This window comes from Drosophila albomicans, chromosome 3 (assembly GCF_009650485.2).
Source record: "Drosophila albomicans strain 15112-1751.03 chromosome 3, ASM965048v2, whole genome shotgun sequence".
NCBI classification, from domain to species: Eukaryota; Metazoa; Arthropoda; class Insecta; order Diptera; family Drosophilidae; genus Drosophila; species Drosophila albomicans.
In genome coordinates this window covers 46,443,572-46,968,069 of record NC_047629.2, presented here as the reverse complement: position 1 = coordinate 46,968,069, position 524,498 = coordinate 46,443,572, and the positions used below count along the sequence as shown (strand labels likewise).

At 36.6% G+C, this 524,498-nt stretch overlaps 28 protein-coding genes, 2 long non-coding RNA genes and 4 other non-coding genes across 70 annotated transcripts; 16 read left to right on the top strand and 18 right to left on the bottom strand.

Moving 5' to 3' along the window:
• Positions 1–6,556: 6,556 nt before the first annotated feature.
• LOC117566958 (uncharacterized) lies at positions 6,557–48,839 on the bottom strand. The gene is made up of 7 exons (XM_034246604.2): positions 48,055–48,839; positions 38,609–40,242; positions 12,145–12,263; positions 11,943–12,080; positions 11,305–11,881; positions 8,800–9,791; positions 6,557–7,506 (listed from the first exon to the last, which is right to left on the bottom strand). Exons 2-7 carry the CDS (start codon positions 39,816–39,818, stop codon positions 7,252–7,254), a joined length of 3,291 nt encoding a protein of 1,096 aa, XP_034102495.1. The 5' UTR covers positions 39,819–40,242; positions 48,055–48,839; the 3' UTR covers positions 6,557–7,251.
• LOC127565378 (uncharacterized) lies at positions 27,668–31,096 on the top strand. Of its 2 annotated transcripts, none has more exons than XR_007954707.1 (3): positions 27,668–27,780; positions 30,603–30,806; positions 30,865–31,096. It is a non-coding gene; the product is annotated as an uncharacterized LOC127565378 (long non-coding RNA). The 2 variants fall into 2 exon arrangements; XR_007954708.1 differs by lacking the exon at positions 27,668–27,780 and adding an exon at positions 27,819–28,045.
• Positions 48,840–54,333: 5,494 nt separating the features above from the next.
• Positions 54,334–127,277, bottom strand: LOC117570654 (hepatic leukemia factor). 15 transcript variants are annotated; one of them, XM_052004529.1, is made up of 7 exons: positions 81,783–82,004; positions 79,586–81,224; positions 61,802–61,843; positions 58,823–58,977; positions 57,204–57,429; positions 56,401–56,657; positions 54,334–56,333 (listed from the first exon to the last, which is right to left on the bottom strand). In XM_052004529.1, exons 2-7 carry the CDS (start codon positions 80,886–80,888, stop codon positions 56,247–56,249), a joined length of 2,070 nt encoding a protein of 689 aa, XP_051860489.1. In that variant the 5' UTR covers positions 80,889–81,224; positions 81,783–82,004; the 3' UTR covers positions 54,334–56,246. The 15 variants fall into 15 exon arrangements, with proteins under 15 accessions (XP_051860489.1, XP_034108325.1, XP_034108324.1 ...); XM_034252434.2 differs by lacking the exons at positions 79,586–81,224; positions 81,783–82,004 and adding an exon at positions 124,455–127,276 and having other exon boundaries at positions 56,401–56,642; positions 58,832–58,977; XM_034252433.2 differs by lacking the exons at positions 79,586–81,224; positions 81,783–82,004 and adding an exon at positions 124,455–127,273 and having other exon boundaries at positions 56,401–56,642.
• An 18,038-nt stretch (positions 127,278–145,315) lies between these two features.
• On the top strand, positions 145,316–181,555 carry LOC117569198 (AF4/FMR2 family member lilli). Its single transcript, XM_034250266.2, has 4 exons — positions 145,316–146,181; positions 173,881–174,054; positions 180,442–180,860; positions 180,928–181,555. The coding sequence occupies exons 1-4, from the start codon at positions 145,714–145,716 to the stop codon at positions 181,553–181,555; spliced, it is 1,689 nt and encodes a 562-aa protein (XP_034106157.1). The 5' UTR covers positions 145,316–145,713.
• A 604-nt stretch (positions 181,556–182,159) lies between these two features.
• LOC117569199 (eukaryotic translation initiation factor 4E1) lies at positions 182,160–184,083 on the top strand. Its single transcript, XM_034250267.2, has 4 exons — positions 182,160–182,684; positions 183,305–183,379; positions 183,437–183,624; positions 183,698–184,083. Exons 1-4 carry the CDS (start codon positions 182,353–182,355, stop codon positions 183,856–183,858), a joined length of 756 nt encoding a protein of 251 aa, XP_034106158.1. The 5' UTR covers positions 182,160–182,352; the 3' UTR covers positions 183,859–184,083.
• A 733-nt stretch (positions 184,084–184,816) lies between these two features.
• LOC117570350 (protein ECT2) lies at positions 184,817–202,133 on the bottom strand. 4 transcript variants are annotated; one of them, XM_034251906.2, is made up of 12 exons: positions 201,539–202,133; positions 197,603–197,819; positions 191,695–191,830; positions 191,517–191,623; positions 190,394–190,643; positions 188,808–190,229; positions 187,511–187,642; positions 187,099–187,449; positions 186,100–187,041; positions 185,929–186,039; positions 185,714–185,863; positions 184,817–185,650 (listed from the first exon to the last, which is right to left on the bottom strand). In XM_034251906.2, exons 1-12 carry the CDS (start codon positions 201,567–201,569, stop codon positions 185,522–185,524), a joined length of 3,978 nt encoding a protein of 1,325 aa, XP_034107797.1. In that variant the 5' UTR covers positions 201,570–202,133; the 3' UTR covers positions 184,817–185,521. The 4 variants fall into 4 exon arrangements, with proteins under 4 accessions (XP_034107797.1, XP_034107800.1, XP_034107798.1 ...); XM_034251909.2 differs by lacking the exon at positions 188,808–190,229 and having other exon boundaries at positions 201,539–202,128; XM_034251907.2 differs by lacking the exons at positions 197,603–197,819; positions 201,539–202,133 and adding an exon at positions 191,985–192,076.
• Positions 202,134–202,393: 260 nt separating this feature from the next.
• LOC117570354 (uncharacterized) lies at positions 202,394–204,166 on the top strand. The gene has a single exon (XM_034251924.2). It carries the CDS (start codon positions 202,708–202,710, stop codon positions 203,836–203,838), a length of 1,131 nt encoding a protein of 376 aa, XP_034107815.1. The 5' UTR covers positions 202,394–202,707; the 3' UTR covers positions 203,839–204,166.
• Positions 203,861–205,457, bottom strand: LOC117570353 (transmembrane protein 43 homolog). The gene is made up of 2 exons (XM_034251923.2): positions 204,418–205,457; positions 203,861–204,166 (listed from the first exon to the last, which is right to left on the bottom strand). Exons 1-2 carry the CDS (start codon positions 205,343–205,345, stop codon positions 203,955–203,957), a joined length of 1,140 nt encoding a protein of 379 aa, XP_034107814.1. The 5' UTR covers positions 205,346–205,457; the 3' UTR covers positions 203,861–203,954.
• A 250-nt stretch (positions 205,458–205,707) lies between these two features.
• Positions 205,708–207,516, top strand: LOC117570355 (putative serine/threonine-protein kinase STE20-like). The gene has a single exon (XM_034251925.2). It carries the CDS (start codon positions 205,786–205,788, stop codon positions 206,842–206,844), a length of 1,059 nt encoding a protein of 352 aa, XP_034107816.1. The 5' UTR covers positions 205,708–205,785; the 3' UTR covers positions 206,845–207,516.
• LOC117570352 (JNK-interacting protein 3) lies at positions 207,036–219,617 on the bottom strand. Of its 13 annotated transcripts, XR_004572344.2 has the most exons (17): positions 218,772–219,617; positions 216,735–216,755; positions 215,892–216,128; positions 215,681–215,836; positions 215,212–215,617; positions 214,929–215,033; positions 214,637–214,672; positions 214,113–214,130; positions 213,427–213,484; positions 213,181–213,359; positions 212,894–213,116; positions 211,169–212,836; positions 209,942–210,159; positions 209,681–209,878; positions 209,457–209,517; positions 209,099–209,252; positions 208,287–208,367 (listed from the first exon to the last, which is right to left on the bottom strand). XR_004572344.2 is itself a non-coding variant. In XM_034251916.2 (16 exons), the coding sequence occupies exons 1-16, from the start codon at positions 218,871–218,873 to the stop codon at positions 208,364–208,366; spliced, it is 3,690 nt and encodes a 1,229-aa protein (XP_034107807.1). In that variant the 5' UTR covers positions 218,874–219,617; the 3' UTR covers positions 208,229–208,363. The 13 variants fall into 13 exon arrangements, 10 of the variants coding, with proteins under 10 accessions (XP_034107802.1, XP_034107805.1, XP_034107806.1 ...); XM_034251916.2 differs by lacking the exon at positions 209,099–209,252 and having other exon boundaries at positions 208,229–208,367; XR_004572345.2 differs by lacking the exon at positions 216,735–216,755.
• A 222-nt stretch (positions 219,618–219,839) lies between these two features.
• Positions 219,840–220,845, top strand: LOC117570356 (signal recognition particle 9 kDa protein). 2 transcript variants are annotated; one of them, XM_034251926.2, is made up of 3 exons: positions 219,840–219,995; positions 220,096–220,277; positions 220,338–220,845. In XM_034251926.2, exons 2-3 carry the CDS (start codon positions 220,137–220,139, stop codon positions 220,428–220,430), a joined length of 234 nt encoding a protein of 77 aa, XP_034107817.1. In that variant the 5' UTR covers positions 219,840–219,995; positions 220,096–220,136; the 3' UTR covers positions 220,431–220,845. The 2 variants fall into 2 exon arrangements, with proteins under 2 accessions (XP_034107817.1, XP_034107818.1); XM_034251927.2 differs by lacking the exon at positions 219,840–219,995 and having other exon boundaries at positions 220,046–220,277.
• A 2,005-nt stretch (positions 220,846–222,850) lies between these two features.
• On the bottom strand, positions 222,851–273,982 carry LOC127565547 (uncharacterized). The gene is made up of 3 exons (XR_007954867.1): positions 273,640–273,982; positions 273,387–273,514; positions 222,851–223,109 (listed from the first exon to the last, which is right to left on the bottom strand). It is a non-coding gene; the product is annotated as an uncharacterized LOC127565547 (long non-coding RNA).
• LOC117571026 (muscle segmentation homeobox) lies at positions 238,373–243,157 on the top strand. The gene is made up of 3 exons (XM_034252985.2): positions 238,373–239,609; positions 241,278–241,551; positions 242,663–243,157. The coding sequence occupies exons 1-3, from the start codon at positions 238,588–238,590 to the stop codon at positions 243,056–243,058; spliced, it is 1,692 nt and encodes a 563-aa protein (XP_034108876.1). The 5' UTR covers positions 238,373–238,587; the 3' UTR covers positions 243,059–243,157.
• A 134-nt stretch (positions 273,983–274,116) lies between the features above and the next one.
• Positions 274,117–276,035, top strand: LOC117570074 (ribonuclease T2). The gene is made up of 2 exons (XM_034251513.2): positions 274,117–274,410; positions 274,763–276,035. The coding sequence occupies exons 1-2, from the start codon at positions 274,331–274,333 to the stop codon at positions 275,694–275,696; spliced, it is 1,014 nt and encodes a 337-aa protein (XP_034107404.1). The 5' UTR covers positions 274,117–274,330; the 3' UTR covers positions 275,697–276,035.
• A 1,107-nt stretch (positions 276,036–277,142) lies between these two features.
• On the bottom strand, positions 277,143–282,141 carry LOC117568995 (UBX domain-containing protein 4). Its single transcript, XM_034249970.2, has 5 exons — positions 281,954–282,141; positions 281,704–281,838; positions 280,752–281,455; positions 278,731–279,377; positions 277,143–277,650 (listed from the first exon to the last, which is right to left on the bottom strand). Exons 1-5 carry the CDS (start codon positions 282,033–282,035, stop codon positions 277,332–277,334), a joined length of 1,887 nt encoding a protein of 628 aa, XP_034105861.1. The 5' UTR covers positions 282,036–282,141; the 3' UTR covers positions 277,143–277,331.
• An 86-nt stretch (positions 282,142–282,227) lies between these two features.
• Positions 282,228–282,818, bottom strand: LOC117568996 (uncharacterized). The gene is made up of 2 exons (XM_034249971.2): positions 282,475–282,818; positions 282,228–282,406 (listed from the first exon to the last, which is right to left on the bottom strand). The coding sequence occupies exons 1-2, from the start codon at positions 282,746–282,748 to the stop codon at positions 282,390–282,392; spliced, it is 291 nt and encodes a 96-aa protein (XP_034105862.1). The 5' UTR covers positions 282,749–282,818; the 3' UTR covers positions 282,228–282,389.
• A 433-nt stretch (positions 282,819–283,251) lies between these two features.
• On the top strand, positions 283,252–284,625 carry LOC117570060 (UBX domain-containing protein 1). The gene is made up of 3 exons (XM_034251495.2): positions 283,252–283,415; positions 283,476–284,069; positions 284,126–284,625. The coding sequence occupies exons 1-3, from the start codon at positions 283,366–283,368 to the stop codon at positions 284,472–284,474; spliced, it is 993 nt and encodes a 330-aa protein (XP_034107386.1). The 5' UTR covers positions 283,252–283,365; the 3' UTR covers positions 284,475–284,625.
• Positions 284,626–284,814: 189 nt separating this feature from the next.
• LOC117570062 (ribonuclease P protein subunit p29) lies at positions 284,815–285,587 on the bottom strand. The gene has a single exon (XM_034251496.2). The coding sequence runs from the start codon at positions 285,543–285,545 to the stop codon at positions 284,916–284,918; it is 630 nt and encodes a 209-aa protein (XP_034107387.1). The 5' UTR covers positions 285,546–285,587; the 3' UTR covers positions 284,815–284,915.
• A 534-nt stretch (positions 285,588–286,121) lies between these two features.
• On the top strand, positions 286,122–375,653 carry LOC117567061 (serine/threonine-protein kinase NLK2). The gene is given in 9 exon segments (XM_034246786.2): positions 286,122–286,837; positions 287,648–288,335; positions 362,230–362,359; positions 369,680–369,735; positions 370,180–370,771; positions 371,716–371,917; positions 372,003–372,096; positions 374,664–374,692; positions 374,695–375,653. Coding segments are annotated over 8 exon segments (1,635 nt in total). The 5' UTR covers positions 286,122–286,837; positions 287,648–287,838; the 3' UTR covers positions 374,730–375,653.
• On the bottom strand, positions 343,485–343,557 carry Trnaa-agc (transfer RNA alanine (anticodon AGC)). Its single transcript has one exon. It is a non-coding gene; the product is annotated as a tRNA-Ala (tRNA).
• Positions 375,654–382,062: 6,409 nt separating the features above from the next.
• On the bottom strand, positions 382,063–385,974 carry LOC117570497 (uncharacterized). Of its 2 annotated transcripts, XM_034252191.2 has the most exons (4): positions 385,548–385,974; positions 384,820–384,993; positions 382,963–383,209; positions 382,063–382,895 (listed from the first exon to the last, which is right to left on the bottom strand). In XM_034252191.2, exons 2-4 carry the CDS (start codon positions 384,972–384,974, stop codon positions 382,080–382,082), a joined length of 1,218 nt encoding a protein of 405 aa, XP_034108082.1. In that variant the 5' UTR covers positions 384,975–384,993; positions 385,548–385,974; the 3' UTR covers positions 382,063–382,079. The 2 variants fall into 2 exon arrangements, with proteins under 2 accessions (XP_034108082.1, XP_051860713.1); XM_052004753.1 differs by lacking the exons at positions 384,820–384,993; positions 385,548–385,974 and adding an exon at positions 383,500–383,665.
• Positions 385,975–389,127: 3,153 nt separating this feature from the next.
• Trnal-cag (transfer RNA leucine (anticodon CAG)) lies at positions 389,128–389,210 on the bottom strand. The gene has a single exon. It is a non-coding gene; the product is annotated as a tRNA-Leu (tRNA).
• Positions 389,211–394,342: 5,132 nt separating this feature from the next.
• Trnal-cag (transfer RNA leucine (anticodon CAG)) lies at positions 394,343–394,425 on the bottom strand. Its single transcript has one exon. It is a non-coding gene; the product is annotated as a tRNA-Leu (tRNA).
• Positions 394,426–397,976: 3,551 nt separating this feature from the next.
• Positions 397,977–398,059, bottom strand: Trnal-cag (transfer RNA leucine (anticodon CAG)). Its single transcript has one exon. It is a non-coding gene; the product is annotated as a tRNA-Leu (tRNA).
• Positions 398,060–398,149: 90 nt separating this feature from the next.
• Positions 398,150–399,194, bottom strand: LOC117572157 (uncharacterized). The gene has a single exon (XM_034254804.2). It carries the CDS (start codon positions 399,119–399,121, stop codon positions 398,264–398,266), a length of 858 nt encoding a protein of 285 aa, XP_034110695.1. The 5' UTR covers positions 399,122–399,194; the 3' UTR covers positions 398,150–398,263.
• A 3,146-nt stretch (positions 399,195–402,340) lies between these two features.
• On the top strand, positions 402,341–447,805 carry LOC117569297 (NAD(+) hydrolase sarm1). The gene is given in 12 exon segments (XM_034250405.2): positions 402,341–403,030; positions 403,096–403,232; positions 431,331–431,609; positions 437,222–437,373; positions 437,375–437,473; positions 437,543–437,948; positions 441,340–443,259; positions 443,332–443,511; positions 443,571–443,734; positions 443,928–444,136; positions 444,792–445,764; positions 447,609–447,805. Coding segments are annotated over 12 exon segments (5,175 nt in total). The 5' UTR covers positions 402,341–402,459; the 3' UTR covers positions 447,694–447,805.
• LOC117569298 (dyslexia-associated protein KIAA0319-like protein) lies at positions 425,386–429,669 on the bottom strand. Its single transcript, XM_034250406.2, has 8 exons — positions 428,881–429,669; positions 427,523–428,818; positions 427,335–427,466; positions 427,157–427,265; positions 426,905–427,095; positions 426,310–426,844; positions 426,075–426,242; positions 425,386–426,023 (listed from the first exon to the last, which is right to left on the bottom strand). Exons 1-8 carry the CDS (start codon positions 429,511–429,513, stop codon positions 425,836–425,838), a joined length of 3,252 nt encoding a protein of 1,083 aa, XP_034106297.1. The 5' UTR covers positions 429,514–429,669; the 3' UTR covers positions 425,386–425,835.
• Positions 447,806–448,116: 311 nt separating the features above from the next.
• Positions 448,117–448,987, top strand: LOC117571714 (vesicle-associated membrane protein-associated protein A). The gene has a single exon (XM_034254013.2). The coding sequence runs from the start codon at positions 448,207–448,209 to the stop codon at positions 448,894–448,896; it is 690 nt and encodes a 229-aa protein (XP_034109904.1). The 5' UTR covers positions 448,117–448,206; the 3' UTR covers positions 448,897–448,987.
• Positions 448,988–449,163: 176 nt separating this feature from the next.
• LOC117571713 (nucleoprotein TPR) lies at positions 449,164–451,593 on the top strand. The gene is made up of 4 exons (XM_034254012.2): positions 449,164–450,390; positions 450,456–450,617; positions 450,677–451,014; positions 451,073–451,593. Exons 1-4 carry the CDS (start codon positions 449,278–449,280, stop codon positions 451,470–451,472), a joined length of 2,013 nt encoding a protein of 670 aa, XP_034109903.1. The 5' UTR covers positions 449,164–449,277; the 3' UTR covers positions 451,473–451,593.
• Positions 451,594–451,685: 92 nt separating this feature from the next.
• On the bottom strand, positions 451,686–469,256 carry LOC117571712 (lysosomal-trafficking regulator). The gene is given in 20 exon segments (XM_034254011.2): positions 451,686–452,160; positions 452,222–452,671; positions 452,729–453,630; positions 453,682–454,040; positions 454,099–454,240; positions 454,648–455,401; positions 455,456–455,589; positions 455,868–456,629; positions 456,690–456,860; positions 457,674–459,266; positions 459,823–460,803; positions 461,380–461,822; positions 461,879–462,491; positions 462,493–462,680; positions 464,407–467,131; positions 467,205–467,315; positions 467,987–468,137; positions 468,197–468,273; positions 468,349–468,661; positions 469,239–469,256. Coding segments are annotated over 19 exon segments (10,839 nt in total). The 5' UTR covers positions 468,511–468,661; positions 469,239–469,256; the 3' UTR covers positions 451,686–452,039.
• A 522-nt stretch (positions 469,257–469,778) lies between these two features.
• Positions 469,779–472,965, top strand: LOC117569100 (succinyl-CoA:3-ketoacid-coenzyme A transferase, mitochondrial). The gene is made up of 4 exons (XM_034250118.2): positions 469,779–469,960; positions 470,570–470,768; positions 471,615–472,591; positions 472,651–472,965. Exons 1-4 carry the CDS (start codon positions 469,904–469,906, stop codon positions 472,963–472,965), a joined length of 1,548 nt encoding a protein of 515 aa, XP_034106009.1. The 5' UTR covers positions 469,779–469,903.
• A 45-nt stretch (positions 472,966–473,010) lies between these two features.
• On the bottom strand, positions 473,011–476,395 carry LOC117569101 (uncharacterized). Its single transcript, XM_034250119.2, has 3 exons — positions 475,835–476,395; positions 473,521–473,850; positions 473,011–473,464 (listed from the first exon to the last, which is right to left on the bottom strand). The coding sequence occupies exons 1-3, from the start codon at positions 475,850–475,852 to the stop codon at positions 473,141–473,143; spliced, it is 672 nt and encodes a 223-aa protein (XP_034106010.1). The 5' UTR covers positions 475,853–476,395; the 3' UTR covers positions 473,011–473,140.
• Positions 476,396–476,805: 410 nt separating this feature from the next.
• LOC117571162 (proton-coupled amino acid transporter-like protein CG1139) lies at positions 476,806–480,029 on the top strand. The gene is made up of 9 exons (XM_034253172.2): positions 476,806–476,922; positions 477,314–477,412; positions 477,493–477,643; positions 478,246–478,367; positions 478,433–478,659; positions 478,869–478,999; positions 479,059–479,237; positions 479,306–479,481; positions 479,754–480,029. Exons 1-9 carry the CDS (start codon positions 476,918–476,920, stop codon positions 479,993–479,995), a joined length of 1,332 nt encoding a protein of 443 aa, XP_034109063.1. The 5' UTR covers positions 476,806–476,917; the 3' UTR covers positions 479,996–480,029.
• Positions 480,030–480,085: 56 nt separating this feature from the next.
• LOC117571163 (proton-coupled amino acid transporter-like protein CG1139) lies at positions 480,086–482,625 on the top strand. Of its 5 annotated transcripts, none has more exons than XR_004572420.2 (9): positions 480,089–480,215; positions 480,314–480,373; positions 480,426–480,576; positions 480,629–480,750; positions 480,803–481,029; positions 481,533–481,663; positions 481,724–481,848; positions 482,026–482,140; positions 482,201–482,350. XR_004572420.2 is itself a non-coding variant. In XM_034253174.2 (9 exons), the coding sequence occupies exons 1-9, from the start codon at positions 480,211–480,213 to the stop codon at positions 482,458–482,460; spliced, it is 1,311 nt and encodes a 436-aa protein (XP_034109065.1). In that variant the 5' UTR covers positions 480,090–480,210; the 3' UTR covers positions 482,461–482,624. The 5 variants fall into 5 exon arrangements, 2 of the variants coding, with proteins under 2 accessions (XP_034109065.1, XP_034109066.1); XM_034253174.2 differs by having other exon boundaries at positions 480,090–480,215; positions 481,724–481,902; positions 481,965–482,140; positions 482,201–482,624; XR_004572421.2 differs by lacking the exon at positions 482,201–482,350 and having other exon boundaries at positions 480,086–480,215; positions 481,731–481,848; positions 482,026–482,119.
• Positions 482,626–524,498: the final 41,873 nt, after the last annotated feature.

Below are 524,498 nucleotides of genomic sequence, written 5' to 3'. Positions count from 1 at the left end.
CATCCAATGGTGAGTCTTTGTGTTTGTGTTTGAGCTTGTTGTTGTTTTAAACTTGACTTAATTAAATTTTTCACTATTATTCTGTTTAGTCTATTTTGTGTTGTGTGTGTGTGTGTGTTTTCGTCTTATTTTTATCTTTTGCCGATTGTCTGCTACTCATTGATTTATTTTCCCTTTTGCGCGCTCTTCCTCAAACAATTCTCCATTTATTATTTACCGCTAGTTAGGCCTAATATGTACTTTTGTCTACTTATTATCTACTATATAGTATGCCTTAACTTGTTCTACGGTTTTGGCTTTAATTGCTGACCCCACTTAAATCTAATATCCTCTACCTCTGAGCTCAACTTAAAACTATTCTCAACAACGTTTTGGCTGTTCCCATAAATAGTCGATCGGCAGCACTTCAAGTTTTAGTGTGCTCATCTGATCATTAGATTAACTTTCAATGGGTCGAGTCGAATACAAAGCGGATGTGCAGCTGCAACTGCAACTGCAGCTTTGCTCATTAATTTCCTTAATTACTTTTGCCATTTACTAATTTTAGTTGTAGTTTAAGATGCTCTGTTCACGCTCTAGAGTCGTTGCTCAAGTAATTAACCATTACAATAATTGATTGTTAAGACAATCCATTGGGTAAATATGTTAGTTCTTATCGTGATACAATGATCCCCATATTCATTTTTTTCTTCTTTTTGCTTTTTTGATAGGCGTGAAACCAAATCAGCTGTTGGCAATTGCATTCGCTTATCTCAGTTTATTACTTTTCCCTTTTCCAGACACAAAGGGAATTTGTATGTCTGGTTAATAACTATGGCAAGAGCTTTTTTTTGTTTTTATTGCATTTTATTGTGTCACGTTCTATAATTAATTGAAAAGGTATTGAGATGCCTCTCTTTTTTTTAACATATTTGTTTATAGTTTACGAGTTGTCAATTGAAACAGTTTCGCGCTCGCTGGCTGGCGCATGATCACAAACACACACACACACACACACACTACACAACAGACAACACACACACACACACACACTGCACACCTCACTGCACCACACACTCAGCATTCAGCATTTAGAGCCAACAAGCTTGACACACTAATGTAGAATGCACACGCGCACTCACACAAAGACACACACGGGCAGCACACAGACACAGGCAAGACACTCACACACAGACAGAGAAGCAATCGAGTCGACTGACGCTCAAACGCTGACGATGACGTTTCAAAAAGACGCTGCTCAGACACAAACCAAAAAGCCAAAAAAAAAAAAACCCAAACACCCCAAAAGCAAAGATTTGAACCTTGAGCCGAATTTTAAGCGCAGGATTTTCCTTTTAAGGGAAATTTGCAAAGCAACATGAAATATATATGAAAAAACTAATAAACTTTTATATATGAAAAAACTATTAAAAGAAAAAATAAAAATAAAAAAATATATATAAAGTTAAATGTATATAACTGCAGAAATGGACAACTGCTTAGAACATTTGCAAAAAATTAAAAAATACAACTAAAAAGAAGGCAATAATCGTAAGTTTTGTCAATTCCTATTTTTTTATTTTTTTGTTTTGTGTTTTTTTTTTTTGCTGCGACACCTTTTGAGCTCAAGTTTAGTGCACTCTCCTTTTCACACTGCATACGTAGATAATTTTTGGTTGAATGCACTTTTGATTAGTTTTCATTTCGCTCACTTTTACACACGTTCTCATCTAATACACGCTTTAAATCATATTTTTCATTATCATTTTTCCGTTCATTTTTGGTTTATTGAACTAATTGAATTTGTGTAGCTCTCAGGTTACCACATTTTAAACAAATTTTTTGCTTAGCACTTGAATTCTTTTCAACAAAATTACATAATATTTGCAATTTATTGTTAACTCTGGCACTTTTTCCATATTTGTTTACTTCGATTTTTTTTCGCATACGCGTGCGCACATTTGTATTAGTTGTTGTTGTTGAAATTTATAACAATAAGTAATTATTATTTGTGCAGCTCTTAAAAAAAACACACACAGAAAACAAAAAGAAATAAACTTTCAATTTACTTTTCACAAATGCATTTTGCCGATTTCTTTTTAACTTTTTCTTTTGCGGAGTATCAGCAAATATTTTTTTTTTGGGCAGGAAGACAAGCGATGATCGAATTACAGCTTTAAATCCGTTACGAGTTGAGACGAGAGCGAAGACAACACGGAAAACTCGATGTTTGATTTACGTCTCGAGGGGGAAAACTGGGGAAAACTGAGAAAACTTGGGAACGCGCTCGTTGTCGCTGCGCGTGTCAAAATAAAACTGAAAGAAAAGGCCCCAAAAAGCGGCAGCAGCAAAATGTTCTAAGCTGCCGACGCTGCCGTTCGCTGTGGATAAACGTCGAGCCACCAAGCGAGCAAGCGAACAAGCGAACGAGGAACAAACGAGCGAGCGAGCGAAATGCAACGAAATGCAAGTGAAATACAACGAAATGCGAGTGCACAACGAAATATATATTTCTTTCGTTTTTTTTAATTCTCATCACTCACACACACTCACGACTATTTTACTGTTTTGCTTTGGCATTCGCTTCGCTTAGCCGGTAGCTCTACACGGGGCGTATACGCGATATACTCGTATGCGAGCGTTCTCAACGTTACCTGACATTTGCCAGACTCGCCAGCCAACGACCGGCTATTATTTAATATGGAAGCCAAGAGACACATACAAAAGCCAATTCACTCAATTTCGCTGACACGATCGAGTTGAGCAGCGACGTCGGCAGCGCTGCTTCTCTTGAGTCGCTTTGCACATGACGTTTTCAACTTTATCTCCCCGCTTTAGTTTTTTTTTTTTCAACTGTTGCTGTCGCTTATCAGCAATTAGATTTCTCCAGGGTCTTGTTTGATTGTGTTGACAATTTCTGGCATGCAATTGCAGCTTTTTTCCTTTTTTTTTTGTCGATCACTTTTTGCACCCTTCAAGACGATCTCAACGGCGCATGCTCAACATTATTGCACACAATACGTCTTCGGTTTCAGTTTCAGTTTCTTTTTCAGTTTCTGTTTCCTTTTCTCACTCCCACTTTCTGTGTCTCTTATTTTCTATATTGCTGATTTGTGCGATACTTTGTTGCAGTGTGGTTCAAGGTCTGCAAGGTTTTGCTGTCTCGCTTGGCGTAGGTTAAGGCAACAGCATTCTTAGTGCCGACTAATTATACCCTTCTTCCATCTTAACTGAGCTGAGCTGTAATTACAATGCTGCAGAATTTTAATATTTTAAAACACACAGCATATTAAAAGAGGCATTAAAAAAAGCTCTTTAAAATTCACGGCATTGAAGTCATGTTTTTTATTTTTCTTTCTTATAAGAGCATTTCTTATTTGAAATATTTTTATACAATTTTGGAAAATTTTAATTTTTTGAATAAACAACATAAACAAAATAACTAAAACAAAAACCAAAAAAAAAAAAAAACAATTGACTTAAATTTTCCTATTTAATCAATTTGTTTTTCTTTTATAGATAATATAAAATAAAAAGTAAGCTAATCTGAGCAGATATAAATAAATTTTTTATCCTATTCGTTCAATTCCCAAAAACAACATATTTATTCCTACACACATAGGATAGGAGGGTACGAGTATTACAACTTTGCGCCTCCAAGAAATCTATGTAACAGGCATAAGAAGGCATATCCGACCCCATAAAGTATATATATACTTGATCAGCGTACCCATCTCCATCTGTCTGTCTGTCCGTCCGTCTGTATGAACACCTAGATTTCAGAGACTATAAGACATAGAGATATAATTTTTGTGGACAGCACTTAATATTTTTGTACGCAGATCAAGATTGTTTAAAATTTCGTTTGTCACTCCCAGAATTCAGAATTTTGGTACATAAAATTATAACTACAGTATTTATGATTCCCGATAAGTTATTTATGAATTACTTTTGTATGGCTGACAATCTGGTATATTTTGTATTCTATGTAGATCCTTTTGGATTATCTTCAATAAACAAACTCATTTTTTTTATAAATAAGTCTTCAAACATTACAAAAAATTAAGAGAAAAAGTGGAATTCTTTTGTTATCAACATTTTTCCCATTTGTTCAATGCTCAGTTCTATATATGTCAATTTTTTTGTATATTTTGAAATTTAATATTTACAATAAACTTCAAAAGTAATTTTAAAATGTTAGTCATATTATTATTAAATATTTTTTTTACTTTCTTGTTTAGAGAGCATCTGAAAAAAAATTAAAAATTTACGGACAATTTCCAATTTGATTTTTTATGTTCTTCCTTACCTATGTACATATTATATTTAGAGCATTTTCAATTCGTTAAATTCCCAAACTAAACCTTTTTATACCCGCTATCCATTGTGTAGAAGGGTATTATAACTTTGTGCTGGCAGGAAATGTATGTAACAGGCAGAGAGAGGCATCTCCGACCCTATAAATTATAAAGCCGACACTATATAGCCATGTCCGTCTGTCCGTCCGTCCTTATGAGCACCTAGATCTCAGAGACTATAAGAGTCCTAGTTGCTTTGGCAGAAAATCTAGTATATTTTGCACTGTATGGTATATTTTGAACGTAGTACTAATACAATATTCCAAATATACCATACCGTATATTTCTAGTATTTTTGTGGTATATTATTTTGGTATATTTTAAGAATAATACAGCTCTTATTCAAAATTGGTATCCCATAGTCGAGCACACCCGACTGTAGCGTTCTTGTTATATTTTGTATACTTTTTCGTACGCAAATTTGCGCTATGAATATTTCATATGCACAGAGAGTTCAGACGACAACGAAGTTCAGCTAGATCGGAGGCGAAAGAAAGAACTCAAGGAACTGCCTTCAACTCTTCTAAAGTGTGAACTGATCAAGAAGCATATCAAATAATCGATTCAAAATCGCAAAATCAAATTGCACAACTCCCTTTTTTTTTTATTTTTTTTTTTCGTCCAAATGCTGTGGAAATATCGTATGTAGAATATGCTTACGTAATACATCCGAAGAGAATTTGCATTGTGCATTCGAATTGACGATTTTTCTATTTGTGCGTTTTTGTTTTGAAGTTTTATGCATTTTATGCAACACACAGGATATATTGAGATTGTATATAGCGCAATAACCCAGCCCCGATATCTGGGCCTCTCGCGTAGCAAGTGTTAAATATTTATGGGCATCAGAAGTTTAGAATTTTCCGAATACGTTGAACCCAAAGTGCAAAATCGAAGGCTGCGCAAAAAAATATCGACAGATAGAAGAAAATTTTGCAGACCAAGAAAAAAAAAAAATGATAAGAAAATTGTTGTAGTTAAGATATGGTTTATCTTTCAAGTTGTTGTTTTCATATATCATATATTCATTTATTTTTCTTTTTTTGTTTTTTTTTTTTTAGTTGTTTTCGGTATAAATTAGACACACAAAAAACGTTTACAAATTATGTCGAATATTCAAACTTAGTTGCGAAATAATTGTTTATCTTTTTTTTTGTATAAAATTACATAGCTAAGTGCAGAGTATGTGTGTGTTCGGTGTGTGTATGTGTTTTTAGCTGCTTGCACTAAATTAAATTCGTGATCGTATTAGAAAAAATGTGTGTGTGTGTGAGTTTTAAGGCTTAAGCTTCAAACAGAGTTCTAGCTGATTATATACAAAAGTTGCCACAAGAATTGTAATCGTAATTTTACAGGGTATACGAAGAGTCGGCGTGTGTGCGAGCTCCAAAGTTAGGGTATATATGATGAAAGCTTAGAGCTAAAAGTTGGCTAAGCAAATTGTTGTTTTTAAAATTGATTTGCTTAACGAAACATTGCAAAAAACATTGATGATGATGAATGAGGCTTAAAGCTAATTATTAAATTAATTAAATTACGTTTAATCAAGTTTTCTCTCTGTGTACCTTGTGTGTGTGTGTGTCAGTGTGTGTGTGTGTGTGTGTGTTTTAAAGGAATGCGGACTTTAGATACAGTTTAAATCGTACAGAAGAAAATTACAGAAAAAGAGCATTAGCTTTAGCCGGTTATCGTTTTTTGTTTTCTCATTTTTATCGTATTGGCATTATAGGGGGTATATAGGTGAGCATATATAACTTGACTTGATTATTATCGTTATCATAGATAGAAGCTTAATTCATAGAAAGACAGACAGTTTTTAAGGTTATTGATTAAGAAGACAAAGAGTACAAATTTCGCAGGGGGCTTAAACAAATTCTAAGTGAATCAATTTGTTGTATAGAAATGAAGTTACTAACTACTAACTAATATTTCTCTCTCTCTCTCTCTTTCGATCGGGTTTTATATTATTATTTACTGTATATATATATATATATATATATATATATATATGTGTATAGTATATACTCAGCTTTGATGCTTTTAATTCTCATTTATAGTTACAGAGTACGACATATATAAAAAAAAGTTGTTTTGTTGCAGATTGTCTTATAGTTCCAGCCGCTTATACTAAAAAATAATTCAAGAAGAATTCTTCACAGTGAATTTTTCTTTTTTTCTCTTTTCACTTCTGCTCTTTTTCTTGTTCAAGTTCTTGTTTGTTGTTGTTGTTGCTCTTGCTCTTGAGGTGTAAGTAAAAATGTTTCGAGTTTGCCTTTTTTTCGTTTTCTTTTTATAGTTATTATTTAAAATTTGTGTTGTAGAAACCATGAGTTGTTGTTGTTGTTATTTATTTGTTTTTATTTTTTTGCTGGAGCGAAAATAACGAGGCTTTTCTTTTCTTTGCTTTTCTTTCTTTCTTTGATGTTTTGTGGAATGTGGATTGTAGTTTTGATGTTAAACAAGAACTTTCTTTGGGGTCTTCTCTTCTATTTAGGGACAGTTTTTTGATTGTATGTGAATTATGCAGTACATATACATATATCTATATATATAGATCTTCTATTTGTTGTAAAACTCTCTACACATCGATCAACTTTTCAACTTTACACACATTTAGTTTACAGTTTATAGTTTACAGTTTTACAGTTTACAGTTTTAGAGTTACAGTTACAGTTCTAAGTTTACAGTTTACAGTTTTCAACTACTGATAATTTGGTTCTGCTAAGTTTCTTTTTTGTTTTTGTTTGTTTGTTTATATATCTTTCGTTTTGGCCCCTAGGATAACGTGTAACGTGTAATACAAATGGCTTAGACACAGAATTTTTACATTACTTCTTTACTTGTTGCTTTACTTTTGCTTGATCTGAGAGAAATGTTTGACATTCAACTAAGAGTTTTAGGCGAAGGAAGTAAACTAGACTAGCAACTCCTCATCGGTATGCGGTTCGGCATAGAGACAACATTCATCATTGGCCGCTTGATCCTCGTCAACTGCTTCTTGCTCCTCACAGTCCAGGCTGAGATCGTGCGTCTGCTGTGACTGCGTTTGCGGTGACTGTAACTGCTGATGATGCTGTTGGTGCACATGCTGTGGCTGGCGCAGCCAGTCGAGCATCTTCTCGATCGCACGCAGACGCTTCCTCAGCGAAGTGGTGGCCAGAATGTCAACCTGGAAGAGGAATAAATGCAGTTAGTAATGATGCAAGGAAGTAAGTAAGTGAGAATGTGAGATACCCGCTACTCATTTTGAATAAAATATACGGTATATATTTATATACCAAAAAAATACTGATATATACCGAAGACATATTCTGAATAAAGGCAAAACAGTGCGGTATGTTTCATAAAATATACCATTCTAGTATACCACAAATATACTAAAATATACTAAAGACTTATTTCGAATAAACTCAAAACAGTGCGGTGTTATTCTTTAACTATACCGAATTAATATACCTCAGACATACTAAAACATACCCAAGGCATATTTTGAATAAGAGGCATATTTTCAATATACCAAATTAATAAACTGCATATATACTAAAATACACCCACGGCATATTTTAAGTAAGAGAAAAACAGTAATATAACGCAAAAATACTGAGATATACCGAAGGCATATTTTGAATAAAGGCAAAACAGTGCGGTATTATTCTTAAAATATACCGAATTAATACATATTTTGAATAAGAGGAATATTTTCAATATACCAAATCAATGTACTACAAAAATCTACCGAAGGCATATTTCAAATACAATACAATACAAAAATAAACCTAAGCCACAGTATGGTATTATTCTTAAAATATACCAAACCGCAAAAATACAAAAATATACCGAAAGCATATTTTGAAGAAAAAAAACATATTATTCTTAAAAACATACTAAACCACCACAAAAATACTCAAATATACCGAAGGTGCATTTCAAATAAAAGAGCAAAAGTGTTTTAAGTATTATACTGCACTAATACTTAAAATATACCACATTTATATACCGCAACATTACTAAAGTTAAATAACCAGCTAACTTCTATAATTTTTATCGGATCGCAACAAAATTTTCAAGAAACATAAAGTCTTTAGTTATGATTAAGCTACGCTTGCTATTCGATTTTAAGGGCCGGAAGTGGGTGTGGCAAAAGTTAAACTTTATATGCGTGTAAATATAACAAGTGCTGTCAAACAACATTATATCTCTATCTCTTATAGTCTCTAAGATCTAAGTGTTCATATGGACGGACAGACAGACAGACAGATGTTGGGTATTGAGATAACTTTGACTGATGATCTACTACTGACCACTACTCATACTGATAGCTTAAAGTCTATTGGCTTGCGAATTTCAACCGATACCGAAAGGGTCTATCGACTAGCCTCCACCTCTGAGGTTGAAGATGATACATTCTGAACAAATTCCCTATGGGTAGCGGGTATAATAAAGTACTTAAACTTCCACTCACCTTCAGCTGCTGTGAGAGCGGCAGCAAAGCGATGATCCACCAAGCCCAAGCCGGTCCATCTGTGGTCAACTCCCAGCTGTGCTCGAGCGGCGGCATCTTGCCATAGCTCTGGAGTATCTCATGTTTCTGCGCCGAGCTGAGACTGTCGAACCAACCCGTTGCTTTGGCTAAAACTAGAGCTTGCATTGTGGCCAGCGACTTGACTTGATCGTGCTCGATGGGCTCATCGCAGATGTACTCCACTTTGGCAGTCTCGTACCCATCTTTTTCACTGCGCGCGAGAATCTTAAAGCGCTTGCAACCAATTGTGCTGAGAATGGAGCAACCATCGCCAAGTAGAACACAATCCCTGATGTCCAGAATTGTGCCGATGTCGTAGTAACGCGATTTGCCGCCATTCGGCTGAACGATGCCGAAGGTTTTGTCGCCCGATTCGAGGGCACGACGGACCATCAAGCGATAGCGTGGATCACAGACGATGAGGGGACAGGGCACCGAGGGGAAGGCGGCGGTGCAAATGAACACGGGCACCGATGGCTCCAGATCGATCTCCTGACGGAAGCGCGCCTCGTAGTGGTCTGGAATGAATCGTTTCATTGCGGCTTCTATGAATTTCGTGATCGTCACTGGCCGCTTGGCCAGCGCAAAGGATACTGGCGAGGATGCTGATGATGAGCCCTGATACAGATTGCTATTGCTATGCGTGTTCTGGTTGTTCTGGTTGTTGCTCATGTTGTTGTTGATGGTATTCGTGTTGCTGTTGTTGTTCTGGTTGGTGTTGACATTGAGTTCCACAAGTGGCGACATGCACAATGGACACGAGGAGTTGTAATCCATGCAACGATCCAAGCATACCAGACAGTAGGTGTGTCCACAGGGCGTCACCACCGGCTTCCACAGCGTCCTGCAGCACAGCACGCAGTCAAAGTCGCTGGCATCGATCAGTTGACCCGACACAGCAGTCACTTGATGCTGACCCGATTCATCGAGCTCTGCAAAAGAGGAAGGATTTAGTATTTATTGCAAAAGAGTTGTACAGAACAAAAATCAGTTGATAAAGGGAAATTATCAATTCATCTCTAGCATCTTCTGCTATTTTAAAACAAAGATTTCGGGTTGATCAGTACAAAATTAGGATTGAATCCTACACTATCTTATTCTAAAATTCGGGAGCTCTAGTACTTGAAATTATTTTTGAAATAGAATACTTCTCACTGTCTAAATAAAGTGGATTCTTGAATAAAATAAATATATTGTTATATTCCTAATATAATTGAACACTTGAATAACAGCATTGTTTCTCTTGAGTTCTAAGACACTTCTGCAATGTCTTTTTAAAACAGCGTTTTCAATATCAAAGATAAATAATTGACAACGACAAATATAACGTCTAACTTGAAATCTACAATCTTAAAGCAATCTTGAAATATGTATTTTACTAAATAATCAATACATTCCAAGTCTTTGTTTAAAATAAAAAAAATTTGCTTTCTATTTTGAATTTAAAAACCAACAATTACCACTAGAGTTTTAAAAATTTTTGTGCATTTCATAAAACGCATTTGATTTAGACTATCAGTAATAACTAATTTGATATTCTACAATTCGAATCTCGTCTAAGAATTTTCATGCTATAACATTATAAACGTAAATATCGAACAAAAATGATCTATAATGAACATTTTACTGTGTTCTAGTGCTCTAAAATTCTACTAGAAATAAGAATTATCTTTCTCTTGAAACATATTTTCGATTTTTAAAATAGTAAAATAATTATAATGTTGAATTTTAAACTATTTTCGGAAATGTTAAAAACCGCTTCCAATAATGTTCTATTTTGAATATTCATTCTTCAAAATACATCTTAAATGATTTCTAAAACTTGAAAATCTTCTTGAAATAATTTTAATTCTCTACAAGCACATTTGCTATATTCAATAAGGGAAAATTTGTATGATCTAATACTCTTACATGATTGCTAGAATTTGAAATACTTCTTTCTATAATGTACTATCAACTCAACTATCAACTTAACTGATTTCTAAAATTTGAAAATCTTCTTAAAAACAAGGAATTGTAATTTTCTAAAAGTACATTTTCAGGAAGATAAATTATTTAAGATTACTAATCTTACATGAATTATAGAAATTTAAATGCTTATTGAAATATACATTTGGTTTCTTCAAATACATTGAGTTATGCAAATTATAATCTTAGATGATGTCTAGAATTCGAAATTAGAATTTTCATCTTTTGGGTACATTTTGTATTAATGCAATGTTGTATTAATGAAAACTAAATATAATGTTCTATTCTGAATATGATTATAAAGAGATGTTCTTCAAACAACATTTCATTGCTATAAACGATCTGATCCCTTTGTTTTAGATGTTTTTATTGGCTGTTGAAACTTTGTCTTCCTAATCGAAATTAAATTCTTGCTTTAGCGTTTGTTTCCCTATATCGAATCGACGTTTACAATTGTTTTTCCCTCTGTGAACTCACTTCTCAGGCGTTGCAGCTCGTGCTGTGTGCGCTCCAGAACTCCGGTGAGCAAGCGACTGCATCGGCGACTCTCGAAGGCGGCGGAGTCGAGGCTCGACTGCGATGCCTGCAACGTGGGCCATTTTCTGCGGCAAGGTTTGCGGTTGGTGTGGCGCCTCGCCTGCAGCTCGAATTGTTTGGCGCTGTGCAGCTGCTCGTAGACATTGTGCTGATCGATGTAGTCGAGAGCACTGGGAAAGAGGAAATCCCCATCCATATCAAGATGAGAGGAGTCCTCATCCACCTCCTCTTCGTCCTCCTCATCGGCCATGATGTAGTTGTCATAGTGCTGATCACAGCCCAAACCGAATTCATCCTCCACATCATCGAAATGCATATGATGATGACGATGATGATGATGGAGATTGCGATGCAGATGATGATGCGGCTGTTTCCTACGACGACGCGTCTGCTCCCAGAGCAGCACGTAAGGCGCCTTGGCAGCCGCATAGCTGCGATGCTGCTGGCCCATAGATGGCGCCAGCGATTCGATCGCCCCACGACTTTTGGGCGTTTGTGCCAAAAGACGTTGCAGAATCTGCAAAAAGTTACACGAAATTATAATTTATTCATAGATTAGAAAGTAAAGCATTTCCAACCTTGGCGAGATCATGTTGAAATATTTCCGAGTTGCTGAGATTTGTGTTCTTGTCCAGGCAAATGGCGAGGAAGCCATTGAACAACGCCTCCTCCAATCTGCCAAGACCGCTGAGCGCCAAAGCTTTCAGATAGTGTGCCTGTAAAAGAGTGAACACTTTAGTGAGTATTTACTGTGGATTTCAGCTTATATATCTAACTCACCTTGGGCGATGTGCAGCGCGTCTTCAGCGCATTCTCAATGTCCGCCAGCGAGCTTTGGAAATGACTGAGTTTGAGCAGAACTTCGGCGCGTAGACAGAGACTCTTAAAGTTGCTCGGCGCTGTAAGCAGATCAAAGCGAAAGAAACATACATTAAATTGGTTGTTAAATTCGGTTAAATTTAAGACAAAAATATAGGCGGAAATTGCTTGAATTTTAGAATATTACTGATTGACTCTGAGATACCCGCTAAACATAAAAATAATAATAATAATAAACCCACTAGTGTTCATCTGGCATCACTGTCAATAAGTATCGATAGATCGATACAATCATTTACGATGAATTGCGTGCAAATAAATTCTAACACACTTTATAAACTTTGTATTACATCAATAAAACTGTAAATCACATCAAACAACAACTGCATAATTTAAAAACATTCTTCACATCTTTAGCTCTGATAATCTCTGAGATTGAGCTATTTATATTAACAAAAACAGACAGGTGTCTCGAACAATCATTTTAAGTGGAAGCAGATTTCGTCAGTTGTCGCTCAGTTAATAATAATACCTGAGATCGCAATCTTTATAAATAGATTTGGATTTGTTCGATATTATCATTAGATATATTATTAATATATTATATTATTAAAATGTATATAATTATTATTTTTCTTATTATTATATGTATATTATTATGTATTATATATACATATTATTCTTATTATTATTATTATTATTCATTCGTATAGATGCATTTTAAAGATACCTAGGTTTTTTTCATTGAAACATGAGTAAAAAAAAGATATATTGAAATATTGTTGATAAAGCCATCATTCAACTCCACCTCAATACAAAATTTGGTATCAACTGACAAACCCAAATATTAAAACATGCAATTTTAAATGAAGTTAGAGTTAATAATTCATGATATTCAATAATTTGACTTTTTTATATTTTTCTTTTATAATAACAACTAATTTAAATTATAATTTTTCCTAAAAAAAAAAGAATAAATAAGTTGGAAATAATTTTGAACAGAAATTTTTATTTTTTACATCAAAAAATAATGATTATATATTTATTATATATTTATTGCTCAGTAAAATGTATACTGTAATTTGAATTTTTGAAATTTTTATTTTTGCTATATATAATATATTTTTTTTAAATTTAGCTCAATAAAATTTATACTGTTACTTTTGAATTTTAATAATCAAATAAATATGTAGAATTATTGAAATTTTTAAGGAATGCTCATTATAATATACATATTAAATATAATAATAATATAATGCATTTTTAAAATTTGTATGAAATAATACATTGGAAATCATTTAATAAATTATTGAAACCTTCATTTTTGCCCATGGATGATTTTTATCATCTAGACAGAAATAAATAACAATGTATTACTGTCAATTTATAATTTTGCCCCATAATTAAAAATTATCTTTAAAAAAAATGTCAAGTACAAAGTAAGTATTATTTATGAGTTTTCTCTTTTCGCTCTAAAAAATATAAAACATTAATTTATTATAGCTTTCATTAGTTTAATCTGTTTAAGGCAATATTATTTTTATCTTCCTTTTTTGTAAGCACATTCACTTCTAAACTTCTTTATGCAATTTTTAAACACAGTAATTAAATGTAGAAAGTCAAATTCATATCTAATTTTGAATTATGCAATTTAATTTATAAAATCAAATTCATATCTAACTTTGCATTCTGCAATTTAATTTTTTTTGTATTTTTGATTTCCCAATTATTATCGTTATACCCTTCACCATTCTGTATGTCGGGTATCAACAAACTGTGTAAATTGTGTGTCGCTCATGAAAGTCACACTTAATGTCATCTGCTGTAAATGAAAATGTCAAAAATTGCAGCAACTAAACGTCGCCATCATCGTCGCCATCGCTCGTCATTATCTTTTGGAGGTGATCGGCTGCCAAAGCAATCGCTTGCCAATTATATACGTTTACCTCATCAGCAACAGCAGCAGCAGCCAAAAGCACCTGCCACCCACCACCCACCAAATGGGAGAGAGAGACGCAGACGTTTAACACGCGCGCAAATTCGACAATTAGTTTTTGCTGTCGACGCTTGACGTTTAACTATTTAACATAACATTAACAGAGACTGTTAAGAGTGCGGCACGCGTCGCAAATTAGCATTTGCCACAAACACAATTGGCAAGTGGAAACTTCCATTCGAAAACAAATTATCAGCATTTCATTAACATTTCTGTTGCCAGCAACAACAACCGAAATGTTGCCAAGCAACAACAACAGAAATGTTGCTAGCAAATGGGCTTAGCAACATCGGCTGTTAAGTAACAGCACGTGGGCGACACGTTAACAGCGCTGACCGAAAGTGCACTGCTCCCCCAGCGTTTAACAGCAATGTTAACATATGAAGAGACTGTTAATAAAAGAGAGTGCGAGCACATTCGCTCTTGCGCTGTTAACTGTTAAGAGCGTCGCTTAGTGGAGGCAGCTGCTGACGCGTCTGTTAAAAATCGCGATTATGTAGCCTAACATTACGCAACATAAAACAACAACAACTTTGCCGCGTCGATATCAATAAATGCGAGCATACGCAGCGTTTACTGTTGTTGTTGTTGTTACTGTTGTTGTGGCAATAGTTATACAAAAATTGTTGATTACATATCAGCCGAAAAAAGAGGCAGCAAAGTAATTTGCATTTGCCGCTTAAATTATGATGATGTTGTGTGAACATAATGTTTACTCGCATTTGCTTGTTATGTAAAATGTTTGTCAATAACTGTCAAGTGAAGAAAGAGACAGAGAAAGGGAGAGAGAGAGGTTGAGACTTTGCTTTATATTTAGCATAAATGAATTAGTTAGTTAATAAGTTTATTGCTCTTGTCCAGCGCGATAGTTTCGTTATCTCTGGGTCGACTTTATTTCGGTTTCCATTTTCATTTGATTCCCCTGCAGCGACGACTGCTGATAGTAAGCGACCCACATGCCAAAAATGTTAGATAGGGTATCTTCAAGTCTGCTTATTTTTAGACGAGTTTTATTACTATCACAATTATTATTGATAATTGTGCCCAGTCGACAGAAACGTGCTCAGCCTCAGCTGTGAGATACTCATATAAGACTATAAAAGTTGTATTTTAAGCTTATTACAAACAGCCGACACGTTCTGAACACGACTTCCCGTTCGATAAAATCAAGTCGAGTCAAGTGTGTTTGACTGTGAGATACCTGATACACATATTCTAAAATATAGTAAAAATATACCGCAAAAATACTGTATTTGATATGTCAGAGTATAAAATATACCAGATTGTCGGTCAAAACTACCATATAGTGTACTGAGATATATAAATATAGATATAGATATATAAATATACTAAAAATATACCGCAAAAAATACTAGAAAATATCGAAGGCTATATTTGGTATATCGTTATTATACTATAAAATGTATCATAAAGTACACAATATACCAAATTGTCAGACAAAGTTACTTTCGAGTATGGTTGACAGTGAGATATCATATCCATATTCTTAAATATACTAAATATATACCACAAAAATACTCAAGGTATACTGAAGGCTATATTTGGTATATCGAAAGTGTACTATGTACATAGTATACTTGAATAGCCAAAACTACTTTCGTGTGTGCTTGACTGTGAGATAGCCACCACCCAAAAATACTAAAATATACCAAATGTTATATTTGGTATATCGACATTCCACTCAAAATGCACCATAGAGTACAAATTATACAAAGCTATCCATATTATAAAATATACTGAAAATATACTGTACTACAAAATGTACCAAAGAGTATAAAAATATACCAAATAAGACCCGATTGCAGTAGACGTTTGTTGTCATACAATACGAACATCGTCTAGCTGATCAAGAATATATATTATTTATAGGGGTTGAAGATAACATCTTATAATACCCTTCTACCTTTAAGGTAGCGGGTATAATTACGTATACGCCACCGTGTCGCAAGTCGAAACAGAATTCAATTAGAATTGCCGCCGTTGATCCGCTCGTTGATTGTTGTCAATTTGCACATATTACAAAATGAAAATATAAAACGAAAATTAAAATGAAATGCAAAACACGCACATTCGTTGCATCCTTTTGGCTTTTGGCTGCGATATTTTCCGTGAGGCTGCAGACAATTTAAGCCCAACTGTTGATAAATTGCATTTGGCCACAGCTAATCGCTATATAAGCTATATATATGAGATACCATATATATATATGTATATATAAACAGAATTTCAAATGCAGCTGTGGCCTCTTCTGACTGTGTTGCATTGAGAACTGAAATCCGATTTCGTCACGTACATTAAAAATCATTTTCGCAATTCGCAATTTGTTGACAAGTGGCCGCCACTTGCTGGTTGCTTTTTGCTTCTTTCTGCTTGCCTCTTGCTTCTTGCATAATAAGATAATAAACAATCAAAAAAGAAAATGCGAATCTGATTCAATTTCAGTTCATGATTCATTCTAATATTACGAAATTAGCAAACAAAAAAAAAAGAATTCGGTCGGAAATTCGCCGCATTTTGATCATTAAAATAATGATCATCATGATCACGATCGCGTGTGTAAATGTGTAAAATCAGCTCATTCTCCATTGAGAACTTAACGGGGCAACGCACACACACACACACACAGAACGCAAAAGTCGTTAAACAATTTGCTAAAAATAAACGTTGCGTATACGTCGTGTGGGACTGTGGGCTGGACTGGGCAATAGCTTTGATTATGCTCAGTGCGAAATTGTGTTTAGCACAGTGCAAACACACATAAAAATGCGAATGAACGAACAGTTTATGTAAAACCACATAAAGGAGAAGAGACTGAGAGAGTGAGAGATGAAGAGGCGAAGAGTGGAGAGCTGAAAGCAGAAAGCACATTCAAAATGCTGGAACGAAATGCCGCAAAGCGACGCAAAACTGACCCAAATACCCAAATGAATGCCCAGCAACTGAGGCGGAGTGTGTGAAGGGGGAGGTAATTGGAGGAGGAGGAGGAGGAAGCTACAACGAGGCGTTGCTAAGGGCAAAGACTGAATCGGAGTCTCGAGTCTGAAACGGAGGCAACTTGTTAGTTGAGGCTGCACACAGAGAGAAAAACATCCAAGTGATTTGATTGATGAAAGAACTAAATGTATTAAGTTGTATTACATTACTTGAATAATTAACAAGTCATTAAACAATTCAAATTTATAAAATAGATTCACTTTAATTCAATAGGCACATTTAAATAAACCAATTATTAGGAAAAAAATATTAATATTTAATACGATATTTTGTGAAACTTAAAAATAACATCAATGGTATTCAATATTATTCAATTTTGAAATCTCACTTATAAAGAAATAATTTAAAGCAAGAATTCATTAGATTTATGCAGGTATATATTACTCAAATTCCACATAACTACATAGCTCATTTTTTTATATCGATTCATTTCCGCTTGATGACGACAACAAAATAACAAAATAGTTTTAACAAAGAGTATTTAGTAATTGACAATAAAATGTGTTTATTTATATTTGATTTGATATCTTTGAATTGGGTATCTACAAAAGTCAAAAATATCAAATCAAATAAAAATAAACAGGCAACAAAATTTATTGTTGTCAATTACATAAATGCAAAATTATTATAGAATCCAATTGGTTATTATTATTTATTATCCTGTATTTAATATATTATCGATTACTATTCTGCTACTCTAATTGGTTATTATTTTTTATTATCCTGTATTTAATAGATTCAATTATCGATTACTATTCTGCTATAATATAAATCGCTACTCTAATTACAATGATGTAATATTATATTATCATTCGAAATCTTGAGATAATCAATGAAGTCTAGATTTAAACGTTGCATTAATTATCGTGTGATGTCATCATTTTTTTATGATAATTTTCTTATCCTAAATAGAATACAAATGAAATCGGAGAATCAATTATAAATCGATTAAATCCGCGTGTTCCTCTCTATAATATTTGCATATATATTACTATAACTATCAAACAGAAAATCATCATTTATTTTGAAATAGATTATTATTTCTATAAATGAATTAGATAATCAGTTAAGTATGGATTTAAACGCAGTAACTATATTTTTAATCTTGCATTTCTCTTCATTTAATTATGATATTTATCTAATGCAAATATAATTTCTTAATAATTCTTCATCACCAAATACAAAAGCTGCAACTTTGAGCCAAACGAAATGTTAATTCACTTGTAATCCTTATTTCTATTTATAATTTAATATTGGCATTTATTTTTTTCTTTCTAACTACACTTTACTTTTATATAATTGTTGTAATTTTGTAGAGATTTTAACTGAATTTTTGTATTTATGTTTAATTACAATAATTATAAATATCTCTTGCTAAATACAACTTTGTTCATTTTGAGCAACTTTCTACTTCTAAGCATCCTAAGTGTCCCTCTATCTGTACATAAATATCATCATATATATTTAGTTTAAAGAATTAACGAATCTTTAGTCATTATTTCTTACTTCTAACCAAGTGTTACTTCTATGTTACTACATAATTAAATATAAGTTTATCATCTCAACTGATTGCCATAAGGAATTGTATTCGATATTTCAATAAAATAATAATTATAATATATAATATTTCAACAGCATCCTCATCATTTCATCTTTTATAGCCACACATGAATATTTTTAATATACATATCTATATAATTATTTGTAATAATTGAACATTATTTCATACATTGCAATTGCATTCCACTTTTGTGTCTAATTCTCAAATTGAAACATTTAATGAAGTATAGAAAACCCAAAAGCAACTTTTGGTACTCCATGGTATATCAATATACCAAATATAGTCTATGGTATATTTTGTACTCTATGGTATATTTCCAATTTAGTACTATATTAATATATCACAACATTTCTCTCAGTGCAATAACCAAAAGCAACTTGTTAGTTTGGGGAGGTGAAAAGCAGGCAAAAGTTTTGGGTGTGGGCAAAAAGGGCAAAGCTGGATTTGATGCCTTTTAGTTTTCGATGTTTTTTGATGTTTGTCCTGCTTCAGAGCTTCAACTTGTTTCCCCCTCTTTCATGTTGTGGTTGCCACTCTGTGGTTGGCTTGGATGGAGTCTGTGTGGCAGCTGAAGTTAATTGAGCCAGTTTGAATGGCAAACACGTTGAACATATGCATATATAAAATATATGAACATTTATTTGCTTTAGATGATTATGAAATCAAGTCATGAGGCAGAAGGCAACATCTGTCTGTGTCTCGATTTGATTGCTATTTAAAATGTTGATTATTTGCAGATGAGTTGAGTTTATATGCAAAATTTACAAATTGTGAATTGCAAATTGTAAATTGTAAATTGGCATTGTTGAGCAGGAAGTGCGACGCTTTGTTTGCGTTTCTTGCTTGCTATTAAACGTTTAATTTGCAGCAGAATTTCACAAAAAGTCCATTAATTATGCTCGCCTCGACTCGACACTCGATGAAAAATTGCGAAATGTGCAAGTGGAAAACGAGGGAAATGCGAATAAATGACAGACATTTGATGTTGTTGTAGTTGCAGTTGAAATTACATTTTAGCAGGCGACGCACGTGGCGTATGCGCAACGTCACTTTTGCACTGCTTGTTGAATTGCATTGATTATTGCTAAGGAATTTAGAGCATTTAGTGTCTCAACTTTTGATTGCGATTTAATATGCTACAAATATGAAACTCAACATTGCCAAAAACAAGAAAAATGTTGCGTCATGTTTGCTGAGTGTTTTTTTTTTCTTTCGGATTTTGCGTGGCGCCGCCCACGAGATGTTGAATGTCAACGCAAGGCGAACAACAACAACAACAACAGCAACAACAACGACAACAAAGCAAAAACAATAAATGGCTATGTTGTAATATTCGCTTTGCTCTTTTTTGGCTGTCTATTTGCTTGCAAATACTCTACTTGAGAAGTATTTGCACTATTTATTCATTTAGACTACATTAATTGGGAATTTTATTATTGTAGCATCATACCAAGTATATTCTTTGGTATTTTTTAGTACTCGTTGGCATGTTTTGATCGTGGTACTATATTAATATACCATAAGCATTGGTGTATTTCGGTACTTCTTGGTATATTTTGAATGTAATACTATAACAATATACCAAAAATAGTGTTCGCTATATTTCACTGGTCTATGGTATATTTTGAATGCAGTTCCATATGATTACTCCTTCGGTATATTTTAGTACTTTATGATATATTTTAAATGTACTACTATATCAATATACCAAATATATCCTTCGGTATATTCCAGTACTCCGTAGTATATTTTAAATGTTACACTATATCAATATACCAAATACAGTCCTAGTATATTTAAGTAGTCTATGGCATATTTTGAATGTATACCAAATATAGCCTTTGGTATATTTTATATTAATAGATTTTGAATGTAGTATTTTACCAAATATTGTCCTTGATTGTTATCCTATATCAATATACCAACTATTTTAGTACTCTATGGAATATTTTGAATGTTATACTATATAAATATACCAAATATAGCCTTCGGTATATTTTAGTACTCCACGATATATTATGAATGTAGTACTTTATCAATATACCAAAATAAACCTTAGTATATTTTAGTACTCTAATAGTATATTTAGTACTCTCTCTCTCTTTTAAATGTAATGCTATGTTAATATACCAAATATAGCCCACGGTATATTTAAGTACTCAATAGTATATTTTATATCTAGTACAATATCAAACACAGCCTTCGGTATATTTTAGTACTCTATGGTATATTTTGAACGTATAACAATATAAATATACCAAATGCAGCCTTAGTATATTAAAGTAATCTGTGGTATATTTTGAATGGAGCACCTTCGGCATATTTAAGAATTTTTGTGGTATATTTTTAGTATATTTGTATAATATGGCTATATTGAAAATGAGTAGCAGATATTTATTTGTTTTCCGTTTCTTATAAAACTATTTGCATTTCGAATGTGTTTATTCATTATTATAATTATTTTTAGCTTTATATTCACATCAATATAATTTAGTATTAAACAATGGTAAATAGTTTTGTTAAGTTGATATTTAAACTGAATAAAGTACTATCTCAAGCGTATTTATTTGTCGGCATTTCCATGTTAGATTACTTGTCATTGTTTGCACTCGCATTCAGCGAAGTGTAAAGATTGTCGCTGCTGGCAGACAACACGAAGGCGAAGCCAAAATGGCCAAATGTCAACTCATCGCCGCTGGGTTCAGCGCCAAGGTCAACAGGAAGCTGTGGCCAGAAGAGAGAGCAGAGAAGAGAAGAGAGAGAGAGAGAGGGAAACAGGAATTGGGAATGGGTTAAATGCGTTACACACACAAAGCTGTCAATTGCGTGAGATGCTCTGGGGAGCGAATGAAACTTGGCTAAAAACATCATTAAAGCTGTTCCGCTGGGACTTCAATGTTTGCTCTTCTCGACTAATGGAATCTTGCTCTATCTCTCTCTATCTCCCTCTCTCTCTCTCTCTTTCTAGGTGATTGACCCACACTCTACTGACTGACAATTGGCAACTGCGAACATTTGATTTCGACATTTTTTGCGACAATTGCGACGCAGTTTCTTGTTCTCCGCACTTTTCGGGGGGTACAACAGGGCGTATGCGTCATTTGGCTTATCTACGTTCTGCGTTCCTCGTTCCGTGTTCTGCTTTTTGCGATTGTTCGCCACACAAATATAAACTACAACAACAACAACAACAACAACAACAGAAAATAAATAAAAACACACTCATCGCTAGCTCACTTGAAGCGAGGTTTCGAATTGCGAATTCGAAATGATTTCAAGGTAAACTCAAACTCAAAAGCGAAATACAAAAAATAAACCGAAAACCGAAAACAATCTCTATCCAGATGTTATATAAGACATCGCTTGTGTCTTTTGTTGTTTTTTATTTTTGTGTGCCGCAACCTTCGCGCAATGTGGAGCAACACAATTCGTAATACAAATGAACTTTTCATAATTTTGCCTGAAATTGAAATCAAATTTTCCAGTTGCAACGTTGCGTTAAAAGCTAAAACAATTTCATAATTTGTTAATAGAATTATTTGCAATGTTCGATTGCAATTGTTTATGTGCTACGCGAAATTGTTAAATGCCGCAAGAGCGTGTAATAAACACACAAAAAAAAAAAACGCATCAATGAGCAGCCAAAGCAGCGACGCTAACTGCGACGTCAGCAGCGACGCATTCAAGGTTAAACACGTAGCGAGATCTATAGAGGAGTGAAAGGGAGGGCAAGAGGGAGTGCGAGCGAAATTGACAATATTGTTGTCTGCTTCCTTTTCGCTCAAGTATAACAGTTTTGCAGTTGATACTTTGTTTGTGCATTGTTATACTTTGTAGTAAGCGAGAATATTGTTGTCCGCTTCCTAATTACACAAGTATAACAGTTTTGAAGTTGCTGTGCATTGTTATACTTTGTAGTGAGCGAAGTTGGAAATATGGTTGTCTATTTCCTTCATACAAAAGTATAACAGTTTGGCAGTTTATTGAAAGTATAACAGTTTTGCAGTTGATGCTTTGTATGTGAGCGAGAATATTGTTGTTTGCTTCCTTTTTACACAAGTATAACGCTTGGCAGTTCAAAGTAAAACAGTATAACAGTTTTGCATTTGATGCTTTGTGCATTGTCATAATTCATAGTGAGCGAGAATATTGTTGTCTGGTTCCTTCTTACACAAGTATAACAGTTTGTCAGTCTATTAAAATTATAACAGTTTTGCAGTTGCTCTGCATTGTTATACTTCGTAATGAGGGAAGGTTGTCTATGGTTGTCTATTTTCTTCATACAAAAGTATAACAGTTTGGCAGTTTATTGAAAGTATAACAGTTTTGCAGTTGATGCTTTGTACTATACATATGTGAGCGAGAATATTGTGTGATTCCTTTTTACACACGCTTGGCAGTTCAAAGTATAACACTTTTGAAGTTAATGATTTGTTTGTCCGTTGTTATACTTTGAAGCAAGTGAAGTTGACAATATTGTTGTCTGCTTCCTTCTCACACAAGTATAACAGCTTTACAGTCTATAGAAAGTTTAACACTTTTGCAGTTGCTCTACATAGTTATACTTAGAAGTGCGTGTTATTGTTATGACGACAGCTGCTATTATTGTCGTTGTTGTTTGGTGCTAAGCCCGCAGTTTGGTGCTAAGCCCGCAGCTTATGCAATTGAGTCGCTGACCAAAGAGTCCGACACAGCTGATAAGCCAGCGCGTATTACGTCGCTTGTCTTCTTGTTCTGTTCTGCAGTCTTATCGTAAAGTGCGTTGGCTACCAGCGCCCACAGATGGCGCCACCAAACTGTCCACTATGCTGTGCTCCCGTTCTAACTCACACCATTCTCCTACTTGTCACCATATGTTGGCTATTGACTTTTGTCCGGGCTCTTGGCCATATGTTGGCGTTGACATTTGATAAATGTTCTCGCTTCTGTATGTGTGCAAGTATGTGTATGTGTGTGTGCAGACAAACTTCCCACACTTCCGTTTGCACTTCCGGAACGTGGTCAGGCGTTTTTTGACGCGTAGTTAATTGATTTCTGAGACACCCTCGACAGCAAAGCCATCATGCCACACACACCACATGCCACACATCACACCATGGACACTTGTGCCCCGCTAATCCATTTAAAATAAATGTACGACAACAAATGGAACCATTGACCAGCAACAGGGGAGCTTGGGATGGCCTCTTTGATTCTTTTGAGCAATGGCTATTTTTACGGCTGAACTATTTTTGGGACAGCAGCGGCAGCTGTAGAGACGCTGACAGCGGGCAGACGCTTATATAACGACATCGACAGCGACATAGGCGCAAACAGCCCCTAACGATGGCCAAAGAGACGAAACAAAACCGAAAAAAAAAAATGGAATGAAAAAAAAAAGACTGACAAGCAAACCGGCTTTTTATGCAAAGCTGCCAAAATTGAAGCACTCGAAAAGAGCGAAGAGAGCGTGAAGGGGGACTAGCATAAGCATTGCGTGAGCGTTGTGCTTGTGCAACAACAGCAAGAGCGCAAGAGCAAGGCAAGAAAGAAAAAAAGAGAGCACGGCTTACGAAACACAAACGAACAGCAACAGGGCCAAAGAGCAAACCACGCGCAACACCAAGAGAGAGAGAGTGACAGTAAGAGCGGCGCAAAGCTTATGCTGTGTGACTGCAGAGCGAGAGAGCGCAAGCTTGGCTTATGTCAAAATTTTGACAGTTGTGCTGTGCGCTCTCTTCTTATGGCAAAGCCAAAAAAGTATGTCAAAGTCAAACGTCGCAGTCGCTGCTGCAGTCGGCGTCGACGCTGCCGCTGTCGCATTACTAAACATTGCTGCTGCTGAGGCTGAGGCTGCTGTTGGCGACGTCACTTTTTATTATGTTTGTTTGGTAAGTGGAGCTGTGGTTATGTAAGCCCAGCAGGCAGGCAGCAGCCAAGCCAACTTGTTGGCCATCGACGACGTCGTCATCGTTACGTTATGTTACGTTACGTTAAGCCCAAACGAAAGCTCTTCTCTCACACGCTCGTCTTAGTCTTTTGTCTTTTTCACGCCGTTTATAGCGCCCCCCTCCCGTTGCTCTTCCTCTTCTGCAGCACTCATTTGTTTGTTGCCAATTTCAACGCTTGACTTTTTGCGTCGGTGTCGACATCGAGAGGAGGGGGAAACTGAAGATGAAGACGGGGCGAACAGAAAATTAAATCGTGATTTGTAAATGCGCTCAATTTTTCTCGTCTCGCTCGCCTTTTATGCATGGTAAGCTTAAGGGAGAGGGAGAGGGAGACGGAGAGATGGAAGGAAAGGGAGTGAATTTGGCAATTTTGTAATAAGTTTCGTTGCTTTTGTTTTTTTTTTTTTTGTTTGGTGTATGTTGCTTCGCTGCGATTAAATAATCAACAACAATGTGGCAACAAGCAAACACACACACACACACACAGTTTGAAAGTGATTGTGTTGTTATCTTGTGTCATTCTTCAGTGTTCAGTGTTGCATAACCTTCGATTTCGATGCTGTGTTAATCTTCACTTTCTAGGCGCCTTGATTCTTTATGCTTGCATAACGATAATTACACGACGAGTAGAACTAATTTCCCTACAGTCAAGTCAGTATATTTGTCATACTCTCGTAATTCAAATGAAATTTCATGTGTCAGCTTTACAACGTTCTCAATGAATACGTAATGAGCTTTGTCAGCAGCCCCTTTTTCAGAAACTAAAAGCTTCCATGAACTTTTCATTTAATTTGCGGCAGTTGCTTCGTTCTCTTCATCTCCTACTTCTTCTTCTTCTTCTTCTTACAACCACCTGTCTGTCATTCGTTGGGGGATTCGTCATGGAAGCAACTGTTGCATAACTTGCGGCGTACACACTCCCTCTTGCTCTCTCTCTCTCCCTCCCCCACACTCAACAAACAAACACACACACAGACAAAGGGAAGTCGTTTTAGACAATGCGATAGCTCAATTGTGTGGCAAATTGAAATGCTTCGATTCGCCATTGTTTCTATGGCACTTTGCGATAGCGATTTCCTTTGTCTCCGGCAATTTGAAGTTTGCCCTTTTGACTCCTCGAACTTTGAGTTGAGTTGTGTTGTGTTGTGTTACGTTGTGAGTAGTTGAGTTAAATCTTACCAAATCAGATCGCAAGTTGTCAGCTAAAGAGATCTACTCCTACACACACACACATCAAACTATTGGCCTGCTGTCTCTGTCTGCCCACTTGGTTCACTCGTGTGCCGATTACTCAATAGACGCAAATGATTGTTGCAATTGCAGTTCGCCTGCTGATTGCCGTCAAATCGCTTATACAGTTACAACAGCGATAAAGCGAACACGAGCGACAACAACAACAGCAACAACAGCGACAGCTGCATGAGCTAAGTTCTATGACATAACTGTAATTCAAATGCGCTCTCGCGAGAGCCGCACCAAGAGCTTCAAAAATCCAAAATGAGAGAGAGAGCGCCCAAGCAAAAGCGAGAGAGCGCACACAACGTGTGGGTTGCTGTTGTTGAGTGCAAGCGAGCAAGCAAGCGAACGCAAACGACTTAGTTTTGATTTGTTGTTGTTATTGCAGTCGTTGCTGCTGCTGCTGCTGCTGCAATTGAGTAATCCCAATGTTGTTGCTTTTGCTGTCGTCGCTGCTGTTTGTTTACAAATGTTGAAAGTGAATTTTCAATTGCAATTCACAATTACAATTTACAATAGAATATTACTTAATAGGTAATTGGCGCAAATCTAAACTGAACAGCGTGAGTCACACAAGACAAGTCAATGCGGCGTTGCCAGACTGTTGTTGTTATTATTACAGCAGCCCGTTACTTTTCCTTTTTGCTTTTATTTCGCTTGTTTTGTTTTTGTTGTTGTTGAGCTCTTGGCTAATGAGGACAACAATTGCAGTTGCGGCAACTCTGGCTGCAAATCCCGTTGCCATTTGGATTTTTGGTTTTCGGTTTGCGCTTTTTTGCTTGCAGTATTTTTTGTGTTTTTTTGTTGTTGTTTTTTTGAGCTCGTATCGCGCCCGTCGGGCCTCATTATGCAATTACAAAGCGCATTTTGCAAACATATTTTTAACAGAGCGACCCAAAAGACGCCAAAGACTTTAAACGCCCGCGCGAGCGTTTTTGTAGTATGCAAAAGCAGTAGAGAGAGGAGGGAGGAGAGAGGGGAGTGAGGAACTGCAGTTGAGCTCCATAATGTGCTGTCGTTCAGTTTTAATTAAGACAAGGCGCAGTAACAAATTTGTCTGAGTGTGTGTGTGTGTGTATTTGTGTAGGAATATTTTATGTACTTATAAGTACTGCATATCAGTAACAGCGCATGTGTGTGTGTGTGTGTGTGTGGACTAAGGCGACTGAATATTACATCACTCTGCTTGGCCAGACAGAATTTTGCATGCGTCGCATTGCGAGGCTGAAGTCAGGGCCGCTGCGCGGGGTGAAGTCAGGGCCGCATTGCGAGTTCGAGCTGCAGGGCTGTGGGCGTGGCTCTTGCAATGTTGCTGGCAGCAGCAAATTTCGTCGAGTTATTACTCTGAATGTTATGCTGGTGTTTTGTTAAGCATTAACATATTATTATCATTTTTATTATTATGACTTTTATTGTTATTGTTATGGTTATGCAGGCATATTACTTGTTACGACTTCTTCTTCTGTCCAAGAAGGTGGCTCCAATGGCATTGGCATTAAATATGATATGCATAACATGCATATTACGTAACAAATAAGCTCAAGAACGAATATTTTGAAGGCTAAGCAGAATTGAACTCGTGCTGACAGGGTTCAGAGGGTATTATCAAAGAGCATAGATTGCTCTACAGGCGTTGGTGTTAAGCATAACATTAGATCAACTTTTATAATCTAGTATTTTATTTTAAAATATACCACAATAATAATGACTGAGTACATCTAGTTTGTAGTGCATTATAGAGCAAAAAAGAAATTTTGGAAAACATTAATAATTCTTAAAAGGCTTTATTTCAACTGTCTTCTTCATAAATAATAAATACAGAAAACCTAAAAAATCATTATAGATTGTAATAATAATATGTAAGTATACGAAACTAAACAAGTCTGTGTCGGATTTGCTTTTTAACTTGAAAAATTTTAATTTGAAAAGATTTCTACAACGAGAAAAAAAACAAATCTAGATTGAAAAGTAGAATGCAAGTCTAGATTTAACTTTTATCTTAAGAAATCTTCAGATAAGATTTTTAGGTTGAAAAACGATGATCTTCATTCAAGAATAAACAATTTTTGGTTAAATTTTGACATCACATAATTTGACTTATAAATTCTCCAAATTTTAACATCTGTAAGTAAACGAAACTAACAATCTAGTGCACTACACATAACTTGAGCTTGTTGACCAATCCTTAGAAGATTAAAATTTGAGATAAATTTAAGTTAGGAACTCCTACAATACTTCCCATAAATAAGTAGAGGGTATCTCGCAGTCAAGCTCCCTCGACTCTCATTTTCTACACGTTTCATTTATGATAGTTATTTGTTGCGAGGCAAAGAACGGAAGTATATAGAATTGACTGCCACACCTTCAACTAGCAAACCGACAACTTTCAATTACTTTCAAGGCATTTTTGCTGGCAGCCCCGCCCACTTCCCCCTGCGGAGGTGGGAGCACGTAAATATTTGAGTAGAAACAATTTCTGGGCCACAAGTCTCATTGCAATCGTATTGTCGAGCATTTTTCTGCAGTTCTTTTATTGTATTTTGTTTTTTATTTTTTTTTTGCATTTTTCAGCTGTGAAAAAGAAAGTACGAAAAATGTGCGCTGGCATTTCAGCAATGTGCGCCAGACTTGAGCATTTGTCTAGAAGTGGGCAGCACAAATAAATAGCAATAAGACACAAAGACACACACTCGCCGAGAGAGTCAAAGGCGTCGCATGCCAGAGCAACTGAAAGTATCTGCAAGATACAATTGGGGAATGCCGGCAATGCAGCGACAAGCTGGCAGGCAAGAAGTTGAATCCAATTCTCGAGGTGGCGTCTCGTCAAATAACTAAACAACAAACAGACGCAATATTAACACATTATTATAATGTGTGTGCTAGACGAAAGTGAAGGGGGAGGGGCAAGAGATACAGATACAGACGGGAGATATGGCAAATGTCTTTGGCTCAAGGCCATGCCCAGCTGCTGGTCATTAAACTTTCCCTCGATTCACAATTCACGATTCGCAGCTTGCGACTTTCGACTCTCTTTGTTCGCTTGAACAATTGTTCTCCAAATGCGCATAAAGTGACCAGAAGAAAAATATATAAAGGCTACAAAATCGGTTAATATAAATATACTATATCTCCCAGTTGGCTAATTAAAAACGGCAGCCAGAAAACAAATGTTAATTAGTGCACTCACTTTGAATGATTGCGGTGCCAAGAGAGGGGAAACGAATGACGCCAACGACGAAAAAGAAATACAAATAAAAGTATAACAAAAAAACAAGTGAGAAAGCTATATCAAACACACTCGACTCGATACCCGCTACATATTTTTAATAAGAACAATACAGTGCGATATTATTCTTAAAACATATTAAAAATACTGAAAATATATCACAGACTATATTTGGTATATTGATATATTACTGCATTTAAACAACAAAGGCTATATTTAGTGTATTGATTCAAAATATACCAAATATTGCAAAATATACTAAGGCCATATTCGGTATATTTATATAGTACTACATTCTAAATATACCAAATAGTGTTAAAATATACTTAATCTATATTTGGTATATGGAAATAGAACGACATTCAAAATATACCAAAGTGTACTAAAATATACCAAGTGTATATTTGTTGTATTTGAGTAGCACTCGTTAAAAATATACCAAAGAGTACTAAAATACCAAGGTATATTGATATAGTACTCCACTCAGAATATAACATATAGTACTAACAATTACTGAGGCTATACTTGGTATATTGATATAGGAATATATTCAAAATATTCCACATATAGCACTAAAATATACCAAGGCTATTTTTGGTATATTTCTATAGTACTACATTCGAAATATACTAAACAGTATTAACATACACTGAATCTAAGTTTGGTATATTGATCTATCATTTCATTCAAAATATATCAAAGTGTACTAAAATTTACTGAGTATATATTTGGTATATTTATATATTACTACATTAAAAATATACCAAAGAGTACTAAAATATACCAAGGTATATCCATATAGTACTCCACTCAGAACATAACATATAGTACTAACAAATACTAAGGCTATATTTGGTATATTGATAGAGGAATATATTCAAAGTATTCCACATATAGCACTAAAATATACCAAGGCTACATTTGGTATATTCATATATGGTACTACAATCAAAATATACCAAATTGTCAGACAAAAGTAAGTAGATGCTGATCACTTTATAAGGTCTGAGATACGTTTTTCTCCCTACTACATACATTTCCTGCTAGCACAAAGTTATAATGCCCTTCTATATATTGAGTAGCGCGTATGACAAATGGGAATAACATTAAATACACAGTATATTTCTAGAGAGTTGAGAGACCTCAACGTTTGGCCATAAATCCAAAGTGAGTGTGAGAGTGAATAAGCAAGTGAATACACACATTTGTGAGTGTGTGCGTATGAATAGTATACGAATTTGATAGTCGCTTTTATCAGCTGTTTTTTCAGCTGACAGTCGGACAAGTCACAACAAGTCACATGGATACACAAGTGTGTGAGTGTGTGTGTGTGTGTTTGTGTGGTTTTACTGATACGATAATCGGTCATATCTGTGGCATGTATTTGGGTGATGGTCATACGATAATTATATCTCTCTCCTCTCCCTTTCTCATTCTCTCTCCTCCTCTTAAAAGCCTTTTCGAATTAGCTGCGCAATTTCGCCCATTTTTCCATAGAAAGTGCAATGGCTTTTATCGCTCAAACTGAAATTGGCCGAAAACAACACAAACACAAAAACAAACACAGAACGAAAGCGAGGCAAGTTCAGGGCCGAATTCTAGGCAAATAGAACGACCGCAGCAATGTGGCAACTTTTAATCAGCTGCGAGCAGCAATTGGTAAGTAATCATGGCGATTAACTACGAAACATTTGACTAATGAATCACCCATTATAAGCATACCTTTTAACCAATTAAAAGGGCGCAAGGAAATATGCATTTTGTGGTTAGTTGGAAGTGAAATGAAAAGAAAAGTTTATACAGTGAAAAAAAACATTCTATAATCAAGGAAACAAGCTGAAATTATATCAACATGAAACACCCAGAATAAATTATAGTATGAAAGCAAGACTATACTTCTAGAAAATTTCTATACTGTGGATTCTTGAAATTTAAGAATATTTTCTCAATTTAGGAATGTAATAATATCCGAATTGAATGCAGAAAATAAATTCTTTAATCAATACTAAAGTTGTACAACAATTGTAGATTGGAAACTCGAAAATATATTTATAATTTCAACATTGAAAAACGTCAAATTTGAATCAGCAAAGAATACTCTAGATTGGAAACTATAGACTATGTTCATCATTATTTAAATATGAAAAATTGTCAAAATTGAACTTTGATCAGATGTTTTTAAAGCAAAAATAAAAAACAAAATTTCTATGACAAATTGAGATTAAACATTTTGGAAATTCATACTTAAGTTAATATATGTATATACATATATATTCTTAAGAAATGCCCAAAATATAAATTCTGAATCGAGATAATAGTTCTCAAATAAATCTAGCATTGCGGTATTTATTCAAGCGAGAATCTAAATTCAAGAGCAAACCTAGAATAATTTGTTTACTCCAGATTTATTTTCTAGTATTATTTCCCCTATACAAAAAATTTAATTCTTATCATATTATTAAAACGAGAAATAAAAGTTCTAGAATAAAGTAGAAAAGAAGAAAAACGTTGAGTTTAAAAACTTTTTGATATAACAAAAAAATTATTTATTTGGTCTATCAACAAGTTTTCAAACACAAATCTTTTCTCGTTTTATGAATAGAAGAGTTAACTAGAACTATATTGAAAAAAAGTATTGAAATTTGCAGATAATAATTTTCAACTGATTTTGTATGTTTATAACAAAAATATGTATGTACTCCAAAAAACTGCAATTGAATTGCTGATTAATTTAACAGCTTTTATACCTATGCACTTGCCACAAATTGAAATGTGTTTTTCATGAATTTGAGGGATAGAGAACAGAAGAAAGAACATTCTGCAGGGTATCTCATTGTTTACCTTGTTGGTCTGGTATTTGCTTTACATTCGTTTGACCTCATTAGCGAAATGAGTTCTACGAAAGTACAAATATCATTTCAGTTAGCTGCTAATTAAACGCGACCCCGCAACGTTAATCCATAAAATCAAATAGGCAGGCGACCAGCCCAGAAAAGAGTAGGAGAGAGGAGAAGCAGAACGAGGAAAGGGGAAGGGGAAAACAGGGGAATTGGTTAACCGCCTCCACACGTAGCTGAGCCGAAATAATTGCATGGCGCGTGCTAAATTCTTTTGGCCATTTCCACATTTAATGCACCTTTTGTGGTCAAACCAGCAGAGAAACAGAGCAACAGAACACACGCCATCAAATTATACGGCGATCTATGAGTGAGATACGCGAAATAAGTATATTATTCTTTTATATACATAAATTACAATGCTGTGGCTTTGCCTGCGCGTGTGGAGACCACTAAATAAAAAAATGGCTAAAAGCAGCAACAGTCGAGAGCACATTGCATGACACATGAGCATTTTCCAGCTGCAGCAAAACATTTCCCTCCCTCTCTCTCTCCCCTTTTTCGTTGTTTGGCTAAAATGTATTCAGGCCAAGTCCTCGCGGCGGTTTAACAACTCTTTACACTTAGCCAAGCCGAAATAAAAAAAAGCGACCAGCGAGCAAATACATTTTTGGGGTACCCTGGATGAAGGGCAATAAAAGGTGTATTTATTTTTTATAAGGCAGATTGTTCTCTCTCTTCTGTTCTCTTTCAGTCAAATGCATAAAAAAGATGTATCAATTTGTGACCACAATAAACAGCTGATGCATAAAATATGACAACTAACGAGTGCCTTAAAGTTGAGCAGACTTACAAAGATAAAAATAAGAAATAGGTTATCTATTTATCTTTTATCTGCTCATATCTATAAATAAAGCTTATTTCAATTTGTGACAAGCACTACTCAATTACTGCATAATACATTGTAACGAGTGTCTCAAAGTCGAGCAGCCTTCTCTTCAACTCCAGACTTTCATCTATTCGCTTTCACCTTCAGAAATCTATAAAAATGTCTATCAATTTGCGACAAGCATCACTGTACATAAAAAAGGAGAGTCATCTCTATGCTCTTGACCTCCTCAAATCAATAAAAATGATATTTCAATTTGTGGCCAGCCATAAAAAGATGCTACATAAACCATGCCAACTAACGAGTGTCTTAAAATCGAGCAGTTTTATTGCATGCATGCAGGAATAAAGCTAGCTCAGCTCTTTTTTATCTACTCAAGTCAATAAAAACCATTCTATTTTGTGGGAAGCAGCAATTATAAACAGCTGCTGAACCAGCAATGCAACTAACGAGTACTTCAAAAACGAGCAGACTTCTCTTTTTTTGCACTATAAGAGCTAAAAGGATAAAGCTGACTAAGTTCTCTTAACTTACCAACTCCAATTTTTAAAAAAACATATTTCAATTTGTGAGTGCATGAAATATGACAACTAAAGAGTGCTTCAAAGTCGAGTTCTCTTGATGAAAGCTATACTATCTCTATATTCTTTAACCTACACAAATTTTTAAACATGATATTTTAATTTGCGACTAGCATCACTATTAGCAACTTACTTCTCTTCTTCACTATGCCAATGCCAGAGTTTCCTCGCTTGGCAATTAACGAGTAGCTTAAGGTCTAGCAGAATTCTCTTCTACTGCGCTATGAAAGCTATAGTTACTTTGGTACTCTTTCACCTTTTCAAATCTATAAAAAAGATATTTCATTTTGTGGTTTCTTCATAAAAAAGTCGAGCACTCTTGCTTTTATGAAATAAAGAGTTATCTCTAAGCATGTCAACTAATGAGTGCCTTAAAGTCGAGCTGCACTTGCAACTCGCTGTTTCAGTTTAGTGTATTTCGTTGTTAGCTCAGCTCAGTTGTAATTGCGAATTCTGATGGTTGTGTGTGGCAAGTGTGGGAAGCGTGTGTGTGGCAAGTGTGGCAACTGCACGAGGTCGACGACTACATTAGCAGCTCTCTCTCTCTCTCTTTATGACGCAGTGTTGCGGTTGGGTGTTGGTAATCTTCTTGATGTCTGGCACGTGTTGTGGCTCATTTAGTGCTCGCTGTTAAGTGCCTTCCATCGCAAACAACCTCAACTCTTGACTGATGTGCAGAAAGAGAGAGAGAGACGGAGAGAGAGAGAGAGAGAGAGAGAGAGAGAGAGAGAGAGAGACAGAGAGAGAGAGACAGAGAGAGTACACTTGTCTAGCCTGATTTAAATGCTGCCACTTGATTCAGAGTCCTCGCCACAGTCTCACAACGTCTCATTGTCAACGTCAAGTGGCCTCTGGCTCTGATATATTTATGCAAGCCAACACTGCGTATGCGTTATATGAAGCGAAGCTTTGTTATTTGTTCGCCTAATTGGCTTCGAGTTCAGTTAACCACGATGACTTGCCAAAAATGTTGTATTATCAACAAATAAAAAAAAATATGTGTTTATGTGCTACGCTGTATTTTAAACATTTTTTCGTGCTCATTTCTTATGCCCTGATTTCGACTACTTTTTTTTTTTGGTTGTTGTTTATCAGCACAAAAGTCAATAACTGATTGCGCGAAGAGAACCTCAAAAAAATAACAAACAATGCTTATAAATAGCGCCTAGATAGTCCAACCAAAGGAAAAGAGAATGAGAATGTGTGTGTGTGTGCAAGTGTGTGCGTGTGTGATTACGTGTGACTTTGGCGGCGTTTGTCTTGTGGCTCTGATTTGTGACTTCGCTTGCTCAACTGCACTTGGGACAGCCAAAGCCAAAGCAAATCGTATGATGCGACCAATCAATACACAGAACTGTTTTGTTGACTGTTTTCTGTTTATTGAAGCGAATCAAAAACAACAACAACGACAACAAGCGCGGTAATTATAAAGGCCACAAGACAAGGCGACAAGCTCTCAAAGTCACGCAACAGTTTGATATGCACAGAGAAAAATTTCAATTCTAGAAAACTTTAATTCAACATAAACAGATTTGAATAAAGAATATGAGAATTTTAAGTTAAATATAATATATAAATAAATTCTGCATTAGTTGATGTTTAACTTTTCATTAATTTACATTTATCAAGGCATTGTTAATAGTACTTTACAAATACTTTTTGTAATATCAAATGGTTTGATTTTATTTTCATACATTTTCAAGATTTCAAATTAATGAAATAAATAAATTCCTTAGAATCTCTTTTTTGGTACTTCAAGCTGTGAACTTAGAATTTTTGTCTCGAAGTTGCGTTCATATTAGTATTTTTTCAATCGGTCGTAAGCACTGCTATTTCAAAGTTCACAGCTGCAAGTTCCAAAGATATAAGTACTAAACATTCTATAAAGGAATAATTCAGAATTTACTTATAAAGTATAATTCAGAATTTTTTCGGATTCTAATGTTTTGGTTAGAGATAATAGTTCACAGCTGTAAGTTCGAAAGATATAAGAACTAAGGACTCTAAAAAAGAATAATTCAGAATTTACTTATAAAGTATGTTTAAGAATTTTTTTCGAAATCAACTGTTTCGGTTAGAGATAATAGATATATTATATTATTAGACTTTGTTTTCAAAATTTCTTTTAAGTGTCAAGCTTAAATTTCATAAATTCTTTTGTCACACTTTTGTAACTCACACTTTTTGGAAGTAGATTTTTAAAACTTCAAATCAATCATATAATTTCGATTGTTTAAGCTTTTATATATATTTTGACTTTGTTTTTATTATTTTTGTTAAAGTGTCAAGCTATATTTAAATGTCAGAAATACTTCTGACAATCTATAAATACTTTGGAAAAAGTGAAAATAATAAATGCTGCCCTAGTTTTTATATATTCATTACGGATTTAAATATATTTTCTCACTAAAATTCACATTAATTTCAAGCCATTTTTATATTTGTTTAAAAAAACATAAATTGTCAATTTCTGGCTGAAAGCTTGTAATTTTTCCTTATAATAAACACGAATTGTCAATCACTTGCTTTTAGCTTGTAATTTTCTCTCAGTGCTTTAGCCAGAAATCGTATCGACATCTGGCAAACCAAAACAAACACACCTGATATTTCGTCGTTATGGCTGTCGCATATAATTTGTATCTGAATGCTTAAGTGGCACTTCACTTTTCAGATACTTTGGCGCAAGGTCACGCGGAACTCTTTGAACATGATCTGGCCGAAGAAACTTCTGTCTGCTTCAATGGGAAAATCAAAAAATCAGGCCAGCTAAGTAGTTTAATTTTCACAATCGCTTTTCCGTTGTGTGTTTGCTTTGCTTTGTGTTTTTCCCCCTTGGCCCCTTCTCAGTGTGTCAGCTTATTTGAGGTAATTGTTAAACGTTTCATGTGGCAGATGCCATGCAGTCACAGTCAAGTGTCTCTGGCCTGGTATTTCTCAGCATGTTTGATGGATTTCTAAGTGCGTGGATCGCTGTGATTTTTCAAAAAACGCCACAAAATACGTATACGCAGCGTGTTCGCTCAAACTATTTGTATTTGTTTTTGTTTGTGGAGGAGCTGTCGGACGCTAAGGCGAAGGCGACAAAAAGTGACGGGGCGAATGATTAATTAGCTGTTATTTCGGTGCTCAGTGTTCTGAGTGTGTGGCAGGGAAAAGCCTGCAATGAGTTGACTCAGCGCCTCAATTATTCATGCCTAGTGATTCCATCTGTCTGCAAATGAATCGAGTGGAACTAGAAGTTCAAAGTGGAAGAGAAAGAGAGGGAGAGAGTTCACCTTTAAGTTCGCTTTCCCAAGTGTCATGGTTTATTTACTTTGAATTTGCCACATGAATATTTAATAATCGAAAGTCCTTGGCACACACACCGAGCAGAAGCAACTCAATTAGAGCAGCGACCAGCACACAAAGAGTTGACAAATGATGCTCCCTCTTCTCTCTGTGCTCCCGTTGTACTCCCATTACGCATACGACCTGTTTGCCATGCCAAGAGGCCTTGACAACTGGTCTAAAGTGGAGGCGGCAGCCAATGAAAACTTGTTGCGCAGTTCACAGCACTTGCTGACGTCAGCATGAAGTTTAGCTGGTTTGTTAGTGTGTGTGTGTGTGTGTGTGTGGGCGTGGCCCACCTCCCTCTTTTATTGATTTGCCGAGCTAGTTCCCTAAGCACTCAGCAACCAGAAACCAGCACCCAACACGCCCCAAGCACACAAAGCTGAGCGTTGCGCGCGTCAGCAGATTCCACCCAAGGGAGTTCAGTCAGTCAATCACTCCGTCAATCAGCGAGGATATCAGAAAGCTATTCAATCGTAATACATTTCCAACGCATGCAGACGAGTACTCAGCGGTGCTTTTAAACTCAAGCTTAGCAAGTCAAGCGCACTACAACACAAGTTACATTTGAGATCAATCAGTCAATCAATCGAATTACATTTCAATACTATTTCACATTACACACCAAATTAAAATATTATGCAGCACTTCAATAACATGAGGACAGTTAAATTACGATTGAATTTCCGTTTGGAATGAATCATTCAGTAAACAATAAAGAATATCAATCATTCAGTATAGAATAAAGAACGTGAATCATACATCATAGAATAAAGAACGTCAATCAATCGTGCCTGGACTTAATTAACATTCATAATTCCGCATAGTGATTCAATTCACTCAACCTGTATGTCAATTAATAGTACTTTAAGTCGAAATACAATAGTGAATAAATCATACTGCACTTAAATAATGTTAAGTCAATGTTTGGTCAATCAAGAAATTAGGCTATCAATCTAACTACAACAAAGATTCCATTTACATTCAATCAGTCAGAAAATACATATTCAAAACATATCGAACATTCATATTTACTAAGAGTGTTTGATCAATCAGTACATCAATCGTATTACAGTACATCAATCGTATTCTGTTCAGACTAAATCAGTCAGTCAATCAAATACTGAGGACTTAGTCCATCATTCTGCACTTAAATAACATTGAAGTATCCACGCAATCAAGGAGTCAATCATTAAATCATTCAATAAATCGTACTATAACAGAAATTGTGTCTAGCATCAATCAGTCAGTCAATCAACTTCTTAGGAAAGAGTCAATGAAACAAACCGCACTTAAATAACATTCATGTTTCCACACAATCATGTGCGTCAATCATTAAGTCATTCAATCAATCGTACTATAGCAGAAATTGTGTTTAGCATCAATAAGTCAGTCAATCAACTTCTTAGGAAAGAGTCAATGAAACAAACCGCACTTAAATAACATTCATGTTTCCACACAATCATGTGCGTCAATCATTAAGTCATTCAATCAATCGCACTATAATAGAAATTCCGTATAGTATAAATCAGTCAGTCAATCAACTACCCAATGAGTACTCAATATATTATAATTCACTTATATCATACAATCAATCGTAACAGGAATTCTGTTTAGAATCAATCAGTCAGTCAATCAACTACTTAGTGAGAAGTCAACCCATTTAAGTGCACTTTAGTAACCTAAACTTTTACCCTTTTTAGTCTGACTCAATCACCAAGTCAATCAATCAATCAATCTTAATTTCCCTTCAATAACATTAACGTTTCCCCACAAAAATCTAAATCAATCAATCAATAATTCTTCAATAGATATGTGACTCACCTTTCTCCAGGCTGGCGTTACAGAACTTGAGTGCATCATCAAGCCTGTTGAGATGCATGCAACTAGCGGCGCGTTCGATGATCTTCTTGGCCAACAGCTCCGGTCCCCACCACTTCTCCACCAAGCGTCTGACAAGCACATCGGGCATGAATTTCATGGCCGTAGACACGCCCAGCGCATAGCCGCCCGCTAAAGCGGATGCCGAACTAGTCGAGGCCATCGTTGTGGTTGCCGTGGCTGTGGTGGATGCCACCGTTGTGGTGGTCACCGTGGTGGGTGCCGCATTCAATGCAAACCTCGGTCCGAGTTCAAAGGGAAAAGTGCCTTGCGGACTCAAAGCTGACGCAATGGTGTTGTAGTTGTTGCTATTGTAGTTGTTGCTGACGTTGACACCGATGCTGGACGTTGGCGTTGTGGCCGGACTGGAGCTGCTGGTGCTGGTCAGTGCCACAGCTGCCTGAGGCATGCGTTCGGCGCTGCGGGGAAACTTCACCAGGCAGATGTTGCACTGCGTGATCGTTTCACAACACTGGCCGCAAAAAGTGTGACCACAATTCGTGGTGACAGGACCACGCAACATATCCCTACACAACGGACACAGCAACGGATCGTAATCATCGCTGTCCGTCGGACTGGGGACGCATAGTTCTCGCGTTGGGGCATGCAACTCAAGGAGATCGGATGCCACATCGGCGGACAAATCCAAACCCATCGGCCAATCGTCCATATGTTGTTGCTTCGCAGAGTGTTGTTGGTAGCGCGTCGAGGTGGTGGTGGGCGTGGTCGTTGTGGGCGTTGTGGGCCTGCCAATGCCGAACTGCCGTACGAGGGCTGTCAATGCGCTGGCAAGGGCTGCCAACTTGTCGAGCGGGACATGTCCATCTGGCTGGCGACTCGCAATCATTTCGTACGCATCGAAGGCTTGCGGTAAATTTCCGTAGCGGACAAACGATTCGCCCAGCAACAACGACAGCTCTAGCTGATTGTTGCTGAGACTTTGCAGCAGCGCATGCAACGTGTGTGTTGAGCTGCGTGTTGCAGCGTTGCCTTGATGCAGTTGCTGTTGTTGTTGCTGCTGCTGATGTTGTTGTTGCAGTTGCATTTGTTGTTGTTGCAGTTGCATTTGTTGTTGGTTCTCCTTGCGCAACGCTTTGAGAGCACGCTTGGTGGCCACCGAGGGCTTCATGTAACAGCCCTGAGAGAGCGGCATGGCGACAGCTGTTGCTCTTGTTCTTCTAACGTTGTTGTTGTTGTGGCTGTTGCTGTGTAGCTGGCCGTGGTCACGTATGCGACACGACGACGACGAAGCGTCGCCAGTAATTTGCCTCGGAGTCTCTCTCGCTGCTTTGATTTGTTTATGCTATAATATTTATATTTATAACTTTGTATTTGAATTTGAATTTATATCTGTATTTTTGTATTTGCTTTGTATTTGATTTCTTTTCGTGTATTTGCATGCACTTCACATTAAGCTTAAGCTCTGCTCTGCTCTGGTCCGCTCAATTAAACACTGCACTCGGGACCTTTTAAGCACTTTATTTATAAACACATGTATTTTACTTTTTTTATAATTTATTATTTCTTGGAGTAGTTAGTTGTTACTCTCTTTGTTGTTGTTGTTGTGGGTTGAGCAGCTGAAAGCAGAAGACAAAACGAAACGAGAAATGAATGAGAAATGCGAAATGAACTGAGAAATCAACTCGGTATTGTGTCTGTTGTGTATGAATTTTTACGTAACGTACAAAATGCCGTTTGCGTTTTGTCCGATTCTGTTCTGCCGCCATCGCAGCTTTTGATTCTGTTTTATAATTCACACAAGCACACACACACACGTACACATACGTAAGCAAAAGAGCGGCAAGCTAAAGAGAGCACGCTTCTCTCGCATGCTCATTCTCTCTCTCTCTCTCTCTTTGATTTCATTTTCGTTTTATTGCTTGCGCCTTCGCTTGCCTATTTTATGACAGCTCCACAGAAGCAGCAGCGAAAAAAAAAAGAAACAGAAAACAGAAAAAAAAAAACATACCATATCTATTACTCAACCTCTGCTATCTCCTGTTACTTGCAGCTGTCTCTCTCTCTCTCTCTCTCTCTTACTCTTCGTGCAGTGACGTGACATTTGTCGCGTATGCTGTTAATTGACAGTCCTAAAAATTCTGAGCTTTGCAGCTGCGGCTGCTGCTGCTGCGAGACTTGAGACTTTGGCGCGTTACATAAACGGTCAACGAACTTGCAGCCGAAGCTGAGAAGCCGCAAAGTAACAGACGATGCAGTAAAAAGTTCAGAGCGCAACGGTAAAATCCAAGCCAGCTGTTCAAAAAGTGTAAATGATATGTTTAATTAGGCTCAACCTAATCGCATGTCATTTTGAATTTGTTGTCTATTCTATTTCTGTCGCTGTCGCAGTCGCTGCCGCTGCTGCTGCTGTAATACGCGAGGCTTCAATTGCTGCTGCTGATGTCTGGCCGCACATGTTGTTACATAATATTATGAAAATTAACACTGAATCACGAAGCGAACTGACGCGGACGCTGGCGCAAGTAACGAAATCAAAATCAAAATCGTCGTCACACACACACACGTAGCACACAAAAACAAAGGCAGCCACACACTCAAACGAAAAGTAACAAGCAAAGAAGAGAAGAGAACGTTGCGACGCTCTTAGCGCAAACAGTAATTTTATGCTCTTTAGAATTGTTCTCGCTCTGCTTGCTTACGTACGTGTATGCGAGAGAGCGCGTGTCTGTATGTCTGTGTGTGTGTGTTTGTGTGCGCTGCTGCTGCTGAAGCATTTGAACTGTTCTGTTTTTCAGTTTTGTTTTATGCGCACGTTTTTCTTTTGACGTTCAATTTTTGTATCTTGAAGATAAACAATGCCGGCACAACACACTCACACACACACTCTCACACACGTACACCCGCACACACACACTAACACGCAGAGAGCGGCGTGGCCATTGGCAACGTTGAAATGTTTTTGGTTTTTTGTTATGTAAACAATCATTTTTTTTTTTGGCTACTTTGTTTTTCCCTTTTGTTTTCGCCTGTTGTTGTTGTTGATTATAATTTGTTTACATCTCGCACTGCCAGAGAGAGATAAACAGGTACACACACACATGTATTTTACATTGCTTAGGCTGAAATCAAAGTGTGCCACAGAAAACAAAAAAATCGTTTATTTATCTTTGTTTCGCTCATAAGTATCTCAATGTATGTGATTATTATGTACGCAGCGTGTCCCAGTTGATTCTTTTTTTTCTGTTGTTGTTGTGTTTTTTGCATAAATTTCATGTTAAGTAACGACGAAAAGAAATATCCCGTTGAAATCGTCTGCTCTATTGGTAGTTGGCCAAGAAAAGAAAAATCGCACATATGCTTATGTGTATGCTTATGTGAAGGTTTCTATAGATGTTCCGATTTTATTTTTATATAAATTTGATTTCATTTCGTCGTCGTCGAGGCACTGAAATATCACAATCTGAATTTGATGCCGTATTTTTTGAAGAATAAAGAATGAGAATCTTTATTTCACACACGTGTCATCGCTGCGATTTCCAAATATTTAATTCGACCTTTAAGCACTTGAGAGATCTTTTGTTGTTGTTACCGACCGAGTATAATCGAGTTATCTGCACTTTGTATGCCATGTAATTGGCTCGTAAGTGTTTTTCCTTTAGACACTCAGTCAACTTGTGACGCATGCAAGTTGGTAAACAACTTTATTGCCACAACCTGATTTAGTCGATTCTAGTTGCTTGCATTTTCCCCTGTTAGTTTGTTATTGCTTTGCGTAAGTAAAAATTATGTATACGCCTCATATAACAGCACGTGTATCTAAAAGCAATCGCTTATATGGCTGTCTAATTGCATAATGCAACAACAATAGCAACAACACTGATAAACGCTCCTAAACGAACTGCAAATATGTCGCCTTTTGTTGTTGTTGTTGTTGTTGCTAGTGTTGCTTCGTGTTGTTGTTGTTGTTGTTGTGAGCAATGCTAGCATTCTATTCTAGTTAGTTTTTCACGTTTACGTTTTTTGTTTTCATTATTTTCTCTCTCTCTCGCATTATGCAATGTCAATCATATTTCGCGATTGCATTTATCGTTGCCTGTTGTCGCCATCGCCTCAGCAATTGTTGTTGCTGTTGTTGTTGTTGTTGCTGCTGTTGCTGCTGCTGTTGTCGTCAGACGACTTGGCAGCAATGGCGACAACATTCTGAGTCGGAGACTGGGCATGGAACGGAGACTGGAACCGATACAAAAACCAATTACAACGACGACGACAACAACTACTTACTTACTTTGCTCAATACCCTGGAAATTTTGAATGCCTTCAAGTGGGTATCTTAGTCAGAGAGTTGACCGAGTTGAAAATACTTTCAGAATTTGTAATCTATAATAGAAGCTCACAAATTACAATCAGTTCAAAAAGCTGTACACAGAAAGAAAAATCGGGATTTTGGTCTTGGTCTAAAAAGTGCCTCAAGAACATGAAATTCCTAAAGTTAGAAAACACATCTTGATTTCAAGAAAATTTGAAGAAGTTCCAAGAGAAGAAAAAATCTTATACAGAAGCTCACAAAGTAAGATTTTTATTTCTAATTTCTGAAGAAATGGTTATATTACTTGTGAATACTACAAAGTGATTCTAAATATTTAAGTAAGTTTTAGCCCATACACTAAGTTTTATTCAAATTTGTATTTCTTGGTTTTCTTTTTGTTTAAAGAGATTGATTATTAAGCAGTTTATACACAGAGAGAGAAATTCTAGATTTAAAAAACCTTGATTTAAGATTTTTTCGATCATAATCGAAATCTTGGACAGATTTTTTGTAGAATTTCGATCTTGATTAAAGAATAAAGCTTCAACATTGTCATCAAACAATTTAGATTCAAGATTTTATTCTTGGTTTTAGCACTTTTTTCTTTTTGTATAATAGCTAAAATTTATATTTAATTCCAGTTAGTCGTAAATAAAAAAAAAAAAAACAAATATTTAAATAACAGTTTTTCAGAGCTCTATAAAAAAAAAGAAAACATGTAAGCTTGATTTTATTTAACTTTACTTAATTTCATTCAAATAATAAGAACGCAAATAGATTCACTTCAATTTCTTTCAATACTTTGATTATAAATTCTGGAAAATTCCAATTGTAATCATTTCTTTTTTTATTTCTTATATTTCTCAAGAGATTAAATCACTGCATGAAACAACAAATTTTGGAATTCTCTAATTCTTATATAAAATTATAATTAAAATAAAATAAAATAAAATTATAATTAAAAAAAAACACTTTGTCATACGAAGTCTATCAAATTTGGTTCATCATTATTGCTATAAAATATTGAAAACGAATTGAAATTGTTAAAATATTTAGAATATTATGTAGTTTAATAAATTTCTTGACTCTACTTTCTTTCTTCCTAATATGCAGCATTAATAGTCTTTACTTTGCTCTTCTACACTTACAGGGTATTTTCAAGTCGCTCATCTCTACTTGCTCTTAAATTTATATGTATATTGCTTGGCTTATTACTTAAGTCAATTGTCAATTGTTGTGGGTGGCGACAAGAAATTGCCTTGAAATGCAATGTCGGATGCAAATAAGCAAATGTTTTTCCCTCCCCCTCCCCCACCCCACTCTCCACGCTCCTCACCCCTTCTTAATTGCCCTTAGGCGCTCCACAAGTGTGTGTGCGAGTGTGCGAGTGTGTGTGTGTGAAAGGCTAAGCTGGCGTGAGTTTTGGGCCTAATGGAATTACATAATTGCCGTGATTGCCGTTCAATAAGTGCGAGTGCGAGAGTCTGTTATGAAATCGCTTCAACTTATTATACAATTTTCATAAACATTTTCTTGCTGACATTGCTGCTGCTGTTTTTTTTTTTTTTTTTTTATTGTTGCTGCGTGAGTGATTTTTTTTGTTCGTTTTTTTTTTTGCTCTGATATTTGTTTTATTGGCTTTTCATTTGTTTTTTTATGGCCCCCTTTTACGAGTGTTGTATGTGTCGACGATAAACGGCACCCAACAAGAAATTAATTTCAAATGAGGGGAAAACAACAACAGAAAACTGAGAAAGAATTCAAAATCATCACAAAGCAACATTCTGTATAGTTTTTTTTTTAGGGCACTTTATGATTACGTTTATTTCTTTTGCTTTTTTGGGGCATTTGATTTGTCGCATGATTGCATAATGTCTCACATTAAAATTACTCGATGCGAGATTCTGACTAATTGCATTTTTTTCAGGCTTATGTCACGAGCTCATTTTACATACGAGTAAAGGCCACAATGGAGAGCAGGCCAATTTTCCATAGCTGAGTCACACACAACTCTAAGGGGGGACTCTTTGCATAATGACGAAGGAAATATTTGCCATTTCCAGTTGAAGGTTTAAACAGCTTAACAGTTTTCAGTTCGTGTTGATGTTGTTGCTGTTGTTGCAGTCGCATTATGCGTCGCGTGTCGTAACTGCGACGTCGACGTCGATGACGATGTCGAGAGTGTGAGGCGACAACGCTGCCAGCGTCACGTAAACTGCAACGAGCCGGCAATCTTGCTTACTCTACAAAGTGGTGGAGGAGGAGGAGGGGAGGGGGTGTCAAGGAACTGTTAATTTGACAAGCGATTCCGTTTGTTGACTTTTCAATAAAGTTCAGAGAACGAGCGCAGTGCATAATTCGCATTATGTATGAATAACATTTGTATTTCATCATAATTCGTAGTATAATTATAATTTGCATTATGTATTTCATCATAATTTGTATTATGAACATTACAAGTTTCTGCCAACAGTAAATGTATGTAACAGAAGCAGCCCTCTCTGACCCTTTAATAATATATATGTATATTCTTGATCAGCGTCAACATCCTAGACAATATAAGAACCTTTATGTCAAAGGTCATAAGAGATAGAGTTATCTCAATATACCAAATATACATTTCGGTATATTTTAGCTATGATTTTTTGTATTGAAAGCACTTGTTATATCAATATACCAAATATATACTTTGGTATATTTTTAGTATTTTTTGGTATTATTTGGTATGCTTTTACGTATATACCAAATATATTTTGTATATGGATTTGGTATATAATATAAGAACCTTTATGTCAAAGGTCATAAGAGATAGAGTTATATCAATATACCAAATATACATTTCGGTATATTTTAGCTAGAATTTTGTGAACTGACTTGGTATATCAATCTACTAAATATATATTTCGGTATATTTCAGCTACAATTTTGTGTGTTGACAGCAATTGGTATATCAATATACCAAATATGTATACATTTCGGTATATTTCCGCTACAATTCTGTGTACTTAAAACACTTTACATCACAATATACCAAATATACATTTCGGTATATTTTAGCTATGATTTTTTGTATTGAAAGCACTTGGTATATCAATATACCAAATATATAATTTGGTATATTTTTAGTATTTTTCGGAATTATTCAGTATCCTTGTACATATATACCAAATATATTTTGTATGTGAATTTGGTATATTTGAACGATTACACTAATATGTATACCAAATATACGTTACGGTATATTTTTCTATGTGTCGGTTATTAATTTGGTATATTTTAATGATATCACTGTAAGTTTTTCTAACTTGTCGTTTAGTTGGAGAAGGAAATCCAACAAAAAAAACTTAATAGTTTTCCATAATTTATCTTAAAACTTGCTTTTGATTTTCTTAAAATTCACAGAAATTTTATAGATCACATTGTGACATTGAAAATTTAACTAAGTCATGGCAACGTTATACTATTTTATAGTTTTAGTACTAATTTTAATTTAGTTACCACATAATAAAGGATATATATAGTATACATAATAAATGGAAACGGGAATTAAATTGTTTACTTTAGCTTTATCTCTTTTCAATCGTTATAAAATAAATATAAATGGAATACGTTACACATTGTAAGGAACATGCAACGTAATTGCAATAAGTGCACTGGAAGAATTAAATAGTTTTCTTATATAATACTTCACTAATATTGTTCTATTTATTGTGTTTCTTTGTATGAAATGGGACTTTGAACATTTCACTTATGTAATGCAATTGAAATATATATTATGGGAATCTAGTAAGCTAATTAATTTAATATTTTTCTTTGTATAATACTTTTAAATTCATTCCATCTATTTATTTACTATAATTTTGCTTTCATTGTTTCTATTCTTCCTAGAATAAATCACATTAAACCTTTGAACTCTGGACTTATATAATGGAAATTAAATAATATTGGAATCGAGTAAGATTCAATTTATTGACTGAGATTAATATATTCATTAGCAATCGGTGAATTTAATAGATTTCTTATGTAATGCTTTACTATTAATTGCCCTGATTTACTCAAATGTATTTATATTTATTTTGATGGTTCTTGAAATTTATAGAAATACTAGAATAGATCGCATTGGGACATTGAACATTTTACATTTTATTTGCATTACAATTATGTAATTGCGTCGTACATTGTTGCCAAAGTGTTGTTTTATGCATATTTATTTGACTTGATTTCATTTGTAGTATTCACATTGTTATTTTTTGGCATTTGTCACAGTTACGCAAAGTTGTCGGCAGCATTGAAATTATATTTATATATTCGTATTTAATTTACTTTGCATGCGAATTAATCATGCATGTTATGAGAATGCATTCACAGTTCACATATTACATATTTAATTCAATCTAAATGCTTGCTTATGAATTAATCATGCACATTACTCAGCGCACTGCGTTTATCACCAAATTAAATATAAATTATTATCAAGTGCCCATTTTGATTCTCATTCTGATTTCGATTCTGTTTTGCTATTGCTGTCTTTGTCTTCTGTGGCTGTGGAAAGAAAAACAAACGACGACAACAACACGACGAGCGAAAAAAACAAAAAAAAAAACGCTTAGTAATGCCTTTAAAAATATGGCAACACGTAAGCGGTGCAAAACGACCTCCCCCTCTCTCTCACACTATCTCTCTCCCACTCTTTCTCTAACCATCACTGGCCACCCTTTGGCAGCTCATTGCAGCGCATTTTGTTTTCACAATCAATTCGCAGAAACACCAACAACAACACCAACAACTACAACAATGAAAACAGTTTTTTCGCTGCCTTTTAACTCTGCTGCTGCGCTGCTGCTGGGCAAAGAGCAATGCAACTTAGTTGAGCGGCCCGTTCATTCACATTGCACACAAGCACACACACATACAGTCATGCACTCTCACTCACACACATTTACGTTCACATGCACTTGCTTAACAGCAGACGGCGTGTGGCCTGATGTCGTAACTTAAGCACAAAAGAGAGAGAGAGAGAACTTTTTAAGCACAAATAAGGCTGCTGCGCTGCTTGCTTGCTGGCTGGCTTGCTTACTCTTAGCGCCACACTCTCTTTTGTATTATTTAGTTCGCACTTTACCTGTCGCACTCTCAGCTGCTGTTGCTGCTGCTGCTTCTTCTTCTTGTTGTGTAGTTGTACAACACGACCGCGCCTCCTGTCTAAGAAGCGGAGCGTAGCAAAAAACACACACACAATAAATTCTTTTGTGTCAAAATTTATTGCCACACGCGAGACACTGCAAAATTCTTTTGCTCGATTTATAATTATTTTTTTTTTGTATTTTTTGATTGTGATGTGCCCGCTTTTTATATTTTATATTTTTTTGGGGCGTGCGCGTAACTTTTGCTTTTGCCTTCGTTTTTTTTTTTTTTGTTGGTTGGTTTTCTTTTTTGCTCTGTGTTTTGTAAGAACTGAACGACTCTCGGCTTTACGTAACCCACAGACGGGTTTTACACATTTGGCGCGCACGAGGGGCGGCTGCAGCGGCGGGGGGCAGAATAATGACGTTTCTATATCTCCAGTTTGCCAACTTTATGCCGAAACTAATTGAAAAATTTGTATGCTGCTTTTACGCATAAACATATTCATACACACACACACTCACTAACACAGAGAGAGGCGCGCGCAAAAAACAGTAGGCGCGCTTGTTACGTTGACGTTGTTTTGTAATGCGCTTACGTTACGGTTACGATTACGATTACGCGACGTGTGGAGGCGCGAGGCGTCGAGCGATTGCGGTGCAGAGCGAGGGGGGCGGCGTAAGGCAACGTGTTCGAGGGCGGCGCGAGCGCTGTGTGAATTCAAAACGCTCCGCCTGCTGTTTTTTTGCTGTACTTGCCACGGCCGCTGTTCGACAGCAAATGAACGCAGCTCACTGCGAGCGCCATCGAAAAGCATTCCAAAGAGCGCGTAAAGTAACAACAGCAGCAACAGCAACAGTCGCTGCTCTCTCACACATACTGCCGTGCTATTATGTCATAGCTCTCTTAAGCAGCCAACAGCGCGCTGTTGCGTCATCAGTTCAACGGCTCTCTTTTTGTGCGTTGTGCAAATTTGTGCTCTCTGTCGCTGTTGCTGTCTCTGCCTCTGCTGCTTGAGATTTGCCGGCAAAATTGACAACTATTAAACAAGGTGACGCCAAACTTAGGCAATGTACAACGTAATTGTGTGTGTGTGTGTTCGTGTTTGTGTGCTTGCCGCCCACGCTAGCTCATCATTTATCGTATGTTGTGTGTGCTTCCGGCGCCACTCAAAACTACGTTAAACGAGAGAAAATTGATGTGTAAAAAATCTTCATATTTGCCGCTGCTGTTGTTGTTGTTGTTTTGGTTTCATAAGTTTGTCTTTTATTTAACGCGTATTACGTGTGTGACGCGTTGACCTCATTTGCTTGCCAAGACGATCAAAAAAAAAACAAAAAGAGAGCGCCAAAGCTGCACGCAGCAATGCATCGCTGCCAACGTCGCTGTCGCTGTTACTGCGGCTGCGATGGCGACTGCTGCTCAGCCATGCAGAGCCAATTCACCGCATCGCCGCTCACATTTCAAGCTCAAGTTCAACGCTGTCCGCAGTCCACTGCCTGATGCATATTTCCAGTTTTTATCGCTTGATGTTGTTATTAACATTTTAAGTGGACGTTGTTGTTGTTGTTGTTGCTTTTATTGTGTGTTGTGTGTTGCCAGTTACTATTTTCGTAATTTGGTAATTTGTTGCGTCTGGTTTTCAACACACACACATACAGACAGCTGTTACATACACAGTTAGCCTTACACATGTTTATTCATATTTGGATCTCATGTGCTAACATTGCCCGCATTTGTTGCAACACTCGTTGCCACGCACGTTTCATCGTTTCATCGTAGGAAGTAATCGACAAGCGTTATGCAGCTATTTTATATACATACATATTATTTATTTTTTTTTGCGCTGTGCTTGTTGTTAATCAACGGAAATTGCTTTGGCGTTTTTCGAAAAATATGAGGAAATTCGTTTTGTGTTTTGCATAAGTTAATGGCTAAGAGAGGTGTGTCTGCTCGATTTATTTGGTAATTAGTTTACAGTGATGATTTTGACTCATGTAATTGTCGGGTTAACCTTAGAGCGGAGGAAATGCCTTGATAACATGCTAACAACATTGGCAACACTTGCTGTTAGCAACATGTTGCTAAGCTTGCGGCTTAACAGTCCAGCGCAATGTTAAACCATCCAGAATTTGCACAGCAGCTTCTTCAAGGTCGTTGTAGAGGTTTTAACGATCGCAGTCAAATTTTAGTGAATAATTTTAAAGCATACTTTTGGGCAGTCACATAAACAACCAATTAGTCTCTTTGGCAAATGCCGCCTAAGCAACACGCTGCATTTGCTCAAGTAAATGCAGCACCTAAAAGTATGCAACATATTTTAAAAAGAAGATTTGTCACTGATGAAGTTAGTAATGACACAATTTGTGTTATGGCAACCAGATATATGTCTGATTTATTTGGAGTATTTCATGATGATGATTTCTTATGTACTTGATGAGTAAGCGCACAAAGAAACACATAAAATACCATAATTAAAATATACACACTCTTCAAGTAACTCAGTTATATGCAGCACCTCAAAGTATGCAACAGATTTTGAAATGAGAACGTTGCTAATGAAAAGAATAACATACAAGTTCTTTTGCATTAGTTTATGTCAAAGGTTTGTATATATAAGCGAAATACTTGATAATTAGTTTGAGATATAATTTCTTATGTAATTGCCGAGTACTACAGAGCGAAAGAAACACCAAAATAATAAGAACACGCTATTCAAGAAACCCAGTTCCATGCAGCACCTAAAAGTATGCAACAGATTTTAAACACAATTGAAGAAACCCAGTTCCATTCAGCACCTAAAAGTATGCAACATAAAATAAAACGAGTAATGACACAATTGGTTTGTTTTTTTTTTTTTTTGCATTTTTATCGTTTCAAAATTTGTATCTAAACCTTTATTGTTTTTGCAGTTTCAATAAATCATATATTTCTCCCCTTCTTCCATCATCATCTTCACTAATAATGCCATCATTTATTCCTACGAATATTCCACTTATTGGTTTTTGCTTTTTGCTTGCGCTTCACAGAATTTATCGCATGTTCTCTAAGTCATATACATATATTTAACAAAATGTGTAATAACATTCAAGATAACATAGTCAATTATAAGTTTACATTCCAGAAGGAGAAACAAATTCAAATTAGTTGAACCAAGGTGAAAATGCTTCAGCTTTTTTAAGCGAAACGTAATCATGACTTTTAAATGACTTTTGTGTACAAAAAATGTAACAAATTATTTGGTAAAAATTATTAGAACTAAGTAGAACTAATATCTGCAGCATTTTATTTTTGCGCCATTTTTTGTCGAGCACTTGTGTTTAGTTTAGCTTTGTTTTTTTTTATATTTTATATTTTCTTGTTTACTTTTGCTCATATTGTAGATCTTTAATTACGTTTTCTTTACTTGTTTTTTTTTCTGTTTTCGTTTTCGTTTTGTATATATATCTAGGTACATGTTAGTGTCCTTGCATAGGCTGTTTTTTTTTTTTTTTTTGAATTTCATTTAAATTTAAATTTTAAGTTTTATTTTCATTTTGCATGCTGCCAACAACAACTAGGCGCAGATTTATTTATTAAATCATTGAATTTTTTATTTATTTTTTCTCTTTGCTGCTTTCTTTTTGCATTGCTTTCTATTGCCGCAAGCGGATTTTATTTTTTTTCCATTGTTTTTTCGTTACTAATACAAACGCTTTACAAATTGTTAGTTCTAAATTATTTATTTACCATTAGCTTTAGCCATTTTGTCATTTATTTCATTCCATTTTTTTTTTCGATTTTTTCCATTTTTTTTTTGTTGTATTTTTTTCATATAAAATTATTTGCATTCGTTTCAATCGCAAAATTCTCAAAATATAAGTAAAGGCTCTAAAACGCATGTGTGTGTGTGTTTGTGTGTGTGTTTATGGGTGTTTTAATTCTTTTGTTTAATTTCGGGATTTTTAGCTTCATTTTCCATTTTTTTTTGCAACAACTAACAATTTTTTTTATGGTATTTTCTTTTTAAGTGTTTTTTGGTTTTTCTTCTCAGATTTTTACTACATTTAGAAATCAGCGTTTAATTCTGATTCTGTTTTTTTGGGTTTCTTATTGATTTTAAAATTCAACAACATTTTCGTCTTTAATAATATGTAAGAATATATATATATATAAGTATTTATGTGTATATGTATATAATATTATATATGTATATATAATATATATAATAATATGTTCGCATTGCCGACACTCCTCGCTGTCTCTTTCCTCCTCAATTCTTCTCCATCTCTACTTCGTCTTCTTCTTCTTCTTCTTGTTCTTCTTCTTCTTCATCTGCTTAAGGACTAAAAACACTCAGCATTTGCTTAACCGTACTTAACTGTACTTGACTGTCTGTCTCTCTAGGCTTAGTTACATAATCTTCTTCTTCTTCTTCTTCTTCCTCTTCTTCTTCTTCTATAGCTATAGCTAGATACGTTTCTTGTAGCTAAATGTTTTGCGATATCGCGATTTGCTTCATTTTGCTTTGCACTGCAACAATTTGTGTCTTTAGTTACTATTTTTAACCCTGCCTACGATTTACGATGCGCAACAGCTCCATTGCTCTATGTGGTATATAATATATACTAAATATGGTATTTTAATTTATATACTAAGTATGCTTTGTTGTTGTTGGTATGTAAGTACTTATAAAAAATCATCAGCTACAATATATATTGAATTTATCTACAGAAGTTACTCCCAACTAATTAGTATTACAATAATATAATTTCATGTAATTCATATATAATATAATATATATTTAATCATCTTTTGTTTGTATATAATAAATATATATATATGTATATATGTATTGTATATTAGACATAATTTCGTTTTATTTTCATTCATTCTTTTTTTTAACAAAAGGTTTTTCTTTTTTTTTACTTTCAGTTTTATCGTCTTCATTTTGTTGCTAAAGTCTACATTTTTTTGTTACGGAACATTCTTATTCAGAGAATACATATTTTAATACCATATGCTTGATTAAATTATCAAAAAACCTAATCAAAATCGATCACTAACAAATCAAAATGAAATCTATCAACAAACTCGTTGCATAAAACTTGTGTATAATTTATTTAGATTTCACTTTAGTTTTCATTTTTTTTTGTGAGCTGCTTTATTTGCTTTTAGTGTTGCTCGCTTTTAGGCTGTGCGAGTTACCCAAACAGCGCAGCCCGAAAGTATGCTACAATAATTTTTAAAATAGTAGAAAGTAAAAGATTTTCTCTAATCTTGTTTTTATTGTAATCCAACAGAAGTTTAATTAACTTTTAGCCGACTACAAACTACGCGAAACGAAACGAAAAAAATACTAAATGTGCTGTGTGTGTGCTACGGTCACACTGCGTGTTAGGGTCACACTCGCAAGCCGTTTTTGGCTAGCAACAAACTCAACTACTTTCACCTCTATGCGCATTGATCTTATCATTTATCATTTATCGTTATCGTTATCATTAACTAATATCTCTTTATATAAATATAACACGATTTGTTTTCTTGTTGTTGTTAATTGATTTTTGTTTTGTTTTTTTTACAAATATGTAGCAATTGCTTAGTTTTGTGGATTTTTTTATTGGGCTAAATGTTCTACGGTAGTAAACGTTATCGTTATCGTTATCATTAATGTTATCATTATAGTTATAGTTATCGTATATTTTCTGTGTCACTTTACAAAACAACCGAAGCTCAAGCATTGACTCAACTTTTTTTTTGTTTTTTTACCAATGATACGAGTAATTTTTTTAATTGTTATTTTATTTTTCTCTCTTTTTCATTTGAGTTTAAGGGTTTTTCTTCTTCTTCTAGGTGGTTTCTTAGCAGTGCAAAAGGCTTAAGGTTAATTTCTAGTTGGGGTGTTTGTTTTTTTGATGTTATCTTGGGAGAGAACTTAAGAGGTTTTTTAGTTATTTGTTTTTTGTATAAATCTCGGAAGTTGTTCAAGTTCAACTATTTGCTAGGTGCTCGTTGCCCGTGGATAAACATCATCTAATTATTTTCGTATATCAATGTAAAGTTTAATGTAAATGTGTTTTTGTAATTGCCTTTTCTTTAGTTATCGTTAGGGTTAGTTTCGGGTACGTATTTTTAGTTTGTTTGTTTTTTTGTTTTTTGTTTATGGCATTTGCTAACTCTTTACTTGCTGTGAGATCCTTTTATTGTATTCTAGTTTTTAGTTTTTTGTTGTATATCTGGGGTGAGGATTGAGGGAGGAAAGTAAAACCAAATGAAAACAAAATGTAAACCAAAAAAATCATTTTCAATATTTGAAAGCAACGCTTAGACTTTTATTATTACACAATTGTTTGCTTGCTCTTTCATTCTTTCATTCTTTCTTTCTTGTTTTTCTCTCATCATTTATCAATCTATTATTCTTCGAATGGTTGTTGTTATAGTTTGTTTTGCACAGTTTTTCTCATTAAAAATAAATAAAACTTATTGAAATTTGTAAAGAATTGCTTAAACATAAATCGCTTCATGAAAACTTGTTTAAATTGTAAATGAATTTTGTTTTTCAGAGTTTCGTATAAAATTTATTTAATTTGTTTTGTTTTTATGCTTAATTAACGTTTTGTTTTTGTTTTTTTTTTTTATATATTTTTTGTTGTTGCTTTTATGTGGTTAGCTTAAAATGCTAAAAATATGCAGGTAAATGTAACTCAATGTTTAACAAATAAAATTAATAAAACTTAAACAGTAATAATAAAAATAATGATATTTATAATAATAATAATAATAATAATATATAATCATAATAATAATAATTATGTATAAGATTTAAGATCTTTGCAAAATCACACCAAACAAATTAGTTAAAACAAAAAATAAAGCAACTAAGAGAAAATAGAAATATAATAAAAGTAGAAAATAGTGTGCGAAAAAGGTTTTCTTTCTATAGTCTGAGTGGGGTTCAGTTATATAGTGTATATATATATATATATAGTAAGGATCGAAGCATATGCTTTCTCTGACTACGGTTAGTGCTGCTATTTTGTTGTTTAAATGTTTATTCTCATCGATTTTATTGTTTTGTTTTTCCATTAACAAATAACAAAAACTATAAAATAATAGTTTCACATGGTCTGCTGCCATTTTAATTATGTATTCCTCTCATCTTTATCGTATATATAAAAATCATAGCTCACTTAAACTAACAGCTGCCTAGCGGGGAGGCAACTGAGGAGGGAAGTTCTTTGCTCATTTCTAAATGGTTTTATTTTATTTTGTATTAATTTTAGTAGTTTTTCTTTCCTTCGTTCTTTATTTTTTTTTGTGGTTTTTTATAATTGTTTTTCTTTTTTTGGGGATTTTCCTTTTCCAGTTTTTTCGTTTTTTTTTTATTTATTATTTTGCTTGTTATCATTGAGTCAAATTTGAAGAAAGCAACAAAATTATTTACAATATGTGTGTGATTGATTGATTTAGATGATTAGAAGAAGAAAGCAAAAATAAAATTAATTATGTGGTAAAATTCACTAACAAAACTTAACAACAAAATAAAGTTGAAGAAGAAAATCAAGAAATCAGAAATTTCTGTCTCTCTGGGTGTGTGTGTGTGTGTTTGTGTGTGTGTGAAATGAATGAATTGAACTTGGTATTAAAAACTAATAACAAAAATTAACAACTCTAGAGTCTAGACAATATTTAAATGTGGATCAGGATCAGTTTTTGTCAATTAAAAACAAAATGTTTTGCAACTAGTTTTGCACTTTTTAGCGATAGTTTTTTCAATGTGTGTGTGTGTGTGTGTGTGTGTGTTGAAAAGTTTCCTTTTTACGCTACACTAAAATGTAAAGTTAAATGTTTTTTTGTTTTGTTTTTAGTTTTAGTTGTAGTTAATTTGCATTTAGTTTTACGTTAAGTTTAAAATAAATATGCGATCACACAGGAATCGCTGCTTACAAATGTTTGTGTGTGTGTATGTGTTGGTATAGATGTGTGTGTGTCTGCTTATCATATATATGTATGTATTTAACTTTTATTTATAGCGAAACACTTTTCAATGCTTCAATATTTGTATAGTGTACTTTTTTTTCATGTCTGCTTTACTATAACGTTTTTTTGTTTTCTTGTTTTTTTTTGTATTTATCAATTATATTATTATATTATCATAATTATTATTATAATGTAGTTGTAGTTGTTGTTGTGGTTTCGTCACATTTTTCATTACACATCCTGGAATTTCGATAGACGTGCACGCAAGTCCATGTTCTCCTGTTTTAGCTGCTCAACCTCCTGATGTAGTGTTGCGTTCTACAATTAAGAGAGAGAGAAAGTTATTCGATAGTTCTACACCGATAGTACGTTCGATAGTACTCACTTCCTTTTCCAAGTAGCGTGCACGCATCGCAATCTGATTCTCCTTTTGCCGACGCGCATCCCGTGACCTTTTGGCAGCAATGTTATTCTTTCGTCGACGCGCCCAATACTTGTCGTCCTTGAGCTCATCTGGAACAAATTGTTTGCGTGACTTTTTAATCATCGGCTGCGGTTTGAGCTCTTCATCGGAGAATGCTCTGGTGCGCGGATCAAAGTCACGCCCCGACGATGCGAATGAAAATGCTGGAATATCAAATACTAAATGTTAACAATGTTTCACAGACTGTTCGTGCTAAATTAAATCAATAAACAATGGCGCACACAATAATACAAAAACGAATAGAGAAAAAAATAGAGAAATCAAAATAAAATTAAAGAAGAATATATTAAATAGAAATGAAGAAATCAGAAATCAGAAAGAGGAATACAAAATTTGCCTCGAAATTGCACAAATTGGAATGTAATCAGCCTTTAACATTTAGCATTTGATAAAACATGAGCAAAAACATTTTCTTGTTTTCTTTTTTTTATAAATCTATCGATTCTTTGGGACGGTGAATTCACTAGATGGAAAAGTTGCATATGGATTATAGTCGATATTTAAGCATAATCAAAAAAGTATATTAAAAACAATGTACATTTAAATCATATCAAAAGTCAAAGTTAATTTTAGGCGCAATGTCCATTCCATTTGTGTTTTAATATATATAATAAGAAATCAAAATTCGTTAATGAAAGGGTTTTACTATCGGGTGAATTAATCGATTAATCGATACTTTATTGTTTTCCCCGCTCTCTACTTACTTGATTCGGCCGGGGATGGCGGATTTAGCGTGTCAGGACTAATGCAATCCGATGGCGATGGCGATCGCTCGCGTTTCGTGGTTATATGCCCAAGACCCAGCGACAGACCCGCTGCATGACTCAGCGAATCGGAGCGATGCCCCAGACCTCCCGAGTGTCCCAAATGTGTGCCCGGCAATCCATCTGGTATGTTATTCTCCGACAAGAACTCGTCTAGATCGGCATACTGTCGGTGCGAGAAGAGACGGACACAAAGATTTGTGTGTGTTTGCAAATTGTAGTTCAAGTTCAGAGTAGTTTTTAAAGAGGAATGCATCACCAAAAAGCACGCAAAATGGCAACAGAAACAGTGACAGCAAACAATAAACCCATTTTTGGCAATGTGTTTGTGTAGAAATTGACTGCGATTTTCAATTACTTCTTAAAAATTTAATTCCTATTAAAATTCGAATTCGAATTATGCTAAAAGGAAAAACTGAACAGTTTTTGAAGATCGTGAATTTGAAATTGTTAAGAAATTTAAATAAATTTAAATGTATTTTGAAACTGTTATTTTTAAGTACCTCAATTACGAAAATTTTCTATTAATTTCAAATTCAGCTAACAGTTCTTCGAATTTGAATTAATTTAAGTTAAAGTATTTGAAATAGAAGCAAAATTTAAATCAATTTTTTTTTTTTGAAACTGTTAACTTCAATTCCTTCAAAAATTAAGAATTTCTTTTATTTTCGAATTTCGCTAATAGAACAAACTCAAAAGTACTTCTTTTTAATTTTAATTTTGGTGGGATTTTTTCTATCCACACAGAGAGGAGAAAATCTAGATTGAAAAGAATCTTAGTTTAAAATTTGTTTTCGATCTTAGAACGAACAATCTTGAAATAAGAAATTTGGCTTGAAACAATCATAAATCAAGATTTTTAATGCTAAAATTGAATTTTAAGATTTTCATTTATTTTAAGATTAAAATCTTGATTTAAGAATGTTTTCTTCTAGATTGAAAATAATAATGCAAATCTTGATTTAAGAACTACTCGATCTTCAAAGGAAAGAGTTTTATTTTTGTTTCTTAACATGTTAGAATTTCCTTCCTTTAAAATTAGAATCTAATTTCCGGTGTTTAGATTTTCCTATTCATAAAACAAGATTATAATCTTTAATTTCAAGACTTGTTAATCTATAGAATCTGTTTCTTATCGATCAAATGTCAAATTTCCTTTTTCCATTGCTAAGTAGTAAAATTGTAAAAGTTGTTTAAATAGTAGAATAATTGGAAGTAATTAAAAATCACTGTGATGTTAATTTGTGTAATATTTGTTAGATTGAGAGCCACACAAAACTGTACAGAATATGTTATATAAATATATACACATAGGTCTATATACGATATGATGAGAATACAATTCTCGCACTAGTTAAGCACCAAATTGAGGTTAATTTCCATGTTTGATGTTTGTGTCTGTGTTTGTGTGTGTAACTGTTTCAATTGCAAATTTGTTTCATTTTGAGTTGAGAGGTAGATTTTTTTTTAGGAATGTTGTATTAAGTGTATTTTTGGGGTGGGGAAGGGGGGAGATAAAACAGACGCAGCCACTACGCAGCGATGAATATGATACTAACTTGTGTTACCTTGAGGTCAGCATCGTAGGGCAAGGTTTTGTCCCACAAATTGGGGCCGAGAAATGCCGTTTGCGCCTCAACATTCCAAATGTCGCCCTCCTCCTTGTATTTGTCATCCGGGCAGATGATTTCTTTGCTATTCGATGTGGATTTGCCTGCAAAACAACAAAACGTATAAGAGATTAGATTAAATATACTATATAAATATACTAAATATACGTGTGTAAATATAACAACAATGCGTACAAATGATAAGTACACAAAGGGCAAGGGTAATATATAGTATTTGAAATATACTATATAAATATACTGAGTATATATGTGTTAATATACTAACAATGGCAGTATAGTATACTAATTAGTATATTATAGTATAGTATTTTAAATATACTCAATAGAAATATGTGTGAAATATACCAACAATATGTGAATAATACATGAGTTAACGAATGCCAAGTACAGTATATAGTAATATATTAAATATACTTCATAAATATACTGTATTTGTATATGTGTAGATATACCGAAAATGTATATAAAACATAAGTAAGACAGTATATAATATATTAAGTAAAATATACTGAGTATATAGTATATTTAATATACTATGTAAATATATCAACAGTATGTATACAAGATACGTTAACAAAGGCCAATGACAGCATATAGTATATAAAAAATACTAAAAATGTATGTAAACGCCGTATCTGGTCTATAGTATATTAATTATACTATATAAATAATTTAAGTGTATATGTAAATATACCAACAATGCGTATAACAGATAACTACTCGAATGCCAAGGGCAGCATATAGTATACGTAATATACTATATACATATACCAACAGTCCGTATAGAAGATATATTAACAAAGGCCAATACCAAAATATAGTATATATAATATACTAAATTAAATATACAAACAATGCGTATAAAAGATAAGTACTTGAATGCCAAGGGCAGCATATAGTATATTAAGTCAACTATACTATATAAATATACTAAATATACATATTTGTAAATTTACCAAAAAAGCATATAAAATATAAATTAATGAAAGTCAACGGCTGCATATAGTATATTAAATATATGTGTAAGTATACTAACAATAAGTATAAGAAGCCCAAGAACAGTAGTAGTAGTAGTGGGAGTAGTATATAAATTATACTCTATAAATATACTAAGTGTATATGTAAATATACCAACAATGCGTATAAAAGATAAGTACTGCCAAGGGCAGCATATAGTATACTAAATATACTATATAAATATACCAATAGTCCGTATTGAAGGCTAATGACAGCATATAGTATAAAATACTAAACATGTGTGTAAACACCCTATATATAGTATATAGAGTACTAAATAAATATACTAAGTGCATATGTAAATATACCAACAATGCGTATAAAAGATAAGTACTTGAATGCCAAGGGCAGCATATAGTATACTAAATATACTACTATGTTGTTGTTTGCTTTGCAGCAGTTACAAGCTACAAATATTAATCATACGTAGACAGCGTTGATAAGAGGGCGCCAACGTCTCTTTTTTTGTTTTTTTGCCATTAGAATTTATTTCGTTGTAAATGTTTACAAGTGCAAAGACGAGCAGAAGTCCGAGTAGCAGGCAGCGCATGATAAGGGCGCTGAGCACTGAGTACTGAGCACTACTTGGACAGCTGCAAAGTGGGTCAAACTGCGTTTCGCACTTGACAGAGTACTCGACATTTTTCTTTCTTTCTTTCTTTCTACTCGTATTATATAAAAATACAAAACTACGTAGTGTAGACAAATAAAATTGGCAATTCTTATGGTGAACACGATTTCCGCATGCGCCCCAAAAATGGCCAAGCAAACAAATAGACAAAGAGAGGGAGAGAGAGAGAGACTATTACATTGCTGCGTATGCGCAGTAGAGAGAGAGGGAAGGAAGCGTGCAGACAAAGCAAACAAAGAGGAAGCGAAAAAAAAGCGAAAGTGAAATTTCAGCTTTCAACCGATTTTCATCGTCGTCGACGCTCTCAAAAAGCTTCTTTTACGAGTTGTCGCTGCGCAGACGCAGCTGAGCGTGAGCTGAGCGCCAAACGAGTTTGCTCCGCTGCCGCTGTTTGCGTCGCAGTCGCCGTTGCAGTCGACGTCGGCAGCAGTTGAAACCAGTTTTGCGTCGTGCAGAGTTTTGTTGTTGTTGTTTTTGCTGGTTGCTGGTTTCGCTTGCATTAGTTTCCGCTTTCTTATTCACTCTCACTTTCATTTGCGAACTTTTTTTCTTTTAACTGTTTTTACTGTTACTGTTGCTTTTAGGCGATTTACCAACTATTGCGAAATTTTATGCCAACTTTGCGGCCACATTTCTGGTCTGTGGCAGTGAAGTAATATTTTCTTTTCTTTTTCTTTTTCATTTGCTTTTCTTTAATGCCGTTTGCCGTTGGCAGCGAAGCGTAAGTAAGTGAAGATAAAAAAAAGTGCTTGTTGCATGTTGTGATTGTGAAGTAATAGCAAAAATACACACAACAGCGAGAGAGATATGCTAACAAAAATTAGGACTTGCAAATCTGCATGCAGCGACTGCGGCTCACACGGCGTATGAGCAACTTTTCATTTGGCTTTTTAATTAAGCATTTGCATTTGATTTAAGCGGGCAGAGAGAAAGAGAAGATATTTAACGCTAGGATTTATGCATGGGAAACTTTTTTTTTAGGAGTCGCTTAACTGATGCTGGTTTCGTGTTTTTGTCACGAGAAACCGAAAGCGCCACATGATAAATGGACAAATAAATAGAAAAAACAAGGCAAGGCAAACACAACAAAAAAGTTATTGATATTTTTCCTGTTTCGGAAGGAAATTTCAAAAATAATGATAAATAAATGAACGATAAAAAGCAGACGGCAAGCAATTAAAAATGATCGGAAAACAAAAAAAACAATTTTTTTAGCAAAAAAAAACAAAGAAAAACAAAAGATTGGACGAAAAATTTACCGTTTGCTTTGCAAATAAAACCCAAAAATGGAGATTTCCTGCCTGTAAAAACAGAAGAGAAATGAAAAAGAAGATAGTAGATAGATCAGATAGTCTATAGATCACATTATTTTTATACAACAAACAAAAAAGATCGAACGCAAACGAAACAAAGCATACAAAAAACACTTATAACAAAGGCAAAAGGGAGGATCAAAAGCAGAAGCAGAAGATACAATTGTATCTTGTATCTTTTGGGTCGTCGCTGTCACTTTCACACGCAGCAGAGAGAATCTGGCTCAGGGTTTATTTTTAGACACAACAACAACGACGACAACTTGACGATGACTTAAGTCCATTCGGGATCTCCTCGCCATCCAACTGGTTACAGTTTCTCTCTTGCCATTTTAAGTGGGTCAAACTCAGTTCACAAAGTAAAAAAAAAAAAACTGAATCGAGCCCTCGCACTTTTTATGGGCATTTTTTGTATTTTTTTTGGAGGTTTGCTGAGTTTCTCATTTGTAATTAAATTAATTTGCATAATTTTCGTGACTATTTTGCATTTGGTTTCCGCTTATTTACTTTCATTAGAAATGCTCAACGCGATCTTTTTTCAGGGCGCGGGCCTACGACATCATGAAATTTATGGCGTTTTCGGGGTGAAAATGAAATGCGGAATGGGCATCTATTATTATTATTATTACTGTTATTATTATTATTATTGTTTTCATAGATGAAATTGTTAGCCCTCGGGCTTCTTTTGTTGTGTTAATGGACTGACGAGAGTTGGTCACAATTTTTAGTGGACCATGCTTCTTTTTTTGTTGTGTTTTTATTATTATTTTAATGCGGCATTAAACTTTCACTTTTTTGTGGTGTTTCCATTTAGCATGAAGCTGCGCTTTTTTTTGACATTTTTTTTTTTGTTGGTGGAGTTGTGACAACATCGTTGGATTTTATAATAAACAAAGTTCTACCCTTTAGCTATTTAAAGCTTAAAATTGCTTTCGCATCCGTTTTGGCAGGCAATAAAAATCAACTTCCTGCCGCTTTGCTTGATTTCATTGGAAATCACGCTTTGTATTAAAATGAAAGTGAGAGTTAAATCTCCTGTAAGCAGACAACAAACGATAGCAAGCCGAAAAAACAACTCGCTTGAAACAAAATGCCAAAAAAAAACCGACTTCGAATTGAATGAAATTCAAAACCCGTTTTTCCCCAAAGCAATCAACGACGTTCTATGCACAAAGTAGAACACGATGTTGAACAAAAGACCGCGACATTGACATCGAAGTTATTACGTCTACGTCATAGCGTCGTAGTAGAATAGCGAGTATTCCTCTTCTATCTATCAGCGACAGCTGACTTTTCAGCAGCGTGTCAGCTACGTTTTCAGGCGGTATCTGGAAATTATGCAACGAGCTGAGCTGAGCTTTTTTTTTGTTGGTTGGTTGGTTGGAGTGTGAGGCACGTACAAAGCGAGTACTCGCTGTTGCACGCCCCTTTCACCTGCCTCGCTATTGCCCACTCTCTCTCTCTCGCTCTCTCTTGCTCTCTCTCTTTCACTATCTTTCGCTGCTTGCGCATTCGTCGCAAGTCGCGACGCTTTTTGAGGCGATGGCGCAATTGCCGCAATTTTAGCTGCATTATTGTTGTTGTTGCCGTTACTTGTTGTCGGTTGTTGTTGTTGCTGGTTGTTGTTGCTGGTTGTTGTACTTGTTGCTGTTGGCCGTTGTATTACATGGCACTCGTTTATGGCTCGGCTGGCTCTTGTTTTGTTTGACTGCCTTTTTGCTGAAGTGCAGAAAGTGTAACACTTTCGATTGTTGTGCTGTCTCTCTACTTGTTGTTGTTGTTGCTGTGATTGTTGTTGTTGCTGTGATTGTTGTGATTGCTGTGGTTGCTAGTAGTACTCTTGTTGTTGTTACTGTTGCGTTTGCTGGTGTGCATTGCATTCATTCCGCATTTGCGAACTCATTTGCATAGTCTTTTTTATGTAGCACTTTTTATGCTTAATTTTACTCTTTTTTCCAACATTGTTGTTGTTGTTGTTGCTGTTGTTTTTTCCTACTCGAGTGAGTGTAAAATTAATTATGTGTGGGAAAAATGTGCTTTGGGCATTTTGTGATTTCCGGGTTGTTAAGCCGACGAAAGTCTATGAACTGAGCCCAAAAACTAAACTAAATACTGATTAAATATTATAGTGAGACCACAAGAAAAATACTAAACAAATATTATGCATAAAATATACTAAATAGTATGTTCAGTTGAGGCAAAGAAAATACTGAATAAGTATAATGTATAAAATATACTAAATTTTATGCTGAACTGAGGTAAAGAAAATACTAAATAAGTATTATACTGAACTGAGACAAAAAATACTGATTAAGAATTTTGCACAAAATATACTAAATTTTATACTGAAGTGAGGAACAAATATTGAATCAATAAAAATGAATCAAAAATACTGTTAAAATATTATGCTGAACTGAGGTAAAAAATACTACATAAATATTATTCACACAAAATACTGACATCACAAAAATAAATACTGAATAAATATAATGCAAATACTCATAAAAGATTATGTTGAACTGAGGTAAACAAAAAATACTGAATTAATACTATGCATGAAAATACTGATAAAATGTTGTGTTGAACTAAGTTCACAAAATAGTACTGAATAAATATTTTGCATAAAAAGTATTGAACCTAAAATAAATAATGAGTAAATATTATGCATAAAAAATACTGAATAAATATTATGCTGCACTGAAAAAACTGAATAGTGATTAAATTTAATGGGAAGCTGAGACAAAAATAAATACCTAATAAATACTGGCCATAAGAAATACTGATTGCAGTATACTGAAAATATATTGAATAAATACTATGCATATACTGATAAAGTTTAATACTGAACTCAGCCCAAAAAATACTGATTAAATACATACAAAATACTGAGACTAAAAAAAATACTGAATAAATATTATGAAGACAAAACTCTGATTAAATTTTATGGCTACCCATATATTGAAAAAAACTTAATAAATACTATGCAGAAAAATGCTGATTAAATCTATTAGGGTCAAAAGAATATACTGAAAATATATTACATATACAAAATACTAATTAAATATTATGCTGAGCTCAGCCCACAAAAATACTCATTCAATATTATGCATACTTTAATCAGCTGCAATTGATTTTGCAATAGTTTAAATGATAAAAAACTGGGAAAGTGAATATAAAGCAAGCAAAATTGTTTCAGCCACGCCCAAGTTTAACATATATTTCAGAGAAAGATGTGGAGTAAAATTAACCCCAATTTTGTATGTTGGAGTAGAGTGAAAAGAAAGCCAGCTAATGCTGAAGTCAAAGCTGTTTGGCGCCGTGCAGTTAATTAGCTAAAATAAGGAAGCAGTCGCAAATAATGATAATGATAATCATAGTCACAGTAACGCGCTCGCTATAAAATTACACACAACAACCGCTGCCATAAAACGGCAAACAGACACCGAAACCTAAATAAATACAGCGAGGAAAAAAAAAAAAACAAAAAACTATTGCCTGCAAGTATGCCGAGCACGCAGCGGCACGAAAAGCGGGCGGTATGTGAGATGGGGCGTGGTCAGGTAGCTAAAATTAAAACGTAATCAAAAAACAGCTAAAAAAGAGAGGACAGCAAATCAATACAACAACAACAACAACGTGAATTGAGCTTCTGGTCTTTGGCAAAACGACAGGCGCGACGACGTGTGAAACAGAGTAACAATTAAAAGATTGCTCATACGCCGCGTGGTGCGGCGCGCCACTTTCACTGATATTTTAGCCCCAGCAAACGAGTGAACCAACGAACGGTTTCCCAGCTAAACGATGTCGCATTTTGCACGTTTGTTGCGTCGATTGCGCAACACGAGTTGCTGCTGTTGTGGTTGCTGTTGCTGCTGCTGTTGCCCCTGGACAACAGCAATCAGTGCAGCAGCTTCAAGACGTTGAAGTAACTGTATTACGTTGCAATTTGGGCTGCGATATCTGGGTGAGTGTGCAACACGCCTGCCAATTTGTCTTTGTTATTGTCATGCACAAATTATGCGGATAAACGTTTTACGTTTTAAGTTTTGTGCAGCCAACAGCACGAAAGGAAGTCAGCTAACACTGTGACTTCAATTTCAAATTTAAGCGATAACAGAATACACTTCGAGCTCTCTTCAAAACGATGAGCAAAAGCTCAACTCAACTCACAACATAAATGACTGACTGATTGACTGGCAAATTGATTAATGGCTTCAGCTGAGCTGATGAAGTTTCGAGAGTCAGGAAATTGCTACGCTTAGCTTACTGTTAAAACTTAAGTTAGTTGGCCAGTTATGACGAAAGTTTGCCCCGCAGCTTTAAAGAGTAGGAAGCTAAACAAGATCAGACACTCAATAATTGGCACAAAATATTTGTGTACAAATTTATTAGAAAACTTTCCTATTTCGATGTTGAAGGTGTGAAGGAAACGTTATAGATAAATCACATATTTTTGACATAATATGTAATGTTAATAACTTTCCTATTTTGATGTAGAGGGTGTGAAGTAAGCTACAAAGTTAGATCAGTTAAATTTTGTAAAAATTCAAGAATTTGTGAAGATTACTTAAAAAGTAATAAATACTTTTATATTTGGATGATAAGGTTGTGAGATACTCGTATATAATATTATATAAAAATGAAAGAGATTTTAAAGATCACTCAAAAATGAAAGACAGCTTTCCTTTAGTGTGAAGGAAGCGTTTAAGTTAAATCAGATATATTTGGCATAATATATAATAATAATAACTTTCCCATTTTGATGTTGACTCTGATGTTTACTCTGATATATTTTGTAATAATTCAAGACATTCTCAACATAACTCATAAATTTAGTATAACTCTTAAATTTTAAAAACTTTTCTATCTTGATGTGGAGATTGAGAAGGAAACGCTGTAAGAATTTAAGCTATTGTGATGCAAGCTTAAAAAATTTAACAAGATCAAACTTAGACTTTTCTATTTAATAGTCAGAGCTCGTACTAAAAGTTTTGGAGAAATATGTGAAACAAGTTTTTAAGTTAAGCAAGATCAGAAGTATAAATGAAGTTCAATATTTTTTGTACAAATTGGAGAAAATCTCTTTTAAATTTTGAGTTATTTAATCTTGCAAACAAACTTCATATCATCATTTGTGGTTTAACTTTATCAACTAGAAAATAAGTTTTGTGATTGTATCAAACTAGAAATTTATGATAAACTTTCAACATGAACTTAGAAACAATTTTTATATATTTTTCGGCTTTTTTAATAAAGTAAAATCAGAAATTTCACATCTTTAATAATTGAATACTCTCAAATTTATGACAAATTTAAATATCATGTTTATACCCGCTACCCATAGGGTAGAAGGGTATTATAACTTTGTGCCGGCAGGAAATGTATGTAACAGGTAGAAGGAGGCATCTCCGACCCTATAAAGTATATATATTCTTGATCAGCGTCAACAGCCGAGACGATATAGCCATGTCCGTCTGTCCGTCTGTGTGTCTGTGTGTCTGTGTGTCTGTCCGTCCGTCCGTATGAACACCTAGATCTCAGAGACTATAAGAGATAGAGCTATAATTTTTTTTCGACAGCATTTGTTATGTTTGCACGCAGATCAAGTTTGTTTCAAATTTTTGCCACGCCCACTTCCGCCCCCGCAAATCAAAAAAATCGAATAACAAGCGTAATTTTAAAGCTAGAGTTGCGAATTTTGGTATATATAATAACTACTATAGTAGTTATGATTCCTGAAAATTTGGTTGCGATCAGATAAAAATTGTGGAAGTTATTAAAAAAAATACTTTTGTATGAGCAAAAACGCCTACTTACTAGGGGTCTTAGTTGCTTTGGCGGACAATCTGGTATATTATGCCGTCTATGGTATATTTTGAATGTGGTACTATATCGATATAACAAAAATACCATTTGGTATATTTTTAGTATTTTTGCATTTTTGGTATATTTTGAAAAAAATACCGCAATATTTTGCTTTTATTCAAAATGGGTAGCGGGTATCTCACAGTCGAGCACACTCAACTGTAACTTTCTTACTTGTTTTAAATTGGAAGAGTGCCAAAATTATTATATATTTAAATAATTTACAAATTTAAGATGTTTTTGCAAAAATAAATAATACTTTTTGTTAATCCTCACATGTTTTTAAATTCCACATAAAAACTATAAACATTTTGTTGAGTATATTTCAAATTTTTGCGTAAATAAATAAATCTCTTCCTAATATTCGACTTTTGGAATACATCACTAAAGAGGTTAAAGAAATTCATAAATTATTGAATATGTTTTATTTAAATTTTATAGAAATTTTTGCAATATAATTAATATTTAAGGTCGTCATAAATTTAAAATATATATTTCATTTCAATGTATTAGAAATTCCAAGCTGAGCGAATTGTCAATGTTGAAAACTTTCGAAATAAATTGTACATTTTTGGTATGGATGAAATTATACGAGTATTTCCCAAAAGAAGAAGCACCACCAGCAACAACAACAACAACAACGGCAACAGACAAAATTCGTTGCCAAGAGCCAAAACAAAAAAAAAAAAGACCAAAATGCCACAAAAATATCAAAAACCGAAAAAAAAAGAAAGAAATGAATTTAAAAACTGCCGAAAAAGTGAAAGTTAATTTTTGTGATGTTGCTTAGCCGCCGAGCAGAGCAGTCGACGTCGCAGTCGCAGTCGACGTCGCGAAGCGTTAACGTTAACGTTGACTGCGCCGTTGGCGTCGCTCAATGAAAGTAAAAACGCATTTTCGGTCGAGTCAAATGAGTTTTGATATTGTTACCGTCTTTTATTGTCGCTGTCGTTGTTGGTAGCTGGACATATATTAATTATGCGGCAATGTCACACGCTTTGATAGAGCCAAAGAGAGGGGAAAGAGAGAGAAGAGGGGAAGACAGAAGAGAGAAGAGGGGAGTGAGTGCCAAAATTGCCCTTTTGTGGCTGCTGGTTTATTGTGTGTGTTCGCTGTTAGGCTGTAAAAGCCGGCCTTTTATCTTGGCCATAAACTCGAACTCGAAAACGAATTCGAAGCGGAGAACGCGCGCGAGTTGAGATAAAAGTTGTGTGATAACGAAAAAATGGCCAAGCACAAAAGGTTCGTTGAGGCTTAGTCAAAACTGGACCCGAGGCAAAGACTTTGTATATATATATATATTTTTTTTTTTTCACTTTTGTTAAGTAAATAAAACAAAAGTTGGCTCTTTTTTTGCTGCTGCATGTGGAAAGCACCCCGACCGAAACGAAACGAAAGTTGTCTGAAAATGTCGCGGGCCAACAAGTTGAAGTTGAAGTTGAAGCTGAAGTTGGCTCTTTCGGCCCTTGTAGAGACACCGAAAAAATCTGAAAAAAACTGAAAGCAAAAGTGATTGTAAATTGCCGCAGAGTCAGGGCAGCCAGAGCCAAAAGGTTTTCTGGTGCAGTTGAAAGTTGAGCCTCTTGACTCTTGTCTTTTTGCGGGGAACTTGAACCTCACGCGGAAATGGCAAATGGCAAACGGCAGACGGCGAATGGAAAACGGGGAAATGAACCCATAGAGCAGCTTGTCATATGCCTCAAAAAGAAAAGAAAACCCTTATTTAAGTCTGAGCTGCAATCGATTTAAGCTGATGACACACAATCAGGGTCAACGCTTGTCGCAAATTAGTCGAGCGTGCAATCAATTTGTGGTTAAAAGAGGAAAATGCAAGAACAACAAGTGCAGAGAAAGAATTATTAGCACCTTAGCTCAAGGTGGGCTTAAAGTGAAAGAGGTTCTCAAGCAATGTTGCTTGGTGACAACAAGTTAACAAGAGAAATGTAACTAAAATTGTTCAAAGATCGTAGTTATTAAGAATTTTAGTATATTTAATATACTAATTTTCTCTTACAAGTATCGGTAACACTTTTAACAAGAGTTCCAACAAGGATTGTTAGACCGGAAGTGAAAAACAGCTATTAAGAATTTTAGTATATTTAATATACTGAGTTTAACTTGTTGTGTAGCACTTTTAAGAAAAGTTTCAGCAACGAATGTTAAGCACCAGCAACAGTTGCTGTTGATCAATACTGTAAATAAAATTGTCCAAAAGAAAGAACAAAAAGTGGAAAAACAGCAAGAATTTTAGTATATTTAATATACTGAATTTCACTGCGCAGCACTTATAAAAGGAGTTCCAGTTAGGATTGTTGGACAGGAAGTGAAAAAACAGCAACAAAACTTAGTGACTATGAAATTTAATATATATTTAATATACTAAGTTTTTGAGTTTTATTTATTGCGTAGCACTTTCAAGGGGAGTCCCAGCAAGGATTATTGAACAGGATGTAAAAAAAACAGCAAGAAATGTACTAATTAAGAAATTTAGTATATTTAATATACTGAGTTTTTGAGTTTTATTCATTGAGTAGCACTTTTTAAAAGAGTCCCAGCTAGGATTGTTGAACAGGATGTAAAAAAAACAGTAAGAAATGTAGTAATTAAGAAACTTGGTATATTTAATATACTAAGATTCACTTGATGTGTGGCATTTTTAAGAAAAGTTCCAACAAGCAATGCTAAGCACCAGCAACAGTTACTGTTGATCAACAGAGTAATTAAAATTGTAAACAAAATAGTATAAAAAGTGCAAAAGTGGCAAGAAATGTAGAAATCATGATGGTATATTGAATATACTGAGTATTATATGCGTATATGTTTTAGTAGATTTGCAGCAAATTGCTGTAGCTAAGAATATCAACGGAATAAACAATAAAGGGAAGTTTAAGAACAACTAGAAAATCATTTAATGAAATACAGTATATTTTTTATACTGAGTTTTTTGCACTGAGCAATATTTTCAAGAAGTATTGTAGTAATTTTGTGAACAGTAGCTGAAATTATTAATCAAAAGTAAGCCCCAAGTCCCGCGGCAGTGTTGCTCGTCGCTGTCAGCAACAAGTTGCAAGTTGCCTGGCGGCAGCAACAGTTGCTGGCGGGCGTAAACATAATTCATACCGTTCAAATAGTTGGCATGTTGCTTCCACAGCTGTTGCACCTGAAACTGCGTCCAGCGATTGTTGTCATCGCCATTGTTGGCGTTGTTGCTGTTGGCGTTGTTGCTGGTATTGTTGTTGTTGTTGTTGTTACTGTTGTTGCTGTTGCCGTTGATGACGCCCACCAGGCTGTTGACCAAACTGTTCTCATGCGCCTGTTGCTGCTGTGCCACCGCAGAGGCGGCGCTGTTCACAGTGGGCGTGGCTGTTGCCAGATTCGCATTTGGTGTTGCTGGATTGTTGTTGTTGTTGTTGTTGTTGCTGTTGCTGCTGTTGTTGTTGTTGGTGTGATTGTTGATGATAATGTTGAGATTGTTGTGGTTGAGAATCGTGTTGTTGTTGTTGTTGGCGCTGTTGTTGTTGTTGTTGGCAGCGCTGTTGTTGCCGTTGTTGCTGTGCTGCAGATTGTTGCTGAGATTGTTGGCGGCAACGGCAACCACAGCGGCTGCTGCATTGACATTGACATGCGCCAAGTGTTGCAAGTGATGTTGCAGCAGTTGCGTGGGCGGCGGCAATGCTCCGTTTGCAACATGCGATCCATTGCCAGCGGCAACATTATTGCCATTGCTGTTGTTGCTCAGATTGCTGAGCAGCTGATGTTGCATCGAGTTGCGCAATAAATTATTACTAGCCTGGCTATTGTTGTTGTTGTTGTTGTTGCATGCAACCACACCAACGTTGTTGCCATTGAGATTCGTATTGTTGTTGTTGTTGTTGCTACTGTTATTGTTGCTGTTGTTGCCATTCCCGGCCAGCAGGTGTGGCAAGTTGTGCACCACCTGCAGCGGCAAGCTGCTCAGTGGTGGCAACGTTGTCGCTTGCGACATGTTGCCCAGCATTTGTTGTTGTTGTTGCTGCTGATGTTGCTGCTGCTGCTGCAACATTTGCAACTGATTTTGCTGATGTTGCAGTGCTGCATTGTGTGATTGTTGTTGTTGCTGCTGCTGTTGATGTTGTTGCTGTTGTTGTTGCAAGGCCAATGCTGGCGGTGGCATTTGATAGTCCATTCTCATTGCTGAGCGCACAAATTTGTTTTATATTGGTCGCTTTCAATGTGAGAATTATTTGTCTATATTTTATTTAATTTATTATTGTTGTTGTTGTTATTGTTAGCTGTTCAGTTGTTGACACATTGCTGCTGCCGTCTGTGTAGCTGCTGCGGCTGCTTCGATTAATTACAACAATTAAGAAACGGAAAACGAAAGAAAGAAATAGCAACAAAGTTTCGCAAAGCCTGCGTTCTAATTGCTGCTCTCTAAGCAACAACTACAACAACTAGGCAAGCACAGCTTTGAGAAAGAGCGGAAGAGAGAGACAGAGAGAGTGCGCCTCTAGAACTTTTGCTTTTCTGCCTTTTGCCTCTGTCGCCTCTGTTCACCTGCCTTTTGTTGTTTTGTTTTTGTTTTGCTTTTTGCGCTCTGCCTCTTTTTTTCTATTATTTTGTGTGCGTTCGTTTTGTTGTGCTGCTGTTTGTAGTTGTAGTTGTCACTGTAGTTGTAGTTGTAGTTGTTGTCAACTAGTTCGCGTACTTCGCTTCGTTCCACTGCGATTGGGTTTTAAAGGGGTTCTCGGTTGTCGTCGTCGTCGTTGTTGTTGTTGTTGTTGTCTTTCTCGGTTGTCGTCAACGTCAAAGTCGCGTCGCGTCGTTTGAATGAGAAAAGTTTGACCTTGAATTAGGCAGCAACAACAACAATTTTGCTATGCGCTTTTTTTTTTTTTTTTTGCTTGCTGTTTTGCTATTTGCGAGTGTGTGTGGATTGCGAATTGTTGTGGATCGTGGGCAGTGTGGACTGCGGATTGCGGACTGTCGATTGTGGATGGTCGGATTCAGATTCGGATTCGGTTTGTTGTTGGGCGCACTTTTGTCTGCTTGCTATTGTCTTTGTTGTTGTTTCATTCTTTCTTTCTATTGCTATTGCTATTTCTATTTCTTTTCTGTTGTTGATGTTAATTTCTTGTTGATTTAGTAAATACATATGTATGTATATATACACACAATATGAATGTACTATATACACACATATAAAATATATTTATTTATGTGCTAAACTAGTTGACATGATTTCGATTTTGTGTGATTTTCAGGTTTTATTTTGTTTTTTATAAACTGTGGAATTTTTCGATTAATATTATTTCGCTATTTTGCCTTTTCGTATTTTTAGCAAATTTTTTTATGCACTTTATGTATTCATCATCACTGTGAGAGCATATTTTATATATTTATACGCATATATTTTCAAAGTTTTCTCTTGCCTGTTGTTGAGATCTCTTTTTTTACACTTCACTGCTAGGCAACTTTTAATTTCATTTCGTATTTGCAACACACCAATTTATACATTTAACACAATCCAAAGACGTCCTTCTGCTAACTTGTTGTTGTTGTAGTTGTTGTTGTTGCTGCTGCCGCCGAAAACGAAAGTTCACAAGTTCGCACGAAATTCGAATTCGAAAGCAGCCGCGACGTTGACACGCGCCGCTCTTTTAATTTTAGTACGAAGGGGGGGCAGTCTCTATATACATATACATATATATATATATTTTTTATTTTTTGGGGACTTTGGGGCTCGCTTTCGTGGGCTTATTCGCTGTGTGGTTGTGGAGCCGTGAACCGAACCGGTGCCGCCGGACTGCAAACGTTGAGTGAACGCGCGCGTCGTGCGCCTCTTGCAACGCAGCTCAGATCAGCTCCAAAAAAAACAGAAAAAAAGTAAAAACAACAAAAACAAAAGCCCCACGCAGAAAGCGCCAAAGCCAAAAAGTGACGGCGACTGCGCAGCCAGCGTCAAAGCCAAACTTGAAACCGAAAGCATAAGGCAGCAACAGCAGCAGAGGTAGCGACAGCGACAGCGTCACAGCCACAACAACGCCTGCGTCAGCCGCTCTCGCTCTCTCGCATGCGATGTGCTCTCTTTCTCTTTCGCTCTGCCTCTCAATTTGCCTGTGCCTTTGGCTCTTTCACATTTCAGCTTTGTTTTTTTTTTTGTTTTTTTGCGCATTCCACTATTCACTTTCTTTCGCACAGCCTGCGCTAAAGTTCGTGAGTGTGAAAAAGCTGTCGTCGCTACGCTTCGTGTGAGCCACGAGCAGCGCTGTCACTGTCGCTGCCGCTGTCGACGCCAACCACTGCATGCGGAAGCGTCGCTTGGTTTTAGATTTTCCATACGCCAGCGACGACGGCAACAGCGACGCTAGCGTCGACTGCGTTTATTTTGAGCGACTTACTGTTTGCTTACTTAAATCAAAAAAAGCTTTTGCATGCAATGTTTTGAGTGCGCTTTTGACTCACTCACACTTATACTAACTCACTCATTGCTGCGGTCGTCGCAATGGCGCAATGATAAGAGAAGCAGCTTACCAGCAAATACGAGTGCGCATGCAGTCCTCAGTCACGTTTTGGGACCCAACGCACTCGACGAATACAAAATAAGTGACAAACAAAACTAACATTCAACACAAACCCAAGACGAGTGTGCCACATGAAGGTGTTCGTGGTCGAGATGCTTACCTGCAAAGAGACGAAAATCAAAATGTTTCAATTAATAACACAGTCAGCGACAATTCAAATTTTGCGAATGCGGTGAATGGCAAAAATATATCTATGTACATATGTAGTATGGCAAATGACAATTAGGGTAATTGCCATATAGACCACCCACAGCGATAACCCTCGACTCCCCCTTCTCTGGACGTTGCTAAACTAAAAAAAACCCATTTCCCCATTTCTTCCATTGCCACTGGCATTGACAGTGACTGTGAGTAGGGTTGCCAGGCATACTGCTAAAACCGAATTACAGAATTTGTTCTCTATTTTATACAGTTTTTGTTATTAACTGTTAAACAGATATAAAATATTTTTGCAGATAGAAAATATCACAAATTAAACTGATAAAAATGTATGTATTATAAAAAATATTCAGTTTTTACAGTTCCAAAAATAAAAAGTATGCAAAATATTGTTGTAGGTAGAAAATGTCATATATTAAACTGATCAAAAATTAAATTTTATAAAATACATTCAGTTTTTAGTGCTCAACAAATATAAAGTATGCAAAATATTGTTGTAGATAGTCTGATCAAAAATTGAGTTTCATAAAAGATATTCAGTTTTTACTTTTCCATAAATGTAAAGAAGGGAAAATTTTGGGGAAGTTAAAAAATATCATATTTGATATATTATATACAGATATATGCAGATCAAATATTGTAAATAAATAAATTGTATAAGTTTAATATATACTGATTATAGCATAAAATGTTAAAAGTAAATATAGAATCTAATATCCTAAAAAAATCCTAGCTTCTTATCAACTTAAATTTTAATTAAATTAAATAAAAAAATAATAATATATAAATGTATTTAAAAAGTACTCTTTCAATTTTCCTTTGATATGTAAATTTATTTTATTTCCTGACAAACCAAAACTTGGCAACCCTAGCTACAACTGTGGGCCACCCCATGGTGCATTCGTTTCAGGTTGAGCTTGAGCTTCAGCTGCAGTCACAGCCACAGCTACAGTTGCAGCTTTCCCCTGCTGCCCACACATCGACGCCAACATGGAAGAAAGGCCTGTTGCCTGGCTGCCTTTAAAAGGTCATTTTAGCAATTTTCACTGCAAGCCGAAATAAAAGCAAACCACAAAAAATAAACTGAGAGAAAAAACAACTGTAAAACACATAAATTAATTTTAAGCGGTGCAGCGAATAAAATGAATTCGATTGTTTGCAATAAACTTGACGAAATTTCACCAAAGCAACGAAACCGAAACCAACAGCGTATCGTATCGCATTGTGTATCGTAATTCGTATATCGTAACATCGTATATCGTATCAAGCGCGTTTTTGGGTGCAAGCATCGTAGAAACGAAAAGAACGCCTACAAATTGCATGCAAGCAACAACAAAATAAAAGGGGGAGAGAAATGTAAAAATGTAAACGTGAATGTGAATGTGAATGTGACACTGAAATGTCTGCTGTCAGGGCCGTTGAAGGGAGATGCGGAAATAGCGGAAGCAGTTGATTCAGTTGATGTGATGAGCATCAGCTACAAACTAAACTGTCTGTGTGTGGGCCACAGCTAAAAATGCAGCAGCTACAGCAGATGGGAACTGCCCACAATGCAGTTTGTAATACATTACAATATTATAGGGATGAGATCTAAAGAGGTGTGCCACATACCATATCTGATCTAACACCAGATGCATGCACAAAATGATGTTTAATTATTCATTGAGTTCAATTTAATTCGCAAAAAATAGGTACAAAGTATTTGAAAGGTATGAATTTATAATATTTTTTTAGATTTTTATAAATATAGAATATGAAATTCAATTTTAACTTCGAAATTGAGAACTTAACGATTACAAAATGAAGTATTTTGCAAATATCAAAGTATTCCACATTTAAGAATTTAGTTTTTAAAAGAATGAAATATCTTTATAAGTCCTGTTTAAAGTATACATTTTAAAAAATTAACACATTATTTTTTTTTTAGAGTTGTCAAAATATAGAATATGAAACTAAACTTTATGTCCGAAAATTTAAACTTAAAGATTAAAAAATGAAGTATTTTGCAAATAATGTTCAAAGTATTCCACATTTAAGAATTTAGTGTTTAAAAGAATAAAAAATATTCATAAATCCTGTTCAAAGTATAAATTAAAAAAAAATGAACTAATTTTTTTTTTTTTTTAGATTTTTTAGAAAAACGCATTTTTATAATGAAGTTAAGAAAATCCAGTTTAAACTATAAATTTGTTTCATTTTTTTCAAAGATTTGTTAAAATGTAGAATTTAAAACTAAATTTGAATTTTAACAATTGGATAATTTGCTAATTAAAAGAATAAAGTATTTTCATAATGGGGCTTAGAATAAAAATGAACACATTCTTTTTAAATTTGAATAATGAAATTAAAAATTTTCATCCTTGAGCTAAGAAAATTCATAATTATCAACATTTCGACATCGTTTATATTTTTCTCTGTGTGCAACGAATTTTCAATATAGAAAATTAAACAAAATTTTTAATTCCGAATTAAAAAATTTAGTGATTACAAGGATGACGTATTTTTATAGCCGAACATAGAAAATCCATTTCGAAGAATTAATTTTAAAACATGAATACGTGAAATTATATTTTTAGAAAGAAACTCTAAATGTTCATTCTTGAGTTAAGAAAATTCAGAATTATCTATAAAATAACACCTCTGCGATTTTTTCTCTGTGTACAAACTTTGTCAGTGGCTCATTTTCAATATTCATTTCATAAGCATAATTTTGTATAATTTACTCAAACTCATCAATCTAATTTCTGAAATGTGCACGTAGAGATTCGCTGTTCCCATTCACTTTTTCAGCTTTTTCAGATTTTTAGCCCAGCCATAAAGCTAATCAAATGAATGGATGCCACAAAAGGCGCAGCGAGGTCAGTTCGCGGCCATAAAAATGGATCAAAATGGTGGCAGAGGTCCATTTGGAAGGGTCAAAGGCTCTATATGTGTGATGTGATGTGAATGTGATGTGAATACGATGTGAATATGGTTGCCAATTTTGTCAATTGGTCTTTTAGGCTAATGAGCTGCAGGCTGCATTGCAAACTTCATCCAAATGTGCCATTTGACCTATTGACGAACTTAACCTCAATCTCAATCTCCGGTTAAGAAGGCGTATCGGTATTTGCCAGTTAATTTATGCAAATTGCAATTTTCACAACTTGTCAAATAATTTTCCAATACAAAATCGTCTGTGAAATGGCAATTTACATGCAAAAAGTGTGCACTATTTGTTTTTTTTTTTTTTGCGAAATGTCGAACTTAACCTCAATCTTGTTCCTAAGTAGATGTGATAATTTATAGTTAATTATCGCTGTTACAATATATAAATTTCACAAGTTGTCACTCAAAAATTTTCCGTCTATATTGAACGGGGCAATTTGCATGCATCGAGAGAATATTATCTTAATTACAACTATAATAAAAATAATAATAATCATTATTGTTATTGTTATTGTTCTCTTTTGGCGTAGGTCGTAACTTATCAGTCGACAAAAACAGAGACAGAGACAGAAAAAAAAGCACACTCGAAACTTTCGAGTGCAAACTTTAACATGCAAAGCTTGGCGAACTTTGGCGCAACAAAAACAGAAAAGAAAAAAAGCGTCGTCGCATATTAATTACGTTTTTATTGCGATAGGCTGAATGACGCCAAAAACGAATGTTCAATTGCAAGCTCAAAACACACACACACACTCACAATGCTTGCAATTGAGAGAATGCATGTGTGTGAGTGAGCAAAGACGTCAGCACAGCTGAGCTCACGTGTGTGAGCTGCGCGCTTCGCTTTCTGACATTTTACTCAAAGTTCCCACAGCGACAACGGATTTGACTTTCTGATGATATCAGCAACGAACCAAGGGACAAAACGGAATGCGCAAAACGGAAGAAGGGAAGCAGCAAATAGCGTGATATATGGACAATATTACACGGCGAGAAAACATCAATCTGAATGATACTAAGAACAACAAGTAAGAAAACTACAGTCGAGTGTGCTCAACTTTGAGATACCCGCTACCCATTCAGAACAAAAGCTAAATAGTGCAGTATTTATTTTAAAATATACCAAATTAATATACTGAAAATATAATACAAATAACCCAACAGCTAAACAGTGCGGTATTAATTTTAAAATACACCAAATTGATATACCGAACAAAATACCGAAGACTATATTTGGTATATTTAGTATTGTATTAAATTCAAAATATACTATGGAGCGCAAAATAACTCGGATTGCAAAATATATACCAAAATTATAAATAACTTTTCTATTTTTATCTGATTGCAACCAAATTCTGTTAATAGATTTAAAATATATTAAAAATTAAACGATAAAGGGAAGCTGTGAAAAGGGTGGATACTATTACAAAAGAAAAAATAATCAATGCTTAAAATCTTATTTGATAACATATTTTTTTTTTTCAACATCAAAAACAATTTGTTTTAAAGAATTTTGTATATTTTTATAATTCTTTAAAAGAAGGCTGAGATCGTTGAGATCGAAAAAACACTTTTCTCATATAATAGACAGATTTTATTCTTTGTATTTCTATTTGCCCTTTAAAATGTTTAAGCTTCCTTTTTGATTCAAGAATTAGAATAGAGATATAATCTATTCAAGTGATATTGTTTAAAAAGCAGATTTTTCCAATGATAAACATTTTTGTATAGTATTTCGATTTGTTTTTTAATAGAATAACAAAAATACTGCATAATAATGACAATGCAAAAATCAGTTTTTAAGGATTTTGATTCTTTAGTATTAAAGATCATTATTTTGTTCAAAATATTATGGAATTTCAAAGTTTTCTTTCAGTGGACTGCTTGAATATTGTCGTAGCAAGGGATAATATTATTATTCTTTTTTTTTTCTTGGTTCAAAAATTGAATTCAGAATTTGTTTAAAAATTTCAAAGTATTTTTCCAATGCGCTATTTCAAAGCCATCTTATAAAGGGATAATATTAAATTGTTTATATATTTTTTTTATTTCAAATTTTCAAATACGCATTTTCATTAATTTCTGACAAGGAAACTTAGTTAGAGCTGAAGATCGTACTATATTTATTGGCTAAGCGATCAGCTGAGTAAATATTTGCCTAGAATATTATCGAGTCGACTAATTTATTGATCTATTTGTTGTTTTTATTGCCCACCTGAACTCGATGGCTGAAAGCGCGCTTTCAGGTTGTTCAAATGATTGTGATGCTCGCTTGCAATTACTGCAGCTGCCACAGCATTTGCCACATGTTGCACTGAGGAGACGTTGCTGTTGTTGTTGTTGTTGCCCGAGTTGTTGTTGTTGTTGTTGCTGCTGCTGTTGTTGTTATTGTTGCTTGAGTTGTTGTTGGCATTTGAGACAGCATTGTTGTTGTTGTTGTTATTTGCATTGTTGCCCGCAGCAACAACCGAATTGTTGTTGCTGTTCGTTGTGGCTGCCGCCGCAGCTGCAGCAGCAGCAGCCGCAGTGGCTGCCGCCGCATTGGCTGCTGCCGCGCTGCCTTGAGTCGAGTCCATGAAACTGTTGCGCTGATGGTAGCTGGGATTGTCCTGATAAATGCGCTGGTAGCTCAACGTCGGCAACGTCCAGGAATTGTTCGTCTTGTAGTGGAAATTCCCAGTGCCAAAGATCGAATGAGTGTTGGTGTTGTTGTTGGCAGCAGCAGCAGCAACCACGGCAGCCGATGACAATGTGTGAGCCAATTGAGCGGCGTGATGTTGTTGCTGCTGTTGCTGTTGTGGTTGCTGTTGCTGATGCAAATGTTGCTGTTGTTGTTGATGTTGCTGCTGCTGCTGTTGTTGTTGCTGTTGCTGTTGCTGGTGGGGATGATGTGGATGCAAATGCGGATTGTGGCCATGTGTATGATGTTGTTGCTGAGCATGTTGCTGCTGCTGCTGCTGTTGTTGTTGTTGCTGCGCGTGATGTGAGTGATGTTGCTGCAATTGCTGCTGTGCGGCAGCAACAGCCGCTGCATGTTGCTGCTGTGCATGCTGCTGTTGCAATTGCTGTTGCTGTTGCGCATGCTGTTGCTGCTGCTGTTGTTGCTGATGCTGATGATGATGCAGCGCTGCTGTCTGCTGCTGTTGCAAGTTCCATGCATTGGCTGCCGCTGCAGCAGCAGCAGCTGAAGATCCATTGTTGCTGCTCTTGCCAGAGTCATTGCTGCTGACGCTGCTGCGATGGTTGTCCAGCGTGGTTGTTGTTGAGCCCGACATGCTGCCGTCGTTGCCGCTGTCGCTGTTGCCACCGCTGCTGCTCCTGCTGTTGTTGCCGTTGCCACTCGAGCTGTTCCTCGAGCTGCTGTTGCCACTGTTTTGGTTGCTGTTGTTATTGTTGTTGTTGGCAACAGCTGCTGCTGCTGCCACCTGCGAGTTGAGTTGCTGAAAGTATTGTGTCAGCGTTGCATTCGCATGCTCCTGGGCAAAGAAACTGGCGCATGAATTCGCATCGGAAGACATTTTGTTGCCGTCGACTGTTTTCCAACACTGGTTGAGGTGCAAATCAAATTCTAGTTTTCGGTCGTTATCACTGGGTTTGTTATCGATGATTTAAAAAGATTTTTCCTTTGTTGTTTAGGTGGCCACGTCCTTGTGATTGGCGTGATTGTATTTGCTGCACAGCCGAAGATACTTTGAGCAGCGTCTTAAAGTTGTGCGCATTTTCAAATTAACTAGCACTGGCCGGAACACTCGTCGTTTTCAAACACTGGTTTCGCTTTCAATTTGTGAACTGTTTTGTGTTTATGAATCGATTAATTATCGTTTTTGGAGCTGCACATAACTAGAAATATGTTGCTTTCATTTTGAAAATGTGGCGATTAGTCGAGTGCATGATTCAATTGGTTTTTTTTTTATATTGATAAGGAGACTAGCGAATGACGAATGACGAATGATTGGGATTGATGATAATAACAAAATGATCACAATCACAATAGTTGATGATAGTGTTACGATAAAGATGAGAGCTTGTTATTTCGATGTGACTTGGAATAAGTATTAGAATGAATGTTAGTTTTGCTTTTTGTTGCCGATGAGTTGTGTGTTTTTTTCTATTTTCATTCTTTGGTTGTGGGGCGATAAGGAATAAGAAAAGGCATTGTTTCTATACATATTTCTTAATCATTTTCTTTGCTTTCTATTATTTTATTTATTTGCACTTGATTCAATTAGTATTTTAATCATTTCTCTCTTTCTTAGAGAATTTACTAGCACAAAGTGCGCTGACTCATCAAAGGGATTTACAAAGGCAATTATACAAAAAAAACAAAAACGAAAACATTTTACTAGTTGCGAAATCAATTATAAAATATTATATATCATATCATTTTCCACCTCTCTTTTTTTTTGCAATACCTTTTCCTATTCGTTGATGATATTTTTAAATTCTAGATATTTTTGTTGATGATCTTCAGTGTGGTATTTTTTTGTTGTGAAGATTTTGAGTTTGGTTTTGTAATAAGTATAAAATAAAATTTAAACTGATTGAAATTAGATCCGTAACTTTGGCGATGCTGCTTGCATTTTTAGTGTGGCGGCCACACTCAATATCGTATATCGTAAAACGTATATCGTATATCGTTTAGCCAACTACTTTGTTAGCTGCTTAGGCAAAAAAGCACAAACACTTTTTTAATTTTTTGCTACACCCAATATCGTAAAACGTATATCGTAAAACGTATGTCGTATATCGAATAGCCAACTACTTTGTTAACTGCTTAGGCAAAAAGATATAAACACTTTTTTTTTAATTTTTTATATATTTAAATTTAATTTTTTATTTTAGATATTCCACTTTGATATAAACTTTTTCCCACTGCTTTTGCGATAGTTAACTATCTTTAGCATATGATTTGGATTTTTCCAAAATGTTTTTCACACAGTTTTTCACGTTAGAATCGCACGCGCAATTGACGAACGACGATAAAGACGACGACAACGAGACACGAAACGATTTTGACATGAGAACGCGATGCGACCGAATGCCGGCCACAGTTGAGCCTCAGCCTGAGCGCACTCAACGCTGCCCGCTGTCAACGTCAGCTGCGCAGTCAGCGCTGCAGCGACTGCAAATAAAAAAAAACACCTACTAAGCGAGTGAGGCGGAGGAGGAGAAGGAGGCGATAAAGTCTGACAGCCAGACAGCGAAAATTGCAATTTTCTGCAAGTAAATTAAAATTCTAACCAAAAAAGGGTTGCATAAGTGGCGAAGAAGAATTTGTTGTGGCTTCTAAACTAAAGTGCAATTATGACTTGAAAACTATTTACAGAATGCAACCATAAATAAAAAGCAAATAATAAATAGCAAAAAAAAAAGTACAGAGAGTGAGAGAGATACTCGTATGCAAGCAGCAACAAACGTTGACTGCGCAGTTTTGTAGCTAATGAAAAATTCAGCGAGCGACAAAGCAGCGACTGCGAGCAGCGAGCAGCGACGTCGACGTCGGCAGCAGCGACAAAGTCACGCGGATTCCGAGTATGACCCAAAGCCCAAAGCGTCTAGCGACGTTCTAAGCACGTGTTGTGAACACACCGGGGCGACACACACACACACACACATATGTCTCTACACACACTCACACACACATACGTTGCTAAGAGTGAGAGACAGCAACGACGTTTGGCACGTTGAATGTACATTGCATTCGGCATACTTACAGCTACAAATACAACTACAACTACAACTAAAGTACAAAAAATATCCTACTATGCAAGCTTTATTTATTTATTTTTCTTGTTGTGCGAATTTGATGCGATGTTCTCCCTAGTTACAGTTAGCAGAGACAAAGATGAGATGCCCCCAACTCTGTGAATTGAATCTTCCGTTTCCTGCAAAAACTGATTAAAGTATCGATGACAAACTTTGCTGCAGCAGAGCAGTTGCCAATTAATTCTGCTTGCAACACGTGACGTATGCGTAATTATTCGATGTCTATGGAAATCTCTTTCTTCTTCTTCGCCTGCAGACCAATCTGTTTGTTGTTGCTCTTGACAACCTTCTGAACTGAGAAGAGGGAGAGAAACACGACAAACACAGGCCACAAAACGTGAATCAAACAACTTTGCGGCAATTACCGACTGTAAAAATTAATTAACTGCACATAATTCCTAGCAAAACGACAATGATTTGGAATTTTCCTATTGTTGTTTGCTGTTTTTTCCTTCTGCTATTGAACTTGGCAATATTCAAAACAATATTTTTTAAAATATTACAAAAAAATAATTTTCAAAAAGTTGTTTGTTCTTTTCTGCAAAATAAAATAAAAATATAAGAATGAAAAAAACAATTGTAAAATATTTGAAAATAAAATTTAATTTTTAAAAGAGTTTTTTGCAATAAATATAATTTTATTGCAAGCAAGAAAAAAGTTAAAAATCTTTGAAATAAAAATAAATTATTTGCAATAAATAAAACTTTTATTCAACGAAAAAAAAACACAATTTAAAAATCTTAGTAATAATTAAAATTAAATACTTTAAACTAAATATGTAACTTTTCAAAAAGTTTCTTAGTTTTTTGACCATAAATACAATGGCACGAAACAAAAAAAAAAAAAAAAAACAAATTAAAAAACTTTGCAATAAAAAAACTCTTATAACACACAAAAAAAAAAAAAAACAAATTAAAAATCTTTAAAATAAAAATGAGTTGCTTAGTTTTTTGAAAAATAAAATTTTATTACACCGAAAAAAAACATTTTAATAATCTTAAAAACAAAAATATAATAATTGTTTTTTTTTTCTTTATAGAATACAATTTTAGTTTAATAAAAAAAACTCAAACATCGAATATATATTTATAATGTATAAAAAATGTGTATTCAAGTAGATGTCCAAAATGGAATTCCAAATAAAATGTAAATATTGAAACATAAAATTCAAATTTTATGCAAAATTTGTATTTAAAAAAATATAAAAATTTTAATCAAAATTAATTATTGAAAATTTTGACTTTTTATATTAAATACAAAATTTGTAATAATTTAATTATTGAAAGTTTGTACTTTTTATATTAATAACAAAATTTTGAATAATTTAGACATTGAAACTATTTATTTTTGATAAATAAAAATTTTGAAGAATGAAATTTAAAAAGAACTTTGAAAATAAATATAAAGTTGACATAAAATGGAGTGATGACAACAGTTTAATACTTTGATTAGCATCTAAATTTTGTCGCTAATTGAGTAAGCTCTAAATAGTTTTTTTTTTTTTTTTTTTGATAATCAAATCACACTAGGCAATAATGTGAAATACGTCGCCTTAAAAAAAATAGCTGGCTATTTTTAAACAAGCAAAGCAAACAAAACAAATCTGAACTCTGCCCTGTCCTCAGATTACGCTTGTGACCGGCTTAACTACTTTCCTCCCCCCTCCGCCCGCACACACCTCCCTTTCAATTGAAACGCATCAACACAAAACGACATCAAGCATACGCCCCGTGATGCGTTTATTTTAAACCCACAGCGAACACACGGCAACAAGTCGTGTTCTCGCATCTCGGGTTTAATTTGTTTGCATTTCCTCAGCAGCAGCCGAATGTCTGTGAAACGTTTTTTCCTGTCAATTGCCAATTGCCGAGCAGCCGAGCGTAAAGGATCCCGTTGCGTTGACTGCGTTCGCTGTCATTGGCGCAGCTGCTTCGTGCAGGCGCCGAGCCAATCAGAGCAACAGGCGCTGGGCAACTGTTGCCGCAGCCCTGCGTCGCAGCTGCAGTCGACGTCGATGGCGGCAGCAACTGCGACCGAGGCAGCGCAAGCGAAGCGACAAACAGCTGCGACGACGTCGTTGTCAGGTTTTCTATTTGTTTTGCTTTCAGTTGTTCGGCTTTTGTGTTGTTGTGTTATCACGTTTTGCTACCACGTGCGCCGGCCCCCGTTTTGTGCTAGTGTGCGAGTACTTTTGATTATACACACACAGACACAAATACAAGCACGTACACACAGACACCGACACAAACGTTTGTGGAGTGGCGCTTGGCTCGCAATGAATGAGCTCTCGTTGCGAGCGAGCGAGCGAGAGCAAACGATAGTGAGAGAACAAAACAAACGTGCCAAATGCAAAAGAGAGCGGAGAAGAGCGTCGCGAATATTCTGAGAACACAAACGAAGCAACAACAAAACAACAAGAACAACAGTAGAACAAGTAGACGACGGCGACTGTTTGTCGTTTTATAAATAGCAAAATTGGAGGCAATGGAAATGCAGTCGAGCACACACACGCACTCAGCATCAATAGCGGCATCAATGAGTGTGATTCACACATGCAAAACAAAACTTGCACTCGATGAAAAATATTTGTATGAATTTGTATATCGAAGAAAAAAACGTAAAACGTTAAGATTCAAGTTTGCTCATAAAACCTTCTCTCTCTCTCCGTTTCTCTATTTATCCCTCTCTTCCGCCCACCTTTTCTTTATTAGCTGCTGCACAAAGTAAACAGAATAATTGTTTGACACAGAGAGAGACAGAGATGGAGAGAGAAAGAGCAAAGGGAGCTTTAACTGTCGATCGATTTATTTGCGACAATTTTACAACTTTTGTTCGCAGTTTAATTGAAAAGCAGCTGCTTAATTGCTGCATAGTTCTCTTCGATCGCTCTGCTTGCACATAAAGTATATAAAGTTAAGTAAAGTCTAGACTCTAAACACGTGATTGGCCATTGCAGCTCATAAACAAGCTTTGCTGTCAAGTAATTAATTTGCAAAACGTTTGAACGTTTAACTTTTTTTCTGCGTTGTCCCTCCATCCGCAAATTATAATCATTGTCCAGTTGACCCAGATAGATTAGATTTGTATTTGCTGTTTGCTCATTCTGACTGTACAGTTAAATATTGAAGGGTCTAATTAACAGAGAAAATAGCTCTAGAAATCTGAGTTCCTTGAGTACGAAATACACGGGGCAAAAATAAAACGCATTTTGTTATTAATACATTTTATGTTTTTTTTTTTTTATTGAGTGAGTATGAAATTTTATTGTCTATAATTTGTATGTATTTTTTTTTTCTATTTTTATTAGATAGTCCGATATAAAATGCAAGAATAGTACACGAATTATGGAATTAATACTTTGAAATAATAGAAATTCTTTGATTTTTGAATTTCCATTTTTATATTTATAGTTTTTTAAATTTCAATGTATAAGAGAACTTTCAGAAATTTGAATTTAACGTAAGGAAGTGCATGAAACTAATGGCATATTTGTGCTTTAAATATCTTTTTATATTTATATAATATTTTTTTTTAATTCTTTGTATAAGAGATCTATCCAAAATGTAAAGTTAAGACTGTCTTTATCATTTTTATTTACTTCTATTTTATTATGCTCTAAATAAACATCTACAACAGGGGTGCTCAACGCCTATACACTGAGTGCACTTTTGTTTTTGTAGATGCTCTGTGCTTATGGGTAGTGCGCCCATAAGCACCGTGCATATGGGCTTCGATTTGCATGCGAAACAAAAACAATTTTGCTTGTTTCTCCTTTACATCTCTTTCCGTCGTCACGCTTCGCTGACCGCAATGTATTTTGTTTTTGTTTTTTCCTCGAACACATGCACTGGAACTTATTTTTCTGTCTGCGTTGGCTTTTGATTTATTAAAATGCGTAATATGCTTCGTAGTTCTGGATGTAAACACAAAATACAATCGTAATTTCTCTCAGTGCACAGCTGCGCCTCAACACAAAAGCGCCGCTACATATGTACACGTTTTCTTGTGTCTGTGTTAGTAGACGCACTGCCATAAGACGAATTTGAGCACCCCTGATCTACAAAATTTAAGAATTATATCGAAAGTATAGTTATTTAACTTTTTTTTAATGTATAATTATTATTTCTTTGTATTAAGTGTTTTTCCATTTTATTTATTTTGCTATTCTAATTATACTTGAATTACTTAAATTCAAATCTACGAAATGTATACGCAAATTTTGTATTTAAAACTTTTAAGTTCAAGAAATGATTTAAGAAGCATTTTTCTCGTAAATTTTGTAATCTTGAAATGTAATCTTAAAAATAAAATCTTTATTTATAAAAAATTAAATAATATCGCATTAGGAACCGCAAAATAACTTAAAATAGACTGTTTCAGATAGCTTAAAGTAAGAACTGTTGAAGCTTAAAACTGTTGTTCGCTCATAACTTGCGGTTTCGTCTATTCAAATACAAATTTCGAGAGCGCAGTTGTCATAATCGACAAAAAAAAAAAAAAAAAAAAAAAAACAATTTCGTTACGGACAATCTATGCAAATACCGTTAGATGGCTCATAAATCGCCACGTGCTGGTTTTTATTTTACGACCAGAAATTCTAGCATTAACATTCATATCGCAATATGTGTCTATGAATGTGAAAACTAGTTGTATGAACTTTATGCGAAACAAGTCCCATCATCGATACGAGAATTTTGCTGAAATACCGAATGCTAGATATATAGATAGAGCAAAAACAATTTGGTGACTTATCTACCTACAACCGGTTCCGTTATAATTTTTGATATCTGATAGGAAGAGTTTTATGGTGGGTAAATAAATGAAAAAGAGAGGCGCGTTACGATAAATGTGGTGCAAAATTAAAGTGGCTACCAAAATAAAGTGTGCACTAGGTCCGAATTTTGTGGGGTGTACTCGACCATGAAATACCTGGTACACATTTTTATTTTTTTATTATTTATGTTATTCAAATTTGTTTTATTTATTTTACATTATTTTACTTAATTGTGCTTTTCTATAATATTTAGTATAAGAAATTTGACCACTTTATATATTATTATTTTTTTATTACTATTATTTAGAAAAAAATGCTTTAAATTGAGCATTGCTATATTTTTTGTATAAGAAATTCAACAATTTTATATATTATTATATTTGTATTACTATTATTTGGATTATAATACTTTAAATTATGCATTTCTATATTATTTGGTATAAGAAATTCAACAACTTTAATTATTATTTTATTTGTATTACTGTTATTTGGATTAAAATAGAAGACGTTGCTTAATTCAATAAGAAGTATTGTATATAATCTCTGAGATTGATGTATTCTAATATATAAAGTGGTGTTCTAAACGAACACCTCTATAAAACGGACAGTCTAGCTCTTAATTTACAGCTACAAACAAAAATTAATTAATTAAAAATAATATATTTATTTGTAAAAAACTTAAAATGGTAATTAAACTTTATTAAATTCAGTATTAAATATAAAAGTGGAAAGTAAAAAACAATCTTACTATTTTTTATCCGTTCCACCCAACAAAGTTTTCACTATTTTACTTCTGCCAACTCCCACACTAAATCATCATACCTTGCTACCACGCAAGTTCCAGGTACATTTAGAAATACCTCTTGCACTTCGCTTATTAAGCACTCACTCACTCACTCACTCACTTGAGAGTTGCAATTTGATGCGGGACATGGCGAAGAACAAGCAAAAAAACAATGGCAAAAAGAAACCGCAAGGGCAACAGTTGTTTGCTGACGTCGTTGTGCATATGCATTGGCATGTGTGTGTGTGTGCTGTGTGTGCCTGTGTGTTGTGTGTTTGTCGACACACTGCGCCAACATGTGACTGTGAGCGAGAATGAGACGCAGAAGTCGAGAAGCAGAAGGTGAAGGAGAAACAACCAAAACAACGAGAACGAAGCATTTCATTGCAAATTGTTGTCGTAGGCAACAAAAATTGAAATTAATTGCAATGCTCAAGTGTCGAGTGGTCAACGGGAGTGAAGAGTGCGGAGATGTCGAAGACGGGCGGAAGCGCGGAAAGGGGAGTCACAAGGAGGGGAGGTGACTGGGGCGTTTATTAAGCGCTGCGCACGTGTTGCAGCCAGCGGTGCAAACATTGTCGACAAGGTGAGGGGGACAAGCGGAAACGGGATGCGCAAGCGACGCGCCAGACAAGCTGCCTACAGCATGTGAGCAACAGTCAACGAGAGAGAGAGAGAGAGAGAGAGTAAAAACGACAACGAGAGAGCACCAAGTAGCAAAGCTTTCGCTGCAAGTGCAGCGCACAGCCGCCAGAGGGCGCCACTAGGGCAGAGCTTTGACAGTGTTGCGTGCAAGTTGAGCACTGAAAATAGTACTAAAATTTGTAACTAAAAAGTAGTAAAAATAGCGTATACAAAAATTTATAATATTTCATGATCAAATTGAGGTACTTATACTGGCGCTTATCAGTATTTTAATTAAACAAATTTGTCAATGTGATTGATTAGAATTGTAGCCTCAATGGAGGAAAACAAGCGGACGTAAATTTTCCACTTAGCATGAATACAAAGTACAATTCATTCAAATTCTAATTGGAGTGAAAACATATGTGCCTCTTAATTGTGCGTGTGTTATCGCGCTCTCTCTCTCTTTTTCTCACTCTGTCTGTCTTTCATTCTGGGTAACGTTATAAATAAATGCAAATTTTGATTCATTCACAAAAAAATAACAAGCTGTTGGAAAGGGAAAGAAGTTGACAACGAGAAAGCGAATGAATGAATGTTTGTTGCCAGTTGTCACCGCCAGAGGGCGGCACAAGCGACTATAACTCGAGTAGAATAAAGTCTGGTTTCTCATTTGAGTTATATCCTCATCAAACTGGTATCTCTGACATTATTTACACTCAAAGTGACAGACTGAGAGGTAATTGCTGAAAATTGGGGGTTTTCTAGTTGTCTAGTTTGCTCTTTGTATGCCTATTCTAAACAATTGTCTTCAATAGACAGCAAAGCAACGACAAAAAAACAAACACTTTAAACTACAGATTGACCTTATGACGGCAATGCGATTGTCCAGCAAACGGCAAAACTTGGCACCTGTTAATCACAATAAAACGTTGACTGAGCGAGCGACAGAGAGAGCGAGAGCGAGAGAGAGAGTGATAAAAGCAAATGTTCGGTTTCTTTTTATCTTTTGCTTGCGTATTTGGAATTATTGCCTATGATTTATAGCGACTGAAATATTCGATTGCCAACTAGGAAATTCACTAATTTGTACACAGTGAGAAAGAAAACTTGATTTTGTTTTAAATTAATATTTGTTGACAAATTATTTTAAAGTTATTTGTTAAAACGGAAAAGAAAAATATTCAATTGATATCTTAGGCTATATTTTTGAAGTAGTGAAAAAAGACTTTTATTAAAAACAAACATTTTTTAGACCCTTTAGATTTTCAAAGAGAAAAAAAGGGTCTAACTAGTTTGTCGAAATTAAAATATAAAGTATATATATCCAAAAGAATATATTATTTTTTAATATGTATATTTTTTGGAACGGGGTGAAAAAGACTATTACTTAAAACAAACATTTTTTAGACCCTTTAGTTTTACAAAAAGAAAACAGGGTCTAATTAGCTTGTCGAAATAAGAATATATAGTAAACTAACATCAAGAGCTGAGCTGATATAAAATACATTCTTTCTTAATATTTTTTTTTTTTAATTTTTATAATAAATAATACAAAATTTCTAAGCAAAAGGTCGATTAGAGTCAATATTACTGTAAAATTCTGATTTCCAAATTATTTTCAATTTATTTGTTAAAGAAGTAAGTTAAAACATTTGAAGTACATAAGCGAAAAGTCATTAATTTGTTACTAGATATATTTGTAAGACCCTTTATTAAAAAAAAAGAGTTTTTTTGTTTGTCAAGCACACATAAAGTATGCATAGATATTCTTAAATAAAATTTCATTTTTCCATTACTTTTATTTTATTTATTTTAACGATACACATTTCCAAAGTAAAGGCTATATTACAGTCTATATAACTGCAATATTCTTATTTATAAGTCCCTATTATTATTTTTTTTTTCGAGGTATTTGTTAAAAGTGCATCAATGAGAAAAAATCATAAATTTAGTACTAGATTTTGTCTAATACACATAAATTACTATGCAATAACATTTCCTTTTTCCATAATTATTTCAACGATAAAAGATTTCAAAGTAAAGGGTCTATGACAGTCAATACAACTATAACATTCTTCAGTGTTAATTCCTATTTTTTGTCGAAAATAATTTTCAAGTTATTTGTTAAAAGTGCCAAGTGAAATTAGTTTTCGCTAATAACATTTAAGCACCCGAAATATTTAAAAGATCTCAATTTTTCTCTTGGTATATACTATATTTAGTATTATGCATATACTATATAACCGCAAATATTTCCAAGTTCTTGTGTCGAACAAGTACGTGAATTATGCGTGTATTTTCACTAATTTTCCGACACTTGGCGACACAAAATATTCGCGACACTTGTCGTTGACAGTTCTAAAAATGTGTGTGTGTGTGTGTGAGTGTAAAAACATCTATAAGTATTACTTGTCCGTAGTACCCAAGGCAAATCTTCAGACTAAAACATAAATAAATATAAAATCAAAGGCAAAGGCAAAGTTTTAAGTTTCACAAATTGAAACTGAAAATATGTGAAATATGTTCAAACTTATTTTTACTTGCAATACATATAATTACAGATGACAAACAAAGTCTACTCGATGGATGATTCTCTCTCAATTTTGTATTTTGTTTTTTTTTTTTTTTTTGTTTCCGTTCTACATGGAAATTAACCCAACAACAACAACAATCGGCAAGCTGCCCCAAAATGATGTAACCGCCTTTTTTTCTAATTGCCACAGCGCCATTCGCATGTGAAACTACTTCAAACTAGTAATTTTCTATGCTTTATGAATGCACTACCCCTTCCCCTTCCCTTCGCTTCCCTTCCCCCATTACCTCCCCCTTTCAGTCCATCAACTATTTGTCTGTTGTCTGTTGATGTTCATGTCTCTGACTGGCGTTAATTGAGCTGCTTATTGTTATTGTTATTGTGCTTTATGGTCTGAAATTATTGTTGTTGTATCAGTTGTATTTGTTATTATTATTGTTGTTGTTGTCGTTGTTGCGAGTGTTAATTAAGAATAAGTCATCTTTCAAGTCTAGCCGAAGGGCAGCTCGAAATGTGCATTCAAATTTGTATGGCAGAAAGTACGGGTATCTTCTAGCTGTGTACATCAACTTTAATTGTGATTGAATGACTTGATGCATTTCAATAAAACCATAAATTAATGAGGCATCTAATGGATTTCGGCTTTGTTTAGTTTTAATTTCCAACATCATTTTTATTTATAATCATTTTATGTTCGTAATTTATTTGAAACTTTAGGAATAATAAAAAAAATTGTTTGGCTTTGTTTACTTTTAATTTCTGATATCATTATTATTTCATAAAAATCATTTCTCACTTTTATTTTATTTAACATTTTTAGAAATACAGCAATATATGGTGCATATAGAACCATAAATAAATAAATTCTAACCATACAGTGTTTTTTTTTTTTGGGAGAATACTCAAGTTTGGTTCAAATTTTTGCAAAGCCTATTCCCACCTTCAAATATTTTTGGTACATACATTAATAACTATATTATTTTAAATTCCTCTACATTTGATTAAGATCAGATAAAAATTGTAGAAGTTATTTAAGAAATACTTATGGCGAATAATCTAGTATATTTTGCACTCCATGGTATATTTTGAATAGAATAAATACTATATCAATATACTTGGTATATATTTTTTATAGTACTTTTGTTAAATTTTGAATCCAGTACTATATCTATATACAAAATGTAGCGCTTGGTATATTTTTAGTATTTATGTGGTATATTAATTTGGTATTTTTTGCTTTTATTCGCATTGCTAAGTGGTTATCTCAAAGTAGAGCACATTCGAATGTAGATTTCTTACTTCGAAAATAAATCAGAATTATATTTACTTCTTCTTTACTTTTCTTCTTTTACATTTCAATCCAGTAGACTATTATTATTATTTTTACTTTGCTCTTGTTAGTTACACAATAAAAATTTTGTTTGATAACACAATATTTATTATACAAATTCATTTTAAACAACTTTTCTTTTTAAATTTAGTTTAACTGACATTGAATAAGGATTAAATAAATAATAATTATATTTACTTTACTTTTATGCACATCTTAAATTTCTTAATCATTGTATCTTAATTTAATTTGGCCAATCTTGAAATAATAAATACCTATTCAATTTTGCTTTCTTCTCAATTTTGAGCTGACTTTAAACATTTAAATACATTATTTTCCTCATTCTACCTCATTTTTTAAGCAGATAATGTGATTAGATCGAAAGTCCTGCTCTTTTTCCCCTTTTGGCACACTTATCAAATTAGAAAAATAAAAGTTTTCTTTAGCCTGAGACACTTGCAAATGCGCTTAATTAATTAAATTGTCACACATTTTTCACGAGAGCCAAGAAAAGTTTTCTTTTTGCTCAATTTGCCAACGAAAGGATAAATTCTGATGATTGTAAAACTTACTCACCCATAAGCAAAATAATCTTTTCTTATTTATATAGTACTTCAGTAGAAGAGGCAACTCACCTGCAAAGAGAGAGAGAAAAAAGCAAATACAAATTAATAAAAATTAATAGAATTCGTTAGGCAAATAACATGCAGTCATAAATGAAAACCAAACATCGAAAAATGCAGAGACATGTGTTTTTATTCTTTTTTTTCTCTTTTTTCTTTTCATTTCGTGTTTTTGTCTGTTTTCTCTGCTCTATGTACAATTTGGGCAATTAAAAGTACAAATTTAATAAGCAGAACATACACTCGAAATTCTTATAGAGCTTATTGCTGTTCTGCTCTTGCTCTTGTCTTCTGATCAAACATCAAAAGTCATTCAGAGCAGAAGAGAGAAGAGAGAAGAGGAAGGAATCAACGTCGTTGTTGGTGGCCTCTGAAGTGAAGCAGGACGATGGCAAAAGGCGACGAAATTCATTAAGGAAAACACACACAAATATCAGCATGTTGCCTTTTTGTGCAGCACCCAAAAAGGCAGGTGACTGGGGAGCTGAGAAATACACTGAGCGAAAATGAAGGCAACTTCAGGGAGAAAAGTTATAGTAGAAGCTGAGAGATATACTGAAGAAAACTGCAAATTAAATTGAGGGATATAAGGAGATGTGGAAGCTGAGAGATACAATGTGGAAAAATAAAGAATGTATATTTCAATTTTCTAGAGAAAATTTGAGAGAAAATAACAATTTTCTATTGGCAAAGAAGCTGAGAGATACACTGAGCGAAAATGAAGGCAACTTAAGGGAGAAAATAAAGAATGTATGTTAAGGTTTTCTATTAACTTAGAAATTGAGAGATAAACTCAGGCAAATGCATGGAAATTTAACGGAGGCAATGAAAAATTTGGTCAAATATTGCTAAGAATGAAAAGCTTAAGAAAGCAAGGAAATAAATGCATTATCTAAATCAACAGTAGAAATTATATTATTGCATCAATCTTTTAACAGACAAGCTAAAATATACACTGAGAAAAATGAAAAAAGACAATTCACAAATATTCTACTAAATATAAAAATTGAGAAAAAGGCAAGAAAGATAAACAGAGTCTATGAAAAATATTATCCCATACTCTGTTGACAGATAAAATGAATTGTACACTGTAAAAAAAGGTATGCAAATTTCACAAAGTCTTTAAATTTGTACTCCAATAATTTGTTATAATAAACACCAATAGAAATGAACGAAAACTTCAATATTCTAAGAGGTAAGAAACTGGGAAAGATGCACTGAGAGAAAAAACAAGAGAGCTCAAGGAGAATTATATCCCAATGTTCAAATTAAATAATAAATATTTTCTAATATTTTCAATTTATATTCATTCTATAATGAAAATCTTTTAATATTCTTTAGTGAAGCTGAAATATACACTTATAAAAATGTTTAAAAGCTTGAGTGTGTCTATGAAGAATACACTGCAACATTATTTTAATTGACTATAAGAAATGTAAGCTAAGAGATATGCAATTTAACTGATTTAATAGAAAATACATTTCCTTATTATTGTGACTCAGAAGCAGAAATATACACTGAGCAAAAATAAACAAAGCTAGCAAAATATATTCCTATACTTTGTGATTCGCAACATAGTTTTTCTAGCTTATGTGATCATATTTACGAAATATATTTTTATGTATTATATTTTTATTTATTTTTATACTTTCATTATTGAATTTTATATTTTTCTATATTATTATGTTTTTATTTAATGAATTATGTTCACAAATATTGCATGACTGCTGTCACTTCCCGTTTGTTATTCTTCTTCTGCCAGCTGTCAATCTGTCTGTCCGCCTCGTTGCTATGCAAATTACTCAATTCGCTGTTAATCCATCATAAATGCAACTTTGTAAAAGTTTGTAATATTTCTGTAGGTTATTCGTATGTCAAAAAATTGTCAAATCCGATGAATATATCCTATAGCTGTCATAGTCACGACTTTGTTGCCCGTTGAGGTATTTCAACACTCTGCACAAAATTGGATATGAAATTGGTTGATTTACATACACTCTAAGCAAATTTATTAATTTGTATTTATTTATTTTATGTTCTTCAAGAAATTCCTAATATTAAAAATAACTGACAAATTCTTTTATTTATTTTTACTAAGAGCAATTATTTTTACTGCCTAATAAAGCATTTTTAATGAGTCCAACGAAATTCATTTAAATGCCGCTAAATTTGTTTATTTTCTATTTTAAAATATGAATTTTGTGCAACAATCTTTTCTCGCAGTGTTCTTTCTCTTCCCAACGGATGTGCTGCATACATCAGCAGTTGTATCTCAGCTTCCCTCTTCGTCTGTTGTCTGATTTTTTGGCTCGCTCTCGAAGGTGGAAATGCCAAATGGACAGAAATCATTTGAAAATGCTGTGCCAACATTTTCTTAAATTTTGAGCAAGAAATTGTCTTAAGCAAACACATTTTTCGTTTGTTAGTTTAGTGCCAAGTCATTAACACCTTACGAGTAAGTGCAATAGTTGATCGTAATAATAATTTAGTTTTATTTCCCACAGACCCTGACACTTGCCAAAGGCTAAAACGAAACTGCACTTTTATTGATTTAGCTGAAAACTCAACTCGTTTTTATTGGCTCATTAAGTGTGCAAACATTTGGCCAACTGCTCGAGACTTTTTCTCTCTCTCTCCCTACAGATCACGCATACGACCCATTAGCTGGCAGACTTTCGGACTGTTTTGTAGTTGTTATTGTTGCTGCTGTTGTGCTTGGCATCTTACAACTTGGCACAATAATAACTCATAACACAGCAGTGAAATGATGGATTCCAATCATGCCAGACATCTTGCTGGCAACGATCAAAGCAAAAATGCGCCAAATGTTGTCTGAACAAAAGGTGCAAAACATGTATGGAAACTCATATAATTTTAACAGCGGATTAATAGATGCTCTAGCTGTTAGAAGCACATTTATTTTAACTGATAAAGTGATGTGAATAAAGTGGAGAATTCACAATTCATTTAAAGTTAAATATCATTACCTAACATTATGGTATCAAAAATGATAGATAGATTGTAAATAAAAAAAGAAAGAATGTATAAAAAACATTTGAAAAAGTAGTCTCTGCAATTCATTACTTAACATTATGTTAACTTTAGCATTCACTTTATCAGCATGTTAACATAGTTTATTGTTGTTAAAGGGAAAAACTGAAGTCAAATAACTGTAAGCAACTCACTAAATCTATCTGCACATAAAGTCTATAAAACCATAACATAATGTTAAGTATAACTTCAGCACTTGAAGCCTATGATAATCTTTCTATAACACTATGTTAACTATAACATTTGAGTGTGAAGTCTCTGAAATTTATTACTTAACAGTCTCTTACGCTGTCTATGATAATCATCCAGTAACATTATGTTAGCTATAACTATTGAAGAATTCTTTACTAAAATTATAGTAACATAAACATTCATTTTAACATCAACTTAACATCTGTCAAATATGTGTTCATTCCTTGTTACTGTTAGCTAGTAAAGTTGAGTTAATGAAATTGAGAATTCACACTTAAATTCATGTCAAGATAAAGGTAATAAATAACACTTAAAGTCGTAATTCAATACTTAAAGTTATGTTAACTTAAATATTCTCTTATCGCTGTTAAGTCTGCGCTTCTGTTAAGTAGTTATGTGAAATGAATAAATTTAACTATGAAATTCATTTCAAGATATAACAACATTTGAAGAATAAATCTGAGAATTTTACTTAACATTAGTTAACTATAAATTTTGCTCAGCCTGTCTATGATAATCATTGCTTAACATTATGATAACTATAACATTTGAAGATAAAGTCTGTGGCAACCATTCATAATAACTCTTTAAAATGCATTACTGACATTCTCTCACTCTGTTTAATCGACCCTACTCAACTACTCACATAATTATTTCCAATTACAATTGTCAGTTAATTCCATCTGGGATATGCAAACTTTGGCATCACATTTTAATTGACAACAATAACAATTTCTTGGCCAACTCATTCTGAAATTCAACTTCATTCGCTAAATGACAGACACTTGCTCGTCCCCCTCCCCCTTTCGCCTCCCTCTTCGCACATTTTCCCCCCACTTGCCTGCATTTTGTTTGCATTTTCCGGCCACTAACCGCAACTTAATTGAAATGAAAACCGAAAATTTTAATGAAGCCGCCAGCAATTGGATGAGGGGCAAGTGGCAGCTGAGGCAACGGAGGCAGCAGCAGCAGAATTTTCAATTGCAAGTTGCTACCCATTCTTTTTTCTATTTCACATTACCCATTCCCCTTCATTGCTCTCCCCCTCTTATTCTCGCTGTCTTCTATATCTTGCCCACTTTTTTCTGGTATTTGTTTTTATGTGCTTTTGCACTTTTTTGAACATTGTCGTCGTCGTTGCAGTTGCTGCTTAAGTGTTTTTTCTTTTTTTTGTATTTCAATGAAATGAGTATGGCACCGTCTGCTGCAGTCTATCTCCCCTGCAGCTCTTCCCCCGCCCCCTTTTCACCCTCCCCTCCCTTGCGGAACCGTGAATTGACGATTGCCGCTCGACGCTTTCATCAAATGCAAAGTGTTTGCAGTTTCTTTCTTTCTTTCTTGTTGCCTTGCACACACTTTTATGCACTTTTTGCATCATTTTTCTTTTTTTGCTTTCTTTGCTTTTGCAGTATACCCTGTAAAATTTTGTATCTTAAGGAAACAATATATCAGATTAAATGTGCTTCAGCAGTGACACAATTTCAAGTATTATGGAATAAGAACAATAATTTAAGAATGTATCCAAAATAAATGTTTGCGCATATTTAAGTTTATTGTTCGCATGTTAGAAAAACACATTATTTAGAATGATTTAATGCATTTTTTGGGCATTAATTGTCATGTACTTTTTTGGTTATTTGGCTAAGTAAAATGTTCTGTATTCTCAAGCAGTTTATTTTATGAAATTTGCTAAGAAATAAAATAAAATTTGTTGTGCTCAAAATAATTCAATATTTTTATATTTCTTTCACATAGAAATATTGTCATTTTCTAGCACTATTCTTTGTCAAATAAACATTGCATTGATATCATTTCTTTTTACATACATTTTTGCTTTTTTGGCTAAGCTAAATTTTCAGTCCTGTTTTTTTAAGTAGTTTATTATATGAAATGTGCTTCGAAAAACGACAATTTCTCGTGTCCAATATAATTCAATATTTTGATACTTCATACACATTTAAGGTTTGCCTTTCCTAGCACAAATAATTTATTTTTTACATATTCAGTATACAAGCAAGGTATTAAAAAATTTTATAAGAAGAACCTCAAAGTAACACAATAAGCGAATGTGCTCGACTTGGATCCGCTACCTATTAATAATACTTAATTAAAATACCGAACAAATACTAAAAATATACCAAAGGCTATTTTAAGTACATTTATACATTACTACATATACCATATAATGCAAAATATACTAGATTGTTAGTCAGAACAACATCCAATTTCTTTTGTTATGAATTATACAAAATTTCAAAATTTTTATAAAATTCATTGAGCATTCTATTTCTCGTATTAAAAACAAATTAATTAAATAATATATTTAATTAATATTGCTTATATTTAGCATTATTTCTCTCTAGAAATAATACAATATTGAAGTAAAATATTTGATATATAAATCTTGAATTATTATTCATCATTATATTGATTAACTTTTCAGGTCATATTCTTTTGCCACAAATATGGCATTATTTAAGAGTAAATCTAAGATAAATATATCATTTTTACTCATTATTTATCCCTAAAAATATTACTATATTTCTTATATATTGTATATGTTATATTTTTTAACATATAAATTTAATTAGCATTATTTTGCTCCCCTTTACAGCGTATGTTAAAGTTGTTCATTTACCTGCTTCTCATTTCATTTGCTGCAATTTGCCTTTCGACAAATTCAATGCTCAAGTGTTGTGCTCTGTTGCCAAGGAGAGGAGGAGGCAGAGAAAGAGACAAATAGTGTGAGAGAGAGAGGGGAAGATGCACACATATCATTTTAGGGTTAAACGCACCTCAATTTCAATTAGAGCGATTTTAACCGCTTCTGTTTCTGTGTTGTTTTTTGTTACACTAATTAACCGACAGGTAAAAGCGGCATCTGAGTTTGACTTTTGGCTTCATGTTTTTGTTTTTATATTTATGAGAAATTAAGTAAATTTTTCGCTTTTTATTTTTTCTTTTATATTTATAATAAGTTAGGTCAATTTTTGGCTTTTAATGTTTTTTTTGTTATTTTTTTTTTAACAATTTCTAGTAAATTTTTAGCTTTAATTTTTTTTTTGTTTTATAACAAGTTAAATAAATTTTTGGCTTTTCAAGTTTTTTATTGTTTTTTGGCTTTCCTTATTTTATTTTTGTTTTATTTATAACAAGTTAAATCAATTTTTGGCTTTTCAAGTTTTTTTTTTGTTATATTTTAAACAAATTAAGTCAATTTTGACCTTTCATGAAGAAATAAAGTAAATTTTTGTTTTTTTAATGTGTTTTTTTTTTTTTTGTTATTTTTATAACAATTTCTAGTACATTTTTGGCTTTTCTTATTTTATTTTTGTTTTATTTATAGCAAGTTAAGTCAATATTTGGCTTTTAATGTTTTTTTTTTTTTGTTATATTTAAAACAAATTAAGTCAATTTGTACCTTTCATGATTTGTTTTTATATTTGTTACAAATGAAGTAAACTTTTGCCTTTTCATTTATATATTTAAAACAAATGAAGTCAATTTTTGGCAGCTGGTCGCAATTGCGTGATGTTGTTGTTGGCATAAATTAATGCAATGGCCCCGCCCACCAATCGCCAATCGCCTTGGTCTGCCAGCCATAGACTCTTGGCTCTTGGCTGTTGGTTGTTGATGCTTCGTTGTTGTTGTTGTTGTTGTTGTCTTGGTTGGCAACGTGTTAATTGAATAAAAAGTGTAGCATGTGCTAGCAACAAAATATATATGTATGTATGTGTGGCAACAAACTTGCAGCAGCCACTGTGAACATAGTTGGGCACGCTTTCGGCTTTGAAGTGCTGCTCTCATTGTTGCACGAGCTACTTGCCACAGCTGTGCCCAGCAACCACAACAACAACAACAACCTCGACAACAACAACACTTATTCTCAGGCATCATCTTGTGTGTGTGTGTATCTTTAAGCTTTACTCGGGGAGCTGTATCTCATATTTGCCGTGTGTATCTAATAAACGCAAATTGACTAGCGACTCAGCAGACGCTGGGCCAAAGGGGAAGGCACTAAGAGAGAGAGACAGAGAGAGATAGAGAGGAGGAGACAGAGAGGGGAGAGGGAAGGCAGCTGTCAGCTCGTGACACTTTAATCTGCCGGATAAGGTAAATAGGCAAAAGTAGCGTATTAGATCACAAAGCACACTATGGACTCGAGTTGCAGCCGCTGATGATGATGATGTTGCAGTTGTTGTTGTTGTTGCTGCTGTTGTTGTTGTTGGTCCATTAAGTAAGCAAATGACTGGCATTAGCTGTGCTATGATCTAAGCGCCAAATCATTTTTAGTTACGAGGTGTCAAAACTAGCACCAAAACACTTTTTTTTTTGTTTGCTTTAAAATGCCACACATTCTCCATTACATTCTATGCACTTGGTCAAGTGAGTTAAGTTAATATTTGCTAAAGAAAACTTAGCCGAGGGAAAACCCTCAACTCAACTGCAACAAAACAAGAAAATAAATAAAGAAAGCGCTTTGAGCGCTATAAAGTGTGTCGCTGATAAGTCTTAATTTAGATTGCTCGACAAGTTAACAGAGGAATTAACTGTCATGCTATGCTACTGCTTAGATGACTCTGTTATCGTTAACAGCTGTTACTGCTGAGCGTAACAGCGTAATATTTAGGAGTCTGTTCTACTAGATTTAACAAAAAATATCACCTGATAGTTAGCTTAACAAAACAAACTACAGAATACATACTGATTAGATCATTCTGTTAGTGTTAAACTAGCAAAGTACAACAACTGTCTGTTACTGTTATTGAACTTAACTGTTAATAACAGCTGTTAGCTTGCTTAACAACTCAACAGAACTAAGTACAGATAATGTTATGCTACTGCTTAGACCACTGTTGAACTAGAAAACTACAAATACTGTCTGTTATTACTTAGCTTACTCTATTATATTTAAGTGTTAATAACAGCTGTAAGCCTGCTTTACAATTTAACAGAACTAATTATAGAGTGTATTATGCCGCAGCTTAGATCACTCTGTTAGTGTTAACATCTATTACATATATTAATTTAGCAACCTACAGCAACTCTCTGTTACTGCGTAGATTACTCTGTTACAGTCAGCTGTTTATAACAGCTTTTAGCTTGATAGACAACTTAACAGTGCAAGCAACAGATCATGTGCTGTTAATGTTTAGATCATTCTGCTAAGTTTTTTTTTATTTTTAATTTCGGAAAATAAGAAAATTGTAAAGTGTACGAATTTTACTGTAATCCACTGTTTCGATGATTAGAAACTTATCGGTAAATACAAAATAATTGAGTTACAATGTATAACGCTGATAATTGATAATAAAGAGCAGTAAAAACCATCAGAGAAAACTATGGGACTGCTTGAAAATTTAACAGAGCAAACTTCACAGATTTTACCGTTAAATGTTAACTGGGAATTGGACCTGTTAGAGTATTCAACAGCTAATATAATTGTAAGGGAAAGTACTATTTATATTTCTTAAGGTTTTATTTCTTGCATTCTCGCTTATCAAATTGTAAAGAATTTGTAAGTGTGTCGTTTATAAATCATAATAACAAACCTAAGCCAAAGCAAACAACTGTTAGATAACTTGATAACTTAACAGAGCAAAGTACAGACTGTGTTCTGTTACTGCTAACGTTACACTTGGTAATTTTTAATTGGCAATAACAACTGTTAAGCTGTTGTAGGTTTAAGTGATTGTAAAACAAAGTCTGGCGCTGATAACACATCATAAACTAAAGCAGACAAATATTGGATAACGGTCTTAGACTTAACATAGTTATGTAAAGTGAATGTCTGTTAATGTTAACTGATATTAACAGCTGTAAAACTGTAGACAAAGCAAACAAATGTTAGATTGCTTGGCATAAGTTAACAGTCTGTTAATGCTTTACATGCCTGACATTAACATATGTTAAACTGCAGATAATGAAGACGAATGCTAAATTGGCTCGACATAACTTAACAGAGGAATGTAAATGTTACATATTTTAACAGCAGTTAAACTATTACATTGTAAACAACTTAACAGAGCACTTTACAGAGTCTGTTCTGTTACCGATGTTAGCAGCTGTTAAATATTTGTAGTTGAAGAGCAGTCTCTGTAATTACAAGTGAAAGTATCTCTTCTTTAAAGTTTCATCTCTTTTACTGCTCGCTTATCGAATTGTAAAGAAATTTATTTCATTAGCTGTGCCGATTACCCAAACTGACCCAATGGCATACGCAGGCCATAAAGCAACTAAAAGAGTCCAGGGCAATCAAAATGTCTCTTTCTTGGCTTATCAGCTAGACAACGAACACGCTTTGTAGTGCCATCGATGCCACAGAGCTACAAAACTCAACTCAACTCGACTCGAGCGTTATTTACAACCTCTGGCTCTGTGTGTCCACGAATGGAGTGTGAATAGTGTGAATAGCATGCCAAGTGCAAATGACCCCAATAAATTACACAACATGACGGCTAGAAAACCCCTTCTTCTTCTTCTTCTTTTTCGTTTTAACTCTCTCAAAATAATAATAAAAAAAATATATAACATTGTATTGCTAGAGATACGAAAAAATGCCAGATAGAGTGGGGTGTGGAAAAGGGGACTGAAAGTGGAAGGGGAGAGGTCAGCTGAACAGATTGTTGTCTACTGCGAACGTTACCTGCAAATAAATTGCCATTAAATGTGAGCAAATGAATCACCTGGTGACTTTACACTCACATCTGACAAATGCATATTCATATGAAAAGCTAGAATTTAAAGTCAATGTTAGTGAGGGGAATTTGAAATGGAATTGGAATTGGAATAGAAAAACTACAATTTTAGAAAATTGATTTTTTTGTAAATGGCTTTTTCGCCTAAAATATATTCTAAGTATTATTTTTTTAACATAGTTTTTGTTGAGTTGTATTCGAAATTTAACTGTAATCTTTATTATATCTTTTCAATACCCGTCAAGTTTATAAAAAATCATCAGCATCGTCTGTATGTCAGACCCGAAACTTTTCAATTGGCCCGTAAAATTGTTCAACAAAAAGTATTTTTAAATTAAAAAACGTTTTCCCCCAAAATCTGCTTTCTATGTTTATTTAATTTTGTTCACTGGCTTCACTCATCATTTTTTTAAGTAGAATATATCATATTGAATTGAACTCCTGATTATGAGAATTCATTCTTCGAAAAGTGATCTAAAAATGCCTTTATATCGATTCTAAGTAGAAAGATGTTTATGTTCTATTTCTTGAGTTGCATTATAAATCAGTAAAATAGGTTAATTGGACTGCACTTTTACTTTTTTATTATTATAATATTCTAATAAATCCCAAAAATCTCCTATTTGTTCTTTACATTGTTGTCCTTAAGTTTTATAGTATGAAATATACATTTTATATAAAAGTTTTCTAAAAAAACTAGTTTGTTTTTCTTAGTTTGCTTTATAGATATTGTGGAACTGAAATGTCCCATTGAGTTGTACTCTTTATTTTGTATTATTAATATACAATTTTCAAATAAAGTATTCTAAAAAGTGTAGAATATTAATACTGATTAATACTTTGAAGTATATTCTATTCGATGTTTCCCTTTATTTAATATTATAAATGAATATTTTCTTTTTATTTCATTATTAATATTTTAAAGTCTAAGTGTTCTATTAGAATGTACTTTTTATTCAATATTATAAATGTATAACTAATATATTTATTTAATATTATGAAAATTTTCAAATAAAGTCTTCTTAAAACAAATGAAAATAAACAACAAATATTGTGAAATGACTAAAGACATAAATTCCTGTGGCATTTGCATTACTAATGAAAACTGTGTTCAACTTTTGCGCTGTCAGTTTGTCAACCATTTAGTCAGTCAGTCAGTCAGCAAATAATAATATTCCATAGATATAGAGAAAATTTAGATATATGAAAGAGCTTTGCACATACACGCAATTAAATATAATTTATGAAGTGCATTATTTGCGAATTTGCTTTTATTTTTCATCAAATTTGTGCACAAATTTGTTGTCATTTTAATAATCGTTTTTGTTGTTGTTGAGGTTGTTGTTGTTGTGTGTGTTGTTGTTTGTGTTCGCACTTCTACTTTCTATAATAATACGGCCGACTAGCTGGCTGGTTGGTTAGTTGTGTTTGTTGCTATTTGTGCTTTTCATTCTGTTTCGATTCGTTTTTGTTTCGTTTTCATTTGCAGTCGCATTTATTGGCCCCATGCCAAGCAATCTCCTCCTATTGTATAATGTCCATATCATACATATATAACATATATATATCTATATCTATATCTATATGAATGTTTATCCATACACATTCATAGTTATGCTTGCTGCTGTTGATGATGACTCTAATCAAGATAATAAAAATAAATACTACATGATATTTGATTGCAAAACATTCTTTTGCTCATATATTTATCGCCGCATACTTTTCCATATTATATTTATAAATTCATGCACACAAATATCTAACATACATATATTTTTAAATGCTCTTTTACTATTTCTTAGTTGTTGTTATTGTTGTTAGTTTGGTGTCAACTTTGTGTAAGCATTTCGCTCATAAATTTAATAATATATCAACTTTGCGCTGTCTATTCTTAATTTTTATGGCTAAGTTATAGTCGGTCGGCTGACATATATATCGTGTGGGATTAGGGACATACATCTCTATACTATATACTATATATGTATGTAAGCAACATATTTATTTTCTTCTTGGAAATCTCAGGGACACCTGCTATCTACGTAGATTGAGAAACATTTGTGTGATTTCACTCGTTTATTTATTGTAAGCCATCTTAATTTATCGCCCCAAAATATGGGTGAGGTTCAAGGAAGCTTCTGACTAATTTCAACAAAAACAAAAATGTTAATTACTTAACATTGTATGTTAGTTAATGGCTGTAATGTAATTTAAATGTAAATAACTTAAATGTTTATGTTACTTAACATTTTGGGCGGCTTTAATTTGAATTTACACTTAAATTATATTTTAAGTGCAAATACTTGCAGACAATTTCAATCTCTTTTAGAATGATTCGAATAAATTTGATACGAAAAATGCTGTAATTACAACAAAATATGCAAGGATTTTAAAATTGCATATATGTTATCTTAACATTCATGGCTGCTGTAATTCAAATATAAATATAATAAACCGTATTCGTTTGTGGCACAAAATATGAAAGAGCTTCAAGGAAGTTGTCAATAATTTAACATTGTATGTTACTTAACATTTTCTGGTTCTGTAATCTCTATGTAATTTTAATTTGCAATATTGTAGAAGCTTTTATTTTCATCCAACCTAACTTATTGCCCAAAATAAAGTTCAATAATTTATTTGATTAATTTATTTTTCTAATATAAAATATGTATGCGATTTAAGAAAAAGGTTGATTTAAAACAACAAATAGAAATGTTAATATTTTAACATGCAACTTTACATTTTATGTGCTGTTATTTTAAATGTAAATTGTTAAAGTGCTTTTTAGAGCAGTTATTATAAGTCGCTCACACTTAGAGTCCAAATTTTATTTCATGTTTAAAGAATCCGTTGATTTACACTTTATTTATTTTTTACAAATGTTAATACTTTAACATGTGCCTAACATTTTGGGTGGCTGTCATTTAAAAGTAAATGGTTTGAGTCCAATTTAGTATCCTTATTAATATCCGTTCTTATTCAAAGTCTAAAATTTGAGCTGAGGTTTAAATAATCTGATGATTAATACTTTATTTACATTACGTCCATGTTAATACTTTAACATATGCTTAACATTGCTGTTGTTATTTAAATGTAAATGCTCATGTTTTAAATTTATCGTCTAAAATATGACTGAGGTTAAAAAAATCTTTTGATTTATACTTTATTTATATTGCGTAAATAGTAATTTTTTAACATGTGCTTCAAATTTTTTGGCGGCCGCAATTTAAATGTAAATATTTGCAGCTCAGCAGCAAAAAGACTTAATGAGCGCCAATTAGAGTTCAAGGCAGTTGCCATTTAGCAAAGCTTAGCATACATTTGGGGGCCACAGCTGCTGTTTAAACTTGGCTCGTTTCCTGACTTTCTCTCTCTCTCAGTCTCAGTCTGCTTTTGAGATTAAAAAATTAAATGTAATTTGTTATAAATGTGAATCAGACTGCAGAATCGCTGTTGCTTGGCGAATATCTTATCAAACGGCCTTGAGAGTCTTTTATTTGATGCTCTCTTTGCTTTGGCTCATAAAGCAATCAAATTGCTCTGTGGCATGCCACAGCCGCCTGCAAGCAGCGTGCACATGACTCGTGACGTTGCAGCCGCAGATGCAGCGCCTGAGAATGTGATTCAAAATTGCGACACAGCATTGGGGAAGAGGTGTGGAAAATAAGGCAAATGTCAATGAGCCAACAGCAAATAAAAGCAAAAAGAAAAACGCGCGCTAAAAGCGACGCCAAAAAAAAAAACTGAGACTGAGAAATCGAAAACGAAGAAATTAGACAAAAATGCGGCTAAATTTAATTTGCGAGCAAGAACGAAAATGGCCAAAACAAATACCTTTAACCAGGGGATGTGATTGTCGTTGTCGTTGTGGTGGAAAAATACCACAGAGCAAGCACAGAAAAGCGCGAAAAGCGCCACAAAAAGCATTAGAAATAAAAACAAAAAACCACACACACATACTATATAGAAAACTAACAAAACTTGAAATCAACAACAGCGAGAAAAATCAAAAAGGAAAAACAAATCGTTTGGATTTCGCACACAAATTTATGAGAAATGAGAAATGGATGACGTCTAAATGTGCTTGAAGGTTGCGACAAATGGCAAGACATGGAAAGGGGGGGAGGGGAGCGGAGAGAGGGGGGAGGTGAACGGAAAGGGGTGTAATCTATTAGGTATGCCGAGTTGAAACATTAGCAATAGAATGCTAAGAGCACACTCTGCGCTTTTGCTCTTCGCTTTCCAGCTACGTATACGTAATATACTAAACTACGTATGCTTGTGTGCTGGCCACGCCCACAGTTGAAGGCGCTGCTGAGTCATAATTTTGCAGAGCACACAATTTGCATTACTGCTTCGACTGCTGCTCTGGCTGCAATTAGGCTAAACTTTCAAGTTGAGGCCAGTTGACTTTTGATCAGAAGTTGTCCTTTAGTAGTCAGGACTCTCTCACTCAACATTAATGGCTAGGTAGCATTTTATAGGTTTGTGCATTGCTTTTGGCCGCATGCCAAGGCGTCTGCCATCTTGATAAAGTGTTGGCCAAAAAATGTACGCCACATTAGTGGCAGACGACGACGACAAAGTCGACAAAGCAAAGCAAAGCAAAGGGAAGCGAAAAACGACAAAAAAAACAAACTGAAACTAAAGCCAAAATTTTCGTATTTGTGTGAGTTTACTTGAAGAAATAGAAATGTCATTTAACAGAACGAGTACGAAAAACAACAACATCGAGTCGAAATGTCAAGCGAATGCAAGCAGAGAAAAACTAATTGCAAAGCGACTAAAAATCAAAATGAGAAACTAAAGCCAACTAACTTAATGATCCCCGGCTGCATGCCTTTAGCTTTGCTGCCTTTGTCTTTGGCATTTTGGACAAATTGTTTTGTAAATGGGCACAAACATTTAGCTGCATATTTTATAGACACCATCATTGTTGTGCCCTCTTCTCTTTGGCTCTCTCTCGCATATGACAATCATCAATTATGCAGCCACAAAAAGACAAAAGACACAAAAGCCAATGAAGAACAATTGTGGGCCATCTTTCAGTTATGGCCAACAATCCATGTCGCAGGACTTTGTTGTCCATAGGCTAATGAATTATTCATTTGTTGCTCAGTTCAGTTTTCAATGAAAATCGTTGCCACCCTGCGCACACATCACGTATCACGTACAGTTTACCCACATTGACTTTGTCTAATGACAGTTTCAGACACATGACACAAATGACTTTTTAGCAAATACTCTGGGATCGATAAACTTGTTACAACAATTCTCTGTGGTGGCAATTATGCTGTGTCTTTAAAGTTCTAGACACTGTTCTTCCTGCTCGTATTTCAATTTCAACAATAAATTTCATTGTTTTTGCCTACGCCCACCGTTAAGCTCTTTAATCGTTTGTTTACAGTCTGGTCGAGTTTTCAATTAAACAAACTAGCAACTAAATGCTGCTCAATAATCCCGACAAAAAAAAACAGGAAGTAAGAAAGCTGCTCGACTTTGAGATATCCGGTATGCTTTTTCAATAAAAACAAAATAGTTGGATACTATAAAATATACTTCGTTAATATACTGAATATAATAATGAAATATACCGAAATGTGTATTTGGTATATTTATATACTACTAAGCTTTAATAAAAGCAAAAGAGTGTTTATTATCATATGAATATACGCAATTAATATACCAAAAATATACTTAAATGTACCAAAAACGACAAAAATATACCGAATTGTATATTTTATTGATTTTCTTATGCGTGTTAATTAGGAAAGAGAGTCCATATTACTATATGAATATATAAAATAAATATACCAAATATACTGAAATGCATATTTGGGTATATCAATATATTACTACTTTTTAATAAAAGACATAAGAGATTATTATCATTGCAATATAGCAAATTAATATACTGACGAAACACTGAAATATACTAAAATGTATATTTTGTATATCGTTTACTTCAACATTCAAAATATACCGTAGAGAAAAAATAAAATATACCAGACTAACAACCAACGCCATGGTTTATTTGTATATTACAGTATACCAGATTGCCAATAAATATACTATGCGATAGACTAATACATTTAAAAAATACCATAGACTACAAAATATACCATATTAAGAACCTACGCAATTTTATATATCAATATTATGGTATTATATTGTCAACTAATCCAATTAGTATATCGATATACTACCACATTCAAAATATACCATAAACTACAAAATATACCAACATAATACCCTTCTACCCTGTCAGTAGCGAGTATAAAGAACAAGTACACGCCTTCAACTCGGCAACAGCCGGAAAAGTATACAAACGAATTTTGCAATGCTTGCAATTTTGATTTATGCGCATTTTATCGTAAACATTATCGATAAAGCAAAAGTATATTGTGTATACAGTATATAGTATATATAGATATCCCATCGCAGTGGCAATTCTTAATTGTTTGTGTACAAAAAAAAAAAAAAAAAAAGAGTCGCTTTAACAAACGAGCGCAAAAAGCAAACAAACAAAAATTTTTAAAAGTGGACAGCAGCAAAAATATATAGCTAAAGCGTAAAGTAAGTAATACGATATGAGTCGATGATGCACTACCATATCAATATACAGTATATAAAGTAAACTTGTTGATAGACGCATTTCCAAGAAGTGCTAATCGTGGACGTCGTCGTAAATCGTTCGATTGTTTTCCTTAATGAAAGCGAATCTTTCAGCCGCCCACCTCTCTTTTTATTACAGTTTTGCCACGCCCCTGAGTGTTATCAGACAAAGCTAAAAAAATAAGACCGCAAAGCACAAAACTTTTTTTAATACATTTGCAATGCTGTTTTCCGGTGCTGCAGCAATTAAGGCCAACGATGCGTATACGTATTAAATTGAATAGCCTGCTCGACTACGCACATACCCTGTGAGATATTAGAGTAGAGATACCCATTAGTGTCTGTCTTTCAAATAAAGACATCAGCAAGCTGCTAATTGATGCGTCTTATGCCAACTATTTAAAAACAATTCAAAGTTGCGTCAGCAAAAACGCGAAACGCGAAACGTTGAAAAGAACTAAAATGTATATATCTAGCATATATCTATAGGGAGCATCTGAAAACACAGCCACACACACACACACATACACATAGCGAGTGCTGTACATATTTCATGTACAGACTCAAAATTCTATTGTACACAAAATATTTGGCAATTAAAAAAAAAACAAGAATTGAAAATGAAAATGAAAAATTCTAAATGAATTTTAAGGTAAATTAGCTGCGTGGGCGTGGAGCATGAGAAACACACAAACGAAGGAGGGGAAAGTGAGGAGGGGGGACTTCTTTTTGTTCCAAATTGCATTTGCATGTTTGCTGCAAATGTTTCTCAATTGAGTTGAGCCGCATTTTGAAATAGCTTTCACTAAAAATATACAATATAGAATCTTTGTTTATTCTTGGCTCATCATCACTTGATCACTGCGCGTACGTCAGAGAGCTGATTATGATTCGCAACTTATATTTAATGTGCTTTTTGCCAGTCTGACCTGAAGGGTGCAAATCGCAATTGCGTGATTGCGATTGGCGTCGCGTATTTCTATTTTTAATTAAACTTTGCTGCTAATCGCACAGCACAACAGTGCGTATGCTTAATGCCGAAGGCAGACCTTGAGCCAAGGATGTGTAACATCTCTCTTGTTAAGTCCATCAAGTGCTTGTTTACCCTCCCTGGTTCACCCTGCGTATGATTAATATTTGAACACGCATACGCACTGTGTGCAGCAGATTTATCTATGACAAAAAAAAAAAACGGTTACGTCGTCAGATAATTTCATCATCTAGTGCAAACATCTTTCGGTAATAAAACGTAACAGACTCGCTAACTGACAAATTCGCAAAACAAACAACGTGCAAAACTTCGGAGCACAGCTAACGAAATGCTAAACAAATTGTGAACATGCAATTTTCGTTGGCTGTTAAACTGAAACTCGTGACGCGTCTCAAAGATTTTCAACTAGTTCAATAAAAAAAAAGCGGGCTGCTTTGCTAAGTTTAGTTAATAATTTAAACACGCGCTGCAAATCACACACCGTTTTAGGGTCTACACGTAGTTTTGTGGCAACGTAGGAGAAGAGGGGTGGAGACGGGAGGTGGAGAGGCAAATCCTCTTCGGGGCTAATACACAGTGTCAAGACAGAGATACACTGTGAGAAAAGAAGCTAACTCTAAAATCATTGTAGAAAATATAAATGAAAAAAATACTTATTAAAAGAAAATTTAAATACTAAAAATTTCTTGAGTCGATAAAGAAAAAATAATACTTTTGAAATATTTACATATATAGACATGAATATTAATTCTATATAGAATTTTAAAAGAATATGTAAATACTAAAAATGCATTTCTTGAGTCAATAAAAAGAATAATTTCTAAATCTTTAAATATAAATTAATATTTGTTGCAAATGAATGCTAATTCTATATAGAAAAAGAAAAGAAGAAATAAAATTCTAAAAGAAACACATAATATTAAAATACCAAAAATTTATTTCATAAGTCAATAAAAAATCATTATTTAGATGCCTCAATAAATTTATTAAAGATGCATTAAATCGAATTTCTTGCAATAAACATAGAAAAAAAACATATTATATAAATTTTAATATCACAAAAATTTGTCTTTATATATAAACTATATTTTATTTGATTTTGTGAAATGTTTTTGCTAAACGGCACGTAAAATAAATAATAAATCTAAATGAAGAAAGCAAGAATTTGCGCTCACGAAAAAATTTTAATTTTGCTTAGAGAAACCAATAAATTCATTAAACATTTCATAAAATATACGAGATGAATAAGGAAACGAACAAAATAGAATGTATTATACATAGAGTACTTTAAATCAAAAGAAAGAGAAGAGAACTTATATGTTTGAAACCGCTCTAAAATTTAGCTGGCATATAAATTTCAATTTCATATAGATAATGTATGAAATAATTATCAAATTCTTTTCATAAATCGAATATGAAAAAGATAATTTTTTATAATTGGCAAAAACTAACTTTACTTGCCAATAAATATAACAAAAATCTTATATAGACAGGGAGAAAATTAATTTTTTAAAACGAATGAGAAAAATGTGAATGTAAAATCTTCTTAAAATCCTTTTCTCAAATCGAATATGAAAAAAGTATTTTTTTTATTATTGACCAAAACAATTTTTACTTGCAAATCAATATAATATTAATGTAATATAGTCAGAAAGAAAAATAATTTGTTAAAACCTGATTATAAACATATTCTAAGTAAGTACAAATTCAACTAGCGAATTAATAACTCTTTTAATAACATAAATCAATGCAATATTTAAGTAGTTTATTGATTAAAATTCATCTCGGAAGCCAAATGAAATGCTTATCTATGAAGCTACTCGATGTTGTCAGTATTAGCATGATTTATTTACTTCAGGGAACGCATCGCTTCGTTTCGTTTGAATCCCAAATGGATTAATTATTTCTCACTGTGTAGAGAAGCAGAAGAAGAAGAGAAGAGAGCTGCTCGTTGTGTGTGTGTGTGTGTGTATTTTGGTCGCACACACGTAGGACGCTAACTTGGCTTAAGACGCTTAACGTTGACTTACATTTACACATTAAGTATCTCTCTCTCTCTCCCTCTCTTCCTTCACTTTATAGTGTACTCTATAAGTGTGTAGGTGTGTGTGTGTGTGTGTGTGTGTGTATTACCGGCATAGAATACGACAATAACAATTACGACAGCAGCTGAAGCAGCGAGGCCAAAAGCAGAAGCATCAATAAAACAAAAACAAAAGGCGAGCACTGAGAGAGGCTCCAAAAAGAGAGCGAGAGAGCGAGAGAGAGAGTCTGACTGCGCATGTCTACACTTTGTGTAGAGTTTCCACTCTCTCTCTCTCTCTCTCTCTCTCTTTCGGTGTGCTTTGTGTAGGCGTTCGCTGCTGTTGTGGGCGTCGTTGTATTCTCGCAGCCTTTTCGAACATGTCCTTCGAATTTCCGGGTTTTGCTACTTTGACATTTGCAACATGCTCCTAGCCGGGCACACAACAGTGAGCGAGCGAGACAGAGAGAGAGAGAGTGGGTGAGTGACAGAAAGAGAGAGTGAGACAGAGAGAGCGTGCGAATTCGCCAGGCCAGAAAGCATGCTTTAAGCTGCTTCGGCTTTGCTTCCTGTTTACAACCAACACATGTTCGGGCCAAGTAAGGAGCAGAGGGGGGAGCGGAGGGGGGAGTAGAAAAGGGGGAGGAGGCCGATTGCTATGTGGGTCTGTGTGTCGTTTGACTGTGTTGTCGTTTCGTGCCGGGCCACAAACACACAGAAAGCCATTAAAAGTGTCGAGTAGAGTCGAGCAGAGACACAGCTGAAGGCTGCAGGGGGTGGAGAAGGGGGAGAGTGTGTAGGGGGGGTTGCAAAAGTTCAACAAAAGTATTTTGGCCCATTGTACTTCGATTTTTTTCGGCCACTTCCCGTATATGTCCTTATTTTGCCCGTTTTTATTTTTATTGTATTTATTTCATTTTATTTCAGTGTTTTCTTTTCCTTCTCGATTTTTTCTTTTTTTTTGACGTCATGCGCAAACAAATGAAGTCGCAACGCACATTATTTCATTTATGGATTTTATTATTAATGTTGATTTGTTGTTGTCGCTTCTGTCGCTTCTTGTTGTTATTATTATTTGCCGTTCTTGTTGTTGTTTGGAGTATTTTTAGTGCCCTTTTTTTTTGCGCGCAGCGCTTTCGTGACTGTTTTCAACTTCCTGCCGCTGTTTCATTGTTGTTGTTGCTGTTGTTGTCCATCATTTTGCCAACACGATTCCGGCGGCAACGCCTACGGAGCCTTTAACTACAACAAACGAAGCAGCAGCAACAGCAACAACAGCAATATCAATAATAACAACAAGAAGTACAAAATGCCAAAATGTATTGCCTGCTTTCAGGCGCCGCCGCCAGCAGCGCACGTGTGTGTGTGTGTGTGTGTGGATGTGGGTGTAAGTCTGCTGCATGCTTTGGCTTACTTTGGATTTAAGGCATAACTACACACTCTAGTGTATGTGTGTGTGTGTTTGTGTGTGTGTGTGATACTCGCTTTGTGGTATTTAACCTTAATTTGATTTTTTTTTTGCCTTTTGTATACCCGCTAACCACGGGGTGGAAGGGTATTATAAGTTTGTGCCAGGCAAAAGGATTCCTTAAAGTATTTATATACTTAATCTGCATTGAAGATATAAGCATGACTGTCTGTCGTATGTCAGAGTCAGAGATAGAACTAAAAGTTCATAAATGAGTGGACTTGGTATATCAATATACTAAATATACACTTAGGTATGTTACAGTATTTTTTATAGTTAATGATAATACTCCACTAGTCATAGAACACAATACCAAATACAATTTTCGGTATATTTCAGTATTTTTTCAGTATATTAATATGGTATATTTATATAATACCGTATTGTTTCACTTTCTTATACATAAATATGATAGTATTTTGTTGTATAGTAAATGATAATACCCCACTAGTCATATAACGCACTACCAAATACAAATTTCGGTATATTTCAGTATTTTTTCAGTATATTAATATGGTATATTTAAATAACACCATATTGTTTCACTTTCATATACATAAATATGATAATATACTCTTTGGTATATTTAGGTATTTTCTCAATATATTTATTTGATATATTTATGCCAATATCGTACTATATTCATCTACCAAATATACATTTAAATATATTACAGTATATTTCGGTATACTAAGTTGGTACATTTAAATGATTATAGCCTAGGAATACAAATATCATAAATAAATTTCAGTATTTTTTCGGTATATCATTATGGTATATTTAAATGATAATACTCTAACATTCATATACATAAATATGAAAGTATATATTTACAAATTTCTCAATATCTTTATTTGGTATACTAAATATATATGTGAGTATATTTCCATATTGGTTGGTATATTAAATTGTTAGATTTAAATAATAATACGCATCGTTTATTAAGTATAGTAGTATATTTATAAAGCAAATATACATTTCGGTATATTTTACTATTAATGTTAATATCACATAATTAGGAACATGTAGCGGGTATCTCACAGTCGAGCAAGATTCTTACTTGTTTTTTTTTTTGCCTACGCTTAGCTTTTGCTTTGCTTTTCTTTTTGCTTTTGGCCTCACACAGGTACAAAAGTTGCCATTGTTTGTGCTCGTCCTTGCTCTCTCTCTCTCTTTCTCACTCTCAATGAGTGTGTGTGTGTGTGTTTGTGTAAATGCCCTGCTGGCATTTTTTTTTTTAGTTTAGTTTAGCTTTTTTGTTTAAAGAGTTTGGGTTGTGTGGCATTGATTAAACAATTTCGCCAGCGCTTGGGCTTCGCCTGCTGCTTGCTGCCTTCTGCTTGCTTCTTGCTTCTTGCTGCTTGCTGACACATTGTCCCAGCTGTCAGTTGGCCAAAACGTTGAAATTTGACTAGAAAATGTGGCGAGTTGGATGTGTGTTTAAAATAGCTGCACAAACAAATTGTTTGACCGCATTTTGTCACACACAAGAACTGTGCACGAGAAATGAGCATCAGCTGCTCATCTTCTTTTTGTTGTTGTTCTTGTTGTTTTTGTTGCTGCTGCTGCTTCGCTTGACAAATTCACACAACGCTGCAATTTTCATTTTTCTTGATAGACAACCCCTTCCCAACCCCTTTCCCCCTCCCCTCCCCCCTCGTTGCTTGCATGCAACATTAAGATTATGAAAATATTTTTCACACTTTGTCAGTGCAAAAGTCTCATTCTCATTGCTGATGGCGTCTTTTGTTTTGCTTTGAATATTTCGTATAATTAATGCGGCAATATAACGCATACGCAGCGTGAAACGAAGCACTTTAAATAGCCACAAAAAAATATAATTCTAGAAAATGTGTTGAAAATAATTCTAACACAACCTTGATAAGGTCCACTGACTTTTCACCAAATGCTTCAAATTTAGTTTCGTTTAAATTATTACAAATCTTTCACAAATTTGCAATGAATTCAAAATCTATATTAAGTAATTATACTTTGTATTTTTGTTCTGCACATTTGTGAAATGTTTCTTAAGTGCTCAACTAGAAACAACTCATGTGTAATAAATGCATTTTATTAATTAAAATGTTTCTTATACTTCTAAACTATTCCAATTGAATTAACCCTTAATATAATGATTCTCAGCATTGTCTTTTGAATATTTGTGAACAAGTCATGCGTAATAAATTCTTATTATTAATTAAAATGTTTCTTAAGCTTCTCAAATATTTAGATTTCATATAAACCATTTTTCTTGGCATTCACTTTTGAATATTTATGACAACTTTGAATAGTATTAAACTAAGGACAAGTCATGCTAAATAAAATATAATATATTTATAACTTAAGGTATTTCTTAATTAATTACACTTTGCATTTCCCTTTTAATTAAGTCATGTGTAATAAGTTCTCTTCCTAGTTTTAAAGATTGTTGAAGCCTGCAATGAATTTGCACTAAGTTATATTTATTCAACTATTATACTTTGTATTTTGTTTTGAATTAACTCAAGCGCAATAAATTCTATTTATAATTTGTCTTTTGTATTGAATGATGTTTAATAAATTCTTTATTAATTTGTTTCATAGTTGAACTCATTTATATCTTATGTATGTTATTTTACTAGTAATAAATACTTGAAGTAAACATTTCCAAAACTTGCAAATAATTTAAATCCATTTAAATTATACTTTGAATTTTGTTTTTCTTCTAATAATAAGAAGATTTTCTTCATTTCTGTTAATGCGTTAAGCAGAATATTTCTCAATTGTTCAACTCATTTAAATCTCATTTCGTTTAAAATAATTCCAAACATTGAAAAGAATTTTAATCCATTTGAAATATACATTACATTTTTTGTTTTATTTCCAATCATAAATTATTTTTATAACTTAAAATTCTTCTCAAAATTGGCATTAAAATTAATCTCGATTATATATTTATTGTTCTATATTTCGTCATTAAAAATGCATTTATTTTTAAGTGTTTTTTAGTCTGCTCTTTATAACTTAAAATGTTTTCTTTGGCAAGCAAATTTTCTATCTACTTAACAGACAAGAATCCACTCATGTGTAATAAACTCTATTTAATACTTGAATTTATTTCTTAAGCTTGCCATGAATTCAAATTAAAGTATTCATACTAAATAATTATGCTTTGTATTTCATCTGAAATGTTTTGAAATAGATCAAGTCATGTGAAATAAATTTGCCTTTATAATTCGATTTGAATCAAGTTGTCTTTATTAAATTATTTTCTTTTCTATTCAACTCAACTACATCAAAATTCTTTTAAAGTATTTCTGGAGCATTTAAATCTCACCAAATAATAAATTTGGTTGATTTTCTTTTCTATTCTTTTAAAACATTTATAAATCCTTAAACACACTCCGATCAACTCAAGTGTAATAAAATTCTTTTTTTTAAATATATCTCGAGCATTTAAATCTCATTAAATAATAAATTTTATTTGCCAACTTCTGCACTTTAAAGTGAGTTGAAAACATGTGCGAGACATGTTTGAATTTTTGTTTTAATATTAATAGTTCTTTAAGTTTTATGCAAATGAACTTGTCATAATATTCTCAAATGTTGCTCAAATGTTTCGCAACAGATTGAAATCAACAAACACAGGCAAAAATGTTGAGCAATGTTTAAATGCAGTTGCTTAAAGCTAAATTAAACAAATTTTGCAACTCATTGCCGCTCCCTTTGCCTTCTTCGATGTTACACTCCCAGCAGTTTTTATTGTTTTGTGTGATTTATGATGAGCTGAAGCTTGTTCTCATGGCGTCATTTGTTTGATTTATCAATGAGATTGCACACTCAGGTAAACTTGCAACTCAAATGTGTCTTTTATGTGCCTTGAACATTTTCAATTAAAACTTTTAATTGCCAAGGAAGCTGAGCGAGCGAGAAAAAAAGGGCTGAAGGCAATCCGCAAGATACTTTTATGCAAAATCAAAGTGAATTCAACACTTTTGCCTTATCGAATTGTGTGTTCGATTGCAGTCGCATTCGCATTCCTTTTTCGCTTATCAATATGACGACAAGTTTTATTAGCTGCAAGGGGGCAAGGTGAAGAGTGATGAGCGAAGAGGCGACGTGTGTGCAGCCATTAAGTGCGATTATGTCACAACAAATAGATGGATGGATGGAGGAATGTGTGTGTGTGTGAGTGCTTATGCCATTCAATGATTAGCAGCCAATTTGCAATCAATAATCAACAATTGCAACAACAACAACAACAACAACTGTTAATTGGCAGTTGACTCGCCAAGTGGCAGCAACATCGGCATCAACATCGGCATCGCATCGATTGCCCGCTTTGTTTATGATGGCAAACAAATTTCCTTCTTTTTTTGGCTGCCTGGTTGCCAATTGCCCTCAGTCGATGTCTGTTTCTCTGTCTGGTTTATGCAAAGCAAACATGCACAGCTTTGACACGCAAATCTCTCTCACAAAGAAAAGCAACTATTAAATGCAGTTTTGCATACAGAGACAGAAAATAATAGAGAGTTGAATAAATCACAAACTCTAAATGCATTTCTTACTTTGTCAATTTAAAATTAAGTGAACAAATTAATGAAGTAATGAAAAATATAGTTTTGTATACAAAATAGTATACAAATTGTTGCATATGTTTATTTTACAAATCAACAAATATAAATCATTTAAAAATGTATCAATTTATCATTGAACTCTTATTAATTTCAGCCTTCATTTGGATATCTTTTCTTCAATTTTTGTACTAAAGCAGCACTGAAAATCAATGTCAACAAATCTAAGCAATCCAAGAAAAAGTTTAAAACTTTCTTTTCAACTTTAATGGAATGCAATTTCAATTTGCAACAAAACAAACTCAAGTTTAAATATTTGTTGTTGCAAAAAAAATTCAAATATTGTAAAAGCATTTTTTCCTTTAATACATTCTTCAAAAATGCTTTCGTATGACAAAAAATACCTACTGCAACTACTGTCTCAATTCCTTTGGCTGATAATTTGGTATATTTTGTACTCGTTGGCATATTTTGAATATAATCCAATATCAACATACAAAATAGAGCCTTTGATATTTTCAGTATTTTTGCAGTACAGTAAATGTACTGCAATATCGATATACCAAATAAAGCCTTTAATATATTTTAGTACTTTTGCAGTATGCAGTACAATGAAAATACTACAAAATCGATATACCAAATCAAAACTATCTTTTTCTTAGTAATTTTTGCTGAATATTTTTGGTATATATGTAAAATTTTTTTTTTTAATAATTTTGAAACAATTAAACATATAATTTCTGTATCTACTTTTTATACTTTTTTTGTATAAAAATATTATACTAAAGTAGTCCAGAAAATCACAAAACTGTTATACATAATATTTATGTCAAGGCATAAATGTAAACAATTGAAAACAATATAAATAAATATTGTTTAAATTCTTTTGAAATACTCTTTAAAGTATTTGAGAATTTAAATGTTCTTAAACAGTGATTTAAAGAAGTTAGTTTGAAGAAATAAATTTGTTCTCAAAAGCACATTTAAAAATATTTGTCATACTCCTATTAAACTTAAAGCGCTGCCATTTCGAATTTATATTTTTAACTTTTTAGTACAAAAATATACTTAGGTAAAAATGTTTTTCTCTCTGTGCATTTGCATTTTTGTTGGACGTTGCCAAGCAAAAGTCATCGCGCACTCGTAAATGTAATTTAACAGCCACTTGGCATTAAATTATAATAATTCTAGCTCTGCTCTGATTTAAACAACAACGTTCTCTCTCTCTCTCTCTCTCTCTCTCTCTTTGTGCTACACATAATTCCACTGTGGCCCAATCTGGAAATGCTTCTTAACAGCTAAAACAACTCGAGCCTATCTTATCTGCATGTTCATGTAAGATTTACCAGCACTAAAAAGAAAAAAATAGCTAATTTTTCTAATCATCAAGTTGACCGCTCGCATCAACCTCAAAAACTAGAAAAAGATGTAGACAAGGCACTAAAAAAAAAGAAAAAAAGTGCCTTCTTATCAGTCGTCAGTTCGTAGTATTTATTTGTCTAACATTGTGTGTTTTTTTTTTTTGTACAAGTTTTTAATGCGGTAATCAAGCGCTTGTTAACACACGCGGCGTATGCGCAATGTACTTGATAACGCGACTAACTCGAAAATTATGCTACAATAAATTAAACTTGGTAAACTCAAGTGGATGGGGAGAGGGGAGGGGGAGAGGGGAAAAGAGGAGGGGGGAGGCGACGAGGGTTGCCACCTTCAATTGCTTGGTTTCCGCTTATTGATTTATGAAACAAATCGAAGACGACGGCCGAAAAGCAAACTACGAAAAAATGCACAAGACGTCGACGAGGCAAAGTTGCCTCCTTCCCTCCCCTCCCCCTCGCTGTACATGTTCCCCTCCCCACTGCACCCCCTCTATGCCAACCCCCCTTTTCTCTACTCTTCATTATGCTGACCGATTATGACACTTTTTAATGGCATTTTCTCGTTTTGCTTTTACACGTTTTTATGCTATTGATTTCTGGTTACGACTTTTGCTGCTGTTTCTTCTGCTGCTGTTGCTGCTGCTGTGTAGTGTGCTGTGTTCTAGTGCTGTGGTACAGTTGCTACATAGTCCAGGCCAAATGTCACTTAAATTGCAATTATTTCGCCATATGCAAAATTCTGCTGGCAACGCACAAAATTGCCGACTGAGTGAAATTGCTTGGAAAATGCCAAAATGATGGCGCATAAAATGCAGATTGCAGACGGAAAAAGAGATGGGAGATAAAGATAGAGTTAGAGAGAGAGAGAATGAGAGAGAAATAAGTTTACACTGAAAAAAAGATGAGGTTCTAAAATCAAAATTTCAACTTTAATATAAAAATATTTGTTGTTAAGAAAAGTATTCAAATATTGTAAAAGAATTTTTTTTTTTAAATACATTTTTAGAAATTTTTTTGTAATGCGTAAAACCTCTACTGCAATCGGATCTTAACTGGTTTGGTTGACAGTCTGGTATATTTTGTACTCTATGGTATATTTCTAGGATAGTACAATATCCATATACCAAATACAGCATTCGGTATCTTTTAGTTGTATACTAAATATTATACTTCGTCATCTTTTGGTAGTATACTAAGTATAATACTTTGGTATATTTTAGTATTGCGGATTGTTTTTGGTATATTTGTAGAATATTAGTATTATAAAAGTTAGTCTGAAATCTGTCAAGTTCTCAAAATATGACCAAAAATACTAGATTTAGGTTACAACATTTTGAAATCCATCGAATGACAGTCTGGTATATTTTATATTCTATGGTATATTTTGAATGTAGTACTATTCAATATACCAAATATAGTCTTTGATATATTTTAGTATTTTTGTAGTATATTTTTTTGGTATATTTTAAGAAGCACATTCTTTAGTATCTTTCGTTTTTCCTCTTCGTTTTCCTCTTGGTTTTATATCAAAACTTTTTAAAATAAAAAATAATAAAAAGAAGTTTTTAATACTAAAATCTACATTTTATTACTTTGTTTTTCGGTGTAGCTGCTTCCGCTTTACAAAGTACCTTCAATTGTCATTTAGCATTTGTAACTAAATCAAATACAAAAATAAAAAAGAGGAAAACAGATTTTATTGCTTCGCATAGTAAATGAAACTAAAAAGTGCCCTTGGCGTTGTCAATGGTTTAATAACCTTATCAATTCGTGATTCGTTTACTAAATCGCGTTCTAATGTCACCTCGAACTTTGCACCAAAAGTGCAGGTACTCAATTTGTTGTTGTTGTTGTTGTATTTTGAATAGCTTCGAGTCTAATCAGCAACTAATTCAAGCACATGGCCAAAGCAAATCGATTTGGGAATGTGAATTTTTCCCTAGGTTTTTTCGTTTTTGGGCCAAAAGGAAATCATGCTCCCCAATCGAATGCTTTCATTTTGATTTATGGCACAAACATGTTTAGCAAACAGCAAAAAATTTCCTGGCCATTTTTTAAAATTTAAAGGCCATCAATAAGGATTTGTGTATTGCAGCTTGAGTTTGCTGAGCAATCGAAAGAATGTCCTGAGAATAATTTTATACCCTAGAGAAATGTGAAGAGATAAGAATATATGAATATTATTTCCATATTTTATTGATTTATTTTTCAAAACATTATTGGAAAATTTGTAGCACTTTTTTTTTATAAATTTTAAATGTATTAAGAATAACGATTTTTTACGACGTATTAACTTATCAACGACATACATTTTGGGAATGTTCCAAAAATACTTTAATACTCTAGAGAGTGGGGTATTCACTTTTTACGTCAAACTTATTTTCTACATTTTTTTATTGATTTGTGTTTAGAAATGTAAAAGCCATGAATAACAATTTTTGGAACCAAGAAATCGAGAAAATGTCCCAAGCATATTTTAATACCCTAGAAAACCCTTGAAAATATAAGAACATTATTTCCATTTTTAATAGATTTATGATAAAAACCTTATCGGTAAAATTCTTATATATATTTTTTTTAATTAAATTTAATTTAATTTAAACGCATCAATAAGTTTAACGATGTTATACAGCAGATAAACTTTTCAACCGTATAAATCTTGGAAATGCCCCAAGCATATTTTAATACCCTGGAGAAATAAGTAGAGTGCGGTATTTGCGGTTGAAAATATGAGAACATTATATTCATATTTTATTGATTTTTGTTAAAACTCTTTTCAGAGAAATTCTTGTATTTTTTTTTTATAAATTTTAATCACATCAAGAAGAATTACGATTTTATACGACTAATTAACTTTTCAACGGTATTAATCAAGGGAATATCCCAAGCATAAATTGAATACCCTACAGAAATGTGCAGAGTAGGGTATTCACATTTTTAGTTAGAAGTATTTGATTTAAAGTTTTATATAAATATTATATATTGACCTTGCCACTTTTCACAAATTTAAAGGTCCGTCAATAAGGATAATAATTGTATATTACAGTTTGAGTTTGCTAAGAAATAAGTCGAGAGTATGTCCCAAGAATATTCTAAATTTATAACCCAGACAACTTAGCAGAGTAAAGAATTCACATCATTATTTAAATTTCTTTTATTGATTTATAGCACAAGCAAAAGAAAATTTTCTAGCTTCATTTAAAGCCCATAAATAAGGATAAGAATTTGCTTAGGCAAATAAATCGAGAGAAAATGTCCAAGAAAATATTGTAGAGAAATATAACCAAAAGATAAGGATTAGTCAGATAAATCGAGAGACAGTTTCCAAGAATATGTTGTAAAGCAAACCCCCCAATGACAAAAAAATAAAAGAAAAAGAAAATTTCAAAATGTTTCTATTAAAAAATCATCTACCATAAATAGTTGATTTAAATGAAAGAAGTTAAAAATATGAAATATGAAACTTAAAGTTAACTATAAAAATAAAATAAATCCATCAAAAACACTCATTAACTATAATCAGATTGAGATATTCCTATTCCCCCAATTGAACACTTATTTCCATTTTATTATTGGGTTTGTCCAGTTGCATAAATAACTGTATTATTTGCACATTTACAATTCGCATCTATTAGATACATTTGTATCTCTATGGAGGATGAGGGGGGGCAGAACTTACCATTTATGCCGCTGATCAGTGGATAATTACCATCACGGCCGCCGATTAAGTTTTTTAAACCAGTTTCGATCAGTGTTGGGGACGATCGCTCCCTGTCGCTCATTTTTTCATAAAAATGTGTTCAATTTTGTGATTATACACGAATTTCAACAAAGTATTTTGCGAGGGTTTTTTGAAGCGCGTGTTTTTTACTTTTTTTGTTTATCGCTTTGCACAATTTGATTTGCTTGGTTTTTTATTGGTTACAACACGGGGCATAAAGCCGACTCACAACAATAATTATTTGAATTGCTTACGATAATTAATAATAGCAACAAATAAAAAATAACGTTTCTTCTTCTTTTTTGATTTATTTGCGTTAACTTTTGTTTTGTTGTTTTGTTTTGTTGTTTATAACGATAAATTGTTTTCTTGTTTTGTTTGTTTGGAATCACAATGTACAAAAAATGAATTACTTTTGTTTTTTTTAAGTTATGCTAAATTCAATGTAAACTTTAAATATTGCACGTTAACGTTCGTTATTGCTTGACTAAATATGCTTGTAGATTATCGATTATCAACTAGATAATATATAATATATATATAATATAATTTTTCTTTACTTTTTTCGTATATCTCTTTTATAGCGTTTATATATATATTTCTAATTATTTTTTCTGCTGCTCGCTATAAATAAAGGCACCGCGAATTCATTCAACAATTTGTTCTTGTTCTTCTTATTTGTTTTATTTATTTATTTTTATAATTTGTGTGTGTGTGTTTCTTGCGTTTTTTATTGTTAACAACAACATGCGAATGCTGCACATTCAATTTAATAATAAAATAAAATCAACAACAAAATACGTTTGGATTGGTTTTCTTTTGGTTTCGTTTTAGTTTTTTTTTTTAATTTTAGTTTTCAGTTACAATTTAGTTAAAGTTGTTTTTGTTGCTGTTGTTGATACTTTGTTTCATTGGCTAATTGCGTTATTTATTTATAGCGTTCTTTCAAATGCCGATGCGTTTTTTTTTTCTTTTGTTTTAATTGTTGACCGTTTAACGTATGTTATTTGTATTTGTATTTTATAGGCTTTTTTCCGTTGCTTTTGCTTTGCTTTATTTTTGGTGTTGCACTAAAAATAAAATCAATTGCTTTTTGCGTTGCTTTTTTTGTTTTGGTTTTTGTGTTTTTTTGTTTTTTATTTTTGTAGTTGAATTTTTATTGTACAGTCATAAAGCACTAGTATGGCATTTGCATAGTTATCGTGTAGTTTACAAACTTAATAACAGTTAAACTGTAGCGTTGAGGGGGTGGAGTGGGGGGTGTCAGCGCCCGGCGTGCGATAGATATAGCTATAGACACAGAGAGAGAGAGTGTGAGAGAGAGAATTTTGTTTTGAGCCTGATCGAGTTTTGACGGAGGGCAGGAGAGTGTGGGCGGGGGTGTGTAGTATATTTACACTCACACACACACACGCGCGCACGCACACACACAGTCACTCACACACAAGCACACGGATGAGGACACGGATGATGCTTGGAAGTCGCGACGACGACAACGACAACGACAACAACGACGATGACGATGACGACGAAGGCGAAGGCAAAGGCGACGGCGACGAGCGTCAGCACACGAAACACGAGGAGGAGCCGAAAATCGATGAAAAATGTTGACAGCTAGCTAGCTCACCGACACACACACCACATAGGCGTCACACACACATAGATAGATAGGTTGGACACACGCACAATTTTTCGCACAATTCACAATTTTTGCACTTTGCACAAAAATGTCGCGCGCGCGTTTCGCTTGCGTTTTTTGTCGCTTGCTTTAAAGTGTTGTCCTTGTTGTGGTCAAATTGTAGTTGCAGTTGCAGTTGTAGTTGTAGTTGTGTTGTTTTGTTCAGCGCGTGGCGTGTTTTTGTATTTTTGCTGCTGCTGCTGACGCTGCTGCTGCCGCTGCCTGACGACGACTGTTCGCTTAGCGCTGTCTTCGGGCGTTGTGGGTGTCGTCGACGTAGCCGCTCTGCTATTATCGCTGCTGCTGCTTCTGCTGCCGACGCTGCTGTCTATGCTGACTGAGCGCGCATGTGACAAGAGCGAGCACACACACACACACACGCACACAGAGACTGACGCACACTGTTAGACACGAACACAAGTGCGCTTTCGAAGTTCGAAGGGTCGCGTAGGACGCGGAAGCAATACAAAAGAAATCTCTACACAAAATGTGCGAGCGAAGCTTCCGCTGCAGCTAGGATGCACTTTACATACACCGAGAGAGAATGAGAGTGTGAGAGCGTTGGAGAGTGTTCGACACTGCGAGAGTAAAGTAGCTTTGTGGGAGAGAGTGCGCAAGAGTCAGCTGATTTGATGTGCTTCCTTTTTTTTTTTTTTGTCTTTGCCTTTGCACTGTTTGTTTTACTTGCTGCTGCTGCTGCTGTTGGCAATGTTTTATTGCTGCTGCTGCTTTTTGCACTATGAACAGCTCACTTACACGCACACATACACTCGCGTTTAATAGTGTTGTCGTTGTCAGGCAAAAGAAAAAAACTGATTCTTTTTTTTTGCTGCTGCCGTTTTAAAGTTCTTATTGAACACACGTGCTTCGGCTGTGTTGGAATTTTTTTTTTTTTTTTTGAGAGCGGCTTTTGCGCGTAAACTTTGGTTGATTTAATATGCAAACATTGTTAAGTGTTTCGTGCGCAATTAATTAATAATGATTTTTTGCAATATTTGTTATACTTTTTGATACGTTTTCTATTTGAATTTTAGTGTGTGTTTTTTGTATTATTGTATTCGTGTATGTTATTTGCGTCCACACAACTTTGACTGTTCATCTGACTCTGAACTGGGCACACGCGCTCACGTTGCAAAGTGTACAAAATACACTCGCAATAGATGGGAGAGTGAGTGGAATGAGTGAGTGATAGAGAGCGAGCACGCGTTTCGTTTGAGAGAGCGCAGTTCTTAGGGCAAATGTACGACGACAACGACAACAACAACACGAGGTGCTAATACTCAGATACGCGACTAGCAGCGATATACTACCACGCTACAGATACAGATACCATTACTTAGCTCAGAACGAACCATGCTGCCATGTGGCTGTCGACAACACCATTCTCTCGCTCTCTCAATGTGTAACTCTCTCGGGCTCACACACAAACAGACACACACAGTAGCAGCGCTCTCTCTCAGTGGGGCCGCTACCGCGTGCTGTGCACATTTTGAACTTTTATTTTTGGCAACCATTTTTTTGTCGTCGCGCGCGCAACTCAAAACTCAACAAACGAACGAACGAGCGCACGAACAGCCGAACGATTGAGCGAGCACACGAAGCTTAGCTTTAAGCTCTCAGTCTCTCTCGCAACTGCTCTCATGAGCTCACTTGCGTTCTTGTTGTTGCTGGCTGGCGTTTCTAATGGCGCTCAATTGTTCTATTGCCCAGCAGCAGCCTTTGCCTTTGCCTTTGGGCATTTTCCATTGCGTCTCAAAGTTCAATTTGATATTTTTAATTGCGCCGCTCTCTCACGCTATCACTTGTGCGCTCTCACTCATTGCTTACTCTCACTCTGAGATCGGTAGCCGGCACTCGGCGTCGCTGCTGTCGTTTTATTTATTTGTGTTATTTTAATTTACTCGCGCCGTACTATAGTTTTGCTATTACGTCAATGCGACGGCAGCGCGCTGACGTTTAAGTTTTTGCGAATGTGTGTATGTGTGTGTGTGCTTGTTGCTGTACCTGAATAAGCTGCCTTAGCTTGGGTGTGTGTGTGTGTGTGTGTGCGGCACTGCGGCAAGCGGCATTCGCTGTTCATTTCAATGTTTTTAGGTTTTTTCTCTGATTTATCTGCCATACGCGCCTTTTTTTTTCTTTTTGCCTTCTTTTGTTCTTGTTATTGTTGTTGTTATGTATTTCTAATATTTTGTATACATATTTGTAGCTGCTGTCAGTGACAGCGTCGTTGGCGTTGGCGTTGACGCTGACGTCGCTGTAGCAGCACTCACGTGAGTTGCTTTCATACAACAGCTAAAAACTTTTAATGTGTGGAAATTTTTTTGTTTGCATTTCGCTGTAATTTGTATAAATAAACACAGCGGCAACTCAACACGACAGCAACAGCAGCAGCAGCAACGCCCCCTCCCCTCTCCCACACAACCCTAAGAAGCAAGCATCCCCCTTCCCCTTTCATTTACAATATCGAAATTTTAGCTATGTTTTGTGCAATTTGCCAGATGTAATTAAATTTGCAATTCACGTACATATGTACCAACAAGACGCGTGCAATTAGAGCGCCTTGAAAGTATCTGCATTATAGGGAGGAGAGAAGCGATGGGGTTGGAAGGGGGAAGCGTCTAACATAACCAGAAATTTGGTAAGCTACTAATGAGCTTGTAGCCAACGTTTATGAAATTGCATTATATATCTCTATATCTATAGATAGCTTAACCTCGCTGTAGATACTAAGCGTATTTCTATATATTGAGCAAGAGCAGCTCAGATAAGAAAAGTGCATATTTATAGCAAAAGCAATCAATAATAGAGTACAACAAATACTTGCAACTGATAAGGCGCATTTATAAGTTGCCTGATTCATAGTTGAGAGCTTGCAAGCGCATTAAGCAATTAGAGGGGAAAAAAGTGTGACCAAGACAACTGATAATTAAATAATTTGAATTATTTTATGATTGGTTGAAGCTAGAGAGCCTATGCAAATTATAGAAAAAGAGAAGATATGCCCGACTAAACGCTACCCCTAAACATTTTTTAAAAATATAAAAAAAATAAAGTGTGACCAAAGCAGTTAACCATTAATTTTCATAAAATCAGTTGATCGCTAGAGTGCTTAAGATTATTGTAGAAAAAGACAAGATAAGCGCGACTAAAAGCTACCCTCTAAACATTTTTGAACAATTAAGTGTGACCAAAGCAGCTAATAATTCATTTTGGTAAGATTTGTAGACCGCTAGAGTGATTATTATAGAAAAAATAAGATATGCCCAACTAAAAGGTACCCTCTAATATTTTGGAATGGAAACAATATTAAGTGTGCCCAAATCAGTTAATAATTTAAGTTGGTTAGATCAGTAGATCGCTAGAGTGCTTAAGCATATTATACAAAAAAACAAGATAAGCGCGACTAAAAGTTACCCTATAAACATTTTTTAATAAGAACAAAATTAAGTGTGACCAAATCAGTTAATAATAAATATTTTCATATGATCGGTGGGCGTGATCGTATTATAGTACAAGTTTAGCTCGATCATAACATTACACGATACCCTGTATATATTTTTAAAAGCATACAAGTTAAATTAAAGGTGAACCAAAAGTATATGATTATAGGAAGCATAGTTCAAACTTTTTGAATTAATTGTATGTAATATAGAGCATACTTATTAACAATTTTGTAAATCTGTTTATATTGCTTGGACAATTGATTGAAATATATTGAAATATTTATTGCTTTGGTCACACTTAATTTCACTTGTATGCTTTTTAATCCGTTTAATCTATTTACTAATCATACTAACACTCTAATTATTACTTTTCATAATGCTTAAATTACCTAATATTTGTTAAAACTAATAATTATTTTATTAAATTGCTTAATTTTTCTTTATAAACTTTTATTTTGTTAACTCTTGCTGACATACATTTTAAAATAAAAGTTGTAATACATATATGTATATGAATCTTAATTCCATTGTACTCATCTGTCATATTAAAATTTATTATAATTTTGTTGCGGTTTAAAGGGTGAATGAAAAGGTGTGACCATATACTAAATAATAATTCAACTTTGTTGCTTACTAAATGTAAATGTTTAAACAAATAGTTAGTCGGAATATAATGCTTGCTAAAACGTTTCAGCTGTTGACGTATTTGAAATATATTTATACTTTTGAATTTATGACTGCGGCATTGATTTATAATGATCCTAAAAAGATTGCTTGATTAATTTTCAAGTGTTTGAAATTTTTCCAAAATGTTAATAGCCCTTTAGGCATTTAAATAACATGTAGTAAATGAGAATGAGAATGGATGTCAACCTTCAACTGGCTTAACTACAAAAGACACTAAATATATGATAAAACGTAATGCTTCAAAATTATCTATTCGTTTCAATTTGGCTATTTTCGTGGCTGCTGTGAATCATCGCCATACACAACTGAAAATATGCACAACTTAATACCCAAAAATTGAAAGAAACAACAAAAAAGAAAAGTTTTTCTCAAAAAATATATATTGAAAACTGTCGCCTGTCATCATGTGACATTCTGTGAATGAAACAACTAGGAAATGCCAGGAGAAGCAACATTTTTAGTTGCTGCTGGGCAAAAGAAGGCTGCTGCTGCTTCTGCTTTCAATACATTAGACAGATATTAGAGTATATACTATATATATTTGTATATTTTAGGCGGAAGGCAAAACGTGTTCAAGCGCAATAAATTATAAATGAGCCTCGTCGAAGACGACGCAACTTTTGACTGGGCCAAAAGGCCCCAACATAATGCTACAACCCCTGTCCTCGGATGCCTTTTTGTCACCTCCGCAGCAGCAGAAGAAGCAACCAACAATAGAATGACAAAGCCAAATGTGTGTGTGTCTTTCTTTTTATACCCGCTACGCATAGGGTAGAAGGGTATTATAACTTTGTGCCCCTATGACATGTATGAAACAGACAGAAAGAGGCATCTCCGACCCTATAAAGTAGATATTTTCTTGATCAGCGTCAACAGCCGAGCCATTTCCGTCTGTCTGTCCGTCCGCCTGTTTGAACACCCAGATCTCAGAAACTATAGTAGATAGAGATATAATTTTTCGGCAGCCCTTGTTTTGTTGGCATGCAGATCAAGTTTGTTTCAAATTTGGTTTGCCACGCCCACTTCCGCCCCTGAAAATCGGTAAAAATCGAATAACAAGCGTAATTTTAAAGAAAATTTTAGTAATAATAATTATAGTCTTTGTGATTCCTGAATATTTGGTTGCGATCATAAAAAAGTTGTCGAAGTTATTAAAGAAATACTTTTGTATGGGCAAAAACGCCCACAATCTGGTATATTTTGCAGTCTATGGTATATTTTAAACGCAGTACTATATTGATATACCAAATATGTCATTTTTCATATTTTCAGTATTTGTGCTGTATATAGTTGGTATATTTGTGTATTTTATATTAGCATATTTTCAGTATTTTTTAGTATATAGTTGGTATATTGGTGTAGTGTATATGTTGGTATATTTTGAGAATAATACCGCAATATTTTACTTTTATTCAAAATTGATAGTGGGTATCTCACAGTCAAGTACACTGGACTGTAGCTTTCTTAGTTGTTCTTATTCTTCTTCAATGTGTGGGTGTTTTTCTTGTCGTTGTTGGAGGAACCAGCGACGCATTCTCATGTCGAAAATATCATAGAGATAGAGATAGAAAAGATAGATGTACTATACATAGTACAAGTCTTCTTCTATATAGATATGCAATGTGGGAGATGAGCCAGATGAACGTTCTTCGTCAGTTGTTTCCGTCACAACTGTTCTTCTTCTGCTTCATTCTTCAACCTCCACATCGTAGAACTCATTTATTTGCTTTGGCATTTCATGTGTGTCGCAGCCAAAAAAAACGAATGAAAATGGAATTTATTTCGACTACAAGAAATTCTTTCAGCAGGCTAAGCTCACTTCCCTCAACCTGGCAAATATTGGACTCGTTATCAGCTCAACACGCATGCATATCACTAAATAAACATACAACAACAACCACGACAACGACAACGATGACAGCCCTAACAAAAAAAGAAGAATAATACAAATAAAAATAAAAATAAAACGCGTTTTTTTTCTTTTCGTATTTAATTCTGCCCGTCGCTTTACCTTTATAACGCACATCATGCGTTTTATTTTTTTGTCGGTCTGGCTTCTTATCAAAAATCATCAAAGACCAGCAACAACAACAACAACAGCCAAAATTAAGTTGCCTTGGCTACCGCCAACTTAGAATTTACTTCCAAGCAGAGCAAAGTAAAGTAAAGTAAAGCCGCCTGTTCCGAGTTCCCTAATCTCTTTGAGAAACTCGCCGAGTTTTGCTATAGCAATGATAGCTCAAGTGGCAGACGATATGAAGATATGGCATATCGATATTCCACTTGTCAGGTAGCTGCTCATCCCTTGCCACATATCGTTCAAGTAGTCTACCATCTACATATGTTTGTACCCGGTAGGTAAATGTTAGTGGGGTATGTGAAACTAGTGGCAAATGGAAATTTATGCCGAAGATGGAAAATATAATGATTCAGATGCTTGATCAACAATATGAATTATACAAATAATTATAATGTTTAAGTACAGAATTTAGAAATATCTCAAACTTGAATTAATTAAAAATGGTCATTTATTTTTAAATGAAGTAATTTATGAATATACCAAATGTATCCCTCGGTATATTTTATTATTTTTGCGGTATATTGTCTAAAACTTGAATCTACTAGAAAATACAAATTTTAATTCATTATTAAATGTAGTACGATATCAATATACCAAATATAACCTTAAGTTTATTTAAGTACATTTTTTTTAATTTTAATTCATAATAAATTTGCTATGTCAATATACCAAATATAGCCTTCGGTATAATTTAGTATTTTTGCGGTACATAAATTCGGTATATTATAAGAATAATACCGCACTGTTTTGCTTAAATTTTAAATGGGTAGTTGGAAGTCGAGTTTTGTTACTGGAATTTCTATATCTTGTTGGGACTAGTTAAAAAGTACAAAACATACATGTTATGTTTTACTTTTCTGTTTTATATATAAGAAAAGTTGAAATTAAAAAATAAAGTAATAAATTAACTTCATTATACCCATTTTATATAAATAAATAAAGAAGTTTGTCATTAGATTCAAGTGAGTTTTCACCATTTTGAATTTATAGTATTAATCTCGAGGAATAAAAAAATAAACTGTTCAGAAACTCGTCTTAAAATGTGATTCAATTAGCGAATGTTTGTTGTATGTATATGTTTTGAATGGATGAAAAAACTCAATTGCAAATGGAATATTAAAGACATGTTATTATTGCATATGTTTAACGGGTATCTTACAGTCGTCAATAAAAAATCGATTTACACATGAAATATTATTGTTGTATTTGGTTCATATGTTCAACAGGTTTCTCATATACTCCACTAAAAAAGTGATTATAATTAGCAAATATTTATTGCGTATATATTAAGTCGATGGAAAACCCCAATTATAAATTGAATACTAAAGTCGAAGTTATTGCTGCAAACCTAGAATACCTTTTTTATATGATTAACGGGTATCTCTAAGACGTGTATACTCCACTCAAAAAGTGATTATAATTAGAAAATGTTTATTGTATATATTTTTAGTCAATGAATAACCCCATTTACAAATGGAATATCAAATTATAAGTTGTTCTTCTGATTATTCATTTCATTTGTTTACCGTGTATCTCACAGTCGCGCATACTCCACTCTACTAGCCTGCTTACATGCTGTCTGGGTATTTGTGTTTGTGCAACACGCTTGTTGTTCTGTTTGCTTCTCTAATTTGCCACATTCGAATAGATTACATACGGCTGCTCGCTCTGAGCTGCGACCGATCCATTATCAGCTGAGGCTATAGCAACATCTAGACTCTGAGGAGATACATACATCGACATAGTATAGACAGCGTTCACTCGTATTCAGATCTGAACTACATTCTACTCTATTTGAAATCTCGCACATTGATACGTAAAAGCAACAACAAATTGAAGACAGACGACAACATCAACAACAACATCGACAACAACAACAACTGCGGCGGCAACTTGTACAAATTAACGTACAAATGAATGACGGAATTAGTACGTGTGCTCTTCGCTATAGGGATCTACATATATAGGGGTCTTAGAGAGGGGAAACTTAGACGGGGGCAAACCTAGCACATTCAAATGCAAACGAGAGCAGTGCAGAGCAGCATTTGGAGCACTTCTCTGAATCAGATCGATCATCTAAACGACATTAGCATACACTGAGAGAAAAAAGGAATTCATTAAATTTTAGAATTGAATTTAGAATGTAATTGCTTCTTACAGTTCATTTATCTTTTCACTTAAAAAAACAAAGTGAACAAATGATGATGATAAAAACTACAATTACTATTTTAATTTATAATATTTCTAAATATTATAATTCTTGAATGGAGAACAAAATGTGATTGCTTCTTACAGTCCATATATCTGTTCATATTAAATAAAAAAAGTATTAAATTGAGACAAAGAATAAATAAATAATAATAAAAATAATAAATAAAGAAAATTTCTGTTATTATAGAAAGGATTTTTCAATTTTTAAATTCTCGAATAGAGAACAAATTGTGATCGTTTAGAACATTCCATATAATTTTTCAGATTTATAAATAAAATATTTAGTTGAGATAAGGAATGACAAAAAATAAGTATAAATAGTATTGTGATTTTCAAATTTTAATAATTAAATGAAATAAAAGTTTGTAAAAATAAAAAAAAAAAGATTATTTTATTATATATATGGATTTATACATACATATAGATTTATTATATTTAGTCATTAGAATAGATTCGAATTTGTAGCAAATTAATCTAGAAATATTAGGTTGGCCAAAAAGTATTTCCGATTGGTGTCTTTGCAAGCGCGTAGTTCTAGTTCTATTCGTCGCATCGGTTCATGCGATACCTTTTTGGAAAGCTCTTTTCACGCGCTAACACGTGTTTGATTTAATTTTTTTTGTTTTGATTCGTTCGTGAATTATAGCGTCACAAACATGGAGAAAAATAAAGAGAAAATATCGCATATTTTACAGTTCTACTACGCTAAAGGCAAAAATGCAACTCATGCTGCCAATAAAATTTGTGCAGTTTATGGACCCAATACAGTTTCCATTTCCACCGCACAACGATGGTTTCAACGTTTTCGTTCTGGTGCGGAGGTGGTCGAAGATGCGCCACGGTCCGGAAGGCCTGTCGTCGAAAATTGCGATAAAATCGCTGAATTGATCGAAAGAGATCGGCATAGTAGCGCCGGAGCATCGGCCAAGAGCTGGGCATGAGTCATCAAACCGTTTTAAACCATTTGAAGAAGCTTGGATTAAAAAAAAAGTTCGATGTGTGGGTGCCACACGACTTGACGCAAAAAAACATTTTTGACCGTATGGATGCATGCGAATCGCTTCTGAATCGCAACAAAATCGACCCGTTTTTGAAGCGGATGGTGACTGGTGATGAAAAGTGGATCACTTACGACAACGTGAAGCGCAAACGGTTGTGGTCGAAAAGCGGTGAAGCTGTCCAGACGGTGGCCAAGCCTGGATTACCAGCCAGGAAGGTTCTTCTGTGTGTTTGGTGGGATTAGCAGGGAATCATCCACTATGAGCTGCTCCCCTATGGCCAAACGCTCAATTTGGACCTGTACTGGACCGCTTGAATGCAGCACTCATGCAGAAGAGTCCATCTTTGATCAACAGAGGCCGAATTGTCTTCCATCAGGACAACGTCAGGCCACACACATCTTTGGGGACTCGCCAGAAGCTCCGGGAGCTCGGATGGGCGGTTTTTTTGCATCCACCGTATAGTCTGGATCTCGCACCAAGTGATTACCACCTATTTCTGTCCATGGCGAACGACCTTGGTAGTCGGAAATTGGCCACAAGAGAGTCCTGTGAAAATTGGCTCTCCGAGTTTTTTGCCAATAGAAAAGCGAGCTTCTATAAGAGGGGCATTATGAAGTTGGCATCTCGTTGGGAACTCGTCATCGAACAAAACGGCGCATATTTGACTTAAATCGCATTATTCTAACCAATTTTATGAACAATTGAAAATTCAATAAAAATACCGCAAGACTTTTTGGCCAACCTAATATGATGATGAATTTTTGTCTTATTCAATATTAGTATTAAAATTTGGATTGATGCCAAATAAAATTCTCTTTTTAATAGTTTTTGATTAGATCATACTAAACTTATTAAATTGAGATCAACAAGTATATTAACTTTAATTCTTTCATATTTAAAATCAATACGAATTAATACCAACGTTAATTGGAAATCACATATTTAAAGGGAATCAATATATTTTTCAATTAAGAATTTCGCTCTTAAATAACAGTTCTGTTGAAGGATTTCGAAACTCGTGCACTATTTCTCTCAGTGTAAAAGACTATCTTTTATTTTATTACCCATTCCAGTTTCAGATTCGTGCTTCGTTTTTTGTGCTGCGTGTTGCGGCAATTCATTAGCATCACTCTAATGAATTAATAACACCAAACTACGAGATTTGTAGTTTTCATTTTTTATCACTTTATTTTTCTGATTTAATTTTCTTCTTTTTTTTTGTTTAACTTGTAGCCAGAATAATTTATGCATCGCATTTAATGTACTCAAATAATGCTTTAAATCATCGTTGACTCTACTTCAAGTTGCTTTCGACACAATTGATTGAATTTTTGATGTAATTTCAAATGCTGTGAGTCATAGTTCAATTGCTTCATCATTCAATCATAATATTTTACGAATTCCGAACGTATTCCAAAAATATTTCCCATCAAAATTCAACTGTTTACAGTGCAGCATCTTTTGGCCGCAAAAATTGATTTATACGAAAAAAAAAGAAAATATTTATCGATTTTCTTCTTGGCTTCAAAAATAGTAATGTGTAATTTATTTGAAGTATAGGAATCTATATCTATAAAGCACATCGAGTGGAAGATTGGGTTGCCCAGGTATATTTTTTTTTTTTTTTGTAACATATTTTTGTGTGTTGCTGCGTGTGCTTAAATCATTTCCTGGCATTTTCCACGCCCCTGGCTTCAGCGAGCGCTGCTCGCTTTTCCACTCAAATGCCATTGATTACAATGCACACAAATCCAATTTCCAATTTCCTTACAAAAGCCAAAGGCCAAAGAAAAAAACATTTTTCCAGCTAAACTTTCGAGCAGCAGCAACGAACAACAACAACAATATTGATATTACAAACTGCAGTGCAATAACAACAAACGCAAACATAAAATACAAACACACACACACAGTCGCACAGCTTTTATGTGCCAGAGCGAGAGAGCACGTGACGTGCACAAAGAAGAAGCAAGACAAACAAACACGCACGACTTAGGCTGTCAAACAAAACGATGAAGAAGAAGGAGAAGAGATAACTAAGCTCCCCCTCCCCCTCCACTCCAACTATGCGCACACTGCACTAACACCCCTCACACCGCTCTCGCCATCACAAGGCGACCCACTTGACTGCCTGTGGTGCGATCATTTATTAACTTCAGCTTGTCTTTGGACTGTCTGCCGGACAAGGACAACTATTGGGGTTGGGGAGGGACAGCAGGAAGTGCCTTTAAAGAGAGCACGCATACACTTAACACCCACACACTCTCACACACAAACACTTGCAGCGGCACACCCTTTAGACGCCGCCTTGGCTGCTTTTGCTATTGACCTCGCTTCGTAGTCGAGTTGTGGGCAACCAGAAAATAATAATAAAAATAAAAACGCACGCGAATTTGATTGAGCTTTTAGTTCGATGTTCGCCCCACACTCTTTCTCTCTACCTCTCTCTTTCTGTCGTGGGCAGTTAATAGGCTATCGCTTGCTTCGTTTTCGTTTTTTTTTTAATTGCTGCCCTGTTAATTGAATTAATATTTTTTTCTTTGGGTGTTGTGTCTTTATCAAATGGCAAACACAATTCATATCTCTTTTTCACTATTTGTATTTATTATTGTATTTGTGTGTTGGTGTCTGTGTGAAATGTAAATTCAATTAAAATTTGGCGTGTGACGTTTGCAACGGCGCGTGTTTTAAGGCGTTCGCCTAGCCACTAGGCGTGGCACTGCCCACACACTGAAATAGTTTTGTACGATTTGCGACCTTGAACTAAACCATTTTTGCTACGCACACGAAAATTAAATTCATGTTTCAGCTACATAAATTTTACATTTGCGCCTTTCTTTTGTTGTTATTGTTCTCGATGTTTGTGCTGTCGAAAAATCTCAACAATTTTTCAATTTAATGGCAACACAATGACGAAGGCAGAAGACGGCTAAAACTGTCAATTATATGGCAACAAGATTACAAAGCAAATGAGGTGAGTTCGCCAAAGGGGGTTGAGAGAGGGAGGTGGAGGGGTAGTTTGATGGAGAGGTGGGCTTACATTGTGATGGATCACTTAAAGAGCGGCAAGCAATCTGAACAACGGAAAGCGGAAAACGAAAAGACCCCGCCACAGCACAAAAGTGTCAGTTACAAGAAGAGTTCAAAGCAAGCAAAGATATGGGAAAATTCAGTTGGGGAAAATGTATCGCATGGTCACATACAAAACATACTATACCCAGAAACTGTCAGCGTTGACATGCTGTGCTCACCTTTCATACTCACACCCACACCAACACACACTCTCACACACACACACACAGATAAGAATTTGTATCCTAGTGGCCCATGCAGCGTGGCTCCTCTCGCTCTCCTTTTCACCCTCGCTAACTGTCAATACATCAAACAAAGAAAGAAAAAACGTGCACGGCCTCTCCAGTGGCACATTTTTCATCATCTGCTGACACTTGGTTGCTCCAGCAGCAGCAGCCACCACCACAACAACAATAACAACAACAAGAGAGCGACCGCAAAAACAACAAAATATGAAACGCACAGTGGAGTGAGCGCTGTCACTGCCGCAGCCGACGTCGCTGTCAGCGCTGCGCGTTGAACAAAAGTACAAGTGCTCAAGAAACAATTGAAAGTGCACCGCATAAACAACGAGAACAACAAGAACAGCAACAACAATAACAACAGCGACCCGCAGCAGTGGCAACAGAATCACGCACCACGTGGTTATTAAAGTTGGCTTTTCAATTAAACTTTTTGCCGGCGCCTCAAAGTAGCTGCCGCACAGTGGAGCAAACAATGAGCGCATAAATTAAGTCAGACAAAATACAAAAAATTAGGGTGCAGGTAACCAAAATATATGGTCATAAAATTTGAATATATTTTGTAATTTAAGTGACAATGATACATAAAAATAAAAAACAAATAAATAAGCAAAACTAAATATTTGTATGTTATGTAAACAAGATCCCCTTTATCTGTTTTATTTTTTGTAATTTTACATCACGTGCACTTATGTAATTCCCATAAACTTGTTTATAAAGTGGCATCATGTAACTTAATAATATATTAATATTGTAAAATAATAATAAAACGAACAAAACAATAAATGTTCCAAAAATACATTATTGTCGAATTAACAAGATTATTAAATATTGAGGGAAACCTAAAATATTTATTAATATCATCATTTAAAGCACAACGTAACATAGTCTAAAATAATTATTTATAAGGCTACCCCAGACACCTTTTATAATTATCAGCACATTTCTCACACATTAACATGTCAATTAGCATATTCGAGCAGTGTCCGCCATACTGTGAACCACTGTAGAACCCGTTTGCTGTGTCAGTCGTGTATTTCAAAGCTCGGCTCTCTTCTTGCGCTTACTTGGCCTTCTCTTCTCCTCTCATCTGTGTGTTTGTGATACGTGCTAATTATGTATGTTTTACTCATGTTTTCTCATTTGCACCTCGCTCTCGCAGCTCAGCTTCAGTCTTACATTCTACCGCTCTCCCTCTCCCTCACATCTATTTTGCTTAGTCGCTCAATCGAGTTCTGCATTTTGACTTTAAGCACTTTTCTATGTTTACGATTTCGATGCGAATGTAATGCTCAAAAATAATTTAATGCTTTTTTGTTTGTTGATTTTTGTCTGCTTTGCAGTCTGCACACAAACACATATACACATTGCTTCGTCATTGCTTGGCGTCTATCATAAAAGTTCTCTTACGAGTTTCTTTGGCTGCCGCATACAATAAATAAATAAACACACCAACATTCACACACACTCAAACATCTATGTTTGTTTAGTTTTGTGTGTACGTTTTTGTGTTATATTTTTGCAAATTGATTGCTTGCAATTTATATGCGTGGCTGATGGGCCGTTGAATATAACGTTTTGTGTATTTTATGGCGCATTCTAATTAAAACGGTGCCACACATAAACAGACACACACACATACAATTGCCATTACATACAATTGCGTGGAGGGCTTGCCAAGCAGGCCAAGCTCAAATCTACTCTCTCACTTGTTTCTCTCTCCCGCTCTGACTTCATCTCGCTCACTCGCTGTCAATCTTGTCTGCGTGGCATTGAACGATCTAAGCACGTGTTTATCGTATCAAAGTTGTTCTGGCGCATTGATTTAAAAAAAGCTGCAATCACAACACACACGCGTCGCAAAAGCCACTGCACTAATTACGCACACACACATTGTTGCGGTTGTTGAAATGCATGTGTATGACATAATAATAATTCTGGCGTCGTAATTGTTGCCGTTGTCCACGGCGCCGGCGACGCTTCGGCTTCGGCTTCTCAATTAAAGCTCCCCCATTCCCATTCGCATTCCCCTTTTCACATTCTCATTCTCTCGTGTTTGCATTTGCATTTGCACTGCAATTTCAGCTCAGTTTGCCCTCTCATTCTCTCGCTCTCGCTCTCTTTATTGCCAGTGACTGCGACCGTTGGTGGGCGTGAGTGAGATAGACTGCTTATTACCGCATTTGATGGCGTTGCAATTTTGTTTATGTGTTTTGTTGTGCTTTGTTGTTATTACTGTTGTTGTTGCTGCTTGTTATATTGCACATTGACGTAATATCGGCTGGAACCAGTCGAGACTGAATGCTTGACGAGCCGTTCGTTCGTCCAATCGCAAAACAAAAAAAAATAAAAACAAAACGAGGAATAAGCACAATTTTTGAAGGGCAACAACAGAATTTTATAGCCACATTGCTGAGCTGGCAAGAAATGCATAATTAAACTCTATGGAACTTGATGACGATCAAACTTGAGTTCGTGGAAACTATTAGAAAATAAGGAATAAGAGCGGTAAAGTTGGTTGACTGATATTTTCGGAATTCAGAATTTAAAATTTTGTAACGATTTAAAAAAAGAAAAATTATTAAATATACATATTTTATAATTTGCAACCACAGTAGACGCGCGCAAAGAAGAAATTTTATATTCAAGGTAATACAACTTAAATTTAAAAGTACAAATTTGTAACAAAATAAAAATCAAAAATAATACTTAAAAAATGTAATTCATGTTTTGACTGTGTTTTATCAATTAAAACTAAAGTATTGTAAAAATATAATTCTTTGTTATTGTAACTTTGGATTGTATTCTGTTAAAAAAAATTCTTTCACTTACATTAAACATTTCAATTCTAATTTCTAACTATCAGAAAATTCTGTTTTAAATAATTATTAGATAATTACTTCATTTATGCTTGATAATCAAGCAAAGTTTCAGCAATATATTTTTTGAAATCAAAAATATTTGGTGATCCCAAAGCAAGTGCACCTGCACTTAAAGTACTTACCTACCAAAATAAAATTTGCAGAATTAACAAGACTTCGATAATTCCTGATCTTTTATCGGAGCATCGAACGCTTCTCCCCCACCTCCTTGACCATTAGCTCTATCACACCACAATTGAATGTCTAGGCAAGTTTATCACGCCACCAAAAGCAAAAGTCCATGGGCTTCGACCTCACACAACAACGCCTGACTCAGTTCAATCAAAAAAAATTTTCCAAAAGTGTCCAGACGCGTGTGAAGGTTTTTTTTTTCATTCATGTTTTGATTTCGCGTCGCATATTATTATTTTTTAATGGCTCTAATTTGGGACAGATTAAAATGGACCTATAACAAAATGCCGCATTTGGATGACAGGCAAAAATAAAAATAAAAAACAAATAGAAAATACAATATAGAATTCATGGCATGCTCCACTGTGATTAGAAGCGAGTGAATGAAGCTTTGAACTTGGTCTCTGACCCAACGCAAGCTGCAAGCTCTGGCTCTTGCAGTTAAACAACGAATGACAAATTTTCCATGTCTATGGTGAAGTGGGACAGACGCGTGCGATGTTATCAGGCCAACAGCAACAACAACAACAACAAAAAGTGAACGGCCCGGTTTTAGTCACGTCACGGATATTTCGAATGCGACGACTGTGATTGCGAATGCGACCGCAAACCATGTGATCTGATTACGTTGCTAACTAAGAGAGAGAGAGAGACAGCAAGTCACTCTCTTTTGAGCGCGCGCTCTCTCAGTAAGAGAGAGCTTTTAAGCATTGATGATTCGAATGCCCTTTGACTGCAAGTTGTCACGCCCCCTCCCAAGTACATTGAAGACTTGAACTTTGTGAAGTCGTAAAAGTTGATAATTAAAACCGCGCTATATTTTCATTTGCTGAGCGCCATTTTTCATCATCAACGTGTTGTTGTTTTTTTTTTTCTTCTATTTTTTTTTTATGTGCGCCCCAAAGCACTAATCATGAGGGTAAATATTTATAGTCGCGTGGTAACCTCGTCGCTGGGCTCCGATATTGATAACACAAAAACGAAGGCGACGGACGTCGACGATGACGGCGATTTTTAGCTTTGGATTTTTGAATTTTTGATTGGGGCGACGTCGTCGTCGTCGCGTCGGTCGCCGGTATTTCATCAATGTGGAGGGGACAAGTCCAATTGTTGTGAGTGCCAACAACCACAGGAGCTGTCCAATCGAATTTATCGAATTTTTTTTTGGCGTCTAATTTATAATTAGTCTGATATCAAAGACCATAAAAACCGAAAGCCACTACAATGGAAAGCTATCGATCAGCCTCAACTCAACTTTACTAGCAACTTGTTTATCTAAAAGGGTTGGGGAGAGGAGGGGGCTGTGTCACAATAATAAGTATCACTTGGTAAACATCTGCGGCTAAACTAATTAATTTTATAATATTTTCATTTACCAATACCAAAACATTATTCATTGGTATGTCGCTTAAAAGTAGCACAAGATCTATGCATGCAATCTAAAAGCTCACATTACACGTCGAGCTTGGGTCAAAAGCTCAACAAATTTGCTGCCCTTGAGCTTCCGCTCAGCAGCATGGCTTGAAAGCTCTGCTTCGTTTGATGTTTTTGTTTTGCTCTTTTGCAATAATCATTTCGCTACTCTATGGGTTATTATTATACTATTATTAATTTAACCATATCATTGTTTGATTACTTGTATTTGCTCAATTCGCCGGGCAAAAGCAATTGGCCGCATTACGAAAAGAAGGCAAAGTCAAATAAATTGTCACATGGGCTGCTGTCGATTGCACGATTCCTCTCTCTTTCTTGCACACATGCAAACACAGAGATCTCAGTCACGCACTGAGATTGTATGTGTGTAAACAAAGCACACGCTACACGTGTTCTTCGCTCAGAGTGAAGAGGGGGAAATATGCAAGAATTGGCAGCCAAATGAGTTGAGTTTTATTTAAAGTGAACAATGGGGAGGGGGGGTGTGTTGGCAAACTCACCTCTTATTGATAAATCCATAATGTTCTCACGCTCTCTCTCCGCTTCGCTGCCGCTGCTGGTGCTGCTGCTCGCACTGCTCTCAGCAGACATGACGCTCAAATGAAATCAACTCACGGTGCGCAAAAATAAAAACGAAACTGATTCGCTCCAAGAGCAACAACAACTGGGTAGCAACACTTGTAATAAATGCGCCAGACACAAATCCGAAACACTTGTAAAATGAATATCAAATTATGAGCACAACGATCAGCAGCAGAATAAGCAGCAAGCACAGCACCAAGCAGCGCAGCCAAAACATTGAGAGCGAGAGAGTGATGATGCTTTTTGGGGGGGTTGTTGCAGTCACGTGGTCGCCTTTGACGTCGTGGTCGTCGTCTTCGCCTTTGCTGCCGACGCTGCTGGAGTAAGGAATGAAAGAATGTATTGGTGTTGTTGTCAAGAGCGCGGCATACTCTCGACACACCAGTCGTCTCGCTCACACCATCGCCGTGCTTATATAAGCCTTATGTAATTGAGAATCGAGAAGGCATGCGCACGGCGCTTTTCTGTGTAGTCACAGTGGGCAACAAAAATAGCAACTGAAAGAGATTTGTGATTTTTGTATAGTGAGGTGGATGATGAGTAATCTTGGCGATCTCGATCTGGCTATTTTTGGTAATGCCCATGCCGCCGCACTAATGAGTTTCAAGTTGCAACAGGATGAGCTCCCATCACCTGTTCCCCCCTTTTCATTCATTAAAAACTGAAAGTGTCAAACGTTTCAACTGGCATTTAGCACTCGGTATCATCATTATTTATTTTTGTCAAGCATTTATAGAACTAACAATAAAAAAAACTATAAACAAAAAACCACAACAACATATTCACAAGGCTACACAATCAATTTGATTGGCAAGCTGTCCGCCTATTTAGATACGCGACATTAAGTTTGAGGGGATTTGTGTGGGGATTATGTTTGCACCGGCCGCCGGCAGTGGGATTAGTTCTCAATATTCTGATACGTCTGGCTGGCAGCTGGTTTTATGTGTTACAAATGGGGTAATAATTTAAAGCTAAGCGATTGCACAGCCATTAGAAACGTGCTCAGTAATTAAAAAAATGTAACGTTTTAAAATGAACTATTTTTGTTGCATACTTTCAAAAGTAACTAAATTGAGCAGTTCAGAAAATTTTCGTTGCATACTTTTCGGATCTTTGAAAATGTAAAATTGCAGTTGTTACTTAACATTAGTTAAGAGCATTACAGTGGTCTAACAATAGATTTAGAAAATATACCATATGAAGTATGACCAGGGGAATTTATTTTTTAATTTTGGTATATCTGTTTGACATTTTTGAAATATTGCCAGTGGTCACATCGCGCAGCTTTAAAGAAAGCTCTCTTTCTCTGCGTTGCCGCTCATTCTCGAGAGAGAAGTTGAACGATCGTGTCGTGTTCCGTTGCGGTTCGCAGTGTACAAGTTTTATTCGCAAGCGCGCGAAACTATTCGCAAAAAATTCAATTTGATTTGAAAAATAGTGCTTGCCATAAAAAATAATTGCAATTGAAATTGAATTGGCAAAACATCTGATTCTGCCTGCGGCAAAATTCGTTTGTGCATAATTTTGCAGTCTTTGTGTCTGTGTGTGTGTCCAGTGCTCGCGTGTGTGTGTGAGTGTGTGTCAAAAACGTGCGTGAAAAAATGCACTAAACACACGAAAATCAAAAGCGCAATAGGAAAAACATCAACAATGCGAAATTAAAGGCGAGCAAAAGCAAAGTAAAAGAAAAAAAAAGAAAGAAATTTATAATCGAAAATCGAATTAAAATCCGGTATGCAAAATACAATGCCAGCGAGTTTTCCAGCTGCTGCTGCCGCGGATGCGTTGACGCCGCCAGACTTTGATTTCCAGATGCCTTGTCGCTACTTTAAAAGTTCTTTTGCGCGTTCGCTTTCACTGAACAACAACAACAACAACAGTGGTGGGAATGGGAATGGGAGCATTGCGTTGGCATTGGCAAAGAAGTCACCACAGATTCCGATTTCAGCAATTGAGGCCAAGCAGCCAGAAGAGAATGGGGAGGGTGAGGTGGAGCTGGAATTGCAATCACCCTGTTTGACGCCGCCGCCAGCGCTGCCAGCTCGTCGTCACACGAGCAGCAGTGGCAGCAACAATTTGACACATTTTAACACTGCGTCGGCTAATCAGCTGCCACCACTACAACATCAACAACAACTACTACAGCAACAACAGCAGCAGCAAAAGAGGAATCTGAATCTTACCGTCGCTTGGTCGCTACAGGTTAGTAACTTCTGCTGCTTCTTCTTCTTTTGTTTCTTCTACTTGTGTGCAAAAAGTTGAGTTTCCTTTTGTGCAAAGCAACTGGATATTTATGTCACCTTGTTGTTTTCCTTGTTCGCTGTTGTGTAGCCTTGACAGCCTGCCTTCTCCCTCTACGTCTAGTGCCGCCCGTTCGTTGCCTGCGTGTTAGTGTGACAGCGACAACAACAGAGGAGGATGCTCTGACAGGGTGGTCATGTTATGACAAACTTTTTTTTGTTGTTTTAAGGTCAACTTGATTTATGTGTGCGAAAATGTAATGGATGCCATGTGAAGTGCGTGTGCGTAACAGAGATGGCAATTTGATCAATGCGAGAACTACGCACAACAAGAGTTGTAACATTAACATCAATGAGAGGATAGCTTAATTGGGCACACATATACATACATACATATGCAAAGTGCTTACTGTTGTCTGAGAACATTTAATCACATGCTGTTTGTGACGCACAAAGACGAAATATTAGATGCACGTAGCCAAAAGCAATTTTCATTCTTTTGTCAAAATAAGAGACAACTAAAAAAAATCTTCCGAATAGTTCATAAATAGTGTCATTAAAATTAAATGGGCATTTTAAGAAATTTATAATAATTTCGTGTCAGTTACAAATTGTGGTCTATTATTTTGTAAATCTTTGTTCTAAACACATAACTCGCTACTTCGTTTAGACTGTTTTTTTTTTGAGCCTAAACAAATTGCGACAATTAGCCTAAATGTCAATTTTGTTGACTGGCAAGCAAATTGCTTATAGCGCAATACGTATTTCGGTCATGGTCTAAAACGCACAAAATGAAGACATCTTTTTTTTTGTTGACATCTTAAAGTTGCCTGTCGAGGTTATAAAACAACGCCCGCTCGACGCTAGATGGCGCCAGCGAGCGTTGCATAGTGTTGGGTAATCCGTAATCTGCTCGCAATTGAACTTACCGGCCAAAGCTGTGTGACGTTGTCTCTTCTTCTTCTTCGTCGCTTCACTCTTGGCTTAACGGTATCCAAGCGACGATGCGTCGACTGTTTTGACAGCAGCTGTCTCTCGATGTCGATGTCGATGCGGTTTTGCCAATTGAAAGTGAAAACCCAATGCAATGAACTCTTGGGCATGCCAAGGCGGCCAAGCAACTCCCTCCTCCTCCCCCTCTTTCACCACCCACACTGCTGCTATCGAGGAGGGGGGAGGAGGGGGAGAAAGCGTTGTGTGAGCCAAGCAGCTGCGTTAGAAAAATTCAAATTATGCGCCTCAGCGCCATTCAAGTGTGGCCAACAACAACAATGAGTATCGAGTGACAATCATAAAGAGAAATACAAATAATAAACAGGCAACAGTCGCTGATGCTGCTGCTGTTGTTGTTGTTGCTGTTGTTGCTGCTGCTTTTACCCATTACGATTTTAACGGCGTCTATTAAAGCCACAAATCTTGGCGACATTTCGTAATGAGGCAGTCGCCAGTGGCATATCCATTTGCAAAAAGAAAGAGAGACAGAGATAGGGGGAGAGAGATAGAGAGGGGGAGTGAGTGGCAGATAGACAAAAGGCCATCAAGTTGCTGCTGAAAAGTATCTGACAGATACCGAGTAATCGTGACGCCCGCTTTTCATTGTTGTAGATGTTGTTGCTTTTCTTTTTCCAATGCTTTTTCATGACCTTTGCAGCCTTAATTAATGACTCAAACTGAAATGTAAATAAATTTCTAGAGTTCTTGCTTTTTGCCTAATTACAGGTCGAGTGCGAACCTAATCACAGTTCCCACCTCCTTAGCCAAGTTTATAAACAACAATTTAGCCTTATGTTTATGGCCTGAATTATTAACAATTCGCCAGCTAATTAGTGAAGAATTTCGAATGTAGGAAAAACTTTGCTGCATTCTTTTTTTTCCGTTTATTTTTTTGTAGTTTTTGGTCATGGCCATGAAAAAAGAAGGAAAAAATTAAGCTAGCTGTCTATAAAATAATAAGTCTGTTTGTTTAAGGTCATTTGCCTAAAATATATTATAGTCGATTAATCCATCTCCAAGTGGTAAAAAAACTTAATTGTTTTTTCCACGAATTCTGCGTGTTATGCAGGAAAACTTATCAAACTAAATATTTGCACGCTAAATCAATATTTTGAACACAAACTTTTCTTGCGGCTTCTTCAAGCGCAAAAATATTCTTGGAAATTTGAGGAAAAATGTTATTGACTATGAGAATACCTGATATTATATTTAGAGAGTGTGATTAAGTAATGACTATTTATTTATTTTATTTATTTACTTTTTTTAAGAATCTATTGTGAAATGAGAACTACCTTTGAAAATAATTTATATTTAATTATACAATTTAATTTAAATTCTGCTATGAGCAAACTCACTAAGAATTTTTCTTAATGATAATGATTTTTATTGAACTTTAATTTTAAGATTTGATTTTTTCCATATATTTTTTTAAATATTGAATTCAATTTAAATAATATAATATAAAAATCTTTTAATCTATATTAGTATAGCTGGATAATGAGACGAATATTTATATCTGCCAAAAATTGTTTTACAGTATTTTAGGATAGTTAAAATATTTATTAAACAAAAAACAAAAAATTCGAAAATTTCAAATTCAAATTTTGAAAATACAAATTACGATTTATATTTTTTATAAAAGAATATAGAAGTTTAATAAAAAATTTTTTCCCCTAATCGTTGTGAAGGTTTCTTAAAGTTGTTTGTGTCTGTTTGTTAAAGTTGTATTATATTTTTTCTATAATGACAATTTAAGAATTAATAATTATTTTTGTCAACAAATTTTATACTTTTTCTGAGTATTGCTTTTTTTGTGAAATTTCTTTTTTGAAGATACTTTTTTATGTTATTCCTTTTTGGGTCCCTGAATTAAGCACTCAGCCTTGTTGGGTCTGTTTCTAATTAAAATACCCTTTCTAAATTCTGCGTATCGGGTATAAAAATTGGCTGAGTGAGTTGGTTAAAAGAAAACGACATGAAATCCCAACATCATTATAGATATATAGTATATATAGAGAAGCGTGCAGATGTGTTTGAGATTTTGTGCGGGATTCTTGGTGCTTGCAATTGGAATTGGAAATGCCACCGTGATGCCACATTTCCATTTGGCTCGTCAATCGACGGCACAAGTGTGAGTGCGTGTTTGTGTGTGTGTTGGCAGGGGGAGGGAGGAAAGAGGGAGGTAGGCGTGGCAGCAGTCGCAGGTCGACTGTTGATTTTGCATATGAGACTCGCTCGCATTTCAGCAGAGAAGCGGAGGAAAAGAGGAGGATGGTGGAGGAGGCGAAGGGGATGCAGGGGAAGGAAACTGAAATCGGACAGGTCCCACATAAATTCATCCAGAGACCGCACGAAGAATTTCCTCAACTGGGAAGAGAGAGGAGAGGAGAGACGCAAGTGTTGTATTTATTTATAGTCGAAGTTTTGCGCGTATTGCGTTAAAATAGCTTAATGGCTATATCTACAGACAGACAGACGGACAGACATATCATCCAATCTATATGTATGTTATTTTTGCATGAAGAAAATTGCACGAAAATTCGAGATAAATGGAAATGGGTTAACGTGCTCTCGCCCCGATGTTTTATTCATGACTCGCAAGCCGAGGCAGTGTAATGAATGGAATAAATCTTGCAACAATGTTCGAGCGACAAGAACAGTGTGAATGAGGCGAAAGAGCGAGGGAGATGCACAGATACAGAGAGAGCGAAAGAGAGGGAAAGAAATCATAACAATTTAAGTTTCTTCATTGAATAAGAGCCGCAACGGCAATCGCAATATGTTGCAACTGTCGAGACAATTTGCGAAACGGTTCCCGAAATTCCAAGCTACCAAACCAAAAAATGCAGCCAAAGCGGCGAACACAAGATGAAAATGGAAATGGAGATGGAGATGGTGCGTGTCTCGGCTAGACGTAATTAAAACCAACACACAAAACTCGACAGATTTTTTCTACTTTTATTTTGTGTTTTTTAGATTGCTATGCGCTACTGCAGAGAAGTAACAGTAGCTACAAGTATTATTTGACCGGATATTAGACAAATATTGAAAAACTCTTCTTAAAATTATATAGTTTATATACCCGTTACACATAAGATAGACGATATATCCATGTCCGTCTGTCCGTCCGTATGTATAAACACATAAATCTCAGAAACTTTAAGAGATAAAGATATCATTTTTTTCGACAGCATTTGTTATGTTTGCTCACAGATTAAGTTTGTTTCAAATTTTTACCACGCCTATTTTCGCCCCTTCAAATAGGTAAAAATCGAATATCAAGCGTAATTTTGAAGTAAGATTGGATTTTGGTACATTCAATAATAACTATTGTATATAACATTCCTGAAAATTTAGTTACGATCAGATAAACATTGTGGAAATACTTAAATAAATTTAAGAAATACTATACCGTCTACTTACTACGGTTCTTAGTTGCTTTGGCTGCCAATTTACAATATTTAATATGGTATATTTAGAATGTAGTACGCTATAAATATGCCTTTGGTATACTTTTAGTATTTTTGCGGTATATAGTCGAGCACACTCAACATTAGCTTTCTTCATTTTTTTTTCTTGTGATGCCTTGTTATTGAAATTGTATGTGATTAATATTCAAATATAACAATTTTAAAGCTAGGAGTTACATTTTTTAAATTATCTATTTAAGCATTTAACATTTTTAAAGAATTATGTTGACTGACTTTCAATGCAATTTAATAAATAAGTTGGTAATCAGTAAATAGTTTTTACATTAAAGTTTCTAATCCTTAGAATGCATTCGAATTGGGTTTATCGATCCAAAAATCTTAATGGATTGTATATTGATCTGTTTATGTGCTATTATAGTTTTACAAAAGAAGGTTTTACTCAACTTTTTATGGCATTTAATATATGTATTTTGGTATTTATTAAAGGCTGATTATTAAATAACTTAAGAACATTTAGAATTGTTTTTTGACTTAAAATATAATCCTTGACATGCTTCGATTTGAACATAAATTTTACTTACAGCCTTCAATGGCATTTAATATGTTTCTTGATTGCTATTCAAATAGGTTATTTAATAAGTTAGAAATCAGTTGAGTACAAATTCAATGAGAACTTAACCTTTAATTTTTCTAATGTTTATATAGTAATCAATTCATAAATTTTATTTACAAATATTGTCTAAATGCCAAGTTTTTTCTTCTTCGCATAATGCATTCTTATTGAAAGAGTATTTAGTAGTCACCAATCCATTCAATGTTTTCTTTCCTCTCAATTTTCTTTGACCACACACTTGGGTGCTGCTATTGCGCCAAGCGAAAGAATGCGTTTAACAGCCAAAGAAAGAAAGCAACTAGCTGCGGCGTCTAGCCAAGCAAACAACTAATAAACCAACTAACTAACTAACAAACTAACTAACTTACTAACAGACTGAGTATCTGCAAGTTCGAGTGGAGTTGTCCATATGGAAAATGCATTCGCAAAGCATTTGGTTTTGGGTTGTGTGTGAAATCGTCGCCAGCTCATTAGGCATTTTCCATACCGGAAACTATTTGGCCATAATATTTGGTCATTTTGCAGTCGCTGTAGTTGTTGTTGTTGCTGCGCCTTGTTGGCCAATTAAGCCATTTCCATGGCAACTTCGAGACAACGAGCAATCTGTCAGCGTGGCCAGCGTTTGATTGACACATTGATACAGTTTGCTTGCTTTTGGGTAACGAGTTGTAAGCTCCGAGAGCTGCGAATGGCAACGGTAACGACGAGAGGCATGCAACATGTGGTGGCATGTGGCATGTGGCGACAGGTTGCTGCCTGGGCCACATTTGGTGCGACGCTATTTGCGTTTAGGCCATCATTTAAATGCCAGTCGAAGCAGCAATGGCTCCACAATTAGCTTTGCCATTGAAAGCGATTTAACTTCAAGTTGCCTGAGTGCTGGAGTGGAGTGGAGTAAAGTGCTTCAAGTGCGCCTGGCCAAGAGCCATGAAATTGTGCTTACTCTTTGCCATTAGAGATGCACAGATCTACACAGATGGAGCTGACTGGGGCATAATTACCATAAGTGTGTAGGAATTGCAACCAGCGGAAGGGTCGCACTCTTATCTATTCTTCTCTTGTGGCAAGAAAGTTTGTGCTCTGCATATCATCCCTCTTTTATTTTGAAGTATCTGCTTCCACATTTGCATTTGCATTTGTCTATGTTTGCTTGGAGGAACTTGCAACTTCGCATACCCGTTAGCTGACGGATAAAAGAATAAACTCACTTAGTGGCCACTTGTAAATGTAAATGAATTCGAGGTTTCTTATATTTAATTGCACATCTAAGATAGATAAAAGTATACCGAAAAAAAAACAGTTTTAAAATCAAGGATAAAAGTATAAACTCACTTAGTGGCCACTAGTAAATGCAAATGAATTAGAGGTTTCTGTGACACTTTAAATTATATTCAACTTACAATTTTATATTTAATATCACATCTAAAATAGGTACACATAATTATGTGAAAATTGCACAAAAGGAAGTTTCTGTGCTTTTTTAACTTTAATGCATGGCAGATAAGTGCACAGTGTATGTATTTTTGGATTATCATTATTTTGAAGTATCTGCTTCCACATTTGCATTTGCATTTGTCTGCTATGTTTGCTTGGAGGAAGTTTTAACTTCGCATACCCATTATCTGAAGGATAAAAGAATAAACTCACTTAGTGGCCACTAGTAAATGTAAATGAATTAGAGGTTTCTGCGACGCTTTAAAGTATATTACTTACAACTTACAATTTAATTTTAATGTCACATCTACAATAGGTACACATAATGATATATTCAAGTGCTCATTTAACTTAAATGCAAGGCAGATAAGTGCACAGTTCATGAATTTTTGGATTATCAGATATTTTATGTTGTTCTAAGAATGCTGTAAGATCGTTTATTGGTCGTGATTGTCAAATTTTCATTTATTTTTGAATTGCACATTGCAGATAAATTTTCGTATAATCGAAATATGTGCTATATTATTATATTTTTAAGTTTTTTAACTGTATAAATACAATGATTTGAGGTTCTTATAGGGTTAGAAATATTTGAAAACATTAAAATTAACTTAAAAGTATATTATGTTTAAGTGCAAATTGTTGAGTCATTAAGTAATTTTTTTGTATAAGTAACATGTGTTCAATTACCGCAAATATACTTTATTTGTTATATTCAGTCAAGTTTTTCATCAGATAGGATCATATTGTCATGGTTTTTTTTTAACCTGTGCAAACTTATCAATCTCAGGGATTATTCGATATTTTCAGACAGTAATTCTTCTTTTGCCCTGTGATCAATTTCATATACAAATGTTTACCAGGTATATTCTAGTTGAGTACACTTTAAATAGATTAATTTTCTTATTTTTAGACTGCGCATTAACATGAAATTGCGCACTTTGAATGTTTTTCCAAATTCCGTGAAGTCTTTCACACGCTTTTTTATCCAGAACCCATTCCAACCCCTATGACTGACTCACAGACCCAAAAAAAAAAAGAAACAAAATTGTAACTCCCGAAAAAAAAGAAACAATTGAATTTCCCACCAAGCTATTATTATTCACTTCACTCGCGCTGAGTTTTTTGTGGTTGCCTCTCAGCGTCTTTGCTGCGCTCTTTTAATGCGTTTTAATTTAAACGCTGTTAATTTAGTTGTTACGCTTGAGGTCTGCTTTGGCAGACGGATCAAAGGCAGCAGCGAATAGATAACAAAAATATATGTGTAGAAAAGAAATTTCCCAGTTACATGAGCAAAGCAACAAAATAAAAAAATAATAATTTCACTCGCAATCCTTTTGATTTCTTCTTGAATGCTGACAACTCGTAATTGTTTGTAGCACTCTCTTGTGTTTCTCTCTCTTTCGTACGTCATGCTAAACAGCTTCAACAACAAAAAGAAGAAGAGGAGCAACATGTAGGTATTGTTGTCGAGCTAGAATTTATTATTTCCGCCAACATGTTGCACGACTCAAAAAACAGCGATATGCTTCCCCCCTCAACAAAAAAAAAGCGAAATAAAACCAAAAAAAAAAAGAAAAGAGTTGACAGCCCAAGCGACGATGTTCCATTGAGTCATGAGCTGCGGCGTCGACAGCGCAGCAGCAGAGGCAACAGGTACGCATGCGCAACGCAAACGTCAGCGTCGCAGTCGCTGTCGCAGTCGAAGTTAGCGTCGCTGAGGGTGGCCGCTGAAGGGGAACGCAGCAAACGCAGCGAAACGCGTTCACTGCGGGCTGCTTTACTTTAATTTCGTCTACCTTGTAGTTGTAGTTGTTACAGTTGTTGTTGTAGTCAATGCTGCTCTTGTTTGTGCTGTTGTTGTTGCTGTTATCGGCACAATTCCGCCTTTTGAAATTTGCTGCTCTGTTGAGCTTTTTTTTCTAGTTTTTTGTTTTGTTTTACACTTGATGAACTCTCTGCCAGGCAAGGGGGAGCGAGAGTGAGACAAATATATGCTGCTTACACTTGTTAAAGGCTAAAACATAACCTCAACTCTGCTTTGGTGATATGTATATCAATTCCCAATATCAAATTATTGTGGTGGCCAACCCTCAAACAAGTTTTTTTCGCTTTTCCGAAACAATTATTTTTTGGAAGAGCTGAAATATAATCTGAATTCTGATTTAATCGAAAGTCAGAATATCACATTAAGTAAACATCTAATTAGCGCTTTGCACTTAATTGCAGTTAGATTTTAGCCAAATATATTTTCTGCTTAAAATTGTAGAAGAACGGTAAACCAAACGAAATACTCCGCTAATAATCCTTGTTAAAGGATTTACCATTACTTTAACTTCGCCCTAATCATATTTCAATACCCCAAGTTTACATTAAATATGTACAAACCTCAAAAACACTCTGCACTTAAATGCACTGCTATAGTTGGGTTTTAGTTAAATATATTTTTTTATAATTATTCTCCCAAAGAATATTTTTCAAAAAAACAGAAGACAAGGCGAGGGACCTTTACACAACATCATTAATGTGGAAGCACTTGCACTTAATTGCAGTGTTGTAGTTAGATTTACACCGAATTCATTTTTCATTTATGTCTAGCACTTTACATTTCAAACGGAGCCTAAGCATCACATTTAATATTCTCGAATATAAAAAATCTAAAAAAATAACAAATAAAAATATAAATAACATTTTGCACTTAACTGCAGCGTTGTAGTGAGATTTTCATTAAATATATTTGCCTCTCCCAATCAATTTTTTTTTAGAGTATCGGAAAACAGCGAGAGTGACTTGTTGAAGGCTTAAACATAACTTCAACTTTGTTTTAATTATATTTCGATTCCTAATATATTATTAATGAATTTGCACTTAATTGCAGTGTTATAGTCAAATTTAATTTGCATTATTTCGCTTATTCCTAACAATACTAAACATTATACCCTGACAACACTTGTTAAAGGCTACAACATAATCTTAACTATGCTTAATTCATATTTCGCTTCGCAAATATTACAGTAAATAAAGACATAAATACCACTTTGCACTTAATTGCAGCATTATATTCAGATTTAAGGCAAATCGTATTGATTGTTCAAAGTTAACCTCAACTCTGCTCTAATCACATTGCAACTCGCCAATATCACGTTAATATTGTGTTGGGTTCAGCATTAAATAGCACTTTGCATTTTATTGCAAGTTTTATGGCCAAATCTCAGCGCTTATCCACACAACAATTCTTCTCGAAGAGTCACGCCTTAATGGCCCCAACCGAAGGTTGATATCATCTATTCAATTACTCAGAAAAGTATCTACACAAACAGCGCTGGCAGCGTTGAAGCTTTAAACAAACAAAGCAGACAATCATTTCCTAGGTCAAAGCTATCATTCGAAGATATCTGCATGCCAAGAGGGATAGCAAACAAAAATAGCAACGAAACGAAAATAATAATAATAATACAAAATAAAAACCTTAACAATTTGCTATTACACTTTTATGGCAAAATGCTCAAAACTAATTTCATGGCTTTAGTGTAAAGCTCTGCTGTGGCAGCAACAAATTGAAATGCTCGTAATAAGGTCAAATGTGTAGCCCATAAAGGTCACGGAAACGTGGGTGCGCTGCATCCATTGCATCGCATCACATCATCAGGGAGCGGGGGTTGCGGCGCTCTCTGAATTTGCATTTGCATTTCAACGCAGAGCGCCCCAAGCGGCCAAAAAAAAAAAGCGACGAAACGACGTCGGCCAAGAGACCTCGCAGTTGCAGTCGCCATCACAGTCCTTTCCGCAACCCGAAACAAACCGAAAAGCTACCCAAAGTGCTTGTCAGGAATGCGGCAGTAGAATTAGTGTACAATGGGGAGATACCCTGTAATTTATTTACAAATTAAATTTTTGCTCTTCATGTATTTATTGTTAAGTAGTTTTATCTAGATGTGGTGTACTATCCATAGAACAATCGTTACTATCGACAGCACTTTCGTTATTATTAATAACACTATCGTTGCTATTGATAGCACTATCGTTACTATCGATGACATTATTGTTACTATCGATAGTGCTGTATCAAGTCATCTGGACTATAGAAAGTGGTGTTCTCTGGAATAAAATTTAGCGATTTTTTGTGAAGTTATTTAATTAAAATTCAAATTAATAATAACATAAATGCACACAATAATACACTTTTAAATATGAGTAATTCAATTCATAAATTAATTTCGAAGTTCTGCTTTAATTCCTTTTTTTCTCTTCTTTATTTTGTAGTAGAAAAGTTAACACATGCTGTTGCTAGAGTGATTTAAAATGTGATGTGAAATAAGGATAAGATATTGAACTAATTACAAAGATTGTTGGTGCAGATTTGTTTAAGATTTCTATAGGTTTACATTCTTTATATTATGAATACATTTTAGTGTAATGTATGACTTGAAGTTTTAAATCTAGACTTGTGATATATCATTACTATCGATGATCATCGATTAATATCAAGTACTATTGATGGGGCAGAATATCGATAGTTATATTATTGATAGCGTCGACTATATATAACATAGTTCTTCAACTATATAGAGATATCATCACTATCGATGATCATCATCGATAGGCATCAATTACTATCGATAACGTCGAATATCGATCTTTCTCCAACTCTATTGATATATTATTACTATCGACGTTTATTATCAATAAATAATTAAGTACTATCGATAGCGCTGTATATCGATAGTTCTCTAGTTCACAATACATAAATATAGCTTCCGCACACTTCCGGTGTTTGCCATGCATGTCGCAAGTCACAAGTGTGACGCCCCCTTTTTGCTGCCCTTTGGAGTGCAGGGTACAAATAGCTGCAAACAAAACAATGCGAGAGAAAAACGTTGAAATAATGACAGCCCCAGGAGGGGGGCTGAGCTCAGTTCGTTTTTGTTTCATTTTCTCGGTTTTTGGGGGAGTGTTGTCTATGAGTGTGTGCGGTGTGTGTGTGTGTGTTGATGGCGGCAAGGCGACGCTGACAACTGTGGCTGCTGTTGCTGTTGTTGATGATGATGCTGATGCTGAAATCAAAACACGGCTGCAAACAATGCAACAGACAAAAAAGTGCAATGCGCTGCAAGACAATAGCAGAGCAGGCTAAAGGGGACACCCCCCAGGGGGGCAATGATGGGGAGGTGGACGGGAGGGGGCAACGCGTATTTTCTATGTGGACCATTAATGAAAATAGCCAAGATCGGCGGAGGGGAGAGCGGGGAGAGTGGAGCGTTGTCTATGCCCGCATTGTTTTCATTTCAGAAACTATGTTTTCGCATGCTTAATTATGGCCATTGACATGCAACGTGTTGCTGCACGGCCATACAAACTAATAAGCGAACGTTTCAGCATTGTTGCCAGTTGCAAGTTGCCTCCTCGAGGCCCTATCAAATTAATCATGCGGCAGTATCGCATTTCACCCGAAAAGCCAGCGACGACAATGCGATTTGCAGTTTTCATTTATAGCTCAATATTGCTGTTGTTGCCACTTTTCCACTTTGTGCCACATGTGGCATATGCACTCCACTCGACGCCACTTGGTTGGAATTTATCTTTTTTGGCGCGCAGCGACATAAATTACTTGCAGCTTGCAAACAAGGTGCACTGCAAAAAAAGGGCAACAACGCGGACGATGATCGTGTTGCACTTTGCCGAGTACTCTTAACGGGCCAAGCTGAGAGCTCTTTTAAATTTAGACTCCGCTACTGTATCTCCACATCTGCAACTGCAACTGTATCTATATCTTCATCTGCCTGCTCTTAGTGGCTCATAAATCAGCTGACTTTATTTACGACTGTTTATGGCTTAGCTTTTGCCCATATTTTAATTAGTTTTTCCACTTCATTTCTGTTGTAATTGCCCAGATTGTTGAAAATAAACGTTTTAGTGTCGTTTTATAATATTTCTTGAACAACTTCCGTGTATAGCTTTTGATGTGAACAAGATTTTGAGTGCCGCCAGCTAATTATACCCGCTATCTATTGGGTATTATAAACGGCAGCAGAAGGGAAGATCAACTTCATAAAGTATCCATTCTTGACTGTCTGTCTGTCCGTCCGTCCGTTTAAACACCTAGATTTCAGAAACTATAATTTTTTTGACAGCACTTATTATTTATGCACGCTTTTCAAGTTTGCATTACAGTTTGCATATTTTCCACGCCCACTTCCGGCTCCGAAAATCTAGAATAATAGAATAGCAAGCGTAATTTTAAGGCCAGAGTCGCAATAATAACAACAGTATTTATGATTCCGAGCGATTAAAAATTGCAGAAGTTATTTAAGAAATACTTTTGTATGCCATAAAACGTCTACTGCAAACTAGATTTAGTTGGTTTGGCTGACACTATGGTATATTTGTTCTACTTTACGGTATATTTTCAATGCAGTCCTATACCGGCTTACCAAATACAGCCTTTGGTATTATTGTGGTATATTAATTTAGTATATTTTAAAATGAATACCCCACAGATTTGTTTTGAACATATAATAAAAACTCATAACTATAACGCCTCTTGGTGCATTCAAAAATAACAACAGTATTTATGATTCCCAATAATTTCATTGCAATCGGATAAAAATTGTAGAAGTTATTTGGGATTTGATTTTTGTATTGCAAAAACACCTACTGCAATCAAGTCCTAATTGCTTTGGCCAACAATCTGGTATATTTTGTGTTATGTGGTATATTAAAAAAAATAGTTTATAACGATATAATATATACAGCCTTCAGTATATTTTATTTGGTATATGTTTAGAACATGGTTTTATTTTAAATGGGTGTCGCACAGTCGAGCTCACTTTACAACTACACCGATATACCAAATATAACCTTCGGTATATTTCATTTGGTTTTATAATGATATAATATATACAGCCTTCAGTATATTTTATTTGGTATTTGTTTAGAACATGGTTTTATTTCAAATGGGTAACAAATACTTCACAGTCCAGCCCACTTGACTACTAGGCCGATATACCAAATATAACCTTTGGTGTATTTCATTTGGTATATTTGTTGCTTATGATTTTATTGCAAGAGGGTAGCGGGTATGTCACAGTCGAACCCACTCGAATGTACTATATCGATATACCAACTATAGCCTTCGGTATATTAATTTGGTATATTTGTAGAATATGGCTTTATTACACATATATAGTGGGTATCTCGCAGTCGAACCCACTCGACTATAGATTTCATACTTACTTTTTGGCTAGTTTAAGCACTTTGCCAATTACGATTAACAAATTATTAAACATGAAAATACACATCCTGCTCTTAGACATTTGTGTAGCTTAAGCGTGTGTGTGGCCAACTTGGCTAACTAATGAGCTCCGACGCATAGACACATTAAATGTATATTTTAATTAAACAATTTGCACAGCTTCCAGGCAACTGTGTGTGTGTGTGTTAAGAGGCCATTAAACGCAATTAGCCAATTAGCATGGGTCATCTGCGTCAGTCGAGTCGCCAAGAGCTGCCAACGAGTTGTTGTGGCAACAACTTCCGTTAGAATAAAAAAAAAATACATTTCAGCTTTATTATACGTCATGTTTTGTTTTGATTTTTGTTGTATTTTTTGTTTTTGTTTCAACTCTGAGCGTGCAAATTGCTGTCCCAATTTTTCAAGCATAAAAACTGACGACCGCTAGAAATAGAGAGAGACTGCTCCACGAGCGAGAGAGACAGCAATAGAGAGGCGCCAAAGAGCTCATGAAGTTACTTAAAAATACTTAAAAAATATATATATATATATATATAATATTTTTGCTGTAAATGTATTAATGTTGTAATCAACAAGCGCGAGTTCGAGAGACATAAAAAAGAATTGTTATGCAATTTTTTGTTAGTCGCGCGATGATAATAGGTTTTTTTTTTTCTTTCGCTTCGCTGGGCAGCTGGATGACTTGACTTAAGTTGAGTTGAGTTAAGTTGAGATGACCTAACAAGTCAAAAGAGGCTAAAGAACTTGTTGATTATGCTAAAGATGCCATCATGGGTTGGGTTACATAAAAAGCAAAGTAGGTCCAAGTTCTGAAAGTTGCTTTCTTTCCATTTTGGGATCGTCATGAAATCACAATTCAGAATCAAAGTCCGTTTATTGATCGCGTGTGATAAATTTAACGCCTCTTTTGGGTTCCTTTTTTCACATGAATTTTTGATTTGATTTGACAGTTCAATGAACTCTTTACTTGGAATATATTTATAAGATTGTATGTACGTAACATCGCGTGATTTATAAATAATGTAAGATCCCCAAGGTTCACTCTCCTCTTCTTTTCACTTCTTTTTTTGCTCCTTCTCTCTCTTTCACTCTCGACACGTCGAGCATTTTAAAACCAATTTCCACAGCTATTTGAGTTTATGTGCAATTTTAAAATTTATGCTAACGGGCAGTAAAGTTTTATGAGTGCTTCTGGGGTAGCCACAAACTGAAACACTGAGTGCAGAACGTTAATTGAATTGGTTGGCAAACTATTAGTTGAAATGCAAACAGTGAACAATTTAATTCCCATATCCTTGACATTAGCGGAGTAGAGAGCAAAAAAAAAGAGGCCCATCAGCACCCACTAAAGTGAAATAAAAAAAACACTCCCACCCACCCATTGAGACGACGCGCGTCTTTTCCAATGAAGTCAGCGAAGTGAACCAATTAAATTGCAGCGAGGAGCTCACATTGGTCGCTTGCTGTAGTTGCTGCTGCTGCTGCAGCGTCAGTTTGCAAATTAATGTTACTTCACACACTGAATTATGAGGTTGCCACAAGCGGCGCATAAATAAAATCAGTCTACCGAACCCAACAACGAACGCCGACACGACCTAAAAGAATCAAAACACACACCGGCAACGTGCAAAAAGCAAGCGCTGAAAAAAATGGGGAAAAAATGTAACGAAAGTGCGACAAAGTGAAGACGACGAGGATATACTCTAGCAAAAGTTATCTAGAATAATGTTCCTACTTGCACTTAGTTTAGGTAACAGTTCAAATATTATATTTCCATATATGAAATTTAAAAATTCATAAAATTGTTTTTGTTGGTTTGATTTTAATTTAATTCCAACATTAAAATGAAATGATACTGTCAAATAGTTTTTGAATTTTTTAATAATTAGTTAAGGTAACACTTCTGAAATAATTTCAGAAATGAAATTTTAAATTGAATTATTATTATTAAGTTTGTTTTTAATTTAATTGCAGTTTAAAATAATTTGCATTTTGTTTGTACAATTTTTGATGTTATAAGTAATATTATGTTGAATAGTAATTTCAATTTCATAAGAACTAGTTTAGGCAAGACATCAAAAATAATTTCAGAAATTAAATTTAAAATTAAATTTGTAATTTAATCGCAAACCACGCAATTTGGCATATTTTTTATAAAATGATTGACATTATACTATAGGTATACTATAGGAATAAGTATGTCAATTTCATAATAACTTTATTGTCTGTACGTTTGTATAAAGCTCTAACCAAACTTATAATTGGAATTCTGGGGATCATTTTACATGATTAAATCTATATATTTGTGGTCTAAACTTTCATTCTTTTGCTGATAAAGCAACTAGATAGTTGAAATGAAAATAATTATATAGATATATGTAGATAAATATAAAAGTATTCAATAATAGAAAATTGAAGATTAGCCTTACTTTTTTTTAGTATTTAAAAAAATGGTCACTAAAAAAATCTGCTAAAAATATTATACCACTTATTTCACATTTATTTTAAAACAAGCGGCGCTATTCTTAATGCATAACTGTATAAACATTATTATATAATATTCATAATTAAATTAAATTGAAGTAACATTACTATATTTTTATACGTATAATATATTATTAGATATATTTTTATTATACTAGATTATCACGATTCATGAAAAATTCTAGCATACCCTTTTTGCACAAGAGAATACATTCTGTCTAGTGAGAATCGTGCTGAGCTTTAGCTCGCGTCGTCATCACCTTTGTTGCTGCTGGGGCACTCAAAGAGTGGTGAGCTCATCACGTATGCAGGGCGCGCATTATGTTTGGATTTTTCTACCCCTCTAGTCTCCACTCTCCACACAGCAAAAGCAGCGGTAAAATTTGCTGCACGAGTGTCGAACCTATTTGTAGTTATCAGAAAATTAAAAAGAACGTGCGCGGGCAGGAAGGAGGAGGAAAGGGAATTCAGAGTGATTGAGAGGCAATGCGGCGTCGCGCAGTCGTGCGATTCTAACTGTGCTTGCGAGTAAGTGAATTAAATTTATGGCAAGAGGGCTAAATTGTTAAAGCCAATGAGCCAATGATAGCTAACTCTAAAGCAAGAGCAGCTCCACAAACACTGAAAAAGCTTTAAAGCAAAGCCAATAATATTGCGTACATGTCAAGATGAAGTTAAGCTTTCGTGGTGGGTTGTGTATGTGTGTGTGTGGGTGAGAGGGGGAGGGCAATGCAAGCTCGTCACGTTTTACGATGCCAAAGGCAAACTGTGCGTATATGTTGCTCAATATCGCATAACTATTGATTTCAAATTGTATATAATGGCTTTATAAGCTGCTGCACGTTCTCACACAGATAGCAAAACACATCAATAACAATAAAAGTTGCTTAGATGATGCACTTAAACAAAGCCACTTAATGGCTGCACTTGTGCAAGATTTTTCACCTTGAATGGTCACTAAGTGACCTGCATACATACATACTACTGCTAAACGGACACACGCAAACTCACCATCACTCTAGTAGTGGGTTAGAACCCTATTGTCAAGTGACTGCGAGAAAAGGAGACAGCTTATAGCTTTTTCACCTTAAATACGCATTAACTAACCTCACACACACATAATTATGCATGTAAGTACATACTGCAGCTAAACGGACACACGCAAGCTCACCACGATTCTAGTAGAGGCCTAGAACCCACCCTACTGTCAAGTGACCGCCAGAAAGTGAGAGAGCAACGTAGTCAGATTTGTCACCTGGAATACGCATCAACTAATGTCACTCACACATTCATATCTTTATGTATGCTTGCAAGTACACATGTAAGTACACGTACTGCGCACGCAAACTCACCACGATTCTAGTTGTGGTAATATTTGACATTGATGCTGATTTGAAACCCTCTCAGTAAAGTGACAGCGAGAAAGAGAGAGCAGCGTATGCAATTTAGTAGCTCATTAATTGTAGCATTTGTCAAAGCGAGACAGCTGCGTGTCGCATTTACTGTCTAACTGACTGACTGACTGGGCCCATCAATATGTTAGTTGAACAATTTTCAAGTTCCGTTCAGCGCTTTGTTGCTTTGCATTTCCGTTCTACGGCTACGTGCATGACGACAACAGGCGGCCACTCCCCTTCCCCCTCCCCTTTCCCTTCGCCAACACGCGTCCGTTTGGTTCCGCCACTTTGGTCAACGAAGGCCAATGGCTTTTGGAAAACAAGCGACAATAACAACAACAACAGGTCTGAAGCGCAGCTGCTGCAGAAGAATATTCCATTCAATATTCCATTGATCGATGTTGTTGTTGTTGGATGCTGGCTGGATGTTGCAATTTCGACTTGGGACTCAACTTTCGTGCTGGCCTGACCAATTGATTGGAACGTTAGGCAAACTGATAATTGACTCTGAAGTAAAAGGTTAAGAACGGGCCAACTTGCTAAATTGCTAAGCGTTTCAGCGTTTCACAACGTGAAAATTTTCAATTTATTATTGGCGTTGCTGTTGCGAATTTCGTTTCGTTTCGTTTTTGAAAGTCTCTAGAAAGCTGGGAATTGCTCTGCCACAGCCGCCTGTTAAAATTTCATTTCGAATTCTCTATAATTCAAGCGTATAAAAATACTCAAATCCCGCAAAACAAAAACAACAAAAAAAAAAATAAAGAAACAACTTCAAAGCGTCAGCATCAAAGGCGTTGGCGATGACGAAGCGTCTTTTTTGCACTCAAGCAGGGTATGATTTAGTCGAGCATGTAGAACATGGAATTTTGCTGACCGTTCTATATATTTTGTGTACGTCTATTAATTCAATTAAATTCTGTTGCTTTTGAAATTCGTAGAACATTTTTTTGAAAGTTTTTATGTCACGTTTGCACAGCAAAATTAATCAATTTAAAGCGTAATCAAAGCATTTTGCGTGATTCGCCAAAATTATGGATAGCTCCCAAAACCGAAAAAAAAACAAAAACAACGCGCAAACATTTTGTGAAGTGTTTTGCTTGATTCAGTTTTATTTTTTGTGGTTTTTTTGTTTTGCCGCAGGGGCGAACCAAATTGAAGCTACTCGAAGCTTGAAGCTTGAGAAATGCTGGCAACTTTTTGCTGCAGGGCAATCAGATAAAAAAATAAAACTGTATTTCAATTGGGGTAAAACGACTCAAGTGGCTGCGAAAAAATTGACAAAAAATAACAAGAAAAAATATGAATAATAGTTGCGAACAATCACAGAAAGCAAAGTGAATTTCTGCTTATTCATAGAAATTATCAAAAATCAACAGTTCAGCGGGTAAAGTTGTTAAATAACGCGTTAAAATTGATTCAATTTTTGAGATTTTCATATTTCAAGTATATGGTGTAAATCGATATACGAAATACATACATATTGCGGTATATTTTGTAATGTATGGTATATTTTGAAAGTAGTCGTATATAAATATACTAAACATGTATTTTGTCGTATTTTAAAATTTTTGTATTTCGCACTCTAAAAACCATATTTCGCACTCTAAAAACAAACATTTTTGATACAGTAATTTGTTTAAAAATGTTGCATATTTCGTTCTCTATGAAACCATAACAGAAAACAAAGTGAATTTCTGCTTATTCATAGAAATTATCAAAAATCGACAACAGTTCATCGGGTAAAGTTGTTAAATAAACGCTTTGAAATTGCTGCAATTTCTGACCCATTTTTGTTTTAAATTTTTTTCAATTATAGTTTTTTTGTATATTGTGAACTCTATGGTATATTTTGAATGTAGTTGTATATCGATATACTAAATATATCTTTTAAGTATTTTTGTTTTATAGTAATTTGGTTAACTATTTAGCATATTTCGTACCCGATGAACTAAAAGCAGAAAACAAAATTAATTTTTGCTTATTCATGAAATTATGAAAAATCAACAAAAGTTCAACAGTTAAAGCTGTTCAATAAACGCTTTGAAATTGCTTCAATTTCTGACCTTTTCGACAAGAAAATCTCAGCCGGCAGTTAGCGTGATTTAATTACCCAATAAGAAGAAGAAGAAGAGGCAAATCGACAGCAGGCGAAGCAGCAACGCGTTAAACAACAATTGAAATTGATTGTGCGTAAAGAGAAGCAGCAGCTACAATACAAATAGTTGTAACAAAAGCGAAAAGGGAGGCGAACTAAAGGGCTTTGGCGAACAGTTGGCCATTAGGGCGCCATTTAAAATTACATTTAACCCTCTACACTCCCCTTTCGAGTCTCTCTCCCAAACATGGTTAACATGGCCAGGCCCAAAAACAATGCGATGGTCAACTGTGTGTGTGTGTGTGTGTGGTTCACTGTCAATGCAATTGCCATGAAATGGAACGCGACACGGGCTTAAAATGTGAGCTTAACTGAACTGAGATCGCACTCGCATTCGTTGCTTGCAACATCATCAGCACCTTGCACCACCCGCAACAAAAGAAGACTGGCCAATGCCAACTGAAGATTGACAATGACGTTGACGTTGATGTTCAAGTTGATGAGATGACATCGCGTCGTCGCTTGGTTAATCAGCAAAGCGTTTCCTAATGAAGGTCAAATGTGGTGACAACAGGCGCAGCTCGGCTGCATTCGACAGCGTCTTCAGTTAACGCTTTAGTCTTAGAGGGCAATTGTCAGTTGGATTGTTTACTCTGTCATTATAAGATAGTTGTAATGTTACGACAGATATTCAACAACGAAAGTGGAATAGGCTTGTACATTATTATATTTACAGATCAGCAAGAAATTTAAGATGCATTTCAATATTAACAATTATTAAACAAAAAAAAACATTAAACATCTACAAAATGAATTTCCATAAAATTTAATGAACAAACAAGTTTCAGTCAGAAAGTATAGCAAATATTAATATAAACATTCATGGCTTTAGAATCTTAATAATAATGTTGGATTATTTTGATAAAATTTAAGCATACACTGAAAAGAATCTACAAAAAGAAGAGCAAATAAATAATATTAAAGTACTAACAAGAAATTTCTGCGAACATTGAATTCATGTTCATAGAATATAGAACAGATTATTTTGAAAAGATTTAAATAATGAATTTCCATCAAATTTACAATTAGAATCTTCTTTTGGATTAAGTAAAAAGAAATTTCTTTGAATATTGAATTTATGTTTATAGAATAAAATAAATCATTTGGATATGATTTAAACACTCAACAAAATGAAATTCATTAAAATTAAAAAATATAATTTTCTACTCTTGAAATCTTGAATCCACACAATGTTTGTTGCTATTGTATTTATTATTTTTAATTTTCTAACAACATTTCAAGAAGCAAAGTATAGTCCAATACAATTTTTAACAAGAATTAATTCCAGACTGTAATATTTTGTATGATATAATTTTTAAAGATAATTAACTAGATACTTTGACTATAATCTTGTTTTTAAATAAATCTCAAATCAAAGTTGAAGTATTGAACTTTAAATTCGGGAGTAGATATAATTTTGAGCTTAGTCTAATATTTTATAGTCCAGTAAATTCTTAAGAATAGATTATAACATGTGTTAATTTGTCATTTTCCAAAAAGGGAATCTGTCTGTCGAGAGAGTTTAATCTGCCAGATGATTCTTTGTAACATACTCGTATAATACATATATAGTTGTTGCCTGGCGGATATTGAAATACGTTCCACTTCGCAGCTCGTGCATTTGAGTTATTCGCGCAGAGCAGCATTTGTATCTCTGTATCCAGCAGATGCACAACGTAAACACATACCACGAATGTGTATTATATAGACCTGCGAAGTGATCCACTAATGGCGGCAATTTCATGGAAATGCGACAGTCTGTTGTCTGTCTATGTTGAATCGGCAGACAACATGACGTATGAGTAACCTAATTTCAAATGATCAAAATGAAAAGCAAAACAACGAACGGAAGCCAAATTAAAGCGACGACGCGACGTGCTGAAGATTTCCGTCATTGAAAAGTGAGAGATTTGTTTGTTGAAAATGAAATGGAATTCCTAGGCAAAATAATAAAAACGAATGCAAAGTAAACAATAATAATTATGCTCAATAATAAACTTGTCGATTGCAAAATGCCGGACAAACAATTGAAACTTCAAGTTTGTCATTTTGTTGCTGTTTTTGCTGTGCGCACTCATGTGAGAAAGTTGTGCCAAATGCAGATATTTTTGTTGGCCATAATGATAATGTACCAATGATAGCGCAACAATTTGTTTATTTTTTTTTTTTTGGTATAGCATGTCTTCGTTTTCATTTGAAAGCAAAAATTTAGCTTCACTTGTTTTGTTGTTGAGGGCGTTGCGAATGGCATTTTGTAGGCGGTTAGTTTTTTTTTTTCTGTTTAATTCGAGTGTACATAATTGTAATGACATCAATTTGGCTTAGTTGTGCGTTTGGTCAAGCCACAACAATTTGTGTGTGGCATTTAAAGTTTCCTTACCTTGAAATTAAAGAGGCCCTCCCCCCACCCGCCTCCCCACATTCAATTTGAAGTGTATTGTACTCGAAGCAGAGCACAAATGGGCATTGTGCCAAATGATATTGTTTATAACAATAAAATGGCATTAGATGTGCCTCGAGATTATGCTCACCACAACTGTCTGTAGTCTGTAGTCTGTAGTTTCATGTAGATTGTGCAATTAACATGTCTTGCATCATGTGGCAGGCAAAACTGAAAGCTTATTTTGATAGCTTTCAACTCACAGATAGAAAAGGGTTGTTATTTAAATTGTATTCAAGTGACTGTTGCAGTCGAGCATTTCCTGTATATCTGATGACAAGTTCTGTTTTAAATGTGTTTTCAATACCCGTTAAGCACAGGGTAGAAGGGTATGATAACTTTGTAGCAACAGGAGATGCACTTAAAAGGTAGAAAGAGACACAAAGTATTTATTGTCTTGACCGTTGAGATTAGAATTGATTTAGGTTATTATTTTATATAGCAAAACAGGTTCTCTACTGTGTGTCCTTAATTGCTCTGTTTGCCATTTGATATATTTTGTACTTATATACTTATACTTGGTATATTCTGAATATATATTGATAATATGAATATCAGTTTAATATACGAAATATATCAGTGGCTTATCTTGAACTCGAATATATAGTTGGTATATTTTTAACCCTATGGTATATTTTGAATGTAGTAGAATATCAATATACGAAATTTATACATGCAGTAGTACATACTTATAACGATATTCGAAAAACATTTTCATATTTTAGTATATTAATATACGAATTATATATTTTGGTATGTACATATGTTTTGTACTCTTTTATATATGTATATTTTAAATGCAGTAGTATATCGATATTTAAAATAAATATTTTGTCATATTCCTAAATATCAATATATAGGTATAATTGGTATATTTTCAATGTAGTAGTATGTTCCAAATACAGTATTTTTTAAATACCTGAATATCAATATCCCAAATATATCTTTTGTTGTATATAGTATTTTTACTCTTTGGTATATTGTGAATATACCATAGTATAGTATATCAATTTTCGATATACATACATTGTTTTGCCAAATTTCTGAGTATCAATATACGAAATATATATTTTGGTACTCTTTGGTATATTTTGAATGTAGTAGTATATCGATATTCCAAATACATTTTTTGCCATATTTCGAAATATCAGTATACGAAATTTAATATTTTAGTATGTATATTTGTATGTACTCTTTGGTATATTATTTTTAGTATTTTTGTATATACTGATTTGATATATTTGAACGATATTTTGATTTTATTTAAAATGGATAGCGAGTATCTCACAGCCTAGCATACTCTGTAGCTTTTCTACTTGTTCAAACAACGTTTTTTTCACACAGAACAAAAAAATCAATTCATTTTAAATTAGTTTGTTATACTCCATACTTATTATGATACTTTAATCATAATAAAGTTTTGTTGTAACTACCCAGCTCTTAAACTTTAAGTTTATAATAATTACATTATGCAAATCTTCAGTTTTCTCATTTGGAGTTTATTATTATTTTTCTCTCTGTATGTAAAACTCCCTCCAACATCCGCTTTTACAACTTCTCTTTAACACACTCCCCCTCCCTCTCCACTTCTGTGTGTCTCTGTCTCTGTCTGTTTTTTATGCATAACTTTTAGTCCAAAACAATTTAAATAACAAGCTGGTAATGGAGCTGCGCTGCTCTGCTTTTGCTCTGCTCCGCTTTGGCCTGGGAATCTTCTATTCTCTTTTCCATATGTGGCAAACCTTTGCAGCACTTGTTGCAGCTCGCTCGCTGTTGTTGTAAAATTACTGGAGCATGCAATTGGCTGCTGCTGTTGTTGCTGGCGCTGATTTAAAATGCAGATTTCCTTTGCCAAGTGGAAACTGGCAACTTTACGGAGGTTTCATTGCATTAAAATAGCCCATTGATGTGCTAGGAACTCTGAACTGCAAATGTTGTTGTTGCTGCTGTTCCTGTTCTTATTATTGTTGTTGTTGTTGCAATTGACATTTGTTGGCAGCCAGCGAAAAATTAGCATGCCAAAGCCATTTTGCAATGAGGTCGCCAGCAGCCGTCTGTTTATGCGAATTGTAACGCGCATTTTAATTAGATTTTGATTGAGAACATGGTATAATAAGCAGCATAAGGGCAGCAAAGAGAGGGAAAAACAAGAGACATGTGTGAGCTCCAGCATCATGTAGATTGGATTACGCTGGCAACAAAACATTGCTGTTGCAAATGCGGAGCGGAGCGTGCATCTAATGGAAACCCAACCCAGCCGCTAACTTTGGGAAATGGATCTAAAAGCGTCACACGAGCTGAATATGTAATTGTTGTCTGTAGAAAAATGACGGAGGGGGAGCTCAGTTATTAGCATAATAATAATGTGCAACTGTGCAACATCGCTTTAAAAAGATACTTTAATTGAAATTGCGCTGTAAAAATGCATATTATTTTTATGCATTATTATTATTTGGTTGGGATCAGTTAAAGAACTTAAAGGTTTATAATGTTGTATATTTTGAACTTTGAGGAATATTTTAATTTGTTGGTATAACTTTTAGTATATTATATTTGTATGTATAACTTCTAGTATATTTGAATATGAATCTGAAATTCAAAATATGGAATATATTTTGTATTTTTTGGTTCTACCAAGTACAGCTTTTAGTATATTTGAATATGAAAATTTTAAAAGTTTATCAAATTATTTGCTCTATTTTGAACTTTGAGGAATATTTTGAATTTTATGGTTTAACTTTTAGTATATTTGAATATGAATATGAATGTGAAACTTTTAAAAGTTTTTCATGTTATTTGGTATATTTTGATCTTCGAAGTATTGAATTGAATTATATTTTGAATTTTTTGGAATACCAAGTACAGCTTTTTTATTTAAATACTAATATGAAAAATTGAAAACTTTTTCAAGTTCTTTGGTATATTTTGAACTTCGACGTATATTTTGAATATTTTGGTATACCGTACTACCAAGTATAACTTGTAGTATATTTTAATATGAATATAAATGTGAACATTTTAAAAGTTATCTGGAATATTTTGTACTATAGAATACTTCTTGAACTTTTTTTAAGAATTCCTTGGGTATGTGAATTGTGTATATTTGAACAAAAATTCAGTTCTCGTACTGTTTTGCTTTTATTGTAAATGGATAGCTGGTATCACACAGTCGAGCACACTTCACTGTAGTTTACTCACTTGTTTAATATCAAAATAATGATTGAAGCTAAAAATCCAGTTTCAAGATTGAAATGTTGTTTCGCTTCAATACTAATATCTTCTTTCAACAATTCTTTTTTTTTTAATTGAAAAAATATAAAAATTAAAATTTTTTTCCTACATTTTAGAATGTCATGTTTTTGGGAAGCATTTAATTCTAATTCAAACATTTAATGTGCTAAGCATTTATTTAAGCGTCTTAAGAAAGCTTCACAAAATAATACGTTCGTTGAAATTTGTGTAACCTAGAAAATTATATAATTAACAAATTAAACAAATGTAACACACTTTGAGGACCATAAACACAACTCATTTGCTGTGCATTAATTAGTTGATGCACTTTAAAGTAAACTTGTATGAAGCGAAATGAAAACACTAATTAACAAGCGTTAAAATTGAACCAAATTGAGTCTTGGCCTTGTCCACACTTAATACAAAATCGAAAAAGTAGGCGGGTCACCCACAAATGGCAGAGACTTGAAGTTTAATATTATGGCCAGTCAACAAGTCAGATAATTTATTTAAAGAAGGGTATGTTTGAAGCTGGATGAAAGAGATTTTTGAGTTCATTATTGTGCCGATGATGATTATCAGCTGAGGAAAGTGCGCAACAATTAGCTAATTATTTTTTGGTAGACAGTTTTTTAAATGCGGGTCAAATGGGCTTGTGAATTGTGATTACTTTTAAGCACATGGCTGTTTTCTTTTTCTATGCTGCATTGTGGGTCAAAGTCTTTGAAAAAATGACGTTATAAAAGAAAAAGTAAACCATGAACATAAAGCCCAAAAACAAAAAATGTTGTTATATGAAAACAAAACAAAAACAAAAGCAGAAAAAAACCAAAATATAATATGGCGCATAACTGAGAAACGGGTTCTGCCAGACAGACAGATAACAAACAGACAGCAAAAAACTGAAACTGAAACTAAAACTACAACTAAAAAGCTGCGCTTGAATAAATGCTGAAAATTTTAAGTATACCAGAAATTTATTGCAGCGCATTTTTTTAATGTAGTGTGAAAAAAGCGCACTGGAAATACACATGTTGTTAGATGAAATGGAATCGCAAGAAAATAAAACAAGTGAGAAAGCTACAGAGTGTGCTCGACTGTGAGATACCAGTTATCGATTTTAAGTAGAAGCAAAATAGTACGGTATTATTCTTAAAACATACCGAATTAATATACTGAAATATACTAAAATATACCACTGAAGCTATGGTCGAGTGTGCTCGACTGTGAGATACCAGCTTTGCATTTTTAACAAAACCAAACAGTGCGGTATTTTTCTTGAAATATACTAAATTAATATACTAAACAAATACTAAACTATACCAATAAAGAAGGCTATAGTCGAGTGTAGTCTGTACTGTGAGATACCCGCTTACAAAAAAGTGTGGCAGTCTTAAAATATACCAAATTATTATACTGAACAAATACTAAAATATACCAAATGCTATATTTGGTATATCGATGTACAAGTAGGAAAGCTATAGTCGAATGTGCTCGACTTTGAGCTACCCATTTTCAATTAATGCAAAAGAGTGCGGTATTTTTCTTAAAATATACCAAATTCGGATATTAAAAACTAAGATATATCAGTAATGAAAAGTATAATCGAGTGTGCAACTTCATTAAGTATTATTCTTATAATTTCATGCCAACCTTATCTTTTAACAAATTAATATAATGAAAAATACTAAAATATACCGAATGCTTTATGTGGTATATCAATATACTACTACAGATGGATACTTGTATATTTTATCGCCTTTTAACGCTGATCAAGAATATTTAGATGACCCCTTCTGCCTCTCACATTCATCTTCTGCAGGCACAAACTTATAACACCCTTTTACCCTATAGATACCCGGTATAAAAAGCGCAATGGCGAAAAGCCAGTTGCAATGCTTGTACAAAATTGTGGAAATGGCAAAAAACAAACAAACGAATGCGTTGTAAAACAATTTCTCTCTAATTAATTGTGTGCATTTAGTTGGAGGTGGGGGAATTTGCTTTAGTTTCGATTTAGTTTATTTTGTTTGTATGTGTTTATGTGTGTGCATTTTCCGCTTTTGGGCCTTGTGTTTATACGCCTGAAAAGTGCGAAACATGGCGCAACATTGCTGCCATGTTGCAAGTGCCACCCAGGGAGGTTGCAAGCAGCGACAACATTGTTGAGATGGCAAAGCTGTTGGCTAATTTAACGCGCATTTTTTCTAATCTGTTGACAACATTTGCAGGATGCCGCACCCAACAACAGCAGCAACAACTACAACTTGGCACAGCATCAACAGCAACCACAGCAGTCGGCGACAGCAGCAACACAGCAACAAACAGCACATGAGCAGTCGTTAAATGTCGAGGCTGTCATATTGCAAAATCAGGTGGATACATTGCAATGGCAATTGAAGCAGGTGAGTGCAACAACAACCAAAACAACAACAACAACGAGAATGACAACGACAACTTGCAGATTGAAAGACTTAAGACACAAACCTCGCATGGCAGCCAGACAAAAGACTTAAGACACAAACGTGACTTCGAGCCGCTCACTTTGCATTGTTAACTATGCACAACTATATTCTGCCCTTCTCCTGCCTCCCCCTCCCCCTGCCCCTCTGCTAAGCAGACCTGCTCCAAATACCTTCAACTTCAACCTGTTCCCTTGACTTGTCTTTGTCTTTTGCTTTTTTTTTATCTCTCTGCCATTCTCGACTTGGCAGCTTGTGTTCTCACGCCTAATACGCTCATAATTACCACTCAATGCCAACGCGAAAGAGAGACGTTGTTATCCGCCTGGCTTCCAGCTTGCTTTTCCCTGTCTCTCCCTTCCCATTCCTCTACCTCTCCTCCACTTTCTTGTCTAGGCTTTTCAGCGCCATGTTAAGTGGCCTTTGTTGTTGTTGTCGGGTTTATCTATAGTGTTGGCAGCAGCATTTCCTTCATTTGTTTTTCTTTATTTCCATTTCTTTTGTATTGTATTCTACCTTCAGTGTTCTGTTTTGTGCAGCTCTTCAAATTGATGGGTTGTGTGTGTTAGGGCGAATACTACGTCCAGAATACCACGTCCACACAATTAGGCGGCACATTCTTTTTTAACGCTTAATTATAGAGCCCGGTGGTCGTTTCAAGTCATTCTGTTCTATGAGTATTCTGTTCTGGTCATCATCTTATTGTCTTTTGGCTTTGACCATTTCCTCAATGCCGACATTAATTTTATATTTCCTCATTGAATACTGCATAGAAATGCTTAAAGATTACGACGAAAAGATTTTAAACTTTTTATAAAGGAAAGGCAACTTCCTTTATTAGGAACAAGTCGAGTGTGCTCGACTGTGAGATGCGCGATTTTGAATAAAATCAAAACTGTACGGTTTTAGTCTTAAAATATACTATATATATCGCAAAAATACTAAAATGTAACTAGAGCTATATTTGGCATATTGACATAGTAGTATTTTCAATAAAAGGAAAGCAGTGCTATATTATTTTTAAAATATAACAAATGAATATATCACAAAAAAACAGAAATAAAACTAGGGCTATATTTGATATATTGATATAACGGTGTGGTCTTTAAATATACTAAATTTATATACCACAAAAATATGGAGAAAAACAATATTCTTAAAATATACCGAATCAATATACCTTAAAGTACTGATAAAAGCAAATTCTTGTGTGGTATTATTCTTAAAATATACCGAATTAATATACCACAACAATACTAAAATATCCACATATGGCCATATTTGGTATATTAGTATTTTAGTGCTTGAAGAACGGCAGTGCGGCATTTTTCTTAAAATATACCGAAAAAATATATGTACCACAAAAATACTAAAAATTTACTTAGGGGTATATTTGATATATTGACATAGTTCTGCATTTAAAATATAGAGTATACGATATGCCAGATTGTGAGCAAAAGCAGCTAAGATCCGTTTTAAGTATGCGTTTATACGGTCGACAGACAGACAAACGGACATGTCTATATCGTCTGGTCAAGAATATACATACTTTATGGGGTCCGAGATGCCTTCTCCCTCTTACACACAAAATTATAATACCCTTTTAATTCTATGGGCACCGTGTATAAAAAGAGGTAGGGAGTCTCGATCACATTGCGTAATTCCCATTAGCCACAAGCCAAACGAATCGACTTGACTCGCCTCAAAAAGAGAGCAGAAGACTTACCAAATATTTAGGCCAACTTCTTGGTTCTGCGTTAGAGTCAGTTAACCGGGTTAAAATTTAAAGTTTGTATTGTTCCCAATACGTTGACTTATTTCAAGCATTTTTCCAATCCATATTTGAACCACAATGACCTTCAACTTTCTTTGCAACACTTGCTGAACAGATTCTATATATAATTCATCAGTTAGTTGCCAACAATGGGAAAATATTTACGCTTTCATTTCGTTTTAATGCGCCTCTTAAATGAAGTTGTCTGCGGCTGAAGCTGTGTGTGAGGAAAGCCGTCGAGGTGCCAGGAAAATTGCAATATAATCAGTGATAAACATTTTCCATTTCCATTTTACTTTGGACCGTGTCTATCGACACCATGAGCGCTGCCAGCGTTTGGAATGTTAGCAAGCAGAGAAGGAAAACTTGGCAACGAGGCAAAAAACTGGGTTACAAGACAAACCAAAGGCGGTCAGCACGAGCAGCAGCAGCAGCAGCAGCAATAGCAAACTGGCAGCAGCATAAAAAAAACTTCATTAAACTGCAAACAAATCACAGACGAAGCGTGGGCTGAGACCAGACCTAGAGATTTAGCCGGTTTGATTGATTGCGGCGTGGACGGAAGCTTAATCTATGCAACAGTCTTGGAACAGCAGTCCAGAGCGGATGCTGTTCCAGCTCTGAGATGACTTTTCAATGAACCAAATTTCAAAGTTGAGTACTGGGAAGGGAGGGGGAGACAGGAAGTGCGGCCAGGCAAAAGGCGATTCGCTTGTCAAATGCAACTGAAATCCGAATTAATGAATTAAACAAGGCATAACCGAGCAGGCATATTTCAACATAACTACAACTAATGAAACTACAACAATACAAATAAAAATACCTGGAGAGCGATTCCTACTCAACAACAACAATAACAACAACAACAACAACGTCTCATCGCGTAACTCGCATTTTGCCATCTTCAGTGCAATAAACACGCAGTAGGAAAACGTTTGGCTGCTTAAACGGCAGCTGCTAAAAACCCCAAAACGGAAAAATGAACACAACAGCAACAGCAACAACAACAAAATAAAGCAAAATAAAGCTACTGTTGAGTGTGCTCAGCTCGGTAATACTTGCTATAAACATTTTGGCAAATTTCGCTAACAATTTTGTAAACTTAGTCAAATAATTTTTTGCGCTTTGAGCTAAATTTCTAGCTTAGCATTGTTGGTTTTTTATTTTAAGATTTTTATAGATGAACTTCATAAGTTTCCTTTTTTTGCAACATAAATTAAAGAAGAATACACCCATTGAAATGCTCCTCAGACACAAATTTATCTAAAGAGTGTCAATGATAGGTATAGGAATATGAAAAAAATGAAATATAAGCAATGAAAAACTCAGCTTTTAATAGTAACTTATGTTAAGGGTTTTATAAGGAATTGACTTGCTAGATACTTTAATGACAGTTTAAAATATGTACTTATTTTACATATCCAATCATAAAAGGCAGTTCTCATCACTAAAAATATTATTCCATTTAATTTTTGCGACACTGATTTCTTCTTTTTAGTTTTGTGGCGTCGCTTGACTTGACTTTCTTTATTTTATGTTATACACTTGGAAATAATATAAAATTTTTATCTAAAACAGAAGAATATTTTTGTACATTCTTTAATATGTGTCTTTTTCTAAACTTTTAAATATAAAGTTTAAAATCTATAAGAAAAATACTTCATTTTGTTTATTACTTTTTCATTTTATAAACTTTGTATAGACTTTGAAATATTTGTATTATATTTTTGTTATTCAATATACTTAAATATAATATACAATTTACCATCTAACAGAAAGAATACGGTATTGCTAAGCGCTGCCGCAAATTTAAAACGAATGAATAGGAAATAAGTGTCCCAAAAATAAAAAAGTAATAATACTTGTAGTGATGGGATACGATGTTATTGATATGTTTTTGTTATTTTGTTTTGTTCTGTTTTATGTAAACATAAATTATATTATAATAATATAGATTTGTAATTCAAAATAAGCAAAATGAGTATTTTTATCCATGCCTTCAATCTTTAATATGTATACATATATCCGAATCAGATCTTTAAACAGAGACACGAAATGACATTCAGCAATATTTTATCTACTTTTTAAGCAGATCAATAATGGAAAATAATTATACTCTTAGAGTTTTCCTTCGTTGACACTAAGTTAAAATACACTTCTACCATCCAAAGTAGCAAGTATCGACATTAACAACGATTTGAACCGCCACAGCAACCAACATCAGCAACAACCAACGACAGCAACAACAGCTAATAGCCACAACAACTGCAACTACAACGACAACTACAACAAGTCTTATGCAATCAGCAGACTGGCTTGCTGGCCAAAATACACATTGGATAAATTCACCGCCTGCCAAATTGCATTTGCCAATGTTTTTTTTTTCTTTTTTGGGCTTCGTGTGAAACTCTTTTTTCCCTCTTTATTGGTGTGGCCAAATTTGGTTGCAATGTGGGCGTGGCGGTGGGAGATAAAATGGGCATATTGGTCAGGTGGCATCTTAACACTTTGAGTTGCCAATTTGGCAATGTGTTGCCTCTTAATTAGGCGATGGAATTATAATATCTCGCTAGCCTAAAGACTGTGTGCTATTTGGCTCGAGTCGTGATTCCATAAAAGTACATTGAAGAAAAGATATATATCAGATTTCAAGTGAAAGTTGAGAGAGAAAGAGAGAGAAAAGTTCGATGACTGCTCCAATAGAAAATAATCACAGAAAACGAAAATTAACATAATCGATTAATCGCCGATAGATTCATATCAAATATGATTTTCATTAGAGGTTATTGTGACACACGACACGCTGCATGCAACCAACGACCTTGCAACGTGCTGCTGCTGCTGCTGCCACGAAAGTGAGTGAAATGCGAAGCAGAGATGATCGAAGAATGTGTTAATACATTCGCAAAAGAAATACAGAAAGCACAGACTTTAAAAACTGGATCTGAGTCTGAGTTATTAGAGCAGCGAGAGAGAAAAACAGTTACAAAGAAAACAACAAACAACATTCCAACTGATTGGGAAAATGTGTGCGAGAAAAGTGCATAAATCAAAAAGAAGAAGACACATACTCGTAACATATCACAAAAAGAATCTCAAATACCCTCAAAGATTGAAAAACTGTCCAAACTCAATTTGCATGCAAAATTACTCGAGATAATTAGCATAACAAATTGCTACAAATGAATTTAAACTGCGCTGAGTAGACGAAGCGTAAAATGATATCTACAAGAGTCAAAGAGACAGACACACGCTGTTGAACACACAAAGAACAAAGAACACAAACTGTTTTGAGACAATCAAGATTCTAGACTTGTTACGTTTACAACACGACAAAATCTCTGTTGCGCAACAGTCCCTGAATTATTATTAAATTTTCTACTGAGATCACTTCTGCTTAGCTTAAGACTCTCGCTTTGGTGTCTTAGCTCGAGTTAGAAACCTGATTTCGTTACACTTTCTCTGTGGGCTGGGCTCATGTTTTATAGATCTTCGGTTTTTACAATAAATGTAAATCAATCTTTTCTTTTGGCAAAGTGAATCATATCGCTGCGAGCATCTATAAAAGATAGTCAAGTCTCTGATAAATTACTTTTACTTTTACTTGCTTTTTATTTTCTATTATTATGCCTATTTCTCTCATTCCTAAGAAAAACATAAATTGCAAACTTACAAATTTATAATGCAATAAACATAATTCTGAAATACACTTTGACTGAATAAAGGCAATTAAAACAAGTATGAAAGCTACATTCGAGTATACCTGACTGCGAGATATCCGCTACCCATTTTGAATATAGTGCAGTATTCATTCAAAATAATATACCGTCAAAATACTAAGTATCTATATACCTAAAGCTAAATATGCCAAGACGTTTAGGGTTTTCAGAGCCTCTTCATTTCTTAAAACATGTTTGAAACTCTTTCGAATCCAAATCGAATAAAACATTCGGGCATATTTTGCATTCTTTGCTTTATTTTGTATGTAGTACTATGCCAATATACCTAAAACATGGTCTTTGGTATGTTTCAATATTTTTGCGGTATATTCATTTGGTTTTTAGCCACACATTCGCCTAGAGTGGGCGAAAATGTTTCGACGATTAGTGCTGTTGTTCTTTATTATTGCTTTCAAATATCAAATATTCAATATAAGAAATTTAGATGTTGAGATTAATTTGTATATTGAAGATTATGTTTGACAATTTATTGATTCCTTTGAGATGAGATGAGATGAACCACAGAATACATTTAAGTTTGAAATTGAACAAATGTTACATTTAGCTACGGATGAAGATGATTCAAGACATACTTAGCAAAAAGAAGAAACTTTACATGTTTTCACAGGACGGCAAAGTAATATTTCCTACTAAGAGAAACTTTATGGTATACTTTTTATATAAAAAAACGGAATACCACAATAAAAGAGTAAACAAAGTTGCATTAAAACACACTTTACAAGTCCTAAAGATAGTATCTGGTCTTATTCTCTTTGCTCCTTTCAAGACACACCTGACAATATTTGCAATCATCTAATTTAATGTCCACTTTTGCAGACGGAAACGAATTGCGAAATGTATCGCGCTGTTATGGAGGAAGTTGCTCGCTTCTTCGAGCGCTATCAGCAACAGCAGCAGCAGCAACAACAACAGCAGCAACAACAGCAGCAGCAACAACATCTCCTTCGCCAGCAGCAAATGCAAGCGAATCGCCACAGTCTAGGCGGAGGCAGTGGAGAGCAAATCTCGCGTTCAAAGAGTCTGCATCATGTGCAGGGCAGCGTACAGAGTGATCCCAATGGCTACACGGAGAACTCGACAAGTTCTGCATCGAACTCAGCCTCGGCATCGTATCTGCGAGCACGCAGCAGCACCAACTTGATGTTGAATCAATCGATGCTGACGATGAACGAGGATCACAATTACGAAAGCATTGCGCCCGCTGGCAGTTACAATGCCTTCAAGGATTTTACCTGGTAAGTGAAAATCGAAATGTGAAATGACAAGTAATTTAACTATTTGTGTCTTTTTTTTCTTTTGCAGGCGACGTTCGCCGAAAAAGTTTGGCGGCTGCAAGGCGCGATTGTCATCGCCGGAAGCAGCCGAGGAGAAACTGAACCAGGAGGCGTTTCGCCTGGCGCGCACCATACGCAATCTGTTGCACACATCGCAACAGCAACCGGATCTCACGCAGCCGCGTCATTCGATTGGAGCTGGAGTTGGCGTTGGAGCTGCAGGTCATCGGCTGTGCATGACGCAAAAGACGAGCTCAGTGCTGACGCTGCACAATGCCACAATGGATGCTACGACGCCTAGTTTGCCAGCTGCCAAGACAAGCAGCAACAGCAACAACAACACCACCGCAACTGCCACAGCAACTGCCACCGCTGCTGAGATGCTCTTTCTGCGCGCCAACACAATGCGAGACTCGCGTCTCTCGTTGCGCAGCTCCACCGACAGCTCTGTGCATTCCACCATCTCCTCGACATCATCATCGAAGCTGGAAACCGACGAGGAGATCAACGCAATACCACAGCCAACAACAGCAGCAGCAACTGCAGCACCAGCAGCAGTGGCAGCAACAAGCAGAGTCCAACCACAGGCTCCAGCACTGAGGATGAGAGTGGATTCAGTTCGATTAGCTCCTTCCACGATGTCGGTTTGCCACTGAGCTCTACGCTCATTGGGGACACTTCGTCGAGACGTCTCTCGATGTCCACGGAGAGCCGCAATTCGACGCTGAAGTCAGCGCTGAATGTGGTGGGCGTGCCGACCTGCTCGCTGAGCAGCAACCAGTCGCCAGTGCAATCGCCCGCCAAGACGTATCGCAATGCCAATCGCTATCAGCAGCGCTTCTCGACGCTCTCCAACGAGGATGCAGCCGCTGTGCTTTGGGTTTAATCTCAACCCATTAACTATGTACAGTGGTTCTTTCCCCGCATAAATTATTTACATATTACATTTTAGTTTTTAATGATTTTTCTTGCGTCGCGTCGTCGTGAAGTGCCTCCTTCTTTTTTCGTAGTTATTAGTTGTTGCATAAGTTGATGGCAACTTTCTTAAATACTTTTACGATACAATTTTATCGATTGCATTTTTACATTTAACGCTTTTTTATATATATCTATGTAAAGTGTTAGGCTAAGTTTTGCAGTATTTATGCTTAATTGTGCAGTTTGTAACAAAATAAAACGACAACTCTAAAAGTTATATGACTGACAGTTAGTTGACTTTCGATTTCGATAACATAGGCCTTAGAGCTTGTGTCAAAAACAAAAAAAGGGACATTCTCTAATTTTATTCGATTCGTTGTTTCGGTTTTTGGCACGTTTCGTTTCGCTCAAAACTTTTCGGTATTTCTTTCCGCAATATTCCGGCACTCAACTTTTCGTACTTTCAATCAAGTGCATTTTCCAATTTTCTTTCCCAATCAAAGCAAAATCAATACCTAAAAAAAAAGAGAAGAAAATGGCCAGCGCTGAGATCCAAATCCCTGAGCCATCGGTGTTCGAACCAAACAAGTTTTTGCAGAGCCGCCTCGAGCTGCAAGCTCAAGCGCAGTCGCCGCAATCGGCACATGATGCCAAGCAGGAGCTGCAGAAGCCACGGGATCAGGAGCTGGAAGGAGCTAATAATAAAAGTGTGCCCGAGCAACAAAACGAGCAAACATACAAAATCGAATATAAACATCCACTTGAGCATGTCTGGACGCTGTGGTATCTGGAAAACGATCGCACCAAGCACTGGCGGGACATGCTCAATGAAATAACACAGATTGACAGTATCGAAACATTCTGGAGGTGAGTATAAGGACCTTATCTTACACCCGATACAAATAGAGTTAAAGGGTATTATAACTTTGTGCCTCCATGAAATGTTTGTAACAGACAGAAGTAGGAATCTTTGACCCTATAAAGTATGCATATTCTTGATCAGCGTCAACAGTCGAAAAGATATAGCCATATCCGTCCGTCTGTCTGTCCGTCCGTCAGTTTGAACACCTAGATCTCAGAGACTATATGAGATAGAGCTATCATTTTTTTCTACAGCACTTGTTATGTTTGCACGCAGATCAAGTTTGTTTCTAATTTTTGCCACGCCCATTTCAACCCCCGCAAATCGACAAAAGCACACTCTTACTTACTATGGGCTTAGTAGCTTTATCTGACAATATACCTTATCATAAATTTTGGTATATATAGCAAACATAGATGTTAGTATTTTTGTAGTATTTTAATTTTTGTATATTATGAATAATACTTCAGTATATATTAATATACTGAATCTATATTATGGTATATTTTGGTATTTTTAGTATTTTGATTTGGAACCTCTTTATAATAATATCTCACAGTCGAGCACACTCGAATTTATCTTTCTTACTTGCTTTCTGTTAATCACAATTATTTTTACTTTTCAGTTTGTACTACACTATCAAAACACCATCGGAACTCAAGGTTAACTGCGATTACTATATGTTCAAACAGGGCATTCAGTATGTATAAAATACTAAATTCTTTCACTTACTAAATCTACTCTACTTCATTCTTAGACCCATGTGGGAAGACGAGGCCAACATCAAAGGTGGTCGCTGGCTTTTCACAATGGGCAAGAGCTCGAAGGATGCCCTCGATCGCGTTTGGCTGGACATCTTGCTCATGATGGTGGGCGAATCCTTCGAGTACGCCAGCGACATTTGCGGCGCTGTCGTCAACATACGCGGCAAAAGCAATAAGATTTGTAAGTCAATCGAATATATTAAATATATTATATACATATTAATTAATTATTTCAATTATTTCCGATTTCACAGCTGTCTGGACTGCGAATCACACAAATGAATTGGCTGTCTTGGAGATTGGCTTTAAGCTGAAAACATTGTTGCATCTACAGTCGCATAATTTGCAATATCAACTGCATTCGGATGCCATGTCAAAAATGAATTCAGGAGTTCGATCTGTATATAGCCTGTAAAGTATTCTACTTTGTATATTTACAGATTAGGATGGACAGCTGAGATAAGATTCACGTAATTATGCAATGCATGTCGTTGAAGAATTGTGCATGTAGTATATGAAATTATTCTGGCATCAGCCAAAATTGTACACATTGAAATTCCAGCAAATTCTGTCACAAAAAATGCGTGTTCATATAGATTATACAAATAAAATTATTCGCCGTAAAATCGGTAAAACAGCATTGAATTATTATTTCTCCAAGTTTAAGAAATTTTTGTTAACTGTTATCCTTTCAAAGCTCTTACCTCTTCACATCCTTGTAAATTGGAAAAGGATATGGTTTTTGGGCTCATCAAGACCTAATCTATCGATTTGCATTCAAAGTTTTTTCAAATTGTTAAAAAAAATTTTTTTAAATTTTTTAAGGGGGACCATGGACAAATTGGTCAAAAATCACAAAATCAGCTGTAACTCCCGCATTTTAAGGACTAGCCGGATGTCCTTTACAGCAATAATAGACCTTGGCATTAGAAGCCAGAAAGTGCAATAAAAAGGACAAAAGTCCTTACAGGAGCTAAGATATTCGCAAATTTTTCTATGGCAAAAATACGTTATAACTCTAGAGTCCTTTGAAGGATAACAGTAAAACTAGTGTCAATCGATGGCTTTTTGATATATCTATCACTTGGCCAAAGGACATACCAATCGCGACAGTGGTTCAGCAGATATCCTGAATTTTGTATTTTTGAGAAAATTCTGTGCAAATTTTTTAAACCTTGTCATCGAATTTTTTTTCCCTCGAAATTTTCCAAATCTTTTTAAATTCCGCGCTTCCTTAGACTTTCCTTATATCCTTCGACAGAATGCGCAAGGATATACAACATTTATACAAAGAACTGCGTATTTTCCGCTTATCCTGCGGAGTGCCAAATCCAAAAATAATGGGAGAAATAAAAAATCGCATTCTTGATAGATTTATGTCATAGTTCATATATTTAAGATTATCATACTCAGTTAGGATTAAACTGCTTAGCTGTACGCCGTCCTCAAAACAATATTAATTGAGTATAACATTAACTGTTACATAATTTTTAAAAAATTTACTCAGTAAACATTCACAGCTTTTGTGCAAAAGTGGCGACAAGCCGACGAAGGACATGAAATCGAACCGAACCGATTCGAATCGATCGAGAATGACCGATTAAAAACGTTTTCAGTGCGTGAATGAGATTTCAAGTCACTAATACAATTAGTTACATTATGCGGTTATACATTGAACATATCGATAAACAGTAGTTTTTAGTTGTAGCGTATAATAGAGAACTATTTACAAATTAATAATAGACTTGACTTTACTTTTGGGGAGAACAGAAATCAATTCGAGATCGCCAAATTCGAATGCAAACGCTTCAACATTTGCGAAATACGAAAGCTCTGACGATCAAAACGAAACTTACGAATTTGTAGCTTATAAACTAGGGGAGATTGGACGCGTGAATGTGAGATTACAATTTTGAAATAATAGTTACAGTTAAAATTAAATGTTAATGCTTAGCCTACGTTGAGCACAAATTTGAAACACATTTCAAGCGAGTTTTTTTTTGTTGTGCCTACACAAAAAAAGAGAGTTCAAATGGAATACACTTTTTGGGAGCATCTCAGCTCAACAGCATTCATGGCTAAATTCGACCCACGACGGCCTTGTTTTTGCGCGTGGGCTGCACAGAAAGAGGTGGCACAACCAGCATCTCAGACTGCGCGGATGGTGAATTGCTGCGCATGCTAGAGCAATCCTCATCTGCAACTTCCTGTAATTGAAATTCGATTTAATTAGATTCCAGTATACACAAAAATAAGTGATTCAAGCTTACGTTAATGTTGGTGCAGCTGGCAAGACGCATCTGTGCCAGCTGCGAGGCGGGCGTCAAGGAGTTGGTGCTGCCAAAGGGTGAAGTCATCATCGTGGATACGGCACGCTTCAGCTTATTGGGTGTTTTGTTAAAGGAAAAGGCGCGTCCCACCTAGAGAAAAGCTACACAGATTAATAAAACATACTTTCGACTCGGGAATTATTAATTAAAATTACCTTCAGGCGCGTTTTGGCTGCCAATTTAAATGCTTTGCTCAATGTGCTGACATTCACATCGCTGATGTCCACTTCCAGTTCCAGTGAGGTGCGACTCAGCAGCATTTTGTCCTGCAGAATAGAAGTTTTAATCAGTATTTATTTCAATCATCACTTTGTGGTTTTACTTACCGCATCTGTGCGACAGGTGTGTGCTGCAATTTGCATGCACAGCTTTTTGAGATAGACCAGCTTATCCGTCTCCTCATCGATAATGCTAAAGGTGTATAGCTTCTCCTTCTCGCCACGCTGTAGCAGTCCAAATGCACGCGGACTGTCAGTGATGTCAATGACAAAGCGTATCGTATTCAAGGATATCAGCTTAATGTGCTTATGCGTCTTGGCCGTGCTCGGCGATTTGGCTGCGTTGAAGCCACGCGAACGCTTCTTACACAGCTCAATGGAATCGGAGAACAAATATAGCAGCAAACTATCGCCACGACCGCTGAGTGAATCGGACAGTTCGTTGACCTCACACTTGGAGATGAAGCTGCGATTCGAGCTGACCAAATGCGCAGGACAACCATCGATATCGTTGAATATATCGAAGATGGCCATGCGTGACTCTGTGCGTCGCTTGTCCTCATTGATGTGCAGCGTCACCTGCTTGATGGCCTTCAGCGCCTCCTCGAGGCGTGCATGATCCACATTTGCGTTGCCCGTGTGCTTCAGTATATCGTTGAGCAGCAGACTAATGCTAGGCAATCGCTGCACGGGCCGTATCATCAGATCCTGTAGACTCTGGCGACCGCATTCGGGCTTTGTCTGATTGATCTTGAGGAAGGCGTGGAAGCGCGGGTATTCCCGATCACAGTATAGCAGCTGTTCCTTCATCTGCTCATAGAAGTTCACATAGGGCGGATATGCTTTGATAAGTTCATCGCGATGCTGAATGATAATATCGCCAATGAGGCAATCCTCTCGCCAATTGGCGTGCAGTTTACGCAAATGCTCCAGCATGCTCTGATGCACCTCGTGTATGGGCAGAAAGTTGCCAAAGATAGATTTGATCTCTGATTTATTCAGCAGTGGATCATTCGTCTCCGCGAGTTCTTCCAATTTGTTTTTAAAGAGCTATGAAATAGAATGAGATTAGAACTGATTGTTTTGGCATTTCATCAAGCTACTCACGTTTAATATGGTGTCTAGAATGCCCACATAATTCGACTCTGTGGTAAAAAAGTCCATAAAGTGATTGAAGCGCATGGATTTCTTTGTGGGCGTTGCTTCACTTGCTTCGGGCTCAGCGTGTAAGAGTTTATCATTCTCAAGCTTATCAGGACTGGTGGTGCAATCAAAGAAGCTATTCGAAACGGACAACAGACCAGCATCGGACACCGAAGAGCGTCGCTTGCCCGAGCCCAAAGGTGTGCCCTCCAATTGAATGCGCTGTGAGAAACGCTTCCGTTTCCGCTTGTTGAAGCTAATGGGCAGCGAATCGCGACGATCGGTGCTGGGCGTATTCGTAATGCTGTCCAGATACTGCAGACAAAACACATACGTCAATAAATGTATAACAAAGGGAAAGAGCTGTCAATCTTACATCGCCGAATAGAAAGTCCATCTCGTTGGCGTATCCATTCTGGATCGTGTACCAGAACCAATCCGATTTCAGAATGTGCGTATTGTGATTCTTTGGCTCCGGCTTCGCGGCAGCCGTGTGTTGATCGACAACCTGATGGAATGAACAAACAAATAATTAACAATTGTTACCAATCTATATAGTGCAAAAATGTGGGGAATAAAAATGTTTTGTTTGTTGCCCAATAAATTTGATCGAAACTCGCATGCGTCTAACTAATTAAATCTATTGTACAGTGTTCACACAACGCAGCAACAGCAGCAGCAGCACAATATATGATGATGTTCTTCATTATAAAAAAAAGAGGCCAAACAAAACATTTTTAATGCACACACATTATATCTTTTTTTTTCATTTTTTGGCAACACACTTTGAAACGGCATAAAAAGAAATCGCAAGCAAAATGTACAAGAATAATTGGAAATAACGAAATGGAGTGAGCAATAAAAGTGAATAAAAAAAATGAGTGAACAAGCAAATTGTTGAACAAAATTCCTTCCATCTCAAGTGTAGTGAAACATTTGTGCAAATATTTGTTAGTCTATAATCAAATGGAATTCTTTAAAGTCTCTCTGACGCGAATTATAGATCTAGATATGTATGTGTTCATTATATTGTTTAATTATTTCAACTTTTTTTTGTGCGTTTTGTTCTTGTGTGAGTTTGAAGAAGGCATTTGAAACATTTATTCACGTGGAACGACGAAAACGACGTGTGCTCTAGCTGCTCTCGCCTTTCGCAAATAAATGTTTATCAATATTTATTGTGCTGCTTCTGTTTTTTTGTACGCTTATTTTGTTTGTTTGTTGTTGTTGTTGCGCGTGATCGGATACCATAAAGTAGATAGCATAGCATTAGAGAGGAAGTGTTTGGATATGAAAAGAATAAAGGGATAGAAGTCAAATTTACCGCACCCAAAATCAAAAAATTATGACTTAAGCTACATAACATAACCATTAACAATTAACATGTAATTTAATTTGAAGAGTGAGATCATTAAATCTGATTAAAAAGCAGATGAATTCGTGACGAACATGATTCGCGAAATGAAATACGATTTTATAAAGAGCACAAAATGTTTCAATGCAAGTGGAGGGGCGAAGCGAAGTGCGAGAAGCGTGTGAAAGAGAAGCGATGAAGAGAAGAGACGTTGAGGGGAGCCATTTCTCAATTGCAATTAGAATTCCCTATGCGAGTCGTTTCAAAGCGTATTCCAAGTGTTAAAGTGTATGCCTTATCCTGGCTATTTTAATTGTACCATTGGCTCATCTCCATCTGCATCTGCAGCGGGTGCCTGCTTGACACCATCGACATCAATTACTTCCACAGCTGGTATCAACGATGATGGAGACGGCGACGTTGATGATGTTGATGATGAGGTGATTTGAAGTGGCACCATGGCCGTGACAGCAGCACAGCAGGCAATTGTGGATGAAGTGTCATTGGATGTGGTGGAATTGCAAATGACATTGGGATTGTTAGTTGTTGTGAATGCAGCACCAACACCACCTCCAACAACAGCAACAGCAGCAGCAGTTGCACCCACCGGTGGACCAAAGAGACGTTTCGCTGTTTTCTTCGTTGAAGCTGATGCACTTCCGCTGGCACCAAAGCGTTGCAGTGGCGCCTTGGGCGTCTTGAAACCGCTGTCCAACAGTCCCAACTCTGGCGTTCCTTCACGTTCGACACGTCGACTGCTGCTGCGTGTAATGCGACCGCAAATGCTGCGCAGCTTCTCCTTGACTGGTTTGCGTATGGATTCATTCAGCGTTGTACTGATGCTGCTGGCCAGCGAACAAACCGAATCATCGGCAGCATCGAGGGTTTCACTCCCTAGTATGGAAGCATCTGCACCAGCAATCGAGCTGCGACGCGTGCGCAGCGTCTTGATGATGGGCGTGCGATCGGCCACAAAACTCATGGAACGCTTCAAGGTGCGCGTTATGGAACCGGTGCGTATTAGTTTCGGTTTCTTGGTGCTGGCGGGCAAAGCAAACGAGTCGACAGACATCAGCGAGACGCTGTCGAAACTGTCGCGTTTGCGTTTCAAATCATTCTCGGTGGCCAGCAAATCATCCGACTCCATGTCGCATTCATTGATTGTCTCGATCGCAAGCAGCTTGGCGGGTGCTTTGAGTATGGGCGAAAGACTCTCGGTGGTCGGTTGAAAGCCATCGGTAGATGGACTGCCATTGCAGCTGGTGGGCGTGCCAGCTGTGATCGTGATGCTTGGTTGTTCCAACTTGTGCTGCATGTGATTGCTCTTCTTGGGTGTGCTTGCCTGCACATCTTCCTCGTCAGCGGAATCGGGCAGCGGCAATTCCTCCTCCGGTTGTTGCATGTCCGCTGCCTCCACAAAGAGGCGATCATCAAAGTGTATATCATCGAGATCCTCCGCTTCTAGATTCTCCTTATCTGTAGTTGGTGATGTTTCCATCTTGAACTCCTTTTGCTCGGCAGCTGAGAGATCAGCAATGTCCGCGTCGTTGTATTGAGTTGTGGTGTTGGGTGGTGTGTGTTTTGGACTGTTGTTGTTGCTGCTGCTGTTGCTGCTACAGCTGGTGTTGCTTATGGGATGGGGGGGCTTGGGGTTAGTGCTGTGGTTAGTAGTAGTAGTGTCAGTGCTAGTAGTAGTGCTAGTGCTAGAGCTTGTAAAGACTGCGCCCGTATTGGGCATCACCTGCAAGATATATACACGAGAATCGAACCATAAGACACACATAGAATATAAAACAAACTCAAACAAATAAAGTAACAAGAGACCAAATGCCAGCATGCAAGTGTTTACTTCAACTACTGTAAGTAAGATTGGTTGGTAACTAAATAAGTGGCTGTTTAACTCACGACATGCGAGCACTCGGGATCATCCAGTTCAGCACAGACGCCCCCATTCTCCAGCAGCACATCGACCATATGCTGATGCTCCTCGGCGGGAAAGCCAAAGAAACAGATCTTCTGTCCCTCGAATGCCCTTAACCGATGCGTCTTCGTGAAACTGTCTTGCGTCGCCTCAAACTCCAGCGAATCGCGTGCTGACCAAGCGGCATAGACCCAAGCTGGACGAACCACAGTCAACCGAAAGGTCTTGGCGTATCTGTGGAGAGAAGAAAGTGATGTTAATAAAAGGAAGCAAATAAAAAGGAGAAAGGAAACACTATTTAACATGTCTAATAAATATAAGAGGGAAGAAAACACTCCTTAAAATGTTTAAAATCACTTAATTTATTCACTTTTTAATAATATAAATAATAACAATAGTAATTAGATTAAAAGGAGAAAAGAAACTCTCAATAAAATATATAAAATCCCTTCAAATATTCACTTTTTGACAACATAAATAATAATAAGAGGAAGTTAACAAAAAAGAGACTCCTTAACATGTCTAAGTCCCTTAAAATATTCATTATTACCAAATATGAACGGGTCTGAGCTTTAACATATTAAAAAAGTTTAGAGATCAGCGAAAAAAGTACTGATAATAAATTTATATATGTAAATGCAACATTTCAATTAAATTGAATAATTTTCAATTTTTACGTTGGAATAAAACATCTAAAAAATGAAAGGGTCTATTACAGTCAATACTTGGTTGAAGTAAATAAAGTTTAAGTGATGCCAATAAAGTAATAATTCAATTTAATTTAAGCTTAAAATGATGTAAGTCAATTAATATCTAAAGAAAATGCAGTTTATGTAAACTCTTTATTTTTATGTTGGAGTAAAAAAATAAAGCCAAATGATAGGGTCTATTACAGTCAATACTTGGTTGAAGTAAATAAAGTTTAAGTGATGCTAATCCATTAATATTTGAAGAAAATACTAATAATATTTTAAAAATCAATGATCTATTAAATTAGGGAAAGTCTAGTCGAACTCCAGTCAATGACGAAGTAATTCTAAATAAGTCTCAATTAAAATCAATAAAATGAAATTGAAAGTTCTTATATTTCTAGTCTTGCACACTTACTGATACTTTTCGCCGCCACTGTGATTGCATATCAGATGCGTGGTCTTTGTGTTCAGATCCTTCTTGATGCAGCCGCCCATGGAGTGAATGAGATTCACCAGCTTTGTCTGCAATGATGAAGAGTTTTATTAGCTTTGCTTGCTGTTCAATAAAAGAAGCAGATCTTGCATCCACTTACCAGCTCATCCTTTTTGCGTATGCCGGTGAAGCAAGTGACGACGCCGCGCATTGCATAGTTGTAAATGGGCCTCGTGTTCTGGCCCAGAGTTTGCTTCATTTCGGCGGCATACTTCAAAGCGGGTGGACCCAAAATGCTGTAAAGAGAGAATTGTAGAGAAAAGCCCATTAAATATTTATGTTTGTGGCACACATTTTGAGTTATGCAAGGTTATAGACGAGACGAGACGAGACTATAATCTGTATCATGTAACTTTTTGTATCTTGTTTTTAATGCCCTCCCCAATTGACCTTGGCGTTGACCATTGCGATGATGCTGCAGCCATATCTCAATTGCTCGATACACAATAAATCGGTTATAAGCGCTTCCAAATAGTTGAGGCAATCGTCGTGTGCACAACCGTGCGATCAGGCCATCCACGAGTGACTGCAAGTCAACAATCAGACGAGATCAAGCATGTCGAGTGGCAAGCAACAAGATGTGAGAAGAAATATACACACGCGACACCAGGTGGCAAATTGCTTGAGGCAATGTAAACAACAATCAACAAGACGAACTTTGCCTCCCAGAGATCACATCGTTTAAGGGCCTTTTGTTTATGACTAAGAGACACAGAGAGTGAGAGAGGGAGATAGAGAGCGAGAGGCAGATGCACAAGCGCTGCCAGCTGATGATGGGAGCGTCCACAACTGGCCACGAACCGGAAGTTTTTGTAAACAAATCAATCGAGCCGAGCCAAGCGAGCGAACGGAAGTGGGCGGATGCCGATTGCTCCTCTTCGCTCCTTCATCTGCCTCTGCCTCTGCACTTGTATTTATGATTATTTTTAAATGAACCACAAATCCAACAATATTGCCAATTAATTTATGTACATCGTTTTGTATTCATCATCATTCAAGCATATTCATTCATTCATGCGTTCGTTCGGTTCGTTATTTGCGGCTAGGATACGCGAGTTGGTTGAGTAACAATGAGCAATGAGCAACAATAATAATCAAAAGTCAGAAATAAATATGGGAATTCCAGGAAACACTTTTTTTGGCATACAAATGAAAAGTGGATTATTAAAATAGCACGGCGATTGACATGCGAAGTATTGCCACAATAATAATAATAAATTACATATTACGAATTACAATTTTATTCATTTTATTCTACACAATGAATTCTTCTCAGTTAACCGGCATTTAAATAACACGATAAGAACTGCGTTTTCATTTTAGGGTCGACACTTTTCACACACTATTGAAAGCGATGCAACTCGCATTTTCCCACACACACATCACGTTGCACATTTGACCTTACCAAAGTTGAAAAATTTCCATGTGCAGAGCACAACAAACAAAAATATTTAAACACAAAACGTTGACTTTTATTTCCGTAAAAAGTAGAAAGAATCCCTTGTAGTTCACGTGGAAAACTCTTGAGCAAACACACAACTGTTGACCACGGGGGAAAATTGCCGAAAAATACGAACAGCGAAAAACCAGCCAAATGCCTGAACTGAACGCAATGGAATGAAAAATTGTGGAAATAGAAAAATGCCATACGAATATATATTTGTGGCACTCACACTCAAGTGCCAAATGTCATATATAGTATACACACTCCCACACACACACACATTAACACACTCACACTCACTCACACATTGTCTATGAGTCAAGTGTTCTCTGTAAGCTGTGCAAACATTTAGGCAACGTTAGAGAGAAGAATCCACAATGACAAAAAGAAAAAATGGTAAACAAAAAGCGCGACAGGTGCATAAATTGCAAATATTTCAATTCAAAGCGAAAGCATATCATTTTATAGGAATTTCTTTGGAAACAGGAAAACCCAGTCAATGCTTAGTCAAAGCACAAAAATGCGCAGCAAAGAGTTCACAATGATGATGATGATGATGATTTCTCATCGACGACCTCCGAGTTTTGGGCTGCTTGTAAAGTGCGCTGATCTTTTGCCCCCCAACACGAGACAACACAGAAAAAACCAATCGAACTTTGCGAGGGTCAAAACTATAGAACAGTCAATGACAGCAGTATTCTGACCCCCTTTCCCCTTCTCTCTGTCATCACCCCTCCACAATTAATTAGCCATGCTGAAGCATATAAATTATAAAACATGCATATACATAAATAAATACACGCACTGCCACAACTTCATAGTATATAAGCTACAATAAAAATGTATGCATATACTTTTTTATATATTTATTTTTTCTGCGATTTGCTTCGAATACTTTCCCAGTTGAAATGTTCAAGAATTTCGGAATCGTTGGCGACGTTTTCACACTTTCTTCTACGCGTCGTGTTCCCCCAAAAACAGACGACATTTTTTATAGAGAATAGAAAGAATCTTGGCGCCAAACGATTACTGCAACATCCCCCAACCAAACATCACCATTAACAGCATCCCACCTCAAGTATTTATCAAAGGCGTACGATTCATTTCGATTTCGTTCGAACTACGCAAAAGTTTTTCCCCTATGAGAAAATTGTCATCTATTTGTAATTTTAATTTTCATTTGAATTTTTTCCCAGCATTGTGAATTTAATGTCAAAGCCTTGGATGGTCGATGAATGAAAGCGCCCCAAAATAGGCAATGCAATCGTGAGTTGCTATGATTCAGATCGTCATCGTCAGCTATATATAATATATGTAAATCTCTTTTTGTATATAAAAATACGTATATAGCCATGTTGCCGAATAGCAATTAACGAGATCTTTGTGGCATTATTCGAATGAGTTTAAGTGGTCGTCAAGTATACGCCACGTTGTGTCTGTCTCTGGTGCAATTCTTGCAAAGTGTTCAGGGAATTTTCTCAATAGCCTGATCCAATTTGTTTCACTTCATTCTTCACAGGAAGTTAACGCAATTTCTTCAGAATTGTGCTTTTTTTTTTATTGTATTTATTTTCGCAACTTGCAGCAAGGCAAAGGTTATCATCGGCAGAGATTCGATATTGAGGGCAATGAAAGCCAGAAGTTCGAGCAGAAACTGGGGAATTATTTTATTTTTAAACTGTGGAATTTATGAATCAAAATTCCCCATTCGAATTGTGTCATAATTTTGTGAAAGCAATAATTCTGGGCTGAGAGATAAATGGCATATTATGTAAAATATTGTTGTAAAAGTGTGCCCATATTACGTATCATAATTAACATAACAAAAGTGACCGTGCGAAAATATAAGTTCATTGAACGTATTTGAAACTAAAATATAAAATTAAACAATTGTAAAAGTGGCCATATTACATATCATATTTAGCATAAAAAACTGACTGTATTCACTTTTAAATATCCTTTACTTTGTTGTATGGACACACTTAATCTTAACTTTCTCATTGTTATTAGATGCGAAAATATACCTTCATTATATGTACTTAAAACTAAATCGATGTTGTTTTCATTTGGAAAAAGATATTGACAATCAAATAGGTTTGTTATGCTAATCATAATATATATAATTTGGGCACATTTACAAGAAGTGTGAAGTTAAAGATAAGTTGAATTTTGCTGAACAATTTTGATACTAGAATTACTAAAGAATTTGGATAATGTGTATTGGAACTTTCTTTGCTACAGAAATATCTAAGAAATAATTTTTAACTAATTAGGGATTATTTTTAAAACATATGATAAATGTATTTCGAGCAGTATGCCATAAAAAATATCCACCACTTATATTTATATATGCTCCCCGTTCGGAATCGGGGTGTACGTATTTCTGTATTTACTGCTAACTAAAAACAATTTTATGTGCACAAAACAATAACAATAACAGAAATGAAAAAAACCAAAAAGATGAGAATACAAACATTCGAAACATGAATGAAATTTTGGCAAATAAATAATAACGTTGTGGGTGGTGTATGATACCGAGGGGCAAAGGGTGGGGAGAGGGAGGAGATGCTGGGGGCTGAAGGTGCTTTGGTGGCTTCCGTTTGCGGTGCTCTTCTGACGATTTTTACATGTTGTGTGCGAAAAGTAGGAACGATGTTTAACATGAAAGCAAAAGCATAGCGAAAACAGGGAAAAGAACTCCCCCTCACTTCTCTCCCATCCCTCTCCCATTTGGACTGCAGGCACGACAAACGCATTTGTTAACCTTGAATATGAGTTGGTAAATATAATAAATAAAATAAAAATTATTGTTAATCACTACTAATGATGTTGTTCTTTGTTGTTGTTATTGATGTTTTATTTGAATGCTGATATTACTGCGCAGCGGGTAAATTAATCAAGCGTGGCGAATAATGCCGCAAGTTCCAAATTTGACAACAATTTATAGCAAATGTGCAAAAAAAAAAGAGGAGACTGCGGGGAAATGTCAGCGGTTTGCTGCTGTCAATCTCCCGCAAAAGTCAGCCAGCTAAATGGCAAAAGGGAGGCGGAGGGATTGTTGTTGTTGTTGTATGAAGAGAAGTAGATGATGGGGCAACACATGCGTGTCTCAATTTCAAATTTGGCTCCGACTACAGCTCCACTCGTGGCATTTTGTGGCGTCTGTTGTGTCGTGTCCAATTTGGTGACATTATTGTGCTAAGGCAGCGATATATTTAGATCTAGCAACGTTTTTCTCTTTTTTTTTTTTTTTTGTTTTCCTGCAGCTTCACCCGCATTTTCATATCAACTTTGACCTTAGAATTGACCAGCTTGCAATGCGAATTAGGTTAAAAGGTGTCACATATTTAAAGTAGATCAAGACCTTCTGGCGTCTGTGAAAATTGCAGCCTTCTAGCTACTACCGTTTGTGCTGTACGTTGACAAATGAGTCAGGCAGCAGTCACACAAAAATATTAAACTTAAAACAACAATAGCTGTGTTGTATAAAAATAGAAACCTTCTAGCTACTACCTCTTATGCTGTGAGGTTGATAAATCAGTCAAACAATTAAGCATGGAGTCTGCCATTCAGGGCAAATATTACACCCAGGACAACACTAAGTTGTGTACAAATTGCAGCCTTCTAGCTACTACCGTTTGTGCAGAACGTTGACAAATGAGTCAGGCAGCCTCACACAAAAATATTAAACTTAAGGCAACAACAGTCGTGTTGTACAAAAATAGCAACCTCTTAGCCACTACCGTGTATGCTATGAGGTTGATAAATCAGTCAAACAATTATGCATGTAGTCTGCCATTCAGGGCAAATATTACACCCAGGACAACACTAAGTTGTGTACAAATTTCAGCCTTCTAGCTATTACAGCTTATGCTGTACTTTGATATATTAGTCAGACTGCCAAAAATATTAAACTTAAAGGAGCAACATCTGAGTAGTATAAAAATAGCCACCTTCTAGCTACTACCGCTTATGCTGTATATAGCTAAATAAACCAAAAAGAGGAACAGTCAAGTACAAATTACATACAGTGTAAAAATAACAACCATTTAGCTTCTACCAAATGTGTTATACGTTGATAAATAAGTCAGAATGTCCATCAGTCCGTCAATCGAGACATATAATACGCATCGAGTAACGTTATCTCTGTTGTATAAAAATAACAACCTTCTAGTTACTACCGTTTATGCTGTAAGTTTGATAAATCAGTTAAACACTCAAGCATTCAGTTTGTTATTCGAGACAAATATTACACCCATGACAAGACTGAGCTGTGCAGCCTTTTAGCTACTACCGTTTCTACTGTTGGTGGATAAATGTGTCAAGAAGTCTGTCAGTTATAAGATATATTAAACTTTAAACCTCTAAGTTATATAGACATATCAGCCCTTTAGCTGCTACCGCTTAGACTGAAAGTTTGATAGAACAGATAAGCATTCAGTCTGTCATTCAAAACAAATAGTACACCAAGGGCCTCTTAGCTACTACCATGTGTGTTGTACATTTACAAATCAATAAAAATTACAGCCTTCCAACTACTACCGAGATAATGAGCTGTACTTACCATTCCTTTTGCTTGTGTATGGCATCAAAGATCTCATCTTCGAAATCCTGCAGCACATAGAACGTGCGCCATTCCGTGTCGTTGATGATGTCCAGACCAGTTTGCGATTGGATGACGGGCATGCCGAAACTCTCGGCCGCCTGCACTGTGCCAGCATCTCGACCAGCCTCGCCCACCAGACAGATGCGTGTGGGCAGCTTCGACATGATGGACATCTCTGCAAAAAAGAGAAAATCGCAAACGCAAACGAATGACAAAGGCATTAGGATCTATATATACACATAATACTTTCTATATTTATAACTATAGATTATAGTACTTAAGTGCAGTGAGAATCATCGCGATACGACTCGAAAGACTTTCTCATGCGCTACAAATTTTTCATTAGCATCGCATTTGACTAATTTGAGATCGACAATTGTGCAATCGATTGTTTTGGCTATTTTAGCCTTCAACCCCTCGCCGCCCTATTGAGTGGATAAACAGATAAACAAACCCAATAAATTTAAGTACACTTTTGGGCGAGCGTAGAGAACGTCATATTAAAAGTTTGGCGCTATGATTTATGGCCATCGCTTTTGTTTGTTTATGCAAATTGCAAATTGCAAAGTGAGGCGCTGCCGATGGCATTGACAAGAGGAGAGAAGAGCGGAGAGCAGAGTAAAGCAGATCTTAAGCAGAGGGCAGCGAAAACAAAACAAAACAAACGAACGAACCGAATGATGAACAGAACTAAGAGCAGGAGCTCTCGCTGAAGGGCAGCAACAGAGACAGAGATAGAGGAAAACAGAGAAAGATAGATGAAGAGACAGAGATAGAGATAGATATAGAGAAAGACAGCGCTCCGTTCGTCGATCATTTAACAGCATTTTGCGAGCTGTTGACATCAGTTTTAATTGTGATCGCCAAGTGATGATTGTTGTTATTATTATTGTTGTTGTTGTTGTTGCTTGGCATAACATACTACATCGCTCTACTAGCTGCAGCCCGCCCCCTGTGACCTTCACATCAATGCCAGGCTTCTTAGATTTTGACAAGCCAAAAACAAAAAATGCAAACAAGAAAATGCAACGATGCTGCTGCTGCACTGCGTCGCCACCCACACGAGAGCTCCACAAAAATGTTCAAGTGCATTCAATTTTTCCACAGCACAAGCAGCACCAAGCTCCGCTCCGCCCCCCCTGCTCCATGCATATTAATTTTATCCAGAACTTGGCGGCTGTAACTGATGCCAATTGCGCTTTTGTATCTCCGCCGCCACGATTCAAAACGAAACAAAACGAGACGCAGTCGCCATCGCCATCGTTGTCGTCGGGGCAAATTGAGCAAAGTCCAGACTCCCCCAAGAGAATGGGGATGATGATGATGAGCAGCAGATGCACTCACTGCTGCTGATGCCTTTGTCGTCGCCATATGACGCATGGAATGTTTTAGAATAATCTCGGTTCATAAACACGGCAAAGGCAATGGAATTTTCTGCAGCTATTCCAAATATTTATAGTGTTTATAAAGGTATTAAAATGGGTCTGAGGAATGTGCATCGCATGACATGCACTGTTAATGCACTCTCTCTCTAACATTATTATTATTGTTATTGCTGTTGTTGTGAGTCAAGTTTTGAGAAATGACAGTGGAAACAACACTCAGCAGCAGCAACAATAATTGCCATAATGATACCAAAGCAGTTCGTACACTTGACAACTGAGAAAACAACAGTCACAGTTCACTATTTACATTAAAGGTGGCTAACACTCCATTTATATAATATTATAAGCTGTCTGTGACTGTTACCGCTTTAAAGACCAATTCCGAATTGAATCACTTGATATAGTATATGGATTTATTTGTGCAGCCAACTCGAAAATCTGTTTGGATATATTTCATTTCATTCCAAAGAAATGGGAAAACATTTCGAAAATATTTTAAGCAAGTACGAGGCATAAAATTACATTAACAAGCGGTACAAATGTCCCAAGGGGTGGGATAATAAATAAGGTATATATTGATTTTAAAATAACACTTATGATTTCATCTTAAACAAAATTGTTTAAAGTTACATAACAAAAACTTTAAGGTACAACAATTGCAATTACATTTAATTCATTTTGTATTGTGGGTGGGTAATAAATCACTTGATTGCCTACGGAATATTTCCCTTTATTTCTATTCACTAGATTCCATTAATTTCAGTTTTCAACGTGCTGCGTGTAGACTTTATATATTCTATGTGTGTCTGGACTGCAATATTTATTTATCTTGCATGCAATTTGCTATCGGAAATAAAGAATTTATTTGCTTCAATTAAGAGTTTCTCTATGTTCGTCTGGCTTTCTACAAATTTAAATGCACCGACTGCATTGATATTGTAATTTCCCAAGCGTAGAAAGAATGCATATATGTATGTATGTAAATATCTTCGAGGAACTAACAAAGACATGCTTGAGAAAATCCATGTGATCCTGAGATTTTCGAAATAAATACCTGTGAAATCCTCATACACTTGGCAAAGTGCAGCCTGCTTAAGGTTCCGCTGTTTGCTGAGTTCATCCTGCTCCGAGTAAGTGAAATATGACCAGGCATCGCGACGAACCGTGACCAAATTAAGGTTCTTCTTGTAGACAGAGCCGAGCTGAGCAGAAGCACCAGCTTGTGGCAAGTGTAGCATGGTGAACAGTCGACGTTTATGGATCAAACACAAAATTGCAACTGAGACCCAGACGAATTTCTGCATGAAAACGCAGTCAGGCGAAAGCCACAGGTGTTGCCCCTTGTTGAGGAGGCACGAAAGCAAGGAGAAGAACTCTCACTCTCACACACACACCAATACATGTGCAGAAGTTAAGGGCAAAGTGCGAAACAAACTCACACAGGTGGCCACTGGGCATGGGAACGAGCAAAGGACAAGGAAAGGGCATGTGACTGAAGGTGGGACTTGGAACAGGGAAATAACGGCAAGCAATTTGCGTTTGGGAATTTCCTTTTAGTGTATGCGGTCTACTGTTGCTCTGCTCTTCTCTACTTAAGCTTCTTCTTTACACTCACTGGCCGCATGCCAAAGACAAGGCGAAAAACTAATTGAATAGCATTTGCTGCCTCACACGCACACTCACGCAGATTCGTCGTCAAACTTTTGTCAAACAGACTCATCAAAGTGGAATCTTGTAAAAAAAAAATCACACGAAATTTACGTTTACGTTTGTCAAGCCTTGACGCCGTCTCTGTCTCCCTCATTCACTCACGCTGACCTGAGACCTTCGCGTCGGCGTACATCTCTCTATACACAGACACACACACTCTTTCGCGCATATGCATGTGCGGCATGTCATTAACATTGAAACAACAGCCGAATGCAATGGCATGTTGTTGTCCTCTGTTAATCAGCGACCCGGAAAGAAGGAAGAAGGGAAAAGCAGGACGTGCAAGCGCAATAGGTAAATCTCTAGGCAAATGTATCAATAACAAACGCCAGACAGAGATAGAGAGAGTGTGCGCAACCAAATTTGTTTCCTTCGCTACCTAAGACAGGCAAGCTGGCCTAGGGCTGCAAGCGAGTTTATTTTGTTGTTGTTCTCGGGTACAGTGCCGGTAGAATAGGGGAATCTGAGGGTAGAGGGTAGCTGGTCAAGAGGGGTGCAAAATATTTAGCACACATTTTTATGCGTGGTCGACGATACATCAGTTGAAAGCGAAATAAATTAAAAAAATAAGAAAGCAGCTTAAAATACTCTGACGCGTTGGCGCTAGCTTTTTTTAGTCTCTGCTACAACAGCAACAACCAGAAATAAGTACTACACATAATATTTATCTGCTGTTAGTGACATTTTTTATGCTTCTCTGGCGGCGACATTGAAAATTCAACAAATATAATAAAAAAAAACTACAAAAAGATATCCAAACAGCTGCTGCTGCTTTCGTCTTTGTTCTATTCTAACTCACCTGTTTTTGATTGTTCCTCTATGGTTTCCATTTCGTTTGAATTGCATTAAATTTGGCAGAAGACGCCACACACACACGCACTTAAACGCACACAGTCACTGTAATAGGCCTTTTTGCAACTGTTCTGCTAAACGTTTCTTTGTTTTAGTTTCAATAGTAGTTTGTTTACTATGTTTTACTCATTTCTGCGACAGATCCATCGTTGTTTTTCAAACAAATAAATTGAACAAATGCGTTTGGTCAATTAAAAAGCGGCGCGCGAAATTGCTCAGCGTTTACACACACACTCAACAAATACAAGCCAGTCACAAACACAGACACATTAATCGACGAACTCCATTGAATGTAAGTCGGCGTCGCTTTTATTTTAGCACTTTTCTTCAATTCTCAGTACTCGACTACGAATTACTTTCGAATGCACACGATTAATTGCACCAATGTCTATTGTAAAATTGTTTTACAAATTAATTACACCGCGCCTAGTACGTGAGTTTAAGTTGCTGGCGCAGCAGCGCGTCGGAATTAAAAAAATCAAAATCAACGGCCAAACACGTCCGGTCGCACGGCTGTTCGTCTCGCTTTATTTTACATAAATGTTAAAGCTGCTGCCTCTTCACACTCAAAACTGCTCTGTTAAAATACTAATTTTTAGCATACAACTCACAATGGCACTGTTAAACTGTATTGACACCGACGAAAATTGATATCGATAAGTGCGCATCGGTCGCGGCATTGATACTAAACAGTGCTACCCTACAAGCCGAAAGCAAGCAACCTACCACTTATGAAAAAAGTCCACACGCCAATCTGCTTATAATCCATGTATATGTTAAATATGTGAGCGTTTTCGAAAGATGTCTGTAAAAATAATTAGTATCGATAAGTCTGCAATCGATGTTAAAACAGTGTTCACATATGAGCATCGGGAAAAATAAAGCGAGCAACACTTGTTGCTGTGACGTCACACACACAAGCGCAGTTACGTCAATGCAGCAATATGCCCAGCAATCTGTCAAACAACCCACCACCAACACAACAACAACAACAACAGCCCACTGACATTTCGTCAATAGGTCCATACATAAATTTGTCATTTTTTCAGCCAAGTGCAAGCAAAGCAAGAAGCAACATTTTCGGTGGCTAATTTTTTGAAAGTTGCATTTGAAAAAATGCTCCATCAACCGCCGCCACCGCCACCGCAATCGACGCACAGCATTAAGATCATGTCCGGAGCCGAGGAGAATCGTCATTATCTGCGTGCCTTTATCCAAACGTATCGCGACATGCCCGTGCTTTGGGACACTTCACTGCGCGATTACACGAATCGGGAGAAACGCGCCGAGGCCTATCAGCGTCTGGTGCCCATCTATCATTATCTGAAGCGCGACGCGACTGTCGAGGATGTGAAGAAGAAGATCAACACACTGCGGACCAACTATCGCAAGGAGCTCAAGGTGGTAGAGAGCGCCATGCGCTCGGGCAACTTGCACACACCACGTTGCTGGACATTTCAGGAGCTCGACTTTCTGCGCAACACCGAAAAGTTTTTGGCCGTGAATCCTACGTTCAAGAACGAACCAAGCTTTTCGTTCAGCGAAAACTCCAGCTCAACGGCCGCCTTCATGGAGCAGCATTCGAGCGGAGGAAGTGTATCAGCCGCTTTGCATTATCCATATCGCCAGACGCCTAACATCAGCGAAATGTTTCACAAATCATTTGGCCATGTGCAAAAGGTAGATCCGCTGCCACCGCCAGCGGTGCCTGTCATGCACCACCAGCAACAACAGCAGCAGCCGCAGCAGACAACGCATGCCACACAAGGTGACTACGCGGGCGCTAAGCGAGCGCGACAAACGCCGCCTTGCAACAACGCCTCCTCCAGCACCGTGAGCACTCACAACACGGATGAGCTGCTGAACATTGCCTGTGAGTACTTGGCGGGCACGTATCCCGAGGAGGAATCCATAGCGCGCACCTGGACACACAAGCTGAAGCGGTTGCCACGCGAGCAACGACTTTTGGCAGAGCGTTTCATCAATGAGATTTTGTTCGAAGCCGAGTCGAATAATCTGCATCGCGGCTCGGTGCAGATCAACAACAGTTTCGAGCCCTACGTGCGCTTCGAGGAGCCGCCCGCTTGTCACGAGGAGCAGGACAAGTCACAGAGTCCCAGCGTACACACTTCCTCGGAGTCGACGCCTAAACCCAGCGCTGGAGGTGCAGGGGGAGGAGGTGGAGGAGCGGCAACAGCAAGCAGCGCACTCAACGAGACGCCGAATGCGGGCATTCGAGAGTTCTAGAATTAGTTATATAGTATTAATAAGTGTTATCCAGTTTTTATTGACGTCACAAATTGTAAATAGCTAAAGCAGTGGCTCCAGTGAGTCTTTGGTATCTGAGATTCACAGCTGTACTCTCAGTCGATGCGATTGTAATCGACGAGGTTACGCGTCAGCCAAACGTATGGCGAGGCGCCAGCGAGAAAGAGGCAGGCGCCAATCACGGGACGATGCAATATCCAGGCGACGGCAGCGATGGTCAAGGCCAGTGAGAAGGCAATGATGAAGTTTCCAGTGACGGGGAAATGTGAATCCGGCGCCAGGGCAATCAACAAAGGAACACGAAGCACTGCAAGATGAAGGTGTAAATGTTAATATTAAGTATTAAGACTAAAAATAATATAGAATATTATTATAAAAACGAAATTGGAGAATTGTTTAAAATTAGTGTGAGAAGGAAGTGCATATATTTGTGAAGAATCGACAATTTCTTTAGTTGAGCCACAAATTATAGCAAGGATTTTAACCAGTGCTTAGCGAAAGAATCAGCTGCAACTCCCAAACGTATTTTAAAAGTTGCTTTGATCATTATGAACTTACGAATTACTCGCAGCAGCTTTGAGTTGCACGTCACACCGAAGAAGATGAGCACCCAGCCAATGAAGCGCCACCACCAAGTGTGCAGCACCTGTGCCCGATACTCCAAGCGGAACACTTCCAGTGCGCTAATTTCACCCGGATAAACGAGCAGAACAGGAACACCGCGAGTGGTCAGATATGGCTCCACCTTGTTGCCCTGCAGTCGACCTACTATGCTGTACATTTCACCCTCCATGCCGGCATAAGTGAACAATATGCGCAAATCTCCAATCTCGGGATTAAACACATCATTTGTATGATAATATAAACCCAGATGAAGTTTGATGCTGCTGTCATCCGGACGAATGTCCGAAGTCAGCTCATTAAAGCTATTGAATTTGTGCTTGACCTGGGCGCCCAGCTCATATTTGCCAATGTAGACGGCATCTGCCACCTGGACGGCGCTCTCGATGGGAAAACTAGTGGGATTCGTGTGTCCGTGGCGATTATTAAAGTTGCGCGAGTCGACAATCTTGTCGCGCCACTCTCTAGTGTAGTAATAGGTGGTCGAATCCGATTCCAGACTGCTGCCGGCCCCAACACTTTCGCCAAAATTGTGTTCTACCTTTTCCTCGACCCATTGATACATTTGAACACGTCGCTTCAACTTCACAGCCATGAGCTGTATGTTGTAGTCGGGTTCGGTGAGCGGTTCACCGCATATGATAGGGCCGGACAGATGTACTATGCGATTCTCGAAGTTTTGATCTTGCTCCTCCTCTGTGAACTGCATCGAATAGACATCGGCGTAGGCTTCATCCAAGGCGAGCATTGTGTGCACCGCTCGTCCCTCATTCCAGTAGAGAACACTGCCGCCCGCTGTGAATAGAATCAGGCCAAACACCGATATCAGCCAGTGGGCGCGAAATGTGTCCTGTAGCGTGGCCATTTGCACTGTGTACGCCGCTAGTCACGCATTTAAATTGTTATTAAACAGCAAATAATGCTGTGTCGAAATTTTTGCAGTTCTTCTTCTTGAACCGTAAGCAGTCGCAAACCACCGTGTATCCGTTGCAGCAACAGCTGATGAGCAAAAAACAGCTGTTGCGTTTGTATGTTAAATTATATCAAAACAACATTGGGCAAGGGTATATTTTCGGCTCTTTTACTTTTATTGCTGTTCCAATATTAATTAATTGAAAACTTAGTTAATTAACAACCGAATACTCTGTTTTCCACACATAATCCCATTCATTACTCCACCTAAACCCATTTAGTATATTTATACCAGACGGTCAAGTCGTGGTCACACTGGCATCAGATGTTTTGCAGTAACAGCTGTTCGTTGGAGCTAGCAAACGAATATTTAACAAAAATACAAATAAGAAAATGTTTAGCAGTAGTTTGTCCGATTATCAGTTCACAAAGCTATTTAAAAATGGAAAATTCAGTTCAGTTTACAAAGCCAATCATACGATCAACAATCGTGTTATTGTCATCAAAAAGTTTACGCTCGAGGAGGAAAACGATGAAGCATTGAAGAAACTCTTTGCCGAAATTTTATGTTGTCGTCAGTTCAATCATCCAAATATCAATAAAATTCTGCACAGTTTTATATCGGACATGGATGTGTATGTCCTGTATCCCTATATGTGTTTCGGAACGTGCCAAATTTTACTCGATAGCATTTTCATCAACGGTTTGCCAGAAACATTGATTGCCCTGATCTTTAAGGATGTGCTCTCGGCTCTTATGTATATTCACTCCAATGACTTTGTTCATGGTTCGGTAAGAGCGCATCACATTCTACTGGACAGCCAGAGAGCAGTATTATCGAATTTCCACGAAAGTCGCAGTTTCATAAAGCATGGAAAGAAGAAGAACGTGCTGCACGGTGTCTCCCAAATGAAAAATCTAAACTGGGCGGCACCCGAAGTCCTTGATCAAAATATCCATGGATTCACCGAGAAGTGTGACATTTACTCCGTGGGCATTACGGCGTGTGAGTTGGCCAACGGAATTCAACCATATATTGAGACACAGCCCACACTAATGTATACGGAAAAGATACGAGGAAATGTGCCTTCATTGCTAGATAGATCCACTTATACCATGCTCCTGGATGATCAGGGAAAAATGCCATTTGAAAATTCGACAAGACGACGATCGTTTGAGGTGTATAGTCAACGTGTTCTATCGGAAGATTTCCATCAGTTTGCGGAGATCTGCCTGAATCGCAATGCTGAGAATCGTTGGAGTGCCAAGAAGTTGATGACACACGCCTTCTTCAAGCAATGTCGACACTCGAGCATCTCGGATCACATCAAGAAATGTCGCACCGACTTGCAACACAATTCGTCGCTGGACGATGAAGTAATAATTGGACTACAAGATGAACAGCAAACCGAAAGACGAGGCAACTCGGATCATGTTCAATGGAATTTTTAATGTGTTCGTTGCGATTTGTAAAATGTCATAGACAAATAAGCATAAGATTAATAATAAACAAAATATACAGACAAAGAAAGATACATTAACCAGATGCATTTATCTATGTATATAAGACGCTGTTCGATTGAAATCAATAATTTATTTCACATAATTTTCTATATTATAAATGTGGCTTTATTTACAGTATATTTGTTTCGTTTTTATATGTAATATATATATATATATTTCTTTTGTTTTGTTTGTTAGTTGTTGTTACTCAAGCCAAAGCCAATAATGCCGTATTTTTGTATTTGCATTTAAATGTTTCTTAAATTGTGTCTCCCATAATATATATATATATATAGTTTGTATATAAATGTGCTTGACAAAAAATAAAATATCACTTGGCGCCTTTAAAAACTAATCGAAATGATATGCATTGGAAACAGAAACAGAACAAAAAAAACACTGCAACTGAAAACGAGGAATTAATTAGTTAGTCACTTTTGGTTTCCCTTTCTTTCGTTTTATTAAATGTAAACAAATTAATAACAACTATGCGAACTAAAATTAAAATTATTTAACAAATAACTCTATATAGAAAGTTGCGTTGTTGTTGTCTTCTTTGCGTTAGTTAACTTAAAAGAATTAAAATTCAACTAAATATTTGGACAAACATCACGCACAAAATTTGCTTCCGAAAATGGGCGCTTCTTTAGTATGCTTAAGGTTTCTTGGGCATTTTCTTTAAAACTATAATAGAGATATAAAAACATAACTTGCTTCAACTTCTTCTTCTTTAACTGTCAGTAGAGCGCATAAAATGTACAAATTTAAATCTTAGTATTTATGTAGATGTATATATATATTTATATATTGTTTATACTTTATATTTGCAAATATCTAGCGGGCTATCACTGACAAATAACGATTATTTCATCTAGATTTATTTAGTACGTGAAGCTAACTCTTTGCATATGTGAAGCATAATTATTAGCACAATTTGTGTGTGTTATTTTTAACTAAAAATGTGTTACGACCCAATTGTGTTTTTTTTCTCTTTTTTTAGGCAATGCTGCGGCGCACTGAATTAGTTAAATAAATTTTGGGTGTATTAATTGAAAGTAAAGTACGGTGTTATTTTTGCTAGCCCTTAAGAGTTGGTAACTCTCCATATATAACTTGTTTATAAATATATTCATATCGACTTAAAGCAAAGTTAACAGTTAAGAATTCCACAGTCGATGGCGTTCGACTGTCCGATACCCGGTACTCGATACAATCTTCAATCGTAAAGAAATTTTCTTGAAATATTTAAAAGAAAAACGCTGGCAACTCAATTTTTAGGAGTTCTAACTGTCGGAGAGACTTAGATCAGGAATATATATATACTTTATGGTATCGGCAATGTGTACCGGGTATAATTGTTAATTAGATTTAACGTTGACTAACATGCCACACAATTAAATAACTCTTATCGCCTCGATTTTCGATCGTTTGATTTGGTTCCAGTTGAATACTGTTCTCCATGTCATTGTCATCTGTAAAATGCGATAAAACATCATTAGCAATCATTGATCATAATTAATTATACACTATTTACACATAGTTAGTGCTGCAGCGAAACACAACTACAAAGGATCATGAAAGATTTCTCATATAGTATATTACAGAAAAGCATTGGAATATTATAATTATTATTGTTTAATCTATTATTTTAGTTTGCTGCAAAGCTACTTGGAGTATTTTTTGTTTAGTTTTAGATTAGTATTATTTTTGTTTTATTCTTTTAAACTGAAAGTGCGCGTATTGTTTGGTAGTTTGTAAGTAAGCCAAGATTTCTTTACAATTTAAAAGATAATAAATAATATTAAATTGAAATAAAATAGAATAGTTAAAATAAAAAGCATAAAGAGCAAGAACTAATACCATAATAAAAAGTTAAACACCGCGTTTAAGTAAAAGTGTGAGTCTTTGGCTTAAGCTTTTGCCTTTGCTCCGAGTTGAAAACTAGATCAATAGAAATATGGCACAGAATTAGAATTAGAATTAGAATTCATTTATATACACAAGATCGGAGATATATATTTTTTATATAATTGTTCCTTCGGTTCGAGTAGGACATTTTACAAGGACACCACGTGTGACCAGTGTGTGGATTTTTGGAACTGATTAGAACGTGATAAGGTGCACAGAACATATACAGGAAAGTGATGTCAAAATTTGCAACAGAACGAAAATAAAACATTGAACATAAAGTATTCGCATAAACCTTAACGGGGGTCGGGTACTGAATCAGGTCACAACACAGGTCACGGCACTCGGGGCTCAGTTAAAATGCTGCATTCCAATTTGAACTTGTGCCTAGCTACAAGCTACAAGAGAAAGGCGTCCACGGAGGCGCTGAGCACTACAAATTGAAGGTACTACGCTCGGCCGTCGGCAGGTTAAACAACAAAAAGAAAATGCGATTAAATCAACGAATACGAATGCGATTACGAATAATAAAATAACGTTTACAAAACGAAGCAAATAAATCAAAAAAGTAATCGATGCAAATCAAAAGAAACAGAACGCAAAATCGAAATCAAAAACAAAAAAGTCAAAATCAAAAAATGCAAAAGGCTTACGTATCGACTTTCCAAACTATCAAATGCGCTGCATTATCACTAGCATCGAATTTATCATGTCCTGCAGGAGGAATATGGAACGATTATACAATTTGCATTTGCACATTATATGTTTGTGTGTAGTAGAAAGCTGGTCGCGTTTTGGCGGCTTTACTTTTTTAGAGATCTGATCTGATCTCTGTTCTGGGTAAGCTAGAGCTTGCAAGGCCGTTGGCTCCACTTACTTATGCGAAAATCGATGTAACCCTCGCCGCCGCACATGACCAACATATCGGGACGTTTGTTGCTAAAGGTTAACGTGCTGCCATTCGGTTGCTGCAGCATCGGCACCGACACAAAGAACTTGACCGCATCGCGATGACCGTGGAAGGACAGTTGAGCATTGGCCATGCAGCACAATGGCATTTGGCCATGGGGATCAGCTGAGGAGATAGAGAGTATTAGATTAGTGATTGAATAAAGATAGAGTTAAACTTCAGACTCACATGACTTTTGTTGCGCCTCGGCAAGCGGTACAGAGATGATGACACCATTGCTGGTGCCGATCCAGAGGCGATTGCAGGACACCATCAGCGCTGTGATGCGCACAAAGCTAAAGCCCAGCTTGCCAGTGCCCAGCATCTTGGACACGTAAGGCTCAATGTCCACGTCCTGCTTGTGCTCAAACGTATGCGTGTTGTACAGACGCAGCGTGGAGTCCAGACTGAAAATGAAATAGAATACAATATAATATAAAATGAAGACCTCAAATATAATAAAATAATTGAATAATAAAAATACTATAATAAAAATATAAGTTGAATTTGTGGTTATCTGTACATTGGTTTCTATTTGTATTTTCCAGTAAGTGAATTGTTTAGAAAGTTGGAGAATTTATATTAAGAGTCTTTTTGGAGACATCAGCAACTTATTTGCTTTTACTTGCGTAACAAAATTGGGTAATGATGCTATTCAATTCCAGAATAAACTAATTGGGTAAAGATACTATTGAAATCAAGAGTACTAACTTACGATGATTAACCCTTTAGTGTCCAAATTAAAAAACAATATATACTTTTTATTGTTTTCCTTATCTTTTAAGAGTAAAGGTTTGTTCCGGCAAAAATTTTGGCTTTTGTACGGGTTGAGAATTAGAGGACAACAACTTTGGATTGCCTAGACTTTATATAGAAGCAATAAAAAGCTAGCGAAAGCTTGTGCATTGGTCTGGGTTTTGTGTTTTGCGACCTTTAGAGTATCAGCAACACGATTGTAATTTTATTTCTTTTGAACTATTAAAACATTAAACATTTTTTAAGTCGGCTTTCTTGCGAAAATTATTATTTCCTCTGAACTCACACTTTTTCAACTTCAAACCCAACAAACATAATTTGTGGACTTCCTTTGTGGAGTTGGTAAAATTAAGAACGAAGATAAAAAGCAATAAGGACGGAAAACTAGAGGGTTAACATACATCATAGTTAAGATGGACAAGATGCTATAGTGCGTTAAAGTTTTTGTTTTATTGCTTTGGAATTGTCTTCTGCCATTTCAATCTCTTCCTCTCTTTCTAGCTATCTTTTGCTTTATAAAAAATAAACTTATGTTTATCAACTCGACTACGCACTCAGAATGTATTAACATTTGCTTTAATTTAGGCTTCTCTCTTCATCATGGCAACTGACTGGGTTTAAGAATTTATTTCTTTGTAATGCCAAATCAATCGGACTTACCGTATGGAAACCCAAACGCCGGCACCTGTGGCTGCCATCTGTCGCACTTGGCTCTCCTTGCGCGGATGTGCGTCCAGCGAGTGCACAATGTTGAGCGATATGGGATCAACAATGAAGATCTTGTTGCGATGCGCCGCCCAAATGCGCTCGCCAGCCACGCAGAGGCAACGTATCGAATGATTGCGATCACCGAGCGTAACCAGGTGATAACTATTCAGATCCCATTGGCCGTCTGTTTGGCGGCGAAACACAGCCAACTGAGCATTGGCCAGCGCAACAACCACACGCGACTCCACATGCACAATCGCCAGCACCGCATCAGGCAAGAGCACCTTGTGCAGACACTCGTGCCACCTTCCCACGCTGCTGTGGACATATAGCCAACCCTCCTGGTCACCCAGCCACATTGTCGGTCCCACCGAACTCATGGCGGGTTCATCACGCTCCTTAGTACCGAGTATGGGATTCAGCGACTTGATCGTGAACTGCGAACTGTTGCTGCTGTTGTTGTTGTTGTTCGCCTGATTGTTGCTCTCGCTGCTGTTGCTGGGCAAGCGTTGCGGTGCTCCAGGCAACGCCTGTCGTATCTTGATAGCCTCCACATTGCCCAAAGGTTCGGCTGCATCCACCGCAGGCAACTGCTCATTGGACTTCTCGGTTGCCTCCTTCGCCTCAGCCACGCCAGGCACAGCAACTGCTGTGGCTGCTGCTGCTGTCGCTGCGTCATCGCCATCCTCCTGCGAGTGCTGCTTGCTGTTGCTGTTCTGATCCGCTTTGGGACGCACGCGTATAAACTCCACCTTGCCCAGGAGTTCGGCACCTTCGCCCGGTCGCTGCAGCATCTCACCGGCCTTGACCACTTCTGATTGCTCGAGCAGCGCATAGTCACTCTCCATGGCACCCTGAACCGAGGCTATGCAGAGCAGATGCGATGCACAGATGGGAAATGCATCCAGCACAGTGGCCGATTGATTCGCATCCACCACACTCACAGTGCTTGCACCGTGAGTACTTGTGCAGATCCAAACATACGAACTGAGCTGCGTCTCCGGCTCCAGAGTCTCGAGGCTGGCCCGCGCCATTTGGCGATCCAGCGCCTCAGCGCTTTGCTCAGCCGTTGGACTAGTAATCTCAGCGATTTTAAGCGTCGAGCGTGGCGCATACGGCGAGTCGGCGGGTATCAGCGATTGACCATCTTTGGTGAAGCCGCCCTGCAGATTGACGCCCGCGGCACAAAAGACCTTCATGTGTGGCGATGCCTCTGCGAGTGGATTACAATAGACGGGCACTGGGACACCGCCAGAATGGCGACTCGGATTCGCATCCTGATTGGTCTTATTGATGGGCAGACTCCAGCCGTAGGCATGCAAGCGTCCGTCCTCCTTTTGCACATGGGCACGCAGCTGACGATACTGTTCACGCCTCCGGGCGCTAATGCGTTCCGAACTGCCTTCCTCCGCATAGTCCTTGGCCATGATTAGCGCATTGGCGAGTCCGGCGCTGGCCGGATGCGGCGGCGGATGGGCACCGGCTAGGGCAAGGCGATTGTCGCTTCCTCCACGGCTGGGTGATCCATGGCTGTGGGCAGGGCTTCCTCCGCCTGTGTGACGAAACATCGGCCCCCCTCCAAGCCCGTCGGCAACGCGTTCCGTCGGGCGATTGGAAGGGCTGAAAGTAAGGAAAATAATCAATAGAAAATCGTTGAACAAATTACAAAAGACTTACGTAAAAAGATTGCTAAAATATTTCCAAATGCTTTGCTTCGACTTCTTGTCCAAGTTGTCGACTGTGCGCGAGGCGCGCAATATCTCCGTGAGACGCACCGCCTCCTGCAGCTCCATCAGCCTCTCCTTGTACTGATTGCGCTCCATCAGCACCATGGCCATCTCGACACGAGTGAAGCGCTTGCGTTGCGCCAACGGCACATCGTTCTCCTCCTGTTCGGTGTCTGTAATCGTAAATTGAATTAGATCCTGGGCATATTTGAATTCGAAACAAACTTGCAAACTTACTTTGTTGCTTCACCTGTTCCTTGACCTTCTTCAGTTCGTCCTCTAGCTCACTGATGCGTTGCCGCAGCTTCGTTCTCGACTGTTGCATTGCGTTCAGCTCTTCGCGCACAATTTCAATTTCGCCCGTCAGCTCATCCACTTTGACTATCAAATCGTCCTTGACAATGTTGAGTGCATTTCTGTGCGGTTGAATGAACGTTTGATTGATTGATTGCCAAGTGGGTCGATTGGTTTAGTCACACTTACTTGGTTGCCAGCAGCTCATTGTTCTCCATGATGAGGTTCTCCACCTCCTTGCCCATGCCTGTAAATGCATTCAGAATGTCGTTAGCATCATTTGAAAGTGTATGAAAATGTAAATTGTGAAGAAACGAAATCCAATTAAAATGTGTGTATGTGGAATGCAAGTGGATGTTAAGTGTGGATTGTAAGTAGATGAAATAAATTAGGGTGAATGTTAATTTGAATGAAGGGAAAAGACATGCTTTTGATTGACTTCGATGTGGAACATAAGTGGATCGTATGTGGAACATAAGTGAATCGTATGTGGAACATAAGTGAATCGTATGCGGAACGTCAGGAGATTAGTGAAATAACGAAAAACGGAACGTTAAATTAAAGTTTGTGCAAGAATTGATGTAGATCGAAATCAAATTTTAATAAAACCTGAACCAAAAAATTGTATAAAATTGATCTACAAATAATAATGTCAACTGAAAACCAAACTATGATTAACCCCAATATCCATTATATGGCTAGCTCACCCACTGACACCAAACGTAAAAGGTAAAGATCAATGTGTGGAAGAGAGAAAGTTCAAATAGAGACGCTACTTACAAGAGACTACGATAGTTTATGAACTATATGGGAACTATAGCTATTTACTATGTGTGTGTATGAATATCAAAGTTGTATCACACTACAGAACTTACCAAAATAGTTGTCGTTTGCTTCATATCATAAAAAATTTGTTGTTTTTTTTGTTGTGCGTGTCGGTGTTTTGGGTTTGTTTTGTGTTTTTGGGGTATTTTGTACAGAAGATTTGTTGTTTTGGGAAAATGGGATTTGATATTGAGAGAATAAGTTTAAGAGGTTTCGGCATAAAAAGAGAAATTGAAATTTTCATTAGAGGTCAATTGATTATAAAGATAGTTTTTATTAGGTTTTGCAATTGTGACAACAGTATCTCTCTCGAGCACATCAATTCCAACACATAAGAGTATCACAAAAATAGTAATTTCTTTTTTCCGATGTCATATTTCAGTCGAATCAGTTGATTGATTGATTGATCAGTCGATAATCGTATGATATTTGATGTATTTACAGGTTATATAGATGAATCCATATATGTAGGAATTATATGGTGTTGGTGGTGGAGTTTGTTGTTGTTCGCGATCGCGTTCGCGGACTTGAACTTGATCGAGTGTTGTGTTCTTGTTCTTGTTGTGGTACCTACCTGAGGATGCGTACTCTCCGGGATGTACCCAGCTGCCTGCAACAGGAAGACAGAAGACATACAGAGAGAGTGTGTGTGTGTTTGAGGCAGATTCGCAAGTTCCCGATTTAGTTGAGTTGAGTTGAGTTGTGTGTGTTTTTGGGTGCATTGTGTATCGTATTGTAGTGCATTCAAGTCAGAGAGAGAGAGAAAAAAAGAGAGATGAAAACAAGGCATTGAATTGAGTATTGGGATACATTTCAAAAGACAAACGCGTGCGAAGAACAGGCAGCTGGAAGCCACCTCTTCTTACCTGTGACAATCTCATTCTCTTCGCTCTCTTCATTATCCTGGAAGGACAACTCTTGGTATAGGTTATTGTCCGACCGTTGCTCCTTCTTCGTGGTCGATCGACCAACTGGGGGAATTGTTTTAGTTTTTTTGGTGGGTTCGATTTGTTTTTTTGGTTTTGATTTTTAGTGAAGTTAACACAAACACAAAAGAAAGTAGAAAATTGTCGGAAAATTAGTACGAGTTGCAGTTACAGGTTAGCTAATGGATCAACCAGATCAGTTGCTCTAGATGTCTCCACCTACCATTTGCGGGCACATTTGGCACAACGGGACTGATGTCGGGACTCTGTGGCGATGTCGCTTGATGTTGTTGCTGCAGCGCATCTGTTGCTGCACCTCGCTCCACAGTGCCAGCCAAATTGTCGAGCTCATTCTGTAACGAAGGCGGACCCGAGTCATCCGACTGGCTGCCGACACTGCAAATTGTTTCTGTGTCAAGCATAACCGAGTTCTCCAGTGAGGCAAAGCCATAGGAAACGGGACCCGAGCTGCGTGCGACGGGATTGAGACGTGCTCGACTCACTTCCATGCGATCGGAGGCTGTGCTCATCTGCGAATGCGTTGAGCCCATTAGCATCTTTGTGCGCTCCATGTAGTCCACATGGTTCTTGAACAGTTCCGTGTATCGTTCATGCAACCTGGCATATTCCTGAAAAGGAGAACATTTTTTAAATGAGTAAAGTTCAATGAATTGTTTATGATTACTACTCACCTTCTTGAGGTCTGTCTCACGCTCCTCCAGGCGACTGGCGTGCTCCACGCTGTTCTTGTGCTTCAGCTCCAGCATGCGCACAATGCTCTCCAGCGATTCCAGACGGCTGGCCAGCTCCTTGTTCTCCTGCTCGGCCAAGTCCTCAGCCTCCAGCAGCTACACAGAGAAGGGTTTAACTTCTGACTTCAAATTAATTCAACTTTCGACTCACCTTTTGCTCCGACTGTTTGCGAGCACTTTTCTCTCGCTCATATTGTGTGACAAGCTGTTCGTTGTCCTCGCGCAGCAGCTCCACCTCAACGTCCTGCTCCTGATTGATGCGATAGGAGGCATCCAGGCACTCCAGCACGTTCACCAGCAACGGCATCAGGTTCTTCACCACATCCTCATCGTAGCGATTGATCATTCGCTCGAACTCCTGATAAATGCTACCCGCCAGCTGCTGCACCTGAAGTGTTAAATTTTTGTGGGTGGCATCAGTTTCAAAACGTTTGCAATTGAGACATTCACAACAACAACAACGACAACAACAAGACAAAAAGAGAGAGAAAGATATAGAGTGTGTTAGAGACAGAGCTAGAGAAAGATGGGCGCACTTTAATGGCTTAATTAAATGCCAAGTATCGTATTCGCGGTTTGCGGCTGCTTTTGTTTTTATTATTATTTTCATGAATGAAATTGTAAATGAAAGCGCTGGAAATTGTGGCCCAATGAAAACGCAAGTCATGCGTTGCCAACAACAAGAGATGTTTCCAAAAAAAAGTATATAGTTAAGTTAAGTAAGATAGAGGAGAAGATGGGAAAGCTGAAAGGTCAAAGTTAAAAACTTCCCATGCCATTTCGTTAGGTAGAAAAAAAACAAAAACAAGATGCAAAACAAAAAACTCAGTTTTTAAGTGTAGAGCGTAACAAATTAAGAGAGTAGAAGTTATACACAAACAAAATAAACAAATTTAAAATTTAAATATCGTGCAATTAGAAGGAAAACGAATAAAGTGAGTGACAACAATAATTACAAAACAAAAAAAAACCACCAACAAAATTTTGAACTCACGATGCTGACAACCTGTTCATTCTGAAAGAGAAAGAAAAAGAAGAGAAAAGGACACATAAAAAACCAAAAATTAACAACAAAAAATTGGTATTTTAATTTACATTTAAATTAATATAAAACACAAAATAAATCAGGTTAAATCCCACATAGTGCAATGAATAAATGAGGAATGGGTGAAATGGCATTGAATATAAAAAATTAAAAAAAAAGTTTTAGTACTAGAGTTAAAATTAAATTTAGTTTAAACACATATAAGAAATAATATAAAAATCATAATTGAATTGGAAATGTTTAAAATTCAATCAGTCGTGACTCTCTTTCCGCATTTTAGAAGCCCCCAAAGTAATGTCTTACTCAAGGCTAGACTCCGATCCACACAACATCGACTTATAAGGCCAGCAACAAATCATGCATAGACAAGTGAAAAAGCTGCTTAAGAGGGTTTGACTATAAAATACCCGCTTCCCGTTTTTAGTGAAATGTAAGAAAGCTATAGTATGGATTACAAATGACTCTTTTCTTTTGTATGAGTTAATGAACAGCAATTTTCGACGTTCAAAAATTGTCTTCGTTTAAGCCAAAGTCATAGTTTTTTCTTTAAGGGATAATGCATTTATACCTTTTATAATAGATTGAGCGATTTTTCGAAATTCCCGGAATTTTGAAGAAAAATTTATTTTAAGTAAGCAGTCAGTATGTTATTGCTTTAAAGTATGTTGATAGTTTTTCTATACATAATCATCACAATTATCACAATTTGACTTTAAAATATTAATGCAATCTTTATGTAATCCCGTTATCTTCCAACGTTACTACGACCAAGGTATTAATACAGACTAATGTGACTAAGTTTACTACGTTTCTGATGCTGATTCATATATATTTATAGTTCATGTCGTAAGGTTTCTGATAATTACGAACCTTTTTCACTTAAACAACAAACTTTTTCAAATAATTAAAGAAGTAATTTATATGATTATTACTATTATAATGAAAATGTTTGAAATTATTTTAAATATCGATTTTATAGCTATACAATTATTCTTCTAATAGGTTCTCTTTGCAGGCTGAAAGAAACGTATCCGATACTTCCTCGAGTCTTAAGCATTTATTTGCAATTATCACTAACCTAATATACCCCACTACCCAACTAGAGCATGTGAAGTTGCTGAAATGTTAAAACCAGTTTTCTGCTCAGCTGCAAATGTTTGTAAGCTTATGCGTCACATCTGTGACGGAGTCGCTTGAATGAGTTAAATTGAGTTGAGTCGAGTTGGGGGCGGAACTGAACGGAGCAGTAGAACTGGGAGGGGCTTTAACACAATTAACAGGTAGTCAATAAGGTTAGTAAAGCATGTGTCTATGTCTAAAGGGTTCTTGTCGTTGTCGCTCATTTAGTCGGTCGATGAGCTCATTTGCATGGATGGCGATTAAAAAAGCCCTGCGACGAAGCTGATAAAGTGCAAAAATCAATGACGCTGCTTTGATTGCCAGAAAAATGGCAAAACGTCGGTCGGAGGGTAAAAAAAGGGGGGACAAAATGCACATAAAAATAAACTGCTCATAGAAGCAGTAAAACAAGAAGAAGAAGAAGGAAAAGGGAATTGCGTGAGGCGACATTACATTATGGCAACTGACTCTTTATTGATTTCTATGTTTCGTACTCATTCTCGCTCTCTCTCGCGCTCTCTGTTGCTCTTTTGCGGTGTCTGCATGTCTCGCTATTTTTGAACTCCTTTTTGGTCAAGTATTTTGAATGTCAATGACTTGGGCTGTGGTCAGCTGATGCATAATAAACAAGCCAAGGCGACTGAGAGAAAGAGTGAGCGAGAGGGCGAATAGGGAATGAGATAGCTTAAGAGACAGAGTGCAGACATGAACTGCGATTATAACACTTCCTGCTGGGGCAAAAATGCTTTCAATTATAAGAAACAACAACACAATATAGATATGATTGTCCCCTTATCAGCAAATGAACCGTTACTGTGAGTTGAATGATATGGTTTATTATAGCAAACATATCGTAACATAACGTACCTTCTCCGACATGACCATATTGTTGTCCTCGGTGCCATAAACGGTCTCGGCGCCCGACTGTGGACCACAGTTATTGAGCATTGTGTCATCGTTGTCCATCATTTTGGGTGTTTTTGGTGTTCAGTTGTTGTCTCTCTTTTGAGTCTCTTGTGGCTTCTGTTTCGTCTCGAGTCGATTTCCTAATTACGCATTTGTGGGTGTGAGGTGGCACTTGTAACTTGTAACGTGTGCGACACTTTAAAGGGGGTTGTATAGAGACACTACCAAAAACACACACACACACACACACACACACGTCACGCGTTATGCAGCTTTCAACCCCAAAAACAACAACAACTCAATAACACCAGTTATTGTGTGTGTGAGATGCGCCCACACACACTCACAAGTAATACACAAGTGCAGTTCGTTTGGATTTTTGATCTCTTTCTCTCTTTCACCGTATGTGTGTATGGTAGTGTCAATGAATATATTTTTGTATATTAATTTGTCTTGCTTATTTACAAATACAATTGTATTATCTTGCTCTGCGTGTCACTTATTTGCGTTTTTCGCTCTGTGGCTATGTTTGGCCATCCATCATCATCCTCTTTCCCCCTCCATTTGCGACGTATTTTTGACTAGATTTCATTTTTTCGTTTTACGTTTTTCGCACATTCCTACCACGTATTGCATGTGCATTTAATTTTTATGACATGACCGCACTGTCATAGCACAAGCTTATGCACTATTTATAACAAACAAACACTTTGTTTTTAACACATTTTTGGCATAAATATTGAGAAAATTGCTGGCGACCGAACGATTTTCATGATGAATGAGAGAATGACTGCAGCGTGACCGCATTTCCAATTTTAAGATTTATTTTTTATTGTCGATAAATATACTAGAAGTACAACATCCGCAACTGCATGTTTGGTCTTACTTTGCTGAGAACGGTGAGCTCAGTCAATGGAGGCGCAGTTATTTGAATGGCTTTTCGTTTCCAACTTAAAACACTTTTATAAAAATTTAAATGCCTTTTCCAACTGATATGTTAATTTTCATAGTAGGCTTATAACTGATAATTTAAAGTAGCAAATTTTCTTATTAGTTTTGTCATATAAATTTCCAATAATAGGAACTTTGTCGCTTCTCAGTGTACAAAAACGAGCAAAGACTATCGGAAGTTACTGACGGGCATTCTTAACAGTGTAACCAGATTGCATTTTCATTGCGGAAGCGGTATGTTTTTATATTTGTTGTAGTAAATGGTATATTAACTAATTGAAAGTACGGTCACGTTGTCTTTTGACGTTTACGTTGTTGCATTTTGCTTTCGCAGCTGAGTTTCGTATTTTGCATTTAGAAACTTCGAATATCATCATGGTTTATGTGAAGAACTGGGAAGATTTTGAAATCGCTGCCGAGAATATGTATATGGCGAATCCACAAAATTGCCGATATACAATGAAATACGTGCACTCCAAGGGTCACATACTGCTCAAAATGACGGACAATGTCAAGGTACGAAATGTGCAAATTGATTAAAAACGTGTATTATTAACATTATTGTTTACATTGCAGTGCGTACAATACAAGGCGGAGAACATGCCCGATCTGAAGAAAATTGAGAAAATCACAAGCAATCTGGTCGGTCACATGGCGTCCAAGGAGTAAAGCAAGCACACAAAATTGGCCACGGCAGCAGTTTGGATGTGGAGCAAAAACAACAATAACAACAAATGCCTTGATGTTATTGTCACTGTCGTTGTTGCTGTTGTCTGATGCTGAATCGCCGTGTGTCCCACCTGCAATTGTTTAGTTTGTAAGCGCCCTGACCAATAAGGCGACTAATTAAGTGTGTGGTAACAAGAGTAGTTGTTTAAATAACATTTTATAAATGTTAGCTCTGTACACACCAGTCAGCCTAATTGGCGCCAGTGCAGTTTTAATAATTACGATACTTGTATATTTATTGTAATGAAGAATGAATGGGTAAAGTTATAGCTGCATTATTGTGACATATTGAGTTTAGTGCATATTTCCATGAAATGCTTAAAAAACGAATTAAATGGGGTGTTTTCTAAGAAAATTTCGTGTTTTTGTATTCGAATCAGGGAACTGAGCTAATTTCCCTAAAACCTAGCTGTAAATATATCAAGTGGCATCACTGATGTTTCAGTTGCTAGTGTTGTTAGCTTTCGCAGAGAGCAGCAAAATTCGAGCCATAGATGGCGCTACTAAAGCCGTTGTAATTTGAAAATTCAAGGCGCGTTTTTAAATTGAAATGTTTCGCAACATTTTGTACACTTGTAAGCTAGTCGTTTTGTTTTTATGATTTTAGTAATTTTGTGGCTGCCACTTTGGTTGAAAAAATGTTAATTGCCTAGCCATTAAAGCGATTAAACAGGCAAAGCAAACAATTTGCAATGCACAGCTGAATGACTCAGTGTGAAGAAGAACGCTGCTGTTGCTGTTGTTGTTGTTGTTGTTGTTGCTGTTGCTGTTGATGCTCAGTCGCTGACCGCTGTTACTCACTTAATAAGCGGAGAGTAAATATTTGGTTATTTGCATATCGAGACACTCGAGTTTATTTGCCACAGGAGATTGACAGCAGCAATATGAGCTGCGTAAAGTTTCGATGGATGAGAAACAGAGAGAAAGAGAGAGACTGAGAGAGATCAGTAGCTGGCGAAGCAAAGTGTTGTTGACCAAATGCCATAAGAAGTGTTTGCACTTTTGCAAGAATGAGTACCTGCAACTAGGCAACTCAGTAGCCACTTTGGATTAAGGCAACGCTTCGCATCGCATCGCATCGTTCTCTCTCTTTGTGTTTGACCCAAAGAATCGATTCGGCCGCGTTTGATCGACACCGTCACAGGCCCTACAGTTGCAGCTCAAGCAGTTGCACTTGGCTTTGATTAGAGACCACAGAAGCCGACGAAGTCGACATCGTCACCAGACAGTTTCCGGCCATGCGATGGCTTCAGCGATGAGAGAGAGACAAGCTCATTTGGCTTCTGTTTGTCGACTTGGCCTTGTTAGAGACGACTTGACTTGAAAGTGTGGAAGGGTATGATGAGTGACTGCAAAAGGTTGTAGAAGAAGAAGGAATTCTAGATATACTTTATAATAAACTTATGAAAGAAATTATTTATAATTCCCTATTTTTGAGGTCGCATTTATGGATATCAAATAATGATCATTTAAATTTTCAATGAAACTTTTCATTAATGATTATTTATGTATAATCCTTGAAAATATATAAAACTTATTTTTAAAGATAAGAATTTAAAGATAAAAGCAAAACATGAAATTATTTTGTACTATTAACAATGTTGTTTTAAGAAATTTTAAATATGGAATTCCATATTTAAATATGGATATATATATATATATATATATATATATATATATATATTTTTTTTAAGATTGAAAAGTATTTATCTCAAGATTTACTCTCAGTGTATAACAAAAAATTCTTTAATCAAGATTTGAATTTTATAATAAGAGTTTTTTAATCTTAAAATGAAAATATAACATTTTTAATTTTTGTTGTGACACATAGTAACCTCGAATTCTGGTTACGAGATTTTTTTAAAATCATAAAACATTTAAATCAAGATTTTTATTTAAGTTTTTAGAAGCTAATTTTTGTATAGAATAAAAGATTCTTGGAGCATGACTTCAATCTTAAAATAAAATTAATTTCATCTTAAAGTGTGAATTTAACATTTGAAAACATGTTTTAAGATTTTTTCAAACTAGAATTCTTGCTTCTAGATTTTTTAAGATCAAAAAGTTTTTAACTCAAGATTTTCATTTTAGTTTCAAGAAGCTAATTTTTTCTCTCTATATAATTAGAATAAAAGATAAGGCAAGATTTCAATCTTAAGAATATTGTTTTTAAATCTTAAAATGCAATTTAACATTTGAAATGTGGCTTTAGGATTTTTCAAGATTTTTTTCAGATTGAAAATCTACTTTTCTACTACTACTTTTTAATATGTTTTTTTTTTAGTTTTGATCACTTATACTACTTAATCTCAAAGAGAAGCTTCTATAAGTAAATGCAAACAAACAATTTTATTGGGTATTTCAAAGTCGTGCACACTCTCTTTCCCTTACAGCTTTCTTCATGAAGAGATCTTCGTCGATCGGATGTTTGTGTTTGACGTCTTGTGCTTTTGAATACGCTGTTTACCGTGCATGCATTGCAATCACAATCTCAATCTCAATCACAATCACTTTAGGCGGTTAGCTTGAACACCACTGCAAATGCACCATCGTAAAGCATTTTCCTCTCTTCCCCCCTGAGTTTGGTTCCATAAATTTAAAGCACAATTGCGGCGGCAGCTATCGAAATATAGAAATCAAATATAGAAATAAATAAAAAGAGTCAATCTGAAATATACGACATGAGCAGAGGCAGAAGCAGAAAGTCAAGCTACTGGTATTTGAAAATCATAAACGCAACATTCAAGCGATCGTTACATGTCGATAAAGCAACACCTCCTCCTCCACCTACTCCTCCCCCACCTTCTCCACCTCATCGACTACTTGCTTGGGGTTTAATTAGGCACAGTGGTTGGCCATAGAAGTCATATTCGTATCCACATCGATGTCGCTTCACTTCGCTGCGATAAACTTGACAAATAACATAAATGCTTTTTATTGCGGGTGGTGAGGTTCCTTCACCCCTCTACTCCCTCTCCTCAAACACATGGACATGAACTATGTATGTATGTATGTGAGTACTTACTACCCGTATTACGCTGCGATGCATTTTACGACACCCACTGGCGTCAATTATAAAGATATTTAAGTACAGTTAGCATGCAATTAGATAGGCCAAAGGCAAAGGGATCTGTTTCGACTGCGCCTTCGTCGCAACTTATAACTGCAATCACACACACATGTGCCGAGCAATAAATCCCCCGAGATTTCACATTCTATATAAATTACTGCCATTGATATAGTCGCTTTGGTCATATGACAATTAGTTGTAAATTAAGACCATGTCGCCGCGTCTTATGCAAGTGCAAAAAACTTTAAAAGGCTTTGCAACTCGAGGCTAGTCAGAAGACTAACTGCAAAACTATTGCCAACTCAATTTTAGACACTTTCTTTCCTCTACACAAAATGGTGGCCATGGCAGTTGAAGTTGTTGCCTGACTGCCTGCTCTTAGCCCTTCACTTCAGTTATGCAAATAAGCCAAGTTTAATTATGACCATTAGCCACTGTTGAGCTACCGTTTAAAGTCAATACTTTTGGTCGGCTTTCGATGGGTTGGCACACAGCGAGAAATTGAGAATTGCTAAGTGATTTCATTTGTCTTCGAATCGAGTCACTAAACTCAAATATGGTCTATCAACCTATAAAAAAAATAAATCCTATTTTTGAATTGATTGCCAATTTATTATTTATTTATTTAATAAAGTTTAATATATTTAAAATTGACAATAACACTATTACTAAAGCACTGACTGCAAAGGCCTTAAGCTTAATTGTCAATTTATATACGTAATTTATTATTCAAATTAAACGTGGCTTTCTTTTACTCTTATATCTCTTTGGTTATTATGACATTGTTGATAATACTGATTGCTATTTAAAATTGTTTGAAAATGATTAAGGAATAAAAACAATTTAAATATAGATCCAAGAAATCTTTCTTGAATTTAAAGTTAAAATAAATAAATAGAATAGATAGAGCTATAATAATGTTTTATATGTAATTGTTGCAAATGTGCCCATATATAACATAATTTATATCATAATTAGCATAACAAACGTGACCGTATTAAGTTTTAGTTATCCTTTACTTTGTCGTTTACTTGATCCTTTGTCTGTGCATTTAGTGTGATTAGATAAAAATATAAGCTCATTACGAGTATATATACTTAAAACTAAATTGATCTTGAGCGTTTTATTTTAGAAACGGATATTGACAATGAAATACTAATAACATAAAAATAATTGTTAAAATATAACTGAAGAATATAGAAAAATGTAGATCATTTAATGTAATTATAATATGTTAGCTAGAAAATAAATGAACTTTTAAAATTATGAAATAATGTAATTTATTTAATTTAATACTTATAAAATTAAAAAAGGAAAACTAATCCAATTAAAACGAAAAAAAATCGAATAAAATGCAAGGGAAATTGTATTAATCAAAGTTACAGCCAATAACAGTTCGAAATGATTGGTAAAATTCCTTAAAACCTTAAAAATGTTGCAATTTCTGTGGCATTGTTGAAATTAAGGAGCGAAATCAAATCCGGTAGCAATTTCTGGCGCACTCCTGATTATCTGAAGATAAAGCTCATAGAATATAGTTAAATTAAAATTGCATAGAATCTGACCGTTAAAATTATAATAAGATCTTTTTCAACATTAAGAATAAATATAATTTAGTTAAGGATTCGAGATAACTATCTGTATATAATAATAATAATATTAGTGTTTTTCAGTTATAGTACTAAGTAAAGATTTATGCATAGCTATTGTAGAAATAGAGTTTTAAACAACTTTATTGAACCGTAATAAAAAGAAAATAAATGCACAAAAAACTTTCAAAAGTGAGATTTGCTTTGATTTATGATTGGGAATTTGAATTTAATCTGAAGCTAATAAGCGAATAATCACGTGAACGTTAAATAAGAATGGGATTTATATGTACTGCTATTTGAATGATTTAAATTTAGAACTAGTCGAAGGCAGCCATTGCTATCAAAATTTATTATGTAGTGTTAGCTGTCTGATAAGTTTATAAATAAAAAACCATGTATAATTTATAATTTAAAGAGGTAATGCTTGATGTGAAGAATATGGACTATGACTAATGCTACAATTTATAAGCTTAAACTTGTTGAACTAGAAAGCACTGGAAAATATAAATAAATACAAATATCAAAAAAGATAGAAAGCACTAGAAAATATAAATAAATGAAGTATCGAAAAAGATAATCACAAGTGAAAAATGATTATAACTAATTTTAATTTTCTAGGTCATTTTTTTTTCACTGTGCAAGTTTTTATGTTAGTCTGAAGTTTGTGACTTAAACTTGGTCGGCTTGGGTTAAAGATTCGCTTTGTTGTGCAAATGGCAGCAGCAGAAGCAGAAGCAAAACCAAAAGCAGTGGCAGTGGCGATAATGGCCATTAATGAGCACTTTATTGACGCAAGCCATTGACCGTATGCCGAAATGATATGCCAAATATCGGTGACTCAACCCCCGATCATCGAGTTGTGGGGCGTCATGAAACTTGTCATTGAATAAAGAGTACTTTTAAAAGTGTGAAAGTAATGCTGGCTGGGTAACATATCTATTATTAACAACTGACCCTCCCTTTTTTTCAATCGAATTCAAACAAGGAACTGAGCCCGCGAATTTCAAATACATTATGATTAACCGGAAGATACAATATCTTTTGGACTTTGGCTGACTTCAAAAGCTAAATGCCCTTAGTAATAACTAGAGCTTGTCGTATCAATGTCATTCATCATCAGTCAGTTAGTTGTTAGAGTTGCTCAGCTGGCTAATCAACGGTGACACAATGTCTATAAGGAAGCAATAAAATGACAAAAAAAAAATCGAGTATAGCATATAATTTCATTACAATTGAATCACGATGAATGAGTTCGACACACATATTTCAAGAATTGCCCAGAGATACTTCCTATCACTGAGCTGATACTGAGCGATAGAGAAGTGCTACAACTAATTGGCAAATATGTAGGTAAACAGTAAACAGATTTGTCATCCCATTCAACCACAAGGACTTCCGCGCCTCCCCGCTTTCCCCACACATTGTAAAGTCTAACGATTAAGTTTAATTAGTTTTTTGTACTCAAAAGTAGGCGAAAGAGATTTGCGATAAAATTCTTTAAAAAATGGAATTTATTGTTTAATATAAAGTACAAAATTTTCGAGAAGGTACTTAACAAAACTATAGGAATTTTAATGATGTAATAAAATAAATGTTTACCAACTTTGTTTAGCAATAAAATATAAAATAAATTCCCATTGTGAACTTTTGCTTTTCATTCATTTTCACATATTTTATATATTTATATTTATGATTCACGAAGTTGAAAACCCATAAAATTAAACAAAAATATTAAATTGATTCTTCAATTTGAAGCACAAATTTTTAATAAGAATCTTTAGAAAATGTAGAATTGATTCATAAATGTTAAACACAAAAAATGCTTTAAAATATATTATTGATACTTAAATTTAAAACACTTCATTTCTAATAAAATGGTGGATATGATTATTATAAAAATCCTATAAAAAAATAAAGAATAAATTCCTAAAACATGAACAGAATAAAATTCTTTTGAAATAATGTAAGTTTGAATATTATCTATAAGGCAACATTAATTAATTAACAGTGCTCTGAAAACACTCTTTTTTATATATTTTGCTAACATCCGCATTCTGTTCTGTAAACTCGAATAAAGAACAATCAATTTTGATTTATGCGCCTCTACAAATAACCACTTACAGCAACATTTTAAAAATATCGATTTATTTATTAAGTAATTGAACCAGTACATCAATAAAGTAACTCATTTAGATAGAAATTTATTCTGGTCAAAACTCATACTTTTTAAAAATATAGAATTAATTCCAACATTTTAATGCTGGCTTACATACTATATTATTATTTTATTTGATAAATAAGCTGAAGTCCTCTGCAGCCATTGCTTTACTAATAGTGTTAGTATTAATTTCAATTATAGCTAACCTTTTTAAATAAATAAATAAATTGGTAAATACAAATAATTTCAAGACAAAAAATGTACAATATAAATATTGATTTTTGAATTTCTTTTAAATTTTATACTCAGTTAAAACCCCTTTTAGTTGCTAGTATTAAAATTAATAAGCATTGTTACTTTTAGTTTTAATATTCCATATTATTTGCAGGTATATAAAATAAAATGAAAAAATATTAATATAAATATAAAATATGAATAATATACAAATATTTAATAATATTTTGTTGCTGTGTATTGTTCACAAATCAAAAACGGAATATTTGAGGTTATTGAAAACCGATTTGAGCAGCCTTGATATATTGAATGGTTGCCAATAATAATAATAATAAGTACAACAATTATATGTTATACGACTCGACGATTCGTAATGTGTTATTTATAACGAGGCTGCCTGGTAAATCAACGTCAATGATTAGAGCTTAATACATCTTGATAGGCAAGTGTAGCAAATTGATAAATCAAATATTTCTACTGGACTTGGTCGCTTATCTAGGGAAAACCAATCTAACATATTATTAAGGCTAATCACGCGATTTGCCACACAACTTTATAGAGGAACTTGAAGTGCCCATTTCCGTGCGATAGTTTTCCATAAGCACGAGACGCACACGACTCGCGACTCGCGACTTCGAAGCTCGAACTTTGTCACAGCCTTTGGATCTTCACCGCATCATCACCGCAGCTCTGTTTACCCATTAGCGTTTTTGGGCGACTAAAATGTTTGCTCTGTGGCGTCGATAACTTCGCTGTCGTCTGGCGTCGGAGTCGGAGTCGGAGTCAGAGTCTGTGTCTTTTGGGGGGGCCTTTTTTGGGGGCGCGGCTTGAAATCAGTTTTCTCTAAGCATTTTTGGCATTTGTTTGCCTTCGAATTATTGCAAATGTACAAAAGTACAAGCAAAGTACGCGTAAGTGCGGTAGCTTCAGCTTCAGGTTTCCACTTTTAAGCCACCAAATTTGACAACCACTGGCGCCACGTTTTTTTTTTCCATTGAAATTCCCTTTTAATGGAGATTAATGCGCAGCTTTTTATACTCGGTATTTATAGGGTAGAAGGGTATTATAAATTTATGGTGGCAGGAAATGTATGTAACAGGCAGAAGGAGGCATCTCCTACCAATAAAGTATATATATTCTTCATCATCTTCAAGATGTCCGTCTGTCTGTCCGTCTGTCCGTTTGAACTCCTAGATCTCAGAGACTATAGGAGATAGCTATCATTTTCGACAGCACTTGTTAGCAACCAGATCAAGTTTGTTTCAAATTTTTGCTACGCCCACTTTCACCCCCGCAAATCAATAAAAATCCAATAACAAACGTACTTTTGAAACTAGAGTCGCATTTTTTGGTAGATACATACATATATTAATATTTATGATTCCTGCAAATTTGGTTTCAATCAGATAAAAAAAATAGATTCAGATTTAAGAAAAACTTTTGTATGGGGAAAACGCCAACTTATCATACTCAATATACCAAATATAGCCCTTGATACATTTTTAGTATTGTTGTGGTATATTAAATTGGTATATTTTAAAATTAATACCGCACTGTTTTGCTTTTATATAAAAATGAAGTACGTAAGTCAATATATCAAATGTAACACTCGGTATATTTTTAGTATATTTGCGGTATATTATTTTTGATATATTTTCAAATTGATACTGCAACGTTTTCATTTGTTCAAAATGTTGACATATAATGTTTGAGATATTTTCAGTATATTTGCGGTATATTAATTTGGAATATTTGTAAATTTGGTTGTAAATTTGTAAATTTGCCCGATATACCAAAAATGCCATTAGGTGTATTTTTAGTATTTTTATGGTATATTAATTTTTTTCAAATTAAAACCGCACTGTTTTGCTTATATTTAAAATGGGTGGCGGGTATCTCACAGTCGAGCACTCTCGACTCTTAGTTGTGGTTTTTATGGTGTGTGGTTGAAGAGGCGCCCGATGCTGTTGACATTGCTAAATGTTTTCGAAAAACTTTGGCAGCTATTTGTACAGACATACATTTCGCATTGAGCGAGCTAATTAAGAACGTGGGAAACAAATGACGTATACGCAATATCTGGGAAGCAAAGCGGATGTTTTGGTTATAATTTGATTACAGCTTAATCCATTGAATACTATTTATTACAATTATCTTATTATTCTAAAAAAAAAGATAAACGTACTTAATTTCCTGCTAATTTATCGCTTTATTTTTTATTTTTATTTCGGGTTTTCTATGCCTATCGGGGTCGATTGAGAAATGACCCTCTGGCCACTTGAGGAGGCAACAAATCTATAGCCCACATAACCCAACAAATAGTAAACCGATTAACAAACAATGGGAGCTAAGAAATGCGCCACGACTATTTCACATTTATGAGCAAATCAATCAAATTCAATGCAATTTCAATTAGAGTGCCACAAAGTGGAGGACCGATAAGGCGGTCTAAAGCATAGCACAAGTATGTGGTTGGGGATTGTATTTGTGGTGGCTTCTGGTGGCGACCACAAACCAATCAAACTGACCGAATGGTGGCCATAAAACATCGACAGCTCGAAACCCGACGTCAAATGAAACTCCAAATGGGCAGCAGATGAAATGCTTGCTAGCTCGTTATCAATGGCATTCAGGGGGAATGGGAATGGGAATCGGAATGGGAATGGGAATGGGCCGTGTATAATAAACAATTTTAATATTTTTTAATTATGAAAACAAGCTGATTATATAAATTAAATCGCAGACGGCGATTAGATTGTGGCTGAAGTGACACAACGATGCTTAAAGTGCAATTTAAATGGCTTTAAACAAATTTCTATAATTTTTTCGTTTTTTCCAAACAAAAAAAAAAAGGCTAAACCAACCTGACGTTATCGCAGCTGATTAAAGACCCGAAAAAAAAGACGAAAGACGAAACGGGGTCTTGAAACTGATATGCGCTTTGAATTAATTGAAAATTGATTATTGGCGATGGACGAAAGAAGAAAAAGATAAGGCGACAATGGAGCTCAACTAGTTGCCCAGCTATTGGCTCGATAAGCAGCTTGGACAGCGACATAGTGACAGAGCGACAGAGGTTTTAATAATTGAAAATTAATCCATCATAATAGACGTCAAAGTCAAGAGAGAGAGAGAGAGTTGAGTGAGAGGACAACTCAAGAAGAGTGAGAAAAAAACTGAACAGAACAGAGATAATAAATTATGAGCACACACAAGAAGATAAACAGAGCCTAACCGAAAATAAAATATTGATATCTAAATAGGGACAGCGACGAAGACAGAGACATCAGGATATCAGCAGCAGAAGCAGCAGCGTCATCATTATCTGGCAATTGAATTTACAAAACAAATAATTACAAAATGCAGTTCAAATATAAATACGGTAAATGTGACAGTCGTAACTCTGATCAAATACGGAATACGGAATACAAATCAAAATGCGATTTTCAAGCAGCCCAAAAAAAAGAAAAAATAAAGGTTGTGCTCTTATCTCTCAGCTCAGCTCACGTTTACCTCTGAGCTTGGGGTTCAGTTCAGTTTACGATTACGCCCTGGCGCTACAAGGAAGAAGAGTATGCCCTCTCTTTCTACTTTCTCTCCCTCCCTCTCTCTCTCTCTCAGTTTGGAAAAGGTTAAAAAACTTTGTCGCAACAACTTCGACGGCAGCAAATGTATCTGAGCAAACAACTGCTGTGTTGTATTGCTACACATTTTCTTCCACTATCCAACTGGTTGACTGACTGAATGAATAACTGACTGAGAGAATGACTGACTAACTGCCAGACTGACAGACTGACTGAGTGACTGACTGGCTCGTTGCCTGGCTGATGGTTTCAATGGCAGCGAATTTGTTTACGCTGCGCCTAATGAGCCAACTTTATTTGTGCAGCGCAGCAAGTCGCGACCGCAGCTCACAGACTGAACAACATACGTACATAGGTGTGTGTGTGTGTGTGTGTAGAGACAACTGCAGATACAGATACAGCTCGAAATGCAGATACTGTTGCAGATAAAGATATCCAGTTACAGATATTTGTATTTAGTTTTAAAGTGCTTGCTCAAGACAGCAAATAATTTACATTTTCAATTATTTAAATACACACAAGAGTTGTAGATACTTTTAAGCCAAAAGATACATTCGTTGATCAGCTTTAACTGCATATAATAGCAGGTGCAACTAATAAGATAAATAGCATATCTATAATAATTTGACTATATATATTTCACATTCCTGTGCAAAAAGGCAAATGCAGTTTGAAGATATAGATACAGATACCAATAGAACTGAAGATAAAGTTATAAAGCTAAAGCAGATACAGATACTCTTCTTACAGACATATATATGCAGTTGTAAATATTTGTTTGAAAGTTAAAAATTATTGTTGAAAAGAGCAAATAATTTATATTTTCAATTGTTTAAAGACTCATAAAAGCGATAGATACTTTTGAGCTAAAAGATTTATTCACTGATCAACTTTAACTATATATAAAGACAGGTGAAGTTGTTTAAAATTCAATTTTGTTTATTAGCTAATCCTGCCAGAGCTGAATGGAATAATTTGACAACATATAAATAAATTAGATGTGTATTGAGACATCCGCAGAAAGAGATGCAGATACAAAAAGAACTGCAGATACTTATAAAGCTAAAGCATATGCAGATAAAGATATACAATTACATATATTTGTTCACATTCTTTAAGTAATTTCTGAATACATAAAATAATACACATTTTCAACTATTAAAATACAAATAAAAATTGTAGATACTCTCAATACCCTTAACCCAAGAGATAAGAATGTATCTCAAGAGCTTTAACCACATTTAACAAAACAGGTGTAACTGCTTAAAATCCCATTCATTTATTATCACTAGAAATCTAATCCTTCCACAGCTGATTGGAATAATTTGTAATCGTTTAGCAATCGCTTAACACTCGCCCACTTCACAGCGCGATTTCCTCTTTAAATCCTCTTTTATAACTCGACAGATTAAGGTGCAAAGCGTTCGCAGCAGTTGCTTATCAATTACGGAGGTAAGAATTATAAGCACACCCCAAAAAAAATGAAAGAATTCATGAGTATTCACGTCATTGCTGGAAATCAAAAGTCCGAGTCCCCATTAAAGAGCATAATATCATAGCTATACATATAGTATAGTAAAAAGTATATATTGTAGTCATATACATACATAATAAATTAAATTCATTGAAAGTCATTTATCAGTTTTTAATAAGTTTGCTCTGTTCACGAAGCCCAACAGCAACAACAACAAATCAATTCGCACACTTAATGAAAAAAAAAACACAACTCAATTATAAAGTTTATCATGCGTTGGAGGCGACCAAAAGGGGTGACGGAAGTGGGGGGTGAAAAGTCCATACGTTAAAAGTATTTTTCAATGTTGAAATTGAATTAAAATTTTGTGTCAATAAATGGCATTTACTTTAGTAGCGCCATAATTTTCCGTACATTTGTACAATATACATATATATGTATGTATGTATATATGTATGGAAGTGCACTCGCATTTCCATTATGACAAACATCGTATATACCTTTAAGTTGCTTTTTAATGCAACTTTAAAGAGCTGACTGGGGAATGACTGAAATGACTGACTCAAGTTTTGTGTTGATGAAGAGTTTACTGTTCTATAGAACCCATTAGGAACGGGGTTTCCCTTCTGTTGGCTAACTTATAAATGTAAAGTTCAAAGTTCAAAGATAAAAAAATAGATATATTACTTATTTTTTGTACGGTTCTTTCTGCGGGCTTACAACTCAAGTGTACTCCAGTATTTAGTAGGAAAAACTATTTCCGCTTTATAAATACAATATAAATTGCTATATTATTAATTTGATATATTATATTCCGCAAATTGTACTACTGCTTTAGTACATATGTATATTTGTATATATCTACATATTTATATGTTTATAGGTATTAATGAACCTGTAAAGGGCTGTCTGCCAACTCAAGTTGCGTTTTTATACTTTTGAATCTATAAAATTTATCTTGAAAACTTGTATGTTTAAAATTTCCAAATTTATTTTATTTATTTTTGTGAATTGCCTGTTAGAGAGATGCCAACTCAAGGGAAATACCGTATATAGTAGATCCTATATATTCATCTCACTTTGTCTTTTTAAACTGTCATTTCCCAAGTTTATTAAATAAAATATTTTTTGTGTTATAAACAGAAATGTGTACTATGTTTTTAGTACATACATATATATAAGTTATATAAATATAAATTAATTTTAATGAAACTTTAAAGAGCTGCCTTTGGGAATTTTTCGGGAATTGACTGATCTACAGAAGTATTTCTTATAGAACCTTATTACTACAGAGTTTCACTTGGAAAACTTGTACATTTTATAGTGATAATTTACATTATTTTATATTTATTTTTGCTTCTAATTCAAGGGATCCCGTACCTAAAAGATTCAATTTCCCAAGTTTTTTATACAAGTTTATTAATAAAATTATTGCAATATAAACAAAAATTGTTACTATACTTTTGGTACTATAGAAGTACATTTATAGATTTATTGAAATTAAATAAATTTTAGTTGACTTTCTGAGGAACATAGTAAATATTGAACTTCAGTTTGACAAATTTTATATGTGAGGGACAATTAGTTAAGAAAGGTGCAAATGAAGTGAAACTCTTGTTTAAAGAAGAATCTATATAACATTAAAGTATAGCAAACTACTCTTATAAAATTTGTATTTTCTTTTTAGTTTAATTAATAAACATTTAATACTTACAGATATATTTTAAATATTTGTATGGAGAGTACCAACGAAAAGTATTTAGTAGATTATATATAACATCAGAGTAAACTTTATGATGAGTCTGTTTAACATCAGAATACATTTGGCTATGTTCTATTTTTATTATTACAAATAGTTATTATATCATAATATAAATATATGCTTTCCTTTTAATTCGATTTATATTTATTATATCATAATCTTAATATATAGTTTCTTTTTCATTTGATTTATAATATAGTTATTAAATCAATAGTAAATTATCTTTAGTTAATCTTAACTAAATAAATTGTTGCTAACTATAGCCTTTAGCTGCGTTATATATGCTGCATCGGTTAATAAAGTGCTGCAACTTAATCAATCAACATCTCGCCTCAGTTTACATTGTAAATTACAAGCGAAATAAATAATAAATAAAAAAAGCAGCACTCCGCAGTTACAATTTAATCCAGATAAAGCGACTGCAACTCGATCAACATAATTAGCCAATGCTTAAATATGCGCCATGCTACGTGCAATCTGTAACTGCAACTCGCTTTGTATCTGTATCTGTATCCGCAGCTATGGATGTATCTGTATCTGTAGCTGTGAGTGCAACTGCAACTTTGTGACTGTTTAACCATGACAGTTTATATCAGCGCTCAATTGTAAAAATTATTTATTGATAACGCAATTTAATGCCAATTATTTGTACATAAATATTTGTTTAATTATCAATTGCATGTCGAGCTCAATTGACGTGGGTGTGTGTGTGTGTGTGTGTGTGTTTGGCATCGCCATCGCCATCCGCGTGATTAATGACATCGTTTTTACGATAAAGATACTGCGCATTGTTTTTCAAAATGTTTGCAAATCTTGTCAAATTTGCTGGCCAAACAAATCGTTATGCTTTAAAGTGAGGAATTCACAAAAAAAAAAAGTTACCCTCTACTTTGTTTACTCAGAAATTACGTGCAACTTTGGCTGGCGTTTAGCATTTTTATGGCATTATTGTGCACTTATCGGATGAATTAACACCCCAAAAGGGGTTGCAGCCCTTAAACCGAGAGAGGGTTGCCAGCTGGCACGCCCTTCTCTCCCCTCCTCGCTTAACCACAAGCTAAATTGCAGCAACATATGCGACAATTTTACGATTTTTATTGGCATCTCAATTTTTGACATTTGCCAGCTGATTATAATCGTCGTACTAATGTCATTTAATGGTTTGCAGCTCTAATTGCATCAAAAACTCAAAAACCCAATTCCAACATTCTGCAGTCGTTGTTTATTTTATATAATATTTGGAAAACAAAGGCACAAATCATGCTGCAGACTTTCATTGTTCTCTGCTGTTGTTGGCCGTTGCCCAAGCTTGTCTATTCTGTTTGCTCCCCAACTGCAAATGTTGGTTAAATGCACGTGGATGAGTAGATAAATATCGTATAATGAAAATAAAATAGGAACGGGCTCGAACAACAGCAATAACAATAACATTTGAGCAATCAGTCGCAATCCAACGTTGCAGTCATCTCACTAATTTGGAGCTAGTTTTCGGGGTTTACAAACTGGACTCGAGCTAAGACTGAAGCTGAAGCTGAGTACGTGGCCAAAGAAAATACACTTTAGCACGTTTCTTGTTAGCGCACAGTTTTCCACATTGCATGATATACTTACACACGTCTGAAGCGAAGAAGTGAGAGAGAGAGTTTTGGAGAGTTCTACTCTGCTTTGTGGCAGCTGCAAGGTCCGTTTGTTTATCTTGGCATAGGTGAATAGTTCAAATTAAGGCTCAGACATAGAGCATGAACAACAAAACTTGAGTTGGGAGTTGGAGTAAGAGAGCTGCAACTTCCTCTCGAATTGAGTTTCTTACTTTATTTTAACAGATCGCTTTGTAATCCATCAGTTGCGAATCAAGAGCCATAAAACGCTTGCTAAACGAACCGAATCGAACCCAAAATCGTGTACTTAATATAAAAAATGCATTATTTTGACATTAGCGGTAGCCCACAGCATCATTAATATCATTTATTGTGCGCTCCTCAGACGCGACACAACGATTTGAGTGGTCATAACAATTGAATATCAATGAGCGAGAGTTGGAAAGGAGAAAATGGCGCAAGGACATTATCGATTTTCATCGGAGCTTAAAGCGCAAAAGAATTTCACGGCTTGAAGCGACGTTGTGTGTCAAGTCAAGTAACAAACTGCCTCCTTAATTGCTGCTCTAATGATGTGCCGGAATGGCATCCTGGCAGACAGAGACAGAGACAGAGTCAGCGACAGCGACAGAGACAGACTGGAGACAGGCCCAAGTTGATTATGAAGTCCAGTCCCCCCCCCAAAAAAAAAACCCAATGCGAGGTCTGCTGCTCAGCTCAACTGGCTCAACACTCCATAATGATGGCAATTATAGCTCGTTTTTCCAACAATTTATATGAAATTTTTGTGCCCGACCAGCAGCAGAGTCAACTCAACTGGCCACGCCCCCATCTACAGGCACACGACATTTTTTCGTGTGCTATGTGGCCCACGCATCGCAACAGCAGCAGCAGCAGCTGGCAACGCCCAGCGCCTATTGCCGGCCTGCTCTAGCCGACGGCGGTGTGAATGAGTCGGCATGCGCTGAGCGCCTCCATCTTGAAAGCACGCCAGCCAAAAGAGAACGGCAAAACAACACAGAGCGAGAGCGAACGACTGAGAGAGAGCAGACAACACGAGTGAGCGCACACTCGGCATGCAATGCGGAAAGCAAACGTGAGCGAAGAAGGTGCTAACGAGTTTCGGCTGGTGGTGGGCAATTATCAGCTTACAGTACTCTGCACTGAGAGAAATGAGTGGTGAGTGAAGTTGTCAAAAGAGCGTAATGGGAAAAAGTTAAATACTTGAAATTTTGTTAAGATATAGAGTAAGTCAACATTTATATCAGTTAGTAGAAAAAAAAGTTTTAGATTGAGTAAAATTATACATACTTTAGGATGAGTTACATTGTAGAATACTTTTCAATATTTGAAATAGTGTTAATTGAATGCAAAAAATGTTACGAATAAAAAAAACTAGATTTAAATAATGCAATGAAGATTGAATGCAAATCAAACTTATTAGTTTAGGTTGAGTGAAGATGCTGACAAATTTATAAAATAAAAATTATATATGTATATTATGTAGTCAAGTAAAAATATTAAAAAAATAAACAAAGTGAAGATTCTGAAAATTTATAAATTTGTAAAAATATTTAAAAAATTAAGCAAAATATTTTATGTTGTATAAAAATGTAAAATTAATTATGAAAGTTAAAATCAAGAGTTCGTCAAAGTATTGCGAATTGAAGAAGCAAACTAAATACATACATATGTTAAGAGCAATTATGCAAATATTTTAATTATTTCAGTTATGACAATTTATGTATTTTTAATAAAAGCGTCATTAAATTTTAATGATATTAAATTCAAAAAGAAAATAAAAACAATCTATAAAAAAATGTTTCTCAATATACACTTAAGGGAGATCTAAGAAATTATGCAATATTAGTATTAACAGAAAATGTAAATGCAAAAATGCAAGTCTTAAAATAAATTAATTTACAATGAAATATTTTTAAAAATTACAAGCAATCAAATAATAATGAAAATAAAAAACAATTATTATATTTTTTTTATTATTATTATAAATTCAAAATATATAAATACAATATTTTAACATTTAAATAAATATTATAATAAAAGAATTATTGTGTATTCCTCTAAATTTACTGAAAATGTTCTACTTTCTGTACTTGTATTAAGTAAGTATTTTAAATTTTAAGTATTATAATTTTTAAATTATTAAATATTTTAAAGAAAGAATTATGTTGTATTCCCCTAAATTTACTGAAAATGTTCAACCTCCTTTACTTGTACTTAGTTTGTTTCGCTCAGTGTATGCTTGGCATTGCTCTTGCAGCCACCCCGTCACAATTGCGCTCTCCTTACAACACACACACACTAACGCACTCACACACCGAGGCATTTGGGAACAGCCCAATCATCGCGATATGCGACTCTATATGACACAGCGACGGACCGGCAATGAACACAGTCGTTGATTAGCGCTCGTCGCGTCGAGTTCGCAGTCGCAGTCGCAGTTGAATTCCACAGAGTCGAAGACGTCAATCGTTCGTACTTTAAGTCAAACGTCGGTTGAGTGTTACACCCAAAAGTGTGTTTGCCAAGTGTCAGAAGCAAAGAAAAGAACGCATTGCATAAGAAAGCAATTAGAAGCAAATAAGTCGCGTGCGCAGACAAAGCATGTCCAGTGCACAAGTGTCACAGCCGCCGCCGCCCACAACGCAGCAGCCGTCGCAGCAGCCCCAACAACAACAACAGCAGGCGCCACATATTAGCCAGCTGCTCATCAGTCACATTGCAGCCGCACAGCATCAACAAAGCCGTGCCACAACAACAACGCCACCAGTTGCCAACGATTACGATCAGAGTAGCAACAACTCGACGTTGTCGCCTTCGCCACGATCGAGTGGCAGCCACAGTCCAGCGGCAGCAGCAGCCGCTGCAAGTCCCACACACTCCTCGGCAACCACAGGATCACCGCACAGCGCCTACGCCCCAACACACAGTCCAGCTGCAGCTCAAGAGGCAGTTATCCAAGAGCAACAAGCTCTTCAACATCACCAGTTGCAATCGCAATCGCAGTCACATCTTGCAACAGGCATGCCGCTGCTTGTGGCACCCATTCCCATGGGTCCAGTTGGTGCACCGCCAACGCATCATCCACACGCTGCACCGCCACATCCGCGTCTCTATGTAGAAGGCGGCTTTGCCCCCCATCATATGCCACATTCCGCTCTAGTCAACGGCGCTTATCCGCTGCCCCGTTTGCCACTTGCCGCCGTCATGTTGCCCGCCAATGCGCCACAAGCTGCACCAGCCACAGCTGCCGTTCCGCCTCCTCCGCTGCCCGTTCCCATTCCCGTGTCCAGCTGCTCGCCTCCCTCGACGGGCACCGCGTTGCAACAAGCGCAGAGTCAGCCAAAGAAATCGTTTTGCATCGATGCGCTGCTCGCCAAGAATCAACATCAGCAGTCAGCCAGCGAAAGACAACCTGCAGCGGCTGCTGTCGACATGATTGTCGATGATCATCGCTTGGCCGCCTTGCATTATGCCCGCGATCAGGCGGAACTCAATCACGCCTTCGTTGCTGCCTCGAATGCGGCTGCCGCAGCCGCTGCCGCCGGCATCAGCGATCATGAGGCTCTGCAGCGGATACGCGAGTCGCGGGAATACGATTCACCCAGTCCCGACGGCATGTCCAGGTGTGTATTGCAATTCAACTGAATTAATGTGATTCATTTTATTGGTTAGTAATGATATTCATGAGTGAAGATACACAGAAATATGTCTGGTGAAGTGATTTAAAAAACTCTTTACTATGCATTCTATTTGGATTGCTTTTAAGACAAGAGGTATTCATTATTATTTAAAAAGGTTAGATATAATTAAAATTAAGCACTGGCTTGGAATAGATATGATTTGCCTAAAGTGATATATAATTGTAGAAGTTTAAATATTCGATGCAGTTCTTTTCCAATACAATTAAATTCATCATCAGTATTATTATTAAGAATATTTGTAGGAGCTTAAATACAACATCACGCAATTTAAATTCATTTTATAACTATTTACTCAATTTATAAATTTGCTTCAACAAATTACTACTGAAAATACACATAATAATGATAATAATTCTAAATATAAATATTTTTAAAATTGTTCAATTTGATCTTAGACTATTACTTGCAACATTAAAATTCTATACGATAAGTTGAAGGTCAGGAATGTTGCCATTATCTTTTGAGTATAGTCAGCAAGTTATTTACAATATAAATTAAATAAAAACAACTTTTTTAAATATGAATTCAAATTAATTCTCGGGCAAATTATAGAGTATTACTTTATGTAATTATACAAATTTTATTTATTTATTTATTTACATGTTAATTATTATACAGAATAATATAATAACTAAAAGAAAGGGAGTGCTAGCAACTAAGGCCATCGACTCTATTATACAAATTACCTGTTAACTTGTTTTTAATTAATTAATTTTCCTAACACAAAAAAGTATTTCATAAAGTGCTTCGAAATATCATTAAAACAGTTTTAACTTATCTTTGAATTACAATAAACTCATATTCTTATTATTATTGATTTATATTGTGACAAAAATCATTATTGGCACAAATATTATTTCATTTAAATTTGCAATTGATTCATATGCTTATATCGTTATTGAAACAATTATTATTTTATTTCAATTTTCAATAAATTCCCAATCTTATTATAAATAACTTAAACTATTATTTTATAGTGCTTTATAAGCAATTATTATCTTATTTTATATTATTTTCTTATTGCAAAATAACTTTTAACATAATAATATTTAATTGTGCTTCATAAAGTAAACGAATTCATTATTGAAATCATTTTGATTTTGAATTGTTTCTTAAGTCTATTTCTTTTTCTTAAATGAGACCTTCAACCTTCAACATGCACAAACATTGGAAAAAATATATTGGGAAACACAATTGCTTTGTCAATTCTTTTAAGGCTAACACTTGACTCCGCTGAGAGCAGCAAATGCAGCTAAATCCAATAAAATGCAATTAGCAAAACCTCAAATCGAGCAGGCTTGCAATGTTGTTGGCCAACGGGCTTTAAAGCGGCTTTGTTGGCACTCGACAACATGGCCGAAAAGCTTAATGGGAGTAGCCTGAGTTACCGAAACTGGTCACGTTACGCTCTCCCTCTCTCTATAACGTATACGCAGCGTGTGACGTGTGGGGTAAAAGCAAACACATTAGACAGTCGAGGGCTTTTAATTGTTTTTCAAATTTTAATTGGACGCTATTTATGCAGCTGCTTAGCTAAAACAGGGTGTGCATTTTATTTATCTCAAATCTATTTTTCTATTACTTTTGCAGATCTGAATCTCCCAGCTCATCGCATCGCTCCAGTCCGCCTATCAGCCCCGGCTGCGAAGATCAACAGCCGCTGCCCGCGCATCATCATCACGCCCAGCATCTGGGCATGCGAATGTCCGATCTACACGATGAGTTCAAGAAACCCGTGCCACCACACAGTCCGATCAGACCGCAGGACTTTCCTCTCTATGCCGGCGGACATCCTTATCAGCTGCTAGCGCAAGGTGGCTCTGCTTTCCATCGGCCACTCGATCCCTCTGGGAAACCCATACCGGTAAGTAATTGGCAACTCTTCAGGTTTTTATATCGGTTATCTTTAGGGTTGAAGGGTATTATAAGTTTGTACCGGCAGGAAATGTACTTAACAGGCATAAGGAGGCAACTCCGATCCTATAAAGTATATATATTCTTGATCAGCGTCAACAGCCAAGACGATCTAGCCATGTCCGTCTGTCTGTCTGTCCGTATGAAACACTGGATCTCAGAGGCTATAAGAGATAGAGCTTAAAGACGATCTAGCCATCTCCGTCTGTCTGTCTGTCCATTCGTCTGTCTGTCTGTCCGTCCGTCCGTATGAACACCTTGATCTCAGAGACTATAAGAGATAGAGTTATAAATCTTTTTCAGCATTTGTAATGTTAGCACGCAGATCAAGTTTGTTTTAAATTTTTGCCACGCCCACTTTCGCCCCCGCAAATCGACAAAACTCGAATATCAAACGTAATTTTAAAGCTAGAGTCGCAACTTTTGGTATGTACAATAATAACTATAGTTTTTTCCTGAAAATTTGCTTGCAATCAGGTAAAAATTGTCGAAGTTATTAAAGAAATACTTTTGTATGGGCAAAAACGCCTACTTACTTGGGGTCTTAGTTGCTTTGGCTGACAATCTGGTATATTTTAGAGTATGTGGTATATTTTGAATGTGACACTATATCGATATTCCGAATATACCATTTGCTATTTTTCTAGAATTTTGTAGTATATTTTATTTTTGGTATATTTTGAGGATAATACCGCAATATTTTGCTTTTATTCAAAATGAGTAGCTGGTGTCTCACAGTTGAGCACACTCGACTGTAGCTTTCATACTTGTTTTAATGTGGTGCCATATCCATATACCAAATATACCATTTGATATATTTGCAGAATTTTTATGAGGTATTATTTCGGTATATTTTGAGAATAATACCGAACACTCGACTGTAGCTTTCTTACTTGTTTTAGTGTAATGTCATATCAACATACCAAATACAGTATTCGGTATATTTTTAGTATTTTCGGTATATTTTGAGAATAATACAGCACACTCGACTGAAGCTTTCTTACTTATTTTAATAAATATTTTACTAATTGGAACTTTGTTTTATTCTTCACTTTTTACAGATCCCCATGGGTCCCAATTTCATGCCTTCCCAGCTGCAGTTTGAGTTCCTGGCACGCGCTGGCATGCTGCATCATCGCATACCCGAGCTGGCCGCGTATCCGCATCATGCAATTCTGGGCAAGACGCGGCGTCCACGCACCGCGTTCACTTCACAGCAGCTGCTCGAGTTGGAGAAACAGTTCAAGCAGAACAAATACTTGTCGCGACCCAAACGCTTTGAGGTTGCCAGTGGATTGATGCTTTCGGAGACGCAGGTTAAGATCTGGTTTCAGAATCGACGCATGAAATGGAAGCGCTCGAAGAAGGCACAACAAGAGGCCAAAGAACGTGCCAAGCAACAGCAGCAACAACAGCAACAGAGCAGCTCGAATTCGAACTCAGCATCGGGAAGTTAGTTTGTTGGGAAGCGAGGAGAGAGCTGAAACTGAAAAGCATTTCTAGTCAACCACATCGAACAACCGTCCACCTGGTGAGACACCCTGTATGCGACACCCCCCTCCCCCACTTCGCCCACTTCCCTCCCCACCACTTTAAAATCATTTCATGAGATTGCGCAAAATTAGCTTCGCAATTAGTTGAAATTTTGTTGGTCGTCGCGATGTTGTTGTTACCGCGTTGTTGTGATTTTATATTGTTGTATTTATTATAAAATCGATGTGGGAATTGGCAACAGCAACAGCAGCAACAACAACAACAACAGCGAACGCACTGTGTGATATATGTAAACAAACAACACAAAAAAAAAAAGAAATATAAATTAAACACTGCTCTACAAAAGTATTTTCCAATGTACATAAAACTCACCCAAACAAAAAAAAAGAAGAGAAATAAACATTAACATTAACATCAACATATGTACATTTGAATTACGTTAAATATAATGCAAAAACATTACAATAAATGAGATTAGTTTAGTTAAGTTTAGTTTACTTTTATTGTACAATGGTAACGACACCTTTTCTTATATAATTGTGTAAATATATCTTTGTCATGTAATTATGTAATGTATGACTAAAAAACCGCAAATGCTGCGGTCGAATTAGTAAATTTTATTAAATTTATTTTCAAATTCAGAAAGTGGTATAAATTTGAAAAAAATTATTTTACAGCGCGGGCAAAGCCGGGGAGATTACTTCGCTTTAATTTGTAAAATATGGAACAAATTTCATCACTTTTAAAAAGGATTTTTTCTAAACGGTAAAAGCTTGCAATTAGTTGTATAATATAGAACAAATTTCATACATTACAATAAATTATTTTGCAGTGGGGGCAGATTAAATACTTCGCTTTTATTTGTATAATATGAAACAAGTTTCATATATTTTAACAAATTATTTCAGCGTTTGCAATACCGGGCAAACATATGGAATAACTCGCTATTTTTTTGTGAAATATTTTACAGATTTCAAAAATATTTAAAAATATGAATCGCGGGCACTTCCGGACAAAATATGAAACAACATTTTCTAAACTTCAACATAATATTTTGTGTTTTATGCCGGTCAAACTAAATACATCCCAATTATTTGTAAAATATGAACCGAATTTCATAAATTTCAATAAATTATTTTGCAGCGTAGGCAAATATGAAATAAATTTTATAAATTTAAATGCCGCGCAAAATATCAAACAAATTTCATAAATTTGATCAAATTTTTTGAATCGCAGGCAATGCAAAATTATGAAATAGCTAGGTTTTCTTTAAAAAATATGGAACGCATTTTACAAATTTGAACAAATTATATTATTATATTATATTATATTATTATATTATTATTTCTTTGCAAAAAAGACAAAAGGCAATATATTTTATTCAGGGGAAGCATAAATAAACAATGCAGGATAAAAATATCCTTATGTGAGTTCAATCCACGCCCGAAATTTGACATACAAAAGTCATTTTTTCGCGTTGTTTACTTTTAACCAAAACACAAGTCAGCTGTTTTAGCAGTAAAAAATGAAACGTTCCGATAGCAAAACGATGACCAAAAACGTGTGAAAACTGGAGCACCTAAAAACGAAAATCTCGGTTTTGGTCCCAAAACGAAAACGAAAACGAAAAGTGAAAACCGGAGCATGCCTGAATATAATAGATCGCTTTTCCTTGCAAAATATAAAACAAATTTCATAAATTTTTAAAAAAATTTTCTTGTTGCACAAGCTGGTCAAAATATGAAACAAATTTACAAGATTTGAACAAAGTATTTGGCATTACAGTATCAAAAATCTCGCTATTTTTTGTAAAATATGAAACAAGATTTCTAAACTTCAAAAAAATATATTGTAGCGCTAGCAATGCTGGTCAAAATATTCAACAAATTTCGCAAACTTCAACAATTATTTTGTAAAATATGGAACGCATTTTATAAATTCGAAAAAATGATATAATTGCTCACATTTCTTTCTAAAATATAAAACAATTTGTAGCGCGGGCAATGCCGGGCAGACATAATAGCTAGCTATTATTTGTAAATAACTCTTATAGCTCTCGAAAAACCAAGTAAGAGATTAGATACTTGGCCAGAATTCGGTGCGGAGCTATCTTCGGGTGTCCGGAGTGCTATTAAAGGTGTATTTATAAATGCCATATATACTTACATATCATATATAGTCGAAGTCTGTCGTGGTTGACTGTGAGGGGGCCAATCAGGTACAATTTTTAATTTTATACGAGCCTCGTTTCACAGAGATAGCGACTATCACGGCAAATAAATCAAAAGCGCGCAGATAATCAATATAATTGTTGAGACAATAATTATGTCTAAATTTATAGTGTCACTTAAAAATTATTTCGCTAATTAAAATGTTGCTCGCATTAGCAACAATAACAATAACCAAATGCCACTTATATAAAATCCAAAATCATGGTGAGCCTCCATTTCCGCAATCAACTTGGTAAAAAAAATTAATAACAAAATGGAATTACAAATCGAGGGAATTCAACTTTGAAACGTTTTTTTTTATCATCACCAAGCAGGGGAATCATTTTCGAATTTCTAGATACGTGGCCTAATCGAAGCTAATACGGCTAATCAAATGTGACAACATCGTTGAAGAAATCATTCAACGATCGATTGAATGTCCAATAATCAGTGTTAATTGGTGCAAAGTTCCCCAGTTTAGAGCACGATGTCATAACTCTAAAAATACCGAACAAATCTTTCATCGATTCACAGGGTCCTGAGACACAATAAGCTATTGAGGATTATGATCGAAATGGGGCCTGTGAATGGTCGCTAATTGTTGTTGAGTGGGGGGGAAATCGGGGAACAATTCTGGCCACTTTATCACGTAGTCATCAAGTATCGCTTGGCTCGACCTCAGCTCATAAACAGCTCGAGAGGGAGAACTTTGGTTTGCTTTTCTTTTCGGGAATTGCCCCGAACTATGTGTCGCATTTCATTCTTGTTGTTCTGCTGTTGTTGCTGTTGCTGTAGCTGTAGCTCTTGTTGTTATTATTATGCAGCAGTTCTTGTGTTGATTATGCGCCTGTGATGGGCTAATAAAAATTCATTTGTTACCCGCCAGACACTCGTCAGCCACTCACAAACACGTAACGCATTGCGTCAACAAAACTAGTGACGAGAGCAAAAAGGGTGGAGAAACAAAGGAATGCGGAGTGCAAAGAGCAGACGAGATAGTTCCATGAATGAATTGTACGCGTATATTGAGCTTGAGCTTTCATTTCACAGTGGTTCACAATCTGCATTAAATGCTCATATGAAATGTTTACTTTTTTTGTTTTTTGTTAACATATGTATATTCTTCATTATTGCTAAGTCTAACAAGAAAACTTAAAATGTGAAATTTTTTTATGAATTTTATAAAAAAAAAGAGATAGAGTAGGATTGATCAATGATCAAGTTTAAAATATTATAGTATTTTTTTATTTCCTTATTTACATTTTTTCAATATTATCAATTTTGAAAAAATTCAATTCTGCATTTCATTAAAAATATTAAATAAAATGATTTGAAAATTAATATTTACTTATTATTTTATTTTTCATATTATCAATAGTTCGTTGGCTATTATATTCAGATATTTAAAAAAAAATATTTATATATCATTTTAGAATATATTTAGAAAGAAGATAAAATTATTTTTAAATAATGTGTTTTGAAATCGATAAATATTTACATGAATATATATATATATATATTTTCCTTACATTATTTTGAATCATATTAATCTGTTAATATAGAATAAACAAAATTCGCCTGCTTAGTTTTTTTCTTTATAATATAAATCACGTTGCCTACAAAATAATTACATTTTTTTGAAAAAAAAATGAAATAAAATTAAATCACATTAATTTTTGTATTAATTAAATTAATAATGTATTCTACATTTATGAAATAAGGTAATATATTTTTATTTTTATAATAGTTATCATGTTTGATGAGTCCCCTTTTAAATATGAATATTTATGACAAATTCGCATATCTAGTCAGGCACAACTTTAAGGTGCTCTTTAGCAATAAATTAAACTGAAAGCAATAGAAATTAATTGTTAATTGAAAAAGACAGGTAATACTTTTTTAGGTCACCTCAACAAATTAAATTGCAATTACCTTTAAGCAACCCTTTCACCGATCTCTTTAAAATCCAAGCAAGTTCAACAACTTCCACCTCTACACTTTTGAACCACTGTGCGCTGTGATGCTGTGTCTGTAGTTGTGGTTGCGCTGCCTTGAAGTGGCCAAAAGTGTTGAAGCAACAGCAGCAGAAGCATTAAAAGCAAGAATACAAAGGATGTCAGAGCAAATTCAATTCATGAGCTATTAGCGGGTAATTTGTAACAATTGCCGAGCACAATTTCAGTCGCAAAATAAAAAAAAAAGAAAAGGGTGTCAGAGTTCAAACCGAAAACCGGAGTAGGAAAAAGGAACGAGGAAAAGCAAGGAGAGGGGATTGAGATGACGATTGGCATTGCTTAATTGTGGCACAATCGCAGTTGGATTTCGATGCTGTCGCATCTGTTGCAAATTAAATTTCAGTTATAATTTCCTATAAACAGACAATGAATGAATATCCGAGCGAGTGCATGCGTGTGTGAGTGTGTGTGTGTGCGTGTGTACACACCCAGTAAATTGCCATTTGAATTGAGGGGTCGCAATTCCCCCCGCCCTTTCCTTTTGCGCTCATGACTTTCAACACCAGTTTTTGGCATTGTTGTTGCTGTCGCTGTTGTTGTTGTTGTTGTTGTTGCTGGTGTTACAATTTGGTTACCCTCGGGGTTGTTCCCCCCCGCTCTTCCAACGAGCATCGTCGTTGATCTTCATGTCAACACAGATGATCACATTTTATGCTTAATTTTCTATATGTGTTTTTCGACCCGTTGCTGCTGCTGCTTGTGTTTACTTTTGTGATTTCCAGCTGAATTTAGCTAATATTTCGAGGGGTGGGGGAGGGGAAACGGGGGAAAAACATTTTCCCTAGTTGCATTTTCGTGCATTTTCCGTTTGATTTTATTGTCAAATATGTGCGATTATTTGTCATATGTTGCATTTTATTATTGCCAAATTTGCATTCGCCTCGCAAAATTCGCTCGTTAGTCAGCGTTCATGTTTTGTTAGCCGGGTCAAAAATAGGAGTAAGAGAGACGGGATGCGGAAGTCAGTTTCAATTGATTGTTTGCCTGGATAAATTGCGAAACTGATATCACAATTTATGTGACAATTTTGTTTTAATTGCGCATTTTACAGAGCTTTGTTTATGCCCCAAAATACACAATGAAATATGATTTGATTTCGTATTACATTTTTGGATTGCATATTTGGAATAGAAAACTGAATTATTATTGCAACAAATTTAGAATATAGATACACCAATAAACCTAAACTATGGATATGCAGCTGAAGCGGAGACTACGAATAGAATTGTTTGATTTACATACTTGAATAAAATGCAAAGTTTTTGAACTGTGTTTCCTTATAATTTATTATTAGAAAGTTACGTCTAAATAAATATTTATGAGTTATTTACAATTTATTTATATTTTTGCAAGAACTATTTTCTGTTTAATTTTTTATTAGAAAAACTTCTAAGTCTTCTAAAAAACAAGTAAGAAATCTACAGTCAAGTGTGAATAAAAGTAAAACAGTGCGGTATTAAAATATACCAAAGGCTATATTTGGTATATTGGTGTAGTACTACATTCAAAATATAACATAGAGTGAGTGCTAAATATACCTAGAAAGTAAGTTTTTTTTCCCATATAGAAGTATTTCTTAAATAACTTCAACAAAAAAAGGAATAATTTAAATTTGATTACATACTTTCTATGACTATTTATTCTCACTACCCAAAGGGTTTTATATTAACTCTACAAAGTAAAATGAATAAGTTTAAATTGTGTATATAATTTCTATTACTATCTCAAGATTTTTTTTTTAAATTTTCTGTAAGTATTTTCAGTGCTATGTTAAGTCTACTAAATAAAATGAATAATTTTATAGTATTGATAACTTTGTCAATTTTATTTCTTATTTAAATGATTTTTTTTTTTTGAATACTTCTACGTATTACTCTTGCAATCATAGAAAGAGTTCTACGTTGAGTCTACTAAAGAAAATGAATAACTTCAAATTTTTTCTATACATTGTATGATAATTCTGTTTAATAATTAGTATCTCTTTTCTATTAGGCCCACAAAGTAAAATGATGTATATATTTTTTATGATTATCTTACGTGTTTTTTTTCTATGTAATTTTTATATATATTTTCAGTTTAATTTGTTATAGAAAATACTTCTTTGTTGAGTCTACTAAAAGAAAATGAATAATTTAAAATAGTTTACACATATTCTATAACTCTCTAGGCATGTTCTATTTTTTTTTTTATTAAAAAGAATTCTATTTTAAGTCTACTTACATTACTATAAAATTGTATGCTTACAAAGTATTTTATTTAAATTGTGTACATATTTTCTATGACTATCTTAACATTTTCTATTTGATTTTAGTTCTTTGTTATATCTACTTCCATTCCTGGGGAACAATTTACATGGCATTTAAGCAGTTCTGGCTCAATATTGATTTATGTCTCTGGTTATCAATTAATACTCGTACTTTCACTGACAAGAACTACAACGCATATTGCTGCTTAATGCCATAATTTCCAGCTTGTTTACACAATCCATCTGGCTATATTTTCCTCAAACACACACACACACATGGACACTCACACACACACACACACAGACACATGTCCGGTACAATCATCAGGCCCAAGCTGAAGTCGCAGTCATCAATCTATTGAAGGAAATCCGTGCGTGCGCGTTGAGTAAACAACAAAAATGTGCGACAGAGAAACGCAGCCAAAAACTGAATTAGAGGAAGAGACACCGAACCAGAAACAGAAACAGAACCAGAGCAATCCTCATCAGACAGCACAAAGAGCCATTAGGGCACTACAAACACACATACAAACACAAACATACACACATACTTAAACGCTGCATTGAATTTGTCAAATGATTTCGATTTAATCGCCGGGAAATTTTGCAATCAAAATGCACGAATATCAGCGGCTAATTGCAAATTGGCGAATGCACTGCATTCTGTTTGATTCTCATTCTGTTTATATCAAGAGGCTACATTGAAAGAAAAATTATTATATGTAATACATAATACTTTATCGATCTATCACTAAAAGAATTCAGGTTTATAGAATTTATTGTAAATATGTTTAATTCAATACATTTCTTCATTGAGTATTAATAGCTTGATAATTAATATAAAGTATTTACTATACTTATATATTAGGCATTATAATAGTAAATACCACATTTCCAGCTCTATTTAAAATTAAGATAAATTCAGATTTATATCTTAATAGATTTATAGTGTAAAACAAGTTCAATACGCTAAGTTCAAAGGTTTGTATCTTCTCTTCTAATTTAGTTTTATTTTTTTTCGTAGGTTTAATTTATCAAAAAGTTTAAGCCATTTGATAATAGGTGAAAAAATGTAATATATTGTTAATATTAGAATAATGACAAAACACATTTTACAAGTGAACGAATATTTCAATTATAATTTGACTTTTTCTACTCAATCAAACATATTTGAAGACAAAACAATAAAAATAACAGAATATATGAATTTGTAAAAAAAAATTTATTTTATATTAAGAATATATATATATTTAAATATATTATATTTTAAAAATAAAATCTAAAATAATATGAAAAAAAAAAAATGTTGTTCCTATAAAAATTGATTAAAAATATTTTATAAAAAATTGATTTTGTTATAGCACAGCAAAGAAAATTAGTCGCTTTGATTCAACTCAAATCATAAAAATATTTTATCAAGGATTTCAAATTTTGTTCTGCCAAAAATAAAGAAAATTTCTAGTTCCTGTAACATTTGATTTCAAATATTTTATCAGAGAATTAATATTTTTTATTGTATAGTAAAGAAAATTAGTCGCTTTGATTCAACTCAAAACTTAAAAACATTTTTTCAAAGAATTCAAATTTTTTTCTGCCAAAAATAAAAAAAATTTCTAGTTTCTATAATATTTGATTAAAAACATTTTGTTAAAGAATGAATATTTTTTATAGGAAAGTCAATTCAATTCCAAAAGTAATTGGATTTTTCTCTCAGTGTAAGCGCATTAGATCCCCAGAGAGAGCGACAGATTCGAAGCTGACGGCAGATCCATGGAGAGACTGAGCAAATTGTCACCATATGCGTCAACACGCAATAATTCACCAGAAAAGTAATCCAAACAATTGACCAGGAAGGACGACGACGAAGCATCGACTCGTAATGGAGCGGGTGTGTCTGCTGATGCTGATGCTGGTGACTCTTAACTGCCTGCAGCAAGTGCGGCAACACCCCTCTGCTGACTCTACTCCCCTCCCCCTCCCAACTATGCCAAAGGGAAAACCCATCGCTGGTCTCTAACTCTCAGTTCGCTGGGTGTTTTGGTGCTAATTGAATTCATTGCCGTTGATCAAGTGCTGCCAAACAACAAATCATCCCCAGAGGCTAATGATACGGACGAACGAGCTAACTGACTGACTGACTGACTGCAGTGCTAGGGAACAGGACGAGGACGAGAACCAGGACGAAGTTAAAACCCAGAGCAGAACTTCAGACAGGGCAGAAGAGGCAACGAGGGTGCTAAATGGGAGGGCAACAATCGACAAGTTCTTTCTCTCGATGCGTTAAATGAAATTAGAAAACCTTATGTTGAGTTAATTAGCAAATTTAAGGACATTGCGGATAGTTAAGGACTCTAGGGAAAAGAGAGGGTGTGAGGTGGAATGGGAAAGCGGAAAATGAGGAAATTAGAGCAGCAATTAAGTATTGGAAATAAACAATTCATGTTGACTTTGAAACACCAATTGAGAATATAAATTAAAAATTAATTAAAAAGAATTTAAAAATATATAAAAACAATAATAAGAAGATGATTTTAAACAAGTGAAAAAGTTATGGTCAAATTTTTGACTTCACTCTTTCATAATAATTCTTTATTTATTTGAAACCGTTTCTTAATCACTAAAAATTAATGCTTTTCCCTCCGATTTGTATGTCATTTCAAATATATTCTTATTAAAATAGTCATTAATATTTGACATGTTTTCATTTTTCTACCAAAATTTAGTAAGTAAAAAGTAATGTCGAAATATAATAATATAATATAATTGAATAAATATAATATAAGTAACTGGTTTCTAAAAAGAATATAAATTTTTACATATATGTTATGTATGGTTTTTTCCTAATATACGAGGGTAGGCGTTTTTTTTTTTAATTTTGCTTTTTTATTTCTCAACATAATCTCCTTTTAGACGTACTCGTAAAATAGGGTTTTAATTAGTTAAAATAACAAAATCTTTTTACAACCTCAAAATATATAAACTATCCAAATTTGACTACATGCATATAAGAAGAAATTTTAAACCTTGTGATCACCATTTAAATTAATTGCCTTACCCATATTTCATAGAAAATCTATTTCATAAGCAGGAAGTAAGAATACTATACAATTATTGCCAATAAAAATGTCCACAAATTTCTTAAGATTTATCTTTCCATTATATCCGCTTAACCAACCTTGGCAAAACCCTTTTGCCAATTAGCCACCTTGAATCCAGCCAAGTGCTGACAATTTGGCAAATTCGAAGTAAGTTGCAACCCTTTTGGGCCACGTTAATTGCAACAATTAAACTACAAATGTTTTGCCACAAAAGTCGAGGCGTATGCTAATTAAGCTGTTGTGTGTGATGCTGTTGTTAATGTCGTCAGCTACCTTTTTGTCGAATTGTGCTCTAAACTCTAAACAAACAACCGAATAACAACAACTACAACAACAACATGAAGAACAACAAAACAAACAGAAATATTAAATTGTAATCCGCTTAAATGAGTACGAAAGCAAAGGCATTAGAGCGCATTTGCATAATTGTTGGAAATACGCGAGCACAGAAGCAGGACTAAAAGTATCTGCAACTTTTTGTTGTTCAGCCAGAGCAATCCAATCAAAAGTGAGGAACACAACCCTCAAGGGCCTCCAGAGCTCGGCACGATGCACGTGAGGACAATATTTAAAAATGTTTAGCATAATTAATGCGGACCTCGGGTACGCTTCGCTTCGCTACGTTTCCTTTTGCATTTTGCCTTCAGTTCGGGATTTTGGTATTGGGATTTGTTGTTCGTCAGACAAGTGCACGGAAAAGTTAACAAAGAATTTGGCGTGCCTAATCAACCCCTAAAACGGCGTTAATTGGCGAGGTGCTCCGGGAATGCCGCCGGGTCGCATTATTCACACATACGCTCAACTGCATCCCCTCTTTCCCATTCCTATTCTCATTCCCATTCCCATTCCCAATCCCATTCCCTAGGGTCTGGCCAAAAACTGGATCCACAACCGCAGCGTGTGCGTGAAATTGAATTTATTTTATTGCCACTAATTGGCTGAAATACCTGAGGGCGCTCAGGTTTTCGCTTTTTAGGGTCGCGTCCATGTTCCACCATTTGATGTGTGGGTGTGAAGTCAGATGCGGATTCGGATTCGGTTTCGGTTTTTGGCTGCTTCAGAAAGGTATCCAGTTGAGGTTGTTTGTTTTGGCTAGCAAGATAAGCACAAAGTTTGCATAGTTTTGTCTTTGTTAACTTAAGACGAATTGGGGATGGAATAGGTCTAAAATATATAAGAATAATAAATGGTTAAACTTTAATCCTTAATAATCTTTACAATCTTTTCAAAAACTCTGATCTCAAGACATTGTACTTGTAATGTATATAATATTAATGTTCATCTTAAACTTCAATTTTAAAATTTATTAAATTATTATTTAAAAAAAGAGTTTCCATAAAATCAAAGACAAATCTTCAGCACTCTCTAAACACTCTTTATAATATATACCTATCCTTCATTACATAAAACTTAAGTCGAATTTCATAAATTACGATTTTTTCAATGTATATTTGATGAAAAAGAAGCTTTCCAAAAAGTGAGATTTCAAGACCTCACTTAACATTGTATATGTATAAAATATACTACATATATTCAGCTTTAGCCTCAACATTACAATTTCTTAAATTTTTATTTTTTAAGAAAAAAGTTTCCATAAAATCAAATATAAATCTGAAAGCCTCTCTAAACACATTTCTTAATATATATTTATAATTTCCTAATTTCAATAAAAATAATAAGAATAATATAGTTATCATTCAATACTTACAATATCGTTAGAATTTCATCAATTAACTTCAATTTTATGAAAAATAAAATCATAATATTTTTATATATTTTAATATCTTAATAATCAAAGATAAGATTTCAAGACTTCACAAAATGTGTTTCAGCTTAAACTATAATATTAAATCTTAATTTTAATCAACCTATCCATGCAATAAAATATTTATAAATGTTCTTAAATCCTAAAGATTAAAGACAAATCATAAACTGCTTCGAAGATTACACTTAAAATTTCTGCATTTTATGTTTTACATTACATTAAAATATTCACAAAATTTCCAAAAATCTTAAAAATCAAAGACAAATCTTAAGTTCTTACTAGACACATTACATAACATGGAGAACATAGAAGAAAAAAAATGGTACTCCATTTTTTGCACACACACTCAGATGATATGATAATGGCAATAAAAGATGATAATGTGCAAAATCCTTTGGCCAGATTCGCAACAGCAGCCCCAGAAAACCAGGCAAAGCCCCTGACCCAAAATAATATGCAGAGAAAAAAAGTAACTTAAAAAGTAGCAAAGGAGCGAAAGAGACGGGAAGAGAGAAAAACAGCACACAAGATGAAGAAAAATAACAAACTACGACAACAACAAGAAACAAGAAAACGAACAAGTAGAAAAGGAAGAAGAAGAAGAAGCGACGGAGCCGTAAAAGCTATTAACATATTAAAGCAATAAAAGAAATGGCATATAAAATGCTGCAGACAAAAAGGCCAACCTCCGGATGGATACCACACCCAAATGTTTAGCGGCAAGTGGCATTTACCCTCTTGCCACACTGTGTCTCGCTGTCTCGCTGTCTCTGCGTCTGCCATCATCAACATCAACGCCGTCGCCATCAGCAGCAGCAGCAGAAACAGCGGCAACCCTGGCGAACAACCGCAGCGCGCTCTCTCTCTGCTTAGAGTGTGGGGGAAACAAAGTGGGGGGAGGAGGACTGATGATAATCATACTAAATGCTGCCATTTGCCATTTGTGAGGTTTTGCCACTTGCCCTATAGAACAATACAAGTGTACGACTGTGCAAGTGTGTGTGTGTGTCTGGGTTGAAAATGGGCGTGCTTCGAGGGTGGTTGGCAAAGGCAAATTGTGAAAAGTTTCATCGGCAAGTACTTCTAAGCTTTGTGTAAACACCCACTAAAATCAATTTGCTGGATTTTCTACCACCAGAAAATGTGTATTTTACGGGTTACGAGAACTGAACTGAGCAATAGATAAACTGTGTGGAGTTTTTGCTCAAAATGCGAGCTGATTGCGCTTTTTGCTTTCGAAATGGGAGTAAAGCTGTTCGGGATTACCATGGAATGGGCTTATAATACAAACGCATGAGTTTGAATAGTTCGATATGTTCAAGAGAATAATGGCAAAAGTTGTAAACAGCTTCCAATTAGCGTGCACATTAAAGCGATCAACTTAAGAGAAAGAACAGCAAAGAGAAAATAAAGCAAAAGTAGATTTGTTGTTGCTAATTTGCATCAACAGGAAACTTACATGTGCTAAACTGAGATGGCGAGCTAAGCTAAGTAAGGCAGCGATGCAACAGCATCTTTCCTGCTCTAACTCACAACTCATCTCGTAGATCGCAGTCTTTGCTCTATTTACAGTGTAGCAAACGTGATTAGCTGCACTGTGAATATAATAAAACGAATATGCTCTGCAATTCTCCTACTCTTCTCTATGGATGTATAATCTCACATAATGTTGCTGCAATTTGTATTGGAGAGCGCACAAAACTTTTATTTGAATTTTCCCCCAAAACGAACGAAGCGAAACGATTGCAAAACTTTTTCTGTGTGCCATGTCCTAGCATGGCTCCTTTTGCTCTTACCCCGCCCCACTGTGCACACACTTGTACACAAAGTGTATTCTGTGCTTTGCTTGTTCTCTCTGTCTGCTCTCTTGCTCCCTTTATTTAATCTTATCTAATAAATGGCTTGTCTTGTCTCGTAAATCACTTAACAATTTGCAAAAATTTTCTACGAAACGTAAGTAAAAATCGTGCTAAGGTTCCTTGATGCTCTCGATTTTTACATGTGCACGCATAAGTGGCCCTAAATCGCATTCATATGACTGCCCATCGCCCCCCTCCTCCCACACTCTCTCTCTCCCATTCTTTCCTTTGACCATTTTGCTTGGGGGCAGCTTTTTTGTGTGACCTGCCATTTGATTTATTTATTGTTGGTTTATGCGTGATCTCGCCTCAAATTAGCATTTATCATTTTGCCCCGCCATTGCTCCACCTTCTTCACTTCACATAAAAAACTCTCTTAACTCCCCCTTCCCCTCACACATCGCATTTCGTTACAAGTACTTTGAACCAGCGTCGAACCCACAATCACAAATAAAGAAAAAGGGCTGCAAATTGTTTTTAACAAGTGCAACGTAATTTTTTCAAATGGCTTTCAACGATCCGTTGCTTTTTTTCTGTTTTTTTTTTTGCAGTGATTGATTGCGATTATGCAAATGTTCGCATAAAATTGATATGTGTTTACGGGGTAAGGGTTAAGGGGAGGAATTTTCGCTTTTGCAATGGAACATTTTCGGCAATTTGGCGGCACCTCCTAAATAGCAAATAGTCGTAGTAGTACTTAAACTTTGGCGTCACAATTAGCGCATAATAAATTTGCAATAATTATGCAAACGACGCAAATAGCAAGTTCTAGCAGCGATTGAAATGTGCGAAAACACTGGGAGAAATTCTGGAAACTTATTTGAAATATTTACTTATGGAGTTTATAAATATTGCGACTTTTATATAACTTTTTTGTCGTCTATTATTGCAGACCTTTATAGAATATACTTTACATAGGGATTTAATAAGTTTAGAAGGTTAAAATTACAAAATTGCGACTTTTATATAATTTTGTTGGCATCTATTATAGCGGATCATAAGAAATTAACAATATAGAAGTTTAATATTACATAATTTCGACATTTTGGGAACTTGCTAAAATCGAATATTGCAAATTCTTATAGAGTGTACTCAGACAAAACAAACCTACACAAAAAATAAAATTAGTTGAGAGTGCTTGACTGTGAGATACCAATACCAATAAAAGCAAAAGAGTGTGGTATAATTCTTCAAATATACCGAAATATTATACAGAAAAATACAAAAATATACTGAAGGCTATAATTGGTATTTTTGGTATAGTTCTTTAAATATACCAAATTAATACAGTGAAAAAATCAAATAATACCGAAGGTGGTATTTGGTATATCGATATACTACTACATTCATTGCAATTATTAATCAATGGAACTAAAACTTATAGCAGCTGTACAAGAGTTGCCCCAAGTGAATTAAAGTGACTACTATTGGTTTTTGTAGTTCCATTCTTTTACTGCAATATTTTCGGTTGAAAGCCAATAATCATTATTTACGGTTTGTGATTTTAATGCTCTCAACATTTTATTATACAGTGACAAACGACTTAGTGATTAAAAAGGTATTTTTAAAACTTGGTTAGCTCATCATTTAAATTCTAATAAATATAATTATTATTAATTCAAATACAAAGCTTATTATATTATTTATTGATTTATTATTTATTATTGTAGTTATCAGTCATTACTTTAAAAATATTTTTAAGAAAATATGTAAAATAATACTTAAGTAATAAGATGACTAAAATTAATATTGTCTCTAATGTATTTCCTTGCTATACGTTATAATCTTAAGAGTATAATGTATATTTTAGTTAATATTGTCAAATGATTTTTATAAAAACTGACTTTTTACAGCATTAAGTTGTTTTCTCGGATTAAGATAAGTGAAATAAAGATATCCTTTTGATATATTTCCTTATGCTTTAAGTATTATATTATTATAGTATTATATTATTATTATTATTATATGCATTTATTTATATTATAGAAGTATATATAGTAGTATTATTTTCTTTTGATTTAAGTATTACACTACACAAAAAATAACTAACTAACTAACTACATTTTTTCAGTACTAAAAGTATTTTTAGCATATCATAGTTTATTTTCAATTAAACACTCTTGATAAAGGTTTGATTTGTTCGCTCTGTGTAGACACGAGAATCGCGTAGCTCGTAGAGAGATAATCCAACACAGTAGCTTAATCGAGAACCAACCTTCCCCTTTCCATCGCTGGGCGCCAATTTGTGTCACTAATTGCGTGCAAATGGCGATGCCTTTTGCATTTTGGGCCATGCATATAAATAAGGCCACAATGGACAGCTAATTAAAAGGGGGGAGGACAGTGGCAAGGATAATCGCAAATGCCTCTATATATATAGAAGATTAGTGCTAGTTAAGGGTAACTTAATCTAATCTATGGCTTATCCCTAGGTCCACTTTCAGTTCAATTAAATAAAAGCAAAACCCTTTTTGTTTGCTGTTGTTGTTGTTATTGTTGTTCCCAGAAATTACAGAACTTTATGACTGGATCGTAAACCAGGCGATTTCATTATTTTCGATCCAACTTATTAATACTTTTTTAGTACAATAATTTCGTTTAATTTGTTTATTTATCTAGCCAAACGCGTAGAAGAGCCCCCAATAAACAAATTTGTTTAGTTAATGAAGTCGATAAGACTACTGGTTGGACCTATCATAAAGATATAGTATATTATATAGTATATTAACGTGACACTCGGTAGCCTACGAAAACAATCCATAGTTCGTTTCAAGATTTATGACAGACGCTGCATATCGGACAGGCTTTAATTGAAAGCAAAGCGTATAATTTTCAATCAACGAAATCCGAACAGCAGAAAAAACGAATCGAACGGAGTGCCAGATAAGAGGTGAGGATGGGAATTATACGGTAGTCAGTCGATGGTTGGTAACCATTGATTGCCATTTATTTGAATGTTTGCCAAGAGAGAGAGAGAGAGAGCCAACAACAACGTGAATGATGATGACGAACCGTGGGCACGGATATATTTCTATTGATTTTAAAATTATGCGCACAAACAAAAGTATGCAATGTTGTCGTCGTCGTTGTTGTTGTTGTTATTGCTACTGTTTGCTAAAAAGCCAGTGACTAGAGGGAACAAGCGAGGGAGAGAGAGAGAGGGAGAGGGAGATTGGGAGACCAGTCGGGACGTGGTCGTCATTTTGACTTTCCATCCATGTTGACTTGCTGTTTAGATTTTCAATTAAATTTGTTGACACAACTCGCTTGGGGACGACGACCAAGGGGTCGTATACGTAATATAAATTGATTATTTCAATTTATTTAAGCGCAACGATAGCATTTAATTAAAAACTCATCTGTGCAAACAGCGTAGACAACAACGTCGACGACGACGATGACTTTTAACAACGAGCACGACTCCGACACGACTCATTACAGCTCAAGTACCACGAAGCGAGCAGCTACTTCGATACTCCGCCACTACTCCGGTTAGGCGGGGGCCAAGCGCTGCTGATAAGCCACCGGGCAAAGAGTGTAACTTTATCAGCGTTTTACATCTGTTTCTAATTGAAAATGCAGCTACTGTCGCTACTCAGTCACGACACGAAAATTGACGCCAATCGTCAAGCAAGCAGCAACTAAGGCAGCAACGTAGTGTCAACATTGAGAGACAAGGAGACTCAACGTCCAGCTTCGGGTAAACACTCGATAAAAATGGGCAACTAAAGGAAAAACGCATTTTTCCCTCTGCCTCTGTCACAAGTTTTTATAGTCAATAGCAAAACAATAAAATGCAGTTGAAGTTGTTCGTTGTTATGATCGTTAATCGGTGAGAAAAAGTAGGGTATATTCATTTAGTGAGAACACACAATGAGTTTGAAGGAAATAAAACTATTTTTTTTGCCAACAGCTCAGACAACGAAGAAGGCTCAAAAGGGTTCATTCATTAGATCTTCCATTAAGAGTCATCATCATACAATTTATGTCCTACATTTGTGTATAATGTAATTTTTGTTTAAACTATAAGGTTTGATAATGATGCTATGTGGATATCAGAGATATATAAAATGTTAATAAAATATACTAAAATAAATAGTCTTATATATATTTATATAAAAATTTCAATCACAGTGACTATTTACAACAAAAATATGTAAAAGTAAAAGGGACAAATTTTAAAGGTAGCTTAAAAAGGTTTGCTTTGCTATGAATAACAAAATTTTAAAGTAAATTAATATAAAATTATTTATGTGAGAGCATTGCTTGTAAACTATCAGTAAATATTATTCAAATCTTTATTCAAATCTATATATCAGAGACGATAAAAACTCTTTAGAATTACCAAATATTAAAATAAAATTCCATAGTTAATGTTTCTATATTATTTTAATTTTATAATAATTTTATCGAGTCACTATCAGCCAAATTGTTTTTCAAAACTTGGTCACAATCTTAAGCAAACATTTTGATTCCATAAAATTTCATAGCGGAAAATCCAAAAAGTTATTCCCCAATAATTGTTTTTCTATCTATTCCATTTTAAAGTACTTTAGTTTCAAATTATTTAAAATATTAAACGATAATTCAAAGTGTTTCTGAAAACTTGATTACAATCTAATAAAAATATAAAATGTATTAAAGAAAAATGTCAAACAAAAAAGTTGCTCCTCTTTAATTGCCTTTCTCTCTATTCTCTTGCACTAAATACCGGGTATCTTCTAGTCTATCAGACTGCAGTCTAGCTTATTGACTAGCTCATTGTTGGAGCTGAGCGCTCTTTGCGCCTTTTGTTGACTTTTTCATATTTCTTAATGATGACATTTTAATTATTAGTAAAGTGCTTTCAACTACTGATAAGATATCACATTGGATACTATGTTTTATTTATGGTGGCATGTGTGTGTGTGTGGCGTGTACGAAGTTCAAGTTGCCACCAACAACAACAACTATGCGACACTCTCTCTGCCTCTGCCTCTGGGCATTGATTGATAATACTGTTGAACGACTTGTCTAGAGAGTCTAGAATGATTAAGCAATGATTAGAAGGCACCAAAACAGAGATAATGTGAAGTTGTTGTCTTCAGCTGAGCAGTGAAGCTTTGAGTTATGGCCAAAGATTTGTATGATTTTTGGGGGGGCTCAAGATTTATGACAAGTATTGTGCAAATACACAACTGGAGGAGGAGGAGAGAAGAACAACATCGAGCAAATCTCTGTCACTTTTTTGGCACATGCGTCAGCTCCACTGGGAACACACACGAGTCCTTAACGAAAGCGGCTGAGAAGGACTTGCCCAGTGACAAGACCACAAAAGGCGCATAAAGTGCAAACAGACAAATGGCACGCGTTGTCATACTCTTGATGTCCTCGTCTTCGTCTTCGTCTTGAAGATTATGATTTGTTTTACTTGGCGCTTAACGAGCGCATGATACAAAACCCACACCAAGGATTCTCATACTCTTCACTACACTGAGAGAAAGTAGTGATGATTTTAGAATGAAAGTGACACAAAATTGTCTATTCATCTAAGCTAACAATATTGATAAAAACTTCGTTCTTTCATTTTAAATAAATCTTACGAATTTACTTTTATTTCTAAGTTCAGTTCTAAATGTTTATTATTTATTTATTCAATTTTAATCATTATATCATCAATAAATTTTATTTGTTTCTGGAGTAATATTATAAATAAAGTATATAAGTAAACTCAAAGCTTTCATATTTGTGAAACAATTTAATTTGATTTCTTAAAATATGTGTATTATATATTTTGGTTCAAAAAATTCTAAGAAATTCTCAAAGCATATGTAAGAATTAGTTTTTTTTATATAATTAATTTAAATTAACATAATATATATTTTATTATTTTGTTCATTAATGTATGGAAATTTATTATTGAATAATGAAAACCGAAACTTAATTGAATTATTCATTTGATATATTGGTTTCAGATTTCTAAGCTTAAATTATGTAAAAGAATTATACAAAATTATACAATACAAATAAAGATATTACAATAAAGAATTTGAATTTCTTGTCTTGATTTTTAATCATTATTATCGCAACTTGTAGCTTAACATGAATTCTAAGAGAAATTGACTTCATAAAATTTTTAAAATTGACCTTTTGGTAGAATGTTTTGTGTAAGCGAAATTCATGAACAAATTTTTACGAATTGTTAAGTATAATTTTTATGAGAAATAAGTATATCTTGTCTTTATTTTGGATCATCATATGCTTATTAGTATTTCTTGTCTTTACATTCGATCATCATTTTCTCGACGAAAAAATAATTCTATAGAAGTCTGGAGTATAAACACAAATGTTAAAATTAAATTCTTAAAATAAATGACATAAATATAAATGAATGAATCATTATTTTCTTAATGCGTAACTTAACTCATTCATTCATTTTTAGAACATCTTGTCTAATGCTAAGTATAATTCATAATTAGAATGTAATTTCTTTAATTTAAATCACAATTTTCTCGCCGAAGTATAATGCAAAAGAATTCTATAAAAACCTGCTACAAAATTCTTTAAATAAATGAAATAGAAATTAATGAGACATTATTTTCTCCACGTGTAGTTGGCCTCTGATAAGTATGCTAAACATGCGCGAGGCAGCAAAGTCAAAGTTGAAGCAGAAAGGGGAATTCCCTTTGAATCATTTGCCAGAGGACAGACGACAAATTTTTACAGATTTGTCAGAATTTAGGCAAAACTTTGATGGTTCGTTGAAGGAGTGGGTAGGGGAGGGGAGGGAGATCCACTTGGCACTTGCCTCGTAAAAACAAATGTGCCACATATGTAAATAAATGCTCCTCCGTTTGCACTTAAAAACTGAAGTTGTTTATGCCGGATGCTGACATCATGTAAGCAAATTGCGTAAGTAGCGAGCACTCTGACATTGATTTGACATGACAGACCCCGACTTCTAATTCCATCTTTTCATCTCTTCATCTTCCCATCTCCAGCTCCATTTCCATCTCCATCTCCAGCTCCCGACTTTTCGGGATTAGTCAACTCATAAGACCCGACGTCGACCCTTTTGCGTGATGTAACGAAATTTGTTTGTCTTGTTTGCAAACGTCTCAATCAACCCTTAAGATACATTTCTTTAACCCTTTCAGTAAATTGATATGACAAATCCGTAAAAAATGTTTAATGAAGTGAAAAATTGCAAAATAACCAAAAATTAAATGGGACATTCTTTCATTGTTGTTGTTGTGGCTTTGTTTTCTGTGTTTCTCATTTAAAATTAAGCCTAAGGTCAGATTGTTATCCTTACTCTTGCTCTTGCTCTTGTTGTTAGTATCTGCTATGCATGACAATTTTTCGGGTTCTCGGACCACAAACAATAAAATTGTGTAAACAAGCATTGGGCAATTTTCAGTCGACTGGCTTTGTGGCTGGCCATTTCTTTGGCGCCAAGAGGCGGGGAGAGCAGAGGCGGAGGCGGTGGGTGTGGCTGCTGTTGCCAATAACAACAACTGGCTACAATTTGTATTTATTTGTGGATTTTACGAAAATTGGGTGTGTCTTTTATTATTATGCGAAATGTATATAAATATTTGTAGTTGCCCTCTCTCTCTCTCTCTCTCACTCTTAAGACGCAGACAGAAGAGAGAGAAAAGGAGAAACTCTGTTAAATGGCTGCCCCCAAAAGCAGGCAACACTTTTTGTACAGTCGCAGTCGCCATTGTCGCAGTCGTAAAACAAAAATCATACACAAATTTGTGGTTTCTCTTGCTGCTGCTATTCCACTTCCCCCCGCTTCTGCTCATCTCAAGTGTCGCTTCGTTAAACACATACGCAAATTTGAAGCTGCCAAATTGCATATCAAAATACATAACTTGCAAGTTTGTTTATCGCACTAGCAACTGAATATTTGGCAGTTAACGCACGACTTCGCCGCTGTCATTTTTGGGGAACATACACTGAAAGAAAATCCGAAATATGTTCGCGGATTTAAGCCTGAAGCGGGATACCTTGTACTCTATATTATATTTTCAACTTTCTACTCAATATTATATTTGCAATGTAATAGTATGTCTGTCAAAATATACCATATACCATATATACTGTATGGTATATTTTGAAAATAGTAGTAAATCTGTCAAAATATACCATATTCTCTATGATATATTTTGAATGTTGTAGCATTTATAGCATTGGTATATTTTATAATGTAGTATTATATCTGTCAAAATATACCAGATACCATATATACTCCATGGTATATTTTTAATGTAGTAGTATATCTGTCAAAATATACCATATATACTCGATGGTATATTTTGAGTGTAGTATTATATCTGTCAAAATATACCAGAGAGTATTTTTTTGGTATATCACTTTAGTATATATTTAATTCCAAAATTCTTAAATTCGGGAGTTAGATTTAATGCCGTAAAGATACTTAAGAAAACCATAAAATAAAAGGATATACTGAATGTGCAAAATATTCCAAATTTGTATTATTATTTAGCTTGCATTTATATTCAGTTATTTTTATTTGTTTAATACTACCAGCGAAATACTTATCACCGATTCCCACAGCATTTAAATGGTAAATGAAGTCTTGGTTAGCTAAAATCTAGTATTTATGGTATGTTTTATCATTCTAATCTTCAATGAGGATTAACTTACGAATTTAATACTGAATGCTTGACTTCTTTGAGTACTTTTTTTATGTTTTTCTCTGTGTAGCTCATTTTGCACACATCTCCGCATAACGACAGCAGTTATGCAGAGGCCAGAAGTTCAAGCAAAAGGACACATTGGGGAATTTGGTAGCCAATAACGAAATTGTGCACAAATTGACTTGACAGTGCTAACAAAGCCAGCATCGAGCATTCAGCATTCAGCAGTCAGTAGTCGACAGTTGAGTCGCTTTTCCACATTTTCCCATTTGCCGCTCAAGCACAAATCAGAGTTGTGCCTCCATCTGCCTCTGCCTGCAGCATACAACTGAAATGCGAAGTGCAAACCAAGATCATGGCAATGCTTGGCAATTGTGTTTGCCAACAACAACTTGACTTTTCACACTCTCTTCCTCCTCCTGCTCCTCAACAACTGCAGCAGCAACTCGGGCACAAATTTGCGTGCAGATAAATTGCAATCTGGCCAAGTTTGGCACTCCAACAGTTCAGTGGCAATTGTTGTCTTTTAATCATCAGACAAGTCAAGTTTGGGGGCTCACGACTTGGCTTCATAATTTTAATTGGCCGGACTTATGGAGCATGGGGAGCTGCTGTTTGGCCAAGGCATTAGACTCAACTCGCACGTGACTGCGAAACGAGAAAGAGAAGGAGAAGTGGGGAAAGGAGATGGAGATGAAGGAGGCTTCTCTTATATAGCGAGCCTGATAAGCAAACAATAAATTGCAACTGCAGGCTATTTGCTTGGGTCAATAGCGGAGAGCTGTTTAAGCACTTGATAAGTGACCTGTTGAGATGCAGCTAGGTCAAGGAAGAAGATTACAAGAGGTGTGAGAAGAAGAGAAAGAGTTGGAGAGGAAAAGCGAGAGGCGTGAATCCTTAATGAGGTACTATAAACAAATATTTACAGCTTAATTGAATGGCTGTAAAATACTCTTAATTTAAGCGAAGTAGCACATTATTGAATTGTAAATTTAGAAAGTGCAAAAAGTGATTTTTATAATAATTAAAATAATTTCCTTTATTAAAGATGCCTTTATAAATTAAATTTTTACTAAAGTTAGCTTAACATGTTGAGTTTAGAGTTTATATAGCGGAAAAGGAATTATAAAATTGTATTAAATCTTATCAGTTAAAGTTTGCAGAACCGACAAGAATTTAATAAACAATATTTCTATTTGAAAAAAAATCCTTTCTTACTTTAAAACATGAACAAAACAAGGTAAGTTCACATAAGATGACATTATACGTAATTTGCAAATGAAACAAAATATGTTTGAGCTTCCTTTTATTTCTAGCAATGAGGAGGAGTATTTTTATATAAAATAAAAGAAATGATGGCTCAAAAATAAAGAAATTATCCAAAATGTGAAATTTGTATGATGCATAAAAGGTAAAAAATTGTGTTCGATTATATTTAAATTAACCAAATTTCTGATAACAGCTTAATCTAGATTTAGAATTGGCAAAAATTACATAATAGACTTTATTACTTGGTTATAAATATAAAAATTCCATTTAGAACAAATTTAATAAAATGAGTTTAATGATTCTAAGATATGTAAATCGAATAAGCTTCATTTTCTTATTTAGAAACATTTCATGAAATTATCTTTAATGTCTAATTAAATTAGATGAACAAGATCAAATCGAAATGTTATGCTTTAAATTAGGGTTTTAAAGAGTCTTTAACAACAGCTGCAACTTTAGTTGTAATCTTACTTTAACATAAATAATATGGCCATGTATTAATTAAGTAACATAATATTATATTTGGACCTCTTTATTTTCAATAAACTTGTTTACTCTCCGTTTCAAACTTAGTGTTTCATATTCACAAATACTTGTGCATCTAGTAAATAGCATGAGTGAACGATTCTTTTACGATAACCATAAACTCAGTTGTGAATCATCTCTGAAAGTCAGCTTCTTTTGAACCTCATCAAATCATAATTTCCACACGTATTCGCGATACTTGTTTATACTTTACGCTGTATCTGCAAATATGCCAATGTCTATAGTCTATAGTCTATATTTATAGATCAAATATATATTTTGTTGTATTTATTCAGTTTCATTTTGTGTTTTTTTCTTTCTCGTATTTTGAGTTTTCGACACGCACCGCAAATTTGACTGGTTGGTCGCGTTTATTGATGTGTAATAAACCAATTGCATTTGTTTTGAATATATAAATAGTCATAAAAAAAAACGTTCCCTACCACAGCAACAACAACAACAACATCATTCAGCTGAATCGCCATTTTTTGTTGTTGTTTTGTTTCAGTTTCTGTTTCAGTTTCCGCTTTGCTGCTGCTTTTGTTAAGCGTTTGCTTTTTTCTGTTTGGATATTTTTTTGGGCGAAACGTGCGTGGCATACTAATTTGGTCTAAATGGATACATGGCTATATATACACATATATATACTATATATCTCTCTATCTATGTGTCGATGAGTAGCTAGCAAATGTAGCTTTTGATTAATCAAACGAAATGTGTTGAAAATGTTATTTTTGCCAGCGTTGCAAATGGCGCATTTGGATTTTTATGTGTCACACACAGATTTAACTACATGAGGAGTGTGAGTGTGTGTGTCAGAGTGTATGTGTGTGTGTTTGTGTGTGCGGTCAGTCGATATAAAAAGCCACAAATGGCGCTGCGAATGGAGCTATAAACTTGCCAAGACAAACATTTACAAATCATAAAAACGGCAGACAGAAGGCGCAACAACAATTGAAAGCCGCTAGCGAGTCTTCAGATTTGTCTCTTTTTGGCCTGCTCAAAATCAATCGGCCATAAAATGTCAATGATGCGTCTTGTACTTTTCGGTACTTTCAGACGCCTCGTTTTTATTTTTTTTTTGTTTTCTGCAAAGTGTCATAACAATTGCTCGTTAGCCGAAGTAGCAGACAGAATACCTGGATAATTAGTAAACGGCTGTAAAGAGCAGAAAATTGACAAATATCAAAGCTATAGTCAAGTCTGATCGACTGTGAGATACCCGCTACCCATTTTCAATAGCAGCAAAAACCATGCGACATATTTCTTAAAATATACCGAATTAATATACCGAAAAAATACTAAATATATATACCGAATGCTATATTCGGTATATTGATATACTCCTTCATTTACTGCACTATTCTTAACATATACCAAATTAATATACCAAAAAAATACTAAAATATAGCATGAGCAATATATGGTATATTAGCTAACTAATACAATATTCTTAAAAAATACCGAATTATTAAACTCAACCATACTATAAATATGCCGAAGATTCACGAAAATACTAACATATACAAAATTAATATACAGAAGAATACTAAAAGTTAGCAAAGGAATATTTGGTATATTGAAATACTATTACATTCATGGCATTATTTTTAAAATATACTATTAATTTGGTATATTTGAATAATAATGCCTTAATAATACTAAATATATACCGAATTCTATATATGGTATATCGATACACTACAACATTCACGGCCCTAACATATAATAATTTTTATATACCAAAAAATACTGAATTATAGCATAGAAAATATTTGGGATATTGATATACTCATACAATATTCTTAAAGTATACCAGTTTCATAGACTTAACAATACTAAATATATACCGAATACTATATTTGGTATATCGCTAATCTACAACATTCACGGCACTATTATTAATATATACCATAAAATACTTAAAAATAATATAGGCAATATACAGTATATTAATACTACAACATTCACGGCATTATTCTGAAAATATGCCAAATTAATATACCAAACAAATTTTGAAATCTTCTAATGACTATCTATGTTATACTAAGATTAAAAATTTACGATAAAGTACAAAATTGGCAATCAAACTGATGTCAAAGCATACATTTCCTATATTATACCCTTCTACCCTATGGATAGCGGGTGTAAAAATGGAAAATTGTCGATGCGACAAGCAAATGGCCGAAAGGCACAAAAAGCCGGCTTCATTAACAAACAGCAACGCAGTCGGAACTGAGAACTGAGAAGTGAAAATGGAGCTGGGAGCTGGAAACTGAGGACGTGCCACGTCGACAGGCAGTTTGTCATTTAACATTTGGCAAACGTATTAAAACACCCCATCATTGCCTTAATTAAGAGCCATAAAAGCACATTTACTTATTGTACCAGATCCAAACGAGTGGAGAGAGAGGGAAAAGGGAAAGGGAAAAGGAAAGGGAAAGGGAGAGAGAGTTGCGACTCGTCGTCGTCGTCGTCGACGTCGAGTTCTCGAGCACGTCTTTACGCTTATTTATATTTATACCCAACTTGGGCAACCAGTCAGCGCAACGCCAATGTGGCCACCCCCTTTCACCCCCTCTCGCTTTCATCCCCCCGAAAGCTGTACAAGGATGGAGGAATTTCTCTCCAACCCATTTGTCGGGCTTAATTCATGGCTAAAGTTGGAATTAAGTGAATTTTACGTTCATTAACGTGCGAGGGTTGTGCTCCGCTTTTCTCTTTATGTCTATAGGTGTATAAGGGTGTAGAAGTGTATGTGTGTGTGTGTGTGCTTGGGGGTGGCATTTGAGGGGGAGTATTGTGTATGTTTTAGTGGCACTTTCTGCTGTATTGGCGCTTTTCGAATGCTTCTGATGATGGCCATTCGCATTCCCAATGCCAGTTGCCAGTTTGCCAGACAGTGTTGGTAATTAGCAGCGCGTCTAATGTTGCGCTAATAACGTAAATTTGCGGCTTAGAGAGAGAGAGAGAGAGAGAGAGAGAGAGAGAGAGAGAGAGTGAGTGGATGCTAGTCACACTTCAGCAATGGAATATCAATTCCAAATGAAATGCCTAGAATATACGCACAATGCAAGCTGAGGGAATATTAGGCTCTATATAAAGAAGCAAGTTTTCCTCTTAATAAGTATAAAAGAATATAAGGTAAATAAACAAATTATTTAAAGGAATATAAGATTAAGATGAAAAATACACCCAATTATTATAGAAACACACGAGCTTTTTATTCTCTTGATTATTTATTTAGTTAACACTCTTCAAAGATTATGGACGAAGTGAGAGAGAGCACATCAGTGTGACCAACGTGCCCAACAATCAATATACTTACATATATATTATAGTAAATCTTATTTCAAGATTGTTTTTTTTTTAAGACTGGAAAAATCTTAAATCAAAATTTTTCAACTTAAAGAATTGATGTTTTTTTCTTTAATTCTTAACTATCCTAATTATCACTTTAACTAGACATCGAGAAAGCGGCGTTCAAGAATCGGATAATAAGAAACAATGTAACTATTTTTAATATATTTAATACTTCTCTTATTGTTTAATATTTGTTTATTCAAACTGGCTTTTAAACAGAACGTAAATTACAATAGATTGCATTTTGTTCAAATTCTAAAATATTGTAATTAATTATATTTCCGGCATATGATAATAATAATCTTTGTCGATTATTCAATCCTGTTATTTTTTATAACTAACCATAATCCATCTAATTTGAGACTCTATTATCATTATATACATATGTACTTGAACTTTTTTTTAAAACATTTTTGTCTGCTACAAATCGTTTATACCATGTTTTCACATTAACATATTTTTCTTTTATTATTATTTTGTTTCAGACAAAAAAGTTTTGACTAGCTTGAACTTTTTGTACAATGTGTGGTGTGAAATAGATGAAATCTTCAAATTAAGTGTTCTAAAACAAAAGTAATAACTACATATTTTCAACTATTAGTATATTATACAAATAATTTTATATAGTTAATCTTGAAAAGTTTTCTTAATACAAAATTTCAGTCAACTTCAGGATTGAATTCTTAACAATTTCAATATATTTTGATTTAAATAATATTTATTTTTGAATTTGCGTATGTTTATATTATATGTAGAAGACAATTAGCGAAATATTCGAAATTAAATTAATAATTATTTTTATTAAAAAGACTTGCCGCTTTCGTATTATAATTAGAATTGTGTTTAATATCCGTTAATTTCCAACTTATATTCGATAGTTTTTATAGACCAAAGTTAATGCTCAAAACTTGGCCAACTGACATAATTGGGAATAAAAAGTTTTGCTGAAAATAAAAGTTTTTTTTATGTTTGTTGGAAGTTGATTCAATGTCTTTTGGGGCACTTTGCATGCTATCAACCAACTAACTAGCCCAAAATGTTGACCATTTTCGCCAGCCACTCAAACACACACACAGCGAACTCTGTGAGCTCCAACTAAATCCAAACTAAACCCAAGCTAGAGAGGGAGGAAGAAGAAAGAAGAAGAAGCTGCTGCTGGACGTGGAAAATGTGCCGCAATGCTACGAATAGCCCGTTAATTAGTCTCACTTAGAAAATAAACTGCAGTAATTAAGCGGAGGCAGACGCCAAATCCAAATCCCAAACGAAGCTCCTCCTTTTCACAGCCTCTAAAAAACGACTCGTTTTTTAGGAATTTATTTCAATGCAGAGACCGGAAGAGGAGAGAATGAAATAGAGTGAAGGGGGGAATTTAATTTCAACGCTAGAATTCTAATTAACAAACAAATCCGGCAAAATACACAGCAGCCATGCCAAGCCCCAGGAGACAGAGAAGGAGAGCGAGAGTCAGAGCGAGTGCGAGCGAGATGGAATTAGAGATGGCGACGACAGCAAAAAAGTATGCTACGATAAACGTACATAAAAACGAGCACTCCAAGTGGGGGAAGGGGTGGGGGAAGGCAGGAAAACCCTGTGAGCCATGATCTCCCAATTTAATATTATAATTGCTACAATTATCATTCTCATGCCATTTACACAGCAATTGCACAAAAACAACGACAACAACGAAAGCAACGACGACGACGACGACGTCGCCAAGAAAGCAGCAAAATAGAAAAAAACGAAAGAAGAAATAAGGAAAAAAAAGAGGGCAGCACGTCAACTGACTGGCTGCGAGTATGTACGGCAAATTGAGGCAATTACCGGCTCTTCAATCCCCCTCCCTCTTGCTTGCATGTGCTCTACATAAAGCGTGAACTATGCTGACTCCACCCACATAGTTGCTCTCGTTCTCCCTTTCTCTCTTTCACACACACTTGCAAGTGCATGCTCTCAACGCATGCGTTGCGCTCTGTGAGAGAGAGCGAGCGTCGGCAGAGGCTGCGGCTGCGGCTGAGCATCATGGCGTGCGTCGACGCTGGCAGAGGCTGAGCCAGCATCATGGCGTGCGATGATGGCGTTGATTACGCGACGAAGACTCCGAAGCCGATGACGACGCCGTTGATGATGATGGTGATGATGATGACGGCGTTGATTATGCGACGTCGACTTATAATGGGCGCATTTTAAAATTAATGTCTCAACTTTTTCGCTTGCCTTGGCGATTTTTCGACTATTTGCGCCAAATAATGATAATTTTGTTAATGTCACGAATGGGCAACTACTATGTATACGAAAATGCTTTTAATTGGCCAATGTTTTTATCTAAGGCCAACAAATGCAAAAACAAAACACACACAATGGATGCATAACAACAACAAGCATTAATTGATTGTACAGACAGCCAAGTCAATTGATTACAAAATGTTTGCAGCTGTTATTATTAAATTAATTTGTCATCAAACAAAACACATATACACAGTATAAAAACAAAACTAAATCTGCATAAAAGCAACCCCCAGTTGGCTCAAAAAATCATGTACTTCACTTAGCTCGAAAAGCCCACAAAACATGACAAAATAATCACAAATGTTTTGATAAAGCTCCCCCAAATGATAACGAACTGTGGCGCATGTAAATGAGTTCGACTAATTGAATTCGATAAAATTGCTGACACTAAGTGTTAAAGTGCTGCCAAATGCTTCCACTTTGGGTGCGCTTTATCTATCTATGCCCCCGCAACATCAAAATGGGATCACCACCGGAAAAGTTAGGAGTTGGAGAGGAGGAGAGCTCGAAGTACAGTTAAGCAATAATCAATTGCTTAGCAATGGTTGTATTAATTTCAGTAGCAAAAACACTATTGTTGCTCCCTCTTGTTCGCCTTGTCATTGCTGTGTTGCTGTGGCTGTGGCTGTGTAGTTGGAGTAGTCATTGAGTTTTCAACAGAAGTCGTTTGGTGTTTGGTTACTTGTCATGTTTGTCATTTCATAGATAAAATAGCGCAATTGTGCCAGCACAAAATGTGTGTAATTATCGTTGTCACTAATTAAAGTGCTTAGGCGCGCTTGTTTATCGGTGTGTGTGTGTGCATCTTTTTCTATGCCTCTGACTAAAAAGTTGCATCTTATCTTTAACTAGCAGTGAGTGTGATTTTTTATTTTCATTTCTTGGATTTCAAAACAAAATCCAGCAGACTATGTGTCGGAAATCCCACTGAGTAACTCACAATAAATTTAACAATTGCAAAGATCGTGTATTTTATCTGAGAAATAAGTACAAAGTATTACTTACCTGCGAACATATCGTTATTCGAGTTTGAATAACGCGCCTTAATCGAATATCGATGTACACCAGGACACTTATCGATGACATTAAATCGCATTTAGCAACACTTATCATTTGCACCTGTTATTACACGACTGTTATTAACAGTGCAACGAACGTCGCCAGTGTTGCAGAGCGGACAATGTAACACAGTGAAACCGGTGACGGGGATATAAAAACTTTTTAGTATAAAAATACTGTATAGTACCTGAGCATTTACCGTTAGTTTTTTTTGGGCACCACTCACTTTTATGAAAACCAATTTGAAATCTCTTTTCAGTTTTATGAAAAGTTCTCCAAGTGAACACGAATAATGAAATAAAACGACTTTAAACGGTATCAAGATTTTTTCTAAATAACGCGAAACGCGGTTATTTTCAACGGCGCTTCATTTTACGCGCACTCTGCCACTTTTTTTGCAATTTCTATGGGTGTAACCAGGTGACAGTTCGCAGAATTCCTACATTTTAGTATATCCCAACGGTCGACGCATTAGAAATGTTGTTAGCAGTCACATACCGACAAATCCAAGAAAGATTGTTTTTTTAAATAAAAAAAGACTAAGTTTATCTAAACTAATAATTTCTTCAAAAATAAATGTAAAAAAAACATCGATGTTTGTCATAAAGAATCGATATAAAAAAAAGTCATCGATATATCGATAAAACTTTGCATTTTTCTACACCTCTAACAAAAACAAGAGTATTTATAACAAAACAAGTCAATCCCCTGAATGCAGTTGTCGCAATTAAATCGGAACAACAATAGAAAAGCAGGCATAAGTGCCCGCTTTACATATTATAAATAGTTTTTGCGGCTGCTCGCATGTGAAAATGCGTCATAGTTGAAATAGTGCTTACGCGTCGTTATTCAAAAAAAAAAAAAAAAATCGAGAGTTCAGCAAAAAAATTATGCAGAAACAACAACAATATTTGGGTCTTTTGACGATTTTAATATGCAGCATTAGTTGGACAAAAGCGAGTCCACTGAGGTAAGCGACACTCATGAAATAATAATAAACAAAATAGTGTTAGGCAATCCAAACAAAAGAGCTGCGAAATTTCTGGTTTGTTTGCGTAGGCGGCAACCAAAGAAAACAAAAACAATAAGCGCAAGACGTCGTAGTATAACAACAAAACAGCTTTGCAGCTGGTCGAGATTACTGCAAAACTTAACGAAGCGCACACTAATCGATATCCCGATAAACACCCTTGCGATGGCAGCAAGTTCAAGGTTATCCCCCTCCCCTTGCGGTGCATCTATTCTTTGACCTTCGAGAATAACAACAAATGTAGATTACTCACGCTCACGCTCTCATCTCTGTTTTGTTTTTGTTTTGATAGCCTGCTCGAAGACATCTCGGACTCGGGCATTGCACTGGCCAACGCATCAGATGAATCGAGTAGTTCCGTGGAGCAGCCACTGAAGCGTCCAACGGCTGCAGACTTTGATGACGATGATGACTACGACAAGGAAGATGATTATGCGTATGGCAATGAGTTAGAGCGGCGCAATGACCACGAATGGGATGTGCTGATCTTTACACAGCAGTGGCCCGTGACCACCTGTTATCACTGGAGGGAGCAGAATCCCTCACACGAATGTGTGCTGCCCCAGCAGAAGGAGTTCTGGACCATACACGGCATTTGGCCCACAAAATTCGAGCGCATTGGACCGAATTTCTGCAACCGTTCGGCGGAATTCAATCCCGATCAGCTGCAAGCAATACTGGATCGTTTGAACACCTATTGGCCGGATCTGGAGGGGGCCTCGTCCGAGGAATGGCTGTGGAAACATGAGTGGCTGAAACATGGCACCTGCGCAGCTGTGCTCGCCGAGCTGGACGATGAGTACAAGTACTTTAATCAGGGTCTCAAATGGCGCGAGAATTTCATCATGTCACGCGTTCTCGACGCCGCTGGCATTCATCCCGACTCCAATAACACGGTCATTGCGCTGAATAATGCCATTGTGCGGGGACTGGGTAAGAATCCATCGATTCACTGTTTCTACGATAGCAAGACGAGCATTAGCTATTTGGCCGAAATACGCATATGCTTCAACAAATCGCTGGAACTGATGGATTGCGATGGCGTCATGCAGGGAGATCTCACGGCCATCAAATATCCCGGCGGCACCGTCAACACCAATTGCCACATCAGCAGTCCGGTGCATTATCCAAGTCTGGTGCCGCCGCTGCAGCGCAAAGAGGAATGGAAGTTCCCGCTGGTCAACATCTACAAGTTGCTGCAGTTCCTCATCTGGTTCACAGTGTAGAGTGGAGAAGGAGAGGAGAGAAGAGAAGAGTTCACCCACATCTGCGGAGCTTACTCAATCTTTATGTTTAACGATCTGTTCTATAGTATTTAAGGAGCCATCAGCATTGGACATCGCTGATGTGAGGCTACGTTGTATATACATACGTATGTATGTATGTATGTATGTGTATGCAACATAGAGATTGTGATCCGATCCACCATATCACGACAATGTGCAGTATTCGCTGCACTCATTGCATCTATTATTAACATTAATTAGAACAAATTTGTTTATTATTTACACATCAGTCTTTCGATTGTTTCTGAATAAAAAAAGGCACACAGATAACATACTTTATGATGCGATTATTGAAGTTATTTAGTATAAAACCGGAGTTGTTGATGGGGTTGGGTTCGATGTACGATTTCTCTTCAATCATTACTACTTGATTTCTAAGTATAGAAATATAATGATTACAAGACAACAACAATATTAATCATTTGTTTACTTGATAAAGCAAGTAATTTTTCCTGGCTATTAAAGATAGAAATTTTATTTGAATTGTGGAAAGATTTTTAAGAACTCTCATAATTTCAACTAGAGAAACCATAAGCCACAAATCCAAATGCATAACAACAAATATATTTGTCACTTCCCCCATAATTTAAATTCTACAGGTTACAAAAATAGAAACGATTAGGGCTGAAGTTTAAAAACATACTGGTATGTAAAATATTTTCTTTATAGTTATTGAGCAAACACAAAGCAAAATTTTGCATACTTTGAATATTACACAACTGCATTTTTAATAAAACGCAGTGCTTAACATTTTTTAGAAGTTGTGAAATGATTTTTAAGAGCTCCATAATAAAATCTTGAGAATCAAACTCAGCTAAATATATAAAGTATTCTGATTTCCCCTACATATTACATTTATTCTCATCCCTAGAAAGTAAATTGTATAGGCTATAGAAGATATATATTTTGATTAAATTTAATATGATTTAAAGCCTGCAGAAGAATCATAAAGACAACAGAAATATTTGTCACTTCCCCAATAACTTATATTTTTGATAGCTTTTAGAAGTGAGGTAAAAATATCAATTCTAATGACTGATATATTATGAAACACTTATAATCATAATGGTAAATTGTCGATTGTTTTTAATCAAAAACAAAATATGAAACATACATTGACATTTTTCTGTAAATTTGATATAGAACTGAATTTATGATTAATTAGTTCAACAAGACTTCAAATTTTTCGGAGTTATTGTTTAAGTTCAATTCTTGGAATGATTCTTAAATTCCAACCAAATATAGGAAATACTTTTATTTGATTTTCCCTATAAATAACATTTATTCTCACCCCTAGAAAGCAAGTTCTATAAGCTACAAAATAAACACAAATTCTGAGGGATCATATTTTTTAAACATATACACACATAACATACAGGCACCGCGCTCTGATTATGGTTCGTATTTATTTAGATAATAATAATAATTTAAAGCTACATATTTTTGAAGCTGAGAGAATATAACATATGTGTGGAAGGGAGGGAGAGCTCTAAAGGGGGATATTATTTATATATAGATCATTTAATATTTAGCTAACGTTAGCTAATGTAATTTAGCTGATGTGTTGCTTCTTTTTTATTGCTGCTGAGTCGAGTTGCCATTGTAGGTCGCCTTCTCATCGTCGTCATCCTTGGTGTCCGCCAGTCGACGTATGTTCGATCCGCCATAGCGTCTAAAACTGCCACCAGAATTGGCATTGGAACTTGAACTTGCTCCGCCTCCAGCACGTTGACTGTTTTGCTGTGAGCTGGCGCCCTGGGAGAAGAACATGTTGGGCGGTTCATACTGAGGATCGGTGCTGTAAGTGGATGTGGCATCGTCTGCCGTCGACTCAGCGGGCGGCGAACGTGGCCGCGACTGCAGCGTAAACATGCCCATATTGCGACGTGCAGAACTAGAAAAGGGAAAATATAGTTTAGTTAATATTCGATATATAAATTAAGAAGGTAAAAAAGCTACAGTCGAGTGTGGTCGACTCTGAGAAACCTGCTGCTCATTTTTAATAAGACCATAATCTACAAATATACCACCACTAGATACTAAATTATACCGAAAGCTATATTTGGTATATCAATATAGTACTACATTTACTAATACACACATTTTAAATATAATATACCACAGATAATACAATTAAATCAGTAAAAAAGCTACAGTCGAGTGTAGTCGACTCTGAAAAACCTGCAACTCATTTTTAATAAGATAATGTTTTACAAGTATACCGCAAAAATTGAAAAATATATCCAAATGTATATTTGGTATATCAATATAGTACTAAATACATTTTAAATATACCATAATAATAAAATTAAACAATTGAGAAAGCTTCAGTTGAGTGTAGTCGACTCTGGTAAACCAGCTACCCATTTTTAATGAGACAATATTCTACAAATATACTGCAAAAATACAAGATTATACCGAACGCTATATTTTGTATATCAATACTGTACTACATACATTTTAAATAAACCATAGATAATACATTTAAACAAGTAAGAATGGTACAATTGAGTGTGCTCAACTTTGGGATACCCGCTATCCATTTTTAATAAAGCCATTATATACGTACAAAAATACCGTAAAAATACTAAACTACTAAATTTTTCTATAATAAAACTGTATCCTATAAATATACAGTAAAAACACTAAATTACACTGAAGGTTATACTTGGTATATCAATATCAGTACATTTTAAATATACCACAGAGTACAAAATATAGAAGATTGTCAACCAAAGCAACTAAAACTAGATTGCAGTAGATGCTTTTTCCCATTATATCTCTATCTCATATAGTCTCTGAGATCTAAGTGTTGATGCGGACGGACAGACAGACGGATATTGTTATAAAGTCTCAACTGTTGATATTGATCAAGAAAATATATAGGGACGCAGATTGCTTCTTCTGCCTGTACATACATTTCTTACAAAGTTATAATACCCTTCTACTCTATGGGCAAAAGGGCTCAACTTACGCATCTTGAGCGGCTGCCACATCGATGTCAACTGCGCGTCCTGGCGTCTTGAAGCCCACATTGGAGACCATCTGGACGAAACGCTGTCGTATGCGTTGCAATCCCATCTTGTTCAGATAGTCAAATGCCATCGTTGCGGGTGTGAGTATCGCCCACAGAACGCTGGACAAAATGCTGAACAGATTGTTGCTGGTGCGCACAACGCTATTGACTTGCTCACGCTGCAGAACCAACAGCACCGCATTGGGCACCAGATTCAGCTCAAGCAGTGACTTAATCTCATCCTCGGTTTGGAATTCGCGACGCGGATAACTCGTGGCCAAGCTGAAGTTGCGAACATTGCTGTTGCCAGCGAGCAGTTCGTTGGTCACATAGACGCGCACTGTGGCCAAAGGCTCAGCACTGGGAAAAGCCTTGGTGCGCGTTATTCCACCAGGCAGGCGAATCTGTAGACGTGTCTCATCCGACGAGCTGCTGTTGCTCTGCGTGGACTCAACTGGCGTTGATGCCGTGTTCGTTGTGTTCGACTGTGTGTTGACGTTCTGCGCTTCCGCTCTGTTCGCTTGCTCTGCGCGATCGGCGGCGATTTGTGCCTTAATTCGCTCCCGTGCTGCCTGCTCTTCCTGTTTCTCACGACGTAGACGTTCCTGAGGAATAGGAGTTGAGGTAAAGTAGAGATTAGAAAATTGAGTTGGTGAGAGAATTAAAAACTGCTTTTATTTTTACAATATAGAAAAAATCCAGAACTTAGAAATAAAGAAACTTTCAACTCCTTTCTATTTTAATTTTGGCACAATATAATCAAACATAGTTTGATTTGAACATAGCTTCCGTCTCTTTGCTGTACATAAATACTATTCAAAGGAGTTGTTTAAGATAAAGCTGAAACTACATTATCATTTTTCCATAAATGAAAGTTGCACGACTTTTGTATGAAGGTTTAAAACTACACTATTGAAGTGAGCAAAGGTTCCAACCTAAACTTTTAGCTCAGGGGCTCTAAGAATTTTATTAGAATCGATATATTTCAATAGTTTAAATTTTGTAATTAAGTATTTAATATTATAATAATTAAATGAAGTCTTTGTTTTGTGTATAAATGGTATTTGAAAGATTTGTGCAATATTTAAAGGTTCAAGACTATACTATTAAAGTGAGCAAAGGTTCCAACCCAAACTTTTAGCTCAGGAGCACGGTTGCCACTTTTGGTACAAATGTACCAAAACTGGTACATTTTTTATGCGTTGGTACATTGGATCACTTTTTTCATTTTGGTACGTTTGCCTGTATTTTATGTTCACACATATTATTTTAATATGTCCACCAGACACAAATTTTGTATCAGTTAGAAATGAACCATGACTAAGACTGGAAAATATCGCATACAGTCGATTTGCGACGTATTGTGTCAATTGAGGAAATATCTAAGGTCTATCACTACGTAAACAGATATATATTGTGAATCACAATTTGTGAAATACAAAAGAACTTTCGTGAAAAAATTTGTGGTACATTTTTGCTAAAATTGGTACATTTTTTCAAAATTTTGGTACAAAAATTTTTTTTGGAATGGCAACCGTGCTCAGGAGCTCTAGGAATTGTTCCCAGAGTCGAAGAAAAAATTATATATGATATAAAAGTTTTAAGTATGAATGATTTTGTAATAATTAGTAAAGGATTTTTAAGCAAAATAGTTAAAACTATTGAAAATCATGGAGACATTTAAATAGTTTTGATATTGTAAAGAATATACATAAAAGCAAAATAGTTGAAAATTACATTACCAAAGCAAATTCAGTGTTCTAAATGTTTGTTTATAACATAGAAATTTGAATAGTTATTTTTAAATTGGGAAGTGCAAAATTTATAAGTATCGTTGGAAACTTCCTTACGTTAAAGTGGCCTAAAAAAACTTTTTATCTTACACGTTCTAGGAACAGTTTCCCTAAACGAGTCTTAGCATTCAGGTTCTAACACAAAGTTCTAAAAAAAAGCATTGCTAATTTATGCTTTTTACTCACCTGCATGTTCTTCAGCTCCTGTTCCCTGGCTTGTTGTTGATGCACTTGCGATTCGCGTCCCTCGCGACGTCGTCGCAGCTCGTTGTCCTTCTCGCGACGTCGCTGCTCCTTCTGTCGCTCCGCACGCTTCTGCTCTACCAGCTGCTGTATGTCCACTGGCTCCTGAGTCAGGGAACGTGTGCTGCCGTTGTCAGCTTGAGGTGGCACAAGCGGCACACTCACTGGCATCAGCGAGGCCACCGCCGTAGCAGCTGCACTAGCTGCTCGTTTCTCTGCGGCAGCAGCGGCTGTCGAAGAGGTCGACGTTGGCTCAGGTGCAATGACTGGCTGAATTGGTTCATCGGCTGCATCGCTGGAGAGTTCCGGTGTTTCAATGGGCTCGGGAGCAGGTGCCTCCGATGAACCCTCCTCTGATGCACTCTCCTCTGTTGCTTGTTCCGTTTGTTCCTCCTGCTCAGATTGCTGCTCCTGCTGTGCTTGTTTCTTCTTTTCCTCGCCAGCAATGCTGCGTTCCAGCTCAGCAGCTGGAGTCTCTATGTGACTACTGGTAGATGCTTCCTGATTGGTTTGCTTGCCCGCCAGCAGCAGCACTTTATCGATTTTGGCCACCAGCTCCTCGACGCTCTCAATGATGCCTGTGGTCACGTCCAGCGGTGTGCCTGAGTTACCAATGAAGAAAATCGATGGCACTGGCACGACTTTGTCTAAGATAAGATATGAGTGGTTATTAGACAACAGTTAAACAGAGTAGCTAGAGTTGTGTAATTGTGAAATACCCGACACCATGTAAATTTAAATTATTCTCGCTTTTTTTTTTTCTAATTATAATTCATAGCGTTAACATATTAAGCACTAGCTAATATCTTTTGCTTTCCCAACCGATAGCTACTAACCTATCATACCCCTCTATACAATTAACTGCCGGGTATAACGGATAATGCAGTTTACTTACACAGCGCTATGAACTGAGCGTAGGTTGGACTATCGCCTTGTATTTTAACTGCAACAAAGTCGGATGTCATCAGTTTGGAGCTGACGCGCGAGTCGCCAAGGAACCTGTCCAGTTTGGCCGACATCTCATCCTGGCCTGTGATCGAGAAAACATAACATTTAGTATGCACAATGACTGTGCCCTTTTTTGGGGATATCGACAACATGACGTGGTTGCAAAGTTCATGTTTTTTTTCATTTTCTCGCTTTACCTTCAATGTAAACGACGAAGATGGCATCATTGGCCTTGGACTCGGCTACAGCCTCAGCTATGTTGCCCGTGTGCCAATTCATGATTAATTTCTCCGCCTGGAATGTTATTGTTTTGCAGCCCCGAAATATAAAAAAAAAACTGACGAACAAAATTTTGGGAAATTTTTCTCAAATATCTTTTGTAGCTGACAGCCAAAGACTAGAGATGGCAGCCCATGCAACGCAACCTTTATCGATAGCTCGTGCTCCCGTCAATCGGTTGTGCTTTTGAAATTTGTTAGCAAACAGTAAGTAAATTTATTTCGTTACAAATGTGTGTAAATATTCTTATAATATTACAGTGAATATGGGATCCCCGGACAGCACGCTCTCATTGAGTCTCGTCAAAAGTCTTTGTTCTGCATAGCAAGTGTATTTCATCATCCGCTAACATTGTTATTCATGTGTGGATTCTGCAAAAACAAACAATCATCATTCACAATCTGTATGTAGATTAGAAAAAGCAATGCTTATCAGTTACCATCGTCGAAATCGGAGCAGACTATTGAACTGGCTGGCGTCACGGACATCTCATTGCGTTCCACGTTTGGCAGACGCGCAACCCGAACGCAGCATCGCTTTGCGTTTGGTTTCTTTAATGTTAATGGATTCTGGTGTCCTTTGATGCGCTCCAAGTTGACGCGACATTTACGTATCTGCACGCGATCTGTGTAATTTAACTCGTCTTGCGCCATTATGTATGGATGGCGTGGGATTTTAATTACTATTTTTTTGGTTTTGTGTTGAGGTGACATTTTCTGTGATGCTTCCTTGTAGTAAAAACGCAGCTGAATCAGACGCCAGCTGAAATTGTCAGGCAGCTGCAGCTGCAAGAACTTCGATAACAATAACAAACATCTGCTTAACTATCGATAATCGTTCTTAAACAATAAAATGATTAAACTTTATTAAAATATACCACGAGCAACAGCGGCAATAATAATACAATATTTTCATTAAACGTTATATTACCATTTACAATATCAATATTTTAATTCATATATTCAGTGCTTCAGCATTGTTTAACACTGCGGAAACGGAATATTTGTATTGTTTTCCGACAGCTGTTAATTATCGATATGTTAAATTTTAAGTTTTAAAACTTAATTTCAAGCAAGAATTCAAAATGAATTGTAATATATAGCACACCTTTTTTAAATGCATGTTTTAATTGTAATCTTTTAATGTAAATATTGTAATCGATTAATTAGTTACGAATAGCCATTCAAACTTATCGCGTTTTAGAACACTAACAACGGGACATTGTTTTTGTGTGTCACTCTGAACGAGAAAATATTACAGAAGTTGAATAGTTTCGTAAATTTTACGTTTTAGCTTATTTCAAGAATCGAACGCAGCAAACGATACAGATATGAGCGATGTGCAAACATTAATGGACATGGGTTTTCCCAAGGAGAGAGTGTAAGTAACCGAATAATTATGTTTTCACCGGCATTTAAAAATAATAATTTTGTTGTCCAGTGAATATGCTTTGCAGGTGACCAGCCACAAGGGAGTCGAGATGGCCATGGAATGGCTCTTGGCTCATGGTGATGAAGAGATTCCAGCTGCCGCTGCCGCCGCACCAGCTGCCCCGGCTGCCGAAACAGCCACAGCTACAGCTGCAACTGCATCGCAGGACAATGCACCAAGCAGCAGCGGAGCAACTGAAGCTGTGGCCAAATCTCTTAAGTGCGACGATTGCGGCAAGGTGCTAAAGGATCAGACAGAGGTTGAATACCATGCCGCGAAGACGGGACACGCCAATTTCTCCGAGTCCACCGAAGAGAAGAAAGCACTCACCGAGGAGGAGAAGAAGGAACAGCTTGCTCTCATCGAAGAGAAACTCAAACAGAAGCGCGTCGAGCGCGAGGAGCGTGAAAAAGCCGATGCCCTGGAGCGCGAACGCAATCGCATACGCTCTGGCAAGGACATGACTGAGGCACGTCGTCGCATGGAAGAGATCGAGATGAAGAAAATTGTGGATCAACGCAAACGCGAAAAGGAAGAGGAGAAGGCTGCCCGTGATCGAGTGCGTGCCAAGATCGAAGCTGACAAAGCAGCACGCAAGGCCAGGTGAGTTTATAGTTGAAGTTTGCAAGACATATTTCTTACTTTTCTCTACTTGGCAGAGAGCTAAAGGACAGTCCCCAACTGTCGGATGCCGTAGCTTCTGTCAGTTCCACCACCACTTCGGTCACATCGCCAACAAGTGTTAAATCGCCGCCGCGTGAATACACCGAGACACGCATCCAGGTGCGACTGCAGGATGGTTCAACGCTGACTTCCGAGTTTAATGTAAAGGAACCGCTGTCCGCTGTGCGTGTCTTCATCCAGGTGAAGACTGGAATTGAGACACCGTTCGCCCTGATGACTTCGTTTCCGCGTAAGCACTTTGGCGACGATGACTATGAGAAGCCGCTTGAGGTGCTCGGCCTGGTGCCGTCCGCTGTCATCATTATGACTAAAGCCGCGGCGTAAATCTATCCAACGAATCACAAAGAATTAAACAAAACATTTATAACTATACACATACTATATACAAAATACGATACATTATATATTTAATAAATATTTCCAGTCGCCCTCGAGAGGCTGGGGCGTAAAATCGGCGATTTTATAAAGTAAACAAGACTTATTATTGAAGGTAGATAAATGCGTATTAAGACCAAGTCTTATAGAAGGCATTTATGTTTATTTTATTAGCAATAAAAGGACAACCGATCTATACAAACATGTTTTTCTGACTGTTCATACAATTGACTGATCTCTGAGATAGGAGTTGGCAATGTGAATCTTGTGAACAATGTTCCGTTAGTTCATTTCAAAAACATTACTCTTCGAATTTATTTTCTTACTGTTAGGAACTATATTTCTATCAAACTTAATAAGCATCTTATAAATGATTCCCTCGAGACTTTGCTACATGAAGGGCTCCACGTAATTCTTGATTTTCTTGACGCTGCGCTCCGCTGGTCGCATCGTCAGATGCTGTCCAAAGATGGTGAACTCCATATTGCCCACATTGAGACCAAAGACGCATTCGCTCTTGGGCACCGTTCGTACCACATGATCCTCGCCCAGCAGCTTCAGCACATTCTTTGTGTCCATCACACATATACCATTCAATCCGACTAGTGTCTGACATTTGGACTGCAGCACACGCAGCTTGGCGCCGTGGAAGTCCATCTTGACCAATTGCTTGCTAAATTCATCGTAGCGCTTCTCATGCAGTTGTGGCACCTCGTCGCCCTCCTCAAGCTCCAGATGCTCGCGTATATAGCCTCGCCACAGTTTGTGCAGTGGCAGCATCTGTTCGTAGCGCAACTGTTTCCTGGGCAGTGTATTTAGGCCCAGTTCAGCGTATTGTTTCCTGGTCAGCGTGTTGGATTTGTGTGCACGCCGCTTGCGGCTGAGCTGCTTTTTGCTCTTGGTGCCGTGCAGCATGGTAATGTGATCAGGTATGATGTTGACATTGCAGCGATGATGGGGCACTACGAGATCGGTAAGGTATTCCTTCACTGCATCCACAGTTCCACTGGTTTTGGCCATATTCCTGAGATTAAATTCCAGCAGCGTGATAAACAGTAGCAGCGGTTGGAAACATCGATTACATTAGCTTATTATCGATAGTTTTTGAAATCTTTACACCTTAAATATCTATATATTACGTTTTTGCCTTTTATAATTGCTTAGAAGTATGTATTGCAGAGCAAATTATTCTTTTAGATCAGCTAAAGCCATTTATTTTATTGAAGCCAGCTTTAATTTCAAATATACCAAAATATACTAATAACAAATTGTTTTTAGCGACAACAGCTGTTATTAACATTGCGCTGTTACTTTACAATTCTAATAACACTTGAAAGTTTTGTAGGGTCACACTTATATGTTTATAATCCCAAAGACATTCGAGTATTGACACAACTGCACATTAAAATAAACTAATCTGTATAAATTTCCCATTTAACTGTTCAGAAAACTTGTCGTCAAAGGATCACAACGTTATTAAATGTTGCTGAGTATGCGTGCAACATGTTGCCAACGGCCAGCTGTTCGTGAAAATCCGCACAACTGACGGTGACTGGTCACACCGTTGTGTAAAGTCACTTTAGTGAAAATTTTTGTTGTTGTCAGTCCTATCACGACTTTCGCATAAACGACACGCATGTTATCGGGAAAAAGACGCCGCGTGTGTTTGATGCAAAAGGCAAAGGAAAAAAGTTAATGCATGCATATTTATCCGCTGTGTGTATTGCAAAAGCAATTTCAATTTTTTGCTACCTAAATCCAAACTACTTACAAAAGGTAGTGTGATAACGCAAGATAATGCAATAGAAAATTTAGAGTTCCATTCTCTCAGCAAAACGTGACAAATGCACAACAAATAAAGAAAATATTATTCAATTCAAATTGATTGCCGTCGGTCTCGCTCTCTTTTCTGTGTGTGTCGTTGTCCGTCGTCTGTGTGTTGAAATCAATGTGTGTGTGCGTTAATAAACCACAAATAACAACAACAAATTCGTGAGATTTTACTGCATTTTAGTCGTCGTCGCAGTCGCAGTACGCGTCGCGTTTTAGTTAGCTTCGAATTTTATTTGTACAATTTCGTATATTGTTGTTGTGTTGCTTGTCTGTCTTTCGAGCCGCGCCGTTTGTCGCTGCCGTCGTCGTCGTCGCCGCCACCGACGCTACTGCACACACACATACACACACTCGCAAACACAAGCATACACGCACGCACTCATACATACAAATGCGGAAGAGTCGCCGCAGTTATTGAAATCAGCTCCCCACCAACAACAATAAGCCGCTGCTTCTCAATAATTGTGCATTTCTATAAGGTGAGCATACAACAACAACAACAACAACAGCAGCAGCAGCATTAGTGAAAAACACAATGTGCAATTAGGTTGGCAACAAATTCCATGTGAAATGCAAATTCTTCATTTCATTTCATTGCATCTTCCCTTCCACATTTTTTTTGTGCATTGTTTTCTATGCCCGCTGCTTTTGATTTTGCTTTTGCCTTGTCGTCCGTCCGTCTGTCTGCAAAAAGTGTCAAGTGCGCGACGCTAGCGCTGCTGCTGCGGCTACAGAGCGACATGACGCTGAGCTGTGACTGCGACTGAGACTGAGGCCGAAAAGAGCGCCGTCGTCTCGCTCTCTCATTTTGACTTTTGTGTGTGTTTGTTGCAAAACATGTGCAGCACTTATTAAATTGTATTTTCTTTTTTTTTATTTCGTTGTATTTTCAAGTTTATTAAACTGTCTGCTGCGTGCTCTCTCCCATGTAAACAACACTTGAAAACTTCATACTCCACTTTTATTTCGTTGTTTGGTTGTGTTGTGTCTTGTTTGCGCGCTCTCTCGCTCGCTCTCTCTCACACACACTCACTCTCCGATACTGAGACTCACGCATACATATACATGCGCACACTTACATTCGCTTACACGGACGCGCCCCGGTCGCAGCTAACGGCACTTTTTTCTTCATTTTTGTGTTTTGTGCGTTCTCTTTGTGCTGTTTTTCGCTCTCTTTTAGCCTGCCAAAAAAAAAAAAATCAAAATGCGCCTAAATATCTAAAATGTTTCTTTTTCCCCTCCAATTTCTTATGTTTTCTTATTGAAATTCTTCCTCTCTCTCTTTACAGTCGCAGCAGCAACAAACGCAACAACTGCAAGAAAATCTCGCAAGCAAAATTAATTAAAATAAGTGCATAAAATCGGAAAACGGAAATCGCAACGAATACTAGAAATTCCAGAAATATTCGTATTTTAAATGTGTTAAACTGCAAGAAAATCAAAACAACAAAATTAAAAAATTCAAATGGGCAACTATTGAATGGCGGCCATTAGTGGCCCCAAGCGGCATCCATTGAGCAATCAACACCATTTCTCCCATCCAAACATCAGCACTACCATCTCCACCAATACCAAGATCAAAACCAATATCAACAACACCACCACCACCAACAACAACAACAGCAACAACAACAATTGCAACACCACCACAACTAGCACTAACAATAGCAACAGCAACAATAAGCAGCAAAGGCCTTTTAGCTATCAAACGCAAGCTAATCCCCTCCAGCACAACAACAACAACAACAGCAACAACTCCTCCAATTGCAACAACAGCTGCCCAAATTCTTCAGCTGCTGCGCCGCGTAGCTCAATGAGCGTATCGATGTCACTGGTACAGGGTGGTGCTGCCGGTGGTGCGCCACAGGGCGCTAGCGCAATATTGGCCGCTGCGGCTCCATATTATCAGCCGCCAGCTGTGCCCCAGGATGTGCAACCGGATCGTCCAATTGGCTACGGTGCCTTCGGAGTTGTATGGTAAGTTTGAATATGATCGAAACATCAAATCGTATAGCATATATAAATCGAATATTAATGTTGAAGTAGTGCTAACAGAAAGTAGCTAGGTTTCAGAGGCTAGAAGTGGCAAATAATAGCTAAAAACTATTTTAGTATTTATAATGCATACATGTAGTTTATTTCGTGGCCTTTTATTAAAAAGTCCTGATTGAAAATGTTCACTAAAAAATAATGTTTGTGTTTATAGACACTTTTATTATTTGATTCTCTAGATTCTCTAGGCCTTTTCTGAGTAATTTGTGCCGTTTTTTTGTTGTTTCATTCAAAACTCAATTTATTTTTTCCATACATACGCTGGAATGTTGTTTTTTTATTGTCGTCATAAATTGGTCATATACAAACACAAATCTATTCATAACATCAAAATTTGGGCTAGCAATTAAAACCAGTGTTAAAAGTTGTAAAAGAAAACTTCAATTTGGTCTAGCATTTTTATGCTGATAGTAATTAAAGATTGCTGACTAGCTCGAAAGTCGGCTCTAAAATAGCCAAATTGTCAGCACTCGATGACTTGCATCAGGTGATCAAAAATACATACAATATACTTTATGGGCTCATAGATTTCCGCTTTTCCTGCTACACACATTTTCCACCATGGGGACTAACTTTTGCAATGGGTAATGGGTAAAATCAAATGCTGTGCAGACTAAACCCTAGTCTAGGATTGTGACTGTGGGTTCAATGCCTTGGCTGGCGGGCGACCTTTCGCTGGGCCCGTGCTCCTTTATGCATAGGCCTGACGTCCACTTTATGCGCTCTCTAGCTGCTTTCTATTTTTTCTTTTACCCCTTTTTGTGCGGTCTGTCGTCGCAACGTCAACATCAACATCAGCTTGTCGTCCTGACGTCCCTTTATCCTTTTGTGCCTTGTTGCCTTGTGCATTTCTGCAACTTGCTTGTAACGACAGGGTGGTTTTTCTATCAAATGATTCACCCCATTCCGACATCCCTGGCTCGCGCGGTAACTGTTGTTTTATTTTTGTTCTTTTGCTGCTTTGGCTCGCGGCAGAGTTGTGAAAAATGTGTGCCTTCTTTTTCTGATTTGCATTTGCATTTTTTACTTTTTAGCCTTTGTATGAAATTTTTAAAGTTTACATTAATTGTTGCTAAACGAGTTCGTTCGTTGTAATGACTTCTTTTTGGCAGCTGTATTGAGAAGCCAGTGAAGTTTGGCAACGTCGCATACATCATACTCATATTACGATTATATTTTCATTCACGTGTAAAACGGCATTTCCGGCTGCAAATGCAATCACACAAGCTGCTCGCCCAGCGCCTAGTCAAGCAATAAGGCTCACTCTAAAGGCCTTTGACGAAAGGGAGGCGGTGGTGCAGCGGCTTTAGTGTTGGGTAAACACTAAAAGAAGCCAGTGGAAAAAAAGTGGCACACGCTAAGTGACGCCAAGTAGCGATGCGAGGAGAGGCAAAGAGAAAAAGTAGGCACAAGGAAGTTGCAGTCCATAAAGACGACAACGAAATGTGCCACAAGTGGAGGAGAGAGACCCCCAAGCTGAACCAGTACCAGCACCAGCACCAGAACCTGAGCCCTAAAGAATGGGAAAGGCGAGTGCAGAAAGCTGGTTAGAATGAAGCCGGCATGGGCCATGGGCTTAAAGTAGAGCCCGCTTGAATAGAGTCGTTGACGTTGGATTGGCTTTTGAAAGCAATCATCATGTTCTCTGGTCTCTGGTCTTTGGGTCTTGGGTCGAAGTCGAAGAGTTGGAGAGTCAGCTGCACTAGCTCTCGCAGAAATGCTTACTTATATTAATATATAGTTAGTCGACAGTCGACACTCAACGGTCCACGCTGAGCACAGCACACTGCACTCTGTAAATGCAATCAAGCGTTAAATTTAAGTGCCAAATGTCGAACTTGTTAGATGCCGTGTGGGCCAGATGCCTGGCTAGTTTTGTTTATGGTCTCTTGGTTTGTTGTGTGCCGTTGGTTAGCAGCACAAGCAGGTGAGGTGCCAGGAAGTTAACCAGAAATGCGAGCAAGTGTCATTTCAGTCATACATTCCGTTTTGGGTAGTAAACTGTGAACTGTGCGTGAAGTTTGGCAACAGAGGGCAACCACTTGAACTCTGCACAAATGCATAGCGAATGCTAGGGCAAAGAACACTTTACAATCGAGTCCAAATGTGGTCTATGAAGTGTGACAACAGCATACTAAGAAGTTTGGCAACACAGCCTGATGCAGCACTAAATTGATCGCTAATTACATCGACCATTTCCATTACCACTCGAGCAGCTCGAGTAATAAAAAATGCGATGCTAAACGCCAGATTAATCAGTTTATGATTTATTTCGAAGAAATGGGAAACCATTTATGCACTTAAACACACAACAAGATTAACCAATTAATCCTAGGCAAAGTTCTACGAATTTTTCTCACTGCATTTGGCCAAGACAAGCGTACAGAAAAAAAAAATGGAAAAAACGGCCACAGTCGGACTGAGTTTTGCTGTGTGTGTGTGTGTGGGGGCGAGGGCAAAGAGCGGGGTTTGGGCCACAAAACAAAATATTGGACACAGGCCGAAAGCGAACAGACTTCGCTGGACTGTTGCGCAGACAGTAGACAAAGCAGCAACAGCAGCAGCAGTCGTCGAAGGCGAAGAAGAAGAGGAGGAGGAAATGTGCTATAAGGCATCGAAGGCATGCCGAAAAGAGCCGCAAAAGATGACCGAACACATCTTTGGGCTTACTTTAAACTACCTGCAACTGGTTTTAGAAGCAAGCAGGCAACCAAGCAAGCAAAGCAGCAGACGCAAGACGACAAGTCCAAGAACGGACAGTGGAACAGACAGACTGCGAGAGAGGAGAGACGTGATAAACCTTTTGCCTGCATAAAACTCGCTTCCTGCACGACTTGTGGCCTGGCTGAGTCTCGATGCTGAGTCTCGAGACTGAACATCAGCATCAGCTTCAGCTACAGCCTGTGGCTTGCAAGGTGTCGTCGTTGTCGTTGCCGTTGTCGTTGTCGTTATCTGGTTGCCCAAGCTAGAGCTCTGCTCTGGTGTTCCTGTTATTTTTTCTCTAGGCTTTTCTCTCTAGTCTTTGATCAGGCGCAAATCCTGTGCTAATCTCGAGTCCAATGGCCCTGCCCGGACACAGAATCAGTATCAGAGACTCTCTCATAGGCCTGGCGAAAATCCATGACCATGCCCATTGCCCGCATGCGATTCGATGCGATTCTCTGGTATTAGTTGACGCTGCTGCCGCTTTACTTTATTTCCCCACCCGTTTGCTCCCTTCTCGTATTCCTCTGCCTATTAAGTGATTTCCTCACTCTTCTCTCTTGCCCTTTCTTTCTACTTGCGACGGTGGTGTTGCACCACCACCAAAAAAAGCAACCTAAACAAAACAAAAGCAAATGCAAAAGCAGTGCACGCGGTGCGCAGCATTCAACATTCGAACACCGGGACACGTAGTTTTATTTTATCATCCACTATTTGTGTAATGCCCTTGCTCTAGGCACTTTTACAATGACATATGGAAGGTTTTGTAATTGAAATATAGACATAATTAAAATATGTTCAATACAATTGTTTTCTCAAAAGAAAGGAAAGATAATAAGAACATGTTTGTTTAAATTTTATATTGTGTTATTGATTTAAATATCTAATATAACGATACATTTTGGGAAACATTTTTTTAGATTAATTTCCTGAACAATCAAATATTTTCTGTCCGTCGATTAAATGAAAAAATTATTATTATTATGAAATCTGAAGAAATTTTAGTGAAATTGATTTATTTATTAAATTTGAAGTTGACAAATATCTTTTATATTATTTTCTGCCATCATATTAACTAATATTTGTGGTTAAATGTCAGGGTATTTTATTTCTCGGCATCCCTTAGTCTACCTTTGCTTCCTTTCAGCACTTTCCGGAGACAGAACAGCTGCTCTGGTCGTGGCTTTAGAGTTCGATGTTGTTGATGCTGGCTGGTCGGTCGACTTGCTGAGGCTGAGACTGGTCCTTGTGGTGGTTGCTTCGTTGGTTCGTTGGTTGGTTGAACAACCTTCGACAGTTTTTAGATATTTTGTCTGCCGCACACATACACACACACACTCGCACATACAATATGCAGGCATATAGTCGGGAATATGCAGACAGGACCGCTTGCAGGATATATGCTGCTTCTGGCTTGCGAGTCCCGCATATGTTTTTCATCTGCCACCACATTTTTCCTATCGCTTCCTTTCGTCTCGCTTCTCGTTTCGCTTGGAGAGTAAAGTAAAACTTCCCTGAACTGTACTTTCATCCATTCATCCATCCCTTGGACTGCTGCTGCTGCTGCAGTTTTCAGTGACAAAGTTTTTCCCATATAGAGTTCCGTTTGCCTGATTCTGATTCTCAATTCTGAATTCTGAATATATTCTCGTTGGTTTTTCCTCTTTGCATGCATAGTATGTGCGGCTCTCTGTGTGTTTGACTTTGAAAGTGTTTGAATAATTATCCTGTTTTTCATTCAACCAGCCTCCTCTGCCTCTTCTCGCTTTCTCGTTGCCTCTTCGATTTTACTGTCTGCTTTAAATTTCATGCGTTTTCATTTTATTACTACCATTTGATTGCATTACATGATGGCAAAATTGCTTTATGGGTTGAATTTTTTTTTGTTTTATTGTTTTTCGTTTTAAATAACTTTTGGGCGCTTTAATGGGGTCGAGTAGGGTTCTGACAAATCCCTGCATAAATTATAAAGTGTTCGGCTTATAGTTCATATTGAAGTTTTGTCGAATTTCTTAAAAGTTTTTGTCCATCAACTTTTTGGGTTTTAATAATACTTAAGTGCAGCTGGTCGACAGCACACAAGTGAATGAATTTCGGCAACAATGCCGCAGAATGGCAATTTAATCGAAGGATAATTTAATTGAATTCACCTCAAAACTATTTCTTATTTGCTGGTGAAATTTGGCAACATCGCAATGCTGTTGTTCGCTGCATTTTTCAGCTGGTTTGGGCTTAGGTAGTGCCCAAATAGCAGCGACATCTCAGTTCTGCTCCTTTCTTCTCCGTTCCTTTCGCTGCTTTTACTGCTATTCGTTGCCAAACTATTTCAGCTCTGCGCTTTGTTTTTTTGGCTCAAACATTTGCCGTACGTTGCCAAAGAATTACGCACGCAATTTTGTCTACAGCTTCATTTCGCCCTCACACAACACACTCACACATCATACAAATACAAACACATATCTCACGTACACATAAACAGATACACATAGTTAGATAGATAGATAGATATGTGAGTCACTTGCTGCGGCTCCAGCTTAGTTCACTTGAATTGCGTTCTACGGTTCAAGTGAAGCGCAAATGTATCTTTGAGGTTTATATTTTCTATCTCTGTTCTGCTTACGCTCACACTCTCTCTTTCTCTCTGTCTCTGTCTCTCACCTCTTCTCCGCCTGCAGCTCCGGCTTTAGATATCATGTAACAGCCATAGCAAACACTTTGAACCTATGTTGCTTTGAGTGTGTGTGTGTGTGTGCTTGTGTGACATGAAATAATTATACCCTAGAGTTTTTGAAAGGATGTATTATGAGAAGCATTTGAAAAGGTCTTCAAAACTGTTATTTTATGTCAGCTATGAACCTTTGGCTTTGAAATGATTACTTTAATTATATTAATAAAAAAAAATATATTAAAAAATATAAAATAAATATAGTACAAACTTTAAAAAGTGAAGAAGTCAAAATTCACAACATAAATTGGAAAATTCTACTTTAGTCGTCATCAAAATTGAAGAAATAAAATTGTGAAAGTGAAATAATGATTATATATGGATTAAAATATTATAGCTTATATAAATTAAAATTCAAATTTCAATAAAAGTATTAAATTTAAAAAAATTCTTAAAAATAAAGTAATAAAATTGTTATAGTGAAATAATAATTATAAATGGATTGAAATATTATAACTTAAATAAAGAAAAAACTAAAATTTCAAAAAAAAATATATTTAAAAGTAAGAAAATATTCAATTTAGTTGATTGCTTGCTATATATTCATTTCATAACTCCTTTCGCGAATTTTTTTTAGTTTTCAGCAGACTATCTGCTACAGGGTATCTCTGTGGTCTACCCCTTTTCATTGTCAACGCTCTCCCACTTGTTTTCACATGCGTCCCGCGGCCCTCCCAAGTTGAGCTCGCACTCAAAATGAAAAATAATAGTCAACAAAGTGCCACCAACGAAAAAGCTTTTGGCCCAGCGAAGAGAAGACCTCATCGACCCCTCTCTCGCCACTGCCCCCGCTCTCACAGTTCCCCAGAGACTCTCTCGCTCTCTCTTCGTTCTCCCAACAGAGCTGCCCTTCTCGCCCTAGTTTTTCCTCGCTCCATGCAACAGCAGCAGCAGAAAACCTAATTCACCTACAGCAAAATGCATTTACACGCGCAGGTAGCGCCTCAATGTGTGAGTGTGTGTGTGTGCCAAATAAATCATTGTGTCGGTGTGTGTGTGTGTGTGTGTGCGGTGCGACGAGAGACGAACGACGATGCACAAAACTCTTTGCCACAAACGGATCGTAAACTACATTGGAAAACTGAAATAGACAATTCGTTGCAGTTGCAGTTGCAGGTTGCGTGAAGGGGCAACAAGTAATAAGGGGTTGAGATCGGTGTGTGCGGTGTGTGTGTGTGGTGAGGTGAGGTGTATGTGTGTGTGTGCAACACAATTAGACAGCTGGACAGTTGGACAGTTGAACTGGCAGCCAACGGGAAACTGCTTGAACCCAAAACTTAATGAAGCTCGGGCGGTGAACACAGACCAGAAAGCCATAAGAAAAACCCAAGTTGAAGTAAGAAGCGCCTCGAGGGGATAGCATAGATGATGATGAAGAGTGAAGCGGGGGGTGAAAAAGGCGAGCGGGCATTAAGCTGCCTTCAGGGCAAAGCCAGTCAGTCCTCTTCCCTCAACTTCCTTCGATAGCCACACAGGCGAGAGAGAAACTAATTAAGTTTTGCGTCAAACTATTTTCTTGACACCAAACAACTGGAAAAATGTTTGAGTAAATTTATGCATGTGTGTGCGAATGTGCGAGTGTGTGTGTGTGTGTGTGGGGAAAATACATTTCTCAGGATATGATTTAAATTTATGATTCGCTTGCCAACATCATTTGGAGGCCACCGTAGTAACACATTTTTATGAGGCAACCAAGGTGCAGCTTATGTCTCCCTTGCTCAACGTTATCGATATGAAGCATGGAACATATATAAATGGTTGAAAATTCTGCAGTTTTGAATGCTTTAAACTGATGCTTTTCACTTTAAGATTAATGCGTCTTCATTTATTATTTGTTCTACTATCTGGAAAAGCGATGTGTAGCTGCTCTTTGGACACACCTCTTCATCTTGACGATTTTTCCCCCTCTGGTCGAGTTATGCAGTCGGCGCTATTTATAGCCCAAAAAAAAAAAAAAATATGTTGGAGACGTGCTAATTAAGCGACTGCAGCTTCGTCATCATCAGGACAGGATTCGTTGTGGTTTTCAGCAGCTGAAGCAGCTTCTGCTTGAGTCTCTTCTATCTCCATCTCTATCTGTCTCGCTTTCGTATATTTAGCACAATGCGCAGGTTTTTCTTGAGTTTCGTTTTTTTTTGTATTGTGTTGTTTTGCTTTTCAAGAGCCGCTGGCACGACGGCACAAGTCACTCAGCCGCAACGAGAAAATCGTGCGAGCGTTTAATACGACGACCAAGACGACGACGACGACGAGTATTTTGCTGCTGCTGCAGTTGAAGTTGCAGTTGCAGCTGCATGCAACAGCAGCTATTGTCTGACTGGGGACTCGATTCATCTGCCTGCTGTGTTTATGCTAAATGAGGGTTCAAAAATGAAACGGCAATGAGCCAAGCTCAGCTCCTTTAACCAAAAAGCTGCTGCAACTGCAACTGTAAATGTCTGCGGGCTGCTGTAGCTTGCTGCTGCTGATGCTGCCACTCATCTGCTTGCCCCAACTAAGCACACACACACACAAACACACACACAATCATCGAGACCTGTGAAATACCCTAATGGTCTATCTGGCATCTCTTTTGTTGCACAAGTTTTGACAACATTTGCCACCCTCTCCTCAACCTTCGGTTGCGGTGCATCTTTGATTCCTTTTGCTGTTGCATTTGCCCTGTCTCCAATTTGTAACCACAATTTGTGCAAATTTTGTTGCCTCTGGCAGTGTTAATTAACAATTGTCGGATGCAACTTCAGTTACAGCTTTTCAATGAACGTTAATCGATTTGGATTGACAGCAAAGTTTGTGTCTTTGCACTTTGCATAATTTGCGGCAATTTTGTGGCAAAGTCAAGTTCGATATCTCTAAAGGTTTGACTGTTGTGTGTGTGTGTGGAACGATTGTGGTCTGAATTCAAGAATTATTAAGAATATTTTCAAGTGCAATTCAAGTTTCATTTTCAAATTGTCAAGTGAAGTTTGGCAACATTGTTTGTAATTTGATAGTAAAGTGAAGGCTAGAACTGTGATTCATTTTATGAAATGAAGTGTGTTGAATTGTTATTAAACTTCTCTGTACATATGTTTTGTAAACAGCTGAAGTTTGGCAACACTGCAGGTGTTCTAATAAGTCAAAGTAAAGTTTGATGTCTTTAATGGTTTGTGTGTGTGGTCTGAAGTCATTAATCGATTCGATTGAGAACATTTCAAAGTGCAATTGAAGTGTTCGATTTTTAAATAGTCGAGAGAACTTTGGCAGTTTGTTACTTTGTTTATTTATTGAGGCTTAAGTTGATGGTATTAACGTGAAGGCAAAAACTATGATTCCAGTTGAGTAATAATTTATGATGAATACTGATTAAACTTCACTGCACATCTGTTTTTTATCCATTAAAACTCTAAACTTCTGTACTCAACTGCTTTCTTATCCAGTGCAACACTAATGCAATTTGTCAGCAGTGTAAACAGCTGAAGTTTGGCAATACTGCATGTGTTTTAATAAATCAAAGTAAATTTCGATATGCTTAAAGGTTTTATAGTAAAGCGAAAACACAATCTATGATTCCAGTTAAGAAACAATGTATGATAAATGCTGATTAAACTTCTCTACACAACTGCTTTCTTATCCAGTGCAAGACTAATGTAATTTGTAGGCAGTGTAAACAGCTGAAGTTTGGCAACACTGCAGCTGTCCTATTAAAACACACACGTACTCATACATTCACACTTTGGCTGTCCTTGCACAAAGCAGACCTCATTTGCGGTGCTTTATAGACTCTCGGGCCCATTGTCCGGGACTGTGAAGCTGCTCTTAACATATTTCCTTAACCTCAATAATGCCACAATCAAATTCTGCCGCATTGCCGATTAAAATTCCAGTACCTGGCCGCTCGCCAGTTGCGTTTGCAGTTTGTCGAGTTTGCTGTCTGCTTTGTGGCAATGACAGCACCAGTGGCGGCTGCATCATAGCTGCTGATGCTGTTGCTGCCTCTACTTGCTTGCCACACACTAAACGCTTTTGACATTTCAATTAAAATTCTACAAAGTCTCGTCTATTGCGGCGGTAATTGCAGAAGCTGCGCGACATAACGACGACGGCGACGTCATTGTTAAATATTTGCCAAATGTATTTGGAAATGGTGCAGTTGGCGCCGCAGTCTGTTGCCATGTTGCAAGCAGTCGTTGCAGTTGCAGTTGCAGCTCCTCCTCGACTACTGCTGTCAACGAGATAATTAGAGAGTCAGAGAGAAAGATAGAGAGAGAGAGAGAGTGAAGAACGCGTTAATTGTGGCACTTTCAAATGGCTGCAGTGGCATTGGCAAACTTTGAGTCATGCTCCAGCCAGTTGCATGCCACGCCTGCTGCAAATAGAGACGCATATAAATACTAAATATGATTGCTGCGTGTTATCTGCTGTCTGATGTTCTCCCATCCAGCCGCATGTCTGCTAATGTCTTATGACAAATGAGCAGCATCAAGAGTGCAACTGCCACAACTGCCTTTCAAGCCGCTGACATTTGTCTAGTCCCAACGAACGTTCTGATCTGGATTTGGAACCACACCCAACACAACACAACACAGTTCGCAAATGTGGCAACTGAGCTGCGCCACCTGCAACATGTGCCCCATCATCAGAACAAGGGAAACAGACAGCCTCTGCTCTTGGGTTGAGTAGCCTGTGGCTGGGCTTTTGTTTGACATTCCAGCTCTGATCTCCCCCCTCGCATGACATGTTGCATTTTTATTACGTTTAAAAATAATTTCCATTTTTGTTGCTTATTGCTGTTTCTCCTTTTTTTTTGCATGCTGTGTGTGTGTGTGTGTGTGAGTCAGCAGCAGATTCTCTCTTTCTCATTGTCAACTGTCATTATTGATGTATGATCTTGATTTCCGCACAAAAATACAACGTATACACAACGTGCATGACAAAAGAGGCAGCCAGCCTCTGCTGCCCCTCAAAAGTCTCTCTCCATTCCCTCTTCTACGCTTTGTGCTGTTGCCTTGGCGCCTCCATCAACTGCGCATCAGTTAAAGATTTGCAATGAGGGGGCAGGCGGGAAGGCGGGAGTCTGTGGGGGTGCAGATGAAGGCTGACGGTCGAAGTCGCTTTTGTTGCCAGTTTTGAATAAGCTTCAGCTGCGAATTGTTTGACAACAATTGTTGTGTTGCTGTTGCCAAGATGACTTGCAGCAGCAACAGCAGCAGCAGCTTCGTTGTCGATACTGTTTTTTAGCAATTGTTACGAAAAGTTACAAAAGTTTACATGAAAATGCCACACACACAGCAACTGATGCCAAATGTCACATGTGTGAAGTGTGGCAACAACGCATGAGCTTACAACATGTGCCTCAACACGGTGCACGTTTACATCAATTCTTATCGCGATTAACCTTTAATTCAATGCGTTCAGCATACGTTTAAAACTTAGAGACGCATTTAAGTAAAATTTCTTTGTTGATCGTAATAACAGCTAATCATGATTACACGCCGTGTAAACAGTTGAGTCACTGCAATTGCTCTGATGAAATCAGCAGTTGAAAAACTTTTCTTCAATCACTTTCCGAGTACAACCAATTATTTGCAGTTTCAATTAGCCATGGTTGCGATGGCAGCAACAACGAAAAGTATTTTGTAGAGCAGGTGCAAAACTATTTGCAGGTATATAAAAGATCCTTGGGCTGAATCGTTTTGTTCCCTTCCTTTTTTGTGAAAAGCAGTTCTACGGATTGCGCTCAAATTACAGCATTGTTAGTTTAGGTTTTTTTTTTTGTCTTTTAGGGGTTGTCTGGCAAAAGATCCTTTCTCAAGTGCTGCTTTGTGTCCTTTACTTGAGCACTTGCAGCTGCAACACAAATGTCTGTGATCTCTCCTCTCTCTTTGCTTCTCTTCTTTTTTTTTGGGATCCTTTTTTGCTTATTGATTTTTCTCACATGTCACAAATCGATGCGGCTGCCACTTGGAGTTGTTGTGGGAGCTCGACAGCCGGTTTTTGGGTTGATCTTGAATGCCTGGCAAATGGCAGATGGTCTGAGATAATAGCGACGACGACGATGACGACGACGACGACGACACAAGTGGGCCGTTGACCCTGAGGGGTAGCAGTCGTTGAAGTTGCAACCGGCAACAACAAAAACAACAACAGCTAAAAGGATGAGCATGAATGTTAATATTGACGCAAGGTGGAGCTTGGGACCTCGGCAGTTCGGGTAGCCAATTTATTAACGAATTTTTCAACGAACCGGGCAGCAACTCGCAGACCAGACTACAATGTTGTTGCTTTTGCTGTTGCTGTTGCGCATGCGTGCCAGCAGCAGCAACAACAACAACAACAACAACGACGACGCAACGTTCATTGCACCCAAAACAAAAAAAAAAACACAAAATACAACAAAAATAAAAAGAACAAAAAGAAGAATGAAATTTTCGTTGGGTTTCTTTATTTTGTTGTTGTTGTTGTTTCTTTCTCGCTCGCTTCTCCTTTTATTGTTGCTGTTGTTGCTGTTGTGTTTTTACGACGACGACGACGACTGAGAACCGGATGGTCGAAGCAGCAGCAGCAGGCAGGAGGCGACGGTGAAGGTAGAGGGAACGCAGTCACTGGTTAGCAGAGAGAAGGGCAAAAGAAGGGGAGGGGGGAGGGAGGGAGGCATGTGGGGGTCGTCAACACGCTGACCGATGCGGCTTATGGCCATTGCGAGGCGTTCGTTGTACTGAAGTTGCCTTCCTTGCAGCTTTTGCAACTTGTTGTTGCTGTCGCAGTTGTTGTTGTTGCCTTGCGGGAGCTCTCCAACCTATCCCAAGTTGAGTTTTGACACGCATCAGCCAATGGGATGCGCAATGCTGTTCACTGTGTGTGCCCATCCCCAGGCGGCGGGCAAAGCGCAGTTTAAATATTTTTAATTGAACTTTTGCCTCCAGACAACGTGCAACTTGAACGTACGAACAGTCGGACGGACAGACAGACAGACGGATGGACAACAACAACTACGGGCATTAACTTTGTTTCTACAATGTCGAAAACCACAAGGGGGAAATTTTCGGGGGGTTCTCCACTCTTCACTCTCTGCGATGTGTTGTGTACTGTGTTGGGGAGCGGTTCTTGTGGTTATTGATTAGATAGATATCGGGGAGAAAAACATGCAAAGTTTTGCCCCCATCGTCTGTCTTTCTCACACACACACACACACATATATTCAACCTTGCCCTCGCATAGTTATGATATACAGTTAACATTATAATTTGCTTGTTAGATGAGTCACAAGGGGTCAAGCTAATTACTCGACACACAGATAGAGAAACACAGGAAGTGTGAAAGAGAGGGAGACGGAGAGAGAGAGAGAGAGAGAGAGAGGGAGAGGAGCATTTATTAATTGGAGCTGTAATACACAAGCCATTGATAGTTGCATTGAGTGCTTTATAGTATCCCCATCGAGCTGGAAATTTTAATAAATAACCAGTTAATAGTAGAGCGGAAATTTATACTTGAATATCAATATGAAACTAAATTTATATTTGATTGCACAATAATGTGCAATTTAATTAACTAGAATAGTTATGAAAATTTATAGATTTATGTGAATGAAATTTTTCCTTTTAGAAGGGGTGCTTATATTTTATGTTTCATATAAAAATATATAGATTTATGTGCTTCAAATGTTTTTGCCTTAATAAATTGTATATAAGGTATTGTATTGTATATACAAGGTATTTCTTTATGTTAAATTGTAGAAGTAATTTAACAAATAACACTAACAATCGGTTCTTAGCTGCTTTGACTGAAAAGCTGGTATATTTTAACCTCTTATGGTATATTTCAGATAGAGTGCTTAGAATATAGTATTAATCAATATACCAAATATGGCCTTCGGTATATTTTAGTACATTCGCAGTATATTATTTGGTATATTTTAAGAATAATACCGCACTACTCCGATTTTAATAAAATGTATAGTTTTTTTTTTAACACATTCACTTATAAAATGTCGTTTGCTATTAATTATTATTATTAAGAATCCAGTTTGACTTGTTATTAATTATTTCCTTCTCTTCTCTTTGCAGGTAAGTTAAGCGTTGAATTTATCGATTGTTACGTAAGTAAAATAAAATAGAAAAAAAAGAAGTCTGAACACATCAACCCACATTGCAAACGCAAACTTGTAATTAGAACTCTGAACTGAGTTGCTCTTAATTATGTATGACTAATTAATAAATGTAACTCCGCCTTAAACCCGCATGCTAGACAACTTCGATTGTAGAGAGAGAGAGAGAGAGAAGAGAGAGATAATGAGAATGTGTGTGGAGAGAAGTCCAATCAATGGACACGACACAAGAGTTTGCATCATAAAACGCACAGCGAACAACACAAAATGCATTAAAATTTTCAATAAAAATGCGTCATAAAATAAATGTAGAAATGTGTTCTGTTCAAAGAGCAGAGATGACGAGAGAGAGAGAGAGAGAGACAGGGAGAGATAAGTGTGATGGCGTGGGTAGTGAGAACACATCTTTTTATGGAGCTTTGGCGACTTGAGGCACAAAGTTCTAGGGTCAAAATGCAGCCAGGAAAAAGACACGCATCAAATTGACACGCACGGGACAAGAACAACCAGAAAAAAGGGGGTCAGGGGTAAGTGGGATGCCAACATACATATCGTACATATGTAGGGGACCGCGCGACTAATAATGCGCCATATAGAATAGAGATGGAGAGATGTTGTTGTTGTTGTTGTTGTTGGTGGTTGTGGCAGCCAACAGTCAACGGAATGCATGTAGAGCTGCAGTAAAAATAGCAAACAATGCGAGTCATCGGCAAATCAATAAAGAAAGTAATTTGAAACGTGCTGCGGGAACGAAACCGAGAGAGAGAGAGAGAAAAACTTGTGAATATCCCGCACTTCTTCTTTTTCTATTCTATCTAGCTTCATGTCCAGTCCAGGCCAAAAGGCAATTTATCTAATGGTAATATTGTATGGGCTATAAAACAATATTGGCTAAAGGCAAGGCAGGATAGAAAATACAGTGCCAGAGAGAGCGAGTGTGAGAGACGAGGGTGCTGCACTAACGGTCCAACTATCCAACTATTTTTAGGCGCAGTCGGTCCACACTGCCTGGAATTTGAGTTGACCATAATGTAGGCTTTATTCTCCGGCCAAGCTCAACTCACTCGCTTCGCTGTGCTTGGGACGTAATTAAAAAAGTGCTGCAAGTGTGCATAAAAAGTTGAGCCACAGAATAAAGCATAATTTTGTGGCCAGGATGTGAACTCAAAGAGAAAGAGAATTAGTATGAGTTAATAAGAGTTGGAAATTGTCGAGAATTGTCGGCTCACCGTGAGAAAATCTAGTATCCAAAAACTATAAAACACACATGAGAATCATGTTTGGATATTGTCTGAAATCTGCATTAAATTGATTATACATTTAATGTGTGAAATTAAGAGATCTTTTTCACTTATTTTAAAAGTTAATGATCTAATGATAATACTCTATTTCTTGTTGTGTAGATTAACTTATAAGATACTTTTATTTTTGATTTGGCAATTAACTGATATTCTTAAATTTAGCATTCCTTAAGAAATCAGTACAGCACACTTTATAGATTTTTTTTTTTTTGTTTGAAAAGTTTATGTTTGGTATAGCATTGCTATCCAAAATAGTTGGTATCTAATAAAAATAAGCTTTGAATATGAGAGATTACATTTTTAAACAATTTTCATTTGTTTTAATAGTTAAGGGTCTAATAAATTTGACTTATTTATCCGTTGTGTAGAAATATTTGGTATTTCTAGAGAATTTACTTATCTTCGGAAATCATGTTTTAGTTTTGACTTCAGAATACAATATATATTTTTAAATTTTAATAGAACCTTTTCCACTTGTCTTTAAATTGAAGAGTCGAATGCATAAGAATGTAAAGCGTTTTACCAGATACTTTAAATATTGGATAAATAGGGTTTTGATCTTGTCTCAAGAATTCCAAACGAAATCCTTTCTACCACTTAAACCTAAAAAAATTAATAGACTCTTTTTCACTATTTTGACAAGTAAAGGGTCTGCCAATTTTAAACATTTCTCGCTGTGTAGAATAGTTAACTAAAATAGTTGAAACCTGAAATAAAGATATTCCGAGATATGTGATATTTTTAAATCAATTATGTTTTAATATTTCCTCAAAATCTATACTTCAAAGTGTAAAGAATGAAATGAATCTATTTCCTTTTTCACTATTTTGAAAAGTAAAAGGTCTGCTAATTTTAAACGTTTCTCGCTGTGTAGAATAGTTCCGAGAGAGTATTTCCTCAAACTCTATGCGAAATCTATACTACAAAGTGTAAAGAATGAAATGAGTAGACTCTTTTTCACTATTTTGAAAAGTAAAGGGTCTGCCAATATTAAACGTTTCTCGCTGTGTACGATAGTTGCTTATTCACATACTGTTCGTATTAATGTCGGCGGCACATTAGTTCGCTTTCAGCATGATTGAAAACTGTTGACAGAAGGGGCGGCGACAAAGGGAATTTCCATTTTAATCTATCGAGAGAGAGGGGTGTGTGTGTGTGTTAGTTGTTGTTGTTGTTCGTGTCTTTATTTCCAGTTGTGTTCCTTTTGATATTTGCTAAATTTAAATGTGCCCCTCTATGTGCATCGCATTGATTTGTCAGCGCCTCAATGTGGCACGATCCCCAAGAGAAGAAGCGTGTTTCCATACGTTGTTTTCACACATATGTTATAGTGTATGCCTGACTCATCTTTGGCATCATTATCGTTTCACAGAACGTCATTTTCAGCGTTGACTTTACTCATTTGCTTTGTCGTCGTCGTCGTCGTGTTGGTCTCTCTATTCACTATTTATCCAGCTGTTAATTGTGGACCCAACACACAACTTGTCTTTGTGAACACACTCACATTTGTGTGTCTCTCTCTCTCTTTCTCTTCACATTTTGGGGGCACATTTTAACTAGTTTCATATACAGAAGATATAGACGTATTTCAGAGTCAGTTCAGTGCCATCTGTTCACATGTTCTTTGCCTTCTTATTTGACTTTTAGCTCTGATCATTTCAAAGTTTGATGACCTTCGACAAAAAAAAAGGGGGGAAGCAGAAGGCACTCAGAGCTATGTGTGTAAACAAACAGATTGAAGATTGAGTTTCTCTTATCTTATCTCAATGTTTTATGGCTCTTTGAATCATTTTGGTTTTTGGTTTTCCTTTGGCTTCCTTTGCTACTTACTCCTTCGATAAACATCAATGGGAAAACGTAGACAAAAGAGAGAGAGAGAAAAGGCTGTGTGGAAAATTCTGTGTAAAATTGATCAATTGATTTTCAGCTTAAGCAACAAGGAAATTTGTCATTAATTTTTCCTTTGCTTTCTTTCTATTACATTTTTTTCCCCCTGTGTGTTGTTGTTTTCATTTTCATTTTCGTTTCTTCTTTTCACTTTGGTTTTCCCGCTGTGTCTTTACCTGCTGTGCGCTAAATTTTCAAACAATTTTTTCCGTAGTTCATTTTTTGTTGTGTTCATCTTATGGGCGTGTTCAACGCCTAAGTCGAAAGCAGGCAAACTGCAGTTTTTCTTTATTTCTCTTTTTGTGAAATATATATTTTGTTGCCTGTTTACAGCTCAGAGGTTAGGATGGAGGTTAGGGACTGGAGCGCGTTCTCTTGTTGCCACACAATTCGCAGCCACAGAATGAAAATTTCCAGGCAATTTGCAGCATGCGGCAGCCATCGCGCAGCTCATTTCGTTTTCAATTCCGCGCTCTTTTCTCACTTCATCGCATTTTGTTGCAACTTTACTTCGCGAACTTTTGACTTGTACCAGAGCAGAAAAAAAACGGCAGCAGTAGAAAACTTTTGGCTGCCAGCGCGCATTTCAATCAAAAGTATATATATAACGAATGTATATATAGTATATGTAAGTCAGACTTGCCTAGAGACTTGCCTTGGTCGTTTGGCCTCGTTATCCTCGACACAAAACATTTGCTGGGCGCGGCATTTCAGCTATTGTTTTTCTTTCAACAAACACACAGAGACAGAAAGAGAGAGAGACAGAGAGAGAGAGTGGGAAAACTCATCTTGAAAACTCATTAAACAAAGTACACACTTCAACACCAAAGCCAAAGTCACTGATGTGCAATCTTTCTCTGTATCTGAATGTGTGTTCAAGTGTGTGTGTGCAGATGTGTGTGTGTGTGTGTTTGTAGTTGTTGTACTTATTACTGTTATAATGCCAGAAAGTTTCAGTGCTCGACTTTGGCTTTTTTTGTTTTGTTTTGTTTGCTTTTCACACCTTTATTTTGTGCAGCAGCAAAATATGCTTCAAATGAAATTTGCATACCTTAAAAGTGCTTAACAAACCAACTCACACACCCACACACACGTAGCACTTGCGCGGCTTTAATTGTGTGCAATGCAAAAAAAAGAAAAAAAAAGTATAGCACACTTTTCAGCGCCAAGGGAGAAAGAGAGCGAATAGTTGATGTGTGGCAGGTGGCAGCTTCATTGTTGCTTTGCTGCACGCATGTTTTGTGCTGCTGCTGCTTGTTAAGCGCATGCAACACACACACACACAACAACACTGAGCTTAATGGTGTTGCATGCCACACCAGCTTCCATTTAAAGTGATACCTTGTAGGTGCATTGAAAACTTTTGCGCATAACTCACATGGCTCACAGGCAACGAGACTCCTTCGGTTGCAAGCATAAGTTGTTTAGCTGGGCAAGCTCTCTACCCTCTCTATCCTCTTCCCCCCTCTCTCCACTTCCTTCTCCCTCTTCATTGTGTCTTATTTTGCTCCATTTCAATTACCTTTGGCGAATTCCTAGCAATGCTGCAAGTCACAATTTTAAAGCAAATCGTAAAACTTTTTCATTTGTTTTGCTCTGCTTCACATGTGACTGTGTGTGTGTGTAATTGCCACGCCCACAGCTTAGTTAAGGGCGCGCACTCGGAGCTCTATCGTCTGTCGCAAATATAAAAATTATGCACATAAATTCAAGCGCTGCTTTTCCAAGTCGTAAACTTTTCTGCAACGTTTGTGTGTGTTTGTGTGTGTTTTGCTTTTGGTTTTTCTGCTTTTCTGCTTTGCTTACTCATTGCTTGGCATTTTCCAAAACGCCTTTGTTGGATTCCTTTCCTTTTCTCTTCACCCGCGCGACCTTCTCATTTGTTTTTTTGTCCCACTATTTTTCTTGTCGTTCTCTCAACTGTGTTTTTTTTTTGTTGGTCGCTTTTTATATTTATCTCTTGTTTTGTGCGAAATAAATTACTCGAACTTTTATGCAAAAAACGTAAAATTTTCAAACATTTTGTTGCTGTTGTGTTCTGGGGGCGTGGCTTTTTCTAGTTTTAATTTTGTAAAGCAGAAAATAGAAATGCGAAAATGTGGGCAATAAATTCAACGGGTTGTGATCAAGCTTGTGTGTGAAAAATGTTAGGGAAAATCTATGGAAATTAGTTAACGAGAGTGCGCAAGAAAAAAAATAAAAACAGGAGAATGTTTGGCAAATTGCGGCTTGATAACTTTGCCAAGGGAAAGTTAAAGTTTTAATTGGTTTTTTATATTCCTCAAAATTTCTCATCAGTCTGTGCATAATAATGTTATATATGTATGTATAAATATTTAGAGGGAATATTAGAGGGAAATGAGAGCAGCTCATGTGTTGTTGTTTGTTTCTCATTTTGGATCTTTGAATCTCTTTTGTGTTTGTCTTGCTTGTTAAACTTTAGAAAGCTTGCCAGCCGAGAGTGCTTAACATTTTGCTCACTCTTTCCTCTTTTCCTCCTGCTCCCTGCTTTGCGTTAGCAACTTGATTAAGATCATAATCGTTAAAATTACTTGAGCGCAACTATTTTACGAGCAAATTACTATTTTTATTACTTATGCAGGCCGAGCGAGAGGCAAAGAGAGAGAGAGAGAGAGAGAGAGAGAGAGAGACAGAGAAGTCGCCAAGTTCAGTGCCTTGTGCGAAATTATATATGCCATCTCTCTGGTCAAGTCTTAACCCCACAGTTGCCTCCTCATTCCCCTCTCTCTCTCTCTTCAGTTGGCCTCTCTTATTGGGTTGTAACTTTTATGGCTCCACATTGCAGTTGTTGTTGCTTTTGTTGCTGCTGCTTGGCTGAAATTTATGCCGCTCGAGTAGTTGCTAGATTACGCAGCTGACGACGGCCAAATGGATGCCAGGCACTGCAATCGCTGCAGACTAAGATGGAGGTAAGGTGTAGAGAGTGTGTGTGTGTGGTGTGGAAAAGGCAGCTTCCGGGTGCCTTACTTTTAGCCGAGATTCATCGCTGCCAACTTGTGTTTTGTTTAATTTTAAGCGACGCTTTTTCCACCCTCGACGACGACAGAGACAGCAAAGGGCGAACAAAGTTTTCGCCAACATTGCGGCGATTATTTAACGAATTTCATTTTATTTTCGTTCGGGGTGAAATTTGTGTGTGAAGAGATAAACTAAATGGGGAAAAGTATTTTTACAACTTTTTTCCGTTATATAAAGCAAACTATATACGATATATATATATCTGCCATGCAATTGATTTAGTTTGTTCAACATGTATTTGACTCATCATTAAAATTAGATTCGCCCCGAAGAGTTTTTGGTGCGCCATAAAGCGCTTAAAACTAGGCAACAGCATTTTAGTTTCTATTTTGTTTGCCAAACTCAAACACAAACACAGAGAAAGCAACACACAAGACTTCCAAATTTGTAGAGCACACACACACACACACTGGGCAACATACGTTGCGTATGCGTAACGTAAAATTAGCTAACGCAGTTGTTGAAACGAAACGCACGTGGGTTAAGCGCTGGCAAGAGTTTTGGTCTGAGGGTCGCTCAAAGGACAAACAGCAGCTGAGGATGACGGGGCTCAAAGATGCGAAAGAAGGGGAAAGGGGCAGAGGATGACTATGGGAAATTGGCGGTAACGATGGGCGCCAACGACGCGTGCACAGTGGGACACACAGAGCACAGTGGGCAGCAAAAAGCGAAGCGAAGCGAAGGGTGGCACAAACAAAAACCGAGACGAAGGTGGAAGCACAGATAGCAGAGGGCATGGGGAGGGGGATGAAAGGAAGCCGGGGCATGTTCGAAATTTAACCGCTTATAACACCCTCATCTCGCACACACACACATTCACACACACGCGCGCGCATACAATTTTGCACCCTTCGCGGGACAGCAGCAAAAGCAAAAGCAGCAACAACAACCACAGCAAAATCAGCAGCTGAGTAGATTTTCATGTTGTGTAGCAGAGTGTGTGCAAGTATGTGTGTGTGTGTGTGTGTGTGTGTGTGTGCCCCTGGACGCTGCGAAATTCCCGGGCACACGGGGCGCGCACACAGACAGAAGAAGAAACCAAACCAAACCAAGGCAAGCCAAAGCAAGACACAAGTAAAAAGGAAAAACTCAGCTCCCAAGTTGATGCCCAGCGATTTTCTTCTTCGATTTTCCTTCAGCTTCATCTCTCACTCACTCTCTATCTCTGTCTCGCTCTCGTTTGGTTTTTCTTTTGTGCTGTGGCGATTTGTTATTGTATTACTTTAGCTATTGTACGTGTTCGCATTGCTTTCTGTATCTTTCTCTCACTCTCTCTCTCTGTGTTTTCTTTTTTGTGCTCTGTTTGTATTTGTATTTATGTATTGGCGTGATGAATTTTTAGCTGGCAGCCAAGAGAATTTATTGGATTTTTAGTCGAGTTGCGTTAAATGCAGCTGATCAAGTCGATGGTCAAAAGTATGAAAGTTACATTTTGATGCGGCATTAAAATGAAATTTCAACTATGCAACTACGGAACGTACATTTTATTGATAGCTGCACTTCAACTAAATTAAAAAGAAAGGCACACAATAATAATAATTGTAATAATTATTGAAACACAATTACATATTTATAATAAACATTTGTTTATGCTGCATTTGAATTGAATTTAAAAATAAAAAGAAATAATTACACTTTATAATAATAAGTCTAACAATAATATGATAATCTAAAGCAGCACTGAAATGAATCGAATTAACTATGTAAATATTTGGATCCAACATTAAAACTAAATTTAATTTTAGGAAAGCTTCAGTAGAGTCTGATCGACTGCAAAACAGTATTCCTAAAATATACTAAACAAATATACCAAATATAAAATACCGTATTGCTATACCACAAAAAATACTAAAATATACAAAAATAATATACCACAAAATTCTAAAATATACCAAGTTAATATGCCATAAACTATATTCCGTATAATTTTATGGTACTACATTTACAATATACCATAGAGTACTAAAATATACACAGTATTCCAAAAATGCAATCTAAATTAACTATGAAAAGTATATTTCATAAATATGAAAGAACACAAACTTTCTATGCAAAATATATATCCTGAAAAGTATATTTCTATAGTAATATTTTGATGCAGCACTTAAACTTAATTAAAAAAAAATCTTATTTATGAATGCTATTAAGAGCTAGCCAAAAAATGTAAACACAAATTGGGAATTCAAATAGAAAAATTTGCATTTGTAAAAAAAATGAAATTGCTTAATAAGATAAATGCAAATAATATTCAAGCAACAAAAATGCAGGCAAATAAATGAAGTCAGAGTGCAAATGTTATTCACGCAAATAACTGCAAAATAAATTGAGAATGAATTACTATTATAAAAGCTTGATGATGGCGTTTATAGGAATACTAACTAAATTATATTTCTATAATAATAAATTGAAAAATATGAAAAATCAATTATGCTAAACATAGCTAGACACTTACTTCAAAACGATAATTAAAATTGAGAAATTGTAAAAAAAGATTGTGTTCAACAGATAAATAAATAAATAATCATGCAAAAATGCAGACAAATAAATCGAGTCAGAGTGTAAATATTATGGAAGCAAATAGCTGGCAAATGAATTGAGAATGCATTTAAATTTTTTTGCAGAGCATTATTATCTCTCTCTTTTACGATTTGAAATCAATCTGTACTTTATTGGTTTTCATTTACCATTTTTGTTTGGGGTCACTCGAAGTCAGTCGAAGAGATTAATTTGTAATATTATTATTGCTATAACAAGTGCAATTAGTTTTGCTGCTGGCGCAGCTTTCTCCTGGCATTAAGTGTGCATAACTTTCATCTCTCGTCGGTTTCGGTTATCAGTGTCGCAGTCTCTCAGCCTTGACAGCAATCCCAGTCAGCTCAGCTCTCGCTCTCTCTACTCACATATGTGGATGAGTTTTAGCAGCAAAACTAAACATGAACTGAACTCTCGAGTTCGTTCTCTGTTCAAATAAAAATCAGCAGTTTGTGAAGCCAGTGGAACAGTAGTTCATCAGTCCATCATCAGTTTGAGTCACTTTGTCATCGTCCTTCAGAGATGATTTTTAGAGACGTGCTCATGCATATTTACAAAAGGCGGGGCGGTCCACGAGGCACACGCCCCCCAGGCTTCGCCTCTGTCCAGCCTCTAGGGTAAAAGTGTGTGCTCTCCTCATCCTCCTCCTCCATTGCCATCTCCCGCTGTTCCTCGTTGTATGTGCATAAATTTCCAGCGTATTTTACATTCCCCCACCGCTGTCCCAGGACATTGCTGCAGGCCAGTCAGTGGCACCTCCTGCCTCCCTCCCTCCCTTTTCCCTCCCTTCCACACTCACTCGTCACATATTCTCTCCTTTCGCTCTGTGATATTTGCCTGACTGTTTTTTAGTCGCCAGTTGACTTTTTGCTGCTTTTGGGAAAATGCATTGCGTTCGCTCGTTCGTTTGTCGTCTATAATTTTTGTATTTGTTGTTTGGTTTCCCATTTCTCGTCGTAGTTTCTTTTGTTTTCATACCCGTTACCCATAGGGTAGAAGGGTTTTATAACTTTGCGCCTCCAGCAAATGTACGCATTAGGCGGAAAAAGTCTTTACTATATATATTCTTGATCATTGTCAACGGCCATGAAGCTATAGTCATCGATCGGATAAAAACTATAGAAATAATTTACAAAATAATTGTATGTGGCAAAAAACGGATTACAATCTTGTATTTTCTGTACTCTAATGTAATAGTATATTCATATACCAAATATAGCCTTCGGTATTTTATAGTATTTTTGCGGTATATTTTGAGAATATATAGAATATTGTAGACTGACAATTCGGTATATTTTGTACTCCAAAGTATATTTTAAACACAGTATAATATCGATATACCAAACATAGCCTTCAGTATATTTTTGCGGTATACTTTTTGGAATATCCATTTTTGACTGATATTCTCTTAACGGTATATTTTGAATTTAGCATTATACCAAATATAGCCTTCGGTATGTTTCAGTATTTATGCGGTATATTTTTTGAATATTAATTTTTGACTAACAATCTGGTAAATTTTGTGCTCCATGGTGTATTTCGAATGCAGTATAATATCGATGTTATAGTATTTTTGCGGTTTATTTTTGGTAAATTTTCGGTCAGAATATGGATTTATTGGAAATGGTTAGCGAGTATCTCACAGTCGAGCACACTCGATATCGCTTTCTTACTTGCTTTTTTTTACTTTGTTCATATTGAATTTTTTTTTATGGTATTTCAACTTGTGCTCACTTGAGACCATTTTAAGTGTTTGCTGAATTTGCTTTTGACATTTTTGTTTCAACGAAACAAAACCAAACCAAACTAAAAAAGAACTAAAAATGGTATTTCATGTGCCGACGACTGCTGCAGTCACTTGAGACTCTCGTGAGCTTATTGTTATGGATTGCCATGGATGCTCTCTCAGTCAGCATCCCTTCGATAAATAACTCGCGAGTGGCAGATTCAGATTCCCAGCAAAGTTCTTTAGTTTAGCCAATCTCTAAATAAAATTCCTATTTATTCATGCTTTTCTTTCATCTTTTCTCTTTTCAGGTAAGTTGAATGAAAAAAAAAAACTTGACTTAGAATAGAAAACACAATGTGCGTCATGGATCGCTGAGCGGTTGTTGTGTGATCCCCAAAACACGATTGTAAGTTCAAGTTAAAGATACACACGCATGTCTCATTAAAATGATATTTGACTGTACATAAATAAATATGTAGTAAGTTAAGTACTTACTCTGGGAAGTACTTGTGGTGGAGGCGACTCCTCTATAAACCGCAATAAAAGTTGAACAGAAAAAAAATATATAAAAAGAATTAATTTCGAGCGCCACATTTTGCTGTCGTTGACTTTTACGCGCTGCTGCGCGACGGCACTGAACCACCACCAATAACAACAGCAGAGAAAGAGAGAGAGAGACAGAGAGTGAGAGAAAGGGAGAGCGAGGGAGGAAGAGCAACAATAACTTTAGCCTAGACGCGTTTACTAACTTTTATCTATGCAAAACTCGCGTCGTTCGTTCGCTCGTTCACATCCGTTAAATCCGCTGAAAATTTATATTTTGTAATTACAATGCAGCATGTTAATGCTATGGCAAGCCACGCCCCCTAAACCGCCCACAGCACTGGCAAAGTCTTAACGCTCTAATGCCTTCGGCGTTGCACTTTGTCAGCTGTTTTTCTTTTTGCCTTTTTTTTGGCGCAACATTTCTTGGCGTCTAAAAAACGCACGCAGCGCGCGTCTTTAGCTTATTTACACAGAAAAAAAAAACAACTTTGATAAATCAAGTGCTTTAAATTTGGCTTTAGCTTGGATACTTTGAGTATGCTTTCAGTTTTATATTAATACTGTTTGAAAATTTCATACTTGATTTAGGCTACAAAATTCTCAACACAATAATATCTTAGAATTTCAATCTTGCCATCAGTAGTTCGTTTATTGTTTTACTACATTTTTTTATGGATTTAAGAAATTCGAGATGGATAAAGTTAAGCATATTTTTACTTCGGTTATGAAAATCCTGTTTGAGAAGTAAGTTCTTGAAGGATTAAATCTTTCAGGCTAGAAAATTCTTATATCATATCTTCCTTTACAAAATATAATCTACCCATTATATTTTCTAAAATTTTTACTGAGGTTAAGAATTGTAAGATTGAAAAAAAAAACAAGTTTGTTTTCTATTTCGTTTAAGAATTACTGTTTGAGAATTAAATATTTGATTCAGTCTACAAAATTCTCATATCATATCTTGTTTACAAAATTTAATCTACCCATAACTATTTCGTTTTTATTATGTTAAACGAAAAATAAAGTTGTTTAAAGTTTATCTTAGGTTAAGAAAATTCTTTTTGAGGATTAAATACTTAATTCATTCTAGAAAAATCTCATATCTACTGGAATTTCCCCTACAATTTTAATCTAGCCATCAGTATTTCATTAATGTAATAATACCGACATAGTTTTATAAAATCATTATTCAGTAATTAAGAATTTGGAGATTGAAAATATCGTCATATTAATTATTTATACAATTTTATTTCTGAATTGAGAAATTTAATAAAAAAGGTTATAATATCATCAAATTAATATAGCTGTATGAAATTTGAATTCTGAATTTCAGAAAGGATAAAATCAAGTAATTGGCTTATTTGGCTTGAGCAATTTTGGATTTATGCAGATATTGACACTATTTTAAATTCAATTTAGCTTATTCCCAACTCTTTTCTTCTGTGTAGAGGCGTTAGTTAGTTTGGGGTCAATTCACTTTGCGAACTGAGTAATGAAATGTAGATGAAGTAGAAGTAATAGGAGAAATAGAAATAGAAACAGAAGCAGAAGCAGATGAGCTGCGAGTAACAGAGAGAACAAGTTGAGGCAACAGGTTCTAATTAACACGCCCCTCCCCCACAGCGCGATGTCTGCTATTAAAATTTTTAATTGTCGAGGTGTGTTTGTGTCTCGTTTGTTGATTAAAAACATATCGCACAACTGTTTGTCGCATGCTGCCCGCTGTTAACCCCATTCCCTCTCTCTCTCTCTTTACGCTGTTGTCTGTCGAATTCCCCTATTGTGCATACATTTTCTTTATTATTGTTATTACGATTATTATTGAAATGAGCGAATTTAATTAGTGAACTGGTCAGTTGGAAATTGCTTGGCCAAGTGCAGTTCGTTGAACTAAAAGCAAGCAAGCGGCAGCTGGTTGTTGACTTAACTCCACAGTTACGCGTTAGTTGTGGGAGTGTGCGCATGATAAGTTGTGTGGAACCACTTGGCGTATACTTTATATGGCAATTACTTAGGTGCAGAGTATGCAAAAGGCAGTAGCTAATCTTTAACTTTATAAGGCAGCTGTGCATACTCCGTGTGCACTTTTCTATGCCGGGTATGCCTAACAACTGCACAAAAAGTTGTGCAACGCTTTTTTTTCGAAAGCGAAAATGCAACGCAACTTGCAACTTGCTGTGAGTGTGTGTGTGTTGTGCAGCTGTTGACAAAGCGTCGTGTGGCGGCAATAGAAAATTATGTTTATGTTTATGGCGAGCACAGTTGTCGAATGGCATTTAGAGGGGGCATGGTAGGAGGAGAAGGGGGAGAGGCAGTTGATGAATCAGAGCAACAGCAGCCAAACAATGGACACAATTTAATGTAGTTTTTATACTCCGCTACTCATAATGTGGAGGGGTGTTATAAATTTGTGGTCTGCATGAAATGTATGTGACGGCCAGAAGAAGGCATTTCCGACCACATAAAGATCAGTGTCATTATTTATGATACCTCACGATTTGGTTGCGATCAGATCAAAATTGTAGAAAGTATTTAAGAAATATATGGTATATTTAAAATATGGTACTATATATAGATATACCAAATATGATATATAAATATCAATATGATACCAAATATCAGTGTATTTGAGTGTTTTCTGGTATATTAGTTCGGTATATTTTAAGAATAATACTGCTCTGTTTTTTATTTATTGATGTAGCCATCGGTATACTTTAGTATTTTTGTGGTATATTATATAACTGCACTGTTTTGAATTTATTGAATTAGCCATAGATTTTAGTATTTTTGTGGTATATTAATATGGTATAAACTTTGAGAATATGGTTATATTGAAAATGAGCAGTGGGTTACTCAAAGTCGAGTACTTTCTGGCTTTTTTTTTCTTCTTTTTGGTGTGTTGATAGTGCCAAAGAGTTTTCAATGCGCTCACGTCATTATCTTGCAGGGCGGAGCGCGGGGTGTGCCCAGCCAGCACTTTGTGGTCGCTTGTCGAAGATTTCTGTGGTCAAAAGTGTTTTTTTTGTGGTTTTCGTTTTCATTTTTTTTTGGGTCACAACTGTCGACGCTTGTCAGGAGTTGTAGAGTTGGAGTTGTGAAGTTGTGATGGCAGACCTATAAATAAGCTTTCAATTGAGCTGTTTCTCCTCCTCCATCTCCCCCGCTCGCTGTGCCCTTTGACCCGTGTGCCCCTCTGTCACCGTCAGTTGCTGACAGCTGCCAAATGCGAGCCATTGAGCAAAATGTGATCAAACAGCGTTGCTTCTACTTCGACTTCATGCTTCACTCTCTTGCTCGAAGCCCTTCAAATCAATCGACGCCTTGGGGCTGTAAGCCGCTAATTTGTTCTGTTTCCCCCCGCGCTTTCCTTCCCCACGCCTTTTTATCCACCCTCAGCTGATTAATTGAATGCTTTTTAGGTTTTTACTGAATCCCAAAGAATTTTCGTAATAAAATGCAAAGCGACGACGTCGTGAAGTTTTGCTTGCTGTTCGTTATTTTGTCAACGTTTCACGTTGCGCTGCGTGAAAGAGAAGGGTATATGGCTTAAGAGAGACAGAGAGAGAGAGAGAGCAAGCGAGAGCAACAGCAACGAGTTGTCTTTAAGTGGGTTAGTGGCACAGACAGCGCGGCAGTTGCAGCAGCAGCGGCAGCCACACTCAACGTGACTGCAACGTTGACGTCGCCATCGTCGTCGTCGTCAATGTTACTGCATTTGTTGCATGTAATTTATTTGCATTTGTTATTGTTGTTGTTGTTGTTGGTTTTGTTTGTGTTTTTAACATTTTGCTGCTGCAGCTGACAGAAAAATCCAACAGCAAATATTTTTGCTTTGACATTTTATCGCATTTGATTTTTGTCTCTTTTTCTTTTAAGCTTTTTCAATTGTTGTTCGTTCAAGGCCGCGTTATGGCAACAATCTTTTTGTTGTTGTTGTTGTTTTTGTTGCCATAATTAGCCAATATATATTTATGGTCTTTGTCGAGAAAGAGACTTTTTAAGTTTGAGTTGCCATTTCCAATGCAAAAGTCGCGATTACCAAATACACTTTCAGATCAGTTTTAGGTGTCAACAAGTTAAAGTTGCTTTTGTTGTTGTTGTTTTAAAGGCAATAAATTAAGAGTTTAGTATATTTATATACTGAAAAAATACTGAAATAAACCGAAGGGTGGATAGGTAAGCTAACTTTGACATCACATTGAAAATATACCATATCAATATATAAATATACCAAAAATACCAAAAGGTATAGTTGGTAAATGAATATGCGACTATATGGAAAATATACCAGAGTATAAAAAATACCAGATTTCTAAAAAAAAACATTACAATGAAATTTAAAATATACAAGAAAATAATCAAATATACCAAAAGGTGTAGTTGGTAAACGAATATGCGATTACATAAAAAAATATACCATAGAGTACAAAAAATACCAAGTTTCTGAAAATCCTAAAATTATTTCTACAGATTATTCTTTAATCTATGAAAAGACTTTTCAGTTTTAGTCGCAATTTTCATGGCAAAACCGTTCAGATTTGGCAAATTCACTTTCAGATCAGTTTTAGGTGTCAACAAGTTAAAGTTGTTGTTGGTGTTCTTAAGGCGCGGCACAAAACATTCGACGTTAATTAAGCTGAGCGCAACAAGAATTGTTTCTCTATGCAATTAGTTTTTTGTTTTCAACTATTTAGGATATGCATCAGTATTTTTTTTCGTAAAGTAATTTGCATAAAATTGTAGTTAACACCTTGCAAACGTCTCGAGGCGTAATTAATGTGCTTTTTACTTATTGGCTATCATGATTATACAGCTGATGATTTTGAAATAGCAAAAAACGGGGTGCGCTTTAATTGGCGGGGGAAATAAACAAGAAAATACAAAGCAAACAAATGCCTGTGGCGGTATTAAGTATACGTCATGTTTCAGTTGGAGAAGTAAATTCTTTTACTACTTTAATAATTCTACTTCAACTTGAAATTTGAGAAATAGAGCTAATTTGTTGAATACTTTTAGTGCCTCGCTTTAATAATTCTACTTCAACTCCTCCTCCTCGATTTCGACTCCCCTCCGAGCAGTTTTCCACCCCGCGGTGGAAAAAGACTTTTCTTTGTGGCTGGTGCAATAAAAAAGTAACACAAACAAACAGTAAATAAAAAGTGCTAAACAAAATAATAAACAAAAACAAAAGCACAAAAGACTAAGAAAGAGATGGAAGATGGAGTGAGGAAGAGAGAAGAGCCGAAATGCAGTTGCAATTGCTTTGACTGCAAGAGCTTTAAGACTACACAAATACATATGAATGAGTGTGGGTGTGTGTGTGTGGATAAACATTTGCCTTGCAGTATTTGTTGCAACGTTGCTGCCGCTGCCGCTTCTGTTTTTCTTTTGAGCACTGCAAGTTTTCTACACTTTTCTTTTTACTTTATAATTTTTCCAACTTTTGACCCAGTTTTTATGCCAGTCCGTCGACTCTTTGGGTTATCTCTTGTTTCTCTTTTTGTTTTCGTTGTTGCATTTCTTAAAAAACAAAAAAAAAAGTGTTGTTTTGTTTCACAATTAAAGCGAACCGAAACTTAAATAATTGACGGCGAAAAATTCTATGTGAGAGATTGGCACGTGGAAAAGCGTAATGAAATACGACAATAAAACGTATTATAAATGCCATACGTATCGCATAAATAAAATCAGCACACTTCAATCTCTCTCTCTTGCTCTCTGTCTCTATCTGTGTCTCTGTGCACGTTTTTATGTCATGTGCATAAATTGCAAACGAAACTTATGACAGCAAAAGTTCCAGTTTTTCCTTCCCCTGCCCCCCCTCACCAACCGAAAACAAGTTGCCAATGTCGAAGTAGTTGAAGTAGCAACGAGAAGCGAAGTAGAAGAAACAGATACGACGACGAAGCTGCTGCACGTTAAGTGCATTAAATGTGGATTAGTGCAAAAGAGATTTGAGGAGGCAAAAAAAAAAAGATATATATGACAGAATTCTCTACTATAAACTCGCTTTCGTTTCCTTCTTCACTCATCAGGGAAGCGTGTGCAATTCAAGTGAAAAGTTAACAGTTTTTAATTGGCAGCAAGTATTTTCCCTTGAGCCAAAAGATTGCAAAAAGGAAATCCCTTGAATGGCGCCACAAATATATATTATATTATGATAATAAGCAGCAGTTGAGGGTTTCTGAGAGTCGAATGCCAATTAGGAAATGGAAAACTTGGATGATAATTTGGCACACAAATCTGCTTCAATGGCACGTGCTGAATCTAACTGTAAAGCTATGACAGACAATGAGCTTGCCTGCTGCTGCTGCTGTTTTATATCTGTTATCTTAGCTGACAAGCGCCAGCAGCAAATCTGTTTAGAAAGGCAGCAGCAGCAGCGCTCAGCGATGCAACAAACTTTTGTATGCCAACATATGCAAAACTACGTCAAAACTATTCAACACCAAACAAAAGCCAAAACGAGGAGGGAGAAAGAGTCAGAGAGTGAAGTGAATAGCATAGAATATTGTTGACTGGCAGCCAGAGCCAATAATGTAAAATCGCATAACACTTCAAAACTGTCAAACGGACAGACAGCATGGATACTGCGGGTTGCTCTCCCCTCTCTCCCTCTTTCTCTCTCTCTGTCTCTCGCTCCATAAGCCACTCAAAAGTTGGCATTCAATGCCACTGGGACAAGGATGGGACAGGGAAAGGGAAGAAGAGGATGGGAAGGAGAAGGGGAAGTGGATGCAGTGACACTGGCTGTGGCCAAAAGGAAAATCACTTGATATAATGACACTTGTCGTCGTCGTCAAGCTGCTGCTCGTTGTGCAGCGTCAACGTCATGGCGCATTGCGTGTAAAGGCCACAGCAGAGAATGAGGCAGGAGACAGAGAAAGATAGAGAGTGGGATAATGAAATCTACAGTCCAGTGGGCCTGACTGTGAGATACCCGCTTCAGAAGTCGAAGACGTTAAAATATACTAACTTGATATACAAAAAATACTAAAATATACCATAAAGCGCAATATAATAATATACCGAAAAAATACTAAAATATACTAAAAACTGTATTTGGTAAAGTGATGTAGCATGACATTAAAAATAAACCTTAAAATACAATATGCCAATATACCGAAAAACTATTCAAGTATACCAAAAGGTATATTTTTCAAGTAGATATTCGAATACATTGGAAATATACTGTAGACCAGTAAATATACCATAATTCTGAGTATTGTAAAATTCTTTTTCTTTCTGTATGTTAAATACATTTCCATTTAGCACACAATTATAATACCCCTCCACCTTAATGGGTAGCAAGTATAACAAGAGACAGCGACATCGTTTGATAACGCGTTTAAAGTCTCGCATTGACTGTCTGGCTCTTGGCCACCTGATGTCAACTCAAATTGACGCCCACCACGCACATTGGTAATTGGCTTTTGGCTCTTGGATGTTGGCTTTTCCTGCTGAGACGGCCATCAGCTTTAACTGCTAATTGAAAGACCTCCGAAAACGCAACTCTTGGTCAAATGTAAATATTTGTTATAATAACGCGACGCGACGCTAACTTGGCCAAAACTAGCGCCAGTTGAACTTCTCATCTGTTTATGCCCTGCGGCCAAATAATCGTGGCCATAATCGTAACTTTAATGGCTTAAAGGACGCCTCGGGATGCATAGAAAAGATCTGGTTAGACGAGTTTTGGAGAGCAGCGCAGAAGATTATTAATTGCTAATTGATTTTGCTTCGCTTTGAGTTCGGTTTTTTGTTTTCTGGTTTTCCTCTTCATAATTTGTCAAAAAGGTTTTCAATTTTTATTGTTTTGACTTTTAAACTTTTTGGACAAGTTCAGAGTCTGTTCGGTCGGTCTCATGCCCTTAAAGGTCAATAATATCAGTGTAATAATGTTTCTACTTTTGTGCTATGTTCTGTGCCGAGAGTTGAAATGCCATCATAACTTTTTGAAGGGCCATCATAATTAGCGGCATATTTTTGTAATGAAGCCCGCCTCCCTTGGTCGCTTTTTGTTTTGTGAATTTAACAAAGTGGAACTGCTCGTTGAGAGGGGAATCGGAGAGGGGGAAGGCTGTGTAGCTGCGGGGATAATACTGGTCTGCTCTTTTCCGGGCCAGTCTGATGAGCTGAGCTCAAACTCGAGGACAGATTTGCAGAGCGCTTTAAGCTCTTGTTTTCTATATTCAATATTAAAGCCACTTATATCAAAGAAAGTGGACTGAATTCATTCGATTCATGCATATATGAAATAAACAACATGTTTTTTTTCGAAAACTTAAAGAAGTCTTGATTCTAAATATTCAAAGTTTGTGATGATTTGAAATAGAATTAGACAATCTGTTTTGATATTTTTATGGATGATTCACAATTCGTTCCTATATTTCATTGCAACTAAATTTGCATTGTTTTATTGGTGTGAATTCACAAAAAGTTCTCTTGAATATCGTCTCGAATTGTACTCATATACTTAGCTTACCTTAGCTACTAAAATAATCAACATTATATTGTGAACATAAAATAAATCTTGATTCAAGCTTATAAAGATTGGGCTTGATATTGAAAAGTATTAAAAAGGTATTTCTTTATTTTGTATTATTTGTATTAAATAAATAGAAAAAGGTATTTGAAAGTTCTTCATAGCTTCAATATAAAAGTTGAGTGCATTAAACAACAACTTGATTTACATTCAAAAAAGTAGAATAAAATCGATTCGTTTAGTGCTCAAAAAAGTTGCTTTCGTTTAGTGCTCAAAAAAGTTGCTTTTTGTAGTTGCTGAAACTGAAAAAATTCTTGACGCAAATGCTAAAAAAAAATCTTGATTCTCATTTAGCCAATTTCGGTTTAATTTGAAGTTGAATTAAAAATAATTAATATTGAATTCAATTATGTGTAATTATATCTTAATTACCAAAAGTTATTTGGCAACTTTTGTACTAAAATGTAATTCAAAATTTGTGTTACACAAACCTCAAAAAGTTGCATTTTATTGGATTAATGTTGGGCCCTCGCTTTGTTCTTTTTGTAGCTGCAATATCAAAGCTGATTGTGCTCAATTCGTCAGTTTTAACCATGATCTACTCTTTGTTTGTTGGGTAGGGAGACGCTGAAGGGAGAAGCGGAGAGGCTTTGTCTTGGGGGTCTTACGTTTTAACACATTTATCAGCAATCAGAGCAGAGCTTAGGCATTTTCAGTCGGACACAGACAAGATTAACCCCTAGGTAGCTAGGCTACTCTATTCTGTCTGTCTCGCCGCTCTATTCTTTTGTTGTGCTCGTTTTGGGGGCAATAACTAAGGCATTTGGCATTGCCTCGCTTGGCTGGCTCAGTTGGCTCATTGAGTGGCCAGCCAGCTAGATATCTCTTGGCTGTTGTCTCTACTGCTCTACTGACTGTCTGCTCTGGCCACAGCCGTTGTCAATTACCCTACAAACCTCAACTGCAGCTCAGCTGAGGCAACAATGGGAAGGAGCTACAGCTGATTGTCTTTCATAATCGTCGACGTCGTTATTGCGGCCTGAGTTCGTTGCTGCCACTTCTGCTGTTGTTGCTGCTGTTGCTGGTGTCTGCTGGAGGTGTGGCTCTGGCTTAGACTTTGCTGACTCAATGCTGACTCCCCTTTCCTCTACCTCTCTCCCTCCCCGAACAGCTTCCTCAAGTCTCCTGCTTATTGCTGCAGCTGCGCCAAAGTTCAAGTGTTGCACTTTTTCCTCTCATTTCTCGCGCTTTTTTTTCGTTTCGTTGTTGTGGTTGTTGTTTTTTCTTCGCACCACGCAATTTATATATGTTTTTCCAACGACTGACTTATTCGCAGGTGTGCAATGATTTCATATTGTTATTACACTGAGAAAAAATAAAGAGTTGTTAATACAAGACTGTGATACCTGCAATGTAATTCTTCTTAGCTATTTTACATAGAAGATTCAATGAAGCATTCTTCATTCAGAGAATTTAAAATTTTCTTGCATGTGTTGTTAAGGTATATTTTCTGTTTTACTGTTTCTTTACTTTTGAATAAAGTATTCCTTAAAAATAAATAAATAAAACTAGCACATTCTATAAGTAAAATTTGATAATTTTCTTTTTGTAAATTATAAATTTTAAAATAAAAATCAATGACAAAACACTCAAACAGAATTCCAAATTTAATAAAGCAACTTAACTAAAAGAACAATTAAATTTGTCACTTTATTATTTAGGTAAAACTTGCCAAATTTTTTCTTTTAAATTATATAACCTTAAAAAATTGGTGTTCAAAAGGCTCATACAAAAACTTATAATTAAATGAGCAGTGAGCTTAAAGACTTAAATACAAAAATGAATAGAATTTTGTTACTTCTTATGATTTAATTAAAATAGGTTTTTAAATTCTTATAAATATTAAAATTTATAAAATATTTTGGTGAAAACTATGAACACTGAAAAGAAAATTTATTTTTCTAATAAATAGTTTTGGTTTAGCTATTTACGATTTAAGTAAAATTTTGTATTTCGTTTTTTACAAGTAATAAAAGAGATGTATTTCTCTCAGTGTTTTAGCTGTTGTTTTTTCAGTGCTTCCGTTCAACGTTTTCGCCCCTCTTCACATTTCCTTTGGCTTTCCCCACATTGGCAGCTGACGACAGCTTTGCTTGTCCTCGCTCGCCTGCTTGTCATAATTATTTGCACTTCACGTCATCATCAGCGTCGTCGTCGTCATCTGCATGTGGCCGACGACAATCTAACTTGGCTTTTTTTCTCACCCTTTTTAGTCGCAGTCAGTCTCCAACTTCAGGCTTGGAAGCCATCTCATAATCAGCAATCAGCGTGGAGCGGTCATTATTGCTGCTGCTTCTGCTGTTGCTGTTGCTGCCTCTTTTGTCTTTGTGGTCAGCTCCTGTAAATTGCCACTAAAAGTGTTGAAGTGCTGCACTTGGTTTGTCATTAAGACTCCAGGGTAGAAGAGAGCTTCAACCTTTTATATACTTATAATATTCATATTAAATTATGCACGCTGCGGGTTTTATGTCTGCGGCTTACACGCCACTCAAATTACATGATGTGTGAGTGCGTGTGTGTGTGTGTCTCAAACTCAGTTCTCCTCCTCGAGTTTCCTTTTCTGAAACATTATGCTTTCTTTACTTGTTATAATATTTTTTGGGTCAGGAAGTTGCCAAGTGTTTTTTATTTTCATAAAAAAACAGATGGTCATAAGCTGTTTCCTGAATGCAGTTTTATACTTATATGATAACAAATAAGAAAGCTACGATCGAGTGTGATCGATACTCATTTTCAATAAAGACATATTCTAAAAATATACCAAGAAATTTGATATATCGATATAGAACTACATTCCAAATTTACAAAATATACCAGATTTTCAGCGGGTGTAAAAATGTTTATTTGTTGAGAAGTTATACTCGCTACCCATTTTCAATAAAAACATATTCTAAAAATATACTAAATTAATATACCGAAAAATACCGAAATATATGGAATATCAAAATAGTACCACGTTCAAAATATACCATAGAGTATCAAATAAATGGTACATTTGATTAATACTATATTACAAATATACCATACAGTACAAAATATACCAAATTATCAGTGGGTATGAAAATTTTGATTATCCTTTACGACTGCGAAGATTCCCATTTTCATCTGCTGCACTAAAATGTACCGAAGGCTATAGTTGGTGTATCTATACTGTAGTACATTCAAAATATACCATTCAGTACAAAATGTACCAAATTGTCAGCGTTGTTGATTTTCTTTTACAACTTTAAAGATTCCCATTTTCAACTGCTGCACTTTAATTGAATAATGATTGTTGCCTCCCCCTTCGAGTCCAAACTAAGCGTGTGTAATCAATAAGTCCAACTTGCCACTGCAACTGGCTTTGGCCTAAAGCCAGTCTTAACCCTTTTTTGTGTGTGCCTCTTGCTAATGACAAATCGCTTAATTAAAATGCGCAAACGCCCCAATAAATATGCAACTGCAGCAGCAGCAGCAGCATTCATCGCTCACAGCATTCTACACTGCGTTCTCTCTCGATCAATGCTAATAATTGTCTATAATTTTAGTTAATTTATTGCAAATGCTTTCAGCAGCATGCTGCGTGGCAAGTTTGCTGTTGCTGTTGCTCTAGCTGTGACTATTGCTGTGTTGCAGTTGTCGTCATCGTCGTCGTGTGCGTGTAATCGAAACCGAACAGAACCGAATCATTGATTTCCTCTGCGCATTTCATGAGCTTCGAAAACAAAGACCAACGACGACAACAACAACGATGATGACGACGACGACGACGCATCGATTTCACGCCCCTATCTACTGCCACGCCTCCCCGTCGCAGAGTAGAAGAGTAGTCTTCAAGATCTGTAGCTCTAGCAAAACTGCAACAGTTTGTCCATTTGCTGAACTGGTTCTCAGTCTCAATGTTTAGTCTGGTTTTGTTTCACTTTTCTCAGTAGTTATAACTACTTTTTTCTGCGATACGCTGCTCAATGGAAAACGGGTAGATTAGTTGGCAGAGGCAGCAAAATACAGTTTGAGAAAAAAAATTTTATATACAATTCAGGGTATTTTCACTAGTTCACTAGAAAATGAGAAATTATGCAATGAAAATTGTCATACCTTCTGATAATATGGTATATTTTGTTCTCTATGGTATATTTTTAATTGAGTACATTTTTGTTTTACTATCTTTTCATATTTGCCATTACATGATTGTAAACTTTATATTAAGATGCATTTTGTGAATATTTATCTTTAAACATATTGATCTTTTTATAATAATATTTTAAAGAAACGAACTTTGATGTCATTATAAGTGAGATAGATTTGATAATTTGATATTTTTCCTCAATTGCTACCAAACTTTGTATTCAGATGAATTTTATTTATATTTATTTTAAAACATATTGATCTTTTTTTAATAAGTCAATGAAACGAACTTTCATTGAAAAGCATCTTTTTAAATCTTAAACAATACGGAAATATTCAAATACAGAAATCCACCAAAGGATCTGCATTAGCGCCATCTAGCGTTAAGTTCCTCCTCAGCACCTATTTAAAACTGAATTTCTAGAGCATCTTTTAGTCGCTCACTTTTGCTTCTGATACAATGCTGCGCTTGTTTTATTTTTCTTTTGCTGTTCGTTTCACATGTGCTGGTTTCTTTTTTTTCTGTTTATTTTTTTTTTTAGAACTCGCAACTGCGACTTTGTCTGCGTCTTTAGCAGCAATACAAATTCCCCCGATCCCCCTCTTGTTACTCTCTCTCTCGCATTCACTGCTCTTTGGCTGTGTTATGTTCTCTTTTGCCATTTTGAGACATGGAAGTAAAACTAAATTCATTGAACTTTCGCATGAAAATGCTCTCAAGGTTATCAACTTTGCGCCTGTCCGGTTAGCAAAAAAAAAACGTGGAACAGCAACAACTGAGGCGAGAGACGCGAGATGACGATGACGATGACGACGATGTTGAACGACGTGTTCTCTATGGTTTTGTAGAAAGACAGAGAGAGAAAGAGAGACGTTTTTGTGTGTGGGGTACATTCAACCTGACATCGCGGCGATCACTTGCCTCTTGGTCAATGCACGACACAATGACACGCCCTGCCCCTGGTCCGTAAAAAAAAGTTGAACCGTCTTATGAGTTCTCTTCCCTACTTGAGTTCGAATCTTTGCCTGGCCATTAAGATTAAATATTGAGGTTTCACTTGGCAGAGTTTTCTTCACAATATTTCCCCCCTTTTGCCAGAGTTTTCTTCACAATATTTCCCCCCTCATAACATGCGTGTGTTTCGGTTTTTCGGGTATTACAATTGGAAGCACATTAAGTATACGCCATATTGTGTATTCTCGCTATCAATAACTAATTTTATGTGCTCCTAAACACATTTTGCTGCCTCTCTCTCGATTTTCCCATGCGTGTGTGTGTTTTTCTCACCCTTGACGCACATATTTTTGTTGATTTGATTTAAGGCCGCACATTAAAATGAAATGGCTTCTCCCTCTGGCAGCTTGTTGAAATTTGGTGAAGCAGCCGGCAAAAGCAAAAAAAAAAAAAACAATTTTGTGGGGGTGAACTCAGTTCTTTGCTTTTTGGCAATCGTTTATCAAAATATTGCCACATTAATAACCGAGCACGAACTTTGGCCTTAAAATGAAAATTATTTATTTAAAATGCCTTGCAATTTGTTCTTTCTCTCCGTCATCTAATTACACATTTACTTTTTTGGGCAGCCTAATTTCAAAGCGCAATTGCATATGCAAGAGACTCGCAATGAATGTGTAAATGTGAGTATGAATGTGAATAGTACTCGCAGACATACTTGTAAGCAGTTGAGTGGCCAGGCCATAATTACGTGGTATGTGTTGTGTTGTCTTGTGTTGTGTTGTGTTGGCTACCTCAACGTGTCTTATTTGTTAACCAAACTTCTCGCTGTTAACAGCATAATTACATGCCACACAACTGTGACTTCGACTCTCTTCTGTGAGTGCAACAACTGCAATACAACCGACTGTGTTAAGCAGGTAGACAAGACACGAACACACGAACATGGCCCATGGGACGTTACAAGAGTTGAGTTTGAGTTGTGAGTTTGTGAGCTGTGAGTTTCGTCTAACTATTGCGTGTCAGTCGACGAGAGAAGTAGTTGAAGTCCACAACACAGCGCAGCACAGACACTCCTCGCTTTCAGTAGTAAGTAGTTCTGCCTGACAGCCCTTTCATGTACTTACTATTTCTCTGTGTTTTGAATTCCAGACACGAAAAAAAGAAACTATCCCCAAAACACAGACAGACACACAGGTGTCTTCTTTTTGTCAGTGTCTTCCTGTGCCGCATCTACTTACAAATGCAAATGCAAAGCAATCCTCCCCCTTTAAAAAAAAACCCCATTCAACTATTATTCAAAATAACAATGCCGCATTTCAATCAAATGTTAACTCCGGCACGATTCGATTTTTATAGATAACTTGAAATTTGGAATGTTTGCTGCAGTATCTAAATAATAGAATACAAATCAATACACCAAATTGTATAATCAACTTGCTGAGCATGTAGAAGTAGTTACAATTCCCTCAACTCCTGCTGCTAAAGAGAGTTTTGATAGCTTGCAACATTGATTGAAAGGAGTCATTGACAAATGAAAATCATTTTAATAATAAGTAATTTGATTGCAAATAGAATATTAAGAAGTATGAAAGAGAAATACGCTATCCATGTTCAATAAATTCAAAACAGTGCGGTATTATTCTTAAAAACTACCAAAATAATATGGGAAAATACTCTAAAATATACTAAAAGTTATTCTTGGTATTTTTATATACTAAAAAAATGTAAAATACATCATAGCAAATAGATCAAAATAATATATAAAAGAAAAATGTACTAAAATATACTAAATGTTATGTTTGGTATATTGATATACTATTATATTCTTAATATACCTTAGAGTTAGGGAAAATATACCAAACTGTCACTCAAATCTAAAATCCAACAGTGTTGTATTTTCTTTAAAATCCAAATTAATATAAGGAAAATATCGCAAAATATACCGAAGATTATAGTATGTATATTTATGTACTATAATGTATTTAAAATATTACAAAAATACCAAATTAATGTAGGAAAATATAGTAAAATATACCAAAGATTATACATGTTATATTGATATACCACAGAATTCAATATATACCAAAGTATTGCTCTAAACAACTAAAACCTGATGGTTGCAAAAGAAGAGTTTCTATAAGGTTTTTATTTGATGACAACCAAATTTTTTTGGAATTATAAAGAATAATTTTATTATTATAAAGCACATTTAAAGTGCTACAATCAAATGTTAGTAACTAGCATCATAACATAAGCTTAAGTTGAAGTTCCAGGAAATAAATAAATAATTGGTTTAACTAGCAGCATTGTTAAACAGCAAACTCCCAAATTTAAATTACATTTCTTGGAAATACAAATGAGGTATGAAAACTCTGTAGTCTAATGCAGCTCTTACATAATAATATTAATGATATTCCAAATAACTTTGTGCTGTGTTTGCAATTAAAATTTGCATAGATTAACATTGAAACAAAGTGTAATTGTTTTAAAATATATTTAACATGACTTGTGCAGCGTAATCCTGCCTTTGTTGGCTAGTTAAGCATCTTTCCGTTTTGCTTTTGTCGTGCCTCGTTCATCTCTCTTTTGAGCAAATCCTTCATTTCCTGCCTTTGCTCTTTTCTCTCTCTCTTCGTTCTTTTTTTTTGTTTTTGTGTTGAGGCTTGAGGCTCAATTATGTTGCCTTATCTATCTAATGTCTAATTGTGGCTTTCAAGTCGAGGTTTTGTAGACGCCCTTTTTGCTATCCTTGACTTGGATTCTCTGCTCTCTTGCCTCATGTAGTATGTGGCAACTTCCGCTTCCGTTTGTTAGCTAGCTGCAACTTATGCAGACAACTTAAATGGCAATTAAAATGTGTGTTGCTGCTGCTGCTGCTGATTTAGCCAACAGCAATTTTTAGTTTAATTTTGTTAAATTGTAAAATTGTGAAATTGTTCAATGTTGAAATTCAAATGAGCTTCAAGGCAGTTCCGTTGCTGTGGACAGTCGAGTGAGTGAGTGAGTGAGTGAGTTTGTGTTGTGCCACCCAACGGAAATGCACAAATGCATAATTATAGATATTACGTATACGTAATGGCTTTGAGCCACGTTTGCCGAGGGCTCTTCACGCACAGAAGCAATAGCAAAAGCAACACAAACAGACAACTGAAACAACAACGAAAACTAAACAGGAAAAGGCGTCGAATGTAAAGTTGGCTGACAGGCGACAAAACGCAATGAGAAGGAATCGTTTTGAGAGACGAGGAACGAGGAATGAGGAACGAGGGTTGGGAATAGTAGAACTTGCAATGGAAAAATACCAGTTTCCCATTCGTAGTATTTGTTGTTGTTGCTGTGACTGTTTATTTACTTGACTATTTATTTATTTTGCATTTGTCGTTTCTCTTTCTCTCTTTTTCTGGGAGTTGCTTTTGCCCGCAGTTAACTTGTTAAATTTAAAGGATTCTTATTTCTAACTGCTGTCGAGTTGTTGTTGCTGATGTTGTTGTTGTTGTTATTCTGTGTGTTGTCTGTGCCCCGCTTTAATTTGGTAGTGTCTGCTCTAACGGCTTTTGGCTTCACTGGAAGAGAGACAGAGATTTGATACGAGAAGCTTGCAATTGTAAACAGTTATAATTACATGGCTCACTGCGGCGGGGCAACGCAGGCAAATACTTTCGGGGCAAGTGGGGTCAGCGGATAGACAGATAGTTATAGTCTCTGACTAGTCCAAACTAATCAGCAATCAGCGGCACAGCAGCAAACAACACATGGCAACAACAACAACAACACCAAAAACAAACAAACAGCAATCATCTCATGGCGATGATGGTGATCATGATCATGATCATGATCAGTGTTCACCTTTGTACAAGGCAAGAGAAAAAAAATTAAGTACGTTCAAAGCGGCAGAAAATGCACTTTAACAAGTTCGCAAATTGATTCGACAGCACTTGGTAATTAATAAGTAGAAAAATATAAATACAAGTTAAGATTTGAAAGAAAACTAAACTCGGTTTAAGAAATTACCAAACAGTTAAGAATTAGTATGCAAAAATAGCTAAAAGACTATTGAAGAAAAAGGTAAAAATATAAAATACTCGAAAATATGTTATAAAGAATATTAAAGATTTATTGACAGCAAAATAAAATCAAATTGATTCTTAAGCAGTTTGTAGTCATGTTTTATTTAAAATTAATTTTATAAAAAAATATATAAATTCGTTTAGATAAAAGTAAAATTAAAAGGAAAGAAAGTTGTAAAGTAAGATCAAATTGAAATAACTTAGAGTTCGTGTTAAAAAGTTAGGACCTATAAATAAAAATGATAATTTCTTGATTAAAGAATAAAGACAACTTAGTTGGCAAGTTGTGGGTAGTTAAAAAATAGAAAAAAGTATAAAGATTTGACAAAAGAATAAATCAGATAGTTGGCAAAAATATAACAAATAAAATTGCATTTAAAATCAGTAACAGCAAACTCATTGATTTTAGCTTTCAACTATATAAATTCGATACAAAAAAATAAAAGTCAGTTAAACTAAATTGAAAGAAAGTTGTAGCTATCATATGGAGAAAATGTGTTGAAAAGTAAAAACAAATTTAGATAAAAACAAAGAATAAAATCAAATTGATTGACAAGGAGTAAAAAACTATAATAAAAATGATCATATCTTGATAGTAATTGAAATTGAAATAACTAGGAAAAAATATAAATATTTGATGGATGAATAAAATAATTATAAATTACCAAAAAGATAAAAAAAAATAATTGAATTTAAAATCAGCAAACTAAACCAAATTGATTCAAAACTACATAAATTCGATAGAAAAAAGAAGTTGATTAGTCAAACTAAAATGAAAGAAAGTTGAAACTGCTAAGTTGAATACAAAATGAATAGCGCAATAAATAACAGTGCACAGCTGTAGAGCATTAGTAGGTCGACTATAAACCGCTTTGAAGCACTCGCTTCGAACATGGCTAATTAGTTGGCATTCAAAATTGCAGTGCCACATGCGGGTTCCATCAATCGTAGTCGATGTGGATGATGATGATGTTGTCGATGTTGATGATGTGGATTGGTTATTGCATTGACCGAGTATTTGTATTTCTCGATGTTGTGTTGTTTGCTTGGCTCAGTTGCAATTAATCATTAAAAGCGCAGAGCCAAAGTTCATTCATTCATTCAAATGCCGCATTCATTCTGATGGCACACACAAGCAGCTAGAAGTAACGCCCACAATGCGGACATAAAACAAGCAACTGCCAAGCAACAAAAACAACTGAAACAACTTTTATCGATTGGAGCGACGACAACCAAAAAGTTGATTTGTAAATGCATTTTGTTTGTACGCTGCCACGAAGCTTGTTTAATTAATGAGTTAAAGTATGTGTGTATAGCTCTCTCTTTCTCTCTCTCACACTCTCTCTCTTTTGGTGTATTCTCAAGAAATTCTTCTGCGACAAATTTATTGGCATTTTCCACAATTGAAATGTGCACAATTTATTAACTGAAACGTGAACTTTCAGTTTTTTGCAGTTTTTCCGCTTTGGAGTTTTCACCTCGAAATAAAAAAAAAAAAAAACCGAACTGGTTTTCATTATTATTGATGAAACGTGACGTGCATTTTTTTGTAGCAAACAGGATCGCGAGACATAAACATAAACATAAATTATGACTACACAGCAGACACTTGTCTGCCCCAAAAATTGGGTCTCTGAGTTATCCCCCCAAAAGTGCCGACGACACATTTGCGACTCTCTTGTGGCGTAACGTTTTACGGAATTTATATTTTACTCAATTTCAATCTAACGATCGAGTAATTTATGACACTTGCCACACTGATTTGGCGTCTAATACTCGTTAACTGCAGTCGAACTAACATAAATACTAACTTATTTATATGACTATTGCCTCGGGCAAATAAATAAATAAAAAAAACACAATTTATTGATTGCACTTAATTAAAATGTTTTTCTTTGCTTCTCTTTTTTTCTATTTGCAGGTAAGCAAAAAGATACTTTCAAGACTTGAAATGGATTGAAGACTGGTCACAATTAAGGTCAGATTAGTTATCGCAGATCTCTTGGGAATTTGACGGAAATACTAGAATATACTATATATAGTTTATGGTATATCTGCCACTTTATTATAACTTGCAATATCATCGTGAGGTGAAATTCGTCATCAACTTTTTTGATTTTGGAAAAAGCAATCATCAACGTGCCGTGCACATATTTCAAATACCCTGCAACTATCTGACTTTTAGGGTATGATGAACGTAAGAAATTTACGCTGTTTCCCTTTCACTGTAGTTAAGGTATTTCTTAGTCGAGCAGTGTTTATTAAAATGTGCTCTTGTTTGTTTTTTTGTTTTTTTTTTTTTGGGTCGTCATCGGGTTCTTATCTTATCCACGACTCGCAGGCTTTAGAAACTGATGAGCGAGTGAGGGAGATAGCAAACATACTGGAATGGGAATAAGACTGGAAGCAGTGGAAGTCACGGAGGAGAGAGGGGGAAATCGTATTTGACGTTTTATATGGGGCAGCGCATTTATTTGTCTAACGCAACTTGAAATGACTAATTTGGTTTTGATTATTTGCCTTTTACGTGCTAGGGAATATCTCTGCATCTCGCTCGCTCTCTCTCGCGCCTCTCGGAGTGCATTGAACTTTGTGTTATCTCAAATTCTAGGGTAGGTAATTGACACACAAACTATACTCTTGACTTGGCGTTTTAGGCGAGAAGAGACGACCCCACTTTCAACTTAGTTATAGAACTCGGCCATAAATCACATGGGAATCATGCTGAAGACTATGACAGCAGTGTGTGTGTATGTGTGTGTGTGTGTGTGTGTGTGTGGGAATCGTGGGAGACTCAGTTCAATTCCCCAAGAGAGATTTATTGTAATTCTCTAATCAAATCTGTAGCCTAATACTTGTTGTGGCCTTGGCCCAAGCATTAAGTGTTACAGGGCAATCGAAGTAGAAAATAAAAAATAAAATTGTGCAACTTGACAATGGATATAAAATTAGCATGCTCTGAAAATAGCCAATCAAATAGAATAAACAGTCGACAGGCGTCGATGAACGACTAAGCAACACTCAGTAGTCGAAAGTGACAAATTCATTTTAATAATAAATCGAGGAAATGCAAATAGAAATCAACAAATAGAATTGAACTAGTTTCCAATTGATATTTGACCGTTGTGCCCTAAAATCGAGTTGATGGAACTATATTTAAAAAGAAGTATGCATTGATTTGTTATGATCGTGTAGTTGCTACCCTACAATTGATATGCAAAACTTGAATATCAAGGAATTAAGCTTTGAACTGTCCCTGACTTTGTTGGCGTTTGACTTTTGACTAATCAAGAGTCGATACTTGAATATTAAGTGATCTGCTAGTTTCACTTGGTTCAAACTTCACGCGAATTTGAATATTAATTGAAATAATAATAGTTATGAATGGTTTGAGATGTGCTGAGTGAGCCTTATAGAAGATGTTGTGAATACTCTGTAATTGAGTTTTAGCATAGAACTGACGCATTTGAAAAGCAGATCTATTTATTTTTATAATTTTATAAAATAATTTATATTATAATTAAAAATTCACAAGAATAAGTCACTTTTACGATGCTGTTGCATCTAAAGCTGTTATGAAAGATAAAGAAAAAGATCAACATTTTCCAGATCGAAAAGAACTCAAAACGGACTTAAAATTTCTATCAAATATATTGTTGGAAATAATTTTTAAAGAACACGAAAAAAAAACAAAATTTGATAATCTTAGAAAGCTGGTTTAAGATTATAAATTTCTATGTAGAACTTTTTATGATTGAAATGTTGTTTCAAGGATCTTTTGTAGAAGATCAAAAAGGAAAAAGAATAACTTTTTAAATAAAAACAAGATTTTTTAATCTTGAGATTTAAAATTTCTATGAAACATATTGTTTCAAGTATTTTTTAAAGATTACGAAAGAGAAAAACAAAGTTTGCTAAGCTGGTTAAAGATTTAAATCTTGTATCAAGAACTTTTGATGTTTAAAATATTCTTTCAAGTAATTTAAAAAGATAAAATGCATAAATTTTTAGTTGAAGACAATGTTTATTACACAAACTTTTTTAAAAGCAACTCTAATTAATTCATTGGGTTTCTACATTATGAAACTTCGTTCTTTGCTGTGTATTAATTTGGCATACCCTTTGTGAGATATCTGAGATTGCAGGGTATGCAAATTGCTCACGCTTAGTGACGCATGCTGTGAGGAGAGGCCGCTAATGGGGAGTGAGGTGTGCGGTGGCTGAGACATAAGGTGGCCAAGGGAGGCGTTGGCGTTGCCAAGCAGCTTGACATGCAGCGCACACACACACAAACACACACACTTGTGCAAATTGCAAATGAAAATGTAACCTTGACAAAGACGACAAAAACAGCAAAAACACGCGCCAAATTACAACGTCAACGTTGCCTATGCTAAGGCAACTTGTTGTTGTTGTTGTTGCTATCTTTGTAGTCGTTGTTGTTGTTGTCGTCTTGGTTGTCGCTGCTGCTTTTGCCGTTTGCAGAGCAGAGCAGCGCAGCGCAGAGAGTTTGTCTTTCTTTTCTTTCTATGCATTTCGTTGTTGTCTCGCATTACTTTTGTGTGCATTTCTTGCAGTTGTCAACGCGTTGTCATCAACAGCAGCAACAACAACAACAACACATCATAATCCCATGCCCAGCCATGACACGAAAGAGTGCACTTTGTAGTTGTTGTTGTTGTTGTTGTTTCTACATACTCTTTTGATATAAGTATGTAAGCATTTATTTATGATTTGCTTTCTTTTCTTTCCTTTTTTTTGGCTGCCAGTTGCCAAGTTGACACACAACTGCTGCAGCTGCAGGCGAATTGGGAACACTGCGCCGCTTTCTGACGCTTGTGGCATGCCACAAGCAGACGATGACGATGACACAGAAACTGTAAAGCGAACATGAAACGCAAAAAAAAAGCCTGACAAGAAAATGATTCGTTGAATGAATGAATGAATTAGGAGCGAGGTTTTTTTTGTTTTCTTTCTTCTTTTTTTTATGCAATTGGCGAAATAGCGAGCAAAGTTTATCGATTGGGAATAGCCCTAGAAAATATGCAAATAACCGGGAAAGTCACATGACGAAAATAATTCAAATTTTTAGCTCAAATTTCCCATTTCCACAAGCAATTAGTCATGTTGTTAGTAGAGTACATTAAAAGTGAAAGAAAAAATATAGAAATAAAAATTACTTAACAATTTTTTATTTAAAGCGCAGACCATGCAAATAAAAAATTGATCAAACCTAACAAAAAACAAGTAAGAAAGCTACAGTCGAGTGTACTCGACTGTGAGATACCCGCTACCCATTTTGAATAAAAGCAATAAATTTTGCGGTATTATTCTCAAAATATACCAAATATACTGCAAAAATACTAAAAATATACCAAATGGTATATTTGGTATAACGATATAGTACCGCATTTAAAATATACCATTATTCGCAACTCTAGCTTTAAAATTACGCTTGTTATTCAAATTTTTTGATTTTCGGGGGCGGAAGTGGGCGTGGCAAAAATTTGAAACAAACTTGATCTGCGTGCAAACATAACAAATGCTGTCGAAAATTATAGCTCTATCTCTTATAGTCTCTGAGATCCAGTGTTTCATACAGACGGACGGACAGACGGACATGGCTAGATCGTCTCGGCTGTTGACGCTGATCAAGAATATATATACTTGATAGGGTCGGAGATGCCTCGTTCACCTGTTACATACATTTCCTGCCGGCACAAAGATATAATTAAAAGACCATTTTCTTTGTTATTTAGAATAAAGGATCTAAACTCAATAAATTTCCCTTTGTACATTTAGTACTTTTATTAAAAATAGATAAACCAAACTAGGCAATCTATTGGAATACATTAAACTTGTATTAAAAAGTAACTTGTAGAACTTTAACTCCGATTTCTTAAAGATTCAAATTGCAATGAATATAAAAAATTTGTTTTTTTCGAAGTTTTTTTTTTTTTAATTAAGTTTGGAAGTTGGGAAATTTCAAAGAATGCTAATTTGCGAGCGTCTACTAAAGTTATTTATAAGTATAAGTATTATTTTTATTACTTTTGCCTATAAATACAAATTTCATCTCGTGTTCGCTGGGCATCAATTATATTTCGTTGCTAAGGTCAAATCACAAATTTATTTTACCCCCACCCGCCCACTCACATATGTCATTGACTTTGCTGCTTTGTGCCATAAATTATAACACAGTCATAAAGAAAGGCCAGCAAGCAACTATTTTTATTTTTATTTTTTCTCAAGTAAAATACAATACATAAAATTTTATACACTCATGAAATATGGCAAGTTTCGTTAGTTTTCGACTTTGATTTTGTTTGTGTTGGGTTCTATCGATATAAATGGATGCTTTCCCTGCATTTTATGGCATTTAACGACAATTTTGATTGTCAATTTTTATGAGCTTTTAATGCAGCGCCGCGACAACACAACACACACATACACAATGGGAAATGACGGGGGAGGGGAAGAAGACATGATGAGTAGGTTAGGGACGATGAGACGCCCACACGCACAGATTTCATCATCAGCGTGAGAGAGCAGACACATGTGAACTGTGTTTTTATTCTTTATCGTTTTTTTTCGGCTTTTTTTTATTTTTGGGCGTCGTACACTTGACACAATTCTCGAAACACTTTTTCAAAATAGTTTAAAAATAAAAATTGACGCCGACGACAAAGTAGCGCACACAGCCAATCAACTGAAATATACGGGGCAAAGGGAGCTTTTGCACTGGAGTGAGCGAGACGGCGAAGGAGAAGAAGGAGAAGAGGCGTGTGAAGCGCGCATAAAATTAAATTTAGGCACGAACATCGACAGCGTCGTTTGACCACATGGCGCGACGCTGGCGTCGAGCTTGGCAGGGGAGCAACGCCAAAAAGAGAGTGTGTGAGAGCGTGAGCGGCAGCAGAGAGAGAGAGCAACGCAACTTGGGCAAGGTCATTAAACCACACAAAAGCAAAGCAAAGTAAAGGCAGCGACTGCGACGTCGGTGTCGCAGTCGTCATCATTATCAGCATTTGCCTTTGCCTGCTTGCTCAGCTGTTTACCGCTGCTTCTTCGCATTCTCCCTCCTCCTGCTCCTCTTCCGCCGCCGTCGTCGTCTGCAGCTATTGCATTTGTTTTGCTATAATTTCCGCTTACGTTGCATTTTCAACACATTTTTGCCCAAAACTGGAAATACATTTGAGAGCACAATGTGGTTGTTTGGCCTTTCGGGGGCTTTCATTGTTGCTTCCCATATATAATTACACACTACACTCACACACATATACACTGACACTATCACACGCCCACCTCACAAGCTTAAGTGGAAGGCAGGCAAAGCCAAATACAAAAGCAAAACCAAAACACAAATCCAAATCATCAGCTAAAGTCTAATTTGCATTTTTGACTTTGCTTAGGCGAAGCTGAGCTGCGCTTAATTTATGCATTTTTAAACATGTTTTAAATTGTGTGTGTTTCTCTCTGTTTTGCTGGAAATGGAAATGAATGTGTTGAGTATGGGAATACAGTGCACGCTCGATATAGTAATAAATTGCAGGTGTGAGTGTGTGTTCATAACAATACATTTGTTCTCTTTAACTTTTTCGAGTAAATGTTTTGGGTTTTCAACAGTTTTGTTTACTTTAATGTTGGAGCATTTCCATATGAACTTTGACCCGATTTTTTTCGGCACTAGCAATATGGCTTACATATTATAATTGTTGTGTGTCATAATGATGTTCTTATTAAAGAGTTGTTAAATTGAAGAAAATATGGAATATTAATAATGATATTGATATTCTTCAAGGAGTTTTCTTATACAAAATTCTGAGTTCAATGCTTTTTGTGTAATTTTATTTTAAAGCGGATTCATAAGAATTTTGTTCCAATCATTTGGAATTTGTATGCCTTAAAATATTATAACTATATTCTGCGATATTGCTAAGCTCTTAATAATTGATGTCTTTATTGAAGTGTTTAAATTTAAAGATTGGGGAAATGTTTAAAATCCTGTGTGAACTTTTATATTTACAAACGAAAATTTTACCCAATTTTCTTTGACTTAAAATTGAAATTTCGCATTCCTTAAAAATATTGAATTTCTGTGAAATATTGTTTGTTAACCTCTAACATTAATAGTTTCATAGTATGTCACTCACATATCTAAAATATGTTAAATGTGATTTTAATATCTTCATCATTATTCTTTATTAATTTAAAGTTGAATAGTTCACAAATTATGAAAAATTATTCTGAGTTCAATCAATGAAAGCTGCACATAATCGACTGTTCAGTTTATCGAGCGTTCACTGTATTTGTTTTGTCACCAAAGCTTTTGTGTTGTGGCATTCAGCTGTTGGAGGAGCCAAGAGCAATAAAAGAGTGTGGGCTGCTGCTGTGGGAAAATAATATATAATATTATTCCAGAGAGGCGACGACAAGTTCCATGCATAGATTACATTTTGACTTTGGCCCTGGCCAAAGTTGCAGTCGCAATCGCAGTCGCGACTTTTATTGATTTAATGGCAGCTGCAACTGCATTGGCAACAGCAGATGATGACCTCATGAATCAGCTGCAGTTTGCATAAGCATCTCGCTCTCTCTCTCTCCTTCCCTCTCTCTCTCGCTTTGTTCAGGTGCCGCCTTTCACACAAAAATGTCAACAATTTCGTCGCTTAAATGAATTCGCTAATTAATTAGGCAAACTGCGGAGAGAGGAAGCGACGACGCAGCCCAAAAAACCGCAGCTCGTGGTTCCACTGTAAAATAAGTGAGAGTGAAAAACAAAAGAGAGTGAGAAAGAGAGAGATAGTGAGCTGCTGCTTGGATAATTTGACACTTGATGTGGAAACCAAAAGATTGCAACACTTGAGAGCTTGAGCAGAGGCAGCTCTGAGTTGCGTTGAGTTAATGCCACTCAAGTTTGACAGCAGGCCACAAGAATGCGGCAAGCCCTAAAGCTCGGAAACTGATGCCGACTCCCTCTCTTCCTCTCTCTTATCTGGTTTATCTGTCTGCTTGGCTGCTGATAAGAACTGTTATCTGTCTGCCTCCCACTGAAAATATGCATATTTCAAATATACACAAACTCTCGGCTGCTTGATGTTGCGGCATCTGCTTTAAAATGTTTCGACTGCTTTGTTGATATGCTAATTTTCGGTGCCCCGCCCCCGACTTTATGTTGCTGCTGTTGCTGTCTCAACAGTTTTCTAGTTTTGAAAACTTAATTAAATATTTAAATGCGACCAACTAACGAAACTAAGAAACCCACAAAACGAAGCCGAAAAATTGCAGAGCAAAGTTGTTACCAAATTGCTTGCAAGAGCTGCTTGCTTATTAAGTTTTTTCGGTTTTTCTTGGCCAACATTAAGTTGCCAAATTGCTGCCACAAAACAACTGCTAACAAGCAGCAGCAACGGCAGCAGCAACAGCTGTTAAAAACAACAACAACAACTCAGCGTTTAAGTTATGTATTAACATGAGACGAGAGACAAGAAAATAACTCAGTTTTAAGTAGAGCTTTTAAATTTGATGCAGCCGCTGCTAATTTGCCAACAACTCGCAAATAAAATAAAATCTCGCATAGTTCATTATTTCTTTTTTTTTTTTGGGGCAGGTTCAGTCCGAGTGAATTCTGAGGCACAAATTGACATTCCAAATTGCAAAAAATAATAAAAACAGCGCAGCAAATGAACAAACAAAAAAATAAATGTAAATGTAAATAGGGAAAAAGGAAGAGAGAAGAGGAGAGCGAGGCAGAGGCTGGCTAAAGCAATGCACACATGGCCCAAAGTAATTAATGTCAACGATAAACGTCAAAAGATTATTGGCAATGCATCAAATGCAGAGAATTCGAAAGAAAAACAAATGAATAACTGAAATACTCTCGAAAACAAGTTCAAAAGTGTGTTCGACTGTGATAATTAATAAATAATAAAAATATACTACAAAAATACTAAAATATACCGAAGTATATATTTGGTATATCGCTATAGTACTACATACATTCAAAATGAGTGCTCAGCTGTTAGATAATAATTTAATATATCGCAATAATACTAAAAATATACCGAATATTATTTAGTATCGATTTTATATTTAGTATCGATTTATTACTACATTCAAAATATATCAGATTGACTACCATAAATGAGAAAATGTGCTAAATGAAAAAATGTGTAGTGGGTAAATATTCTAAAAATATACCAAATTAATATACCGCCAAAATAATACAAATATACTGAATGGTATATGGTATGCAGATATAGTACTACATGCACAATATACCATATATTATAAAATATACCATACTGAAGGCTGTATTTGGTATATAGTTAGCACTTCATTTGAAATATACTATAGAGTACAAAATATATGTTACAACATAGTAAATAATTTAAATAACTTCTACCTGATCACAAATGCAAAAGGTTGACTGACCTATCCTAGGAAAAAATATGAGCAGCAAGCGTAGGATATATAGGGATATTTACCCCATTGATAAAGAAAGTAAGAGGTATGCTGCGTACAGCGAGGTGTGCAACAAAAAAGATGAGAGAAGAGACAGAGAGAGCGATCGCAAATAGTGGGCTGGCATTACGTATACGCAATTTAAAGCATAGTCGCTGTGTAAATTAATTAATACCCCCAGAAAATAAATCATAAAACAGCAGCTTAAAGTGTGCTCACAAACACAACCCTGACGAAGCTTTAAGCGAGCAGCGCTCGAGGGAACTCTTGTTGGGAGCCTTGGCGTATGATTAAAAATAGCTTTGCATCACAATTCCTCTGCTTCCTCTTCCCCTTCCTCTGCTGCCCCGCCTCTGAAAATGTGAAGCATTTAATCGCTTTTGTGTATTCGCGTATTTAATGTTGAGTCACTTTTGAAATGAGAACTTGAAATTTTAATAATGCAAAAGAAGCGCGCCCAAAAGAGAACTCTAGTTGCTCAATTAATTTAGAAAAAATCGAAGCACGACGACAAGTTATCCTATAACATAAATTTGGGATTGTATTATGAGGGAAATAGTGAGGAAATTTCAATAGGGAAATTATTAAACTAAAATTATTAGGGGAATTTAAAAGATTTATTTTAGAAAATTGAATTTGTGTCATTGTATTAGGCATTTATTTTATTTATTAGGAAAATAATACAAAAATATATTAAGAAAATTGAAAATAAACTATGAATTTGAAGAACTGAAAGTTATTTTAAAAATGTTATTAGACATATATTTTAAGAAAACAATAATAATAATATAATAATAATATAAGGGAAATTTAAAAGCATATTGTTAGTAAAATTTACAAATAATTTAGAAATCTGAAAGCTATTTCAATAACTTTATTAAACATTTATGTTATTTATTAGGGAAATAATAAAAAATATAGTAGGGAAATTTAAAGGCATTTTTTATTTACAGAGAATTTAGAAAACTAAAAGTTTTTTTTACTAATTTTATTGGGCATTTAATTTAATTTAAATTTTTATGAATGAAATTAAAAGAGAATTTAGACAACTAAACTGAAAAATTTAGACACATATATTATTCATATTAAGCTTTATGAATCACATAAACAGACCAGAACAAATTTAAATGCCTCTGTGACAACTGCAGATGTGCTATGAAATATGCTTTTCAAAAAATTGCTGAATTATGTTTTTATAATTATTTTGATTGAGGAATGCGTGGGCGCATCAAATCACATGAAGTTGAGTGTGAAATTAAAATGTTGTGTTAAGCAACATCAATATGAGATGAGCAGAAGAGAAATATTGCGAAATAAGTTTTGCGGTTGCAAAGCGAGAAATAAAAACTTGAAATTGTTTCCTTTTCGGCCTGAGGCCTCGATCATTAAGCAGCTGTTGCTCATCAGTTGCACATTGCTGTTGCTGATGTTGCTTTTGCTTTTGCTGAGTGTGTTGCATTCAATCATCAATCAAAATTTTGTGCTGTGCGTGCGAAGGCAAAACTGTGTGTGTTGCGACTTTAATGATGCAAAAACGTTGCTCATGCTGCATGCTGCATGCTGCAAAAGGGAACGAGAAATGCAAAACTGCAACTGCAACTGGAAATGGAAGTGGAAATGGAAGTGCAGCAAATTGCTAGCCTGAGGCTAGCCTCAAGCTGGAGCCGAGAGTCCCTTGGCCCTGAAGCCGCCCTTTTTTTTTTTTTTTTTGCCTCCTGCCAGTTCGTGGCCTTTGCTGCACTTTGACTAATCCATCAGCAAATGAGGCAACTGCCACAGGGGGTTGCACGCACACACACGCACACAGTTGCAAGAATGCAGCAATAAAAGCCTTGTTCGCGCGCTGACCCTTCAAAACAGCTTCCTCACTCCCCTCTCCTGCTGCTCGCCACTTCATTTGGCACTTTTTGCTGCATTTTCAAGTGCGCTTTTCTCAGCCAGCTCATTTTATATATATGTATATAGTACTTTTTTTTTGTGTTGTTGCTGTTGTCAGGACTTTGTTGGCTCTGAAGAGCACACTGCACTCGCTTTTGAGAGTGGACGCGCTTTTCTATCTATCTCCCTCTCTCTTTCTCTCTCTGTCTACTCAATTTCTCCCCTCTCGATGCTCCATTTCCTTTTTTACAGCGCATTGATGTGCAAAGTTTTTATGACGCATTCGTGATTTCTTCCTCTTCTATTTTCATTCTTTTTTGTGTGCTTAATGCTGCACTGCGTCCATTTTGATTTTAAGGCTTTTGTCCTTGCTTCAAGTGTTTGACAGCACTGCGGACTGCGCGTTTGCGGCTTCAAAAAAGTTTGAAATGTGGTCAATTTTAAATTAGCCTGTTTAAAGTTGAGCAAATAATTTAAAAAATGTAAAAAAAAAAGTAATTTCCAAGTTGGAGATGCGGGGCATCGATCCCCGTACCTCTCACATGCTAAGCGAGCGCTCTACCATCTGAGCTACATCCCCTTGTGAATGTCCAACCGCAAAGTGCGCACAAGAAACCAAGGCAGAAAAACTATGTGGAGGGCAAGCCGAAAGTTTAGTAGGCAAGGGACAGAGAGAGAGAGCGAGAGCGCAGCAGTTGGCATTACAAATGATCGTTGAGCATAGGCAGCAGCTATGCTGCTCACACTTTGCGGCTATAAATAAACTCACTCAATAGCAGCTGATTAGCAGTTTGGAGCTTTCTGAACTTGACACTCTCTTGGTCTCTCTCTCGCTCTCTCTTCTGTGTTCTCTTGGGTTGCTTTGTGCAGTAGTTTGTTATTGGAGTAATTTCTTGTACATCAGCTGCTTATAATTTGCTTATTAATTGGCCATGTAATTTGCAAAATTACGTTTGATATGAATGTATATGCAAGTATGTGAGTGAGTGGGTGTGTGTGTGTGTGTGTGTCTAGTTGTTGTTGTGCTCAATTACAGCTAATTAGCAGCGCTGTTATTGTTGATTAAATATACACAGAAAGAATGAGAGAGCGCACAATTGAGTGATTGAAAGAGAGTGAGTGAAACCAGCAGCTTGAGAAAAGTTGTGACTGACTTCTTTCCCCTCACTCACTCTTATTATAATATGAGTTGCAAAATTGGGTCACAACGCGTTGTAGATAATTATGCTGCTGCTGATGATGATGATAGGGATGGGGATGGGGATGCTGATGAGCAACGTGTCGAACGTGTTTGTCGTTGTCTACGTCAGCTGCCGATGCAATTCTTAACAGCAGCTGTTGCCCATTTGCTTTCAATATGCGTTTTAGTTTCTTATCTTCTGCTTCTTCGCATGTCCTGCCTGTGTAAATTGGCTTCGATTTGGGTCACAGACGTCGTCATCCTGCGGGTAGCAGCAGCATCCTGTGACGTCAGCTTTCGTCTCGTCTTATTAACACGAATTTCTTTGTGGTTATCAAACACAACAACAGCAGGCGGTCAGTTAATTTAAAGAGCAGTTCAAGAAATTGAAATTGGCTTCTAGTTGAAACCACAGCAGCTGTTTGATTTATATGCAACTGTGTTTTTTTTCTGCCTTTTTTATCAGGCGCCAATCATTGCGCAAAATTACTGCAACAGCTGCGACTTCAATACTGAGAAAGAAAGATAGAGAGGGAGGGAGACAGCTGTATTATAGTGAACAGTCCCTACTGCTTCATTAGCAGCTTTTGTCCAGCATTTTGTGGGATGCCGCAAAACAGTTTTGTATGGCACATTTAATTTATGGCTTTACCTTATACACATTTTACGTAGAAAAGCAAAGAAGGCAAAAAAACACTTTTGGCCTACATACTTGGCGTATGCGTAATGTCATTAAATAATGCCACATGCCACATGCCCAACGCGCACACACACACAACAACTCACGTGATTAATCGCATTACTAATCAATACAAATGTCACTCAAGCGCTGACATTTGAGATTTGTGGCCAGTTTGTCTCGCATTACGCATACGCACAGTAGTCCCGTCATCCACCCCCCCTTGCCCCGCTGGCTATTGTCAATTAACTGGCGTGTAAATTGACTTAACCTGCAAGTAAAACAAAGCAAAAAAAATCCAAATGCAGATACGAGTTTTACGAGATTTTTTCCCAGCACATTTTTCACATTGTTAGCCCACTGAAAAATGCTGCATATTGGTTTTTCATTTATTGTTTGGCACGTTTATCGCTCCCGACACTTTTCCGTCGTGTACAACTGTTTCGTTGTCTTTGCTCGTTATTGTGTTTTTTGTTTGGGGGCATTTTTTGGCATTTGGCATTTCGCTTGAAGTGTTTTCATTATCAGCAAGCTTTTTAGTTGATATCCGGGACAGGAATCGGAGTGGGCGTGGCACACTAATTAATGTCGCGTGTTGCTCTGGGGCGCGCTTAATTCGATGCAAGAAGAAATTCACTAAATACGTCACAATGCCACAAAGAAATAAGGTCAACCAGGGGTTAACAATGCCAACCTTCGCGTGATGAGGAGAGAGGAAGTGGAAGTACGGAAGAGGAGGGGGAGGGGGGAGCAAAGGGAGCGACAGCCGGAAACGCGTTGCCATTTCCGTTTTGATTACAGGTTATGGGGCCGAGGTTGCCATTTTCTTGGACTCCTCCGACTTGGCGCGGGAAATTGTTTACAGGCGTGAAAAGTTGCCACAAATAAATTGGGAAGTGTAGTTGGAAAGTGGGCGTGGCTGCGACATTGTCACGTAGCCTTAATGTAAATAGTTGTTGCCTTATTATAAAACATTTTTCCTCCATCTCAGCTGTGTTTGCCAGCACTCGTAAATCTGCATAATTGACTCTAAAAAACAAGCTAAACAAATCTAAATATGTGCACACACATTACACAAAAGTAAACTTGCCGCAGCTAAAAGTATTTCTCATTCTCACAGCTGTTTGCTAATTTCCAACAACACGACAAAAAACACATTTCAAAATCTATTTTATCGGCCCGCTCTGATCTATTTACCCAACCGAAAAGTACCACAACACAGATAATTTCTACAAGCTGTTAAGCTCATTTAACTAGAGCACAACTACGAAAAGGAAACTAAATATTAATATGCGGCAGAGTGTAATCCATGTAACCTAGTTAGGAAATGTGATTTACACTCGGCAATGCCCTGTGGCTAGTTTAGAGATTGATTAGCAGTTTCCCTTAGAACTTGTATTAATTCTAGTTTAGTCTGGTAGTCAGTCAAATAGTCAGTCTATTTTATATATAATATATAGAGCACTTTATTAGAATAATAGTAAAGAGTAAATTTTTAAGTTAAGGTGTTTTAAATTAAAAAAAAAAACAGATGAACTTAATCAAGTACGAAAGTTAAAGTCAAAGCAGTGCTAAAGCGTTTTGACTAAAATATACCAACTTAATATACCAAAAAATACCATTGTGAAAGAGCATAACTGTGTGGTATTATACTTAAAACTATGTATATGGTATATTAATATACCATTTGCATTCAAAATATACTACATTGTCAACCAAAGAAAATATACTATTAATAATCTACCCATTTTTCACGGAAAAGTATTTACACAACCCTAATAAAAATACTGAAATATTTCGAAGAATATAGTTGGTATATTAATATACTATTTACATTCACAACATATTTCATGGTCAACCAAAGCAAATGAAGAACGGTCCGGCATTATTCTTAAAATATGCCGAAGGCTACACTTGGTATATTAATAAACTGTTTACATTCAAAATATGCCACATTGACAGCGAAAGCAACTGAAATGCAATAAAATACTATTTAATAATAGTTTAATAACTGTCCTTTTTGAGGCAAAAGTTTACACAACCCCCAATAATAATACTGAAATATTTCAAAGGCTATAATTGGTATATTAATATACTATTTACAACTAAAATGCAATAAAATACTTTTGAATAGTAGTTTAATAACTGCCCTTTTTTGTGGTAAAAGTTTACACAATCCCAATAATAATACTGAAATATTCCAAGAGATATATTTGGTATATTAATATACTATTAAATTCACAGCATATTGCATTGTCAAGCAAAGCAACTAAGATAAAAAAAATACTATTATGAATCAGAGCCAAACATTTTCTGAGGAAAAACTATTCACACAAACCTCACAAATTCCCCATAACATTCGCTTCACTATTGTCCACAGTTCGCAGAGTATTGAATCGTACTAATTACTTGTTGTTTCTTTTATCAACATTCAACGATTGCACACCTCTCAATCCCCCCGCAAACTCAAACTGAACTGTGTTTGTTGCTTTTCTTTTTTTCGGCCATCCGATTATGACATTAGTCGGCAAAAGCTGCAGCGATTTACATTTTGATTGCATTTTATTGTCGAGTGACTGAAAGTCAGAGCACTGAAACATTATGATAATCACAGGCATTTCCATAAATTTACAACAATAACAACAACGACGACGACAACAAAGACAACAAGAGAGAACCAACAATAATAACGTGAAATAAACAGAGCTTAAAGCTGGGGCAGCAAATGTTCTATGCATATTTAAATAAAATTGAAGAGTGTAGGGTATGTGGCAGTCGGTGTTAGTCACTGGCAATTGCGAGTGTCATTATCGCGCGTGATTATCATTTGAGACTGGCATTTGATATCATCGTATTCATCATGACATGTGCGTGTTGAATTTGCAAACATAATACAACAAAAAAAACAGAGAAAAATGAAAAACAGCTCGTAAAATTGTTTGACATCCTTCTCCCTTCCCTCTCCACCCCTTGTTGTCCTGCGAGTGCTAATATAAAAACTATGACGCCAAACGCAACTAAACTGGACATTGACAAATTGCCAGTTGACATTTGGTGTGCATAATAAACAAACAGTTTTTCGTTCGCTCGAGAAAAATCTGATATTAAAAATCGGATTTTTTAATGTGTCATTTTTATGGGCAATGATATGTGTGTGGATTGACATGTGAATTGGTTATTATAATAACTAATTTAATGAATATTAAAATCGCAGTAAATGAGCCGCTAAATTTGAATGCGAACAGACTTTGACCCCGAATTAAGCTAATAAATTATTGAACAAATCACAACAAAGACAACTTTAGTTTCTCACGTTTGCAAGTTTAAAGTTGAAAATCTGCTACGCAGTTTGGGATTGAGGATTTGAGGCACGTTGCCAAGTGATCGATAAACAGCATGAATAAATAAATGTGAATACATGTGCTTGCTTTGCGCGTCACACGCGGCGTTGTCATGAATAAGACAGGCGAGACAACAACAACAACGACGACGAGGACGATGACAACGACATCCGTATGAAATATTGAGGACATCTAAAGGAAGGAGAAGTCCTTTCAAGCCGTTCAGCCTTACGTGGCTTATCAGCCTCAGCTTCTCTCAGCTTTGTTGCAAGTTTAGTTATTGGACGTCATAACTAAATAGATGACAGTGGTGCAGCTGCTATTTCATTGAAATATCCTTGGCCCATTGTTTGGCGCACAAATTGCATAGAAACCTATTGAACCCATTCCCGCTTGGCAAAGCGGAAACTTCTTCATTGTTGCCTCGTTTCGACGCAAATCGCCGTTGGGCTCTTAAAAAATCTTTAAAAGAAATATATATTTAAGTTTGCATCGAAGACGCCAATCTGTTAACCACGCCCACACACACACACACGCACACGTCTGTAGGCCATAAATCTACTTTTGTGTGCCCCAAAAAAAAAAAAAAAAAAACCAGAGAGAAAAGAAAATGCTGCACGGATTTAGGCGTTGCCACACTTTGCCGTAAAATCCTATTTTATTTTCAATTTGTCAGCAATATGTGTGTGTGTGTGTGGAGAGCGTTAAGCTGACAGCGAGCTGAGCGAGAAAAATAATACATTTATGTATATAAATTTCTTTGGCTTTGAGCACGAGCATTGAGCTATTAACTTATTAGTACAACGTGGCGTATGAGCAACTTGATAACTTGTGGTTCTTATTCTTCAAGTGGAAGTTGGAACTTGGAAGTTGTGAGAGTTTGGGGCGCGCTGCTGCAGAAAGGAAATGAAACAATGACAGCTTGTCATGTTTATGGCACACGCTTCCTACAGTAAAATATATATTTATTATATATATACATATATATTGTACATATGTATATTCTTAGGTTGCGGCTGCTGCTCGAAAGTCGACAACAGTTTTCCTTTCATACCCGCTACTCATAGGGTAGAAGGGTATTATAACTTTGTGCTATAGGAAACGTTGACAATTTGGTATATTTTGTAACCTATGGTATATTTTGTACTATGTGGTATATTATAGTATTATTCGGTATTTTGAATATAGCACTATATGAATATACCAAATACAGCCTGTGGTATATTTCAGTATTTTTGCGATATATTATTTTGGTATATTTTTCTTTCATTCAAAATGGGTGCAGGTATTTCACAGTCGGGTACACTTGCTTGTATTATAACATATTATAACTTTGTGCCTGCGTGAAATGCTGACAATTTGGTATATTTTGTACTTTACGGTATATTTTTAATATAACACTATGGCTACAATCTATTTTGTAATCTATGGTATATTTTGAATGTTGCATTATATAAATATACCAAATATAGCATATGGCGTATTTTAGTATTTTTTTGGTATATTAATTTGGTATTCTTTTAGAATATGGTTTTATTAAAAATAGGTATCTTACATTCGAACACATTTTCTTGCTGGTATTTCAGTCAATCTGGTATATTTTGAATATATTAGTATATCATTATAGCATATAAAAAAATACTTTTGTATTGCTGACAATTTAGTATATTTTCTAGTCTATGGTATATTTGGTACTTCTATTCAAATTTGGTGCGGGTATTTTACACTCAAGTGTAGCTTTCTTACTTGTTTTGTCTTTAGAGGGCGCTAAGAAATGGCGCGCGTTTCGCTTTGTCTGACTGCACGCAGAGCAGCCTTGAAATATACACAGTACCCCTCGACTAACACACACACACCACAAACACACACAATCATATAACACTCCCCTACGGGCTGCCCATTTTGGCTTTTGTGATTGTCACTGGCATATGAGAAATGTGCTGCCTTTTACATTTATAACCGCGTCCTCTCTCTGGCTCTGCACCACTCTCTCTCTCTCTCTTTCTCTCTCTCATAGCTTCCCTATATCTGCCTCTCTTTCCCTCGTAACCTCCCCTCACTTCCTTTGAACTCAAAACTCGAGTTTATTTCATCAGATTGTTGTCAGTTTCCACGCGCTTTTCAACTGACTTGAATTTTAACAAATTATTCGCAGACGCCACAGGAATTTTGTTGACGCATTTTTAATGAGAGCGCGCACCTTGAATAGAAAGAGACACAGCAACTGAGTAAGAGAGAGAGAGATGGGGAGAGTGAACGAGAATTGGTGAAAAGCTTAGCCAGGTGTATAAAATATATAAATTGCCCAAAAATGACAAAAGAAGTTGCCGTTATGTGACTGGCATTGACAAAAGGCGCTTTCCTCTCTCTCTCACTCTCTCTCTCTTATTCGTTCGTTCAATTGTAAGCCGGAGATAAGCGAAAAATGCGGAAAATGAAGAGGAGAGGAAGAGTTAAGCGAAGAGTTTTGATCTAATTTTGGTACTTAGAAGTGGGGCAGAGGTGTAACAAAACATGTTGAAACAAAAAGCTAAGCAGAGAATGAGTAGAGAAGCTTTGTGCCAAAAATCAGCATAACGAGAGCTGAGCTTTAGCATTAGCTCACTGTGGGCAATAATTACATAATTAACGCATAATTAATTTAAAAGTAACTCGCCTGCAGCTCGCTCAATTGTGGCTAACTCCTGTGGTATCCCTTTTTTTGTTTTTGTTCGTTTTTTTCTTTTTTTTTGTTGAGCTGCTGATGGCCAGGCTAAATTAAGCATGCCAAACACAGCAAGAAATCGCTGGGGCATGCAAAATGAGTAGGGAATGTGATGGAGGAGTCGAGACGAGACGAGAGTCCAGTTGGGAATAGAAATCCTTGCGAAATGCTGATGACGCTCTTAAAACGAGCGAGGAAACTCTGCTTGTGGGCGTGGCTATTTTTGGACATCAGCCTCGTCTCACGTTGGGCGCCATTACAGCGTTGCGCCGCACGTTGGGCGCCCACAAACGAAAAATTAGTTTTGCCACAAAACGACAGCGTCTCTGCCACCCACATGAAACACACAGCAAGCACTCAAGTGGAGCTCGCTTTCAAGGCCATCATCATTTATATCTCGACGAGCAGAGCAAAGTTTTCCATGTGTCAAATGCATGACCAGAGATTTTCTTCCCATTCATCTCTCTCTTTTGGTTTTGTGATTTGCTTTCTGCTTTTTTAAGCTTTTCCTCTCAGTGTTTTTGCAATATTGCCTTTGGCTGACAAAACTCTCTGTGTCCTGTGCCTCAGTTTGGTAATTTTCCATTACATAAGCGAGCACAAACAACAAATTTTTTTGGTGAGCTGCAATTGCGTCACAGCCGAGTTGAGTGTGTGTCATAATCAATCAGTTTAAACGTCTGTCCCTTGTTTTTTTATTTTTGTTTTCCCACTTCTTACCGTAAACACATTTTCACATATTTTCCATAAAAATTTTAATTTGCTTTGGCGTCGCGTCGCGAGCTTGAAATTTGTTTATGCCAAAACAGGAGTTTAGAGTTCACCTTGTTGCGACCTTTTTTGCTGCTGAAACTGTTGCCAACTGTTTGACTAACCCCTTTTTGTTTTCATTTCGTTTCTTTTTAGGTAAGCTACTTGGATTATAAACAATACAAAAAACAACAACAGACAACAATCTAGATAGACTGAGAGAGCGAGAGAACAAAGTGATTTATGGGCTAAGTACACTCAAGCAAAAATCTGCTCAAAAATAAATTCAATTAAACTTATTCCAAGAATTTTTCGGCATAGCAACGAGATTTTCAAGTGCTCGAAATAGGAATTCAAAGCCCCTGCTCCACAAATTTCTGTAGACAACAAACAAACGCAAAAAAAAAAAAAAAAACGTTTTCTCTCAGTGTAGCAAATGAATATAAATATTTGCATTGCCTACTTTTGTGCGTCGACTGACAAGCAGAAGAAGAAGAGTGAGAGAGAGAGCTGGGTAGCTATGCAATTAGGTCGAGAACGCCCTCATTTATTATGGCTCAAACATGGTTTTCTTCTTCTTTTTTCGTTTTTTGGCTAGCACAAAAGAAAAGTTCTACTTCATTCGCCACTCCACAAAGCTGGCCATTGGCCATTGGTCATTTTGTGCTCCGGCGATTGTGCGGCTGCCAAATGATGCATAAATTTATGTCAATTTCTCTTAAACAATTAAAAATCGGCGCCGACCAAATTTGCGCCTCACAAAAGGCCGCAATGAGTAACAAGCAAGCGACGTTTCATTCTTTGGCCACATTTTCCACATCGCAGAGTCTCCAAAAAACCCCCTCAAGCTACCTTCTGCCCCTCATTCCGTGCTTAAATATTACATGTAATGCCTTTGCAATTTGGCGCTGTTGTCATTTTTCATTCTACATTTTACTTTGCCTACTTTTCTGTGTGAGGCATGTGACGGAGGGAGAAATTAAAGTGAAATATTGAGGCGCAAACTTTACACAGCAACATCAGCAGCAACGTCTTTATCGCCATTGTTGTTGTTGTTGTCGTTGTTGTCAGCTTTGCTTCAACGCAGCTGCCTCATTAAATGGTCAACTTTATGCTTGTTATGATTCTTAATGTTGATGATTAAAGCAAAAGCAGCGTTGTTGCTTCTCATTGCTGTCATTTCCTGTGGCAGCAATAAATCATTTGCATAGCTGAAATTACATAAATAGTATCTGCCATAAATATTCAATAATCAGGCACATTTTCCACATGCTGCCTATGACTTGTTGTTATGTGCAAACGGCATCTAGGTAATAGAAAAGTTTAAGTTTAAACTGTTTTAAAGTAAGGTAGTTGATTTCACATTCAATAGAATGCAGCAACTTCTATAAATTTTCTGCCTAAACTTGTGCTAAAAAGGTGAAAATTTTGGTAATAATGATATAAACTCACAGTTGTGGAATACCTTGCTTACCGACTGTGGAAAAGGTAATGTGTGGAAACATTGTATGCTTAGATTGTTGTAGAGAGAACCTTCCTTGCTTTTGGAAAAAAGTAATGCTTCACAACGCTTTGCAAATTAACATAGACAACTATAGAAAACCTAGCTTACCAGTTGCTGAAAAGCTCAGCAATACTACAATGTTGTTTATTATTTTGTTGAATGAAACTTAAAAAAAAGCTATGTGTCTATATAGATCTTCAAAAGCTTATGTCTTATAATGATATTCATGCCTTGCATAGACAGTTTTGGCAAAGCCTTTCTTACTTGTTAAACATAAGGTAAAATCGAAGTTCTCTGCTGACAGCTTACGTAGACACTTGCAGAAAACCTAACTTACCGGGTGGTGAAAAGTTCAGCAATGCTATACAATTTTGATGTTTAATAATTTCTTGGATGAAGTATAGTAAGTTTAATTTTATATCAAAACAAGTGTCTACTGTTACTCTGAAAATTTTGTTGGTTTATATTTTATTGATCGAAGTCTCTTTTATATCCTACTACATTGACTTCTAAGGAAAACCTAGCTTACCTGGTGATGAAAAGGTCAGCAGTGCTAAAACATTTTGTAGTCAATATTTTGTAGGATGAGTTATAGAAGGTCTCTTTTGATATATCATAATGATGTTGTTGTTTATTTTATTAGTCTCTACTGATATATCCTAATGTTCCTACTGTTGGTCTAAATAGTCGTATAATGTTTACATAGACTGTTGCGGAAAACCTGCCTTAACCATGTGCTGAAAAAGTCAGCAATGCTATAATTTTGTTGGTTAATGTTGTTTTGGATGAAATCTCTTTTATTTTCTAGTATTTCTACTGTTACTCTAGACAATCGTATAATGTTTACTTTGATTGCTATGGAAAATCTGCCTTACCGAGTGCTGAAATGTCTGTCGGTAATGTCTGGCCGTGCATTTGCTTACGAGGGTGACAGATGGCTATGACAAACTTTACCTTAGGCTATGTGAATGCACTCAAGCATGTGTGTATTGCACATGTTTGTATGTGTGTGTGTGTGTAGTCTCTTTATAGTGCTGTGCTTAGGCGGGCGCACATAATTTGCCTAGCACGCCCAGAAGTATGCAATCAAAATGGTTTTAATTGATTTTAGTCGACGTCGCGTCGCTTCTCGTCGTCGTTTGCCTCTAAAGTCAATGACTGCTTGCCTGAGCGAACACTCACACACACACCAACACACACACATACACATGCGTAGCATATACTCTAATGCTTGACAACTCACATAGAACTCGCAGGCTCAACTTGGCAAATTCTAAATTGCATAAATTTATTTCTTGCCTCGTTTGCCGCCCCATTTTCTATTGGGGCTGAGGTTTTCGGCCTGTCGCCCCCCGCATGCCACGCCCACCTGCCTGCAGGCCATTTGTAAAATTGATTACGCGCATAAATTGAAGCAGACGAGCGACGACGATATCAAAATGTTGCCACAGGGGTTGCAAGAGGACGAGGAACAACCTCCAGTCTCCTCTCTCTACGTTCGTTTTTTTAGGCTAGTTTCAAATTGAATTTCATTCAGTTTTACGTAAAAACATATTGCACACACACATATGTACATATACATATATACAATTTATGTAATCAAATTCAATTTGCTTTAATTGTGTTTGTTGTAGTTTCTGTCTTCTGTCTGCGCTCCCCAAGCTATTTGTCAATTAACAACAGCGAAATGTTGCAATTAATGTTGCGTATTGTGTGGCACACCCAATACACACACACACAGACACATTCCTAGAGCCCATCATCATCGTTATGTAAGGGATATATATTGGTGACTCCCGCTGGTGTGCTGCGAGCATTGTCCTGCATTGGCTGGCATAATTACCTCAGTTGGCCGCCTGAAACATTGCGAATTACGCACCATTTGTGTGAGCCACACTCATATGTGAGAGGTGTGAGGAGAGGGGAAGGGGGACGATGGACAGCTTACATAACAGGCGACAAATGCGTCGAAATCGTATTCCAGTTATGCAATCATTGAGTGCGACAACGAAACTCTTGATGTGTCGCCTGTGTTTTCACACCCGCATTTTGGGTTTCGGTTTGGGGTCATCAACACCGAGAGACAAAGACAAAGAGAGAGAGAGAGACTGCGAGACAGTCGGACAGAGGTAATCAAAATGATGCCACTACACAACCAAACAACACAACACACAGCAGATAGATAGATAGAGTATCAACAATACAAATTACTAATTTACATTGCACAAATGTGATCGCCTGCTGCCCCTTTTGACAGGATATATAGCATACGTAATAAGCATTGATTATGGACCGCAACAGCAGCAATTAGTAATTGAACAGTTTAAGCAGTTTGTTTAATTGACAATTGTTGCGCTTGTTGTAAGCGGTTTAAAACGCGTGCAAATCGCGTCAAATTTAAATGCAATTTGTATTGCAAAGCAAATTTAAACAAGTAGGAAGTGTGTGCAAGTGTGGATGAGTTAGTTCGATTAACATCTCTCAATAAAAGAAAAAACAATGCAGTATTGCCATTTAAATATACCAAATTAATATACCTAAGAAAATACTGAAATATACCGTATTGTATATTTGGTATATCGATAATAATAAAAGCAAAACAATGCAGTATTGTAATTTAAATATACCAAATGTATATACTGAAAAAATACTGAAATATACCATAATGTATAGTTGATATATCGCTAGTAATAAAAACAAAGTATTCCAGTATTATCATTTAAATATCCCGATAAAATACTAAAATATACCGTGCTGAATATTTAGTATATTGGTAATAATGAAAGCAAAACAGTGCAGTATTGTCAAATATACCGAATAAATATACCGAAGTAATACTGAAATATACCAGAAAGTATATATGTATGTTATATTAATAATAATAAAAGCAAAACAGTGCAACCTTGACATACGTTGAAATAATACTGAAATATATAATATCATAATGTGTATTTGGTATACTGATAAGATTAAAAACAAACTAGTACAGTATTGTCATTTAAATAACCGAAATTAATATACCGAAAGGATATACCATATTGTATATTTGGTATATTGATAATAATAAATGCAAAACAGTGCAGCATTGTCATTTAAATATACCAAATTAATATACCGAAGCAAACACTGAAATATACCATATTGTATATTTGGTATATTGATAATAAAAGCAAAGGAGTGCAGTATTGTCAAATATACCGAATACATATACCGAAGTAATACTGGAATACACCAGAAAATATATGTGTGCTATTAATAATAATAAAAGCAAAACAGTGTATATTTGGTATATTGATGAGATTATAAACAAGACTGTACAGTATTGTCATTTAAATATACGAAATTGATATACCGAAAGGATATACGATATTGTATATTTGATATATTGATATACCAAAACAAAATTATAAAGTAACCCCTTACAGTCTCTCAATATCGCAGATATAAAAATGTTATATTATATTTCTTAATTTCTATTGGCTGTGGTAATATGTTTAAACAGAAAAGACATTCTTTTTCTTTGCACATTTTCACTTCCTTTCTTTCAATATATGTACTTTGAAAAAAATCAAATAAAATGTAAAGTTGCGCCTCAGCACTTAAAGAGCAAATCAAATTATTTAAAGAAATGCGCAAAAAGCTGAAGAGAGTGAGAGAGTTCAATGAACGGACGACAACCAGGAGCTGGCAAAGCTGTTGATGGGGATTGGGTAAAAGAGGGGCGGATGTGTGTTGAGGGCGTGGCAGACGACGGAACAAGTTCGAGTCACTTTTGAGGCCCAGAGGCGAAAGGCAAAAAAAAAAGTGGCATGATGATGAAACAGTTTCGAGAGTGAGTTTGAGTTTGAGAATTGAATTCCTTGACTGCTGCCGATGCTGCTGCTGCAAAGGTGATGAGTTATTCGAAAAGCATGTGCAAAAGTGTCAGAAGAAATCAAATGAGATTAAAAGCCAGCAGTCGCCACTTACCAACTGCTGCATCAAAAACTAAAAAAAAAAAGGGATAACACAATCTTTTGGTTAGTGTGGAAAATACACGAGGCAGCTGTGAATGGTCTTTTCTCACTCTCTTCTCTCTCTTTTTAGTTGGTTATAGTATTGTGGGATGAGTTGGGACCCTCGGGCGAGGACTGCTTACAGTAACCGTTCAAATACGGAGGCCAAAAAACTGTCAAGTTGAGAAACTTTCCAATGCCAAATAGCAATTTGAACTTTTCGATTCCGATTCCAATTCGTTGCCATGCGATTCGCTTTTGGCTGCTGCCTTTTTGCTTATCACGTGCCAAGCGGACATTGGTGTCTGATTTGATTTTTGCAGCTGCTATTGCCACGCCTCCCTCCCTTCCCCCTTCCATGCCACCCACCTCTCTACCAGCAGAGCTAACGTGCGCTGAGCTGGTCGTCAACACTTGAGCACGAAGTGCACCTGAACAACAAAAAGCACAAAGCAAAAGTCCGGAATTGAAACCAAAAAAGTAATTTCCAATTGTGCAACAAAAGCGTTGATGATTATTATACCCTGCAGTAGGAAGAGCAAAAAGGTAGCTTGCAAAGAAATATTTGTAAGTTAGAGATACTCATATGTAATGAAAGAATTGAAGTGAAGCAGTTGAACCGAGGACCTCAGACCATATAAAGAATGATCTGCGACAACTCTACTAACAGAGCTATGAGCGAAAGCAAGGATGTCAATAGATTAAAGAAATCTAGTATTTTTTATGTATATTTTGTCATTTTAACACTCAATCAGTATTAATATAATATTGAATTCATATGTAAAAATCTATCTAGTATTTTTGATATATTTTATCATTTTAATACACAAACTGTATTAAAATAATTTTGAATTTTTAAATCAATCTTGTATTTTTGGGTGTAACTTGTCATTTTAATACTTAAACAGTACTAATTTAATTTTGAATTCATATATTCAAAATTTAAAATTATAATACTCAAACTGTATTAAATTAATATTAAATTTTAAAATCAATTTAGTATTTTTACTATATTTGTCATTTTAAAACTCAAGCAATATTAATTTAATTTCAAATGCATATATCAAAATCATTTTAGTATTTTTGGTATATTTCGTCATTTTAATACTCAAACGGTACTAATTTAATATTGAATTCATAGGTAAAAATCAATCTAGTATTTTTGTAATATTTTGTCATTTTTTTTAATGTTGTATTTTAAGCCGTTTTAGTATTTGTGGTATATTTTGTCATTCTAATACAGAAATTGAAATTGAATTGTGAATTCATATTTCAAAATCAAGCCGAATAAGATTCATCTTTTCAAGTATTTTTCTTAAAAAATTTGCAAAATGTATTAATATACAGGGTATTCCTCAGTCATTCCCTGCCACTATTTCCATTTTACTGAAATCAATCAAAAGCAAAAAGCAGCAATGATTTGCTACAGTTTTCACATTGCGTGCACAAATTGACCAACTCAAATTTACGGACAGACCCTACAACAGCAACAAAATAAGAAAAAAGGGAGAATGATCTTTTAGGATTTCATCATTTGTGATGGTTGCTTGGGTAATTATCATTTAGTTATGGCACTTTTTCTGATTCTGGTTTCTTTACTCGACTCGACTCCAAAGACGAGACACGCACATGATAAATGATTTTCCATTAACTGGCATTGGAAAAAGCAACAAAGCAACGCAGGCAACAGCTACGAACATCAAACAGGACAAAGCCAATATACTAAGCAAGTCCACATGCTGTGCAAGTGTGTGTAAGAGTGTGTGTGTGCAAGTGTGTGTGTGCTGCATTTGTCATCCATCATCAACGTTAGGCGATGACTCCCTCTTCAGCTATTTTGTCCCTCCATTATCAACTGTCTACATCAGCAGCAGCAGCAGCATCAAGCATTCCGAATTATTTGTCTAGTTTTTCACATTTTTCTTCAATGTTTTTCTCTGGCCATCGCTTTAAGGCGCACAGATTTGTTTAACCCAATTTCAAATGAAAAGCGTAAAGATGGAGCACCGCTGGCCATTTCATTCCACTTGGAACTTCAAGTTGATTCTCTTCGTCTCGGTAACTTGATGCTCTTTTCCCCTCCCCCTTCTCCACTTCTATTGATTCCTCTAAGTAAGAAAAGAACCCATCAAAAAAAAAAAAAAAAAAGGCAGACCACGAACTGACCCGACGGCCGACGTTTGATTTTTTCCCAGATTTGATAGATGACCATAAAATATTAATGTGTGCTCTCTCGCTGTGATGTGCATGTGTGTATATATTTGAATTCTCCTCTGATTTGACTTTGACTTCAAGGTCTTTTTCTTCTTTTGAACCACGAAATGGCGCAGTTATTGTAAAGAAATACGATGCTAGTTTCACTTGAGTACCATGCATCGCATCGATTGATGGATTTAAATAGATAAGTGATGGATTCAAAACGTACACATAATATGCTTATTGAAATAGTATTGGAAGAAATTGCTGCATTAGTAACAAAAGTGTAGTAAAATCGATTACTATTAGAAATGGAAATAGAAATGTTCAGAGCATAAACTAATTTTATTTGAAATTCAGTAACAAAATAAATAAACTAATCTTATTGCAAATTGAACTATTGAGTAACAAAATAGAAAACAATGAAATTTGAAAGACACAAAGTATAAGAAAAGCTTTATCAAAGTTTTTAATGTGTGTTCAAAAGAAGTACAATATATGCTTATAATAATAAGTTAACCAAGTTGAAGCTGCAATAAAATAATCTACTTACTTAAAAATGGTTTTCAAAACACAAAGACAGATAGATAACTTATATGTAAGACAAAACAAATTGGTTGAGGAATTTGCAAATAACATGTGAATTTTTTACGGCTGAGTAAACAAATTGCATCAAAAATAATCGAATTTTTGTTGAAACAATATTTGAAATGTAACCATTAGTGTTGTAATTTAGTTTATTCAGAGTTTTATTGATATAATACAAAGTATATAAAGTTTAGTGCAATTCATTTGCATGTAGAGTGTCGAGTTCATAACTTAAAAGAGACTGACTACTTAAAAGATGAGAATAACGATATCCATATCTATTCTAAGGTTGTCAGAACATATCTAACAATTAGTTTTTGAAATAATGCTTAACAAAACTAGGGAAACAATCAGGTAAACAGTGCCTTGAACTAGATATCTCAAAGAGTTATCTAAATATAATATTTGAGAAGAATGAAATACAATAATAATAGTAAATGGATGTGTCTGTAAAATAATACAAAAATGTAGGACAAACTGCAGCAAAGAATTTTGTTAGAAATAATATTTAATATTTGTGCATGAGAAAGTAAAATATTAAGTAACCAAACGGCAAAGAATAAATCAAAGGAATAACGAAATATTAAACTACTTTATGTGGAACTGAGAATCTTAAATAAACATTTTATGTTTCAATAGATTGTCGCATATATTCTTATACAAATAAATATAGGAAATTTACAATTGCTGTACAATAATCGCCTTTAAAAACACAGAGAGACAGTGCAAACAAATTAATTCTCTAAAAAATAAAAAAAAAAATATTTGTGCAAACAAAGAAGAAATAAATATTGACCTATTTTACGTGGAACTGAGAAATTTAACTAAACATTTTATGTGTTCAATAGAGATACAAAATATTCTTGTTATGATAAATCTTACAAATTTACGCTGCTGTAAAATAATCTTCTTAAAAACATAGCAAGCAAAAATAATGTCTCCAACAAATCAAAACCAAAAAAAAGTAGGTTGCAAATATCGTCTGAACTATTTATTGCCAAGAGTAAACAAGAGTGTGAAGAAAACTATCTGTCTAATGGAAAGGTTCCTTTGAGTCTGTTTCTGTTTTGAAGTGATTGCTTTATGGGGCTCGTAACACTTTTGCTACTGCTGTTTAGAAAGCGAATAAATCAGGCTTAAGCGACGAGCGAAGACACTTTGTATAATCAACTCATTATCATTAACAGGCTGTGGAGCTGCCATTAGACATGCAAATTGCTGAAGCGAGCGCCTAAAAGTAGACTACAAATATATATCCAGTTGATGTGTAAGAAGAGGGAGGAAGAGGGGAAGGGAAGGGGAAACGGATGATGAGTCATCTGCACGCACAGCGATTCAATCCAATTCGTAGAGCAATTTGCCATAATTTGAACGCTTAACTACGGCTGCTAAGATTTACGGCAGCCAACTTTTCATAGATAAAAATGTAGATGAAGATGGTAGACAAGGACGAAGGACGTTGAAGGAGGAGAAAAACTTGCTGCTGCTGAAGGGCTAACAAGAAGAAGAAGACGAAAAAAAACAAACGCAGAAAAAAGATGCTGCGTAAAAACGAAAGCCATAACAAAAATATTTTTCGGCTGCAACTTCACAACGCAGACAGCATAGAGAAAGGGAAGAGAGGAGGAGGAGGAGGAGGAGAAGTGACCGAGCAAGGAGTGAGTCAGACAGACGGCGACAAAGACGTCGTCGCCCTGCGTTTTTCGGGCCCAGACATTCGCACTTTTTGGCCATGGCCAATGGCATCATAAAACTCTATCTAAGCTAATGTTGTTGCTGTTGTTCTTGTTGTTGTTGTTGCGTTGTGTCTCGAGCTGTGACGCCTGTGCGTCGACAACGTTGTTTGCGTTGTTTGCAGCTCAGCACGCACTTGCCACAAAGCACGAGGCAAGCATAATGCGAGTATGAACTCAACTCAACTCAACTCGACTCGTCTGCGTCTGTTGTTTGACCTTTTTGCGTTACTAATTTACAGCGTTTATCAATTGACAGAGAGCGACAGAGAAATATAGTTAGCAAAAGGATGAAGGAGGAGGAGAAAAGGATCTCTGCATACTTCTAGGCGTTGTTGTAGGCTTTTTTTTTTTTGTTCAAGAGTGAGTTCATTGAACCCTTTTTATTTTGCTAGCGAGACGAAAACAATCAACATTTTGTGTGTGTCTGACTGTCGCAACTTTTGTCATGGACTTCTTTTGTTTTGTCCGCACACAGAAGAGCATTAAATGCAAAGTAAATTCCCATTCTCCATTTCCTTTACTCGACTTATCTACGTTTATTAATGCTGCATTTCTCATCTCTTTCTCTTTCATTTACAGGGCTGTCACAGATCCACGCGATGGTCGCCGCGTCGCACTCAAAAAGCTGCCAAATGTGTTCCAATCTTTGGTCTCATCCAAGCGCGTTTTCCGTGAGCTCAAAATGCTCTGCTTTTTCAAGCATGAAAATGTAAGTTGTGCACACATTATTTACATACTTATATACATATATATATTGAAATGCCATTGCTGCACATTTAATTACGCGTCGCGTTTATGACATTAAATTTAATTAAAAAAAAAAAAAAATACCCCCTATTCGATTACTTTTGTGGTGGGCAGTGAAAATATTTTCACAGCCTTTGCACAAATATTACGCATACGTAGCGTACGCTCGACTGAGTTTGTTGGATGAAGCTTCCAATTTCAACTACTGAGTTTGTTTCTTTACAGGGTATCTTTAAGTTTCGTATGTAGTTTTATTATCAATTATTACTGTCCGCTTATTTTTTTGTTCGCATAATTGTAACTCTCAAAGGTTGTCATGGCTCTGGTAGCTATAACCAGCTCGCAATCCGCAAATAGCTCTCTCTCTCTCTCTCTCGCACATTTATTGCCCTTCGACTGGTTATTGCTGTCAGACAAGTGTCGCTTATGCGCTCTGCAATTATTGTCATTAATTAAACGTTGCACGTACAAATGAAAAATGCTAAAGAACTCTTAAGGCTCAACTCATTAACGCTAAATTTGGCGTGTTGCAGAGCACAAGCTTTAAAGTAACGAACTTATTAAGTACGATAAATATTTTCAATTATTCAATTTCCTTATTTCGCTATATTTTACAATTTCGATCTTTAAACTTCTATTTCACAATATTCGTTTAGTATCGATAACGCACATATGTAGGTGGCGCTAATCGATGTTCTAACTTCTCCTCATCGATATTTGCATTTCTTAAAAGTTGAGTAGTGCGTGCCGATTAAGTGTTGTGTAGTGTATAAACACAAAACGTATAATAAATAAAGCAACTCCACAAAAAAGGTTCTGCATCTAGGTTATTGCTGCCAGCATTAAAATCATTTTGCGGTCGCGTTTTTGCATTTGCATTTTGTGTGTTTGCTTCCACTTCCTCGCCTATGGCCACACTGAGTCACACTTTTGTAACAGATTTCAATATCTGCTAAGCTGCAATTGTAAATGTAAAAGAGGGAGAGAGAGAGAGAGAGCGAGAGAGACTATCAGCTGAGTGTGACAGTTGCGATTCAATCACTCAAAAGCACTAATTAACTCATTCATATTCATTGCACACAGCAACTGCTGCAGTTGCACAGATTTCAGCAGCAGGCAAAAATCTATAGCTAAGCTGCAATCCCCTCGCTCCGCTCCCCCAACTCTCTGTCAGTTGCCAGTTTGCCACACACACACACAAAAGGCTGTCATGCAAAATTTATGACAAACAAATTTTATGCACATAAAATGAGATATCCGACAACAACAACAACAGCAACAACAAAATGCAGAGCGAAACTGTCTGAAAACTGCCCAACATTTTGTTGCATGCAAATTTGTTAACACAGGCAGACAAAGCGACAGACAGACAGACAGAGATAGAGAGGGAGGGAGGGAGACAGACAGCTGGACAGGAGGCCACAAAAAGCCAACTGGCAGCAAAATGGCAAATGTAAAAGAAATATTGTTGTGCATATAACATTTAGAATTATTAATAAAAAGCAACAAAAGTATTACATGCCAGAGCGAGAGGGAGGGAGGGGGAAGGGTGGCAGGTCGACAGCTGCTTTGTGCTGATTTTATGGCCAGTTTTATGTGACTTTGTGGCGATTTGCCTTAATTTATTTATCTCTGAGCACGTGCTCCACGCGATCTCTGATTGAGAGAACCTTTTTGTTTTTTTTTTTTTTTTTGTTGGCTTTTTTGTGGCAGCTAAAATGTCAGCCGAAGCCAAGTTATTAGTGGCAAATTCATAATATAAGCTTGGAACACACATGTTGTCACAAAAAAGATTGCCACAACAAAATGTCACGGTTCAGCAGAGAACGAAGGAGAAGCAAGGTGGAGAAGATTATGTAATATAATAAAAAGACGCGACGCTTCCCACACTCACACACACATGGAAATTATCAACACCTTGCCCAATATGCAAATGCAAAATTTCTATTAATATGCAAAATGCTGTATGAAATAAAAAGAGGCGCGACAATTATTGTTGTTGTTGCTGTTGCGTGTCTGCTGTTGGTTTCCTGTTTCAATTGCATTTTCATTTCCTACATGCAACAACCTCATCGTCGTCGTCGGCGTCGTCGTTGTCATGTCAAACAAGTGCAGTCAACCCAAGTGGCGAGGCCTTTGATAGGTGTGACCAGCATCAAGTTAGAAGCGAAATGCCAACCCCATTGTAGAACAGTTTTAGCTTTAGAAATGTCATGTTCGCTGTCTATCTGTTTTCTTGCTTCTTTTTTTTTTGGCGTCTTTCTTTTCTGCCGCCTGTGTTAACCTGTCGCGCTCTTCGTGCTTTACACCAATTTCCTAACAATTCGCAACCCAAACACACACACACACTTATACACATTTGCTTGTCTGTTCTCATTCGTATTGTGGCTGACAGTAAAAGAATAAAGAGAAGAGGAGCAGAGCAGAGCAGAGAGAGACTGGCAATCGTCTCAATTGCTTGCACATTATATGGGCCAAGCATACAAAGTGTGTGTGCAGAGTGTGAGAGTGTGTGCGAATGTGCAATATACATTTTAACAAATCGCTGCAAAATGTTTTGCCCCATTATGCATTGTTGTTGTTGTTGTTGCTGTTGCTGATTTCAATTGCGAATTTCAATAAAAGATTTTGCAACGTACGTGGCGCACATTTCAAAAGCATTTCTCACATGCAGCCGCCGTTTGTCGGCTTTGATTTGCTTTTCCTCTTCTTCTTCTTCAGTCAAAACCCTCAACACACACACACTGAGACACACACACATGCATATGATTGTGAGACAGCCCTCAGCGGAAAAAGTAAAGTAAATGATTGAGTTTCGAGTTTGATGCCTGGCATCAATTGCATGCAAATTTTGTTATTATTTGCTTTTGGGCGCTTTTTTTGCCAACAAATTGCAATTGAAATGTCAATTTCATTTCTTGCCCCAATCTTTGATGGATGTGCGTTTCTTTGCCATTCGATTCGATTCGATTTTGATTTCGACTTTGTGTTCTATACACACACACAACACATCGATTGAAAGTCTTTTCTTCAGTCCGCAACTGATCTCAATTGAATTGTAGTGACTTGAATGACTGATGGCATGATGGAATGCTCAGCTTGCTCAACTTGATTGACAATCTGCTGCTCATTAGCTTATTGTCAGACAAACTGCAAGACTTATGGATTGATTGACTGATTGAGAAACTGACTTTGCTGGATTAAGTCATTTATGGGAAACTGATCTTAGATAATTCAAAACAATCTATGCTGATGGAGTTGTTAGTTGCAGATGGATTAAGTGATTGGAAAATAAATTTGGTTGAAAGAATTGTTCAACCATTCAAAGCTGATTGACTTGACTAATTTTAAATAATACAAAACAATCTATATTTTTTTGGGTTCGTAAGTATTTGATTGAAAGGTGATTAACTTTTTGTTGACTAATAGTATGCATATTGATTGATTGACTGATTGTACAACTCAAGTATTGTAATTGATAAAGTCGCTTATTTGAGTTAATGTCAGATTGGCAGATTGATTGGTTGAACAACTTGTCTAACCAATCAAACGCGATTGACTTGCTAATTGATTGAATGATTAACTTCTAAACTGGCTCTCAGGTATTTAAAAGCAAACTTATCTCGTAAAGTTGTTAGTTGCTGATTGAAGAATAGATTAAAAGATTGATTGAAGTGATAAATTTGTTGTATACGGACTAACCTGATTTTAACTTATGAACTGATTGATTGATTGACTGTCTGTGTTCGATAAACTTATTTATTGAAAGTGTTCCAAAACAATCTAGTCTTAAATTTCTGATTGACAAAGTGATTAGCAGTTTGAGTACTTCAATAGCTTGTTTAATCAATCAAAACTGATTGATTGCCGTTAACAGTCTAACTTAGCATCTTAGATTTCCTTAATGATTTACTACCGAAAAAGTTACCAGCGGACAGAATTAAGCTTTTCAGACTGACAGCTTAACTTTAGATGTGATCTGCTTTAGAAGAATAACTTCCTGTATTTCTTGGTAATTTCATTAACTAGCTGATTGCTTTTCAATGCCGCAGAACAGATGCTGTTCAAGCCTAATCTCACGCTACCAGCGATGACACCTGGTCAAAAAGATGCGATAGGGTTTAGCTGGAAAGCCGGACAAGATTTCGAAGCGAACTCTGGGAGATTTCTCAGCAAGTGAAGGCCAACAAAGCTTGATGTCCAAGTGTCTCGAGTGGCAACAACAAGAGGCAATAGCAATAGCAATAACAATCTTAACAAATTTGTTGTTGTCGTTTACGACAAGCAGCTGACAAAATGTTTTACAAAACTCTGCGGCGCTTTAATTAGTCAGCAAACAAGTAGAGAACAACAACAACAACATCATGAAAATCGTTGTGAAATGTTGTCAGCAGCTGGCTGCAATTTTTAGCTAGAATTTAAGCTTGTGTGGAATGAAAATGAAGCAAGCAGCGAAGCAGCAACAAAAACACTTTTGCTTTTGTTTTGATGCGACTTTTTTTTCTGGGTTGTTGTAGTTGTTCAGCCGCTTGAAATTCACATGAAATGTTTTAAAGACAAACGCAACGCAAGAAAAGGGAAGAGAAACGAAGTTGTGAGGTTGGGCAACAAAGGCGGCCGCAGCTGTTGCAAGTTGCAAGTTTTCTAGTTGCACCTCGGCAAAAGTTGTTGTCTAAGTTGTGTTGCCACAGCTAGTAGTTGCTCCTGTGGCAACTAGTGTGGTATTATTACACACCTAGTTGCAAGTTCGCTCTTGTGGCAACTCCCGAAAACCTTCGAAGACGCAACGCTGCCAAGCCAAGGACAGTAGTCAAAAGCTTTCGATATATAAGTGCATAAATTTAGTTTTTGATTGCTGCAGCCGCAACCACAGCGAAATGTTAATTAGCTGCCTGCAACCCAAGTGAACGACGCACGTGTGAGGCCAGTTGCAACAGCAACAACAACAACAGTTGCAACAAATTATGTACGTAAAACAAGCGAGCAACCGAAGCCACTTACTAACTTGAAGGTTTTTGGCATACGCTGCCAAAAAGGTTGCACAGCTTAGTGATAAATTATGTTTTATTATAGTTAGTGCTTAAAAAGTTTAATATAAAAAGAGGTATACCTCTTAACTATGTTTAACAAGCTACTAATATCCTTTTTGAATATATGGCAACCCTGCAAAAATCGGTATTATAAATCAATTATAGATTGGTCACACTTTTATGAGTTTGCTTCTTCTTGCAAACTTCTAACTTGTGCAGAAATATAAAATAACGTAGAACATAACATACTTAAATCGATATTTTCATTCAATAAATATAATATTTAAGGTTCTATTTATAATCCTATTGATCTTCTTTTTAGTCATTCAAAGAGTAGTAATAGAAATCTGTCAAGTCTTCAAAAATCAAACTTTTTAGACTGTCAAAAAATATAATATTTAAGGTTCTATTTATAGTCATTCAAAGAGTAGTAATAGAAATCTGTGAAGTCTTCAAAATTCAAACTTTTTAGACTGTCATTATCTTCCTCCAAAATATTTAATTTGCATCGCAAGATAGATTGCAAAAAAAGTTCTAATTTATTGAAAAGAAACACTATAATCAATCCGTAATAAATATAATTTTTTTAACAAAAAACGTTTGCTCACAGCCAAGTATAAATAGCTTTTTAAAGTTAGCGTATCTGCCATTCGTTGTACAACGATTTTGTTGGCATTATGTTGTGTTAAGCTTGTGCAACCGCAAAGCGCACAAAATGCAGTCGCTAAATTGAGGCAACGTCATTGAAATATTAACAGAACTGCAGCAGCAAAAACAAAAACAGCAAAACAAAACAATTTCAGCGACTTGGCCAAAGACGAGGTTCGAACCCTCAAAGGCTAAACAAAAAAAAAACTGTTCGAGGCTTAGTCTGAGCGACTTGCAACTGAGGTTGCAACTGCGACTTTTGTAATCGCAACAAAACAAAACAAAGACGAAAATAACACACACAAAAAAAATACAAATAAAACTTTTGCCACTTAAGACACCGAGAGAAAGAAAGAGACTAAAGACTAAAGTCAGCGGCAGCTTAACGACTCGGCGGCACTTTTTGCCGTGTGTGCCACACGTTCCCCTGCAACTTCTTCGTGCCCCCAAAACTGTGTGAAAAGTACGCAAAATTGCTGAGCTGCTTTTTGTGGTCTTTTGCCGCCGTTGCCGACAGCAGACAGCGGGAAGACCGAAGCTAAACACTGGGGCAACATTGTGGATTGTGCAACATATTTTTGTGGTTTGTTTTTTTTTGTTTTTTTTTTTCGGCTGCCTCACGCATTCTACAGCACAACTTTGGCAATTTTCATATAGCATTGTGACTTGTTAAATGATATTGAAAATTGATTTTGAAATTTGGCTCAGCTGTTTGCTCGAGAGATTGCAACAAAAGGGAAGCTTGGTTGGTTGCAAAGGAAGTTCCTTCATCATTTTTCTGACCGCAAGCAAAATAAATCAGCGCTTGTCTGCGACTCAAGCTTTGGTCGCTGACTACGACTTCATCTCTCTCCCTCTCGGACTTCAAAATCGGATTGTGGCATAAACTGAGAAGCAAAAAAGAAAAAAAGGTTCCGGGCAGCAGCGAGACGCTTTGGCTCTGTCGACGCTTGTCTCAATGTCTGCAGAGTTCTTGGCTCTCGTCGTTTGTTGTGTTCTGCTGTCCATCAACTGCATGGCAGCTTCGTACCGTTTTCTTACTTTTTTTTTTATAGAGCCGTTGCCAGACAGACGGACGGACAGACAGACAGAAAGACAGACAATTGGACAAGTCTCCCCCGAAGCTGCTGCAGCTCAACCGCCAAACTCTCATCTCATCTCTCAACGGAGTGCAGACAGTGGCGTGTTTTGTATCTGCCGCTAAACATCATCAACGGGTCAACGTTGTTGTTGATGTTGTTGTTGTGGCTTTGGCTGTTGCTGTGGCTGAACTTTGTGGCATTTTAGTGCCTGGCAGCGACACTTAACATGCAACTAAATGGCGCATTTGATGCGCTGCGCTCCAAGCTTGATTTTTATTTTTATTTATATTTTATTGGAGTGCATAATTTATGATCTTACTAAAGATGAGGTTGCTGCCGCCGTAAGTTGCAAGTTGCAAGTTGTATGTCGGTGCATTGTCTTGCGAGATTTATGCACCTAATGCCAACCACATCCAATAAACGACACACTCTACATTGTCTCTAACAGCAGCAGCAACAGCAGTTGCATCTCTGTCAGCTTTGAAATTTATTAACCAACTTTATTTCTCCTCTTCATTGCAGGTGCTGTCAGCTTTGGACATTTTACAGCCACCACACTTGGACTTCTTTCAAGAAATGTATCCTTTTTTAAACAACAACAACGAAAATAACTTAAATTTATTAAAGTTGCACATTTTAATTGTTATCCGATAGTTGAAGCAGACTGAATGCTCAGTTGCTGCGGCTGCTCGTTAAGCAGCTTATGCCTGCAATCTAATCAAAATGCGGCAAAGATACAGATACTAAGAGGAGCTAGATACTTTTGCAACCTCAACTTTTTTTTTCCAGTCACAGTTGCACAATGCGTTGCCTACTTTTCGGGGCGCCTGACAACACGAAGCTATATTCAGCACTAAAAAGTTGCCACCCACTACCAAAAAATAAAGCCAAGCAACAACTTAATTGAAAAAGTTGAACGCAAACAAACAAACATAAAAGTTTCAACAGAGTGTCTAATATAGATAGAAATATGTTATGTATACTGCAAAATTGGTTTCCCTTAACTCCTTCTCGATTTTCAGCTATGTGATAACGGAGCTGCTGCAGTCGGATTTGCACAAGATCATCGTGTCGCCACAACATCTATCCGCCGATCACATCAAGGTCTTTCTCTATCAGATACTCCGTGGCCTCAAGTATCTGCACTCGGCTCGGATTCTCCATCGCGATATTAAGCCTGGCAATCTGCTCGTCAACTCCAATTGTGTCCTCAAGATATGCGATTTTGGCCTAGCACGTGTTGAGGAGCCCGATCAGGCCAAGAGCATGACCCAAGAGGTGGTCACACAATACTATCGCGCACCTGAGATTCTCATGGGCGCCAGTCATTATTCGTCCGCCGTGGATGTGTGGTCGGTGGGCTGCATCTTTGGCGAGCTGTTGGGCAGACGCATCTTGTTCCAGGCACAGAATCCGGTGCAGCAGTTGGAGCTCATCACCGAGCTGCTGGGCACACCGACCATGGAGGATATGCGCCATGCGTGCGAGGGAGCACGCAGACACATGTTGAGGCGGGCGCCCAAGCCGCCGTCGTTCTCGGTGCTCTACACGCTCAGCTCGCATGCCACACACGAGGCTGTTCACTTGCTCTGCCAGATGCTTGTCTTCGATCCGGTAAGTACCAAGAACTGAAAATGTTTAAGGAAGTCGACTTTGAAATACTTTGTATTTATTTTCATTCCGTGCGAAAACACTAATATACCGAAAAAATACTAAATTAGTCCATTTGGTATTACATTAAAAATAGTCAATAGACACAGCATATTATTATACTGGAAAAATACTGAAATATACCAAAATATATGTTATAAACCGGTATGTCAGTTGCAAATAAAGTATTAAAATACTTCAAAATACTTCAATTTCATTCAGAAAATACTATAAAGTTTAACATATTAATATACCGAACCAAATATTGAAATATACCAAAAGTTATGCTAAGTAATCCGATATACCAAACAGCTAAATTATAGTAATATACCAATAATATATTGAAATATAACACATTTTATAATTGGGAAATTAAAATACATTCATGCATTCAAAATATACGATAGAGTATATCAAAGAGTATAATAATATACCGTATAAAATATACTATAGAGTTAATATTGAATTACATCAAAAGGATTATTTCGTATATTTTATTAAACCAATCAAATACTGAAATTTACCACATTTTATAATTGCAAACCGATATACGAAAGTATAATAACATATCATGGAGTATAATAATATACCAAGCCAATATACCGAATCAGATACTGAAATATACCAAAAGGTATATTTCCTAGTCCGATAATCCTGAAAAATATAATAATAAACGCATACTGAAGTATAATTGGATAACCGATATACCACTGCATACAAAATATACCATACAGTACAAATTGTACTATTTTGTTAATCAAAGCCATTAGGCGCAACACCTACAAACCTTATACAATTATTTCTTCGAATACTTCCTGCTGTCTGTTACATTCATTTCTTGTTACAAAAGTTGTTATAAAAAGTTGCCAGCTTCTAACTAAAGTTTTCTTTTGTATGGCGTTTTGCAGGATAAGCGCATTTCGGTGACGGATGCCTTGGCGCATCCGTATCTGGATGAGGGTCGACTGCGCTATCATTCGTGCATGTGCAAATGCTGCTTCACTACCTCGGCTGGCATGCGTCAGTATACGGCGGACTTTGAGCCATCGGCCGGACAGCCCTTTGATGATTTATGGGAACGCAAGCTTCCCTCAGTGCAGCAGGTGAAGGGTGAGTAACAAATGGCACACACCAAACTCAAAACTCCGCGATAAACTCATACGGTTTCTATCATTTTCTTTTTTTGGTTTTGCAGAGGAAATGCACAAATTCATTGCCGAGCAGCTGCAAACGGGACGAGTGCCACTGTGCATCAATCCGCAGAGTGCGGCATTCAAGAGCTTTGCCAGGTGAGTCGTTGTCCCACTGTAAATCAAGCTGCACGTTGCCTCCACTCCCCAGCTCCTTTAATCTCTCCCCTAAAGTTCCTGCTAAGCTATCACTCTCTCTCTCTATCTTTCTATGAATCTGTCTTTATAATTTGTTGTTGTTCCAAAAAATTCGTAATATGCTTTTCAGTTGGAAAGAAAAACTATCACTATCTCTCTTTGATTTCAAAACTAAAATTTGTTTTTGTCACTGCTTCGAGTCCGAAACTGTCCCAGCTCTCTATCTATCTATTTATCTCCATCTATCTCTATCTCTCTCTCCTCTATGTTGTTTATTTACTTACTCGAAATAATATAATATATAAACGATTTTAATTTTTGTTTTCTTTTTTTTTCTATCGTTTTTGTGTGTGTATTTTCGAAACAAAAAAAAAAAAACAAAACAAAACAAAACATCGATCGATCGATATGAAAATAATATGATATGATATTGATAAATGATTCTATTAAATTTAATTATTATATTTGCGTTGTTAAGCCAATGAGAATGAGAATATCTACTACTACTACTCGTACTACCACTACTACTACTACCACAACTTGCACTGCTGCTCCTGCCGCTGCCGCTGCTGTTGCCGCTGCTGCCGCTGTCGCTGCTGCTGCTGCCAACCTCTGCCGTTGTCGTTGTCGCTGCCACTGCTGTTGAAGAACAAAAGAAATACATGAAAGAGAGTGTACTAGGCGCGAACCAATAACATACATACCGTATATATCGAAAAAATACCAAAATATTGGTATATACCGACATAACGTATATATCAAAAATATACCAAATATTGGTATATACCGACATAGTATAAAGTCAAGAGCGATGAAGTCACAAAACAAACATAAAAAGAGAACTGCTGAAACAGAAATCGATATCGATACAGAAAAACAAAAAGGCAGTATGAACAATATACCAATACCTACCATAAAATACCATAAATCATATACCAATATCTCAATCAGATCGATCTAGTTGAATCGAATCGAATGTGGGGGAATCGCGGCAGCAGCAACTCGAAACTTCTCCCAAAGAGGCGCGATCTTGAAAAACTTTTAGGTCTGTTGATAAAGCGACTCTACATATTGCTACATTTGCTAAAACTATCATTTTAAATTTACAAAATATTATAATTTACATATGATTTAACACTCTACTTTTTTTAATTGATTTGATTTGTGTTCTTTACGTTTACAATCAAATGCAAATGTGTATAAAAACCTTAAATAATTTTAGTTTTACAAACATAACTAAAATCTCATAATTTTCCTTCTTGTTTATAAAACATTTAGTTTAATATTATTTTAAATGGGTTTTTTTTTTGCGTAAATATTTGTGTACATAAATGTTAAAAAACAAAAACAAAAAAACATCGCAATTCTAACTATCAAATTGTTTATAAATGTCATCAATTGGTCGTGAAATATGAAAAGAAGAAAACTGAAACTGAAAATATAAAAAAAACAAACAGCAATTGGCAAAAAAGCAAAAGAAAATTATACAAAAATTATCAACACTTTTCATTGACATTTTTAGTCAAATAATATACATATGATAAAAAAAATAAAAATAATAATAATTAAGAGTCCACCTAGTGCATAAATACTCATTCATAATCGTATTCCTCTCTCTCCATCAATTTGTGTTAATGTTTTGCAACTCATATACATAATACTATTATATATAATACCATTCATATATATTTCCCCCTTATATTGTGTACAGCATATATTATATATCAATTCTATTCATTAAACCCATTTTACACCTCCCGGATAACTTCTCAATTGACATAGCAAATGCACACATTAAACTTTACACAAAATACTCACTATTTAAAGTTCTTTATAAAGAAAACCCTGATAGATCCATTCGATCTTAAAATCTCTATAGTTTTCACTTCCTTTTCATGCATTTGTATCTCATTTGATTATCGAAAACAACACACAAATATCCCCCAAAATATAGCTTTAACACTTTGTTCAGAAATTAAGCAAACCCAAAAACACTGCCAGATCTATATATCAATATCAATATTAAATTTATGTATAATAAAATTACATTTCTTACAAAAATTAATTCAGTGCAGTTGAGCAGCAGTGACAATGGTCAAAAGTAGTCAAAAAAAACAAGAAAGAAATAAACGCTTGAACAACTTCCACTTGAAGATAATTTTAACTAAAATCCAGTAAATATATTCCTTTTTTTCGTTTTTCTCTTTTTTTGTTTTTGTTTTTTTCGAAATTCTTTTTTTTCGTAGTTTGTATAATTTTCATATATATTTTTCATTTTATGTGCATTTGTGTTTTACTGGGCTCAACATTATTTTTTTATTATTTGTTATTTTGTATGTATGTTTTTGTTGTTTGTGCTTAAAATATGCTATCTACGATTTTAAGTAACTCTATTTTATGTTGTAAATATGATAGTTTGTTTGGTAGAGCTTGCATGTACTTCTTCTTTCTCTATATGTAAAATTGTAAATATTAAATACCAATACGCTGATTATTAATTAAATTTTTATTCTATTCAAATCATCTAGTTCCACTGTGGCACATCCCTCGGAGCTGCCGCCGTCGCCGCATCAATGGGAATGACGGCAAAATGAGGCGATTGCTGCCTAAAATATGAAAAGCAACACAGCAACATGAACAATTTTTGATTACAACAGCAACAACACACCTGGAAAATTGAAATATTGGAAGTGCAACAGGAACTTCGCGCCAACTACCAAAACTCACTCAAAAACAAACTCAAAAAAAAAAAATTCGAAAAACAAAAACACACAACTTTAGCCACTTAAGCGACGCATTCTGTGAATGGCAAAAATGCTATTCACAGAACAAGGAGAAGGAGTAAAAGCAGAAGAAGAAGCAGAAGTAGTAGCAGTCGAAGCAGCAGATGAAAGGAAGAAACAACGGTTAAATTGAGAGCGCCGAACAAATTGTGTTTTTTGCGTGCGCAGTCAATTTAAAAGTTAAAGCATTCCACCACCGAAATGAATAAATGAAACGAACTAAAATGCAACAAAACAAACAAAAACAAACACAAAATACACACACACAACGTAACGTAACTCAACTGAAACTAGTCTAAAAATATATAAAAACGAAGGAAAAAGGAAAACGCAGCGGCAGAGACAACAAATTCGATGATAAACTACAAAAATTAATGGAACATAAACAACAACAAAAAAACAAACTACGCATATAAATTGTGGAAGGCGTATTACACAAAAAACAAAAAACTATTTGGCAACAAAGCAGCTAATTTGTTGTGCTTGACAAAATTGGTAAAAACGGAAAAACACAAAAAAACAAACGAAGTAGAGGATAGAGGATAGAAAAGAAAAAGGAGAAGGAGAAGAGTTAAGAGCAACTATTACTAAACAATGAAATTTTTGGTCTAAATAAGCAAATTACAAAAATGTTTTATGTTAAGCGCTTTAAATCTATGTAAATTAATTAGCAACTAGACTAAACATCCCCCCAAAAACAAACAAACAAAACATTTGCCACTCTCCACCAACCCCCCAAATGAAACTGACGTCATGTTCGTGTGCGAATATTGTAATAAACAAAACACAAAACAAAACATAAACTACAACTATAAAACTATAAATTCTAATTACAATTAAAAAGTGTGTAACAAATACAAATACACTCACACACACGTACAGAAATTTGTTTGCCAAATTTACCTCACACACAAATACACACACACAGACACACACTCACTTTAGAGAAACTCTACTATAGGAAAAACTCTCAATGTGTAGTGAAAAACTCTCAACTCTTTAGAAATTTGTGCAAATTAACAAAAGCGAATGCAAAAAGCTAAATTAAATTCATTTCAACACACATATATATTTATATTGTATTTGCGCTTCATGTTTGAAACTGGTTTCTCTAACTATGTGTAAAAAAAAGGGAGCAGAGAAAAATATATATATAACTAAATTAAAAATATATATGAATATTACGAATATATATAAATATTAACTCTATATTTGTGTGCAAAAGAAATGTATGTGTGTCAGTGTCTATGTCTCTGTCTCTGTCTCTGTATGTAAAATAGAAGAAAAAACAAAACAAACAAGGCAACAATTTGAAAAGAGTTTAGTTAAAAATTATGGGAAACAAAACAAAACAAACTATCGAAAACAAAACAAAACAAAACATTTTAACTGTGGACTGATTATAAAGCATAATTCAAGCAATTATGCAATTAACCAATTTAATTTGTACTAATTCTAATTCTAATTCTTAGTTAATGACAATTTATGAATATTATTATTATGATTACGATTACTATGATTACAATTAGGTTTTAGTTGCTTAGTTCTTAGCACACGCACATTTCAACTTGAACTTATTGTACAATATGTTTCTCGTATAAATTGCGAATGGTAGTTAAAGAATAAAACACAAAAAAAAACCAACAACAAGTGGACGACACACTGCCCCCCAGTGAATGTGCACAGGCGCTCAGCAGTTGCAATGGACACCACAGCAGCACTCACCACCGCATTTCACCACCGCACCACACCACACACAACAACAACAACATTCGCAGCGAGTGGAGCAACCACAACAACAACAGTCACAGCCAAAACTCATTCGAAACTTTTTATTCACACTGCCTTTTTCTCTGTGCGCGTGCGCGTGCGCGTGCGTGATTGTGCATGTTTGAGCGCGTGCGTGCGTGTTTGTGCGTGTCTATCAACGACGCCGTGCTATTTCAATTAGTTTTTACATACTCTGCATTATTTTAAAGTGTAATATAGTTTAATTTCCTTCCTTCCTTCCACCTCACTTTCTACTCTCCCCACACTCGACATAATTTCTACAACTTTTTCTTCTTTTTAAGTAGCAACAAATGCTCATGCCAACTAAACGCTATAGCAAAAGAAAAGAAGTTTAGATTCAAGCTACAAAATATATAGGATATATACATATGTATGTTTAAGACTGAGTTATCTCATTTCCTTATAAAAGAGATGTTGACAAGCGCGCCCATGCAATAAAAAAAAAAAGAATAAGAAAATGAAATTGGATAAATCAATGTTGAAGAATTGAAGTTGAAATTTAAATTTGAATTCGTATTGCTTAAATTATGTATTAATGTAGCAAACTATATATGAACATATATATATATATATACAAATATTACAATATACATGTGTATAAATCTATATGTGTGCGTATTTAATGTCTTTGATCATTCAAAGTTTAGAAGAAAAAAAGAGAAAAACAAACTCGAAAAATTTGTAGAATTTGTGCGCTCACTTTAAAAACTATTTCCACCCAATTCTTCAACTCTCTTTAACTGTGCTGCTTTCTTATGTATGTAGTTTTACATCATTATATAACTATATCGATATATATGATCTATACATGATATACTTATATATATATGGCATTAACTAATTTAGCGTACGCTTACGATGATGATAAAGAGAAAGAGAATGCGAGAAGTAAAGAAACAAAATAAAAAATAAATAAATATGAATTCAAACTTTCACGGAGATCTCATAGCAAAAACAAAAACAAAAAAGGAAAAACGAAAATTATGCTGAAAAGCAGAAGGAAATCAACAGCTTAGATACGACCGGGAAATTGTGTGAAAATGAGAGGAAAATACATAGTTGAAAATCCCGTACTTTGGTTGTAAGCGATTTCTTTTCGATTTTTTAACATAGCCTTTTGTTTAGAAATATAACGATTTTTTTGTCTTATATACAACACAAATATGTAGACTACAAATCTTTGTCACACACACTTACATACACACACACACTCTGAAATATATAAATACCTTTAGTTATTAAAAAATTCTCACTTGAAACGAGGAAACGAGTAGAAGAAGAAGAAGAAAGGCAAGAAATACAATGCAAAATTATCATCTACATTAGAGATTAAGAAGAACAACACATTTTACATACATACATCATTTATTAAACAAATTATGTAATGAATAACGACATCGGACTTATGTAGGCACCATGTACATAACATTAACACCCCACCAATACTTATATGATATAATATAACACCCATACACTTAATTCCTAAGCGGCAACTAGTTTTTTTTAGTGTTTAGTTTTACAAGTTTAAACGAAAGCGAAACGAAATCAACTAAAATATAATTAATACTATACGATACGATTATTATTATTACGATTATGATTATGATTATGATTATTATATATCATCATGTGCTCTATTTCGAATCATGATGTTGACATGTACATTTTTGCACTCCTTTCAATTCAAATCCCGACAACCACACACAACACACACATTAAAATTTAAATATATATAGATATATAATCTTAATTTGTCTATTTTAATTCTTGGATTTCATAGCTTATGTTTCAATAAGTTTGAAAATATATGTTTAACCGTTAGTTGACTAAGTAAACTGCATTAGTATTTTGACCTAAACCAATTGTGGAGCAGTACTAAATATATATATATATATATAATTATATAGTAGAACCTACATAATATTATATATACGAGTTAACGTTTTCATAATGGCTGCAGACGAAGAATGAGAAGCGAGATGAAAGAAAGAGAGAGAAATAAAATTGTGTAAAACTGTTTGTATAAAAAAAAGCGACAACATTTTTGTTTTATTCTTTGAATTTCAACATTTCTTAACAACTCTTAAAACACAAAACATTCCTTCGAAATTTTGGAGGCGAGGGAAATTGTTTCCGAAGACCGTCTAGTAAAAAACCACAGACCCAATGCATTTGCAATTAGAATTTATAGCTATAAATACATGTATGCATTTTTTTTTGTGTTATTTGTCAAGAATTAGCACTACTTATATACGATATATACTTATATTTATAAATATATGTGTATGTATGGACAATATTGCAAAACAAACTCGAAACACTCAAAACAGATTATTCCAAATACAGGTATCTAAAAAACACATTTGAAATGTTTGTCCTTTGGATCGAAGGCAGCTTTTCAATATCTCTCAGAATAATAAGTATTATATATATAATATTGAACTCGATTATAAAACGACATTTGTGCCAGAATTACCCAAAAAAAAAAAAAAGAATACAACTTTTTGGCAGACATTAAACAAATAATAGTAAAAATAATAAATGTTTTCTTAACAGAGAATAAATTGCGCTCAGGTTATAAAAAAAAGAAACAGAATATGTAAAGAATAAAAATCGACATTACTTAATTCAAAATAAAAAAAAAAACAACATATTGCATACAACATACATAACTAAATGTACGTTTACCATGTTTAACAAAAGGCTGTTTGTAGAAATTGTGACACAGTTTTTTAACCCCTAACAACAACAACAACAAATACATATACGATTACAATATAAACGATAAACGATAAAGGGAAATTTTTGATGTAAATGTGAGTAGAATACACGCTAAAAGCTTTGCAACAAAAAAAAAAAAGAAATGAAAGTAAAAAGCAGAAATCACGCTAATTTGAACTTCTGATTATGATTAATGTACTCGTAGTTGCTTAGCCCACGAACTAGAGATACCCTGTAGCGAATGCTACGTCGGGTCGCTTTGTGCACTCTATGCGAAACTTGTGTAAATACATGAAATTAACAAAAAAAGAAAACTATAATAATTAAAATTACCATGATACATTAACTATATAGAAGAAAAAACTTTGTGATTGCTTCTCATTGATGATAAGCCGATGTGTGTACTTTTCTTATATACATACCCAGCAGTTAGCCACATCCAACTTGTCGTATAGAAATCCCAACTCCCCCAAGAAATATATATATATACTTATGTAGGACACAACACAGAATGTACGAGTAGTTAACAATACCATAAACAATACATACAGAAGGTAGAATTCTTCAGCTTATCCATTATTAAGATATATAGGGGCATACGTAAAACTTATATACATATATGGGAAATTCGATAAATGTTGTAAAAAGAAAAGAATATATAGTATTTATATAACGCAAAACAACTCTATAAATGTATATGTGAAAATTGTAGCACACTTTGATGAAATGATCAACAATTTACAACACTATGTGAGTATAATGAAAATCCTCTCAAGTAGAAGTTCCCACTAAACCCAAAAAAAAACAAAATTGCACGCGATTGAGCAAAATGTCCTTTAATCTTTGGGTTCTCCAGATGAGAACGTTAGAACGGAATGAAAGTATTTTAAACAAAGCATTGTTTAACTGTATATATGTAATTATATTATCTTTGTATGTACTCGTATGATGTACTCACACACAAGCATCACATTAACCATTAATACACTAACTCAATTGATACGTTACTTCGCATAAATATAAATATATATGTGTATGCGAATGTAACAACAAAATGTACATTATTAAATGAGCAAAACCCTCAGAATTTTTCAGAATTACATAATTAACATAATACCACACACTAACCATTGTATTAACTAATAAAACCAAAAGAAACCAAGCATTAGACTTACTAATATTATTATAACGTAATACTGAAAAAAAAAAACAAATAAATTTCAAACGAAAAAGAAAACAAAAACAGTCAAAATGCTTTCAAACTAAATAAAGTTCTTTGGAATTACAATGCAAAACAAAAGATACGAAAACAAATCGCAAAAGTTCTTTTTACTGGGTGACGGTTACTTTTTTGAATAGCAAGCTGTTGTTTTTGAGGACACTGCTTGCGGACAACACAATGAAGCAGTGCACTGTTTGCTAGCGTTTCGCTGCTAAAAGTCAATAGATGGCGCCACAAGGAACTACCACTACAGCACTAAAGATGGCGCCAAAATAACTTGTCAAGTAAACCGAATTATTGAATTTTTAAAACCTCATAACTTGGCCATATCCTGACGCATTTTGGCAGGACATGTTTTCTTGGGCTCGTGTAGCCCTACTCTTTCGATTGGCATCTTAAAAATATGGGGTCATCTAAGAATCCGACACTTGTAAAATTTCAGTCAGAAGGCGCTGAGAAAAGTGTCAAAATCCAGAAATCTTTGATATCTCAGAAACTAGCAGGACAATCGGGATGTCCTTTGGTGAGTTGATAGTCCTTTTCAAGCAATGTCGATTGACACTAGTTTTAGTCAGATCCTTCCAAGGACTTTCGAGTTAGAGCCTATTTTTTGTATACGAAAATTACCGTTTTTCTCAGCTCCTGTAAGGACTTTCGTCCTTTTTATTAAAAATTCTTACGACTCTAGGTAAGTACTATCTTTCTGCCAAAGGACATCCTTCTAGTCCTTCAAACGGCTGAGTTACAACCGATTTTTCGATTTCAGGACATTTTTTCTATGCCTCCCCCTTTGAAAATTTTCGAAAATTTTTTTTGCGTGATTTTTAAAATTTTGAAATGCAAATCGATAGTACTACTTGCGGAGAGTACAATTATATGAGTCCTTTCAAAATTCACACGGATATCAAGGATCAGGATCAATAAAAATAGTACATAAAACGCAAAATAATAATATCTTGGACAGTTCCCTGCCAATTTGGACCGGAAATGGCTCGTTTTCTAGATCAGGACGTGTTCTATAATTTGATAAACAATTCTCATTATAAATGTCTATTTACATTCATTGATAAAACACCAGTTGATTAATTCAGTTCTTGGCTTAAAAGCTCTCGTATATTCTATTCAGATTTCATGTGTTTTATGGCTACAAATACGTTATAAAAGTATATGCCTTTCCTCTCTGATCGGGCTCTATATAGTAGGTAGTATATAAAATTTGTACCTTATATGTCTAGGGTGTTGCACCAGCTCTGCGGTGCCTTACAAATATGTTTCTTTTGCATCAGTCTTAAACAACGAATATTTGAAATGATTTTTAAGAACTTATTTCTTAATCGGGGAGCTAAAGACTAACGAAGACTAAGGTCTAAGGAATACTAAAATGATAAGTGAACTGTGTTTGTGTGTGTGTTTGCTTTGTTTTGGGGCTAATCCTTTTTGCCATAATGGCTGTAGCTCTCCTCCACGAAGATCTGTATGGAACGCTTCACGTGCTGTTTGTGCGGTTCTGGCAGCTGTTCCAGTTTGGGCAATATCTTCATAAGGAATCGGAAATCCGGTGATAGATTTATGTTGGTTTCAGTCTCCGGCGGCGACGGCGAGGGCGATGACAACGATGGTGGTTTGATGGGCTCCGAGTCCACGGGTAAGATGGACACGCTGGCAGGAAGCGCAACACCGGGTGCTCCTTCCACTTTGATGAAGTTTGTGGGATTCTTCTTGGGCGGCAACGTGATGTGTGGTTTGTGAGCAATGGGAGTCGGTGTTGGTTCCTGTTTGATAGCCGGATGCTTAGCTTTTGCCTGTGCCTGTTCCTTGCCCTGAATGCAGCTGAGTATTTCGGGCAGAAACTTTTCCAAATGCTCTGTGATATTCGCTTTGGATTTATCTGTGACAATCATAAGTTTCTTGGCAGCCGTATCCTTTTCCTGTTCGACTACAACAAACATTTTGCGCTTTTGTCCATTGACGCCGCTGTTGCCATTCTTCTCATCCGATTTCTCAGTTATCAAATAAAGTTTACGCTTCTTAGCCACTCCATTAGCAGATTTTCCAGTGCCATTCTGTGCATTGACGAGTGCCGAGAGCGGCATGCTCGCCTCGTAATCCGAGCTTATGGACTGCACATCGCTGGAGACGGAAGACGACGAGCAGATGGAGTGTGAACGCTGTGGAAGCGGTGTTATGGTAGTCACCGACTTCTCTTGCATTGTCTGTTGCTTTTGGGAATCCCCGCTGGAACTCTGCAAAGGAGAAAAGGTTATCGATGTTATCGTTATCTATGTGAACTTGCGATAAAGTTGCACTTACGTCGACCAGCTCTATCGTTGTGCTATCAGCCATGGGCTTAGCAGATGTTGCTGCTGCTGTTGTTGTTGCAGTTGTTGTTGCTGGGATAATGTGCTTGGATCCACGCAACGGCGTCGTCTTGATGCGCGTCTTGGCCATTGCCTTGCGCTGACTGAAGTGTCGGCAGCAGATGCGCAGCTTCTTCAGGCCACCAAGTTCGTTTACCAGTTGCTCGCTCACTCCGAAATGGCGCAGCCAATAGTTGCAGCTGCAGGAATTACAATTGTTGATTATTCAGTGGACAAGTTACATGCGCATGTATTGCAAGTAGTGTGTGTGTGAATATGTGTGTGCTTGTGTTAGTGAGATCGTGAGCGTAAGAATGCAACATGACTCTCTGGCGCACCGAAATGCAAGCTCAGCTTTGGTCAACAACACAAACTGTGTAGCAATTGTAAAAGTTCTTCACAAGAAAGCTTTCAAATTGAATAGTAAAGAGCACAATAAATACTACTACAGCAATCGCGACGTTTTGTTTTGTATGGATTCGAGTTTTACCCCAAAAAAACTACACGAAACTCATGCGCGCTCCTCGACGGTGCGATCGCCTCGGAAGTTCTTTGTTTACTGTAAAGAACTGCATTGAAGTTTTGTTCTTTTGCTCGTCGTGCTTTTCCTGTGCAGCTTTAAAATTAGATCCCATCTCGCTCTTTCTCACAAACACAAACGTCATGCGAATGAAAAGTTCTTCCATGGCCGCCAAAAGTTGTCGCTGAAAAAAGCGCTTTTATGCTCAATGCACTGCTTGTCTCTCGCTCTCTCTGTCTGTGTTTTTGCATGTGTGCTGCTTTCGCTACTCTTACACTCGCTCTCACTCCCTCTCTCACTGCTTTACTTTATGCGCTCTCAGAGAGCGGAAGTTTGCTGCGTCTAGTGCCGGCGTTCACAATTGCCGCTTCAACTTCCCCCACTCTACAAGCACGAATAAGCAGTAATAACAAGAGCTGCTTCTGTTTATTTATTTTACACAACTTAAGCAATTAGGCTAGACCAAAAAATAGTCGATGTGCTAAAGTTGCATTACTTAATTTAACATTAATTAAGTACAGATGGGTATGTCACACAATTAATTAATTAACTAATTACATATGCACTTCCACATATGTATGTATTATATTTGCAAATTGTACGTTTGTATTATGTCCACTTTAAACTCCAGCCTGATGCCATCAACTCCACTGCACAGAACTTTTTTTTGCAACAACAACTTCACGGCCAACAGAGCGCACAGCGCCTTGCACGCACATTACAAGAGAGTGCCAGAGCGAGAGCGCCAGAGAGTTAAAAATAAACTCATGGGGGATATCTAGCTGCGTGTGTGTGTGTGTGGGACGCAGCTTCTTATGCTGCTCTGGCGCTCTCGCTGTTTCCCTCACACCCACAATGCGCATAATTGCAACAGAAATGCATGCAAGTTCTTGTTGTTGTTGTTGTAGCTCTTGTTTTTGCCATGGCATTGAAATTTTCTATGAAGTTGATGCGGGCGCTATGAGTTCAATAACCTTTGACTCGCCAGAATGGCTATGCCAAAAGCAAAAGCTCTTTCTCTGCTATACCTGTATGTATGTAGGTATGTTTGTATGTGCCTAGAAGGTTTGTCTGGAATACAATTTGTAAACACACACACACACACTTACATACAAGCATAGGTGTCTGTTTGTATGCAAAAGAGAATTTGTGATGCGCAACAAGCTCGAGTGCAAGGCTAAGTTAAAGCTGAGCTGCATAAACAGGTTTAAATGTAGATCGGTAAAAAGGCCACTTATTTAATGGTGTATTTATGTGTGTGGTGTGATATTATTGGGCATATTCACTTACCGAATGACATCGTGTATTGGAAATCGACGTAACTCCGTCGCACTCGCCTCGCAGCCCATCAAACACATCCTCGAACTGGGCTCTGGCTGACTTTCAGCTTTTATATTCGCGCTGGGATGCAACGACATGGCTTTAAAAATGCGTAGATTGCTCATTCTATTGCCGTCAGGTTATCTACGAAAAAGCGTATTTAATCAAAAGCGTCGTTTACAATGGTTGCCAAAGAGATATGTGGGAGAGGGAGGTTGGGAGGTGGGAGGAGGCTGCTTATGCTTGGGCTATTTATTAGCGCCATGTGTCTGTACTACTTTTCTATTTAACTTGAGCATAATAACGAAATATGAGAGCGAATGAATGAGCGCGCGGAGTCGCGCACAACGAAAAATAAACGTTAAAAGCTTTTTCTCTCTCTCGGACTCTCAGTCAGTCACTCTCTTGTGTGCAGCTTTCGGCAGTAACACGCCGCTGCTGCAGTTTCATCTTATTATTCAAAAATGAACAGAGCTTTTGCGGCGTAGTGCACAGCGAGTGCTAGACAGCCATATAAAAGTAAAAGCTTTGATAGAACAGCGCTTACGCCTCGTTCCCGCTGCTGCTGCCGAAAGTTGAATGCGGCGAATGCGAAATTGCGAATGTTGCAAAATTAGTTGATACATATGTAGTTTGCTCTAGTTTATGATAAAAAAAAAAACAAAAGAACTTAAAACTTAATAGTTATCAATACTCACAATATCTTTTGCTCTTGATGAAGCCGCTGTGCTAGTCTTGGGTTGAATAACCTTACTGCACGCCACAGACGCCGCCACACAGCAACAGTCACAACAACGACAACAACAACAACAACAACTCACAACACGTTGTCTGTTGTGTGGCGTGCTTTTTTTTGCCTGTCACAATTATCAACGCTCTTTATGTGTCTTTATTTCTTGAATTCTTCAAGAGCTTTCACAACGTCGCTATTGCCAGGCATTTAAAATTCAATTGCTTCGTTTGCCGTTGCAGTTTAAAATGTAATTCCAGTTATAGTTATTGTTCTTACTCTTGCTGTTGTTGTATTTTCACTTTGCCTTTAACTTTAAACACAGTGTCTGTGTGTATATGTGTATGTGTGTGTGCCTTACTTTGATTACGTTCTGTCCAAGCTACGTCATGGTATCTCAAAGACTGCCAAAAGTTTCGCCTGCGTCATTTCAAGTATAATGTAAAAAACGTATTGAAAGCTGAAAGCAGGTCGACGCAACGCTTTTTGCCGCTCTTCGAAAAGCTCGTGGCTCGTTTTTTCGTTTTTTGTAAGCTTGGTTTCTGAGCGCTTGTGCGCTTTCTCACTCACCAGAGTCGAAGCTTTTTCGCTCACCTACAAAAGAGAGAGCGCCGCAGTGCCGAGGGTGGTCTTCAATGGCCAAAAGCTTTTTTTCGTGGTACGAGATCATAATTTAAATCGCTTCGTTACAAAAAGCTTTTATGGCCTGTTAAATGAAGGCGCTCGAAGCTTTTCAAAAGCTATTCGAGTGAAATTTGAGACATAATCTATTGGATGGGAATTAAAAATGCATAATTTCGTATTTCAATGATAAACTATAAATACTGTTCAGAGAATTTGAATGCGCATTGCATTTAAATAATCATTTTTCTTATCTTAATTACCTGCCATAAATTGCAGCGACTATTTGGAATGCTCATTTGACAGTGTTTTCCATTCAAAATTTAATTAAAAGTGTTAAAAGCTTTGCATAAACAACCAACAGGTGTTATAAGTAAAGAGGTAGCTATGCAACATCAATGGAGGGGGGGAGAAGTGAGTGAATGCAGCTCTTTTGAGCATTAATAATAATTTGCTGAAAGCACGTTTAATTTGCTATTTAAAAGCCAATCAATTGAAAACTTGTGGATGCCATAAATTTCAATAGTTGAAATATTCTTGTATAATGAAGGCGAAAAAGACGTTTGCAAAAAAGAAAAATGCAGTTGCTGGCAGATAAGGCGTTTGTCTTGTCTCACATCATTCATAATAATGCATCTTCGTTTTTTTTTTCTCTTCACTCACATGTCAATTTAAATTGTGTAAACAGTTTTTGCTAAGCAGCCGCAGCAGTCAGTTGTCAATTGTTCAACGGCTCAATGCTTCACGCCTTGGGGCCATTAAATTATCTTAATAGTAGTTGAGGGTTTTTTATTTTTTATAGGCTCCAATATTAAATGATGTAAAATTGTCGTAAACTTTTGACTATAAAAAAAAAACAACACAACTCGGGAATGCCGCGTTTTATGTGTCTGATTGCCGCTAATGATCAAGTATACTCGTAATTACAAATAGGGCAAGTCAGGCCTACGCATCAAGTTTTAATAATCATGCCAATGTCTGAAAATACTCGTCTTATCCTCAAGAGCAAATCAACTACTGCAGTTGCAATTGAAATTGAACAAGTCAGCGGTTTCTCCAGTTTGATTGACTGAATGATTCGTTGAAGACTTGAAGTGCCTAAGCGATGCCAGACTGCGATAATAATCATCATCGGAGCTCTCACTCAATGTGAGTTGTGTGTGTGTGGTCTTAATGTTTCGACTCAATGCTTGAAGGCGAAACGGTTTGGCCGCCTCAGATTATGTGATTAGAATATTGACAATTAAGGCGCACATAAATTGATTTACTTGTAATTTTTAATGGCGCCAACGGCGCTCACAGTTAACAAGTGCAATTGAAGCAATTGCAGCGGCGATCAACTGATCTAAATGCGATTTGGGATAATCTAAATAACTTGCATGCAGAGCAATAATATTTTAAATCGTGTGAGGTCTTTTTGAAAATAAATTTCTCCCCTTATGTTTCTTACTTTTTATACCCTCTACAGGGTATTATAACTTAGTACATCCAGGAAATGTTTGTAACAGGCAGCAGGATTCATTTTCAACCCCATAAACAATATATATATTCATAATAAGCGTCAATAGCCGAGGCGATATAGCCATATCTGTCATAGCCTGTCTGTCTGTCTGTCTGTCCGTCTGTCTGTCTGTCTGTCTGTCTGTCTGTCTGTCTGTCCGTCTGTCCGTCTGTCGGTCTGTCTGCCTGCCTGTCTGTCTGTCATAGCCTGTCTGTCTGTCTGTGCGTATGAAACACTGGATCTCAGAGGCTGTAAAAGATAGAGCTTTGATTTTTGTTCCATCATTTGTAATATTTCCACACCGATCAGTTTTGTTTCAAAATTTTGCCACGCCCACTTCCGAAAATCGAATAACAAGTGTAATTTTAAAGCTAGAGCGATTTTTGGTGTATAAAATAATGACAATAATATAGTATTTAAAATACCTGAAAACTTGGTTGCGATCAGATGAAAATTGTGGAATTTACTTAAGAAATACTTTTGTATGGAAAAAACGCCTACTTACCAAAATTATCCTTCTTAAGCATTTCTTCAATATGTTTCAGTATTTTTGCGTCATATTTTTGGTATGTTTGTAGATTATGGTTGTATTGAACATGGGTAGCTTTCTTTCATTCATTGATTTCGGTTTAATTTTAATGACCTAAATAATAAAATATTAATAAAAATGCAGGTTTACTTTTGATTCATAACTTTTTCAATTAAATGTTCCAAATAATTTAAAACAAGTAAGAAAGTTACAGTCGAGTGTACTCGACTGTGAGATACCCGCTACCCATTTTTAATAAAGGCAAAATATTGCGGTATCATTTTCAAAATATACCGAAAATACTAAAAAAAAATACTAAAAATATACCAAATGGTATATTTGGTATATCGATATAGTACACCATTCAAAATATACCATAAACGGTACAATGTGCCAGATTGTCGGCCAAAGCAACTCAGACCCCTAGTAAGTAGGCGTTTTTCCCATACAAAAGTATTTCCTAAATAACTTCGACAATTTTTATTTGATCGCAACCAAATTTTCAGAAATCATAACTACTATAGTAATTATTGTATATACCAAAATTCGTAACTCTAGCTTTAAAATTACACTTGTTATTCGATTTTTTTGATTTGCGGGGGCGGAAGTGGGCGTGGCAAAAATTATAGCTCTATCTCTTATAGTCTCCGAGATCTAGGTGTTCATACGGACGGACGGACGGACGGACAGACAGACAGACGGACATGGCTATATCGTCTCGGCTGTTGACGCTGATCAAGAATATATATACTTTATAGGGTCGGAGATGCCTCCTTCTACCTGTTACATACATTTCCTGCCGGCACAAAGTTATAATACCCTTCTACCCTATGGGTAGCGGGTATAAAAATAGCATAAACAATTAAATTGTGCACAAAAAAAGTGAAAAAAAGTTCTTGTCAGAAGTGGGATTCGAACCCACGCCTACAGAGTAGACTGCGACCTGAACGCAGCGCCTTAGACCACTCGGCCATCCTGACTCTTGGTCGAGTGCTGTTCAATTACCAATGGCATTCAATGTGCCTCTCTCTTCCCAGTGCAAAAGTATTTTTGTTGTATTTTTATAGCATTGTCGCTGCAGTGTTGAGTATACGCCATGTATTACATGTGTTACCCAATCACACTTAACTCTTTGAACTTGGGCAGCCTACGCGCTACGTGAATGGGATTGAGAATGAAATATTGCATGTGGCGCCCGCAGGCAAAGACAAATTGCACTCGTCGTCGCGTCATGGAAAGGTGTGTTGAACAGACAACAGACAACAACAAAGGCAGCAATAACAAGGCTTAAATTTTGTACAATTATGTTTGTGGCATGAAACATGCAGCGATGCAACGCAGCAACACCGAACTGATAATAATAATAAAAGGTAATCGAAATGAGGTCAAAATCATACATCAAACTGAGTAAGTCCGCAGATTGGCAACTGTCACTTTTTATATTTATTTCGATTAGTTATGCAACAGCAGTAACAGCATCAACAACAACAACAAAAACAACTACTGCCCACCCACTGTTGAGTTCAGTTGAAGTTTCAATGAGGCATGCAAAATAATTAAGTTAGTTGAACGAAATGTCAACTGGCCTGCAGCCAAATTGCTCCCCAATGGCCAAACGCTGTTGACATTTCACACGCACCACCAGCTGCAACTAGTAGTGAAGTTGTTGTTGCCACTTGTTGTGGCTTGCGACTTGGTCACACGCACTTTCAATGCATTTCAATTAGCTTCGACTGTTGCTCCACTTTGACTTTGAAGCGAAGCGAACGTTGCTTTGCGTTCAGTTCACAGTGTTCAAGTGATATTTTCATTTTTATAGCTTGATTGTAGACATTTGATAGGCATTTATATATGTTAATCAGTTGGCTGACCTGACAGCTAAAGTTAATTAAACTTTACGCATAAAATTTTCCAATGCATACGAGTTTCCAGTTTAGTTTGCGTTATTTATCCATGTTTACTTTGCAGACATTGCAAACATCATGAAGTACCTCAACATTGTTGTGTTTGTGGCAGCAATTGTACTTGTGTGCTTGAGCATAAATTCAAATTGTGATTAATGGTAGACGCATAGTTCTAGGAGAACTCAAGTGACCCATTTTTTTGTGTTCTATTCTGTTGCAGTTGGAAAATTAGCAAATTGCCCGAATGTCAATCAAAAGTCATCAATCAAAATTTGTGTGTGTTTGCTACTGTCAGTTGGACACAATGTGTATAAATATGAATCAAATATATGGAACAGCAACGGGGTGTGGCAGCAACTACTTGACTTGACTTGACTTTATTTTACTTACTACTGCAACCGCAGTGGGTGCAGCCAGGCAGCCAGCTTGTAAATTAGCATAACAATGGCCCAGTTAAGTGGGTCAACAAGAGCAGTGACAAGTTAGATGGATAGCTGAAGTTGTGAGTTGGCCCAAAGAGGAAAAACTCCATTCGACTTCCTCTTGGTTCGGAGTCAATGCTCGCTTTCAAGTTCACAACAGACTGCCAGACAATTGGGAAGACACTTTGACCACAGCGAACATTAATCATTAATTGTTGTTGTCGCGACATTTTATGCCAAATTTGTACAAAGTTAATTAACAGGTTTCATTGTTTTTTAGCCGCAATAATAATTCATAAGTCTGCTCTACACACAAACATACATACATATTCTTGTATGTGTGGATTATGGGGGCGTATACGTAATGTCTCAGCGACAGCTCCGAAGAAAGCGAGCTGAAATCAATTTGAAAACATGTTTAAATACCGCTTTTTTGCTGCTTGGCTAATAGAAATTTAATTAGCCATGCAATTTTGTTTTGTTGTTGTTGTTATTGGCGTTGTTTTGTTTATGGTTTTGCTTTGCTTTGAGAGTTGGCGCGCTGCACGTGCAGCTGAAGCCAAATCCAAAGCTCTCTCTCTGTGTGTGTGTGCTGCCCACGCATGCGGGATTGACGCTGTCAGTTTGCTTGTGTGTGTGAGTGAAGTGAAGAAGCCAAGACAAATAAAAAGACACGAGAAATAAAAACAAAACTTTACGGCGCACCACACAGAGCGAACAGCAACAACAATAGCAACAACAATAGCAACAACAACGCCGCTGCTTTTGCGCCCTCTCTCATTCTTGCTGTCGTTCTCACTCTCGCTGCTGCTGCGCGGCGTCGTCGCTTTCGCTCTCTTGCGATCTTTGTCAAGCTTCGTGCTGCTGTGCAGGTTACGCAATAAATCTGTGCGTGACGTCACAATTGCGCTGCGCTTGCAGTGCACAACAGCTGTTACGCTGTGACGTCAGCGCAAAGAGAGCAGCTCTCTCATTGGGGCGAATCTTATTGAGTGTGCGATCTGCTTTGCGCTTGACGCTGCTGTTGTTTTGCCTTCGACTGCGCCACTGCGTCGCTGCAGTCAACAGCAAAAAGCGCAACGCGTCGGTTCGAAAATTTCGTCTTAACGGAAAGTTACAGCTGGTCGAGGTGCGTTCGATTTGTTTTGTTACGCGTATCGAGAACTACGTGTGTAGTGTAGTTTGTTTTTTAGGGGGGGCTTCACTTGGCTTATCGCGCAAAAAATATAATAATAATAATATTGTACCTAACAATTTGATTCCCTTGACAATCCCCAATTGAGTCAAGTGCCATATTGTTACCACATTTATTATTTGTTGTCACTTGGCAAAACGCATTTCCCCCGCGATTCTTGTGCTATGCAATTACGAAATCTTACGTTCAAATTTCGTGTGTATGTGCGTGTGTGTGTAGTGTAGTGTGTGTTCCATGTGTCTATAAATACAACGGACGCGACGTCCAAAATATATGACCGAAAAGTGAGCAGTGAACACAGTCGGTCGCTTGGTCAGAAAGCAAAGCTAAAAGCACGCAGAAAGAACAACCACAACAATAACAAAAGCAACAACAACAATAAGCGCCACAACTGACGGGTTGATTGACTCGAAGGAATTTCGAGAAAGACCCCAACAACAACAACAACAACAAGTAAGCAAGGCAAAGCAGGCAAGCAGGCAGTCAGTCAGTCAGTCAGTCAAACAACAGCAAACAGCAAATAACAAACAGCCGACAGTCATCAGACGTCAGTAGCATCCGAGATTGAACATCCACATCCACATCCACATCCATATTGTACTAGCTGCGTCTCCAGCGTCTCCAACCACAGCTTCCGTTGCTTATCATCGGGGCGGCAAGCACAGTTCCCTGTGATTACGAGGGTTGCTATTTATATTTCTGGCCTAATAATGAAAATGCGAATATTTATAAAAAAAAATGGATTTATTGTTTGTCACAGTATTCTCCAGCAAGATTTATATACTTTTGAATGCCCTCAAATCAATTGTCGAAGCACTTTTTCCACTCTGATTGAGGCACCTCCAAAACATGGTTTTTGAACACTTTAACAGCATCTTCTGACATCGAAAATCAATGACCACGCCTTTTTTCGATGATGTGCGGGTATAAAAAGAAGTCAAGTCAGGGCTGTACGGCGGATGACCCATGAATTCCACGTTTTGACCGCAAAAAAAGGCGCGGGTTTGAGCTGGTGTGTGGGAGTTCGCGTTGTCATGGTGCGGAATGATCCATCTTTTCTTGTTCGTTTTTCGAATTTCTACAAGGAGTTCAGGCTTACAAATTATGGTGTACCACTCAGAATTGACCGTCCTACATTGCTCAAGCGAAACAGTCGCCACATGACCAGTTTTACCGAAGAAACAGGCGACCATTTGCTGAATAGTGCTTCCTCCACGAACAAGGTTCGTTGGATTTGGCTCGTCTTCAAAGACCCACACGGTCGATTGCTGTTTTGTTTTGGGCTCATAACCATAGATCCATGATTCGTCACCTGTGACCATCTTATAAATGTCTTTTGAAGCACAGGGAATGTATTTTTCAAAATTTCTTTGAACCAATCCACACAAGCCTTTTTTTGAGCAATCGTTAAATTGTGCGGGATCCAATGAGAACAATCCTTTTTTACGACCAGGTGTTTATGCAATATCGAATGTATTCTGGTGAAGGAAATGTCAAAGGATGCCTCTATCTCACGATATGTCACATGTCGATCTAGCATTATCAGTTCACGCACGGCATCAATGTTTTCTGGCCCAACGTCCGTTTTTGGACGACCTTCACAACCTTCGTCTTCTAGCGAGCATCGGCCACGATAGAATCCATTAAACCAGTATTTCACAGGGCTATAGGATGGCACTTCATCGCCTTATAAAGATTTAAGTTCATCGGTGCACTCGTGTCGTAATAATCCAAGTCGAAAGTTGTGAAAAATTTTTGCTCAAAAGTGTTCACGAGTTAATTCGATTTTTCTGCCGAGGTAAGTTTTTGATTAATCGTTTATCGATATCAAACGTGCTCGTACATGAACAAGTTGTATGGAGCTTTTATTGATAAAAGTCCAAACTTTTTTTGGGAAATAGCCAATTGGTCCTAATATGGCTAGAAGTGACCTAGGCCAGAAACTTAAATAGCAACCCTCGTATGTGAGGCGCATGAGTTGCGTTTTCAGTGAGTTGCACATTGAAATTACGAACTAATTTCACCAAGACAAATATGATTCCATCTCTCTATACACATATTTACAAAGCAAAAACACAAAGTATCGCCTCTGCCTTCGTTTCGTATACATTGTGTTGATCGTCTGGCTTTTGTTTAATTGCACATCAGTGTGCGAGATGCGCATAAAAATCAACATAAAAGTCGAATAGGGCGGCAGATAAATGAACAAACATAAATAAGACGGCGTAATTAAATTGTACAAACACACCAGTGAGTTATCAATTCAATTATTTTGGTTATTTCTCAATCAAAGTTTTCATTTTCGTACGAAAATCAGAAAAAAACAGTGCACAACTGTGTCTGTGAGGGCGATTAGCGAATAAAAACAGCAACTACGTGAATCTTCCAGTCAATGCCTGCTGTTTTCCATCAGTCAAACAGACGACACCCACACACCCCCCACACCCAGGAAGCCAGCACAGCCTTATTACGAAAAAACACATGCGGTCCATTAAAATGTGTGTATGTGTATTTTTTAATATTCAGTCGGATTAATGTAAATCAAGTGTAGAAAACGCAAAATAAATTTAAAAAAGTACAAAAAAATGTCTTGTCAGAAGTGGGATTCGAACCCACGCCTACAGAGTAGACTGCGACCTGAACGCAGCGCCTTAGACCACTCGGCCATCCTGACAGTTGCTGCTCTGTGAGCAAAAGCCGCTTTTGTGTGCGCTGCTATTATGCTGTTAATGTTCGCTGTTAGATTTACAGCATGCTATAAATAACAAGTTTATGGCAACCACAAAATCTTTATTCCGGCTAAGGGATTTTAACATCGAGTTTTCCCATTTATTTGCTGTGCACTTTGTGCTGCTAGAACTTTTGCGTTGTTGTTAATTTGCCAACAATTTATGGGCTACATTACAAATTATTCAACTAATGGGCAGTTAATATAGCTATTGCCTGGAGGTTGGCCTGCAGCGGTATTAAAATAAATACGCTAACTGCAATTTTATGGCATAATAATTGCAAATTAAACTGATTCGATCTGCTGCTTGTGTACAAATGCCGACTAATTGCCAGACGACGGACGGCAGCAGCGTTATTTCCCCTTTTTAGATAAATCTTATCTCTGCCCGTTATGGGCTGGGCCTTCAGGCCACAATCGTCATTAAATAAAAACAATAACAATAACTAGCCCCACGAGAGATTAGTCACAGATCCACACAGAACCATGTAAAATAAAGTAAAGCTTAGTAAGCTTCCAAAAAAGAGTTCCGAAATCAGCGGCCAGTTTGAAAATGGGGTCAACCCGCATTCTACAACAAAAATCAGGGCGCTAATACTGCGGTTTTTCTTCAACTGTGGGCGTGTCACTTGAAGACTTAACGCTCTTTCGATCCTCTCTCATTAGAGGCGGCAGTCTTTTGTTGTATTTTGTGATTTATTTTTGTTTTTTACTCAACTGTATTCGAGTGAATGATTATATTATTTATGATATATGCACAGAAAGAAAAAACGTACTAAAAACAAGAATAAAATATTGAGTGAAGATTGTTTGAATGTTAAAAATTAACCAAAAAGGTTTATTCTTAAATCAAGATTGCAAATCTAAAAAATAAAATCTAGATTGACCAATATTAAAATTACAGATTATAATCTTGTTTCTTGGAAAAATCTTAAAATGGAATCAAGAAGGCAAAATCTAAATAGCGAAGATAAAACATTCTTCATATAAGATTATATATTCAAGAATGGAAATGTATTTAATAAGATTGATTATTAATCAAATGTGAAGATGAAACAGTCTTAATTCAAGATTAGATTCTTCTTCGAAAAATGGAAAAATCTTAAAAATTGAACCAAGAAGACAAAATCTTAAATCAAGATCAAATAATCTTAAATTTAGATTTGCAATCGACTTTTCAAACATTCTCGAATCAAGATCTTAATCTTGAAATGAGATGTTTTTCATCTTAAAATACAAATCTTGATTTAAGATTGTTTCAACCTAAAAATCTTGTTTCAAAATTGTTTTTTTTTTTAAGATTGAAAAAATATTGATTTAAGCATTATGATTTTATCTTGATTTAAGATTTTTTTTAAGATTTTTTTCGATCTTACAAAGGACAATCCTAAAATGAGATTTTAGGTTGAAACAATCTTATTTTAGATTTCGACTTTTCAATCTAGAATAAATCAAGATTTTAATCTTTAAATAAGAAGTATATCATCTTGAAATGCAACTTTTAACATTTAAGATTTTTCTCGATCTTACAGAAAACAATCTTGAAATTAGATTTGTAGGTTAAAACAATCTTATTTAAGACTTTTTCGATCTCACAAAGAACACTCTTCAAATTAGATTTTTAGGTTGAAACTATCCTAAATCAACATCTAGATTCTTTCTCTCTGTGTAGATAGTAAATAAGATGTTAATCATCTTAAAATGCAAATTTAGCATATAATTCTTCATTTATGATTGTTTCAACCTAAAAATCTTATTTCAAGATTGCTTTTTTTTAACATTGAAAAAGTTTGATTTAAGATCGAAAAATCTCGATTTAACATTTAAGATTCTTTCTTGATTTGAGATTTTTTTCGATCTCACAAAGAACAATCTTGAAATTACATTTTTAGGTTGCAAAAATCCTAAACCAAAATCTAGATTTTTTCTCTCTGTGTAAATAGACACTGTGTGATACTTTGTTGGCTTTTGTTGTCTTTGCGAAGATATTTTAATGAGTTTCTCGACACTTGGCGACATTTTCATTTGATTTATGTGGGCAAGAAACAAGTTCACGAAGCTCACTCTACCGTGTATAAGAGAATATTTCGTATGCTTTCAATTTCATTTTCAATTTCAGCGTCAATTTAATGCACAATCGATGCATCTTATAATTGTATTAAGTTAAAACGAATAGAGACGCAGCATTGTTTTGCATAGTCAAAGGGAAACGCTTTGACTTGATGCCGACACCGACATCGAAATCAAAAATCGTATTTTGTTGGGTTATTTATAGATGAATGTGCGAGAGTATTTTCCGCTATAATTCGAGTATGCATGCGCATTTCAAACTAATTTAATTGTTTGTTTATCTGAGGGGAAAAAACCAAATGGCATGAAATGTTTTGACATGCCGCAAAAATGTTCCGCATTTGCCATTGAACTTTTGCCTCAATCTTAATCGCCGTATTCGTAGTATAAACACAAATTCAATTTGCGACTTTGCAATCAGTTTTTCCGCCCAGAGAAAATTGCAATTCTCACTCTCTCGGTGCTCTCCGCTTGATAAGTGTTATTAATTTTATAATCGTTGAAATAGGTCAAACTCTCAAGTCTAGCAAACAATTGCGCACGCAATTTTCAATTCAATTTCAATTTCATATTTCATTTGTGCACTTTGCGAGCTTCAAATATCAATCGAGATCACACAAGATCAAAGATCGAATCAAGAAGGTGTACTATAAAGGTCTCTGATATAATGTGGGGAAATGTGAAATGTGACACCGTTTCTTTCTCTATTTGTCAAGTGCAGCAAAAAAAAAAAAGAAAACAAAGGGAAATACTATTGCAATATCTTGTGGCATTTGTTTATAAACAAAGAGTTGACACAGTTGGAAATGCGATTTCGATTTTCAGGGCACGGGCTCAATGCCATTTGGTTGGGTCAGTTCTGTTATTATTAAATTATTATGCTTGACTTGCAACTGCGTCAACAGAATCGAAATTGGAATCGAATTAAAGCATTTGTCGTACAAGGTCTGAGCTATTTTTTTACATTAATGTGTTTTGTTGACTTTTATCAGCAATGGTTGAATATTACTATCTGAACAAGCAGTAAAAACAGGTTAAATCGAAAAGTGAAGTTCAGATATCAGTAGACACTTTAGTCGTCGTATTCTTTCCTACTGCCAAAATGTGGCACGTGTGAACTCTGCCACGCCATGGTCAGGCAAATTGATAAATCACTTTGTTAACGCACACAGATAAAAACCTTAGTAGCACGTTTAATGCATTTTAATGCCACTTTTCCCTCTCGCAAAGTCTGAACAACGTTTAAGAGATAAGATTTGTGTGTGTGCTTTTTATTGGCGGCCGTTAAGTGCTTAGATTTTTATGTGCGCTTTGTGTGATGCAGGTTAAGCAACAGCACGACTCTTGGCTAATTGCAAATGTCGAATGTACAATAAAATCAACATAAAACAATCGCAATAAAAATTAAAAAATGTAAAAAAAGTTCTTGTCAGAAGTGGGATTCGAACCCACGCCTACAGAGTAGACTGCGACCTGAACGCAGCGCCTTAGACCACTCGGCCATCCTGACATTTGAGCAACGAGTGCCAAAGTCGCCATAAGAAACTGGCCACGCACACAAAACAAGCAGAATGCTGATGAATTGAGATGTTTACATATTTATTCAAATCAATAAAAAGAAAAGATGAAAAAATGCTGATGGAAACTCATTGAATTTAGGTATATACAAAAAATTTGAATGCCAAATCGATTATATATACAAAATAGTTGCTTCTCAGAAGCCATAAATATGGATTAGAGCTCTTATCAGGTCGAAGACAAACATACGCGACAAAACTTTATCCGTGTAATCCTTCATGTGCGCCCTTATGATGCGCTCAAAGTTATCCATGCGCTCCATGGTACACAGTCGAAGATTTATCTGAAATCTGCTGTCGAGCAAGTCGCGTGCTAAGTAAAAGAATTGCTCGACAAACTGCTGAAGAATTGTGTTGCCCTTTTCGATGGCGATTTCCCGATACTTCGAGAAGATCTCACGCACCGTTGTCTGCTCGATGTTGCCCTGCAATATCTCCATCCAGGCATGTTGCGTATACGGATCGTGCAACTGATGATGCCGCAAATCCAAAGGTTCACAAATAAATGGAAATGTGTTGTACAACTTTGCTGTTTTTTTCGATTCAGCAAACAACTTGATTACACGCTCATTGATCACCGAATTGCGGCAGAGAGCAAACTTCACCAAGAACTTCTTCAGCTTGGGTATTTCAGAGATGAATATGTGGGCCAAAAGATCACAGATGAATTTCTCCGGTTCCTCCAGTCGCGACTCTTCGATCACACTCCAGTAGAGCACGTAGAAAAAGTGTGAAGAGATGCCGCACAGACTGAAGATTACCGCGCAGTATTTGTTGTTAACCGGGTATACATCGAAGGCGAGAAAGCATTCATTATCCGCCGGATCGCAGCGATATTGTTTCGCTATGTATTCGCTGCGTTTGAAGTACTTATTCATGCGATGCTTCTCATCCATTCGCTCTTGGCTGTAGTTGTCTAAACAGAGCTGCTTATCCGTATCCACAAGTGTCTGGAACGACATGAGACGCTGTATGTCGAGCGTCTCCTCGTTCATGTCGCTGCCTGAGAAGCGTCTAAAAAGCAAAATGCCAAAAGCGAAAAGCCTGCTCAGCTTTTTGTGAACTTGACCCAAAACTAGAAACAGGACAGACAAATCGAAACCTAACGAAACGAAACACATCGATTCGATTCGAAATCGTTTAATCATCTGGCCAATTGACACGCCCCGTCAATAAGCATAATTGCTAAATGGTGCCCAAGTAATCTCAGTGATTAATGTTTGGCATTTTGCGAAGATTTTTTTCAAGCCGGTTCTTAAAAGTTAGTTCGCTTTGAGCTGCCTCTCTCATTTGCATAATTGCAATTTATTGTAAATCCGTGTGCAAATATGCAACAAAAATGTAGCTAAAACTCTGTTAAAGGCAAAGGCATTTGCCGCCAAAGGCCGACGGCTTTTCATTTGCCTTCTCTTTTCAGAGTTTTCAGTCTTTTCAGCTTTTCAACTTTTCAGCTATGCAAATTCAGCTATGTGCAGTTTGAGAAAAGAATTGCAAACTCATTTGAATCTCTATAAGCAAATGTGTCAAGCCATGTCTCGTGTCACTTTTGACACTCAAATCTGACACTGTCCATCAATTCTATGTGTGTGTGTGTGTCTGTGTGTGTGTGCAACAAGTGTTTGACATTCAATCACACACACAACTTGCTAATTAGTTGTCAATCTCAATGGATTAATTGAAACCACAACTGCAATTCAAATTGAAACAGAGATCGCTGTCTTTACTTATGTTTTCGATTTCAATTTGTAATTTTAGATTTTATTTGTAGTTGTCAAAGTTTCGGTTTCAGTTTACAACGCTGTCAATTTGTAACCAATTTGCATAGCGAAATATTGAAACTGCACCTACAAAATTAACATGCAAATTTAAGCGAAACAGTTGAAGTTCAGGTTAAACAATTGAAAGGGTAAAATCAATATAGCTGCTACTGAATGATTAAACAATTAAAATTTGATAAATTTTAAGAACAATAAAACTAATTCATAATACATACGAAACACTTACAATTTGACGAATTTGAAGAGTAATAAAGCTTATATGGCTACAGTTAAATCGAAATAGTTGTGGTGAAATAAAGAATAAATACTCTAAAAAGAAAATTAACTGATCTAACATTATTAGTAATGATAAGTAATGATATTTATAACACATTTCAATAATTATTAATACATTGGAAGTTTCAAACTGTTTTTTTTTTTAACTAATTCTAATTTATAAACAAAATTTAAATTCTTTGACATTAAAAAAAATTTGAAGAATTTTGAAGAGCAAAAAAAAAACTAATCTATAATAGCACATCTCATTAGTAATTAATGTAAGTTTTCAATTCCAATTTCTAGAAACTTTAAAAAATATGTACAATAATAACTATAGTCTTTATGATTCCCGAAAATTTAGTTGTTTTGGTTGACGATTTGGTATATTTTACACTCTATGGTATATTTTGGATTTAATACTATATAAATATACCAAAAATAGCCTTTGAAATATTATTAGTGCAAATAAGAATTAGTAAAAATCATTTTTTTCTCTTAACAGATTCAACAGATTAATTTTGGTATTTTTGCGGTAGTTCTTTTAAATATTTTCAACTAATCATCATAGGTTCGTCAGTCAATAAAATGGCTAGCTATTAAAAAAGCATAAAAACTTTACGTAAACCAACGCTATAAAATATTTATTGCAAATAATTTAATAGCTTCTATTGAATTTCTTTTCAATTATTGAAAATGTAAATTTTTGTTCATCAAATAAATTAAACAAGTAAGAAAGCTACAATCGAGTGTGCTCAACTGTGAGATATGGGCATTGAATAAAAGAAAACCAGTGCAGTAATCATTTTAAAATATACCAAATCAATATACTGCAAATATACTAAAAATATATCAAACGTCATTTTATATACCAAATCGATATACTACAAATATACTAAAATATACCAAAGACTAATTTAAATATACCATAGATTATAAAATATACTATAAACTGTTAGCCAAAGCAACGAAGATGCAAGAAGTAGACAAACTTTTTGTAAATAAGCTTCGCACAATATTTATTGCAATTCATATTATTCTGTACATTTTGTTTGGGTTCTCAATTCCAAATTTGTTGACACTTAATCAGAGCATCAATCTGACAAGTCAGCCAATTGCAGTGTCAGCTAGAATTCAACTGCATTCGCAGAATTGACAATCAAACTGATTTAAATCAACTGCAGATTGACAACTGAAATGCATTTAAAATCAAAGAAATTTAAATCATTTTTTATACATTTATTAACAGTCAAAACTTGAGGCTGTTGTTACCTAAGCACAGAGATTTCTCAGCAGCTGTAACTCTTAATTTACGATTCAGATTCAAACAGATGCTTCTCGACCTTAGAGCAACCCTTTATGACAGAGTTCAAGGTCTATTTCGAGTCTCAGTTCTCAGTTCTCTCAGTTCTCAGATCCGATCAACCGACGCACTTTTACATACATATATATATGAACACTGAATAACTGGCGGCGGCAATAAGATTCATTTTACGTTTCCAAGTATTTAGCGTGTGCAATTTAAACTAAAATGGATACATTTTTCGTGGCTGTCTTTTTGTATCTGTGTATATATATGCAATACATATATATATTACAGATTAAACACGCCATTAAATGGCATATGGACTATTATGGCAGCTCCCACGCAAGTCACGAAAATTGAGCAACGCGACGCGATTTCTCAGTGCCAGAAAAACAAAAAAATACTGAGACAGAGTCGCAGTCTGAGTTCGGAGTGTCTCAGTCTTAATGTCGGCATCCAAATTAAAGCCGACCACGTAAAGCTCAAGTTCACAGCGGAGCCACGACAATAAAAAAAAAAAAACAAAAAAAGACAAAAGAACAGCAAAACAACAAGTCAGCAGTAACAATAAATTAAGCGTGCCAAAAGAAATATTTAACCGAAAAGGTGTTGGCTGCATTTCTGTGGCAAAGTGGGTCACACAGAGGCGCTGAGGACGCGCATCAGGGGCACGTCCCAAGGTGCAACAACCAGAATATTCGACTTGCAGAACTTCTCATAGCACACAATTTTTGTTTGCTCAAAATTTAAAAAGTTTGCCTTTCTCTCTCGCCATATCTCTTTTTAATTTTATTGTGTTTATTTTTGTTTTCCGTTTTTTTCATCTGTTTATGTAATTGTGCAACTGCAGTGCGGCGCTGAATGAAGCGGCAACAACAAACAAAAGCATATAGCAAACACGAATTCATTGATAAACAGACACAGAAGAAGAAAAATTGCGCATACGCCGCGTGTTCTCACTCGCTCTCGTTCGTCGCACGCGATCGTAAACAAAATGAATTCACCACAGCTCGTTAGCACAGCGGCGCAAGCTCACCACAGCAGCAGCAACAACAGCAGCAGCAACAACAACAACAACAGCAATAATAATTCCACACAGGCAGCAAATAAATTTGCGCCTGCACGTAGGCTAGCAGCGAGGCAAACTCTGCGTCTGGCGATACCGAAGCAACAGGGTGACTCGGTTTCGCTGCCACATGCGCAGACCAGCAACATTTATCGCCAGTCCCCTTCTCAACTGCCTCCCGCTCCCCTCTTGAAGCGACACACTTCAGTGTCAGGCAACAACAGCAACTGTAACTCGAGTGGCGGAAACAGTTTTATACCCAAGTCTGCGTCGCCTTTGGAGTCGCATAAGTTGCCCAATGTGACGCCCACAAGTGGCACGCCTCTCTTCTACAATGGTTCAACGAGCAATGGCGGTCAGAGCAGCGCCTGCTCCTCGGCCTCATCTAGTTTTCTAGGTGTGCGCAAACCGAGCCTCACACTCAACTCCTCGGACATTCGCAACAACAACGATCTGTTCGCCTTTGCCAAGGATATGTCTCCTGCTTTGGAGCTGGCAGGTGAGTCCTTAAGTTATACTCAGAGATTTCCTTCGATTACTTAACTTTATTTTACTCTCTCTTAGATCACTCGCATTCGCCGCTGTTCACGGACATCAGCGCTGCCATTTCGCCAGCAAATAGCAACGGTTCTCCTACTCATCATCATCAGCTGGGCAGACTTTTCAGCCTCAGTCCCAACAGCATGAGAAGCTACGGAAATGTGAGTACCTCATTTGTTATACAAATTCTATAATATTTTAACTAAGTTGATCAATAAATAATGAGGCAATACAACGGGAAATTCGCTTATGCCATTTAATATTACAAGAAGATCCAAATATATCATATTGAAAATGAATATAAACCATCTTCTTAACTTAGAATGAAGACAAAGTCTTTCGAAACAAAAGAAATTCATTGGTTACTCGTAGATTTAAGAATGCCACTAAGAAACAAAGACTTTATAAAATTCTAAAATTCTGTTCATATCTATACATATCCACTCTATTGTTCTGTAGGTATATACATATATGAATTTTTAGCCTAGTTCGTTGTATAGATAGCATACTCTATGAACAAAATGTATTTCTGGAAAAAATCAAGTGTTAGCTCTAAATCACAAAAACCATAATTCATTATATATATATTTCATAAATGAATATTTGTTTGGTTATTAGATTTCATTAAGTAATTGAACATGGTTCCATTTTAGGTTCCGAATGTTTGTTTCGTTCTGTAAACTTTGTTCTTTCAATCATCGTTTTCATACTCTTAAAATCATTAATTTTTTGAAGGTTATAGCAAAATTTCACATTCCTTATGCAATGTACGAGTATTTTCAAATTGTATGGTTTCTTTTTGTTGTATTTGCTTTGCCGAATGAATCTAAAATAGTTTCATTCCGTATTCCTAAGGCTCGTTCCATTTTATAGGATCTGTTCTATAAACCATCGATTGGTTACACTTCTGATCAAATGAATACCATAGAAATTTAAAATGATATAATTAAAATGCAGGAATTTCACATGAATGCTTTTCATAGTTATATTTGCTTTGTATAGTTATTCTATTTCATGTTCGTAGGTTCGTTTCTTTTTTTTAAAACTTTGTTTGAATCATCAATTGGTTACTCTTAAGACAAAATATATGTCTTAGGAGATTAAAGAACTATGAGTATCACCATAAAACAAAGAAATTGTACTTTGTAAGTATAATATTGCACATTCATACATTCCTACATTGTTCCCCTATTACTTAATTTAGTTTTCTTCCATTTTGTTCCATTCCGTGTCTCCAAGTTTCTATCCATTTTTTAAGCTTTCATTTTTATAAAAACCAAATGAACATTCTTATTATCAATTAAAAATCAAATAAATATATCTATAGTGCAATGTATTTCATTTGGCATTATTTCTATTACTCTATTTACTTTATCAAATTAGTATTTCTATAGTTTCATTCCGTGTTCCTTCGTTTCGTTCCGTTTAGCACGTTTTGTTCTTTGAACCAGCTCCGTTTCTCAACTCTAATGAGAAACACCCACAAACAATGCCTAATAGTTATTTATAGAGTTGTGCCCTAGGGTCACTTCATGTAAGTTGTAACACTCTTTCGCTCACGTCACGTACCGTTCGCTCTCTTCAAGCGGTATTCTCTCTCTCTCTCTCTCTCTCTCTCTCTGTCTCTCTCACAAACATTCTGTTTACTCTCTTATCTGTGATTTTGCATACGCTGTTGACCCACAGCGAAATGCTTTGCAAACACAAATAAACGTCTTTTCTGGTCAGCTTTCGCAGCTCACGCGACTCTCCAGAGGGCAAAGGGAGGGAGGGACGGGGAGAAAGGTTGGCGGACACTCCCAGAAGAGACGCGAGACTGGTTGGCCATATTTTAGCGGCAAGCGGCAGTAAATAGGTAGAAAATAGCGTCAACTTAATTAATAAATAATATTTAGCAAGATTTGAATATAAAAGGGGGCGCGGTGAACGACGACGAAGCAGGCACAACAACGAGACTCTAGACTCTCGACTCTGTTCGAACAGAGAACGAACGAATAACGATGTGCCAGGTAAATTAGTTAACGGCCAGTTATTGGCATATTGTACATACTTATGCACGTTATGGGTATATGAATAATCGCCACTCGATTTGACTTGTGTTTTGATTTTTTCTTTACTTTGCTTTGCTTTTGCTTTGGCTCGTGCTTTGCGCTACGCTGATCTGTTTGATCAGCTGGTTTATTGGGTATTATATATCTGGGGGAATTGTGACTGATTGTTCGACCATATCGATTGTCAGTTGTGAGTCAGTTTAAACCAAGTGATTACGTTAGGCTGATGAAAGGATTATCAGCTAACATTTCAATTAAAAGTTTAGGCTCGATGACCCATTTGGTGCTGACAATACAATTGATATCAACACTTTTTAGTCAATCATTTCAATGGGGGAATTTCGAGTTTTATATCAGCGAAATCTTCACAAAGGAAATAGATGTGTATAGCACCTATTCTTAACTGTAGAGCATTCGACTGCCACTTCAACGCAAACTAAACACGTTTTTTTACACCTTGTGCTTAGTTTATTGTATCCGGCAGTAGTTCTAAGGGAAGCGGGTAGCATGGACTTTTAGATATTTCACTAAACTATAAGTAAATAATAAGACTAACACTAAGCACCTAAAAAAAATTAAATAAGCTTTTAGATGTAATATTCTGATTAAAATCGATCTCCAAACCTAAAAGTTATTGCACTTAAAGTGAAACTAACACAATTCTAAAATTGATTTGGCAAAATTGCAAACTTTTAATTGTTAAATAACAATTTTAATTTGAATCAAAATAATCTGAAAATACATTTTTTAAATTTCTATGAAAATAAGTAGAAGACAAATATTTTGTGTGAACTTAATGAAGTTTAAACTTAAGAAAAGACTAATGTAAAGTTGGAATAAATTCACCAAAATATCAAATTAAAAACTGTGAATATACATTTTTGAATTTCTATGGATTGTTATTGGATCACTTTTAATTCAGTTGCAATAGATATTTTCATCATTTCTATATATATGTATTTTTAATAAATTTATTCATTCCTTAGGTTAGAACTTTTGTCCACACTCTGTTTTAACAATAACTTTAAAAGCTAATATCAAAGAATCATTGTTTTCCTGATATGTTGGGTTCTATATTAAAACATGAAACAAAACTTCCTTTTTTCTTTTTATCCAAACATTTTAAGAAGAGCTAAAGCTCATAAGTTTTAATTTGACCGCAACTGAATGTTGGATATTGGATAATCTTATGGTTTTTATGTTCTATGTTAACTATGTATATTAATAGTTAATATTAAAGTGCTGTTCTACAGTTTTTATAAAATATCAAACTACACTTCATCATTAGTTTTGGTTAACTACTATAGAATTTAATAGTATTCGAACTTTTATTTATCGTATTTTGGATAATTTGGATAACTTCGCTGAAGAGGGAACTCATATTATTTACCTAGAATTTATACTCTATTCTACTATCTCTACTCTAAACATTGGCTGAGGATCGGTTAGGGTATTCACTAGCAGATCACTCCCTTTGCAGTCGCTTCTTTTTTGAAAACTATTTGACAAGCTCTTCATCACACAGAAAACGTGAGCGTGAGTGGTTCTTGTCGCTGTCGTTAGTTGGAGATTATACTCGACTCGAATACGCGAATGGATGGGATGGGATGGGATGGGATGGAAGGTGCAGGTAGAAGTCGAGGTGCTAAAGCAACATTAAACTATAGTGTATAGTGTGTGTATATATTAGTATGTATAGTCAGGTCTGGGTATATTAATGAGTACTGCTGTTTGCTGCTACTGAATATATACGAACTTCTACTCAGAGCGAATGAGAGAGAGTCATCGTGGCTGAGGCACAACAAAAAATCGATTAGTACGCCAACAAATGTTCGGGCAAAAGGAAGTTAGCGCTTCGAGAACTGTTGAAATACACACAACTAACCACAAAAAAAAACAGAACACAACGAAATACGACGTATAACACATAACGCACACTGATGACGCCGTGTTTTTCGGGCATAATAAAGCGACGCACACACCACAAACAACACACAGATACAAACACAGACAAGCACAGATACAGATACAAATACACACACATGAAAGCTGCTTATAAAACTGACAACAACGTTTTTGGTGTTTTGTGTGGTTTTTTGAAAGAATTCCATTCTCAGTATTTGGCGAATTGAGATGCGCGCCGGTTCGCGTTCTCGCTTCCCTCGTTTCGTTCTCGTTTCGTGCCGTTCCCAACTTTCTTCCACAATAATAAAACACAAAATATAGATAGAATATTTTTGATTAATTGTTCAGTTTGTTGAGAATGTGAAATTGCGCTGTCTGCTGTTCAAATTTCGATCGTTTAGTGTAATAAAAACGTTATCATAATCGCTGTAGCATGGGCAATCGTTTGAGTGGCTTGTGGTGTAAAAAGACAACAACAACAACAACATTGCATATCAACAACGATCCAAAGCAATCACAGCAACAACAACAATTGCAAAACACTTCCAGCAACAATAAATCGAGCAGAAGGAAATCAGGAGCTGCTTTCGGTGGCACTTTTCGCTTTGGCAGCGCTCGACGTTTATCTTTATCGAGTTGTGTCTCCAAAGATAACAAAAAGTCGACACCAAATTGCGGCATCTCAACCGTCGAACAACAATACGAGCAACTAGTGAAAGCTCCACAATCAACTCCATTCGAGTCACAAACGTTGCCCAATCCCAAGACAACCATGAAGGTCAATGCACAACTTCCCACTGTCAAGGTAAGTGTGAGCTCCACTCGGTTTTAGTCGCTCGACGAGGTCATCTTTAATCGTAGAACCGAGTTACCCGCTTCCTGAGCGGGGGCGTTTGCCACAATTTTAATTTCAATTACCATTTCAATTACAAATTCGTCTCGCTGTGGTATTTACAGCTGTGGTATTTAATGTGCCAAAAGCAACAGCAACAGCACAAAACAATAATAACAATAACAAAAGACTAACGAAAAAAACAAAACACAAAAACGGAAAAACAACAATCCAAACAATCGCAGTAACACACAAAAGAATGCAGTGCAGTTGAGATAGTCGAATGCTAAATGCTCTCACTAGACATAAGTGGAAGTGAATTTAAAGTGTAAAAATGGAATAAGAAAGTTACAGTCGAGTCCTAAAAACAATATAGTGCGGAATTCTTTTGACTATACCGAAAAAATACTAAGAAATAAAGAAGGCGGTTTTATTTTCAGTATACCAAAAAAAACTAACGCATGAAGGCGTTTTTATTTTGAATATACTGGAAATATACTAAGCTAAGAAGAAGAATATATTTTGGTATATCGATATTCTATTACATTAAAAATATACCATAATATACAAAATATACCAAATTATTTCCAGCAGCTGTTATGAAAAAGTGTTTTAGGAAAGAAAGAAAGTAAGTCTGTTTATACAGAGAAAACAAATACTAAAAGCAAGAAAAATAATCATCAATTAACAAAATACAACACAGAATATTCTTAAATCAAAATCAAAATTCTAAACTTCTTGAAATTAAAGCAAAATTGGAGATATTTTCGATCTCAAAGCTACATTTTGATTAAAGTTTGGAAACCTCAATTCAAGAACTTTTTTAAAATAAAAACTTGCTGCAAATTTTTCAAATTAAATATTTTTGTTATAGTCCTTAGAACATTTTAATCCCTTAGATGATTTGTTGAAAATCTTCTCTCAAGCAGTTTTTCAAGATATGAAAATTCTTAAACTCGAGATTTTTATAATAGTTTTTAGAACGTAGTAATATGTTCAATCCCAAAAGGATTGAAGATTGAAATTTGATTCAAAACTTTTTTTTTAAAGATTGAAAAGCTCTCAAACTGATGATTTTCTTTCTACTTGCATCATAATAATACATTTTGTATAAAGTGTTTGTCTCTAGACTACTTGTAATACCTTCAGATAGCGTATAGCGTATAATGACAATTATGTCATTTGAAGATCTAAATGTTCGTATATTTTTGCATTTTAGTTTTAAGAACTTTGGAAACTTTTATGGGTTTAATTTACTCTTAAAATGTTGATTGAAGTTTCTTGTTCCATGAATTTTGATTCCCTCTGAAACTCTAAATTTGTTTGCAAGTTCTTAAAATGTAATTCTTATACTTTTAAATACATTTTTATCTCCATAGTCTTCTAGTTGTAATACCTCAAGATAGCGTATAGAGCGTATAATGACAATTATGTCATTTGGCTTCTGGTTTTCTGGGTTCTATCATTATTTCTAATGCTAAAACAATAAGTTGTCGCTGCTCTGCGCTTTTTTGTTGACCATAAAATACTTGACATGTGACGTAGTTGAGAAGTTCAGGGACAGTGGCAATTGTTGATAAGGTCGTTTGGTTTTTAATTTTTGGGGGAGTCAGAGTCAGAGTCGGATTCAGAGTCAAACTCAGATTCAGAGTTGTTGTCATTAGCATGTCGGAAATTATGACAAAACGTTGTAAACGCGGATGCTGTTCAGGCAAACTCGGAAGGTGTCGACGATGAAGATCTTTTGCGCTGATAAGCTGAGGCTTAGTCATTGAAACGGTATTAGAACTGGGAAATTAATGAGCTGCCGATGAGATGGTAATAAATATTGTAATGACAAAGCCAAAGTAGCTAACATACAATAAATCTATATCAAGTTGCGACCAGCTTAGACGCATTTAGTTACTATTGTTAGAGCTATCATCATCAGCATGAAATGCTTTTGTATGTCAAACGCTTTTTTTTTGGGGGAACTTGTTAAGCAATCTATAAATTACAATTGGAGTGTCTGTTTATCAATCACAGCGCTACATTCCCTTCTATTTTCAAATTAAATTGTCCGCATTGAATCTAATCTAAAGAATTGTACAAAGTTGTATTTCTGGAAGCTCAGCGCGCTTCAAAGTCGAATGACCCAATTCCAAGTCCAAACGAAATAAATCAAATGTGAAAACGTGTTTAACACGCTTTGCATTTAAATCTCCCAAAAGGGTTTCTCTTTCCCTCTCTCTGTGGGATGTGCATAAAAATCAATTACGCATGAAAAACTCAAATGAAATGCGACCGAAATACCAAAATACCAAAACGAATGACGCTTGATGATAATGACAATCATTGGCGCATGCGCGACGGACGCCCAAAAAAAAAAACACAGAAAACAAAAACAGACACTTAAAAAACTCTCTCACGGCATTTTGAGTTATGCGTTGTGGCCCTCTGGAAAACCGACGCCAATATGACTGGTTCTGTTAGATTCTCAGACACTGAGAAAGCCTCCGAAAGCGTGTGAGTCACCAATCGACAATGCAAAACCTTTTCAGATGCACATGGCGCTGTGATTGGCTTGACTTGATACACAAGTATTCACAACTATGACTCATGCGAGTTAGGCGAAAGTCATGCCACACACAACATTCATTCATTCATTCATTCACCAGGCAGCGCACCAGATACAAGATACCAGATACAAGATACAAAACGTACTTACTAAATTCGCGGCCGCGTAATTGAAGACACATTTTCCACACACGATGAATCAGCGCTTAGATCAGGATGATTCGGAATGGGAATTGGGAAGCTTCTCCTAAATTGGGCGGATCTTAAGACGAGCCATTTGTTTATGCTAATCGTTTGTCCAAATAGCTAATTGGCTGAAAGAGCTGCTGCTGACACATTTGTGACTAATTCTTCAAAAGCGGATGCTGCTGCTGCTGTTGGCCTCATTTCGGCTTAAAAACGAAAGTATCTGAAAGATACAACAAAATCAAAAAAAAAATAAAAAGATTTATGTAGTACAAAAAAGTAGATGATAAATTGGCTTGTGGCTTTCTGTCGTCAGTCGGTCTGTCAGTCAGGTAGTGTTTATTCTCTCGGCCAAATTGCACAACAAATTGTATAATTATTGCTGATTATTATTAATAATACAGCGTATAATATATCCGAGAGTGTGTGTGTGTGCTTCCTATAACTCAATTAAAGGCGAGCGAATAAAACGCATTGGCCACGCTATCAATTGACCTTCTCTCGCTTGCCTTAGTTCAACAACATTTTGTATCTGACAGATACAGATACAGCTGTCCAAATTACTTCTCTGTGTATGTGTGTGGGTGGCGCCACCAAATGCGGTTCATGGTAAACGCACAGAGCTGCCTTGTAATCTAAACCAAACGCATAAACAAATTTAGTGTTTCAATATTTGAATACTTTTTGGCTGTGTTGAACAATGCACAAGTTGCAAATATACAAAACATCGAAATTTCCGAAATACTTTTGAATTTCCAGGAAACATTAAAGATTTTTCAGCTCATTTCAACGCGATCGCAATTGAAATGTTTATTAAACAAAAACATACACGTAATTAAGAATTAACCGCAAAAACTAAAACAAAAACAAAATAATACAATGCACGTGTCTCTCGTTATGTTCAATTCAATTCAATCATTGAATCAACCTGAACCTGAGAATGTCCGTTTGCCAGTCTGCCAGTCAACAAAATGTGTTATTAACCAATTTGTTTATTTATCTTTTAAGCGCAAAAACCAAATGCGCATAATAAATAAACTAATGCGAGTTGTTTATGCCAATGTCTTTTCTTTTTGCTCACTTGCAAAAGCAAAAGCAACTTCAAAGTTCATTCAATCCCTTTTTTGTGTGTGGATAATTTTTGAAAATACAACCGAGCAAATTAAAACGCGTGTAAAAATAATACAAACACATGTAAGAAAACTTTAGTTGAGTGTGATTGACTGTGAGATACCCGTTTAATTCTTAAAATATTCTACGTATACTTAACAAAATACTAAAATATATTAAAAGCTATATATGGTATATCTATATACCATTATGTTCTAAATATTTTATTGAATGCAAAGTAAACCAAGAGCTATTTCTGGTATATCGATATATTACTATAGTCAAAATATGTCATTGAGTGCAAAATATACCAAGAGCTATATTTTGTATACTATTATGGTCAAAATATGTACAAAATATGCCGAATGTTATATTTGGAACATCAATACAGTATAATGTTCAAAATATATCATTGAGTACAAAATATACCAAAGCTGCATTTGGTATATTAATATACTGCGATGCTTAAAATATTTAATTTAGCACAAAATATAACGACTTATATGGTATATCGATATATTATTATGATTAAACTAAATCATAGATTACAAAATACACCGAAAGCTATATTTGGTATATCAGTATAGTATATCAGTTAAGTACAAAATATACCGACGTATATAATATATCGATATATGACCGAAATATATTATGAAGTGCAAAAAATATACCGATAGCTATATTTGGTATATCGGTATATAAAAGGTTATATTTGGTATATTGTGTTCAAAATATATCATATACCAGAAGCTGTATTTGGTATATCGATAAACTGTATTAATCAAAATATATCAATAAGTATAAAATATACCACATTGTCAACCAAATCGAATAAGACTCGACTGCATCATACATTTCCTGTAGACATCAAATTATAATACCCTCCTACCCACTGCGTAACGGGTACAAAACCAACTGCGAGAAAAATCACATTATTATCGTTGATGCCCCTTACACCAACAAAAAATTGCAATGCAAATAAAAAATTGAAAACAAGCTCCAAGCGAGAGCGAAGGAGAGAGCGAGCGCTGATCTGCACACTATTCCTCTCTCTCTCTGTTTAGTACTGTCTCTCTCTCTCTCTCTGTGTTTCGGCTCTTTCAGAGCGTAGCCTCAACCTGCCAACCGAGAGAGATTCAGTTTTTTCAGTCTTGTGTCGAACACGCAACGGACAAGTTCAGAGCGCAATCGAAGACAACGACGCGAAACAAATAAAAATATACTTTATAAATACAACAAAATCAAATTAGCAGCAGCGAAAGATAAAAGCTTTAAATAATATTGTGAAATCTAGAGAATGCGACCAAAGCGCAATAACTAAACAAAAAATACGAGCAAAGTAATATTATAAATAAATTGTGTGTGTATTTAAATAGAAATAAAACATAAATAAAATACATCAAAAAGAAGAAGGTGTAACTGAGTGCGTAAAATCGTGAAATGCTGCCCATAAATTAGGCGACAAAATAAAATTCAAGAATTTTAAACAAACCGAATTCATAAAGCACATAAATAATTCTCAATGCTAATTCTAAATAGCAAACAAATCGAGTCTCGTGCTTTGCCGTTACATTTCAGAAAGTGCTAATAAAAATTCGGTTTATAATACGTCTTCTTGTGAAATTAGTGCAATATAAAATGCACATAAATTTGCATAGTTATACATGCGATAGTTTAATAACCAGTTTGTGCCAAAAGCCAAAGCTTGATTCTTGGAAAATTTGTTAGCCAATTGCGTAGGCTGCAAAATCAATCGCCAAGACGCCCAAACAGAGTTTGCGAGAAACGCGTTTTATTGACTATAACCCAGAGACCCAAAGAAGGGGGAAGACCGAGAGGGAGGGAGGGAGAAAGAGAGAGAGAGAGAGAGAGGGGGGGAACGTATTTGTGTAAAACGGTTAACGCCTGAGTTGGCCAAACGGAAATTCATTAGCCAAGTTGAAGCAGCAGACAGCAACTTGCATGCCACAGCGCGACAAATGCAAACGGAAGTGTAAAACCCACGTGGAGGGAATGCGAGTGTGCGATAGTGTGTGTGTGTGTGTGTATGAGTGGGTACTGAACTTGTCCCAAAACAACGCCCAGAGCCAAGTGGAGAGAGTCAAGGCTCCAAGGCGAGAAGATGTCATAATCAGCTACTTTATGGCAGCTGTATCTGTATCTGTATCTGCTAGATACATTTGTCAACCCAAATGCTAACCCAAAGATACTCGCGCAAAACCAGTTCTCTGGCATCTCTCCTCAAAAGCAAAGGGTATTCGAGTATTTAGAGTAACAACATCACGCTTTTATTTCATTGTTTACTCTATTTATCTTGTTTACTTTCAATTTGAACTTTGCATTCTAAGTTAATCGAACTTTGTTATCTTATCTGAAAATTTCATAAATACTAGAAGCGAGAGTTTTTCAAGTCAAGCACCAGTTACAGGGTATCTCCAGAGCAAGCAGTCTCAGCTTCGAGAACTTAAACATTTCTTTCTCTTATTTTGGTTAACGGTCTCTGCGATTGTTGTCTGCTGAGTAGCCGGGTCTTTTTTCTCTTCCTCTTTGTTGTTTTCTCATTTCTTTTCTTGTTATTTTCTTGTTCGAAAACCAGATGTTCAAAGTGTGGTAATTGTTTATAACAATAAGAGTTTTTCGATACACACACACACACAAAACGAAGGCATATTTCTCTTGTGTGTTTTATGCGTTATTATTATCGATTTCGGGGGAAAAATGCGCGTTCTCGCTTTCTGGAATGCTAATTGTTGAAATAAATGCAAATAAATTATGCTTTGTTTTTGGCATAGAAAACAACAAAAAGAAAATAAAGAAGAATTATTGAATTAGCCTCTCAAAATGCCAACGCAAAAGGCACAAAAGTGCAGCAAGGCAAGTGAATAACACACAAAAGTGCAGCAAGTAAAGAAAAGAAAAGAACGTCAAGAATTTATTGTATAAACAAAAGATCAGTGATCAAAAAGAATTCAAGTGATATAATCATCATCATCATCATCATGGTTGTCACCTCAACGCGCAGTCCGCTCTTGGCCCAAACCCAACCCAAAAGTTCGGCGTCGAGCGGCGGCGGCAGCCACACGGCAGCGTTGCGATCCCGTTTGATATTTCCACGGCAACACTATCAGGTAAGGTTTTTCCTCGGTTAATCCTCGCCTATCTATTCAATTGAGTTTGAGTTTGAATTTGAAGCGCCAAGCGAATCGTTCATTAACCCCGCGACGCCGCTGCAAATGATCAAACCAGACGACGCTCTGGCGTCTCCCCTAATGCTCTTCTCCCTTCGTTTCCTTCTTCTTCTTCTTCTCTGTCGCTGTCTCTGAACCATTCACAGCGCCGTTCCCTAGACTGTGAGTGAGTGAGTGAAAGGCAGACAGCATTACCCATTTATGATTCCTATTATTGTGTAGTCTAATTGTGTGCTGTGCGTCTTGACCTTTGCTCAGACAGCAAGTGGAAAGAGCAGCAATAACATCGGGCGACAACACGTAATGCCCAGCCCATTATTATTATTATTATTATTTCATAGGGAAATTCTGCAGAAGTAGAAGCAACAACGATCGTAAACTTCGACACTATGTGTTGTAACTGAAGCCTTGAGATAAGATGCACAGCATATCATATTTCATTGTAAACTCATAAAAACTTAAGCTTTAATGTAATGGAAATTATTTATTTGTTATAAAAACAATATTTAATTTTTAAAAAATGTGTGATCACTTTTATTTTAAACGCTTACAAACTTAAGCTGCATTTACACCTAAGATTGAAGAGGACTTAGGATGCAATGGAAATTATTTCTTTGTTATAAATACAATATTTAATGCATCAAAAAATGTGGGATCAATTTGATTTTAAGCTCATGCAAACCTAAGCTGCATTTACACCTAAAATTGAAGATGATTTAGAATGCAGTGGAAATTATTTCTTTGTTATAATTACAATATTTAATTCATCAACAAATGTGGATCACATCTGCTTGTAGAAATTATTTAAGACTACAATCGAGTCTTTGACTTACAATCTGTTATGTTTACAATATTGATCTACAATATTCAGCCTTCGGTATATTTCAGTAATTTGGTATATACTATATTTCGAATATGGTTTAATTGCATATAACTAGCGGGTATCTCATAGTCAAGCTCACTCGACTATAATTTTCTTACTAGTTGAAGAACAGTTTAGTTAAAAAAATATTAACAATTCACAAGCTCTAAAACGTGACTTTAAAACAATTTCATCATTTCCACTTTAAAATGAATGAAATTGAAAAATAATGCATGGAATATAACAAAATAGGCGAATGAATCATTTGCTAAAAATTTATTAACAATGAAAACCTTCTTTATTATTATTTTTTACAACACTTAAGTTAAAAAACATAAATGTTTCACAAGTTGAAATTTCACAAGCTTTAGAATAAGACTAAATGAATTAAAGAAAAACAATGTAAGAAACAAAATAAAATAAAATCTTTGGAGGAAATGGATAACATGAAAAATTTATATTAAAACATGTAGACTATTGTAAATTTTTTTTTAAAACACTTTACTTCACAAGGGAACGGTAATTAATATAACAAAGTCTAAGTCTACTGGTCAGATGAATGAAAATAAAGAAAAAAATGTGTTAAGAAATGTAATATAATAGATTTTTAAGATTAACACATAACAAGATAAATGTATATTGAAAGTAAATAGTCTCTTTAAATAAGACCTGTGCATATCTTAGCTGCATATCTCACATCCTCTATAATTGTTATGTTAAATAGACAAACAATCAAATTTCTTTGCTAAATATTATGCAAATATTCAATCTAGAACTGCAGCGTCAATTCACTTGAAATGCGATATCATCTTACACTTAATTTACTCCTCACTGAGCTATTAAAATGCTTGATAACTTAATTATGCAGCGATAGAAATAGATTTCAAAAAATACGATTACTTAACTTTTAATTGGAATGAGCATAAATTAAGTGATTCGTGTTTTGTTTTCGGCTTTCTAACTCGATTCACAAAATTTTGGGGCGTTGAATGTTGACTGTGATTTACATACGTAAAAGAGATAGATAGAACAAATTAAAAATGGGAGAGAGAGAGAGAGAGAGAGGAACGCGATCGTGTTTTTGTTGATCGCGAATGCGAATTCAAAATTCAGATGCCATTAAAATAGGCGGCACATAAATCGGCAAATGTTATTTGTTTATAATTAATTTCATGCGGTTTTTTGTTTATTGCCCATCTTCAATCTAGAGCTAAATGCGTCAACTGCAGCCGTCTCTCTAATTATACGATCACCAAAGTAGTTCCCCTCCAAAGTCGATCCAAATACAGATATTGAACAGTTCCATTTCTGATTAAACCATCTGCTAATTTGCACTCTCGACCTGGCCCAAGTCTCTTCTGTCCTCTCCTCTCTCCCATCTTCCTTCTCCATTTGGAGGCACTTAACCATATACGTTTGTTTCTTTTTTGCTCGACGATCGCGCAATTTTCTTTTGACTATTCTCTAAAGTGGCCCACGACTGTTTCTGTTTCTGTTGCTGTTTTATTTCTGTTGCTGTTCGCTGTTCTTCTATGCGTCGCCTTTGTCTATATTAACCACAACTCAACTCGTACATTTGATTTCCAGAACGTGCCTGCTGCTTGGCCTGCCTCACTGCCTTACTGACTGACGTCAATGGGAGACAGCAGAGGGAATTTTTTGTTTTTTTGTTTTTTTTTTTTTGAATCCGTTTCGCTGGATAGAAGAGGGAGAGATGTACATGTGCACATACAGTAGTCAGTCGAAAAGTCGAGTTATGTGTGGAATTGCCAGCCTTGATGCTAAATTTACTTCACTCCTTCCAAATCTTCTTCTTCTTCCTCTACTTCCAATCTTGCAAGTGAAAATATTATGCAGTTAATGCCATGCAGTATCTAAAACCTGCCTGTTTGTCTATAATTTATGCTTCAAATCAATTAAGATAACTGCAAAACCGGAGCCAAACGCAACACTTATTACAGCAAAATGACAGCGCTCAGTTTTTAATTGAAAGCGTCATTCAAACTGCAACGGACGGCAAAAGCAACTGCAAACAGTTTGGGTCACAATTAACGGCGCCCCCCTCGAATTAACGTGAGAGCGAGTGCGAGAGAGCGAGCAAGCAGCATAAAACAATAACACAAGAGCAACAAGTTCAAAAAGCTCTCGCCTTGCGCGAACAGTGTTGCAAAGCGACACAAGCAAAAGCACTAAACAGACAGCCCCAACAGAGTGTCTGTTGTTGCTGCTGGCTGCCAAAACAAGTCAAACCGCTCTCTCTCTCTCACACACTCACTCGCTCTCTCTGCTGCGCTGCGTGTGTGTTTGTGGTGTGTGCGATATTTGTGCTTTTCATTCAGTTTTCGTTTCAGTTGTGTTCGTAGCTTCCGCGCGTGCAAAAGCTGAAAACACATTCACTAGAGAAAAACGCGTGCAGTCGAAAAATCAAAGGCACAAAAAAAAAACGCACGCGATTTCGGCGCGGCTTTTGATGCCGCGATCTGCTGTGTGAAAAATTCGAAGTGAAAATGTGTGCAAAAAACAACAGCGAGTGAAAAACCAAAGGTAATCACAGTAAAAGAAAAGGTGATTTTCCTGTAGCCTGATGTTTTTTGTTAAAATGTGCACAAAACAATAAAAAAAAAACAAGAAAAATATAAACAAAAATAAGAAAAGGTAAATAAAATGCGAAAAAAATATAAAACTTCTAGAAACAACTCGTAAAAGAAACAAACGAAAAGTTTCAAGCGAAAAGGCATAAAATGCTGCTTGTTGTTGTTTACAGTAAAGCGCAAGCGTTGGCGTTGTTTTAGTTGTTGTTGTTATTGTTGTTGTTGCTATTGCGAGTAGATTGATCGCACTGTGTTGTCTCTGATTAGCGAGGTTTGTGTGCGGCCCGAGTTTGTGTGTAGGAAATGCTCGACAAATGGCAAAAACAAAAATGTATCTCGCAGATAGTTTTGCTGTATCTGCGAGTGTGTGTGTGTGAATAGTGTGTGCTTCATGCTCGATTGCTTCGATTATGCTTTGATTGCACTGCCACACACAGCAACAGCAACAGCAAACAGAGGCAGAGGCATTAAATTTATATACTATTTGGCACTTTTACCTTTTGTTACTCAGCCCCAGAGACCGAGACCGAGACCCAGACCCAGACCCAGAGATTCACACTGAGACAGCGACAGCGACAGAGTTAAGCACAGACCCCTAAAGCGAATGTCGCTGACGTCGATTGTTCAACCGGTTTTAGTTTTAGTTTAATATTGTGGTCTTTTTTTTATGCCCCCTAGCCGGAAGAGCAAAAAGGGTAGTTTGAAATTGTTACTAACACAAAATTTAACTGTTTGTCCTGACTAACTGAACTTTCTTGGCAAATTGTAGAAGAGAGAAGGCTAAAAACTTTACTCAAAACAGTTTATGTATTTCCTCAAAATTCAAATTTAATTATTACGTATTATGTATTATACATTTCTTCATTTATCCTTATGTTAGGAGTTAGAAAGCTGAAATTTGTATATAGAATAATCTACGTATTTTCGAAAATTCAAATTTCCGCTAATAATAGATTTAAAACTTTTGCTTTTTTCAGAAATTAGTCTTATTTTATAAGTTATGAAGACATTGAAGAGCTAAAAAGCTGGCATTTTAACACAACATAGTTCATGTCTTCCATCAAATTCAAATTTGAATGATACTTATTATTTATTATACACATTTTATTCTCAATGGAGCCGTATAAGAGCTAGGAGGCTGCGTTTTGACCCAAGATAGACGACATATGAACAGGAGGCTGATATTTAAATGATTATAGTTCATTAAAATAGCAGTCTTAAGTAAATCTTTTATTGATGGAGTTGTGCCACAGAGTAATATGTATTTACAGATATGTAAATTATTTATCCTCTACATAAATACATATGCAGAAGCTGGGAGTCTGTCTTTAGTATACAACATAGCTTAAGTATGAGCAATAGGCTGACATTTTTAGTGTAAAATCTAAAATGTACTTGCACAATTGTAAAATAATCAAGAACGAAGACAAAATGATATAAGAACAGCGATTAACGGTATTTTCAACTTCGTCCGTCTAGAGGCGGTCTTGGGCACTAGAGGGTTAACCTTCAAGTCTCCTTTTAAGGCTGACTGTTTTACACAACCTATCCTAAATATAATCCTGTAGATATGTCTTGTCTGTTCCCTCATTTAAAGCTAACAAATTTGTTTTTCCAAATTGATTTTAGACGCTTTTAAAATTTTCCTCGAATACATATAACGAGTATCTCTCAGTCGAGCATACACATTCATTTAAAGCTAGCAAGTTTAAGTTAATATGTTGTCCAAACGGTTGCAGCTTATTTTTAATACTTAAATTAAAGTTTCTTTTAAAATTTCCCTAAAATACATACAACGGGTATCTCATAGTCGAGCATACCCATTTTTTTAAAGCTAACAAATTTAAGTAAAAATGCTTTCAAAATGGTTTTAACTTATTTTTAAAACATAATTTAAAGTCACTTTTAAACGGGTATCTCACAGTCGAGCATACTTTATTACAGTAGTCTGGCTAGTTTTTATATTCATTGGTTTTTTTTTGTAGTATTTTGAAAATTGAACCCGCACGCATGGCAACTGCTGTGTTTGATGTTTGTCGAGGGATTCTCGCCTGGCAGTTGTTGTTCCATTTTATGGCCACTGTTTATTTATGGCTTATCTCTGCCCCACTCTTATCGAAGCTGGCACCTACAACCGCACCCGCTACCCGCTCCCCGCAACCAACAAACTTTTGATAGTGCAGTTGGGAGTTGCAACCTGACCCGCGATTGGCGTCGCAAAAACAAAACTCGCTCGTGTCAAGGGCTAACTGCGTCATTTGATTTAAGGGTTGCGAAAACTAAAAACCAAAAAAAAAGAAATAAAACTAACCTCCCTTCTAAAAAGTACAGTAAACACTGGCAGCTGTGAGATTGGTTTTCAAGTTTTTATTTGCTTTTTGGCAGCACCCACGCAACGTTGCTAAATGTAACGTCAAATTGCGAGTGCAATCAAAATTAATCTGCGGCTAATGAGACACATTCGTTGGCCAAACCGCATTTTGTGGGCCAACTAATTGGCAAAGACAACGACAGCAACGACGACGACGACGTCTGTCGACTGCGATTGCGATTGCAGCTGTTTTTATCTCAGCCGAGACAATGGCATTGACCTTGAACCTCAGCGCATTTTGCTTTAGCATCGCCATCGGCTACGGGGCGTATGATCAATGGCAAAGCGAGGCAAAGCAAAGCGAGTGCCGCAATTTTCACGGTGAAATATTCAATTCTGTTATGTTACAAAATTTGAATAGAAAATTGCTACCTCGACTCTCGACTCGATTTGCTTTTTGAAGCTGGAGCTTCTAGTCGAGGCGGAAATGCTTTAGAGTGCGATGTCATTTTTATTGCATTTGCGTGTCAAACAACTTGAGGTGCTGCCTGCTTCTGATGCTGACTTGCTTCTGCTTTTGCTACTGTTGTGGCACAGCTCAACTGCTGCTCAAATTCAATTACGCAAACTTGAAAGGCGTCTCAAAAACAGCTTCGTCTTGAGTGCTTCAATTTGATTACACACTTATCTTCTAAACTAGTGGCTGCTGTCAACTGCAGATGCTTTCGCTGCAGCAGCTGCAACTATTTCACCAAGTTGTTTAGATTCAATTTAATAATCTCTCTTGAACATTTGGTAAATTAGAAATCTGCATAGCGAGCAAAAATATGAATCATAGCTGGCGTGCTTTTAAAAATATTCATGCATTAGACATAACAAACTTAATAAAATATAAAAAGTGTTGATTGTCAGTTTGCAATGTTTTCATAATTTTATGTTGACAAGAAAGCAAATAATAAATGCATTTAAAAATATATAATTTGTATTACTCTAGAAGCTGGCAAATTTAAAATGAAGTAACATATAGTATAGTATTTATGATTCCTAAAAATTTGGTTTCAAACAGATACAAAATTTCGAAGGTATTTAAGAAATGCTTTTGTTTGTTGATTTGGCTGACAATCTGCTAAACTTTATACTCTGTGGTATATTTTGAATTAGTACTATCTTAATATACCAAATATATCCGTTGGTATATTTAAGTATTTTTGTGGTATATTAATTTGGTATATTTTAAGATAATAGTTTATACTCTGTGGTATATTTTGAATTAGTACTTCCTTATTATACCAAATATAGCCTTTGGTATATTTTAGGATTTTTGTGGTATATTAATTTGGTATATTTTAAGATAATAGTTTATACTCTTAATATACCAAATATAGCCGTTGGTATATTTTAGTATTTTAATATTATATGTATTAATTTGGTATATTTGAAGAATAATACTGCATTGTTTTGCTTTAATTAAAAATGGGTAGCGAGTATCTCACAGTCGAGCACACTCGACTGTAGTTTTCATACTTGTTTTATTTTGTATTTAATTTAAATTTCGATAATTTTGTGCCTTTCATTGTTGTTCAGTATAATAATTCGTTAAAATTAACTTGTAGTTTTCTAATGTAGCAGAAAACATATTCAGCTGTAAAAATTCGAATAAAATGTTCTAATTATTATAGACTAATTATAGTAGACACTTTGAATATAAAAAAAATGTTTCTACAAATTTGTATTTCTCAGAAATGAACATTACTTTACAAAATGTTTTTTTTTTTTCATTTATATTAATTTCACAATCAGAGAAATTGTCAGTTACTAACTTGAAAGTTGTAAATACCTACTTTAAAAATAAAATAATTATATTTTTCCGCATTTATACTAATTTCACAATCTGTCTGTGTCATTTACTAACTCGTAAGCTATGAATATTCAGAGAGTTTCCTTTTATGGAAAGTCGCTGCTCGGATATTTCACAAGCTAACTCAATTGTTGGCAACTTTTTGGAGCCGCTGTCAGCGTCTGCCACCCACACACAAAAAAACACACACACTCAGATGGATATAGACAACTTTTGAGTTCCAGTTCCAACCCTAACCGAGTGCAACATTGTTATTGTTATAGTTATAGTTGTCTCTCATCTCGCACTTTGAACGCAAACCCACGCTGTGAACTGGAATTGTTTGCAACTGAAAAGGCGCCTAGAACAATAAACTTGGCTCATAGCACAATTTGTAGTCAGTCGTAGTCTTTTTTATTTTTGTTTTGTGTGTGGCGACAAACAAAGTTTGCCATTCATTCGGAGGGGAGGCTGGCTGACTGGGCTGCCTCTGCCTAATTAAACAATAATAAAAACGCAAAAAAAAAATTAAAACATTTTATCTGCAACACAACAGCAGCAGAAAAGCGAGAGAGAAGAGAAAAAGAACAAAACAGAACGCAACGCACAAATTATTGTCACGAATACATTAAAAATCACTCAACCGTTGTCTCGTGTGCCATTTCTTTGTTGTTGTTAAATTTATTATACAAACACATACACAGAAATGTGCAAAAATGTGGCTTCATCCCCGCTCCTCTTTCTCCTTCCCTTCGACAGTGTCCGCAAAAGTTCATTTAAATCGCATAAAAACCACATTATAACTTTATCCGTTAGCAAAGCCAGTTTTTGGCCTTTATTTTTATTTTCGGGTCTGCACACGTTTTTTATGTTAATTGATAAAAAGTTGATATAAAGCTTTTATAATGAAATGCTAAACGCATATTGAATCCTAGAAGCCTTGAAATAGTTTACACCGAGGAATTTTATTCTCAAAATGCCTTTGGGAATTCCCCCTCCAAAATGAAAGCAGAGTAATATTAAAACAAGTAAGCTACGGTTGAGTGTGCTCGACTATGAGATACCCGCTACTTAATTTCAATAAAATTATATTTTAAAAATATACAAAATAAATACTAAAATATACCGAAGGCTGTATTTGGTATATTATAGATATATACCATAGAGTACAAAACATACCAAACTAATATACCAAATAAATACTAAAATATATCGAATGTTGTATTTGGTATATACATATAATACTACATTCAAAATATAAGACAGAGTACAAATTACAACAATCGAGTGGGCTCGACTGTTAGATACCCGTTACCCAATTTCAATAAAATCATATTCTAAAAACATACCATTAACATTAATATACCAAAAAGATACAAAAGTATACCGAAGTCTATACTTGGTATATCGTTATAGTACTACTTTTAAAATAATAATATACTATGTATTTTTTAAATATCTGATCGCAAGAATATTCACACTGATCAGAAATATATATACTTAATGCGCTAAAAAATGCCTTCTTCTCTTTGTTACATAAATTTTCTACAATATAAAAAAGTTATAATACTCTTTTACCCTATAACGAGCGAGTATAGAAACATTTTATTCACATTCCTCGCTTATTGTTTTTGCCTAAAATGTTTAATAAAGACTTTAGTCTAAATGAATTTATGCAAATTTTGTTTGACTCAAAGCGACAGCTGCGTTTAGTCACATTTTTAGCAGATTTGTCAAATGAATCGCAAAATAATAGTTAATAATACCGGTAGCTGGATTGACCCTCGAGGAGGTTTAAGCGTTGTTATTCTCGATATACTATCAACTAAGTTTTGAAAAGCTGTAAACTGTCATCGGAGCTGAGCATGCAAATTAGTCAAAAGATTGTCCAATAAAAGTTAAACAAAAAGGCAACAACGACAACGACAACAACAAGAGACAATGATAATAAAGTATTCGACAAACATTTAAGTGCTATTAAAAATTCATTTTTTGCGTTTTCGTTATTCCGATGATTTCTTGGAACTCGCGCAGAAAGGAATTCATGTATATTAAATGATGCCCTCAACTCTCCACACAGTTAATTGAGGTGGTGTCAGTGTGGTTTGTTGTTTGTTGGCCTGATGTTGGTTGGTTGGTTGTGCACAGGCAGTCAAAACAAACAATTAAACGCGCATAAAAATACCAAGAAAACTAAAGAAAGAACCCCGCAGTGAATTGTGCAGCATGTTTACCATGTTTGTCACGTGTGAGAGAGGTCAAAAGTTCAAGAAACTTTTCATTAGTTTGGCATGCAAATAGAGACCACAGAGACAGAGACAGAGGTCGGTTAATTAGGTTCTCCGTCCGTTGTGTGGGGGGCAGGTGAAAGGACAATGAGGCGCCAAAGCAATGGCTATGAGCAAATCGCGTGTCACAGTTAAAAAGCGAAAAAGTGCCGCACCCAAAACTCTACGCTGTGTGTGGAAAATGGGACGCGCGTGGCATGCCACCATAAAAAACAAGAACAGAACAGAGAAACCAAAAATTCTAAAGCCAACACAAATATGACGTTGCGTTGTCGCCATCGGTAGCAGCACAAAATCCGGCTAAAATCAATAAAAAGCGCAAACACTTAAGCCGTGCTCAGACACAGCGCCAAGCCAAATGACCAAAAACAGGCAGCAGAAGTCAAAAATGAATCACAGCATGGCTTTAATAATGTTCAGAGATTTGTTGAAGAGAAGCGCAACGAATTTCCAGTTACCAGGAACTCGTAGGCAGTCGAATGTGGGTGCAAGGCAAATAAAATGCGTCAATAGTTGTTGAAATCCGTTTCAAATTGAGTGGCGACAGCCAGAAAGCACAAACAAGTATGCCAAGCTATGACTGTCAAACTGTACACAATACGAACGTAAACAAAACGCATATGCACTAATAAAAGCATAGATTATAAATATTAAGATAAACACAAGTTTATTGCCCGGCAGCGTGGCGTAATAAAAATAATACTATAAAACGATACAAAAAATAATTATAATAATAAAAGCTTAATAACCAAGAGGTTGTGCACATATCACATAAGTATAAAAAGGAACATACATACTTACAAACACGCACACATAAACATATATAAATATATAGCATAGATACATAATAAAAAGTCGAGGCGCAGTCGGAGCGCGCGGCAAGTACAAAAGATCCCAGTACATACATATACACATATAGTATTCAGGATATATATATAGTATACAGGATTATATAGAAATACAAGTACAAATACAAATATATCACACACTCACTCACACACACACACTCTCTATAAGAACAAACAGTCACATACATTCAAACTGTGTCTATGCCTTGATCTTGCGTCCCAATTTGGTGACTGCAAATTTGTTGCCATCGCGTCCTGCGCTGCTGCCGCTGCCATGCGAGCTGCTGTGGTGTCCTTTGTGCTTGCCAATGCCATTACTCTTCGAGCGCGTCTCGAAGAGCACATCCGAATCCGTCTCCGATTCAGTCAACGAAGTGTTGCGCGAATCTACAAAATTAAATATTATTCGATGCCCTTGCTAAAGTGTTGACTACTCACAATTGGCTGCCTCCTCGTCCTGTGCCCCAATCAGCGCATACTTTTGCACCTTCTGACGTAATCGCGGCTTCTTGCTCTGGCGACAGGCGCACGCAATGCCCCAGAAGATGCCAGAAAGCAACAAGCAGCTGGCAATGACGCCCACAAACACATATAAAATCGACCAATCTGTATGGAAACGATACATTCTATAAAACAATCTATTCTTTAGAGATATTCTTTACTCTACACTCACCACAATTGGCCTCGTCGTTGTTGATAAAATAGCCCACAGAGGGCATCCAGAATGCTTCGCATTCGCAAGCTCGTGTCGATGGATTGCAACGTCCATGTCCCGAGCAATTATTCTGACACACAGTGGTGCGTATGTCCACATAGAGTGCCCCGAGTATCGAGGCATCCTTTTGCAGTTTGGCACGCAGCAAACGCTCCACATGCAGCCCATTCACCGGCTTGGCTGGTTCACCTTTCACCGTCGCATCGGCTAGGACATAAAATACTAGCACAGCTGCCTCAGTGTGCAGATCGTATTTGAGTTCACGGATTTGAATCTTGTTGTCATCGCCCAGCAGAAGTTGCAACTTTTGCACTGTCGAGTCCAATTCGCTTTTGGTTATCACCGAAATTCCCATGGGCAACGTCATTTCCACGAGGTAATGCAACATGGGATCGGGATGCACATTAATGCTGACTGTATCGGTGCCAGTCAAACCTTGATCATCGCTCACAGTTAGCTTGAAGACGTAGCGACCTTGCACCACATTCGTTAGCTACAAGGTGTAAAATATAACAATGAATGATTCATGGCATAAAGTTCAATATTGTCTTACAATCATAACCGACTGCTTGTCGGTGTCGCCTACAATGGTGCCAGCTGCCAAACTGTTGTCCTCACGTGTCCACACGTACTTGACCACCGCCAGATCATCCGACGATTGCGTGCCATTCAAATAAATTGCTGTCACCGGCAGCGTTATGGTTCTATCTCCACCAGCATTAGCAATAGGCGCCGCATTGCGTTCTAAAATAGATATATAAATATAATTAGAGGTTCTTCTGTTGGATGTTACTACTCCACTCACCCTGCACAATCTTCACCCAAGTGCTGTCGCTGGCCATATTGTTGTTCTCATCGGCTACGCTCAGCTCGAACTCATAAAGTCCCAGCGTTAGGCTTGTGGCATTGGCAATCTGTCAACGATATAAACAAGATAAGATTAGCTTTCGTTTCGAGTGCGGTTTGTTGGCCCAAAAACTTACCGAGCTGTTGGCCTGAAGAATAATCGCATTATTCGGTCCGCTCAGCTGCTTCCATTGATAGCTCTTGATGGCAATGTCATCCTTCGACTCGGAGCCATTCAACAGCGCCCAGTTGACGGGCAAATTGCTGGTCTAAAGGTGGAAGATTAATAAAGCATTTTCATCAAGTTTTTCACAACTTCACTTACCACATTCATGCCCGCTTTGACCACAGGCGGGGAATTCGTTGGTGGCTTCACAAAGACATGCACTTTGGCGGTGCTCGACTGTCCGCTGCCATCGGTCACTTTCAGCACAAAGGTGTACATACCCTCCTCTAAATTAGACAGCTGCACATATGGAGTTCTCGTGTTCTGCATGTCCACCGCTTTGGCTTCGTCGCTGGCATCTTTCGTCCATTCCCAGGCCACAATTTCGTGATCATCCGAACTCGCTGTGCCGTTGAGCGTCACATTATTGTTGGGCAGATACAAGATGACGGCATCGCCGGCATTCGCCACCGGCGCATAGTCCGTCTCCTTGAGCACTGCTATCGTCGCTGTGGTCGAGTTGGTCACGTTGTTCGAATCCGTTACGGTTAGCTTAAAGGTGTAATTGCCCGGCGAAGTGAGATCCAGCTGCAGTGTGTTTACCTCAGGGAGCTGAGGTTGATAACCAATCGGTCCCGAGATGACTTCCCAGTGCCAATTAATGATCTTATCGTCATCGGTGCTCGGACTGCCATCGAGCACCGCATTCGATGTGGGCTGTCGTATAATCTGCTCCTTGGGCGATATAATCACCTGTGGCGCTTGATTAATGCGTTTTTCAGGCATCACTGTGACATTGGCGGCCGCCTCGCCAAAGGTGCCATTGTCTCCCGTCACTGTCACCTTAAAGGTGTACAAACCCTCGGACAGATTCGATAACTTCACCTTGGATTTGCTTTGATCCGATATCGTGCCATTCATCGGTCCCTTGGGCTGTGATATCAGTGTCCAGAGGTATTTGTATTTCGTGCCACTTGTCTGCTCGTCGGGCACTGTAAATGCCGCCAAGGTGACCTCTTGTTCAGGTAGTTGAACGTCCTTTGACATCACCGACACCACAATCGCTTTGTTGGCTTCCTGCTTAGCAGGCGGTGGCAACACCGCCTCTGTGGCAATTTCACTAGCAGCAGCGGCGGCTTCTTGTGCGTCTTCTGCGATGGCTGCCTCGTTGCTGTACGCGCGATAAGGCACCGCTGGCATGACGCACTTCAGCTGCTTGTTGCGCACAAAGTTACGTTTGCATCTGCAGAGTCCGGTGACTGCATTTGGTTGAAGTGGCACACATTGCTCTTGTGGGGGACAAGGTGTGTCCAGGTCGCAGGTCATGAATTTGGCATTCTCGCCATAATAGCTCAGATCCTCATCGTTGTCATCTGCCGTTTGTTGTTGCAACAGCAGTTGTTTCATGCGCTTCTCCGCAATGGGGAAATCATCGTCATCGTAGGCATTGCTGTCCTGTAAAACATGAAATACTTTTAATAAGGGAGAAGAGGAGTGTTTTCAACTCTTGAACTTACTTGAAAGGGCAGCCGACGTGGCTGCTTCCAAAAGTTGAGCTCCGCATCGTAAGGTAACACTTCGGCCGTTTGCTTGGCAGCCTTGAGCAGCTGCGTCCATGTCTCTGACTCTGCTGTGCCGCCCACCGGATTGACAAGAACCATTTGCACCTTATCGTTTTCGCGTTCACGTGAAAGTGGCTTGGGCAGACACGCCTCATTGCTGACGCAGTGAATGTGATAGCATTTGCGCTTGAACACCAAAACCACATTGCAGGGATTGGCCTGTGTTTGGTTCTGCGATTTCTCGCAACACGCGTCCAGACAGTTCCACAGATACGACTCCTCGTCCATGGGTTGCCCCGCCTCCGGTTTGTACTCCACAAAGATGCCCGCCTGCTGTTCGTCGCGTGGCGTTGCATTCTCAAACACATGACGCAGCATGCGACTGCAAACGGGCAACTGTTTGCTGTTGGCATTGGTGGTTGTTGTTGTTAATGTGCTACCCGAAGCAGCTGCCTCTGCTGCTGCAGCGACAACACTCCCCACTCCAGCTGGCGCTGCCATGACGTCGACGGACGTCGCGTATGCTGCAGCTGACGCCATCGTTAGCCAGCAGCAGCAAAACAGCCATCTTTGTTCGAACGCTCGCATTTTGCGTTACAAATTGCACAATCAGATTACACTTTTAACACACACACTTTCCACGACACAAACACTTTAAAAACAAACACTTTTTAATGCGCACAAATTAAAACATTTTTATCAACTTCTGCGAATCGCTCCGAGCAGCGCAATGTGACCAACACTCACAAGAAATACACTAAATATACCACAAACAGCTGTTCGGCTTTAGCTGCAGCTTATGGGCAACGCTCACAGTGTTGTAAGCTACCGTCGCGACAAATGTACGTTACGTTTTAAAGCTTGCGCAAAAGCACAAATAAAAAGCTTTCAACACTGTTAAACCGTGCGTCGCGCGTCGTTTCGGTTTGCGTGTTTATGGCGTGTTTTATGATGGGAGAAAAAAAAATATAAACAGTTTTATTGAGAGGCGCGTTTTGTCATAAATTACATTGCAAATACATGTGCGAATTGCGAATTATTGATTCCGAGGGAAGAACGCGAATCGTAAATCGCAAAACTGGTCGCAAGGCGCCCACACAACGAACACACAACCAACTGAGAAACGGGCTCAAGTAGCTCAGTAAAACAGCGTGACGCCCACGCGTAAATGGAATTTTAATCAGAAGCGACTCGAAACGTTATTAATTATGTACACACATTTGCAGCACAACAAAAAATATAATAATAAAAACAATAACAAATAGCCCAGCTGCCAGCGTGTTATTTGTATAGCTTTGTGCTAAATCAAAAAGGCAAAACTCTTATGTAAATATGCAAAAAAGCCAAATGCATGGCAACTGATTAGCATAACAAAACAAAATCAAAACAAACATAAATCAATTGCTCAACCTAAGAATACTATTAGTATTGTTCAACACTATGAGTGAGTTGCTTAACTTTTTCTCTACTAATGGGAGTCGCACATACAGTTTGAGAGCCACTGTCGGCTTCTTTAGATAGCCAAAGTGCTGAATCAAGTAACGTAAAATAAAATAAAAAGCAAAGCTTAAATACTGTGTGAAACTTTTGAATACTTTTACTATTGTTAAAGACTCCAAGTGAGTTGCTAAATGTTTCTCTTAATTATGGGGTGTACAGTTTAGTTGTTACTGTTGTTCTGTTAATTTTAAAGCGCTTTCTTTCGTTATACGGTTTGACAGCAATTGAGTTATAGTTTGGAACGCTTCTAGTTGTCACATTTAATCTACTTCCGGACTTACATCTAAAAAGAATCCCTAGATAGTGACTTGCCATGATGCATGATGATGTGACTAAACATTTACCTAGACAACGGTATCTGTAGAGTCGTGCGACTTTTCGTGAATACAGTTTTAAAGTAACTGGCTAATAGTTTGGCACGCTTTTAGTTGCCCCATTTAATCTACTTCCGCACTTACATTTCTAAAAAAAATTTCTAGATAGTGACTTGCCATGATGCATGATGATGTGACTAAACATTTACCTAGACGACGATATCTCTAGAGTCGCGATTCTTTTAGTGACTACAGTTTTAAAGTAACTGGCTTATAGTTTGGCACGCTTATAGTTGTCACATTTAATCTACTTCCGGACTTACATCTCTTAAAACAATCTCTAGATAGTGACCTGTCATGATGCATGATGATGTGACTAAACATTTACCTAGACAACGATATCTGTAGAGTCGTGCGACTTTTCGCTTGTGTCCATATAAGGCAATTCTGCTGATCTAAAGCTTCGAAGAATGGGCGATAAAACCTTTTAGTTGTATTCTACGACATTTTCATTGTGCCAATAGCAATAAAAACCAGAATACAGAATAAGACACTAATCAGTATCGATTCTCTTTTTGTTCGATTTTTCAGATGACAGACTTTTCGGATAGTTCACAGAGCGGTGGCATGTTGAGTCCGGCCACAACGCTCATTGAGAGTTTCAACAAGAAGAGCGGACAATCGGCAGCCGGTTCACCGCTTCAGCTCAGCGCCACGCCCACATTGAATGGCTCCACAAATGGAGTTGGAGGAGCGCTGAGTGCTGGGAACAATTCAGCGAGTTTGGGCGGACGACAGATAAATACAAGTTCTAGTTCATGCAGTAGTCTTAAGGAAACCTCACATCAATCCACATCCACATCGCAACAGGTAAGAAGAAGCAGCAATGAAGATAATAACACACATTAAGTATACGCAATGTTGGGGGCGATTGATTAAAAATTGTTTCGATGTCACATTATTGATGAGGCAAGCAATGGCTACGACTCCCTTTTGTGATAAAGGCAGCCCTGACTGACTCTGCCTGACTGACGCGTTGCTATTTTTAAACAATTACTTAAGCCAAAAATGTAAAACCTTTTGTCAAAGCATTTCGACTCGACTGATAAGAGTGAGCAAGAACGATCAGGGAGCGATCAGTAGTAGTTGTTGGCCAGCACGTTTTCCCGTTAAAGGTTAACGAATCGAATCGATTCGATTCGATATCAAACAAACCCGATTAGATTACAACATTCCCGACGATTGGCGACACAACGGCTGCTGGGCAAAACTGAAACTGAAACCGAAACTCGAAGCTCAAAGCAACAATTATTGTGTGTTTGAATAATATTTACAACTCGGCATAATCATTGAGAATTCATTTCGGGGCGTTCACAACTATTGATTGAGCAAAGGCGTCATAAACTTAATTGCCCTTAGCTCGGTTTGCATACAAAAACGTTGGCTCATTAATGTTATTACCCATATATGTATATATATAGTATTTGTCTTGCAGTGAAAGATATGTTCATGACGGATTCTCCATAGATAAGATTGCTTTAGCGGCATCAGAGAGTTCCCCTTAGCTGGTTGGTTGGCTTATCAATCCGTTTTCGACACCTCGCGCATTGAATCACTTGCCTCCAAAATAGTCGCTTACACGCTTTGCGTTCAGTTGTTGTCTTGGTCAAGTTACTTTTGATTATTATGATGATGATTGTTGTCAGTGCGAAGTGCTTTTAAATTTATGGATGACAAATGTCTCGAGCGTCTTTTAAATAAGAATTTTATTATGCAATCAAGAGAGCAGCGTCAACAATTGAACCCACTTAATCATACATTTTATTTATTTATGCTCTGCTTGATGACAGACGAACTTATTTCTCATTTACCGGCACGAGATCCGCTTTGTGACGTCGTCGTTAGTTCGTCACAAGTGTAAGAGAGACAGAGAGAACGAGCTTTTGAGCAGATGTTTCTAATCAGAGTTTCTTCACTGAGCTTTGATAATTATTATGCGATTGTTTGTTGACACACAGACAACACTACGTATACAAAATATAATATATAGAAATGAATAAAGTCAATCCTTGCCAAGTTGTTTCTAACGAAAATTAGCTGTCCGAATTGGTTGACATGCGAGATTTCTGAGAAAATACTTTTATTTTGAGCATGAACGAGAACCGATATGATTTCTTTTCGCAGAACACTTTGTGATTGTAACGACTAATAAAGAAATTTAGAAATTTTAAGCAAAGGTGAAAGAGAGGAGAGTGTGACGCATGTCATCGAAAAGATGGATGGATTATAAAATACTATACACAGATTATTAAATCTCTGGTATTATAAAATACACAAATATGGAAGTGCCAAAGAGAAGCTAATGAACTTAATTTATGGCCAATAAATGAAATATGGCAAATATATTATTAGTCATGCGCGAAGAAAGAGAATGAGTAGAGAGGAGAGATGAGATGAAAGGGAAGCTGGGGAATTTATTGAACATTAGCAGATAGATAAACTACGCTTGCCACTGATTATGCAAATTTATTAAGTCAATTGTTTATCAATTGTACATAAATTAGTAGCTTATTATATAGTGTGTAAACACAGTAAAAACGCCACACAATAATTATAAATATAAACACGAAATAAAGCAGCGAGCAAAAACAATTCATGACGAAAAAGCATACCCCCTTTCTCTCCGTCTCCCTCTCACCTTAATGGGGTTAATGCAAAAGAGCGACACTAATCAAGTGAGCAAACATCTCGCAAACGAGATACAAAAACACAGACAGTTGAAGAGAGAAAGAGATAGCAAAAAAACCCAAGCTGAACGCGTTAATTAGAAAATCGCTTGGGCTAAAACGTGAGGAATTATGGGAATGCAAAGTAAGAGAGTAGCAAAAAACAGCAAGAATAACGCTGCATAAATTAAATAATACATATAAATAGGCGACGCGTTGTCATTGTTGCTATTCTCGTTGCTGTTGTTGTTGTTGCGTCGGCTGCTGCTGCCGGCAAGAATAGTATTTACAATATGATTTCCTAGAATTCTCAACGCGCGCTGAGCTCATGTCAATAGCAAACTTTCGATGTGTTCCCACTAGCTGTCCCGCTTGCACCCACATCGATCGCGCCGATGCCACTTTAAAATGACAAGCAGTCACCAGCAGCAGCAGCGACGTCGACGTCAACGTCGGCAGCGAAAGCTCTAGCTCAAGCAAAGCTCGCGCACAGCGAACAGAACCCAGCAACGACGGCGTCGCTAGGAATTCGCTCATTTTACTTTAGTTAACGAAACGAACGAGAAGCGAGCGTCGCGCGCACAAAAAAACAAAAAAAAAAAGAAGAAATAACTACAAAACGTCGCCCGAAAAGAATTGCCAATGAATATTTGTTGATTTTCTGTTTCAAAACGTTCAGAGTGACTTTGTTTTTCTCGTGTGACGGCAGCGCATCCTTCGTCTAATATTATAATATAGAAATACATATTTTGCATAATACCAAAACACAACGATTTCGAACGAAAAGAGCAAAAGTTAAACACACACAACTTTTTGCCAATTAACGAACAATTAAACGAACCCTCTTTTTTGTTATCAGTATTCTATACATACACAAACAAAATAAAACATCTAAAACGAACAACGAACTACACGTCTACAATAACAATAATAACAAAAAAAAGAAACCTCGAAAGATTATTATTTGGGCAAGCGTGAAAATTGTTAACACAAAGTTCAGTTCAGTTTGCGACGCGTCTTCTCAGCGTGTGAAACTTACGAAGAAGCAACAACAAGAAGGGAGAGCAACGCAAAAAGCTGGCCAACAAAAAATAATTACAAAGTACGCGAAAAAAAACAATACAAATATATACGAGTAAATAAATCAAGTATAAATATTTAAGAGACTCTGCGCAAGTTAGACAATAAAAAAAAAAAACAGATTCTTGTGTCTAATGTATATAGTATATATACATATTTGTGTGTCTACTGATAAGCCCCCCCAGCGTTTGTTTAGTTTTGGCAGCGGCAACTTGTCGTATACGTAACGCATGAAAAGGAAATTCGCTTAGAGGAATTTCCAGAAAACTCTTAACGTCCAACGTGTTAGCTGTCATTGGTTAGTACTACTTTAGACCCCGCACACACACACATACATAATAATAATAATGATAAATTAGTAAATGACGCAGTCTTAAAAGCGTTAACTTAAGGTTCCCATATTCATATCTAATCTATACTATTGACTGCCACCATGTCCAAGTAACGCTAGCAACCCAAGCGACCAAGCGAACCCCAACAGTATAATAATAATAATATTTACCAACACAATACACTGCACCAAGAACAAGAATAAGAATAGCAAAAAAAGAAAAAGAAAAAGAAAAAGAGAATGTCGATCACTTGGCACTTGGGGAATTTTTTTCCCCATTGGCACAATTGCTGCGATAAGTCCGATTCATATTATGCCATAGAATGAGAGAGAAAGAGAATGTGATTACAAATCGCAGACAACAGAATTATGCATGTTTATGATTATTCTTTTCCAAAACCGGATAATTATTGTTATACTATTTGCATTTTATATATGAATATGTTTTATTAGTCAGAGCTTCGCGCCTTATAAAACCTATAAACACCTACACACAAAATATTGGACACGTTCTACAATTTGGCGCTTCTTCTCGAAACACAACGAGACAAAAATGAAATGTGTCCAAAATTAGAATTGATTCGTAATGTTGTGGCAGCATTTGTCAAAAAGAAAAACTAAGAAAAAAAAAACGGAAAATATTTGTGCGGTCTTCTTGTTTGCTGTCAACCTGTTCAAAAGATTTCACGTAGCAATTCAAGTGCTGTTTGCCAAAATAAATAGATTTTCTGCAAAAAACCCACAATAACTATTCATTAGTGCTGTCGAAATATAATTGGCTAAAGAATTTGTGGCCCAAAGCTTTCTGAAATTTCGACAATGAGTTTACAATCATCAACAACTACAAATTGTTTATTGAAGAACAATAACTTGAAAAGCGTAAAATAATTGATGTAACTGTTGATGGAATGTAAAACGAATTAAAGATAGCAATAATGAGTAATAGTTAAGTTTTTTACTATACTTAAAGTTCATCTCGGAATTAAATAAGTTGTATTTAAATAGAGTTTATGACTAATGCAAATTTGTCACTGCAACAGCTGCAGATATGACTGACATATGTAATGCCTTTCATAACGCAAATCCCAAATGGGGAAACAAGTAAGAAACTGGAATATGCTCGACTGTGAGATACCTGCTATCCGTTCTTAATACAAGCAAATCATTCCGTTTTATTGTTTCAATATACCGAATTAACTAAAAAAAATACTGACAACCGCAAAGTAAATTTTTGGTATGTTAATAAAAATATACCTATAAAATATACTAAAATATTTCATTATGTATATTTGGTATGTTCATATAGCATATACCGAAATATACTGAAATTTACCATAATATACTAATATGTATATTTTGTATGTTGATATAACATTTAACAAAAAATACTGAAATATACCATAATATACCGAAATGTATATTTGGTATGCTAACATAAAATATACTGACATATAAAACTTTCCGAACAATACTAATGTTTGGTATGTTGGTATAACTTACATATAACATATACCGAAAAATACTAAAATATAGTATAATGCATATTTGGTATGTTGATAAAACAAAATTAGAGAAATTATCACTTACTGTAGTAGAGTATATACTACTATATGTGTAGTACTATATATTGTCTCGGCTATTGACTTTATTTATATGTATACTTAATGAAGTCACACAAAGCTCCTTCTGTCAATTAGACTCATTTGCTGCCATCACAAACTCATAACACCCTTCTCCCTTAAGCGCACCAGGTATAATTACACAAAGCGCAGACAATCAGCACTTGAGTTTTGCTGATGTATCTCACAGAAGACAGAAATTGTGTGCAAATTATCTTCAGTTCGACACTCGAACACACTCCGAGCAAAAGAGCGGCTATAAATGATTTGTTAATTTGTGGAGGGAGAACCATAAACAATTGGCCATTTATCACAATGTTTTGTTTATCAGATAGAAGAAACGCTGCACAAGTCGAGCCAGTAAAACCTATCTATCAGAACCCCGAAAAGCCAAACAGTTAAGCAAATGCTCGTCGAGGGGCTCGCAGAAATAACAATACACAAAAAAAAAAAACCGAAACAGCTCTCGGTTGATTTATAAAGGCGACAACCACTAAGCGCCTGCCATAAAACCGAAAGCACAGATAGCACAGACACAGAGAGAGAGAGAGTAGTATATCATATCGGATATATAGACGCGTATAAGTAATATTTGTCGAGTGCGCGACAACTGCACAAAATGTCTGCATACTTCGCATATTTGCTGGCTGATTCAACATCACAAGTTTTCTGCTCTTATTAAATGTGTTCTATTCTCATCTCTCTCTCTCTCTCTCTCTTTGGCAGGTTGTAAACAGCAGCAGCACAACGACGCGAGTTGAGAAGAAGTCACAGCGTCTACATCACATAACATCCTCGTCATCGACGACGTCTTCGGAAATGAAGGCTGCCGCCGTCAAGCGCGATCTCACAGATATTAAAATGTCCATGTCGGAAATAGAGTCTCACAGCGGCACCGCCGCAGGCACGACATCATCCATCGATTGACGACCTCAAGGGTCTCAATAGCGAAGATGCCATAACGCAGCTGAAAAAGAAGTGAGTAGTAAAGACCCTCTCAGCTTTCAATCAACTAACAACTCTTTCATTTTTTTTGTTGTTGTGTAGAATGCGCGCTTCATTCGAGAATCTGGTGGATCGTGATGATGATAGCAGTTGCCATGGCATTGTCACGACGCCAGATGGCGACGATGATTGCACACACAAACATTTTGGCAGCGGCCTGGATCTCACACATCCGGCTGCCGCACAGCTGAGCGCCAGCAGCGGCCTCAGTGGCTCCAACAAAACCATCGATACCATCAAATTCGAGGAGAAACGTTCGAAATCGGTGGCAACCACAAAAGTCGTCGCCGATGGCTTCAGTTCCGAGCAGGCAACGAGCAATACGGCAGAGATGAAGCGTCTGCAGGCCGGTGATATTGATTACAAAGAGGCTAAGGCTGCGTCAGCGATGCGAAATCGCCTGGAAATGGATGGCGTCAAGACCGAAGAGAAGGCAGCCGTCATGCAGGTGAGCAAATCGATCAAAATCAATGCGTAAACTGTTGTTGCGTACATAGCTAATTACATGCGATAGCAAAAACAACAAAAACTAGTCGTTGAACTCTGTTATTAAATCTGCAAGTGGCGAGCTTTGAAAGCTCTGTACACCCCCCGGTAGTCAACCCGAAAGCTCACTCCGCGTACCCAACTGTTGTGCCCTGCTGTGACACTCCTTTCAGTCGAACTCCGTCGCGTGCATGTTCAAGTCGCATAAGAGGGACACACGAGCCGTTAATGGCGTCGCCTTCGCCCAACGAAAGTGAAAACTATCCAGTTAAACCAAGTTAACAATCCCTCCCCAAGGAATAAAATCGATTTTCTTGCCACATTTCGTATGTGTGTTTGCCAGGCGCCCAAAAGTAGGCAACAGTCTACTGCGGAATAGCATCGCGTATACGTAATATGTTCCTCTACAAGTGCCACCAGCTCCAGCGGAGCAGTCCTCATCTAGTGCGTCATTTTTGCAAGAAAGGAGACCAAGTCAAGGGATCGATGTTCAAGAAAATTCAGGTACTTTTTTTCTGGTTTCCCCGGGCAACGAGCTCTGCCTTTTGTTGTGACCCACACTATCTAATCAGTGAGCGAGGGGGGAAAAATCGAGCTGACGTATCATCGACTAGGCCGGCGTATTACAAATTAGCATAAATTGTTTTATGATGGGTCCCATAAAAGTCAGCTAGTTAGCTAGCAACGCAATTCGCGACAGATGATGCAATTACATCCAGTCCATTGCATAAATAAATAATAATAATACTAAAGTTCAAAAGTCAACCTCAACTTGCTGTTAGCAAGCACTTTGTTCAAGTTTTATCCGCAAGGAACACGATTTGATTTTAACCCCCTGGCTAAGATGATAATGCTACAAATTAAATCTATTGTCTGGCATTGGGCCAACTGCAGACACGCTCCATGTGTTCAGTCGTCTTTTTATTGTCGACGAGCAGATCATAAAGCAAATGTACTTTGTGATACATTTTATAGATTCATCTCAGTAGTTGAAAGTTTTTGGAAGCACCGCTGAGTAGTTTTCCAGCAGAACTTTCAATCAAATGTTCCATATGTAAATTGTAGTTTTTTGATTTATATCACAATTATTTTTACGCTCCGAAATTTCGATACAAATTTCCGACATTCTTGTTTCTGCCCGTTGTTGTTTCTTTTATTGTGCTCAGTTTTTGGCGTTGGGAGCAAAAAGTTTTTATTTTCTTTTCGAGAATATTTTCCTTTAAATAAAATGGCACTGAGCGGTGCTCGGTTCTCAGTATCAGAGGAACGATCGACGCGAGCGTTACGCCGTATAGCTGACAAGTCTGAAATATAGTATATTCATTTGTATATGTTCTGTGAATATACATATATGAGTTATACATATGCATGAACATTGCATTAATTAGCCAATTGGCACCAAAAGACGACTTCCTAATTAAAAGAGAAAAAACAAAACAATCGCATATAGTATAAAATAGTACGAATACTTACTATCACTACCAAAAGCAGAACAAGTGACACAAAATTAGAACTTGACCTTCCGGCGCGGCGGATCATTTAAAAATAAACACCCAAAAAAGAAAAAGCAACAACTTGTGGAATTTCATAAAAATATATGTGAAGCACATTAATCACGTCGAAAGCAAACAAAAGTTCCTAAAATCAACGAAACAGAGACTTGACGAAACTCTCAAAACTCTACGCGCAACTTCAGTGAATAATGAGCTATCGCTTTCGGCAATATGTGAGATATCTGACAAACATTCGTTAAGAGTTTTATGTGTGTGTTTGTTCAGTTTGACGTTAAGTGTCATTAGCGAGCCAAGTATAATAATTGTTACAAGCTCAATTTGTCGGTCAATGTCAACGTAGCTCCGAGAGATGCTCCCAACAAACTCTCTCACACACACACACACTCTTCCGCACACTCTCACCACACATACACCAAAAAGACACTCTTCCCTCTCAGCGAAAGCGCGCGACGTCAGCGCTGGCAATTTGTGCGCTATTTTTGATGTGTATGAAAATAAATAAGCAAACTGAAATTGTGTTTAACTTGTATATAACACTCTGAAAACATTCATTCTCACGTTCACGCTGTGTTATACTTAATTATTTCACAAGAACGAAACAAGAGCACTACACCACATCGCATCGCGTCGAATCGAATCGTTTAATCAAATCAAATCAACTGCAACTGAGTTGCTCCACAACCCAGTAAACGAAACCCCACGGGAAACATGTCCAACAATAATAACAACAATCAACAGAACCAGGCGCCTTGGCCTGTGCGCAAGGGCATCTTTCGATCGAGCGGACAATCCGATTTTGTGCCCACCCGTTCGCCCAGTCCCATTGTTGAAATGCCATTATCGCCACCGCCCCCGGGCACGCCTCTGGGACGCTCTATTCGCTCGCCGCTGTCGCCGCCACCGCAACCAATTCAATTGGTTAGCAACTTGCCATTGACATCGTCTGTCGGTGCCTCCACAAACATGTCGACTGCGTCCGCTGCCCGAATGTCTGGCGCATCAAGTAGCTGCTCATCGTCGTCGTCATCGTCATCGTCTGGTTGTTCCTCTGCCTCCTCTTCGTCGTCGTCGTCTTCGTCGTCGTCATCCTCTAGTCAAAGTTGTAGTTCACAAAATAGAGTACGTAAAAGTTCTAATCCCCCTTTGCAGCCAGTTGCCGCCACCCGCTCCCTGTCGCCCGCACCCACCACACAAATGCCCACGGCCACGCCCCTCAACCACAACCACAACTTAAACCACACACCAGCTATCATCACCACGACAAACCACAACAACCATATTAAATCAAATGTGCGCGAAATACCCATTGAGGTAGAACAGAGCAAGGTATAACAGTGGCTAAGTTCGAGACTGTGTTAATTATTTATGTTTTATAATGGAGTATAACAGTATGAAAACTGTTATACATGCGAATTGGACTTTCATAATAGTTTACACAGCAATCACAACTCAATTCTTGGCATACTACACAATTTTGCTGAGTATAACAGTTGTTTATGACAGTCATAAACAACTGTTATACACTCTAATGCGGCTTTCACAGTCGAGATATTAGCAAACACAGATGAATTTCCTGGTTTATGAACATTTTAGCGTATATAACAGTTACATGAAAACTGTCATACATACACATTGAATGTCAGAAGCAGCTTTATTGATATAATATGCTTGAAAACATAGCATAACCATCAAATTTGTCTTGTATAACAGTGTCCATGAACTGTTATACAACAACCGTCAGTCCTCTAGCAGCATGTAATTAGCAATCTTTACAATTTACAGCCCGCATAATTGTTTTACACACTTGTACTAACTGTTATACTCTGCCTCGCCTTCTAGGAAGCCCTCTCGCTGCGCACCGGCGACATCACGCAACAGGCGACCAACAAAGTCGCCGCCGCCGGCATAAAAGTGCAGAGCGACAATTTCTCCGCCGACAAGAAAGCCATCTCGCAGTCACAGCAATCGCAGACGATGACTTCGAATGGCATCATCAGCCAGGAGAAACATGTGTCATCCGCCTCGCAAGCGAACTACACGATGACACACAAAGGTGTCTCCAGCACCGGCAGCAGCATGATCTCTTCCTCCTCACAAATGTCTGCCACCAATGGTCAAATGGTCAAGCTCAAGGATCTCAAGCTCGACGATCTAAAATCCCTGACCGCAGGCAGCGGTCAACAGGAAATCGAACAGGCCATCACAAAGTATTCAAATGTGCTGACCACATTTGTGAGCACACTGCAACAGGACGACGACAACAGCGTATCGAGTCACGGCGACAAAAAGTCTGTCTATCTGCAGATGATAAACGAGGTGATCCGTCGAGCCTGGGCAGTGCCCACACATGGACACGAGCTGGGCTACTCGTTGTGCAATTCGCTGCGTCAGAGTGGAGGTCTCGATCTGCTTATGAAGAACTGTGTGCAACACAACAGCGAACTGCAGTTCTCCACCGCCCAGTTGCTGGAGCAGTGTCTGACCACCGAGAATCGTTCGCATGTGGTGGACAACGGACTCGATAAGGTCGTGAATGTGGCCTGCGTCTGTACAAAGGAATCGAACATGGAGCATTCACGTGTCGGCACAGGCATACTGGAGCATCTCTTCAAGCATTCCGAGGGCACTTGCTCCGATGTCATACGCCTCGGCGGTCTCGATGCTCTGCTCTTCAAGTGCCGCACCAGCGATGTGGAAACGTTGCGTCACTGTGCCAGCGCCTTGGTCAATCTATCGCTGTACGGTGGCGCGGAGAATCAAGAGGAGATGATTGTGCGCAAGGTGCCCATGTGGTTGTTCCCCTTGGCGTTCCACAACGACGACAACATCAAGTACTACGCCTGTTTGGCTATCGCTGTGCTTGTGGCCAACAAGGAGATCGAAGCCGAGGTGCTCAAGTCCGGTTGTCTGGATCTCGTGGAACCCTTTGTGACCACTCACGATCCCTACGAGTTTGCCAAATCGAATCTGGCGCATGCGCACGGTCAGAGCAAACATTGGCTGGGACGTCTCGTTCCTGTGTTGAGCTCCAATCGCGAGGAAGCCCGCAATCTGGCCGCGTTCCACTTCTGCATGGAGGCGGGCATCAAACGCAAGCAGGGAAACACGGACATCTTTCACGAGATTGGCGCCATCGAAGCACTCAAAACGGTGGCAAGCTGCCCCAATGCGATTGCCTCAAAGTTTGCAGCTCAGGCTCTGCGTCTGATTGGTGAAACGGTGCCACACAAGTTGTCGCAACAGGTGCCGCTGTGGTCCGTGGAGGATGTGCAGGAATGGGTCAAACAGATTGGCTTCGACAAGTATCTGTCGCTGTTCAAGGAATCCCAGGTGGATGGCGATCTGTTGCTCAAGCTCAATCAGGAGAATCTGCGCGATGATATTGGCATTTCGAATGGCATTCTCCTCAAGCGCTTCGAACGTGAACTGCAAAATCTCAAGCGTATGGCCGACTATTCGTCGAAGGACACAGCGAAAATGCATCATTTTCTCGCCGAGATTGGAGCCGATTATTGCACCTACACATATGCCATGCTCAATGCGGGCATTGACAAGTGCACACTCCCCCATGTCAACGAGGATATGCTGATGACTGAGTGCGGCATCAAGAATGCGATACATCGTTTGCGCATTCTGAATTCGGTGAAGAACCTCGAGAACTCGTTGCCCAGTTCGTCGGAGGAGAACATGGCCAAGACGCTGGATGTGTTTGTCAGCTATCGTCGCTCCAATGGCTCCCAGCTGGCCAGTTTGCTTAAGGTAAATAGTCCTTATAAAGATAATGATGTTGAAATGCGATTAACTAATTTTGGGAAATAATTTCCTCTTCAGGTTCATCTGCAGTTGCGCGGCTTCTCGGTGTTCATCGATGTGGAGCGCTTGGAGGCGGGCAAATTTGATAATGGCCTACTGAACAGTATTCGTCAGGCAAAGAACTTTGTCTTAGTATTAACCCCCGATGCGCTGCATCGCTGCATCAACGATGACGAGTGCAAGGATTGGGTGCATCGCGTAAGTCTTTCTGAAACCCCCAAATGGGAAAAGCTTACACTCATTTGCGTGTATTGCAGGAAATTGTGGCTGCCCTCAACTCAAGTTGCAACATCATCCCAATTATGGATCATAAATTCAGTTGGCCAGAGAATCTACCCGAGGACATGTGCAGCGTGGCGAACTTCAATGGCGTCAATTGGATACATGATTACCAGGATGCGTGCATCGACAAGCTCGAAAGGTATATTAACGGCGCATTTAGGACTAAATGGACAACCAAATAGACCGAATACTACTACAATGTAGTATATAGTTTATATATATACATATTTGTAGCAACTTAAGAGCTCAATGTCTAAACTTCAAATTTCCCCTTCCCTTCTTCTACCCAAATTCTCCACCCACCAACAAACTTCATCTTCTGATGTTGATAGATTTTTGCGCGGCGAAAAGAATATCGATCGCATTACGGCGATGGGGCCTGGTACGCCCGGAGTGGCATCGTTCCAAAGAACGCACAGCAACGATCCAGACTATCAAACGAATGGAGGAGGAGGCGGCGGCGGAGGCGGAAGCAGTGGTGGAGGCGGCGGCAACGGCAGTGTGGTGGATGCATTAATGGCAGCAAATGGCAGCGGACAAGGTGGGCCAACGAGTTCAACTACTACTACAAATCAGACTTCAAATCTAAATCAAAACCAAAATCAGAATCCGAATCCGAATTTAAATTCGAATGCGAATCAAAGCCAACTACAGCGTAGACTAGGCCATCGAGAGCACTTAGGCTAGCCTCGAATAAGCAACAAACAAACCAGCAAAGTGTTACAAAAAAAAAAGAAAACAAAAAACAAAATCAATAACACACATCCTCAGACAAAAAATCCTCCTCAGCAATATATTATATACAAAAGCAACCTCAAAGGACTGCTTCGAAGCAGCTCCAATGACTCTCTTTCTATCTCTCTCTCCCGAAACTCTCTTTCCCCTCTCTTTTAAGTACACACACACACACGTAAAACAAACGCACACAATCACCTAGACACAAGGCTGCAAGGATGTTTCGTTGTAGGGAAATTCTTTGAAACTTTTGGAGTAGCTACTTCGATATAGACTTTGCAGCCCTGCTTTTAATTACACTTTTTCTTTTTCTCACTCAACCACACACACACACACTTACATATAACTTTCTTCAAAACAAAAGTGAATTAATAATTAATTTAATTTTGATTGCAACCACTCGACAACACCTCGAACTCTCTCTCTCTCTCTGTGTCTATCTCGCTAATTCACGAGATCAGCTAATCACCAGGCAAATAGATACCGGCAATCCCCCTCACCGGCGCGTCAACGTGCAGCCGGTGGCAGCACCTCACTTCTGAGCTACGGCCGCGGCCCAGCGAAGCGTTCAAATCACATGCTGCCTCCGTATCGCACCCAACAGGCAGCCATGCTGCATAAGTCCGGCGCCGGTTCGGCATCGATGCAGAACATGACACCGCTGGCATATTTGCCACCACGACGCAGTTCCGCAGCGGGACTGGGACACAATGGGGGCGTGGCGAACGGTTATCGGTCGCACAGCGTGGACGGTCTGTTGGATCAGGCGGCGGCAGCGGAAACTAGTCAGGATAGCTTGAGCACCCCAGAGCAACGAATTGCGGCTGCAGCGGCTGTGGTGGCCGCTGGAAGTACAGCGTTGACGAATGCCAGCTCGACGAGCACACTGCAGCCGGAGGATGAAGTGGATGGGGAGGAGGAGCAGGAGCAGGAGATGTGCAATGTGATGAGACGTGAGAAACAGAATTTGGTGCCGCCGCCGGCAAATGTGCAACAGCATCGTAAATCGCGTAGTTTGGATCACATACTATCGAAGCAGACGCTCGCTGAGATATTGCCAGTGAATGAGCCAACCGATGAGACGCAATCGATGCAGAATCTGGTGTTACCAATGACGCCACAGCCGCAGCGACGTGACACAAGCTCCTCATCGAAATCCCCCACACCGGAGCGTCCGAGTCGTCAGAGTCCCGATGGCGTCAGTTCCACTGAGAGCGAGCGGGAGGATGGGCAATCGGTGCGTTCACAGCCGAGCGAGTCGTCATCGTCGCATAGTCAGCATGGCAATCAGCAGCGTGCGTCGGCGCATGTGCATCGTGGTGGTGGATTGAACAGCACTAAGACGTCCACTTCGTCGCTGGGATCGAACAATAGCGCCAACAATAAGACGATCTTTAATCGTACGATGAAAAAAGTGCGCTCTCTGATCAAAAAGTAAGCCTGAGAAATGCGAACAAAATTCTGATCGATTTAATCTCGATACAAATTCGCAAAACTTCTACTACATAGTTTACTCGCTATTTTCCATTCGTTACTCGTTACTATCTAATCACGCACACAGACACACAAGCACAACGTACTATACAACTCATCTTGTTCTACTATTATTATTATTTTAACGTCTTTCATTTCATTCACTAAAGTCTTTGCTTTACGTTTTTACTCGTCACTCGCTACTCGTTACATTTGTGTCATTTTAAACGAATCTCATGCATCAATATTATTAATCATTCATTCAATACACACACGCACACATCCCCTGGGCCCCTGTTTCTCACAGTCCCCCTCGCTCGCTATCGACTATATTTACTTCTCTTCTCGCTCTCTTGCTCTCTGTGGTTATGGTACTCGCTCGCTATCTCAACTTATCTCTTAGCTCGTAGCTCATAGTATCTGAAAACTCGTTAAGCTTCTAGCATCCACTAAAACTTGCCTGCGTTGCCCCAAAACAACAACAACAACTTCTTGAACGCCCCTCCCCCTTCTTTCAGTCTAAAGTCAAGATCTATTTGCCTTGTGATTAGTTGTTTTTTTTAGAAATGCAAAAAAACGAATTTAAATTGCAAACTAATTTATAAACTATTTTTAACGACTGCATAAAATCAAAACATAATTTATAAAACTAATTTAAAAGAAAAAAAAAACTCAAAAACATACAAAAAAAGAGAAGAAGAAAAATACATGAGAACTCTATTAATTATACGTTATGATATACGATTAATATTTATTGTCAAAAATTGTAAATTTAATTTCCAAATGCAATTTTTTTCTTGTAACCGTCCGCAAAATGAGAAAAACTAAAGGAAACTTCACAAAACAACACAAAACGTGGCTTGAAACGAAAATATTTAAGTGATATTTAAAAATATACATGACAAAAAACAAAAAAAAAAAGGAAATTTAAAGTTACAACAAAAACCAGAAACTATGCTGTAAAATATTTTAATTTTAGCAAAAGAGACTTAAGGCATATTTTTATTGATTTTTGCAATATATATTTAATGACTAATGATTAAATAGTGCCTAAAATTTGGACTAGTTACAAAATAAAATGTGAATTATAATTAAATCAATTTGTGTATTATTTCCAAAGTGGAAACTTCCCCTGCATCCGCGTGTCCCCCTGCTTTATCAGACATCTCTATATATTTATATCTATTTATCAGTTCTATCATTCGCATGTTCATTTTAAATGTTTCTTTGTTCTGTTCTGTAATATTTATTTTGTTTAATGTTTGTGTTGAATGTCAATGCTGCTAATTAAATCCGAATTCTTTCTTGTATTTTTATTGGAATATTCTTCCATATTATCTTTCCTTTCTTTTTCTTTCTCTTTCTCTCTTTTTTTGAACTTTATTTGTAGACCATAAAAAAGCGCATTTGTCTACTGCAATTTGTTGTACTTGTTGTTATTGTTGTGCGCACACCTGCCTCTGCACATACCCCGAATCGAATTCAACAACCTCCTCATCAATCCACATCCCGAAACCCATAACAAGGTGATCGATATCGATGTCCAGCCGTATCAGCAACAAACATTCATTGTTATTTATTACACACAACTAAATCAAAGCAAAAAACAAAAAGCAAAAAACAAAAAAAAAAAAACAACAAAACCAAGCGAATAAAGCAATTAATAAATGTGTGCACATTTGAATTTTGTGTATTCACAAAAGCAATAAATAACTTTGTATTTATCCTTCTATGTCTCCCTCCCTTCTATATGATTCCATTTTCATTTTCAACCCAAACTCGTACTTGCATTATGTGGTGCATAGCAACGATCTGGAGGACGAGGAGCTCTCGGATATAATCCTCTCGAAGGCAACGTCCCCGAATGCAGGACGAATGATATTTTGGTAGAAAGCCAATACGATATGAATCGAAACTTGAACTTACCCGAATTTTATCGAAACGAACCTGTAAATACAAAAAAGAAAACGAATTAAATACTCCACGAATAACGAAAAAGCTATATTATAGTGTTTTAGTTGTTTTTGGGAATAATATAAAGAGATTATAAAATAAGTTTCTGGGACTGAAGGATTATTATTCCTTTTAATATATTAATCTAACCTTAAAAAGATAACACAAATACATTTTAATTAATAAAACAAGGTCATCTTTTAGATTAGTTAAAAATTCATTCAAATCTACCATTATTATATTTAAATTAATTCTTTGATAGAAAACAATATCTGATAAACAAAAATTTAGAATCACAGTGCACTGTGAAAATATTTTTAAAGCACGTTAAGCACTTTATTTTGTAGATATTCAGTTGGTGAGAATATTTTGTTTCAATCACATTTTAAGTTTAACGAAAACAAAAAAAAAAAATCGTTTTACCAAAAACAAAAAAGAATTTTTCAACAAATGACAATTTCTACTAAAAAAGAATTGACAATGAACACAAGCGAAGGCGTTCTGATCGTTGATCCCCCCGAGGAGTTGTTGTTAGAGGGACCATTTAATCGAGCTATCTGCAAAAAGTTATTGGTTCACAATCCTGGCAAGAAGTTGCGCATGGCCTTCAAGCTGAAGACTACAACGCCACGCCTTTTCTTTGTGCGCCCAAATGTGGGTGTTGTGAAGCCGGGAGAAACCTGCAATATTGATATATTCGTACATCCAATAAGCGAGAATGAAAATACGCAACGCCACAAGTTTCTATTGCTGGCTACCGCCATAGATGGTGAAGTGCCGGACTTGCATCAGTATTGGCGCAACCTTGATCCTGCTAAGGCCAATGAAATCAAAATTAAAATCAAATTTGTTGAACAGAACACTACGTTGACAGAGGCATTACTAAGATCTCCGATTAATTTGGTCGACAGTATGGAGGGCAATGTGGATAGGGAAGAGAGTGATCCCCTAGCCAATCTATTGAGCCAAGTCCACGAATTGGAGGAGGAGCGCAAGACGCTGTCGCAAAAAGTCGAGGCTCTCGACAAGGCGAATGCGCAAATAATTCGTCAAAAGAAGAGGAACAAGGTGCTCTACGTTATACTCACAATGATGTTCGCTTTCATAGCCTACTTCATGTACGAGACAAATTATATGTAAATCGACGAGAATCACTTTTAATAACGCACTTTTAACACCAGAACACATTGCACACGCGTAATTGTTAAAAATAAACCTTAAAAAAAATTCAAATTCGCATTTTCACATTTTTTCGCCGAACTCGTCGCGTTGCCACATGCGCTGATTTTGTACTTATTTTGTTGCCAACCAACTGCAGTTGGCAAGACTGGAAGCACTGTTTGCGCTGCCACATAAGTAGCGTAGCCTAATTGCTAAATTTAGTTAAATCGAGTGGCAACCCTTATGTTTACGTGCAGTCATAGCAACCATAAAGAGCGCTTGTTTCGCTTGGCTATTTAAATTTTTATATTTGCTAAAAATAATTTAGTTTTATTATTTCAAATTGACTATGTTTAAGTGATGAGTGATACCGATACGGACGACACCGATCTATTGTTGCTGATACCACCAAATTACTATTCTAAAATGATGCCAACCGCAGCTGCAACTGCGGCAGATGTTGAGGCAGATGTACTTGCAATGCCTCCGCCTCCAGTGCCGACGACAGCTGCATATCAATTTTTGATGCCCAGCAAAAAGACGGAACTGAATCACATCAATGCACGCCTGCAAAACATCGAACTCGATGACGAGCGTCGCTTCGACGCTCCCTCCGATCTGTCCACAATCTCATCGAGCACTGTGCGCACTGCGCTGGGCAGCAAAGAGCAGCGTGAGCTCCATGGCGTGGTGCACTCTACACCCAAGAATGGCGTGCGTCGACCCGATGACAACCTGCTGCATGAGATCGATCATTATCTGGAAGATCAGAATGCTTGGCAGCCACAACATCAGCAACATCACAGCGACGATTATTTGCGGATGCGTGGCTCCTCAGCTCAGGAATCACAGCCGGCGGCGACTTCGTTGCCCAGCATACGTTTAGGAGCCTCTGTAACCGAACCCAGACTGATAAGTCTGAGTGATCTGTGGGGCAAAAGCAGCAATATGGCAGGTACAGTTATAGCAAATAATGCATCGACTGCAGCCGCAAGCAGTTCACTGAAGGAGGAGCAGTTGCGACGGCAGCATCTGGAGAAAATGGTGCAGAATCTGCAAACGCAGCTGCTGGAGTATGAGCAGCGCATCTCTGTGGCCGTGGAAGTGGATCGCAGTAAAGATGCCGCACTGCAGCAGGCGGAACAACAGACGAAGACGCTTAACTTTGAGGTGCAGCATTTGCGGGACTCACTGCACAAGCAGGAAGTGGAACGTGGCGATGCTCTGGTGCGTTGTGATGCGCTGCAGCATGAGCTGGCGCAGGCCATGTGTCTGGCTACCAAATTTCAAGAGCGGACCGAGAAACTTGAGGCGGAGGTGGAGCGCAGCAAGCGACAGGCGAGCGATGCTTTGCATGCCCAAGAGCAGCTGGAACTGCAGCTGCAAAGCAGTCGACGAGCCGAGGAATTGTCGCATGGCGAGCTGAACAAGCTGCGGGACAGATTCGCCAAGGTGGATTATCAGCAAGAGAAGGTACAACTACTAAATTGTAGCTTCCATTATAAGAAGTCAAGTCACACATTTTATTTCCTCGACAGCTCAAGGCGCGCATTGAAGAGCTGGAAAAGGAGAGTTCAACATTACGCCAGCAGAAGGAAATGCTGCAGGAGTATCATCAAAAGCAAAAGACACGTGCTGATCAGCTCGAGGGACAGCGCAAATCTCTACAAGAAGCGCTGGCCAATCTAACCGAGACTGAGGTCGGTCCAAACAGTTTACAATATAAACAATTCTACCATCAATTGCTTTCAATTTGCAGACGAATCTCAAGAAAAAACTCGAAATACAACAGAAATCGTTGAAGCAACATTACCAGCAGCAGCTGGAAAATGTTGTGGCCAAGAAGCTGCAAGAGTTTCAGCTTCAGCTCGACAAAGTGGAGGAGACTCTAAAGACAGAAGCACGTGAAAGAGAACGTTTAATAGCAGAGCGCGCTGTGAAGCAGCTGGAGATGATAAACGAAAAAAACAATCAGGAATTGAATCTCATTCAAGAGAAGCACAACGAGGAGGTGGAACTGTATCGTCTTCAACTGGCAAATGCTTCCAAGAAGATTGAAGAACTCGAATTCAAGCTCAGCGGCTACAAGAACAAGCGGTAACATAGATTTAATTAATGATTGCTTCAATTGTATACTAAATTCGATTCTTTTCAGTGCGGATATTGCGGAAAAGCTGCACGGAGTTATGGAGGCACAGTGGCAACAGGCTTTGGCTATTCTCACCTCACCCAATCAGACATTTCAGATTTCAGGAGGTGAAACAGATACCGAGTCTCCCGATTTAAATAATGCACGTCACTATGCGGACACGCCAAAGTCGAGCAAAACGCAGCGCAGCAACAACACGGAAAAGAACAACTTGGATGTGGTGGGCAAGAAGGATCCATCATCGCCCATGGACAAGTTGCAGGCATACATTGAGCTGTTGTTGAGCAAATCGCCCAGTGATTTCGATAAGCTCGATCAGATTCTAGCGCTAACTGCAAAGCAGACCGCCAAACAACAAAAGCGCAATGCCAGCAACGTGCCAAAGCCACCGCCCTGGAAAGCCTGACGAAGCCAAAAGATTGATGTATAAGATTGTAATTAATTAGCTGTAGATGAAGTCACAGATTTGACTTCTATTTTTGTACTTTTGTCATATGGAAAGTAAATTGTTTAGTCATTGTAAAAAAGTGCATTTTATTTATTGGTAATATCAACAATTGAAGGCAAGGAAAGGGCAGAGACGAGTTGAATCTTCTGCCTTTTGGTTAGTTATTATGATAGTAGCAAGGAGAAGTATTGTATCTTCTTCTCTGCCCTTGATCAGAGATGCCATCGTCACTTGGTTAAGTTTGTATTATGTTTTGAGGTGTTAGCAAACTATAAAGTTTTGTCTGGTGGAAAATTGTATTTTATACAGCTCTATGAACTTAAGGCTATAAAACGAATTGCGTTTATAATGTATATAGTATATGTATGTATATTGTATATATGTAACTCGAAGCCAGTAAAAAGTATTTTTTGATTAAATTTAGGATTACGATTCGCTTTGATTTAGTAGCTATGCTGTTTGATGGATTTGTCATTGATATGCTATCGGTTGAGTGAATTTTTATTAGCTTGTTACTTTTGTTGTTCACTTGTAGGCAATCTGGGGAAATTTGGGCGCATTGCCATAGAGTCCCTCCGATTCCCAGACCTGTATGTGCGACTCCCTCGTGAGCACCACCAAATGCTGATGCGTAGAGTAGCAAATGCTGTGAATGAAGTATATTAAGTTTAACGAGTTTCTTGGCTTTATATTTTCTCTGGACTTACCTGCGAATGGGCGAAGTGCCTGTGGTTAGTTCGCTCACAAATGCCAAGTTCCAACTGGACCAGAAGCGCACAAAGCCGCCCTCCACAGCGGTGGCAATCACGTTGACGCCAACGCCTTCCTTGATGTAGGAATAACACACAGCCTGAATGCGATCCTCGTGCACCAGATGCTGCACATATCGAGCATTCACAGAGTGCAGTCGTAAAATGGATTTGCCATTGGGATTGATGTTGACATTGACAAAATCATCCAGACTCTCCTCCGTCACTTCGAAGCATTCATCCGCTGCGCTTGGCTTGGCTTGAGCGACAGCCACAGCATTGGCATCTGGTTGCTGAGGCAGCGTATGCACCGTGACAATGTCTCCGAGGGTTGGACTAATGGCCACGTGTGTGATGGGCGATTGATGTATCTCTGCGGGACGCGCAATGGTGCGCACATAGCTCCAGCTGTAAAACAAGATTATATATAACAACTGAATTGATGTATTTAATGCTTACACTTACTCATTGAGATCCCAGATGACGGCAATGCCATCGCGTCCAGCTGTCACAGCCAGCTTGAACTCCACCGAGAGTGCTATGCAGGTGATTTCATCGGTGTGCCGTACCAGCAACGTAGGACCCAACCAACTAAGATCAGCGCCATCGCGTTGCAATGCATCACTCGACGAAGATCCGCCCGATGAAGCAACCGATGCAGCTGAATGCGTGGCATGCAGATTACTCGACTCATCGGACACATCGAGCGCTGTGCCAGGCACCGAACTCTTTGAGGTCATCTTCCGGAAAGCCGAGTTGTAGGACAGACGCAGTCCACGCACATAGCTCTGACGGCTCTTGGTGCTGGTGCGCTGTTGTGCATCCATGCTGCTGGCACACTTGTAGACACTAATGCGTCCCGATTTGTGTCCGAACCACAGCTGATTGCAATTGACATCGCAGCCACAAGCGGTGATGTCATCGAAGCTGCCATTGTGCAGCAGATTCTTGGGCTTGGCCTGTGGTTTATTCAGCGGCTGGATGCGCACAATGCGATCGTCGTAGCCCCACGAGATGACATTGTAGGTATCCGGCTCAGCGCCTTGCATGACGCCAGCTCGCGTTGGCAACGCATAGACTACATTTGTGTTGCTGAAGCTGAACAGATTCTCGGTGCCGGGCAATTTGTGTATGTTGGCCCACGAGGGTGGCTTCAGCTGTGGCGAGCCCACATAGACGCCCCAGCGGAGTCCCTTCACCTGGTTAACTATGGGCGTGTCCACCAAAGAGTAGTCCAGTGCCTTGGTCGAAGGATGCGGCGATTTGAACAGTTGCCGCGGCATTTGTCCGTATGTTTTCACCATTGTCTTGACCGCCTCGCGCTCAATGGGATCACTGATCTCCGAGTCCAAAAACACAGCGTAAGTCTGCAAAGGTTGCCATGAGAAATAGAACTTGCTTTAAAACTTTATACTTACTGCTGGGTGGAATACATTGATGGCCTCGATGGCGCTCTCGCCTGTTTGCTTGTACCCAAAGATCAGATCAATCCAATGATGCAGATCATTGCGCACCAATTCCGACTCCAGCGCCTGTCGATGTATGAGCACAAAGAGTCGCGGATCACGTTGACACCAAGCAGGCAATGCCACATCTTCAACACGTTCGCCATTCTGTCGACATCCGAAATTGAAACGCTCGAAGTTCTCAAACATTTCGGGCAGACAAAAGAACTCGGGTATCAGCTCCTTGACATCGGTGGGACTATCGCGACTAGCCAGACAGTAGGTGGTGTTTAGCGCATGGAATGTGCGATCCGGCAGATCAAAGTTGTTGTCTAAAAAGTAATAACAAAAGAATAAGAACTAACCAACAATTGATAATGGAAATGTTACCTTGATAACGCAGAAAGTAGCTGGTGAAAGGTGGCACACGAACGAGAAAGTGCAACACGGTTCCAGAGTTGGAGTAATGGGAACTGTAGTGATACGGCTTCAGTATCAGCGAACCCATGTTCGTGTTGGTGCTATCGATGTACTGCAGAAAAGAAGAAACACAATTGATTGTAATTACTAACATTGCTATTAATGAATACATTTTCTTTTAATTAGCTCAACAGATTTAAGGTTTTTGACGGCAAATAAGATTAGGAATGATCAAAATAGTGATAATTATAATGTTCAACAAAATGTAGTTCCACCTTTAAATTAAGACACTAAGCTAACGGAGCGAATTCTAGCTAAATTTATTTCTTTTTGTTTTACTTTATCGACTTTTGAGTGAATACTTCACTTGACAATTATAAAAAAAAACTGAAAGAAGAAAGTGTTTGCTAATAATGCCACTGCTCCTTTTCTATTAAGTAGCGCTTTGCCAACCTCAATGTGTGCTGTTGTTGTTGCTAAATTACTTATAATACTCTTTGCTCCACCCCGACTACTCACCGTGTAATTGCTGATGTAGTGCTGCTCGTTCTCCTCCAGCTGCACGGCAATGGGTCGCGGTAGTTTTCGGAAGTTCTGCGGCAGCCGAAGATCGAGCAGCTCCGATTTGTAGTTGGCCAGCACCCAAGGAAATACCGGGTACTGCATGAGATCGTTGTAGGTGCGTCCAGCTATCTGGTTGAGTGTCATCAGATACTCCCAGTTGGTCAGCAGGCCTTCGCGCCATTGTTGCGTGATGGCCAGCACCTTGCTATTGTCCGGCATGGTCACAATTTTATCACAGAATACCTCGCGCATGATCTTCCAGTCGTCGGCGTTTTGCAGCGAAAAGAAGAGCGATTTGTTCGTGTCCAGAAGAATCTCGAATGCCTTCTCCTGGTGTTGATAGCGCTTCAGCCAGATCTCAGTAATGTTCGATATATCACAGTTGACGTTAAAGTATTTACAACGATATGTGGCCAGAAAGTATAGCTTCAGATCCGTGATGATAATCTCGCCATCAATCTCCCCATCCACGGGCAGAAACTTTGCCGCGAAATTGTAGAGTATCTGCGAGTTGAGCGATATGTTCAATTGCTGATCATAGCTGGCTATCAGATAGTCCAGCGGTCGTGTATACTGCTCCAGATCCTCACGTTGTCCCTGCCCAGGGCAATAGTCGTTCATGAAGAACCTGCGATCGATCTCCAGGTGACAACGTCGCAATCGCGTGTGCACTCGCGATGGTCCTTCGGTGTCGTCGAGTTCCCAAGAGCTGCACGGGAAAGAATGTTATTGCTTGATAAGATTGACGAACTCATTTGCTTACCACTCGGCGCGTTCGCTGCAGTGCCATGGAGCACCCTCGTGTGTCATGCGGCGTATAATCTCCAGCCACTTGGTGTACGTGTAGGTGTCATCGTAGTCCTTCATGTGGCACATCAGCAGCTTACGCTCTGCATTCTGTAAACAGACATAAAAAGAGTGATCCAATTACAATGGGAAATTTCAATGATTGAAAGTATGCTTTATAATGAGAAGGTAAAGCTCTTTTAGTATTCTTAAAGTATTTTTGCAGTTTCCAGAAAACTTGTTAAATATATTCAACTATTTCCATTCTTATAATTAAGATTCAATTGATTTTAGGGAACCACAAAAGGTTTGTGCCTTAAATCTACAGTAAATTATATTACGTACTACTATATCTACTACTAGTAAAAGAGCATGTGCTAAACACTCACCTGCAGTTCAGCTACTCTCCTCGTGGTCACCATCGAAGTGTCGATGCAGTGCTGCACCAGCGGCTCAAACTTGTAGAGCGTCTTCTCGAGCAGTTGCTTTTGCTTGCCTGCCAAGCTGCTGCGATTCAACTCGAGGCGTTGAATCTCGTTCACCAGATTCCACGAGGAGTCGTTCTCCTTGATGCCCAGCGCCTGGCAAAGTGGCGACAGATTCTCAATGGGCGGTTTGATGTCTTCCATGAGACTTAGCCACAGCAGCGCTTTGATCATCTTGCCATCGCAGATGATGGCGCTCTGAAACTCATCCTGACAAGTGCGCCACAAAGCATCCACAATGTAAGCGCGCAAATCTCGCGGACGCGACGGCTGCAGACCCCAGGCAATGAAATTGTTGCAACGCTGATTGTTAGCAATGCCATAAGAGACGAGTAGCTCGAAGAGCGCCACTTCTGGGCTGCTGGCCACATAGCTACTGCTGCTGCTGTTGGTATTTCCATTGGCAACGCAGCCACTGCCGGTGAAGAACTGTGTGCTGCGATCGATGAGCAGTTCCATGCGAGTGCGACACTCGGTGGCACTGAGCGAACAGTCGGGAAGACTGCTCCTCAAGCGATAGCTCCTCTTGTTGCCCTCGCACGCCTCGAAAAACATGTTGAGCCACTGCAGCTGCAGCAGCGCTTGAACTGTGCGAAAGCTGCGCACAATCAGCGCAGGTTGTTTGTCCTGGTAGAAGGACAGCATGTTGAGTATGTCCCACACCAGCTGTCGAGGAATTATAGAGATTAAATTCAATGTATTTAGGTGGAGACAACATCTACTCACATTGATTTGTCCCACAGACTTCAATGCACGTTCGCCTATGCCCCCAAGTAGCTCTACGATGGATTGATCTATGTTGGGTTGTCCCAAGCGTAGAGAGTAAAGCTGATGCAACGCCTTTACTGCACACTGCAGCAATCCCGCATCCACCAGACTCAGCTGCTCATCGGTATTCTGTGAGAAAATTGAAATAGTATTCATATTATAGTTTTATTTTGAGAAGAAATACAGTTTAAGATATAGTCAAATATGTATGTTAATATGTGTATTGAACGAATTTATAAAAATATTATATGTATATATTAAATATATTATTTATCTTTATGAAACATATTTTCCAATTTATAGATTCTTGAATATAAAATTCAAGGTCTATGAATTATTATTATTAAGAAAATATAAAAGATTTAATTGTTAAAGTCCGCTTTGAAAGAATTACAAATAGTAATACATGTTTCCATTTTGTTTTTAAATTGTAAATAATTTATATTTTTTTGATCGTGTTACGAATTAAAATTCTGTATTTCCTCTTTTACTTTGTAAGGAATTGATTTTTGTATTCGAAAATAATAAAGTAATCGTTTGTGTTCAGTTCACTTTAATCAAATTAAAAATCACAATGCTGTTTTTTTACTATTTGAATTCACTAATTTTTTTCCGTTTTCCAAACAAAGAAAGTTATTTCATGGCTTTGTTGCAGTACAGAATATAAAACAATCTCAATAAATTGAATTTTTTAATAATATATAAAAGTTGTCATTACTTAAGATCATTTTGAATGTTATTATTTGAAACTCGATCAATTTTCTCAGTATAATTATAATACTTATTTTGCATTAGAAATTAATGCAAAAAACCTTTGATTATCATCATAGCTTTAACAGCTATACAATCGATATATTGTAAGCCACATGGTCCCATCCGGTTGCACTTATTGATAGTTCTGTGAGCCAGTTAGACACTTATTACAACATATATAAAACTCACCTGCAAATACAGCCGCAGCAGCGCCTTGAAGACCCGCTGCGGTTCGCTGTGCCAACTGTTGTTGCCCATGGCCATCGAGATGGCCAGCAAGGATTGCAAACCGAAGCGCTGACGAATGGCCAGCGACACATCGCTGCTGCACATGTCATCGAGGCTACCGTGGAGATCCGTCACCCACGACAGACACGCCTCAAACATGGCCACATCGCTGCCATGAATGGTCAGCTGATTGGCCAAATGCAATGGATACAATTGCTTGGAGGCAGCAACAAGTTCCGCCGATGGCAAACGCTTGGTGAGCACCGCCAGCAGCTGAACAATCGCGGTGCGTACGGCACAGCTGCGTTGATTGGCCAGCACCAGCAAAAATTCTAGCTTGACATAGTGACGCAGCACCTCATCCACTGCCGAGTCCGGCAGCAGGCATAGAAAGTCTTTGAGCAGCGTGAGCAAACGCTGTTGCAGCGTCACAATTCCCGGTTGATCGTAGAAGTCTGTTTTGCGATTGGGCAGCGGCGCCATTTGCGCTGAGCTGGGCGTGCTGTGGCCCGTGGGTTGCCACTGTTTGCTGGGATGCGAGTGACCACGACGTCGGGCGACCTTCAGCGGACTGCGTTTCGGGCTTTGACTGGTGCTGGGATGACGACGCTTGAAGCGCTGACGCCAACGCGTTGCCTCCACGGGACTCAAGAGACGAAGCGCGGCTTTGTTCAGATTGGAACAGTCGGCCATCTGTTCCAGCTGATCCTCCAGCTCGTTGAGCGCACGCTTGTAACTGGAATTCGAGTTGTGAAGTCTTCTCAATCGCCTGATGCGCTCAGCACGCTCTGGATCCAGTTCTTGCGTCGCTGGCTGCGGTTGGCGTCGAAACGAGGTCGTCACCCGACTGAGATTGGCTGCCACCAGCGAACGTTCCTTTACAGGCAACTGCGGAGTGAGCAGAAAGTAAAAGTTGCCGCGATCATGCGTTACATAACATTCGCTGGGCTTGTGAAGCAACAGCAGCAGCTTCATCATCTCGTCCAGCAGCGAAGGCGCTGGTGGCGAACCCGCAAACACCGCCAGAATCTGCACAAAGCACTCCGCAGCATAGGGCGAGATGTGAACTGGATTGGGTGATTCTATCACATAGACTTTGCACAGATTGAGCAGAGCTCGTAACAAGCCCGAGTTCTGCAATTGCTCCATGTTGAAATCCCGTTGCGGATGCTTGTCGCGACTCAGCGCGAGTATCGAACGGAACAGCATGTCTAGCACATCGGAGTGCGTGGATCCCGAGCGATGCCAGTCCGAGTAGCGTTGCAGCACGGCCAGCAGCAGGCGTGGATATACCAGACAGGCTGTTGTGTTGTCATTCACATGCAGTCCATCGCCTCGTCGACTTATTAGTGGCTGTGAGCAAGCATTGTTCACAATGCTGCGCAGCAATTGCACGTCCTTGGAACAGCGCTCTGACTTGATCACATAGCCAATCAGTGCGAGGTAATCCTGTCTCAGAAACTCCGTGTACAGCTGGGCATCCGAGTGCGCCAGTTGCAGCAACAGATCCAGCGCTAGTGCTTGAGTATTGGCCGTGCTGGAGAGCTCCACGATCTGCAAGAGTGAAGTTTGTGAGTTGGATTAATATAGAGAATTGCTAGATCTGTTAGATAGAGCTGCAAAATCATAAAAGTTCTATCATTTACTATCGATGTTTTTTTTATTGTAGAGACTTGATTTGAGAGTAATTGGCAAAATTTTATTTATAATAGAGTAAGTGAGCGTGTAAAAATAAAACAAATAATGTTCAACGACTTTGTAATTAAAGTTAAAGATACTTCTATTGAGTGATCAATCTTTGAAATTATCTAATCTGGTATTAGAGCACAACATATTTGCATATCTTCCAAGACATTCAACGAGATAAGTTAAAATGATAAATGAATTTTAAAACATAATTAATTATGAAAACATTTATACATCTAGAACATTTTATGTGCCTTTAACTTCAGACATGAACAACAAATTCCTAAAGAATATTCCACAATATTGGTGTTAAAAATATATAAAACAGTTTCTACAGATTTCAAAAAAATCAAACAATTTCAAACATTTTCAATAGTTTTGAATGATAGATACTTTTTCCAGCTCTAATACTGATGTAACTTACCCTAGCAAAGAGATAAAGCATCGTGGAGAGTCCTCCATTCAGTAGAACCGCCGTCTGCAGCGTCTGTGGATGATGCTGCAGCAGCTCGCCATAGAGCATGTGTCCCTGCGGGCAACCATAGCTGGACATGTCCAGCTCTTGGCTGGTGTCATAGCACATCACAAGATCAGGTTGCTGGGCAGAGTAGACCAAGACACGCGCCTGTCGCAACAACTTCATGCAGTCCGCATGATTTCCAAACGAGGCAGATGTCAGTTTGTTGAGCTGCACGTAGCCATAGTTGGGTTTCCAGTTGGCCACTTGACACTGCGTAAATTCGGTAAAGTCCGGACCCATTGCAGTCAGATTAAGCATTAGATTGCGCTCGACAAGGCGACGCTTGAAGAGCACCAGATTGGACAGCGCATAGCGAGGCGCCGAGCCATCTAGCGTGGAACGCGATGAGCTGCTGTTGCTATTGCCGTTGCCCGCCTTGGCGGGAATTCCTTCGCCCACGGCGAGCATCTGGAAACTGTGCGAGCGCGTTGCAACGTGCAGATTGTGGAACGGCATGTTGAGCGTGTGCTGCTCGAGGCCATCCATGCAGATGGTCACCTGCAAGCCATCCGTTTGCTGCTGCAGTCCAAACACCAAATGCAGCCACTTGTTGCGTGGCAAACGCAGCTGTTGCAGTTGCACGGAGGCGCCTTCAAAGTAGCCGCCATGTCCCTCGGCCGAGGATTGATGTCCGTTGAGCAGATGCATCTGTCCAAAGCTGTTCAGCAGCGCCATCTTCGTTTGTTTTAATGCATGACGAAAGCTGCCACTCGATTGCGCTGTTTGTGTAGCGGGTTCAGTGCTTGTAGCTGGCTCAATGTGTTCCTCGATGCGTTGCGGCAGCTGCTCGCTGGGCTTGACCAGCTCGAAGACCAACTGCAGGTTGTTGCTGATGTAGATGCTCAGCATAACGCCGCTGCTGCCAAGCGAAATGAGATGTGACTTCTGCGGGGAGATTCAAAGAAAGTTAGTTAAGTTTTAAATAAGAACTAAGTTAGATAACTACTTTGAATCGCTGTGTCTAAGCGACTCTTAGTGACGTTTCACGGTCAGGATGTTCGTCTTCTGAGACGAAGCCAACTTATACCGGTACAGCTACGGACCTCCACTTTTCCACGCTCCGCCCCTTCTAAGGGCAGCCGATTCTAACTAAACCTAAATCTAGCGTGAATTTGTAAATAGTCTTCGAAATATCCCTAATTTCCTATTTGAGCAATTGGTTTGTGAATTTAGAAAGAGAAAATATTCACATATGTGCTAACTGCATCTTTTATGATCCTAAACAGACTGGCAGATAAATTGATATAAATAACAAGAATATTGTTTTAATGTTATGAGCTCAGAGATATCCTCAATAATATGGTTAAATTCTTCGAATAGTAGCTATCAAAGTCAGAACTAAACATTCCACAGTACAAATATATAATTGCCTCCACAGCTAATGCTTAGCATTTTGTATTTACACTAATAAGCTTCAACTCTTTGGAATGACATCTATTAAAAATCAACACCGTCACTCACTGTTAAATCCTCGCCGGAGTAGCGCGTCTCGTCGTCGTTGAGCTGTGCAAAGCTGCGTTGCAACTGCTGACCCTTCACCTCCAGCCACAACGAGAGCGTGAGTCCATCGGGTTGCCAGAGACGCGTCTGTGTCACCGGCACAATGCAAGCGGCTCGTGTGAACAAAGTTGTGGCCTGACATTGTTGATGCTGCAGACGCACACGCTCAATCTGTTCGCTAACAAAGGCATCCGCTGTAATGACAATTTTGCCATCGATTGTGATGGGAAACTCCAGTTCCATGCAAGGCTGTGCTTTGCGCAAACTGAAGGCGCAAATATGATGCATGTGACGCATTAGCAACTCGACTGGCGGTTGCTTGCTGGCCAGAATACCAAAGTAACAGTTGAGCACATCGGGAGTATTCAGTTGACTGATCAGCTCTAGTATAGATTGCTGAAGTTCTGCAAAAGAAACAAAGATTAGTTGAGGGAAATTCTTGATAGTATTGAAGACTTACCTCGCAGCTTGGCATCGCTGCTGCTGAGCACAGGAGCAAAGCCTTGGAGTAGACACAATGGTCCACCGAGATAGTCCCTGATGACAAACAATCGATTCGCCAGCTGTGTGAGACTCTCTGTCCAGCCAGCGGGTTGCCGCATGCAAAGCAGCGACAATTCAACTAGCATTTGCACCACCAACTGACTCAATCCCTCGTGCATGATGTGACTGCGATAACGCGACGAGGGCTGAAAGGGCAGCCACGATTCATTGGCAGCCACAGCGACGCCGCCATTCAGTTCACACTCGGATTCGGTGAGTTCGGCTATTTCGCCATCCGCCTCATAACCTTCGTCTGCTGTTAAATAGTAATCCTGTTCGTTCTCGCTCAGCTCGAGTTCGCTGTCGGCTGCGCAACTAAGCGAGGCGCGTGTGGAAAAGTAATCGGCATCGGCGCCCATGGCTGCTTCACTTGAGTTGGGGCGACGTCGTGGTGTTGGCGGTGTGGCCAGCGAGTTCTTCGCCGGCAGCTTGACCGCTGTGGTCTGTGGCCGAGGCAGCTCAACGCTGCCGCTGTTGAAGGAACGCGCACGTGGTCGCGGTTGTGTTGAGTCTGCGGAGGGCGTCACTTACAGCAGCCACTCCAGCTGGTTCGTTGTTGTGGTGTGTGCTCGACAGCTCGGCGATCTTGAGCAGCGTTTGTAGTGTCTGAATGACAGCGTTGTCCCGAGCATGTTGCTCGCCATGCTCTGACCAGTTGCTTGAGGCGTTGCTGAGTATGATTGCCTTGAGTTTGCGCAGGTGCTTCTGCATCTTCTCGACTGCAAATACCAAATGAAATGTGATTAAAGCGCGTCGTTTCGGTTGAGTGGACGCGCGAGATGTTAGATAAGAATCGAGACTAGATCTTATCTAGCTCAAACATCAACAAAGCAAAACACCTCAGCGGGAGCGTCGTCTGCAACAGCGTTCGTTGGGAGTTAGTCGTCAGTGTTCGACGAGTGCCAAGGCAAAAGTGTTGCTGCCTCTGTTGTTACTGTTGGAACGTGTGGAATGCCTTCTCCGGCATCTGTATCCATTTCTGTAACGTGTGCAACACACACACAAACACACTCTCAGTCTGAGAAATTCAATCTCAGCTGCTCGGAGTGTTCGTTGTAAGCGCTTCGTATTATGGCGCAAAAGTAACACAGCGTCTGCCTGACTCACCGACTAACTGACTCGTCTTATAATTAACTCTTGGGCAACCACAACACACCGTTATTAGCCGCCGCCAAACAAGAGCAACAACAACAGTAACAGAACAATCGTTGCCCTCTCATCTGTTCCGAGTGCTGTGTGTGTTGCGTGCTTTGTTCTCGACTCACGGGCTTTTCTAAGGCTTCTTGGCCTAGCTTCAGTCGATTGCATTGGAAACGCATTAGCCGCGGAATGTTATAGCAACAGTCGCCGAGCTTGCTTGTCTATCAAAGGGTATTCATATGAGAAGACACTCTTTAACAGTAATTGAAATTAATGCAAAGCTAAGAAAGTCAATTTCAATTATGGATTGTTCCCATTAGTGAAGATCTCACAACTGTATAATTAACATCTTTCTACAAACCAACCGGTAAGACCTAGAAGGTTGATATTTTAATAAATAAATATTGAAATTTTCAAAATTTCTGCAGAAATTCTATTTATTTAGAATGTTTGTCTTGAGTCAAAGACAAAACTATTAAAACACAGCTCATATAGTAAGAGTAAGAGTATGAGATTGTTAATCGATATGTAAAATAGTTTGTCCAGACTGACTGAAAAATAAGGGCATAACCCAAATGGTAAGAGCTAGAAGGCTAAAGTTTGAACACACGAATGCTGTAGTTTGTAAATTTCTACACCATTTCTAAATTAATCTATTCATATTTATACTGACAGACTAAACTATTCAATCACAGTTCATAAGGTAATAGCTAGGAGGCTGAAATGTTTGTTTTAAATTAATTAATTAAACACAAATACAATAAATCAAAAAATGTGAATGAGGTTGTGTAGTTTTTAAAAAACGATAAACAAAAAATAACTGGAGAAACCTAAAATTCATAACGAAAAAATGAAACTATAAAACTTTCGTAAAAATAAATAATTTTGAATGAAATAATAAATAATGTCAATGAATTTTCAACAACGCCAACATTACTTTATGAGATAAACCGCCTACATTAAGAAAAGCTCTGCTTTTCTAATAATAATAAAAAACTTGTAAAATTCTATATTTAATTGTGAATAATAAATTTATATTAGTGAGATCTTTTAATATGGAAAATAACACTTTAGCCCACATAATCACAATTATAGAATTGTTGCGGTTACCGAATTAACGACGTCATTACTACGTATTATCATCACATTTGATTAATTTGTTCATATTTGATATTAAAGTGAAACTCCCCTATTCTCTTCTTAGAGTACAGGGTATAATAACCACTTAAGCGTAGAATCGACAACACGTTCATGCTCCAATCACACACCCTCACACTCCACACTTATCACGCAGCTTAGACTCACCTTCTTCGTTCTGAAAGCCCTTGATGCAGATGGCCATGGTCGCCTCGAAGAGTTTTAGCAACAGTTTCTTGCACTCCCCATTCGATTCGTACAGACAATACAAGTCTGCATCGATGTCGAGAGTTGGCTCTGCCGCAACACGTCGTTCGCACTCTTCCGACGTGGGGCTGGTGGCGTTGCCACCAAAAAGCGAGCCCACAATGTTAAAGAGCTTGCTAATTAGTCCGGCTGCGGCCACCTGATCCTCAACAGCAACGTTGGAGAGTGTCAAGTGGGTGGTGGCCAGTGGGATAGCTGTTGTGGTAGTTGGTTCAATGCTGTTGCTGTGATTGCTTCCGCGTATGTCGAAGAGCACAATGCTTTCGTCCGGTTCACTGGACTGCAGATGTTGTAGAAATGAAGGCAACGCTGCCTGTTCGGCGTAGTTGTCGATGACAGCGGCGTAATCGAGCGACGAGTCCGCGTAGTCTGAGCTCGCTGTCGTCGTTGTCGAGGCTGCCAGCGCACTACTGAACGGCAGCTGTACATGCGACACGAGTGCCTCCAATGAACTTGAGCCACAAACGCCCCCATTTCGTGGCAACTGAGGCAGCGGCGTCTGCGACGTCGATGACGACGGCGTCACAGTTGCCGTCGTCGTTGCGGTTGCGGTTGAGATGGCGGCTTTGGGCAGCATGAGGAAACAGCTAAGCGCATTGTAGTTCAGCTTGAGTATGTCAATGATGGTCTTATCACCATGCCGCAATTTCTGCTCCTGCTCCAATTGTGGTTGCTCCAGCTTCAGCTTTTCTTCCTCCTCTTCGTCATCCTCGTCGTCCACTGTCATTTCCACGGGTATCGAGTAGATTTTGGCAAATTCATTATAAAAAAGCTGACTGGTCTTTAATAGCTCATAGTTGAGTGTCCACTGCAGCGCCGTTATATAGAGTATATCCACAGGTTTGTGCCCTTCGAGCAGCGACGTATTTGCTGCATCATCCAGCCAGAATTTAACCTGCGAACGTTTGGCACATCTTTGAAGCAGCGCCTGGAACAGCTTCGAGGCGCGATCGCTGCTATTCAGTTGCAGTTGAATCAGACGACGACTCAAAGCAACCTGTTCGTGATTGTTGTCGCCGAGGAAGGCAATGTTATCGATGCCCACCTTGATGAGATCACAGACACCGCGTTGCAACTCGGGCACATTCAACAGATCCTGCATGTATCCGATGTTCTCCTCGTTGTAGAACGCCTTCACCAGCCGAATGTCGCTCAAGTACATCACAAAGATGCTCAGACACTCGTGAAGCACGCGATAGTTCTCCAGTCTGCCAGGCAGTTGCAGCCGTGGCAACTTATTAGCTGGATTGATTGGCGACTTTGAGCTGCACTCGCTGAGCTGTTTGTATTGCCGGAAGATGGGCAACGCAACCTCAGCTAGAATGCCAGCAGCCAGATCATACGACAGAAGGTAAGCAATGTGCTTGAGATGCTTCAGAAAGAGCAGCATGGAGCTGGTGTTAAGCAGCGGTCGATAGTTATCCCTGTAGATGCTCAATAGTTGGGTGTGAAATGCCGGTGACTTTAGCTTCTCCTCGCAGACGCTGCAATGGTGTGGTGAACGCTTTACGAAGATCGTGTGCAGCACGTTGTAGTGTAGAAATTTGTACGCGCACTTTTGATAACTACCCGAGAGTTGTGTGGCCAGACGCAAGCAGCTAGCATAGTTGGCCGCATTGTAATGACAACAGCAGCTGCCGGTGCGCAATAGCGAGCGCACACTGTGCTCCTGCAGCTCGGGCACCAGGCTGGGCAGTAGCTGATACAGTTTGCCCTGGAAATAACAGCTCAGCGAGCGCCTCGAGCAGTGCAGTTGACTGAGTCGCTGTCGCTTGTGGCGCGGTGGTTGCTGTTGCTGTTGTTGTTGCTGCTTGGCCAGCGCGGTGGAGGTGCTGCTCTCCATGAGACATTGTTGCTGTTGCTCCTGACGTGATAGATGATCGGTTAGACGCAACAGCAGCTTGTAGATGTGCAGAAATAGCAGCGAAGTGCTTGTTGTTGAGGTGGCTGCTTCTTGAAGCACATCGAAGCATGTGTCAAAGTTCTTCACATCGATTTGTCCCAACTGCTGGGCGCCATGTTCGATCAGATTGTGCAGCGTGCCAAACATCAGATAGAGTATGCCATGCGAGAGCAAAGGACTTCCTCGATTGGCAGCCAGCGCATAGAGCAGCTGACTAAAGTTGCTGTTGAAATCCAAGGCTGTTGGTTGCTGCTCGTGCACGTAAAAGTTGTTGACGCAATGTGCGATCAGTTGCAGCAACTCGAACTTGATAATTTCATCGTTCGCATCGTTGGCATCTTCCACACAGCCGCTGCATAGATGTCCCAATGCAAAGTTGTGCACAGTCACACTCAGTTGCGGCTCCTGTTCGGCATCCAGGCAACGCGTCAACAATTGAATGAGCAGCAAAGCCAATTCATCGCTCGTCTTGCTGGCAGTTTTAAACCGCTCAAAATTGTAATCTGTCTCAACTGGAAGTTGCACTTGTTGTGGCTGCTGTTGAACTTGTGTCTGTTGTTGCTGCTGGCGTCGTGATTTGTTGCGCTGCGAATTCAGGTGAAAACTTCCAATGAACTGTGCAATGCTGGTGAGTGACTGAAGCGGCGGATTCTCTGCACTCCATTTGCAATTGGGAAACAGATTGATGCACAGCTGACAGAGGCTCTTCTGTGAAGCAATGTGCTGCAAAAGAAACGAAAAACAAACAGTTAATGATAAGCTGACTTCACTTCGGAGTATCTCTGCTTTGACTTGCCTTGATTTGCACTCGCAGTAGAAAGGCGAGCAAGTGCTGACCCAGTCCATTGGTGAGGAAAGTTCGAAGTGCCAGTATCTTATTGCAGTCGCTGGGTGTGCTGAGTATGAGCTGTAATCCAATTGGCATATATATTTAGTATGAAATCACACAAGGAATTACACTGATAATGCAGATAATATTTGGGCAATATTTACGAAAAAGATTAAGCATTAAAATCCAATACCTCAATACTGAATTGTAGATTAAAGATAATTTGAAGTAGACTCTAATAATACAGCTTATTAACTGATAAAAATTCTCAATAAGTTTTTAACTTTTTACTAATTCTAAACTCATAAATATACCTTAATAATGTTGTACTTAAGAAAGATTATTTTATATAAATGGATTTTGGACAATATTTTCAATTTCGCGAATGTATAGTAAAATGAAATTTGTGGGATTTAATACATAACAATATATTTGAGTATATTGTTAAACTTATTGTCGATGATTAAAAATGTATATCTGAATAGGTCTCATGAATAAATTGTATTTATATCCACATATAATACGCAATTCATGTGATTAAAATAATAATGCTTTTAGTTCAAAGTGTCTGTAGCTAAATCTGTTTTCTAGAATACTGGACGGAATTGCAATACAATGACTAGACCTAATTCAACTTATTGACCAAAGTAAAGTGTCAATAAGTTCCTGTATTTTAGCGATCATACAAGAAAGTAGTTTAGTAGTTTCTAATCATCTATAAAAACCGATAATAACTGTATTTTTATTACCTGTGCTAGGTTGTGTTGCTTGCGCAGCTGCTTGATGCATTTGTTCTGCTGATCGGTTTCCAATTCCTGCGATCGTTTGGCAGCGCTGATGATTTGATACACTTGCTCCAGGAGATATGAACACAGCTCCTCTGGCAGCTGATTAAAATTGCTAAAAGCAACAAAGTTATGAATATGATTAAGTATATGAGAATGAAATGATTAGTTCACCTATTGAACTGGGCATCTTGCAGCGTTTGATCATCCACGTACTGAAAGTTGAATAGCAAAAGCCAGAGCCAATGTTCCTGAAATAAGTGTGCGATAAGTGAGAAAGTGATGAGGGGAATGAAGAGCGTAATATATCTGAGTTGTATACAAACCTTGACACTCGCTGCTTGGTTATCATCCGCAGCCTCAGAGTCTGGAGCGTGCAGATAATGGCTCCAAAGTCTGTTCAATGTGTGCAGCAACAGTTGACGTTGATCCTCCTCCTCCACCTCCACTTCCACCTTCTCCTGTTGCTGCTGCTGCTCGGTGGCCATGGCAAAACACACTCTTCCTGCTGCTGCTTCTGGCTGCTGCTACGATTCCGGCTGTATTGTCGAGCATCGGGCAACGTTGTGGCCGCAATAAGCGCTGCAAGTGAACTGACCGAATGGATGTGAATGCACCGAACTAGCGACTATCTGCCAGCTGTAATTAAACAAGTACAAATAAAGTGTGTGAGTGCATTTGTGTGTGTGAAACTGACTTTATGCGTGGTCGCGATAGTCGAGCGAGCGGCCGAGGAGAAGGAGGAACGCACACACACAGCAGAGGCCGGTGAAGCTGATTATTATTTGGACGAGCAATATAATGGAAACTTTCTGCTGGCAAACTATATTTGATTGCTATTTATAGCCATGCTCCAATGGCAAACTGCACTGTTGCTGTTGTCAAGTGCGCCTCCAAAGCCGGCATTTGTAGGCGTGTAGCGCGGGAGAAGGCGGCGGGGTAAACAGCTGGCAGTGATGCGCGTCTTCTCTATTTGCGACGATAAGCGGAGTAACTCTATGCACCGACTTCTTGATCAATAGAAAGTGCATAATTTATGAATTGACCGTTCAGTTCAATTAGCAATTAAACGCGGTTTCTTATCGGCCAACGACTTCAGCAACAACAATTATAACAACAACATCTCAGAAGATTGCAATGTAAACAAAATAACAATAATATATGCATATTAAAAATATATTCTTCAAGTTCTCCAATTTTTAAACTGCGTAAATACCTTTTGATGACGCTGCCCACTAAATTATTTACACATATATATTATATTAGAATTGCTCATAGCGAAAAATCACCAGACCTTACCCACAGAACCAAAAAAACGAAAAACCACGAAGAACAACGGAAACAACAAAAAACAACGGCGCAAAACAACAACACTTTTAATACGCCATTTTGGTTTCGAGTATGTACACCGTTCACAAAAATATTAATAACACAACACAATTATAGTTTTTTCCTTAGGACAACACACAGTTTTAGTTCCGCTGCACGTCCGTTGGTGTGTGCGTGCGTTCTATTATTGTTATAAACAAAAAGCGCTCAAGAACTGCTTTGTTATTGCAGAAATCAGCTGTGAGTGATGGTAGTTCGATAGCGATAAAACGCAAAACAATCGATGACAGCTGTACAGCGAATGTAAACATACAACAGCTGTTATTTACAATAATGCGATGAGCGAAAGCAACAGCTGAGTTGCGCCGTGCTTGCTGTTAATTAACAGCTGTTGCTAATGTTATTTAACTATTGTATCTGCAGTCAGTCTTTTGCTCGACGGCGATTGTTACGCGCGCTTTTATTCAACGGAATTCGCGTTAATAACAATAAAAATATTAATTTTTAAGGAATATTCTTCATATTTAAAGTCCACACACAAATTATAACAAAATGCTGTGCAGATTTCTTGTGAATAAGAGCCTGGCCAATAAGAGTCCAGCGTTCAAGGTGAGTTAAAAGTGTAGCAATTATTTATTCATAGATACCAACGTGTGCGTGTGTTTGTCTGGATAATCTAATTGTAGCTACAATAACAAATGCAGAGACACTCTATGTGGGGTTTCTTGACTATCTTTAACACTTTATTAGCCACTCATAGAAATTGTTACCTCTCGCTTAGTGCGTGATAAGACTGAATCCAGTCTTGGAACAGGTGCTAAACAGCCACATGTTGATATGCCAAAATTAGATGTGTACACACTTCCCAGCATAGTTTACACATTTGTTTGTGTGAGTGTGTGTGTGTGTGAATAGTGAAGATTGATAAGTTTATTAGTGTGTGATTCGTTGGCTTCTTCTACAGTCCTGATAAGCGCTATTTTGATCGTGATTGTGATCACCCCACGCGAACAAATTCCCCTCGCCCTTGACACCCCACAACGAACACTAGCGAACACAATTTAATAAATAGGCGGCTGTTACGCAAGTTGTTGTTTGCAAAAATAAAAACAACACGCACTCACGCTATATAGATAGATAATCATGACAAACTTGTATGCAAATTGCTGCCCGCTGGAAACCTAATTTAATCTAAACACCTGGTTATTCTACTTTTAGCTCATTGCTTGTTATTCGACATCGGGTAAACCTCGACAGGGAAAAATCTACGAGTCCGCTAACGATGCGGTTGCCGATGTTAAAGATGGTTCCAAGATCCTCTTTGGCGGCTTTGGTATTTGCGGCATTCCCGAGAAGATGATTGATGCTCTGAAACAGAAGGGTGTTAAGAACATCACAGCAGTGTCCAATAACGGAGGTAAATAGAGCTAAAAATCAATTTAAATTTTCTTAAAAATAACATTTAATGGTACAAACTAAAGCTGAATCAACAAATTGAATTAAAAATTTACTAAGAGAGACCAGTATTAATTAATTGATCACTAAAAACATTTGATTTTAAGTAGCGAACTGTTAATAAGGGAAACTTTTCTGCAAAACTAAAAATAAAATGTAAGGAATTGATTTAAAGTAACATTTCAAACATTATAAAGAACTGCTAGTTTTAAAAAAAATTGGTTAGTTGAAATTCAAGAAGCATAAGCACCACAAGCTATTTAATTTCAATTTGTCAGCTGTTAGTAAACACATTTAAAATAAGGAAAAACATTTTAAACGATGATAAAATAAATAGTTTTTAGTGTTTTTATTTAAATTTTGAGATACTGAAGTATATTTAATGTTAATTAATGAGTTTGAGAGACACTAAAAACATGTCGGAATCATTTAAATTGACTTAAAACACATTAAACAAATACTGAAAAGATTTAAATTGATTTAAATCCGAGTAGCTTTTCATTAGCACCATAAAATATTTGATTCGCATTGCTCATAAATTAAAGAGAAGTTTTAATTGCATTCTATAGAAACTTCCATCTCTAATTAGCATTTCCAGTTATCATATGGTAATGACACCTGTTGCATTCCTAGATTCAAAGTTCCGAGGGAACTAGTTCAGGCTGATGAACTCAGCTGAGCACAGCTGATTGGCCAGGGTTGCCTATCACTAGCTATTAACAGCAGCCCCTGTTAATCAAACAAAACAAGTGTTTTATCGCAACATAAATTTTGCAAATAATCAATCTTATCTCGCGTCTATTTCCAGGCGTAGACGATTGCGGTCTGGGAGTGCTGATTAAGCAGAAGCAAGTGGCCAAGGTGATTGGCTCGTATGTGGGCGAGAATACCGAGCTAGTGCGTCAGTATCTCGCCGGTGAATTGGCCGTTGAACTGACACCTCAGGGCACCTTGGCCGAAAAGATTCGTGCTGGTGGCGCCGGTATTCCCGCATTCTTCACCCCAACAGGCTATGCTACCTTGGTCCAGGAAGGCGGAGCACCCGTCAAATACTCCACTGATGGCAAGGTGATCGTTGAGAGCGTTAAGAAACCGGTGCAATCCTTCAATGGCCGCAACTATGTCATGGAGGAGTCCATTTTCGCTGACTTTGCCTTTGTCAAGGCACAGAAGGCCGATGCCCTGGGCAATCTGGTGTTTAACAAATCCGCCCGTAACTTTAATGCACCCATGTGCCGTGCGGCCAAGGTGACCGTGGCTGAAGTGGAGGAAATTGTGCCTGTTGGCGCCATTTCTCCCGATGAGATCCATGTGCCTGGCATCTATGTGAAGCGCATCTTCAAGGGCAGCAACTACAACAAGCGTGTGGAACGTCTGCGCATCACCGAACCTAAGGAAGCGGGTCAACCAGCTGCCAAGGCAAATCCCGCTCAGCTGCTGCGTGAGCGCATCGCTCGTCGTGTGGCGCTGGAGTTCAGCGATGGCATGTACGCCAATCTGGGCATTGGCATTCCAGTGCTGGCTTCTAACTACATCCCCGATGGCATGAACGTCATGCTGCAGTCGGAGAACGGCATCTTGGGTCTGGGTCCCTTCCCCACCAAGGACAAGGTTGATCCCGATTTGATCAATGCCGGCAAGGAGAGCGTTACTGTTGTGGAAGGTGCTGCCTACTTTGGCTCCGATGACAGCTTTGCCATGATACGCGGTGGACACGTTGATCTGACAATTCTGGGCGCCATGGAGGTGTCGGCCACTGGTGATTTGGCCAACTGGATGATACCCGTTAGTGCAATGTATTTCCTTAAGCAAAGTGCATTTTATTAATCCCTCTTTAATTGCAGGGCAAGCTGGTGAAGGGCATGGGCGGTGCTATGGACTTGGTGGCTGCTCCCGGCACAAAAGTCATCATTACGATGGAACACAATGCACGCGATGGTTCGCCAAAGATTCTGGACAGCTGCTCGTTGCCACTCACAGGCAAGGAAGTCATCGATCTGATCATCTCGGAGAAGGCAGTGTTCCAGGTGGAAAAGGGCGTCGGTTTAACCTTGATCGAGGTTGCCGAAGGCTTCACAGTCGATGATATTATTGCCTGCACCGGAGCCAAGTTCAGTGTGTCACCAAATGTGACCCAAATGAGGCAAATACCCGTCTAAACTGCTTAGAATTGAGTGTGCAATTGGCTAAAAATGCAGTTCAGGTACTCGAAGTGATATATTTGTGCATTTATTGTTATTGAAACGTGGAACAACAATCGTGTATGTTTCTTTTATTACGATTAAAGTGTAAAGTTTGTTAATGTAATTTTGCTTGTAATGCAATCCAACCCATTTACCCCATTGCCTTGGCCATGTCCTTAAGTGCCCCGGAGCGATGAGCGAGGCGCATTTGTCGATTAAGTATATCAAAGGTGCGGTTGTATTTGCTGCCGTATTCGTTGCGACAGATGGCGCAGAACTGCGAGCTCAAAACGTGCATAGGACTGCGAAAATAGAGGTTCTTCTGCATGGTCAGCGAGTTCTTTTTGTGTGCCATCATGTGGAGAACGATCTCCAGAATGGACAACAGCCACCACACGACAAAGCTCCAGCAGAAGAGCGTTGGGATGAGGAACAGCAAGTACGTCTTGTTGCGTTCGTAGCCCAAAATGATGTTCTATAAATCAAATATTTAGTACACACATCTTAGATTTATATTGATTTCCAGCTTACGGTGCTCACTCCATCCATTTCGATGTAATCCTCACGCTCATAGCCGGGCGTTTTAGTGGGTTGTTTGGCGGTAACATTACGCGCTTCATCGTCGCTCAGATACTTGGCTTTGACTTCGAAGTCCGCCTGATATTTGTTGGCCAGCACATTCTCGACCTCATCGCAGATGGTGCCACGCAAGAAATGGCGTGGCACATGGAAGTTGCCGTGCTTGCGATAGCGAACTTTCATCCGATCGTTGACGGGTTCGCCGGTCTCTTCGTCATATTTGGGCTGTTTGACGCGTGCTGAATCGGTGTAGAAATACTCAAACTCACCAGTTTCGCTATTCTACAACCGAACAAAATAAAAAAAAAGAATAACAAAACACGTAAAGATTAGTATAAGTTGTTTAAAGCTGATAGCAAAGTTGATAAGGACTTCTACGCTTTCTGCAACAGCTGATGGTAATGAAAATTTACATTTCAAATTTTGGCTTTGCGGTATCTCTGATCTCGATCTGAACTTGTGACACATTCTATCGTCTTTCATCCCTCTCGTTCTTAGTGTGTTGATAGAGTAGGCAATTAAATTGTATTTTTTTTTTTTTGTTAGTGTCCAAAAATAGGCGAGACATGTTTTTCCTTGATAAGACAGGCAGCCCCCAAGGGGGAATCGTGAGGCTTATACATTGCCTGCGATATGATTCTAATCGAATCGCAGAATGTGATTCATTTAACGGTATTGCGCGCAATATTTGCCAGTGAACACGAAATACTTTTTGGCATGCACCTTACCACCATCATGTTTAGAGTGATACTAAACCCGAAGAATACGAATACGAGTACTCGTTAATGGTGTTCGGTCGCTTGTCCATGCGACACAATAACATAATAATACAAATACACTACAAACAAAAAAATATAAAATAACTTATCGTTATCAGCGAGACTTGAGATACGACGACAGTGCCTGCCAGCCTTATGAAATATTTTAGAGTCGCTTATCATTTTTACATTTCTATACTCTATAGTAAGTATTATTTTGGGCAGCTTCATTGCAGCTTCATTGCCCCCAACACGAGGTCTAGCCCTTGATTGAGTTGCGTGCAAAATCTTTCCCATATGATTAATCCAATTTGACACTGAGCGGGAATGTGAGAATAAAAAAATAAAATCCAGAAGCTGCTAAGACGCAGTTCATGACATAATAATGAACAACTGGCTTTAATTATAATTATAGTTATTAAATCGGTGTCTATTTTTATATCAGACGTTGCTAGTCAATCTTGAACTGTGCTGCGTAGTGTTTCTCGATGTTTGACTAACCTAATGCACCCATGAATATATTCAATTGAGTACACTACTTGACTCGCATGCCAAGTGCTATATAAGATATTATTTCTCCTGGGTGGTCTCCCTGCCCTCGACAATGTATGAGCTTATATAATACTATCTTCCGTGATTGACTTTGACAAAAGGTACAGTCTCCCATAGGCAAGCCTCGAGAGATGTCAATCAATTTATCACTCATCGCTTTAATCTCACATCTCTCTGATCTCTAAAGTGCTGTTTACACTTTTTAGCTTGAAAATGGGACAATCGATGGTTGGTTGGTTGGTTGGTAGCTGTTGGCTTAGTGCCGAGTGTAATTACATGGTGTTAAAAGGGTACTCGAAAAAGTAATACCTGCGGCAGCTAATTTGATGACAGTTCTACGATAAAGCCATGTAATAAAGTATACATAGTAGTAGACATTGTCGTCGTTGTCGTTGTCGCTGCTGCTGTTGCTGTAACACTTAAGTGATAACGCAGTGTCAACCAATCGATAGGTTCGCATTTTGTTGCGATTATCACGCATATCAAGTATACGTCACGAGAGCGAAAGACCGAGAGCGAGAGCATGAGTTGCCATTAGTTTGTCTGGCATTTGGCAAAATAGTAAATCACAATAAAATGGTTGTTTATAGGGCGCATTTTTAAGTGAGCTTAATTACGCGCAAAGTTAAAATAAAAACAGATCCCAATAAATAGCTAGATTTAATGCCAAAAATACTCTCGGTGACCATCTCTTGCTCGCTCTTTCTCTCAGTCTCTCATTCTCTGCCTGCCTTTCGCCGTTTTGGACCACAAACCAAAAACGAGTTTTTGGCCAGACAGCGTTTAAAAATCTAAAACTGGAGCCTAATATAACGTCGAAACGAGAAAAAGGGGAAAACAATTAAACTGCTGGCGATTCAGACAATCTCTTAACTTTTATTTTATTTTATATTATTTTTTTTTTTGTTTTCGGCTGCTTTTTTGTCTATTGAGGCCAAAACGCGTTCGTTGCTCACCTTTATGGAGTATACCATGTCTGTCTGGCTAATAATTTATTGGTTTTATAGTATATGATTGTGGAGTTCTCGTTTCTGGGAATTTTGTTTTGTTTATATTGTGACTATTAGGCAGTTATTGATATTTCCCAACACACACACACGCACACACAAAGATCAAATACGCATAATAATAATATATTATTGATTGGATTATATTTGTTTTGCTAAATTTTCCGCACACTTTTCAACTGTCGTCGTTTATTTCACTTTGCCGTGAAATCAAATAGACAGCTTTGATAATAACTATTATTTTATATTATTTAATTGTTGGGTGTCAAATGAAGAACCGGTTGTTGATTGATTGAATTTAATTGCATTAACTTGTCGCTTTTTCGAATTATTTTCCATATGAAGCACATTAAATTGCGAGCACCGCGAGTATATAATAATATATATACGTATGGTATATATTTAACCTTTTCTACTGGCCTGATGCCGTTGCTATAGCTTTTATTGTATTTTTTCACGCGCACGACAATAATGGGAAACGCGGCGATTACACGTCTGTTGTGGACAGTTTTTCGATGAAGAATGAGCGACAAAGCAACAAATAAAAACAAAAACCAAAACCTTAACTCGTTTTGGCACTGTTAACGCATTAAGAGCGGCAAAGCTCTCTCTCTGTCTCGCTCTCGCTCTCGCTCTCTTTATCGAGATCCCACGCAAGCTGCTTAGCTTTGAGCTTTTAGAACAGAATGGTTGCTGTCTCGGCTAGCTCACTTAGCTTTTGTATTGTGCTTTCGTTACACTTGATCTTCAAAGTCAGGGTTTATTACGTATACGCCAGGTGAATCAAAGTTCAGCTATGATGATGGTATTTTTATTCCCTTTGGATTTCTGTGTTATCTAGATCTAGATTAGAGTTGTGCACATTTCACAGGCCTTAAGCTACTTCGACGTGCATTTGCAATTTAGTAGCTGCTCGTCGGTCTCCTCGCTCGGTTGTGCCTTCAGAAATACTCGTGATCCTCGCTGTTAATCCTAGTCTACATTTTTATCTTGTGTGTGATAAACGATTTATGTGCAGTCGAGTAGCTGACAATGCAGTGAGTAAATTAAACAACTCAAGTCATTAAGTCACAAACTCTTAGCTAACTGTTGAGCAAACAGAGATGACAGAAGCGACAGACAAAGAGTCAGCTCTTCGAGTTGTTTGTTCTCGTATATTATTATTTTTTGGTAGAACAATTGCTGCTGTCTTTCGTTTGTAATGTTAGTTAATGACAACAACCTTCCATAAAAGACATTAGCAATTAACACTGTACGCTGTATGTACTGCCACAGCAGTATATACTGATTACCTCCGATTATAAAGTTTAACAACTGTTTTGTTCCTTGAGGGCAATAAAATCAACACACGCAATCTGACATAATGACGCTCTCGATTAATGGGTGTTGTAAAAATCCAAACTAATGTGAATTAAATGCTTATCTTAGAGCCGATATCAAAAATGAGTCCATGGTGTACCCCACGAAGCCAACCATATCAGATGATTACGATCCTCACAAGCATCGCAATGTGAAAAATCCCACAAAGTAAGGAACGCAACATAATTACTTGACATCTACAAAAATAGAATTATCTCCATGATCTTTACTTTCTTCTATTTTTTAAGCAACTGGCAAACATTTGCCCACTTTTTGAAGGCGTCCGTTGGCACCGGAGTGCTGGCTATGCCAAGTGCTTTTGCCCATGCGGGTTATGTGAATGGTATTATCTTGACTCTGATCATTGGTGGGTTGGCTCTTTACTGTCTGCACATATTGGTGAGTTGACTTGCTCAAAATTGTAGAAAATTTTAATGCATAGTTCAATTTTATTCACTTTGTTTACGCTTGTATTAAAAAAAATAACGTTCTTTTTTATTTATTTACAATTTATTAAACTACGTTTTAAAAAATAAAAATGTCGATCTAAACATTATTGACTTCACTTAAGTACACATTTCTCATGTGTAGAACATGTACTTTAGACACTTTACTTTTATACCAAAAAACTGCACACTTTATTTGTTATATATATAAATTTATTTGCCAATACTTTCCTTCACAAAATTAATTTATTATCGCAACACAAATTGTAAATTAAAACATTCATAAAGAAAAAACTTTTGTGGTTCTTTTGCACATCCAAAAATATATATTCATTTTAATCATGTTTTACATTAAGTGCAGAATCTGTACTATTCAATAATCACACTTTAACAAGTAGATAAAGTATATATTTAAATATTTTTATCAGCAATCGATAAGTGCACATGTAGCTAGATAAAGTTAGATAGATATAATCTCTTTTCGATATACATGGAGATAATAAATTTGTCTTTTTATTGTCAATAATCTTTTTATTACTTCCGTTTACTTATCAGATCAGCTGCATGTATTTGTTATGCAAACGTCAGCGAGTGCCCTACGTCAGCTTCTCGGAAGCCATGAAACTAGGTCTGCAGCAAGGTCCACCTTTTTTGCGCTGTCTGGCTCCAATTGCCACGTGAGTCAATTGTTGCATTCATATCTTAATTATCTTATCAGCCATTTTGTATTTCTCTCTCTCAGTCCTTTTGTGGATGGTTTTTTGGCTTTCTATCACTTTGGCATCTGCTGCGTTTACGTCGTTTTTATTGCGGAGAGCATCAAGCAGCTGTTTGATGAATACGTCGTCGTATGGGATGTACGCTTGCACATGTGCTTGCTGATCGTGCCACTTTTGCTGATCTTTAGCATAAGAAATCTCAAACTACTTGCGCCATTTTCTAGTGCTGCCAATTTGCTGCTCTTTGTGGGTGAGTTAAGATTAAAGTATTTGTTTTAGTCATAAATATGTTTTCGATCACTAGATAAAGTACTATTATTATAGTCGTAAAAATAGAGTTTAAACTGATTACGTCACTCATTGATCTACCTTCAATTGGCTTGGAAATTTTTAATAACACTTTTATATTACTTTATGACATTATTTTGATAATTACAAGAATTTTGTTTACTACCTTAGGCTTTGGAATTGTACTGTATTATATTTGTACGGATTTACCACCGCTCAGTGAACGGGAAGCCTTTGAAGATTATAAAAAGTTTCCTACATTTTTTGGCACTGTGCTTTTTGCACTGGAAGCGGTGGGCGTGGTAAGTTTAACTGCCATTAGCAGTAATTGCATTTATTATCTGTGCATTCCTTCCGCTAGATCTTGGCTATCGAGGAGAACATGGCAACACCTCGTGCCTATGTGACGCCTTGTGGCATCATGAACTGGGGCATGGCCATTGTGTTAAGCTTGTATGTGTTCCTTGGATTCTTTGGCTACTGGAAATATGGTGATGAGGCAATGGGCAGCGTTACCTTAAACATACCACAGACAGAAGTGTAAGCTTTATTCACAATATTACTCATACGCATAGTAATGTATACTAATTGGATACATTCTTCCGCAGCATGGCGCAAGTGGTGAAGATCTTTTTCGCCATCACCACATATATTTCCTATGCGCTACAAGGTTATGTCACAGCACACATCTTGTGGAGCAAGTATCTAAGCAAACGTATTAAGGACATCTCAAAGCATACGCTCTATGAGCTCCTCTTTCGAGCTGTGATTGTGCTGCTCACTTGTAAGTATTACACAACCTATTATCTATTATCTATTATCTATTATCTATTATCTATTATCTATTATCTATTATCTATTATCTATTATCTATTATCTATTATCTATTATCTATTATCTATTATCTATTATCTATTATCTATTATCTATTATCTATTATCTATTATCTATTATCTATTATCTATTATCTATTATCTATTATCTATTATCTATTATCTATTATCTATTATCTATTATCTATTATCTATTATCTATTATCTATTATCTATTATCTAGTCTTGTGTGCCATTGCCATTCCGGATCTCTCTTTGTTCCTATCGCTCGTGGGATCTTTCTGCCTCTCTATCCTGGGCCTCATCTTTCCGGCTTTGCTGCAAATCTGTGTACAATACGAACAGGGCTATGGACCTTTTCGCATCAGACTGGTGATCAATATGTTGTTGTTAATCTTCGGTTTCTTTGGCGGAATTATCGGCACTTATGTTAGCATCGTCGATATTGTGGAGGCTTTGTCTTAGAATTAATTTATGTTAGTTACTTAGCAATATTTTAAGCACTGTGGCGAATGAGTAAATGTAAAAAAAATTAGTAGGTTTTTCGTTTTGTTTATTCTCATTTTTATGAATTAAAATATATTTTGAAAACTGAATAAATTTTTTGTTTTATTTCGATGCTCCATTTGAATTAAATTCTTTAGTTATTTTATCGTTATTACTCTAAATTTTAAGTTATTATGAAGTGAGTAAACACGCCAGCATTTAATTCAATAATGACAAGACGACAGAAGCAGATCCATAAATACTTTTCTAAAATAAAATTTGTAATTTCAATTTTAGGAATGATTCTAATGATGATTATGATCCCCACGAGCATCGCGATGTTAAGAAACCCACAAAGTACGTAAAAAGTCAGTTATACACAGCCTAATCCTATATAATTCCCGTCCAGCAATTGGCAAACGATGGTGCATTTCTTGAAGGCTTCAGTTGGCACTGGAGTGCTGGCCATGCCCAATGCTTTCGCCCATGCTGGATATTTGAATGGCAGCATCTCGACTGTGATCCTTGGCTGCATAGCTCTATATTGTCTCCACATTTTAGTAAGTTCTCTAGTTTGCTATTAAATTGGTTTTAAATTCTATTTTTTTGCAGCTCGGATCCATGTATATTCTATGTAAGCGCAAGCGAGTGCCCTACATCAGCTACTCGGAGTGCATGGAAATTGGTTTAAAGGAGGGTCCGCCCATATTTCAATGCTTGATTCCACTTGCCACGTAAGACGCTTGTTTTAACCTTCTTTAAACAGAATTTTAAACTCACTCCTAGCCCGATAGTGGATGGATTTCTGGCCTTCTATCATTATGGCATCTGTTGCATTTATGTGGTGTTTATGGCGAGCAACATCAAACAGGTTGTCGACCATAATCTCATCGTGTGGCCAGTTCGGACTCACATGTGCTTTCTGGTTATTCCGCTTTTACTCATCTTTAGCATCAGGAATCTCAAGTTACTCGCTCCCTTTTGTGCGGCTGCCAATATTCTGCTCCTTTTCGGTGAGTCAAATTTGGGAATTTTTATCTACTTTACTACAAACTATATACAGTAGATACTAGAAGCAGTTTGCGAATTGATTAAATAAGAGTAGAATGGCATCCATGCAAAATGATATATAATGATAATGATTACCTATTTACATTTTAAGTATTATTGATTAACTTTATATGGAACAAGTGTTGGTGGTACAAGCGTTGAATTTTACATAGCAATACTATAAATTTTTATAAGTGATTAGCTTTAATTTCAACAAATGAAATAATAAATCAAATTCTTATCCGCAGAACTGGTAAACCACCAAATGTTTGGTTAGTGCAAAAAAGTCAAATTAAGTTTTTAAAAATTTGATATATAAGATGTATGCATGATAAGCTTTTACAATTCGCAAGTTTTTATATAATCATTTTAAAATTTCAAGCCACTATTGCTGATATCATATTATTTAGTGTGTTTACTATAAGTTTTGCTTACTAAACCATAAATATTTATATCTTGCCTAAAGGTCTATCCATTGTAATGTATTATATTTGCACTGAGTTGCCTCCTTTAAGTGAACGAGAAATGCTTGTGGATATCAGACAGATGCCCGTCTTTTTCGGTACTGTTCTCTTTGCTTTAGAAGCTGTGGGCGTGGTAAGTTTAATTTTAATTATTAATTAGTTCTTTCTTTGTACTATGACTAACTTCTTTCAGATCTTAGCTATTGAAGAGAATATGGCCACACCAAAGTCCTATGTTACCCCGTGTGGCATCATGAACTGGGGCATGGCCATTGTGCTGACTTTGTATGCAACAATCGGATTCTTTGGCTATTGGAGGTACGGTAATGAGGTATTGGGCAGCGTTACACTCAACATACCGCAAACAGATATGTAAGGAGCGCAGTCAAAAAATATTACGTATACGTTACATGTTTTTTTTTCTCTCTATGTAGCTTGCCGCAGTGTGTGAAGATATTATTTGCAGTCACAACATATATTTCATATGCATTGCAGGGTTATGTTGCGGCCAACATTATTTGGAACAAGTATTTGATTAAACATTTCCCAGATGAATCCAAGCATACGAGATACGAACTCATTATGCGCGCAGTAATTGTGATTCTGACCTGTAAGTCACTTAAATTAATTTTAATGTTTAAATTGAATTGTATTAATTGTTTAATTTCAGTTCTTGCTGCGGTTGCCATACCGGATCTTGGACTCTTCTTGTCGCTGGTCGGGGCATTATGTCTCTCTATATTGGGACTTATGTGCCCGGCTTTGCTGCAAATCTGTATTCAATACGAACAGGGTTACGGGCGTCTAAAGTATAAGCTGGTGATTAACATATTGCTATTTATGTTCGGCGCTTTCGGCGGTTTTGTGGGTACTTTTGTCAGTGTCGAAGAGATTATTGATACATATGCCTGCAATAAGGCAGAGATATGAGTATTTTTAGACAATTGGATATATATTTTTTAAATTTATAGATTATGCAATGCAATGTATTCATAAATGAAAGCAACGAGTTCGAGTAGGTAGGAATTGAATGTAGAGACAAAGTACAAAATTTCCTTTATAATTTCACATCGACATTCTGATATACAATAAAAAATAGATTTCTTATGAGTTTCTTATATATTTATTTAGTTAAAGCATTTAGTAGTAGTTAAAAATTCAATATAGAGATAAATCAAATAAATTTAACGGATTAATAAAACAAGAAACCTGAGATCATCTTATGACTTTCCAATCTGTTTTGTATATTTCAAAACTATAAATTCACTTAAGCAGTGTATGATTTAATGAACTCAACAAGTTTGCGAAATATATTAAGTATGCTATACCAATTAAAAGTATAGATAATGACAATAAATTCTACGCCTTAATTGTTTATATATTTGAATCTATATAAATATAATTTAGCCAGCAATAATAACTCCTGGGCGATGAAATATGATTAGGTAAAAAACTCTATTATTTATTAATCAAAGTATCTAGTTCGAGTTAATTATAAAATAGGTATTTAATGTAGAGATAATATGAAATATGCACATAATAAGATAAGAAATAATGCATAGATATGAGTTTGGAAGATATTTCGAAAACTGTAAATTACAGACTAAGAAATGCATTTATTTGTAAATTCACTTCGAGGTAAATATTAAATGTTACCTTGCAATCAAATACAGATATAATGTCAATAATTTGTTCAACTTAGGGTTCATCTAACATTTATGTACATTTATTTAGTAGGATTAAGTTATTTATAAGCTGTTTTTCTGCTAAATTGCATCATAAGCATTCAGTTTGGGTTAAACATTGTGTGAAGAAATATAAAGCAATTAAATGTAGAGAAAATATGATACAAAAAATTATGAAGATAATATTTCCATAGTTATGAGTTTGACAGATATTTGTACACCTGAAAATTATAGGTTGATTAGTTTATATCGTAATCAACGTATCTAGTTGGAGTTAAATTTTAATTACTTAATCACATCCAAAAGACAGACAATAAACACAAATTTCTAAGTTTGGTAGGTAATTGGAGACTACAAAGATTATAGATGACATCTTATTTGAGTTTCACATTAAATAATTGATGACAAATGCATGTAGTATAAAATTAAGATATAATAAGAAATGCATTAATGTTGATTAGTAGCTTATTAGGTATTTGAATACCATAAAATTATAGATAAAGCAATGTGCAACCATTAATGTGAATTATACTTACCGACAATGTGAATGGTGTGTTTTCTGTTTGGTTTTAATGTGCATTACGATAATTTGCTGCTCTGATGATATTGCTCTTCTTGAACTAGCGCAGCATGGACATTATTAACGTTTCCCTCGATGCCTAATGTTTGCCGTTAAATGCTAATACTGATAGTGAATGGGGGCGTGGGGGTGGAGTGGGTGCACTCATAATTGAGCGCATGCAGCGTGTCGTGGCACAGTTCAGTTGAGTTCGGTTCGGTGCATGTGGCGTATGCGTAATCTAGCGTTTGCCTCGCCATGTGGCTTATGCAAATCATGCCGCTTGTGGCCTGCATATGTCATTTGGCCGCTGGTTTTGCTGCTGTATTTGGCCCATTTGGTCTGTTTATTCGGTATGGCCTGCTAATTATTGCCACGCCTGCCGCCTGCCTGCGTACAAGCCAATGGTCATGACAGCAGCAACAGTGCCGTCGAAAACGGGGTCAAAAGTCGAGCAGTCCAGCAGTCCAGCAGTCGAGGCGAGTCGAAATTCTTTTTAACTTTAATTAAAAGCTAAACTTTGCGGCAAATGTGGCAAGTTGCTGCTGAAGTATGCAGGCGTCTTTCTACCTTGTCCGACAAATTTGCCCTGCAGCTGATGGTGCTGATAGTCAGACAGACGCGTCAGACATGGTCACGTGCTGCTGTTGCTGCTGCTGCAAATGCAACGAACTGTAATTAAATGCAACCGCAATTAACACAAAAGCGCCCGCAGGTCAGAACGGCTTTACTGTCTCTGTGTATAGTATGTTGCCCTCTCCTCTCTCTCTCTCTCTCCTACCGAATTTCTGAGCAGACGTTGCTCTGGCGCATTTTATTTACAATGTTTTGAACACAGGTTCCTGTCGACATTGCTTTTGCTCCCTTGTCTCCAGGTGCTGCTGCTGCTGCTCCTCACACGTTGTATTCTCTGTCGACCCTTGTAATGTTACATTGCAATGTGCATTGGCAATGGCAATGCCTGGCGGCCATAAGCAGAAGCCAAAAACAAGCAAGAAAGATACGGTCGAGTATGCTGGACTGTGAGATACCTGCTATCCATTGTCAATAAAAGCAAAACAGTGCGGTGTTCATTTAAAAATATACCAAATTAATATGCCGCAAATATATACTAATGTTTACTGAAGTACTACATTCTAAATATATTTGATATGCATGAAAATCAAGCAATGCGGTATTATTCTTAAAGTATACTAAACAATATACCACAAAATACTAAAATTATCCCTAATGCAATATCGATAAATACTAAATTTGAAATATACCAGAACTGTGTGGTATTAATTTTAAAATATACCATATTAATATGACACAAAATACTAAAAATATATAGAAGAAAAATATGCAGAATATATCAGAATACCATACGAATAAAAGTAAAACAGTGCAACATTACTTTTAAAATATACCAAATTAGTATACCGCAAAAATACTAAAAAGGTGAAGTACTACATTTGAAATATACCATATGAATAAAAGCTGAACAGTGCAGTATTAAATTAAAAATTTATCAACTATACTAATACAGCAAAAAAATATACTAAAGATTATATTTGGTATAATTATAGTACAGGCATAAAACTATAATACCCTTTGACCCTATGGGTAGCGGGTATAACGAGGGCTGCTTGCAAGCGAAGCAACTTCGCACACACGTAGCTTTGGATGGTCAACTGCTTGAGCTGCCCTCGCTGCGGCGTGTGTTGAATTGCCGTTTTGCTTTGTACGTTTAATTACTCTTTTGACGGAAATAACACAACATTCGTTTTAAAAATGGCAACAAAATAGGAATTGCAGTCAGCTCGCAGTCTGCAAAGCATTCAAAGAGTGCAACTCTCTGCCTTCCTTTTTGATGCTGCTGCTGCGCTTAAATTTCCGCCACAGCTGCTGACAATTTAAATAGATGAGAATCAAAGACCTGGTTCTTCCTTTCTGGAAAGGGAGCAGAGCGTTTCCTCCCACCCATAGAATCACTTTTCTTTGAGCTCTGTGAGGCAAATTAAATGACAAGTTTACTTGTTTGGCCTGTTGAGTTTTTGTGTTTTGCTATTGCCATTCGACATTGCGTTGGCATTCGAGTCATTTGCCGTTTGAGCATTTTAATTATATTTGTGCAGGGCAGCGCAAAGTTGGCCTCCTTCCCCTCTCAGTTGACGGCGCGAGCTTTTAGTGTTTCCGGGCAGTTGGGCGCTGTTTCTTCTCGTCTCTGATGGGAGGGAAATTGAATTACGCACAATGCTAGGTAAACACATGGTCATTGCATTTGATGATGAAACTGAAAAGATCTACACGGCTCGGCCCACGCAACAAAATGTATGCGTAAAAGTTAATTAGAAAATGGCCTGAATACGCGTTCCCTTCGTTTCAGCAATATTTCATTTCAATTTCATTCAGCTTTGCATTAAATTTACCCTGGCAGCTGGTACAATATTATATACATGTTACACGCAGCACAGATTGTTCAATTTGCAAGCTTGTTTGATCAAAACTCATTTATTGCCATAGAAATACATCAATCTATCTATCCGTCTATCTATGCTCCCTCCCTCTCTCTCCCTTTCTCTCTCTCTCTTTCGCTTATTCATAGTGTTTTCAGCAAACAGTTTGCACGTAATTTATACGTATACTTAATATATATATTATATAGCTGTTTACTGTATGTCGAACAAACAGCGTTGAATATTGCTGGCATATTCAACAAATTTGCAGCTATTGTTTGTTGTTGGCCCGCTCGCTGTTCGCAACGTTCTCGAATTTTTCCCGCTGCAGTCGAAAATTTGTGTTGCATACTTTGTGGCGCATGCAAACTGAGATTTATATTAAAATCGTTTAAAAAGTTGCAAACAATACATATATTTTATGTGCTTCGCATCAATTTACAATGAAAGTTGTTGCGCAAAATTGTGCAGATTTTAAATTGTCAGCGACTAAGCACATTTTACTGAAATTCTGCATTTTCTGTCAGAGTTTATTATATTGCAAAGACTTTATCCTTTTGGCATTTGATAAAAAGCGTATTCTAATTAATTTGTATACCCGTCCCCATAGAAGAAAGTAGGGTAGCATATCTCTGTGCCTCCAGTAAATGTGTGTAACAGATGGAGGCAATTCCGACACTATAAAGTATATGTTCTTGATCGGTACCCATAGCCTACTATAATAGATAGACTATAATAAATAGATAAAGCATACCCGCATATCGAAAAAAAAAAAAAATAAATCGAATAGCAAGTAAGTAAATAATAAATCGTAATTAAAGATGTAAGGATTGCTAAAAATGTGGTTGCGATCAGATAAAAATTGTAGAAGTATTTCAAAATTTTTTTTATATGACAAAAAATAGAAGTCTGGTATTTTATGTACTCTATAGTATATTTTAAATGTAATAGTTAACCGTCATACGATATATAGGCTTCGGTATAATTAGCCTTTGATATGTCTTGAACGTTATAGTATATCAATATATCTAACTATATAATAACTATAGCCTACCGTATATTTAGATTCAGGTCAGTATATTCCAGTAAGTAAATTGACAATATTTTAAGAATAATACTACTATTTAGCATTTATTTAAATTAGGTAGCGCGTATCTTACAGTCGAGCACTTTCGACCTTAACTTTCCAATTTGTTTTGTATAAGCCTTCGCAAATATAAATCGTTATAATTATGTCTTATTTAAATTGGAAAATGCTTGGCATTTGCATTCAGTACTTTGCCAAAAATTCTCCGAGTTTCATTTGTCGCCTTTAATAAGCTGTAATTTGGCAAATGGAGTACAATTGGGTTTGTCTATATTCAGTGGGGAGTCATTTGAGTAGAACTAAGCCCGGGAGCTTATCTCGTTCACAGTGTTCACAGTGTCTAATCGCATGCCATTCCACCTTTTGCACTCATTTTGGCTTTTCAAAATGTGTTTGCATATTTGCTCATTTAGCCTGGCAAGTGCTTAATTTTCGTGCTCGCAAATGATTCATTTTTATTCATTTAACCAATTTTAGACGCAGATAGAGAGACGAAGAGGGGTGGAGTGGGAGTGAGAGTATGTGGGGAAGCCTAACTAACCATCATGGCAAATGAGGGAAAAAGCCGAGTACAGAGGCGCGCAGCCTCTTGGCAATTTGTTTGGTTGCTTGTAACAACTGAACCGCCGTTATCTGTGCATGTGTGTGCCGCATCAAAATGATTTATTTTACGCAACGCTAAGCATACACACACACAAAAACATACACACAGAGAGACCGCGTGGAAAATCAGGCAACAATGACGACAAGCGTCGCATCGCATTGTTTTGTATGTGGCAGGCGGCATTTGGTTGTTTCGTTTCGTTACGTTGAGGTTTTCGCTGTATTTATTCTGCAGCAGACGCGACTCTGCAGCCACCTAATGCCCATCATCACCTTCTGCAGACCGAGAGCAGAGAGCAGAGAGAGAGAGAGAGCGAGACTGACTGTCAATGACGAGCAGCATCGCCAGAGTTTGGCTATGAATAAATAACGAACACACCGGCAATGGCAATGGTAACGAGGTGTACACTGAAAAAAATAACATCTTCTTTAATCATGAACATTTATGTTAAAAATTGTGTTCTCAAAATAAGTTTACTTGATGGTCAAATTATTAAAATTATGTACATTAATGCTTAATTATCAAAATAAGACATAAAATACCAGATTTAGGTTACGGAACTCTCCAACTCATAAAAATTCCTTTATAGTTATTAGCTAGTTTTCAGAGGGTTCGTTCATCGCTCAGTTAGTCGCGAAACATTCTTCACTGTAGTCTGTTAGAGAAAATAAATAAGTACTTTGTAAGTAGAGTGTAAAATATTTATAATTAACAGAATGTGCTTATTAAATAATATATTAATAAACGGCATAATTCGGAGTGTCAGGAAAAAAGTAAGTTACCCATTTTCAATAAATAGAAAAGTAATGCGATATTATTCTTAAAATATACCAAATTAATATATTGAAAGAATACTAAACTATAGCAAAGGCTTCAACACATATCATCAAATACAAAATATTCCAGATTTATTTTATTTATAACAACTTGTTCTTAAATCAAATGTTCTTGATATCAAGATGTGTTTTCCACCTTCAAGACTTTTACTATATGTTCGCGACGCACTTTTTAAAAAAGGATTTTTAGTAGTAAGCGCAAAATCTTAATTTTAAAACATTTTTTTTTCAGTGTAGAACAGGAATGAATAGGATAGTGGGTGAAAGGGAAAGAGTCTGCAGGCAGCTTGGCATGTTGTTGCATGTGATTTATGCTGAGAATACATGAAACTAAAATAGGCGCCGGGCTTCAAAACATTGATTGTTGCTAATGTGGCCAAAAAAGGGCTCCGACTGCCACGCCCCCAACTCTCACGCTCTCTGTCTGCCACTCGACATATTCCTCTGCGGCGTGCGCAATTGTGGCCGTCATTTTAGCTTTCGCTTTAGCTTTAGCATGATAACAGATAAACACAGCAACAGCAACAGCAACCGAAACCGAAACAGACACAGATGTATGTACATACATATATGTGGGGAAGGAAGATAAAAAGGTCGAGCAGCTGCCTCGAGCGCTGCTTGTTGTACGCTCTGTCTGTACGCTCTGGGTCGCTGCAGGTGCGTTAAACATTTATGAGCGCCAAAACGCAGATTTTATTGAGGCAGTTCGCTGGGCGCACACCGCAAAAATTGTTATAAACGCCCATGCATAATTCATAAAGTTAAAGTGACCCCGTTGCGTATACGCAATAATCATACGCCATGCCGCACACGACAGCAGCAAAAAAAAAGCAGTAGCAAAGAAAAGGCCTCGACAACAGACCCTCGATATTTGTATGCCCTTGGTGGGCTATTTAACGAATTGCCGCCACGGGAGGTTTATTAGATCTTCAGCTAGCTGCAAGTACAGCCAAGGCAAGTGCTTTGAATTTATTGTATAATTGAAATTGAATGGCAAAGCCAAAGCCATTGTCATAACTATAAATATTTAAAAAGGCTCGATGAAAAATATTGAAAATATAAAAATTTATATAAATGCAAAATTGATGATTCAATTAAGAAAAGTCAAAATAGCTACAAAAATATATTTCTAAAAATCAAATGCAAACAAGACTTAGTGAATTAACGAAAAATAATCAACAAAGTTAAATCAAATGCATAAATAAATTGATGAAAAATATTTTGCAAATTCGCATGCAATTCGAATTCAATTTTACGGGTAAATTTTTATTTTTGGCAGCTTTGCCAAAATTATTTATGCATGTGTATTTAATGTCTTTACAGCTATTTCATGTGGTCAATCGCCATGGCATGGAGCATAATCCCATTGCTACCACCAACAAGTAAGAAAGCTACAGTCGAGTGTGCTCGACTATGCGATACCCGTTACACAGTTTGGGTGAAAGCAAAATAGTTCGGTATTCATTTTCAAATATACCAAATAAATATATTATAAAATACTAAAAAAAACAAAGGTAATTTGATATATCGATGAAGTTCTATTGTCGAAATATACAATGTGATTAAGAGCAAAACAGTGCGGTGTTATTCTTAAAAAATACCAAACAATATACCGTAAAAATACTAACAAGTAAGAAATCTTCAGTCGAATGTGCTCGACTGTGAGATACCCGTTACACAGTTTGAGTGAAAGCAAAATAGTTCGGTATTCATTTTAAAATATACCAAATAAATATACTGTAAAATACTAAAAAATTAAAAACTATCGAGGAAGTTCTATTTTCGCAATATATACAATATGATTAAGAGCAAAACAGTGCGGTGTTATTCTTAAAAAATACCGAACAATATACCGTAAAAATACTAACAAGTAAGAAATCTTCAGTCGAGTGTGGTCGATTGTAAGATACCCGCTACACAGTTTGAGTAAAAGCAAAACAGTGCGGTATTATTCTTAAGATATACCAAAAAGTATACTGCAAAAAATACTAACAAGTAACAAAGTTACAGTCGAGTGTATTCTATTGCTACCCATGTTCAATTAAAGCAAAAAAGTTCGGCAAATTAATATACCACAAAAATACTAAATATGCATAAAAAGGCTATATTTGATATATCGATAAAGTATTATTCGAGATATACCATATATGTACATAGGTCAAAAATACCATTTATATTTGCGAAGGCGGAGGCGAGCTTGGTAAAAATTTGAATTAAACTTGATCTTGCAGTCCAAAATTATAGCTATATCTCTTTTAAGTCTATGAGATTTAGGTTTTCATAAGGACAAACAAATGGACATAGTCGACGCTGATCAAGAATGTCTCCATCTGCCTGTTACATACATTTCCTGTCGGCACAAAATGATAATACCCTTCTTCCTTATGGGTAGCGGGTATACAAATATCAGCACGTTCGGCCATAAACTCTTCAAATGGTTTCGTGTTTGGTATTTTTGCCTAATTGCGGCCAAAGCGTTTAGCTCTCAAAATGGTTTTTTGGATAATTGCCAAAGAGCGAGAAGACTGACAGGCAGTCATGTATGTATGTATGTGTGAGTGAGGTTATGTGTATGTGTGTGTGTGTGTTGTATTTGTGATAGTGTGGTAATAATATTATAGCCAGAGGAAGCAAGTGAAATGCTTGAAATGTTCAACTGACAAGCAATGAAAGTTAGCGTCATCAACAACATCGTCATCGTCATCATCATCGTCATCGACAGTGCGACATTGACGTGCATGATGAGCAACTGACATGTCATGCCAATGGAGTGGGAGCTGAAGTGGGACATGGAGACGGAGACGGAGAGCCGCACTTGGAATGTCAACGCTTCAGCTTTTAGCAGCGGGTGAGAGTTTGGTGTCAAGCACTTTTGCCTAAACCCATAATTTATGCCGCATGTTTGCCATAACTCAATGGCAAGCGACTGCGGCGAACGAAGGAGGAGAGCGAAGGAGAGCACAGGATATGTCTTCTTTAGCCTTAACGCTGAGCTCGCGCTATGTGGTTGATGAGCAGCAATCGATAAATGCGAGTGCGAGTACTCACATGATTCGTTCTTCTTCTCTGTCTCCATTCTTCGTTGCCTTTTGTCATGGCTGCGCGTTTCTTTTTTTTGTCGCCGATTGAGCGAACAATTGTTAGATGACGCCCAAGATGAATGTCCTGCAATTGTGTGCGCATTGCTTGCCATTTGTTTGGCAGCTCCAAACAGATTTACACCATCACATCCCACGAGCAGAGAACTGATAACGCAGCCACAGCCACAGCCACAGCAGAGAAAGCATTTGACAATGCTATCAGTAGACAACCGACTGGCGACAAATCGTCGAGGGGATGCTTGTAAAAGTCTCTGGAATGAGTTGCATTTGAGTTCAGTTCAGTGCAGTGCACTTAACATTATCCTGGGCACATTAATAATTATGGTTATGGGATTTCGAAAGCATGTTAATGGCCATTCAAATCGATTTTCATTTGATATTTCACATTTGGCCTTCTGATTGCATTACCATAACACACTTTTGCATATTCCATTCGCATTATGTGTGTCTCGATGTGTGTTTGAACAAACCGCAGCCACTAATTAGCCCATGACAAACACATGGCACAACTTTATGTGTGTGTGTGTGGGTTTGTACCAAATATTTTGTTTCAATCTGCTTCAGCCACAGCCACAGCCAAATGTCGAATGTTTAACCCACAACTTAACCCGTGTGTAACCGGAACATACTGCAAATGATGATGAAATAATAGATGAGCATATAAATACTCAGAGACAGAGCGAGTGCGAGTTAATTATCTGGCTGAAAGCTCATTTATGTTTGATTGATACGCGTTGACTATGCACAACGAGCGCAGAGATTACAACAGAACAGCAGACACTTCAGGGACTAAAATGGACACAAGGTAATTGCTGTCGCAAAAAAAAAGGAAAATAAAATTAAATTACAGCACGTTTCATAAGAGAATAATTTATACTACTTTTGCAATTTCATATTCACAAATTTAATGTTTAACAACACGAAATGCGCTTACGTTTGTAGTAAATTTCTTTGAGAATTACATTTTTTACTTACAACACAGCAAATACCAACAATGATTAGTTGACAAGGGGAAATATTCAAATCTGAATTGGAAACGTGATGATACTTTTAAGAATTATTTAACAATATTTTTCATCAGGTTCATTTCTTTGCATCTTTGATGAATAAAAAAAATTGCGTAGAACAGTAGACATAAAAATACATGCACATTAAAAATATTGTAAATAAAAGTATTCCTTATTTTTCTAAATTTAGCACGATGAATATGGAATGAAGTGTATAATAACATGAGCAAATTTGCTTAAGAAATGAATATTCGTGAATAAATAATTGTTTTTATTATTATTTATTACTAATTTTGACTGCGAATAGCTGATAAATATAAGTCATTATTATTATATTAGAAATATGATAGAAATTCAGCATATGCAATTAAGATATATCAAACGAAATGTTTTATAAAATTAAATGCATTTAATTTTAGAGCTAGAATCATCCAAAGTTTGGAAAATCAATATTTTAATTTTTTTATTTCTGTCCATAGGCCAAAAATCAAAGTACACGATCAGAAAATATTTAAATTTAAGTTACACTGTTTGTCTCTAAATCTCCAATCTTTCAATATGAAAACTGTTTTAGCTGGAAACCTAATGGAGTGCACTTTTAATAGAAGACAATAAAACAAATTCTGAATTCAATTAAAATATCAAAGAAATAAGAGATAATTACAAAACGTTAAATAGAATCGTTCATAGATAAAAAATCATTTCTATAATGAAATGTTCTTACTTTTGCAGTTTTGTTTTATGTTTTCATTAAACTTTAATTTGAGCAGTCACGACAGAATACAATATTTTATAATTCAATGTAATTTTTTTTAACCAATTTGGAAGAAAATAAGGAATGAAAGAAAGAAAATTAAGATTTAAGATAAGTTTGAAAAATAAATTTAAAAAATTTAGCTTAAACAAGTAAGCTTTAACATGAATGAGTTCATTCTAGCAGCTTTTTCTTTAAATAAACTTATATTAGCATGCATGCCTTAAATAAATATGTTGTCCATATATTAATTACACATAGTGTCAAAAATAAATAGCCTATTATTTAAATTTGTTAAGAGCTGTGCAAGTGTATGTGAAAGCGGTTTTAAATTCCCATTCATTCCATGCTAATAAATTCTATTTATAAAATGTAAATAAATGTTGTCTGTCGCAAAAGCGATTTGAAATAATTTGAATTGGGCAATTAACTATTTAGTAACATTTGACACACAAACACACACAGAGACGCATACACATATTCGGAGTAGCGAATTATAAATTATAAGCCATATTTAATTACCATTGGAGACAAACATGGTCGAAACAGGTGCTTGTATTAGAGACTGTGTGCATATGTGCTCCAGTTTCTCGCTTATTTTGCAACTGTAATTATTTTGGTTGTGTGCCAGCGAGAGGCTCTTGGCATAATATTATTTGTTTACTCGCTCGCACACACTAATTGAATAATGCGCCATTGTTTTAACATTTTGTGGTCGCCGCAGACAACAAAACAGATCTTTTTTGTGTTTTCTAATTTCAATTTAATTCCAACTGCAGCGAGGGAAATCCAATAACCAAATGCTAAATGCTAAATGCGTTTTAATGAGTCGCCTAACCAGCAAGCAAAGCCTAATGAAGTGTGCTGAAATATGGGGAATTTGCCCTCCCCCTCTCCCTCACCGCCCTTCTTTCGATGATAAACTCACACAGTTTACTGCAGGTCATCTGACCACGTTCTGGTCCTGTGTAAAAGGATATGAGGATATGAGGGAAAATGGCATTGTAACTCTTTACAAATAAGCAGCATTTCCGTGCCAGGCTTGTGTTTGGCATAAAGCCAAAGATAAATGGCAAACTAGCAAATGCCAAGCTAAAATATAAGTAAGCAAATGGAAGGTCAGCATTAAGACTGCGACTGAGAGAGTAGGAGAACATTTCGCTGGCCAGCAGCAAAGCAGCTAGAAAAGTGTAACAAATCTTGTGCCAGTTATTTCAGTTTCAGTTTTAGTTGTTGCTTTTTCGAGGGCGAATTTATGGGCGCGCATGTCACTGCACACAAAAAGTTAAACAGCGCGCAACGGAAGTGCGGCAACAACAGCAAACGACGACAGCGACAAGGAGCAAACACTTCCTTTATTTGGGAATGCGAGGGAACAACAACAATTGCTGGCTGGATTGTTGGGTAGCAAGCAGGACAAAAGGAAGTTCAGGCCGTGAAATGCAATTTTTAGACGCCTCCGTGATAAACTGCCAGAATGTAAAATCAGAGAATCAAATTCATCGCGCCTCCCTCCACACACACACACACAACAACACACACTTGCAGTTAGATATGTGCAATCACATACGCTCTCATTATCATGAATCACTAACTAAATATAGCTAAAAATGAATACACAAGTGCCAAGCGAATACCTTTCAAATGCAGCTCAACTCGATGGGGAATAGTCTACTACATTGCGTATACGCAATGTGAGCAAATATATTTGTAGCTCATGGATATACATGAATATATATGCGCTTATTAAACTATCATCTTTTTCACCATTTTTTTTTGAGTAATGGAAATAATTTGTATTTTTTGTGATTCTTGATTCACATTCATATCCCTAATTATTATCACTACAATGGGGAATAGCCCACTACAATGTTGCGTATACGCAATGTGAAAAATAAGAACTTCATAAATTACGAATATATGTACATATTCAGTTATTGTATCTTCATCTATTAATCATTAAATATTTTATCTCAATAATTACTTTAATTAAGTTTTCTTTTAATTTAAATTTAAGTAATATTTATTTGTAATTCCCTAAAATACTTATTAGTATGATATAGATTATGTAATATAAAAAATATGTATATTTTTTAAAGTCTTGTTATTTCAATGGTTTTTGTTTTACTTTCTTGAATATGCCAAGATCCTTATATAATTCATATTTCTCACATTGGAAATAGTCTCACAATATTACGTATACGCAACGAGTAAAAATAGTTTTTCTAGCTTACGGATATTCGCATTTATTTACAATATTTTAGGGTAATATAAATAATGTACATAATAATAATTAAGGTGTTAAAAAGTGATTCACTTAATTCCAATCTGCATATAATTATACTTTATTTCTCTAAAAAATAAGTACTTTATATTTGAACAAATAGTATTTTTTTTTTAATAATCTTGGATTTTCTATGGTTCTATCTTCACCCATTTTTGTATGTCATTGCAAATAGTCTGACCCAATATTGCGTATACGTCATTTATTTACTTATTTATTACATATATCAACATTTATTTATTTTTAATTTAAATTTGTATAATATTCTTGTATAAAACATCTAATTGTTACAAGCATCTTCCTTCTTGGTTCAATAACAAGATTTTTTTAAAGAACTATAAATATATATAATATAAGAATTATTATTTATATATATATATTTATTTGTCTTGCTTAGTCATACATACCCGGTTGATACTTTCACAGTACTTTCTTATGTATGTCAACTAGTTTTATCTGGCCTACGGCAGTGGCAGCTCAGCGTCGCGTTGCCTTGGCTAACAACATTAACTAGCAGCGCCTACGGGTCGTATGTGTAATGCGCTTGGCGTGAGTTGCTGCTTGTGTCTGTGTGAGTGTCTGCTTTTCGCTGTTGTTGTTTTTTTTTATTGCTGAAGCCAACTTCCGTCGCTTGTTGACATATTTCCACTTCATTGGAATGAACAGAGCAGCCAGGCAAATGAAGATACAGCCGCGACAGCCGCGGGCGCCTGCCAGCTCCGAGACTCATTCAGGTGTGCAGCAGCTAGAGCGAAAAAAGTGGAAAAACAACTGAGTAGAAGTAGAAGCGGGAGTATTAGCCTAGCAAATACCCTGTCAATAAGTTAGATTTCAAGTAAACAGACTTAAAGGTAATAAAAAACTTTAATGAATACTGAAAAAGAGCTTTAAATGTTTTGCATTTAAATATTCTACTTTAAGTGCTGGCATACCTCGCATTCTTTCTCACCACAGGGTATCAGCAAAAAATGGAGTAGTCAGTAGCTGGCGGATGCCCAGGCAGGCAGCTAACGACAAATATTTGACACATGGCAGGAGGCGGTGCTAAAATATGCGGGACATGTGCCAGGACATAGCTGAAAGTGGAGACCAGCGAGCCAAAGAGAGAGAGAGAGAGAGAGAGAGAGAGAGAGAGAGAGAGTCGAGGGCATTTCCTGGGCCAAGGATTCGTGCGTGGATTCCAAGTCATTTTTGCAAAGTGCCAGACATTTGCCATGTTTGCAGCTGCTTCTCATTCTTTACTCTGTTTTTTATACATTTTAATTTGTGTCAAATTGTTGCTAAAATGCAAAACGCATTGTTTACCAGCAATCACATGAATGAAAGAGCGAGAGAGTGAGAGAGAGTGAAAACCCTTTTGCACATTGTTGTCCTTATTCTTGTTCATCTACCAGTTGTTATTGTAATTGTTGTTACTGTAACTCTTCTTGTTGTTCGCCTTGTTAACACAGTTTTGTGCTTTTGTTTTGCGGGCGCTGTTTTGTTTTTATTGTGCCATAAGAAAAACACACAGCCAGCAGTTGGGATAAGGGTCTAAAGGCGTCACTTCTTCTTACTACCTCCTTCTCCTCCTCCTCCTCCTCACTTGCAATGGGAGGCAAAAGCACAACAATAAAATGTTGTTACAAATTCATTACCGAAGGCGTTAAATTTGACACAGTTTTGCATGCGGAGTGCAATGCGAGTTGAGGATGCGACTGAAATAGAGAATGAGAATGGAGACGCAGAGGGGCCGAGAGAGAGAGAGAGAGCAGCGAAGAGTGTGGGCAGGGGTGAGCGTCAGCAAAAGGAAACAGAGCGCAACATGCAACAATACCCAGCAGAGCCATGGCTTAATATATATCGTCTAGCTGGTGGGCGAGAAGCTGTCCTCGATGGGTGGGTTGCTTGATAAGTTGACAATATCAAATGCCAGGTGTTGAGTAGTTTAACGATAAGCTGCAGGCGACCAAACTAGTTGATATTTTTGCTGTGTAAGCATCTTTTATTTCCCTGAATAAATTCTTTCGTTCGTTGCTTTTTGATCAGTGAACTAGGTCGTTCGATTCGTTCGTTCAATTTTGTGGCAAACATCGGTCATTTCGTTCCAGATCAGTTCAAATAGATGATGATAGAGAAAGAAAACAGACCGAAAGGGAATAGCAAGAAGAGCGAAAATAGAACATGTGAAGCAAAGAACATGTAAACCAGAAAGAAACAAAGATCACATGGAAACAACTGAACAAGAACGAACAAGATCGAAAGTAAACATTACACTTGAACAACTGAACAAAAAGAACGATGAAGATGAACTTTTGCAGTTCGTTTACTTTAGTCAATAACTTTTCTTCGTACAAGTCACATCTGCTTTTTGTTTTCTTTATATATTTTATTTAATTTCTATGCAATTCGATCGCTTTTACGATTTGTTCGCGCCGCCCTCTTCGGGCTTAGCATCTGTAAAAATGTCGTTGCATAACATTAGGCGCAGCGTTGTTGCCATTTGGCTATTTCCGTCTTTGTTTTCCTCTCTTTGCTCTCGTTTCGTTTGTTTGCGCGCTCTCTTTCCCGGTTGCGCCTCGTTTACGTAATCCATATAATTTTTGTTGCCTACTTTTTTATTACCATTTGCATTATTTACATTTTTTTATCGAAGATTTCCCGGCATTTTCACACATATTCAGAAGCACTTGTATGGGTGTGTGAGTGGGCGTTGGTATGGGCGTGACCATCTTTTTTTGTTTTGGTAGGAGTGGGAAGGTGGGCGTAAACCAAAAAGGATTATTATCTTTTTGACATTTTGCTAACGCAATTCGTTTGCCACTTTGCATCTAAATCGAAATTACAAGCACATTCAACACGCATGCACACACACACACACACATACACCCACACCGACACACCCATGCCACCCACACACGCGTACAGTTGTAAGTACCTATCGAGTCATAAAACATGAACAAGGCATCAACTTCCGCCCCGCTTCCTTCTCCTTCTTCCTCCACCTACACTTCGCTGTATTCGCGCTTCGATTATAATCAGAGTCTTGTTATTGTTGTCGTTGCTGTTGTTGTTGCTTTTGTTGCTTTTGTTGTTGCGGCATTAACCTTAGGGTTTAATTTGTAGAAACTTCCGTTTGTGTTTAGGCAATATGCAAAATTACTTAAATTGCGATTTCCGACCATTTCCGTTTGATTTCTGCCGCCCTCGTTAGCGCTTAAAATGTGTTTCGTTGTGTGAAATTTAATTGAAGTTCTTGGCTCTGTTTCGCTCTCTCTCTATCTCTCCCTCTCTTGGTCTTTCGCTATCCCTCTTTCTCAAGTCTTTAAGCGGTGTCTGGGTGAAATGAAAAAGAAACTCGAGCTGAAGTTGTGCACATGTCTTTGGTCATTGTTTCAATTGTTGCCAAATTCGCCAATTCACCAATTCGCAATCGCAATATTCAAAGGCGTCTCTTGTTTGTTCAGCTGTGAAAATTACTTGTGGGCAAAAGTCAAAAACTTGAAAATTAAGCGAAAAAGAAAGCGAACGAGAGAAAAGCTCGGCTGCTGAATGGAATAAAATCGACTAAAAGATGCCTTGTAAAATCTTTTTTGAAATTGAGTTGTTTTTAGAGTAAAGAGAAGATTCCTTTTTGGTGCGTTTTCAATGGGTATAGAAAACAAGTTTGTATGCGTGCATGGTCGTTAGTGTGTGTGTGTGTGGTTGCGTTTGTGTGCGTTCTAATCCACATTTAACCTTTGGCAGCCATTACAAACGTCGGATGGCGGGATTGCAGCCAGCTGCAATGGACAATATCGATTGACCCCGTTTTCCATTTTCGATTGCAATTCGTTTCAGTTTCATGCACTCACAATCCAAACCCCAAACCCGACCCCAACCCCTACCTCAGCCCCAAATCCGAGCCACAGAGCTTGCTGCAGCTTCAGCTGCTGTAGCAAAGAAAACATAATTTACTTCCGCCTGAGCGCATTGACTTTTGGAATTCATTTAACGCCGAGCTGCAATGCAAGCTGCTGCTGATGCTGTGTGTGTGTGTGTGTGAATGTATGTGTGTGTGTATGACCATGCTGACCATGCTTAAATGCGGCTCATTTATCAATTGCTACTTAGCATTGTCCATTTCAACTATCCACCAGTTGCTGTTGCTCTGCCATCACTCAGCTAGCCAGAGAAGATCGAGGATGGCAGGAAAGAGGAGGTGATACAGGGGATACAGGGGAGGAGAAGGAGTTCAGATTCACCCAGTTGGAATAAGGTCAACTGCGTTTTCTTCTGCCGTTTCCGATTTCCGTTGCTGCACTTCAAAAATTGACTTTTACAAGAAAACAATTGCACTGCTGATAAGTGGTCGGACGTAGAGCGAAAGAGAGAAAGAGAGAGTGTAGGAGTGCGAGTGAGATGGCCAACGAACAAGGCACGTCCTCAAGCATGTCCACGGACCACGTTCACTTCCATATCGTCGACGTCGAACACTTTAACATCCACGTCGCCAGTTGTCGCAGTTGGGAAATAAAGGCAACACAATGAAACACACTGTGCAAAGTAGTTGCAGCAAAACGAATGCGGAATGCACTTTAAATCAGACTGATTGAAGTGCGAAATTTAGAAAATAAGAATAGTGTTCAAGAAGTTATTAAATTAAAAGAATTTATAAATGGAGTAAAAGTATTAGAAGTGAAAATTCTGAAAATAATGAATTTTCATAAGTAAAAATCTAAAAAAAAATAAAAAGGAAATATGTAAATTTTAAAATATACATTTTTTTATAACATAACATGATCAAATCCGTACTTCCAATTGGATTTACGAAAGTATTCTTATGAATACAGGTAAGTATTTAGGAATCAAAATTAGTTTTTTAATCTTAAATGTAGCCATCACTTAATATAACAACATAATTGAAACGAATAAAGACAATATTTAAAATTGTAGCATTCCATTGTGATATTAACATAACTAAATCTAAGAAGAATTGAGTACTGTTAAGATATATACGATGCTAAAGGAAGTATCAGGACGTTTGATCGTCCATACCGATTTTATACCGTTCACTTGTACGCAAACTGAAAACATTACATTACTTAATATAAATTTATCAAGCTTTAATTCACTTCACCTGCTTTCATGAACCTTAATTTGAAAGGTGATTAAAACTTTATGAATTTAACGTTTTACTTTGAATTTGAATTTTAGTATTGTATCTCTTCGTTTAATTTTCATATACATATGTATATTATAGTTTTTTGTTTGTGATTTTTTAATATATTGTAATCACTCTGTTGAGACTTTTGTGTTTTCTTTATGTATTAAAATGGTACAAACTTTAAATTTTTTCCTACCGTTTGTGTCAGTTTATTAGGTTAAGTGTATCAATTAAATTTAAAATGCGAAGAGTAACTATTAGTCGCCTAGTTACTCAAGAAACTTGTCAAGTCGGAAGCGGCAACAGAGTACACTTTCTTTTTGTTGAGCAACTTGTTAAAAGGTAGACTTCAGTTTACAATCTTGGTTCTTCGGCCAGAGAGAGCATTACCTTATACCATTCGTTGAAAGCGACTGGCTGCCTATTAAGCAAATTGAATTGCGAGCAGGGTCAACTCAGGCGGAGAGGAGCGAAATCATCGAGAGGGCTTTAGGAGTCAACATATGGTCATTGAATTCAGTTAAACAAGTGCCACTAACAATTGCGATTGAATTGAGTATCATTTGAATGGGAATTGAAATAGAAGAAATACCTCCCTAGTCTTCTTTATTCAGAGAATGCTATCGCTAGTAGGAGATTCTCAACCTCTTCTATGCTTAATGACTTAGTTATTATGCCCTATTGCAAGTGTAAGTAGGGTTGAATGGCATTTGCAGTGAATTCGCAACGATTTTTGCGGTTAAGTGGCATTTCGCTTCTGTTGATGTTGCTACAAGGTTTTTTTTCCTCCTACTGTTGTTCTGTGTTCGTTCTCGTTATCTGGCCAAGAGAAATTTTCGATTTTTTTTGTGCAATTTCTTTTGGTCATTTGTTTTATGATTGCTTCGTTATGTTGACCCAAGTCGAAGGCCTGAGAATAGCATTTGCTATTGCAATTTCAATTCCAATATTTGGAATTTTGTATTTTGAATACTAACTGGCATTTATTTTAGTTGCACACACAGATCCTGCACAGCCTACCTTTCGGTTAAGGCATAACTTAATTATGAGCATCGAATAAGAAATTTTAGCATTTTGCATTTTTCATAAACTTCTAATTGAGCCATTGAGCTGTCTACGCATTCTGGAGCACCTGCTGTTCCTTTCCTTTCCTTTCCAAATGCAAATGCAAATTTCAATTGCCAATTTGTTATTGAAATATTTTCTATGGCTAATGAATTGTACAATGTGCTGAGCAAACAAGAATCTCTATGTCCTGGCTTGCCATTGTTTGGGTAATAGCCTTCAATATTTAATGCCAATTTATGATGCATTGTGTCTTACAACAACGAGGACAACGAGGACAACAAAACGACTCGCTTCCTCGCTCCCTCGCTCGACAACTGTGTGGATATGTTGCATCAATTAAAGGTAATTCATTCATGTGAATATTGCATGACATTGCCAGACAAAGCTTCTCTACTTCTATCTAGTTGCAATTGCAACAGAGGAGGAGCAAGAGCTGCATGTGATAACTTTCAGTTTGTAATATGATATGCAAATGCCTGTGGAACAACAATGCAAACGACGTAGTACACTGCGAGAAATCTAATTAAGTATTCTAATTGTTTAAATCTTATGCAAATGTCAAACCTGGATTTCTCACAGTGCATTCGACAACAGACTCATGTGCACAGCTAAGTCTCTCTCTATGCAAAGTGGAACTTGTTGGAATTGAAATGCATCTACTCTAAGCATTTCGCACCTGCCCTGCGTTCACCTGCTCTGATGATAATTGCAATGACTGTAGATATCGTAATTTGTGCTAAAGTCGGACTGCAGTTAGCATTAAGAACAATGTCTAATTGTTCTCTATTTGATATATGTGGATAATTTGATTTAGTTCCACCAATTACAATCACTTCAGTTCGTCTGCAAATTTGAGATTTAATTACGAAAAGCTGAGTGCAACACATTAGTATAAATTGAATTTTGAGTACTAATGTAATATACCAACAAACCGGAAATATATCGAATATTTGGTATATTGATAGATATTCTCAGCAGAGCTGAGCTGAAAAAATATTTAAATATACCGAATGAAATATTTGGTATATTGATAGATATATTCTGAGCTGCAACAATGTGTTACAAATTGTATTTTATCTGTCACAATAATATACTGAAAAAAGTCTTAAAACATACTGAATCAAAAATTTGGTATATTAACAGATATATGTATATGCAAGGCTGAGCGGTAAAAATGTACAGTACAGTACAATACTACAAAAATACTAAAATATACCGAGACAAATATTTGGTATATCGATAGATATAAATACTGGCACAAAGTATTACAAATTGTATTATGTCTGCTAATATAATATACCGAAAAAAGTATTAAAATATACCACAACAAATATTTGGTATATTGATAGATATACTCAGCAGAGCTGAGCTGCTACAAAGTATTTTAAATTGTTTTTCATTCTGAGAAGCAGAAGAGAACTTAAGTTTGTTCAACTTCTTAAATACTTAATACCATAACAATTTCAGCTCACCTTTAACATTCATTCTTTGGAATTCTTTTGTGTACTTTAAGCTCTCAGCTCAGCCCTATTGACTTCAATTTTGCTTGTTCTATTAAGACATGATATTTGTGTGCTGCGCCTTTGGTATATATGTACATATATATAGAACAGCTGTCGCTGGGCCAACATTTGAGGCCAAGTCGTATTACCACACTGACAATTGCTAATAAAATCAAAAGTTTGTGCAACGCCCCCTCATCGCACATTGTCTAGTTCAGCTTTTTCAGCTTGTTCCCGCCCCCTTTATTCAATAAACGTAACAGTCAACACACACTCTGGACGACCCCAGCTGCGACCCTCCCACACACACACACACACTCACAGACAGATAGTGACTGAGTAACTTGCTGAATAAATAAAAGTCGGAGAGCTTGAAATATATATATATATAGTAGTAGAACACTGTTCAAAGTTTTGTTTGGCGGCCGTGTCCGTCTCACCTGGCGATGGCGATAGCAGGAGGTTGGAAATTTCGCAAAATATTTGCATGCTAAACTTTAGTCATAATTCCAAAGGAGCTGCCTTCGTCTCTCTCTCTCCAATCCTCACTTTCCGATGGTTTCTAAGTTGTGGGATTGCCAGGCACTTTAGCGTTTCTATTTGCTTTGTTGGACTCTTTTTGCAAAACGCCTGCGGCATCGTCATCGGCATCGACATCGACATCGTCATAGATATAGGTATATACATTGGCAACGGCTTCGCTTTCATCATTTTTCGCAATTCGCATTCGCATTGCCGTTTACATTCGCATTCGCTTGCTATTGCCTACTTTTGGGCGCTCGCTGTCTATTGATTTTTGGCACTGCACGAGCACTTTTTTTTTTGACACGTGGCGTCGAGTTCAAATAGCGAGAGCAAGAGGCATTCAGATGGCAACAAAACTATGTGCACAAATACAAATTTCAATGCTGCCCAGAGGAGAAAGAGCCCAACTAAAATAAACTGCAAACAGCTGTTGAGCTTGACAAGTCGAATAGGGTAGACTCTTTATATTTCATGCTAACTATCTGTGTTTAAATAAATATAGATTTAATAGTATACAAATAAAAGCTAAGAATATTTTATTATGCTTTAAACTTTACACTCTTAAGTGAATCAAGTTTTTATATATACTCAAATAAAGTTTTGACCACTTTTAAAACCAATAACTTAATCTTTCTTTATAGTTGGGAAATTTGTATAATAGACTTTGCTTTAAATAAAAGATGTATGTATATATTTGTGCTATTTTCTTTCGGGAATTATTCATATTATAACTTTCATAGTTCAGAAAGTTTTGTAGAAGACAATTTATATTAAGTTTAAAAGCAATATTTTCAATGTTGCTGTTTATTATTTTTTAAGAAATTCGTCTCAGCTTAATACCGTTTAGTAGCTTTATTCCCGCCTTCAAGTTAATCATTTCTCTCCTCAATTGAAGCTCTTTCTCGTCATTCTTTGATACAGTTTGGCTCAAGTGGAGTGCTTGATTTATTGTACCCTTTTAGGCAAACTGATTTTTGTGTAGTGTGCTTTTAGGCATCATTGGAGTGTAAAAAATGATTTTTTAAACATACACAGCTACAGCCACGACGCACACCAACGCAACACACACATACTGAAAACGCGTTTTGGCTAACATGAAAGCTGGCATTTGCTGGCAATAAATGTTTGCGGTTTCAATGTTCGAATGGGCACATTTACACTCCAGCACACACACACACACAGCCTCTCACATATACAGTTTTTGGTAAAAACCGTTTTGACCACAAGAGCCGTAATTTTTCGGTTACTTTCTATGGCCGAGGCCCTAAAAGCACTTGGCTAAAGGAATGGCAATGGCTTTTGGGGCCATGTTTAGACTACAAAAATTTAAATGCCCAGCACTTATTGCATCTCAGCGCTTAGTGTTCAGTGTTCAGTGTTCAGTTTGTAGTGCTCTACTCTCTATTCTCTGCTCTGTGTTCTGTGTTCTCTGTAGTTTTGCTGGCAATCACGCAAAATGCAGTATCTGAAAATTGTGACCTTGCTGAGCCCAGCCAGCCAGGTGCACCAACTGAGCCCTGAACTGAAACTTGTTAGTTGGCATTTTGGCAAATGCATTCAAACACTGCTGCTAAGCACTCAACACTCCTCCATTGCCCACATTGCTGAATGTGTGTGGCTTCTCTGCTCTATTCCACTCTTCACTCGCTGAAGCCTCAGTCAAGTATGCTTTTTGGGGGCGTGTCTCTAAGCAAACTAAACGAAGCGTGCGCCTCTCGAGTCACAATGCTCATGCATATATATTTCTTTTTTTTTCTCTTTCTTTTTTGGCACGCACTTCGTCCGTAAAAAGTGGCAGAAAGGCTTTTGTGGTCAGGTAAAACCGTTAGGGCTTTTGTTCTGAATTTGTTTTCGGCCACGTTTGCGTTTGACATGCATTGACTATGCATAACTGAAACCTCCAAATGGGGAACTGAACTGGCGTCGCCCTGGCGGCGTCTCAGTTTGCACAAATCCGCGCTGCAATCTGCGTGATCTTGGTTTGGAGTGGTGCCAAAAACATAACACTCCTCCCTCTTCCTCTTTCGCATACAGAGAGAAAGAGAAACAGAAAAAAACAAAGTGCTTGTTGTAATCTAGAAAAACCCGAAATGCTTGGATGACTGTACCAGAGGGCGTCGCTAGACTTTGTGCATGTCATAGAAACAACTTGAAATAATGAATATTAACTACTCACTCGAAGCAGTAGGGCAAGCGTTTTGGGAGCAAGACGAAAATCCAAAACGAAAACCAAAATGAAAACGAAAACGAAAGCATCATGCAAATAGTTTGTCCTCTTTCACAGTTTTACTTAAATTGCAAATGCTGCCATAGAACGTAGTGCAAATAGCATATAACATAATATTTAATCTAGCAAAGACGAATTTTCCATTTATTTTATAATTTCTTTATTTATCTTTGATTTCAGCGATGGCACATCAGATTATATACCTTAGCATCGACATAGTATTTGGTATGTAGATTTCCTATTACATTATGGTATTATTCTGGAAATATACCAAATTGATACACTAAAAAATACTTAAATATTCCGGGAATAGATAGAATAGAATTCAAGACAATATTTGATTAATATATTTCCAACTACTTTGCGGTGATTCTCTTCAAATATACCAAATTAATATACTAAAATATACTTAAATATATGGAAGGTTATATTATATATGGTGTATAGATATATCGTTAAATTTGAAGTATACCATAGATTACACAATATTTCAGTTTGTCAAGACACAAAAGAAAAAGGTCGGACTTTTCTATTTGAAGAAATAATTTTAAAGACGCAACAATGGAAGTAATTTAAAATGTGATTTTTGTGTGGGAAAAGTATATTTAGTATTCGAGTTTCATAAACTCTAAGAATTACTAAGAGTAATTTTAGGAGTTGTAAAATATTTATGGCAACGAGAAAGAATTTTAATCCATAACTTTTGGCTTAAGAAAAATTTTAATTACCAAATTATTTCAATTTAATTAGTCAATCACTTACCCAATCAATCATTCTGTTATAAATTCGTTCACTGAGTCAGCTCTAAAGAAAGTTTTTGTGTTTACTAAAAGAATTGGTTTGTGCTTTAAAGATTTATAGAAAGTTTTGTATCTTTAGGTGGTTGGGAGATTTATGGGTGAATTTGATCAAGAAATGCTGTTAGTTGATTTGGACAAAGCTCTACCTCAACTCGAATGCATTATTTCAGCTCATAAAATTTCACATTCTGACATTTATTCCATTTAGCCAATCCGGAGTCCGGACTATCCAAACTACCCAGAAAAACTCCCTCCACATAGTTTTCAATCTCATTCCCTCGTTTCGTTCACTACTTTTACCCTTTTGGCCACTTTTTGTTTGCCCATTTGAGTGTTTGCACTGCTGACAATGCCAGCAACCAGTTTTATCAGTTTACTACGTATGTGTATGTGTGTGTATTTGAGTGTGTGTGTGTGGCTGTGTTTTTTGTGCGTTTGCGAGGTTGGTTAAACTCGCATTTTGAATTCATGCGAAAAGTTGCCATGTTTTTGTTCCTGACAAATGCTTGTCTCTGTTTTTTTTTATCAACGTATTTTTTTTGCCTTATTTTTATAGAGTGCGTGCATGACTTTGAATGAATGCGAATGCTTGAAAAACAAGAAAAACGAATAAAGCGCATAATCATAATCATAAAATTGATTTAACTAATCAAACTGGCATAAACATGAGACGAGATTAAAGCGGAGAACACAACATAACAAACACAACAAGGAAAAAAATTAACACATATTCAAAGTGAATTGTTGATCAGAGAACGGGAGTGCGACAAATCAGAGCTCGATTCATGAAAATTGCTGGCAATGCAAAGGCAAACATTGTTGAAGCGTGTCAAAGGCAAAAGCTGGCAAAACTTTTTGCCAAATTGCCAAATTGAATGTCAACACGCGTAAAAATAGCAGACAAGTCAGAGCAAGACAGAGACAAACTGTGAGAACACGCATGTTCATGTCCTTTGAATTTGTTTATATGACTATTGACACGCTCGAAGGTTGCCCGTTGCTACAATCAAATACAAATTACGCATACGCCGCGTGTGCGCACGTGCCGCACTGCAAAGACGAGATGTATTTATTAATAGTTGAATTTTAAACGTGACAAAGTCTTTCGCTTTGACTGTGCTCATCAAGGTCAGTTCAAGTATTTGCAAACAAAGTGATTGATCGATTCAAGTGGCCAGCATATGATTAAGAATTGCAAAATAGAGAGAGGCATATGCTTGACTTGACACCAACCGGAACAGGAAGAGAGGAGCGACCTTCAAGTTGCCACACTTGAAAAAGAATTGTCAGTGAAGTGAAAAGAACCCGAGTAAAAAACAGTCAAGTGTTCTCTACTGTGAAATACCCGCTACCCATTTTGAATAAAAACTGTGGAGAATCATTGATAAAATATAACAAATATACATACATACATATATTCCGAAAAAATACTTAGATAAAGTTTTTAATAGTAGCAAACAAATTCAATATTAATTTTGAAATATACCAAAATAATACACCAAAAAATACAGAATTGTATTGAAGACTGTATTTGGTATATCCGTGTCCTATTACGTTCAAAGTATACCAAAGAGTACAAAATATACCAGATTGTCAATCAAAACAGTGTAGTATTATATTTTAATTATACCAAATTTATATACTGAAAATTATTGATATACTGAAGGTATATCGATATACCATTACTTTCAAAATATACCATAGAGTCAACTAAAACAATCAATTCAGTATTATATTAAAAATAGCCCAAAATAATATACCAAAACAATATTTAAATAGTCTAAATGTTGTACTTGGTATATCGATATACTATTTTTACTATTATACTATTATATTGACAAGTAAAACTCGTTTACAGCATTGGCTTTTTGGGGTCGGAGATGCTTTCTTCTGCCTGCACAAACTTATAATTCCCTTTCTACCCTATGGGTAGCGGGTATAAAAAGAGAATGTCGACTAAGCACTCCAAGGTCTCTACTTGTATTTAATGATTGGTTTGGGGCTTTCGCTTTCTGTTGATAGTTTTTTACGAGCACATGATTCCTGCTGGGAGCTGAAGCTGAAGGACAACATTGTTACAACTATAAATGTCTTTTATTGCAGTTTTTAAACGCTTTGCTGATTTTGCTTACGAAACATCAAATGTTGTGCAATAGACGCAAGCACATGTAGTATGTCGTATCTCTTTCTCGCTGTAATGCGATGCGGTATTCACTCTGTATGTGTGTGTGTGTGTGTTGAAAAGTTTGTCAGGTCTCACAGGTGAATTAACTTTTCCGCTCGACTCGCTGCTGCTGTTGCCGCTTTTGCTGCTGTTGCCTGCTGGAAGGCACAAAACTTTTGCGAGCCAAGTCAAAATGCATTTTGCGCAAACTTTTACAGCTCTGTGCATTGACAACCGCAGTGAAAGGCGTCCCAAGCAGAAGCAGCAGCAGGAGTAGGCGTGGTAGCTGCCAGCTGCTGACTGGGCAAGGCCAAGTTATGAGGCAAATACACAGAGAGAGCGATGGAAGCGTGAAGCGTATTTAAATTTCGCTTTAATGCGTTTCATTTATTTGCTTTTACTTAGAGTAGACCAATCGACATGATTCTCCTTTTGCCATTGAAATGAATTCTTACAACATTTCATTCAGCCTGTGGCCGACAACCGGAAGTGACCATCGAATCGAGTTGCCTTCCTCCTTCCTCCTTTGTTTCGGCTTGGTATTTGCTTTGTTTATTTTCACTTAAGTGTTGACTGTTTCTGCGTCTGCTACAGCTGAGCTGCTGTTCGGCAAATAAACCATAAAAGAGCATAAAAAATGTTTCAATTGTCGCAGCTGTAGTAGCAGTAGTACACTGCAAGAAATCACTATGTATGTTTGTTTGTCTGCCAGGCAATGAAAATATTTACATTGTCCACCATGAGAGACCTCGAGACCGATGGACAGATGAGACCAACGAGACAGTTGGTCAGAGTCAGAGAACCGCCGCCACAAACCGGAATGTTCAACTCGACTGCAGCTGTCGACCGTCGACTGTTGGCCATAAAAAGAAAACAAAACACAGAACACAAATCGAAACAATAACAGCAAAAACAACAACCCAACCAGCAAGCGAAAGCGACTGCAACAAAAACAACAAACAGATACAAATATAAAATTCACAAGCAACGGCCATAAAAAATTAAATCAGTTTGCGCAAAATACTCGCACATATTTCTCTCGCTCTCAACTTTTTGCCCTTCATCGTTTTGGCCACTTCCCCACGATGATGATTTCAATGAAACGCACGCGCGCCATTTTGTTTGAGTGATTTTGTCTTGCACAACGCGTAATTGCAGCGAAAGTTGAAACTCAGCTGAGTAAAAGGGAAAATGGAAAAGTAGAAACTGCTGCTTCCTACTTAGATGCCCATCGTGAAGATATTCCACGCCTGCTTTCCGTCTGAGGGTTGCCCTTTAAACAGGAGCGGTTTTCTGATTGTACAAAAGCAAATAGAATTTCTTGAGTCGAAGGCATAACTTTAAAGGAAATGCATTTTATATTTTATTTACTTTAAACAAAAACAGTAAGTCAATGGATATGGTAATTTTATTAATAGAGAAATACCAGATTACAAAAAAGTCAATAATTTAATTTATACTCAATAATATACAAAATTTCAATGTTTTCGGTGTCTTTCAATTAAATATACCCTAATCAAAAAAGATTTAAAAATATTTATTGCCTCAGAAATTATAATTAATTCTTTTATGGCCTTTTCTAATAGAAAATTTGTATTTTTGTAATTGACCATTTAAAGGTCAATAATTCAATTGTCATTTAAAATTACGAATAAAATTTGAAGATTTTCTTATAAATTATAAGGTACAATGCCCCAATAAACAAAATTTTTTATGTAGCTTGTAAGCTTGTTATTTGAAATTTAATAAGCCTCAACTTAAATTCACTTTTTAAGAAACTTTCTTCATAATTTTGAAGATATTTAATTTATTGACATTGTAATAGTCAATTTATAAATCAGAATTTAAAGAATTTAAAGCGTGTCATATTTAAAATTAAATTTGATCAATTTTCAATACATCTTAAAGAATGCTCTCTTAAATCACTTTCATTATTTTGAAAAAGATTTTATTTATTGTCTTTTTAATTATCTTTGTAATTTTTAAGTACATTTTATTAATTGAGTATTAAATTGTCTAATATTTCTTTGTATAGGGTTTCTTCTTATCTGAATAATAATAATTTAAGTAAATTTTACATTATTATATTTATATTATTAAAATATTTAAAGCCCAAAAAATATTTATGTTACATATTTTTTTTTTTATAATTCCTTAACTCTAACTCTATTTTTGCAAATATAATTTTAATTTAATTTAGAGTTCATATTCGGTTATTTAGCGCCATTAAAAATCCGGGGCCCAAGTTTGTGCTATGCCTATTCCGCTCGTTAATTGTCAGTGGCGATTTATTTTATTCCATATTTTTTGTTGTTTTTGTTGTTATTGCAACGTTTCGCGCGTTTCGCTTGAAAGTTGTGCAAACTGTTTTGCCTTTTGCGTGCCGCAGAAAAGTTTCAAGCAGCATCATTTGTCAGTGGATAAATAGTTTTCCAGTAAGTAGCTAAAGTTATGCTTTTTGATTATGTAGCCATGGCTGATAATTTCTCATGGCAATCTCGCTGTCAGAACTTTAAATGTGGTCCACTCAGGCATGTCGGCAAGTTCAGAGCGAACACACAGATACACACACACACAATCTTCGAGGCATACGTAGAGCATATCTGTGCTGTAAGTAAACGCAATAAATTCAAATTGTGAGCTGCTTAGTGCACAGTGAATGAAGTGGAAGTGAAGTAGAAGTGAAGTGAAGGAGGCTCAATTTGGTGCGGCTTTCTTAATGTGTGTAAGCCGCAAACATAATAAATAAGCTTAAGTTTGGTCAATTTGACAAAATTGTTTGAGCTTCGTTCAAATAAATCAGCTGCCCATTTAAGCCAGCCAGCGTTTGCCATAAGCGAATTTATTACACACTCGCCGATTACATGCTGTGTGGGTGGCAGTAGGGAGAAGGGGGGATGCGTACTTCGATGAGGTTGAGGCTCGCCCCAAAATATTGATGAGCTGAGATTTTGCGTTGAGTTTGCTTAGGGTTCCGGTTGCTTGTGGCTGGTACAATCGCCACTAATCAAATTTAACATAAATGATTGAATAGAATTTTAAGCATTAAATCAGAAAAAGAAGACAAAAGAAATTGTCAGTGATTGAGCGACGTTGCGTATACGCAACGTGTGCCGAGAAAAAAAACTTTGTCCCCTGATTGATGGCAACTCAAAGTTCGTCCGCTTTTTAAAGCACAACAACAGAATCGAAAGTAAAGATAGCTAACAAAAAAGTAACCAAACACACAGAAATGAAAAGAATGGTAAAGCTGAAACTTTTCGCCATGCATTTTGAAACCACTTGACAATAAAACGTAAAATTGCAACGAACTCAGCCCTCAGTCCATATGTCTCTCTATCTCTGTCTCTGTCACTGTGTTCGTGTCCTGTGTCTCTGTGTAAATGTAGAAGCTCCCCGTTGCCATTGTCAGTTGGCATTGGCGTGGGATTTAACAGTGTCAACGGTGCAAAGGTAATAAAAGCAGCGCATGGCAACCTGAAATGAAATATTAAATGCACCCTCGAATCGTTCGGATCGCTTGAATCACTTGAATCCCCTCAGAATCCACAACGAATCATTCGTTGCTGCTGCTGTTGTTAGATGAAATGCAGTTCACAGTTTTGGGTTAAACAAAGCGTATTTTGTGCAATTGTCATCTTTCGATGAATCTTGTTTCGCATTTATCAGCTAAGGTTAATGGCTGCAGCTGCTCGTAATGATTACAAAGAACACAACTATGTCAATCATTTGCTCATTGTCAACTAATTTCGCAAAAGAAATTCGCTGGGTGTCTAGACACCAGACTTCGAACTGGAATTTCTATTTGATCTCTGATTGATTGATTTGCCATTTAAGCGCTGGTTTCGCTCAATTGCCATGCTCGAATTAGTGTGTACAGGCCTTACATAGGAGGAGGCCACGTTTAAGCGCCATAAAATATGCCCATTATATTTAAATAAAATTGCACATAAAATAAAAAAATACCTCAAATGCTTTTTGGCTTTTCGGAAATTCTTGGCACGTCGCAAGTTGCGTTATTAACACGCTTCCAACTGAAATGACTTTAATTTCGTTGTACAAAGAATTCACAAGAATTTCGAAACGCTGTTTCGGATTTGTTCGTGGTGGATTTTGAATGGGCAATGCGATGTGACGCCGCCAGGATGAACTTGTTAAACTTTAGTGCGCCTCAAAATGTCATAAAATTTAATGCGACTTTACGTTGAGCCGGACACACAACAACAATAACAAAACGAAACGAAACGGACCACTCAAGACCTTAAGGCGTCAGTCAAGTCGAGTCGACTGACCATGGTCATTTGTCCCCTTGAATCGTGTCGCTTGTTAGCGTGCGCTATATGATGATAGATTTTCATTTCGAGCGCCTATTTTTATGCTACATCATAAAAGTGGCGCGTAGGCGTTACACACTCACACACACACACTCCAAACATATGCACGCCTCACGTCTGCGATGATGATGGGAAACGACCACACAATGGCATTCTGTATGCTATATTCTCGTTAGTCGCGTTGTGAAAAATGTTGGGAAGTGGCGTTCAATCTGATTGATTAATACATCAATTTGTTATAGAGCCATCAGTTGTCTCCCTGCGATACACTTGACACAGTTTGCAGCTCATTAAATCGACACAATGCGGCATAAAAGCTAATTGTCTTCCACACACACAAAAACTTTTGGCGACAACTCACATATGATTGAAACTTGCCTAATGAACAACGAAACGAAACAAAAAACGAAAATACATAGCATATTAGACAATTGGGAATACAAAACAGATAACAATTGACCGGAATGAGGTGGATTGAACATGATGCGAAACGAAACTGTCACTCATCAGTTTGACAAATGGCAAGTTGTTGTTGTCTGCGCAGATTTGATTAACTGTTCGGTATGATTACTTAATTAAACTCTTTTGTCAACTTTTTGGGGAAAATAAATGATACATTATGGTATGGGAATGTCATTTGCTGACCTAGACCTCGAGATATAGTCCTTGAAACTTAGATATAATATGTTTAGAAAACAGTATTGTAAGCTAAACATTTGAAAAATTGTTGAAATAGTATGGTAGGTGTTGATATTCCCAACTAAAGGTAATTTTTGTACTTTTAAAAATAATGAAGTAAGAGTCGAGTCCAGTCGACTACTATATTGAGTAAAACCAAAACATTGCGGTATTATTCTTAAATAATAAATATACCATCAATACAAGAAAATATACCAAAGGACATATAGTATACATATATTATACACTTTAGTATATACGGTCTTAAATACATTTTAGTATTTTTATGGTATATTTATGTATGTATTATGCATATTTATGAATAGTACCGTTTTATTTAAATTATAAGTATATTGTAACTTGGTATATATATTGTAAACTATATTTAGTAAATACTATATGGCCCTTGGTATATTTTAGTATTTTATGATGCAGAATAATTTAGTATATAGTAAATACTATACATATACTAGAGTATTTACTATAAACTATATATAGTATATACTATATATTCTATACTGTATAATATTTGCTGTTAAAATAGCATTGTATCCTCTGTTATAAAAACTATCAGATCGCTTTTATTCCCATTTCTCAATTTTATTAGAGACTACGCCTGTTTTTTGCTTCTATTGCCATGGACAAATTTATCTGAGAGCTGCTTGATATTGAATATATTTTTCATTTTGTGTGCCTGGTTTTGTGGTTGCTTTGTATTCTATTCTATCGATTTACCTTGCTTCTTCTGTGTGGTTGTGTGTGTGTTAAAAACTTAATTGGTTTTCGTTCATTGCAGACTAGAATATGCACATTGGAGACACATAAATTGCTCACATTACGCATACGCCGCATTGGCCAAGAGTATGCAACAAAAAATGTGAATGATTTGAGCAATTGCCTGACAGACAAGCGTCCATAAATTATGCACTGTCGAAGAGAGGCCAAGAAGAAGAGTCTCAGACATGTGTGACAGAATTCAATATGCATAGCTAAGCGAGTTGCGCAATTTGTTTGATTGATTGACTGCTTGATTGAGACGAACATTGCAACGCCCAATTGCATGTCAACTTACTTTGCTCCTTGACTGAAAACTCACTTCACAGTTGCAGTTCTTCGTGCTTGAGGAACACTGCGTGTCCAGGCGCAATTAAAAGCCAATGAAGTAGCTGCTTTTAATTGTTTGCACTCGCTGCTTTGATTGCCTCGCTGATGCGCTGCCTTTGGCGTTGGCGTTGGCGCCTTAAACGTTAAGCACACATCAATGTTTAATGGCTCGACACCCACACGAGAACGATATCACGTATACGTCGCGTAGACCAGCTCATTAGCCTCAAGCCACACTCAACATCACACCGAAGAGAGCAGAAGCGAGAGGCGGAACTTAAACGGGCGTGGCAAGCGCTTAAGCGCCTTTTGTTAATCATTTTATGTCTTTTTATATGCTTTTCATGTATTTATTTTGATTTTTCATACAAATTTTGCCAGCTACCAGCCAGCTACTTGCCTCATAAAAGCGCCTGCCACATCCCCAAAAATTTACGAAAAATTTAAGCATCACTTCCTTTATGGGCAGAACAAGTAAGCAAGCAAGCAAGCAAGGAAGCAAGCACAGTCTCCGCAAGCAGCGCTTAATGTTGTTTTTTCGTGTGAATTTGTAATAACTTGCATAAATTAAAGGCGCCTGCAACGAAGGCAGCTCAAGTCAAATTCAACTTCACCACGGCACAGAACGAAGCCACTTCGAGGGGAAACTTAACGAAGGAAAATTTAGGTCGAAATATTGTTGAGTTGCTTGTTTCCCCTTCGCACTTTTTGATGGGGATTCGCTGCTGTGTTTAGTGGCATTTGCTCGGCTTTCTTGTAATGCTCGCTTTGCTTTTTTTGTTCTTGGTATAAATCTCGCATAATGCTCATAAATGCCACAGACACCGAATTGGGTAAACGTTTGCTGGCCCTTTCCTATAGGCAATTCTCTGATATGATTAGCCGGCCAACACATGTTGCCAGCCAAAACAACATTTATTTGTGGTTACAACTTTGGGTCAACTTAAGCCCACTTCTCGACTTTTGCGTGACAGCTTCCACCCGACTTTGCTCTCTGACATTTTGAGATTTTTTGGCAGCTTAAAGTTGTGTGTTAACTTTAAATTTGCATTTGATATTTTCGCCTTAAATTATGCATCAAAATAGACAACGTCCTGTTTTTTGTGTGTGTTTTGGCAGTGAAAATCGAATGGCCACAGCAAAAAAAAAAGGGCAGACACTGAATTTATGCATGTATATGTAGAAAGGCGCCTGTGGGCGTGGCCTACATGTTGGCAAGTCAATTTCAGTGATAAAATTCTTTTTTGCTGCACATAAATTTGGTTTTAATGCGCTTAGTTCGCATTTGGCTTGAGGCAGAAAGGAGCAAAAGACTTTGCCCAATCGGGCGACAATCAACTGAATTTGTGTGTCGCAGAGACAATGATGCTCGGACTGACCGTAACATAAATTAAGCACGAAAATTTTGATAATGATACCGGCAGCTAGCGGCAATTTTTGTTATTGTTTTTCTTTCTGGTTTATTTTTATTTTTTCCTTTTGTTTCGCTCTTTTTGGTGTTGTTGATGATGCTTTTGTGGCTTGGTCGACGCCTAATTGTTTAATTAATTAGGAGGCAACATTTTAATTAGGCTTAAGTGCTGTGGCAGTCAAATCATTTAATGGCAGCCAGCTTTAAATGCCATGGGCAAGTCGATTCGAGCGAGGGTCGCCAAATGAGTTTGAGTTTAATGTGTGACGAAAATAAATATTAACAAGTAAGAAGTCTACAGTCGACTATAAAAAAAACCCCGCAAAACAGGCAAATTAATATATCGCAAATATATTAAAAATATACCATAAGCTATAATTGGTATTCAAAATATACCATTAAGTTAAAAATATACCAGATTGTCAGTAAGTAGTGAGTTTGGCGTTTTTTCCCATACCAAAAAAAAATTATTTTAAAATTTGTATCTGATCGAAATCAAATTTTCAGGATTCATATAGTGTATAGTTATTGTAAATGGCGATTCTAGCACTAAAATTACAATTGTTATTCGATACTTGTTGACTTAGCTAAGAACGAAAGTGGGCGTTCCAAATTTTTGAAACAAACTTTTTATGCGTGCAAACATAACAAGTGCTAACGAAAAAAATTATTGCTCTATCTTTCATAGTCTCCGAGATCTTTGTGTTCATACGGACGGACGGACAGACAGACGGACAAGGCTCGACTTTTGACGTTAATGAGAAATATATATATACTTTACAGGACCGGCAGCTTTAAATGCCAATATGAACGAGTATCGCACTAAAAGTCTTAAAGTTTTCAATGTATGCCAGAAATAAGTAAATCCATAATTTAAAAGAGTCAAGAATTTATAAGTAATGCTAATTATTTAATAATATTAATAAGAAGTTTCTAAAAACAACGAAGTTTGTCAAACATTTGTATAAATATTTCAATTGTCCAATTAATTTGTTTAATTCAATAATTTAATTTATGAATTTATGCAATCTCTTCTTATTGTTTATGCCAGCTTCCAATATGAGCAATTTGAGCCTTATGTGTGTCAAAAATAAATAAATACATAATTTAATAGTGTCAACGATTTATGTATAATACTCATTACTTAATAAAATTAATAAGAAAAAGTTTCTACAAGCAACGAAGTTTGTCAAACATTTTTAGAAATATTTAAATTTCAACATAACTAAATTTATGAATTACTGCAGTCTTTTTTATTGTTTGCATAATATCTCTGGCTTAAAACGTGACCCGTAAAGTCATGAAACTACCCCGTTTCGAGCAATCAAACTGACCCACTAACATGCAAACAAAGCCGTGTACAACGAGTCAAGACAATGGCCGCATTTCTCTCCGAGTGTGTGTGCGAGTGTAAGTGTGTGTGTGCGAGTGTAAGTGTGTTGGTGTGTGGGTGAATGTGTGCATCTTAGACAAACAAGCCAAACAATGTAGACAATTGCTTTTAGAGCGTTGACTGATGACAATCGCAATCACTTGGCCACCCACTCAACCTAGTTTCACATTTTCGGCTAGCGGCCTCTCTTCTCTCGTCACAAAAGCAAACAAACGGAGAAGAGTTTTGCCAGTTTCATCCTCGCTCTCAGCTCTCAGTGTTGTGATTGTGGCGCTGTCGAGCTGTTTTGGTTGTTGATGATGCTTCCACTGCTTTTGCTGTTGCTGTTGCTGTTGCGACTCACGTTCTCAGGTAGCATTTGCGGCGCTCAATTTGTAGTTGGCTTTAGAGCAACACAGAGCAAGAGAGATAGACAGACAGACAGATTACACATACGTCGCGTGGTACGGCAGCCGCTTGTCAGCTTATAATTCAATTCGGCAGCTGCTCCATTGAAATGCCGACGAGAAATTCATCTGTCAGTCGGTGGGTGTGCCTTGCAAATTGCATTAGCTTGGCTCTAAAAGAGCTCGAGCTCGTTCTTCACCCCTCACTCTCTCACTCTCTCTGCCACCCACTGAGTGTAATTTATACAGAGATGTAGGCTTGACCCAGTCGCATTTCATTTTTCGTGTGCCTACGTGCTGTTGTTGTTTGTGACTGCTGCTGAAAAACTCATGCATGACAACAATAGGGAGGTTCAAGTTGTTGCTGTCAAGATTTAACGCTTGCCATGTTTATTGAGAAACAGCTGCCATCATAATTCAATATTTTACACTTGAATGTACACGAAACATAACTTGACAGCAACGACAGCGCAAACGACAGCAAATGGCAAATGAAAATGTTTACACGCTGCTGAGCACTTCGTGGCAGCAGCCACTTGAGAGCGATGAGGAGGCAACTTGGGTGTCGCAACCCGTCGCAACCCTTCAACTCTTGCCACACAAGTTTGCCACAGAATTGGCGCCAGCACGTCTTCTTCAGGGGCGTCTCGGATGACCAGCAACATCTACCTCTTGGCGTGTCCACTTATTGTACGTACTACATCTGTATATATACATGTTGTTACGACTTCAGTTGTTATTGTTGGTCCATAAAGCAGCATAAGCAGCAGCAGCTGCGCAACAGGCAATCAGCCAAGCAGCTTGCTTGGCTGTCCAGGCATCCAGTTATTTCAGCAGGTAACATGCCATTGTCTTGAGTATGCTGCTTGGCATAATTAACCGAAATGTGGTGCAGTTAATAAGGCAACCTCTGCCTCGGAACTATGATGATTCATTTGCTCGTTATGCTGTGCGACGCACCAGGCGTATACGTAATATGCACATTCTATGCATACGCTTCGCACTGCAGTCCACAGTCTACAGCCCACACAAAATTCAATCAACTGAAGCAGACCAACGACTGCAGCAAATGGTTGACCGCAAAGCCGAAAACTGAGTCCAGGTGCTGCTCATAGTAGTTGGATTACTCTCGGTCTTTGGCCCCCCAAGCTTAACGTGCTCCCGAAAATCAGAGAAAGATAGAGTTAGACAGAGAGAGAGGGAGAGACAGAGAAATGAAACTGGAGGGCAGCCAAGCCACAGGCCAAACGTTACTAAAGCTGCACTGGACACTATGTTGCACAAAACGACAATGTTTGGTAGTGTGTTCAGACAATGTCACAACTAACAGATACCCTGTAAAAAGAGTTCCGCCAATTATTCATTTGTTTGATGCAATCAAATATAAAGCCAGAGGAAATTATTATAATATACTAGTCAAAGGTTAAAGCATCTAACGCTGGTAAATTTGAAATCTATGCTTTAATAATAATAATAATATTAGAATGTACTAATGAAAATTGACGTCACGCAGTTATTACCTAATAAAACCACAAAAGTGAAGTCAATTTTCATTATTACACTTCATTAGTCATTAAGCATAAAGAACCTTGAATTAAAGACCACAAATTTATATTAAAATATAAATTAACTATATTAAATTAAGTAATGGAATTCGATGAAATTTATATAACATATATTTATATATTATAAATATTCCTTTTTTATAGGCTGCTTTTTGTGAAATTTAGTTCTAAAACAGATGTAGTACAATTTTATTTAAGTTATAATAAAAAGAAATTACAAAATGATAAAAATAAATTATGTTAAATATAATTATGAAAATAAATGAATTTTCTAACAATCATTTGTAGGCTTTAAATTTAATGTGTGGGAAGTATGTATTTTAAATATGCAAATGCATTTTCGTAAGTTAAATAAATATTTTAGTCATCAACTGATTAAGTTCTGCCATTGCGAGTCTCTTAAGTATTAGATAAACTTTTAATATGACGTTGGTAATTGGGACATCAAAATCAATAGAAACATAATTTAAATAATAAACTGAATGAAATAATCCATGAATGAAAATGTTAGATTTTTAAGTCATGAACTTAATTATTGCTTGTGAGAAAATATATTACAAAAATTTAGATAAATAAATTAAGACGAAAACTCCAACTTAATGTTCACAACAGTATTAAAATAAAAATTAATTTGTGTAAGTTAGATTCTTAACTCATTTTAGTGTTTATATGTACATAGAGAGAAACCTCTTTTCGTTGATTAATTTCTTTAGTTTCATCTCTCAAAGCTTACTCAAACGATTTCCAAAAATTAAAATAATTTTCGCGTTCGCCAAAGTCTTTTGCCAACAAACAAACGTGTATTCCACACAATATACCTCTCCAGCTAGCAGCGTGTTTTTCGGTACTATAAAGGGCAGAAAATCATTTGGTAATGTGCTGTTTTCATGTTTGAGCCTGCTTTTGACTCAAAAAGCTTTGAGTTGTTTGCGTTGCAAAGGCACAAATTTGCAGCACTGAGCTGTCTTTTTGCCCTGCGATTGCACTTTAAGGTTTTTAAGACTCGTCGCTCGCTCTATGGCTTTTATTTTTGATTGTTGCATGCAATATTCAAGGTGTTCGTTCAGCCTCAATCGATGCCTGCAGCCATAAAGTATGCGGAGAAAGCGAAAGAGTGTGTGAGAGAGAGAAAGAGAGAGAGAAGCTGTGCGGTCTGGCGGAGGCTGAATGAAATTGCTCTTGTCTGGCTTTTTAAAACAGACGCTCAGCGCACATGGCGTATGCGCAATAATTCCCATACAATATCACGCATTCGCCGCGTTTAACCTTTCACGCTGCCACATATACAAATTGTGCGCGCTTTTAAAGTACGCCAGCGCCAACAAGAAAAACAACAACAACCACAACAATCATATCGCGCTCTTGACACACTCCAGCGAGAAAAAAAAAAGCGGCAAAGAAAAGTTTTCACGGCTCGATAAGAGTTTTTTAATTTGTCTAAAAAGGTAAGCGAACGGCAGTAAGGGAAAGTGAAGGCAAGCGAGGGAAGAGAAGGGAGCAACTTTGAGGCGCGTAATTTATGCGCAATGAAAGCGTTGGGATTACGACAAAGCCAAGGGCGTGGCTGCAGTCAAACCAAGCAAAAAAACAACATGCAGAAGTTGCCACCCACCAAAAAAAAAAATGAGAGGAGAAGCGGATGTGGCTGCTGGAGGCTGCCTGGCAGACAGGTGTACCAGTCAAACCGGAAAATTAGCGGAAAGCGTCAAAAGCGTTCCCCAAACGGCAATGTCGCGACAACGCAAGTCTCTCCCCCCTTTCTCCTCTCCCCCCTCTCTTCTTCATACACACAGCGAGTTCTCGCTCGTTTACCTGGCTGTCCCTTCAGTTACCGCCGGCTGACTGCGGCTTGACTTTTTGCATAACCACAAAAGCAACAACAACAACGACTACAACAACAACAACAAGAGCGACAACAACAGCAACAACAACGTGAGCAGCGACAGCAAACTAAACTGGTGAAAATGTGCGCGTAGTTTGAGCCTCTGTGGTTATTTCGTGTTGTCGTTTGTCGCTCTTGTTGTGTTGTTTGTTGCTGTTGCTATGGCAGTTGTAGTTGCTGTTGCTGTTGTAGTTGTTGTCGTCGTTGCTGTCGTACTTGTAGTTGTTGCTGTTGTCGTTGTGTTGACAAATACGCCGCAGGACAGTTTGAGTTTTGTGCTGTTAGCCAGTTGACTGCCGTCCGAGGCGTAATTACCTGGACTTTTCGACTATAATATGGCCACGTTGTTTGCCACTTTACTGTCTCCATAAAGGCGACAACACAACAATAAACAATGCTCCACAACAAAAGTTGCTTAACTATGCGATGCAGTCTGCGCAGCTGTGTTAAAGGGAAAGGGATAGTAAATTAAATTAAAGACTACACTCAATTATTTGCTGCATAGAATTAAATTACTATTAATTAAATAATTTATAAATACTTAGAATAAATAAAACATAAATTAAAATTAGAGACTATACAAAAATAATTTGTATATTGTTTTTGAAATTTGATATTTTTGGGAATTATTTATTGATTTTTTTTTTTAATCGTTATTATTCAACATTTAATTTCTTAATTTAACAATGATCCACAAAATGATGCTTAGCAAGGTGATGTAGTCTCTACAGTTGTCTTTTAGCGAAAGTTTACTAAATTAAAGACTTTAGTAATAGAACTAAATAATTTTATCTAAATAAATGATATATGCTTAGAATAAATACAAAATAAATTGAAATTAATGACTATTAAAAATAATAATATATTCTAAAAGTACATATTTTTTGGGATTACCTATGTATTTTTCTTTAATTCTTATCATTTAACATTTCATTAGCTGAAATATTTGAGGTGAAATGGTACGTAAAATATTTCTTGGTTTAAAAATAGTTTCTTTAAGTCCGCAGAAATATTGTTTCTTGGTATTTTAAGATATTCGATTACTATTCATTAGGACATTTTTAATATATATGGAATGCTTGAATGTTTGCACCTCTCTGAAATGAGAGATTATTTACTTTCCTAATATTATGTTTTTAAATTTAATTTTATCTAGTTCTATTGAAGTATTTAACGCAAAGATATACTATATGTAAAATATTTCTCAATATCTAAACACATTATTCCACAAAAAAGTCGCTTAACTAGTTGATGCAGTCTGTGCAGGTGATGTAGCTTTGCTTTTTATTAAGTGTTAAGCAGAATAAAATTAATGAAATTAATTGTTATATGGCGTAGAAAAATGCATATTATGGTGTGATATGATAATAATTAACATATATAATTTATAATATTATAGTATTTTAATATATTTATATATAACAAAGATTGATTTTTAATATTTATTACTTCTTTATTAATTCTTTGAGTAAACAATGTTTTACAATTAAATTAAATTTATCTTAAGACCAAATCAATAAATGGCTGCATATGAAAAGTGCAATTAATGACTTTGTCCATAAATGGCTTTTTAGAATAGTACAAAACATTTCAAAATATGATATATACAGTATAGGATAGTAAGTATATAGTATATATAGCATTTATTGATTTTCCTACAATCCTCAGTTAAATTCCTTGAGTGCATCTGCGCTTCGCTCTTGTTGTCGAATAGCTTTACTTTTATTGCTGTTGGTGTTTTTAAACGTTTAATTTTAAGCCATATTTTGGTTACTTTTTTGCTTTACGGATTCTCATTCGCATGCTGACAAACATTTTGTGGGCGTTGCCGTCTGCCCCGCCTCCGGGTTTTGTCCTTCTACTTAATTCTTGCTCTTGGCTTGGCTTGGCTTAAGTAGCCATTGTTTTTAGTGTTGTTATTGTGGTTGCTGTTGTTGTTGTTGTTATTGTTGTTTTGGCCTGCGGCTTTCGAGGCGGCTTAAAATTGGATTTGCATTTCTGCTTTGACATTTTTGCTGCTTGTTTGTGTTGCTGTCGGTTCTCTCATGTGCGTACTTATAAACTTGTCACTTTAATAACTTTTTACTGCCAGAGTTTGCATTTGGATTGCTGTCGGTTTTTTTTCCTCTCCATTTTTTTTTTTTTTTTTTTTTTTTTTTGTGTGTGTTTTACGGCACTTCAAAGGCACGTTTTAATTGCTGTCCTAACAGCTGGCAAAATATTTATACATATACTTTTCTTTTCTCTCATTTTTTGTGGCCATATTCTTGGCTCGCATTTATTTTTAGACGTGAGCAAAATCTTGAATGAAGAATGCCCGCAGCATTTGCTTTTTATGACTGGCAAAACATGAAAGACAAACCATTTGCACTAACAATGTGTGAAAATTCGCACGTTCGTCATAAATAGCAATAAAATACATACTCCTCCTCCTCTCTCTCTCTCTCGC

Excerpts from the sequence above, each read along its gene's own strand:
- LOC117571163 (XM_034253174.2), top strand. Across the intron at positions 480,374-480,425 it reads GATGTTAAGAAACCCACAAA|CAATTGGCAAACGATGGTGC; the intron begins GTACGTAAAAAG and ends ATTCCCGTCCAG. Across the intron at positions 480,577-480,628 it reads TATATTGTCTCCACATTTTA|CTCGGATCCATGTATATTCT; the intron begins GTAAGTTCTCTA and ends ATTTTTTTGCAG.
- LOC117569100 (XM_034250118.2), top strand. The coding sequence starts at position 469,904 with ATGCTGTGCAGATTTCTTGTGAATAAGAGCCTGGCCAATAAGAGTCCA. Across the intron at positions 469,961-470,569 it reads ATAAGAGTCCAGCGTTCAAG|CTCATTGCTTGTTATTCGAC; the intron begins GTGAGTTAAAAG and ends TTCTACTTTTAG. Across the intron at positions 470,769-471,614 it reads AGCAGTGTCCAATAACGGAG|GCGTAGACGATTGCGGTCTG; the intron begins GTAAATAGAGCT and ends GTCTATTTCCAG.
- LOC117568995 (XM_034249970.2), bottom strand. The coding sequence starts at position 282,035 with ATGAATTGGCACACGGGCAACATAGCTGAGGCTGTAGCCGAGTCCAAG. Across the intron at positions 281,839-281,953 it reads CTTCGTCGTTTACATTGAAG|GCCAGGATGAGATGTCGGCC; the intron begins GTAAAGCGAGAA and ends TCTCGATCACAG. Across the intron at positions 279,378-280,751 it reads AGGAGCTGAAGAACATGCAG|GAACGTCTACGTCGTGAGAA; the intron begins GTGAGTAAAAAG and ends CCTATTCCTCAG.
- LOC117570497 (XM_034252191.2), bottom strand. The coding sequence starts at position 384,974 with ATGAGCAATCTACGCATTTTTAAAGCCATGTCGTTGCATCCCAGCGCG. Across the intron at positions 383,210-384,819 it reads CCAATACACGATGTCATTCG|CTGCAACTATTGGCTGCGCC; the intron begins GTAAGTGAATAT and ends TAATTCCTGCAG. Across the intron at positions 382,896-382,962 it reads CAACGATAGAGCTGGTCGAC|AGTTCCAGCGGGGATTCCCA; the intron begins GTAAGTGCAACT and ends TCTCCTTTGCAG.
- LOC117569101 (XM_034250119.2), bottom strand. Across the intron at positions 473,465-473,520 it reads AAATGGATGGAGTGAGCACC|AACATCATTTTGGGCTACGA; the intron begins GTAAGCTGGAAA and ends TTTGATTTATAG.
- LOC117570060 (XM_034251495.2), top strand. The coding sequence starts at position 283,366 with ATGAGCGATGTGCAAACATTAATGGACATGGGTTTTCCCAAGGAGAGA. Across the intron at positions 283,416-283,475 it reads GGTTTTCCCAAGGAGAGAGT|TGAATATGCTTTGCAGGTGA; the intron begins GTAAGTAACCGA and ends TTTGTTGTCCAG. Across the intron at positions 284,070-284,125 it reads AAAGCAGCACGCAAGGCCAG|AGAGCTAAAGGACAGTCCCC; the intron begins GTGAGTTTATAG and ends TCTACTTGGCAG.
- LOC117570353 (XM_034251923.2), bottom strand. The coding sequence starts at position 205,345 with ATGGCCACGCTACAGGACACATTTCGCGCCCACTGGCTGATATCGGTG. Across the intron at positions 204,167-204,417 it reads AAAGCTGCTGCGAGTAATTC|TGCTTCGTGTTCCTTTGTTG; the intron begins GTAAGTTCATAA and ends TTCATCTTGCAG.
- LOC117570062 (XM_034251496.2), bottom strand. The coding sequence starts at position 285,545 with ATGGCCAAAACCAGTGGAACTGTGGATGCAGTGAAGGAATACCTTACC.
- LOC117572157 (XM_034254804.2), bottom strand. The coding sequence starts at position 399,121 with ATGAACGAGGAGACGCTCGACATACAGCGTCTCATGTCGTTCCAGACA.
- LOC117571714 (XM_034254013.2), top strand. The coding sequence starts at position 448,207 with ATGACAATTTCTACTAAAAAAGAATTGACAATGAACACAAGCGAAGGC.
- LOC117571713 (XM_034254012.2), top strand. The coding sequence starts at position 449,278 with ATGAGTGATACCGATACGGACGACACCGATCTATTGTTGCTGATACCA. Across the intron at positions 450,391-450,455 it reads TGGATTATCAGCAAGAGAAG|CTCAAGGCGCGCATTGAAGA; the intron begins GTACAACTACTA and ends TTTCCTCGACAG. Across the intron at positions 451,015-451,072 it reads AGCGGCTACAAGAACAAGCG|TGCGGATATTGCGGAAAAGC; the intron begins GTAACATAGATT and ends GATTCTTTTCAG.
- LOC117570352 (XM_034251911.2), bottom strand. The coding sequence starts at position 218,873 with ATGATGGACAACGATGACACAATGCTCAATAACTGTGGTCCACAGTCG. Across the intron at positions 216,129-216,734 it reads ATGAACAGGTTGTCAGCATC|GTGCAGCAGCTGGCGGGTAG; the intron begins GTGAGTTCAAAA and ends TTAACACTTCAG. Across the intron at positions 214,673-214,928 it reads AGAGAATGAGATTGTCACAG|GCAGCTGGGTACATCCCGGA; the intron begins GTAAGAAGAGGT and ends TTCCTGTTGCAG.
- LOC117569298 (XM_034250406.2), bottom strand. The coding sequence starts at position 429,513 with ATGCGAGCGTTCGAACAAAGATGGCTGTTTTGCTGCTGCTGGCTAACG. Across the intron at positions 427,467-427,522 it reads TCAAAGCGGGCATGAATGTG|ACCAGCAATTTGCCCGTCAA; the intron begins GTAAGTGAAGTT and ends TTCCACCTTTAG. Across the intron at positions 427,266-427,334 it reads TTCTTCAGGCCAACAGCTCG|ATTGCCAATGCCACAAGCCT; the intron begins GTAAGTTTTTGG and ends TATCGTTGACAG.
- LOC117571026 (XM_034252985.2), top strand. The coding sequence starts at position 238,588 with ATGTCCAGTGCACAAGTGTCACAGCCGCCGCCGCCCACAACGCAGCAG. Across the intron at positions 239,610-241,277 it reads AGTCCCGACGGCATGTCCAG|ATCTGAATCTCCCAGCTCAT; the intron begins GTGTGTATTGCA and ends TTACTTTTGCAG. Across the intron at positions 241,552-242,662 it reads CCTCTGGGAAACCCATACCG|ATCCCCATGGGTCCCAATTT; the intron begins GTAAGTAATTGG and ends CACTTTTTACAG.
- LOC117570350 (XM_034251906.2), bottom strand. The coding sequence starts at position 201,569 with ATGGAAACCATAGAGGAACAATCAAAAACAG. Across the intron at positions 187,643-188,807 it reads CAGATGGAGATGAGCCAATG|GTTGTCGATCAACACACGGC; the intron begins GTACAATTAAAA and ends TCATTCCATCAG. Across the intron at positions 185,864-185,928 it reads CAGCCAAAACGCGCCTGAAG|GTGGGACGCGCCTTTTCCTT; the intron begins GTAATTTTAATT and ends GCTTTTCTCTAG.
- LOC117570356 (XM_034251926.2), top strand. The coding sequence starts at position 220,137 with ATGGTTTATGTGAAGAACTGGGAAGATTTTGAAATCGCTGCCGAGAAT. Across the intron at positions 220,278-220,337 it reads AAATGACGGACAATGTCAAG|TGCGTACAATACAAGGCGGA; the intron begins GTACGAAATGTG and ends TTTACATTGCAG.
- LOC117570654 (XM_052004529.1), bottom strand. The coding sequence starts at position 80,888 with ATGTCTTCCGATGCGAATTCATGCGCCAGTTTCTTTGCCCAGGAGCAT. Across the intron at positions 58,978-61,801 it reads TTTTATTTGCAAAGCAAACG|GCAAATCCACATCGAATAGC; the intron begins GTAAATTTTTCG and ends GTTGTTTTGCAG. Across the intron at positions 56,658-57,203 it reads GCCATCCCCGGCCGAATCAA|TATTTGATATTCCAGCATTT; the intron begins GTAAGTAGAGAG and ends GTTAACATTTAG.
- LOC117568996 (XM_034249971.2), bottom strand. The coding sequence starts at position 282,748 with ATGTCACCTCAACACAAAACCAAAAAAATAGTAATTAAAATCCCACGC.
- LOC117571162 (XM_034253172.2), top strand. Across the intron at positions 477,413-477,492 it reads AATGTGAAAAATCCCACAAA|CAACTGGCAAACATTTGCCC; the intron begins GTAAGGAACGCA and ends CTATTTTTTAAG. Across the intron at positions 478,368-478,432 it reads TGTCTGGCTCCAATTGCCAC|TCCTTTTGTGGATGGTTTTT; the intron begins GTGAGTCAATTG and ends TCTCTCTCTCAG.
- LOC117570074 (XM_034251513.2), top strand. The coding sequence starts at position 274,331 with ATGCAGAAACAACAACAATATTTGGGTCTTTTGACGATTTTAATATGC. Across the intron at positions 274,411-274,762 it reads ACAAAAGCGAGTCCACTGAG|CCTGCTCGAAGACATCTCGG; the intron begins GTAAGCGACACT and ends TTGTTTTGATAG.
- LOC117569199 (XM_034250267.2), top strand. The coding sequence starts at position 182,353 with ATGGCCAGCGCTGAGATCCAAATCCCTGAGCCATCGGTGTTCGAACCA. Across the intron at positions 183,380-183,436 it reads ATGTTCAAACAGGGCATTCA|ACCCATGTGGGAAGACGAGG; the intron begins GTATGTATAAAA and ends CTTCATTCTTAG. Across the intron at positions 183,625-183,697 it reads CGGCAAAAGCAATAAGATTT|CTGTCTGGACTGCGAATCAC; the intron begins GTAAGTCAATCG and ends CCGATTTCACAG.
- LOC117570355 (XM_034251925.2), top strand. The coding sequence starts at position 205,786 with ATGTTTAGCAGTAGTTTGTCCGATTATCAGTTCACAAAGCTATTTAAA.
- LOC117569198 (XM_034250266.2), top strand. The coding sequence starts at position 145,714 with ATGCAAAATACAATGCCAGCGAGTTTTCCAGCTGCTGCTGCCGCGGAT. Across the intron at positions 146,182-173,880 it reads CCGTCGCTTGGTCGCTACAG|GATGCCGCACCCAACAACAG; the intron begins GTTAGTAACTTC and ends CAACATTTGCAG. Across the intron at positions 180,861-180,927 it reads GCCTTCAAGGATTTTACCTG|GCGACGTTCGCCGAAAAAGT; the intron begins GTAAGTGAAAAT and ends TTTCTTTTGCAG.
- LOC117566958 (XM_034246604.2), bottom strand. The coding sequence starts at position 39,818 with ATGCCGCTCTCTCAGGGCTGTTACATGAAGCCCTCGGTGGCCACCAAG. Across the intron at positions 12,264-38,608 it reads TAACGCCAGCCTGGAGAAAG|CGCCGAGCAACTTTAAGAGT; the intron begins GTGAGTCACATA and ends ATCTGCTTACAG. Across the intron at positions 12,081-12,144 it reads CGCGCTGCACATCGCCCAAG|GCACACTATCTGAAAGCTTT; the intron begins GTGAGTTAGATA and ends ACTCTTTTACAG.
- LOC117570354 (XM_034251924.2), top strand. The coding sequence starts at position 202,708 with ATGCTCCATCAACCGCCGCCACCGCCACCGCAATCGACGCACAGCATT.